The sequence below is a fragment of the Phaenicophaeus curvirostris genome, chromosome 7 (genome assembly GCF_032191515.1).
Source record: "Phaenicophaeus curvirostris isolate KB17595 chromosome 7, BPBGC_Pcur_1.0, whole genome shotgun sequence".
NCBI lineage: Eukaryota > Metazoa > Chordata > Aves > Cuculiformes > Cuculidae > Phaenicophaeus > Phaenicophaeus curvirostris.
Genome location: NC_091398.1, coordinates 29,761,976 through 30,338,691, shown reverse-complemented (window position 1 = coordinate 30,338,691; position 576,716 = coordinate 29,761,976). Strand labels below are relative to the sequence as shown.

The following is a 576,716-nucleotide window of genomic DNA, read 5'->3' as shown; positions in this document are numbered from 1 at the left end:
CGGTACACTGAAAATGAAAAAAAAAAATCTAAAGACCCTGGTCTCTGCCAGCAGCAATGAAAGAGGAGAAGACAGTAGATTTTATTCCATAATTTATCTGAGATGACAATGGGTGGTGTCCTGAAGAGAAATAAAGCAGGGTTGCCTTTTGCAGGAAAATAGGTCAGCCGAAATACTAGCATTGGTTGTTAGATGCTACTATAGATGTGTATGTTGGAGAGCTGGCTGGAAAATTAATTTATTAAAACATTGCTGTTAGAGAAATCTTTCTTTAAGCTATGAGATTTTCATTGGAAAAAAATCAAAATTATCTGTTTCCAGCTACCAGAAAGTTTCAGATGGAAACCTGATTCATGGTCAAGATGTTTTCCCCAGTGCAAAAACATAAACACTTTCAGAAGTCACTGTCTTTACTGGTGTGGGCATTGTTTTCTCTGCAGCAGAAATTAATTAATTTTTGCAGTCTGGTTTGTTTTATTGCATGGTTCTATGCATCCCTTACTGGATATACCGTAGCTGCTGCCTCCTTATTCCAGTTACGAGTTTCCCAAGTCTTGTTTCTCAGTTTCTTCTCCAGTCATAAGTTTGTAAGGTACTTGGAGACTTTGCCATCTCAGATGTTCTCAGATCTCTACTCTTTGCAGATAAACTGAAGGTTAGTAATAAAATGTTTGTGATATTCACTGAAAGCAATGGCAGCAGTTGCACTGGCAGTAAATGTCAAAGGAAGAAGCTGTGAAGGCTGAGGAAAGTAGATGCAAATTATCCAGAGTAAGGGCAAGGCATTTTTCTGAAATAACTCAATCTTTTTGGCTGAGGTTAAAGAATGGCAATCACAGATTTAATCCATCCCTCATATGAGTCATTGAACTTGTTGAATAATTACCAATAAAATTTATACTAGTGGAGTTGTTCCAGGACCCTAGGGAAGGCAACGCTCCCTGTGTGTTTTGTGGGAATATTTTTTGAGCCTTTATAGCACATTTTCAGTGTTCATCAGCCAAAATGTAGCCCTTACTGGACTCAGCTGTGTAACTGGGGAAGTTGAGTTGTCAGCAGGAGCTCAGGGGAAATTATCTGTTTGTTCCTTCTTGCCTTCACTTCTCTGAATAATGGTCCTAGATGCTCCTATTAATGCCCACAAACATGAGTATTTATGCAAAGCAAAGGTTGTTTGGAGCTGCAGAAAAGCTGTTTTGGCTCTGCAAAGGGATCTGAACAGGCTGGATCGATGGGCTGAGGCCAACGGGATGAAGTTTAACAAGGCCAAGTACAGGGTCTTGCACTCGGGACACAACAACCTCGTGCTGTGCTACAGGCTTGGGGAAGAGTGGCTGGAAAGCTGCCTGGCAGAGAAGGACCTGGGGGTGTTGGTTGACAGCCAGCACAAGATGAGCCAGCAGTGTGCCCAGGTGGCCAAGAAGGCCAATGGCATCTTGGCTTGTATCAGAAACAGAGTGGCCAGCAGGTCCGGGGAAGTGATTGTGCCCTGTATTTGGCACTGGTGAGGCTGCACCTCGAATACTGAGTTCAGTTCTCGGCCCCTCACTACAAGAAAGACATTGAGGTCCTGGAGTGTGTCCAGAGAAGAGCAGTGAAGCTGGTGAAGGGGCTGGAGAACAAGTCTTAGGAGGAGCAGCTAAGGGAACTGGGGTTGTTTAGCCTAGAGAAGAGGAGGCTGAGGAGAGACCTTATTGCTCTCTACAACTACCTGAAAGGAGGTTGTAGAGAGGAGGGTGTTGGTCTTTTCACCGAAATGACAGGTGATAGGATGAGAGGGAATGGCCTTAAGCTCTGCCAGGGAAGGTTCAGACTGGACATTACGAATACGTTCTTCACCGGAAGGGTTATCAGGCACTGGAACAGGCTGCCCAGGGAGGTGGTTGAGTCACCATTCGTGTAGGTATTTAAAAGACAGGTAGATGAAATGCTTAGGGATATGATTTAGTCGTGGACAGGTATGGTTGGGCTTGATGATCTCAAAGGTCTTTTCCAACCTAGGGATTCTTTGATTGTTTGATTCTATGAAAGCTGTGTGTTTTGCATTAAAACATGCCTTCCTGCAGACAGTCCTCTGCATTGTTAAACAGTGAAAGCATGGATGTTTCAGAATTTGCCAGGATAATTTATATAGCTTAGGCAGGCTCATGTCATGTGTTGTGAGAAAGCAGAGCTAGGTGGGAATGTGCTGGTGGGTGCAGGTTGCTATTTAAGATACAGATAGGTACATTTCTCTGAATAGTCAGTAACTTTGTGGCTTAGACTTTCATCTGAGAAGTTAGACAATGTTAGAGGGTCTAGTTAATTAGGCAGCATGAAGGTTTAAATTTCAGTCTTTTATGCTGAGGTGTTGGGTTGTTCCTTAGGTGCAGATGCCAGGTGGTCTTTCCCTACAGCAGGTCTCATTTTTATCCTCGTGTAAAATGGAAGAACCCTTTGGGATGAGAAAACTCTTTCCTGTGTGTTAAACTAAGGACTTATTTGCAGTATCTTCCCTCCTTTAAGTAGGTGTTAGTTGCCTTTTTTTGGTTAGATACCATAGACTAATTCCTGTCTCTGCTCTGGGTCTGTAGTTGAACAGAGTAGTTCATCACCAAGGGAAAACAAGTCACTCTTTATAACTGTTTCTCTTCGTTTTATCTCGGCTTGTCAGTGTCTGGCAGATTCTCCATCCTTTACGCCATTCCTCTTTGGCCGTCATTAGCTCTGCATGTAGGGCAGACTCAGGGATTTCATTGCATCTCTGAAGTTTTGTTCACTCTTTCTTGGATTTTCTTTGAACTTTATTTTCTTTATTAGTGAAAAAGGCCGGATTCTGCTGTGAATCTGTTCTTGCTTTATGTGTTCTTTACCACTGGACTGGACTGACCTGAAGTGGTGCTGTAACTGTGCCTAACATTTCTGTTTGGAAAAGCGTTTATGATGCTGGCATCTGTATCTCATTTTGTTAAGTTTACTTGTACTGTTTAGAACAATCTGAGGAGATTTATAATTGCTTGTTTTGTAATGCAGCCGCAAAGAATTAAGTAAAAGCTTTATAAGTAATCTCTCTTTTCCTCTATTCAAGGAAAAACTGTCATGTTTTCATATATCAGCTTGTTTAGGGTCAAAGCTCAGCTTCTCTCTGCATTTGATAGGCATATATAAGTGCTGTGCCTGAGTAGTTCACAGAGGAATTTAGCACTTTGATTTTTAAAATGCAGTGCCAAACATGTGGAGAGAACTGCGTAGCTTGATTAGAATGGAGCCTGTGCAACGATGGGAGGCATATTTTCAGCAAAAATTACTATGAGAAGAAACGATGACTTAGGAAACCGATTGCAATTAAAATTGTAACTGACTTGATACTGGAGATGGATAACCACTAGCTTTGGATATTTGCAGGCTATTCATAAACTCAGAAAGTAAGTGTTTTCTGAGAGCAGAGATATGGAGGAAAGATGGCTTTATGTTTAAGATTCTACACTGGGACTCAGAAAACTGACATCAGTTCTTTTCCTGGCTGCCTCACCAGATGCCTCTGTAGTCTTGGGGATGATTACAAACTTTTTACCATATGTTTATGCTGCATCTAGTGATCTGGAGCCCTCATTTTCGTTGAGCTTCATGAAATTGTAGCCTACCAAATAATATTTACTCATTAGACTCTACCAGAAAGTAAACAAATGATCTTTGGAAAATTAAACTGAGTCACGTTTACACGGGGTAGGGATTCTGTGTCCTGGTCAGTGATGGATGAAAAGGAGGGCCTTGGGAGATGATGACTATATCAGACTCAATGCTCAGACCAGACATGGGGTCATTTAAATTGTTTCAGAAAACGTAAGGAGGGAGAAGGGAGAAGGGGAGGTAATGCTGACTTTGAAGGCTATAAGCTGTTTTCTCAAGATCTTTGTCACGTAACTCAGGGAAGAGGAAGGACTTGACAGAAGTAGAGGGCGCCTTCCTCAAAGAGGATTTTATAACAATGTTATTGTATCAGCCAAATGCAGGCACACTTATTTTTTAATGAAGTAAAAAAAATTTTTTTTTTTTAGATAAATCATCACAAACAACCTTATGAGAAAATAGAAGGAAGAAGGCCAAACAGGCATGCCAGAGAAGGAAGTGTGCAGTCCAAGGGGTTCAGAGAAGACTGCAGTAGGACTGTGTCTGAGAGGGAGTATTTACATCACTAATTCTTGACGGGTTTACCTTCTGGGACTCCGACCTTGGACTGCTGCGGGGATATTTGTCTCGAATTTGGCCTCTGGGCTGGTGAGTTAGTGATGGAGTGACATACATCTCTGTTGTGCTGAAATATGATGTTTTCAGATTGCTCATCATGAGAGGTTTTAGTCTCTGATCAGTCTGTTTCTCCTGTTGCAATGATGAGAGGCTGTGTCAAGTAGCTAAAACACAAAACTGGGAGCTGGAAGACTTGGCCTCTGTTTCTGAGGCTGCCACAGCCTATTTGTGATTTTGGACAAGGCAAAGAATGACAGATGTTTGATGTAGCATTTTCCAAATGGCTTAGAGTTCTTTTAACTATGCTGTCATTGGACTCAATGGGACTTTCTCCTTTGATTTTGTTGGGAGCAAGGATGTTATATTTCAGACTGTGTCTGAAGTATGTAGGTTTCCGTAATCATTTGGATAAAATAATTGTGTCTGCTGCAGTGCAGGGAACTGATACAACATTTGCAGATGCTGTTTAGTGGGTGGGGGAAGCACAGTTTGACTAAAAAGGTAGGTCACATTCAGGCCCTAGTTATACTAGTTCAAAATTAACATCGTTGGTGTGTTTAGCAAGAATTCATTGCTACACAAGAACTACTTCACAATCGCTCAGTATAGGTACATGTGATGCAGTATGGGCAGGGAAATGGTGAGGGAAAATTTATTAGTTTGGTCCTAGAACATATCCCAGACTCAGTAAATAGCATTGCAAGGGGTTAGCTTTGTAATATTGCTTTTCCACTCTAGCATTACAAGAAGATGCTGTTTACAGATTGTGCTCAGTTTGTGCTCTCTGAAACTAGAAAAAGTTTCCACTTAGGAAAGACTGGAGCTTCTCTTTGGGAAATAGAAAAGCATTTTTAACTCCCTTATGGGAAATCAGTTTTTTTATTTTGACAGAAATATAAAATGTTTCTCTCTGGTTTTGTACAGTGATCGACCCAACACAGAGTTTGCCAGAATAACAAATCTCATCTGGAGATTCATTTCCCTTTGGGCTGCCTGCAAGTAGATACGGGTCCACACAAAGTTGTTCCAGGGGAAGTGGCGGTATTGATCCTGTAGGCAGCTCCCAGCCTGGAAGTCCTCTGAAAACCAGGAGGCGTGAATTTAATCAGGTGGTGCCATTTGCAGAGAACAGTCTGCAGAAAGGTGCTCAGTCAGCCCCAGAAGTCCCAGATACATTGCGTATTTGCAGGCTGGTATACTTGAGCTTAGGTTCGGTCATCTCACAAGGGAGGACAGGACCATATGGCCTAATCCTGAAACTGGAAAGAGATAGACATCCAGAGGGACGAAGTACCACTGTGCCTAGAGAAAAAGGAACAGTTGTGTGCTCCTTATTCTCTGGAGGCTTGCTCAGACAAATCCAACCTGTACTGTGGGCAGTCTAGAGAGTGAGGAATGTTGGCTTAGTGAGAATTGCTTGACTACTTACTGGGGATCATAGAAGCCCTGTGAGTTTGATCTTAAAATCTGCTTGGGCTTCAAGTACTTTGGTTTATAGCATGGCTGCTGCAAGCTTGGGGTTGCTGCCCTGGAGCCGTCAGTGCTGTAAAAACACAGATCCTGTTAGTTGTTTCTCTGATGTCTTGCACCGTGAGCTGTCGGGGAGCCATGCAGGAGCCTGATAGAGACCAACAAGAGAAGCTCAGTCCCCTTGCACCTCTCTTTTTGAGAAACATTGAAACCAAAAGACTGGACACATCAATGTTGAGAAAACAAGAAGAGAGTTATGTTGGGAATTTCTTAGCAGGCCTACTCACTCCATTCTGGGTCTGGTTTAGAAACAATTATGGAGTGAACTTTGCTCAATGGGTTTTACTTCTCTGATCTTTATTGCCCAGAATGGTGCTCAGCAGCTGTACTCTCTGGAGGAGAAAAGGCATTTTCTTTGACTAAAGATGCTTGCAATTATTTCCTGTCTCCCCTTCAACTCTTTTCATATTCATATTTTCAATGCTAATGAGAATCATGACTGTATGCCAAAAAGATCCTCTGTCCCTTAAAACTTCTCTTAGAATAGCCAAAGACAAGAAAAAGTAATGAACTAAAGCTTCCTCCGAGTCTTTGACTCATCCAATCACCTAAATTAATCAGTGTTAAAGAAAAGTGTGCAGCTTGGTGCAACTACCCAGCATTCCTTGTCTGGCTGCATGACTTAACGTTGCTTCATCTGGGCATCACAGCGTGCATATGGTGTGGGATTACGCTCTGTCCTCAGGTGCCTCCCCCACTTACACTGTGTAATCAAACTGATTTCAGGATGAATGTCGGCTACAATGGAAAACAATTTCCAAGCAGCTGTAGGTTTAATTTAGGCCTTCTAGCACCAAATTCTTATCTCCAGCATGAATCCACTGAAGGAAAGAGTTTATTTAGGTGCACACCTGTTGAAAGTAGAATGTAGACATAAATGTCTTCAAGCAGTATCCTGGGCCCTGCCTCAGAGATCTTCCGTGTGTGTGTGTGTATATATGTGTGTGTGTATATATATATGCCTTTGGTGACAGCTTTAAATTAATAGTCATGGCTGCACATGGAATGAGCAGGAATGAAAATATTTCCCATCTCCAAGATGGTCTTGGTAGAAACATCACATGCAATGGGGATTAGTGTTCAGGAAGATCTGGCCCATAAGTTGGAGCTCCTCCCTTCCCCCAGCTATGCCACTGGCTTGCTGTAAAACCCTTTGCAAATCACTTACCTTCTCTTGAGGTTTGGTTTTGCTTTTGTACAGCGGGAACAATGATTCCTTTCAGCTCTGCCTCCGCTGCAGTGATTGAGCGGGGCTAACAAGCAGTAATGCAGTCTTCAGAGAGCAGTAGCACTGAAGCTCCTCTAGCGAGTTTTTTGTACTAGGAGAAGAATGGATCCTTAAAATATTTAATCAACAATCTCTGGGTATATATATACCCCACTTCTGCATTAAATACTCTTAGTCATTTAGCGCTCAATTATGTCTTTCCCTCTTTTGTTTATCTCATGTTCTCATCAACAGGAGCTTTACTTTAGGTCATGATAAAGCTTTTTAACCATTCATTTACTGGCTATAGTCATTAGGAAATCTTCTGCATACTGTTTTGCTTTTATTTGTGACCCCATTCTCACTTCCTGAACTATCTTGACTTTTTTTAAAGGGAAGCAATAACGAATTTCCATGCCGGCTATACCTTGTAAAAAGATTATCTCTATTTATTCTTTTTGTAAAGTTTTCAGAAGGGAAGGCGCTGTCCCAATGCACAGAAGCAATTTTTCTTTTCAGTGGATCCTGTGACTCAAATCTAAACCTTTGCTCTCAGAGGGGCACTTTTCAAATGTTTACTTACTTCTTGATTCCTGATAGGCAGTCTGGAAAAAAAAAAACAGATGAGGTGTTGCTCCTGAAAGTTATACTGCTTTATATTGTTTGAAAGGCAGAGATTGGACTGATTTGTCTAGCAGCTTGCTTTTTTTCAGCTTGGGGAAAGACTGTCTTTGTAGCTCAGACTTTTATCAACAGTCCAGTAAAAGTGTTTTATATACATGCATAAAAAATCATACAACATTTATATAAAGCCTTTCATCTTGATGTCTCCAAAGTAGTTGACAAATTTGTCAAGTAATTTGTCATCTACTTTCCTCAAAAGTTATCTCTTACTCCAGCATAAAAATTGAGCTGTGTCTGTGCTGAATGAAATTATTCTTGCTGCTAATAGGTTTTTAAAGTAATCAGCAGACTTGAAATGCATGCATTACAAAATTTTAATCTAAGAACTTCAGAAACTTTTCCCTGGTCTTCTAAGGAGATTTAATTAAGCATGAAGCCACCCTCTTGTTCTAGTGAGGCCAGAGGGGGAACTGGTGTGTATGGCGTGCTGAGCAGGAGGTGATCAGCACTGTGTATGTGCTGTGGGTAACTGGGGGAATAAAAAAGACAAATAATACAACACCAGGGTCTTAAAAAGATCCCCTTTTGACAGTCATTTGGTGATAAATTCTTATTCTGTGGCACAGCTTGAACACATTGTTGTGCATGGGCAAAAACTGCATGGGGATGTCTGCTCTGCTCTGGGACACCCATAACCCACCCCAGCCTTGGAGAGGAGCCTCTGTGCTAAGAGTGGATTGTCTTCCCAGGTCTGGTGATGTTCCTCATAGCAATTTGCCCTTTACCTTGCTGGTGACACCATCACCTTCCATGGCCAGTAATTCCAAATGAACCTTATGTATGAACAGGGTTTGCCTCTTCCAGAAGGGCTCTGCATTCACACATCCCACATACATACACACGCTGCTTCTATAAGGCTTCATCTGAGGATTGTTTTTGCTGCTGAATCTTTCCCTGTGCAAACTGTTGGCTACCTCGTGAGCAAATGCATTGCTAGGTGACTAAGGGTTTCACGATCGGATCCATAGCACGAGTGTGTTAATGGAGTCGAGTGCTATTTGTTGGCTCCAGTGTATTTCACTGCACCCTTGGCGCATTCATGCTTCCTGTACGAAAATTGGCTGAAGGAGTCAGAACTGCAAGACATCATCCCAAATTCCAGCTGGGATGCGTAACTTGGCTACAAGGCCGTCTCATCTCTTTGCCCCCCCTTAGCGACTTCCCATGTTAAATAGTTTCTCAGGACTCAAAGGGGAAGGGAAAGATAATCTCCATGCCAATGATTCTACTAAGTAGAAAAGTTGCATAAATAAATTAGCCACGATTGATAATAAGAGATTGTCACTTGTCTCACTTGCCTGGAAGTTGTAGCTTGCTGAAATGACAGTCCTTGTCTTGCTATTGGGGGTTTAGGATGCCGAGAGTGAATGCAGGGGGTAGGGATTTATTTTACATATATTTTCAGTTTGAAAAAAAAAAAAGTGTGATTTATTTTCTTTTGCTGCAGCCTGCTCCTAATTTTCAGTTTACGCTAATAGCTGTGGGAACAGCAGTTCGTATTGCCATATACATTAGCTATTAACACTGTGTCTGGTTTGACAGTACATCTCTCTTAATTTTTTTTTTATTCCCTTGTGATTATAAAATATGTATCAGCCTTCCTTTATAATCTCCTTTGGCATGTCCAGTTTGTTAATTTGTGTCTTTCTTTTCTCCTTTGGAATTTCATTTTCTAACATCATGTGCTTAACCAGAAGAAACAAAGCAAGTCTATTAAAACTTTCTTTTATATATCTATTTTTTTTTAAATTAGGAATATGGTTGATTTCATATTTAATGGAATGATTTCTCCAGGAGCCTCTAACAGATTTTTACCCCAAAATGTTTGCTTCATTGATATTTTAATTGCTATAATAATCAGCATTCTGAATAAGAGGTCTTTCCCATAGCTCAGTAAATCCATACTGGCTGAGTAAAGCATGTCTGTGATTTATGTGCAGATAAACAGCTTTGGATCCTATCCAATCACTTCATCAGTTTTAATTCGGCTGCCTAATCAGTGGCAAACTGGAGGGTTATTTTTTGTTGTTTTTTTTGCTTTGTGTTGCTTTTAACAGAGTGGGGGGTGTTAATATTAGGGTTTGGCATGTTCCCCAGAATGGCACAGATAGTTCCCCATTTCTCATCGTGTTCGTGTCAAAGTCAGCTCTAACTTTCAGAAAGAGTTTATAAGAAGGGGTTGAGGTGCCAAGACCTGCCTTGGGGCTTTCATTGGTATCTAAGGTACCATACAGATATGCAGCCTGAACAAGTTTGCTGTTATCTCATGTTTTATAAAGGACATCCCTCAGATTCCTGAGAAGAGCGGAAAGGCTCACATAGAAGCAGATTTTATTTCCTGTGTGTGTTTAGGGGTTGATATCTTCAAAATTATTTTCACAGCGACCATGTTTCTACTGTTGCTGTTTCTTAACAGACATAATGACTTCGATGTGGTCCAGGAGGTGGAGGTGACTGGTGCCTGTGGGATGCAGCTGCTTAGGGGTAGGAGCAGCGTAGCCCACTCTCACCTTTGCAACTCCAGCCTGTAGGTTGCTGTTACGTGTCAGCTGTATGCACAATGTATGTAAAAAGGCCAGGGTAGTCCAGATGACCCCAGACTGAGAGTCTTCTAACTTAAGGCCCATGACCAGAGTTCCTGACCTCATTTTTGTCTACAATGACCCAAGAAAATGCTTGTTAAGGTTAAAATACCAGACCATTTACATTATCATCTATTAGCACCATGTGTCCAGAGGTGAAATTGTCTCTGATTTATAAGCAGCCTCTGAAGGATTATGGAGAACAACCCCATTTTGGTCATCAGATCTAGGGCAAGCAGTACCATCTGTAATAATAAAGCTTACCTAAAGAGCTTAGCATGGTATGAGTAGTAAACCATGACTGTGTGTCTCTGAACCTTGTCAGCTGTCCTGGCTGCCCTTCACTTCAGCGTGGAACTGTGCCTGGCCACTGGGAGCCTGCAAAAGATGTTAGTAGCTGTCTTCTGTATCTATTTTTTCCTGTTTCATAGCAGCCCTTGCTATGTAAGCAACGAGCAGGCTTGGGGAAGCTGTGCTAGGCTGCATGGCCCCCACTGTTTAGGTGACAGGTTAATTCAGAAGGAGAAGACAATGGCATTGCTACCGCATCTCATTAAAGGTTTACATCATAACCAAAATGACACATGCCACCTTTTTTTCTGTTTTGGATTAGAACCCCACAGCTCTGTGTTTCACTATTACCAAGAAGAATCCCAATAAGAGCTGCTAAATCCAAACTTTTTGGCTCAGCATTAATTCCTTACACACACCCATTGCTGTAGGGGCTTTAAATAGAGCTTTGAATCATCGTAAAATTCAGAGAATTAGGCTGGGCTGGAGGGAAGGGCAGTAGATTGTGTTTGTGGCATTTTGGGATCAGTTTGCAGTGCAGATGTATGCATCCCAAGGGACCTTGGGTGAGGTACTTTATCCATCTGCCGTGCTGGGTTTTTTATAGCTTGCAAAAGGGCAATAACACCTCCCTGGCTTAGACTGGGGATGATGGAAGCCCATTAATGAAGAGAAGACATTCAGATTCCTTGGTGGTTCTGGTACAGCTCCACCTCTGCTACAGCAGTCATCAGGCTTTTTACCGACAGTGCTCAAAGATTTTTCACACACGTTTATGAGCATTCTTTTACTCTTGTACACGGTCAGAGGAAGGCAGTGTGGCTTTCCTGGGGTTGAAGCAGTTGATAACCAGGTGGCAGTCATGTCTTTGCCAGCAGAAGCCATACACCAGAGCTCAGCTGACAGCCCTAGAGGCAGGACCACAGCCTCAGGGGGAGCAGAGGTACCTGCTTTCTGCTGCTCCACAAAGGCTGTGAGCCAGCTGTTGTGCTAGTCCCCAGGATTTTTGCCTCAGGATGGGCAGTTTATTCTTTTAATTGTGGAATTCCTTGCTTTTGGCTAAGACAGCATGGATTTGGAGGAGTGTTTAGACAGTTAGGCAGTGTGAAGACCAAAAATCCTTCCAGTGATCAAACTCAAGATTTTGTGGCTTACTTTCTAGAGAAGATGAGCAGTCCTGGAGGTTTGAGCTTACAGGTGCGTCTTATTCTCTTACAACCTGGCCTTCTGGGCTCCAAGCTGCCTTGTGGGATATCACCAAAAAAGCATTTTCACCGTTTTCATTTTAAAGAGCAAGAGTCGACTGGCAGTGAAGATTGAGTCCATTTGTCAGGTGCTCTGTCACCCCTGGTTCCCTTGGGTTTCCTACCTTCAAGATTCAGCCGTGGCAGAACTGCTGCAGAAATTTTCCCAACTTCACCCCTTTTCTATGATTTCTTCCACAAGGGAAGACTGACAGGAGAAGGAAGGAAATGTGAGAATCTGTATGCATGTTGGTCTTAAAATTTTGAAAGAAGGCACTGTGGGGGCATTTTCTGGGTTATGGAAATGTGATGAATGAGGCTTCTTGTACAAAACAATTGCTTCAGTCCTCTCAGTAAACTGGGTAACTGATTCCTCTGCTGCTGCAGTTTGCTTCTTTCAGATGTTGCTACATTTGTTATGACTTTTTCTTTATTCTTTTTAATTTTTATTTTCCTTTTTACCTCTCCCTTTCCTTTTTCTTTTCCTGTTTCACACTATTTTGAAGCCATTTTTTCAAGGAAGAATTACCAGGGTGATGAGAGATATGCCTGTGGCTAGAGGCTGATGGCCCGTCCCTTAGTGTGGCACCTTAACCCATGGGAGCCCTCTGGCATGGTACAAGGTTTTGGCAGCTCAGATTTTTGTTTCCCCGGGGGGAAAAAAAAAAAAAATCTTTTTAGCATCTCCTTTCCTTGTCTATGATGCATGTGCTTTTTCTCAAGAGTGCAGCAAGGAAAATCCCATCTGGTTTGTGTATGCTCAGACACTGCTCTAATGGAAGCCATGTAAATAACTATGCTACTCCGAGCGTTTGAAAAAAGAGGGATATGGGCTTGCAGCTAGCATGTAGCTGTCTGCCCTGATGGGTGTGCTGCGAGACCTGGGCCAAAGCACATCGGTTCCATTCACACGTCTTCATCTGATTACAGCTCCTGGATTGACTTGAACAGTTTAAACAGGTCTTTACTAAGCTGCATCTGACTGCATTTGTGACTAGTTCTGCTGGCAGAATGGAGGATGCAATGAACTCTGGCAGGGGTGAATGACAAGGCAGGGTGATTGGTGATGGGGACAGGAATGTCCCCAAGCAGAGCGCTGCAGTGAGGAATAATATGCGTGTTTACAGCCTACAGTTCTCACTGGCGCAAATCTGCCGCTTGGAAATTCCTTGTCTCTTCTGTGAGGATGAAGAATTCAGGATTGTGAAAAGTTCAGGCAGGGCTGCACAGTTTCTAAGTTAGATTCAGTGAGTTAATATATTTGTTGTTTCTACAAACATTTGCTGCTAGCAAATCAGCAGGCTAGGATATTTGCAGAAAGCAAACATGAGGAAAAAAGACTGCAGCTGAAGCAAGTTTTGAAGCAACATTCAGATGAGCGTTAAGGGAATTTTTTCACTGTTTTGTGGTTAGACTTAAATAGTATGGGTTTTTTTGTCAATAAATAATGCAAAAATTTGATGTTAAATTCCCTTCTCCATTGGAGAGAAGATGTAGTTAGGAATATCCTCTGACAAATCTCTCTCTGGTATTTCCACAGGTTACTAAGGATTTTACCTGGAGCATGACTTCAAATATGACACTTCAGTAATGCAGAGGCTGTAAGTAAATAATATAATGTTCTTTAACAGCTGTGTTTACACTCTTTCCAGAGCTTTGCTAGAACTCACCTTTGCTAGACTTTACCTTGAAATGAGCTTGCAAGGAAGTGACTGGAAGATGACACGATTCTAAAGTGGAACAAGCCATTTTAGACACTGCTTTATCAGCTTCTTCTCTCATTTAAGAACTCCAATAATGGTTGCTTAATCTGCAGAAGGAAAGACAAAGACATCTGTCAATACTGCAGGAAATACCACAAGCAGACAAAAATAGAAATACCTCATTAGTGTAGATGAGCAGTGACTAAAATGTAATGATACATTACCAAAAGCTGGCATGCAGTTGGTTCCCAAGCACAGAACAAAGGCCAAGAACCTCATTTTGCTTATGATAACACTAATTAAATAGGCCTACTAAAATCTGAATGAATAAACCTGCTGCCCTGGTCATGTATTTATTGGCTTTTGGTAACTTGGTATCAGAGTTGGGTATCTGAAGAGCCTTATCTCAGAGGCAAGCTTTTGTGCAATTCCTGGTTGTGAATGCTTGAAAAAAAATACAGTTTCCTTCTCTTCCTCAACTTCTCCAATCTTTTTCTACGGTAAATTAGCGAGCTGTTAATTTTGGTAGCTCTTTTCTGAATTCTGCATTGTTTTTCTTAATCAATTCTCTCAGATCTGCTCAATCTCTATTTAATGCAGTCAGCTACTCAACATCCAAACCTTTTGTAATAAGTAGAGTGCTAATTTTTCCTTTTATTTCAATTGTAGTTGATGGCTTTCGTCAGGTGTTATCATATAACTCAATCATCTGCCATTGGAATTTGTAATTTAATCAATAAAGGAGGGCATTTTTCTCAAGGACATCAAAAGAGAAAGAGCTCAAGGTAAAGGCACAGTGAAAAGAAGGTGAAGAATAAAAAAAGTGCTAGGAACCGTGGTTTGCACTTAATAGCTGCACACCCTGGTGGCTATATCTGCCTGGCAAACAACAAGGAAAAGAGATACCACTATTTTAGAGTTAATTAATCTAGTGATAACACCTAGACATTCATCTTGCAAAATCTAGAAGGGAAAATCATGGATGTTACTTGAGCTGCTGTGACCAGTACTTTGTATGAACTCCACCAGGCAGAATGGTGTTAGCAACCCTGTACCTGAGCAGTAGTGTTCACAGCAGCAGTTTGATATCAAGACAAACACCAGGAGATGAAGATCTGTACTATACCAGATCCTCCAACCTTTCTGTTCTCATGCCTTTGTTGCATCGCTGTTGCTTTGGACAAGGGCAGAGGGAGGAGTAGCCACAGCATCAGGCCGTTCATGCTCACTGAACAGCTCAAGGCTTTGCAGCACAGGGATCCCCCTGGCCTCAGTAAAAAGGGGCTGTGGCCTGTGTACCTGACCTGTCCCCTCCCTCTGTGTTTGCTTCTGCTGGCCCAAAGGAGGGAGTGGTACTGTGGTGGCTTGGTAGGATGAGGGGATGGCTGTTCATTACCAGCACTGAGACCTGTCTTGGTTTCATGCCCTGGCCAATATAAGAAGTGCCCTAAAGAACATCTCTGCCATGCTGCAGAAGTGATTTTTTTTCCCAGGGATGAAAGTTTATTTTGCTCTCAGCCTTTGGAAGGCAACATGCCTTTTTCACACTGCGAAGCAGCTTTTAGCAAGGCCTGGGAGGGAGATTGAATGTGTCGCTGGAGAAGTACTTGGTCACAGCTGGGAATCTTGGCTTCTTGACTTCAGAGAGGGATTGCCTGGAAAGATCTCAAATATCAGGTTTTGCTGTTAAATTGCTGATAAGTATTATGGTCTCAACTTGGCAAGGTCCACAGAACTCAAGATGAAAGGTATCAAAATTATTAGTTCGGGTAATATTAAGATCTAAAATTACAATAAATCATTTTGTCTTCAAGTGACGTCAAAATGCTGTTGTTCTTCTGTCCCTCGCAAAGCCCTGCTGCTAGCATTGTAGCTGCATGTCCTGTGAATGAAATGTTGAGGCAGCCATTGAAACATGCACCTTGGGGAATTTTCAGAACATGTTTTTTAAGTGAAGCAGGCACATTGCTAGCAATAGGCTTAAGAATACAATATTTTAGAGAATTTTTAGCATGCATGTGTGGCATTTGTATCAAAGGTTTTAGTACTCCCTTTGAGTTCTTCTCCAGATTGAGTAAACAGATATTTAGAAGGTCTTTAGGTGCTTATTTTCAACCTATGTTGGCAAACATTTCCTGCATTATTTCATAAGACAATAACACAATCAATGGATGGACTCTACAGTGACTAATCTTAAACATCCCCTCTCCCCAAACACTACAGCAGAATCTATTGCTTAATTGTGATAGAAAATTACCTTAAGATTTGTTAGCTGAACTTCATGAACTGGAGAATGCCTGGACAATGTTGCATTGAAATGTCTTGGTGCTAATTTCTCGGCAATTCTGCCTTCCGGCAGTCTTCTTGAGTTCAAGTCCTGCTCCTGTTTTGCCCAGCTGTACCAGAAAGTTTTGGATGAGGGCTGCGTGAAGTGTGCCAATCAGATGGCAACAAAATCTACAAAACTGCAGCTGGCCAACTTCTGACAAATCTCTCCCTCTTCCCTTGGAAAATATCATAGAAGCCTTTCCTCGTATGAGCAATGTTGTAAATATTGGTTAATCTTTTTTCATGAACCTATGTTTAAGTCTATTCCCCAACCTTTCAACGGTGCCAAAGGATTACCAAACATGCACCATATGATTGCTTATGATCCTTGCTTCCTTCTGGTGCACACCAAATAGTGTCATCAAAATCAGTGCTGTTTTGCCTGTGGTGTTTGGCCAAATATGAGAGCAGAATTTCTCCTACAGAGTAGCTTAATGTGCTGTATTTGAAGACTGACTTTTTGGAGCAACCAGACTTAGACTGGCCAAAGCGATCAGTGTTTTGCCCTGCCAGGCAGCCTGGGGAACCGAGCTGTAAGAAGTGAAAAGCTTCTGATGAGAACTGAGGTTGAAAGCATTTCTCGGGGTTGATTTAGCTCTCAAGAGCTCAGTGCTTTGTGGAAGTGGAGCATCCTCAGAAATAAGCAATGGCACATGCAGGCTTCCCCTCTGTCCTGCCCATAACTGCGACCTCCTCTTTTCACCTAGAAGGGAGAAAATAAGTAATTATACTTTACTTCCACTTTTTAGTGATACTTTACACAAAATCCCTACAACAAAGCAGAATAACTGGAGGGCTGAGAACCATGCATGTGTATAATATGTCCACAAATATTTACATGTATGTTCATTAATTCCCCTTCTCCCCAATAACCCTTGCTTTTAAGCTGCTAAACCATTTTGAAACACACTGAATCACCTATTTTAATGATTCCACACAGATTAGATATTTGGAAAAATGAAAAAAAAAAAAAAAGAACGTTGCAGCCACTTTTAGCTCATCTCTTAAAGGACGTTGGGTTTTTTCTTCCCCTGTTTTTCAATTCAACAGGCTGCAGAAGGACTGGGTGTCATTTAGCTATTAAAGATTTTTGTTTTCTTGATCATTGTGAAGTAGCATCATTAACACAGGCAAATTACCATGCTTCACTGTGCTGTGTCCATGGTACATTAGAGGCCCTTTCCCATTGGTAAAGCTGGGTCTATTCTTCTGTAAGATGAGGGGCCCATTGGCAATTCTTTGGCAAGTGAGACAGAGGGACTATTTAATGAGAAGGAGAGTGGTCTAGTAAGGGGGACAAAGTTGAACATGACAAGTGCAGGGAAAGATAGCATAAGGTTGATTCATAAATTACTGCATAATTGGGCCAAAATATCCATTTTCACAGGGCCAGGGAAGAAGAAGGCTGCAGTTTTGGGGTAAATGAGCAACATGATTTTTCCAAAGTGCATTTTAGAAAAGTCAAGCACTCTATTCGATTTCTCTTTGCCATACCAAGTGCTGTGCTTTCAGACTAATGGAAACTTGTTTGTATTGCTTAATTTTCTTTTTTGAAATGGCATATTGGCTTTTGGTAAGAAATTGGACTTATGCTTGCATATGTCTGGATTTTTCAAATAGGTTTTTAGTTTAATAAGATGAAACCAATTAACCAGAAAAGTCATTGCCAATGGATTTTACAAGTACATAAAAATATATTGCTTTTTCTTGAAACATTTCATCACCCTTTTAAATGTTGCGTTTTCTTTCCTTTGCCACCAGTGACAAAGCACTGTGATGAATGTATCCCCTTATGCCTTTTCCTGAAGACATTGCTCTCTGGCCCTGATCGTGTATGTGTGTATGTGGGGGGATTGTAGGCATTTACATATGCATCTATTTATTTCTGTCTCACTTTGCCCCCGGTGTTGTTCTGTGTGTTTATGTTGTGGCCTGAGGAAAAACAGAGCCCACAAGCTATAAAAAGGTGTTCTTAAAAGGTTACTTAAAGTGGCACTGGACCCAAGGGCTAGTGAGCAATCTCTTAAAACCAGATGTTCATGCAACCATTGAAACATTTGGTGCAACAGAGACCTTGAGGAAGGCAGTGGCACCTGGTTGTTACCCCACTGCATCCTTTGTAGAGGAAATATCTCCAGGAAACTCCTCTGAGGTCCCCCATTATGCCAGCTTTGGCTTGCAAGTGAGGGTGGGGACAGGGGCACACTGTCCTGTAGCACCACAGAGGTCTGTGGAAATTAGGTCTGGTCTCTACCTGCCTGTTTCTGAACAGTATTGCTCATTTAATCACTTCTAGCAATAGTTTACTTCCATTCTGAATAATTAAATTGGAGGGAGTTTTCATATGAGGCCCTGCCAGCTTCCTCGACCCCTAAATTTCCATTGACTCTCTGCCTGCGAGAGAGCTGGGTGACACACAGGGCATGAGTGCACACTGAGGAGCTACAGGATTTCTCTTTCCATTACCTCAGCCCTGCCCATTCCCTCATAGCTTTGCCTTCTGCTTAAATTGCAAAGGATATTAACTTCAATGAGGATGTGGGGTGTAACCCAGGCAAGCATTGCCTTGAGATGACATGGTTTTCCCTACTCTGAGCAGTTCTCTGTAAACTGAAGCATGAAGAGTCTGCTTTGATCGCTAAGAACTTTGATAGTTTGCCTTACCAGCTGATGCAGAGATGACTAAAACATGGTACTTCAGGGTAAGACGGGGTGTCTGTCCAAGTACATGGTGTATGATACACGAAATTATCTGTTGCAAAGAGACATCTCTGTTCATACCAGTTTTGCTCAATCCTTCATGAAAACATCTGCGTAATCTGAAAGAATAACAAACACTAGATTTTGGTAATGGGAAAGGCTTTAATTCTCGTCTTCCGCAAGCAGTGGGAGTGCCCTTCAAGGCAGTGGCCTTTTTGCATCCCTGCTTCCATTTAGCAGTGGTTCTCACATTTTGAAAATGTCTAGATGTTTTCCCAGCAGCCTGACATCATTGCTAATTCTCTGCATATTTACCATATAACTGGTGATGGAGTTGAAGGAAATGATTACACGGTGGGCTCTAAAGGAGATACCCCTTCCAACAGGGTGTGAACTTCAGCACAAACCACACAGTTGCCTCAGATCCTCCTGGATTTGTGAAACTCTCTTGATTAGCCACACCAAGTTGTGAATGATGCTGCCCTTTTGAAAAGCTTGGACAGCCCAACACCTCCTTCCAGTAGCAGCGGTGGGAGCAGCATGTGCTGGTTTACATTCAGGCTCTTCTGCTGCTTATTTAATTCTCTCCTCTTTTTTTTTTGGCTTTTGTTGAATTCCTAGGCTGTCCCTCATACTAAAATGACCTTGTTCCTCTGGGCAACCTCCCCTCATTCAAACAATTGGTACCAACACCAAATAACTGCTTTGTGGTATCCAGTTTTGTCCTGCATTTGTTTTAAAGCTTCCCAGGAACCCTTGGCTACTTCGCACAAACTGTTAACTTAAGGGTAACAATTTCGTCTGGGTTTTGTCACAGAAATTCAATTAAGGAGGATTATGAACACAGTTGTAGGCCTGTTTCATTTACAGTTGCAAATGAAACCCAGGCCACACACTGATCGTTTATATAGGAAAGGAGATGCTGTGTAGTTTTGAGCGGTTGAATTACCTGCATGTTCCTTTGTGTGGCTTCACTTATTGCAGAAGGGAGGGGAGGGAGGCTTGCAAAATGAATAAAGGAGTGACAGAAAGGTGGGAGAGAAATCACCGAGGGAAAAACTACCCCCACTGCTTTTCCCTAGAAGGCACACTTCCCGTCTACACATAATAAACTCCACAGGGAATTTCTTCCTCCTTAGAAAACACATTCTGAAGGCAAGAGTGAGTAGTCATTTATTTATTTATTTATGGTTTACAAAGAGCAATATTCTGTTTTCATGGCCTTGGTTTGGTTCCAACTCCCAGAGCCACCAGGGGCAAGGCATACAGTTTCACTTCTTTCCAGTTCCTATTTCTGGGCCATGCAAGCCAACTTTTCTATTCCTTTTTCTCTTTTCAAGTTTTTCTGTGAGCAGATGAATTCCCCAGGTAGGAAGGAGGAGGGGAGGGGGATGGTAGGCGAGGACATTTACCAGGTTGGAGCAAAATGATAGCTGCTGCAGAGGCTGGTTCCTGGTGGAAGCAGCGTGTTTGGAGATAATGAAAGAAGTAGGAATGTTTTTTTTGTGAGGTGCCTTTTTTAGTTATGAAGGGCAAAACAAAGGGAAAACTTGTCTTGATATCCTCTGATGAAATGTCTGTGTTTGTAAAAGAGCAATATATCTCAGCTTTGCTTTGCAACAATAAACTTGGGAATAACTTTGCACCACTCTGGAGATATGTGAAGGGCACTGCACTTGGTCATCTCTTCTTCCTTATATGGGCTTTGTCCCACAGCTTTGGGCTCTGTCCTTTTACCCTTTGGCTGGGAAATCCCAAACTGATTTCCCTAGGGTGTTGTTTGCCTGAAGACACATAGGATATGGCCTCCTATTACTAATAAGACTTAGCTCTCATCTACCAAATTTTATTCATTAGGAGTAGTCACTGTTTTGCAGGTAGGGAAGAGTGGTACCCAAGCTGAAGCAAGAACAGGAACTGTCCCAGTTTCCAGTGCCTGTCCTAAGCTTCTAAATAACTCCTGCTAGTGAGCAATGGAGTGCCTGCTGAGGGCTCTAAACAATCTGTTGCCTTCGATTAAAGCTCTTCTCAAGCATACTCTATTTAACAACTCATTTTCCTCTTGTTTCTTGCTTTGTTTCTGATCCTTCAGTTCCAGAAAGGGTTTTACTGTCCTTACTGTGGTTACAGCTACGTGCCCAAGAGGCTTACTGGATTCTTCACCAGATAAGGCGAAATAAGCTTTTTTGTTTCCACCTTTAAATCACACAGTGCTCAGACACTGTTTCTGTAGACCTCTCTGTATACAGCCTTGACACTGTTAAAGTCTGAAAGAGAGTCAGGCAGCTTATTAACTCTCAAAAATTTCAGCAAACTCACTGGAATCGATGCAGTGAAGTGCGAACAATTTCTGCCTTTGCTCCACATCCAGGGCAATTCATCCTGTGGTGAGGGGCTTTTACAGCAATTTATATTTCTCAGTTGTTTTGTTGTAGAGTGCCAGACCAAACTTGTGAGAGCTTGTTGAAGCAAAACCTGGATGAAAAAAGAGAAAAGACTTATATTAAGGGATGATCTGTGAGTGTCTTACCTTTTGGGCACCTTTTCTGAAGAAGTTAGGACAACTGAATTCAGGCCCTCAGCAGCTTTCAGTCCAGATGAACATGACTTTGGAGCGGGCATTATGACTGGATGGATTTGAGTTTGAATAACCACGCAAAAGTCTATGGGTTCATGCTGGTCAAAAAAATGCTCAGAGGGAAAAGGAAGAGGATCAGGATTTTGCATTGCTGTCAGGTCATTTTGTTGCAGCTGATTGGGACAATCTATCATAATCCACTTTTGTTGTATAGTGGAGGAAGGAGAGGAGCGTCTCCAGAGGGCGACTCATCAGAAGGGCATTCCCTTAGGTAACAAGATCCGACCTCTGGGAGTGCTGATCTCCCCTTGACAGGCCAAATGCCTCGCAGCCTAGCATAGCCCAGCTTTCAGGTGAATAAAGTAGGGTGAGATGAATCTCTGCCTACATTTCAATCACGTTTTATATTTAGTAAAGCATATAAAACCAGTCTTTTTTTAGCATATTCCCATCTGTAGGTAGTAGAGTTAGATCCTTAGCCAGCATAAATGAGTTAGAGTTCAGTGCTGAAGAACAGATTTTGATGGAGTAACTTCTACTTTGCTCCAGTTCAAGCAAAGTCAAATATCTGTAGAATTTTTGAGGGTTTTTGCAGTAGTACCCCTAAGCGTAGCACCTACACCTCAGCAAAGGGACAGAAAGAGGCTGCATGGTATGAAAGGTACACATGATTTGGTATGATGCCTTATATTTTGCATAAAGTGCTTTTATATTCATGACATCTGGCAGCACTGCCCTGTCAAGCTATAGCAGAGAAATAATCCTTTCAAATCAGCTCTGATGGAGACTGAAATGTTTTTCACTAGCCTAGTTTAAAAATCATATCTGAGTCTTTCCCTCCTGTGGCTGCTAACTGGTTTAGCACAAACAATGCACACAGGCAGTAGCCATTTCAGCCGTTTCCCTGGAACTTGCTGTACACTTACAATCCTTTTCTTTCTTTTCTTTTTTTTTTTCTTGAACAAGCTTTTTTACACAAAGGGAAAAATGTGTAGTTGAATCATAAAGCTAGATAAAGTATTGTGAGTCTGGGTTGGATTGAGGCCCTTTTCAGCCAAATAATGACTTTATCTGCTTATAATGGAAGAACTGAAAGGGATGTGGGAAAGTAAGACTGAAACACACTCAGAAGCCTGTATTTCAGTAATGAGGAGGAGTCTGACAGTTAATATAGGAATTAATAACCCTCCAAAGCCACCTCTTTTGAACAGATGCAGTAGGAACTGACAGTGCAGAATGCACAGACTAATTCTCTTTCACGGCAGCTAAAATTAAATGTTTGTTATAACTTTATGTACGTACACTCTCGGCAGGGGTAGTTTTCCTTCCCTTTAGGCAAACCCAGAAGAGAAAGAACATTTAACAGTCTGTGTGCCATAGATATGTGTCTCTGAGCCATGCCTGGGCTGTCAGTCCTTAGACTACCTCTGAAAGGTGAAATCTGGGCTGCTTGCTAGCAATCTGTGTTGTTAGAAGCACTGGAGCAAAAATGTTAATGTTGCTTAGAAGGAGAAGGTTTGAAATTGTAAGCAAACAGAGAAGATCCATCACGCATTTTCACAGATGATAAAAGGCTGATAGTGGCAGACTGCTTATCAAATAAGTAGATTTATTGAAATAGCCTGCGCCCTCATTAAATAGTTTGCTTTTTATGTTTTCATTTTTTTTCATTTTGCTGAAGATGTCTGGGTTGTTTTTTTTAAACCTACTATTACTGCCATGGCAAACTGGATAATTTAGATAATTTCTTCTGTTAATGCTTACAAGAATCATGGACTGCAGTGTTCCCTTCTTGCTGATGTAGTGGAACCTTAGCACAACGCCAGTCCCTATCATGAAAGCTGAGCTTCCTGAAAAATAAATTATAAAATCAATGTAATAATTATAAGTATGTCCCTTGCAAGATGGTAGTGCTAGTGGAAAGGTGGCTACATGTTTCACTCAGTGCAAGTCTCGTGCTGTAAGCTATGCACAGAAAATGGGTAGGATCGATCATTTTTAATCACTAGAGAGAAATAAAATGCAGAAACAGAAGTGTTGCTACTATGATGTGACATCCATGTGCTGAAGAGACCATTCCCTTCATGGCTCAGAGAGGTACCACGTTTTGTGGTTTTGTTCCCAGGGGAAAAAGCTGTTGCTTCTCTCCTTTTTTAAAAAATTTTATAGGACAAGAAGTGAAATAGTAACAATTGAAAATGGAAGTTGCAGCAATGCCTTTTGCATAACAATATTTCTTGACCCATAGAGTATATTCACTGTTTGTTGGAGAGAAGATCAGCAAAGGAACTGTGGGATCTTGATGGATCTAAAAGGTTACCTGGCAATAAATGTGCTTCTCAAATGAGTCTTAGAGTGCATTCCAAGACTGGAGTTCTCTATTTATAGCCTGCCCTTTTTCCTGGAGGACCTGAGGTGCTATGAAGAGAATCAATGCCCTCCAGTGTTGGGTGTGGTGGGGGAGTAGACATCAGCATGGAGATTTTGCAGCATCTGTTTTGTAAAGTTTAACAGTCCCAGTGACCTTCACTGAGAAAGTACTTCTCCAAGGACACTTTAATGGTGAACTGCATGGAGTTCACTTGTCTGCTGCAGCAGGGGTTAAGACTGAGTTGACTCTGCTGAGATTTTAACCTGCAGTTTCAGGAGTTGTGATGTTTTTTTGTTTTGGCTTTTGGAGAGTTTGTTTGTTAATCCAGATGCTTATGCTGCAGAGCCATCCTTCCATGCTGTTTTGAATGCTTGAGGTAGTGAAACATTCCTCATAAAGCGCATACACTGTTACGATTCCTGACTTTAACTCTTAGCATATTTATAGGCCTCATTTCCATTTTTTGTGGTCTCATTAATGGAACAGCAATAATAAATTGAAATGTTAATGGGGGATCATTTCACCAACAGCAGAAGGTATTAACGAACTTGATAAGATAGTTGAAAGGAAAATAACTTTTTAGTAGTGTAATTTTTTTAACCATAGCCCCTGATTGTCTCCTTCCAACCATGCGTAATGGGGGTAGTTTTGAAATTACGAACGTCATTTATAATGGACGTTTTTATAATCAGCTTCCTGGATGTCTTGCCTGGGAGATGGACTATCTGCAGGAATTCCAGTGGGAGCAGCCATTCTGGAAGCTGAAGCAGGAGCAGACTTTGCTGTAGTCATGGCAGTAATGATAGCAACACAGAAAGTACCTTTTGTCTTGGAGACAACACTCAGGTATGGTCTCATACAAGAGTTAAATTCTCCAGCAGACAAGGGAATTGTACCTAAGAGTCACACATTTGTGAAAAGACCCTGAGAAGTCTCTTGGCAGCACTGTATCTCACTTTTCTCGCTGATAAAGTGGAGGGTTTGGAGTTAATGGAACACTGTCGGATTTTCAGACTTGGTTGGTTAATATCTGTGGAGAGTTAGTATCTTCTGAGGGAGAGGTAATACGCTGTGGGGCAATCCCTAACTGGGAGTAAGCAGTACCAGGCACTCTCCAGGACCTTTCCCAGTGCTGAAGATCTCTGGGCTGGAATTAGTTACAGCTGTAAGAACATTTCTATATGCAAGTTTAGAGGTTGAAGGCTAAAATTTATTATAAATTTGCATTCTGGTCCCTGGTACAGAACATCTGTTTGATTTTTTTGCAGTTTAGTCCTGGAAAGTTTGTTGTTAATCAGTTTTCATCTCTCTAAGCACATATATTAATGCTTTTTGGACTTTACATACCCATAAATGTAGTAGAAGTTTGAGATAGATTGTCAACTTTTCACCCACCCCTCTTTCTTCCTTTTTGTTAAACAATAAATGTGAAGGTACTGGAGTGGGCTGAGTTGCATGTTTGAACTGGTTGCTTTTTGCAGGAGAGCAAAGATTGGCATTTAAATGTGCTATTCAAGCTAATAATCTCATAATCAGGAGTCTAGTGACCTAGAAAGTTAATGTAGTCGAGTGAGTACAAGTATGTGCAATATTTTGAGCAAACAGAAAATAACATTATTTCCAAAGCAGGGATGCGACCGGCCTAATTCTTTCTTCTTTTGTAGATAAAGTTAAATTGAAAATTCTCTGTAGTATCATTGTCTTGCTTCTGTGCAGGCAAACTGCAAGAGCATGAGCACACAGAGCTAAGCACGGGACGAGCAAGTGCATGTGGAAGTGGACAGATAAATGCCATTGCATTGGAAACAGGGGGGGAAAAAAAGAAAAAAGAGAAGAGTATCTGTCTAGCCTTATTGGCAAATAATCAGCAGAGTGACTAGAAGTATTATACTGCTTTTTTTTGTTTGTTTCTTTGTTTTTTGGTTTTTTTTTTTGCTTAGGGCTATATCTAAAACTCACCAAAATGAGTGGGAAGCTTTCCACAATGTGCTTGAGCTTTGGGCTGGGACACCTGACCCTCACTCAAATCTTTCTCTGTCTCAGCAAAACAAATTGCTAAGTGCCTCAGGCAAACAAAGATATTTTCAACAACCAGTGCTACAAACACTACCTGGCCTAGCAAAGCAAACTTAATCTGCTGTGGCTGTAATGACTCTTCAACATGTAGAGGAAAACAGTTGCTTTGAGTTAAGGGATATGGATATGGATGTGGATATAACCCAAACACGTGGCTTGGGGCTATGTGTTCAATAAGCTGTTATTTTTATAGAGACAAGTGACCTAAAAATGCTTATTCCTGTTTGCTGCATCATCATCTTTTAAAGTTCTTGTTCTAGCTTTAGTACAATTGTATTTAATTTCTCCCTGTTTTTTTATGTCTTATAAAGTTCAGTGTGTGCAGATTTGGTTTAGGGATGGAGGTGGAGCACAGCTGGTGGAATGGAGGAGCAGGGAGGGAGCAGATCTTTTTAAAGCAGCTAAACTTGTAGCCAAAAAAGATACTGCATTTATAATGTTCCCATTCTTCTCAATACTTAACAAGAAAAATGATTGTGTGTGTGTGACGTGAATATTCAGCACAGAGCTTTGGTAGCTGACCACTCTCTTTTCACAGCCATCCAACCGCACACACATTCCTAGGGGATTACCTCACTGCCAGGGCTCCTCAAAGTGTGGGATACGCTGAAGCCCACCAACTGCAAAGCTCCTTTCTGCTTACTGTGGCGCTGATTTTAGGCAATGACCTTTAAAACCACAAACCTAACCCTACATCTCCCCCAAAAAGCTTTTTCATCTGTTAGCTAAAAGGAAGAGATGCTGGCAGTGGAAATACGGTAGAGTCCATAGGTTATGTGTAGAAATTCCTCTCCAAGCTCTCCAGTCCTCCTTGGCTCTAAACACTCAATAACTTTTCAGCCAGAGAATGTTTGTCCCTTCGTTCTCTCTCTCTTTTTTGTGTTCTTCCCTTGTTTTGCATATTCTGACAACACTGTTTACTTCAGCCTGCAGCTCCCACTGCTTTGTGTGCTTTCTCCCCATCTCACAATTGCACAAATAAATTACTGAGGAAAATTTGCATTTGATGGGAATTTTTAGGTGATATTAAGTTTTATGGGCATAATATAGCATGTGTGAGTTGGCTTAATTACACTGAATTTTCATTTGTGACATGGAAGTCTTTATCTGTAAAAGGCTATTTCTGCCTTTCATCTTTTTTGTTATTAAACATGCCAGTGGATTTGAAAACCTGAGGATGACAGGTCTCAGAAAGTGTCAACTTTCGTGTATCAAGATATCTGCTTATGCCAAGCAGAACAAATCAGCAACATCCAAGAACCGCACAGTTAATTTATGCCAGGAATTTCTGAATGCCAGGCGGTCAGAGTCTGAGACCCATATGTGTTGTAGCACCCTCTAGTCGCTTCATGGTAACTTGTCTCACCCTACAGGAGAGATGAAGTCTGGCAGAAGAATATAGATCAAGTGAAAGTTGATTAAAAAGTTTGTCCAGCGTTTCTGTGTCCTGATACACTATGTAGATTGAAAGTGGCTTCCTTTCGCTTCCCAAACAGTGGTGCAAGCCTTGGAGCCCTGCTGGATTTGGCTCTGGTGAGCACAGGGGTTTCTCTTCCTACTGTCATGGCAAAGGTGCAGATTGCTGTTGAGATTGCTGGGGTTGAAGCTAACACACACTACCTGTTCTGTCACCCGGTCTGAGGTGATGCCTGCAGAGTGGTGAGCAGCCAGCATGATCTTGCTGGCTGTTTCAGGGGAATGGGGACACAGCCTCCCAATTCCCATTTTCACCCTAATATTAAGTATCTGAATTGAAGGAAGGGACAGAAGTGCCATTATTCTGAGCCAAACTCCTAACTAGAACATGTTAAATGCATACCACCGACCAGGAATTTGGATATTTTTCCCCTCTGTGAGCATCAGAGAGGGCTGGGAGCCTCCTGCAGGGTCTCCAGATCTGGCCTCCAGAGCACAGCTCCCTGGGCGAGCTTCAGATGAGTTCAGACTTTTTGACAGTTTCTCTGGAACACAACTGGCAAATTACATCTTGAGATTATCACAGTGATTAATACTAATAATGCTGGTGCAGCTCCCCAAAGTGCATGAGGCACTGATGAAAGTGCTAGTTTCAATTTATTTGTTTTTCAGGCCACAGATTTCCACACTTGCACAACTCCCCTCACTGCCATTTTCCATGCAAAGGGCCTGCGTGTCCCTGAGGCTGATACTGCATCTGCTCCTCTGTGAAGACAAAGATAAACTGGTTCATGGTGTGTTGTTATTTCACTTGCTCTTCAGCATAAGAACAAGCAGTAAGAATGCATTTAAGATGTTAATGAAATTAATGAAAGCCAGATCTCGGAAACAGCTGAGATTGTTGACTGTCTCAGGCAGATTTGTACTTAATTTTAATTACAGATGAGCCAGAACCAAAACCCTGATTAGAATTACTCCAGATTTTGGATCCACATCTCTCAGCTTTGCAGTTTGGACCGGTTTCCAGTGTTTAATTCTCTTCCCATTTTATTTTCCCTTCTGGTTTTACTCCAGGTGTTTTAATGATTTCATTATGTCTCTGTGAATGACTGGCCTCAGCGACGGCTGTGAGACCTGCTGCCGCACACCCCGCTGGGGCTGCAGAGGTATCGCCTGCTGGGAGGATGTGCTGATACACACCAGGGGAGAGTGCACCAGGCTTGGGGTTGTTACATATTTCTGTGCCATCTACGCAGGCAGGTGGCTGCTCTTACTGGCATTCTGGTAAAATACAGTCCTTGGGAAGTCCTGCTTTGGTTCAACAGCAAATGTCTTTCTCTCTGGCCTGAAACAGCTATGGCTCTTGACTAGTCCCCCAGTCACAAATCTAATTGATGGTTTGTTACTGTGCCTTTGACCCTAATGCCAGAAGATCCCGTGAATAGTGCCATATTCTCTTTTTGCACATATATCAATTCTATCACAGAATTTACACTTTGATTAAAAAGAAAAGCCTCTTGGAGATGTATTAATAATGAACAAATTCATTTTTATGTCTCCGGGATATAAGGGGACCTCAAGCCTCTCCATGGGGAGAGCGAATGGTCTGAACAACCTAGTCAGAAATTTCAGAGGTAGCAAGCACATGGCAAAGGCTGGTTTATTATCTGTGTTCTTTTGTTGCTATACTCAAACCCCAGGAACAGTGTTACTTTGGGCCACAGATATTGCACTGTGCATTTTTAGAGTAGGTTGGGAAAAATACCTGATCATAATGGCTTTAAAAACAGTGATAAAAGAGAGAGAAGAAAAAATAATTTACATTAAATGCTACAGTGCTTCATTTACACAATATAATAAAAAGCAAATTTTGTGATTCAAGTAATGATTGCAGGTTATTAAACTAGGCTTTAAAGACTTTATGAATGAAAGGCTTTTAATAAGTGATGAACATGGATGATAACGCCCTTGAAAACAGAGAGAATCTTTATTAAGTTGGACACATTTGTTCTCTACCCACCCACTTCCCTGCTACTTTACTTGGTTCCTGGATCACTATCACAAATACGTACCAGTGAGAGTTTCAGCTGGAAAACTACATGGGAAAGCACCACCTTCCATGGCTTCCAGGGCCTGGAGAACTTGACGTATTGGAGAGAGGCTGTAACACCGTGGATTCCTCTGATCAGAGCAGGGATCGTGGGGCAGCTAAAGCAGGTGGGACTCTACTTCCAGAGCCAAATGCATCACCAGATGGTTTCTATCTACATGTGTAAGAGATCTCTCCTACACTGATCATTGAAAATTTAAGCAGAGATTTCACTGATAAATGAAAGTTGCTCTCTCCAGACAACCATTCAGTTAGAGAATTGGCAGCTGCTGATGCTCGCAGGTGTTGGGGCTGATGGGCAGAGCTGAGCTGTGCTTCACTAGGGCCTGATTCAGTGCATATGGACATCTGTGGTTGCCTTCCCACTGGCTTGAAGGATCTGACCTGGCCAGTGCTGCAGTCAGTCTAAGACAATTATTTCACTGCTTCTTTATATTTTCAGGGCTTCTGACTGATCAGGGTGGGACTTACTGATCTGGAGAGGAGGTGGCAGGGGGAGGAGACCTGTTCTGCTAAGCTGTGCAGCAGACAGTAGATCTGTCCTTCTCTCATCTGGTAATGAACTGCTACTGGTATAAGGGAAAGTGCTCCCGCAGGCACTGCCTTTGGATTAGATATCTGTGAGTCATAAAAAACTTCCTGTTACAAGGGTGAGCATATCAGACAGCCCTGCCCAGCTGTGGTTTTGGATAACTTAATTTTACCTGCTCAACTTGCCTCCTCATTTCAGTGGAATATTCTGCTCTATTTTGCCTAAATTATTAAAGACTGATGAGGTTTCCAACCTAGAAGTGACTGCATTTCAGTGATGGATGAGTTGATTCTTGTGTGGATATAGTCATCAAGGCATTTTTAAGCATCTTCACCATGAAAGGCACAATATAAATGTGAAATATTATTTTGTGCCATGCAGCTGCTCAAATCTGAAATACACATTATGTCTCGGTAATATAGACAGTGCTTAAGACTGTTAAATTAAACTATTACAGCCTATAGAAAAAACAGAGATGACAGAGTGCAAATTAAATCTGAATTATCGTTAAATTGCTGTGCCAGTAGTTTTCAAACACATTCATAGTGACCTGGAAGAGAGCAGGGGGAGTGGAATGACATTCACACCTCCTAATTGGAGTAATTATCTGTTCTTTGTTGTCATGCTGCCCACAACAAGGGCATTCTGGAACACTAGTGAAACAGGTAGGGCAGAAGGGTGCCTGTGGACCACAAAGGATACACAGGGATGTAGTCAATGTCCTACCATCGTTTTGATTTAAAGCCAGAACGTGGCCAGGCAGTCACTTTGTCAGGTAGGTAGTTTTTAAAGGTGATAAACGACTGCAGGCTCTTTTCTGTGCAGGGTGACAGAGGCAGGAAAGGGGAGGCATGGTGCATGGCTGGGTTGTGCTTGTGAGAAATGTTGGTCTCCCAGAGACATGGCAGTTCTTCCTCTCCTCTTCTTTCCCTCAGTGGGGAGCCAGGCTGGACCAGGGCTTTGTAATAATTCCATCTATGGGTCTTCATGGAGTATCAGATAGAAAAGGAGCTTTTTAGGTCATCTGAATGATCAGCCCTTCAGAACATAAGCACACCTGACAGCATGTTTCTGTGCATACTTCTCAGGTGCTTTGGCTCATTTATATCCAGTTGCATAGGGTGAAATTTTCAAAGGTTCCTTTCAAAGTTTATCCCAGTTTCATTCTCTAATAAACATTCCACACTGCATTTTAGAATTAAGAGTTTGCCTTTGTTTTCCTCATTTCGTTACTCATGATGTTATCTTTGTGTACCTCTGAAAAATCCCTTTCCATTCTTAATCTTTACAAGCGCTTGCAGGCATGTGGGTATATGTTTATTATGAATCAGCCTCATGCCAATCCATCAGTTTGCCTCTTGGAGCACTTTATGACAGCAGAAAGTGATTAATTTTCAAAGCAGAAACAACCTTTAATCTGCAGAAAAGGAAACAAACTTTCCCCCGCTTCTTTGCTGATTGAATCTGGAAATGAATGAATGATACCCGACTCAAACGTGTTTCTAAAATAGTTTTCATTAAATATAATCGGTCAGTGTTGATCATCAAAAGTGTCTTGAAGATTGGCCTATATATGTATGCGGTACTAAATACAGAATGAGCTCAGTGATCGATATTCATCCAACATCTTAATCTGCTCAACAGTGTTAAATGGATTTTCCCAACATCCCTGCAAACCAGGGAAATAATGTAACTCCTGAGCAGGAATATTAAAGGAGAGAGGATAAATGTGATGTCCAAAGCAATGCTGAGCAGCTTCTGACTTGTATCTTTGTACCTGTCATCCTGCTGCTTGTCATCATCAACTGATGCAGTTACAGCTGGGGAAAACTCCCAAGAATGGCCAAGAAAAGCCAGGATTTGGCAAAATTGGAGGAAACATTTCACTGTGGCTTCCCCTGTATGTGCTTTTGTAGTCCCAGATCTGTTAATGCTCAACACCAGTGGCTGAATCGGTACTAAAGCTGAGTGTGCACACAGCTTTAATTCTCGGTATAGTTTATTTTTTTTTCTGTGTGTTTTATTAGTTGTTGAGCTCCTGTACAAATGATTGGAATACAGATTCCTCTCCTTAAGTCCATCCCTTGCTACATTGCTAAAATACATGTCCTGCTTCCAGCATGGGGCTAAACCTTGGTCCATAAGAAGCTAAACTAGAATATGCAAGCCATTTTGCATGCTGCTGCACTATGAAAATCATACTAATTTTATAGACGTATACAGTTAGTTCAGTAATGGCTAGAGATCTGTGTTCCTCTCTAGGCTTACTGTAGGAAATCTTTTCAATTTCCCTGCTGCAAAATGAGAGAGTAACTAACAGTGTATTTAATTTAGTTATTTAAGGCCAAGCCTGCTATGGGACATTTGTCTCTGGCTATGACTTCTGGAGAGATTTGAATGAATGACCAAGAAGAATCTGAATCATCCAGTCATGCAAATTAAACTATTTCAATAATATGAGGGCTACTTTTCCTGATCCATAGTAATTGATGAGGCTCATTATATGTTAATATCACTCCTTTTTTTTAATCTTACATGTAATTTGCTACAGTGTTTCAATGTGAAGGTATAATTAAGATTCAGTTGGCAATTTCATTCTGTACTGCTCTCTACAGTTGCTTAAATAAAAATTAGCGCTTGGGATGCTATTTTCTCTAGAGGCAGAAGAGAATATTCTTTTTGATACTTCAGATATGAATCCATTCAGCCACCGCTGAGTTTTCTAAGTGTGAAAAAATGCAAAGTATTACCTCTTCCAGGCAAGCACTGCTTCTCTTCCCCCTTAGTGGTTTGGTGCCCCTGCTGAAGGTCTTGTGTTCAGGAACCCGGGCTCAGTTCCTATAAACCCTCTGACTTTGTGGTTGTGACCAGTGACCAGTTCCATTAATGTTAATTATCAGCATGCATGGTGCTGGTGGGTACAGCAGCCAGCCACTCCAAGATCTGCATGACCAAGCTGTTGGTGTGCACACCCTGGTGTGAACCTACATGAAATTTCATTGAAATTTCCCCAGGCTTGTTATGCACATTAAGGGTTTATGTGGAGCTTAAACTGGGCAAAAAGAGCCTTGGCAGTGAGGGCAGGAAGACATATGTGTGTCCTTGTGCTTCTGTATATTATCACTTGGCACTGATCCTCTTCTTTGCCACCAGGCTCTGTCTGCGTGTGGGATTTAATGACTGCCTACCAGTTGAACGCACCCATGAGCTTGTGCTGGGGATGCAGCTCGCTGTTGACAGTAATGCTTTGGAAAACAGCATATGAAAAGAGCAAAGCAAAATGTTTCTGTAATATCATGCAAGGAGAGACAAATGTGGGTGTGCATGAAAACATCTAGGCAAGCCTGCTGACATGGGCAGGGAGAGGGGGAGATAGGAGTTTCAGTGATTTTGTAAAGCAAGTAAAATAGCCACCACCCGGGTAGTGGGAATTTTTGAAGTGGGTGGCAAAATCTCATCTTTTTCTTTTTGTAGTAACCATTTTTTGGAACGGATCGTTTTATCACTGTTGCTTTTAGGCTGACATCAGGTGCTTTATGAACCCTATTTTAGAGATTTTCTCTGTTGGCTGCCTGAAACGAGCAGGACTGTGTGTCTGGAGCTCAAACCTTGTGCCAGTGTGAACCATGGCTGCCTGGCAGTGGTGTTGCTTGGCAGGGCAGATTAGGTCATTTCTCTGCCCCAAAGGAAATATGCATTTGCAGGGATCTCAGTGTGAGACCCCAGAGGGGTTCATAGGTTTTAGCACACAGAAATTGTCCCACCAAAGCAATGCAGCTGCCCCAGGGATAGAAGATGAGTGGATGGGAGGAGGCTGCCCATGGTGGGGGCTGCAGCTACCGTGTGGGCAGGAGGGCAAAATCCCACCTCCACCCCACTACTGGAGCGGATGGGAAGATGTGTAAACACCTTTTTTCAGTGAGAGAAGTGCTGGTGTGTCAGTAAAAGCCAGAGCAATTGTTATCCTTCTCTGCAGTGGGGAGCGCTATGCAAAATCCCTGAGTGGCTTTCTGACTCAGTTTCTCCCCCTGTAAATTGAAGGATATCTTTCCCAAGAACACTGTAAAAATGATTATGTTACAGTGATGCTGTAGTGTGATGGACCATATGAGTCCTCCAGAGAGGCAGCTTTCTGTCTGTCAGCTGCTTTAAAGATGTAAAAGGAAATGCAAAGATTTGGCTTCGCTTTGCACCATGTGGAAAAGCAGGATGTATCTTTCAAAAAGAGAATTTATCACGGTGTTATAATGTTGAAGGACTGCAAGTGGCGTGAGTCCTATTCTCCACGGGTGTAACTGCAGCTCCTGCTCCTGCCTCACACCGTAACGGGGATTTGGAGTTGCCTGTCCATGCAGGTAACTACAGTGGGAGTGTTCTGTCTCCGTGCCATGTGTTGTACCATAGTGTGAGTTTTGGAACTGGTCCTGTTTTTAATAAACTGTACCTTTTCCTCAACTGCTTCCTGTCTAAATACTGTGTGCTAACCCAAAAATGAGCAACCATCACAGCAGCTGTCAGTGGATTTTTTTAATGTTCTCAGCAAAGACCCTCTGAGGAATTTCCTTATTAAACAGCCGAGCTATCAAAAGTGCCTTTTCCTGCCAAAAAGGGCAAAAAGCACAGAGAATTGAATGAATGTTCAGTGAAATTCTGTTGCAGTTTAATGAGACTGGGCCTTGGAAGGAGATCTGTCCTGACTGATGCCTGCTGCAAACAGAATCAAAATAATACACTAGAGTCTTGAGCATAAAACCTTTATAATTTTTGCTTTGACCCTTTCAGGCTATGCCAGCACTTTTGACATGTTGCTGATGGATACTGTCACCCCTGGAGCTGAGCTGGGCCAGGGGGTGTTTGTAGGGCACCAAGCACAATGAAGTCTTGGCTACCTGTGGACAAACTCTAATCTGGGAGAGTTGTTTCAGCCTTCAGTGTGTTTCAGATTTGAACTTGAGGAGAGAAAGCACTGTCCCCAGCTGTAAGGAAACAAATGAAGTTTACTGGTCTGTCTGTATCTTTGGGTGATTGAGGAGAAGGCTGGAAAATCCTGGTCTTGATGGACCACGTGGGCATGTGGTGGAGATCCAGCACACTGGAGGGGGAGTGGAAGCAGGCAAGGAAGGGGAAACCAGAAGGATGTGACTTCAGTGAACACATCTGGAAGTCACTCTTTTGCTCACTGTGTTGTTTTACAGCCAATTCGAAAGAAGTATTGTTTAGATAATTGCTGTTGAAGGGAAATGTGTGAGAAGACTAGGGCCAGGGGTGATAGTGGAGGAAGTGGTTTAGAATAATGTTGGAACAAGGCATGAGAGAAGCAGCAGAAAGGTCCAACCTGCATTTTTGTGAAGAAGGAAACAAAAAGATCTGATTTGAAGCAGAGGGTGATGTTAAAGAGAAGTACCATGACTGCAAGGCAGGCAAACTGATCACATGAATTAAGACTATTCATTTCAATGGTAGCTCAGAAATGTGTTTTCTGCTTTTATTCTATTTCAACCTGGGTTTGGCCATTTTTGTTCTGAGTCACTGCTGGAAGGTATCCTTTAATGCTGCCCTCCTGTACAGAATTCAGGAGCAGTGCTCTTTGCCGAAGCTAAGTCTTTCCATTATCTTATTTCTTTCCTAAGGGAGCAAAATTGATTCCCAATAAAGCAGCTGGTTGATTTTTAAGATTCTAGCACTTGCCTATTTGTTTGATCTTTTCCTTTTCCATTTAACGGGTTGTTCTCTGTGTCCCGCCTCTAAATGACTTTCAGCTGGTCTGTGGGCATGGACTGCAACTCCATGGCTGGGCTGTTGCGTGCTACATCCCTTCCCCAGGGATTCCCAGCACATTGTCAGATATGAAAGCTAATGAGAAGTGTTGCTTCTCCTTTTCCTCCAGTGGACGTGGTTTTTATTCATTTTGTCCCTGCTCGTCAGAGTCACCAAAGCTCTTTCGTCACAGACCCTAAGTGCACTCTGCTTTGCTCTCCACCTATTCCCCAGAGTAAATTACTGCTTTTTTTCATACCCTTCCATTTTCTTTATACCTTTTTTCCCTCTCATCATAGCCTTTTATCCTTGTTGCCTCGACTCCTTCTTTTGGTGCTGAGAGATCCTCAGCTTTCAGACATTTCCTATTTTAGTGAATATGTTTGGCAGTAATAAACATCAGAGCGTGGTCAAGGCCAACAGTGCAATACATACCTTGATATTTCTTATTTATTCCTGATTAATGTTCACACACTCAAGCCAGACAATTTCCAAGTTAGAACATTTTCTTCTCTCTCTCTGACCACTGCAATCTCTTCCTTTTATGTAGAAGAAAAAAAAAAAAAGTTTTCCTCCTGCTTTTTAAAGGGATGCAGTAGCAGTAAGGAGTCTGGGTTAGGAAGCTGGCTGGTAACTTTGCAAATTATACACAGGGTTGAATAGGACAAAATCTATTCCCCAGAGTTGCTCTGGTTGTCCAGCACTAGGCATTTGTTTACGAATGATGCAAATACTGTGCAGATGAAACAGCGAGCATGGCTGTGTCTGTTATCTAGCATGTGTTCTTAATACTTTTCTGAAGATAACTTTTATACAGCAGGAAGCTGGTTATTTGACACACCGTATCCTTGTGGGTAGTATATCCCTATAGGGATATAGGATTTATAGGATTCCAGAAGGCTACTGGCAGAACAATTAAGGGTGTATATTTTAAGCAGTGCTTTTGAGAGATGCTTACAGCTCTCCGTTACTTGTTAGAAGAACAGGAATTGCCAGGCCAGATGAAACAGACAATCATTCTTCTCCAGTGTGCTGCCAGTGACAGTATCCAATGTCAGATGCTTTAGGGAAGATGCAAGAAACTATGATATGCTATTAAGAAGCTTCCTCTGACTCACACCCATCAGAGCTGGTTGGTGCCCCAAAGTGTACTGATGTAGTGTAGACAGTGATTTTTAGCTCATGACTGACGTTAGGATTGAGTCATCAGTGTTACTGAGAAGAGCAGTGATGGAAGCAACGGTAGATAAAGCAGTGTGACTTGGCCAAGCATGGAACCAGGGAAGGTTGGGGTAAATTGAAGTAGTGCAGTGGAAATTCTCAATTTTCGTTACATTAATCACTTACAATCCATGTCGTTTAGTCCTTTCCTTTAATTGGATAAATTAAGTAAATAATTTATGCAAGTCCATAGGCAAATATTACAATAATGTGTGTCTTAATTTGCTCAGAATTAAAATAAGCTCTGTTAATGAGTTCTTATGGTCATGAAGCAGCGAAGAATTATGAGCCTCTGAATTACTATAGAACTTGAATGAGAAATAGGTGTCGTTTTTTTCCTCATTATTTAACTAACCTAATTCTGCTTTTGTTTTTAACTGCTTTTATGTTTGAGTGATGAGGATTTTGCTCTTCTTTCTCTATGTACTTAAGCCAGCAGAGCTATCACTCATTTTTGATCTAATAACAAAATGGGACACAGGGGCCACTTGACTTCCTATAATTTCTTGACCCAACACCTACTGAACAGTGAAATAACACAGAATTGATACAGATGGTTTGGCTATAGGATCTCAATATCCAGGACGTTAGCATCAGCCTGAAATATCCTGCCTGAGAGCGTTAGACATGAGCATTGCCAACCCTGACATCACCTGCCTAGGGAGGCTGCACTGTGTCAGTTATTCTGGCAGGTGGTTCCCTGGAACAAAGAGAGATTAAATATCCCGAAGTATTTTAGTCAGCTGCACGAAACATTATGAAAAAGAACTATCGAATAAGGTTTGCATGTTACTTGCTTTCTGGCTGCTTAATGAGAGGGTTCCAGGCATTGCTGGCTGTTTCCATAGGTGTGGGAGGCACGGATGCTGGTGTGGTGGTGAGGCACCTTTAAAAGGATATTTGCTGGAGAAAGACCTGCACAAGCAGCAGAATTGCAGCAGCTTTAGCTGTGGTTATGTGGGCAAATCTATTTTCGTTCAGCACCATCAGCAGAGTGAAACTAGGTAGGACTGCAAATTACTGAATAGGTTGCCCCGTGGTATAGTCTCTTCTTTCACATGGCTGCTCTCAGGGACAGGGCAGATGCTGCCCAGGCAGACTCCAAGGCACCGTGATTCCACCTTTTGCTCTCTTGCAGAAGATAATCAACTTGACTTTGGGGGTTTGGATTTATTCTCGTCTTTCAAAGCTTCGGCACGTCTCCTTGTTTTGGCTACAAGCTTGTGGCCCTTTACTTTGAATTCGTGTATTCTGGTTTTCAAAGAACTTCGCTGTCTGGGAGATCTGCATCAGTAAAGCTGCGATAATGCAGAAGTTGCCTTGTCCTGAACTGTCTCAGTTTGGTGGCTCACCTGTACTGATGTCCACACTGCCCCAGCTAGGCTGCTTTCCTTTCCAGAGGTAGCCAGATAAGAACTGGCCCACCTTTGTCTGCACTGCTACAAACACTGTTGCAGTCACATTACAGTTTGTGATGATGATAGCACCTATTTTTGGGTGCAAAATGATGCTTAAAAAAATTTAAAAGGCAACTTTCAAACTGAAAGGAGAGAAAAATGAAAGGGCAGGGAAAGGAAATAAAAAGAATGTATCTGGGTCAGCTGCACGTACAATTTTTCACTGTTCTTGGGAGAGAATGGCTAATCTGCTGGAGGGTAGGGAGGCTCTGCAAAGGGATCTGAACAGGCTGGACCGCTAGGCAGAGTCCAATGGCATGAGGTTTAACAAGGACAAATGCCGGGTCCTGCACTTGGGGCACAACAACCCTGTGCAGTGCTACAGACTAGGAGAAGTCTGTCTAGAAAGCTGCCTGGAGGAGAGGGACCTGGGCGTGTTGGTTGACAGCCGACTGAACATGAGGCAGCAGTGGCCCAGGTGGCCAAGAAGGCCAATGGCATCTTGGCTTGTACCAGAAACGGCGTGACCAGCAGGCCTAGGGAGGTTATTCTCCCTCTGTACTCGGCACTGATGAGACCGCTCCTCGAATACTGTGTTCAGTTCTGGGCCCCTCACCACAAGAAGGATGTTGAGGCTCTGGAGCGAGTCCAGAGAAGAGCAACAAAGCTGGTGAAGGGGCTGGAGAACAGGTCTTATGAGGAACGGCTGAGAGAGCTGTGGTTGTTTAGCCTGGAGAAGAGGAGGCTGAGGGGAGACCTCATTGCTCTCTACAACTACCTGAAAGGAGGTTGTAGAGAGGAGGGTGCTGGCCTCTTCTCCCAAGTGACAGGGGACAGGACAAGAGGGAATGGCCTCAAGCTCCACCAGGGGAGGTTTAGGCTGGACATTAGGAAAAAATTCTTCGCAGAAAGGGTCATTGGGCACTGGCAGAGGCTGCCCAGGGAGGGAGTTGAGTCCCCTTCCCTGGAGGTGTTTAAGGGATGGGTGGACGAGGTGCTAAGGGACATGGTTTAGCGTTTGATAGGAATGGTTGGACTCGATGATCCGGTGGGTCTCTTCCAACCTGGTTATTCTATGATTCTATGAATATTTCTTCCCTTTGCAATTCCAAATGCTTCTGAATGGGATCTCTGATTTACCTAAGTATCCTCTTTTACAGTGAAATCAGAATCTTAGCGTTGCCTATACACTCTTCTTGCAGTTGAAAAACCAAAGTAATTTTAACATTTCGTCTACTGTCTTTACTCCATTGAACAGAAATAATGGAAAGAAGATAGAGTGATTAAGAAGAACACCAATGGGAAGTAGAATGAAAACTGATTGATGTGACATAATGTAGTTAAGCAGCAGATGTTAAGCACCGTTAACTGATCGTCTTATTATGTTCTTCCAAAGGCTCATCTCCCCCGACCCTCACAGGCCGAGCGATCTGGGTGTGTGTACTGCAAGTCAATGCAAATCAGAAGCAAAATATTTGCACGTAGACCGATAAGGAGCTTTTCAGTTAGATAGCGGTGGTATAAGTGCAAGCTTGATCTGATCTATTAGTGCAGTTGTGTCTAACCTCTCCAGCCTTTTAAACATGGAAAAACAACTGCTCTAAGTGGCTGTAAGGTTTCAATTACATTTGCACCCCAGAGAGACACAGCAGTGACCTGGTGCTGATGGATTTATAAGTATGTTATCTGACAGGAAGGTGGAGTTAAAAACAATTGGTGCAACACGTGCCTAGTTATTACACTCAACTACTTTCCTTGGCTTGGTTATCTCTATTTTTCTTCTTGTGGCAGACTCAGGTAGTCCCAGGATTCCTACCATCAATATGAAAGATTATTTTCTTATAGTTGTTTCAGAAATCAGAACCAAACCAGAAGTCATTTTAGACATTAAAAACCCCACACCAACATTTGAATCGCCAGCATGGCGAGAAGCCTTTTACTTAAGATTTTTTTTTTTAAATGCTAATAAGATTATTTTCTCTGACTGGTCTGATTTCAATTGTAAAAGGATGAGTTGAAATTTTGTGAAAAATTTTACATTTAAATCCTTGGAGTAAATGTGCTTTATTGATGTACTGTCTTGCCCATGTTACATTATACAAGAGCTTGGTTTACTAAGCTGTAAGTGATATAAAATCCTTTTTGAAAGTTATGAATTGCTTTCCTTATTCCTCTGGAGCCTTTTATTCTCTTTTGGGGCTAATCATTATCAAGCAAAGAATTAAATATTTATGGGGAAAAAATGAAAACATTTTAAATGGGCTGGAAAATATACAATATGAAAGTTTTCAAATTAAATAGTAATATTTTGGCATTCTCTAGTATGTCACAAGCCTACATGTGTACATTCCAGCTCAAAACAACTGTCCTGTGTAATGGTTTCAGTTTTACAGATGTATTCACTGTTAGCCTATGTGTGAAGACTACTAAACAGTTTTTAATTAACTTATGTCAAATGTTGCATAGCGGTACATCAACAAGAAGTTACAAGAAGAACAAATCTTCATTCAGCTCAGAACAATACATGTACATAATTCATTACACTTGTACAGAAATATCCTATGAAGGCACCTTAACTCTGACCCATGAGGCTTTGCAGACAGCGGATGTCTATTTTAATAATTATTGCAGTAACAGGGATGAATAGGAATATACTCTCAGATGCTTTTGCACATAGCAGCACTTAATGGTGCCTATATGTCATCTATCTCCTTGCATTATATTGTATAAGTTACGTCTTGCAGAGCTAGGAGATGAACCAAGTGTTCCAGCCATATTAGCCCCAATTAATGACCTCTTTGATCTTGTGATAGCTTGATGGAAGGGAATAGCATGGACCTGATCTTTAGATTCATATGAAAATATCTCTTTCTTTAGCAGACTCTAATTTTGCCTTTTCAACTCCTCAGAGACTGTCTGCCAGGCAGCGTCAACTCCTGTGTACTAGAATTTGGATCTTTTCAGTAGCATTATGGTCCAAATATTTTCAGGCAAGCTCCATTCTGTTGTGACTAAATTACTAATGATACCTGTAGGACATGTTTTGAAGATGGTGTGAGCAAATCTGCACCTGGCGCAGGGATTCCAGTATAAATCAGCCCTAAAATGTGAAGAGCACTTTACCTGAGTTGGTGAGACTGCAAAACACGATTAGGCCTTCCAAAATAAAGTGGTATTTGGAAGTCTGTAAGTTGTTATCTTTGTATTCCAGGAAAAACTACACTTTGGGGAAAAAAAAAAGTCCCAACACTATTCACTGCCTAACATGTTCAAAAACCCTCTCAACTGTTTTGCTACAGACTTGTCTTGGCCATTCACTTCTTCCTCTAGCGGAGGACAAACTGGCTGAGTCTCTGGCAGTCTCAGCTGGTTCAGATATCCCGGTACCACCACCAAAGTTCTTGCATTGGCCTGGGTGCCAGGACTCAGCAAGGTGAGACCTCCACATGGAGTTAAGAGTCTGATGCCTGGAGCAAGGGACTAAAGAGGTCCATGCGTGGGTGTTTTGCGATGAGAGCTCATCACCAGTGCTGTAGCAAGAGGATGAGGGATGAGAAGAAATCAGAGCACTGTGACAGATAATTATTGTGGGCTTTGTCTCCTGGTTGCATGACGTTGTCAACAACTTTCCTCCATGGAAAAATTTTCCTTTTAGGAGTCTGTGCACGAATCAGTCAGGAACATGATGTCTGCTTTAATAATTTTTCTTTATTCCTCTTGCCTTTCATGTGGTCACTGAGTTACAAGGACAGAAAATTTAAATGTACAAACAGCCAATAACAAGCAGCTTTTGCAAAACCCACTACCTCGGCAAAGCTCTGTAGCAGCAGCATTTCTGCTTCAGTTTCTGTAGCTGATCCATGCTGCCATCCCTACTATATAAAACAAAGCAGCTTGGGACAAACAGGACTGTGTAACAAATCCATCCTTGCGCCTCTTTAGCAATAGCCTCTTACTGCATAAATCAATGGACTATTTACCTGATGAGGTGGAGAATATGAAGTCAGGGATTTTCACTTGACAGTGTGGTTCCTTTTTGAAACTTGTGTGACCGCCCTGCGATTGCCAGGTTAGCAGCAATAACACATTTTACTGATAATATTTGGCAAGGAGGGGGTTTATTTTGTGCTTTTCCTGTCTGACAGATGTTTTTTGGTTGAAGCAAGGGTAGAAATTCCCCACAGTAGTTGCATGGAGACTTGGCCACATCCACTGGCATTAATTATAATAATTGTCCTTCGTAATTAGCCACGCGCCAGAGCTGGAGGCGCAACATCACGTCTCTGCTGACTCTGTCTGATTATTGGGTCCTTTTGCAGATTGCTCTCCCACAACTGGGAAACAGATTGTTTGGGTTGGAATCAGAGAATTGTAGGTAGGCAGCAGCTGCTCTTGAGCTTTTTTTATATGCTAGTTGGATGTGTGAGATCAAATTGGTTTTGTTCATTTAACAGACTATTCAGTGAAGGAGGAAGAACAACATGAGCCCCTGTAGCTGGTAATGCTCTGTTCTGATAGAGGCTCTGCCTTAGATGACACTTAGGTGTATTTATGATTCTGTAAATGGTTGGTGTCTGTTCCCCTGCAAATGTAGGAAACAGCTTTACATGTACCTACTTCTGACAGAGAAACTCTTTCTTGTTGCATGTCATGCCAACCTGTGCAGGTGGCCTTTGGCTTGACCTGAACTTGGCCTGAGTATTTATTCAGTCAATACAGTGCTGCTGAAGTTATGCTGGGATTTTATGCCTTGTAATTAAAACTTCGGGGTGACCTCACTGTCAAGACCCTCACATTTAGCATGTAAGCCTATGTACAAAAAAAAGGAGGGCTTTCATTTGAGCCCTGAGCCTCACTGATGGCTAAGAACTGAGGCTTACACTTTTATTTAGCAGAGTACACTGCCTTCTGGGTTAGCACGTAGGTAGTCTAAAGCTTAGCACCTTTTTCTGAAATGATTTCACATCAGTGGGAGCAAGGGGCTAACTGGGTACCTGTTAAACAGGACTGGTGATCTTCACTAGGAAGTGTGAATATCGCAGGTGGGTTACTGCAATAACCCACATAAGCTAACACCAGTCATGGATAGCAAGGATAGGATGATGAGGCTTACACTACCGCATTTTCCTCTGAAACTTAGCCCTTCATATCATGTGTAGCCAGTCATATCAAACTATGAAAGGCAGAACTCCACTGTCATTCCTACATCAACAGAACTGTGACCTTCTCCACAGCGTGCAGTGCATTTGACCATGTCTGCAGCAATGCTCTGAATCCCCACAGTTTGTTTCATCCTGAAACTGCAAAGCATTTCACACACCGAAGTAACAAAGGTATTCTGATAAGGTGGACAGGCACTATAATCACCATGTTATCAAAAAGCAAGTTTAGCATTTAGAGAGGTTAGAACTCCCTAGACTGCTCTGAGATTAAAATCCAGAGCTCTTGCTGGCCTGTCCTGCCCCCAGACATCAGACCTGCACCAGGTGATCTGTTGATCTGGTCTTATCAGTGGACTTGGGGTGAGTTACAAGTGTGCAAATCTGCCTCCTACAATACTGTGTGCAAATTGGTGTTTTGTGTTCAGGATGTGGCATCAATGCAATACTGAAATGAAAACCAACTTGTGGCAAGCAGCCCTGACAACGTAGATAATGCAGTGATGCTGTAGTGAGTGAACAGGTAACCAGCCACGCCGAGCCATGAGATGGTGGTTTTCCAGAGACACTCCTATGCAGTATGTTAGGAAGCCTTGATGATAAAAAGATTAACTTCTCAAAATGAAACAAAGATACTCCACTTTATCTGGAGAAGAAATGCAAGGTGACTGCCAGACTTGAATTGTGGAAAGAAATCTGTGCTCGTTGTCCTCAACTAGATCTTTTAGAAATGGCAATAAAATCAATTTCTTTTCTCTCTTTTGGCCTCAGGCCAAGCCGAGGCTGACACTAAGGGGTGAATCTGACTCTTTGCTCTGTTTGGCCTGGGGATGTGGGAGCAGAACAATAGAGTTTACTGTGATGCCTGACCCAAAACTTTCAGAGAAAGTGAGAAAATCTACATTTCCCTCCTGCATCAAGTGCATTAAATGACTTCAGCGTATGATATTGCATTATATTATTAAAGGAAAACTCTAAGGGAGCAGGTGGCCTAGTGGTGTGTTTTCACCTCCCAAATTTGTTGGCAAATCTGTCTTCTTAACATCAAGTGAGAATAAATTTTGGTGGCTGCAGTGTAGGGTGTTTTAAAAGCAGGAAGTTGTTAATGATAATGGATATTGGTGTTAAATGTTTGCTTTTTGCAAAGATGTTGACTGCAATTTTCACAAGTCACTATAGAGCGAGAGAAATAAGACAGAATTTTCTCTGAAGACATTGTATTCCCAAACCATTCTGAAAGACTGTGGGAGTTGGGACTATCTTTTCTTTAAACAGTAGGGGATGTGTCTATGTCCAAGCTTGGAGGGTGATTTCTGCAGGCTTGACTGGAGGAGAATTCACGGATCAGAGCAGGAAATCCATACTTGTTGTCTATATGTATTATGCATAGTTTAAATCAGCTCCAAATTGAAAAGAGAAATTTAAATAGAAAGAAAACCCATATCCAGTGTTCTCAGTATTCAAGAAAATAAAAAAATCCAGGGGGAAGAATCTGCATCTCAATCCCATCCTTGCATTAAAGGAGATGTACTGAATTTGCAGAATGGCTGCAGCAAGTTGTGAATAATGTATGAAAGGGAAGAGTTGCTTCCCTGTGCACAGAGAGAATGCAAACAGCTGTGCTGTTTGCTCTGTGCTGGTTGCACTGATATACCAGCATCGCTGGAGAGCCACGAAGAAGAGTGTAGCAAATCCAGAGTTCCTGAGTTTTCCCTCCTGCTCTGGCACCGCTCCTTAAGAAAGTTTCAAATTACTTTTATTGTTTATAATTAACTTTAATTTCTTTTCTCCTCTTCTGGCAACTGGCCAGTTAAAGGGAGTGAGAGGGAATGAGAAACATCTATAAAGATGCGTAGGAAAAGTGAGTCTAAATACATGATAGCTAATGTTTTATTTGTTGTTTTGGTTTTTTTTTAAAGTCCATCATTCTCTGTTTCAGTGTTGTTGTTTATTTACTGCTGCTGAAAGTTGTGAATCTGTAGGTTTGGCAAAAGCCAATGTCTTCTAGTGCTTTATTTTTGTCCACTCACTACCTCGAGCAACTAATCTGCTTTGATATGACAAGTCAGAATTCAATCAAATATAGGGTTTGTGCTTCCACGCATTGCAGGTCAGACCTTCAAATTTTTTTTGTTTTGATAGCTTACTGGCCAGAAAATGAGACCCATACCCTGTTATGTGGCAGCTTTATAGTGGTGTTAAGTAAGGTTTAGGACCCGCAGGATACCAGTTTTTCTTAAAGGTTGCCTGAACTCTTGTCTTTGGAAGAGAAGGAGAATGAAAGCAAACCAATTACTTACTCAGCTTTGTAAATAATTAAATGAGCTTTTAAAAAAATTTAAATAAGCTTTAAATCCTACACTCTAAATTTAAACAAATGAGTGAGTAATGAAAAACAACTCAAAGATCCGTCCCTCATTGCCAGAAGAACCTTTTGTCTGATGCAGAGAAGAAAACACAGACAATTAGTCATTTTTATGCTTTCAAAGCATTGGTTTGATGGTGCCAAACCTTTTTGACATGTCTCATCTACTTTAGTTATCTGTCACTCCAGCTAGTGACATTCCTAGGGCAACTGATAGTGAACCACCCAGTGTATTCTGTGGTTTCATAGAAGCCTTCTCTTAGTGGCTCCTTTTCCTTTAGCACTCGGAGGTTACAGTAGCTTAATTCCTAAAATCACAACAGCAAAGTATTATTATTATTTATGAGCACAGGTGAATGATTTTTTTGTCTCGGATTTTTGCAAGGCTAATGGTAGGAAGGCTTCAGCTTTCTCCTCTGTTGAGTGAGAATGTTACTTGAAACTGTCATGAATTTTGTCAGGAGTGCGGTAGATTCACTGCTCTGGAAAAACATAGTTGCCTCAGCCTGGGAGCTGAGCTTCTCATCTAAGGAACAAGAGAGGTGAAGAGAAAGGCAGTGGAAAGAGTGAGCTCTGGGCTGGTGCTGCAGAGACAGGGAGCTTCTGCAGACTCTCCATGAAACTGCTTCTATCAAAGACTCAGTGATTCTCAGTAAGCTGATAGGGGATTATTTGTATTGGTAGAACCTTGTCCTGAAAGGAGAGGAGCTAGTTTCCTGGCTAAGGAAGATGAGAACCTTTGTTCTGCAAGTCCACAGCCTTGGGGGAGTTCAATGGGACACTGTGGTTGCAGAATGCTTGTTCAAATATGTTTATTCTTTGGATCAGGAAAACCATTAAACATGCTACCTGGGAGAAATAAATAAACTCATTAGTCTGAAGTTCCAGATTCTTGAGGGATAATGTCTATACATTTTAAGATAATAAATTACATTTGGCTCCAGAGTCAAGTCTCTGTTCTTAAAACACTTTCTTGTGAAATATGATAATTTTATCATTCCTTGGAAGATGGAGGGATAGTGATAGAGAGATGTGAGGAAGCTGCATCACAGCTGGGTGATAATAAATGATAAAGGTACTTATAATGCTTACACTACCAGCTGGAGCCTGTTTGCTAACACCATCCACCCCAGCCACTAATGCTTCCCGCTTCCCTGATGAGTGTCCATTTTCTGTTGCTGGCTTGGTGTAAGAATACTGTGAATAGGATTTTTTATTTATTAGCTGTGTTAATGTGGCACATAGGAGCTGCATTACGCTGGGCACAGTACAAACACATTTATTTAGACTTGTGTGAAAATTACTAATGAGAAAAGATGGCTGGCCAAAGCTCTAAGCGTTCTAACACCTCTGAATAAAACAATGACATCCCAACAGTGTCTAAAGTGATGATTCCAGCAGAAACTCAGCCAACTGCTTCCAGAAAATCCTACAGCATACCATTAGCCTTCACTAAATAGTCTATAAAACAGAGAACTTGACAAATGTTAGGAGATGGCCTTTACCGTGAAGTGTTTACAGCCCAAAGCCTTCATCCTGTAGAAGAATCCCTACTTATATAATGTTGTCTGGTGAGATGTTGCTACTTGTCTTATTTAAAATTATGCATATCTCTGGATGGTCAAAACAGAGAGCAAATGGAGACGAAAGGAAAGCTCTTATTTGCTTGAAAAGAAAGAAAAGATGGAGACTTAAAGCTGAAAGGACTTTCCTGAGGCCACATAGAGAGTCTGTGGTGGAGCCCAGAATAGAAGCCAGATGAGCCAAGCCTGTGACAATATGCCTTAACAAGAATTTAACAGGGACATGTTTTCCTTCAAAGCCTGTTTTCACCTCCCTTTTGAATTACCTTTTGGTTGGATTCTTATTTTTTTTGAAAAATATCTAAAGACTGTCATGGGAAGTTTCAAACAGAAACCATGCACTGAGGAATCCAAGCTTTGGGATGTTTACTTGGGTTTGGATTTACCATGAGCAAGAAGAGCTGCTCTGATCCTAATTCTTAGGAAGGAACCTCAAAGATTGCAAGAGTCTATAAATATTTGCTTGATTTGCAGTGAAGAGCACAGGAAGTTCTGAGTTAGCCTAATTTAGGCTTCAATATCGGCTATTTATGTACCACCTCCTGGGACTGCCACTGATTACTGAAAGAGTGACCTTACTGGAAACCAACAAGTAGGTCTGCAGTTAATTATAAAGGATTCAGAGCTCACTGCAGAACTCTAACAAAGGTATTTTTGTGGATGATGTTACGTGTTTTTCTTTAACAGCTCAAATCAGGAGAGCTAAAACAGATGGCGTACTTGTTACTGCTCACTGAGAACACCTATAGAAAGATGCTGATAATAACTAAGAGAAGCCAGGCTTAATAGGCCAGGAGTACTGGCAAAGCTCAGGTTGTCTGGGCTCACAGATTACCATCTGAAAGCAATAATGAACTGGTCAGTGGGGTCAGGAGCAGGTGACGCTGTGTGGAGGGAGAGAAAGAGTTTTGTCTCCTGCCTTTGGAAGAAGTGGTTTAAACATTGCTGCATCCTTTTTAACTTTATGATAATAGCAGTGACTTAACTTAATCTGAATGTGGCCTTTGGAGCAAATCTGCTCTAGGACTTTTCCAAAATAATTTCCGGAAGGAAATAAAAGATCTCTCTGAGTAAAGTTCAGAGTAATGTCTGAAGAGAGAAATGTAAAAAGCTGACTTACGGGACAGCAAGTTTATACATGGGATGATGCTCCTCTGGGGCATTATAGAAAATGATTATAGCAGATTTTGTTCATCAAGGCAAAGTAAGCTAAATCAGATACAAGGCAAAGCCCTTAGGAGGGGGAGGAACGTATTCAATTTAGTGAGGCAACTGTGATAGTAATTAAAGCCCAGATGGAAACCTTTGAACGTGTCTGGTGTCTGTGTATCCGCTGTGTTTTTTTATGTTAACTTGACATTATAAAAGGAGCACCCAAAGAATAAAGAGATAATGTTTGAAATTTCATCAGTCAAGCACTGTCCCAAATTTGTTTTATTGTAAACAATCTTAAAAATTGCTTTGGGTGTGTATGGTACAGGCTGGGAGTTTTCTCAAGTGGTAATTCATGAAGAGCGAAATGGTACATTATTTCTAGATTTGTCTTCACTGAAAGGCAGTCAGGATTAATCACACCATTTGCCAGCTTTGACTGCGAACCTCTTGTACATCGGACATATGGATAGAATTTTATTCTGCTGTTATATATTCTCCCTGAAGGAGAGTGCTATGCTGTTTACTTTATGAACAGATACACTGCAATATTTCACTAAAAACCTCTATACAATGAAAGAATTAATGTAAAAATCAAGGATTAAAAAGAAAAACGTTTTCCTACTTTTTCGCTGTAATACACCAGCCAAGAACAAAGGATGGTATTGTACGGAAGTACTGTTAAAGTGCAAGAAAAATGGAAGGAGTGATTTGCTGTTACTGGTGAATGGAGGGCTGGGGGTGGCTGTAACTCTGCTGGGCTGTCGCACACACTGGGAGCCTCAAGTGTCTCCTGCCTTGTGTTTGAGTCATTACTTTATCTGGAGCAGACAGACTGCTTGGTATCTAGTAGAGTCTTGTATATTGTCCTGAGATTTACTACTACTGCTTGAGTAACTGGAGACTTGCAGCCCATGCTGATGTTTGTCCTGCTTTGACAGGCCAGGCTTAGGGTGCCAGCATCACTGACCAGCCCTTCATGTCAGAGAAGGGTGAGAAAGTCAAATGTACAAAAGAAAAAGGGAAGAGGGGAGATATTCCTCTTAAGGTACGTTAGATCACTTTTCCCCATATCACCTGTAAACACAAATTTAGGGGCTTTTAAAGGAGTCTGTTACTCCCTAGACAGACCAGTTTATTGGCAATTTTGTGATGTTACAGTTGCAGTCAAAGCTGCAGTTAAGTATTTGTAATTGGCAGCAATATTAATGGTCTTTAATGATACTAACTCCAGGCAGTGGTGTTTCCCCAAGTTTTCAATACCTTTATGCCAATAATGGCTTATATCCTTTGTACTAAATCCATGTTGCCAAAATCATTCCGGTGGTTTTCACTTAAAAAAGTATTTCCATGTGAGCAAATTTCCCCTACATGTGCTCTCAGTCTTCATTAGCTTTTTGGGGTTTTTTTTGTACTGAAGTACATGGGGCCTCTTTTGCAGTTTATAGTCTGAAATAACAACAAAAAAGCCACATCTTAAAAATACGAAGCTTTCTTTTAATGAAATTATTTTGAAGAGCTCTGCTCTTAATCCACCTGCTCTGTGGCTACATTTGCTCCTGTGCTCTCTGCAAGTGGTTCACTGCTCACTGATGAGAACCCAAATCCCTTGGTCCCACGACTCATGAATTTGAGACAGATTAAATTTTCAGATCTAAAGTTTTTTAATCTTCGTTTTACCTTCACTTTTAACATTAGAGGGCAAAACAATTGTATGTGGCTACAGAAGGTGTTTTTACATAAGTCAGGTTGCCACTTCTAACCCTGGCAGTGGAGTTGCAGCATTCATGGGCTCTGTGATCAATCCTCCGGAAAAGGATAAGAGACTTGCAAGTCAATAAAAGACTTGAGTGTAGTGCAGAAGTGGAGCCTATTCCCGATCACCTTTTCAATCAGCTTTTCACCTGTCATCCTGTGACTTTGCTTAAAGCCAAACTAATTGTAATAATAAAAAAAAAATCCTTTTTTATTCCCTAAAACCAATACCCTGTAAAGTTTATAAGACTGCTGGTTATGTTTATAGCTCTTATACCTCCAAAGAGGGGCCACGGTGCTTTTGTCTGCCATTTCATTGCTGCCATGGGACTAAGGTCTGAGTCTCGCATCACCCTATGTAAGAGAAGACTTGAGAGATTAATAATGGGAAAATGCTGACAGCTCCGTAATTTATTGCAAGGCTAAGGGGCAGCGCTGTAGTTCCTGACAGCTCCAAGCGCTTGTTCTCTGGGATAGTTTGTTTCTAATCCACTGCCTTTACTGGATCTTACCCTGCCTTTCTGGATGAATGGACCTAGGCTGGTGAATATCTATATTGCTGCATTTTCCCTTGGTATTGTAACAGCCTTTCACTTTTAGGACTTGCTATTGTTGAAATTTGTAAGAGATTTCAGGAACTTCACAGCAGAAAGGCTTTTTCATATAAGTTGCCTTTTTTCTTGTTGTTCCTTCTCCAGCCCAGCATATCTTACATATTCATTGTCCCACCGGATACTCCAGCAGCAGCTTTACATTTGTGAGCCCTGGTACTTTGCTGCGTCCAAAAAAAAATGGGTAGACACTGAACAATACCTACTTTTTAGCTTATTTGAGGAGAATGCTGTGAATCTGCATAATGGCCTCACACAGAAAGTGCTCTATCTTCACGAGTTAGTGAGTCAGTTTGGGGGTATTCTATTGGCAAAAGCTTTCAGAGAAATTATGCATGGTAAATTAATGAAGGCCGTCTGAACTATTATTGTGTGTGAATGCACATGCCATTAGAATCAATGGCTGGCTGAAAAAAGTTAACGGTCATTAAGGGGCTGTTAAAAAGGCCAGTGGACACAGATTTACTCCCTAGCAGGGCTCTGGTTGGGTTAGGTGAAGACAGAGATTGCTGTTTGCTTCCAGGCCACAGGACAGCCCAGGCTTTGTGCTTTCCTGTCCCCATTTCTCTTGGCTTCTGTCACTGGCAGATTTACTAGAGTCTGCAAGAGACTGGTCTTCTGAGCAGGTAAAGACCTGTGTGTCACCTTTTCTTATTCTTACCAGTGGTTTGCAACAGAAGGTCCAAGAGAGTGAGCTTGAAAGCTCCTTTGCCGGGGTATGAAATGGAGCTCTTTAATATTAAAGTCACAAAAGACAGGCTGCTGTTTAGTTTTGGAGGATGCCCACCTATCTGAGGGTAAGTCTTTAAAATATTGCTCAGCTGCGTGGTAGGATATCACCTCCAATTTATGTTCAGAGAGCAAGAAAATAAATTGAGCACTGCGACAGATCTAACCATTGGCCAATGGTATGGGAAATGGAGCGCTAAACGCCAACTGAAGATTAGACAACTGTGTACCATTACTGGCAATTCAGCTGTGAATTTCTCATGTACAAAATGTAAGTGACTCGAGCTATTTCCTGGGCACCGATATTCCCTTAGGCTGTGTCCTTTTCCTTGAGCACTGTAGATTTTTTTTCTACATTGTGTTTTGAATGCAGTGGTTCTGACTGAAATATGAGGCATGGAGAAAATTAATGATTTGATATCTTCTTGCTGCTGCCAAAAGAAATATAAAAGCATCTTTGATCTGGGGGCTTTAAAAAAGTGAGCTGGACCAGTTACTGATACTAACTTACTGACCTAAGTAAGTGATAAAGGAACTGTGTCGAAGTTTAATTAGTCTTGATCAAGATAACATTTTTAAGATTTAGAACTAGTGGCCTTTTGAAGAAGAAAGGCTTTCAGTTGTCATTTATGCCATAACATGTCTTTTTATCATACTTTGTATGTCTCCAGCAAGGAACAGTTTTTATTTTGGAGGAAAAGAGAAATGGCTTATTTGATGGAGATTAGCACGGACAAGCTTACTAATATTTGAAGACAATTTCTCTGTCTTACTTTTTTCCCTGTTTTATATCCCACTGAGATTACCTCAGACTGCTGTTGTTAGTCACTGTTATTTATATAAAGATATGTAATGTTTGTGCTTGAGGGGTCGTCTGTAACAGGGTATGCGATTTCAGATTGTAGAGACTGGCAGGAATTACTGTGAGGAATTGCTTTCCAGTGACAGCTTTATCCTGCCTGTAATGTGTCATTGCATGTGACTTTCAATTAATCACGCACAACAAAACATTGCGTCTGGTGACAGTAGTGTGTCCATTAATATGGAGAGGTTAGTCTCAGCCTTATGAACACAAATGTTGTTGTGGTCCCCTGCCCACTCGTGTACTTAAATCAATAAGTCTTAACCCAGAAGGAACATTTCTCTCTTCCCCTCTCCCCCATCATCCTCCATTGTGATCTATTAAGGGGAGGTCCGTAATATCTCGTGTCTCTGTAATGATCTGATGGTGTGTGGTTTTAAATGATTGCATGAATTTGACTTTGTCTCACTCTGCCTTGACCTTGGTGTCTTCAGTGACTTCTCCTCCCTTTTTCAAATTGGGAGTGGGGAGTTGGGAGGGAAAATAGAAGAGTGACAGAATGGACTTTGGAGATACTCATAGGAGGTTTAATGTTGCTCTCTGAGGAAATGGGGGAGAGAGGAGGTAAAAGAAACCATTACTGGAAGACAAAACACACTGATTTGCAAATTTGCAGGAAAAAGACATCCTGCTGTCGAGCATAACTGGCTCCACAGACTGAAGCCTGAAGTGTGCTGGACCTCATTGGTAAGCACAGTGGAAAACTTGCAGTAATTCTTCCTCTTGCTCACTCTCCCGTTCATAATAAGATTGTTCAGTAATGTATCAATTTAAGTAAGCCCCTCGATCTTACTGTGTTTTACAGCTTTATCTATATCCTGAACATAAAGAGGCATTTGGGTGCCCTGTGCTTGGGCTGCAAAGACAGACATACACCCTGGTCCCAGCCATCAAGTACACATCCCTGTTATTATATCCAGCCAAATTTCAGAGTTGATTCTCACTCCCATGGAAGCCTTGGTATTCTTTCACTTGATTACTTTTGGTTTAGTATTGAGGTTTTATACCTTGTAGAATTTAAACAGGAAGCTTGGTAGTAATTACAGAATCACAGAATCACTAGGTTGGAAAAGACCTCCAGGATCATCGAGTCCAACCATTCCTATCAACCACTAAACTATGTCCCTGAGCACCTCATCCACCCGTCTTTTAAATACCTCCAGGGATGGTGACTTGACCACCTCCCTGGGCAGCCTCTGCCAGTGCCCGACGACCCTTTCTGTGAAAAATTTTTTCCTGATGTACAGTCTGAACCTCTCCTGGAGGAGCTTGAGACCATTCCCTCTTGTCCTGTCCCCTGTCACCTGGGAGAAGAGGCCAGCACCCTCCTCTCTACAACCTCCTTTCAGGTAGTTGTAGAAAACAATGAGGTCTCCCCTTCAGCCTCCTTTTCTTCAGGCTAAACAACCCCGGTTCACTCAGCTGCTCCTCGTAAGACTTGTTCTCCAGCCCCTTCACCAGCTTTGTTGCTCTTCTCTGGACTCACTCCAGAGCCTCAACATCCTTCTTGTGGTGAGGGGCCCAGAACTGAACACAGGATTCGAGGAGCAGTCTCATCAGTGCTGAGTACAGAGGGAGGATAACCTCCCTGGACCTGCTGGTCACGCCGTTTCTGATACAAGCCAAGATGCCATTGGCCTTCTTGGCCACCTGGGCCACTGCTGGCTCATGTTCAGTCGCTGTCAACCAACACTCCCAGGTCCTTCTCCTCCAGGCAGCTTTCTAGCCAGACTTCTCCTAGTCTGTAGCTGCACAGGGTTGTTGTGCCCCAAGTGCAGGACCCGGCATTTGGCCTTGTTAAACCTCATGCTGTTGGACTCAGCCCAGCGGTCCAGCCTGTTCAGATCCCTTTGCAGAGCCTCCCTACCCTCCAGCAGATCGACACTTCTACCCAGCTTAGTGTCGTCCGCAAACTTGCTAAGGGTGCACTCGATCTCCTCATCCAGGTCATTGATAAAGACATTGAACAGGGCTGGACCCAGCACTGAGCCCTGGGGAACCCCACTTGTCACTGGCCTCCAGCTGGATTTCACACCATTTCCCACCACTCTCTGGGCCCGGCCAGCCAACCAGTTTTCCACCCAGGAGAGTGTGCGCCTGTCCAGGCCAGAGGTGACAGTTTCTGAAGCAGAAGACTTTACTGAAGTCCAGGAAGACCACATCCACAGCCTTTCCCTCATCCAGTAGCTGAGTCACTTTATCATAGAAGGCGATCAGGTTAGTTTGGCAAGACCTGCCTTTCGTGAACCCTTGTTGACTGGGCCTGATCACCTGGTTCTCTTGCATGTGCTTCATGATAGCACTCAAGATCACCTGCTCCATGACTTTCTCTGGCACTGAGGTCAGACTGACAGGCCTGTAGTTCCCTGGATCCTCCCCCTGACCCTTCTTGTAGATGGGCACAACATCAGCCTCCAGTCCAGTGGAACTTCCCCAGTCAGCCAGGACTGTTGGAAGATGATGGAAAGGGGTTTGTGCCAGCTCCCTCAATACTCTTGGGTGGATCCCATCCGGCCTCATAGACTTGTGGGTGTCTAGCTGGGCAAGCAGGTCTCTAGCCAATCTCCTCTTGGATCATGGGAGCTTTGTTCTGCTCCTCTAACTCCTGGGTGTGTACACACAGGGAACAACTTTCCTTACTATTAAAGACTGAGGCAAAGAAGGCATTAAGTACCTCAGCCTTGTCCTCATCCTTTATCACAGTTATTCCATTTGCATCCAGTAAGGACTGACTATTCTTCCTGGTCCTCCTTTTACTGTTAAGGTATTTATAGAAAGATTTTTTATTATCTTTCACCGTCTTGGCCAATCTGAGCTCTGGCTGGGCTTTAGCCCTCCTGATTTTTTCTCTGCAATTAGTGTCAATGCTTTTCTTTTTCCCCGAAGAAGGAGACAAACTTCATTTTTTTTTAAAAGTGTTTGACGAATCTTCAGAGTATCCTGCGAGCTGGTTTATAGCAGAGAGTTAGAACTCATTTTTATATCTCTTCCTATGGATTAATACTGTTTGTGAATTTGTGGCCTTTTGACTGGTTGCTATGAAAAGGGTCAAACGGTACGAGGCGTTTGTGTTAGTTATGGCTTTTTGGGTGCGTTGGGTGCATTGGAATACCTTCGCTTTTTGTAAATAAAAAGCAAAAGTCTTTGGGATTCTGAGGAATAACAAGGTTTGTAGCTCCTTGGGGAAATCTTCATGCTCTGGCTTGCTGAATCTCCCCATTGTCTCCGAATCATCAGCCAGACAATAAAACAACAGTTAATCAAGGGTTTATCTCAAACATGGCTATCCTGATGTAAATGCAGTATTATACTAGTGCCATACTAGGTTCCTTCTCCCTCTGGGCAATGTAACTTTGGCCAGTTGGCAAGGGTATTGCTCTTGGTTCTTTAATTAAAGCTAACCCCATCTATTCTGCTGCATGAGCACTGGATCTGTCAGATGCTGAACTTGCTAAACTACATAAAGTAAAAATACCTGCCCTCACATGGACTTGAAGCATTTAGCACCACAGAAGCTGATCTCCTTGGTGATCCTTGGCAGAAGTAAACCCAGCACAGCTTCATAAAGCCATCTACTGCCAGGTGGGGGCCATCTATTTACATCAGACTTTTCCATCAGGTGAAGGCAATTGGCAGGTGTGTTAGGATCCAAGCGCTCACAGGGGAGGCCTCCAAGAAAGAGTGTTTGTAATCAATTTCTTATTCCCAAATTATTTTTCCAGGATCCCCACAGTATGGTGTTTGAGTAACAGAATAATTTCCTAGCTATTAAGTGCCTGGAAATCAGCAGTAATTAACTTAGCGCAAATTCCTCTCTTCCTCTCCCTCCTCTTCGCTCAAAACCACAAACAAAACCCCTTTCTCACCAGAGGAAATGCCGATGGAAGCAGTCTCTTCTGCCCTAGTGGAGTCGTGTACAGACTACATCTTTTTCACCCCTTTCAGTTCTGTGAATAACATAATTGCTTTGTTATCCCTCAGGGGATTTGTAATATTAACATTGGTTAATGACATTAATTCGAGTTTTTACCATTAATAAAACGGCATTGCTTAAAATTAAGCATTACATTTCAATTAGTAGTCCATCGAAGACTTTAATAGTCTAGAGCATTAAAGCGATATATTTTTTTAATTTCTTATTAATTTTTTATTGTATCATGCTAATTTCCAAAGAGTGATTGAAAGCCCAGCTGATCCAACAAACGACCCTATCTGCCATGTTTCTGGAGGGAACTTCTTTCTTTTATGACATTATGCAGAAAGGTCACATTTCCACAAAGCAGGAATCTGTTTCAGTCACCTTCTGAATTCATTATCATCTTTTTTACTTTTTAACATGAGGCACATGATATACAGGCACCCCAGGTGGACATGTTTAAATTAATCTAGTAATAATTGATTCAGAAGAGATTTGGAGGACAGAATTTGCATAAAAGCCATAATGAGAGCAAATCCTCCAAGGCCAGACTGAACAGCTAAGTCCCTGAATAACTTACATCTCCTAAACTAATTTGGTTATATATGCAGGATGAAGGTGTGGGGGCTGGAGCACCATGCGATTGGAATTCATTACAAATAATTTATTTTCTCCAGAAAGCCTGGCCTCAGAGTGTATTAAAATGATATCAGCCCCCAAACGTTTGCTCAGATTCTGTCTCCTGGAAGATGATGACAAGGTTTCTATCCAAGGGCTTGTTTGGGCTTTTTAAGGAGGAGGAGAACTGGCACCTCAGGGCTGGGGCATCTGAATTTGTCAAAAACATGAGTGTGGAGGATGATCCCAGCGTTCAGTCCAGATTTTCTTCCCTTCCATTCCAGCATCGAGCTGGTTAGCAAAGTGATAGATCATAGATAGGGTTTGTATTAACTCCCGGATCACCTTGGTGCCTTTGGGAATTTAGAGAGAGGGACACCTTACAGGATGGGGACTGTACTGTGTATTGTTTAGGTAAAGTAAATCTACGGACGGTGAAAATTACAACTGCAGCTCATTAAAAGAATGCAGCCAGGGGCTTTCTGAAGGTCACCTATCCTGCTTTACGTTCTCTTTGCCTAAATATAGGTTTTGAGTAAAGCTCTAAAAGGGTGATGCAATGACCTAGCATAGCAATACCAGTGTTCTTAGGTTGGTGAGCTTCAGCTAGCGGGTAACACAGTACCATGCTCCTGGTATCTGAGAAGTTGAGTAGGAGGTTTGTAGGAAGAGGAAAATTCAGGTCAGCCTTATAAGAAACTGTTGATCACCAAATATTTTCTGGGGGAAAACTGATGTCACTGTTGTTTTCGGCAGATGAGGAATCGGTTGCATTTTATTTATACACAGCAGTCAGTAATAACATGCCTTTTGTTAGCTGTATATTTTCTGTGCTGCTTCTCCTCACTGCTGTCCTGCAGCCCTGTAGCTCTGGAAAAAGCTGTTCTCCTCTACAGTATCCTAAACCCAACATGAGAGTTAGGGCAGACCAAAGCAGCCCTATAAGAGGAAGAGTTAATAGACCCCAACAGGTAACTGCTGCTGCAAGAAATATGAGAAAAGCTGAGCATGGCAGGAGAAAAGAGTCTGGCTGACAATTATTATTTTGTCTGTTCAGATTTGGGGCATATGTAAGCCATTTAAATGCCTTCTAGCCAAAGGTTTCCATATGATAAATGATGCTGTGCAGTGCCGAGAAGATGCTGCAGCAAAATATATTCTTGTTTCCAAGCAGGCTGAAACTTGGAATTGCACTACAATGATGCTTTACGCTTATTCTCCTAGAGTTCCAATTAAACCGTGAGTACGTGTTATGTGGTGCAGGGTAATCACAAATCTTTGACAAAAACAAACAAGCTGTGGTTTCTGCCTCCTGCATGGGCAAGTGTTAAAAGAAAATGTTCTTCTCATCCTATCATTGCCATGTAGTGGTAGAGCAAGAAGTGGCTGGGTGGGATAAGATGGGTTTGTGATGTGCAGCAACTGCCTTGGATCTCAGTGCATGGGGCTGCGTGAATGGTGCAGGATGGAGCAGAAGTGGGATGGGTGGCAGGAGCTGTAGCCCTGGAGCGAGCGCTGGGGTCTTTAAACTGGAAAAACAAGTCTCTAGGGAAAGCCAAGCCCATATGTTATGGCTGACTCTCAGTCAGGAGGTTCATTGATGTGGTGATTTCATGGCTCAGCTTTCATCTGCTGGAGACCTGAATTCTAAGATTGCTTCAGGTCAAAGGAGAATAAAGTGGGTTTTATTTTATTGTTGTTTGTTTGGTTTTTTTTAAATTATTCTTCTTCCCGTTTTCCAAACCGTGTGCTCACAGAGCCACCATAGTGGCTGCTACACAGCTTACCAGCATTGGCTGGCTTCTTGTCACAGTCTGGGGACTGCAGTTGTCCCCAGCTTGCCCTCTTGATGTTGAAGAGAGAAACCTTGCAAGTTACCAATCTGAATTAGGTCTGATAGAATTTGGAACCATTGTCACTAACTTCTTACTAAAAATCCCATGGGATGTTTCCAGTAGACCCTCTAATTAGAGCTGAATTAAAAACTAGTGTCAGTAAGACAACAGTTAGTTCTCTAATAAGTAAAAAATTCAAGAACACTTATGGTTTTCATATTAAACTGTGAGGCAAAAGAAAGCCCCATACCAAAAGCATTTGGAAGAGCCAGGAGGAGTTTACTTCTCTTTCTGTCTCTACCAAAAACTGGCTGCAGTTACCAGTGACCAAGTCACGGAGTTTTGTCTCACCTCAGCCGCCCCAGCTGCAGTGTCACAGCTGCAGTGGGGAGGTGAGTGAGCAGGAGTGTCACACCTCTGGATATCACTGCAAATAGAGGAGTGTCTCCAGAGTGTCAGGCAGTGTGCTGGAAAGACAGTGACTGTGCAGTGTGGTGTCAGGGGCTGCAGATCTCCTAACTTGCAGATTTACAAACCACTCCCACATTGTGCAGGAGAGTAACCTAAAGAAAAGCTGCTGTGTTAGTGTTTCTACAACAGCTATTAGCTTAAGTCATAGGTCTACAGGCTTGAGTACCAAACCTCAAACCAGAGAGAGCGAGAGCCTTTGCAGTAAGTCTGATGCTGAATTTACCTGATCCACATGTAAACTACACATCTGGCACCTTGGATTTCTAGGACCTGCACAGAGGTCTCTACATCACACGAAACATGAGAAATGTGACCTAGACTGCAAGGGATGCCGAGCCCCAGGCATGCTCCTCTGCTGCAGACAGGGCTTCTGAAATTGTTATTCTTGCTGTGTTGCTACTGCCCCATAAGCCCTGGGATGGCTCCTTTCTTGAGCTGGGTTAGTCATTCATCCTCTCTGTCTGATGGAGCATCCAGAGACTTTGACTGGGAGCCAGGAGCTCCTGATTTCTAATCTAGTCTGCAGTGAACTTCATGTCTAACTTGCAGTGTGCTAAGCATGATAGCATCCATTGCATTCTGCTGTTCTGTTAGTCTCTGCCTTCGTCTCTGTGTTTCACAGATGGAGCACATGAAAAATAATTCCATAGTCAGTTCAGGTCCCAAAATTACCAAAAACATCTCCACTTTGGCATCTCTGTTGACAGCTTCACAGAGAGGCCGTTCTGTGACCAGCAAATAGAAGGTCTTTCCACCCCACTGTAGAGTTAGTTTTCTAGAGAACAGTGGAGGCATACCACCAGGGAAATAAATGAGTGCAAGCCTTCATTGCCAAATATAATCTTTGGATAAACAGAAGACTTCAGACTCCAAGGCACCTTTTCACAAATACTAAATTCATACCCCAAACAAGCACTAACAAAACTTCTCACGTCTTTATATTATGTGTAGCTAGTAAAAAAAAAAAGATGTAGAATCCTTTCGGGATAGCCTCTTGAAGCACTTGGGGATGCACTCAATGTGTGGTCAGGTTAGCACTATTCAGAAGCAGGTCTGAGTGTCAGCAAAGTACGTATTTATTTATGCCCACTGGGTTTGGCAGGAACCCAATGCTACAGTATATTTTGCTCTGTTACACAGGCTTTTATTGTTGAATCAGCTTTATTTAATGGGAGCTTTCTATAATAGGTTCCTGTTCTGGAGGATCTCCTCTAAAGGTTAGGAAACAGTTTCCAGAACCATGCAGCTGTTGATTGTGCTGCTGAGGGCAAGTAACCAAGTGGTGGCTGATGGTGGCTCGTTAAGGGCTTACACCAGTCCTTAAAAAGGTGGACTGACACCAGCTAGTTCATTTTGTACCAAGCTGTTATTGTTTTCTCTCTAATATGTTTGTTATTGAACATACCTTTGCATTTTGTGGGCTTGATTTGGGACTTTGACCAGACCTGGATGAATTTGAAGAGCAACGGGAATGCGCTCTAAAAATAAAATGTCCCAAAGTGCACTGCCAATCTGTAGTCCTAAATTCAAACTATGGCCTATTACTGTTCAGCTCCAATACAGGCTTCATGAGCCATGGACTTAACAAGTATAGTAGGTGAAACTGATTTCTCTCTTGCAAAGAGTTACCTGAATCATTTGTTTAGACATATCATATATATCATTTATATAGATAGTATGAGGTTGATGATCAGAGGGCTGGAGCACCTCCCATACGAGGACAAGCTGAGAGTTGGGGTTGTTCAGCCTGGAGAAGAGAAGGCTCCAAGGAGACCTTATTTCAACCTTCCAGTACCTGAAGGGAGCTACAAGAAAGCTGGGGAAGGACTTTTTACAAAGGCTGGTAGTGCTAGGACCAGGGGCAATGGGTATAAACTGGGGAGGAGCAGATTTAGACTAGACAGAAGGAGGAACTTCTTTACCATGAGAGTGGTGAGGCACTGGCACAGGTTGCCCAGGGAAACTGTGGCTGCCCCAACCCTGGAAGTGTTCAAGGCCAGGTTGTATGGGGCCTTGGGCAGCCTGGTCTAGTGGGAGGTGTCCCTGCCCATCACAGGGGGGTTGGAACTGGATGATGTTCCAACCCAAACTATTCTGTGATTCTGTAACAGAAAAGTTGCAATGAAGTGACCCGTGTTTCAATATCTCCATTGCTTATTCCTGATATAAAGCTTACTGTGATACTGCAACTAGTGCCTTGCAGACTGTGGGAGGCAGGAGCTGTGAGAGCACCCCAGAGGTCAGCGTGGAACTCAAGCTTCTGCTTGTTGCAGGAGAGAATATTACCTGCGCACTGTTGTGATCCACCCTGCTGCAGAATTGCAGGGTTTTTTTAAAATTGCATGAAATTAATTACATGCATGAAAATGTGGTTCTCTGTTGTGAGAATGAGTTCAGTGTGAGGCTCTTAGATGCTGTGTTAGTGGAGACCACGGGAAGCCCTGAGCAAGGTGGACATGTGAGAGCACAGCAGTCCCCAGCCAGAACAAGAGCTGAACGTAAGAACAGAACAGAACGTAAGCCATTGTGGAATTATGAGATGAGCTCGCTGATTCTTCAGAAGATTGTAGGGTGATTTAATTAAAGCTAAACAAGATCTTTTTACAGATTCTCATCTAAACAGTAGTTTGACCAATCCCACATGTTTTCCTCAAAAGTAAATAAATGAGAAAACCTCATTAAGTGGGAGCCTTAAGGCATCTCTAAGGGTGCAGATGAGCTCTGACATGTGGACGTGCAAGTGCAACATGCTGTGTTCTGGCTGTGAGACAGATCTGTCTCTCCAGCACAGGCAGGGCTGAGGGCAAAGTGTATGGATGTGGCCAAGGGCAGAGGGAAAAGCTCTGTCTTTTCTTCGATAGTGTGAAATGGCCTTTGGAGCCAGTCCGATGGGATGAATTCCAGCTGGTGAGGGTGGAAGGGGAGGGCAAGGAGCGGTGTGTGAATAAAGGACTGTGGTTTTGTTGGCCTTGGAGTTTTCTAGGGCAGAGCTGCCTGTGCCAGCCTGTCATAGCTGCATTGCTGAGCTGTCTTGCTTTGTAATGTTTATATTTATTTCCCTTATTCTTCCAGTACTTTTTGAATACTTTCATGTCCACTTCTTTCCATTGCTCTTCCTCCCTCTGGTATCCCATTCTAATAAAACTATAACTGTGCCAATCACAAAAGATCCGAAACAGAAGAATTAATGCTTTTACAGGAGGTTCCTTTTTTAGTCTTTTTTTTAAAGGCATCTCTTTTCTTTAAAATGAAAGATGAAGCATTTTCTTTTATCCTTAAACTTTACTGTCACGTTTTATTAAGTCAAAATGATAGCTACAGTCAGAGGAAAGCAGGATATGAATTCCTGGTACAGCCATTTTTAAAGTGTGCTTTGTTTCAAAGCTCTGAAGATTGATTGAAGGTATTTTTCTTTTAGACATGGAGCTTTAGTCAAAGGGGGCCTGATCTGAGTTACCCTCTGTAAATCAGGATTAGTTCCTGTGAAATCAATGGAGCTACAATGATACAATACAGGGGGAGTTGGAAAAGACTCATGCCTCGAGAATGAATAAGGGAGGGACTGAGGGTGATCCCCTGAATGCTGCAGTTGTGCAAGGGGTGAAGCCACGCAGCAGAGCAGAATTATATGCTACCCATATTGGGCTTCTGTGAAAGGGGCTGCAGCAGTGGGTTTGTGCTCACATGGATGCTGTGGTTGCAAATCTCAGCTTTGGGGACGCACTGAGCCTACAGACCTCCTGCTTTGCCCAGACGGGGCAGCCCTTTGCCTGTCCCTTGGCCACCACTGCTACAGTCAGGGAGGCCCAAGAGCTAAGACAGCCTGATTTAAGAGACAAGGGGATGGTGGCAGAAGTGGTGCTCTACAAAATATCTGTCTCTGAAGCATATGTCATCGGATCCAATGGAGCCTGGGTTTGTTGATGTTTTTTTGGCAGAGGGCCAGAGGGATTCACTGTGCAGAGTAGGGGATGGATGAGAAATGCCCCATCTCTGGGCTTTGAGGGTGTGCAGAGGCACAGAGGACAGGCTTTCAGGACAAACTCGGACAGATAATCTTACTGGACATTTTTATCCCCCTTTTATTTTTTTAAATATGACTTATTTTGGAGGGGGGAATAGCCAAGGTGGAAGATTCATCAAGATGAACAAAGAAAGAATTGAAACGATATGTCCTGTCTGAGATCTGAGTTTAACCAGGGATTTGAGCTTTGTTTCTCATCTGCACTGAAACCTTGACAGCTGATTTCTTGAGCCTTAAGCCATTTTGAGCACAGAGTCTGATAAGAACAGCTTTTTTTAATAGCCTTTAGCTGTATCTAAACAGCTTAATGCTAGGGCAGGTTCCAACAGCACTAACCACCGCTAGCCAGGGCTGTGCTTAGGTTGTGCAGTGTTTTAGCTGTCTAATGAGGACTAGTTTTAAGCACCGCAGCCCTCACAGTGAAATTCTGCAGCTTGGGGAAAATTAGAGACTAGAGTTTTGCCATCTCTTGTAGAAGGAAAGTATTTGAACTTCATAAGTAGCTGCTGGACTCTCTCAGGCAGTTACCAGTTTTCTCTTGGCATATAATTGACCTGCTCTTGCAGATGGCACTGCTTCGTGTTCGGAGTAAGTTTTTTTCAGAAATAAAGTTACAGCAGCTGGGAATAGCAATTACTGATTTAGAGACTTTCTTAAAACACTGAGAAAAAAATGAGCATGTCAGCTTGGGAGGGGGCAGGTTGAAGGAGTAACCTTCTGCAATGCTGGTTATTGTTCAGCTGGTACTCTAGAGCTCTGGCTTCTGTCACCGTTGGTCAAGTTGGCATTTACCTATTGACTCTGACTCTGGCAGGCACCAGTTCAGGGCTGCACATGATGCTGATTTTGTTCAACTTCCCAGCCCATAAGGGATCCACACATTTGATGGATTCAATTGGATGTAGGGGGTAGATGACATAGGGAAGGACACCAGTTTTTTGTAATGATCCTTTTTCATCTTAATCATGTATTACTTTCCACTTCACGACAAATTTGAAACCAGTATTTCAAGCATACTTTGGCTTTCCCTATGGCAATAAGGAAAATAAGATGGAACTTTACCCCAAATACTAGTTACAGCTTTCTAAGGAACACTGAAGTCTCTTGGACTGTGGTAAAGTCTCCCAGGGAAAGTGGCAGAAATCCAGCTACTTGGCACAGTTTACAACTAGTCCAGACAAAACACTAGTAAATGTACTCTACTTTGGCACAGAATAGGTCGTGGGTTGTTATGAAGCTTTCCAGTATGCAACTTTTTATCATTTCATGACCCTGATGAGTGTGAAACTTGAATTCAGTCATATACTGATTGTGGATCACATATGGCCTTACAGAAGTCTTTGATTTAAGTTTTTTTTCACCTAGCTTGAGATCATTGTTTGGATGTTTAGCACATTAAAATGGCTACACTGGCTCAGTTTATCTCATTTAGCTCACTCAGTCTAATTTAGTAACTTATTTCTAGGATTAGCCAGTAATGGCTGCACCAGGAGGAGTAAAGCATGGATAAAGTGAGATTTCCAGAACTGTCTCTTCCAGCTTACAGCAAGGATATCTGACAGTGAAGAAGTCCTTTTGCACCTTGTGCATTTCCCACAACAACCATCTCCTGTCTCAGGAAAGTTTAGCTTTGCCTTCTGGAGCTTTAAGTAGATCTGAGAGCTGTACAAAATGCATCTCTCTGGGGTTCACATCTCTGTGCTGTGATTCACTTCTATGTCTGTGCTGAAAAAAATGATCATTCAAACCAATGGCTGAAAATATAATCCAATGTTTCTTCATCAGTAATTTTCATTACAGTGTTACTTGCACAACATCTCCATCATCTGAGATGCCACAGTGCTCAGTGGTGTACGCCCTGCAGTATGCTTGTGCTTAATGACTAAATTCTATGCCGGCCTTAGCTTTGAATGATTGCACATCTCTTTCTTCTACCAGTACCATTTTTTAATTTAACGTGATATTTGCTGTGTTTTTAAAAAAAACACCTCCCTGTAATGAAGCATTATAGAACCTCCTCTGGAGAACGGGAAGGCAACTTTATATATTCCTGCATAAAATCTGCATGTTTATAAGGCTGAAAAAAAATGTAAAATGCTGTAATCTCTCACTTACACTAGCTGGGAAACCAAGTCCCTAGAACTACCCCAAATCCTGAATGCCAATGCTATTTTCACTCAATGGTGTGTAGCTGCTGCTGAGGACATGCATAATGGATGCACTGGCAACTCATCTTTGTGCTGGTGTATATAATCACAGAAAAATACAGATAAGAATAAAACACAGGATCCATCTTTCAAACCAACTGTCTCCCATCACTGCTGTAAGCGGGCCCTCATTGCACCCGTGGTGCCTAAAGATCATTACAAGCTTCTTCCAGCTCCTTGATGTTGCAATATTGTCCCCTATAGTGAAGCTCACTCCATGCCATGAGCCTGTCATCATGCATCAGTGCCTCATTTTATCAGCCACCACCCTGGCCACTTCAATTCCCTGAACATGTCTTGGAGACTCCAAACAAAAATATTGAGGTGTCGAGCACTGCAGGTGTTGACTGTTATGCTACAGTTATGAATCGCTATACCCATAGGAACTGAAAATCTCATTATGTGTGATTTTAATCAGAATCAGCTTTGTCACTGGATAAGATTTAAGAGTAGGACACTCCATTTGTTTGAAAACATGTCTACAATAAGTGAACAAAGTTACATGGGAAAATACAATATGCACATTGTAAGATTAAATTTGGCAGTGTAGATTTTCTTAAGCTGCAGCAGCATCTTGGGGAGCCTGTGGCATGGACTAATTAATCCTCCATCCCCTGCCACAGACCTGTTAGGCCCAGGGGAGTTTTTACAGCTATATCTTTTCAGCTGCTATTGTTGAAAAAGCTCATGGAGAAAAGGCATGACTTTCTTCTCTCCTAGCTGGTGAGTGAGTGTTCCTCCTCTTTAGCCGTGCCTCAGCTCTTGTGACTGGGAGCTATAGCACCCTGTGATAATGCAGGCAATCAACTTGTTTCTCACTATTCACCCCATTAAGCTCTTTTAATTTTTATGTTAGCTTGATTAGTACTTTCCTGGCAACACCTTTAGATTGGCTTTTCTTGTTCCAAGACATTCAACAGCAGTGGTAAAATATATAAATCTCCTATTAGAAGAGTATTAATTGCACATGTGTTTGCATGATGACTGATGTTGGCCTTTCCATAGTGATCTCTTGAAAGTAGCATGACATTTAAACGTGGGCATGTTGTGAAGCTGACGAGTGAGGTGTCCATGCTGCGGGACACGTTTGTCTTGAGGATTTGAGATTTCGTGTTATCAGCAATGGCCATTGCACACCGGCTGCTGTTGAAGGACTATACCCCAAAGGTACACAGAGAGATGTGTTTAGGGAGCTGTGCGCTTTCCTTCTCTTTGAAGTTAGAAGCCCAAATACAGTTGTAAATTGGGTCATTTTTTTAAAATGCTATTTGTGGAATATTATCTTGTGTACTTAGCACAAGTGGGGTTTGGATAAAAGGGGAACCTCCACCCTTCTCTACCCATGTTACACACTCTGGATAAGCACTTTCCTTTCTGAAAGTGGAATTATTTGTATTTCAGGTATCCTCCCTGGGCCTACCTTGGAAGCTAGATCCGCAGCTGCCCTTCAGTCATGGTTGTTTCAAGATTAAAGGCCATTTCCCTGTCATTGCCAAGCCTTTTTCTTCTTGCTTTTCATCTCTCAGCATCACAGAATGTACCTGAATACTCTGAAGCTGAACATCAGCAATGTGTCAGGAAAGAACACCCCACAATTGCTTTTGAAGGTAAGAGCTTCTATTCCTATTTCAAATTCCAGTAGGATGATCCATTTTGAAATCCCTCCTGGTGTTGTTATGGATGATAGCTTAGTCTGTGCTGTTTTCCTTACAGTGGTGATTCACAGGCCAGGGCAAGTGGCCTGATGAATCGTATTCCCTTTGATGCTTTACAGTGTTTTCACGTAAGGTTTCACAACAGTAATTTAATTCAGGCAGTTTTGGGACTCTTGGTGGAGGAATCTCCATTTTCAATTCTGCTACAGGCTCCCTGTAGTCTTGTGGCACACTGAAAGTGTGTTTCAGTTGCCTTGTCTGTAACTGGATTCAGTAACACTCACATACCTCACCTGGTTGGCTGGACATTTAATGAGTGAAAAGTGATAGAGTTTGGATATGCTTGAATGCAAGAAAAGTAATATTTTTAAAAATACCAAGGAGTGGATGTTTGTTTGTTGCTTTTTTCGTTTTGGTTTGGTTTTATTATGTTCCTCTTCTAGGAGTTTTTCTGTCTTTCATCTGGGCATTTAGCTTAACAAGGTCTTAAGAATGTGAGAGAAGGCCTTTGTGTTGCAATGGGCAATCCTCTTACTGTTCTTTTGCATTACCCTTATCCCAGTAGGATTTTCCACAAGTGTGCATGGTCCCCTAAGTTGCTGTCTTCCCAGTCTGTCCACTTACCCACATGACGGATAGATCATTATATCAGAACCACCATTATTTCTGAGTTCGCCTCAGCTCAGTTGTGCACCAGCATCATCAGCTGCTGAATCTCCTCTCTAGAAATGGTTTCCTCCTAAATGCTGAAATATTGATTTTTGTTCCCATTTAAGGCTTTTCAATGCCTCTCCAGTTACATTCTTCACTAAAGGCAATTAAGTACCTTGCAATGTGTCTCTAGTTAGGTTCTTTGCTAAAGGCAATTTAGTTGTGGTATTGTGACCTTTGAGATAGGGTTTCCAGGAAGAAAGTAGTCAAAGGCTTCCTTGCTGACCTTTCAGGGTTCTTCAAGACAGCTTTACACTTCTGCACAGAGGAAGAAACTCTTGTTTCTTAATTTGGAAAATGTTAAGAGATTTCTAGTCTGTTTTCCATTATCTATGCTTTAAAGGTTTAAATGGATTAAAGTAAATTAGCAAGATCTTTAAGACAACATGTTATGGCACTGGCTCTAACCTTGCTCTGGTGGAATGGGTAAATAAACCTTGATTTTAATTGCCAAATGAGTCTAAACATCTGTTTAACTGGGGAGGGGGAAAGGAGAAACTTTTGTGGTTAAAATGTGGTGAAACTCAGTAAGACATTTTAATAGCTAATACAGTAATAAGGATGTTATAGGTAAAGAAAAGAGAACAAATATGCATTCTTTCTGTTAACTGGGGGCACCAAACTTTGAGTTTACAGAGGCTGTGTTTGCAGGATGCAGCACAGATAAATCATTCTGCAAAAAATATTAGAGCCCCAATTCCTGATGTAGAGGAATCAGTGGGCATTTTTGGCTCTCAGTACAAATGCTTCTCTGCAGAAGTGATGGCTAAACACACTCGTAAACTGTCATTTTTTTTTATTTTAATCAGGCATGAATTTTTCACAGAAAAAAATAATCTCTCCTCCCCTTTCACTGTTCTTGTTCCCTTCCTCTCTTAAATGATAGAGGGCAAAAACTGATATGAGTTAATTAGAACTTGACAATTACACAAAAGAAATAAAGACTGAGATTGCAGAAAATGACCCAGATTATCACTGGGGTCTTTTAAACCAAAGTTAGATTCAGAGTTACTGTTTTTCTCAGCACCTGTTTCCTCATGATTGTTTATGATACAGATTAATCCTGTATTTTCTGCTGCAAAGCTCAGCTGCAAAATGCACAGGAATAAAATGAAAGGCACCTTATTTCCACTCTACATAGTATTTTAAGTTCTATGGAATAGCACTGACACCTCCAAAAGCACATCTTAATTCATAACGTAATTTACCTTAAAGCTATGCCCTACCCCGATGCCAGCACAAGCAGGTTTAGGCTGTGGAGGAGACAAGCAGGGAAATCTACATCTTATGTGCTGTTGCAAATTGCTCCGAGGATGGCTCTGCTTAGCAGTGCGGCTCATGGGCTTTCTATGGGTCTACAAATACATTATCCGCAGATCACAACCTGCTATACAACGGAAACATCAGGCCTAGGACTTGCAACAGTGACCCCAGTGGCAGCTCTGCCCCTGCTCCCTGTGCAGAGGGTGGGGATTATGTTACAGTCGCAATTTTCAGTGGATGTGCAGTAATAAAAAAAAAGGCCCCAGACTATTCAGTCATTCAGGATGCATTAATTTACTATCAGGAAGAACAGATTAACAAAACAATTCATGTCACAATGAACTTGAATTGCTTCTTTTTCAGAACCTTGCTAGCCAGGCTTCCCATAACAAGGTGAAGGGGATGCCATAACGTGTTTTGTGTTCTCCAGCCTCCAAGTTCCCACCTTACTTATGCTCAGGTGCTTTTTATTGCGCCTTTCCTCCATATTACGATATTCGTAACATTTGGTTGGCTGCATAATATCCTTGTCATGGAAGAATCCAAGTAAAACTCCTTTCTGTCTAGCTTTTAACTTAATTACTGAGAAATTATGTATTTTCTATGTCTCATCTTTCAATTATTGTATCTCATCCACACTAGTCAACTATCTGTTTGAATGCATATCTCTTTGTATTGGTATGGGAGGGGTAAGAAAGCGAATACAGTACATGACCCACTCATTAAGCAGAAAGGAGCCTATGTATACAAAATGCTTTTACTTTAGCTCTGTTCAGACCTGAAGCAATGCTTTTTTTTCTTTACAGAGTCCATTCCCCAAACCACTCGCCATTAGTTGTGACCTAGAAAAAATGGGCTAGACAAGTCAAGGGACATAAATTCTGGTCCTCAATGTGCTTATTTTATATGCTCAAGATAAAGTTTGCACTGTCAGGAGAGGTGTGGGCTGGGAAGGAGTTGTGAGCTGAATGATTTATCCTAGCAGCTTGCACAGAGATCGTGAAGGACAGGTTAGGAATTTGTGCTGAGTACCGTCCTGTGTGTTTGCACAGTACTAAAATAACACAATGGTGCCCCAGTTTCCCTGGGGCTTGTAAATAATGCTCATTGTGCAGTTCACCAACAATAATAATGTGCCCAGTCTCAGCTTTTCATAATTAGATTGTTCTACTCTGTGCTTATAGGAAATCCAGTTAAAGTTTGATTTCCCTTGTTAGATCAATAAGAAAATGATCTTCTACTTCCCAGGAGCCTGTTTCTGGTGTCTGATTACCTATTTGGCTGTGAATGGGTAGCTACATTAAGGATCTCGCATGCTTGTTTGTTTTTCAGTGAGCTGAGATATTAGCAAAACAAGTCAGGTATATTCTTAGTGCATTCTTTTTTATTTATACATGCAGGCGCACACACGTCCAAGTCCCATTTCACTAAACAGCGTGTCATCCCAGCATAGCTCCACTGTGAGCCACTCAGGTATGCCAGGCACTGGAGAAATTCTTTCTCATTCTTGTCAGTCATGGTCATCTTGTCTTTTCCATATGCATCTTATAACCAATAAATTGGTCCCTGCACTCACAGCTGGGCTATGCCCTTGCTATACTGTCCTGGTTCTTAGCAGTATCCTTCAATGTAATACAGCTGTTTCTTAGACATAAAGCATCTTTGCTATTTATTAGAGACATTTGGAGCGCCTTTGATATGTGCCCCTTGGGAAAGCCAGAAACACCTTCTGCTGTGGCAATACTATGTAAGATTTGTTATTTTGAGAGCAAGAGCCATGACTGATGTTCATACATGTTTGTAACAAGTGCAGCCTGTTTACCAAGAAAGTGCTTAAAAGTTTGCAAATTCATCTGTGTTATATGAATCACGTGGATGTTCACAACTTAACTGGAAATGAATTGTATACAGGCTTCTGCTTGCAGTTTCTACCATTATTTATTTCTCTTAGTTTTATCCATTAAGTAGCTGTGCTCAGAAATAAGTGTGATAGACTGTGCAGGTTCTTCTTGGTTCTGTCTCCCGGGGTTTTCTCCGCTGCATCATGGCATATAGTGTAAGCTGGCAGAACATAATTTGTCCCTGCTTTAATAATTGCTATCGGTCTTCATCTGTAAAAAAACACCTCAGCTGATCCCATGCTGAAGCACAGGAGAGAGGTGGACTTGATTAGATAGCTCATACCTCAGATCTTTGCAGGCCTGGAAATCTCAGCTCTGCAGATTGTATTATCAGGGCTGGTGTAAGTTCTCAGTGTGCAGCATTTTACCCATTGTCTAGTCCTCAGTCTCTCATAGATGCAGACAAGTTGCTCTGTGTGTTGCCTCAGGTTTTCAAAATGAATTAGTTGGGGAGTGTTTAAATCTGGGATTTTACTTCAGACTGTCTGTAATTATTACCTCCTACCAGATGAATATGATTCAGGTTACTTGAATGTAGCTTGCTATATATTTTCTCAATATTTTTTTTTTCTTTAAACAACATTTCATTGAAATGTGGCCAGCCTCAAACACTGAAATCTGTGGGGAGCAGTTAAGTGTTCACTTGTTGTATTGAAAGCAAAAGCTGTTTTAAGTTTGTGGGCTGAAGGATAATAGAGTATGATTTATTTCTTTTTAAGGTTCTTGGACATTTTACCAAACACCCCCAGTGTTGTTGTATTGGTCACTCATACATTATTCACTTTACTGCATATTGATGGAAAAATCCCGTATTAGCATCCTTCAACTCCAAAGGCCAGCTGGGAAAGCCCCTTAGGAAATTCTGATAAAGATTTACACTTTTCTAGAGCAAATGGGATTTTGACAATTGAAACCAAAATTTTGGTTAAAAAAGGATGAAGATTGTGGGGTGAAGTGTGAGAGGTATATCTGGCTAAACGTCAAAGGGAAGGCAAAATACATTATGGCAGGATTGTCTTCAGACCCATAGTCTTGCTCCTCTTAAATCTCCATACAGGGAGTCCAAACATGAAATAATGATGGAGTGTTGACCAGGAACTGGTGGCATCCTGTGGGTGCTACAGAATATTTGACCTTCAGTGTTTTTCAGTATAGTTTTTTTTCCCATTAAGCAAGCCTTGTAGCAATTTTCTTTTTAATCTTGAAAAATGGAACTGCGGCAAATGAAGCTGATATTTTCTTCTTTAGGGTTGATTTAGAATTTGTTTGAAAATTATTACTAATAAAGCCATAAATATACAGTGGTTGGGGAAGTAATTTTCTCTCAGGCAAAACTTCTGAAAATTACACCTAACAGCTCTCAATATATTTTTCATTCCATAATAATAATTTTAACAACAATGATGCTAGTTCTTTGACAATTCCCCATTAATGGTGTCCAAGGCATTTCACAAACAATCGCTATGAGATTTCATTGAAAAAACGATTCAGTGTGCTGTTTCTTGGGGCCTCAAGAAGAAAAGAGGTCTTGGAAAAGCACCCTTCATTCACAAAATGCTTTAGATAGAGCAAACAGTGACAGGCAGGAGAGAAGGAAGGCTTTATGATGAAGCTTCAGAAAACGAAGTGATTGAGTAACTCTTACACATTGGAGTGATGAGAAGGTAAATCTTCAAAGAAGCATGGTAGCTCAAGTGAAGGAACAGCCTCTGACCATGAGTGGCAGTGATGATGAGAGGGAGGGCATTGTCAGCAGCAGGACTGAGTCAAGTGGGCTCATCATGTGTAGGAATTGGTACTCAGAAGTTCATCAGCATAGTATGTATGGACCAATGGCCCATGGACTCTAGTCAACAGCTAAGTAGCTCATTTATATTTTCTAGAGGTACTGCTAACAGCAGCATGCGCGTAGTCCTTTCTTGGACATAGTGGTTGGATCTGGGATGTAGAAGTGGGTTGCCTCTTCTCAGATCCCAGGCAGCACCTCAGAGAAAGGAAACAGAGTGGCAAGCAAAGCAAAGCGCTTTTCTTTTTCTGTGATTCAGTGCAAAGAAAGACATGTCTTATGGAGACCTCATTCCTGATTTTAAAGTTTACTTAGCATAGTTCCCTAACTGAATAAGTTTGTGGGTCAGTGATATGGCAGACCTAATTTATTTAGCACATCTGCTTCTGATGAATGTTAATATATGACATTCTCCTTGAACCTTCCACTCAAGGATGTCATTATCCTTTGATAAAATTCATTTTAGTAATAGCAATGTTATAGGAAATCACAGAATGGTCGGGGTTGGAAGGGACCTCTGGAGATCATCCAGTCCAGCCCCCCTGCCAAAGCAGGTTCCCTAGAGGAGGTTGCACAGGAACATGTCCAGGTGAGTTTTGTATATCCTCAGAGAAGAAGACTCTGCAACTTCTCTGGGCAGCCCCTTCCAGTGCTCTGTCACCCTCACAATAAAGTTTTCCCCATGTTAAGGTGAAACTTCCTGTGCTCCAGTTTGTGTTCCTTGCCCCTCGTCCTGTCTTTGGGCACCACTGAGGAGTCTGGCCTCATCCTCTCGACACATGTCCATTAGATATTTATAAGCACTGGTAAGATCCCCTCTCAGTCTTCTCTCCTCCAGGCTAAACAGATCTAGGTCTCAGCCTTTCCTCATAAGAGAGATGCTCTTGTTTTTCTTGTTTAATCAGGCAGGATTCACCCTGTAAAGCCATGAACAGTCTCAGCTCAGTCAAGCACTTAATATGCACTTACATTGAAGTCAATGGGATTGTGTACTTGAAACCAAGCGTATGCTTATGTGCTGAGCTAGGACATAGTCAGAGTGCACAGCACTGAAGCATCAAGTCTGTAAACAAAAACCCTGGCATATCATTTTCTTTCTTGTAAGTTCGGCTGCCATAGGTCCAACTGTCCAAGTTGTTCCTCTAAAGTGGATGAATCAAGTAGTTAAGAAATCCAACACGTTCCTCAGCTTAGTATGGGATTAGCTGGATGAAAGTCTGTGATCTGCAATACATAGTAGACTGCATTAGAGGTATATATGATCTTCTCTAGCTTTGGGAGGTGCAGATAAAATTCTGAAGAAACTTTTGTGCTTAGGCTGAAAAAGCTCTGACTTCATAGATCATTCATCTTTTTATAACATTGCGTGATCCTTAGAATGTATTTTAATGGAAATGCTTGAGCTGCAAAATTCAGATTTGTATCTTTTGCATAGGGATTGCTCTGTTTTACAGCACATTAATAAAAGAGGTGGAGGTCATTGGTGAAATGTGGTCTTTGATAATCCTTTAGTATTATTAGCCAGCTTCCAATTTAGAAACACTGATCCAGGTTAATTTCAAAAGTATTTCAGTATTTTACGGCCCCTGCTCCAATTCATTGGTGTAACTGACTCACAGTGGGACCTTTGTCCACAGAAGACAGGAGTCCTCAGAGGCCTGGCTACCTAAAATGTACAAATTGTGTATTTGATTTGGCATCTCCAGTTCAGTCTCTGGCAAACCAGCAAAGAGGGTCAACTTCTGTTTCACGTGCATGTCAAAACTAGACACATTTGCTTCTGTGACAGATCTGTCTACCCACAGGTGAGATTCAGGGAGAGTCTAGCCATGCTTTCTCTGCCATCTCCTACGTTCCCACTAGTGAAAACAGTTGTCCTGAATCTTGCACTATCTCTGCTGGCACAAGTGGCTGATGTAGACATGTAACTGTAAGGATAGTGAAAAAAATTTGCCTTCAGATGTGGAGGAGGCAGATTGAATGATGGCTGAAAGGTGACAAAGGAGTGTTTTTCCCATCAGACCACGGCGGCCGTAGCAGCCAAGATGCAGCTTGCTTTCCTGTCTGAAAAGAGGGATTAAACTGATCAGAATGTCATAGAAAGCTGCAAGTGATGCATGAGCACTCACCTTATCTTTCTCAGAGAGGGAGATTTTGTGACAGCTGCAGGGCTTGTCTCAGTAAACAATGGATCACAATACTTAAATCTCTGCAACATCTCTAAGAAATCAAGAAAGCTCTGGGTTTGCGAACAGTGGGGCTGTGTGTGGCACTGGTTAGCTGAGTGTTACAAGGTTGTAGTGGGGCATAGGACTATGGCTGCATGACACCGTGCAGTTCTGTGTAGAGTAGCAGGCAAAGTTTTTGAGGAACACTGTTGAGGACGGTAGGCAGTGTTAGGGTATTGTTTTCACTGGTTGGTAGCCTGCTGTGGAACCCCAAATCCACTCTTTCCATGAAGTCTTGTGCTGTGTAGACACACTCCTTTGGTCCTGTGGATCTCAGGCGTGGCAAACAGACACTCTAATGCCTCATGGGCATCCATCCATGTCCTGCACTCTTGCAGCACCATGGTGTCTCCTCTAGCTCTTGATGAGCCATTGCCAGTGAGAACCTGCAATGCTGGACGTTAGCTGGGATTTGAGGTCTTGCAGGGGTCTGAATAACAGGAGCCAAGCTGAAGAGGATAGAGCCTCTGTCATGTTACAGGATGACTTTCCCAGCGCACCATCCTGAGCCCTGGGGACTCGCAGAATGGAAGTCTCCTGGCTCTCCTCTGAGGCAGTTCTTGATAGAGCTTCTGCCTGCTCTTGACCATGTACAAATAGGGGTCCGAGTGAAACAGAATGGGCCAAGGCTGGCTGGAGCAGAAATGCTGTAAAAAATGTAGAAATATGCAGAACTGGGAATGTGACTCACGGTCCTTCAATCTCCTTCCTTGAGGGGCCCCCAGGACAACTAACAGCACGCTGTCCCATACTGGGAGTGAGCACTAGTTCATGATTATTATCTGGTATTTTCTTTATCTGGGATGGAATCCCTGAGCTCTTCCTGATAGACTGATGTGTTTGCCAGCTGCTCCATATTAATAATAAAAAAGTAAATAAACAAGCAGTCATAATTGTACTTTTGCAAAAATTTGGTTTGAACTAAGTTCTTTTTTCTCCATATTGAAACAATTTAGCAAGACTTGTTTTGAAGAAATTACTAAAATTTAGGAAAATTAGTCAAGATGCTCAGAATGCATTAACAAAAGTTAGTGCCTCCTGTATAGCATGAGCTTTACAGATTATTAGGCCTTGGTGCACTAGCCACTATCCCAAAACCCATTTAGCAGCTGGAAGCACTGAGACACTGAAGAGCTTCATTATTTGCTCAAGACAGAGAGGACTCCATTGTTAGTGTCATTGGGTGCTTGGGAACATGCCTACATCTCCAAATGTCATTTTTATCTTGGGATGAAAGAAGCTAACTTTAAATGATAGCATACCTAGGTTATTATGATTATTGTGATTCCTATGGCTCTGTGAAGTTACAGCTTGAATCTTTGTTTCTCTTTCTTTTCCCTCCAGAGTGGTGAACAGTGGAGTCTTTTCTTCTGTCTGCTTCCTTTCCTTGACAGCTGAGTGATAAGATTATTCCCTCTTTTTCAACACCAAGAGAGAAAAAGTCATATTCTTTCTTCTTCTAGTTGTCTCCTGTCCACATGTTCTTAGACAGGCTGGAGAGGGATGTTAGCAACTCTTTTGCTTCGTGGAATTCATTGAGAGGGAATGGCTCACTGCAAGCAGATATCACAGTGACTCTTAGGCCACCCATGAGTTAGATCATTGCTTCTCTCATCTTAGGAAGAATTTTGTAGTTGGTCAAGACAAGAAGAATTGGTTGAGTGGACAGGAAATTAGGTAGAAACATGGCTAGGAGGTGAAGACTGCTAGAAAAGTAGGCAAGAGTGGGAGGGGAGGTGAATGTGGGGTCAGAGGGGTAAACTTAGTGAAACCATGAAAATGAGACAGCTGGAAGAAGATCCAAATTGGATATGAGTATTGAGGGGAAAGAGAAGGAAACTGACAGTTTGGCCCATTTACTAAAAGGGGTTGTGCTCTCCCAATTACCTGTGAGTGGAGATCGGGGATTTGAGAAGGTAGTGAATCTAGCAGTTGTGATGGTTTGGATGAGGACATATTTAATGTACAATTAAAGATTTCTATGGATCAGGTTAAAGAAAGAGAGAATACTAGTGATGAGGTGGAGGTGGTGATGGGAAGACAAGACAGCAGGGTGATATGTATATGTAGGATGACTTCTGGGATAAAGCCAACTTGAGTTTTTTGGCCTCATAATAAAGTTGAGCTCTGAATGCTGACAGATTTGTTTGCTCAGCTCTGCCTGTGCAGCTAGAGATTTCTCCTTCTCCTGATAAATTTGCAGAATTGTTGAGTGTTGTGGAGACTACTTTTACATCACAGCATGGGGTAGGGGTGAGTTATTTTCTGAAGACGTAACCTGTGGTGCGACATACAACAGAGCGCTAAAATTTAAAATGAGGTTGATATTAAAATATGATTCATTGTCAGTCTAATAAAGATAACACTGTAAGTAGACTTCACCCTCTGTGCATCCTTAGACACATCCACACTTGCTGCATTTGAGAAGACAGGTGGTAGCATGAGTAGTCATTAGCCTTCTGATCTTTGGCTACAGCCTTGTTTGCTTTGTCTCTGGTGGGTTCTGGTCAGTGTCCCACACAGAATGGAAATGGTGGCCTCACTCTCTGCAGGCAAAAGTCTATTTCACCAAATATCCTCTGAATACTGAGCGTAATTTTAGCAGAGGATGGTCTGAGATGGTAAGTCTGATTCTGAAAAGAGGATGTTTTATCAGTCAGAAGACAGCATGAGACCTTACCTTATGCTACAAAGTGGTTTGCATCTGTTTGCCATTGTTGGGATCCAACACTGAGGGCCCTCCAGGCTAGTGGGTGGTGTGAAAAAGATCTATGTGGTTGAGTACTTGTAAACTGGAGTATCTGCCAGTCACTAAACACAGTTTGTCCTGTGCCAGGGCTGGAGCAAACCAAAAGGAGAGAAGATCACACGGTTAGAGAAGTCATGGCTGTCATCTGGACCTCCTCATGAATGCTGACATACACAACAGTAATTAAACACACCATGAACTAGCAGGCTGAGTTAAGAGAATTTGTAAGAGAGCATCATAAGGCAGTAAGGGAAGCACTCAATATATGCTCTGTTTCATTGCACATGCCTTTACTCTGGAATCAGCTTTTACAGGGGCTTTATATCATCTATGAGGTACCGGTTGTATTTGCTGGAATGGAGTCCCTCTGAATCTCATTTCTTGTTCAACCTCCCTATCTTCCTCCTCTTCTTTTTATGTTATTTTTTAAACCTTTCTGTGAAGTGCTAGGGCAGGAGCATGGTTTGAATGGGGCGTGGTTAGTCTGCGTATGTGGGTATAACCTTATTTTGCACAAAGAATCTTTTGTCCTGTTTAGTTTAGTTTCTTTTGCTTCGGAGTAGGAAATCCATGTTGAGAATTATTCTGGAATAGATGCTGTTGAATAGCACAGTGGTTACCCTTGCTCTGTGCACCTAGCAATGGCTTTGCAATTTCAAAGCATGGGCATTTAACCTCTCTGCTCTTGTGTGGTGTGTGCTGGATGCATAAAGCTGTTACAGCCTGCTGGGGATGAGAACTACAAGCTGGCTTAAGTGAGATGAAGCAGTAAATGCTGTCCTTCAGACAGGGAAGTCTCAAGTCAGTGTTTACATACTTCCTCCCTCCAAAACACACAGTGTAAGGGTGAGGTGGGGAGCAGCTGGTTTTGAGGAGTTGGAGGCTCAAGTTTTACCGCATCTTTAGAAGCTGATCCAAAACCCATCAGGCTCAGTGGAAAGCCGCCAATGGTTTGAAGAGCCTCTGGATCAGGCCTTTAAACCGAGCTCTGGCAATTTGGCACACTGTCCTTGGTGCAGCTGACTAATCCTCGTCCCAGTCCTGTACTCTCAGGAAGCCAGTGCCGAGCAGCATGCTAGCGGGCTGCGGGGACCACCCTCTGAAATAGCAGAGGACCTCTTTTCACCTTGTTTTATGCATGCGTAATAGCCCGAGCACAGCTGTGTCAGCAGACTTAACATTTCCTGCAAATCTTTGCCTTCTTTGCAGCTGCATACCTGAACTACCTTGAACTGTGGAGAGACTTAGAGGCTCTGAATCAGATGTGTGGCGACGGATGGTGTTGGAAACTATTAAACTTTTGTTCATTGGTCCTCATGTGGAGGAAGTGAGAGCGTGGATCTTTAACCCCCTGGAAATAATTAGGAATAAGAAGCACAAAGGAGGCCTTGATGAGCATTTTGCCCTTAAGCCATGTGGTTCCTTGCTTTCCGGCTCCTGCTGCCGACATGCAAAGCCAAGGCCTTGGATTTTAATTTTTCATACTGTTTTTAAACAGATACTTTTGCAAATGTAAACACGCCCGAGCACTGAGGGTTTGCAGCCAAATTAAAGAGTCAGCACTGGAAAAATCAGCCTTCTGAGAAAGGTCATATACAAGCAAATTCTGGAATTCATTGGGTCCATATGTGCAAACTTCAGCTAATATGGGGGTAGACTCAGGGCAGCACTTACCTTGCAGAACTGAGCTAGCTTCAGAATGAAAGGCGGCAACTATCCTTAGGGATGCCTATAGCCTGAGCAGTAGATTTGAAAGTGTTGAATGAAAAAACACCCATGTCCTGACTCTTGGTTGCATTTCCATTTCACTTTATCCCTTCCCTTTTAACGGGAAGAAAGAAGGTTAAGAAAGAAAATGTGCCATTTGGCATTAATTCTGACAACTCACATTTAGACATTCTTAGTTGGGACCATGCTGGGTTTAATAATCTCCAACTACATGCCTATAAAAGCTTAATTTTGCTATGAGGATGCATGCCTTGCAGCCTTTAATTTAATAACTGGGAAAGGTTTCTTTATAAGTTGTACCACCTGCAGTAGTAATAGAAATCAAGACACTGCCTGTTATTTCTTGGGCTTGATTGACGTTTCAGCCAACATGGAAAGATTCAAGCCACCTACTGCCTTAATTTTTTTTAATTATTTTTACCTGTAATTTGTCAGAGCTTGCCGTTAAGGGAAGAACTGATGAGTGTACCTCTCTGAAGTGAGGGGCTTTTGCTTAGAGCAGCAGATGAAGAAATATTCTTCCTGCTACTGCACTGTAATAGCGGGTTAGTTAGTAGGAAAGAGTTGGTAGGATAGGAGGTAAAATGACAAGAGAAATGATGGCCTAAAAGCAGGAGCCTTAAAAGGTATCATCATTATACAGCAATCCCCTAATCCCACCCCCGTGAGCCAACAAAAATGCTAGGAGATCTGCAGCACATGTCAGCGGGCTAACCTGTCTGAAAGGTGTTATTGTTGCTAGTTCTGCTGTTCGGCTCAGAAATGTTGCTGCTGCTAAAGAGCTACTGGAAAAGAAGACAGAGCCCCATTAGGTAGGAGTATGCCAGAGGTGAAACTGCGGTGCCTCCCTGGTGCTAGTACATCATTAAGGGTCCCAGAGGACTGTAGGAGGTGGAGATGCTTGAAGGTTAGTTGGGCTGAGTTATTCCTTAACTCATGCCTTTTCCTTGAAGCGCAGGGGAGGCACATATGTTGTGTGTGGTTGCACAGTGTGAAAGGAATGTTAAGAAGCCTCCAGCTCCTGGCAACAGGGTTTTTATATCGTGAGGATGGAGGTCTCATTGCCAAGAGGCCGTGGCAGCATTCAGTTAGGCAGGTTGTGGGAGCAAGCCTAATGGTATCCAGCTCCATGGTGAAGGGGCTTGGAACTGTTATAAAACCTGGTGATGTTCAGGGCAAGAACCTCTAAATCAAGGTTCTGCTTTGAAAGGAGGCAGGGCAAGTGGAGCATAGGGCCTTCTGTATGTGTTTTCTTAAGGTTTTGATAATGGAAGGACTTGATTAGGTTTCACCATCCTTGGAGGGAGAAGGGACTTGAAATTGCTCAACAAATATCCCTGCGTCAAAGGTTTTAAACTGCTGCACATCTGTAATACTACAAATGAGATTCCTCATCAGCATTGCTATGTCACCCCTGTGTCAAGGGAACTAATGCCTGCAACAAAACATTCAAACCTGGCTGCCTTCAATGAGACTTCTCAATTTATCATTGGGGATATAAAATGACAATGGAGCATGTTTTTTCCAGAACTCTTTTGAACTGGTCTCAACTGCATCATTATTGTTATGAGTCATCAGGTCATTGGTCTGTGTATTGGTATCCAGTTGGCATGAGGCCAAAAGATATTACCTTTCATGTTAAGCCTCCTGAATCTTCAACATCCTGTCCTTGAATGAGATGGGGTTACTTATCAAGACACCACAGAGGGATTACAGAGGTACTGATTTAGTCTCATTTGTGCATTGCTCCCTAAGATATTTGGTATTCTCTATCTATTTAACAGCCAGAGTAGTTAACCGTTGGAATAAATTTGCAGAAGTCCTTGATGACTTTCTGAAATATATCTATGAATCTATCCCCATTTATTTTGTGTGGTAAATGTATAAAGTGAAAAGTTGAAATTCCATGATCTGTGATATATACAAGATCAAAGTAACTACACTGAAAGCTGGGATTCGGTGAATGCCGTAGCATCACACCTGAGAGTACCCTAAAAACAGTAATTCAGCTTTTTCTTTAAACAGGTGTATTTTTTGTTATACCGGAACTATCTCCCCTAGATCTCTCCACTGATGCTGTGTTAACAGGTGCAGCTTCTGGAAGAGCTTTGTCTCCATGACCATGGCATAGTCAAATCTATCACTTTCCGTTCAACCTGTGTGATTGCAGTTTGCACAAATGCCTAGATGAACAAATCCAAGCTAGTTGATAGAACACTAGTCTCAAGCTGGTGCAGTTTCTCAGCTACAAAGATGCTATGATGACCACCACCTGCCCCAGTCTAAATAAAGGAAGGATTTAACTGACAGGGGTCCCAAGTGTTATGTAAAGTGAACCCTAGAAGAGAACCAAAAATCTGAAGAAGGTACAACCTGTCGTTGGAGCAGCCAGGACATGAGTGCAGATAACTTCTACTCTAACTTGGTTTTCAATTAGTCGAACACACCTTCTCTTCCTGGAGGGCAGCAGTTTCTCTTTCCTTACCGCAGAAGGCAAGTCTATGCAGGTGTTATGGGAAGGCAACCCAATCCCTTCACATCACTTAACCCTGGAGCTGGAAATGGTTCTGCAGTCTTAACAGAAGTAAAATCAAGCTGCTGTTGTCTCAAAAACCAATGCTGACACTCTGTCTTGGATGTGAAAGTAACTGCTGAGACAGCTCTGCATTTATGTATGTTTTTTTTGCACATTCTGCTGAGAATCAGAATAAATAGAAACCCTTTAAATAGATTAATAATTAGCCTTCCCCTGACAGATAACTCAGTAGAAATCCATTAGTGGATGTCCGGGTGAACTCACTGCTTCTAGAGCAGCTTTATTGTTTTCTGCTTTCTCATTTTCGTTGCAGATCTGAAGCCCTGGGTGTCGAATTTCACCTATCCAGGTGTGCATGACTTTTCTCAGCTTGCACTGGATGCCAACAGGAACCAGCTCATTGTGGGAGCAAGGTAAAGATGATCTTTTAATTAGTCCAGGGCTGCTGCACAAGGTCTTCCCCTTCAGGTTCTGGCTTCAGAGGAGAGTGTTTACAGCTTATGCAGCCAGTCTTCCCCTTAAAAAGAAAGCTATAATTTATGTAGAGGGATTTAGACTCCTAATATAATTGCAAAGAAGAGAAAATTGCTAGAATTAAAAAAAAAAGAAAGATGCAATCAAAATGACTGGTTAACGAAGCAGAATGCTGAAATCTCCCTTGGGTATCAGGAAGAGTTATAGTAAATCATTCTGCACAATCCCTCTGTCAGCACAGAGTTGGACTTTACGGTTTATTTGCCTTAGCCATACTTTCCCTCTGTACCAGGTTCATTTACACACCATTGTATGAGTCGTAGTGAAACTTTGGCAGTGTAAATGATGGCTTTCTTTTCTCTTGTTTTGAATTCAGTCCACAACCTGTTTGCTTCATCTTGCTGATATAGCCAGATCCTCATCTAATGCATTTTGCTGCAACTCTGTTGTTCTGGCCCATTGTATATAATTATCATACATTTTCCATTATTTTTATTTAGGATGCCATGAGAGGAGGGTAAAAACAAGTAGTATAAGCATAGACAAGCTCTAACAAATTTAGAGCTGTATTTGTAAACAGGGGAAAGAACTATGATTCAGTGAAATAATATACGTCAGGAGTGGTTGAATCATGAGTCCCAGTAGCGACTATTTTTTATTGCATAATAAACAGATAAGACAACCCCAAAAGAAAAGACTAAGCATGGACTAACAAATCAGTTTAAGTATAACATTTAGAATCAGATAACATTGTGGTAGCAGTCTGTGTTATTAATGAAAACAGAGGAGGAGACTGCTTTCTTCCTGGTAGAGGACAGGGAGGTGAGGAGCAGAGCTGGAAGAACTCATGATACAAACAAGAGAAAAGAGCAAGATATGTAGCAGAGGGAGAGTTGCTTGCTTCACAGGCACAACTGAAGTGTGATTTAATAGAAAATTTCTGTGTGTATTTGTGCAGTAAATAATAACACTTACCTTCCTGAAGCTGTTCACATTGCCAGAGGCCCTCTTGCTCTTCATACAGAAACATTTTACTTTTCAAGCCGTGGCTTTAACTGTGCTGGAATCTTGAACCAGCAATTATTAATATTTATTACTTCAGAATGGCACTGCTTTGGGAATGGCTGTGAACAGTGCCTTCTGCCAGGCACAAACACAGGCACACTGCTCTGAGGAATTTATAGTTTACATAATTCAGCTGCATGGTAGGTCTCCCCCTGGGCAGACGCTGCTAGCGCTGACACAATTCACCTTTGCTCAAGCCCCGCCAACGTGTACTGGAGGGAGTCTCCGTCTCCACAAGGGTTTGTATGAGTGTGGATAGACACAAGGCTACAATATCATTATAAACAGGGGAAATGATAGCAAATTTGGCTTCCCGCTGGAAGTACAATATAGTGCAGTGCATTGCCTCATGAGGAAGCGGTGACAAGTATTTACAGAATTTGCTTGGAAAAGTCAGTTTTCATGAAGCGCTGCCTACCTGAGTGGGAGACTGAAAGTTTTGATGGTGCCACATGGCTCTGCTGACCAATTCCTGATAGAGTTCATGGAGCTGTAATTTCCCTGGGTGTTTTTTGGGGGTTGGATACAGGCTTGGCATGAAGAAAGTGGGGGATACTGAGCCCTTTCCCTTTTCACCATCTCATTTCCACCCTGAGCGAGGTGACAGGGAGAGATGCATTGATGTAGGTGTGTGGATGGCATCCATGGTGCTGTACCAGAGAAATGGGAACAGGAGAGGAGCCTTTTATGTTCCTTCCTTCCCTGATAAATCCACACCTTGTTCTGGACTATTTTTAGGGGTGATTTTTTTGAGTCATTAGTTGCTCGTGCACCATCTGCTTGAATTTGCAAATGAAACAATACCTCAAAGAGATAGGAGCTGTCTCTATCCATCTCTACAGGGTGTAATTTATGAAACCTAAATTTAAATGTTAACTGTGTTTAAATGTGCTACTGTAGATCATATTAGTAGTAACGCCAGCTATTCTGAGGTTGTGGAAGGAGTTTGGGATCAGGGTGGAGTTTATAAGTACTCCCACTTCTCAATTTCCTGGTTAACATCATTCTCTTAGATGATAGCGTTATAAATTATTTCAGCCTATTTCTTTCTGTGTCTATTTAAAAGCAGTATGACCTCACCACAGCATCTCTTTGGCTTAGTTCATTCTACATTTCAAAGCTTCACAGAAAATGCTTCCTAAAAGAAAAGAAGGTCCTGGGGCGCACGAGGGTTTCTGGTTTCAGGAATTGGACACAGCATGACTGAAACTGTAAGAAGTATTGAGGGCATGCCATGCAGACAGGGAGCTGGAATAACGCAAGCCTCAGATTTTTAAGCTTTATCCTTATCTGAGAGCCCTCCCTGAATGACTAGTGCTGTCTGAGTGCTAACCAGAGGAGTCTGATAACTCCACTGCACCAAACACCTGCCAAGTCAAAATCCCAGAAACAAAAGAATTAGTTTCAAAAGCCCACCATGGTTTCTAAGCAACGTATTTACTTGTCACATCATTTGTAAAATCCAAACACTTGCTAGTAAGGATATGAATAGTTTAGAACACTGTAAATCTCACACTACCTATATTATGAGCCACATTTCATTAAGTATAAAAACACACATTTAAAAAATTCATAACCCTCATTTTGACTCATAGTTTGCATATTTTGGCTTTGTTTTAAATGCAGTGTTAGTATTTTAATGCACTGTTTTTCTTCTGTGAATGAGTGATTGTTTTGAAATATTTGCTGCTTTTTCCAGCTCTTGAGTGCATGTGATTACTATTTGAGCTCATTTTAATGGGAGGAAAAACAATTTTCTAGATCTCGTTATTGTTGAGAAAAAAATTTGAAAATATGATCTGAACAGCTCAAAAAACCAAAACACATAAATCTCCTCATGCATTAAAAAACCTGATGATTTGGGGAAGTTGAATCCTGTTTTTTTTCTGTGCTAGCTATCAGCAATGCCATTCTGTCCAATCGTCCTGCTTTTCTGCGAAACGCTTTCTTCTTTTCATCAAGAATAAGCCTTGAATTTTTCAGACCTGAGAAACCTTCCAAGTCAAAGCCAATAAAGGAGCTGAAATGGAAACTGATTGCAGCCTTGACTACATAGAAACTTCCCACCCTCTCTAATAGCATGATCTGGAACACTTATTGTCTTTACTTTCAATCTCTTTCCCATTATTAGATTTCAAATTTAACTCTGCTATACCACATTCCTAGTGTGCAGTTTGCTTTTATTAACTAAGGGTCTATTTGCTCTACCTAAACATCTGAAATCAAAGAGTAATAGTGAGGAAACGGGTAGCAGTTTCTTCCAGATTAGTGTCACATAATGAGCTATAGTTATGAATTATCGACAAAAATTGTATATATGCTGCCACGGCAGAAGAGCCACAGAGGACATTATTCTGGTACCAGAACAAAGGCTAGGAGACTGGGACACTGCTCTTTTGTCAGTAATGTAGCTGGTGAATGGACTGGGAAGAACAGCTTGAATGAGCTGCTTTATTATAAACGGCTGACCAAAGGAGATAAGCTGAATTTCCTAATTTGATGGGCAAGTAAAAGAGACCTGTGTTAGAAAGTGGTGACTTAAAAGATTCAACTGTTTGAATTGATGGTATCTGCTTGTTGTAGCTCAAGGCCAGATCTAGACACTGTCAGAAACCATGGAGAGCAGCAGAATGCCTGGGCAGCCAGACAGCCGCAGACCCCAGTATGCCCGTGCTGTAATGGGGATGCCAGAGATGATGGTGGTGGGGCAGGAGGAAGCCTCCATCCCCATTCCTGCAGGATGTTGCACCTCATCTCTCCAACATTCTTCCCCTTCCCCTTCCCTTTCCCCTTCCCTTTCCCCTTCCCCTTCCCTGTCCATATCAGAGACATTCTCGCCTTCTCCCATCCCCATGGCAGTGATTACACCTCCATGTTGGAGAATCACTGCTCTGCTCTCTGATCTGTGCTGCAGGCAGGGTGCCCAGTTCCCAGGGAGGGTGGGTTTTATGGAGGAGGCACTTAGTGTAGCTGTGACATCCCACCTCCTCGAGGAGCCTCACTTCTTGAGACGATCTCACTACTGGCTGGGCAGAGACAGAAGCCAGTAAAGAAATGATAATATGAAAGACCCAGCTTGGAGTCAAGCCAAAAAGCATGTTTCACAAAAGCTCCCTGGTGAGGAGAACATAAAACGTTTAAAGGAGGATGGCTGAGACACCGTGTGACAATCTGGCACGACAGCAAACTGAAGGGAAACAGCTTGGACAACAGGAGGAAGGTACCCAAACAAATGGCTGCACAGAGAGCGGCTGGGAAGCCTTAAGGGAAACATTTGACTTTTCCCAGAAGGAAACCGTAGGGGTGCCGCTCAGGGCAGTAGCCTGCTGGGGCTGCGGATGTGAGAGGCATGGCTATAAGGGTTGGCCGTTCGCTGTGGTACTGCAGAAAACCAGCCAGAAAGTGTCATGACCAGAAGTCCTTATAGTTCCACCTCCCAGGGGGACTGTCATCTCCATCAGGAAATAGATAAGGATCATCTCTCATGCCTGTCACATGGGGAACTGCAGCTCAGGAGCCCTTGTCACAAATAGTCATTACTAAGAAGAGCCGGGAGGTAGAGGGCAGTGAGCAAAGGCTGCATGAAGGGACTCGAAACTGGCAAGTAAAGTGCATCTCATTCTAGACAGCTAGATTTCTTTATGATAAAGCCACTAAGCTGCTGGTGATGCAAGTCTGGATGTTTGGATGGGATCTAAATCATACTTGATTTAGAACTGAACTGGATGTGCCTGTTAGTGCCAAGAAAAGAGATATGGTTAGTTTAGGGGGCAGGGAAGGTGTTATATGAACTTACAAAGGTTGGTTTAGGGGGAGCAAAGTAGCCTGAGTGCACTCCTTCCCGGCTGTTTTTGCTTCTGGCTGTATAAGCATTAAAACAACTCTGGATCATGCAGGCTTAGGAGCTGAACACTGAATAGAGTGAGTGATGTCCCAAATGAGTGGCTTCAAGTTGCAGCTTGCAGAAATATGGCAAATTGTAAATAGACTCTAGGACCCTCAACCAGCACCCTGAGTTTATTGAAAGTCTCTGGTGTATGATAGATTAGCCTGTCAGACACCAGGTTTCATGCAGATTTCTGGCTGAACATAGGCTCTTTCCTGCCTGCTTGGCAGAAAGCTCCAGAGCACCGCAGTAAAACTCTCAAAACCTGTGCTGCTTGGAAAATATCACTTTTACCCTTGGGCACCTTCAATCCTGTCCAGATCTGGACTACCACTGAACCTTGAAGAGAATAAGTCTCAGTGGATTACATTGCCTGGGCAAAAAGCATTTTGCAAACCAGGAAATTCAATGGCAGAAGTCAGGTCAAAGTTGATCTGCAGATTTAGAATATCGGTGTTGGGTCTAAACTCTGTCAGGAATACTTTCTGTTGCCAAATGATCAGGGCCCCTCACCAACGTTTATCTTCACAGGGCTTCTGTGAGGCAGGAAAAGCATGAATAATTTTACGCTAGAGATGGGAATCTGAGGCCCAGAGGGATTAAAAGCAAGCCTGCCCTATGAAAAGGCTGTGATGCTGAGACATGAATTTATAGTGGATCTAAAAGGTAGTGCAGTGCTGCCCCTAACACAGACACTCCTGCAGCGAGACTGTGCTTTCTGAAGGTACCAGTCAAATCTGCACAGCCTTGGAGGTCCCTGCATTTGGCTTCTACAAACATAGCCAAAGCTCTTCTATGGTCTCAGAAAACCTGTGGCAGAGGTGGGATTTGGACCTTTTATTGTTCTATTCCCACCTGGTAATTTAATCACTTGTCCTCAGCCTTGCATCTCCAAAGAAGAGTCTTCAAAAAAAAAGAAGTCTTCAAAATGCTCGTGGAAGTCCTGCACACTTACACTGGGGCAGTGGGGCTTCAGCATAGCTGAAAAAATCAAGTCTCATAGCATGAAGAGGCTAATGTGCAAACAGGCTAACCTTGGACACAACCAAATGGTCATAGCCAAAGGTTAAATAGTCCACAGCCTTGTCCTGACATGCAATTCATCCCTGGCTACAGGATTTGACTCAATACTTCCCTGAGACAAAATGACTGAGCTGAGTTACTGCCATTTTGGATGGCTCACATTGGTATCACGCTGCTCTACACCAGCTTTACCCCCTACTAACTCACGTTTGGCTGAGAAATTACCTTGCCAGTTGAGGTATTAATTGAGACATGAGCAAGCAAAGAGCATGATAATTAATTTTTTATGATATCTAGATCATAGGAGGGTAGCTGAAAGTGCCGCTGCAGGAAAACCTAGAAAAACAAATACCATCCATTCTCATTGTGATTTTTCCTATCAGACCAAAGAATGCTCTCAATTAAAGTTGCATCCATGTATCAGGGGCTGAAGGGGGGCATTTTACATGGTGATGTGAGCAAAAAAGGGGGAATCAGTCTCTGAAATCAACAACAACTTTCAGAGGACCACTGATGCCTTTTAAAGAAGCTGCCTGACCTGCATGGTAAAGAATATGGTGGTGGTGATAAACGTCATTAGGCATTACAGCTAGTTACAGCCATAATTGGGGGTGCATGGTTTCTTTACACAAAGAAAAAAAATGTGATTTAAAGTGCAGGTTTTAACCTCTCTGGTTGAGCCTGGAATAGTTCAGAGGGAGATTTTCCTCTCCGATACCGTGCCATGTGATATAAACTCAGCCCTTGTGTAAGTGCAGATGTGTGAAGCCCCACTGGCACATGTCATTTACACCTATAGAGTTTATTTCTCTGTGCTAGTCTGCAAGGAGTCTGAATTTACCATACCTCAAATCTGTGCTGTCCCTGACTTGTACCCCTTGGGGAGCAGTAGAAGAGGTATGGACAGGAAAGGATGGAAGGAGAATTGTTGTGACTCGTGACAGTCTGGGAACTTTGGAGCTTCTTTCAAATTTTGTTCAAAGTGTAATTTTTTTTTCTTAGTTAAAATTTGTGCATTTTCTCAAGTACAGAATGTGAATTTTAATTCACTCAAAACAAATAAATCAAATAAAATGCCATGCAGCAGCACTGTCAGATTGCTGGGCCAGACCAATGCAAAGAAGAAGCCGCAGCTGCAGGAGAGCAGGGACAGCTTTTGCCCCAGGTGTTGTACATGGAGAGCAGGGTGAGGTGAGGCTCTGGTCTGTCATCTTTGTTGGCAGGGTAAACAATTGGTCCTCCAAATTGCCTGCAAGGCAGTACCATCCATCCCTCCACAAATAACCTCACTGGCATGGTAGTCCGTGCACTTTTGCCCATCACCGGAGGAAACAGGCTATGGGCTGACTCATGGGCATCCTTGGCACAGCACAGGCTGATGATAAGCATCTTTACACAGCGAATTGCAGGCCTGACTGGAAAAATATCTCATATTCAAGATAAAATGAAAATTGGTGATACCCTATGACAAAAGCAGCCACCCATGAGAGGCTCACTTGCTTTAGCAACACACTGAGAATAATTAAGTTTGAAGATTTGTGTTTCAGTGAGGGGGTTGCAAGCAAACACAAGGTTGGGGCATTATGGAAAAAGTCTAGAGACTTGGACCTAATGTGTTTTACAGCATCACAGGATGGGGCTGCAGAGCTGTTTGCATTTGCATTGCTGAAAATACTTTCTCTGGTTAAGCTGGTGATACATTAGTTTTCTATGGCAGGGTTCAACACAGGGACTTGCATATCGCTTTATATCCATATGCTGAGGTACTAAGCCTACTGTTCTGTGCCAATGCAATGATATAAAAAAAACAGCAAAGAGAAAAGATTGGTTGGCAATAACTTAAACTCACTAGCCAACTCTGTCAGTATTTGCATACAAGTCATGTTGAACTCATCCAGAGTTTGAGAAAAGCCTGACAGAACTGAGCATGTTTATCAGCCTAAGTAGGCAGGTGGGGAGGGGCTGCCAGGGAATATTTGAATGATAATCAGTGCCTCAGAAGAAGAGGAATTTTATAGTATGACTTATTGAAAGCACAGCAAAAGTGATGGGCAAATAAGACACCAAAGGCCCCTATGCGGTTTGGGGCCATATCAAGGTGCTCTAAGTGCTCTGTGACTGCCAATTGGAAGAGAGCGGGAGAGAAGAGCTGTCAGTTGCATGTCAAGAGACATTTGAAGTAGCATGTAGGATAATACTTGATGGTCTGAGAGGTGGACTCACTCTTCCAGGAAAAGAGGAACAAACCCACACGACTTTTAAAAACTTGGCTCAGTTTCCATCTTGGAGGTTTTGAAGAAACTCATCTAGTGAAACAGAAGGAGTGAAACAAAAAAAAAACCCTAAACAAACATGGAAATTGTCCCATGTTTTATTAAAATATTCAAACAATATTACAAAAAAAATGCCACTCTCTGTTCTCTGAAGTGTGTACATAGGGCTACTACCCTCCAGAAAACAGCTGGTTCAAGGCATTTTGGGAGTGTAACGACACTGTCAGTTGCAAGGAGGTAGGATCACATTGGAGCAAGGCTTTGATTCTCCTATCCAAGAGTTGATCCCTCCCTGCTTCCTCCTCCTGTGGCAGCAGCCATCCATCTGGATTTCTGAGTATCAGTATAGTCCAAGGGTGTCACAGCTTTGCTGTTGTCCTGCATGCTCTGCAGCCATAAGCACCTGCGTCTTTTGGCTCTTCCTAGAATTAACCCTAAGTACATAGCACTGAGCCCGAGCAGATCTGTGCCATGTGCCCTATGCCATTAAAGCTGACGGTAATTCTCTGTTGACTGGAGTATTGAGTATTTAATTTTCATCCTTGTTTCAATTGAGGAGTACTAAATAGGCTTCAGTGGCGATCCAGAAACAGTAGCTGGGACCCTTGCTTTATTTTGAACCTGCTTAATGGGAATGATACACTGCTTGCATAAAGACTCTCTTCTAAGATGGTGCTCCTCTAGTTCTGGCTGGATTTATCACTGGGAAATGTTGCTTTGGGAAAAGCAATTGCTCATACAGCAACTGGATCATATTACTGCATGCCATTTACTATGGTTCTCTGTTGAACAGCTATTGATTTTTAAGGAAGAATGATATACCGGACAAGTTTTTCTTCAATAGAATCAAAATTACTAGTGAATGAGGATCCAGCTTGTAAGGGAGATGCTGGCTCTCCACCTTTCCTCCAGCACATGTATACCAGACCCTTCTAATGAATCAGTGGTGTAGCATCTGCAAACGGATCATCTCATCACACTCCAGAGCAGGCATGTAATTAACTCCTTCTGACAGCAAAGGCCAGAATCATCCCTCAAGAGCTGGGTTTCTTGGGATGGTTGGCTAGTTCAGAAATGAGTATAACCATCTGAAAAGTTCAGCCACAGCTGGACCTGCATAGAGGCACTGTGTGTTAATCTAGCATGAGATTTGGTAGCCAAGAGCCCTGGGGTCTGTTCATGATTCCATCACTGACTTGCTGTGTGCCTTGGAGAAGGTCATTTAACCTTTCTCTGGCTCATTTTCTCCATTAGTATAAGGGGGGAACGATACTAACCAGCTCCCAGGGTGTTGTGAAGCATGACTAAGCTGTGTTTGTCATGTACTGTGGAAGTACAAAGTATATCTAAGGCCTCCAGAAGCAAAGATAGGAATTGCTGACAGGAGTTGCTGGCTCCTAGCCTGAGGCTTAGCCCCAGTATGTGTCTTCCAGGAGTGCCAGAAGGGAGTATTAGGTTTGTCACATGCATAATTCTGTGTCTTGTTTTGCATCGCCCAAAGGGCCCTGTTCTGTTAATTATTTTTCTTATTGTCTACATTGTGACAGTTGTGACTCCCTCTTGCAGCCCCAGCTCCTGTTTGCAGCTCAGAGTGTGGAATGCTTTCTCAGAGCACCAAAAGCCTACTTGATTCTCCAGTACCTCACCTGGGCTGTGTTGGATGCCTCCTTCAGTGCGATAATAGCCTCCAATACAGAAGAGCGACTCTACTCTCAGATCTCTTCAGCTTTCCCTGAATGTATTTCTTTTTTAGCACAATCAAACACTATTATCATAGAATCATAGAATCATAGAATAACCAGGTTGGAAGAGACCCACCGGATCATCGAGTCCAACCATTCCTATCAGGTTCTATTGGTTTTGTTTCTACTTGCAGAGTAATTTTCTGTGTACAAAGAGACAGGGCTTGAGATAGTCTGCCCTGTTATGAGGGAGAGGTGAACTTCTCACATCTACTCGATGGTGCAGGCAAGTAGCAATATATAAGTAGATGTACATGTCTTGTAGCGATACAGACCAGCTGAGATAAGGCAGCGTATTGTTGGTCTCTGCGTGTCAAAGTCCTGAGGGGTTCTGGTGGTGGTCAGCACTAGGGATCACAGTTCCCAATTTGCTAGCAGGGGTTGTTCTGGAGCACAGAGAGGTTATCTGACCTGCCTAGTGTGTGTGGAAGAGGGCAGAGGTGTGAAATGTGAATAAACTTCACTTGTTTAAATGGAAAAAAGAATCTGAAGCTAGGGAAGCCTTTCATTTACACCTGTTCATTCCGCGGACTGTAGGGATGTTCCTTCTGATCTGCCACAGTAGAACTGAGAAGTATGCTCTCTTTTAATTAGAAGGAAGCACCTTTTAATCAGCCAGTGCAGTGCTGACAGATGCCTGAAAAGAGGCATTGAAAAAGAAGCCCGAATGAGTGTCTGAAGCATGTTCCAGCCCTCATAATTTCAGTACTCCTAAGAGGAAGGGTCTCAGCTTTTATTCAATTACTCTTGTTATGCAGTTTCCTGATGGAAAGGCTTAATTTGTCTTGTAGCTCTGTTGCTCAGTGGCATCTCAGGCAAAGTACTTTGCCTTCACTGTAAATTGTTTCAGGGCCAGGCAATGTGTGAACAAGCGCATGGGCATCACGTTACAAAGTTCATCCAAGGTGCGCTTGGCTATATGAAATAAACACTTGATAAAGAGCTTTGGCTTGGGAATGTCATGGCAAGCAGCTTTAAGTGGATATATTCTTCCACTCTTTCCTGAAATACATCTTAGTGGCTCTTCTGCTGTTCTTGTATGTATGCTTTGTGGTACCAGGCACAGGAAGCACTTAATCATTTTACAAGGCAGCCAAATACAAATTACAAAGCCAATTAACAAATACTTTCATCTACAGGTTTTATACTGCAGCTTGGCTCTTTTCATATGCAGACTAACATAGAGGGCCCAGTTCAGAAAAGTAATTCAACACTACCCAGTTTGCATGAGTGTAAATGGCACTTCAGCACAGGTTTAAACGCTGCACCCCAGCCTTGGGAACAAGTTATTCTCCTAGCCAGGACATAATCTAATGGACCAGGAGATCATCTTTTGGTTGTGCTGCAGATATACTTTGTGATCTTGGCTAAATTTCTTACTCTGCACTTTAAATTTAAATGAGAACAATGACTCTTCTTTACTCTTCCGTGTATATTTAGGTGGCAAGTTCTTCAAGACTAGGGTATATAGAGCAGGAGGGTCTTTACAGCAGCTAACTTCATATATCTGAGCTGGGGGATAATAACCCCCTGCAATCAGAAGGGACAGAGAGAGGATCCACCCTCAGGTTGTTTAAATAGGCATCTGCTGTGAATAAATCTCCAGAGGAACCACCATCAACCCACTCTGCGTCTTAACACAACCAAACCATGATCTTGGCTGAGACTTCAGCATATTACTGTTTAACATGGGCGTTCTCAGAAATGCACTGATATTAATGAATAATAAGGTTAGTAGTAATAATAATTAGGAGTTTGAGGCACATTTTAATGTGTATAATACCATTTGTCCCAAAGTACTTAAGGGGAGTGTGGTTGCTTGCTCAGTAGATGGCTGAAATGCAGCCAACTCTGGGGTGAAACGAAGCTCGCATTTTAATGCTGTGGGGTGAAGTTGTGTGAACTTTTAGGACAGAAAGTGAATAAGAGGGTTGTCCTATCCCTTCATGTTTCTACACCAGCTTTTTATACAGGAGAAGGAGGTCGTTAAAATAACTGGTGGCACCAGACTCTTGTGGGCTAGTCCAGATGGGTTTAATTTAAGAGAGAAAGGAATTAGCCAACATTCACTTAAAATGAGAGGAAAAAAGAAGGAAAAAAAGACCAAGAAGGCACCTCATCTATTCATGCCGAGATCTCAGTGTTCTCATATATTTCTTACTCCTACTCTTTCAGCTGCTTTAAATTATAGGTCAGAAAGGTATTAAACAGACATAACTTCAAACACAAGCAGAAAAAAAGGACACAAATGGGGAAATTCTAGGTATAATAAACCATGCCTGTCATTCAGAGACCTTGCTCATTCTTGGACTGAAATTGCAGTTAAAATGCAATTCATAAAAACGGCACTGTCTTATTCAGCAGATCTTTCCCCTTGGCTTTTTATTCCTCCTATAGCTTTACAGAATAAGTATGGTTAAAAGACCATGTTATTAGCTAAAGATTAGTTGTTTCTAGCTGGGCAGGTCAACTGGAGTCTAGAGGTGTCTCTGATAGCCTAGTCTGCCTACTGGTGTTCACATTACTACTGATGAGATGTTAGAAGGATCAAACAAACAAAAGGAAACTGCCAGTGGCTGTGCAGACACCAGGTGAGGCAAGCTGATGAAAAATGCAGGGAAATCCTCATTTCTGTAAGGAAGCCACAAGGTCAGACTTAAAGAGCTGAGGTTAGTATGAAGCCTTTGCAAGAGCGCTGTGCTATTCACATTAGTACTACTTTCCTGCCTGGTTTAGGTCTCAGCCACCTGAGCAATTGCAGTGCTAATACTTTGTCCAGGTGCTGCACAGCAGTCACTGAGAAGACAGAGACTGGCTTTATTTAAATGGACACTATTCCTATCTGCATGTGTTTTGGCTGAGTGCAATGAAAATTGTGTCCTTTAGATACGTCTCTTCCCTTAAAGATATTTTGGTTGAATTTGCTTTGTAGTCCTATCAGGGAAAAAACTCCAATATTAAAATTTATTACTCAGTCAAACTGTCCAGCTTTTTACAAGACTAAAACAAGGAGCTGAAATCTGCATTAAAAGGCTTCTAAAATCAATGCATTTAAATAGCATGCTTAACAACAGGATAGTAACTTCAAGTCCCTAGTTATGAGAATTTCTCCTTAGGGTGTTGTAAGATTGGAGGCCAGTGACACGCTTAACTTCTCTAGGGAGAAAGCTTATTCCATGATATCTCATGACCTGGAATTGTATTAATATTTTGGTGAGAGTTGCATGTGTTTTTCTAAGGGACCTAAATCAGATCAGTCACTGGATGTGAATTAACCTCCATTTTGAAATTTTACCTGTATGTAACCATAGTGCCTCTGTTCTGCTGCATGAACCTGCAGGAGATAATATTTAGGTCTGTAGCTGATGCTAAAGAGTTAATAGCAAATCGAGACAGAATAGGGTTTCAGACTGTACAAGAAGAACTGCGGGATCTCCAATGATAGGACTAGGAGAGAAGATGGAGATCATAGAATCATGGAATCATAGAATCATTAGGTTGGAAAAGACCTCAGGAGGTATAGTAATTACTGATATAGTTTGTTCAGATATTGCTGATGGGTCTCATTCTTCTCTAGGTAATCAGTCCTAGTGTAGGATAGGATGGTGCAAATAAGAGCTCTGTCTGCTGAAGATTCAATACAAGGACTTAGACTTCCCACGTTCCCCATCATCCTTGTTTCCATTATTCTTCATTGACAGTCAGCAGCAGTTGAGACCTTTTTATGTATTTATAGGACTAGAACAAAATATACAGGCAACTCTATGATAATGACTTTGGTGATATACAAGCAAGAGATAAAAGAAGGAAAAATTACTCAAGTGGTCATTGTGACCCAGTATGGAATTTCTTATATACCAACATTTGACTAACTGTCTTTGTTTGGGCACTGTGTCCTGTTGACTACAGACCCTAAACAAGGCTCTTCAGAAGAGTCCTTATGACCTATTCATCACTATAGGAGCTTCCCACTGACCCCTGTGATTTCACTGACCTAAGACTGGAACTTGCTTTTCTACTAGGTAGTCTAACTCCAGTTTTCTCAGAATGCAAAGGAAAACATGAGCACAGCCCATACAGGACTTAAGCCAAAGCCCTTTTTGAAGGTTTGCAAACAGTCTCTGTGTTGTTGGGATTTCATTGTGGTTCTTGATTATGGGTTCTGTAATATTTCACTGCAAACCTGGCTCAGTTTGAGGTTCACTAAGACACTGATGAATGAGGGGCAGATACCTGTTCTTGCATTCTGTGAAGAGGACTCCAAGAAAAGCTTATTGTTTGTAGAAATGAACGACCAAAAACTATGACTTGCTTTTTATAGTTATTCCTTTTCTTCTTTGTTGGCCTAACAGTTTGTAATTTTTCTGCTTGTTCATGCAGGAACTACCTCTTCAGACTTAGTCTGCACAACATTTCTCTTATTCAGGTATGTTCACTTTTTACTTTCTTGTTTTATTTGACTTGTTAATGAATGTTCTGTAATATTTGGTGTACAATTTCAGAAGCCTCTATAGTATAAATTTGCCCAGAGTGATGGAGCACGGAGAAGACAAAGTCAGAACCAGATGCTTATTCCCACTCCAACAATAATGCTGGGGGAAGGGCTCTTCTACACTTGCCCATTTGGACAGTGCTCTCTGCTCTTGATTTGTGAGTGTTTGGGTGGTAACAGGACCTGCCAAAAATATGGCATCTTAAGGAACAAGGCATGTGGTGTGACTGATATGGGCTTAAACACAACAATCAATAGAAATTCTTGGCTTTCATTAGCGGAGATGCCAGCAACATGTAGGAGAAGCTTTTACTATTCTTGTCCATCCTTGTTTTTAGCCACTGTTGGCCTTTGTGAGCACAGACTGCTGAGGAGCTGTGTTTTGCTGAATGCATTGCTAAAACCAAGATTGTCTTGCAAACATTCAAGATGCAAAAGGGATGGAAAAATGTCTGTTAGCCATGGCAGAATGAAGGCAAAGCAGATAAAGCTTGAAAGGGCTTGCAAGTATCCAGTAGCGTGAGGACTTTCCTCCCACTGCACTGAATCTGGAATTGAAATATGCAGCAAAAATCGTTAGTGAAAACCCCAAATGCTTATCTTTAAATAAATAAATAAATACTTCTACGCTGGGATATTTACCGTCATCTACAGTTGCAGGGCACCAAATTATTCAATTCAAATTATTATACCAAGTATTCAGCATTTTTCAGACAGATTCCCGGGCCTTCTTCCTGTACCTGACCACTCAAAGAAGCTCTAAGAGTGGTACTGCCAGCCATTCCCATGTGCACAAGCCTTTTGCTGTTAGTAGGAGTTACAAGTTTAGATGAAGAGAAGAAAAGATGTTTAATGGTTGTAAAACGCGTTGAATCGTCCTTTAAAAGGAAAACAAAGTCCAGAGTTACCAGTGACAACAATGAAGACTTAGAGAAGCTGCTACTCCCATTTGGCAAGAGTTTCGTTTTGCAAAGCTATATTAGCATGGCTGGAAAGCTTCCAGTGAGCGCACAGGAGAAGGAAGTCTCTGTGGTTATGTGAGGTGTTGTACCTCCTGCAATGCCTGTTATAAGACTGCCTGACACAGCCTCTTGTACTTACCAGATAAGAGATTCCCTTCTACGAAACCCAATTGTGAATCTCCATTATACACTTCTGAAGTCAGGCTTGACTTGGGCCCTTTTCAGTGCTGCGCATTTCCTTTCCTACACTGCAAAACATGGGAAGTCTCCTTCTATAGCACTGGAGGATGCTGTGGGATCTCCGGTTAACATAATGAGCTTAGTTTGCTACTGCTTTCTGGGTGTATCCGGTCACTTTGCCAAGACTTTTTGCATGACAAAGAGAGCATGGAATTATGTTGACACACGTGTTGGGAATGATGGAAGTGATTGTTTCCCGACCTAATGGTTGCCTAAGTAGCTGCTTGGCTTGTCTCCATAAAGCACATGATGTGGCTTAGAGGCACCCCCTCCCACCTTCTCCCTTTGCCATGTATCATTTTAAAGATCAGATCAGAAAGTGAGACAAGAAATGCAAGGAATTTGCAGTTGGTTCCGTGGAGGGTGAGAATGCAGTTTAAGAAGTAATCACAATGTTAATTTGTGTTTTTCTGTACTTTCTCTTTGCTTGTTAGTAAAATACAGTATGGATCTGGTCAGGACTAATTTGGGGATAGTTTTTCATCTTGAGATTGCAGTCTGATTTATTTCTGCTTATGGGACTTACTCCTCAGGTTACCAATAGCGCTAAGTCTGCCTCAAGGTGTAGGATTTTGTGGACAGATGTCAACATCAGTGCCCCTTGCATTTGTACCTCCATGAGGTGAGGGCAGAAACATGAGGAGCACAAGCTACAGAAACAGCAGAATATGCTAGTTGTGAGGCAAAGCCTGGCGGTGTGAGGAATGTGTCTGTTTGGGAGGGTTAGATGAAATTTAAAGCTGTTTTTCCTTGAGTGTTCTTGTGCAGTTGTTTATATCCCCAGGCTGCTCTGTTTCTGTGGGGAAAAGGCAAGGGCACATTTCAGCCCCACGGCAGTCATGGAAAGGAGAGGAGTCCAGGGTGTTCCTGTGAAGATGACTTTTAATTGTCTTTTCAACAAGGGTGGCAACAGTGTCTCACTCTCTCAATCAGTGTCTCAGGAGTAATATCCCTGTGCCACCACTTGCTGGCACAGCAAATGCAGTACTTTAGCCTCTTGTTCTAGTAATGGGTAAATTTACTAGCTCACTCTGCGTAATGCATGTTTGCCTTGGCAGTTATCTATTCTTTAACCAGAAAATGGGTATTTCCTGCCATTGAGCAGGCTATAATGTTTTTCATCACAGCATTACTTTATTCAATACTTTCCAATGGGAATGAATTCTTCTTTATCTGGATTATAATCCCATTTATGGATATTGCATATCACAAACCCAGTGTTAACCATGTTGTTACACTCTGATATTAGAAAGGTTTTAAGCTCCCAGACTTTAAAAGACTGTACTCTTTCCTTTAACCTGTTGAATGATTGTGGATGCTTTTCATTTAAGCCCAATGCAAAATCAGTTAAAATGAGCTGGAGATCTCCATCCGCTTCGAGGATTTCATTTTATGAAACCATCACTCCTGAAAATACATTTTATGTGTCATTAGTTCCAGAAGCTAATGTCATGGTATTACTCCTGAATCTGTGTTGAACGGACATGAATATAAACTTAATTTTTATAGTCTCCACAGCAAAGACCACTCTGGAGTATAACGTAGCCACTCCATGTAGTTGGGATAGGAAGCTTTTGTCTTGGAATTGCAGTAGACTAGAAGGCAAAATTTAGTATTATGCGGGCAAGCTACTGGATAAGAGCTGTGTAAAAGATAGCATTACCCTATAAAGCAGTTGAGATTTCAGGGGAGGGAAGGGAAAGATGTAGATCCTAGGATGTGTCAGCTATTGGATCATATTATACTTTCATAAATGGGTAATTTCTTTTTCTATTTAGCTCCTAGTTCTTTGTCTTAGATTCCTTCTCCAGAACTAGATGCTGTTGTTTCTACTGCTCTACCACATGCCAAATTTTGCTCCTGACTTTGAATATTATATTGGTCTATGGAACTGAGCTTTTACATGAGAACTAATGAGTGGGGTGAAGCAGAAACTGAAGCAGAACCTGTTAATTTCCTGCTTGACAGAACAAAATATCCCAACTTCTCTGAGACTTCCCCCTCTCTCCTCCTGTTACCAAAATTTGTTTCAGAAATTCCATTCAGGACCTGAGAAACCTTTCACCAAATGAGTTTTAGTTGCATGACAAACTTCTGAGGTGGATAGTTTTTTTTTTTTTTTTGGCTGAATGTCAATATCTAAAAGGTATTTGGGGATCACCAAGGTATTTTGGGGATCATTTCAGATTTTTTCTGCCAAAATTGAGGCACATTGTTAAAGAATTTCTCAAAGCAGCAACTTGACATGCCTCAGGTGGGGTATCCTGAAGCACATATTAATTTTGAAAACTTTAGCATGTAGCATTCAAATTCTTGCAGCAGTCAAGAAATGTAATTTGAAAATGATTACTGTTCTTTATCTTTCAGCATCTTTTTAAATAAAAATCCCTGCAACATGTTTCATCTCCATCTTTAAACGGTCCTCTTGTACGTATTGTAAGTTCTAAATATTAGGTATTTTATAGAACATACTCTTAAAATACACACTTGGAGCACATGCTGTTTCATTCATGCATGGACCTGAAAGAAGGCTTGCTCCTAATCTGCAGTTTTCACAGTAAGGCTACAGAAAAGTCCATTTTATACTGGAGTTTATAATTAATAGAGTAGGTGGAAAGGTCATTTTAAAAACATAAGCCTTTGAACAGATTTTAAAAATGCACAATGCTGATTAGGACTTCTTAGCAAGGAATGCTATTCTCTGATGTGCATCAAAAGCAGGCTACTTGGCAGGCATTTCATAAATCCCAATGCAGCGCCTACCCTCTGTTCACCCTGATTTTACCTGGAACTCAGAGTTCTAAACAGAACTGTGTGGGAAATGATTTTTCCAACCTTTTTGAGATGCCAAGATATTTTTCATGGAGATCAAAACAGGACTTTTTGACACCTTTGTAAAATCTGAAAGAGAAGGAGATAGACACATGGTTACTTAGGATGCAAATATTGTGTGTCAAGTTATTTTCTGAAGCATCAAGGGAGAGGATTTGAATGTGCATTTCTCTCATCTCAAGCGATTAACCTGGTTTGTTTGGGATATCGTTTTTCCTTTCCATTCCTTTCATTTACATTTGCGACCAGAGCTTTCCCTCTGGATCTAAGGTTCCCTTCTGGACTGCTGTCCAATAAGTTTAATGCAAACTGTTAGCATTTTGTAAAATGTTTTTATTCCAGTTAATTTTAATGGCAGATATCTTCTGAAAGTTTCTAACCAGCCCCGTGAAGTCTGTATGCTGACTAGTTTTGTTACATCATCTTAATAGTATTTAAAATACTTCAAGACTATGCATGTATCCCCTTTCTTAAAAATAAACTGTATTTTAACAGAAAATGCAAGAATAAACGGGTGCAGCTATTGAAAAACTATTTGGATGTCATATGTTATTTAATTCATTAAGAAAGAAACAAAAATTTGAGATTAAACTATGCTTCTTTCTTTTCCCGAGAACAAAAAAAATTAGTGAGGAATAAGTACAGAGACAGAGCATTTTATTTCTCCGATAGTTATAGCCCTGAATTTTGTAGGATTGCCTGTGGAGTTATGCACTGTCCAGTACCACCTGGGCTGCCAGAATTTAGATTAGAGATCTCTAGTTAGAGATCTAGAATTACCCCACTACAAAATATGAAATGCTAAAACCCACATATTTTATTCACTTTTTATATTTTGCTCCAAATTTATAAATCAAGAGCACATGCATTCATGTGGCACTTTGGAAAACGTTACTCAGTGACTAGGGCATAACTTGATGAACTTCTCAGTCCTGCTGGAGGCACAAGACTAAAGCCCAAGCTATAGGTTAGCAGCCTGTTTAAGCAGCATTAGCTCTTAAGCTTGATCTGAAGCTCAATGAAATCTATTTTTCTCTTTGGATATTGTGGGCCTTTGGAATGGGTATTTTTTTCAAACCCCAAATAGAGACAGAACGTTTCTGCATGGCCCTGTATCAGATGAACTGCAGCTACATACACAGTGCGTTTCTAGTAAGGTTGGTTTTACTCAAATTTTTCTTTCCCTTAATCTAAGCAACAGAAACATCCCTGGTACAGAGATTAGGCTCTTAAACTGCACAGCTGCTCCCAAAGACACACTTCCCTCCCTGCTAGTCCCTGGAGGGATCTTTAACTCTGTGGCATAATCACTGGTTAATCAACAGTACCTATCAACAAAGAATAGTTAATAATAATAAAACTTGCCTGTCAGTCCTCAGTAGGTCACATAGCAACAAATGGAACAGGTTCCATATTTTGTACTTTGGCTCAAACTGAGCATTAAATGCATTATTTTCTACTTGTTTAGGGCTCAGTAGTGCCACATTTATGTGTGCTTATGAGAAACATGCTCTGCAAGTGTATAAAAGTGTGAGGAGAGGTGGCAGAGTTTAACTCAGTTTTTCTCTGTGTAGTTGAATAAAATATGATAAACAAAACCAACAGGGAGCAGTGAGTAGTACAGTTTACAGCACAAATTGTCACTCAAGTAATCTTCCCTGGTGAAAATATTTCACTAGAAAATTTTAAGGATTCAGAACATGTTCACAAAGCCCTCGCGCTCGTCACAAAACTTACAAATAATAGATAAATCTTACAACCCCAAGAGATGCTGGGTAGGCACTAGACAGGGCTTGGGGCACCCAGTTTATCTGCCTGGTGTTTGCTGGCATGCGAAACAGGGATATAGCACCCCTTTGTAAAATGCTGTGAGTTTTGTCGAGAAAAAGAGGTAAAAGTATTGTATTTCAGGTTTACTTGCAGAAACATCCTTGAGCCAGAGCCATTCCCATTTTTCAAAGTATCCTTTCAAAAATCATGAGGAAACCAGGTGTTAATATGTCAGCACAGACCCTGGAGTGCTCAGAAGTTGGCCCAACTTTGCAGAAAATATTTATTTCTTCAATCTCCTTGGAGTGTCATGATCATCATCCAATTTAAAATCCAGTTTGGGAAGTAATTTTGGGAAACAGTGAGAATATTTTGCCAAGCTTTATGTACCACTGAGCCGCCTGACAGGAACTCCATTTTGAAATATTCAGGAATAAGCTTCACTTTCCAGAAATCATTTTCTTAAAAGCAGTTTATTATTTGTTTCTTGCAGATTCTCAGATACTTCTTTGTATTATATGGCACACATTTCTAGATAAAATATTTATTTATTTATTTTTAGGCCAATGCAGTTCCCTCATTTAAAAACATAATCAAAACCTCTACTAGAGCAGATGCAGTCTTTAATATGTGGCTCGTAGCTGAGTTATGATTGTCACATATTTTATCAGTATGCTACAGTTTTTATTAACAGATTAACATATAAATCTATTCATAAATCACCTTCCAAAGCTGCACCTAAAACCTCTCACTCTCAGCCTAGAGGTTTAAAGCTATTCCATAATAAAGCTTATATTGACTGAACAAACTTTCTGGCAAATTCAGCTTTTTATTCTTATGTTATCAGGTTCCCAAATCAAATCTGCTCCCTGACTACACCCTTAAAATGACTGATCAGGAGCTAGAGCACAGCTTTCAGGTACAAGTCTGCCTTCTCAGGATTTATCTAAGATTGAAAAAATTTCTACCTGGATTGGGAGATGGGGAAGAAAACAAGGCATGTCAAACTGGAGGTGACCATGGCTGAAGGCCACACTTCATCCTCCAAGGATGCAATTCTCTAGCTCCTTGCTGTAGGGAACTGTGTAGGCTCCAGCATAAGCTGTTGTGAACCAGCCTTGTGCTGATGTTACTCGTCAACTGTAATTGAGAGAGCAGAGAAAGAAAATCTCTTCTCACACGCTGTAGCATTGAGTGATTTGTGAACACAACATCACTTCTGTCTGAAAGAACCCAAGTTAGGAGTCCATTTATAGCCAGCAAAGCTTTTAAACCCAGGTTTAGCTTTAAATAAATGCCAGTTTTCCTTTGAGAATTGTCCAAGTTAAGAACACGCTGCATGCTCTACTGAGTGAGAATACACTTCAATATGTGCATTCATGGATTTGCTAAACTGGCTTAGAGTGCACTGCCTTTTTGGGATCACTATAATTGCCCTCTAAAGTTAGTATTTAAGCATGGTATAGAAAGTTCTGATATATATATATATTTACATATGCATTTCTATGTATGTATGTATCATAGAATCACCAGGTTGGAAAAGACCCACCGGATCGAGTCCAACCATTCCTATCAATCACTAAACCATGCCCCTCAGCACCTCATTCACCTGTCCCTTAAACACCTCCAGGGAAGGTGACTCAACCACCTCCCTGGGCAGCCTGAATATATATGTATATTCTATATATCAGTATATATGTATGTACACAGGATGGTCATATACACAGAGTTGCATAGCATATACAGGAGATGCAGGAGCTATACCTGTTTGGTAAAGCCAGGTTTGCAGGATGACTGTCAGCTGTGGATTGCCAGCCTGCTTTCCTGGGTAATTTGTTGTCATTCCCTCTTTCCTGCCACACCTCATCTAAAAACCAAAATTACTGCAGCGGTTTTGGTCTTTGTCAGCAAACATTATGAACAGGATTCAGAAACTGAGAATTTAATTAGCTGCTGAAGTCGCTTACTGATAACAGGAGCATATTGGGCTCTTTATTTGATAAAACCTTGCCAGGCATTTTATGTGTAGGGAATGAAGACTAATGTTCTTACTCTTTGCAACTTAAAGTCAGGACCATTAAACATCCTTGAGAAAGGGGAGGGAAAAACATGAAAATGAAAAAAACCCGAACCCCTTGGACTCCTTATTTCATGTGACCAACATTGCTTCTGTATCTTTGCAAAATGTATTTTGGCTTTCTTATTTACCCCTTTTTCTCGGTGGGCTCCTTTCCACTCTACCAGCTCCAGGAGGCTCTTAGGGATCTCTGTGTGCTTACACCCTGGCTGTCCCCTGCCCTGACATACACATTCATCTGCTGCTGCTGCTGTCAACAAATCCAGCCCTGCAGATGTTCCTGAGAGGCAAGTCAGCCTCTTGTTAGAGTCTACATCTTAGCTAAACTGACATCTATACAATCTGAGATTTCTATAAAAATATGAGTATATTCTTTATTATTATTACTCTAGGGATGTGGGGTATTTTTAGACATGCAGAGGCTTATTCTCTAGCTGTGAATGCTGGCTTGCCACAATCCACAGAAAGCATTTCCTAGTTGTTCCTGTTCCAGTTAGGGTACTTGGATCTGATCATTAGTGAAGACGCTAGTGCAGGACAGGTTTAACGCAGTACCTTCATCTAAGAGCGTGTGATGCAGCAACAGCAGCCTATCAAGCTTAACACACCAAGCACAGGATACACACAATCAGCTGCCACTTCATGGTCTCTTGGAGAAGAGGTGATACCTCCTCCAGTCTCATTGTTCAGCCAGCTGGGGTTTGTGGAGTTGGTGAGCTGCTGGTCAGTGACGTCTGGGGAGAGGTCCTGTTACCCTGCTGCACCCGGCACTGTGGTTTGCTGGTTCTCATGGCTGTACGCTCAGTGAAACGCTCTTCCTACCTGGGACCCAGTGCCCTGACCTATCCGTGGCATGAGAGCTGAGCTGCACGGGGAAGTCAGAAGTGAGAGAAGTCCTTGGTAACACAAAGGACAGCATGTTACAAGATGAACAATGGAGTATCTGGGCCAATTACTGCAAAAAAAGCAGCAGTTTTTTCTTTAAGACTGAGAATACAGAGAAATATCTAGATTTTATTCTCAAAACAGAGCTTAAGAGAGATTTAAATTATTCACATCCCTTGCACTGGCTCTCTGCACAGGATTAAGTTTGACCCTGATAGCATCCAGTCATTTATAATGAAAGCGTACAAAAAGAATATCACCATTTATTGATTTGCGCCTCTCTAAGAGGGCCCATGAATGACCTCATGTGTTTCCTTTAAACCAACAATTGAGCCCTTAGAAAAAAAGAAAACAATTATTTTATAGTAAATCTTGTCATGTCAGCGTGTGCATTTCCTCCCTAGATAAATAATCCTACTTTTCTCTGTTAGTAACAGTGGAGCTGATGTGTGTTTTACAGCTTCTTTTAAATACAGCAGTTCTGAATGACTAATACGAGGGGATTATTGGAGCCTAGAGCTGCACAGCAGAGTCACTAACATGGCCTGTGCAGCTGTTAGCAGAGACCCAGAGCTGGGGAGCAGGGATGGGAAAAGTTGCCTCCCACAGGACATCGAGCCTCAAAAAAATTTGGGAGCCTCAAAAAGCTTCGGCCCCCAAGATTAACCTACCGTCCTCAGACTGAGCTGAGGAAAGCACGACCCATGTGCTAAAAGGACAGGTGAGTAAACTGGCACAAACTTGACTGTGCCTATGGTATCTCCAGCAACTTCAAATGGAGTATGATGACACGTTTTCGGGCTCAGAAGCCTTTCTTCAGGGCTGCAGGAGGAGTAGCAAACCTCCAGATAAACAACATCAGGCAACAGCTGCTGTGAGTTGCCTGCTAATAGGATGAAGGTTGGGTTCTGTCACTGGAGGAGGGTGATGAGGGGTGTGGCTGTGGGGTATAAAGGAGTTGCTGGATGCTGCTACTGTTTAAACAGTCAATAGAAGCAATGATCTTACAGGTATTTTGCTGTTAACTGAAATGCTTTTTTTTTTTTCATGTAAAAGATACCACACCTGGTTATATCTGATACACTTGTATTAGTAATGTGACTGAATAGAGGCTAAGCTAATCTGTGACTGAGGACTCCAAATGTGGGGAGTCAGTGGAAGGAGACATCTGGGGGAAAAAAAAAAAAAAAGAAAGAAAGTGTTTTTCTCTCTATCTCTGTAAAGAGTTTGGATAGCATGAACTAGCTGTCTCTCTTGTAGGCTGCTGTGGAGTTAAGGTGGTTTCCAGCCATCTCCAACCTAGGTTTTTCTTTCTCCACATGTGAAGCTGACATAATGATACTTGTCCTTTTGAAGTGCTGTGAAATATATGCCCTTTTGTTCAAGATCTAAGTATTACACATGATGATATGCACTTGTAACACAGGGAATTTGCCTTAATCATGAGTCTGCAAAGTTGTTATATTGTGATTCATAGTACATGTAATATTAACCAGATGTTATCTTCAACTCCACTTTCTAGGTAAGCAATTGTGCAACTTCAGTATGTCCACATGTTTAAAATTGACCCATTTTTCACTACTTTTTTTCTAAACCTCTTAAATGAGGGGGTCTTTTGGGGGGAAAAATGCAATAAAAATTTATCCCTTCAGATAAAAATACTTAGCATATAAATAATACTGTAAATTTGTTTTATAAGAGAACATCTTGGAAAGAATTTGGAGGAAGGGTTATTAAAAATATTTTTTCATCTGAAACCCTTTTTTGCCAGGAGTTTGGATCAAACACCGTACCTTAATTATGATTAATAATTAATCACTTCAGACAGGAGAGAGAGCATGGCTTTCCATTTTTGAAAGAGAGTGTTTTATTTCTTTTTCTTTACTTAAAGGGAAATAAAAGGCCTGCAGCCATTTGAATAGGCTACAAGGTTGTGCAAAGAGAAGTTATTTTAGCTTTATTAAGAATGACAAAAAAGTTCATAAGTTAGCCTGGGAGAATTAAGGGGAAAAGCACAGTTGCTTTAGAGGAGAGGATTTTGATGCATGGGGCAGAAAGGAATGATCAGTGGTTCATAAATACAATAGCAGTAAACACAGTGACGGGAAAAAAAATGTGTGTGACTAATATAATTGTTACAAATTTAGTAGCTTTTGCTGTGAGATCAGTTATTGAGGATTTAAGAAAAAGGCAGAGAAAAGAAAAAAAATCTTTTTTTTTTTTTCAATACAAGAAAAATCTGGAAGTGTTGAAAACCACCAAAAAGGAGTTAGAGAAGAAGCACAAAGAGCTATGCTACATTAATCCTATTGGAGGATCATTTTATATTCCCTCATACTAACTACAAAGCATATTCTCAAAACTCATTTGTGGAATCTTTGACTTTGGTAGAGGTCAAATGCAAACATGCTGGAGGGGAGGTGAGGGAAGAAACAGGTGGTGGGGGAATGTAAGGGCAGGACTCAAACTGAAAGGAATTGGAAAATAAATCCTGGGTTGGCAGGGGAGTGTAGACTGGAGAATAGAACAGAGGAGCTGGAAGCAAAGAATAAAGGACGCTGCATCAGAGTTGTCTTTGCAGGAGAAGGACCAAATAAATTCCTTGTCGAGATGAAGCTTGGCAGAGCTCACTGTGGCATCAGGTGCTGACGTCTGGTGTTGGAAAAGAGGAGGCAGAAGCAAGGCAAACTGTGACAGACCAAGCAGGGAGTCTGAAGGCATCTGTTTCGCAGTTTTAAGAGGAAGCGAGATGGATTGATGCTACGCGCAGTGGTGGGGCTCTGGCCGCTTACAGTGGCAGCAGGCAGGGACCAAGTCCAGCTGGGCTGGGCAGCAAAGGGACAGGAGAGGTTAGAAACACTTGAACTTTTGGTGGGGGGGCCAGGAGGGGCAGAGAGCCATCTTCCCTAACGTTACAGTCCAGTTTTGATTTAAAATGTTGTGCACTTCCATTCTGCAGCAATAAACATAAGACTTGAGAAATATCTTTTGGATTCTTGAAAAATCAACCCCATTGCTTTTTTTTCACCCAAACTGACTCTTTATGCTTCTGAAACAAGTATTTGATTTTACGTTGATCAAGTGCTGAACTCAACCACTGCATATATTGCTGGTGGTGTGATGACATTTGAAATGTGGAGCTTTTGATATAAAGATGTAAAGCAATAGAGAAATATAGGTCCTTTCTTGCTTGTCATTTCCCCACTGACCACTGAAAGTGTTGCTGCATCTGTAGATAACTGTAGCCTGCTCAGAGCCTTCAAGTGTATTTAGGACTGGATGGATGTTGGCTTCATACTTAATTGGAAATGCTGGAGAGAGGAGCTTGGGGTAGTGTGTGGGGAATTCAACACTGTTGGTTCTTCACTTTCTCTATATTTAAGTGTTCCTTGCTGATGGAGCACAGATGGCCTTAGATTAAGGTAAAAAATGTGCCAGAACTGCAGGCTAGGCTCAGACTGGGGAGTTAAGCTTGACATCAAATAAGCAGAAGGCTGTAATTAGCTTATCAAGAGCGTTAGGCACCTGGTGGAGGAAAGCAGATATGTAATTCACAGTGTAGCTATAGAACAATAAAAAAATACCAAATTTATTTTATGAAACTTGGGGGACTTTTCATCACTGACTTCCTCTTCCAGCCCAGCCTGGTAACCGCTGAAAGGTCCTACTTATTCTTGGTTATTAGTGATTTATCAAAAGTGACATTTTCTGGCAGTTTGCGATGCTGAGCACCAAACCCCGTAGAAGCCAGAGTCCAACAGTGAAAATCTATGTGTGTTGCCAAAAACTTTCGTGGGAAGCTTGAACCACATTTCCCTGTGCACCATGTGTACTCCCTGACTGCAATTATCAGCCATCTCACTGCTCCCTCTTGTTCTTTCTGCCTTTTTTTTTTTTTTTTCTGCAGACACACATTGTCTTTCACCTTAACCCCAGGATTCAGGTTCACTGGGGCAAGGTTTGCCATTTAAATTTAAGGAGAAATACCTAGCAGAGTGCAGCTGAGCGTTTCATGTGCTTCCACAGTACATGTCAGAATCCTAGTGTCTAGGAATAGGAGTCTGGATCCTTTCCCTAGGTATGCAAAACAAATGGTAATTCAGATATACATCTGCTATGTTGAACAGGGAATGTACAAAGACTCCTTTTTAGCTGAGGATTTAATTTATTTTTTTTGCCTATATTCTTCAAGCTCAAAAACTACTAGTTTAAAATGGGGAAGAGCAGGAGAGAGAGTCTGGTTTCACTTAAGTTCCTCTGGTACAAGCAGGCTCAGGCGGGGTCTCTGTTTTCAGCCTGCCTTGCAAAACTTTCCCAGTCTCTCTGGCTTGCACGATCTGGCCTTAGCTAATTAAAGTAATCACAAAGCATTTGTTTGGCCTCATTAATGCATCTTTCAATTAATTAAAAATTACTAGTGCCTTTTTTTCCTTTTTCACGGTACTACAGCATGCTTAAGTGCATAGTCAGAAAATAATGTTGATAGGATAAATTGAATCACATGCATATTTTTTGTTTAGCTGCACACTGCCTGGTTTTTTTGAGCCAAGACAGGTCTCAAACCATGTTCAACCTATTATAAGATTTTAATGAGAATATATTGCAGTGTTTGTCTTGTCTGAAAGAGCATTAGGCTCCTCCAGGACAATAGATGTGATTGCCCTAAAGAAAAACAGGAGGCTCAGAACACTGAAAATACCATCCAGAGTTCTTCATTAGACTCTTTAATACTGCAGGATGAGCTGATTTTGATTCCTGAATTTCAGTTTAATTGTTGGGAAAATCAGACCCAAATTGGGCATTTCCTCATACTTATTTTAGCTCCTTCTGAAAGCAAACAAATAAATGCTGAGCAAGTATGTTCAATGATGTAATCTGGAGGGGAATAGAGAATGTAAGTCCTCTCCAATTTAGAGAGCTGATAATACACAGAGGTTTCACATGTGCTTTAGTGATTACATTTTGGGTTTGAAGCATATTGAAGAAGATTGCCTTTTATAGCTAAACTCTTAATGGGAATGCACAAAAATGCATTCAATTGACTGTGCAGGATTTGTCCAGTCTGCCTCAGAAGCAGAGGGGGAAGGAACACAAATGTATAGTGGGGAACCCTTAACATCTCTGCATAACAGTGAGCTTCAAAGAGGCACAATAGCAAGGAAACCCAGAGCAGAAAAATGAAGGAGAATAAAACTGCTTTGCTTGATGCAGGAATACAAAGGAGACTACAGCCATGGTAAATTGATTTTGTACTGAATATCGGCTGGTCTATTGGGAGGGTTTTTGAACCTTCTACTCCAGAGATCATTGTGCAAAACAGTAAGAGGAGGCTACTTATAAGTCTTGTCACATCCATCAGCAGAGCTCACAATGAGGAAGGAGGGTTTTAGTTCTGAATGGTGACTCTGCCAAAGAACATAAAGGGGTGGAGATGGACATCCTTTGGTGGTAGAGGGGCCTCCAAGGAAGAATTGCTTCCGCTTTATCAAGGGCAACCATTGCTGTGACTCCATTTGTTGGCTGGCTTCTTAGAAATAGCATGTTGTACCTTGTTTGTAGTAACTGAAGGAAAAAAAAAAAAACACCCAAGAAAACCACAACAAAAACTGCTCATTACAGAAGAAATAGTACTAGTGATGTGAGAAGCAGTGCTGTCTGGTGCCCACCTCACCAGTGACAGCTACACCTGCATGTGCATCAGCTGTACTTGTATTCCTGACCTGTGCTCGACTGCCATGGACTTTTTCTGTAATTGTTTTTGACTGAGTGTATTTTAACATCTTTAGTTATTTTATTGATTTATCTTATAATCTTATGTCTCTGTAATCTCCAGTACATTTAGTAATGTTTGTTGTCATAAGCTATAAACTGAATGTGACATGGCAGGAAACCAAATTCCACTGTGGCTGTTAATTACCCAGTGTGCTAAAAGTCTCAGTTTCTGTATGCTTTTGATCTTCAGTAATAGGAAACACTAAGTCATCCTTCCTTAACATCTCCTGTGCTGTTCTCCAGTTCTGGATGTTGTCATTTGTTCTAAACTGGTGTCAGGTGAGAGCTTTAAGGTCTTTTTTTTTACTAGCATGCCAAATGTCCAGTTAACTAAGACTATCCATTTGCATTTGGCCCTGGTTTTGCATGTTTAAACACAATAGAAATATCCAATGGATTCAGTTGTTTTCAAAGAAAAAAAAAAAGATAAGCATTCCTTTATAGTACTTGCAACTAAATCATTGTCAATGTTAAGCACTTTCAAGCAAAATGAAGCAGATCATCAGCAAAATGAAATTGTTCTCACAGAGTAACATTTTTCTTTACATAAAATGATAAAATACAAACACTAGATAGTGGAAACAGAAATTCAGAGCCATCTTTATCTCTCTTCTTCAGAGCTGTATCTTTCTTCCAAAGGAACATGTTGGTGTGTTCATCTAACATTGCTGCATAAATATGTAACTGTCAGTCTAAGCTCGGCGTGTAGCCACAGCAGAGTTTGTACATCTTCTTTCTTTATCCTTATGGACAGCAGCGCAATCCGATCTGTTGCTAAAACCTGTAATGTGAGCATCATTCCTGGCTTCTACAAGGCCTTCTGTTCAGGTATAATGTTGCATCCATAGTTCTGCATATTGCTGCATCACCAGTATCTTTGCACCCTTCCACTGATTCTCCTTTTTTTGGTGAATCCTTGTCATGTTACATTAGTGCTTGTATTAATTTTAAGGGTCTCTCACAGATCTATTTATTACTTCCCGCAAGAAGTACTTGGGATCAGCCCATGAAGCCAGCACCTGTCTCCCCTTTGGTTAACAGGCTTTCTCCTCTTGCTTTCTCCTATGTGTTTTCTTTGTGTCTCGGAAGAATCTCAGCCTTGGTATGTAAAACTCTTCTGGTTACCAAAACCTCAGGATGAGTTATGCAGCTGGTGAGCTGAGGCTTCTCCCTGTTGGGTGGTTATGCTCCGTTGTCTCTGTGCTCTGCCTTCCACTGCTACCTGATGCCTCATATATTACTATGTTTTGCTTATAATGTGTTTTGGCAAGGTTGTACTTATATAGGCTTGCACAGGGAGTCCTAAGCTGTGATGGAGGCTCACAGACACTACAAAACCTGCAAATTTGGGTAACAAAGAAAGTTCAATTGTGTAAAAAAAGCTCATATTCTACTCCATGTGGAATTCAGCATAAAGTTGCAAATGTTTTACACCAGGGTTACTGCAAGCTTAAAGCACTGGCAAGTCAATCTGTTTAATTCAGGTATGAATTTTAATTTGAAAGTACCTTCTTGAGGTTGAGCTGGCTGCTCCATTATAAGCTGTCCTTTGTACACTAAAATTCCCAAAGAGTTGAAAAGTACAGGTTGTAGCCTGGATGTGATAATCTGCATTTACTGTCTGGCTTCGAAAACACTGTTTTAGTACTTGGTATCAAATGTTCTTTAGTAAAGCTTTAGACAATTGTCATTAATAATAAAACTTTATACTTGTGCAGTACTTTCCATTTGAATACACTGTAGAAACCATGATCTGTTAAGCCTCATACAATTCTCCTTTTGGGTAAGGAAATGCATGCTCTGGAGCTGTAAATTCCTACCTGATACTGCAAAGGGGGGAATGTCTAATTTACAAGCCATGCATTGTTTAATGGGATCTTCTACAGGACAAACTGAAATCAGAGGCACCAAAACTCGGATTTGTTTTGTACATTATACTGTGGCCTTGCCCCAGGGTGTCAGGAAGAAGACGACAGGATTTGTGGCATCTCTTCTGTTATTCTACTCTCTAAACCTGCTCCCTCTGAGCACCACCAATTCAGTGCATGCATTTTATGATACTAGCAAAAAAAAAAAAAAAGCTATTTAAGAACTCATTTTGTGCTAGAGAGGAAAGCTTTTAGTCCTCAAGAGAGTGAAGTGCAGAGCTCATCTCTGCCTCTGACATGCTCGGTGGCTTTTCCTAGTCAGCTGACCTTTCTGTGCTTCTGGTTTTCCTTTTCTCCCATGCCCCTGCATTGTCTGTTTAGCTTGTAAGTGCTCTCAGACAGAAATTCTCCCCCACCGCATGTCTGTATATTGCCTAGAAATATGGGGTCACAGTCTTAGTTCATGCCTCTACATGCACCTGTAATAGAAGTAAATAACAAGAGATTTTGAAGCTGTGGAAGAGAGAAAATCAGTAGCGTTGACCATCCAAAAAGAATTCAAAGCAGGTGGAAACTTCCCCTCAAAAAAGAGCTGGTAACATTTGCAGTTGAAAACAGGTTGTAGGCACAGACACACAACAGAGGAACAGGCGCCTTGCTGCATGTCACAGGGCTGTGTTGTTAGGATGTGCTCTCTGCAGGAGGAAGGCTGCAAAGGGTTTAAACAAAGATTTTACCAAGCGTCTGATACATGACAGAACGATGAACAGAGTGGGTTATTGTGACTCAGCTGTTGTACAGTAGCTCATTGGGCTGGGATATTTTGCTCAGACAAAGGGGAGCTCCCGTGCCTGGAGGCTGAGGGCCTTTTATGTCAGATATTATGGTGATGCTCCCTTCATCCATGCATAGAGTCTGAAAACGGGTGGAAGGACAGCCTCTACGCTAAATCAGCGAGGCTTAAGAATGAAACCAACAAAGAGAATGTAATCAGACCTCCTGGGAACTCTGCTCCCTGACTAGTGGGTGCACATGTACACTATTTATAGAATTCTGTGAAATAGGTGAGCTAGAGTAGTGGAACTTCCTTCAGACTATTGCATTTGTCTTTGTAAGGATGTGGTAAGAGTCTGTGAAAGAGAGGAACATGAATAACCAAAGATATGTTGTTGGGAGCCAAGTTAAAGATTCATTCTTAAAATGAGAAAGTCCTTTTTTGATAAATAATTCCATCCTTATTATGCCAGTATGTAGCATTCACTTCTCTGATGTGAATAGAGTGAGTGCTCATTTTCAGCAACCAATAAATGCCAGGCCAAAATCAATCCCAGTAGAGTAAAAGAGTGACTTTTGTTTATAGTGAAAAGGTCTGATTCAGAGATGAAGGTTATGGGAACTGAAACCCACCAATGAATTCTTTTTGTATGTTTGCCAACCTTCATCTTCCAAGTGTTGAATTTTGAGGTCTTCCCCAGCTGACTTACTGCCCAGCCCTCTGGAGAGCTGTGCAACTGGCCTCATCGGTTGATAGGCAGTATGGTTGCTTAGTGTAAAGCAAAGAGCTTGAATTTTGCTGCATCTCAAAGGATCTGAGATCACTTAAGGGAAAATCAATTAATAATTTGATAAAACGCAATGCAATTCCCTTCATCCAAAGCCCCTCCTCTCCTCATAATGAATTGACTAAAGCCTGTGATCATTCCTCATACCTGTCACTGCGTGCAGCAGTGATCTGTAATTTGTATACTGCAGTATGCAGCAGAACTATTTATTGAAGCTTGGCATTATGTTCTTTTAGTATTAGTTATCTGTTTATCAGACATGTTTATCACAGTTTTATTAAATTACTAGTGTTGGAGCTTCAGAAATGGCCTCTAGGGGTTTAAGCTACTGTGCTTTGTTATTAAGAAGTTAGATTCTAGTACGTTATTATTTATAAAGCACTGTAAACATACCTTGTCCTCAAGAGACTAAAACCAATGCTTCAAAAATGGAATTCAACTTTCCACTTTTAGACTAAGGCTGCAAGTCTTGATGGAAAAGTCCTGGAGGATTAAATAAGAAAGAAATAGCTAAAGTGTTGTAGAAATGTTTTTACAGTACACATCGCAGAAACCTAAGTTAAACAAGAACCTTTTCATGGATTTTTTGGATTCAGCCTGTAGAACTGTCTTTCCAAGATTTTTTTCTTCTAAGTGCTTTAAGACCCAGGACTTATCAATTTCTTTTAAATGCTGTAGAACTGGCCCAGGGGACGGTAGGTTTACTCTGGTTCAAACTTGTGTAGAGACTGCAACTTGTGTAGAGACCCCAATTTAGCAAAGCTCTTAAGCATGTGATTAAGCTAAACTGGTCTGATAGGGTATGTAAATACATGCTTTATTTCCATTAAAGTTGGCAGATATTGATGTAGCGCAGAAACATGATCCCCCCATGTTCCTATCTCACCAGAGGTGGAGAAAAGTTTCTGTTCTTGCTGTGAAATGAGCTGATTAAAAAAAAAATTATAAATGTAAATAAGAAATGCAGATATTTTAGGCCAGTAGAAGGAATCCAGGACGCTACTTTCAAAGAAAGTGTTTTTCCAAAGGTGCATTTCTGTGAATGTACTAGCGCCTGATACAGCTACTGGAAAGGAAGATGTAAATAAATACACAAGGAGAGAAATGCCTGCCAGCACAGGTCTCTAGTGCACAATAACTGTCATATCACACCACCTCCTGCCCTTCTTCCTCATGCATAACTTGGCAAAGAGTGATGTGACTGGCAGACTCTGCTTGGGGTGCCCTGCATGGCGCAAGCGGAGAACCAAAATCACCTCTTACTCTGTGGGCGGATTGAGAAGTCTCCTGTGGGCACTGTGAAGGGTTGATGGAAATGGAAGCTCCTGCCATTAGCAATCCCTGCAGACCCAAACCTGGGATACGAGGTGCTACTCTGCCTCTGCTGACATTAGCAAAATCCTGAGGAACTCAGTATCTTGTAGGAAATAATGAGCATCTCACAGAATTGGTCCATGGTTGGTTGATTTGGTTTTTTTTCAGTAAGCCTGTACTTGGGTATTTTTGTCTTCTTCCAAACATACACAATGTACATTTTTATATTACACCTTGTTCCCCTAATAGAAGAGAACAACATGATTCTGGGTCTGTTTGCAGGCATGTGAGGCTGCCTGTAGCTTGCACAGAGAACTTATTTAATGGAAGTGAGGTTGGTAACAGATGGATAAGTTTCTAATAAAAGACTTTAGAAATTAAGAATGGGTTTAATTTACCCGATAAATATGTATGTAACCTGTTCTCTTCCAATCTTCGCTTTCCAGTTTTAAAGGAATGTTCTGGGTTTGCACCAAAAAAAGCTGTAACCTCTGTTGTGCAAGTACAGTGCAGAGATTAGCGTGTGCTTAATCTATCAAATTCATATGTGGTGTTTGAAGTAATTATAAATTGCTGCCTGGAATGTAAAAGCTCGTCTATAGAATTCAAAGAGATTTTTACATCAGCATTTGAGGATGCACATAACTATTGATAACAGGACTTGCTAGGGACAGGCAGGTACTTTGGATGCTAGCACTGGGATGTGCAGGTAATTAAATAAATGTATCTAGAAAGCTGCTCTCAGCAGTGCATGCTGAATAACTGATTTGACAGCGTGTGATGAGCTAGAATTTCTAGAGCGTTGTTGATCTGCAGTCTGAACCGGGAGCAAACCATGATGCTCATAATTTATTAGAACATACATTAACTCCTTCTGTGCCTGAGTGTGACATTCAAATATTCAGATATCCACCAAGCACAGCCATTATGGACCATTTCTGTTAATTTCTATTTGGGCAGTGTTGCACCAAGTACAGTTGGTTGCATACGTGACTGCTTTTCCTGTGATTGTTCTCCTTCATGTGACTTTCTAAAGATGCAGCAGTAACACACAAACCTTTTGTTGTTGTTGAGAAAATCTGCCTGCATAGAGCTCAAGAAAGAGAGTTGCGAAGAACCAAGTGGCCATGCAAATTGTCTGAAGGAATCATAGAATCATAGAATAACCAGGTTGGAAGAGACCCAGTTCAGGGTCAGAGTTGCTGGTGCTTTTCTGTGTGTCTGCACAGGCAGCTGGGCAGTTCTGCTCGTGGTTTGCATGGCTTTTGTCTTACGCAGCAGCCGCAGCCCTGAGCTGATTCATTGATTCATATGGCATATGAATCTGGTCTTCCCTCATTCTGCACATGGGTCATGTGGTTGTAGAGGAGGTCCTCAAAGTGTCTGGGAATACTGTTAGAAACTGCATTTCTTCTGGAAATGCAGGAGGGAAGAGATGCTGGAGAACCTGTAAGGAGGTAGCATGAGAAGCTGGAGTGTTCTTGGTAAGGATGTAAGGGGAGGAATTGCTTACTTCCTGATGGCCTAAAAAGTGATTGCTTGCTTGCATAAGCACATGGAAAGTAGGGAAACAGCTAGGAGAAAGTGCACGTTGTCCTGTGTTTCTGTGTAGCCTTGCCCCCAGGTTTGTCACATCTTCATCCAGGCTCTGTTTTCCATGACCCATGCCATGAAAGTTGTTTTATTGCCACGTGGGCCCAAAGGTGTCTACTTGACTGGTTTTGATTGACATGTAGTGAGCGATACAAAAAAATAACCCCAGATATGTTTTCTGGAGCTGAGAAACTTAAATGTCTCAGATAACTGAGAAAATGAGTCATGAATTCAGGATGATGACCCAACTAAGTGACCCAAAATTTCTAGTGGATACAGTTTGTACCTCATCCAAGTGTGCAGAGAGAGCTTCCAGCAGTAAAAGGAAATTTTATTCCTTTGGTTTATTGAAGGAGATGAGGAAAGGGAGGGGAGATGGCTAAGTCAGCTGTGCAAAATGTTATGTTTGGGTAAGAAGGCAAAAGTACGAAGCATCTCTTACAGTACTGTAGTGTTATGCAGGTGTTTAGTAGATATCTGCCTCAGTGAGAAACAGATGAGTACACATAGAAGCACTCCAGAAGAGAGATATCTTTCTGAAAGCTTCTCTGTCAAATGTCCAGGATGTAGTTTGATACTGAGGCAAAACAAATCTAAGGCAGAGGAAGAAACTCTCATCTGGAAAGGATTGGCTTGGGTTGCACCTACCAGTGAGATGCAGGAGGTAGAGAACCAGCATTATGCAGGGACTTCGCATAGAGAAGCCCAAGACAGCAGAGATTACAAGAGTGGGAAATTTTTGACTGGAAAGACAGCTGATCTGTCAAATAATGAAACCAAGCAAATCTGGAAGGCTCATGTGAAAACCCCAAGCTCAGAAGTCTGAGCCTGCCCAGGACCTCTTGCCAGGTTCAGCCCGAAGGCCATGACTACAGATGTGTGCGGGTTCCTATGAGCCTAGCAGAAGGACATGTTTAGGCTGTAGGTTGGCTGACTGTTGCATATTCATACAGAATCACAGAATAACCAGGTTGGAAGAGACCCACCGGATCATCGAGTCCAACCGTTCCTATCAAACACTAAACCATATCCCTCAGCACCTCGTCCACCTGTGCCTTAAACACCTCCAGGGAAGGTGACTCAACCACCTCCCTGGGCAGCCTGTTCCAGTGCCCAATGACCCTTTCTGTAAAGAATTTTTTCCTAACGTCCAGCCTGAACCTCCCCTGGCGGAGCTTGAGGCCATTCCCTCTTGTCCTGTCCCCTGTCACTTGGGAGAAGAGGCCAGCACCTTCCTCTCTACAACCTCCTTTCAGGTAGTTGTAGAGAGCAATGAGGTCACCCCTCAGCCTCCTCTTCTCCAGGCTAAACAACCCCAGCTCTCTCAGCCGCTCCTCATAAAGCCTGTTCTCCAGCCCCTTCACCAGCTTCGTTGCTCTTCTCTGGACTCGTTCCTTGTACCTTGCAGTACAATTATTTAAATACACGTTAACTGGCCTTGTAATTATATTTTTATTATTGACAAGATGTTCTGCTTTGCAGGGTCATGAATATTTTCTTTGAGTCACTAGAGGTCATTGAAATTACTCATCCCTCAAACTAACTCCTCCTTGTCCTACCAAAGACATGTGTGAGACTTGTAAAACATGCTCTGGATTGCCATATTGCTTAATTATCCTCTCAGCTCTAATGAAGTGCACCCTGACTAATGGTGCAGTCACAAACAACATGTTCCTATAATGTGGGCCATCACTAGGATCTTCTGTTATCGCCAGACATCAAGGTGGTGCTTCAGAAAGCTCAAGGGCAGTGTTGCTTAATAAAAGAAAACATTTAGGAATCAAGACCATAGCTGGAGGGGACCAATGCTCTGACATGAGCAATGTTTACAACATGCCTCAAAGCCCTCTGTGGTGCAGGTGTTTGGCAGGAAGAGCTAGGTGTCCCCTGGGAGGCCACATTCTTCTCCTGTGTTGCTGCATTCCCAGAAGACCCAGAGAATTTCCAGAGAAGCAGCATTGATTGTTGGAGTAACCAATGATTTTTGTTTTCATTTTGTCCTGTTAAGGTAAACTGGGCTGTATAACAGAGTGCTCTGTATCTGGTTTTGAAATGGGAAGAAGAGCCATCTAATAAGCTGTCTCTTTTAGGATTTTTTTTCCTATTGATGTTGTCAAAATTTGATCTAAGGTGCAAGGATACTGTGGTTAGATGAATATGGGCTACATTTGTGAGTGAGGATCAAAACACTGCTGCGCAATGTTGTTTTGCAGATGTCAAGGGTTCCCAGGAGTCACCAGTCAGAATTTCTTGTTCTCCTATAATGGCTTATCGACACAAGCTCCCTCATCCAGTGACATATCCCCTCTTAGGATATGGCTAAATGATTGTTTCCAGCAAGTACTTATCCCAGCTCTCACAAAAAACACTTCTGAGACACAGGCTTTTGGCCCTCAGCCTGGATTGGACTGCAGTACATGGGAGGTATTTCCCAAGTGAATCCCAGGGAAAGGTCTGTGCTCTTCCCTTGTCCCACTGGACCTTTGCCTGTGCTTGTAAAGTCTTACTTCAAGCCCAAGTGAACTGAATACGCAGCTAACAGAGCAGATATTTTTTAAATATTTTTTTTTTCAGTGAGGTAGAAATATCCCTTCCCCAAATGTTGTAATATTGCATTTCCTGGTGGTGGAATCTTTTTACAGTTCTGAGTTAGTGTCTTTGTGGACCTGAGTTGGGTCTGGGAAAATTCATCCCCTCTTCTTAGTGGTCTCCCATCTTTCTCCGGCAAAAATAAAAAAGTCTATCATGTGTTGAGGGGATGATTTCTGTGGAAGTTTAAAGAAATATCTTGGCTGCAGTGAGAAGGTTCAAGAAGAGTTGAGATCCAGACCATACTTTGAAGCTATTTTCTGTGTTGATAACGCACTGGGGAAAAAAGGAAATCTTGGCTCTTATAGGGGAGCTTTGGATCTGCATCTGAACTTTGCGAGCCTGGCCTTTCCCAGTGTAACAGAGTTATTTTTCTTGTACTCAGAATGATGTATTATGTATAGTATGGATGTTTATATGTATTTTCACCTCCAGCTAACAATACCTGCTTGAATTTGTTAAGGCTATTTTAAAAAAATGCTGAAGGGAGGAAAATTGCGGAGGGCACTGAATGGTTGGGTATGTTGCTGAATATTTTAAAACTAAAAGTTCTCTCTAATGCATCTTTGCTGGTCTTGACTTTTCTTGCGAAGGAAGGGGCCTCTTCACTCCAAAGGAGTCAGTCAGAACCAACTGGGGATCCCATGTGCTTTTTGTCTGGGTCTCACAGCCCCCATTCAATATTGCCATCAGCCCTAATGCATTTTGCTCCACCTCAGGATCTGACCCCACTTGTCTGGCATTTCAAATCACCATCCTTCTTTTCTCCCTTCTTCCCGTCTCTCTGGGTTTTATCTGTCAGCTCCCAGTTGTTGTTTTATCCAGCTCACTTGGCTGCAGGTTTACTTAGGAGGTGATAATCTTGTGGGTAAGTCTAAGGAGACAGGCAGATTTGTACAGAACTAGTGGAGGTGGCTGTAGGAGTGGTTTTCATTTTGGTGATGAAAGCTTGTACTTCTGTAAAGCACTGTCCTCTCTGAAAATGGGAGATAGCTTGGTGTACAGGGCTTGTGTCTTGGACCTTCCAGCTGAATGATGATGAGAAGTTTTATTTACATGTAAATTAAAATCTATCCTCTGTTAACATTCCAGTTGCTTCTGCCTCTGGACTTCTCATCTATTTTATCATTTGTGTGCACAGTGAGCACAGTGGGAGCGAAATACATGTTTACCATTACTATGCTGCTTTTAAATTGGGCTGTGGGAATTGGCTGGAGATACTTGCCCTGGCTTTGGGAGTCTCTGGACATGGTGGTTGGTGACCTTGTCATGTGATTTGTACGTTTTGGTTTCTCAGGCAACAGCATGGGGTTCAGATGAAGACACCAGGAGGTCCTGTCAAAGTAAAGGGAAAACAGAGGTAAGTTTTGCTTTGTTACAGTGATGCTATGGGTAGATTTGTTTGCATCATGCAAAATCCACACAGGGAGCATCTGACACCACCTTGAGCTTTTAAATTTGCAGCAGTTTAGATCCACCACTAGCAAGCCATTTCAAAGGCCCCCTGTCCAAGTTATTAGACTTGCTCTGCATGAAATTTAAAGGTGATTTCACTGCTGGAGAGGACACAATTTGTGACACACCAAGGAGCAGAGTGGTGGTAAGCCAAGGGTAACAACTTGCAGTGGGGTCTGAGGCTGTGCAGGTTGGCTTAGTCTCAGTGCTCAGCAGTGAGCCACTGGTATTTAGCAACGTGAGCTTTGATGCTTGCTTGCAGTTAAAGTTCACCTTTGTATAATTCTCTTGAACATGAGAATTGGAAATGCTAGCACACTGCAGATTGTTCAGGTGGAATATTGCAGAGCTCCTTTGGAGGCAGGTGCAGTCTGCCGAAATGCACTTTAAAGCAAGAATTGCTTGAACGAAGGTGTACTGTCTTACAAGTGCAGAGTTCTGATCCAAACACAGGTCCTTTCTGCCCCTCTTCTGAGAAGCTAAACCAAAGTCATTTATCTAAAAGCAGGAAGTAGTTTGAGTTTTCAGATGTGGTCTTGTTACTGCTCAAAAATCTTCATATCTCAACTGAGAGTCCAATTGTCTGTAATAATACAACACACAGACTTCTCAGTCTAAACTAAAGGAGTTGGATAAAAGATAAGGGAGGATAAGCATGATCTTTCTGCTTCACCCCCCCATGTATAAGCAGAGTTATTGTGTGGTTGGCCCAAAGTGCTGGAATTCTGCCAAGTTCCAGTTCAGTGCTTTAAATGCAGGATTATGTGATCTTCCATTGACCATGTTCATTTTTTATAATAAACTTAATGTGATTACTGTATTATCTTGTGTATACAAAAAAAAAAGATAGCTTGAATTTGTCTTCATGTAGCTGTGGAGAACAGGAGTATGGGTATCCTGAACACATATTAGAGTTTCGTGTAGGATCTACATTATGCAGGAAAACACCATGAAGGCAAAATGGGCTGGATTAGGTAAACACCAAACATGGCCAGCCACTAGAAGAAGAACCAAACAGAAGCTTCACCCAAGACAGGGAGAATTTTTGAATTTGTAGTCTTTGTACTTTAAAATGTGTAAAGAAAGGATTTTGTTCTTTTCTTCCATTGTAAAGTTTGTGAGATTTAAATTGTATCCCATTGTTCATGAAGAATTTGAATTTATAACCCAGAATTATTTTGTCAATCCCTGGATAAAACCATGCATTTGACTGAACAAATTGTAGGATAATTTCAATTTATCTTTTTTTACTGTCATGCTGAAAGGAAGCAATGGTCTGAGTATACTGAGCATCTTTACTGCTGCTGCCTCCTCACACTACCAAGTTTGCCAAAGATTTCATGAGGATAGTGCTCTGAACAGCTGAACTTATGCTGATTGTGATCCAGACCTTGAAATTTTTTGAGGGGGTGCGGTGGCCATGGGTGTGAAGCTCTGAGGAACAATAATTAAACAGAATGTTAAATACTTCTTGACCTACAACTGATGGTAGACATGTGTTGACTAATAGTCTGACAAGGAGACGTAAAGCTACAAACAAAAGCAGATGGATTCTGCAGTAGGTAAGTAAACTCAGATCTCCCAAGTGTGTACTTACTGTATGTGTCCATGGCTGAGTCCCTCTTGGGGAGAGTCTACACATCTATTTTTTTGTAACACTGCAGAGAAATGACGTAGCGCTAGCTCCAAAAGTACCAAGTTTACCCTAGACACCTGGTGATGTGCTGTACTCCAGCTAAGTAGTCCAGCTCTGACCCAGCATCTCTGCTCTTGTCTGGGTAAATGCTGCAAGTACTAAGGTGGATATTTCTGGTTCTGCTGTGCCATGATCCAGAGAACAAACAAGATCCAGAGCTCTGCCTGCCTCAGCTCTGCTTTGTCAAAACTTGAATAAAGGCAGTTTTCTACCTAGCACAGATGATGTGATGATGAATATGTTATGGATTGTCAGGCACTTAGATATGTGGTGACAGAGGCTAGAAATAAGTAGGACCTTTGGCTCTTATATTAATTCACAGTGTAGTTTGTGTAAGTTATATGACTAGTCCATTTTCTTTGCTGATTTAATAACGTCTGTATTTCAGGGTGAGGTTTTCAAAGCCACCTAGTATATTGCAATGCCTTTTTCCTCTTCCTTCTTATGCCTGTTGAGTATCTAAATCAGATTCTTCCTGCTGCTTAGAAAAGATCTTCTAAAATTCTTAGAGCTTTGCTATAAGGAAAATAAGAAGTGCAAGAATAAAAGAGACAAAATGCATATCACGGAAGTATAATTATTATGGCATGATGGGTACGCTACATTTAAGCCAGAGAAAAGGGAGATGAGAAATCTGGGTCCCAGATTTAAGGTTAGAAGGCACCATTAGGTTATTTCTTCTGACACCCCGTGTAGCTTTAGTCACAGATTTCACCTTCTTATTCTTAAATTGACCTCAGTAATGGGCTTGGCTGCTGCACCTTTTTGAGGAAGGCAAAAAGTTTTGAACTGCAGGCAAGAAACAAATGGGCTAACTGTGTGCTTTGCTGACTTGTTCTATTGGCAGACCACCTCCCCTGTTAACGTCTGCTTAATTCCCTCTTTGGATCTGGCTTCAGTTTTGAGTGGCTGGGGCTCATCTTGCCCTTTCTCTGCTTGATTAAAGAGCCCTTCACTTACCAGTATTTATTTTTTTACAAAAGCGCTTATATGCTCTTGTTAAATCACTTAGGCTTTTTGATAAAGTAAAAAGCTGAGTTCTCCAAGCCTTTCTTTAAATAATTTTTCTGCTCATCTTGAATATGTTTTTGTGCTTGTTTTCTGTATAGTCCAATTTTTCACCTGTATTCCCTTGTCAATCTCTCTAATGCCTGAGCGTGATTAAAACAGTCTTCTACCTTGTGTTTACCCTCCTCTATTCATATACCTGGCAGTTTCATAAGCTTTTCTGATGTACGATATGCAGAATTGCCTAGCCACTGTGACCACTAAATCCTTTTCACAATTGCTAGTCTTGGTATGTAATTTCCCAGTCTATACACAGAGCCCTTTTGTTCCTTGGTTTTTAATGCATAATATATTGCAAATATTTAATTTGTTTGTTGGGTCCAGCTTACCAGCCTAGCATGTATCACTCTATGTATAGTGAGGCTTTGGCCTCGCTGGTAATTACTATTTCTGCAATATTTGATTTATCCACAAATGTTTGTTAAGTAAAATGTTGATATTGGGCTAGCACCACCCCATCTGAGACCCCGTTGGAATAGTAAGCTTATGAATTATTTCACTCTGAGAGGCTTTTTCAGTCCAATAATTTATCAGATTTTAATCCATTAATATATACATTCTTGAACCTGATTTTAAAATTAGCTCTCCACTATATGTCATGTGGTACTAAAACAAACACCTCAGAACAGTCTTTCATTTGTGTTGTATTTATCAACCAAAACTTGTGGTTTCCTGAACGAGTTGTATATGCTTCATTTGCTGTGTCTCTGGAGATACATGCTGGCTTCCACGAGTAATCATTCTTATTTTTGCAGCATTTAAGAAATGTATCCTGATTAGCACCTTAAAGTTGTCCCCTGGAAAGCCGCCACATTACTGAGAGACAATGCAGAGAACAAAGTCAGTGTTATGCTGCTTTTCTTTGTTTTCCAAATCATGTCACCCAAAGTTTGTAGTTAAAATGAGTGATGGATAGAGCAGAAGGGGAAGAAGTGTGTTCAATTTCATCAGGAATTGCTCAGCTTCTAGTTTCTAATTGGTTCATCTCTGCATAACTGTCCACATCTACCACATCTAAGGAATTTTGCCTGGCATGGAAAGTTGTGGCTTTGTAAACAAGAGCAATTCAGTCTTTCTTTTGTCTAAGCACACAATTACTTGTTAACTTTCCAAAAGCAGCATACTGTCATTTCAGAATGTGAAAAGGAACCATTTGTGAAAACAGCAGTGATCCAGCTCTTATGTGCTGTCCTAAGAGCTTTGTGTAGGAGAATGATGATGCACTTAATACTTCCAGAGCAAGAAAGAACCACCAGAAATATCTGATTGGCATCCAGCTACTGGTTGTTCCAGTCTATTGCCAGTAGAGTTTCTTCCTTTTCTTGGATGATGCCATGATATAGGGGGATCTTCTGATTCACACAAGGTTACAGGGCCACAGCTAAAGCCTATCTGCAGGGTTTAGTGGAGAAATTTCTGAGCTAGTGGAGGAATCTGCTGTTTGAGGCCTTCAAGTGGCTCTGCATCACACAGAGCATGTCCCCTCTGGTTATCTAGTGGAGCTGGGAATCTCCATGCCACTTAGGAATTGTAGGGAGTCTACTGATACACTCTGTTAGCTCAGGGAGTGCAGTGATGGGGTGAGGGGTGAGGTTTTAAGCTGAAAGAGGGGAGATTTAGATTAGATATTAGGAAGACATTTTTTATTGTGATGTTGATGAGGCACTGGAACAGGTGTCCCAGAGTAGTCATGGATGCCTCATCCCTGGAGGTGTTCAAGGCCAGGTTGGGTGAAGCTTGTGAGCAACCTTTATCTAGTGGAAGGTATCCCTGACCATGGCAGGGGGGTTGGAACTGGATGATCTTTAAGGTGCCTTCCTACTCAAACCATTCTATGGTTCTATGAATAGGCATCCAGGTAGGACAGGCATCTTATAAATCCCCAGGCAAATGGAAATAACTGTGAGGCCATCAGATTTTTTTTTTCCCCCTTTGTAACTGTTCCTAGAGATCTGAACCTACATTCGTAGTATGTCTGCTAAGCTACCAATGCAGAATCAGCCCCCAAATTTGATTACAAGTTCATTAAAGAAAACTTGGCTGGAAAAATCATTAGCAATTCTCTTTGCTATCTTTTGCACTCAATGGAGAAAGGCAGCTTGGTCAGAATATTGGCTTAAACTGATTAATAGGACTGTTTGTCCAAAGAAATAAATATAGATATCTGAAAGTGTGTGTTAATAACAGTACTCAAGAACATGTTAGATCTTGATATTTTTTTTTAACAAATTGGGATGACCTGCAATAGATAAATTAAACGTTTGCTGAACTCTAAAATGTCATAGAAGGGGTAATGTGGAGTTCTGCTGGCTGACCTCTGAACTGCAGGTTGTGCTCCCCAAGTCTGTGTTTCTTCACATACAGCATGTAAGTGTTTATAATCTGAGATAAAAATATGTCATTATGTGTTGAAATCACGTTTGCCTTAAAAAAAAAAAAAGTAAGAAAGAGATCTCTGACCACAGGGCTTGAGTGGTTTATTCAAATTAAAAGACCAATTAAAATAGTGCCTGTATATGGTTACGCTTTCAAAGAAAAATACATCTGTACAATGAGATTAAGGGCTTATAACATTTCAGAACTCCAGTGTTCAGAGATGACAGATGAAACGACTCAAGAAGCACCTACAGCTGGCTTATTTGCAGCATCCTGAAAATGTCTTTTTGAATTTTACCTCAAATCAAAGCTGGCAGGTGTTCAGCCCCTCCATTTGCTGATCTGTCCACAGGAATGAAGGGAGTAACAGGGCACCACTCTGTGTTCTTAGGTTTGAAATGAGCTTTACAAGCAGCCGGATATCTGTATGAGTTAGAGGTCCACTCCTGCCCACAGTCGTGGATGTTACAGCACTCCCAGACACGTTCAGATCTAAATGTACAGCAAATTAAATAAGTTAGGATGGCCAAATGGGGGGATAGGGGAGATAGAGGGGCTTCAGCGAGGTTTATTAAGTGACCATGAGACCCTGTGCTCTATATGGTTGAGCATTAGAAGTTGCGTACGTTTCCTTTCTAGAAAAAACAAGGATCATTAGACTGGAGGGAAAAAAAAAAAAAAGTAGTATCTGCTCAATTTTAAGGCCTTATCTCAAAAAAAGGGACCAGTACAAGGTAATTTTGAGGAAGGAGCAAGAACCTCAAAGTGGGTAGCATTCAATTCATAGGAAAATCAGAGATAATGCTCAATGCTCTGGCAGTGAGCCACAGGTTTTTATCAGCTCTGCCATATATTTAATAATAATCCCAACTAATATAACTGGGTTATTCTCATTAACCATATAAATACCCAGTCTTCTCCCTTTATTTAAATCCTTAATCTCTTGATCCCAATAATATCTTCTGGTGATGAGATTTGCAGACTGATCATACCCAGATTTAACTGTCTGCACCTTAATGTGAGTACAGGATCCAGATATCGTGTCGTCTGGACAGAGTTGGGTTCAACCTTGCCGGATTTCCTGGCTTTAAAGCCTGTCTGAATTTTGCCTCCTGCATGCCTAGAGTTTTCCAGCCACGTGGAAGAAACTGCGTTAGATAGCTCCTATTTTCTATAGGGGTTTGTGAGATCATCTTACTAACCAGTTGCTTCAGCTACAAATTGTTGCAGAGAGCGGCATGTTGAATGACTTCTCAGAGCAAATCAAGGCTGGTTTAAAGAACACAGAGAGGAGGCTGTTGCTTGCTAGTTATTTTGAGAATAGCGTAGAAAGGGGATCTAATGTAAGTCTCACCAACAGTGACTTGAGAAAAATCCTGCAAGCTGGAACACCTAAGTGGTTTGGTTTCTTCTTTGCTTTTGCTGGACGTTTTCATAGGCTAACGTGACTGATAGTGGGTATAGCAACCAGAAATGCCAGATGAGTACAGTATTCCTCTTTGGGCTAGGCTAGAGAGGTGGAGTCTGGTAGTTAGGTCTTCGTTGCTGTCCTTCAGGATCTCCTTTGACTCAGTGTGTCACCGTGGCAAATCATGCAGCACCTCTATGTTTTGATTCATCCAGCTGAGAGAACAGGGCAGATAACGCACATCTGTTTCAGAACATTACTTAAAGCTGTATAAATTGCTTTGAGACCAGTGGATGACATGTACAAGTTATCATTGCATTTCCTTCAGGAGCACAGAGCTCTGTTACCATCATCAGTAAGGCAAGTACAAGGAAAATGCCCGCTCTGCTTAATTAGGCTAAAATAACAAAATATTCTACCAGCTTCCAGCATCCTTACTCACCTAGGCTACTGTGTCTTGTAGTAAGGTGTGCAACACATGTATCAGTGTCAGTAGAGTCTAGATCATCCAGCACATGACCTCCCAGGGAAATTCTTTTTGGTGTGCTATCTTTTCAGCTGGGAAGAATTTTGTAGAAATAGAAGTCTGTTAATCTGTAATATAGCTCTGTGCAAAGAAGGGAATTCTGCAAATTAGGATTTTAGATTTCTGCCAGCTGTAAATTGAAGCTCTCACTTTAGATTTCGACCCAGCTGTAAATTCAAGCTCTCATTTCTGAGTGCCAGGCATTATGTATCTGATCCCTAATCAGCAAGACTGGCAATACCTGCTCTGTGGCCTCTGCCTGGGCTGGGCGAGTGCTCCTGGGCTGGCTCTGAAGTGCAGTACATGAGATCTTCTCCATTAAAAAGCAAGTCCCATATGTCATGCCCATGCAGCCACTTGTCTGTGGTTAACGCTGGTGGGTTTTCACTAAATGCCATCCTTCAGTGAGTTGATTTCCATACAGCAAATGAGAGGAGATAACATGTAATCCAGCTAAGGAAGCGTCTTCCTTTCCAGATGATAGGGAGTGTTTTCACACTGCTGAATCTTGCAAATGAAGTCTTCAGGGAAATGATCAACAGCGTGGAGCACTGAGAGACAGGGAAACTCGCAGAGTGATTGCTGCTTAGAGAAAAAGAAGCCGTGTCTGCAGCAATAGGCTCAGCTTAGTGGCAAATTATGATCTTCTGTTTACACTAGAATGTAATAGACTTTCTTCACTTGGAGCCCTTTAGGTGCCAGTCACTAGCTGTTGCCCATATCCTTTCCTCTGAGGTATCCGCAGAGCACAAGGTGGGCAGGCTGGTGCCAGGCTCATGTTGCAGCTCTCTTTGGGGCTGTTCAGCTGAACCTTAGGGCAGACAGCTCTCAAGCCTCCTACGCTGGCTATGGGAGCTGCATGCTAGTATCGTACCTCCCACTCCCTGTGCATCACATTAGAAAGTCCTTGCCATATGTGTCCTCTTCCTCTCCCATGGCTTAACTCCCCAAAGGGGCTCAGGTAGCCTGATCTGCAGTCCACACATCTCTGGATATGAGACTGTGGAAAGAGATAAGTGTGGCAGCCCTGCTGCAGCATGGGATGACTGGAACGCCATGCCTTTGGGGCTGGCATATGGAGGGAGTTATCTAGTTGTATCAGCAAATGGTAATGTAGTTGAGATTTCTTATTCCTCACTGTCCTGGCCTGAAAGAGAAAATCCTACCATGGAAAATCCTGAGTGCACAATATTGGTGGGAGGCAGGGTGAAACAATCTGTTCAAGCACGAGATTCTCCAGAGCATCCTGGCCTATTAGGTAGAAGTTCCTGCTATTTTCCTGCTAGCATTAGTGTGAATTATAGTGCAGACAGACCCAATGGCCTTCACCAGAGTTGGTGTCTCTAACGTTTTTTAAGCTTCAACACTACAGGGTAAAATAGGTCAAAAGTGTCATTGTGAAATGAAAGAGGATTCCTCCTCTAGTCGAAGCGGAGCACAGAAAGAGGCACTTGTATAACACAACCTGATGGGTAACATCCTATCCAGGGTCTGTGCAGGGCTATGATTAGAGAAATAACCAGCAAACTGGGCTTGCATGCTTAGACCACTAGCTCTTTACAGATGTGCACTGCTTGATGCAACAAACCTCAGTCCAATTTAGAGCTAAGGAAGGTGTATTCCAGCTGCAATACAGGTATTTCTTTAACATAATAAATAATCTAACAGTCTCCTTCTAAAAAATCCTCTGTCTTATGTTCCTATAGGAAGAGTGCCAGAACTATGTCCGAGTGCTGATTGTTTATGGCAAGAAGGTTTTTACCTGTGGTACCAATGCCTTTTCGCCAGTGTGTTCCAGTCGACAGGTCTGTTTTGCCTCTTTTGTGGTCATGGTGAGGGCTGGACACGTGCTGTGGGGAAGGCCAAACGCTTGGCAGGGCATCTTGGCTGCAGAGAGTATGTTCCAAATGTAGCCAATCTGAGCTTGGTTTGATTTTGTTCTTTTGGTCCCTTTGGGCTGCTTTGGGGCAGTGGGTGTATCTGCAAGTGGGGAGCAAAAGTGAACTGGGTTTGGACAATGTGCTGCTCATGTAAACTTTGAGTATGCTGTTGAAAATGGGAAATATAGACAAGTTTAGCTGTAAATGCCTCCTGAACTGAATACTTAAATGTTTCCTTAAAATAAATGGCAAAACTCCCTTTGGCTTCAAGGGAGGCAGGAGCAGGTCCGAAGCAATGTTTATTTTTATATGTTTTAATGCCAGTTTACATTCAGGAGGTGTCTATGGAAGGTTAGAAACCTGTGCTAGCAGCAGGAGCACCTGTTTACACCGTGTGGGTTGAGGCCTACAGGCTTTATTGGCTTGGAGAATTGCCCTTCATACAAAGCAATAGGATCAGTGAGGCTCAGACATAACTTCTTATGTTGGCAAATGATGGATGCAATGATCAATTTACAGCCATTGCTGATGTTACTTTCTTACAATTGCTGGTTTTTTTAAAAATCAAGGGTTTGCTCATAGGTACTTATGGGCAAACTGAATTACCTGTACCAGTAAGAATGCCAGATGCTCTTTAAATTCTCTCCTTTCTCATTTTGAATACAGGTAGGAAATCTTAGCAAAATCATTGACAGAATTAATGGAGTGGCTCGGTGCCCATACGACCCACGGCATAACTCGACAGCTGTGATTACATCACGAGGAGAACTCTATGCTGCAACTGTAATTGATTTCTCTGGACGGGATCCTGCTATTTACCGCAGCCTTGGAAATGTTCCCCCACTTAGGACAGCACAATACAACTCCAAATGGCTCAATGGTAAAGTCATGTGGGTCATATCTGATCAAGAGGTGTATTAAAGTCAACTTGACAGGCTTGCTTTTCCTCTGTTTTCATACTGGGACCCAGTTATGATGGGGAAGGGCTTCTGGTGCAGTAATCAATGCAGCTTAGAAGATGTTTAAAAGATGTTTCTGGAAGTATTTCAGGTAAGTTGATTTAGGATATAGAAAGTGAGTCTTAACATATACATAGGTCTCTGTCTTGTGAGATGACCAAATACATCAGTTTAACAAGAAAACCCTCAGATTTGAAGATTGAAATGAACTCAAAGCATTATATTGCTGACCCATTTCTGCACAGTTAAGCATCCTCTGCTTCCGCTGACTCCTCTGAAGATGATTAGTTTCAGTGCAAGACCAGTCTGAAAATGAGAAATTTCACACCAAGTTATGTTCCATGCTGTTGTGGATTTAATGTCATTAAAAACATCTGTTACCCCAGTGTGATAATACCCTGTGTCAAGCAAGCTATACGATTTCATTGAGCTCACACCTTCTGACTGGGGCAGAGCACACCTTGCCTGAGTAGACTGTAGTAATGGAAACCCCTGTATTTCCCAGGTAAGTTGACAAGATACTCAGAATCTTTCTATTGGATTTCAGGACTTTTCAATCAAACATAAAAGCAGTGAGACTCTGCACTATATGGAGCTTCATGAGGCTGAACTAGGCTTCTGCAGACATAGTGAAGTCAGTATGGAGATCTGAATTTTAGGAGAAGGAAGTCATCAGCCAAGACTGAATTAGGACCAAGAAACAACATAACCCATATGCACTCATTAGAAATATGTCCCTCTTGTCTATGCATGAATGAAGAATTCAGAAGGAAGTAACATTGGAACAGTGGAGTTTAAGGAAAGACAAAGAGAAACTGAGTTTCTTGTCTGTGATTGGAGGAACTAACGTGATTCTTGGATTTATAACCTTGCACCACGTTGGTGACATTGGAGTAATTTCATCCTGTTCTGGCCACTTTTCAACAAGAAATAGGAAAGTTGAAGGTGATTCAGAAAAGAGCTATGGGGTGATTTGAAGCTTGGAAAGCCTGCCTCACAGTGAGAGACTTATGGAGCTCAATTTATCTATCTTTCTGAAAAGGAGATAAAAGGTGTTTTGTTCATGATATGGAAGTACGTGCATCAGGAGAAGATTTCTGGCAGGGTGAAGTTCTTTTGTCATGACTTGTTGGCTAGATTAGAGCCTGTGATTGGAAGCTGAAGCCTGATAATGTCAAATGGAAAAAGAAGTGGGGGTTGCTGCTGGGGAGATCTTCAGTCATTTGAATGAGTTGCTAAGGAAAGTGATGGATATAAAGCCATGTGATATTGGCCAGCATGATCAGATCTCCTTCAAAAGATGTGGCCTAATTCACCTGTTAGTTACTGCATCTAATGGCGGAATTACAAGCTGAAATTCTCTGGTTCATGTTAGACTGAAGGTCAGATTGGTGATCACAGTGGCCACGTTAAGATTCACTGTTTGTTTGAAGAAGAAAGTTTGATAGCAAATGCTTTGCAGTGTCCTCCCCTCTGGGTACCCTTGTCTGCCTCCCAAACCTGCCTTGCAGTAGCATCAGCCTGCCATCCTCTCTCTTAACAACTCTGTTCTCCTTTACTCCTGGCCTGCAGATTAAAGGAATTTTGTACTTTTCTTTTTTTCTTCTTCCTTTGAGCATTACTCAGAAATGAATGTTGTAAAAGCACCTCATAAAACCTACAGGAGTTTTTTTTTGTTTAGTCAAATATTATTCATTGGCTAATCTTTTCCCTTTGCCGAAGAAACTGTTGGGATAAAAGACCATACATTTTAAAGCTTTGTTAAATACGCAATTAAAATATTCACTACAAATCCAGTTCAAGGTTCTTTTAGATTGTTGTGAAAATAACCATGATTCTTGGAGAAAAAGAACTAAGGAGAACTTGCTTAAATACCATCAGTCTGTAGCATGGTTTTGTTTTATGGACATAAGATAATCTTTTGTGCCTAGAAGCTGGAAAGGTTTCCTGATAAAAGCCAGATGCGATTGTGCTGGGAGAGTAAGTTGAATGTTTCAGTGCAGCCGCCTGGGGAATTGGGCGGATGCACACAGCATATTTAACACATCATAAGGTGCACTTCAGAAGTGAATAGGTGAAGGAACCCAATGGGAAGGCTTTATGTTGTAAAATGAGTATGGGTACAGAGAATAGTCATACATATGCAAAGTGTTGAACTCTGCTTTCACTGAAATCAGTAGCAGCTTTGCCAATAAAGTGGAGAAACAATGGGGTCTTTCCAAGATCTGAAAAATGGAACTAGAGCTGTATCACCGCGTATCATTATTCATATCTGCTGTTTTTATGTCCTCTGCTGACTCCAAACTCCCTGTGGTCCCAAGCTTTGACAGCCTGCATGAAGGGAGCTGGCAGTGCAATGCATTGAGCAAGTCAGTGAGCATGGATTGATTTCTGACCTGTATGAATCTCTTCAAATGTTTCTTTTTCAGAGCCTAACTTTATCGCTGCCTACGACATCGGTTTGTTCACTTACTTCTTCTTCCGTGAGAATGCAGTAGAACATGACTGTGGGAAAACAGTGTATTCTCGTGTGGCAAGGGTTTGCAAAAATGATATTGGAGGGAGATTTTTGCTGGAGGACACATGGACAACTTTCATGAAGGCCAGGCTGAACTGCTCCCGTGCTGGAGAAATCCCTTTCTATTATAATGAATTGCAAAGCACCTTCTACCTTCCTGAGCAAGATCTGATCTATGGTGTCTTCACTACTAATGTGTAAGTTGTGCTGGTTTTACTGCCCTTCTATCCCCAGCATTCTGAGACTGACGATATCCTGATTTCTTAGACAATCTGAGCAGTCACTTTTGAAAGATCCTTTGGTTAAATCTGGAGGAATGTATCGATCTGTGTTATCTGTCGTGGCAACATAACCTTTAGGATAATGCTTTCAATCCATGGTTCACAGATTTTAGAAGTCCATAAAAGGTGACTATGCAGTTCTATGTTAAGTTAATTTAATTTAAGCCTGGGCTGTAACAGACTTCTGACAATGCTACTTGTGTAGTTCAGAGAGCTGATCTCAAAATGATCCAAGAGAAAAAAGTAATTAATTTTCAGCCAGGCTGTTTGCCTGAACAATCTGACACAATTGTGTGACCAGGAGGCTGGCCCATGAGGTGCATGGGTACAATATGGCTGGGAGAGAAGGATCAGGAGGAGTAGAATGGGACAAATGGGATCACAACAGCCTCGACTGAAATCAACATCAGTAGGTATTAAACAAAACTTTATAGAAGCAAGGTTATGCGGGCTACACAGCATTTGACATTTCCAAGGTGGAGCATACCCCTGCTACAGACTTTTTCGGGTCCACAAATCAAAAGCAGTGTTAGAACTCTGAGGGGAGGGCATGATTTCTGAAACTTCATAATCACCTCTTCCTGGCTTGATATTGAAAAAAATTGTAATTGGAATGATGTAGTGTAGCTGTGAAAGCAGAAAGGAGGAGTTAATTAAAAAATATATTAAAAAACTCATAATGTGTATTTTTAAGTCAGGAAACTCAAATAACTTTTTCTCTGAAGCCCAAGGCTAGGATGATAAGTTTCAAGCTATAACCAGTCTGTGTGGTATTAAGTTTCAATAATACATGTTCTCCAAGGGCGGGTATTATCCTGATGTGTAAACTAGAATGAAAATTGAAGTTAGTTACTCTGCGCAACAGATACTTAAAAGTGCCTTTCTCAAGCGGGGTAACCAACTTCTTCGGGTCTTTTCTGCGCGATGGAGAGTCATTCAATATGAATTGGGGTCTGTTCGCAAGAATCCCACAGCAAACCAAGGAAGTCAAGCCCCACTGGAATATAAGCCTTCGTATTTTATTATGTCACTCACTGGTGTGACAGGGCTTGAACTTCAGCCCTTGCAGTCACAAAGCATCACCCCCAGCTTCTTGAGCTAAAGCACTGTGAGTCAACACTTCATACTGAGAGTCAACAAACAAAGCCTGAATGCTATTCCCACTTTGTAAATGCCAAGAAGAAGGTGTTTAGCCACCTTCATCCATCTTCTGTGTTTTGTTTCTGCACTACCATTACCAACGTGAGATGAAAGCGAGCTAGTGGAGAAGTAACTATTAAAAATATGACTGAGCACTGCACCTTGATTGTGGACTTTGGGGAAAATCTGTCCTGGGACTGAAAGGAGTAGGAGTAATTTTCTAAAATCATTTAGAGGATGTTAGCCAAACCTGGTCAACATTGAAAGGAAACCTGGCTACTGCTTTGGGCGTTTGAGGTGACACTTGTTTTCTATTTTTTTTTTTTTTTTTTAATGTAAGAGGAGAGACATAGGCTACTTCTGGTTGGAAGAGTTCTTGTCTCGTCTGTTATTTCTGTCTCGCAGGTTTAATGTGAGACACGTTGAGGGTTACCTGTCTCCTCTGGGTTACTTGAGTCACTCTTCATAGATTACTGGTGTACATTCTCTCCTGTATCTTCAGAGGACAATATAATATGTAACGTTTCTGTAATTGAAGAAATGAGTTATTGATAAGAGCTGAAGCTAGATCAAGTAGCATTTTGGGTCTACACCATCCTGTTCTTTTGAGAGTTCAAAGAGAAAATGTTCTAATTTGTCATCCAACTAGAGAAATAATGGTAGTTCTTTTAACTTCCGCCAGGACTTATATCATGCTGCATGGGCTGTGCATACCAAAGAGGGGTGATGTATGCTCCAGTTTGAGTTACTTTCTAATAAAATACCAATGCACCACAAAACTATGATTTTTTTTTTTTGTGCAAAGGTATTTTTATTTTGGAGGGATCATGTTTAATACATTTAGGGTCATCTTTAACAAAGGGCTATTAGTGGTTTTAGTAACAACCACACAGAGATTTATTGCTTCATGTTTTGTTATACCCAGCTGAATCAGTGGGAAAGAGGTTTTGGGGGAAGCTGCTGATGAAATATTTAAGATGTTTTTATTAAAAATTTTCTAGGAGGTACTAGAGACAATGTTAAAGCCTCCTTGAGCTTAACCCATTCTCTAAACCACCTGGTTAATCACAGGAAATAAGAGGTGGGAATAGAGGAGGTTTCTCTTCACACCAGGACAACACAGGACCAGCTGCATGAGCTGATGTCACTGGCTTGAAGCTGAGATCAAACTTTTCATAGGGAGGGATGGGAAATATGCCAGGCCACAGATGGAAAGGAAAATGGGCCACAGATTCATTGAAAACCTCTTTCCTTTCTTCTCTCTAGTAAAGGGAAAGGGCTAAACTGTGGCCCTAAAAATATCCTTTCTTCTTTTTTTTTTAAAAGAGTGGTTTTGTTAGACTAGTGGGGTTTTATCCTTTCTTTTCCTTTTTCATTTTCTTTCTCATTCTCTTTTTTTTTTTTTTCCATGTGTGCCTCAAGGCATTTACTTGTCATCCATCATTAGCTTTGTCTTAAGAGCTGCCGTCTGTGAGCATGCACTGCATCAGTGGTGCTCAGACAAAAGTGGAGAAAGGTTCGCCTGGTGTGGCTTTGACATGTTCAAAGAGAGCTACTCCATCATTCCAGGGATGGAAGGGGGCAGGGGCAGGAGTAGAGAATGGGAAGGCAAAGCAAGAAGTTCTTCCTGATGTTATATTTCTTGGAAGAAACATTCTGTGAAAGAATCTGTTCTTCCACTTTCCAGACTGGGATTGTGGAGCAAGGCTTCTTTTTTGCGCGAGAGTGTAATTATTGGTTTAGTAAAAAATGTGTTCTTTTCAGAGAATTCAAATTGCTTTAATTAGCAGAAAGATGCATATAGCAGGGCTTGGGTTATTTAAAAGGCACCGTGATGAGTTAGTCTCTGGTGCTAGCCCTATTTTTAGTTTTATTATGATATCTCTTTTTGTAAATGTTGTTCTTTTCCTTTTTTTTTAAAAAAAAAAAAAGCAGCGGGAAAGGGGAGAGCTGAGAGAAGGTTTGAAGGTTTGACTTTTGGGTTACTACTTAGCAAACGCTCCTCTTTGGGCTGGTCTCCCTGAGGTGCCATCACCATCTGGGAAGCGCCTTACAATCTTCTTGAGGCAAATGGAGCTGAGCCTGCTCAGGACCTTGCAGAAATGGGTCCTCTGTGACTGAAATGGGACAGCAAAGGCTGCCTGGGCAGCGGAGTGTCCCTAAACCAAGTTCCCTTAATACAGTGGCATTTCCCTAGCCGGGTCTCCCCTGGTTGGCGCGTGCATGGGGGACAGCCTGCCTGAGACAGATGCTATTCGCAGCTGGGAATGCGAAGAAATGAACTGTGATCATTGAAAACAGAGGCTTTCACGTATCAGCAAGACCTTTTTGTGTGCTAAGCTGCTGTAAAAACCAGCCTGGTTTGTGCTGTCACCCTTATCTCTGCCCCTGCATGCATGCGTGTGTTTTAATTTTTTATATATATATATATATATTAGGGGATGTATTTTATCATTGAAGAATTCAGGAGCCTGTAGAAACAGAATTTCACCTTGAGAAACACCAAGAGATTAAAAATTAGGTTGTTTGTAATCAATAAAGATAGATGGGATATTAAAAAAGTAAAAAATAAAACCAGACACAAATAATCTATGCAAATTAAACTGTATTCACCTTTCTTGTCAGAACTGCTTCCATGCCCCCTAAATCATAGACGTTTTAAAACCAAGCTTAAAATTTGTTCTCAGAATTGTCATGCAAGCCATCTGCATTTTATAATTTATTTATTTATTTTTACACTCTGAGATTGGTATCACTCTACGTCTACCGAGCAATTTACATGTTTTTTTATTTGAGTGGAGTTTGATGTCTGTTATGATGAAAATGTCAATGCTCTAATGATTAAATTGATTTTTTTTCTCCCTTTTTCCAGAAACAGCATAGCTGCCTCCGCAGTGTGTGCCTTCAATCTGAGTGCCATTACTCAGGCATTTAACGGTCCTTTCCGTTACCAAGAAAACCCAAGATCAGCCTGGCTACCAACGTTAAACCCCATCCCTAACTTCCAGGTATTGTTGCTGCTCTGCAGTTTATTCCAGGCCCTTTTGCATTCTGTCTCTCCCGTGGGTTGATTTGTGTGGAGCTCATTGTACCAGGCAGGGCCAGGTAAATTATATCTCTCCAGGTAAATTATATCTCTCCACATTTCAGTGCATGGAAATCCTTGCCGCATGTTCCTGAGACCACAGGATTCGTACCAATAGTTTAATGGTTTTACCAATAACAACAATGTTCAGATTTTTTATAAAAATGAATAATTTATATCTCTGTTATGCTCATCACTGACACATGAACTCTGAGAATGTGATCCTCACAAGGAGACACAAAGACATGTCCCCACTGAAACTGGGAAGGACTGAAAGCTGAAGCTGCACAAAGTCAAACTAGAATGGAAGCAACCTATATTCTTAAACAAGAAAGGCAATTAACCCCTGTGACTGTATGGATGTGATGAATTTTCCATCACTTGATAGTGCCCCTAAGGCTCAGAGCAAGATAGATGTCTTTCCAAGACACAGTAGCTCTACCAGAAGTTATGGACATATTGCAGCAGTAACGGGTGGAAGAGGACACCTGAGAATGGTCACAGTGGTTCCTTTGCATCTTAAAAAAAATCTTGTTTAATGAATGAGCAGTTTTCCAGGATTACGAGTTGAGGCCAGCATGAAAATTAAAGAGTAACTTCAGCTGCTTTATGCCCAGATTCAGTCAGTGCAGCGCACATTATGTGACAGCCCCAGCAAACCCAAGTCTTCTGAAACATGAGCCCATTTTACAGCTCAGTCCCCTCCAACCTGGGGAAACCTTAGAGGATGGACTTATCTTCCTGTCCTTCCTTCCCTATGGTGAATACTTTCAGCCCGATTGTGTGAATCTGGCTCTCCTTTACTGTGGCAAAGGTGCTGAGGCTGCCTGCAAAGGCCATCTGCCTTCAAGCTGGTGATGTCAAGGACCTTCCAAAAAGGACTCTGCAGTTGCTTGAAATCACAGCAAGAGCAGATGGGATGCAAGCCCACACTGCAGGCAGCAATGCGTTTGGGTTCGTGCAGAGGAACCTGTTTTCTCCCCCTGAATTCCCTCGTGGCACTTGAATGAGGGATTCTGCCTGTACAAAGTGGGACAGGATTGGGCTCTTGATCACCCCCTCAGCTTGGTTCTCAAAACCAAGAAACAAAGTTTCTCTAAAGGCCCAGCCTTGCCAAATGTGGCCAGGCTTGCTTTTTTTTCTTTTTCTTTCTTCTTTTTTTTTTCTTTTGAGTTTAAAGGGAATATTAAGGTTAACTGAGAATGAAGGACTTTCTGTCCCTTGCCAGGCTAACCCAGGAGGAATAGAAAAGGACTTTGGAAAGCATTCCATGTAGTGAAAAGTATCAGATAAAATGTGAAGTGCAAAGATTGCAGCAGCAAGATGAAAGAAAAGAGTCAGAGGAAAATAAGGAAAGGAAAAGGAGGTATGTGGCGGACAAAAAGAAGATTGCAAGAAGAGATTAAAATGTTTTTCAAGTACAGGAGGAACAAGAGGTCAGTGAAGGGCCTTTAGGAGATGACAAGGGTAATTTAGCAACAGAAAAGACAGATATTGCAAAAAAAATTAAATTAATTTTTTTGCCATGGTGTTCACAAAGAAACATGAGGAAGGATGCCAGATTTATTTTTTTTCTTGCAGAGAGGAAGGAGAAATACTGAAGGATATAGAGGATCAGGGCAGTGCAGATAATCAGGAAATTAGAACAAAACAAAACTAAATCAGAGGGATGCTTTGTCAGCACATGGGCTGCCAATAGACCAGACAGATTATCTGTGACTTGATGAGAACAGAAAACAAAACCAACAATGACATTCCTGCCACTGGGACTGCTCCTTCAATGATGCTCTAGAAAGGAAAGTGAGTGGGGAGAAAAACATCCAAAGCAAGAAAAGAGTAAACCAGGAGTATAGGAGATGGCAGGAGAGAGAGAGAGATAAAAACTCTAGAATTTGCGATGAAGAAGTCATTAAAATAAAAAGAACACTGTAATAGAAAAAACATTAAAACCCACCTTGAGGACATGTCAAAAAATCACACTGTTTCCTTAGTCTGGCTACTCTGGAAGATCCTAAGTTTCATGTTCATATGTGGTGGGAATTAGTATCACTTTGTTCACCTAATTCACACAAGCTCCAAAATATTGTAGGGGTTGGTGCACCAGCTGTTAGGACACGTATTTATTGTGTAAATGTGAGCTAAATTCCTGTCAATTCATTTTAGCATGTTATAAGAGCAGCTCTGCATGGTGCTCCTCAGAAAGGCAGCCACTCTGCCAAGAGTTGCTTTGATGCATATTGAGAGTACTCGCATGGGAAATCTGTACTCTGTAGCTGGAGTGCTGTAAATTGACACCCTAATTCCCAATACACTAACTTCTCTTCCAAGGAAAGCCCAAACACCTGAGCCCAAAATAAAGAAAAAATACATTTGTGGGTTTTTTTTAGTGAAATTACTCAGGTGTGAGCATAATGATGTCATCTATCTGGACTTCTGTAGGGCCTTTGACATGATCCCCCACAATATCCTTGTCTCTAAATTAGCGACGAATGGATTTGATGGATGTTTGTTGATTGAGGAATTGGCTAGATAGTCACATGCAGAGGGTAGCGGTCAATGGCTCAATGTCCAGATGGAGATCAATGACAACTGATTTACCTCAGGAGTCCATACTGGGACCAGTGCTGTTTAATATCTTGATTAACTACTTGGACAGCGGGATCAAGTACACCTTCAGCATGTTTGCAGATTCCCTGAGTGGTGCACCTGATGCGCTGGAGGGAAGGGATGCTATCCAGAGTGACCTGGACCAGCTTGAGAAGTGGACCCATGTGAACATCATGAGGTTCAACAAGACCAAGTGCAAAGCCCTGCACCTGGGTCAGGGCAACCCCTGGTATTGATACAGGCTTGGGGATGAAAGGGTGGACAGCAGCCCTGCCGAGAACTTGGGTGTCCTGGTGGATGAAACACTGAATGGGGGCCAACAATGTGCTTGCAGCCGCTCTGCTCCACTGTGGTGAGACCCCAGCTGGAGTACGGCATTCAGCTCTGGAGTTCTTAGGACAGGAAAGACATGGACCTGCTGCAGCATGGCTACAAAAGCGATCAGAGGGATGGAATTCCTCTCTGGCAAAGACAAGCTGAGAGAGTTGGTGTTGGGCAGCCTGGAGAGGAGAAGGCTCTGGGGAGAACTTATTGTGGCTTTTCAGTACTTAAAGGAGGCTTATGAGAAAGATGGGGACAGACTTTTTAGCAGGACTTGTTGGGATAGGACAAGGAGTGATGGCTTTAAACTAGAAGAGGGTAGGTTTAGGCTAGATACAAGGAAGAAATTTTTTACAATGAGTGTGATGAAACGCTGGAACAGGTTTCCCAGAGAGCTGTAGGTGCCCTGTCCCTGGAAACATTCAAGGTCAGGCTGGATGGGGCTCTGAGCAACACTCATCTAATTGAAGATGTCCCTGCTCATTGCAGCGGCATTGGACTAGATGACCTTTAGAAGTCCCTTCCAACAGTGAGAAGCAAAGTTGTCTATGGACTGAATATGGGAGTTGATGAGAATTCTATTTGTAGCACTGATTCCATGGCCTTGGGTAGGATAAATAATCAATCACTCAGCTGTCTTTTGGAGTTATAAATCTTCAGCTCACCACATATGTTGTTATGGGGAAGAGTGAGGATCCAGACCTGGCTACTGAAATCGACCACAAAACTGCATGGAGAGTGTAATCTCTCACTGGCTTTTGAAAATGCTGGATTGTAGAGATTAGTGTGAGATAGAAACTCGGGCTTTAAAATGTGTTATCCATTTGTTAGGACTTACACTGAGGTTTAAGAAGATGAGCTGTCTTCATCCTCCCTATTCTGGATGCACCAGGGCACTGAGTCCTATCTCAGTGCACCCTTGGTGATGAAGAACTGGTGGAGAGCAATTTACCTGACGTTTGCTGTGAGAACAGATGAGCTGCATGTGGGGAGGTGTGAATTACTGGCTGCCTTGCTTAACGAAGCTGGAGGGGTCTGTTCAAAAGAAAGCACGTAAAGGAAAAGTAGTGTTGTGTGTTGGGCTCTTCAGTGCGAAACCAACCCATATTTCAGGTTATTTTAACCTTCAGGGTTTGTGCGTTGTATGGACCAAGATGCGAAAGAGTCTGAAGATGATTTGATATGCTTCAAGGTTTACCACAAAAACTTGCTTTCCGCTACTAGCTTTATTCTACAGCTAGCTTTATATCTTTCTACAGCTAGCTTTAATTCTTTCTTCTTCTTCTCAGTTTGTAAATGCCTTTTGCTCTTTTGGTGTGCTGGCTCCTGGGTATCACAAGGGAATGAAACATGACATCACTGGTCGGTGGGCCAGGTGGGAGAAATATTTATAAACAGCGGGCTGCAGGCCAAAGCTTGTCTAAGGACCTAAGATCAGGATAAGGGCCTGATACTGTGGCTTCCGCACAGACTGACCTTCACAGGAAATCAACGGGACATGGGTTTCCAGAAGGATTTCAGGGTTTGGCCTTGAGCTGCTGGAGTGGGGAGAAATTGCAGGTGATGAAATTCAATCTTCCATGTTTAGTGTGGGACACTGAATGATGACAGCCCTAATGAGAACCTGACGGAGAGAGTCCTGCAGGATGCACAGCGCTTGTTCCTGATGAATGATGTCGTGCAGCCAGTGACTGTAGATCCATACGTGACTCAGGACAGCATTCGATTTTCCAAGCTGGTGGTTGATATTGTTCAGGGGAAGGATACTCTCTACCATGTGATGTATATTGGGACAGGTAAGAGCATCATGGTGCAAGAAAGTTCCCTCTGCTTGCTTGTAGACCTAGCAGCCCTAGTAGTCCAGCTGTGACATCGTTGCGCAGTTGTCATTCATTATCATTTTGGCACAAAACTGCATAGAAACCAGTTTGCCTGAGTAAATTAAATGCATGGTGGAGGACTTGAGGCAGAGTCCCAAATGAGCAGACTGTAAATCTGCAGCGTGTTTAAAAACAACAGTGCGATTTTTCTCTTTTTTATTAAAACGTTTCAACTAATCAGACTAATATATAACTGTAGGGAAGAAGAAAGGTCACTGAAATGCTCTGTGGTTTAGTGCACGTAAGTTACCACTCAGCATTATGATGTACTCATCCCTAAATAAACAATAATAATACTTAACCTCCAGGCTTGCCCAAGGTTTTAATTATTTATTTGGTTGTACTTCTGTGCACCTACTGGTGTATGACTCCCAGTGCTTTTGGGAATGGGCATGCACTGAAATGTAATGCAGATGGGGAAGCTGAGGCAAGTGAGTTTTTTGTGACTGCATAGTGAGCCACTGGTAGAATTAAGCATATGATTCAGTTTCTTGATTTCTCCTACCTCTAATTGGCCAGACACATTGCTTCTTCTGAAAAGCATGGATATCTTGGATAAATGAAACATGCTGAAGAAGGACAAAGTGTTATAAATGGTTATCTTAGCCCATATTCATACTAATGATAGAGGTTAAATTAAATAGTTTGATTAATCAGAGCATATGGCCAGCCTCATGGGTATAATGTTGTTACCCTCTACTGCAAAAGCTTTGACTTTAGAATAAGATGGATTGCCTCCGTAAGTGTTAGTTTAATCTCACATCTGAATGCAGAGTCATTGCCTCATTCTCCTGTTACCATCTTCCAGGACTGTGCCATAATTTATCTAACTTTCACTACCACTTACTTAAAAAATTATCATCTTGGATGTGTGCTAGTAACATTCCCACTGTGGGAGCCTCCATGGATATTGATTATGATGAGGAGAAGATTGTACTTAAATGGAAATACAGCATAGTTCTGCCATTTTGATATCTGGATAGTTTAAGTGAGGAGTCACAGCTACAAAGCCTGAGAGAAAGCTGGGGTGCTTTCTGCCTCGTATCATGTATGTAGAAAGGTCCACTGCCATAGCCTTGCCTCCTTATTCATGTTTGCATTCTGGTCTTGGTTAGTGGTGACTCAAGAAAGAATAAACTCTGCTGGATCTGAAACATATAAACATATAAATGCTTTGGTAGAAACAGCCCTGATCAGAGGCTGCCCTGAACAAAAGCCTAGTCCTGAGACAAACTGAGCTCAAACTGGGGCCTCAGTCTTGCTCCACCCACACTTAAAGCCCTCCTAAGTCAAAGAGAAGATTTGCATGGCAGCCAACCCCACCACTGTAAATTGCTGAGCTTTGGCACCAATGCAGAATTTACCAGGACAAAAAGGTTAAGCTTCATGGACAGTCAGGGCTGACAGACCTCTTTTGGGTTTTAATGAAAAATGGTGTGGTTACCCCGTTATCCCCAGCATAAATCTCCTATGGTTTATGAGATCTTTAAATTGTTTAGGCAAGACCGTTGTGAGCACAAATGTGTATGTTTGTGTGTATGCACTGCTGATGCCATAACATCCTCTTGTCAAGCTGGCAGGACAGCTTCTTTCAGGAAGAGGATCAATTAGATCTGTGACCCATGCAGTCATTATGGAGGCCTCTGAGATTACCAGCAGGGCTGCTGCATCTGTTGTCATTTGTCATGGCATCAAATCACACCGATCTGCTCCATAAACCAAAAGAAATAGAGGCTCGAGGCACCAGAAATGATCCCTGCTATCTCAGGTCACTTTGCTGTATAACTCACTGGTAATGGGAGCAGACTTTTCTGCCTATGTGCTCCAACTGGGAAATTTTTCCAGGTACTCTCTTTCCAGATGGTTCACATCCTTCCGGTTTCCCAATAAAATGCATTCACAGATGGTTTCTATGATGTCTGAGAACTGCTGAGGATTGTAACCATGTAGCTGGATCTGCCTCTACCAGAGGCAGCAGGTGACCCAGAACTAGGTTTAAAGCAACTGTGTCAAGATGACTTTAATATTTCACACTTTAGGCGGGTATGAAGTGAAGTCGATGTCTTCAAAATTTACTTGTGCTTTGTTTCTTATTCCATTAGAGTATGGCACCATCTTGAAGGCCCTTTCTACCACTAACAGGAGCCTGAGGAGTTGTTATTTAGAGGAAATTCAGATCCTCCCCGACGGACAACAGGAAGCAATCAAGAGTCTCCAAATTCTGCACAGCGACAGGTCGCTCTTTGTGGGCTTAAATAATGGAGTGCTGAAAATTCCGCTGGAGAGATGCTCCATGTACAGAACCGAAGGGTAAGTGAATTTACAGCTCTGATATATTCTACTTTAACCTAAAAAGAAAAGCACCAGGGAAACATATCCCTGTCTGATTTGGTTTAGAATGCTTTTTTTCATCACTACAAGACAAAAGACACTGTTGGAAGTGGATCTCTTGATAGATACATTCATGAGAATGAGCAATATATTTTGGTAACGATTAATTAATCCTCCTCAGAAATTAATTATGTGTTTACCATGGAAGGGCTTACAATATTTACTTTTTTTTATTTTTTAACTTTACATTTTAGTGTTGCCTTAATTAACTCCACGTGTTGTGCTGGTGGCAGTATAGCTACAGTTTTCTGAATTTGGGTTGCAGCAAGTCTATCCTGACTTATCTGAGTGATCGCCTCTCAAACGTCTGATGAGACAGGGCTGGGCTGAATGGCAACTTGTTACAGCTTTTGGAACCCAATAGCTCATCTCAACTGTGTGTGACACCCTCTTACACCTGGATGGCTTCTGTGCCTTGACTGTACCTTTTAAAGGGAGTAGGAAATAAGGACTTCTAATTGTCAGCCCTGGCTCCAGAGTGAGTGTAGAAGTTTTTTGCATTCCAAGGGTATCCCCCTCCCCACCTTGATTTAAGCAACTGGAAGTGTGATACCAACTCACTGAGACATAAGCTCAAATAATCTCCCTGAGTATGTAGTGGCTTCTGCTGTGGGTAGTTGCTTATTTACATCCCTTAAAAACGTTCTTCCATCTCCTCTCTTGCTTTTCTGTGCTTTCCTTCCTGAGAGTTTTGTCTGAAACTGATGTCCTCTGTGCTAGACAAGAGGAATGAATTTGTTAGCAACATCTAAATGGATTCCCTCTTTCATGCCCTACTGCAAGATGTCCCTGTTCTCTTGCCAAAAAATTGATATAAAAAACGTCACCATCATTTTATTTTCAACAAGTAGAGTTTATCTATCAGCTTGTACTACATTCATGTCTAGCTAAATATAAAAATGTCAGCTCTTTCTATTTTTGCTGAATCTCTTAATTATCCCTTTCAGAAAATATAACTCGGTCATGACTGTAAGTTTGACACAGAAGTATTTAGTGTGTAAAGCTTTAGTTGCTTATACAGACGGGCTGACACACAAGTGTTCAGTAAGAGAAAGAGAACCACAGCTGGAAAATGCCATCTTGTCCTTAATGCCCTTAAAAGCAGAGATATAAAAAGGTAGAACATAACAGCTGTCCTCTTCAGGCTGTCCTGGAGAGTTTCAGTTTGAGAATATTTATGTGTGTATACATATATATGATCCAGTTTCAAGAGAAATGACTTCTTCTCTTTCTTTCTTTTCCTAAGCTTGAGTTCAACTTTCTGGTAATTTATCGATCATATCCCAGTTTCAGCCTTCATAAATACTTGCTATGACACTTCCATTAAAACTCAGATGGTGGAGATTTGCTCAGCTGTCTGAAAAAGGGACAAGCAGGGAGAAAGCAGCAGTAGCTAGAGAGCGGAAGGGTGAAAGTACCTCACAGGAGCACCATCTATTTAGGACCTGGATACCAGAGCTTAGTCCCCTGTTACGATCACCTTATCCCAGCAAAAAAAAAAACAAACGTGGCTTTGAAGAGGTTCCCTTGCATGCTGGTAGCCACAAACAGCTTCAGTTTTATACATAGCGTGGCACTGAGTGCTGGTTGAATTTACTTGAAGGTTGTGTACCAACACTGTTTTTTCCTAAAACAAACTTTCTGTAGGCATTTTTCAGTGAAATACAGATAGAGATTCAAACTCTTCCTTCATTGACTGGTTTCATGCTACTTTTAGGCAATTTAAGATTTTTAGATGCTGGGCTGTACCAAAGTACATAAGATAAGGGTCTCCTGACAGCATGGTGAGTGCATACGTTTGGTGATGTAGAAGGTCAGACTTTGCTAAATTCAGGTGCAGACCAGGTAGAGTGCTTTTGTGCGTTGTAATGGATCTTTTGGCTCATGGCTGAGTATTGTGGAGGGACTGTGTGTTTGAAATTAGGAAAAAGAAGCAGACTTAGAAAAGCCAAGGAAGGCATTTATTTATTTATTTGTTTAAAAGCCTATTTGTGATATTATTATTGATTTTTAAGCTAAGCTTTTTTTTTTTTTTTGTTCAGAAATTATTCAGCTGCAATATTTTCAGCTGCAAATGTTGGAACCATTTCCCCTTAGCATCCCGGCTGTGTAGGTGATAAGTCAACTTTGCCGCCTTTGTATTTCAATACTGAACTGTATCGAGAAGGATGTTTTAATTTCCTTCAGTGCATTCCACCTGGCACTTCTCCTGAGCTGTGATTTATTGCTTATTGTTGTGCCTATGTTTAATACATGCCAATATTCAGTCACCATGGGAGGAAGGGCTCCTGCCCCTACAGCACCCTTCCCCACTTACTTTTTTTGTCGTGCTGTGACTGCTTGACTGGTCTCCCTGAAAAGCTCTGGTTTCAGCAGTTTTTATAATCTAATCGTTTTGATGTGAGCTCAGGAAGCTTGGAGGTGATGAAGAATTTGTGCCTCCCAGGCAGGAATACCACAACACTGTTTTGTTTTCTTTGGCTGTGCCTCATGTTATCAGAAAACTTTGCAGCATTTTATACCCTGAGGGCTGATGTGGGTTCTCGATTGCTGACTTGGAGTTCTTGCCTTCACCCTGCCTTTTCCTTGCAATGGGCGATCACGTGTGGAGAGAAAAATGATCCTAGCATTGATCCCCTCTAGCAATCCCTGCTGCTCTGATGCTTTAAAACCTTGGGGCTTGGTACTGAGGCTCAGAAATGGGACAGAGGAAAAAGCGGCAGTGAGGGGAAGAGATGGAAAGGGAAAAGGATTTCTGCCATCTCCTTTACTGTTTGTTTATTGACACGGCACCAATTTAATCTCTTAAATTGTGACCGGTAGCTCAGCCCTGTGTCTTTATGTAGTTTGTTGACACAATATATTTTGAGGTGTCTGAGCAGCGTTTTGTGTGTGCCCACTGACCTGTCTCAATCTGTCTTTTCAGAACAGGCAGCCTTAGCAACGGGGCAAAGGGAAGACATCTGTAATGTCAGCTGCCCAAATTTACAGGCTGGACTTGGCTGCAGGGACCTTGCCTTGTGTGTGTGTTTTCCTGTTGTGCTTCAGTTCCCTGCTCTTACTGGAGACTATTAGGAAGATGTCCAATGCGAGCAAAACCTACAAGCCCTTTGAACATGCAGCGTGTTTTGAAGGCTGCTTTGCTGTGTGGTAGCTTGGCTGTACTTGCTGCTGGATTTTGCATGGCTTTGAAATCTTTGTACCCTCCCTGCAATTTTCAAATGAGCTTGGATTTTTGCCTTGAATTCCCCCCAAGCTTTGGGAAGGGATATTTAGAGAGCCAGCACTGCAGCTTCACTACTGATGCCGCCATATATCTAGAATGTGTCTGAACAAAATCCTGAATTTGAATTGCAGAGAGATGAGGACTTAATTTCTGGAGCATTATTTTCAGGTGGCACCTATCTGTAGGAGTACATTAATACTTTTTGCAAAGGGTGGAGTGAGATTGTTCATTTGGGGAATTGCAATCAAACAGGTAAGAAAATAAAGCTGGTTGCTTCAGGGAACACTTGGTAATCTCTTCGTATTGTCCCTTTGCAATGCTAGGGCTGTCGACCTTTGAACAGACAGAAACCCTGAGGCAGACCTCGGAGTGATTTTGCAGCCTTTTTTTGATTACACATTCAAATAAGGAAAAGAAAATGTGTTTGGGAATTAGACCAAAAGGTCTCTTGAATACCCAATTTATCTGCTCTCACTGTACTTAGTAGTTGATTTTAATGCCCTCTATGCTGATATTTATCCTTTCCTCTCTCAAGTTTTCGGCAAAAAATTTGCAGTTTGCATGGTGCAGGTTGCAATTTTGGGATGTACAGTGTGGTTCTCAGAACAGCTTGGCTTTTCTGTCTTCTCCCTGTCATGCTGTGCTCATGATGCGTGGGTCTCCCATCAGGTTGTGCGAGTGTCGCCTCAGGTCAGACTCACGGCAGTGGAGACACTCCTGCTTCTCAGGCTATGGGGAAAGTCAGATGCTCTTGCATGAAGCTGTGACACGCTCTCATTTGAACTCTGCCTGTTATTTTGACCCAGTTGCAGGGAATTTGCTGTTGAGTGATGGTGAGATTTTGCCATCCCACTTGGCCTAAATTCTGCGGTACATCCCCTCCGGCCATGGTGCTTAATGCAAAGCTAGCAGAAATGACTCAGCTGACAGGTGCTCTTATTTGCTGACTTGAGATCTGTTTGAGAAACACAATTCACCTCTAAATAGCTCTGGGCCAGTGATCAGACAACTAACTCACATAGGTGAATAACTCCTGAAATGGCTCCAGGGAGTTTTCAGAAGAAAAGGGTCAGCAGCTGCAGTAAAGAAGCTGAGAATTTTCTGCCCTCTTTCTCTCTCCAAAGTGCAAACCTGGAGCTTCATGGATAGTCCCTGTACCACATCCACCCTACATATTTAGGGGGTTCTGATATTGCCTGGAGGATTGCTTTGGTGGTTATCGTTATTTTCTGCTTTTTTTTTTTGATACTTATATGATGCAAAATCCTCTGTGATAAAGGAAAAAAGTACTTGAACTTTGAATTGCAAAACCAGAATTGCAGGATTATCAAATTTCTGGAGTGAAACTGCTGGGGAACTTAGTTATAAGAATAATATAGTTTGGGAAGAGATCTAAAAATTTACTAGTTTTGGGGAAAGAATGAATTCAGTGTGGGCTCTAAGTCCTTTGATCTCTTCATCAGAATGGTGAGAGTTCCTTAAAGGAAAACAAGTAACTGCTGTTGGGTAAAAAGCGCTAGAGAGAAAATGGTGAAAGACATAGGGGAGGGAACAAAGCATTGACCATTGTTCAGTGGAGCCCTGCATCACACAGATTGCTGAGGTGATGTTGATGGACATATTGTTCATCAAAGACCTTGAAAATCTAGTCCCTTCTTTTGAGCTGCGGCTGTTGAAAGTCTGGCCCAGATTTTGTTTTGAAAATCTTCCTGAGAGTTTTCAAAAATAGCCAATGCACTGAACATCCTTTTAAAAATTGAGGCAAAAAGAAAGGTAGCAGCCTACAAAAATGTTGTGATAAAGCTTAATCATCAATTTCCATCTGCTTTGGCTGATATGACCTCTCCAAAGTTAAGGGAATTGGCTAATTGTTATACCACCAATAATGCTGAAGAGCTTTGGAAGACTTCATAGGTAGAAATGCAACTCGGTCTTCTGCCATCCACAGTATCCAGTAATTCATCAGAATAAATCACTAAACATCTGTTTTGGCGTTCTGGTTGCACTTAAGTAAATAGCGTGACTCCCACTGACAGAGAATGAAGACATCAAACGGAACCATGATCACTAAAGCTCTTGGAAAGAACGAAGTTTGGTAGATAAAATGGATCTGTATTCTTTAAATAGAAGTACATAATTATACCATCTTCTCTATCCTGAAAACACGTTTGCATCTACTGTAGCAGGCAATTACTCCCATTTTCTTTAGTGTAGTTGCTTATATATGTAAAGTTAAGCGCATCCATACTATTTGCAGGATATGGACCTTCAAAATTCATAGTGATGGTACAGGTCTAAGAAACTTGGATTTCAGAATAGCAGTTGAACAGTCTGGGAAAGGGACTTGGTCATATGTCTGAAACTGGATTTAAAAAAAAAGAAGGCAAGGCTAAGCGGTGATGTAGTGATCAAGGGCATGTTTGCAGTGAGATGCCAGAGAGATTGTTTTTCAGTCTCATCTTATGTGACATTATCTTTAATGGCATGGAAGAAAGAAAATAGCATACTTTGTAGATGGCATTTAAGTATGAGGGAATCACAAATAACAGTGAGGAGAGAAATGCAATGTGGTGCCAGCAGGGAAGCCAGCAAGAGGCTGAGTTTGAGCAATAAGCCTATGCTGAGATTGCTGGTGTTTGCATCACTGAAAGAGAGATGAGAGAGGATGAAAGAGTGGACAGGGGCACCGCTCTGAACCAGATGAGTTATTACAGTTTTTCCATGTCTATGAAGTGCTCATACCAATGGCAAGCTTTACATTCATTTTAAGCTGTCTGTGTACTTCTAGGTTGCTGCTTTAGCTCCGAACTATGTAAATTGTCCCGAGTGAATGGTACTGCAGCAGAAGGGGAATTCAGCAGTAGCCACAGTGCAGGATTATACAACTACTGAAACAGATGAAGGTCACTTGAGAAAAAAGCCAAAGAAAATCAGATAATTTCAGGGCTCACTGGCTTTTGTCTCCTTACTCTCTTGACTAGGTTCCCAGTTTGTTTCAGGGTACTTTGAGTTTGCTAGGAGGGAGGGAGGAAAAAGCAGAGAGGTTGAATATGTTTGAGGACTTTTGTTTGCTTCTTATTTTTAGAGTGCACTGCCAACATGACTTAGGTTGCAAGATCGGCAATGGTTTAGTGTATGGATACCTCTACCTTTAGCAGGCTGGCTTTAGGCCAACTCAGATCAATGATGTCTCAAAGTCATTACCATCTGATGCCTGCTAGGCAGGCTATGTGAAATTATAGAATCATAGAATAACCAGGTTGGAAGAGACCCACCGGATCATCGAGTCTAACCATTCCTATCAAACACTAAACCATGCCCCTTAGCACCTCGTCCACCCATTCCTTAAACACCTCCAGGGAAGGTGACTCAACCACCTCCCTGGGCAGCCTCTGCCAGTGCCCAATGACCCTTTCTGTGAAGAATTTTTTCCTAATGTCCAGCCTAAACCTCCCCTGGCAGAGCTTGAGGCCATTCCTTCTTGTCCTGTCCCCTGTCACTTGGGAGAAGAGGCCAGCACCCTCCTCTCTACAACCTCCTTTCAGGTAGTTGTAGAGAGCAATGAGGTCTCCCCTCAGCCTCCTCTTCTCCAGGCTAAACAACCCCAGCTCTCTCAGCCGCTCCTCGTAGTTTAGTTTCAACCCAGTGGCAACTGACAGGTAAGCAGGTAGTTTTCTTGGAATATGTAATGTTAGGATGACATTGATGCTTTTGTTATACAAACAAGATTAATAACTAAAGCTACCAGCAAGCCCCAGGGCAGATATCCACTGCATTTGTCAATTCTTACAGTTTGCTACTATTGTGTCATAAGATTTGTATTCTAGGTTATGGTCATATTGAATGACATGGTTCCTGGTGCAAAAAAATCTACAGCCTTACTGCTGCTTCATGTCTTACACTTCCAGCCACAATTTTCACTGTAAACCATGAATGCATCCAGTGTTAATACTGAATGACTATATTGCTACAGACACATCATTAACTTTTTATTAGGATATGTGCTGTTTTACCTGTTTGGGGAGGAGGAAGCTCCTGGAGCCAGAGCAAATTTTTTATTGTTTGTTTAAGTCTAAAATTTAAGTACTGTTAAGTGCATAAAATATGTATGGGTTATAGCGTCTTTTACTTGTGAAAATACAAGAGTACTGTAGATCTATAGAAACACTCCAGTCTGCAAAGGGTTAGGGCGAGATTTCAAGAATATCCATTTCTTAAGTGATGCTTTGTCTTGCTAAAAAGTGGCATGGATATTGTTTGATGGCATTTTTATAGCTATGTGGGAAAAAGCAATGGAGAATATGTTGACAGGACCTTTTTGCTTCTTATGCAATGTTAAAATAGCCCTACACTGGGCAGGAGATGTGTTAGATCCTCAGGGTGTAGTAGGTGGTCTAATATTTATTTGTCATTACTAACACACATTGATCTACAAAGACCCTGTCTAGTTGAGTCTGCTCTTGTTGAGCAGAAAATAATTACCCAGAGCTTAGTAAAATCCAACTTTCACAAGGGAGCTACTTGAATATGGATTACTTTGTGCAGCCTGGGTGACAACTGTAGACATTTTTTCAGATTTTTTTATCATCACTCACTCACTTTCTAAGTTCTCTGCCTTTGCAGTTTTCTTTCCTTTCCTGAGTTTCCATTTAAGCATAATTTGTGTCCTTAAGTCATCAGCTTTTCCAAAAGCTACATAAAGCCTCTGTCTTTGTCCCTAGCAGTGGATTCGTTCTTGCCTAAGCCACTCTTTTTCCTGTGTCTACCTATGCCACCAGACTACAGGAATTTGCTGTGTTCACATAGAAGTCTCAGATTTGTGACCACAAAGCAGAAACACCGGAGCAGAGCACATCTTAATCTGACAGCCACCTCCAGACACTGACACGGGGCAGAGGCAGGGAATAACACTTGAGCACACTGGTTGTCCAAGCTGCTTTTCCAAAAGGATGTCTAGTCCTCTCTGCCTCTTTCCATATGGCAGCCAGGGGGAGGGAGGTTGCAGGGGGTGGCGACATGTTTTCTTAAGGCTCCAAAGCCTGCTGAGGCTAGGAAATGGTTATGCTTCGCAATCCAGACCAGGATGCCCCCACTCAGGAATACCTTCTGGCTGTTCCTTTCATTAGGACTTTAATAGTATCTGAGTTTTCTTCTGGATTACTGATCCCATCACTGGTAGTCAGAGGCCCTCTGTACTTCTGCTGGTTTTAGAGGTCAGTTCTGTTTGGCACAGTGACAAGAGTTTCTAATGGTGTTTGTGGAGGAACACTTTTTCATCATTTTTAATAACCTGCTTTACTGATGTAAACATAAATCCAGTTTTAATCAGATTTTTTTTTCCTTAGAATGGCATTAATCTTCATATTTGAATAAATGCAGTGTTGTTTTATTTCACAGCTTTAAAAATAAAAATAAACATCTATCCAATAAAAAAGTCACTACTGCTAAAAGATGATGGAATGGTATGTCAGAAAATAAGCAAGGGAATAGTTTGTTGTATAGATTGTATGAGGCTATAATCTATAAACCACAAACAGTTAAAGAGATACTGAAAATGGTAGAGCAGGAGGTGGAAACTAGCATCCAGGGGCCCTGATGTGGAAAAGAAAATGAAGTGAAACTGCCTCTGAAAACACTCTGCCTGTGCACTGCTTCTTCAAATACGTTACATGTGTTTGGCTCATAAATGCACTTCAGTTTTAGAGGTTGTTTTACACCATGACTTTAATTTATGCATTCAAATCAAATCATGTGCAGAGCATCAATCACTGATACTAAGCATTTGTGGGTGATGAATTACACAAGCACACAACACATGCACGCTTCAGCTTCTCTGCCACTGCATCCAAAGTCAAATGCCAAAATACCAAAACTTGTCTGTCCAGATTAACATCAACTGTAGCTCTTACAGTGGTGGTACCTGTGAGCAGTAGTATGCTCTTCCAGAGTAGTGCCCTGCTCCACAAATAGCTCCGTTAATTGCTTATAAAGTGCATGGCTACTTGTCTTGAGGAATGGGCAGTAGCATCTGGCACAGAATATATTGTATTCACCAGCTGAGAAATGAAGCTGCTACTTGACCAGCGTTTGACTAAAGCAGCTCAGTTCCACTTGGCTTCTCTTCTCAGTGGGGAAAGATAATGGATTTGTACAGATCACTAACTCATCTCTGCAGTTTGAATTTTTAAAGGTATCAAAATTAGAGAGATTGTTTGAAGGTCTGGTACTTTTTTTCCCTTTCTAATCTTATTTTCTTAAGCCATGAACATTCTTTTGATTCTTATTCTTCTCTTTTCACGCCATTTGGCTTTGGGGAAGACAGAAGTCCGTTCTTCCTTTCACAGGCTATTGAGGTTGTCAGTAATTATGATTTGGTTGGCTGGAAGCTAATATGATTATTTGTTTAGCTCATCCCCTCCACAGGTTGATAGCAATGGGACAGTAAACTAACCTTGTCAGGAAATGCCTGTCTGCCAAACGCAGCCAACAGGCACAGCTAAAACCCCCTCATTTCTTGCAAAGGGCTGTTCTATCAGAGTTAACTGCTCACGGAGCGCAACAAACCAGTGTGAAATTTTTAGGTCTTATTCCCCAGAAAGAGCAAGGTGTAATCCTGTGCAGCCCATGCTCTTGAGATGCTGAGCACAGCTGAGTGTAGGTTGCTCAGGGCCTTACAGGATCAGACTTACAAATGTTTGCACTGCAGTGGTTGATAGTGCTGTAACGTCTGTGCCTCTAATGAACTAACTGATGATGTCCTTAGTGTTTTAAAGGACTAGGTGCAAGATGACGGTCTTCCTGTCTCCCTGGGGAATGTGATATTCACTGCAGGTTCCAAAATCATCAGCAAAAATGCAGACCCCCTCTCTTGGTTCATTGGCAGGGGTTTGTGAGCAAATGCAGTTTGGGAAGGGAGCTTCTCAGTCTTTGGATCTAGAGCTCTAACTCTGCAGGTCATCATGTTCTGTCATTCCACTGCTATTTGCTTTCAGTTATCAAAACGGATTAAGAAAGAGGTAATTGTAATGAGAGAATGAAAGTTAGGGAACAAGTGTGTCCTGGCAGAGTCAAGGAGTGGAGTCCTTTAGTGTGAATGCCCTAAGTGAATTTTCTGGCTTTTGGTACAAAATAGCATGTTTGCCTGTCTTCGATCTGGTAGCAAGAGTGGGAAGAAGCTTGAGTAATTCTTTCCTTTGGTCTGTTGAAGCCTAGTGTCTTGGATCCGATTAGATGATCCATTTATTACACAGTCTAAAGTTTTGCAGCTCTCGGGGAAAACAACCAGAAGATGAAGCTACCTAGACCCAGAGCAAATTTAAGTGGGAATGAGAAATTTTGAACTACAGACATTCAAGCTTTCATGAAGATTCTGAAAGAAGACGTCGTTCAGGCTAGGACACAAAAAGTTCCCAAGTCCTTGTGTTATTTACTTTATGAGATTACCACTGTCACTTTGCAATGCACCTTGGAACAAGCATTCTGTTTAGGAAGTCATTGTGCTCAGTGATTGGTCTTTAATGCATCTTTGCTCAAATCCAGTCCTCTAGTCAAGAGAAAGAAGAAGAAAATAAAAGACAAACAAACGTCCCCCCTCCCCCAAAAGCAGACCAAGTCACTAGTGATGCCTGGATTTCAGTGTGTGTGAGCAGATCCCATCCTGGTCCGAGCAGAAACTTTGGTGATGATGCTTCATTACAGGACGCTGAGCTGAAGCTGTAGCTGCTGTAGCAATGCTACACGACCAGAGGTGGAAGTGTGTGAAGGGGAGATTCAAAGAACCCCTGAGACTGCACTAGGAAGACTCCATCTTCGGGTCCTGTTCATATTTCAGGAGGGATGAAATTTACCCAGAAAGAAAATGGCACAGGGTCTGGCCCCTCAGCCACTCATGGAGTGCCCATACCTCTGAGGTGCCTCCTGGTTCCCCACAGTCTTTGAGTACCCTTTGTATTCCTTTCCCCGTTTCTTTCCCCCAGTCCTCTAAGGTATATGAATATGGATGGAGACACACAGCCTCATGCCCTGCACGTGTCTCCAGGTAGGCCCTTGGGGCACAGGGAAATATAAAGGTGCTATGAGCTTCCATCCACAAATTGCAAGACTTTGACTTTTCTTGAAGAGATCTTGGGCTGGACCAGCATATTGGGAGCAGAAGCTTTTCTTTGCAGTAGGTGCTATTAGTGAAGACTTAGCCTGTTGGGCTCAAAGGCCCAGTAAAAACTCTACTGAGTCACAGTAATTGTTTCCATTGACCTCAGTGGGCTGTGGATAGCGCCCCACTTGCCGAGTCTTAATTCTTTGTGTTATCCCAGGTCACTGCTGTAGAAATGGTTGCAACAGCCAGCCACAGGGAGGCTGTCAGCTCCCAAACAGCAGGCAGCAGGTGAGCTCTTATGAGTAAGATCTTATTTTCATGCAAATGTCCTTGGTAAGTGAGAATAAGGAGCTGGAGAAAAAAATACCTTGAATAGAAGATAAAAATGGAATTGTTTTTCAATTGAGTGTTTTCGGTGTATGACTTTATGCCTCAGATAAAACATTTATTGTGAGGCAATGAATTAAAGTGACTCAGTATTGATAGTAATGCCCTGCCATAGTAAACCCAACTTCTTAGATATCTGTCAAGAGGTGTTCTCCCGAGTCCTCACCAAATGCACCACAGTTTGTAGATGGTCAGAGGGGAACTGGGGCCACAGATCATGTGGTATCATCACCCTCTTATTTCTACAAGCATCCCATTTTGTGGCTTTCATTAACTAAGTCATTACCAATTATACAGCCAGTGTTAACCTGCCACACTCAGGTAGTCTTTGGTGGTCTAATAGGTTCCATCTACCTGTGTGAATTATGATGGGAGACAACACTGTGTCATTAGTTCCTTGGGACATTCCCAGCCTGATACAGAGGAGACCTGGGTGTGGTTTTCACTGTATATATCACATGAAATCTGGCCCCACTAAGCCAGTGGCAGAAGTCCCATTGACTTTGAAAGATCAGAATTTCATTATGGCACGTAAACTCCTCTGTATCTTCTTTCACAGTATTTACATACTGCCTTGCAAGACTTGGGATCCCACAGCCTGTGTGAGACTTTTTAGCGGTATCATACAAAATTGTATTTACATTTAAACATTTCAATTTATTTTGTGTTCTGAGCACAGAGAAGTGCTGTGATATCTCTACATTTTCCACACCGTGGTGCCTGATCTATTAAGAATTACAGCATATTTCTGAGGCATTTTGATCTGTGCGTGCATGTATGCATGTATATATTTCTCTTCTGCTGTGTGTTCGCTGATGTGTTTTTATCTTTTAATGACATAAATAGGGCTATAATCTTTAAAGATATTGTAAGGATATAAGTTAGGGTGGATTTTGATGTGTTCACTTAAAGTATTTGCCAGAAATGTTGTTCTCTGGCAATAACATACATTGTAATGCTTTTCCTGCTTACAAAAGGAAAAAATGCAGCAAATTGTGTGTAAGGAAATACATTCCTCCTCACACTTAAGTGTATTGCTGTCAGCTGATATAATAGGTTTCTCACCGGAGTTGAGGCAGATGAGTGGGCTCTGAATCCTGAGGGGAGGCAGATAACATAGCTATTTTGGTTTTAGATTTCAAATGGGTTTGAGGGCCTGCCTTCAGATGAGGAGAACTCCCGGGCTTTGATGGTTGTTAAATTACAGAGTGCGCATTTTGACAACCCAACGGAGCCCAAGCTGCGTAGAAATTCATTCCACCCAGGATGCAGAGCGCAGGGACAGCACAGCGTGGGATGCCCGTAACTCCCAGCCGAGAAGCGCCACGCTGGGCTTTTACTGGGGCTCAGCATCGTGGCCTTCTGCAGCTTGGTTGCTGATGGCTGGGGGTCAGTGGCGGTGGCAGGGGACCGCGGGCTGTGACTCACTGAGTGTGCCGGGAGGGATCTGTAGCTCGCTGCTCGCAGCCAAGAGCAGCACATTAACTACATGACATACATTATGATAGTGCCAGCAAAGTGGTCAGTGCCTAACTGGGATATATTGCAGCCTGCGGAGTGGCTGAAGTCTGAAGCACAGAACATATGGAGATTATTTCCTGAATTTATGCAGCACATGTTTTCCTATAAATTAAATTCAGAGAAAATGCGTATCATAATAGGGTGATGCGCACAACAGCCTTCCCTGTTATGAATTACAATGACCTCTCTCAGCTCGCTGGGTGCCTGGTGAAATGGCTTCATGCAGTTGGAAACAATAGCATGTACGTGGTGTCGAGGTCTGAAGGCCTGACTAAAAGGCTCTCTAACTAAAAGCAGGAGCTTTCTTCTTGTGGGTTTTTGGGTTTTTTTTCTTCTCCCATTCCTTTTCGCATTCTTATTCTTCTAGAAACCACCCAATTTCCTTCTGAAGGGCTGATTCTACCAAGAAGGCGAGCAGATGCCCTGGGGTCTGCTCAGTCATTAGGTGGGTGCTGCCCTTGCCGGGGGGCTGATGAATGGTGAAGGCAGCTCTCGAGGTGGTGGCAGCCCGACTTCGGGGATGAGGGTGGTGTGGGTTGCCAAAACAGCAGGACGGAGGTTCTCAGTCAGAATAATGAGCAAAGAAGTGCATGTCCCTTCTGTGCCCATGGTCTGAGGATCTCAAGTATTTTCTAGGCAAGCATTTGGTGTTCTGTTACCTAGGGCTGGGACAAAATTCATCTTTGCCCTTTCCTTGGGTGTACTGAAGCAGCTGAAGTAAAAATATAGTAGAGACAGTCATTGTAACTACCTTCCTAAAGCGTGAAAGATAAAGTTACGTTCCTCTCAATTCTATGTGTGAAATCTTTAGTAGACAAAACGTAGGAGTTGCCATGTAGGAGCAAACTGGGAACTCATAATTAACATATCCATATTGACACGTGTGTCTGTGTGTGTGTGTTTATATATATATGAAGCGTTGGGTACCAGACAACAAAACAATCTAGGGTTTGTTTGGGGGCAAATTGCTGTGGAGTCAGTACAGACTGATGAATGTTTTCAGCTGTGCTTAAGGGACTTGCTTTTTCATTTGCGGCTGATTACAGGCTAATAGGATTTCAAAGATTTCTGGGAGGGAACAGTTCACATTTCATTGCATTTGATTCTTTTCTCTTTTTTTATTTTTTTTTTATGTTTCATTTATCATACTGATACCTACCCTTAGAATAAATTTTATTAGCCTCCTGCTTGGCTTTCTGAACTGATTTTTTCCCGTTGGTCCCTTGCTGCTGTCTAATTGGCAGTTTTCAAATCATTTGGGACTTTTGGAAAGATCCTATCCGCCTTTTGTGTGATACAAGAGAATAGATCATTGGAATAAAAAAAAATGTTGTGTATCTCTTTAGGTTTAGTCCTCTCTTCTTTGTCTTTCACTAATGCATGCATGATGTGACTTGTAATTTAGGTTTTTTTAATGAAAATTAACAATTTGAAAGAAACTCATGGGGACAACCAATACAGCTGAATTTTATCAGTGTAGACTAATTCTGTGACTGACCTTCTCTGTTTAGTGGCTGTAGTAACCCTAGTTATTTTTCTTCAGCAGCTCACATGTTGGGAACACGCACTTAGCCTGTAAATATGGATTCAGGAGGAAAATGAATACGGCAGTGTTCAAAGCAGCCAAAAGCTTAGAAATAATGTTCTGCTGTGACTTTTCCAAACTGACATCTTGATGTTGGGATTATAAATGAAGCCATTGTTCCAGCAGAGGCCAAGACTAATAGAAAGCCTTTATTACTCGTCCATTGGCTAATTCTGCTTGTCTAACCCCTTTGGATGGACACAGTGTCAGAAAACATACTCACAGAGGTTGCTTTGTGTGAGATTTGGCCTGCTGAGTGATTACATGGAGGCACAAAGATATCTCAATGACAAGTGCTCTTTGACTAAAATTTGTACAGTCATTTTCTTTTCCTAGGCCTTGGAGAGGAGTGAACTGATTTTTAATCTACAGCTTTTATGAGTGATATTTGCTTTGTGTCCTGTCACCCTTCTATTCAGCTATTCTCCCCTTCCAAGCAGGTAAACCTCTGCTTAGAAGAAATTGTTTCTTCTGCTGAGCCATGGTGCAGCTGACAGCTGTCATATACTTGAATAGGGTGTCCTTAGAGCAAGGCAGTCTTAAAGAGCATTAATCTTTTCTCTTTGCACATGCAGGGAATGCCTAGGAGCCAGAGATCCCTATTGCGGCTGGGATAGCAAGCAGAAGCGATGCACCACCATTGAGGACAGCTCCAACATGAGTCTGTGGACTCAAAATATTACCGAATGTCCAGTAAGTAGAGGGAGTAGAAATATTTTATATATACCTGTGTGAGAGTGTGTGTGTATGTGTAGAAAGGAGAGGGAAAGTGAATGCATGGCAGCCTGATGAGGACTGGCTGTTAGGAAAGCACAGAGAGCCCTGTGGCGCACACTAACTTATGTGCACAGCCTCCTGTGTAGAACACAGAGACCCCCAAATGTATTTGTCTGCTCCAAAAGAGGGATCCCAAAGGTGTTCATTCCTCCTCATGTCCACCTATGCCTTGAATTAGGAAGGTTGGATCATATTGCTAGGTTACTGCTGAGAACCATGTAAGCCCTAGATAAAACTTCGGTTTTCTTTGGGCTGCTCCACTGTCTGCACCATTTCTTTGGCTTCCCTGCCATTTGGGGAAATCAGAATAGCTGACCGTAGCGTCCTCAGGCAGCATTCAATTAATTTTCCTCTTGGCTTCCCGAGCTGGGCCCAGGAGACAACACTGGTGAAGAATTGTTGCACTGGCAGGAAGAGGGACCTAGGAAGCAGCAGAGAGAGGGTATGCATGGATGGTTTGCATAGGGAATAAAAAGATACAGTAAGTATTAGAGAAGACAAGGGAAGGGTAGAGTGTAACCAAGAGAGGGAGTATGAGAAAGAGTGTTGGGTTGTAACTTCACTTTAGCAAACCAAAGACCAAATCTATATGATATTGCAAGGAGTTGGTCTTCTTTCCCTGCCCTGGTCTCCGTCAAATGCAGCAGTTGAAAAAAAAAAAAAAAAAAAAGTGTATTTTTGCTTGAATCACTTTAAGTTGGCTCTCCAGCTTCCTTCCCATCCACCTACCCTTCTCTGACAACAGTAACCAGTTCCTGGCTGTGAACCTCAGGAGCTGTCTGGCCAAATTTAATTCCTGCTGCTTGAGCTGTACCTGCAAGGTGGCTTGGGAGGAAAACAAGTCTTGTTAAATAAATTGGGAGGAATCCTCATTAATGTCCATCATTATTATCTAACGTCAATTAGCATGTTAATACTGCTAAGTCTGGTAGATAGAGAGAGAGGACTGGGTGAGTTATATTGTCAGTATGCTATTTCTGTCTGAAGGTGCTGGAATGTTTATTCCCCTTATCTTCCTTACTTCTCAGAAATTTTCCTGGGAAATATTAGTCATTACTTCAATCCATCCTCAGCTTGGCAGGCTTAAGTTTTTCACTGCTGGATTCAGAGGCTTGTGTGTTTATAACCCTCCTGTGTTGAACTGGGATGCAGTGCTTCTTGATTGCCCATGCTGTTATCTCGTCCTGCTTAATGCCTGTGTCTGTTGATAGGTGTGTGAGGTGTTAATCCTCTAGTCTGAACATGTTCGCCGTGGTGCACGCTAGGGAACAGGCTACTCCAGATCGTTGTTTCAAGGTCGTAAAAATCCAGCACAGAATATTCAGGAGCTTTGGCTGTTCTTGGGGCACTAGTTTTACATTTGTTTTAGCATTTCTATTGTAGATTATTTTCCATGTAGGTGCTCTCTTTCTGTGCTCCTCAGCTGATGGGCTGCCAAACTGTTTAAAACCCACATGCAAGTGCTTTCTTTCTCTTTTTCCTCTGCCCCTCACTGGATCAAATTCACCACTGGTGTGGAGTGGGATGGCTCATTTAAGCATCTAGATCAGCAATATCCAAGTATTTCCTTGTATTCAGTGCAGGATAAAGGTCATTTTCAACAGAGACAAGAGTTTAGGACTGCATGTGCAAATGACCGCTGGAAAGGTACGGACATGCAGTGACCCAGTGCCAAATGTCACTCCTGAAACAGGCCTATCTGCAAGTTTAGTTGGATGAGTTACTGTCTTAAGAAGTCCTGCCTTTTCTCACCCCACTTTCCTGTGCCGAGCACCAGATGCTCAGCTGAGCTGGTACAGCTGTCTGTGAGATCACGCTCAAGTGTGACGTGGTGTAGATTAAAGGCACCCCTCCCAAGTAAACTTTTCCTAACCCAGATAATATCAGTGAGTTCTTCTGCAGCCTAGCCCACAAACAGATGTCCTGGCACAGCTGAGAGATTGGCATGTGGCAACTTTCAAAGCCAGAACTGGCATATTATTGAATTATATCCTACAGAGGCCAGGCATTTGTGTGAGTCAGCCATAACACTAACACAACTTGACTGTTCCTCTTGTGAAAACGTGCTTGTTCAGAGCTAGTCTGAACATCTTTGTACAGCACTCCATTGTACCACCAATTCCCACTCTCCAGCTTTAATGTTAAGGGATCTTAGATAGAGGGTTACTGATATAGCGTTAGCATAGTACCTTGAGCGATGGTTAATAAATGTTATTACGAGGTAACACCCAGAACCTCCTACAGGTTTGTTGCTAGGATTGCGATGTCAAACATTTTAACATTAAGAAATTATAGGACATGAATTGCACATGCTGCTCTTCTTTTCCCTGTATGCGCGTTGTCATATCGGGGAGTCCTGAATGTATGCTTTCATGCTTAAGCTTGGGAGAAGGGAGTGAGGTGCTTTTGTGTTTCAGAAGAACTAAAAAAAAAGCCACATCCTGCTTTATAATATCTTACTGATGCCAACATGAGCCACCAGCAAGAAAGGAACTGTAGATTTGGCTGACAAACTCGATTAGCCAAGCTTATGGGGTCACTGTTGATGGTGGTTGGCGAGTCAGGAACTGAGTATTCCCAATAAAGCATATAGTCCTCCTTATCCCATGCCAACTGATGCTCTTCCTTGCAGGTTTTCATCCCAGTCCCTCTCTGTGTGTGCAGCCATCCCCTATCTCAGTCATCTGGAATCTGCTCCATGCTACCTTATGTTCTTGCTAATCAGTGCCAGTCTCCCCACTCCTTTTTCGGGTTATCTAGCAGATTTGTACCCTGTGCTCAATTCATGTGGGCAAAGCCACTCAGAACTGCAGTGCCCAGGATAATCCTGCTTTGGTCCACTCTGAATCATGTCCAGTGCACAAAGATGACCCCAGGTGCCAGGATCGAAATCTATGAGTCTCTGAAAATTAAGCTTTTTCCCCCCTACCTCCCAAGAAGTTTGTACCCTTGGCAGATTGGAATGTTTTTTCATGGGAATTGCAGAAAGCTGTTCTAAGGACATCAAGTTCAGTTACTTGCTCTGAACACTAGCTTATTTCAAGGAAAAGTTTGCTACTTATGGACATTCTTTTCCCTATGTTCGGTTTTAGAAATGATTGAAAAACTTTGACTGAAACTTTGCAAGAATTTTCAGCTTCCTTCAAATAGTCAACATGGAAACTTCCAGATGAAATACTTAAAGCTTGGCAAAGTTATAAGCAGTTGACATCTCTATCCTAGGAGGAAGCATAGATGAATCAAAAGGACAAGGAATGCTTCTAGCCATACCTGCAATATCAAAATAAGCAGTGAAAGTATCCTGGTAGCAGGGAATAGGAACGGTCACTTTAAATTTTTTAGATCCTGCACTTGAGCCTTTAGATGCTACAAGGAAGAAACAAAAATGTGATGCTTTTGGTGGGAGAAGGCAGTTTATGAAATTCAAGAACTCTGGAATTGGCAATATTATCAAGTGAGAGAAGGGCATTTGATCGCATTTGTTTTCAAAGATGTCCTTTCTGTCTGATGGGCACTGTGCTACAAAGGATTTGACTTGCAAAGACATTCCTGAAAAAAGATCAATGCATAAGGGTTTTGATCCCAACTCCCAAGTTTGCTCTTTTGAAAATATTCTTATGAATTTAAAGATGGAACAGTAATCCATATGTAATTTCTTAACTATAAGAACTTCCCACACTCACAACGTGACATGTTTATAAATCTCAGCATTTTGGTTATGGCTGCTTATTTGTTTAATTTTTGGGTAGTTTCCCAGTATCACTTATGAGCCAATAATTATTTGTCAGGCTTTTTTTTTTTTTAATGGAAGCCACAGGCCATATCATACCATTGATTTCTGAACAGAACTCCCTGCTGGAATCAGCAAGGCTTTCTGGCTCAAAAATGAACAGAAAAGATCCGATACATGGATTATGACTTTTTGTAAGGCAGGAGGAAAAAGGAGATAAAAATCTAGTATTAAATATCTGAAAGTAGTTCCTTTAATTTTTTTTTGTCCCCTGACTTTTAGCAACCCAACTGTATTGATTTTTGACTGCATGCATGTTTAAAACAACAAATTCAACAATAACAAAACTCGGATGTTCTTTTCTCTGGGCATCTTGCCTTTAACCTGCAGCCCAGAGCAAATTTTTTTATGAGGAGATGATAATCCATTGCAAACAGAGGTTTTACAACAGGTGCTTGGAATCCCCTGGCTGCAGCCTGATGAGTGCAGTAACGGATCTAAACTACTTCCATGCCAGTGCTGCAGGGTTTTGGTGCTGCTGTAGATGGGTGAGGGGAAGATGACAGCCCACTAGAAGTGCATTGTGAGTGTTTAAAGTAGCGTTAGACTTGAAGAGTAAGCACAAAGCAGCATGTTTCAGAGGAAGAGTGTTTGAAAGCACAACTCCTGTGTCTGTTGTTGGCTTCTTGTGTGACTCCTGAGCAGGTTAGCAGTCTCTCCACGCCTCAGTTTCCTTGTCTGACTCCCTGGGGTGATGCTGGGGGACAGATCCTGCTGACTGTGGAGCTCAGTGAAGCATGCATAGCACAGTGGGTTTTGTTAACGGTGGCTGCCTCAAGGTTTTGGCCCCAGCATTTTCCTTCCTTCACCCTTGGCTGTGTGAGACACCCAGGTCAAGTCCAGTGTTGCCTTTGCCAGCAGTTTTAGCAAAGCTACTGAGCATCTCACCACCCTATGTGACACCAGTGGGGATGAGCCACTGGCACGCAGCTGCCATCCTGCCCGCGAGGCTCTACACTCTGGGACATGGGTGGGGAGGATGGAGGTAGCCAGTAGGGGTTGTTGCATCATGATGCTGTGCTGCAGCAAGGAAATAACTGTACCTAGGCAGGGCCAGCATTGATGTCTTTCTGCTTCATGTTTCTGAAGTCAAGGGCAGAGGTGAAGCCAGGGAAAGGGTGCTCAGGGCAGGTTTCCAGACATGGTCCTGGAGTTTCTGGATTTTGCAGTAGCAGTGAAGCCAAGCCCAAGAAGGCAGCGGTGGCCTGGGAGCAATTCCAAGAGGAGCAGGCAGCACGCATCTTTTTGTCAGCCTTGGTGGTGAGGGCCCTGGCAGCTTTAACCCCCAGCCCTCGGCTTAGGGCTCACCTATCAGCACTGTTTAAAACAAGGCAGAACAAGCTCTGACACTGTACGTCCTGTAAGGTCTTCGCCTGTCCTGGACTGAAATAATTCTGTTTCTCCTGCTTTTGTTCTGCCAGGACAACCGTATTTTTACTTCTTCATTTCAGTGCACAGGAAGGTCAAACCCCATCCTGCTTGGGGCTGTACAGGCATGGAGCAAAGGGCAGAGGAGACAGATATCAGTGTGGTCTGGTGTATAAACTGCCTTGAGATGAATTTGTGCTCTTTAGCCCACTATGTGATCCTGAGCATTAATTCTGGTCACCACCGTCTCCTACATCCAGCTTAGCCAATTAGGCTATAGATTTGTTTAGTTAGCCAAACTGAGCGAGGCCCCAGTCTCAGTTGGTCACTATGGTTATATGACCACTAACTGAGAAAATATTCTGCAGGAACAGTCCCAAGCACTGCAGAAGTGGGAGCATAATGGACTGAGGACAACCAGCACCAGCTGTTGTGTTGTTTGAAAGGCTGAAACTGTGCAGTGTGAGACGAGGGAACGTGTGGTGGTTTTGTGGCATGGCAGATGGATGCTTGCGCCTAGCGTGGTGCTGGCTGGGTCGGCTTGGGTGCCTGTGCGCACACGTTAGGTATGCAGGGTGGAATTTGGAGGGTAAATATTGATGCAGCATTGTCTGAAAACAACCCTCTGTTTTGAATCTTGCTCACAAGCACAGACAGCTCCCATCTAAGCTGCATCCTAATCCCCCAGCAGCTTTGTTTGGCATTTCTATTGTGGGGCTGTCTCCAGAAATGTAAACTTTCTGTTAATGACCTTTTTTCTTTTAAAATTAGGTGAAAAACCTGACGACAAATGGAAGACTGGGGCCTTGGTCCCCATGGCAACTGTGTGAGCATTCGGACGGGGACAGCATGGGCTCCTGTATGTGTAGGTCACGTTCATGTGACAGCCCTCGTCCTCGCTGTGGAGGTCGTGGCTGTGAAGGGGCCAGGATCGAGGTCGCAAATTGTTCAAGGTACCTCAGACACTTTATGCTTTTTTATGAAGGGAACAAGAATTGTGCCTCTCCACAACTTAGCTCCTTCCTTGTGTTATTGTGGCCATGTTGTTGTATCATGGCCAAACTGAGGTACATGATGTCCAGAATGAAGTCCGTGAAAAATGAAGGAACTTGGGGGCTCTGAGAGAAGGACCTTCAGCCAGGGCTTCTGGAAAATGGGCACCCCAAGTTAGTGTTCACATTAATCTTCCCTACACTGTGCCTCAATTACTGACCCATCAAGAGGGAGGTAAGGCAGTTAGGTTTTGGCCAACTAAACATCCATAAGCTAAAAAATTCCAATAAGCTCATCATTTTTCAGAGTTTGGATTTCGAGGTTACATTACCAAAAGTGAGCAGAGCTAGTTCAGAGCAACACTTGTGAAGACAGGGCTCAGCCTGGCTCTTGGCAAGGTTTGTTTGCCTCGTTTTGTGAGTTTGTGAACTGTCTGCAGCACACTGGCTAGGTGCAAGCAACAGATCATCATCTGGCAGCGAGCGGTGCTTCAGAGGCACGCCTGCCGGGAACAGCACTTAAACAACGCCTGTAGCTCAGCTTGTGTCAAAGTGCTGCCTTTCCAGGGAAGCCTGAAGCTGATGCCTGAGCAGTAAAGAAGCTAAACGTTCTCTGGTCAGGTGCCCAAACATAACCATGACGTTTGTGTCCATGTTACCACACCACCCTCACACTACATCATGTCATGACTCAAGGAGAGATGATGCAATAGTGTAAGCACTACTTAACCAGGTTGGGGTGAGCCTATATTTTAGTAAATATTGGGTCAATACGTTTTTTATCTACTTTATCTTCTCCATAACATTTATTCCACTAAGGACAGCTGTCTCTTGACTCCTCCCTGGAGATCAGTGCTGGTCTTGGCACCAAAAATTCAGCAATACTCATGTTTTAATTGGCATCTCCTCTTCCAGTTGTGGGCTGTGCTGCCTGAAAGGCGTGCGGTCCTTCCTGTCCCTGTGCTGCCGTGGTGGATTGAGTGGAGCCTTCCCAAGATGGACTTTTAATGTCAGTGGGAAATGGAAAGCATGCCTCTGGGATGGGTTGGTCAGCACTGCTCTGATGGCAACAGGGGCAGAGACAACATCTAAGAAGGGGATGAAAAATAGATTATTCAATCTTAAGACGTAGGAAAATTGCATGGTTTGAAAAATAGGGACATCTGGTCATTCTACACCCACCTGAGACCTCAAATTTCCTTTAATTGACTTTATATGGCATTGAGATTTCTTTTTGCAAAGAGACAGCAGGATGCTTAAAGATAAGTTCTATTAGAAAGCTTGGGATCTGAAAACAAAGCATCTTTTTTTCTCTTAAAAATGGTGAAATACAAATAGATGCTGAGAATGGGGCTTTTGAGGAATTTTTAGTAGTACTTTCCCTTTTTTCTGCAATAACAGCAACCTTCCCTTTCTTTTGTGATTATACATTTAATATTTCCTTTGGGTTAAGGAATGGGGAGGTAATAGGTGGGTTAAAACATGGCAGAATATGATTGAATAGTATAATTTTTGTGTAAGTGAGTTTCTTGTCCTTTGATCTTGTTTGGGATGGGAGAAGGGAAGGGAAGAAGGGGGATGAGAGAAAAAGAGGAGGAGGGGAGAGACATCTAACAGGGTTCTGAAAGAAAGCTGCCAAGAACAGGCAAGAGTTGGTAACAAATACAAAAAGTGTGAAGGGCAACGTGGGTTTTAACTTTCATCCTCTGCCCTGATTGGTGCCATGCCAGAAATTATTCCTTGCCAGCAGTGTTATTAGTTCAGTAAATGCTTTGAAAATTAACATCTGTTTTCAAGCTTAGCTTTCAAAAAACCAGAGAGCACCTGAGTTGTTTTTGACTAGACTTTTTAGAAAGGTTTTTCCCTAGAAAAGAAACAAACACCCAAAACAAATGAGATTTTTTGGCTTAAGGCAGTGAAGTGTCAAGATTAGGCAATTCTGTAAGATAGAGCATTGCTCTGGCTCCATATGAAATGAAACCTGCAGCACAGAAGAGATGAGGTGCAGTTCTTCCTCCCCTGCTCCGAAGTTCAGTAGTGCTGCCAAGTCAGAGGAAGATGAACCTTAATAAATGCAAGATTTTAAAGATGAAAATATTGGCTTCTGTGTAAGCATGTGGTTGGGTTACTGCATGGCAGCAGCATTGCAGGAGTCAGCCACCTGCACGTGCTCAGCCTGCTGCAGGAGTGAGGCACAGAGTGGTTGCTGACATCTCTGTCACAGAGGTATCAACTAGGGTTGTCGCTGAAGTATGAACCTCATCACATTTGCTTCAGGCTGTTACCACTGCTCAGCAGAGATTTGATCACTCATTAAACTGTGAAACTTGATCCTGCCTCTGAGCTCTTAATTGCCTTCTGGTTTCTACAGATTTAAGGTCACACTACAGTGACGTCTGCAGGCGGCCATGAAAGCTAGAAGAAATTATTGTTATTTTTAATGAATTTTTAGTTTTCTATTTAATAGGATTCAATGCTTAAGGCTTTAGGTAAACACCAAATATTACGAGGTGTGTGATAAAATCATAGGAGTTGGCAGTAGTATTGCTCTAAGAGATTTAAAGCATCGGTACCTACTGAATTAGCAGAGGGTAGGTTTTTATACATCTTGTGGCACAACTGGCATCACTTAGCCTCAGAACCTCAATTCTCTGTGCAGAAATATGCAGAGGATACAACTTTGGGATCAGCCATCGGCTTTGAAAAGAGGGGTTATGAGACATGGGGGAAACAATGAGGGGGATAGTCAGCAAGAGTTAGAGCAACCACACTGTTGCCCAGGAAATCCTAGGAGCATTTTGAGAATAATTCAGCTTTGGCTTTATTCTCTTCCTTTCCAGTTCTAAGACACTTCAATGGGAGAAAAGTTAGACCAATGCTAAGCACTTCTGAAATTCCCTTTTCTAAATGCCCACTGATATAAAGTCTGGTTGAAATGAATAACCTCTTCTGCAATGAGTTCAATGATTCCTGTGTCAGTGCCTTATGTGTTTTGTCATTAAGCATGGCATGAAATGGGCAGACTATTAGATAACACCCACGCTCTGTTCTGTCTCGCTTACTTTGTTAGAAATGGAGCTTGGACACCCTGGTCTTCTTGGGCCCCATGTAGCACTTCATGTGGGATTGGCTTTCAGGTCCGCCAGCGATCCTGCAGCAACCCTGCCCCACGGTATGGAGGCAGAGTCTGTGTTGGACAGAGCAGGGAAGAAAGGTAAGAGATGTCCACAATGCCATGTGTTTGCTTCTGTGGTTAAAATGTTGGCAGCTATAAGTGGTGATTCTTATATAAATGAAGATTAAGGCTGTTTGGCTGAATGCACAAAGAAAAGGAATTCCAGAAAAGGGATGAGGTTGTTCATATGTATGGCTACTCTCTTTGAAAGAGACTGTGGCCATTAGAGAATCATAGAATCACTAGGTTGGAAAAGACCTCTTAGATCGAGTCCAACTATTCCTATCAGACTTCAGAGCTGTGTACCAAGCAGGACCTTTCAGACCTTCACAAGTATTCTTGTCTCCCAGACAGAGGGCTGACGTCCTCAGTGACGCTGCACCTGCTGTTTGCAGTGCAGAGTTGATAGATACAGTTACAGTGTCTTCATCCGTCCCGAGCAGGCAGTTAAATATGTGTGGCTTCCATTGCCAATTGCATCGTTTAGAGCTGATGCACTAAAGGAAATTCAAGACAAAATATAGCTTAACTCACAGATCCAGAGTTGAGTTTTTGCAGGCCTTGGCATGAGGAAAACATCCTTTTCCCCTCTAAACTGAGCAAATTTCTTGCAAAATCACTAAAAACCAATACTTTTTGAACCTAGAGCTATCTGCACTATTATGTTTCTTCAAGCCCAGCCCCTCATTAAACGCATGCTTCAAGGCATCCAAATTTGGTTTCCAGATTTGACATTTCATTAAAGGCCACCTCTGCTTGGCAGTAGGCTGTTGCTTGTCTCTTGAGTGGTCACTTAAGACAGATCTCTCTGCATTTCTCAGAATACAAAGGGCAATTCATTTAACTTCCTTGATTCAGGACATTTTAATGTTTGGTTTGATTTGTAGCCATTCAGAATGGTCCTTTTTTGAGTTTTAAAGACTACATCTGAGTCAATTGCAGTCCTGTGTGATTGAATTTGAGAACGATACTGATTAAAAAGCTGAAGAAAATTAAAGTTACTTTTGAAAAGGGAACATGAAATAGCATTAATTTAGGGTCTTCTCTTAGATGCCTGTAGCATCTAGTTCAGCTCCAGTTGCAAACACTGATTTCTTAGGGTCCAGGCAGCAGTAATGGCCAGATTTGGGGAAGAGAAGATTGGAGGTGTTCGTGCCCCTGTACTCAGCACCAGTGAGGCTGCACCTTGGATACTGTGTTCAGTTTGGGGCCTTTCACTACAAGAAAGACATTGAGGTCCTGGAGCATGTCCAGAGAAGGGCGAAGGGGCTGGAGAACGAATCTTATGAGGGGTAGCTGAGGGAACTGGGGTAGTTTAGCCTGGAGAGGAGGAGGCTGAAGGGAGACCTTATCACTGTCTACAACTACCTGAAAGGAGGTTGTAGAGAGGAGGGTGTTGGTCTCTTTTGCCCAAGTGACTGGTGATAGGATGAGAGGGAATGGCCTCAAGCTGCCCCAGGGGAGGTTCAGATTGGACACAAGGGAAAATTTCTGCAGTGAAAGGGTTATCATGCACTGGACCAGGCTGCCCAGGGAGGTGATTGAGCTCCCATCCCTGAAGGTGTTTAAAAGACAAATAGATGAAGTGCTTAGGGATATGAATTAGTAGCGGACAGGTGCGGTTGGGCTTGATCTCAAAGTTCTTTTCCAACTTAGTGATTTTATGATTCTATGATTCAAGTGTTTAGCACCTGCCATTACTGACAGATCACTGTTGTGGTGATCTCCCGTTAGTCCTCCCACTGAAAAAATTTACCATCCATTCTCTTTGTGACACATGGGCTTCAGCTTTTGAGCTCTTTGTGAATTCAGTGCATGAAAGTTTTGACATTAGAGTACTTTAAAAAACCTACTCTTGACCCTTTACTCCAGCTGCCTCAGTGAGCTCAGCCTGGTTAACCACTCCCCATTCTGTACAAAGGGTACAGTTCTCTGCTGTGAACAGGAACATTGCTAATCTGGCTGTTGTATCAGCCTTCTGCTGGCTTTCAGTGCGTGCATGAACAAATACAGTGTGCAGTCTTGCATCCATCACCATTTCATCCCTGGGATGTGCTGACATGGACATTTGAGCAATGTGCTTTCTTCTTTCAGATTCTGTAATGAGAACAGTCCATGTCCATTACCAATTTTTTGGTCTTCATGGGGTCCTTGGAATAAATGTAGTGTGAATTGTGGTGGAGGGATTCATTCAAGGCAGAGGTCCTGTGAAAATGGAAATACATGTCCAGGCTGCGCTGTGGTATGTATTGTTTATTGATATCTGTCTTATAGGGACTGGGTATTTAACTCCTCTCCCCATCTTGGTTTTAGTTCTCAAGCTGAAAGAGAAGTACATCCTCAGATTTTACTGGAGAGGATGCTGAAATGAACCAGGAAGCAAAGAGGTGGCTGATTCTGAAAGGCAGTAAAGTTGGTGTGAGAGTGGGTGTGTGTTAGCGTGTGTGTGTGTGTGTCCAGGTAAGGACAGACAGGTACATAGAGGACTTCCTTAGGCCTCTGTAGACTTTGGTATCAAGTACTTCACCTGAAAGCACTATGCATTTTTCTTCTTCTACCCCACTCCCATTGAGTCAAGGAGGCCTTACAGGCATCAGAAATGAGTCTCACTGACACACTTGAGTAACCAAGAGGTCAAACACCTAGTTAACCGATCAGTAAGGCAATGGCTACCCATTATCTCTCTTTATTTTCACTTTCCTATTCTGGCAGCTGTTTCATGCAGCTGTTTTAATTATTTTTATGGAGAACTTTCTTTCAGTGCAAGTAGATTTGATCTGGAACCGCCCATCTGTTCACAAGCTGTTTGGCATTTACTCTAGAATCATAAAGTCCTGAAGCATTACATTTCTTTCCTTCTGCCAGAAAAGACTGGTTTATTTATTTATTTTTAAACAAGAATACAAAGTTTGTCACAGGAATTCCTCCCACTAGTGGTGAGAATAGTAAAGCCCCCAAATCACCCAATCTCCAGCCAGACAGAATGTTGTCTGTACTCAGTAGCTACACCGAGGGTGGCAAATGGTTCATAGCACTCGCTAGAGAGTTCAGAAAGGCAACCAAATAAAAATAGCTGTAAAAAGAGTTGATTATCTTAAAAATAAAACAGTAAACTTTTCAAGGAATAAACCTTGCTAACATTTTGTCCTCATGGGGCTCTTCTACGCCGACCTGAGAGCCACATCTCAGGGTCACAGCAGAAAACTTTTTTTACTGTTATTGTTATCTATTGCCTGAATTATTCTCCTGCCCATAATGTACCGAGCTTTCGAAGCCCCACAGGACTTTGAGTCAGCGAAGTAACACAAACCTGAAGGAGACATAAAAATAGCAAGGTCTTGAGGTCTGCCTGAAGCTATGCACCACCAGTGCCTCCAGAGTCACCACATTTTGCGCTGTGCCCTGCTCTGACCTGTGCTGTGAGGTCAAGCAAGGTAGATGGAGGCTGGTTTATATCCAAAGTATACCCCCTTATCTTCTGCATTGTCAATAAATCTCTGTCAATTAGACTGCTGCTCTTCAGTAAGAGGAGGGTGTTTTTTCTCCTTGGCAGGAATATAAGACTTGCAACCCAGAGAGCTGCCCAGAAGTACGCAGGAACACACCCTGGACCCCTTGGATGCCTGTCAACATCACCCAGAATGGTGCCCGCCAGGAGCAGCGCTTCCGCTACACATGTCGTGCCCAGTTGTCTGATCCCCATGAACTGCAGTTTGGGAGGAAGAAGACCGAGAGTCGATTCTGCCCCAACGATGGCTCAGCAGTGTGTGATACTGACTGTACGTCTTGCCAGCTCCAGGGAACTGTGGGGCAAGCCTAGATTTGGTGGTGGAAGGGGGATCCTCTCAGAACAACAAGAACATGAGAGTTTCTGCATAAGTCTCAATGTGTACGACTAGTGTCACTGCAGAATGGCAGGGCTGGAGAGAGCCCTGTGACTCACAGTTATGAGCTTGGTCTTTATGCCAGCGTATAGATTTGCTCTTGCTACTGCCAAACTGTCCCAAACAGAGCAGGCAAGTAATGAGGGTGTAGAGAAGAGAAGAGCCATTCTATGGGACAGTGTGTCTGTGCTGTTTTTTCTTTCTGGAGGTCTCCTTCTGTGTTGCCTCTGGGGTTGCTCCCTTCAGTACTGCTGTGATACAAGGCAGTGTTCTGAAGACACAGCCCTGACTGCCACAGTTTGCTGCCCAGAAAGGTCATTTATCAAGGTTATCAGTAAACTCAGTTTGTGGGTGTGCAGATTTCATTTTGTGTCTAGCTTAGCTGTAACTCTGTCGAACAAAACTCTTGCTAAGAGCTTCCAACAGAAACCCTTCCCTAAGGCACATAAATTCTGATTTTATTAATGAGCTGAAGCCCTTTAAAAATGCTCAACAAATGATTAATTTGTGATCTCATGGTGTCTTGTTTGTTTTCCTTGAAGCTCTTGTGGATGACCTCCTCAAGACTGGTAAGACGTCTGCACGGATCATCAATGGGGGCTGGTCCTTCTGGGGAGCCTGGTCTTCCTGTTCCAGGGACTGTGAGTTGGGCTTTAGGATCAGGAAGAGAACATGCACAAACCCTGAACCTAAAAATGGTGGCTTGCCCTGTGTGGGGTCAGCGATGGAGTACCAAGACTGCAATCCACATCCCTGCCCAGGTAACCATGATCATCTTCCTGCATGAAATTCAGAAGTATTCTTCACCATCTTAATAGTAGAGCCACAAAGAAATTTCAGTATTTCCAAGGTGGTGGGTTTATTTTTTAATTTGGGGGATTTTTCCTGGTTTTTTTTAAAGCTATTGTAGTGACCCACCTATGTGATCTTTAGTGATATGACTTATGTTTCATCTTGGCTTGGAGAATAACAAAGCCACATCCTCTAGAGGAAGTTGTATCGTGGCTTGACTAGCAATTTTTTACTTCAAGAAGGTTTGAAGCTTCATCCAGTGGAGGGCACGACGGTGCATCTGCACCTTAATGAGGAGACAGGCTTAATAAATGTGGCTTAATATACTATGTAGAGATGTTTGATGTGGCGATTCTTCTTGTGAACACTTGTTTCTTCCCCCTCTCCTGCTTACGTATTGTTCTTGCGATGGGCATCTACTCTTGACATCAGTTACCATTTCCTGCGCAGCCAGCAGGGAGTATTCTTGCCTGGTTTCCTGGTTTTCGAGTTTGTCCTCATGTTTATGTTGCACTCCTGGTCCAGAATAGTAATAATAGACCATTGACTACTGTATTCTCTCTTACTTATACTTCTTCTTGCTCTGTAATAACTATCTAGACTAAATTTAAGTGGACTTACACAAATTACCTTGCCTCTTTGCAGTCTTAGCAATTATCTACCTCTGGCAATATAGTTTGTGGCCTACACTTGAAAATAATATCTTATAATAGTATTATTATGATTGTAAAATTCAATACAAAGATAAAATTCCAATGCAGATAGGATAATATGATCAGAATATGCAGCAAGAGCATAGCAGGAGTGTCGAATATTGCACTCCATGGCCTATAAAAAGAAAATAACTCTAGCATTATAAAGGCAGCTATTAGTACTATTTTGGAAGCTCTCAGTGGCTTTTCACTAATGTCTGTGCCCTTCTTCTGTGCTGTTTTCTCCCCTTGGACACTATGATGTTTTACAATCTGTTCTGAGTGCATGATTACTATTTTTCTGTGTCTCCCTCCTTCCCTGCCTCACTCAATGTGTATACACAAATCCTGGGTTTATCTTGTGCTAATTAATCAGGTTATTATCTTCTGAAATAAGTGGCATGTGGACCTGCAAATTAGGCACGCTGGTTGCCTGACAGGGGGTGGTTGGGAATCAGGAATCTTAAATCCCTCTCTAGTTTTACTGTTAACCTCTTATGGGGCTGTGCTCAGATAAAGCCTCTGAGTTTTTGTTGGAAGTAGAGGACTCAAGGCCCCCACAGAAAGGTGCCATATGAGCTCCACTTAGGTTGTACAGCACTTTTTTCCCTTCTGCTGTTGCTGTAGGTGAAGCATCAGGAGACAGTATAATAATAATGACAATGCTATTTTATAGTAGGGTGTAGGAAAGATTAGATTAGATTTCAGTGACTGCCCTAAACAATAGTTTCTGTTTTGGCACTTTATGATGCAGAGTGTTTTGTGCATAGACCTCATTCTGCATCTGCAGAGTGCAGCACGTTCATACCCTGTCTTGATACGAAGTTCCTGTTGTCAGGCCCAGCTGTCCTGGGGTGCAAGAAACTGCTAGCTAGTCTGGGCTGGGTGGATCTGGAAGGTGAGATACTGGGGCTCTCCAGCTTTGTCACAGTGAGAGGAGTAACCAAGGGCATTTACCTCTCTCTCCTTGCTTTTCAATGTCCTTCAGTGAAAGGTTCGTGGTCTTGCTGGACACCTTGGTCTCACTGCTCAGCAACCTGTGGAGGAGGACACTATCAACGCACTCGGACTTGCACCAATCCAGCTCCATCTAGCGGAGAGGATATCTGCATTGGTTTGCACACCGAGGAGGCCCTTTGCAACACACACCCATGTGAAGGTAGCCTGTTCTTGTCCCTGCTCCAGCTGGCTTGGGTGGTGGTGGGAGCAAAATATTTGAAAAATAAATCAGGAACTCCACCAGTTAGGAGCTTTTCTGTCCATTCAGTAAATGTCTGTTGAGCCAGGTAAAAAGGAGACATCCCAGTGTTCAATTGCAATGCATCACCTTTCTCTTCACCTGTTGACTAGCCCACGCACTGGTATTCTGGGGCCAGACAGGCAAAATCTTGTTAACAGCTGATCCATTTAAAGTAAATGAAAAAGCAGGAGCTTGGTTCTTCAATGTGGAAGCTTACAAAACAAACAGAAGGAGTCATGAAGCATCAATCTGTACAGTTACTGAAAGGACAATCCTTCCTTTTTCTTACACAGAAGGGCAAATGAGCATGTGCTACAACTCAGAGGACAGGAGTTAGATCTGTGCTGGGTTTCAACCTCTTTTGTACATTTCTGATCTAGTGCAGGCTAACTCCTGTCCTTAGGAACATCGGAAAAACTCTCTAACTGCTGTCACTTGTTCTGGCTGCTTGTGGTATGCCTGGGAGGCCACCTCAAAAGTTGGAGGTCCTGGTGCAACATTGCCTCATCCAGCTCATTGTATGTCTTCAACCAAGGAGCTGATATAAGAGGTTTTAAGATAACTCTGTGCTGTGCGGTGTTTCACCAAAGGTTGGCTCAGTCTCTATCAAGAAAAGCACAACCCGACAAGCAGGGTATGATGCTTGCATTGCTTTTTGTATAGAGAAAATGAAATCCACTGATGGCCCCTGGATTAGATGTGCAAGAGAGGTCCAGGCCAAGATCCAGACACCCTTCAGCATGGGAGAAGTTTGATACCGACAAGGGAACCTTTTCCTTCTTGGTGACTTTGTCTGTGTGTTTTCCTGATCTTGGCTTTCAGGTGGCTGGTCAGAGTGGTCAGAATGGAGCCTGTGTAATGAAGAGGGCATCCAATACCGCAGCCGTTATTGCAAGGTACACAGCCCAGACTCTTCTCAGTGCGTTGGAAACAGCACGCAGTACCAGGATTGCCTATATAATGAAATTCCTGGTACGTATGGTGTCATGGAGGAGGGAGAGGGTGGGCCAATTCAGGAGAGCAGCTTGTGCACTGACTGTCAAGCTAGGCTGGTATTTTCTCTGCTATAAATTGGGTTTGGATGCTTCTAGAAAAGCAAGCAAGCAAACAAACATGTTCTAAACTCCCTTGTGGCAGGCACAGGGTAACTAGCATTCATTTAAGGGAGCTTGGATTTTCTTTAAAACAGATTTCTCATAAAGCCATAAAGCCAAGATTTCTCATAAATAACTAGTATTGCTTCACGTGAGCTGAAGCTTTTAACATTGCATAGTTCATCTCTGGCTGGGTTATAAAAACAATATCTGTCCTCAGGATGGATATAGGAAACAAAAGGTCCTTGAGTTCAGGTATCAAAAGAAACATCCCAAAAGAGTGAAGAAACAAGGTGAGGCAGATGGAGAAATTTTGTGTGAGAAGTGGGGAGATTAATCGTGAGTCTAACAGAGCAACACTGTTGATGGACAGATGGCCATCAACATCTTCCACCCTGTGTTTTGTGGAAATTGAACCTCTCAGACAAATATTTTATATGGGTTTAGACTGAATAACCCCTTTCCACATGTTCTTTTCTGGATTACAATGCGCTGACTTAGAGATCTGAGACCTCTAGGCAATGGTACTCTTCTTTTTCGAGGTTTTCTAGCTATCTTCTTTTCCCTAAATTAAAGAATCTAAACAGTGGTCAGGTAACAGTACTAGAACTGTCAGGTCTTCGGGGAGGTTTTGTTGCATGTGTTTCACACTCTGAGCTTATCATTCAATTTAGAGAGACTCTTGATGCAGAACACATGAGCAGCTTCTCGTGTCTGGAGCACAGGGGGTTTAATTACTTAAAGAAGTAAAGTGGTGGCAAAATGACAACTTTCTCCAATCTTCTTTTCTTTGTTTAGTGATCCTGCCAGCCTCCAGCGTTGATGAGAGCACGAACTGTGGAGGTAGGGTACCACTAACTATATATCTTATTTTTATCTTAACCTGGTTTCTTTTCTCCCTGTGCAGTATCAACCAAACCATTAATCTATACAGCTCATATCCCACTGATAGCCTTAATTCTACTGGAGCCTTGCTGTCTGAGTCAGACTAGGGGAATGTATCGCATGTCCACTTGTCAGTTCCAAGACTTTTATTTATTTCAGGGTTTGGGTTGGCCACTGAGGTTCATTAATTACTGGGCAGCATATTGCTTGTCTCTACCTGCAAGGTAAATGGTTCAGGAGAAAGAAAGGGATATTCCTCATTCAACCACTATAAGCCTCCAGTTGTTTGGAGGCAGGTGTTTTTAAATAACCTATAAAAATTTCAGTGAACAGGGTCTCTTAGACACATCCTTTGCTGATATAGGACGAGATTAGAGTTTATACTTGTCTTCCAAGCATCTCCTTTCATTCAAGTCCTCACCTTTCACAGAACTTGTGTTTCCTTTCTGCATGTAACTTGGAAAGGTCCAGTCATTAGTGTCACTTTTCCACTGCCCTAGGAGCTCTGAAGATAAAAATGCATACTGAAGAAAATGACAGGTTCCTTCAATGTTTCAAAATGCTAGTTTCACGCTAACAGCCATGTCAATTCCTGCTAGTGCTACATCCCTGCTTTCCTGAAATCTAGATGATTTGCAGGCTGCCAAAATCTCTTCTCCCTGTGGAGATCATGGCAAAAAACAGGCCCACCACCTGTGGCACAAAAATGTGGCCTCTCAGTTTGTGACTTTGGGACAATCAATGGAATTAAAATTTCAGCACCTGCAATGTAACGGTCAGCTTTCTGCGTCACTCCTCCCTCAGAGTCCACCGTATCTGCTTCTGTTCCAGGACTCCTTACTGTGGCTTGCACTCTGCTTTTGTGCACTCCAGCCACGCTTCCTTCTTTCACCACCACCATTATATTTTCTGTTGCAATCTACATTTTGCCATATTTAATATTATTTATTACTTAGTTTTCTACAGTATTTGGCAAAGAAGCCAATCAATAGAAATTCTGTTGATGCATCTCAGAAAATCTATATTTTAAAAGTGATGAACCAGAAAGCTTCCCCCCTGGGGACTTACATGCTGCAAACAAAATAATTTGTTTTTTTCTCTAAGAGACAGCTAAAAGTCACCTAAAAAATCAGATGAGTCTTTCAAAAGTGAGGGGGAAATGTAAAAGAACCTTATGTTTTAGAGAGGATGTCACACTGTAGTGAATTAGTCAGTGTAGCAGTGAAATGAAAAATTCACTGCAAAATAAGCAAAGTTGGACAGGAGGAAAATGTGACAGAGGGTCATGTGGTTCCACTGTGTTTTAGGTCTCATGGGTGAGGTAAAGCAAGCGGAGATTTTTAGAAAGGAAATGTCTTTTTGGAAAAGTCTTGTAACATTTAGTAGGAAATTATCATCTTTTTGCTGGTTTTTTGGACCATCATCCAAAACACAATAGAAAGTGGTAATCTTGCAGAAGAATTTTTTAGTGTGGTTTAAAAAATAAATGTACCTCGTCAGTCCAATAAACTCTGTATGCTCCCAACTGTAATTATGGTTGAAGTGTATTACTTTGCTGTAGAACTCTATTGGTTTTGTTCTCTTTAAACTCAGGAGGATATTTTTTAACTAAAGATTAGAGCAGAGCCATAGACTAATGGGCACAATTCTTTATTTGAAAAGCGTATCAGTTAAAATGTAAGATGGCACCAAAAAAAAAGCACACCGTGATCAGACTAAGAATGAACCTTATTTAAAGCCACTCTCTGAGTAGTCCCTTCCATTTCTTTGCACACAGTCAAGTCAACACAGCAGTCTGTCCAAATGAATTGGCTTTTCAAGTATTACAGGAATTTTGCTGCTGTAGTTGCCACTGTGCCCAAAGGGCTGACCCCTGGGACAACTGCCCTGGGGGAAGCAGTCAGGGGTCCCTCAAAGGACCCTGTTACTCCTCTTAGAAACATAGCAGAGCAAATGCAGAAGAAAAGAAGTAGAATTTGGAGTCATCAGCACTGATTCTTCTGCTGTAGATCCCTCCTGCATGCAGCAAAAGGCAACAGGGTCATAACATTTTGCTACCCAAGATTGCTTCTGGTTGCTTCGTTAGCGTGGTGGCTATAAAGGTCACCTCTGTTTGCTCTGTTGTCAGAGGACATCTGTTGGTGGTTGGGTTTGAGACTCTCTGAGATGAGGGAGGAATGAGGAGTACTGTTTGACTTTGTCTTCCCCCAGCCCATCACAGCTGCCAGTTAGGTAGCTCCCAGCGCATGGGAGGCAGAACTACAGCTCCTTCCAGAGGTCAGTGCTGTGCTTGAAGGGTGCTGCTGCAATCCCTTGTGGAGAGATATCTCTGTAGGACTTTTATACTCCGAGAGCTTTTCTGTTTGAAATATTTGTGCTGTAGCTACCCCACCAGCACCTGCCTGCAGTTGGCTTCCTATCTTTGCAGTTCATGGAGAAAGACAACAAAGAAGTGTTTTTTCAAGCAGTTCCTTCCCTCTTTTCCTTTTCTACCTTCTCTTTCCCATTCCCCTCAGGACTCTTGTTTTACTGTAGGCGATACAAATACACCTCGGTGCTAGTGCAGAGATAGCAAGGCAATACCACCCTGTGAATAAGCAAGTATTCTGAGCACACTTGGATTACATGGGGGAGGAATGTGTCTCTTTTCCCCCCACCCCCTGCCTTCTTAGTCCCATAGACATTTTGGGCAGCCATCAAAAAGGGCTTTCCCCTCTCTTCCTTCCCCTTCAGAGAAACACTGAGCATTTTTATCCCCTTATTTCCATGACACGCACATGCTTTGGAATCCATTAATGTGCATTGTTTGTACGGCTCATTTCTTTAGCTGTCAGCTTAACATAATGTTTAGTTTCAATATCAATAGAGGGGAGAGAGGAGAGACAGGGAGGGAGCTTTGAGAAAACAATGTATGAACCTGTTAAACTGCACAAGGCAGAGCTGCAGTGGGGAGACCGATTTGCAGGGAGATTATGTCAGTTTATGTTTGAACGTAAGACTCTTGCTTCAACAGCTTATTAATGTTGATCCCAAGATGCCGTAACTCTGATTTGCACCTGTGGTCTTCTTGGGAGAGGGAAAAACGCTGTTCTTTAAAAATAGCATCTCTTGTCATTTTCCTTGCAGGCTTTAGTCTCATCCATCTGATTGCCACTGGGGTCTCCTGTTTCTTTGGCTCCAGCCTCTTAACGTTTGTGATCTACGTGTACTGCCAGCGCTGTCAGAGGCAGTCCCAGGAGTCAACTGTTATCCACCCAACCACTCCCAACCATCTCCATTACAAGGGCAACTCTACCCCCAAGAATGAGAAGTACACCCCTATGGAGTTCAAGGTAGGGTCCTCGATGAGAAATGCCACAAACAGCTTGATACTCCCTGTACAAATTACGTATTTATGTCATGGCTGGAACTGAGTAGGTTTGTGTTTCTGTGCCCAGCTGTTGGTGTTACACACAGGATTGAAGGGGTGTTTAGCCATACTGTTACAAAGGGGTTAAAAGTCCCATTGCTGCAATGGGATTTTGTTCTGTTTCACAGTCCTGATGAATGCCAGTCTGGAAAGCACATTCCAAGATACTCCAGCCCATTCTGACTATTATATGTATAAGAATTGTCCTCGTTGAAATCAGTGAGAGCTCGATTCAGTGCATTGTTACTGCATGGTAAGAGGAAGTGGAGGGGAGGAAGAATAAAAATGGAAAATTCATTAGACAAATAGCTGGTAAAGTGCTTATTGGTACGACAAGAATCTGGAAATGCTTTGGGAACTGCCAGATTGGAGAGAATGAGAAAGCAGAGAGGGTTTTGCCCTCTCTGTCAGTACTGGACAGAACTTACCTGAGGCAGCCATGCAGGATTCAATGATAGCAACAGAACTGGGAGCTGAAGCCTTAGGAGAAGACAAGTGTGCTAGAGACAATACACTGAGACAGTAGCACATCACTGTGTTTCCAGGTTAAATGTGCAATCAGTGAAGTAAGGAGTGGATTGGGTGAAGGGGCTTCAAGTCCCTTTGGGAGGGACAGCCTGCCTAAGGTCACTTGAAGAGTGTGGGCCATTATTTGGGACATGAAAACAAACCAGAAGGAAACCCTGCAGTTGCTTGTTCTTTCATATAGCTATGTGCTGTTGACATTTTGATTGTCTGTTTCTGCTGATTTGTCCTGGCTTCAGACTGAGACCCAACAATAGGATCAATGGTGGGACCATTGCCATAGTCTAAATTCCCTGACTGTTTGGGACTGTTTCTATGTAAAGTTTTGTAATGCTGGGCACGGGACATCTTCTGATACACGGCCATGATTTGCAATGTGAATACACATCAGAACTAAGAGCTTGCATCAAATCATTTGAAAAGAGTCAATGTTGTTTTGGTGTTTTAAAGGGAAACAGTGTGAGCTGGGAAAATAACAGACCTGTTTGGCAATGAGCATGTGCTGAATTCCTTCAGCTGGGCATTGCAGCCCCTCAGAGTATCCTACTGCCTATAAATGCAGTTTCAAAAATACATTTCCTAGCAGCATAAGGCTATAGTTGCATGCAGTTTAATAAGGGTGCAGCATCATAATGCGAGTCAGCATAGATTTGTTGAAAGTAAATCATGTCAACCAAATTGGATTCCTTTTTTAAATTAAATAAATATTGATCTAGATAGGAGGGAAGCAGTAGACATATTGGGATTTTCAGAGGCTTTTAACAAAGTTTCACAGGATGTATTATTCTACACACTCTGCATATACAGGTTAGGTAATAAATTATTAAGACAGGTGAAGAACTAGGACCTAATCCTGGAAGCTTCAAAATATGAGAGCAATCCTTTCAGTTACGTGAGTAGTTGTGCCAGAGTCAATAGGAAGACCTAGATGAAAAAGGCTTGCAGGAATGAAGAGATGAGCAAGAGCATGTCTTTGTTGCTTATATAGCAAACAATGAGGAAAAGAGACAAATTTATTTTTTTGTGGCCAAAAGCAGGTAGTTACAGGGTTGGCTTTGTTTTAACATTTTCTTCATTGTGTATCTGGTACTATAGTATGTTATCAGATGACACTAAAATAGGAAGAATGGCTAAAATTTAGAAGGATGAAGTTGTTCACAGAATGTTCTTGGTCAATTCAATAAATGGATTATGAAATGCAATATGTCTATGCAGAGTGGTGCAGTGGAGTAGAAGTAATAACAAAGCTAAGCAAAGTTTAGAATAGCAGTTAATGTTGTATCAAGAGGGAGCTGACCTCTTTGATCCATCCATTGCTGAATACTTGATCCAGTGTGTAGTAACAGTGAGCAGCTGTTAGAGTCTTCTTTCGAGGAACATAAAGAGCCTAGGCATTAGATCAAGTTTTGAAAAGTTTAGTTTATTTAAAGTAAGGCATTAGCTAACTGGGACTGTATGAGTTAGGCTGGGGGGAGAAGGAACTTGGACACAAGGAGAGATAGACCAGATGGGGCTTATTTATAGAATGTCAGGAAGTGAAAGAGTTCAAGTGCATAAATCTGCAGTCATTGGACAGACCAAAACTAAATGTTTAGGAGCAAGGGGCTACTTGCTAGGAAGAACTCAAAGTCATGCTCTTTCAGCGTAGTGAATGAGGCAGAGATTTCTAGAAAGGGTAAAATCTGTTTAACAAGTGGAGGCCCTTTTCTCTATTCCTGTTGATTATTTCCTTATGTTCATCTTCTCTATTATCCTTCCTTTCTTAAACTCTTGCCTGAAAGTGTCTCATTTAATGCTACAAATTTACCACTTCTCAATGCTCCCTTGAAGAATATAACAGTGGTGCAGTAAGAGGAAGGTTCTGTGTGCTTTGTGCTGTGTAATTACTTACAGAACTTGTTATTAGTCAGCTTTATATTTAGGAATAAATGTCAGATTTTTCTTAGGATCAGGAGGGAGTTTTTCATGCCTTCAAGGAGCATGTGTGGCTTTATTGTGATGCTACACAATTAACATTCAAATGATGGAGGAGCTAAAATTCACCTTCTGGAAAATGAGGGCTGGGCTGAGCTTGGATATGGGCCCATCTGAATTTAAAATGTGCATGTATGAAAGAAAGCAAAACCACCTGAAATTCCAGATTCTAAACCCAAGTAAGTTCATATTCAGGAGATTTTTACGAAAACTTCTCCAACGTTTTTTAATTCATAAAAGCAAAAGAATCATTGTAGGTTTATGGAAGTGTGTGTGAAAGAGTTAAAAAATCCACGATTAAGGATATACGTGTTATGTGGACTACTTTTCAGTAACAGAAAATGATAATACACAATGAATGACATGATGGTAGCAGAAGGCTGAGCATATGCACAAGTCTATTGTTTTCCATTCTTTGATAATAATAAGCCTTATGCAACCATCTTTAACTTGTTTTCATCTTGAAACATCTCTGCTCTCCAACCAGCAGGTGAAAACAGTAGAAAGTTTGACAGTGTTGTATTCAAATGTGCAGCACTGAATGCAAACTCACAAATCAAGGTGAATTTTATATGAAGGCAGGTTTTAATGAAGGAAGTGCTAGCTGATATGAGCCTTGTTGGACATTTCAGCACAGCAATGCAGTAATGCAGATCAGGTGTAAATACCATGCGTAATGGTGACCTATTGATCATTTAGCTGATGGTAACTTGCCTAGGCAGTGATTTGCAGATGAGTGTTTTATTTTTGCTGGCTTCTTTTCCCTTCCTGTTTTGCTTTCTTCAGAATGCTGTCAGGTTTATAATAGTATTAGCTATTTTAGCCATGATGGCTTAAAAGATTTCATGCATATGCATTTACTGGCAGCATGTTGATTTTCATTTGTTATTCATAGATGGTAGGGGAGAGACCTTTTGGGTCACCTAATAAGCAGTTCATGTTTCATTAATTGATTAAAGTTCATACAGCACTCTGACAATATTGAAGACTGTGCAGAACAAGAGCATAATGAAATAAAAATTATCTGCTCTTCACATTTTGGCATGATGGGTTACAGAACCACCTACAACCTTCCCAGTACTGCCATGTCGATTAGTTAATAACTGGCTATCAAAGCAGAGAGAAGATCCTTTTTTTGTAACATCTTGCTTCAGCTACTCAGTGGCTTGTTCATGCGAGTTACTGATTAGCGTCATGCTGATGGAAAGCCAGATGATCCTGCAGTAGAAGCGAGAGGAAGTAAGCTCAAGGTGGAGCCCTTGTGAATTAGGAGCTCTTGGAACAGCAACACATGGAGAAAGAGTTTGGACTGAACTTCTTCCTGTTGCTAAATCCTCTGCCAATAAAAAGGGCCAACTTTTTAGTCTACACGGGATTTGTACAGGCAAAGGCATCTGCACATTGGTCCAAATCCAAAATCCAATGGCCTTTGGATCAGGCCAGATGGGATTAGTGAGAAATTTAAGTTTGCAGGATGGTTATGATGATGATTCTGCAGATTTTTTTCTTGATTGTGCTGGACAGACCTTCCTTTGTCCTTCCTACCTTCAACATAGCTTTAGTCATGAGTCACACAGTCAAAATCTTTCTTTACTGGTGCCTCAAATAAGCTAGGGAAGCACTTGAGCACTGCATCTGCTCTTGTAGAAGCTAAGGGCCAAATACTGAACTTGTGCTCAAGCAAAACAGTCACTTATGTCAATGAGCAAATTTATTGCAGCGGGGAGAAAATGAGAACTAAGAAGTGAGAACGGAGTGAGATTGCAGGATATGACAATGAAAGAGAGAAACTAAATATTTGATATATCACCTGATATCTGAATTTTCTAGGAGAACAATACACATCAACTTGAGTAGGACTGTGGGTGAGTCCTGCACTTGCCCCAGATCATACAGCATATTCAGTGGGCTCTGTATAAATTAGAAGCTACAACGGATATTTTTTAACAAAGTGAGAACAATGCTGTTGAGAATCAAGTAACAGTGCAGAGCGAACACTGCTTGTGAAGGACTCTGGACACCGTGATGCACACTTCATTGCTAATTCCAAATAATTCATGACAAAAAAAGATCAACATGGAGGGTTATGGAACAGAAGCCAATTCTTAAAACAATGAGCTGGGTGTTTGGTGTGGCTTTTGACATTGCAAAAAGTAATAAAGCTCAGGACATAGGAAAGTAGATCTCTGTATGGATTTTAAATGTTTGTCTCTTGGTGACGGTCATTTTCATTGCTACTAAAAGCCACACCTTCTTTATAGCGGGAAACAGACAATGGTGCAAGTTTAAATGAGCTTGAACTACTGTCAAGTGCCCTTGAGGAATATTTGTCTTAAGTCAGCTTTGGTCTCTGAGGATGTTTGTTTCTCTCTGACGTGGAAAACTTAGGCAGTTGTCAGTGTCCTATCGCTTAATTTGAAATGTTGCTACTTCAACTAAAATTGGCTAACCCATTTATTTGTAGTGATAACAACACATACACTGATAGCAATGTGATATAAGCTTTTTTCTTTCCCCAGTGACCCTTTCACTGTGAATCATTCATGCCCTAGGAAGTGGCTGTAAACTTCAGACATAAGCCAGTAGTCAATGATACCCAGTATCATCAATAAGTTATCAACAGCCTCCCTTAAGTATTTGCTTTAACTGCATGGCATTGTAGAGAGAGATTTAGCTGATGTAATCACCTTGAATAAATAAATAAATAAAAAATATATTTTTTATATATCTATCTATATATAAATATAGTAAATCAAGTGGAAACATAAATTTTATTCCCAGTGAACTTTGTTTAACAAAGACTATTTCCTCTGAACAAAGTGGCTTTTAAGAACATTAAGTGCTTCAATGGTAGAGTACATATTTTTCATACTCGCCATGAGTATAGTATTATTTGAAAAAGAATAGTCGGGGCAGGGGGTTGTATTGGCAAAGGAGCATTGTGCCCTTTCTTGTATGATCCTGCAGTTGCAAATATCACTTCAGGGGACTCACAATTTGCATAATGCCTGCTGGGAAGGGAAAGCAAGAGAGCTTACTGATGGGGAAAAAAGGATTAAGTGGTGTGTCTCAGTCAAAATCTATTAGTGTCTTTTCTCCCCTTTATATCATTGGGTCAAGTCAAATTGAGCAGTCAAGCATGCCTGGAGGTGTGGCTGTCCTGGGATGATTGTGCCTGTAGAGTGACATGAATCCCTTGGAGGTGTCCTCACCCCGTGACAGCAGCGGCTCAGCAGGTTGCTGTGTGCAAGTCACAGATATCTCTCTCTCATAGATATATTACTTAAGAGTAAGGGAATCTGCCAATTTGGATCTGAATGCTCCCTTGCTCCTGCTCCATCTGGGATGCCAAGCAGCTGCTTACAGCCGTCCCCCAATGGCTGTTGGTCCCCTCCTCACGCAAACCCTTCATTACTTCTCAGGGCTGTTGCTGCTCACTGTGGGGTTGGAATCCACATTGTTCCTTCTCCATCACTGTCTTGAAAGAGTCCAGCTTTTGGGATGACCTTTTGTCATTCTTTAAGCACAATTGTATTCATCCTGTCATGTTTTTCTCTGTTGACTCAGCCTTCTCTCCTCTTCTTTGTGTGACCAGGCATCTCTTCCGCACCCGGGTCAGTTATATGGTCCATGCTCTCTCTTCCAACCATCTAGGCTAGTCATCATGGATGCTGACACTAGCCTTTCTTTGGAGTTGTATTACTGCAACTGTGGTAATCTGTGCACACAGGCAAGATAGATAGTTTTGTAGGTAGGCAGGGCTTGTTTTGATTTGGTTTTAATTAGACCAATGAGTATAGCTGGAAAAAAGCTGGCAGGTTTTTGAACATGCAAGCTGCTGTTGTGCAGACATAAAGACAGACAGATGTATTCAAAAGTTTATCTGATTTTTCCAGCTACACTAATGGATCTGATACTTAATATTACCTTTTTCTTGCAATTTTTGCCTCTTCTAATTTCTCTGGGGTCGAGATGTATCTGCCTCCACCCACCCACCCACCTGTGCTGGAGGAAGGAGAATTAAGCTAAGAACTTCAGGAATAGGAATAACAAAATTGCACTGCAGTAACTGCTGTGCGTTTACATGACTTCCCTCTACTGGTCAGAAGAAGAATATTTCAAATATACCCTAGCCTCATTTGCTGAAGTTAATGATTCTCGCTTGGTCCAGGTGTTTGAAGTGGTTCTTTGCCTCCTCGTCTCCATGAGGCTCTGGCTAGCAGTGTTGTGTGCGTTAGCTGAGAACTCAACTGGGACAACTGACAGTCAGCTGACAACTGGGAAATCCTCAGTGCCTCCAAGATATGCACAAGGAATTAATTATGTGTTTGCAGAAGAGTTTAAAGGGAGCCATGAAGGAGGCAGGGAGCTAAAGTAAAGGGAGGTGATAATATTGAACAAACAATAAATATCAGAAAGGATATAACCTTTGTGGTACACATGGAGGGGAGCTGCCTCATTCATCTGGAATAGCTCCACTAGCGAGTAATGGATTTTTAAGTAGAATTATAAAGAAATCTCACTGTGAAGATAGCTGTGTCAGTGCTCAGAATTACAAATCAACATCCAGAGTGTGTTTGGTGGCTTTGCGAGAGGGCACCCAAAATACCTGAGCTGTTTTTCCTTACCCATGATCAGCGTGTCCTAAAGAACAATTGAGTGCTCAGGGCTGCTGCCGCTGCACAGGCTGCAGCAATGCTGCATCCATTGGTACCTTTCCCTGGGGCATCATTTGTATATGCATGGTTTGGCATAGGGTAACAAGGGGTAGCTCTGCTTGCATTCCTCTGTAGCTGGGGTTTTCTCATTGTCAGCTCTAACATCATCCTGATATTTGGCACAAAGCACATGAGTAAAGGAAAGAACCGAAAATCTGTAGATGAAGGAATCTAGATGGACGATATCGCAGTCTGTGAGAGCCATCCAATGAACTACTCCAATTACTTAAATAAATATCATGGATCTTGGGCAAACCCCCAGTGCCATGAAATGCAACGGCAATACAAAAGCATTTGTAAGAAAGCAGGCCAATTTCCTCCCAGCTAATTGAGCCAGTGTTAAGCTACCAAGTCCAATGCACTGAAGTTATACAATGAGTAAGTCTGTGTGGGAAATGCCAGTTGGATATGGGGACAAGAGACGCTAACTGTAATCATACAGGCCCACAATTGATAGAGTACGGACATTCCCCATTCAACAAAGCATATCAATGGCATGTTAAATCCTGCTTGGTCTTTAAAGTCTGGCAGAGTTGGGGACCAAACTGGAAAGTGAAACAAATGGGATTGACTGTACTGTGCTTTCCGTTATAGCAACGGAAACTCATTGAAACAAATCTGTGTCAGTGTTATTAAAGCTAAGTAATATTTGAGAGGCAACATGTCACATATCCTTATGAAATGAAATGTGGTTGGGCTGAAATGACAACTGAGCCAGGACCGTAATGCTGAGCAGGAAGAAATCAAACATGATTGCTTTTTGCACTGAGTTTCAGGATTAGTGGATGAAGAGAAAGCATGAGACTGAGCTGCACAAGGGCAGATTCTCAGCCAGTTAAAAATGTAGCTTCACTGGTCCATAGAGCTAAAGAAAAGAGGATGATATTGGTGTCTTAAATAATCTTGTGACGTGTAAGTAGAAATTGGCTTGGACAGGAATGTTGCTGCAGAGATTGAAACCTGGCTAATGGACTGTGAACATACGGCAATCATTAACGGGAAGATACAGGGCTATGGGGATGAGCTGTGTGGGGCACCACAAGCAGTAATGCAAGGTTTGGCTTTATTTAATATCTTCATTAAGGAGCTTGGAGACGGTGCAGTCACTGTGTTAATTAAACTAGCAGAAGATTTTAAACTGGAAGGTGTGTCAAAAAAACAGCCATTGGTATAGAAGTAATGGAAAAAAACCTGGGGAGGTTATAAATGTGGAGAGGAAATAACAAGGTGAGATGTAGCATGGGGAGAAAACAAAGTAATCTTGAGGAGAATAGTCAAAAAGCAGCTATTTAGAGGGTGGGAGACACTTGGAAAGCAATAAGACTATAAGAGACCGAACAGAGTAGGCAGATGGCAAATTAGGCCAGTTTTTACTCTTATTTCTATTTTTTGCTACTGGTTAGGGTTTTTTTTTTTTGTACTACTGCAGTTATACCTTTGCAATTCTCAGTCTAAATGTAGCACTGTGGGCTGGCACTAGGCTGCATGACTTGCGCTGGTGATTCACCTGAATAAGCAGCTCTGAGGCCATCTGAAAACTCAGGGCTGCTTGCTCCAATGTAACTGCAGGGAGCAGTGGGGACCGCCTTCCCCAGACAGACCTACAGCCAGTCACTGCAGCCCTACTAGTTACTATCAGTGGAAGCCCAGTCTAGTCCAGTTGCTCTAGACGATCATAACCAACCAACGTGAACTGTTAAACTTGGTTTTAGAAGGCAGTTATTATACCTCTGGTGAGTACTAGAGCAAGCACGAGGCGAGGTGCTGTAGCTCAGCTCATGAGTCTCCATAGTAATGCTATTGTATACATGAGGGACCCAGGAAGGGCATACACCAAGGCATAGTCTTGCAGAAACAAGACTGTTTACACCTTCCCACACAGCTGAGATCATGTCTGCTTTATCCTGTGCCCCAGCTATATTGGGAAACAGCTTGGGGCAACCCTGAATTCCTCTTTTGTGTCTGGACACCACGTCATAGGTGTTGCCACCACCAAATTACTTGGCAAACCAGGGATGAATAGCAAGCTTTAGGCTAGACACCTGCACTTGCCAGCGACAAGATTTTCATAAATTCTTCAAACTTTACTTTCCAGTTCAGAAAAATGATTAAACCTGGATTTAACTCTAAGCAGGAACCCACTTCAGTCTGTCTTACTATTGCATAATTTGTTTTGTCATCTCACTCATATGGTTAAAGTCAGATATGTGTCAAAGCATCTTCCTCACAATGGTCTTTTATGTTGCCAACTCTGAAGTTTTTTATAAGTTTAAAAAGGCAGTAATATAACCTCCCTCCCTCCTAAGTGTAAGGATAAAATAGCTATTTTCAAACAGCTACAGAAAATGGTAGCTATTCATTTTCTTATAATTGAATGTTAGTTCCATTGTCAACCTGAGCACATCTACAGATGTGCCATCACTTGGGGGTTGTTTAATTTATTTACCAATAACAGCGAACAAAGGATTTCCAGTCTAAATATATGGTAAGCTTCCATCAAAAAAAGAGCATGCAATCATAAGTTTAGTGTCCCAGCGGGATTTTTTTGTATCTCTTCTTGAAAGGAAAAACCTACTTAAATAGAAAATAGGTTCCTCATATGTACATCTGTGCTTCACTGAAAATCCCACAACCTTATTGAATTAATCAGAAAATCTCAGTACATAAACCCTGGCCACTGCTACCTTTGACTTCAGTGTAGGCAAAGCTCAAGAGATTTTGTAAGAGCATCAGGTGAGATTGTTTAGTGTAAGACACAACGTAAATTTTTAAGAACTATCAGAAAGAAGAGTCACTAATGTCTTAAAAATCACTCAGCTTGCAGTAAATAAACGTGTCTCATTAAGGGCTTCCCGGCAACTTCTGTCTTTCCAGAGTTCTTTGTGAAGCATAGGTTGAGAGGCATGGCAGTGTTGTGGCATCCAGTTGATCAGAAGAAAGGGAGCGTGTGTTGGGCCAGCCGTCATATTTTGTGGTGTCAATTATTGCTCCATAAAACAGCTGATCTGCTTCAAAAAGGCATTTGGCTCGATCTGATTTCACTGTAAGAAGGAAACAGCTTAAAAGGAGCACAGAAAACCTAAATGTTGGATCTTGGCTTCATTACATCACTGCGCAATTCCCTTATCCCTCCACTTTCCTGGGGGATGAGGAGAAGCAATGGTCATCCCACTGTTGGATGCCGTTCCACAGAAACTTGGAGAGGCTACCTCAATTCTTTTAGGGGTAATTATGCAACTGAGTTCAGTGGGAAAGTTGTCAGTGATTTCCGCAGAGGCAGGATGCAGATGAGCTTCATTTTGATATTGCTAAGAGGAATGCATTGACTACAAAGCTGCTGTCTGCTACCTGGACCCTGATTTTTAAAACTTTGCCTCTGTCCACAGTGGATGACCAGGGTTAGCAGTGACTGGAGATTTACCCTGAGTTCCTTAGTGCCTGTGTTCACTTGGTGATGAAGGAAAGGGGAAGTTTTTCTTTGTAGTACACTAGAACATTCAATATTACAAAAAAACGTGCAAGATAGAAACTTTCAGCTATGCATTCTGTCCCAGCACAAGTGACACATCTCTGATGAGTCATGCCCATTGGCATGTTTAGCCTCTTCATTGTTTAGCCTCTGCATTGTTTAGCCTCTTCAGACGCTTGAAGTAGTCATAACAACCATAAATGCTAGGCAGAGTGGTCTGAAGCCCAGGAAGGTCACCCAACTTTTTATTTCTTCTACTTACCTTTCTAAAGAGGAATTTGTCATGAGCAGGAAGAACTGAAATAACCCCTGTCAACAGAGAAGTAGTGAAGAAACCGTAAGGCTGGGGGATATTGTCCTTGCTCACTGACCTCATGGGGATTGTGCTGCTCTGTAGTTGGTGGAAATTAACCTACAAAACTCTTGGGAAACTTGCTGACTTTTCCCTCACACCAGCCCCAAAGTAGGAAGTAAGATCCGGAGCTCAAAGAGAATGCTGAGCTCCAGAAAGCTCAGTGTTTTCTGTGTGAGAAGGTTCAGGGAGTCATAGAATCCGTTAGGTTGGAAAAGACCATTAAGACCATTAAGTCTAACTCATATCCTAACACTGCCAAGTTCACCACTAATCCATTTCCCTGTGCATCACATCTACACATCTTTTTAAATATCTTCAGGGATGGTGGCTCAGCCACTTCCCTAGGCAGCCTGTTCCAGTGCTTGACAACCGTTTTGGTGAAGAAAAATTTCCTAATATCCAGTCTAAACCTCACCTGGCGCAACTTGAGGCAGTTTTCTCTTGTCCTATTGCTTATTACTTGGAGGAAGAAACCAACAACTGCCTCAATACAGCCTCCTTTCATGGGAACTATTTTATGGCCCTTATTTTGCTATTAGTTAATTATGTGTGTATCAGAAGATCTTAGAAACATCCTTTTCAGTTTAGCTTCTCAAAACCGATATGAAGTTCCTTTTCGCTGGGGGTGGGGAGGTGTTTGTCCCCTTTTAAAGTCAAGTTTTGAAATTTTCATGATTGTTTATTGAAAATTGATGTGTTTACGTGTGTAAGAAATGTTTATACAGCTTGTACATGCAGCTGTAGGTTGGGAGTAGTACTGAAAGTTCCATACTGTTATGCATGAAGATGTTTTGATACATCTGGGAGAATGTAAGCAAGTAGGTCAGTGGATTATGACTTAATGGTTTGGAGCAGAGGCAGAATTTGAAGGAGTAGTGGCAAGGCATCACTGGAGAAAATGTAACAAATGGAAAATCTGAATGATGACTTAGGCTAAAAATATCAATGGTGAAATCTGAACAAAATTAAATGGATGCATATGGCACAATGCAGTCATGTTTAACACATCCAGTGCTTGGCTTTGCCGTGGGAGAAACAGCCAGTGAATGTAGGTCTGTATTTTCCCTCTGGTATGAAAACCAGAGGGCAGAGCAGGACACAATGAAGGGGGCATCTGTAAACTTTCCCCTCAGACTCTTCCCGTTCTATCTAATTGCTAATACAATAGCAAGAGTGATCACAAATTGTTTATACATTTCTGTAAATATTGAAATACTCAGGATTCTGTTGTGCTTGGCATAGATGTGCAATTCACTGGCAGCCAGATTGGACCTTTTGGTTACTTGACAGATCACATTTAACAGAGAAAGCTGCTACTGTTTTACATTCCCTTAAATCTATATCCATCTTAATCCATCTGAAAACATCTATGCTTGACAAAGCAGAGTTCCCAGGTCGAAGAATTTTTCTTAATATGTTAGTCATATGTCAATGCAGCATAATAAAGAGTCTTTTAAAGAAAGCAGTTTAAGTTGTGCCTGCTTTTGAGTAATCCATTTGGTTGGGTTACTGCATGCTGGTGGCTTACCTTCTGCTAACAGGTTCTTGAGTTGGGGTTAGTGATGATCAGACCAGAAGAAACAAATTATACCGAATATGCCAGGATGACATGACTCATGATGGAAGGGTGGAGGCAGGGAAAAGTATTTGATAGATGCATATTGATTTTTTAGCTATTAGTTGAACACAGCACTTTTTCTAAGCACATCCCACAGGTTTTCATATTAGCTCAGGGTCTTGGTCTTTCTGATCCGGCTTACTGAGCCACCAGTCCTAAGAGGCTGTAGCTGCAGACAAGGCAATGCATTAGTGTTTGATATGGGAGGAAACAGAAAACAAGAAGGGGAAAATACAGATTGAGTATCAGGAAAATTGTCATCAGGAAGGTCTGGTGAGTGCTCAGATGACTCAAACATCTACCTGAAGGGTGCACAGTGGTTGTGCAGAAGGGCTCAGGCAGAAAAGGCAAGTCTTTCTTCCTTCTCTGAAACCTCTAATGAGGACAGCCTGAGCTATTTTAGTCAGTTCAGTTACTGCAGCCACAGAGGAGTCCAAAAAAGAATCAAACTATTATCCCTTCTAAAAGGATTTATCAGGCGTTGTCTTGAGCAACAACTTCTTGGCCACTGTAATACTGGGAACTTGACTCAGAGGTGGTTGAGGTGAAGAGGCACTTGTAGGAGTTGGGCTGTAAGCAAACGTCTGGTCTGTGTTAGTTTTTGTGATCAACTGTAATTGTGTGGTGGTGATGAATCTTCGTCTTTCCTGTTGGGATTGATAAGTATTGATGGGAACCCCTATGGATGCAGCAGGCTGTTTTAATTCCTACAATAACTCCTTTGAGTTCAAGTTGTAATGAGGCTATGACCTTGACAGCATAACCCATATCACATTGGAGGAATACCTACTAAAGAGAAAGTTGTTGGCCCTCTCTGTACTGTCACAGCAAAGAACTGCAAGATGAGAGCAAGGGTTAAAGCTCTGCGTAAATCAGCACCGGAGCCCACACAGAGTGACCCAACTGTGCACCTCTTCTCCTGCAGTGCATGCAGGAGTATGTATGTGTACATCTCTAAAATTCACTGCTGCCTAATTTCCCTTCTTCAAAATATCAACCAATTTCTAGTGCCAAGGAACCTAATAATCTGTTTATTAAAATGAGACAGACAATAAGTTTGTGTGGAGAAATGTTAAGGCAGCACACACTGATCATACTGATTTAGGACTGTACTGCCATTGCAGCATTTCCAGAGACAAATTATTTGCAGTTAATTGCATTATAAATTCCACCAAACCATTTTCATAAGGTATTTCCTTTTCCTATAAGCCCTTCATCGAAAATAAAACCAAAAAGAGCAAAGGAGCAGTTGCGGGGTTTTTTTCCTAATTAACTGTTATATGAAGGTAAGATGAGAGAGAGAAAAAAATGTAGATCGTGTTAATTAAATGCTAAGTCTGCTGCAAGGGGCTAGTTTCAAACACTGTGGAACATGATGAAACTCACACAGATTTTCCACCTAAAGCAAAAGAAGTAGAGTCCTGAGGAGTTTGTCCTCAGATAAAGATGGTCCTGAGCCATCCCAGGTCAGGATTTTGATGTCACCAAATTTCAGAGGTGGTAATCCTGGTATGTCACAAATCTTAACTGTCCCCAAAAGTGACCCAGATGAGGCCTGGATGGTGGATCACCTTTGGGAGAGTCCATGGAGTGCAGGAGTGGGAATCAGCCTCTTCCTCCTGCTGTGTGGACCGTAACTGTGGAGCAACGCTGCCTGCTGTGGGTATCCTGGGCTAGGGACACCAATAGGGAACGGCAGTCATTGCGTGCAGCCAGTATGAACGCCTGTAGTGTTCATCCAAGGGCAGTTCCCCCAAATACTCAGTACTTAGCAAAGTGCATTTTTACAGGGATCTCAAAAGTTTTTATCAAGCTGGGTCAGAAGACACTGAAGCAGAGAGCAGTTAATTGGATTTCCCAAGGAAGCATAGCAAGCAGCAGAGGACTGAGCCTGGCTTTTTTGTTTCCCAGCCTCCAGCACAAAGCAGCAGTCTGTTGCCCACACTATTTTAATATTTCTTTGGGTGACTGGGAGCAAAGCATGACGTTTCTTTTCTGCCTTCCATATTGAAAGGCACAAGTTCTCATTCCTTAGAAATATCTGTCACTATACAAATTCTCTCCTTGGTTCCTACAAGTGACGTTATGTGAGCTTATTTTAGAGAGTCTAGTTAGGGAAAGATCATGGTCAGACCAAGAGGAAACTGAGTCTCATCCAGATGGTGGGAGGAGAAGTTTCAGGTGAGATGTTTCAGGTACTGCCCATTTCAAAAAAGTTGGCAGTTCAGCAGCTGGGAATTTCTTTGCCAGGGCACTTTTGCCATAAGAAAGCCTTTCCTCTAATGTCTTGTATGAAACTAGGAGTTGCAGCTTGCAGAGTAGCTCTAGCTCTGAGCCTGCTATTGAATTAGAAGAAATCATTTTCTTTTCTTCCTCCTCCTCTCCCCCTCCCTGTGCAGTAGAATTACAGTGAAATTGGGAGATAAATGTACTGTGTGTGGTCTTTTCCTTGAGCCTAGGGGTATCTCTGATCAGTTCAGTTGGGATGTGGCTACGCCCTAACTGTGCCATGGGCACATGCACAGGGTGAGACCTCACTTACCTAAATGTAGCCTCCTAAAATTTGGGCACCTACTGTCAGCATGTCTCCCCACTGCTGCCAGAACTGGTGGGGACAGAGGCTCCTCAGAAGGCAATTTTAATCTGCACCTGCCTTCTTGCAGAAAGGGACTTCATCTTGCTGATTGATGGAGCCCCGATGCCTGAAGTTTAGGTGGCTGGAGTTAGATGGGTCAAGTGAAGCTAATGGATCTGGGTATTTCATGGACTTGGGCATTAGCTAATTAATCTTCATCTTCCCTGAGCTAGGTCGGGTATGAGCTGTTTGTCTCAAGGGGTAACTGAGGTGCAGTTGTTCCCCCAGGAGCATCAGGTTGTGTCAGAACAACCATTAGGTCCCAGGACTAGTTGGCTCATTAGACCTCTCCATCTCTCTGCTCCAGACAGGAGAGACGTTCACACCCTCTTTAGAGGTGCTGTGCCCCAGTCATGAGGATGTTGTAGCAAACACGCCTAGTGTTGACTCCCAAATCAGAGTGAGTTCCCCACATGACAATCACTAAAGGTACACGTAGGAGTGACATAGACCAGAGATACGTGTAAGAAATCTAAGACTGAGGCTAGTTGGAAAAAAACTATTGTAAATGTTCCTCAGCCAAATTGACAGAAATCACATAAAGACTATAAAGGAGAAAGCTTCCTGAGATTATTGCATGCCCCCAAAAAGGGATTTTATCCTTGTGCATAGGTAACTGCTGGCATAGCAATGGGCTTTCATCTAGGGGGAGGGGGACATCTGCTTGCTGGTGGGAAGAATAATAGCAATTCTTGCAAAAAGCAAAGAAGGGAGGGAAGAGGGGAGGGAGAAAAATCCCATTTCTAAATTTTTATGGTAAAAGGGGCATTTGTGGTTCTCACTATTTATGTTGTTGTTACCAACAATTGTTGCGTGGTTGTTAAATTTTTTGAAAGTCATTTTAGTTTTTCCAAAAGTGACCATGATTTGTTACTTACACTGTAGCTTACAGAAGTGACACACTTAATATCGGGGGGTCCAAACCTGGATATCTACCAATGGAGATGGAGATCAGGTAAATGCACACCTGCTCTTCCAAAGAGAAAAAGCTGCCATTTGGCAACTGGTTTGAGAGGGAACTGCAGGCTCTAACATGGGCATTTTGGAAGAGATTAGATTGAGCTCTGCCATTAATCACTAAATTTCATGTAAGCCCAGCATGGTTTTGTGTGGCCATGGTGTTCAGACAACATGCCATTTACCAGGAGACTCCGGGTCCCTAGAGAAGGCTCTGGGTTCTGGCCCTAGCAGTAGCTGAGGACGGGTCCACCGAAGGAGACCTGGCAGGAGCTGTGGTCCCCTGCGGTCTAGCCCCATAGCGAGTCTGATGTTCTGTCTTACTCTCCCAGCTGGAGGGAAGGCGGTGGTGGCTGCAACAGAGACTGTGTTGGAGAAGGCAGGTGAGAGGGAGGTGTCTGCAGGTAGAAAAGAGTAATTTTGTAGCACCAGTGCCATGCCTGTCATTTCCTCTTCTCTTTTACAGACACTTAACAAGAACAATTTGATACCAGATGACAGGACCAACTTCTACCCATTGCAGCAAACCAATGTGTACACGACAACCTATTATCCCAGTACACTGAACAAATATGACTACAGGCCCGAGGCCTCCCCTGGAAGGACCTTTACCAACAGCTGATGATGGACAGATCCTACAGGACTGGATCACTTCCTATATGAATTTTTTTTTTAATTGATTTTATGGACCAAATACTGGCTCGGACTCTAGATGTAAATATTGTACAGTAGGGTCTTTTTTTTTTTCCCCTTTGATTAATTCTATTTCTTGTAAACAGCACATCTCCTTACAAGGACAAAAATGCATATGGACCATTCTGCAGAGCTTTTGTGGATATTTGGCTGGAGATTGCTCTTACTACTGCAACTGTTTATGGCTGGAAGATCAGTGTTGCTATCCAAGGCTGATGTTGTCAAGGAGGAGGCTTTGTGCTGGGCTTGGTGGCCACCACGCAGCAGCGCAGGACAAAGAAGTGCACTCTAAGCAAGGCAGGAGGTGTCCTCCTTGGGCAGGAGTCTCTGTCTGGTGAGGAGCATCCTTCCTGAGACAGGGTAGCAGTGGTACAGTGGATGACATGCAGCTCGCAAGACAGGCCGAGCAGGACTCCATCATGCCAACAACTTGAAGAATGTTTTCTTTTTCTTTTCCTTTTTTTATTTTTGATTTTCCTTTTTATGTTTCTGCTAAAAAAAAAAAAAAAAAAAGTGACTTTCTAGGGCAGCGTTCCCTGTATCTTCAACAGAATCTTTTCATATTACAGGAAATACTCTCCGCAGCCTTCTTTGGTAATATGCAGCTCAGCTGATGGGAAACAACACACAAATGAAGTGTGTTACCCGAAGAAGCTTTCCAGAATGTTTCCAGTCTTAATTAAAAGAAAATTATACAGGCAGTGAGACACTGAGAAAAGTAAATGTTGGAATAACATCGGAGACATGGACTTAGAGTGCCTAACAAACAAAGATGTTTATATCACTGGAAAAAAAAAAAAAAAGACGTGATGATTGCCGCACAAGAGCCAAGGGCTTTTTTCTTTCTTTCTTGATTTTTTTTTTTCAGGTTTTTTTTGTTCTGAAGAGTATTAACTCTTTTTGTTCCAGCTTTGATCCTAATTGCATCTGCCAGAAAAGGCAACTTTAGAGGCCATGCTCTTCTTGTGGAGATCACCATGCTTTGGGCTAATTTTTCCTTTTGTATTATTGTTGGGTTTTTGTTCATTTATTTTCAAAGAGTGAATAATTCTGACTTTGCGGGGGGGGGGGGTATTTTTGTAAGGAATGTTTCCATATTCTGACATGACCCAGAAAGTCTGCACATTCTTATAGCGTCTTCCAGTCAGTACTCTGTGAAATAGTAACACAGCTGAGTAAAGTGCGTTGTTTGCCAGTATTTCTTTAATTTTACTGAACAAAAACTACCCAAAAACCAAATGTTGCTGCAGCTATTGAAGTAAATTGGGGCGGTAGCATTATTAAACAGTATATCCAGCCTTGAAATGTAATTTTGTGTATGTGTGTGACTGTGTCTGTAAGAACTGTATTAGTTTGATGCAGAAGCCATGTTGTCTACAACCAGATGTTTGTCTGACATAATTGTTTGGCAAAAAGGAAACTTATTGCTGGTGCTTAATGTACAATTACATCGGATGTGTTAGCAACGTGAACAAGTTCACCGCCGTTATCATTCAGTGTTTCTAAATATTTATAATGAACTCCTGATGCTAAGGATTTTAGGATGTCGCAATACTGAGCATGAGATAAAAGTACACCCTGAAACGCGCATGAGCTCCACGTGGTCCTGAGCTTGGCTTTGTTGTCTGCATCTTACTCGAGCGATTGCCATGCCCGTGCTTGGCCATTGGCTCGGCTGTGTTCCCAGCGGTCCTGTTTGTCTTCGCTTTATTTCAGATTTTGCTGTAAGCCGACACTGGTCGTTTCTCAGTGCTGTTCCTTTGCAGTTGCTTGGTTGGAAGCCCTGCTTGGGCTGTGTGCTCAGCATTTTTACATAGGTAGCCAGTAGGAGATGAAGAAAGACCATATTGCTCGTGACAAGTATATTGCTTTTCCTGCGAGGAAAAACCAACATGGCTCTGTAAGCCTGTGTTATGGTGGTTTGACCAGAAGGCAAGAATAAAGTAGCCTCCCATTTTTAAATTACTTTGTTCGACTTCAGTTAGCAGTGATTGAAGGCTGTAGGGATGTTTGTAATAAAGCGGGGTCATTAGCACTGCCATGAGGACACCTTAGGCTCAGTGGTGCTCATCATTTTCAGCAGTTGTTTTTCTATTTTATAAGCTCATCTTGCTTCTGTTCTGGCCTCAGCGGGTGAAGTAGAGGGAACAGAGGAAGGGAGAGCGAAGTGCCCTTAAAGTGGGGTCAGGAGCTGGCACAGACCTCAAAGCTCTGTTTGAAGCAACCTGCTGCAACCCTTGCAAGTAGGCACAGGCAGGGTGAGAGCAGCAGAAGTGAAGCAGGATCACCAGGGAAGCAGGAAAGCACTGGTAGCCGGCACCAGCACCTGCAAGGGGGGGCTCTTCCCAGGCCCCACAACCCCATTTGAGGAGCGATGCTTTTGTGCCTCGTACTGTAACGAGCTCACTCCGTCTCACTGAATTTCTGCACCCCCTTAGCAACCTTCAAAATCCTCACTTAAAGTAGTTCTAACAAGTGTGTAGCCCAGGGGTTGAAAATTATTACATTAGACTTTCAGGATGGGATTTCCCGGCTTTAATTTATTTGATTCTGAAGAAAATATTGGTTCCCAACATCACTCTATCCACTCTAAAATTAAAGCCATCTCCGAGCTTCACCTTCAGAAGATTCCCTGTATCAACACATTCTGCAATTACCATGTGTGTGGCAGGGTTGCAGCTGAAGTTTGGAGGATGTGAGCAAGTCAAACCTTGCAATTATTTGAATTTTCTATTTTTACTTTCTTTTTCTCCCTCCCCCCCTAAACATTTTTGCCATTTTCAGCTTCACAGAATAACATGTTGTAAACGGATATTTTCCCCAAAGTGCCACATAGCAGCTGAAATTATTGAAATGTTCAGCTCACCAAGACAGGTCATTACTGCCACTGCGCTCAGGAGGTGGGTATTTTGTGGGCTCTTGGAGGGCAGATACTTCGAGGGTGGTGCGTGTGGTTATAGTTTCATCAAGGCATTCCTTCTTACTAGCCATCCAAAGGGATTCGGCCCTTTTTCATATAATTGGCAATCACAGCAAGAGTCTGTAGACTCCATTTGAGCGGAAAGTAGAATCTAGGAGAGAGCGAAAGAAAGAAATCAGAACACTTGTTACTCGATTAATGTTTGCAAGAGAGTGCGGTTATTTAAGGACAATGTTAATGTGCTGTAAGGGTTGCATTTTTTATGAGCTCTCTAATGCATGGCAGGTTAATGAGACTATGTACAGTGATATTCTTGCAATCCAGGTAATTTGGCAGCTTGATCATAAGGTCTGTAATGTCTGTAGCAGCTTGAATCGTTCCTGCAGCTGGATGTTAAATTTGCTAAAATTTCTTGTTCCTAAGGCTATCTTACGGTACACTGGAAATGCATTTAGTTCAGGAGCACTACTTTCCAAAAGATTAATCTTGCTGTATATATTTTTTTCTTTTCATTTCTAAGACAGAGAAGGTGAACCCTGTGCAGTTCGTTTGTTGGTCTAGAGATACTGTTTCTCTGCACACCCTTTGGATAGGTGTCAGGCATACAGTATGTAAAATATGATGGAAATCTTACAGCCAAGTATGTCATGGAAGCATCTTTAGTTCAACCACTCATCTTTCTTTTTCCATGGAAGTGGCTGCCTTTCTCCCTCCAGAAGTGTTATGGCACTGTCCAGGCTGTGTTGTGCCATTGCTGTCAGGCTTTACTTGGTCGGCTATAACCCACCAGAAATAACTTGTGCAGCTCACTAGCAAACCACTTGATGATCAAACCACAGCAAAAGACATGCTGTAGCTCTAAAGATGCCCATGAATGTTCAGCGCATGAGCCAGAGCTGGTCTGAAATACATGAACTGTACAGATCCTATAGGAGAAGAATTTTTATTGTCTTACCACCACTGTTCCTGATGCCTTACGTTCAGAAAATTAGAGGGTTGATTTGAAGTCCACAGAGAGTAGGAATGGAGTCCATGTCTGATGCGGACAATTTGATGCCTCCAGTGTTAATCTGATGTTAAGCCCACCTGGAGAAAAAAAATAAAGCTGTCAACTGAGACTGAATTATTCTTCGTACCAAATGTAGTGTGGGGAGATATATATATATATATATAAAAATATATATAAAAAATGTAAATGTAAGGTTTGTGTAACAACTTACTCTTCTTTTGTAATAGTGTATACATCTATCAGTGGATAGATACAGTATATATTTATAATATATACACACACAATATATATATTTAGCAAAATGCCTGCAGAGGAAACTTAGAATAAGAAAGGCAGTGCTGGTGTTCAAATTCCACAGGGACAAAGTGAAGGAAAAAAAGAAGCGTGTAAAAATTTAGTATCCTTTCCATTTAGGTTTAAAAAACCACTTTTGAAGTAAATGAAATATAATTTTTTAATTGAAAAGGAAATTGATTTTTCTAGTTAGAAATTCTGATTCTCCCCTAAGTCATTCTGGTTAAGAATGATTAAGAAAAAGATTCTTGTTACAGCTTATATTTTCTGAATAAGCCGTCCAAATCTCTCATGTGTATCACTCTTATTGTTTTTGTAATTATAAGTAGGGAGTAATTGTGCAAAGAAAATTAAAATAGCAAGTAGGAGTAACAAATATTGTGCCAATAGAGGAAAAGACATCATCTATTAGAACATGAAAAATGTCATCTTCCATGTTAAAGAAGTTGGCAACTGCTTTCAGAGTTATTGATTGGCATTATGAGCCTTGCCTTATAGTCACTTGAGGAGGCTTTAGTACAATGTTTAGGGAAGAGAAACCCTGTAAACCGATGGCTTTTGTTTTTCAGAGGAGTCCAGAGAAGTCCCCAGGGCATGAAAGTCAGGCTCCTGGTGCCCTGGGTGTCTCTGGAGCATCCAGCGTTAGCAGTCAGGGCTCTGCCTCCATTCCTCGCCCCATCACTCCTGCGCACCAGCCTGCACGCGCAGCACGGCACCTCTTGGAGCTGTTTGGTGTAACAGAGGAACACCCAGTATGTTGGGCAGGAAGGAATATTTTTTTTCAATAGATGCTTTAAAGCCCTGGTGACCAAGGCCCAGACTCGTACAGGTGAGTCTTCCCATTAGCTTGTTAGGAGAAAACTTAAGGCAGCTTTGGAGCAGATTTGAGGCAGGTGAGCAAATCCACAAATTTTGATGATGCCTGATTGCCAGCGTATTCAAAACTGGATACAAACCTCTCTGGATCTGGATCTGGGTCCTTGTGGAGCTTATCCAGTCTCAGCTGATCTGCCCATAAATTACTCCTTTGCGCCCTTTGAGAAATTTTAGTGTCTGTATTCATCTAGGCTGGGGAAGCAAAACCAGCAGCCCACTGTTTAGATAGCTACAGATGTAAGTGCTCAATAACATTCAACACAAGTTTGGGTCTTGAACTTGATTTTTTTCCTTTTCTGCCTCCAGCCTCAGCTGCAAATTCACCCCTGCTATTCGAGAGGGTTCAGAGCTGTAAGAGCAGCATTTGGCTTGCTGCAAGTCCCAGCCGCAATTTGATTTTAAACAAATGTGATCGTGAAAAGTATTAACACTGCACTCTAGTTCTGAAACCTCCATGAGTAGGGTGCTGTTAAGTCGCGTGCCACGGAGTCAAACAGAGGTCAGCATGGATGGGCCATTAATAACTGGAGCAAAAATGGGTTTAGTACGAAAGTGTCAAACAATGTAAAAGCAAGCCAGCTGCATGAGTGTTGTTTCCATCCACGCACCCCTCCTTAGACAGCATCAAAACCTGCACATACATAAAAACGATGCAGCTAATTAGGTGTCTTCCCACAGAGGAAGATTTAGGGAGAATGAGCAGTATGTGAGATGGAAATGATAGGATTTAGCTCGTAATTGAGGTGGGAGAGTGACAGATGCAATACTGGATCTTGGATACATGGGAAATGATTATGCGAATGCAGAATGCTTGCCCCAAAAACAGCAAAACCTGGAGAGTATTATTGGACTCTGTTGTGAAGGCACATCACCCTTCCTATGCAATTGAACTTGATGGTACTTTAGTATAAAGGTGACCTAGACTGTAATCACTGCCTTTAGACACTGTGAATTTTTTTTGGGTACTCTGTATTTTTATATATTGTACAATGTAAAGAATAATTCAGAAATAAAAAGAGACCAACCTGGCAAGCCTGTGAGTCATTTCCCCTTGGTGGCTGATGCGGGGCCGGTGCTCCTGAGCAGTGCTGGCAGGAGGGGTCAGAGGGGACAGGGGGAGCTTCCTCCTGATCTTGGGGTCCATGGGCAACGCCAAATTCACTGTGGGAAAAATGCTTGTGTGGGGATGCAGCATACGTCCCTCCTCCTTGTTTGCACTCTGGCTGCATCCTTAAGCTCCAATTTGGATTATATTTGTCGTGAATTGTGGACTCTGTGGTTACAAAAATTGTATTGCGGAGTGTAACACCGAAGTCTGTTGCTGCAGTTCAACTCCCCTGCCACATAAGCTGGATGTTGGAGTACAGTTCCATGCTAATCTTGGTGTGCATTTGAAAAATGGTGCCCAGTGAGGTAAGATCAAATCTGCCTGGATTTCGGGGTGCCAAATTCCTGTCCAGTTTTGCAGTACTCATCTCACCTCTGCTCCCCAGCGCTCTGCAGGCGACAGCGAGTCTCCAAGGACACCAGCGCTCGCTGTCCAAGGAGACTGGCTGGCTGCAGTGAGCAAAACCACGCTCATCTTCTGCAGAGCCTTTCAGGTGTACGTGCTCAGCTGCGATGAAATCCTAGCGCTGCTCCTTCTCAAGCCCTACATATTGATGCAAAAAGTTATAAAAAGCCGAGGGACACATTTTGATTGAAGGATGATCGTAGCCTCGTATTGAAGAACTTTATAGCTCTTGTTGCATTTATTAATCAAAGTAAAGACCATGAAAAGTGACAGAGTCAGGAACATTTTAGTTTATGTTCCGATACAGCTCAAGACTTATATTGAAGTTTCATACAGAAAATTACACCATAATGTCATAAAAAATAGATTGGATTACTAATAACCTGAAACGCGCTACACCTGCATACATAATACTTTAATCCTACTAAATCATAAGCTATCATTTGGGTGTTTTCATATTCTCAAGTGTGCATACAGAAATTTCTTTTCAATGCAGACCATTAAAAAGTAATTGAGAGGCACAAGATCAGTAAAAACAAACTTGCTGTGAATAAGATGGATTTTTTTTTTCCCAGTTAGTTTGCACGATAAGATGGGGAGGCCATTTCTGAACAGTTTTGTTTTGCATCAAGACACCTCTGCGCACAATTAGAGTGAAGTATCACGTTGGAACCTATTTCCAATTTCCTTAAAATCTGTCTACCACAACATTTTTTTTCCTGGTTGCTAATTTGATTCATTAACATAACAGTTTTCACTTGTAGTTTCACTGTAGCCCCAGTACATTTTGTTCTCTCACCCTTACTACACATCCCAACTGTACCCTTTTTCCTCTTTACTTCTTAACTGTGTGTAACAGTGAAAATTTTGTTACCTTGCAGATTCCCTATTGACTTTTTATTAAGCAAAGCCTTGGGGAAGGTGACTCAACCACCTCCCTGGGCAGCCTGTTCCAGTGCCCTATGACCCTTCCCAAGAAAATTTTTTTTCTGATGTCCAGCCTGAACCTCCCCTGGCGGAGCTTGAGGCCATTCCCTCTCGTCCTGTCCCCTGTCACTTGGGAGAAGAGGCCAGCTCCCTCCTCTCTACAACCTCCTTTCAGGCAGTTGTAGAGAGCAATGAGGTCTCCCCTCAGCCTCCTCTTCTCCAGGCTAAACACCCCCAGCTCTCTCAGCTGCTCCTCATAAGACCTGTTCTCCAGCCCCCTCACCAGCTTCGTTGCTCTTCTCTGGACTCGCTCCAGAGCCTCAACATCCTTCTTGTGGTGAGGGGCCCAGAACTGAACACAGGATTCGAGGAGCGGTCTCACCAGTGCCGAGTACAGAGGGAGAAGAACCTCCCTGGACCTGCTGGTCACGCCGTTTCTGATACAAGCCAAGATGCCATTGGCCTTCTTGGCCACCTGGGCCACTGCTGGCTCACGTTCAGTCGGCTGTCAATCAACACCCTCAGGTCTTTCTCCTCCAGGCAGCTTTCTATCTTTCTACCCTTCCAACCCTAACTATTCTATGATTCTATGACTCTAGCCACTCTTCCCCTAGTCCGTAGCACTGCACAGGGTTGTTGTGCCTCAAGTGCAGGACCCAGCCCTGCCCCTCTGTAGGAAGAAGCCCCTTTGCTGGTGTTTTCTGCTCCAAAAAGGACTGGAAATTTCCATGGCCAGTGGGCAACAACACAGCAAACAGGAGGCAAGGAAGGGCAGAGAAGTGCAGCCTGGCCCAGTTAGCCTCACTGCTTGTGAGAATGCCGGACGAGGGACTGGAGTGAGCGAGCTGTAACCACTGCAGAGCAGCTGCGTATCGGCACCAGCGCGTTATCAAGACCAAGTCATGCCAGACCAGGTTAATTTCCTCTTCTGAACAGGCACCACGTCCTGCAGATAGCACAGAAATAAGAAATATCCTGCAGCCTGATTATCTAGCAAGGCTTTCAGCTCTCTGATCATACGCAGCCAGGAGCTGCAACCGCCTGGCGCTGCTGCCAGATCAGAGGTGGTGACTGGCAGAGGTGTCCTCTGTTGGTCAGACAAAGGGGAGAGCACAGGGACCAGCCCCAGGCAGTATTTTTTGTGGCTCTGAGATCCACAGCTCACTGCATCCTGAGGCCACGGGAGCTGGCAGTGGCTGCCCAGAGCCCAGCTGTGCCAAGTGGTGGCTGGGAAGAGCATTGCACAGACCCCTCCTAGGAAAGCAGTCAGGCTGTGACAATGAAACAAACCCCCAAGTGGCTCTACTACTGCCCAGCACACCCACCAGGGCCCTTGGTCACAACTGGGCACAGGGACAGTTCCCAAGCTCAGGGACAGTCCCTTTGTCACCTTAAATCCACTCAATGCAGCCACTCCAGTGCAGAACTTGGCACAGAGCAAGCTGCTCCTCCTCCATCTGCACAAGAGTCAAGACCTTCCCTGTGAAAATATCGCTTCTCGTGACATGTTATGTGGGTTTTTTCCTCTTGAGCACACAGCCAAGAGACTGTAAGCTCTCAAGCACGTAGCTCAATTACAAAAGCTTTGGAGATTCATTAAAAATGCTGTTTTGCTAACAGTTGAAATACATTTTGACATGGTTTGTTTTGCTCATTCATAAAAAGCCACTCGTGGCGTTATCATTGCACTTTCTGATTAAAAAGCTGAGCTTCAAATTAATCAAGAAAGCTGTAGGTTTCAGCATTGCCCAAGTCTGTTTCCAAGAGAAAACAAAAAAGCCAACACAGCCCCACCACACACAACCTTCCCAGCACATGAGGTAAGGACAGACAATAAATTCTTTATATTGTCAGGAATGGCAAGGAACAGGCTATGAGGATTAGACATCAGCCCATTTCCCAGGACAATCTATTCCCTCCTGTCTTTGGTCAGATTTCAACCCTTCAATCTACTTACTATTTCCCCAAACCAAACCTGTTTCCTCTGGAGAAAGGACTGAATCAGGATAAGGCAATTTTGTTTGTTGGGATAACAAAGTGAGGCTGGCTCTCAGCAGCTGGGTTGACTCTTGCCTTTTCCTGCTTTTCCATGGTGGGCTCATAGGGCAGGTTAGTTTTGTGACCCAGAGTTTTATCACTCTTTTTTTTTTTGTTGTTGTTGTGACTGACCTTACAGTGATCACCTCACAGCAGCAACACAGGCACGTGTAAGATTGGCTTGTTCTCATTTTAAAACTATAAAGATGACAAGGAAACAATGTGGTGGACTTGGATACTGGCCACATCCACCCCTTGCCTCCATGGTGTGTATCTCTACAGAACATGGGTGATGCAGCTCATCAGTTCTTTGCACCATCTGAAGCAGGTCAAATATCCAACGCCACTTAAAGCTCATTCTGGCTGCAGGGTCTGAGGTGTCTCCTGGCTGTGGAGCTGTGCTGCACCACTGGCATGCATCAAAATAAGTTTTCTGGAGATTTTTCAATGCCAAAGGTCACGGTTCGTGAACTGGCAGTAAGTCAGAAGCATAAAGTTGTCCTGGTTTTCCATCACTGTGGAGACAGTGCAGTGTCTCCAAGCAGTGGGGTCAGCATTGAAACCAGCAGGCTGTTGAGGTTTGATCCATCTAACCTTGTTGTGTTCTTTTGTTTTTAAACTTCTCATAGTCATTTACTTGCTGTTGTGGAAATAATGGAGCCAGCAATGGATTGCTCCCCTCTCAAGTGCGGAGTAATGAACAGCCATCAGAAACTTTTGATATTTCCATGATGTGAAGCATCAATGGTCACAGAGGAAACTGTACCCATTTTTGCAGTACTTAATTTACTGTCACGAGCAAGCGATCTGTATGAGAGAGCAGGCATAATGCTGATACATTTTTATCACCCTGGCAGGAGCCACCTTATTATTTTCTGTTTTCACATTTCTTAGCAACATCATCTTTTTGTTCATAGGTTTCTTCATAGGAGTTCGGCCGAAATTATTGTTATGTTGTATCCTATTTACATGCTGACTTACATCAGCCTGTCCATGAGCAAGAGCCTTGCTTTCTGCCTGAGAGCCTGGAAATTACTGCCGTCTTCTGCTGCTCCATCACTTCTTCGGCACTGGAAGAGACAAACCTTGCCCTGTGGAGGCTGTCCACCCCGGGAGCAGCTTGGGCCCTGGCCGTCCCTGACACATCAGGTGCTGCTGCAGCCAAGGAGAGTCTGGAGCTAATAGGTATGGACTTGTGTGCCGAGCATCCCTTCTGAGGAGGGGCCTAGAGACCCACAGTCCCACCTCAGTCATGATAAAAATCATCTTTAAGTGCCATGCGAGCGTACAAGGTAGGACGAATTGCTCATCCAGTCACCACAAACCCTTCAGAGCTGTCTTTCCTTTGCTCATCAGAGATGTTCTTTAAAGGCCAAAACTCAACTGCAAAGCTACATCCATGATCCAGACTCAGCTCTGCAATCAAAGGCAGGTTTAGGAGATGCTGAGGTTCAGGCCACAGTAGGACAGTTTGCTGGCTCTGGCTGTGCTTGCCACCACTCACTGAGGCCCCAGCCCATCCTGGTGCCACCGGCAGAGTTCCTCCAGCCCCAGGACCTGTCTGCAGATACAGAGCATAGCAGAAATCTGCCAAAAAGGAACCTTTCTGCAGCCATGGGACCTGATGCAGAGCCTCCTGTTGAGAGGAGGGACAACCTGGGGCTGCCCCTCTCCCAGGAGGCTGTGCTACCATGCTTGTTCAGCTCCCAAAGAGTTAAGGTGATTTTTGTAGCCCTTATCCAAGGATGACTTCACTGGGTCCGCACTGGGAGAGAAGAGCACACTGCTCCTGGCAGCTCGCGTGAGGAGTCCTGGCATGGTGCATGCTCCAGGGCTTCCCAAAAAGAAAGAAAAATTAAAAAAAAAAAAAATCCACACACACAAAAATAAAAGGCAGTGGGTGCAGAGTAACGTCAGGGGTGTGTGTTGGGTAAGGTCTAATGCGTTGGTTCCCAAGAAAACTCCCTGGCTGCAGCCCCAGATCATGCTCCTGGAAGCAGTAAAGCACTGCGGCCACACAGCCCGTGCAACCCTCAGCAGGAGGGTAAAGGCAGAGCCACCTTATTTGGGTGCTGCTGCTGCTCTTCCCCAGCTCTAGCATCCGCTGGCACTGGGCTGCAGCCCAGAGGTGCCAAAACATCCATACCTGCTATCTACAAGCGACCCTGACTTTTTTTTCCAGACTGCTGGTCCCGTGGCCATTGGACACAGGAATCTGTAAGCGGCTCCCCCCACATCTGGACACATCTGGACAGAACACCAAGTGCCTGCACCCAGCCCACAGCCCAGCTGCTCCCACAGGTCCCGTCTGCCCATGCACAACTCCGGTGTGGTCAGAGAGGGCATCCCCAACAAGGATGAGCCAATTGGAAATGAGGGAATAAGCGTCATTTCTATGCCAGGGAGACAGCAGGTATCAGCAACAGCAAAGAAAATAGAAACCAGGTTAAAAAAATTTCTTTGAAGAAAGATAAGCACAGAGGGTTCACCAACACATGAAACTCTAGCAGGTATCTGAGATGGACCAGTGATCTGCTGTGGGGGATGGATCAGCTCTCATCCCCCCAAGGATGGAGACTTCTCTAACACTGCAAAGATAAATACAACTGGGAACCGTGTCATTAGAGGAGCCTCAAGCTCCCATATATAGCCTGGAAAGAGACTGTTGCTAAGAATAGTGGGGCCCAGATATTCCACAATGCAAGAGCTGTCGGATTTCTTCCCTGCAGTAATAGCATGTGAAGCTATTTTAAACTCACCCTGGTAAGTAGTCATGGAGTTATTGAAGAGCTGGTCTGAGAAAATAAACATGGATCAAGAGATCCCGGGTTGGGTCCATTTCAATTAAACGCAGAATAAACACAAGGAAGGTTATTATGAAGGGTCTTCTTTCTAAAAGCCCAAATGGAGACGTTAATGGTGGGAACCACCAAAATCAACCCGCCTGCAGCATCCTGAGCTGTGAGCCTGGATGAGGCAAGGGCTGAAATCAGAGCCAGGACAGTGTGGTGGGGCAGCGGGGGCTGCCAGCACCTTCCCTCCCTCGGTCCCCTCTGCCCCACACCAGCCCTGTATCCCTCAGTTTGCAGGGACCCTGCATCCATTACACCCCTGTATATTTTCAGAATAAACAAACAGCGCAGCACATCTGAGTAACCTCTTTAATGTGCAACAACCAGTACGTAAAGTAACACGCACTTCACGGACAGATTCCAGTTTTAAGAAGAAATGACACAGTGGATGTGTTACGTTGACAAATATAGAGTGGTTTCAACATCATTTTCTTAAAAATAAAAATACATCACATCGGAATATCGCATACAAAAAGTAGAATTTGCCCTAAGATAAAATTTTATCAAATCATTTAAAAAGTTACAAAAGTAAAATGCATACAAACTCCAGTAAAACTGAACAGTCTTACAGGTCAAGGATAGTTTACAAAGATACTCTCCAACCTGTCAAACCCTTTCCTTCTCCCTATGTTCATGCAGCTCAAAAACCGCCAAGTGTTGGGTGTGTCACATAATTAAAAGCTGTTTTCCCACCTTATCAAGTGCTTGTTTCTAAAATACACAGTGGAAGACATTAAACTTGGTAAGGGAAAAAGATATTTCAATCTAGTAAGTATCATAGGCAGAGAAAATAAATATATCTTGAAAATACATTGTTGTCCCTGGGGAGGAGCAGCAGCCAGTGAAGTGGCCTGAGCCTAAAGGGAAAAGCTCCTCATAAAGAAAAAAAGAGTTTTGCTCATTGCATTTTCTTTGTGTAGCAATACAAAGTGAGCGCAACGAGTCTGTCGAGACATAACAAGCAGAGAAATCACATGGGGAAAGCCAGCAGGGAGAGACCACAGAAGGAAAAGCTGCTACTGCAGAGAGAGAGAGTCCCACCGGCCTTCCCTGTCACACCTTGGAAAACCCGTGACACTACGGTGTGTGCCACTGCCACAGCTGTTCCTGCGGCACACAGCATGGCACAAACATAAAACAAAGGCTAGAGCCTCAGCCTTGAGGAAGTAAAAATGATGCTGTGCTAAAACAGGGTTGCAGAAGACATCCCTCCTCTACAAATAACCCACTAGCCTCCCACCTTCTGGGCAGCCTGGCTGCAGTGTTTCCCTCCTCCCACTCTGCCCAGATCGCTGCCCCCCAGCCTGGGAACAAAGCTACCTCAACACAGCCAGGGGTTCAGCAGCGAAAGGCAGGAGCCAGCACATCTTTGCAAAATCTTCGCTTGTCAAAATTTTGGGAGAAGTTAAATTTCTTCCTCTCTTTATTAGTTTCATCAGCCTGGAAATACAAACTGCAAAAATTATAAGCAGATTGACATCATCTTCCAACTTTACTGGGGCTGCCACCTGCTCCGTGGCCATTCACCTCTGCCATCTGGAACAACACTCGTGGGGGAAGCAAGACAGAGAGTTGTGGGCCACCTACAACCCTCCCGGCAGCAGTAATGCTTGCGGGGGAATGAGTGAAGGCTGCGTTGATCCCTACGCTTGTTGACATACAAAGAAGTTAAATCTGAAGGCTATCTCTCCTTCAGAAGGAAGCTTTTCCCCTCATCAGCTTTTCCTGTATGTGCTTCCCTCCTCCTTCCAGCTCCAACACCGCGATCCACCAGACCCATGGAAGATGATGAGGCTGTTCGTTTCGGAAGGGTTGGCACGCAGCCTTGCGTGACTGTGTGTCTGGGAGCACCGCTGCCTCCTCGCATGCACCACATCCCCACTTCCCAATCCTGGCTCTTTCACAGCACCAGTATCGGCACCAACGTCCAAACCCACACTGATACCAAACACTAACGCCTGCTTTTACACCAGTGTCGCAGCTGTCTTGCCAGACTTAGTCTAAAAGGAAACCCCCAAAACCAAACGAAACATAAAAGCAACTTTGTCATAGATACTTATTAACTTTTGTGAGTGACCCAATACAAGAAATGAAGATGAAAAATTAAATCTCTGCTGCCATAGCATCATATGACAGTTATATCCACTGTGCAAACTGTATAATTCCCATTCATATTTCAGTCAATCCTCACAACTAAATAGCACTTCCCTGTCTAGTACCAGCCGATGTATGCATATCAATCAATTCAGCTTGATTATATTACAGCGTAAGGCAGACACTTCCTAAGCTTACTGTAGAATAAACCAGGCATTAACATCCCTGTCATCACAAAGTGTCAAATTTTACATGGATTGGAAGAACTCAACACAATATTTGCATGTCAAAATGCACTTTGGAAACCCCTCTCCCCTTAATCTATCAGCCTGGTGCTCCCCAGTGTTACTGACTCAAACTAAGGCATCATGCAACCTGGGGTCTTCCAGCCCGCTCCAAAACATCCCACTCTTGTTCATTTCAGCGCTGTCAGATGATTGGAGATAACTCTGTGATGCTGTGAACCTGAACACCTAAGAGGCACGGTGCCTGTCCCTTGGCCTCTCCACGTGTGGAAGTTAAAATTCTAAGTTTCAGGTAAATTAGAGTCTGCTCATACCAGACTATCTGCTCACGTATGTGCAAAACCCTTTGGGTCTGTGCTCTCTTCCAGCTCCAATCATTTTCTAAAAATGGCTATTTTTACGCATAGTAAGTACATGGTTGTCCAACCCATCCCTCTAAAACCAGCTTGGGAGCATGGAAGCTCTTCTCCATACCTCCAGCACAGACTCTGGCTCAGGGGAGCAGGTGGTACATGGTAAGAAGGAATCAAAAGGAAATTAATGCAATGAAGAGAGGCAGTAAACAGTGCCATAAGTGGAGCCTACATCTATTAACCTCAAGCTTCCTCAGTAGCAGCATGAAAGCTAGCACGGCTCTGCAGCTCACAAGAAGAAACGCCAGCAGCTCTGGAAGCTGAACTGACAGCTGTTACCGAGCCAAGCAGAAACCCGAGGAGCAGCTCATACTTAAAACTATTAAAGGGAGAGTGGACACCATAAAGCATCCTTGCTAGCTTTTTCAATATAAAAACCAGCAAAATAATTTATATTTTAGGGGGCTCTGCACTGCTGGGGAAAAAAAAAGTGTTCTTTAGGGCCATGAAGAGAAGAAAATATTGTGACTTCCCAAAGCACCTTCCTCCACAAGCAAGTCACAGGCCAAGCAGCAGCCGTCAGCTGCTCTGCAGCACTGCAAGGTAATGCCTCATTTAGATAAAAAACACTGTTGTTGCTGACTCAGAAGTTATACAGACTTAAAACTTTAACTAATTAATAACAGGACTATTAACTATTTTGAGCCCGTTCTGCACTACTGCTGATTGTATCAGCATTGCTTAGGGCTCTCCCTGCAGTCTCAAACTCTAACTTCCAATAAAGTGCTGTTATTTATAGCTCAGACCCTCAGTAAACCCAAAGGTGGGCTTAGTGATAATCCATATCCAAAAAATATTCCCATGGGTTCAGCTGGGTTACTGGTATGAAATGGACTGCTTCTCCAGAGAAGGATGCTGCTGGGCACCGATGAGGATAAAACAGCTTTCAGAGATCTCAGCAAGCACACTTGCAACAACCACCACCTCCATTCCAAGCCAGGCTCGCTAATCTAATAAAATCCTAAATCCACAACATTGTATGTGTGGAATGCAGCAGCATCCCACACAGTTTCAAGTAATGGGGGGCCAATCCTTTGGTTTTCACTCAGGCAGATTTCCATCAGACTTGCTGGGAATTCTGGTTGAGCCCCAACTGCAGAAGAGAGCCTGCAACCCCAGCACAGGTCTCCAGCAGAGCCCTGTGGTACTGCTCAGCTCTGGACAATGTCTCTATTTTGGTGCAAAGGCATTGGAGGCTGTAATTAAGACCACACACTACAGCGCTCAAGACAGACACATAAACTTCTACAAAAACGGTAAAGTTTAGGAAAGCTGTGAGCAATTCACACCAACTCAGAAGAACAATTGGAGGGGGGGGGTTAAAAGATGATGTTCGTTCTTCCCCTCTGACTGTTTAGAGAGTCTCCATCTGGCAGCACTGACAAATATTCTGAATTGCTCAATCCTTCCTGGAACAGAGGCAGAATAGGTTATAGTCTGAATACTGCCTGAAGTGCTTCTCCATCTTAAAATAGTCAGAACGGTGAAAGGATTAGAAATTTCTGTCACTAGGGACAGTGCCCGAACTGTGCAATTTTAATCTTAATATAGTTACAGTAAATTGCAGAAGCAGAGCTCCGAAGAGCTATCCAAGCTTGCAATTCTGCCATGACAATGCAACTCCAATCAAACTCTTGGCAAGCGAACCTTGGTTTCAGAAGACAATAGGCAGCAGTAGCTACTGGATACTAAAACTATTTCAGGCTCTAAAATGTAGTAGAAAGAAGTTGGACAGTTAATACCATTCATCTGAAAAAATGGTAAAGAGGATGATGCCAGCAGTTATGAATGTGCTGGCTAGATTGATTCAGTTATCCCAGTGTAGGTTAGCTCCATTTCTACAAAGAGCCTCCTTCAAGACAGAAAAGATCATTTAGTAGCTGATATAGGCAATGAGCTAAGTCAATTTTCTGTTATTACAGTAAATACATACATTGCTCTGAAAACATAAAAGCGGGGAACAGCTTGTTTTATTACACTGCACAGTCACACTCCTGAGTTGTAGGTATTAGTGGCACATTCTCTCTGCCAAAGGACGGCAGACAGAATGAACGGATCTGTGTCTGAAAGGCAGCGCTCAGCTTAGGGTTTATTCCAGTGAGTTTACAGCATCAGTGTCACCCCAGGGTGGCAGAGAAAGGCCCACACAGGAGCAAAGGGCCTTTGATCCAGACTTCTACAGATGCAGAGCCCTGAACACCAGCTGCTTCCAACACGTGCACACACCCCCTACAATAAAATTGCTACGGTAGGAAATCTTTCACCCCCTGAAAAATATTCATGTCATAGACAGTGTATGTATGCGTTTCCATCCACGGCAGTGACTGGTTTCGTTACAAACAATGGCATACCACCATCCAGAGACATGATTCCTTAAAATAAATCTATGTAGACACATATCCTTAGATAACTTATATATAAAAGATATATATATATAAGTTCTATTTGTGTATACATAGATATAAATATGCACACACACACAAACACACACCCCTAACACAATGCAAAGAGTACACACATGGAAATACTGTAAATGATGCTGAACCGAAATCTAATATAATTAAGAAATTATTAACAGGTTTAAAATTGAGTTTAAAAACTGTTCAAAGTGTCTTTAATATTTATGTTCAAGTCAGGGCCAGAGCGACCACAGATTAGTACTGATAAAAAGAGCTGGCATTATATTTCCCATATTATGCCAAAACTCAGGAGTTATTTCTCATTGTCATTTCGCCATCGGGGCATCTCATCAACTAGAAAGATTTTTTTTAGGAAATAGTGATTTTAAAGACTCAGGTTAGCAAATGATACAGTCTAGGCACCCTCGATCCTAAGCTAATTCCAAAAGCCATGCACACCTTAGAGTACCAGAGAGAACCAGTGGGCCTTGGACATCCACACCCACAGGATTCAGTGGACCAAGCAGGTCTCCACAGTAAAAAAGGCAGTACTGGAGACAGGGGATGAAAAGGTGACACAGTGGTGGCCTTTAAAACAGCAACATCTACTACGAATGACTCTCCAGTAAACTTCTGAAATACCACAAATGCTCTGTTTCAAGACATACAGAACCATGGTGGTATTTCAGAGATGACTGCAGGTGCAAGTTGGGTTTCAGTGCAGCTACAACTATCGTTTACATGTGCACCAGGGTGATAACAAACACCTCTAACAACACTGCAAGGACTGTTTAGGATATTTAATATGGCTAAAAACCCTGGTACCAATGTCTTATATCAGAAATCACCTTATTAGAATGTAAATGTAGTGTACAAGCACCAAATTGTTTTAGCTTAACTGTTTTAATGGACATTTGTTATAGAAATGACTAGTGATTTCAGAGAGAGATCTTAAAAAAAAAAGGATTTTTTTTCCTGTTATCCTTATTTTTTGCTTTTGTTAAAGTGATTGACTGGTTCAATTAGTTATTCTGATAGAAGACTCCAAGGATTACTGGTACCCTGGTGCGTACAGCCTTGAGTCGGCACACGCACACACATACACACACACACACACAACTGTACATCTCACTGCTACATCAACAGCCTTTTAAATAGAGAGCCCCAGCTCTGACACCGGGACCACATATATTCTCTTTGTGCATTTTGGCATCACCACTCAAGTTCTACGTTTATCGCAAATCAAGGTGGTCTTGACCGTAAGAACAGCCTGCCCCTCACCCTCTCTAATAAAGCCACAATTAAGTCTTGTAATTTCTTTGTTATTCCGCTGTTCAGCCATGCAAATCCAGGCAGAGGTGCAGACTGCAAAGCTGACTTCCAGTCTCTTCCAGCCCCTCACCAGTCCGGCATTATCACACAGAGACGACGACATCAAGATAGAGTCTGTCATAGGACTCGCGGAAGCACAGAATGAGGAGCAGGCCGAGCAGACACGATCCTGGCAGGCACCAGTTGAACCAGGAAAACTCTGTAAAGCAGAAAACAGACCCAACCTCAGAGTTATCAAACATATCGCACGTTTAAAGCAACCAAAACTTTGATTAATGGCAGGTTTGAAGGAAATTGCTGTGTTCTGAACAAAATCTTGACAGCTCTCAATCAATACATGGTTAATATGGTCTATGAGACTCCTCCGTGGATGCCTTATGTATATATAAAGTTATATATATAGCCAATGCCTCCAGTTAACGTTAATCTTCCTTATTCAACCTGTCAATTGAGAGAACAGAGGAAAAAACCAAATCTATGATTGCTAATGGAGAGTAAACCACTTCTGAAGACTCTACTCATTAGTTCTTTGATTTCTACGGATTGAAAACTAAACAAATTAGAAGCAAAAGAAGAAGGAGGATTTGATTTTGTATCAAACTTGCTACACAGTATAAGGAGGGAAAGCCAATTCCTCAGAAGAAACTTGTGAGTAATACAATCAATTGGATTTAAAACTAGTTGCACAAACAGCTCCTCAGAAGCCTCTTTTTAGCTGTTAGACATGATGTACTGTTCTTAAAAGCCTGTGTTCCACATTCAAGAAATCCAATTGTCTGATATCTGACTACTAATTAGCAGTTTGACTCCCCGTTTTTTTTAAACAAGTGCACCACAATTTCCTTTTCTTAAAATCTGTCAATGTACTGAATAAACATTAATTTTACTAGAGATGGTGTATTTTTTTTAATGTTTCCCTTAGTATTATATTTGATTTTACAGAATCCTTCTCCCTCAAGGTCTGAGTTAATCTAAATTGAGACTTCAGCACTTTTACTTTCTTAGATCTCTAAATTATATTGTTAAAAGAAAAAAAACCACCATTTATATTACACAATGCAAAGGATAAAAGTCAGAAAACCAAAAAAAAATCCCAAACTTCCAAAAGCAGTAATCTTCAAAAACACCCTCCTTCCTCTACCAAACACTCTTATAGATTTGTTTAGGCAGTAATCTTATGAAAATCTTAGTAAAATCTTCCTAGGCTTGGAGAAGACCACAGTATTTGATGCCAGAAGTCAACAGGCAAATGCTGGACCAAAATCTTCAATGCACTGGCAAGTTTCCAGGGCTTGGCTCTTTCACAGCCTTTGCAATATTGGAGTACGAAGATAAAAAGAGAGACCTCCAAATTAAAACTCCTAGAAATTATTTGACCTAAAAAGCAAGACTGAGGGAACAGGATTTAGTTGACTGAGTTCTGATTTATCTGCAAGCTTCTTAATTGCTATTAGAGGATGAATCAAGTGAAAGACAAATGTTTAATATCATTGTCTATCTTCTAAAGGATTTTTTTTATCAAAGAAGCCAATAGCACTCGCTGGCATTGCTCCTCCCCAGTGACCACATGCGCTCTTGGACTTCCAATCATTTGTGAAACTGCATCACGGATTGACCATCTGAAGCACAAATTACTTTTTGATTTTTTTTTTAATTTGAAGAAATAGGGAAAACATTCCAAGTGTATGGATATACTAACTTCAGGTCTATCCTTACCTGCATTTATTGATACTTGCTAAGGAAAGAAATACTAAAAGGAAAAAACTGTCCCCAAATACCCTATTTATATGGCTCACTTTACCATAATCGGTCAGTCAGAAGTGAGACATTGTATCCCCATCCTCAATTACTGAGCAGTTCTGAACACAGGATTGCGCCTCTGAAAAATGCTGAAAATATCCTTAGAGTATTCTGCATAATCCATTCAGCTCAGGTGAATGGAAATAACAGTATATACGAACAGAGTTCAAACCAATTACTATTAATTGTAAAAGTATTCTTTAAAATGTAAAGATAAAATATCACGCTACCTGAGGCCAGCAGGGATAGAATTCAGAGTTTACAATGATGCAGTTCAATGTCAGTGTCAAAGAGAAAAGAAAAATAATTTCTCAGTCTATATTTACAGACCACAATTCGGAATGAGGTTGCTAACCTGCTTGCAATTCCCTGGCAGAAAGACACACACACCACGCTGGAAATTTGCTTCAGGTTATCTTCATGATTTCAAGCACAATTCATTCTGAAATTTGCCAGTCTCCTCTTAGTTATAACCGCACCATCTTAAGAAGTATATGTGCTCATGACAATATATAAAAGCTTGCAATTTCTAATGCTTCCAAAGGCACGATGGGTTCTTACTTTACTGCTCAGAGTAATAACATATATTATAGACTACTAAATAGCGAGTTGAAAGTTACGATTATGAGTTATGAGGAAGCAGATATAATAATACTCAAGAGATAAGAATCTGAAGAAGGTGATGAAAGAATCAAGCAAAACACTGTTCTGCCTCATTAGGTCACTGGATTCCACCTAAAGGAATGAGTATTTTGTCTTTGAGCAGTGGTCAGTAGATACTCTCTCCCTTGCAATGTGATCTCCAACCCACTGAATGGAGCTGACTGTAAATGGGGTATTTCTGCTCTGCTCCTCCTGAGCAACCCAGTTACACCCCGGAGCATGAGATTGGATTAGCTTTATTGTGGTTTTGAACACCCTTAGACAGAATCATTATTAATGGTCACATTACGCAGGCCTTAATAAAAATATGACAGTGTGCATCTTGATGGTTTCTGGCTACATAAAATTCGCAGTAGAATTTGACTATATACATCTCATCTCACGCTTCATTTTTACTAGTAGGCATACAGAAAAGAACAAATTGAGCTGTTCTCCCTTGCTGCTACATACGGGGATTCAAACATTTGATTATTAACAGAAATTGTATGTGCAAATTCCCCCTTTACTGACAAAGGTACGTCTTCATGGAGAATTATATTTTCAAAGTACCTTATATTTCTTACCTGTATGGTAAAAAGTGAGAAAAAACAAAAGCACTCCCATAAACACATTACTCAAAAAGGTGACAACCCCGCAGGTAATTCCTTCTGGAACAGGGTAGACTGTCTCCACAAAGAGCTCAAAGAATATTGGTACGCTGCTGTTGAGGAATATACCCAACAAAATGCAGGATGTGTACAGTGTAGCTATAAAAGAAAACAAAAACAGTTATTAATTTCACATTGGCATTCCCCCCCCACCCCCTTTTCAGAGCTGCCAAGAATACTAATACTCGAGTAACTGAAAAATGCACAAACTTATTTTTATCCTCTGTGTATCATAAACCGTATCACATCCCACTAGTTTTAGGCAGAATATATGCATTAATTTGGAAAGAAAAAATTAGAAATACTGATTTATTTATTTTTTTAAATAGAACCCAAGAAGACACATTCAGTGATCTGGAATTCACTTTTAAGTAAAACCAACAGAACAAAATTATGAATGCAAAGCATCACCTGCAGTTCGATTTACCTCTGAAATGAGCAGAAACTATTGTCCTATACACAAGTAGAACAATTAACGCACCAAATTGGAAATGGACATGGATTAACCTTTTGACTTAGCTCTAAAGGTCAAAACTAATCTTCCTTTCATTTTACAAATAAATACTAATGATCTACCAGATATCAAGGCATTAGCATTCACCACAGCCTGAGCTGCAACATGTTGAATCCCTTTTGGCTTCAAAAGGAAATGAAGGACACCCGGCGTCTGGCAGGAATGGAACATATTTGATAAAGCAGATTATTTACTGCTGAACAACAAATCATTTTACTTGGATGAATCAACAAAAGAAGACAGACATTTCTTCATTAGCCTGAAGAATTTGTTCTACAATTTCTAGCAGTGCCAAATATTTTACAGTACTTAATATCTTACTAGAGATGCCTAGTATGTCCATATCATCTATTAATTATTATATCTATGTCTGAAAAAAAAAAAGAAAAGAAAACTTCAGAAGAATTTAGCACCTACTTAAAAACGCAAATAAGTCTAAGTGGTGTCTTGGGAAGGGGAAGATTTCCTGACCAGCAGCCTAAATGTGAGCTTACTGATCAAGTAAAAAGTGTAAGGAAACAATTACAAGAGTTGGAAAAAGAGACAGAAAAGTATGGAATATTTTCTGAAGTTTCCAACAAAATGGCAATAAAATGTAAAGACATTTTTTTCAGATGCGAAAGTGTTACCAAGTCACTGGGTAACTATTTATAGCATCTTGTCACTGCAACGTGGTAGAAAATCTTCAGTCCTTTTTTTTTTTTTTAATATGGCTATATATGTTTATATAAAATAGAAACTTCATTTTCAGTTTAATTTATGTTCTGCTTTGGAAAGGGGAGAACTGAAACAGCTCTGCTTCATCTTCTGTTAAGCATTACTCAGTCTTTCGATTGAGATACTTGTTAGGAATCAGAAAACTTTCAGACAAATAAAATTTTTAAAAAAATCACCATTTTTTACAATATGAAAAATAATGCAAAAGAGATAAGGGCATTACAACGCAAAAAGGAATATCTATCAGATCCCCCATTTGATGTGATTTGCTGCCAAGGCACAAATGCATATTTCTTTCTCTACAGAGGATTTGCCTGGACAGGAAAACAGAGGACAGAAGACTCAGCCAAGAAGATGACACAGATGGCTCGACTTCAGGAGGGACAGCTGGCCCCCACTTTTTAAAAAATATACTGGAATGTTCAGAGTTGTTCAGAAAATAATAAAGAGGAAAAAAAAGAACAAGTAAACCACAATAACTTCTTCAACCCTCAAATTCTCTTATTATGAATTGCAGAATAAAAGTCAAAGAAACGGATGCAGGCATGTTCTGGAGTACTCAGAAAGGAAGGAAAAAACCCAGAGCAGTGTTAGCACGCTCTTCCCAACGGGCTCTTCTAGTTAACACTGAAGAACTGATTCCCTAGTTACAAGATCCATATATTTTTGCAGTGAGTCCTCACCAGTATTTAAAATTTCATGAACCTCTCTTTGAATTCCTGTTTACCTCAAACACAGCTGCATATCGCTCTAACTGTCTCTAACTGCTATCAGGGGTAGCCAGAAAATCCAAGAACTGAATTCAGTTATTTGATATTTTTGTGTTGGCTTAAGAAACCAACACATAAATGAAAGAGAAGTACATCTCAAGACAAACGAACACCTACCTCTCATTATCCTCAATTAAAGCCACCTACAGATAACCACTTGTAATCTTCCCTGAAGATGTTCAGCACTCCCCCAAAGAAACAGAGGTGAGAGCCAGCAGTAATTCTGCGTTAGAACCTCAAACAGTGAACACAGCCATGATGCTGCTGAAAGCCGTAATGAGCACCATCAAAAGTGGAGCTGCATGTGGAGAGCACCAGAAGCACCTCTACAGGAAGAGAAAAGCCTCTTCCACAAACAGCAACAGCCAAGAAAGGCATCATGTGCCTTTGAACAGAGGCAATCTCTTGACACATGATTTCCAAAAACTTAGATTCACTTAGGGTGAAGGCAAAAATACGCATCTAAGATTAGCAGCCACTTAAAAGAGCAAGACTTCAAATTTTAGTCAATGCAGTAAGAGTTTCCATAAAACAAACAGAAGCTTCAAAAATAAATTTTATAGTTTAAAACATGCCAGTTGAATTACATCATTGCTCATCACTTACTAAAATGTATTAATTCAACTAGACTGTAAGCAACTAAGCACAATAACCCTGTACTTTAGAAATAACACTCTTACTTTTCCGTGTCACCACAGCTTGCTTTAGTAATACATTCAGCAAATACACCCACCAGCACACGACTCACACTTCCATGAGCAAAGCAGCTTTAGCATTACCTTTTGCTTTTCCCAAAGTATTACCTGCCTCGTGTGTGCATGCTGAAAACTGCCAGCTGCATAGCAATGACAAAGTCTCTTCTGATATCACAGATAATGCTTATAAAACAAGGTTATATATATGTACGCATATATGGAAACTACTAAGAGGAAACATCAAGGCAAAAGGACAGACAGACACCTATTTAACTTCTAAGATCCAATGGAATCAACAGCTTTAGCTGGCAAACCTCAAAAAGTGGCTCTAAAAGTGAAGGAGATGTACACATCTAAAAGCCTACAGGATGCTCCCTGAACGGGTACATACTGCAGTGACAGGGAAATATTTCATGTTTCTGTGAATTATCAAGGGTCTTCCTGAATGTTATACAAATAAGCTGATTCCAATGACTTGGCAATCAAGTCACAAATGCAACTAGTCAACTACACAGAAAGTCAAAGATAAGACATGCAGTTTCAGAAAAATAAATTATAGGAAGAAGTCAAATGAGACTACAAAAGGGATTTTTGCCTTTTGTTTCATGCACTAAGTAGTGCATAGTTCACATTCCAGCTCATGGGCAACAAGATACTGTAGCACAGAGAATACCACCTATTAGTAGAGACCATTTATTTGCCATTACAGCAACCTTGCATTGAACAAACAAATGTTTCAATTAAGACAATCTTGATGACAGTCATTGGAAATGAATATAAGGATATGAAAGCACTGACAAAAAAAAAAAAAAAAAGAAAAACACAAACACAAACAAACAAAAATTAAAAGATTATTTACCAAAAAGCTAACATTATATCCTGAAGCCTAACAAGGACAAACAACTAGCTTGGCTAGGCATATCCTGGAGAAGTGTCTCATGCTATTAGCATAAATAAAATCATATTTTCTTAGGAAAAGGAATTAACTGCCAATGAAGCTATGCACAAAATCGTGTACCAGAAACAGTGGCAGCTGTGGCCATCAATAAACAATGGAACTGCGCTGAGTTTCTTAGAATGACTTTGATTCATGCCATGCTTTAAAGATGTTTGCATGAATTAACCAGCTATTTCACAGGCTGGCTACTGCAAAAAGACTAGAAAAGGCAAAACACCCATCTGAAGCATAGCTGCTTAGGAGACCTGGCCCGGAGCTACGGCAGCAGGAGGCTCAGTCTAGGCTTCGCAATGTCATGTTCATGCTTGAGGTGTGAAGCAATCTTACCTTTTCCCTCAGCACTCATTCTCCTCCTAGCCAGGAAGGCAGCAAGGAATGAAACTGGCCTTGATAATAGCACTAGGGATGTTACCAGTCAGCTGAAGCAAGACACCAACAAGGCACTGATGGTGACAGAGTGGGTTAGCACAAAAAGGAGAAAAAGTGGCAAGAAGGAAGAAGGTTCCTTCCTGGCTTCTTATACCCTGCAGATCTTCAGTAACCAGATAGCAAATACATGGCCGTATACCAGAAACAAACTTCCTTTTCTCCCAGCCACAAGCTGTAGCAAAAGCTTTACATCAATTAAAAAAAAAAAAGAATCAGTAAAAAAAGTATTAGGAATACAAATGGGGATGTGATTTAAGTGATGGTGTGCACTTGGTGTCCCAGATGAGCTTTCAACACAGCAGAAAGATCCAAACAAGTTCCTAGAAATTCCCAGGGTGTTCTGGAATGTGTTTAGCAATTTACTTTTAAATCATATGACCACTAAATGTATAACTACAGATCTCAATCCAAACCCAAATGAAGTTAAGGCAAGGACCTCCACTGATGTAAATAGTTCCTATCAACCCACTGCTATATACAGCTTGTCTTATTTTCAACAGAGAGTATTAAATATTAGGAAAAAACAAGTATTTTGCAGATAAATTTACAAAAGACATGCAGACACTCTAGAGCACTATCAAGTGCAAGCAGGAGGTATAGTGCCTCCTTCCAAAGTCCCCTCCCAGGAACTCTTGAACTCTGTACATTCTGTAACAGTTTTCTTCTCAGCCAAACTGAGCCAAGCCTCACACACATCTCATACAGATAAACAGGAACGTAAATATGACTGAGTCTCTTGGGAGCACCATACAATTTAAAGCATAACCTACAGAGATCTAGGGCACTTTGTTATTGCCCATTACAACAGTATGCCAAACGCCAAAATGAAAGGATAATGCTTGCCATGGAGCCATGCTTCATGGACCTTACTTTAGTATCCCCACCAACGATTTGAACAATTCAAACTTAGTACCCATCAAACTCTCTGAAGCCTGTTAAAGTGGAATGAAGCCTCCCTATAATTTAATTCTTGCTACTGGCCGCATATAGAATACTATAACCATGGAAGAAGTCTCCCTTAATTTTTCCATGAGAAATGCGACTCCCTCAAGGTAAGACAGTGATTTTTACTGTAATTCACTTACAGGAACAAAAAACACAATAGGCAAAGGACGTTCCTGTAGTATGCCTTTATAATATCAATATGTTTCATTGCCTGGATTTCCATTCCAGCATGCCCTGATCAAATTCTTATCTCATTATATAGTTATGAAAGTAACCAAAAATCTGATCAAATTGGATTTGTTCTATATAATTCCCAGGAGAAAAGCAAGTAGAGCTCTCTTTGAAAGAAGAGCATTCACTTTGAAGATGAAGAAATGACTGAGTGAACCTCAAAAAAAAAGCTGTGGTGGGGCCGGAAATCATACGATGTTTGAGGCTTGCTATCAATGGATATTTAAAGTGCCCAGATTCATAGATATCCATCCCTGAAATGCTCCTTTCAAATTCCAAGTACTGTGCTCTATTTAACAGTGGGGTTTAAAAAAGTTTTTAAATATACCCCTTAAATTAGTTCTTCTTTAAGCATTCTTCTATTTGTGGATTTACAGAAGCCTTCAGGAATACAAAGGTCATTACTGTCATCTTATGAGTAGGAAAAGAACAAGAGGAGTGGTGGCAATCATTTACCCACAGCCATAAGCTGGTTAATACTGAAGTTAAAAATGTTTTCAAGGCCACAGTTTTATCCTCTGCCACCCCTCCCCGTTATACTGATCAAGCACAGCTTGTTTATGGTAAAGAAATTAAACTGAAAGAATAGAACAATCAGTATTAAATAATTAACATCACTCTTCTGTAATGTCGTGCTTTGTAGATGAGGACAGGGAGACAGATGCGTTTATAATGTTCAGTCTGTTGAACCTGAAAATAAAGTGTAGACTGCTTAACCTTAATATAGACATCAAAGCATGAACTTGCCACTGTATTCAGAGTATCTGCCATGCAGCACAAGAAAAGATTTTGTAAAACAAAATTCTGCTGAATGTTCTCATAAATATTAGAATATTCTTGATATGCTATGCTGAAAACATTCAATCCGATCTGTGAGCAACTGGAGTTGCATATCAATTTTTGGAAAATGCTAGTATTTGTATCCAGAGATACTACCAGCAATACAAAGTGGCAAGATACTGAAACTGGCATTACAATGCCTTACACAATTATTTTGGGTCAAAGTATTCCATTGTACATAAATTCACATAATGAAGATCAGTACAAAGCAAAGTAACAATGGACTTGGCACAGAGAAACAGAGCAGCAGCTGCATTGGGAATTCAATGGAGAAAACTATTTTATGCTCAACGTGTACATAAAATGGTCTTTGCAACTTGCTGGAAAATGCAAATAATATACATTAAAATTAAAATTTCTTAGAAGAAAATTCAAGCCTGCTTCAAATATAAGCTGATTCCAAAATGAAGAGTTTTTAAAAGCTGTGATTAGCCGGAGAGAGGTGTTTTAGACACATGATATAGTAGCTATGATGGAACTGTATCATTATTGCCTGGCTTTCTTTATTTTTTTCCACAGTAGCAGTTATCGTTTATACATATGACTTTAAATATCCTTTCTCTAAAATCTTTTGGAGATTCATTAAGAAGTCAGCAAATGACAAAACTTGTCTTGCTCTGTGGCAGGAGGAAAAACAGAGTATATTATGGTAATGCAGAGCAATGCAAGCATTACACAATGCAAACAATGCTAAAGAGAATCATTTAAAGAAAGCACAAAGCAGTCATTGATTTTTAATACCTGCATTAAAGGTCTCCATTCTAAGTAATTACATTTTGTAGCAAATACCTTTAAATGATGTCATGCTTATTTACAAGGAATTAGGAGAATATTATACAAGCAAGTGCAGGAAAAAACATTTTGCTGTGACAGTTTTTTTCAAATACAATTCCTCCCCCAGTATTTAAACCAGACATTGGTACAACTGCTAGAAGAATACTGATTAAAAGAAAAGGGTTGGTTTGCTTGTATTTTAAAAACAAATCTTCAGAGACTTCCTTCCTTTCCCTTTAGGGTGAATAATTGGCCATACTCTCTCATCTTTTTTGCAATTCAAAGGCCTGCTTCCATGCAAATGCACCCACCTGAGCACCTACCCTGGAGACCAGCCGAGACACATGCAGAGAGTTTTAGAAGAGGAGAATGAGTACGTATACCACACAATATCCACATGCTAAAGAAAAGACTATTTGTGGACCTGGGGAAACCACTGGCAAGGTCTACGTATAGAGGCAAACTTTATTCATGGACCAAGGTGAGATGAAGTGGATGATGATGTTCTCTAACCAGCCTTTTCCCCTAGGGTGAAGTCTGCCTTAACACCTGGGTCAGTACAACATTTACCACTAGGAAAAAAAAACATTTTCCTTCCGCCCCTTGGAAGAGCTCCCTTTTAACTGTACCAGCAGTGCATCAGGTCATGTGGATGATTTAGTAGCTTCTCGGTTTAGGAAAACTTAGGGAAAAGCCCAACTTGCTCAAGGAAACATCAGAGGCAAGACAAGAGAGGAGGGGGAAGCGCCTCACAGAATGGGAGCTAGATAGTTGGAAATCAAAGTCTCCTTAGAAGATCAAATGCACATCACTCCGTAACAATCGTTTTGATTCTTGCATTTGAATAAGGTGAGATGCCGACTGAGACCCGAGATGTGGATGATGTGGACCAAGACTCTGCAGCACCACCAAGCCTAACACTCGTGCTCTTTGCCACAGGACAGGGAGAAGTTGAGGAGCTTATTAACCTTCTGGAAACATTAAACCCTGCTGCACTTAATAACACGGCAATCCCTGCTTTGCACCAGGTGATAACACTGAAACAGTTCGGTGGAGCCTGCAAAGTAGCTCTGCAATACAAAGCATTACATGGATCTCAAAAGCACCCTCCCTGACCCCCCAAAAACACCAACAACGTAAAAACCCAATGATGGCTGCTTTTGTTTTCCTTATTCTCCAGCTCTGCAAAAACACACAGAGAGTAACTACCTGGAAGTCCACTGTTAGCACTGGTCCACTGAGTATGCAGAGCGACTTCTACATTAACCAGCTACCTCAAACCACTTCCCCAAGTGCCAACAGCCTGCATTTAACCTCCAACACTTATACTCTGATATACTCTATGTCTCAAACTTTTAATTAAAAGAAGAAAAAAGAAAGTTCATCCAAATAAATTCAAATGTACCATTTCTTCCAATTACTGTGGAATGCAGAGGTCGTCATCATATCGCATCATTACATTGAGGAATAATTTAGCATGAAGTCCTATAAATTAGCTGAAATAGCTTGTGTGTTTTCATCCATAACAGCATATTTCATAAAGATATACCACTGCTTGTCTGTGTACAAGGATCTAAATTGAACAGGAGCATTACATCTATTTTATATGAACATAAATGAGAAAAGGCTGATGCGAACCCCATCTATGAAGTTTAGACATTATGCCAGAAGAAAAAAGAGATCTTATTCAGTGGCTGCACATTAGGCTCTGATGCTTTAGATTGCCATTTTTGAGGAATGCACCATATTGCTGGCGTTTCTATTCGAAACAAGTTTGTGTTTTACAGAAAAGGGCTCAACATTGACAGTGAGAGCAGACAGAAAACTCTAAAATATAACATACACCTCAATCTAAGGAATCATTTACTTTAAAAGGAATAACTGCATGAGAAGAACAACCCGATCCCTAGATTTTTATTAAGGGGTGTTAGCTTAGGATACTTTATACCAAACCCCGAATACCATAAGTACTTTTATGCTCTGACAGTAGATCATCTTTCAAAAAAAAAATCCCCACCATAATGCACCTACATGCTATAAACAAGTAAGAATTCTTCTAGAACATATGTTCCATGCCAAGTTTCTTAGAAAAAAATAAAATCAAAGACAGAGCTGCATCAGTTTTGTTTTGGATCATTGGCGAGTACCTACATAACGACTTTCACCTCTTGAAACCTCTCTGCTTCATTCTTATGCATAGACTTGAAGGGACATTTATGCGTTTGGCTTGTTGCATCAATTCAGAAGATAGAGTTACTGTAAAAATTTACATTACTGCAGGCTTGTAGAGATGAAGCAGGCAAGCACAAGAAATAAGCTTTTATTGCATTTATTTCAGATTTGATGGAAAAGAAAAGTGTGGTCGTTTTGTATGACAACAGGCACTATGAAATTTGATTTATTGATTAAATTAAGTTTTAGTTAAGCAGAAATTTGTTTGAAAAAGTTGAAATTCCAAGATAAATCACAAATTTGACCTATCCATCCAGATGGTGTTTCTCCTGAATTGATCATGTATTTCAATTTGCTGTACCACTTTAGTTTATGGTTGTGACATATGCAATGCACCAAGGACACTTACTGAAACTCCAAGTTAATTTGAGAGAAACAGTGTTTTATACACTACTTTTCACACCAAGATATTTATTAAAAATGGGGAAAAAACAATTTTCATTTCTCCTATAATGTGTAAACTTGCCTATAACAAAGATAGCACTGTATTTAAAATGGACTTAGAGAATTCTTTAATAAGTAAATATTTTTGAAAAATCCTGATGGTTTCGTTATACTGTAACTCACCGCCTCGTTGAAGGCCTTGGAATCATACGTGGATCAATCCTTTGGTGCAGATAGTAAAGTGAAGGGCAGATTTTTAAGAACTAAACTTAATTTTTAACGAAGGGTACAGCTTGCTGGCAGCTTGACTAGACCTCTGAGCTCTTACCGTACTCCTGCCAACAGCTTTTTTTCTATCTTTTTGAGGCAAAGGCTGAGTTAATTTTGGGCTGGAAGTGTTCCTTGAACCTGTATGCAGGTGCAAAAAAGAGGACAGCACAGTGCAGGGACAGATTTAGATGGCTGAAAATACTATGAGTCACCTTGGATTGAACTGCAGCATGTGCTTCCAATAATTAACCTAAGTTTGGAAACCCTAAGTTCCCAGACACATCATTGTTTCTTAAATGCGACGCAACTACTACTCATCTGATTTTTCTTGGTTTATTTCTTATGTCAGTTATTCCAAAGCACTCAAACCAGAAAAACAGTCAAGCCCCAAATCAATTTTACACACATTTTCTGGGTTCTTATTATTGGGTTTTGTTAGTTTTGAATCTTCTTATGAAATTATTCAAAGCTGGTAAAGATATTTCAGATTCAGGAGGTTTTCTACACACACAGGGGTTTGTCTTGGTAAAACTACTGCATTACTAAAGATACCAAACCAGGTTATAATACAGTTGACTTAAGACTGCAAATATTTATACCACGTATAAATTATAGGAATTAAAATCATTGTCGATACCTGTGGTTAAAGGCAGATGAGTGATACTAGTTAGACAGGTGAGAGTGAACCACGTTGATGCTAACGTTGCTCCTGATAAAAGCAGCAGCAATATAAACTTCAGCATGCCCCGGATAAAATCTGCAAATCTAAAATAAAAGCACCGATCAGAGCAGTACAAATGCTGATTTTCATATTATTTAAATGTGATGTTTGACAATTAATTCCGTATATTCTCATTTAACATTTTGGAGGCTATAAAAACAATTTTAAAATCATTTCTCATTTTCAGAAATAGAAAAAGAGGCATTTTTATAGAATGGTGATATTTCTAGCTGTCAAGCTGAAGAGCCATAGATTTTTTAGCTGTCACAAAGTAACAACCAAACCAGAGCAATTCTCAAGACATCAACTGAAAACAATCAGCATACAGGAAAGGGGTTTTTTCTTCTGCATTTGTTGGACACCACATCACACCACTACTTACATCTCTGTTTTGTCGGTGTTTGCCAGTCTCCCTTGGCAGACACACCGCTCAATTAGCATAGGAAGAGGCTGCAGCATTTCATTCAAGACATAGCTAAGTGTCAAGATTCATTCCTGTGGGAAATGACAAAACTCCAAATACCAGAATCCCTAGATCGAAGATGACAAGAAACAGCTTCGGGTGCATTGGCGATGAAAGCCTCGGTGGCTTAGGCAAAAGAGGAACTCTACACAGGTGATCACTGTCAGTGGCTGTTCTGGGATGAAATGTTGCAGAAACCAAGAGTTGGTGGCAATCGTCTGCTGCATCAGCCTCACAGATGGTCGGAGGGAGAACAGCCCCACAAGTCCTTGGGCAGTCTGGCTGTTGCACAGACAAAATATGATCTTTATACCACCTGATGGTACAATTGCTTTTTTCATCTTTTTTTTTCTTTTCCTTTCGAGGAGACATAATGCTTTTCAGCAGTGCTCTCATCGCATAATTATCAGTGCAACTGCTCTTTTCAAAAGGGATTTCAACATAGCTACTGAAAAAGATGTATTAGAAAAGGCAATGTCATCTATCCACTGGTAATTTCCTATAATCTCCTGCTTAGGAGATAGGATTTGGGGCTGGATGGGTTAGGTAGGTATGTCTAAAGAATGCCTTCTGCCCTCGTGGCCTCCTATCCTGATTAGGCTGACGGCAGCACAATCCATATAGGTTGGTACATGACAAAATCTGCCAGCTAACTGCTTTCTCTCCCCTTTCAAAGATCACTTTACAGACAGATACCATGTAGCTTACTTGATAAAACAGATAATGCTACCAACAGTTTGAGAACTAAGAAGCCTAGCTCTATGTACACGAGAGAAGATGTAATGCAATAAAATATATATATCTATATATGTAACCTCATTTCTTTGCTCTTATTTTGATTTTCTTTGTGCTTTAATTCCACATTGAATTTAGCACCGAGTAATTCAATAAGCAGTAGAGGAAGATCAATGCTGCATATAATGTTAAAAGTTTATGACTGCAGTGTTCAAGTGGCTTACACATCAATCTCTAATAGTCAGAGGTTAGCTGCTACTGTTGTTTTTTTCTGACAATCCAATTCCAGCAATCAGGATCACTTCTTCTCAGTGGTTTGCCATTTTATTTAATTATTACTTGGGATCACCAGGATAAAAATCAGCAATTTTAAAAGCTTCTTAGAAGCATCTTAGAAGTGCAAACTTTTTTCTTCTTCCACAGAGACTCCCTGTTTTGCCTGCTAGCAAACATTGCTACTTTTTCTCCTTACAGGCCAGAGCATTGCCTGTATCTCATGTTTTGAAACTGTGAGAAATACCAGCCTGCTGGGAGAGACATTCACAAACAACAAGTCTGGAAGGGATCTCTTAGAGAGTCCTCCACCTCTGTCCTATCACCAGGGATATGTGGGGATGGGAGCACAATGCACACCTGAACTATTTAAGATAGTTAAGTGGAGCAAGTATATCTACCTTTACTGAGCAACTGCAATGCTTTTTGACACAAAAATCCTGATTTGGGTATCAGTAGTAGTAGTATGCTCCAAGGAGCTCCCAGATGTCACAGTACTGCAGAAGGGTCAAACACAAACTTAAAGGCTTTATGCAGCTACTGAATCCAGCCAGCATCAGAAATAACGGGGAACAATGCCATAGGAAACTAGCCTGAACTCGGTAATCGAGGGACTTCTGCTTCTTGTCTGGTTACAGAAGAATAAAGATGACTGTAAAGCTAGTCAACTCTTCAGAATACTTGTTGCAATAAAAAAAGGGAGGAATTATTTTTATCCTCTGACTCCAGTATCTGCTTTCAAAACCCTCTGTTCTGTTTAAATCTTTTTTTCATCATCTAGAATGTAAGGGGATGTCTGCAGCTGCTAAAAAACGTAGGCACACCAGCAGAGAAGGTGCATACTTACCCAGGCACAGGACTCTGAGCCTACTGCTGGTAACAGTCTCCTGTAACCCAGCAAATCCAGCCCTAAGCTGGATCCTTCAGTTAAAATCACAAACCTGCACTGCTGACAACACTGTCTGTTGCTAAGGAAATCACCATCATGTCATAAAGTTTCCACACTTTGACTACACTGCAGGTTAAAAGCAGGAAGAAAAACTGAGCTGTGGACGATAAAAACTCAGAAATATCTACGATCATTAGCAAATGTGGCAGAAAAAGAAAAAAAACTGAGAAAAGGGAACAGATTTATGTTATACAATGATATGAATGTTGCTCTTTGACACTGCAGTACCAGCATTATTTGAAAGCTGCCAGCGAAGGGTACAGCACCAGCCAGCTGCCCAAAACAGCCCAGGCTTTTCAATTATAAAAATGCACCACAAAAATTAGCTAAACATATCTAAGTTCATGGCTATCAGGACAGCAGTGGGTGGAGAGCCAGAGGATTTATGTATTGTGCTGAGGAAAACTCACACCATTTTGAAAATGAGATAGATGAACAAATTTCAAAACTGGTCATTACTTTAAATATAGATGATTTAACACCTACTGTGATGTGCAGGACCAAACACTCCAGGGCAAGTCTCAGGGTGTTACGGTTCTAAATGGCAGAATCTGCACTGACAAAAATGGAAGGACCAAATTCCTGGACTGCACCAATTTCATTTTGATAAATTAGCATAGGAAAATAAAAATTAGGACAACCCCCCCACCCCAAAACGCAATAACGTCTTGAGAGGAGGTTAAGGGAGAGAGCTGCATGCTTGGCAAATCACAGTTCTGACAGTGAAATACATCAACTTGTCAGCCTTGACAAGAATCATTACTTAATTTTCCTAATTACAACTTTCAGCAGATTACAGTCACACTCGTCATTGATTCAACCCTACACAGATAAATGCTGAATAGGCCTAGGAGGGAAGAGTCATCCATCAGGTGTGACAAATCGCCTCCTCCCTCTCTTTCTGTATGCAAACCCTCCCATTTGAACTGTGTATCTTCCAAGTTAGAGAGACATATTTGGAGACAGACTGTTGGTATTTTTTTAAGTTACTCAAAAGCAAACCTCCAAATGCTACTAAATGCTGGTATTCAAGAAGATTTGAAATCAATTTTGAAGCAGTTAAAGAGACTGTCAGCATTTCCTGAAACTTAACCCAGGCGATACATTAAATAAATTAATCTACCATAAAGGTTGAGATTTGCATGTTGGCATTGAGTCAGCAGATTCTTTCCTAACAAAGTTAAGTAGGCTGCTAAGGGTGCCCCTCTACTATCAAACATTGCAAGTATACCAGAGATTAACTCACAATGGAAAAGATTAAACTGGCATGCTACCTGCTTCAGCATGTAACCTGCTAAGGCATCTGTCATTCACTGCAGTTGGTTTTAAATATCTACTTCTCACAGAGAAAACCTCCTATCTGAGCTTAGTTGATCAAAAGCAACTCTTTTTAGAGGAAAACAGGGTATGAATTTTTGTTTAAACAGATTAAGTCCTCTGGCCTGCATCTGGAGCGGAGAGGAGGGAAGCGCTTGTTTCTCTTCCCTAGGTCAGGAGTTTTTTTCCTCTCCTCCTGTTGCAGTTGCTAGGCAGCCTGCAAAATGTCAGGATGAGAAACCTCACATGTCTTCATGCATTGTGTACTGTGATGATGCACAGCAAGTGAAAGAAAAAGAGCTTCAAATTCTGTCCTAGAAAGATGCCAAACCCCTGCACTTGTGCTAAACTCATTGCAGAACTGGAGTCTACAGAAAGGATATAGAAAAGCCAGGGCAATGCTTAGGTATCCCAGTGCAAGGGGAACATGTGACTGGTTTCAGTCAGTTTTATAAAAATCACTGCTCAAGTAACTCCTGAAAGACTTTTTCTGCCTTCTCCCATCCTTTTTCTTTAAGGGGATCTCAATGAAGAAAAAGTAGCAGCCTTTTGGAAGGGCAATTCATTTCTTGCTTTTCTGCTCCCTGTGCCATCAGCACTCATGATGGCCAGATGGAGCTGTGTTTGGAAATATAAAAAGTGTAGGTACAACCATACTGTAGCCCATAGCAGCACAGCAAAATAGGCCATTTGGAATCCAGCAACCTGGCCAAAACGGGCCCAGACTGATTTCTTTGTAGAGGAATGTAATGTTATTGTAGGTAGGCTGCCTGTGCTACATTCCCAATATCCCTTTGGGAATCAATACGCCAAAAAGTGTTGATGTAAGGAGACAGATGCTAATTTCTTCAATGCTTTCCAAATGTGCTACAACAGGTTTGCCCTCATACCAGGCAGCTGAATTCACAATAATGGTGTTTAAAAGCAGCTCACAGGAAGCACTTGTCAGGAGGAACAGTATGACTTGCCAAACTGAGGTCTACGCATGTGGTGTTCTCAACCCCCAGCAACCACTAACATGGAATATACAAATTATTGCTCTACAAGAAATACATCAAAACCCCAGAATGTATTCTTAATTTCAAGTTTCTAAAGTTGAGAGAAAACAAGTTATGTTATTAAGACAACTAAATGACAATCACAGTTGAAGAAATGGAGAAGAACAAGCAATTATTCCTACCTTGCCATTGCTATGCCAACAACACAACCTCCAACTATAGACCAAAATCCAATCCAGCCTGCATCTACCTGACAAGAAACAAAGAGAAAACCCAAAGAAATGTGTTAAAACTGAGAAAATAAGATGATAAGATGTTACTTTCAAAACAAATGGTGTGCAGAAGCTGCAAACTGCTAGCAACCACCCCTGACAACAATGTGAAGTGCAAGACTTCTAGGATATTCAAAGGGAAATAAATTCACTAGGAGAAAGTATAACTAGAGTAGCCTATGCCCGAAATGTGACCTCTGTTTATAGAATCGCAGTTACATCCTCTGGATTTTTATAATCCTCTATCAAAAGCTTAGAAACCCACTTCAACCCACTTCATCTCTTCCACCTGGTAAATACTATTTTCTTTTAGTAAAAGTGCAGCAGCCAACGATACTTCTGTTTGTTTACCTGCCTCTTCCTTCTCATCAAAAGGTGCATAAGGTTCTGAAAATTCTCACCACTGGTGCAGGGTCAGCAGTGAGAGTCATGGCAGCTTAGGATGCCAAAGCTTCAGTTTATTTTGTTTAAAATTTTAGGAGCCAAGTGATCCATATGTATTAATAGCAGCTTAAATATAAAACCTGGTAAAACTGTACGCTAGCGCAAAATAAAAACATACCACTTACAAAACTGCTGCTGATTATCAGTCAGGAGATACTTACTTGGCTTACGTGAACTGGCGTTAATATCAAATCCAGAACACCAGACCAGCCAGAGAAAACACCCAGTGGTATAGCATAGGCTAAAGCAATCATCAAGAATCGGAAATTGCTGTGAAGACAAAACATAGGCAATTAGCTGCAGGTTGTATCAGAAATGGCACCGAGATTAGCCACTGGAGGAAATGACACCCGAGAACCTGTATTCTGCCCATCAAGAAAAAGAGCAGAGTTATGAAGGAGGAGAGAGCCAGGAAAAACAAGAAAGGTATCCAGCCATGTAAATGAAATTCCAGTGGCCGAGACGTTACTGCCTTAGCACTGTGATAATAAAATAGCCAGTCTCTCCACATAGGTCCAAGCTTTTTGTAACATGCTGGGCTCATCTGTTTCTCATTTCCATGAGCAATTCCTTCACGCATTTGCATGGGCAATGTACTTACCCAAATGTATGTTAGGAATAATAAGCATTAATTTAAATGACAAAAAGCGTATTTCAAGGATAAAATCAGAGAGTCATACTTTTTGAACTGTACTTTAAAAAAAAACCAAAACCAAAAAACCTGTTTTACTTCTTTTTATTACGGTGAAAGGCAGGGAGAGCTCTGAGAATGAGATGGATACAGTTGCAAGAGTGGAGAAGTTCGACCGAACTGTCAAAACCCAGACAAGTATAATATTCTGCTCTAAATAGTCAACATGTTTGCTTTTTCCTCCCAGTTAAAATTATACAACCTTTAGTATTCGGTGAAGATGAAGCAGTCAAAGCTGTGTCATCATCATCATCACCATCCACAGCTAAACAGGAGTTGGCAGACAAATCGCACTACCAATTTCCCCCACCCACCGTAACCAAAAGCAGATGTGAATTCTATGCTAAGAGACATCCAACTTTTCCTCGAAAATGTTTCGATTTGGAATAAAACCAGAAAATACACTTTGGACTCTGCAACACTGGTATTTTAAAGTGAAGAGATTTTACTGTGGTTCCAAGGTTATCCCATGGGATAACTGTGTATCCATAAAATGTGGCTCCCCTCATTCCCAAACAATTTACACAAAATTGATCCTGATCACTACCAGTCCCTTGGCATGCAGCAGCAATTTAATAGCACAGAATTATGAAAGCAAAAAAAAAAAGGAGAGAGTTTCAAACACTCTCCAAAACATTCAGAGGTTTGCAGCTTATGCTGTTTTACTCCCCTAGAAGATCCACGCACGGCACACCATCCAGTGTTTTTTTTTTGCACTGTTCTTTTTCACACATCCTCTTCTTGAATAACACATTTCTATCACATGAACATATCCTCCTCTTTCAATATCATTCATGTCAGATTTATTTTTTAATGCAAAGAAAAACAACTCCCAAACTTTCAGCTCTTCCATACACTGCTTCTACTTCTTTGAATGCTAGAGCATTTACTGTCTTCCTGACAACTATTTTTTCCTCTTTTAAGAATGCTCTACTCTTATCCTAGTCTATCTTGTATCATTGTGGCATCTCTAAAGGCACATTTTCTGACACTATTTAATACTATCCATGTAAAAGCTATTCCAATACCTGTAAAATGAAATAAAAGGGAAAGTGCTCAGTTTGCATGGACATTATGTATCTGTGTCATAGACTGAAAAAGGGAACAAGTCTGAATATACTCTTCCAAAACAACACTTGCTCAATATTCCAAATCTTTGGGTATCTGAACCTCATCTCATTAAAGAGCTACTTTTGGGAGGGGGGTGGTGAGTACTTTGCAAATTACTTGACCAAGATGATCTTTAGAATCATAGAATCACCAGGTTGGAAAAGACCTCTCAGATCGAGTCCAACCATTCCTATCTGCCACTAAACCATGTCCCTCAGCAACTCATCCACCCGTCTCTTAAACACCTCTCTGAGCAGCCTGTTCCAGCATCCGATGACCCTTTCTGTGAAAAATTTCTTTCTGATATCTAGTTGAACCTTCCCTGGCGAAGCTTGAGGTCATTCCCTCTTGTCCTGTCCCCTGTCACTTGGGAGAAGAGCCCAGCACCCTCCTCTCTACAACCTCCTTTCAGGCAGTTGTACAGAGCAATAAGGTCTCCCCTCAGTCTCCTCTTCTCCAGGCTAAACAACTCCAGTTCTCTCAGCCGTTCCTCGTAAGACTTGTTCTCCAGCCCTTTCACCAGCTTCGCTGCTCTTCTCTGGACTCGCTCCAGAGCCTCAACATCCTTCTTGTGGTTAGGGGCCCAGAACTGAACACAGGATTCGAGGAGCGGTCTCACCAGTGCCGAGTACAGAGGGAGAATAACCTCCCTGGACCTGCTGGTCACGCCGTTTCTGATACAAGCCAAGATGCCACTGGCCGTCTTGGCCACCTGGGCCACTGCTGGCTCATGTTCAGTCGCTGTCAACCAACACCCCCAGGTCTTTCTCCTCCAGTCAGCTTTCTAGACAGATTTCTCCTAGTCTATAGCACTGCATGGGGTTGTTGTGCCCCAAGTGCAGGATCTGGCAATTAGAATCTTAGCCTTGTTAAACCTCATGCCATCGATCTCAGCCCAGCGGTCCAGCCTGTTCAGATCCCTTTGCAGAGCCTCCCTACCCTCCAGCAGGTCAACACTGCCCCCCAGGTTAGTGTCATCTACACACTTACTAAGGGTGCACTCAACGCCTTCATCCAGGGGACACCACTTGTGACTTGTGACTTTGGTGAATTTGTCTCTGGCAACTCAAGCAACTAGACAGACCGGCAGGTGGGACACCTGCTCTGTGCTATGTCTGACTCCTAGTCCCAGTACTATAGAGCTAGCTCTGCATCACAACATCCTCCAGTGACAGAGACAGCCATCCTGCCCAGTCTCCAGAATAAGGAAGGTAAACAGGAGAAAGGGTGCATGCAGTGACAAAGCAGCACCGATCACCAGACGTCATTCTGTCCCCTTGTCCAGTTATAGCCAGTGCTGGCTACGTTAAGTGCTAAAGCTATTTGAAACGCACATATTAAGTAGAAGCTCCACTTATCATGGCGCCAGTCACTTGTATTTATTTTTGCAATTTTGCAATTGCTCCACTGAAAATAGAAAAATGTGCTGTCTGTCACACCATCATTGGTGAACCCATACTGCTTTCCATCGTATCAACCCTTATGACAGGATATCACCATTAGCCTCTCTGTTAAACCATTGTGCTAGAATACGAATTGGCTTTTTCTTCTGTTTTTATTATGGAATCCACTTAATGCCACTAGAATCTGTAAGACAAGCTGGTTCAGAGGGCAGTGCCGTCAAAGTCAGTCACCATTTTCAGAATAACTTTGACAGTGCCTATTAACATCAGGCATGCTCTGAGCAGCTTCCATCAATGGATGGCAATGTCGTCTGAAAGTTTCATCGAAGAAATAATGGTGCAAAAAAAACCTGTTATGAAACTTCCAAATTGCTTACGTAGTGCCTTGAAAATATAAAAGGGATGTAATTGGCTAAAAGAATCTCACTACTTCCAAGCAAAATGCAGATTTAAAGGCTTATCAACTATTTACTTATATCAGATTTTTTTTCCATGGAATTTTGTAGTATATTCTGATACAGAAGCGGGGAGAAAGAAGTCATATTTTCTTAACCAAAGACACTGAGAAAGGGCGCTGCACTTTTTCTAATGGAAATTCAAACTACACTTGTCGCACTGTGTGATAGACTGTTAAAAGATTTGGGCTTAGCTCCCAAACCATGACTAATCTGTCGTCTCCCACAGCGGGCTGAGGGAGTTGGTGTCAGGAGACAACCAGAGATCAGCTAATTGTTATAATCTGTCAGAAGCAGGAGTCCTCCAAAGCAGGAGGAAGAACCAAGTTCCTAAGCAAGTCCCCCAGAAACGGCCTTCAGAGGAAAGTTGACCCTACCTAAGAAGATATGCATAACACAACTCCGCAAGAAGCAGCATACAAAGATGACGGCTCAAAGACCTGAAGGCACTGAAGAAGAGTAGGAGTTGCAAGGAGATGACAGATCCCTTTGGAGTCCAAGAAAAAAAGGTCAATGACTCCAATGGTAAAGTTACGCTATGCTGCTTTATTTTGAAGTAATAAAACAGCAGCTTAGGGGAGACAAGAGAGAAATGATGAACATCTTAGTTCTCATGAGTGTTTTTTGGTGCACAGTTAGGCCAGCCCACTAGCTCACACACATCCCAATTGCCTTACACACAGTTCTCATAGCAGAGGGCAAGTCTGCAATAAAAGTGAAAATCATGATTTCCTGGTACTCACCAGGTGATTACCCCATTAAGTCAAAAGAAAGACTCTCTGTGCCAAGAATTATGAAGTCTAGATTAGAAAGGCAACAGAGCCTAGAAGCCTAATGAACCAGATGATGGATTTCTCTTGAAGCACCGTAGATACCATTTGCTTTTATAAAACCCCCTTGCTTGATGGATTGTTGCTGAAAGGCTCCCCAAGATAAGTGGGCTTAATGATGAACTGTTGATAGTTTCACATACAGAGGAATGAAGAAGTGTCTTTGATAAGGGATAGCATGGAAGTATGCATGAAGATCAGAGGGAAGGAAGATACAACGATCTACCTGACTGCACTTTGAAAACAATTCTTGGTTCTTATTATTTAAGCATCTAGTTTTTTTCTTAAGTTTCATTGATAGGAACAGCAAGCTAGGTTTGCCGTTTACCTCCTGACCTTACCAGTATTTCAGGCCCACTGTTCACAACACTTTGAACAAGGAATCCAATGGTTATAAAGCTCCCAAAAGGGGTACTGTCAACAGAAATTTTACATTTCACCTGCAAAGTCAGTTGCTGTTTGGATTTCTGTTGAACAGCAACATTTTTACAACACAGCCTTTAGGCAGGGTCTCACTCCACATCAGCTTGGGTGCTTATCAGCACTATTGTGTGTGCTAAGTGTCCTTATGGGAATTGCTGGTTTTTAATATCCTGAGTAGGTCACTTTGCAGACTAACCCAGCCAGCTGTACTCGCATCTTCTCCCAAATGCCAGCCTGCTCCAGGATGAATACACAGGATTAAGCATCCTGTCAAGTATTTACTCCCTCAAACTGAAACAAAAGCCTCAAAAACAGAAGAAAAAAAAAATCCAATAACAGCAATCAATATGTTGGTTTTGCTGGCTCTCTCACTCCTAGAAAGAAGAGTCCACAACAGGTCTGTAATAACTAAATGCCTAAAGATCCACAATTACCAAGTTTCAAGCAGCCCTCCATATGTAGATTCAGCGCTTACCACTGCATCACTCAATAAACCATTATAGCAAGAGTTTGAAGCCTCCCAGTGAAGTTAGCCATACACCGTGCCACAGGAGCAGTTCTTTGCCCCAGAAGCTCATCTGTGCAGTATCAAATACAAGGCACAGGCCATCACAATTATTCAGTATAAATGATACCACTACTTTAGCTGTTCCTCTGAGATTGGATTCTCATTACACAAGACGCTGTACCAACACTGAGAGTGGGCAGGGGGGCAGGACTATGTCTTCCTGAAAGGAGGTTGTGGAGAGGAGGGAGCTGGCCTCTTTTCCCAAGTGACAGGGGAAAGGCAGGAGGGAATGGCCTCAAACTCCACCAGGGGAGGTTCAGACTAGATATCAGAAGGAAATTTTTCACGGAAAGGGTCACTGGGCACTGGAACAGGCTGCCCAGGGAGGTGGTTGAGTCACCTTCCCTGGAGGTGTTTAAGGGATGGGTGGACGAGGTGCTGAGGGACATGGTTTAGTGTTTGATAGGAATGGTTGGACTCGATGATCCGGTGGGTCTTTTCCAACCTGGTGATTCTATGATTCCTACATAGGAGAAGTTGTAAAGCTTGAGATGTCACTTTCGTTATAACCTTTTTTCTTTTTTTTTTTTTTTTTAGTTTAGAAATTTAAAGGACATTAACTCACCTTTGAGTTTGTCCAGAAACTTATCTGGAGATAAGACTTCTCCTATTCCCACTTCATATTTTAACATACAATTAATGAGATTTAGTAGTTCATATAATGGTTTCAGATAGATCATTTAGTGCTCCCATGGTTGAATGAAGGCTGCTGGATACTCCTTTGAATGGCAAGCAAACCCCAATATTATAAGCATGGAAGAAAGCAGCTTATTAGTCAGTAATGCCCAGTGTTGTTAATTTTTATCTCACGCCTAGTAGTACGCACACTGCATGTTCTTGTATAACCTAACGTAACAAAAGTATTGCATAAGAAAAGCTCTGTTAATAGATGACTGAAGCAGTGTTGGTGCTGAAGGACACCAGCATGAAGACTTGAGATATACTCAATGATTTAATGTCTGCTTTTTACCAGTATGCATCCTTTTATGTCTCAGCATTCATATTTAATTTTATTTTGTTTAAAAGCACTACAAAACAACTTGTTTGCTCAATGAGAAGATTAAAGCACACTTGGTTTTTATTTATTTAGGTGCTGATCTGCTTTGAAGTGGAAACCCAATGAGGACCTACCTTAAGAGTCGGCAAAAACTTCTCCTGTAGCTGAGCCGTTGACTCGCCGCAGCCACGCTGGGAGGGAATGGAGGGCGCGAGGGGAAGTAGGCCAATGCTGCGGAAAATATCAGGGAAACCATTCCAAATTCTAAACAAGAGGGCAAAGAAAAACAAAACCGAGAACAGATGTTAGCATTGAAGGACTTGTATTGGTACAGCACTGCTATCAGACAGCCTCCGATACACAAATCCACCACAAGTGCCTGACTGCTCCTGACAACAGAACTCTGTAACTTGAAGGGCAATTTCTTTTTACCTCCCCAACAAAGATTTCAAATTGAGATGGAGAATCAACGAGATGGAGAAATACTAGCAGTCCATTCTAGTGACAGGAGCTGCAGAGAACCAGGCTCACACACGGGAAATTCAGTGCAGCAAAACCAAAATTTTTGCTTTTTCTCTTTGACGAGAATCACATTATGAAGGCACATTTCCTCACAACAGAAGGAAAGCAGTACAGGTAACAGCTAGAGACTTTAAACAGATGGGACTGGGGAAGCCCCAGGGCATGGATTGACAATTACTTGGCACACAGGATGATGAAAGCAAATGGAAGGTCAAGCAAGGCAGCATCTCGGACACAAACAGTATTACATGGCAACAGTATATAAAGAGAAAAGTGTAGGACCAGCCATGTGTCTTAGGAATAGACGGAGCACGGGTAATAGGGAGAAAAATGAAATAATACAGCTGTTTGCAGATGCTTGTCTTGTTCAGGAGCAGGCATTCTAGATATATGAAGAATTTCATAGTAGAAATTTGGACCTGAACTTGTAAAGCAATGAGCAACTTCACAGAAAATACTCAGCAAGCCTGTGATCAGACATTCTGAGGAAAAACAACTCTACCCACAGTCAGCCTAATTAATTTGTTTTACAGGCTTTTTATAAAAAATAAATATCATGTTCTCCACAGTTCTCAATCCCTGTATTTCTCCTATCCCCTTTGAAAACAAGATTCTTTGCTGCTGGAGAGAAAAATGTGTAGCTGAAGTGTGTTACCTTAAAAGAACCTGTGATCTTGTAACAAAGAATTGTTCACTGACACCACAAATAAATTCCAGCAAAGCTGGATACTCAATTGCATTCATTTTCTTTTTTCTTCTCTTTTAAAATAAATAAATATGAACATGGCACTTTACCAGCTCTTCTGCTAAATCAGAAGAAAACAAATTCAGGAAACTGAAAAGTAAATAACACTTGGAGTCTAAATGGATCAGCTGGAGATACGGAAGGGAAACAAGTGTTTCTACTTAGTATATGGAAAAAAGTCTACCCTAGATTTTTTTGGAAGACATAATGGAAATGTGACAGTGCCATTCTTCAGTATCAAATACTGAAGGATTCATTTTGAATTACGTGGTGCCTCTTTTTCCTGCTGTGGTTTAATTGCATGTTTCAAGAGGGTCAAGGGCACTTTAACTAAACCTTCTCACTGCATCTCCTCTGCTCTCCAGAAAATAGATTCTTCCTTCATGTACATTGGTTTTGACACCATAAGCAGTGAATAAAGAACTGACTGTAACTGATCATCCCACATCTAAGAAAAGGATGAAATGCCCTGTCACTAGAGGATGATGCTGGACATGGAAGCAAGGCTTGCCAAAAGCTGTTTATCCCCTCTTCCTGCATCTAGATATAAATACAGGTTTAGACGTATACGTATGTACATGCATACGTGCACTTTAATTACATTTTAAAGGAAGACTTCAGCCTGCAGACAGGTGCAATCAACAAGAATGTGACCACACAAAACCATATACTTTGTGCAAGGTGCTTATTATTTAACTTAATCATACTGCAGTGCTGTGAGGGTATAGTTTAGGTTTTTCTCTGAAGAATGTAAAGCACGTTGATAATTTTTTTAAGTCACAGTAATATTTCATAACAGGTGCCCATCTGGGGCCTCTTCTATGAGTTGCCTCAAGATTCCTGCCAGTCAAATTGCTGCAGAAGGAGCAGTGAAGTAACACTTCATATTTTTTTTTAATTATGAAATTCAGCATGCAGTCCTTGTAGTACGTACTTGCAACTCCTTAATGTTTCCCAGTGTTATAATTTGCAGGCTAACAAATTTGCCTCACAAGCACTGCCCTCACATACAAAAGAAAAGAGCAGAATTCACTTTGGAAGCTAAAGCAGCTCCCACTATTGAAGAATAAGTGTCTTTAGTGCCGTTTGAGCTTTGTGTATCACACTAGCTTCTCTATCAAAAAGTCCAGGTACTGCCAAACTCATCCAATTTCTTACATGTTGTTTTGCCTCCTCATTAGTAAACCCACACCTCTATCTCCATCATCATTTACTCTACCAGCCTAGATAAAGAAAAACACACTTCCAGGATGAGTTTTAAATTGTAAGTAGGGAATAAAAGTAAGCAAAAGATAAAAGGTAAGAAATAGGTCAATAATGAGATTGAGGGAGCTGCCGTCACAAAGGAAGAACTGACTATTGGCTGGTCAACAGTACAATGGGTGCAGCACTTGGAATTGGGCAAGGCAGCAGAAATTAGTGTGCTGAAATACAGCCATGTATCGTTCTTGTTGAGGAGTGAGTCTAGAATGCCTCACAGAAGCTGGGTACCATGCCACAGCGAACTGTGACTGTAAGAGTGAACAGATGCCTGTGCCTTAGGTTAGGAAGCAGGTACCCTGCTACCCGAGTAGATCCCAAACAGAAAAAAGAGAGGTCTACAGAGGCACAAGCCTCCTTGATACAAGGTCTTTTTCCTTCTGATAGGCTAGTCATAGCACAAAAACCTACTCAAAATCAGACCTTCCTCCCTATCTTGTCCTGAAATGTAAAGGGGGATTGAGGGCACTTCACATACACATACACACACACACACACACGTCCATGGTTTTTTTAAACAATGATTTTACATTAGTATTTGCAAAAACTCTAGCTGCAGTCCAGAATAATTCAAATTTCTTTATGCAGATCAGGTAATACAATTCAATCCTCATTTGCTACATTCATACTATTCCAGCTGTGAATAAGAATGTGCAGACACAGAAAGAGGTTGTGGTAACTCAGCTAAGCTCTTAGCCCACATTCGAGATAAAGGAACCACGATTTATTAAAACACAGAAGAGACAGGAATTAACAGAGCAATTTCAGAATGGTTTCTAATAATTGCTTCGTAATCATGTTTGAGGTTAAGTCCTTGGAAAATTAGCAAACTCTTGGCATGCTACTGATCCCAAGTTAATAATTCACGTTATTACTGTTCTTTAGAAGTCATCACCTGACTTTTGGAGACTGCTTATCTAACACTACCTCATGCAACAGCAATAAGCTTCATCACAAACACAACTCCAAGGTGCTTGTCCTGTGAAACTGGCTTTCCCATAGTATTTGAAAGGATAAGTCCCGCCAAGCCCGACCACGCTTGCCAAAGAAGTGGGGAAGTAGGACATGAGTCCAATTCCTCCTTCTGCCACATTTCATAACACTTTTACTTGCAATCAGTGAAGCCAATTTGAGCTTCACTTTCTTCCCAGCTAATTAAGGGGATAAATAGCACTCTATCACACCTATCAGGTATGTTTTGGTCCATGGATAATCAAAACCATACAACGACCCCAAGGCAGTCACCCACCACGAGGCACCTCTGGAGCCCACCTGGCACAAACACAGCACAGGGGAGATGGGACAGTGGGGACTTGGCTCCTTTAGCTTTCCAGGGAAACAGGGCTGAGGTGAAACAAGACAAATCCCTTGAGGGATTCAAAGCAACCTCCTCTATGACAGCTTCTACCAATTTTAAACCAGTTGCCACCTTCACTGTGATTCACCACAGGCCAATAAAATTCAGGAACCAGCTCTTTTTCATTGTCTGAATGGTAAAAGGAGTTGTAGCTCCTGAAGACACCTCATACAACACAACTACAACTACAGCTGCATGAAGACACCCACCTCTGTTCAAAGCATTTTCAAATACTAAGTAAGAACTCTAGATGCCCCACAAAACACGTTTCCTAGGAAGCTGAAAAGCACCTGTAGGAACATCTTATGCTGGGACCAACAACCCCAAACAGGTCCACAGGATGCTCCCAAACCCTCACCAACTCAGAAAGGCAGAAAGGGCTGTGCTGAGACATAGGACAGACAACATCCACTTTTGAACCTTGTGGCAAACAAGATCCATCACAGTTTCTGAAGAAACTGCTTAGGAAAGCCTCCCAGAAGAAAACCAAAGAGAAAGTGAATCTAATGGTCTGCTGAAAGCAACTTTTCTAGTGCTACCAGACTCAAAACAGAGGTTTAGGCACAAAACTGCACTTTGTTTAGGCAGATGAACTCTTCTCTCTCCATGGAAAATCTAAAGACCTAAGAGACTTCTCTAATCGCTAGATTTTTCCTCCCATTATCTACTACTCCTCAGAATAAAAGATGACATGCCTTCATTTTTACTTGTTTCACACTGGTCATTTTCATCTGCCATGAGATCTTTGGAGTCTAACATCATATTTACCTCTGAAAAAGGCCTAACCAAACCCATATTTCTTTGCTGTTCCAATACATTTGAGCCCAGTAAAAAGCAGGTTATTCAAAAATACTTGCTGAAATACTGATCCAACTTCTACGCTTTCTTTAAAATGAACAGTAAAGTGGCGTGCACCCAAAAGGAGTATTAAGTTGACAAAATTTCCATAAGAATAACATCCAGGAATAAATTATTACAAACAGCTAACTCAATCCCATAAACCTACATATAAACTACACAGTGTATAGAACTTCTGGAAGACCTAGGGCTAACTACTGGCTGAATTTCAGAGGCTGCAGTTTACAACAGGAGAAAAAAACAACCTAATGTACAACTGCTGTGACACAGTGAAGTTCAGCTGATCTTCATTCTATACCAATTTATATCCACCAACAATCCCATTGCAGACCCTTAAGCCACTTCAGCAACTTTTTCCCTACTGCTTGCTGCTAATTTTTGTAAGTGATACAAAGAGCCATAGCACGAAAAAGAGCATGAACATAAAATCTAAGTTATATCAGGTGAATTTTATATCAGTGTATTTTTCCACTAAATCACTGTCACCTCATTGAAATTGCTCACCACCTAAGAATTATGTGATTTTAGCTAAAACCAAAACCTACTGAGTTTTAATTTCAATGTTAGATTCTTAAATACTAATAATCTATACAGACTTAAAAGGCATATGCAAGTAATAAATTACAACTGATTTAATGCAGGAAAGAATTTACTGCTAATTGGCTTTACATCCTTACGGAAACAAAAGAAGAGAACCCATCCTGTCACAGACATTTTTTAAACAAAATTTCAAAAAGTAAAAACCAGTTTGGAAGCACAGGGAAAGCATAAGCTCTCCTAAGATCAGATGATACAAAAAAACCTGAAAAACTTCATCTGGAATCAGTCTGTACAAAAGGCTATTTTTAAATCTTTCCTACAGAAAAGGGAAAAAAATTAACCCTTCTGCTGGTACATTTTACCACTTCATTATTTTCTATCAGTCAGTAACTGTTTCCTGTGCAGACCAGCCACTAGAGGGTAGTGGTTCACAAGTACCAAACACACATGAAAAGTATGTAAATTTTTTATAATTTTTTTTCTCTTTAAAAAAAAAAAATTAAAACCACACCTGCATAGAGGACAGCCTCAATGCGGTCCTTGATGTGCTCAGTGTTGCTCTGCGATACTAGCGGGAGGTGAGATGTTCCATTAGGAGATGGCACTACAAGAGGTCCCACTAGAAATGCACCAGCAGCGCCCAGGTAATTCAGCAGTGATGCGATGGCTGTTGCGGTGGCACGTTCATCTGGAGAAAACCACGTCGTGGAAAGAAACGGTGCTGCATTCATCACAGTTGGCCCTGCCAAGCCATTTAACAGCTGCCCTCCGTGAATCAGCCTGGAACAGAGAATAGAGACCAGAGTCATTTGGGTGACAATTGCCTGCTTGCTTTTTTTCTTTTTTTTTAATTAAAAAAAAACATGTAAGATACTGAGATGGGGACTGCACAAAGAAATAAAAGTCCTGTGCAAAAAAAAAGATATTCAATACACTAAAAGAAGTCAAATTAGATTGATTTAAAGAATCCAGAATTACAATGTTCTCATTACCTCAGATAAATGGAGAAGCAAATGTTCTCTTCAAAGCAGGAAAGGAAGAGGGAATAAAAGGGACTTTCTTTGCAGAGAAATGGTATTGTGATAGGATGTAAAATAGGAAAAGTGTAGTAGCAGGAAGGTTTTAAATTACAAACGTCTTAAACCTGACCCCTTGCCTGCATAAATCCTGACAGAAGATTTACATTAGTTATGGCAGAACCAAAACTAAAACACTTCAGCAAAACACTCTGCATATTTTTTCACTGCATTATTTATTTTTATTTACACACTCAGATGAGCTCTATATGCCTACAGATGAGGAGGCCGGGCTGTTGAGGTTTCCAAGAGAATCGTCTTCTCCAGCAATCTGGCCATTCTCAACACACTGCTGAAACAGCCAAGCAAACCCAGATTTTTCTTGTTTTTCACACTCATAGGGATTTAACAGATAAGACTGGTGACAGAATAGAGATAGTACTCCCAAGCAGTGAAGTCTCTGAAAACTTTGGCTTAATATTAGTACAATGAGCACATACAGAAAGGACTTTTTGAAGGCTCTTCTACACATGGGAGTCAGCCAGAAACCTTCCACTTTGACTTTTCCAAAGAGTGATCAGCCATGAAAGGCAAAAGCATTTTGGAATTTACATAAAAAACTCATGCCTAAAAAGCAGCTAGTGAGTCAAACAAAACATTGCAACCCTCCAAAGCAGATCTAGCCATTGTGCAACAGAATGGTGGCAGATGACATTTTTTGAATGGGTGGTGTTTTTCTAAGCATAGCAGGAACTGGATGTTATTGATGCAGGACCAGAGTTGTTAGACATAAAAAGCTACGGCCCGAAAATGAGGAAACATAAGCTAGCATTTAGGCAAGGTTTCAAGCCACAAATGGCTGAATAACATACAGTGTAACAAGAGTTTTTTAAATGGACAAAATATGCAAAAGAAATGCTGACAGACTTGGTTGCAATAAAAAGCAATAGCTGCCACTGATTCTCAGTGGATTAGGAATTAAATTTTTAAACAAAATTTATAAAAACATATAAAAAAAAAAAAGACTAAGCCATTCCATACCATCTGAAGGAAACCTTTCCTAAACTGGAACAGAAGTAAAGTAATACCAGCTTTACATATAAGAAATTTTTTTGAAAGTTCACATAGCAAGGGCAGATTTCATGTCTATTTGTTCACGATGTGCTTCATACAGAAATCACCAAGGCATGGTCAGGTCTTTTTAATGCTTGTTAAAACTGTCCTCCTGCCCCAAATAAAATAAAATTAAACAGTTTCAAATAAATAAAACTCACTGCCTAAATGATGCTCTGGTGTAGTTTCCTGGAGGACACATTACGTGAAGCCCTTATGGTTACTCTCCAACCCAGTGTACTTTGGAGAAACCAAGGTATCCTTGTGTACATCATTACCATCTTTCTACCTGTGTCATTACAATAAGTTATTCTTAAACTTGTTCTAAACTGTTCCAGGGTATTTACAGAGCTATACCACATCCCCAGAAACAGCCACATTTCAGTAGCAACTGAGGTAACTATTGCAACATATAGAGATTTTATTTTAGTATTTCCTCTTGCTCTAAAGTGAATTTCATGCTTAAATTGCAGTTTACTAAGAAAACTGCACGACCGCAAAATGACCTTCATAGCTATAGGTGCCATACTGACACTTTGGTTCATTTATCTCACTATGATAATATTGTTTTAATTCAAATATGCCTACTCTATTGACATCCTAAGAGCAAATAAAACTCACTAAAACAATAAAAAAGTACAACAGTTCTTCTGCAGCACCTACGGGCATATAGGCACTTCATCTGGTAGAAGGATAAAAGTTTTGTAAAAAAAAAACCAAAAACCAAATCAACCACAAAACAAAAAAACCCAATTTGAATATCATGAGAATTATACACATTCTTCATGTACTTACACTTCAGATTAAGCTTATGTCTATCAAACTCCACCATCTGAATAAAGCTCTATAACTAACCTCAACACTCAAGGGAGAAGCATATTAATTTTACTTTACAGATTCAAAGGGAGAAAGTAGTATCTTAATCCAGAATTTTAATTCTACATTACTTTTCCATCTTGTTTTTTTTCTAAGAGTGAGCCAATTCTTGTCGCTGTAGGTCTCTGCTGTTGGTGTTCCCTGGCTGCTCTCTCTCCTGCATTACCCTGCCTGGTGTGCTGTCTGTTCCCATGGACTTGCTTTTCCATCTGCATTTTTGGCATTTACCAAGCTTGACATTATCATCCAGGGTAGAATATCTCTTATCTTAATATTGCTTAATTTTTCAAGTCTAACATATTTCGGAGAGTAAGCACTATTTTCAGACTAAATTGCCACTGATATACAGACTGCTTCCTCAAATATCTCTGCATATGATAACAGCCTGAACTGTATTTTATCTGTTTTTCAACACTGGTTTGAATTTAAGCTATTTTTCCTGAGAAAAAGATAATTTGTATTGTTCCTTTACACATCCTTAACTCACTTCCCTAGAGAGTCAGGGACAAGAGATTCAAAACACGATTCAGTGCATTGACTAAGCTGCTACTCCGGGAGACACATGTAGCAGCCTCTCCATCTGACAGAGAAATATGAACACAACAGTATTGGTGGCTTTTTGCTGTTTTTTACAATGTCTTATCATCACCGTGCTAGATTTTGGTCTCACAGCCCATAGGAATCACCTCTTGTACACCATCAGTGCTAAAAATTGCTCCAACACCAAGAGACATTTGTTTCTGTTATTCTCCTATTTTCTTCTTGTTTCTGCTGCCAAAAAGGTGCAAAGAGCAACTGCATTTTTCCCTGTCACTGTGTCAGTTCCATTCTAAGATTTATCGTTAGCCCTTCTCTCAGGGAAGAGAATTTAGCTCAGGACCCTACCCAGATGGAAAAAAACTTCTCAGTCTTATTAAACTAACAGGGTAATTTTCATCTGTTATTTATCCAGCACTACTCTGGTTTCAGATGCATTATTTATCCAATCATCACCTAATTATTTCCATGTAACAAAAAGTAGAAAGTTATCGAGTTCAAATAATAGAAAATGACACAAGAGTAGGAGGCTTTTTAATCACAATCGTGAAAGTGAAAATTGGAAAATATGACACCAGAAATTCATCCCTGACTTAAAAAATAATTATGATTGTCTAGCTTAAAGCAAAAGTAGGCAAGTAAACATCTAGCCAAAATATCTTATTCCTAACGATTTCAGAAGCCAGGTGAGGGATTCATTTAAAAAATTCAAGGGTTTTGCACACTTGACCTTGGTGCTAATCAATTTGTGAGCTCTGCCAAACTTGTAAATTGCAGCTTAGTACACGAACTCTTTCAAAAAGTTTGAAATATTATTTGAGGACTGGTGCTAATGGATAAATTACACACTTACATCACGTATATATCTATCCATACACAAAAACTCAATAGGCGGGCGTGTATATATACACACCTTTGTACAAAATAAAGATCACATTTGTTCCTAAACTGGCGTCTGAAATGCGAAGAGGTAGAAGAAGGGATAGTTCAAGTAGAACAATAGAAATTACTATATTGTCATCTCTCTCCAAAATTTTTGTCAAGTCATATTACACATTTTTCATCACTTAACCGAGAGAATATATTATATGAGCATTAAGAACTAACCAGGTTATACCTGCTTTATTCACTCCCTGCTGCCACTGTTGCAACATCCTAACAACAAAAAAAAAACAACCCCACGTAAAGCTAGAAATGCTGAAATTAAAATATCACTGAGCAAACTGGGTATGGAAAAAAAAAGTGAAATTATTAAGGGGAAAGGTTCCAGTGATTGATGATCACACCATACAGTTAAGATGGGAAAGTGCTTCCATTTACAGTCAGCTTTATTTATCTTTTTCTGCTTCTACAGGTTGAAACCTTCCATGCATGGTTACAGTCCTGTCAGGTATTGGATTTGTTTAGCTATTACAAAGCTTTGTGTACATAAACACTTCTTCTATATAAAAAAGCCAGATATTTAATGTTTCCACCACAGTATGTCTCATGCCTACGTTTAGGAGCATTTTAAATGAAAGAGAATCTCATTACTTTCTGTACTCAGATGGGGAAACAAAGGCAACAGTAGAGGGCAAACAACTTACCCAAGAAATTACTTATAATACAACAGATTTAAACCACCACACTAAAAAAAGTCTCCAATGCTCAGTTCTAAGATGTGTTAATTGAACTTGTTTTGGGAAGGCTAGGACTGAAGAAGTCGGGTAAATATTTTACCACTGATTAACAAAGTGGAAAAAGCTTTTTCATCTTTTCTTTGGCAGACCACACGGGAAGAACAGGCCCCACTGCATTGCTCTGGCTCTCCAAACATATTTTCTCTAGCAGTCTCTCAGGAGCCCCTGCTCAACAGGGAAATTAGGTTCCTCAGACTCCTTAGGAAAGATCAGAGCTCATCTCAAGAGCCTTGTGAAGAGGAGCTTTTGGTGCAGGTTTTTTTTTTCTCCCTCGAGACTTTTACCATGCTTTTCCTACTAGATGCCATGAGAATTGACCACTTAGTCACTATTCAAACTTCTATACAAATGCAATGAAAAAAGAAGGTAATTCAGTTTTGCTCCTGTTTAGCAAAGTGCAAGAAGCAACGCAGTCACTAGCCTGCGGCTGCACAAATACATGGCTGTGGTGAGCCTCTTAGTCTGGAAAAGTTTAGTAGATTAATTGCTTACCCTAACAATTAAAAAGGATTCCAGATAAAGAAGTTAATGTTTTACAGAAACGCATGGCTGATTTTTCTTTCATGTGCCTGACACTTCCACTCATTGGAAGTAGTGGATTGTTCATCTCCTGCTAATTTGGAAGACAAATAAGTTTATATAGTGATTAGCTCATTGTGGGAACTACTGTAAGGAAATGAAAGAGACCCTTCCACTGGAGGACTTAAGAGCACTTTTCAAGTGCTATTGAATTTAGCCTCGCTACATGGCAACAAAGCAAGTAAGTCTACATTGATGTATGATGCAAGTTCCTTGCCCAGAAAAAGGAATACCAGAAGACATGGACATCCAGATTATATGTTCGGAGATTTATTATACCTCAGAGGGAACGGATACCATTTTTTTAAAGAACCACCTCCGATTTTTCACATTTTTCTGATTTACTATAAAAGGATAAAGGTTTTCTGTTAGACTCACAAAAATGAACACAACGAAAGAACCCTCTATTAAGTGGAACTTTTTCAGGTACTTTTTAAAGCAAAGATAGAATTAAGAAGATTAAATCTATGCTTTAAAGTAATTCACTGCTATGGAATAGGGGAAGAACCCAATGCAAATGCTATTCTCTTCATAACCTGAAGTCAGTGCAGTAGGGCTCTATGTCTGGAAAAGGACTAGAAAGAAAAATACCTCTGGGTAAAGCAATGAATTCATCTATTAAAAGTAACATTCTGAAAGATGAATTTCATGGAAATGCACTTCCTTTCAATATTTTCATTAAATGATATATTTATACTACAAAAGCTTTATGCCTTCTGGATATTCATGGATTGAGGCCATTAGCATTTTTTAGCTTGGTTTTGATGCATGCGACCATTGATATGTGGAATAATTTAAAGCTATTTTTTCCTCATCAGTAAGAAAAATTATTACAAGCAGAAAGTCTGAGTCACTGTGTGGTACATTATTTCTAGCAATAACACAAAAAAGAGAAAACCTTAAAAATGTATTTTTCACCACTGCCATCAGAACAGGGTCATTTTTTGCCCCCTGTGCAAAATCTACGTCCTCAGCACAGTCGGTCACATCATTATGGCAGAGGACTTAGAAAAGACCATAGAATCTCCAAAACACCCCAGCCTCATACCTATTCTCCCACTCTTAAAGAAAACAGCAAATACATTTGCAATGGTCTGAAAACCAGTGAATTTTGGTTTTAAATCTAAAAGAATTGGAAAAGAAGAATTACTCCAAAACTATTATTACCAAGAGCCTGCCAAGAGACAGATGAGGATTTGCTAGGAGATGAAGCAGCAATCTCAGGCCAAGACCCAGACATCTCCATCAGGTGTCCTGGCAGTACGGTGACAAATTCACTCACATCCTCACACCACGTTATTGTGCAGCCACCAAAGCTGTCAAACAGCTGCGAAGAGGGTTTCTTCACTTAAAGCTTTGTTCAAGTCGAAGGATGAGGGCACATGAAACCAAAGCTTCTTTTTGCAATTTTATTTTTATTCAATGTTAGGAAGGGGTTGTTTTTCTTTTAAAGCTAACCCACTCCACAATCCTGTTATTAAAAGAAGACAATGCTAATGGAAGATCATCAAATAAGAACAGACCCAAAATAAACAGCATTGAAAGTAGGCAATTACATTACAGTTAATGAAGCAAAACGTTGAAACAAGTTATCAAGGAAGGGCACCAGGACTCGCTGCTATAAGCACTGCTGATGGAGATTGCTTGGCACAAGATAGATTCTAAGTAGGATTTTTCAGTAAAAGAAGAGGAGAGTACAGCAAATTAGAAAACAGGATAAATAAGACCTCTTAAGCTGGTGAAAGAGCAAGGTAGTGGTTTGATCATAATGCAGCAACTTTGATACAAATTCAATTAATATGAATTCTTCTTCAAGGACAGAAGTTAGCCAACAGAATACAAGTCACAAGACTGGGGCAAAGAGTTCAGTATAATTAAAAAAATAAAAAGCTTTCTACAGCTGAGGATAACACCCACCATTATATGAGACAGAGTTAAATATCCCACAAAGAATATAAATTCTCTTCCCTTCCAGCATAGGCTTGTACTACTAGAGGCCTTGTAGAAATGCTGCCATTAAATATTGCTGCAATAACAAGCCCTTTCTGAGATTTCAGTTTCCTTTAACATACCCGTTGGACTTAGCACTCCCTGAATTTACACAGGGTCTGTAAGGCACTAATTCAGCAGCTACCCCCATCACTTGGGGACGCAGACGACACCCACCGTGCCACGGCAGAAACACAGCCCAGGAGCAAGAGGAAAGAGTATTTATCACCAAAACTGTTGAGCTGCCTCCTTTTTCCACTAAAGCTGCTTCAGCTGAAGGAGAAGCTGATTCATCTGCCACCAAAGTGGCTCCATTTTGGGTGGTTTTCTGAGCACAAAAGGACATTCAGTATTGCCAGGAAATACGAGAATCACAGAATCACTAGGTTGGAAAAGACCCACAGGATCATCGAGTCCAACCATTCCTATCAAAAACCTTAATATATCTTTTCATTGCTGGAATTACATCTTCCAAGGTGCCCCTTTGCATTTTTCAGGCATGAGAAAGGTGGTTCATGGTCGTTTCAAGACCAAGGATGACAAAAAATGAGATGATCCCATGTCAGTCTTAAGGTTTTCAGAGGTGAAAAGGGGGAAATGTGGAACTATTGAAACATAAGTCTAACAGGAATAAAATACAAACTAGGTTGCAACTAGCTAATAGAAATAAAACGTACCGAATCTTAAAATATAATAAAGGAAAAAGTTAACACTAATGTATCTAAGAGAATGCAAAAAAAATTCCAAATCCCAAGAAGTGGTATTATTAAAGAAAAAAACCCTTTATAGGATGACCTACCAGTTACCTCTGTGTCCCCCATAAACAACTTTGTAAATAACCACTCCTGTTCCCACTGTAATTCTCTGCGTTACTGTTTTGCTACCTTCCCAACAAACGTTTTAATGGTACTTGCTGCCAAGGAGTGCCCTCTTGCTGCTGGGACTCAAGGTCCTCAGTAAATACTTCTCTGTTGTGAAATCTAATGTGAAGGCCAAACACTACCAGCCCACAAGCATACTAAGTTCTAATAAATTGCTTAATTAATATATTCAATCCAAATGACAAATTATGTTACATCCTTTACCTCCATGTCTTTAATTATCCTGTCTTTCAAAACATTTTAAGAAGTCTTACATCACACAGTCAGTCTTAAAAGCCACAGATTTATAGCTATGAGCTGATTTCATCATTTATTTCCTTCTTTCTTATACATTCCAGCTCTTACAGCTTTTTGCCCAGATTTATTATTTTAGAATTATATGGAAGACCTGAGCTGTATATAAATTTATTCCTAAACACAGAATATGAGGAAAATATGAAGTGTTATGTAGGGGAAAAAACAAACCTAATTTTGTCTGTAAAAAAATGGTCTCCTTCTAATGTTAATGTTCAGGATAAAATAATAAATTCTAAGAGAGTCCAATGAAAATAATCACTTAGTTCCAGGCAGTAGTCAAAAAGGAAAAGACTGGACAAATGCAGGCAAAAAGCATTAGCAGTGCTCTGGGAACCTTCAGGGAAGGGGGAAAGGTTCAGGAATGGTAAAATTTTAATGTCTTTTTTTCTTCCTCTGTTCTATATAATTTACATTAACTGAACTAAAACAAACAGCTGTGGTAAATGAGCTTTCCATAAAATTTAGAAAGGAATAATGGTTTGGGGTTTATTCTTAAAAGCCAAATTCACTGTCACACATCTGGCACATTTGATAAACCCAGAAGTGTATGGTACATAAGAAAAACACTTTTTAACCTCATCTGTATGATACACACGTTAGTGGTCTGGGGAGGAAAGCAGGTAGATAGGAGCGTATGAGTACGTGACTAGGACTTTATTCGTCCATGGTTGGTTTCTCACTTTCACACCCAAGTCCATACTTCCACATTTTCACCATGCACTCCCACGTCAGTCTTCAGTGAATTTATGCAGTTTTGGCATTGATTTCCCAGTACAGTTTTAGGTCACACACTGACAGAACGTGAAAATTCCCCATAAGGAACAGCTGCTTTAAGAGAGACACTCAAATGTGCAACCTGAACTCTCCCTCATACAAATCATGCATATTCACAGACACCAAATGAACTGAAAACAGAAGTTAAGGTTTGTGTTTAAATCATGACCCAGAGAACTGGAGATGGTCTTAGCCTGCTATTACATGCTACAGCCAAAAGAATAATTACGGACTAGAAAGGAGCTTAACAACGCACTTGGATATTACAGGTCTGTGTGAGATAAGGCATATAAAGCAGTCAGGATTAAATGTTAGTCTTAACAGTGATTTCCTCACATCTGCGATTGCTCTGATAGGTGATGGGCTTTAGTGACTCTCCTTAATGTTAAATTATAAGAGCTTAGGGAGCGGAGACAGCTACGAAGTAGAAAACTAAACCTGACAAACCTCATGAACGTTCTTGTAATTTTATGTATCTTAACTCTGACATAATCGCCCCATGGAAATTCTTCAGTACATTACTGCACACTACCCAGGCATTAAAGGAACATATTACAAAACATGCAAAAGCATTTAAAAACATTCCTGTTACACTGGCTTCTGAAATGCTCCAATGTGCGCAATCTTGTCCATCTGACTGGCTCTGTAACGTTCAAATCGTTGTATTAGCACATATACACATTCAGAGTAAGTGCATAGTTTAGTGCTCAGCCAGTTGTTGCTAATGCATTAAGCAGTAATGCTCATCTCAAAAATATTATTTTATTTGGTATTATGCTTCAGTAATTGAAGAAAATTGGCCTTCAGTTCTAACCCTCAAAACAATGCAGGTTGCCTGGTTTAACATCTCGCTGTGTGTACGTTTAGTGTCTCCAGAAAGCTTCACTGAAAATCCTACTTCTGCTTCACACAGTTAGCTAGAACTAATTATCTGTAGATTTTTTTAAACAAACTATGTAAAATATCAAACTACTTCCTGAGGTACAGCTACAATCCATTAAAATGTCTCTTTCTTTTTTTTTTTTTGAAGAGGCCAAGTAAGCAAATTTATCAGTTTCAGCTGGAGATGACACATAACTTTCACAACTTAAATTAACTAAATAAATAAATAACCTTTTCCATCAGGATTTTGCACATGCTCTTTTTTTTTTTGTAACCTCAAAATGGTTTTCAAGGAAATCATAGAATAGTTTGGGTTGGAAAGGACCTTAAAGATCATCTAGTTCCAACCCCCTGCAAAGGGCAGGGACATGTCCCTTCAGACCAGGCTGCCCAAGGCCCCATCCAGCCCGGCCTTGAACACCTCCAAGGACGGGACATCCGCAGCTTCCCTGGGCAACCTGTGCCAGTGCCTCATCGCTCTTCTTATAAAGAAATTCTTCCTTAAGTCTAGTCTAAATCTGCCCCTCTCCAGTTTATACCCATTTGCCCCTAGTCCTATCGCTACAAGCCTTTGTAAAAAGTCCCTCCCCAGCTTTCTTGTAGCCCCTTCAGGTACTGGAAGGTCACTATAAGGTCTCCTTGGAGCCTTCTCCAGGCTGAAGCCCAACTCTCTCAGCCTGTCCTCATATGGGAGGGGCTCCAGCTCTCTGACCATCCACGTAGCCCTCCTCTGGACCCGTTCCAACAGCTCCATATCCTTCTTATGTTGAGGATTTCAGAACTGGACACAGTGGTCCAGATGAGGTCTCACAAGAGAGGAATTGAGGGGCAGAATCATCTCTCTTGACCTGCTGGCCACACTTCTTTTGATGCAGCCCAGCATACGGTTGGCCTTCTGGGCTGCGAGCACACACTGATGGCTCATATCAAGCTTCTCATCAATCAGTAACCCTAAGACCTTCTCCATAGGGCTGCTCTCAATCATATCATCCTCCATCCTGTACTGAAACAGTGGATTGCCCCAACCCAGGTGTAAGACCTTGCACTTGGCCTTGTTGAACCTGATGAGGTTCACACAAGCCCACTTCTCCAGCTTGTCCAGGTCCCTCTGGATGACATCCTGTCCTTCTGGAGCGGCAACTGCACCATTTAGCTTGGTGTCATCTGCAAACTTGCTGAGGGTGCACTCATTCTCACTGTTCATATCACTGATGAAGATATCAAACAGCACTCTGTCATTATGATTATACATCTCATAAAACCCTATATAGTCCACAGCCATTCCTTCTCCAGTTAAACAAGCTATTATTTGAATGTTTCTGCTTAAGTGTTCATTTCACCCTTTTCCCAGGACTCCTCATTGTAGTTATACCAGAAAACCTTGTTTAAAGATGATCACAGCATGTTCAAACTCTTCTTTCCACTCCCAAAATTATACCTCTATCTAAACCATATTTGGGAATTTCTTCTTCGGTTCTTACAGTCTTCATCCTTGCTTCAGTAAAGCCTAGGGCAGCACAAGTCTTTTGGCATAAACCATAAATTAAAAATGACACAAGACACTGCATTTCATTGCATTTAAGCCACCTGGCCCATTTAAAATATACATATATTTAATCCAAGATTGGTCAGAATGGATGAACTGGATGCTGAGCATCCCTTGGCATCTTGAGAAAGGGTAAAACAAGGGCACAATGAGGACAGGTCCTCCTGGCCACCTTAACAGTACAACTTCACCTCAAGAGGGTCACTGTGAATGGCAGCACGATATGGTTAGTTCAGCCTCCTCTGCTCACAAAGTCCTCAAACACCACATTGAAATGGACAACCCTGGGCACCTTGGGTGCTTCCTTATATACCCACTAAGCACTTAAGAACTGAAACAACATCCCTTCCTGCTCACCACACTGCACTTAGTTTACCAAGCCATTCATCACATACTAGGCTACTTACTCCTGAGTGGGAATATCTCTACAACCAATGTGTTCATCACATTCTCAGCCCTCTCTCTGAGCCTTTTCCTTCGTTTTTATCCAGTCACCTGCCCTCTATTCCTTTTCCTTTGTTTTTATCCAGTCACCTGCCCTCTATTCCACACCAAGCTTTTTCTTTCTCAATGTAAAGGTTTCCAAGCTCATTTTCAGTGTAAACAATAGCAATGAAGAAAAGGAACCTGGTGAAATAATACAGGGACTGCTCAGAAGCAAACTAGAATTCAAGGGAACAAAACCACATAAAAACCTTCTATAAATAAGTTGCTTTCTTAGCGCTTACCTGTTATGCAAGCATAACTAGTGAAGAACCAGTACTACTACTGTTTTTAAAGAAGCAGAAAAATGCAGTAATGCCTGTAGTCCTTCCTCCTTCAGCATGAGAGTCAAAAGAAAGTTAAGTGAACAACAAGTGATTGATATTCCCTGGCTGAACGAAACTAGTGCAACTCCTGTACTTACCAAGGAGTCCCAGGTTCAGGATACACTGATGGGACCATCCAATTGTTTGGATTGTGTGATTTTTAGGAAGGAATCTGTCTCTGTCACGAACTCTTAAACTGCACATGTACAGAAGGCATTAATTTCAACCACAGGGAAAGTCCAAGACTACTTTCAAATGCAGACTGGAAGCAACTATGTGATAAGACCATTTTGCATAAATTCACCTATCTTGCTGCACAACCCCATGCATCCGGAATGAGAAACATGAACTAATTATTTAACATTTACATACAAATTACATATTTTTGGGATACATGGTATGGTTCCCTGTGTGATCTTGGGCCAGTTCCTGAACCTCTCTCAATCTCATTCACCTTGTTTACAAAACAGATTAATAGTAGTTATGCGGGATGGGTGAGGCTTAATTAACTCAAGATTGTAAAGGACTTTCTGATCTTCAGAGACTATGTAGGAGGACTAGAAAAACCAATTTAAGCAGCAAAGCAACATGTAGTCCATGCCCATGCAACAAACATTTAGCATATCAAATTCACACAGAAAATTTGTACATTTCTTTGCGGTAGCAGCAGAAATTACATTAAGTAAAAAATGTGGATGTTAAAAATAACTAATTCACTTACTTCTTCCTAATTTCTAGGTCTGAAACCGGAACACATCTCAGGCCAGCTCCCAATACCATAAGGGATGATGTTAGTAACACAGTTACCCTCAGACCTAAGGAAAAAAAAACAAATAATATTTTACAAGCTAAGTCAGCAATCTTTCAGTAAAAATGTTGCCTAAATATATCTGTATGCACATGCAGTCTCACAGAAGTAACACATCTCTCTTTCAAATCCCAAACACGTTGGTGCCCATATGAATTACAGAGACGTTATGAAATCCTGCATTATACTTGCACTCCAGAACTACAGAGACTCACTCTGGGCAAACTATCCCACAGGACTGTACCCAAAATCTTACACATTCTTGGCAGTGGAAAGTGATAATAAATATATCAGGGAATACGCTCCAATGTGTGATAGGAAATCTAGGTTGATCCAAAGAGAAGTCTGGACTTGTAAATTCTTTTCCAATCACTTAATGAGCCTAAACACAGAACTGTTATTGTGTCCTTTCATAAGGCAGATACGCATCTCATCCTGAAGAAATAACCACTTATTCAGGGGGAAAAAAGTGCAAGTATTTTTTGCAGTCCTTGCAATTAGGCCAGGTTTTCGCTGAGCTCAGCTGAAATTGTCAGAGGTTGTAAATACAGTACATTAGAAAAAGCTACAATTGACTGATTCCTTGAATATGTTTTTGCCTCGTACTGCGATTCTCAACTGAGAAGCACTTAAATTAGGAACAACTTTATTTATCTTAATGCTGCAAACCCTTTTGCCAGCAGTGTACTTGCTGTTGCTAAGGTGTTTCCATCAGCCGCAAACAGAAGAACAGTGACAGCTGAGGGGCATAACCTCCAGAATCTTGTAACACACCAAAATCATTAATATGCATCATTAAAACCCGCTGACACTGTATATACCTGTGAAGTTGTAAAACATGAAACAATTTCACAGCAACAAACAGAAAATAAAGGGCTTGCATGTTCTTAGCAGAACATAATAAGAACAGTTAAATGATGGCAAGCACAGTATTTCTAACATTTAGAAGAAACGAGTAATGATCCAAAACACAGATGGAAAAAGAACAAGTCCTTACAACAACTCACCTAACAAACAAACAATTGGATTCTTTCTAAAACTGCCAATTTTCAGAGAAGTAGCCCTTTTATGTTAATGACTCCTGTAATCCGTACAGTTCAAGTAGTGGTCACAATAAATATTTTGTCTTCGCGTGAATTTTATGGCAGGTTAAAGCACGTATTTTACTAAAATGTGATTTTAGAGGACTAGACACCTCTTTGCTTTTATTGCAACAGCTTAGTGAACCTCCCTCACAAGTATAAAACCCCTTGTACTGGACACTGCACAAACCAAAGACGGCTCCTCTCTCCATCAAGCCAGTTCAAGACAACCCGAATTAAAGGAAGTTCACATGACAAGTTTTCTGAAATGAAGCATGACTTCCTTTGGTATGGCTCAGTCATTAACAAAAAGGAATGCAACCCGCAGTCCTGTGACTCTGAAGGACACTCACATCTCTTGGTGCCCCGGAGAAGTATCATCAGCCAAGAGTATTTCTTTCCTTCCTTAAAGGATTTCCAGTGCCTGCCCAGATTTACTTGCCTGACTGCGCTCACCAGTACATGTTGCTGTTAAACTGGTTTTTCAAGTGTGCAGGTTCAGAGAGCCCTAACTAAACGTCTGGATAATACAGCTGGTAAAAATCCTGTTGTTCTTCATGTTTGCTGGGCCACCACATGAGCCTTCACAAGGCACACTTAACCCCATGTTACCATCCTGTATTTGTTGCAGGAGTAATTACTTGTGTCAGGATCACATTTGTGATGCGTTTGCCTTTTCTCCTGGGAAACAGATCTTTGTCAGCATTGCTTTTGTGCATAATGAGAACTAGTACACTGTAAGAATCAGAATTTTATTGACAGAAAATCAAAACGCATCTTTTAACCGAAAAATTTGAAGTTTTCCAAATGGAAACACTGCACAATATTTCAGGAAAGCTCTAGTAACGTACATGTCAACTGCACATCTTCCACGTAAACCACAGATGTCTTGAATTACATTTCACAAAACACAGCACCTTCTGCTTTTCGGAAGATGCAAGGACAGACACAGCCAGCCTGGAAGATCCTGTTCACCGGGCACCACAGAAGGCAGAGGCCAGGTGCAAGCCCATGGCACAAAAGTAAATGAGTATTATATAGAAATTTAAGTTTAGATCACCACAGAATGCATGAGGAGTGTTTCTAAACAAAAAAAGTAATTCTATTTGATTTTTTTTTTAATCCTCAAAGAAACAGAAAACAAGAAAAAGTTTTGATTTAAAACTGCAGAAAAGTTTTGTAAGAAAAGCAATACACAATTCGATGAATTTTTCCAAAGTTTTCCCCCAGCCCTAGTTCTAGGCTTATCTTTAATGTCAACCCCATCTGTTGTGTAATTTTAAAATAAAATTAACAGTTAAAGCCTCACAATCAAGTATGTTTGATCTCTTCAAACATTCTTTGAAGTCCTCATTTTGAATACTACACACTGTAATCTACCACTTTTAAATGTTTTGTTCACACAGATTATTCTTTGGCCTTTTTTTCCCCACCTTAACATGTAAATACACCCCTAAAAACTCTTTTGGTTAAAGCTGCATGTCAAAAATGACACCAAAGTGAACAAGTAAAAGATTGTCAGACAAGCAGATTTTTTTTTTCTATTTAATTGATATATTTCTTACATCTAAGCACCTTCCCCTTTTATTTTGCTTTGCATTTTACTTTCTGAATCCATCCGCCTTTTCATCTTTGTTAGAAATCGCCTTTAATAGTATTTTCCTGGTTATTTCAATATTTTTGTTTTGAACATTGCAGCGGCCCTTAATCTGAATTGGATATCTCAGATTACTCTAGAAGGCACATCTCGGGGTGTTTCAGATAGCTGTATGTCTCATGGGGACAATAAATCAAAGTAATCGACAAAGCCTGAAAAAAGGCCTGCAAACCTTGCAAGAAATTATTTCTCTATTTTAAAAGATCTAAGTAACTCACAGAACCCAGATTTTGAGTAGATGTAATTAACTCCATGAATTTACACTGTGAACGCAACGAGTAATTGACAGGAGGGGGCTACAGGGTCTTAAAATCTATCATCCAGCTTCCAGTCCTCTTCTATCAGAGGTTTCTGGAACGGGAAGAAACTCCTTCAAAGGCATTTTCTGCCAATGGACTAAGCTTTCGGTTCTTCAGAGCCTTCCTCCTTAGCTGCTCATTCCCACCCTGCTCTTGCAGGAGGTTTCTGGGACCCACACTGACCATTGAGCAAAGTGTGGCCATGTTCAGAATGGCCAAACATCATCGAACAGTAATAGGGAAGTCTGAGCTAACAGCAGAAATGGATTCAGTAATAAAAAGACACGTTAATTATAACTTATGAGTGAAACAGTCAATACCGTTTAACCCCCCTGCAGCTAATAACACAGTCTGCTTTACAACTTCAGCAGCCCACGTTGCATTTGCTGGCTTTTATTTCTTCTTAACACAACTACACCCAAGTTCCTGCCACTCTCGGATATTCAACACAAAGTCTCAACCCACAACTATCTTAACTCTCCTGCAAAACTCAGACTTTTAGTCCAGCCAAGACCATGTTGTACTAGTAAAGTAGTCATGAACTGTGACAGCAGGATACGCTGACCAGATCTGGACCATGGGACATTCCTAAGTGACCCACTAGTTTCCTTTGATGGGGAATCACCTGCTGCAGCAACACACACAGTGCGATGAACCCAGCTCCCCCGCAACCCAACACAAAAAAACCGAGCAAACCATAACACTCAGCAACTCAGTCTCACACTGCAGTGGGAGGCAGTGACCAACAGTGACACTCAGTCGCTGTTGAGCTCCCTCACTGCAATAGCAAGAGGTGACACCTAACCATGGGTGTTGCATCCTAAACAACTCTTCCAGCATGCCTTACTTTCACAATGTTTTGTAAAGTATATGAAAAGAAAATGCATTCCCCCAACTCTCATCTCCTGCATTATTGACCTGTATACCAGTAACTCGCTTATTATACCCAGTTTAATAAGAAGTTTAATAAAACATGTTGTGCAGATACAATTAACTTATTCTAACTTGTTACATATCACCAGGTTGTCATGCAGAAGACGAACATGCTAAACAACTGCCCATGGTCTTTGTTAGCTTTTGCGAAGCATGACCATTCCACCTGTTAGTCACCCATTATGACAAAACATCATAAAACAAGTGACTGACACACTGTAGAAAACAAATCCTTAGTCACACAAAACACACATTCGGGTCAAAAGTGTCCGCATGTCCAGAAGGGGAAGTTTCTACTTCTGCTGCCTGGAGGCAGTGAACACCCTGTGCATCCCCAGGGCAGCAGAGGCCAGTGTCTGGCAGCACCCCAGTTCCCCAGCTACCACTACAGACCTGCAGAGGTGTGCTACCTCTACTTCAGAGCATCACACAAATGGCACTGTTTGGGTTTGGTTTTCCCTCCATCTCCTAATGAAGCATCCACCTGGGGGAGGATGTTCCAGACAATGCACAGAACACACACATTTCACCTTTCTGCTATGACTAATGGAAGTTTGGCCAGAGGAAACACTGCTGGATTCAGCCCTCCCTCTGCCTGGCATGGCCAGCAGTAGATCTCCCTCACACATCCCGCTCTTGGCTGCATTAACATTTGAGGGGTTTCCTTCCTTCAGCTGTGGATACTAACATCAGTCCTACAAATGCAGAATACAACAAGGCTCTGATTAGAAACGAGTGACATCAGCACATTGCACATACTCAGTTTTTAAAGGCCAGGCTAGATGAAGAAAACATTCCTTCTGACACCAAACTGACAGCATTTTAATTCACTCAACTACTCTACTATTATTTTGCCTAAAGTACATCTAGATAAAAAAAAAAAAAAATTCTGTTTTGATGCACACATTCCAGGAAATGAAAGACTATCCAATTTCAACAGCTGGTCCAATAAACCACTGTTAAACTGTGTTTTCCCCCCCAGTTTAAAGCAAACACAATTTTCAAACAAATTTTTGTTCGACCTTTCTTGGCAATATAAAGCAGAGGATCTTGCCTTTTTCTTTCTATGAAGTTAACATACAATAATCAACCTTTGCCTTTAGTTTCAGTAAGCAAAGAACTGAGCTCCAAGTATTAGACTATTTTCCTTTGGTCCTGGAATTGTTTTTGTCTTATCTAAATACCCTCCTTACTATTTAAGCATCTCTTTTAAGACAGATTTCTTAGCTAGATACCATTTCTCCTCTTCATAGTAAGGGTCTGTTTTTCTCCCTCCTTAATGTGTGCCTTTTTAGCCATACTAAGACAAAAGCTTGATTAAACAGCTCGCTTTATCAGGAAAACGTGAAAGCTCTGCACAGAGTCCCTGCTTCATCATTATCTACTGCTCCCAAAATCTTTGTATTTTAAATGTAATTCTAGCAAAATTATACTAATAGCTGCAGCAATTTCTCTCGGCTCAATTATCTTTGTCATGTTTAAAATAGACACCACCCCCCACCCCAAAATTGCTACCTTTCTACTAAACACAGTGAATAAAACTTCCACTGTGCCTGCACTTTGCCAAACTGACTACTGTCATTAAAGACAAAAAGGGGCAATGGTCTTTCAGAAGCAGCATCCTTGCATTAAGCAATACAATTCTGAAAAGAAAACAAGCTTTTCACTGATTTAAAAAGACTTCAAAGCTGAGTTGTGGTCCTGAAATCATTCTAACACATCGAACAAACTTGGAAAATTAGTGTCTCAGGACTGCCTTGGGTTCCACAAGAGTACTTGATTGCAGAGGAGCATAAATTGTGTTTGGAAACTCAATGGAAAATAAATACATGCTCAAGAACAACGTCAACTACACTGAGAAGCAAGAAAAATTTGGAACCAAATAAAAAGACTGTATGCAAGAGCAATCAACTACCAGGCCATATGTAACAAATAAAAAATTATTCCTAGTTTGATGGCAAAGATGTCATGGGGTGCTTAAGCACAGCCTAGATCCCCCTTTCTCTTTGGCTACATGACGCTGGTGCTTCTGTTATTGCCCAGTCTTTTGTAAGCTACGTTTTTTAAAATAAACCGAAGCCAACTGTTTCCATCCATTTCCCCAGCTCTGTGTGGAACTACCAAAACAGCATCCAAATTTCAACTGAAAAGGTTTAGGACTGGAGTATTTTTTTTTTTCTGATCAAAAATGAAGCAAACTCCTAGTGACCTCATTTAAGCATTCTGCAATACAGCTGACAGCACTCTTGTGGTTTCAAATAGCAAAAACTAAGCTCTATCATACGGGATCTGTCTGAAATAAATCAGAACCAAAGCTACATTTCAACCCCAAGTATTCTCTCAAATACAAGTAGACCTTTTCCTGTATGGATCCCACAACACAGTCCAGTTCCACTTTCCAGTGGAGGACTGCATGGCAAGGATAGATTCCATCTGACATAAACAGAAAGCAGACGGGGACCCCCCAGACAAAACACGTACTAGAAACCTCCTGAACCCTAGATGTAGGAGATAATGATCTTCAGAGGGTAAACTGTCTTCCCAATTTCAGGCAGCTGTTGTAACAGAACCTGTCAGCACTTGTTGGGCAGACACAGCAAGACTGCACCCAAGACTGAAAACACGAGGTCCGACACTCATCCCCATCAGTCCTTTTCTCCGTGTAACTCTCCGAAGAAAAACACGCATTCCCCGCAGAAACGTCATCACACAAGTCCTTATAAGAACAGCATCACTCCTGAATTAGAGGTTAGTTAAAAATCTTCTAAAAAAAAAATCTTGATGTCCAGAATTTAGCTAGCCAAGTGTTCCAGAGAGAAGACAGTCATTGTTGGGAAATGATAGAACACATGACACAGCAGGCATAGAAGTTGCTAGGCCATAATTGTGGGAAGCAAAGCTAAATATAACACAATTGAGAATTATTAGGACAAGCACACAACCACTCCACAATTTCTAAGCTGCTGCATCTTTGGCTGTGCATCCTGATTGTAGAGGAGCCAAGTTACTTACATGTTCACACTCATATCGCTCCACTCACTTCTGGTTTGTATTGTAAATACTCTTCTTGCTTTATGGTATTTTTCTTTTCTCCATTTTTAATGTTCATTAAAGTATATTAAAAATAATTAGTGTTCTGTTTACCCTAGATAATAATTTGACTGCACCTGTTAGAAGGAAGAACAAGCTATCACAACCATGCCAAGAGGATGCAGTGTACTTTTGTCTCATTTCCATCAATTATATCAAGGTAATACAATCAGTGGAGCCATTCTGTTTTAACATTAGCCAAGTACATAAATATTCCCTAAACATATGTCAAGGAAAGTATTGCTTGATTCTCCAACTCTGCTCCTCTAAGGGTAGCTGAAAACATACTTAATGACCCAAGTTGTTCTATGGTGTCTCTCAGAGTTAGCTCCACTAACACGCATATAACCACAGTTGGCGTCAGACTACACTTGTAAATGCAAATTAAGGATTTCAGAGTTTGTGTAGTAGTTTAAAAGTTTGGTACTTATAAAGTAGCCCTGATTTTAAGAACTGTACAAGCTTAGTCTGAGCTTTTGTGTATATAAAAATGTAGTTTACAAGTATGGAAATTTCCTTCCATATGTCAGCTTAGGATTTTGAAGCATCCTAACAGTTTAACATCAACAATGGAAAAACAAATGGCAAAAGATGCAGATTAAAAATCTGCATTGCAAGTTTCTACGAGTGTTCTAAATTCTATTTATCAGTCCAGAGACTGACATTTTGCATGAACAGATAAACAAAGCACTGAGTTGAATGGTATTTGCCTGCAGATCAAAACACTGATATCAGAATCAGTTTTAGTCTCTCTATTAAAATATCTCCTATTCTTTAATACCATGTTTCTTGGCTTCAAAGGAGACCAATTATTTTAGCTTTTTATTGATATTACACATTTACTGTAGAGACCAGCCATTTTATCTGCAACTAATCCAAGTGCAATGAACCTCTCTTAATCCCTGCAGAGTATCTCTGAGACAAGACAGCACTGGCCTGGGGCAGCAGGACCTGCATCTCTTGATGTACCCCATGAAATTGGGCAGGCCACTTACCTTCTGCTTCACTTTTCTCTTCCCCACTACATGTCTGCCTCATTTATTCAGGCTACAAACACACAGAAATGGGAGCCAGTCTCACCACTAGTATTAGAAAGGCTAGTGCTTTGGGTCTTCTCTTCAACTGGGGCCAGTGCAGTGCTGGGATACAATTAAAAACAAGAGCTATTTGAGTCCTCACTAAATCAGTGAAGTTAATACACAAATGTGTAAGAGTTGCTCTTCCTTCATTCACCTCAGCTGCCAGGTTTATACTCTCAGCTCCAATATGTACCAAAATGTGAACATTCAGGTGAGTCATTTAATCTATCTTTGTCATATGATAAAAACTACCTAACAGGGCACGTGCCTGCGTATGCGTGTTCTGGCGTACACATACAGAGAGAGATGCAGAGCAACTGACAAAAATAGCTAATAATGCAGTTGGGGACTAAATCTCTTAATTAATTTTGAAGTTATATCGTGGATGCTCGTTAACAAGTCAAGAGAAAGTGCAAGACAACAATCCTTTGCTCTAGCTCTCGCTGTTGCATTCCTGGATGAACGCCGACAACCCAAGCTCTTTCAGCACCGAACAAAGGGGAAGGAAGCTTTTTCTTTTCTCTTCTCACTCGTTTCAAGGACTCCCGATTGCACAGCAGGCTTAATTACCACACAACTAACTACAGATCCTTACCTGTGGTGACAGAGAAGAAAAACAATCTCTCTTGTATGCATCTATCAGGGAAGATGTTCTGTCATTATCTTAGTGGTACTTGCCCGTACCACCCAATGGTGCATGAAATTCTTCATTTTAAGAAACATAGAGACATTTTGCTTTGCCACAACAGAGTATCAAGAAGCAACCGTGCAGCAAGGATTGGCAGCCACACTAAATACTGCCTAGTGCATCCGCTAAGCGGGACACTAAATGCATAGTCTCTCCTTTTTACTATCCCTGCTGTGAGTTGGGGGAAAAGAGCTGCGAAAGTCCCACTGACGTAATAACCATGTAAGTCTTGTGACTTGTAGGAAAGGTCACTGGAGTAAGCTTTCAATTTTCCCCTCTGTGAACATTTTCAATGTTACTTTAACATTAAAACGCATCAGGCATTATTTAGGGTACATGCTTCATCCTAAAATTCACTCTCTGCAGCACCGCAAGGGGTCAAACACCTGTTTCATTTTTTAAGGCTCCTGATCAATTCTTGAGATTCATGTGTTTAATCAATTAAAATAGAACAACTCCACGTTTCTAGAATATTCATAAGGGATGGTGTTCATCAAAAATAACCAAATAAAACAAAAGCTTTCTAAATGCAGTTGTAGTTAATGTCTTGTATTCCAGAAAAACATCAGCAGACTTTGCAAAAAGCAGAAGACATCTCACTTTCACAACACCTCATTTCCTCAGGCTGAGTCATGGGATCTCCAGCTTAAAAAAAGGAAAAACCTAAAAATCCTCTCTGCTACAAATCTGCATAAGAAAGCACAATGTGTGGCTTTTGAGGAAGTTGGAGCATTAATCACAAGTTTCTGCAGCATAATTATAGTTATAGCACGGCTACAGAGTTATAATAGCACATACACACATGAGAAGCATTAAAAAACCGAAATTACAGCAGGAAGTGATGGAATAGCTCTGAACATCACCACTGAGAGAAAGGCTGAGCAAGCCACAGTTTCCTTTGCCCCAGGATTATAACTAATAGAATTCTTAAAAGCAGTGAAGCTGCACTGGGTTGCTGCTGGGAGAATTCAAACAATGTTCTCCAAGAAACCTTGCAAAATATTGTAACAGAGAATTAGCAAAATTCTCTGTTTCTTAAACATATGCATCTCAGTATCAACTTTGGTTTTGGGGGGTTTGGGTGTTTTTAAACAAATATTTTATATAAATGAAATATTTTTGTTTGGCAACATCAGAGAACAGATTTTCACAACACGGAACATTATTTCAGGATTTGTGCTATGCATTATCTACTTATTCAATTCTGAAAATGCAAGCAAATACCCATTTTACATGGCTCCTTTCCCACAAGCAGGGAATTTCTTACCAGAAAGAAAAAAACATAGGTAGAAATTGACAACACAGAAAATATCTGAAATTTATTGACAAGTAATGAACCTCATTTTTGCATTCATTGCAGATTTTTTTTCCAGCCCTAAAACGAAACATGAAACTAACTCCTAAGAAACACATTGACCAAAAATAATGAATAAAATTTGTTTTGTTTGTGCAAAGGTGTGCTTTACTGGGATCCAGAAAGCAGTAAAGCTGGGTCAGTTCAGCATTACCAAATGAAAGCATTTTTTCTTTGTTCATACTTAGTTACTTCTAACAAGTAAAATAAAAAATATCATATTAATTCTTTAAAGGAAGCAGATTCTGTTTTCTTTAAAGGAAGCAGGCTCAGAGTTTGCAGGCCCAAACGTGATACACTTTTTTCCTCTTGAATGGAATTACAAACTAATAGCTAGGCATTACAAATTCAGTATAATATATACAGTTGGCAAAGTGAATGCAATACAACTTCCCCAAATACTTTACTACTTCCATAATAAAAATCTACAAGAAAGCCCAAGGGACTTTGATAACAGTGGAATTATTGCTGTAATTTATGCTACAGAAGTTAGCACCAGCTACCTTTATGTAGCACAGATGCCACACTGCTAAATACTTCTAGAAGAAAGAAGGTTGGCAAATTTAAATACTTTGAAATGCAGCAAGGCAGTGGACAATGTAATGGAATTTTAGCATTTTCTGTCCTGTTCCACCAGGCTTTCCAGAAGGGAAGAGAGCCAGCCAGAAGGGCTACAGCCACCCGAGCATCCCACTCGTGGCTCTATCACAAGGCCAGATGCTGTCACTCCCAAACCCACACCAGAAGGAACAGCCACCCTCCTCCTCAGCAGCAGCGCCTGGGGAGCCCCGCAGGGACCAGGCGGCTGTATCCCAGGGTGCCTCTGGCAAGAGAGGGTGAAGGAAGGGATAATACACTCTCTGACTGAAAAGAGGCACCGCCAGAGTTAGGAGGTCGGGCTGTACAGAGGCAAAAGACTGGGGCTTTGTTGGAGATTGAAGAAGGCAGAAATGTCAGCTGTGTTCAAAGAGACTACCCAGCTCCTGGTTTTCAAAAGTAGTTCAAGCCAGTTCACAAAAGCTGTGTTTGCCAGTCTGTGGCAAGGCTGCTGCTGGCTATCCAAGTTACATTTGCTACTGATTTTTCCTCGCTCAGTGTCCTTTTCCCTGTGCCTCCTACTTGTCTTGTTCCTCCACCTTTCCCAGCTTCACCACTCCCCACCCTCTGGCTCCACATTCTGTTTCTGCATCTATACCTCCCATGCTTCACCCCACTGCCTTGTCCCATACTCTCTCTCTTCCCACCCACCCAAGGGCTTTTCTCACATCTGCTCTCACTCCTTTGACCCCTGAGCTTCTTGCATCCAACTTCTACTCTTCAACGTGCAGGAAGAGTGGAGGACAGAAGGAAATGGGAAGACAAGATGGGCACACCACAACAGCAAGGAGACATCCAGGAGAGGCAGGAGGTAGAGAAGAGGAAACAGTCTGACAGGGAAAAATTTGGGTCAAGAGAAGGTTGTGAGGGGTAGTAAAAATACATGAGCATACAATAGGAGAGATACCGGTGCACAGTTGCCCTAGTATTATACTCTCTGTAGTCAACTTCTAAAATCAACTATTGGCAAAGTATTCTCCCAGCTGGACCTGCGCCTGACCTAGTTCTGGGATGCTTAAGTGCTTTACCTCTGCTTGTGCTAAGAGCTGTATAATAGAAGTAACAGGTCATATTTTACATGGGCAAATTATTTCCCTATTCACAAATTCATCAACATTGAGGTATAGCAAGTTCCACACCCTACACTCGCTATGCCCATATGCTCCGCGCACCAAAACCTCAAGATAACGTGGTCATCGCTATTCTACCACAAGCTACGCAAACACGTTAGGGTTTTGCATTTCATCACAAAAAATTATTATAAATCCAGCATGCAGTTTCCAGATGATCTTCAGTTTGTGGTGTTTCAAACAGCCATCCCAGTACCAACGCCGCAGCTGCAAAGTGGTGTGCAAAAAGCACAAAGAGCACGGCAGTTGCGTAAACGGTAGCAGTACAAAGAAATGTCTGTGGAAACATGGTACAAAGCAGAGACAGGGGTGATGCCATCTAACAAAAAGAGCTAGCTCCACAAGAGGACATCTGCCCACAGCCATGACCGATGCATTCAACTCAACCTGTCCCATCAGGAGGTATGGAAAGAGCTGCTAACAATCAAGCTACTATTGCTATGACGAATCATAATGGCATCAAGTTAATACAACTCATCAGACCCTCATTAAACCACTCCATGTTGCTAATCACTCTCTGTATCTCAAGTGTTCTTTTGCAGCATGCCTGACTCCAATGAGGGTGGGCCAATCAATTCTCTAATGAGTCCTCACTTCTGCAAGCACTTGCACAAATGCTCTGTAGACTTTCATACAGCCAGAGTACACAAAATAAAACAAGGAACGGAAAGTTTGCTTCAGTTTTCCTTTTTCTTTTCTTCTGATGGTACAGAGGAAAAGTACGTCTGTACAAACACACACACCAGCAACTCATCAAAATAAGTTTTGTAAAATCAAGCTGATCAAATATCTTCTCTGGTGGGATTTACCTATATCCTGCTCTAATTGCTTCTTTCATCTTTCCACATGAAAAACAACACTTCATGTCATTTCTTCCAACACTTGTTAGCTTAGGAAAATTAATCTCTTTCACGGGATTTGGTAGGTGTGGATCAGTACCACTTACAAGACAATGAAATATGTATCGCTCATAGCATGCAGTAGATAATGTCCACAGGATGACAGAGAACAAACTGGGGTAATATTTTCCTTCAAACTTTGTCTGAACTTGGTTGAAGAGCATCAATCACTTGCCTTTTCACCAAACACATAGAGCTTTCACTTCACTTGAGTCAAGGCATTCTCTCTCCCACTCCCTTTTTTAAAAAAAACCTGAAGCACTAAGTTCACATTTAGTTTTCATTAAATTCACAAGAGCCTTCTGCTGCTCTTGTTGGCATTAACAAGACTTTTGCTACAACGTAAGTGGTACTGAGTAGAACCAGTTGTTTATGATGAGACTTTACTTTTGATTACTCTCTGTAACCCCAGCATGTTTCACTGGAGCACCAGACATCATATTTCCCTTTCTCACTGGTTCCCTGCTGCTCTACCTGCATTTTCATACATGTAAACTTTCCCATGGGTACTTCTTTCCTGTAGGCTGTACTAACTTACAAGAACAACAGAGTCTGTACAAACCTTTTCTGTTGTTGAAGTGTGTAAATCCTTTTAGCTTGATCTCACCAAATTATATTAAAGTCTTACAGCCTTATGCTGAGTCTCATCCTAGGCTGGTGCTCATGCCTGAACTTGACCTGTCAATTATCAAATTGGTCATTTTGAAATACTGGCCACGTTTCTTACAGTCATGTATCTGTGATTAAAAAAAAGAAAAAAAATCTATTTCTGAGATCATGACAAAAAGGAGCTGAAAACGTTTCTTTGCCACAAGGTGAAAACTCTCAGACTTCAAAGGTTCTTGCTTTGCTGATTTTTGTCTGTTAACCAAAATCCCATATGTTTCTGGTCACTCAAGACACAACAGAACTATGACCATTAAAAATTCTGCATGTTCTTGTGAGTGCCCCCATGGAAAGTACTTCACACCATCCACCTATGCCAGTGATACCTATCTGTAGCTAGACCAGGTACAATTTTTCTAAGTTATTAGTAACATGCTCCAATATATATTTACTACCATGCTGTCTGAGAGCCTGAATGACAGTTAACAACCCTGAGATGTCAAAAGCAATGGAAACACTTAACAAAGAAAATCTTCCCCATCTGTTGGCTTCACTTGACCACTCATGACTTTTGGAACAACATCCTGCTTCCTTTTTGCTCTCTGTACCCACTTCACATCTCTCAAAATAAAACCAAGGGCATTTCGCAAACACTTCCTGGATGAAAATGCAGGGAAAGAACAAGTTTGTGCCTTCTCCCTTCTGTCCCAGTGACCCTGGATGGGAGTGAGTGGAGTCCAAAGGTCCCCTGAAAGTAAAGCCAGAGTTTCCACGCAGGCAGCACAAAGTGACAGTCCAGGAACTTCAAACATGAAACCAGCCATGCAAAATTATCTTTATTCATCATGTGTAGTTTATCTTGTACAGAGAATAGTTATTAAGGCATTTTTGTAGTAGTAAGGCCTGATTTAGCACTCATACTCCATACTCATTACTATTTCGTCAGACTGCATTAAAGGATATAACCTCAAAATTCCTAAGTGGAAGAGATAAGAACTATCAAATGTCTCTCATATAAGGAAACTGAGAAGCATGATTTGGGAGACAGCAATAAAATAAAGACTATTATATTCGGGAAAGGAATAACTATACATACAAGCAAAAACATTCATGGTTTCAAAAGACAAGCCAATCTCCATTAAAAACCAAATCTGATTATCGGTTTTTTCTCTCTACTTCATAATCTAATTACTAGGATAACAATGATATGTAAATTTTATTTCAGCAAAATAAAGTTACTAAGAATACCTATGCAACCCATGCAAGCATGTATCATTTTATAAAAAAGGACTAAGAATAATTACATTCCACTTTTAAAAGTTATATGTCACATTTCTTCAAACTCAATATAAAACTGTGTTCACTGTATTTAAAAATTAATGAAAAATATCACCATTCGGTTCAATTTGTTTCATGTAAATAATCACAAAAGATTTTGTTCTTCATTGCCTCTTCTTGCTTATATAGAAACATAATGAAGACTGACATTATACATTGCTTCTAGGTCTCACCTTGTAACTGTGAACTTTACCAATAAAAAGAATCAGTGAACCAGATCCACAGAGGTACGTAAGCTGTTGATTTCCAGTTAGATATATAAACATCCTAACAGTTCTGCATGCTTATATTTACAGTTTCCAGGAAATGAAACACTCAAAGCACAAAACATCCATAAACACTCAAGCATCATGTGACAAATTGTAGCTAATTTTAATCATGTAAACAAGGGTCCATCCAATGCACACTGAAGTAATTTCCCATTTAATTTCAGTCTTATTGAATCTCTGAAGGTAATTATCATTTAAACAAGGACTTTCTAACCCTATTGCTAAAGAAAAAGCACCAGATAAGGCCTGTAGCTCCATGGCACACTCCATCTTCTAAACTTTCTTCACCAAGAAATCAACCAAACAACACCTGTAATTCTACTTACAAAACAGGGTTTTCAAACCTACTTCAAAACAGCACATAATCAAACATGGCACACACAAACATAATTCCTGCGTTTCAGCATGCACCCATCCCAGAACAGGACTAAAAAACATTAGAGATGCCAGTGCCGTCCCTATTACAGCACCCAAACAAGGTGCATGGAAAGCTCCTCCAGGCTCGTGAGGAAAAGCTTGTTGGCAGAACTCGCCGTGCAGGCAGAGGAAGCTGGGAGGCAGCAATCAGTCTCGCTCCCCAAAGAAGAATTTCCAGCTGTGATACACAAGCCTCACTAAGCGTCTGAAAATTAATATAGTTTTGAGAACGACAAGAGCTCAGCAAATTAAATACAAACTAGCTTTCCATTTACATTCCTTTCTGAAACACCAACTGAATCCAGGCTTCTTCCAATGCCTTGAACACCATTTAAATACAGTGTTAACACCCTTCAGAAGAACATCCATTCCTTCTGAGTCTGTTCAGAACTTCAGGTAAGATTTTTTTCTTTTTTTTTTTTTGCAATTACAGCCTTGTGAAGACCATCACCACCCTCCTGATAAAAATTCACCTTCAATTTCTCAGTTTCATAAAATGCAGGAAATCCCTATAGATCCCCAGGAACACGGGTTTAAGCCAATCAAGACTGCCTGTCATGCCACTTCTGACACCAACACCCATTCTGGGCCATCACAGTCCTTGGCAGACACCACCTACACAGTTTTCCCAGCGCGTATTCCTCTCATTCTCCAACTGCATTGCCTGCATTAACTGCAAACAGGTCTCCACAAAAAAAATCCAGGAGACATTTGGCAGGCCAGGAAGGAAAGGGTCAAAGGCCAAGAAACTCTCTGAGGTCAGAAAAGAAAAAAAAAATTAACTTCTCCATCCTAGATCCCTTCTACACAAAACCAGAGAACATTTGGGGTTTATTTAGAATACCTTCCACTAAAACGAAACACTGCTGTCCTCTCTCCTCAGAAGACCCCACACTTCTTTGAAAAGCTGTGACGGAACTGACTCATACAGCCCAAGAAATTCTTCTTCCAAATAGTATTATTAACATGCCTATTGCTGAATGTTTAATCTTTCAACTTCTAACAAGTTAAAAGGTAAAAAACAAAGTGATCAAACCCTTACAAACATACTGAAATACAAGACAGGTGCACAAGCAATACAATGTAAGTTTGACATTGACACAGATTTATGTTTCAAACTATCTGCTATAACAGGCAACTAAAACCCAAAAAGACAAATACTTTTGGACTTCATCTGAAGCATCATAACAGAAAATCAGACTTAGCTCACAGCAGGCAGCTACTTATCAGTATCAGTTAGACCTACCTCTGACTGTGAAGTGTAGGACTATCCAACAGCAGAATCTCCTCTCAAATTCTGACATGCATCATCTACAGTGCCATACTTCTGATACGTGCCAGGTTTTACATATCAGCACTTCACAAATCCATTTTTTTCCTGACAGTTCCTTTACTGGCTAACTCCAGTGACAGATGACTGAAGCCAGAGAGTAAATGGTGTCATTTCTCTATATTTTTGGTTCAGATAGTATATCTGGTGTAACAAGCAGCATTTATACCCCAGAGCAAGTGAAATACTGTCCTTACAAGGTCAGATCAAACCAACTTTACCACCTCAAAGCAGTAGAGTCACACTTCTCCTGGAACATGCATGTTCCAAAGAGCGGACACCTTTCCACCATGTGCCTCCAGTGGAAATGGGCCTCATGGGAGAGTTGGGCAGCAGTGACTCTCCTCTTTGTTCTGTGAGAAACCAAGTGGCAGGACTCCACCATCACTTCTAAAGTGAACAGCACCACATTCTCTGTGAGAATCATCCAGTCTCAGAACACAAAACACAACAGGGTCCCCACAAAACCTGCTGCTGAACAAAGAACATGCTCCACAGCCCGTATGGACTCTTAAAGCATAAAGCACATGAGTTCAGATGCTCTGTTTAGGCTACAAACCAAAATTCTCTCAATAAGGAAAGAAACAAAGCAATAGCAAAGGAGTACTTCATACCAATATCTCCAATAAGCATGGAATTAAAAAAAAAAAATACAAACACCCACCAAACAATTGGTTATGGTAATGAGGAAAACACCTGTACACATATTCCCATTAAAACACGCTACATGTGAAGCTAGGAAATCCAGCAACTACATTACTAATCACATTAAAGAAACAATAAAATACTAATGTTTCTTTTTCCATTAGTTACTGCAAAACTTTTTCCTTTTTTTTTTTTTTTTTGCATCCCTCAAGGTCAACTTTGTAGACAATGGAGAAATAAACAGACTCTGTTCTAAAAGCACAGGTTCAAGTTTAGCTTTATTTCCTTCATACTGCAAACAGAGTCATTGCTTTCACTGTACAAACAAAATAACTTTAAGATAATTAACAACATTATTATACAGCAGTCGAGACAGACACTGACAACTAAAGTCTAAACTGCTTGAAAGGAGACTGCCCGCACAGCCAGCATGGACTCATTTGTAGAGTGTATTTTCAGCTCAACAGGTTTTATTCGCCCAACACCCCTTCAGTTTCAGGAAAAGCAATTCCAATTTTGACACACAAGCCTTCTCAGCTACAACTTTTCTCCCTGCCTGTCTTCATTTCTCCCCCTTCGCACTCCATAAATGAGCTATTAATTCCTAAATAAATGGAACCAATAGCACTTAACATGGGGAGCCACAAGGGTACGTCGTTCCTATCTCCTGTTTAGAGGCCTGTTTAAACAGGAATTAGAAGACTAAACGCTTCTGTGGTTTGAGGCCCCAAAGCTCAAATCTGCAAACAGAAGTACTTGACCTCGCCAGAGCTGTCCCCAGGGTGACCACAGATGAACTACACAGGCCCTGGAGTTCTCTGGGGACAAACACCATGTTCAGAAGTTTTCTATCAAGACGCAACAGCCTGAATGTGTATTAGGAAACCATCCCTCACCTCCTGAAACTCTGGAGTGCAACTTCTGGTTTATGTTGCTGTCTTTGCCACCTCCCTAGCGAAACTAGAAGCAAACTGCTGCCTTTGTGTCCAGTCTGCTTTTAAAAAGGAAATATTTCCTGAACGCGGATTAGGAAACTGTCCCCCGTGCCCGTGTTACAAAACTCCAGAGTGAAACTTCTGTTTTACATTGCTGTCTTTGCCATCTCCCTAGTGAAACTAAAAGCAAGTCACCACCTTGGTGTCCAGTCTGCTCTTAAAAATTAGGTATTTCTTTAAAGATGGGGCAGCCACCCTGAGCACAGACATTCCTTGACCCAGATATCAAACAGGTGCCTGTTTTATCACTCACTACCAGATAATGCGACCATCTCCAGGTAAAACACCTACATGATGATGGCAGAAGAGAGGACAGCTCCAGACCCACACCACAGCTGGGATATAGAATCATAGAATGGTTTGGGTTGGAAGGGATCTTAGAGATCATCCAGCTCCAACCTGGATGGTGGGACAACTCCCACCAGAGCAGGCTACTCAGAGCCTCATCCAACCTGGCCTTGAACATTTCCAGGAATGGGGCATGCACAACTTCTCTGGGCAACCTGTGCCAGTGCCTCACCACCCTCATTGTGAAGAATTTCTTCCTAATGTCTGAACTAAATCTTCCCCTGTCCAACTTAAAGCCATTCCTCCTCGTCCTATCACTCCATGCCCTTATGAAAAATCCCTCCCCAGCTTTATTGTGGCCCCCTTCCAGTACTGGAAGCTGTTCTAAGGTCTCCCCAGAGCCTTCTCTTCTCTAGGCTGCGCAACTCCAACTCTCTCAGCCTGTCCTCAGAGCATATGATGCCATAATTCTCCTTAGGTTTAGCAACAGCTTAGGTATTTTCCTTCTGAATGGCCTTGGATGTGCTTTGCTTGGGTCTCCCGCAAACAGCGGTCACGATGCCTTTACAGCCTCAGCCAACCTGTGGGAGGAGGAGGCGAGGTGGGACAGGGACCTGAGACAAGGGACAGATACATGGACCTGGGACAAGCAACAAGGGAGAAGGGATATGGGACCACGGGACAAGGGATATGGGATATCGATACATGTTGCGGGATACAGATACGGGATATGGGACAAGGGATAAAGACATGGGACAAGGGGTGTGGGACAAGGGATTTGGGATATGGGATACAGGTATGGGATACGGGACAAGGGATACGGGACACAGACATGGGACAAAGGATGCGGGATAATGCATAGGGGATACAGATATGGGATACGGGACAAGGGATATGAGATGCAGATATGGGACATGGGACAGGGATAAGCGGACAAGGGATGCAAGACAAGGAGTACAGGATATAGATGCAGGACGAGGGATACAGATATGGGACAGGGACAATGGGACAAGGGATACAGGACAAGGAATACAGGATACTGGATACAAGATACAGATATGGGGCAAGGGATACAGATATGGGACAGGGACAATGGGACAAGGGATGCGAGACAAGGGATATGGGGTACCGGATACGGGATACTGACACGGGACAGGGGACAAGGGATAGGGGACAGGGGACGAGGGTACAGGACAGGGACACGGCGTCCCCCCCCGGTCCCGCAGAACCGCAGGAGCGGGCGGGGAGCCCCGTCCCCGCGGCCCCGCTCACCCTTCTTGTCCATGAGCCACATGAAGAAGAAGCAGGGCGCGAAGCCGATGGGCCCCCAGAAGACGAGCAGGGCGATGTCCCAGCCGCCGAAGCCGAAGGCCAGGCGGGCCGAGTTCTGGATGGGGCCCCAGGTGTTCCAGAGCAGGCCCTGCGCGAAGCCCAGCAGCGAGAACAGCAGCAGCACCAGCCAGCGCCGCCCGTAGACGCGGCCCGCGGGACCCCGCGGCGGCTGCGGCGGCGGCGGCGGCAGGAGGGGCCGCCGCTCCTCCGCGCTGCTCCAGCCCGACCCCATCGGCCGCTCCCGCTCCCCGGCCCCAGCGCGGCGCCGCTGCCCCGGCCCCCAGCGGCCGCATGCGCCGTGCGGAGCGGGGGCGGAGGCGCCGCGGGGCGGGACGGAGCCGGCCGGAGCCTGGGGGGCAGAGAGAGGAGCCAGGGGGGTAAAGAGGGGTGCTGGGGGGGGCTCGGGGTGCAGAGGGGGTGCTAGGGGAGGGCTCGGGGTGCAAACGAAGGAGCTGGGGGTGCAAAGGGGGTGCTAGGGGAGGGCTCGGGGTGCAAAGGAAGGAGCTCGGGGTGCAAAGGGGGTGCTAGGGGAGGGCTCGGGGTGCGGGGCGTGAGCTGGTCGTGAAAGTGGGGAACTCGGGGTGGGAAGAGGGGAGCCTGAGCGTGCGGGGCGGGAGGTCGGGGCTCGTGGGGGCAGCTCGGGAGTGAAAGAGGGCAGCTCGGGGTGCAAGGGGAGAGCTTAGCGTGCAAAGGGGGAGCTCGGGGTGCAAGGGGAGAGCCACGTGTGCAAAGGGGGAGCACGGCCGTGGAAGCGGGAAGCTTGGGGTGCAAGGGGAGGGCCTGGGGTGCAAAGAGGGGAGCTCAGACGCGCAGGGTGAGGAGCCCCGGGCTCCCCGTGCCGAGCGGAGCCGCCGCAGCGAGCGCCGGAGCAGCATGGCCGGGGCGCGCCCGCCCGCCCCCGGTAGGTGCCCCGGGCCGGGAACGGCGCCGCTCGTCCCCTCGGGAACCCCGGGAGGGGGGGGCCCAGCCCGAATCGCAAGATCCGAGAGACCATCAGCTCCGGCAGTTTCTAAAGGGCTTAGTGCTCGCCGCGGCGTAGTCATCCAGGTAGTTTTACAGTGGGTTTCAGTGCGGGCTGTAACTGAATCATAGAATAGGAATGTAGAATAGAACCATAGAGTAGTTTGGGTCGTAAGGGACCTTAAAGATCATCCAGTTCCAACCCCCTGCCACGGGCGGGGACATCCCACAGACCAGGCTGGTCCAGCCCCATCCAACCTGGCCTTGAACACCTCCAGGGATGGGGCAGCCACAGCTTCCCTGGGCAACGTGGGCCAGGGCCTCACCACCCCCATGGTGAATTTCCTCCTACTGTCTAGTCTAAATCTGCCCCTTTCCAGTTTATAGCCGCTCCTCCTCCTCCTCCTGTCACTACGTGCCCTAAACTATTCAAAGATGAGGTGTCCCTGCCTGCGGCAGGGGTGTTGGAACTGGATGGTCATTTACAGTCCCTTCCAACCCAAACCATTCCATGATTCTTTGAATATGATTCTTATTTTTACTGTAGGGGTGGTGAGGCTCTGGCATAGGTTGCCTAGAGAAGTTGTGGATTTCCTGTTCCTGGAGGGCTTCAAAACCAGGTTGGTTGAGGCTTTGACCAGTCTGATCCAGTGGAAAGTGTCCTTGACCATGGTCGGGGAGCAGAACTGGATAGACTTAGAGCAGCCTTCCAGTACCTAAAAGAGGCCTAAAAGAAAGCTGGGGAAGGACTTTTTATAAGGGTATGGAGTGGTAGGATGAAGACATTAGGAAGAAATTTTTCATGGTGAGGTGCTGGAACAGGTTTCACAGGGAAGTTGTAGATGCCCTCTCCCTGGAGGTAACCAAGGCCAGGTTGGATGGGGCATTGAGCTGCATGGTCTGATGGGAGGTGTTCCTGCCCATGGCAGGGGGTTGGAACTGGATGGGCTTTGAGGTCCCTTCCAACCCAAACCGTTCTATGATTCTATGAGTACAAACCAGCTATAGTCAAGACTGGGGGGGGGGGGAGTAGGATTCAGTTACAGCCTGCACTGAAATCCATTTTAAAATAATTTGGCTGACTATACCGTCGTGTACACTGAGCTCATTAGAAACTGTTATCATTTAAATGGATTGAAGTATATTTTCATTCCATTAGGGGGTGTGAGTATTTATCGGTGTATCTACCATCTGCACTTGTCATAAAATAAATGGCTCATACGCTTCACAGTGCTTCATCTTGCCTGGAAAAACTGGGTATTGCTGGTTAGCTCACTTAGGCATTCTGTCACAAAGTCTGGGAGCTGGCTTGGTGAATGCCTTTGTGCCTGGCTGGGGAGAGCCAAGCAGTGGGATCCACTCAGTCTGGTTTCGGACCCAGTGTCAGTGAAACTGTTGATATGCTGGTGCCCATTCTGTGGTTTTGCAGCCCAGACCACACACTGCCATGAAATTCTTCCCAAACCATACGAGCACGGTGTTTTTCTTAGCCCACACAGCTCTGTTTGCTAAACAGAGTTTTGAAGTTTCACTGAAGGTGCAAAAAGGAAGTTTCTGCCATCTGAAATAAGCAGAACAGTCATAAAAAAAGCAAGCAAAACTTTTGTCTAGGAAAGTTCAGGAAATTCTCCAGGAAAAATAAAATTCATACGCAATTTAGAAACATGGGGACGTGCGGTTGGTAACAAACTAAAATTTGAGCTTGCCGTGTACAACTTAGTGGCCAAAATAAAATACAGTAAAAATACTGGACGAGATTCAGATTTGATCATGACCAATATGTGTTCCAGTAGTCCTCTGGGGTTCCAAGGAAGATTAATTCTCTGTTTCACAAGGTCTTTTTCATACATTACCAGCTCAGCATAATTCAACCCATGCCAAAATGTTCTTTCAATTTACAATGGCTGTGTTACTGCTATAACATAATTGATTCAGTGGCATTGTGCCAAAGCCAAAGTGCTGTCATTTGCAGAAGTAAACAAAGTGAAAAACTTATTTCTCTCTTTGAACATGTTTCAATTAACTGTAGTAATTGCAGTGGTGTCTTGGTTCTAGTGGCAGGAAGCCCATCTAGAAATAAGGTAAGTGGGGCTTTGCAGTGTCCTTTAACTGCAAACCTTGCCTCTTGCTATCTGCACAGTAAGGTTAAAACTTGAATATAAGCAGGATAACTCTTCAGTAACTTATCCAAGCCACCTTGTCGTGTTATGGGTTTAAAGATATTTTGTCTCTTGAGTAGGACAGGAAGAAGGAGAGATTTCTGAGAAACTGGGACTAAAGGAAGGAGCTGTCAACATAGGCTTAGAAAATCCAGGGTTATTTACTATTGACTTAATCATGATTTAAATAATTTATTATAATTGCTTGATTTGAAATTGCTCCATCTTTTCATAGCTTCACAACCCATATGTGCATCTTTCAGTCATGGCCTGACCTTTTCTGTTCCAGCTATTTAATTAACACAGTGTAATATTCTGTGTGAATTATTCTTGTTTGCAGGATGTGGTATCATTTAAATTTGTTAATGTAAAGGAGCAATGCGTTGTTGATAAACTGTTGGAGACCAAATTAGCTTTATCTTGCAGCTAGCTGATTGCATTATTTCACTCATGGGTATAATACTTCTCTAAATATGCTAATTTCACACTTTTCTCCGTGTGGTGACATTTTTCCTGTTCTCATTACTGACATTTGTAATATTTGGGGTGGGGAAATATTTTCTTGCTTTAACCTCATTATAATGTAGCTAAAGAGATTTGAATATTATCAGATGAAGTGCACATACAGTCAGGCGAGCAGAAAGGTTATTTTGTCTCCTGGCCCAGAGCTTTCATGTTTATAGCAGGACTTGCATGGACTTCTGGCACTGAGATCCAAAACTGTGATACACAAGTCCATTCAGGTAATCCTTGCCCAACCACAGCAGCGTATCAATTGGTAGGTGCCTCCATTTCAAACCTAGAAGCTCTCAGGGTGGTTGCATCTCCATATGCATCTCTGTTCTGCCTGCCTGGCCTAAACCTGGCCTGGAGCTCCAATAGAATAGTGGTGACAGATAAAAATTATATGGCTGAAGCTGTTACTGCTTCCAAATGCTCATCCCATCCCTGAGGCAGGACTGGCTGATCTGCTTGTGACTTGGCACCTAGGCTGTGTTGATTTAAACCTGGCTTATGACTGATAAACTGAAGGCTTTGACAGGTTTCTTACAACTTTGAAGCATCTAGAGGGTCTAACTCAGCTTAAACACACCTATTGTGGAATGGCTGAGCTGAGCAGTCCAGGAGGTTATCCCCGCCATGGTCCTACTCCCAGTTCCGAGCGCATTAGGAAGTGTCACTTGCTCTCTCCAGTCTTCAGAGTTTTGAAAGATTTGCTCTCCGCGTGACTCTCTTTAGCGAGATTCAACAAACTTCAGCTTCCCCTTGTTTCTTAGGTCTCTCTCTCAACAACTGCAAACATCATGAGTACAATCTTGTACTTCCTTGTGTTCTATCTTGCAGTCAGACCAGTAGCAGTGAAACACTGCGAAGGCTACAAGCGCTTTACCATAAAATGGGCAGGACCCAAAATTCACTGAAAGATTCAAAAGTGCCATCGGGCAATTCTGAATATTCCTTCCAGCATCCCAGAAGACACCTGTTTTCCAGAAATTTCCCTCAACTTCTAGTTCAGCTGGAGTTGTGACAATGTGGTTTCAGAGATGCCATGAACGGTGCTGGAGTAGCAGGGGCTGTAATGGTTCCTTCTTTACATCCCATGTCTTGAACAATACCTTTGAAGCTGAGCCTCTGAGGTGTGAGCAAATCCCTTTCCTTCCTCATGAACTTTTGACGTGCCTTTCTTTTGAAGGAAGGCATGAGATACTTAGGAACAGATTGTTAGGGATCTGCTCTGTTTTGAGCTTGGTTTGGGCACCTTCCAATCTGTGCATTCTGTACCTTTCAGAGTCTCCTCTCACCTTTCTTTTTTACTGAGAGGTGGATAGACTTCTAGCTCTAACGTCTGTTCCAGTTTAGCGCCTCTCCAAACCAGCACAAATGTCATACAATGATTTCCTTGTACTCCATGAGGAAAGAAGGTTTACAATGCCTCCTTTTTTCCTAGTATCAACAAGATTAACAGTACATGAAAATACAGACATATCTTTAGCCTACAAAAGCTGAATGGTTTTATTCTTAAATTTGAATGTCAATGTTATCCTGTGGACTTTCACGTGTACCTTGTGATTGCAGGCTATGTATATCCACATTGCAAAATGATCATTGTAGTGGACATGGTTCTAAGTGTGTGGTCAGTCAGAGCCCTTTGCAAGGTCCTTTAGGGAGATGTGGGATAGCTTCTTTCACCTGTGGAGTCTACTTTTGTGGTTTGCCAATGAAAGACACCTCACCAGATTCCCTGTAGACCTCACTAGGTCCTTTACTGCAGCTCTCAAGAAGAGTATGCAAAAGTCACACCTGACTTGGGCTTGGAGTACATTGAAAGCATTTTGTACTCGTTTCTGCTTGGTCTGCTGTTCATCACCTGCTTAATGGTGAACACATAGATGATAAACATACCTACTTGAGAGGGAGGTGGAAGCTGCATGATGTACTTAATGATTGCTACTTCCCTGCCTCATTTAGACAGTCTTCAGGCTCGGTATTCTGTGGGCATTATGTTGAAGGTCCAACCTCAGCAGACCATGATCTATATGTTCTTTTGTTTTATTCAGGGCCACCATGTTCAAGTAACTGCAGAAAGCATCAAAGGGGTACTTTGCATCCCAAAGTTGTGTTACAGAAATCCAGTTTCGAAACCTGATCATTTCTTGTCTTTCCAAAAACATGGAAATGATGGAAATTAACTGAGTCACACGAGGATTCTTAGGTTTGAGTTGGGGAATATAGAGTGAAAATCTCTGCCTGTTTCCTTGGGATAGGACTGCCTTGGTGTAGATCATGTTGTCTGTAACCCCAGCAAGAGCTAATCACATTGCTCTGGTACTGCTCTGTCCATTGTGTCTTTTGTGAATGTGTTTCTCATTTCTGATCGGACTTTGTCCTTTTCTCCTATTGTCTTACATCAAAGCAGCAAGGAGTAACTTAATTATTTATCCGATATAATTAATGATGTAGCCATTAGGGAGTTTGTTTCTATTGGTCTGGCTAGTCACACTTCGCTGCCATACAGTAGACATGCTGTGTGCTCTCCAAATGAGTCTTCTGAAGATTTCACTATCTGGGATCAGATCTATACTGAAGAAATAACGCTCGCAAAATGTTGTTTGTTGGTTTGGAATTGTGACTATCATGTAATTCTGTTTAGAAAGAAAAGGCTAAATAGAGTATTTCTGTATCTGTGCTTTTCTGAACAGGGGCACATATGATTTCAGATTAAATTATTCTATGCTTTGCAGTCACAGGCACAATGAGATTCTTGGGAGTAGATATGATAGTACGAGATTTTGGGTTCTGTTAACATTTCAATATGAAAGTGTATCTTTGAAGTTTTACAGTTTTATTGTTTTGCTAATGTTCAGGGGGTTACCTTAAGTACCAAGTGCTTTTGAAGACTGGATATAGAAGACATTATTGCTTCTATTGCTAGTTAGTCAATGATTGACATAGTGACATTCATGTTTAAAAAGAATTTGAAAATATTGAAACTCCCCTACTGAAAGGACTTTCCCCGAGATACTAATAGGTTGACAAACACTGAGTCTTGGTAAATTTCCCCAATATACTAATAGGTTGACAAACACTGAGATTTGGTACATTTTGCATATTGCAAGAAGCTTCCAAAATTGAAGACAGCAGTGTCATGATTTCTTCTGAGTCTCCACAAAAGCAGGTGCAGCTGGTTAGAACAAGAGTTCATGTACTTCTGAGTGGAGATCTGGGCTTACAGAGGCCTTGATCTTTTCTGATGTTTAGCTCTTGGTGTTTCCAGATCAAGTAACTTTGCAGGCAGTTGTTACTTAAAAATAAAAGTAGAAAGAAAATCTCTGTAGGGAAGAAGGGGTATGTTGAAACCACTAGCTGCAGCTTGTTGTATTGTGAAGTTGTGAAAGGTAAGCTTCACTGTGCTTTTTCAGTAAAAAGTTTCTTTTATGTTTAATATTTATATTAAAAATTAAAACTAATGAAATGTTAAGGTTGAAAATTAAATTCCAAGAGCTTGGTAGTTCACCTTTTTGTGAACGGCATTAGGTCAAATGTGTCCTTTGGTCTACATTACGTCAAAGCAACATTTAAAATTCTTTATATGAACTCCAAGATATAAAACATGGACTGTTAACAGTTTTTCACAGCCACGATCCCTCCCCCGCCATGGCAGGAGGGTTGGAACTAGATGATCTTTAAGGTCCCTTGCAACCCTAACTATTCTATGATTCTAGGAAAATGCATGAATCTCTATAGAGAAAATGGCACCTTGAAACAAAGGTTAAACTCACTTCTTGTTTTACCCATGCTGAAATAAATGGAATTGTATAAACAGATGGAATACTGGTGCTTTTTGTTTAATATTCATTTAATAATGTCAGTCCCTTAATCTAATACCCTAATTGTGAACATTTGTTATTGTGCACTTCAAAAACTGTTCTTGAGGTTCACATGATGGGTCTCTTTGGTTTCTTTCAATCTAATAATTTATGCAATTCAAAAATAATTCTCTTATTTTTTTAAAGTATAATTTCATTCAGATAATTATACCTCTAATTGACTCTATCATAAATCATAATTTGTATCCTATGTAGTATAGTATGAACAGTCATGTATACTTCCATTATAATCCATTTGAAGATCAAATTCAAAAGGCTCAGTTGTATTGTTGACTATTTATTACACTGGCTTATGGGAAAAAACATATTTTTAGAGCACTGGTCATTATTTACTACAAAAATGTTTGGGGAAATGGTGTGTTTTAGAAGATATTTATTTTTCTCTTGCTGTAATTTTGAAGTTCTTGTCAGTCAGGTTTGTAGTATAGGACAACAATAAAGTTATAAATGTCTGTTGTTTCTGACAGTAAATTTTATAGGGTGCATTCATCAATTTAAGACTAGTGCATTCATGTTTACTACTAACATGGAATAGCAAAAGAAATAGAAATAAACTTTACTTACAACATAAACAAATTCTTTTTTTCCTAGAAATATAGGTGCTAGTTCCCTGATGTGCCAGCCTGCTTGCCTTTAATCGTAATGTTGTATTAATACTAAATGTATTAATTTTCCCATGTATTAGGAAATATTACGAGAAATGTGTATCAGTGCCGGTGAGGTATCAGGAAGAGATGTTTTTGCTACTAAATTTCCTGAGCAGCAGGTGGGTGTGATTTATACCCCAAACAGACAGAAAAGTGGAATTGTTGCAGCCTCACTTACGGAAGAAGAGTCTCTCCTTTGGAGAAATTCTTTTATATCCCTGATGGAAGCTTTTGGTCAGAGACCATAGTCTTTCACTTCAAAGGAAGGTGAAATGCCTTTTATCCAACAAGTGCTGCAGTTTCATTGTGTTTCACTTCGCTTTCAGCAATTTTGCCAATATTAAGTATATAAAGCTCATTGGAAATACATTTTGTATGATTTCTGTCAGTTGTACAAGTCCTGGTTTTCCTGGATTTGGGAGAGTGGGAGGGGAAGGGAGTATTTCAAATAGCAAGGAGCTGTAGGGACAAGGAAGGAAAGGAAAGCATTTCTTCTACTAGAAGAGACCAGAGGAGCTGAGATCATCCAACATCCAGTTAGTGACCCAAAACCCAACACGACTGCTTTTGAAAACTGCATTACGGGATGGGAGCATAAGAAACAACAGGCAGCAGCTGGCCAGAGGTTCAGAGTGAGCTTTCCAGGAAAAGCCCTAGGGGATTTAGGAAGGAATTTCATAAAGGTACGCTGAGGTACACTGTCATTTAGAGCAGGGGCCGGATGTCCCTCCCAATGCTGTGCTGCAGGCTCAACTTCTTACTCCACCCCTAGAGAAGTCTGGCAGTTATTTCCTTTTCTTTTTGGAAGGACAGTTTGAGGTTTGAGGGCATAGCCCACACTGCTGTCTTTCTTCACGTCTTGAGTCACTCAGACTTACTGTAAGAAAAACTGTAAGATGCTCAGCTCTGCTGCAGCAGGATGGGAAAGTGAGTGCAGATACAAATTCCTCTTTTGGCCTCTTTCTATTGATGCCCTCCTCCCACGGTAGCAGGCAGGGAGGCAAGAAACGGTGTGTTGATTTTAGTCTGCCGGAGTGCTTGAGGTGCTGGTCTTAGTGCAGAGATGCGTTTGTCTGGTCTATCCTATCTATTCTGTGGCTACCTATGCTTTAGTAGCCAAAATATCTATCTAAATCGAGGTTAGATGTCTCCTGGCTCTGTTGCATCTGCCGTATTGACATTCCCATAGTAAAAAGTAATAGTAACAGCAGCAGCTGGTCAGGAAGTAAAACCTAGATGTTTGTGTGATGTGTCCTGAAAACTATTCGTGTACATTTAGATGCTTTCTCTTTGCCCAGAGTCAGCTGATGATAGTGCATAATGTTGTAATCATATGCAGATTATTTAAAGTTGTTTTTTTAATTTACAGAGTTAATGTGCTGTGAAATCATTAAGTCTGACCTCCAAGTCATTTCTCTTTGGTTTGGGGAGTTTACCCATCCTCCCCAATACCTTCTCTTTTCCCACCTCTGGTTGCTGGATAGTCAAGTTTTTGGAGGCCAACTGTTTTTTTGAGTGACCTGGCTGTTCTATACTAGTGTATTCAAAAGGACATTTTTTTTCTTTTAACTTTTTATAATTTTTTTAAAGAAGTAAGAACAATGAGGCATTACAGATTTGCAAGAAAACTAATTTGAAGATGCTTATACCAAATGTGTTATGTGGATTTCCTTGTACTCCCTCTTTTAGAAAATAATTTTAATACCACTCAATTAAGTCTCATATTTAAGCAGCAGGGTGTTTTGGCAGAAGCCAACTACCACTCACTAATGAACTCTTCTAATTTGCCAAATTATTTTAAATGAATGAAAGTACATTTAGTTTTTAATGACTGTACGTTTAACTTCTGAACAACTTTGATCAAGTTCACATTTTGTCAGACTGCCTGTTGTGCTAAAGTCTTGATTCCCAATCCCCATTCAGTTATTCTGAAAAGCTGTTAATCAGAAACATTAAATCATATTCTCTCTCAGAAGCACAGAGTCTACTGGGAAGTACTTAGCCAATTAATCGCATTTCTTTTACCTGCCCTCAGTGCTGATATCTGGTTAAGTCTTCATATTTGACACACTTCACGTAAAGACGACAGGAGAGCTTTGGTTTTTTAATTGGAAGATCTCTATTTCAGATCGTGTTACCTTTCTAAAGAACACCTACGTTTTTCACCAATTATATAAGCTGTCACAGTTACAAAACTTGAGCTAAAACTTGGTTTGGTTTTTCAGTTCCTGGTTGGATTCTATACATGCCTTGTATAAAGTCAAAACATAAGACAAATTATTCCTGATTCCTTTTCTATTGTGAAACCACATCATTTGTTGAGCCTGACAGAAAGAATTAATTTAACAGTATTCCTTTTCTCTTTTGGAACTGAGAAAATGAAGACCCCAACAGAGCTTTTTCTTTTCAAAGGGAGTACATGTTTCCGTCCTCTCCTGCTACCTGCTCTCCCCTAGGAATTTGATGTCCAATGCCCAAAATGTGCCATGGACATTCTGTTTCATTGCAGTGCATTTGATTTAAACATTTTTTGTTTATGCATGCCCATATCCTAACTGTATGCCCTTATATATGTTATAGAACCTTAGCTTTTGCCTAGGAATCAGTTGCCGTCAGTTTCAGGTTAGGAAATACTGAGAAGCAGGAGCCCAGCTTATAAAGTCTTTGTGAAGCTGTGTTAACCATAACTAAGGATAAGATTATTATTACTTTAAATTACAATTTTCTTTGTTAATCTCTCTTTCAAGAGATATCTTCAGATATCTCTTTTAATTCCTTTACCACTCCTACAGTTCCAACAGAAATCTGTGTGGGTCGTGAGCAGAGTTCTCCAAATTATCGTAATATCTGTTTGATGATACCTACCTTTTATGGGGTGCCATTGCTCTAACAGACATTTAAATATGCATGACAAATATTATGAGGAAAGAATTATGTTTTGCTGACTGCTGTTCTCACCAAGAAATACATAAAACTGAATCAAGACACTTTAAGATTCTTTGCACAAAGCAAGAATCCCCATTTGTCTTAGCAGAAAAAAACCCAATGTTCATTTATTTAATGCTTTAAATTTTCTAAAACATTTCAAACCTCACTTGTGGTTATATCATATATTGCATGTGATTATCTAAATCAGGAAAAGATGTATACTCCTTTAATGATGTTAATGCTGTTTGAAGATAGGAATGATTAGCATCTTGCTAAGACAGTCTGTCCTCTGAAAATTGTTCCTAAATATTGTAGGGAAATAGGTTTATGACTGAACGAAGCGTGGTGACGTGACAAAAAGCTCCAGCTAACTTCAGCAGAGGAGAGGCTGTATAGTCTAATTATGTTTTTTTGTTTGGCATTAATACAAACTCTCCCAGTAGCTTGAGCTCTGAGCTTCCTGCTGTATATTCACTGTGGTTAAAACCGCACCTTTCAAAAGCACAACACGCTTGTGGAAATCACATTCGAAGCTACACAGACTCAACAGCTGGCTTCAATGAGCCTTCCTATCTCTTCCAGTGAAATTTCCAACTTGGTAGCACATCCCAGCTGTTGACTGAAGTTACAGGATGAACCTGAAGCTTTTGCAGTAAGACTCAGCTTTACAAAATTCTCCCCAAAAGTGAACCCACTTCTTGTATTTCTTTGGATTTACATCCTGTAAAGTAATTAATTGTACTACCCTTAAAATGAAAACAGTTGAGTAGTCAAAAAGACACCCATATGGTGATAAACAGCTTAAGCAGGAATAATTTCATTTGTATGAGTTGGAAAATCTGAAAAGAACGTAAAGCGAGCCAGCTCCTGCATTGTGAAAGCTGCCTCTGTACGACATGACGGTCACGCTGGTTAAGGACAGAAGTTATTTTACAAATCTCCCTGAGAATGTTCAGGTCTGGAATGAGTCTTGCCTTGGTCTTTGAATAGCATCACTGCTAAAACCATGCTAAAGTTAAGCTTCTTAGCACGCCTGCAGCCAGCTCCTGGTAGCTGCACCAGGACGTGTCATTTCTGCAGATGGTCCTTCTACCTTCTCTGGACTTGCTCCCTCTGGTTATACTAACCTACTACACAGAAACCCTCAGAGAGTCCTTCTGGGGGTAGTGCAGACCATATGGTGAGACATATGGTCCCCGTGAGGCCTCCTTCTGTCCTGGTTGTGCAAGTTACTGGTGTGTGAGACTGAAGGCCAAGTGTCATAGACATCTCTGTGTCACAGCAACACTGAACTGTCAAGTTCTGCTCTGCATAGGAGAGGGAACATGGAAAACAACCCAAAATCCAAACTCCTTCCTGTCATCTGCCTTAAGAAAGGGAAACCATTTTAAAAAATAATGTTCTGTGAAGATAAAATATGGGAGGTCTTTAGATTTAAAGCTTCAGGATGGGAGTTTTCATGAGTGAAAGGAGAGAGACATTCAATTAACCTGGAGGTTCATGTGAGCAGGGACCTCGCAACTGTAGGAAACCCCAGCCCTTATACCTCCCACTGAATCTGTGTGAAGACAGCAGCTTTAGAAATCTAAAAAGTACAGCTATGCTGGAGTATAAACTCTGACAGGAAAAGGGGGACTCACAAAATTTACCAAAGAGACGCAGCGTGCAACGTTCACAGGGCTCCTTTTATTCCAGCCATTCATTTTTCAGCATTCATCTATTTATTTTAAACTGTTATATTTGAAACGATACTGAAGAACCTCCTTCAGTGACCTTGTTCCTGGTGGGTCATCTTCTGTGCTTCCCTAGCTGGCAGCACAGGGCTGGCTGTTCTATGTGGGAGATGCTTGTTCTCTACTACCCATCCCACCACCTACACAGAAGGAGGAGTGAGCGGCAAAATTAGTATTCAGCAGTGAAGTGAATTTTCTTGTCTTCATCATGTATGCCAAACCCTAATTTGACCCCTAAATAGGGTGATTGAATTGGTTTGTTTGTTTTAACTGACCTGCTAGGAGTTATTGATTCATTATGTTAAATCTTAGATGTTATACAGATACAGATTCTGGATAAGTTAACTTTAATAGAGGTTGCAATAATGAATGGGGTTTTTTTATGATCTAGAATTGTAGTCCACTGCTCCAGCTCTATGGAGCTGCTATGTTATTTTTTATAAAAATCAGCTTTTCCTTGTCAATCTCTCCCTAAAGAAAAGTTGTTCTGAAAGTGCTGAGTTTATTCAAGGTTGCTAGCATTTCAGCTTGACAGTTTCAGTGGGGCATATAAATCTCTAAACAGCAAAGGAGTAAGTGGAAATCTTGGATTAGTTTAGCTCCTCAGTTGGCAACATTTCTTTTTTCTAAAATTCTGTATATGAAAACAAATTCTAAAACACTTTATAAATACCTGCTGGGTTGGTTACGTTGCCATTTCTTGGATTAAATCAAATGTGTGGGAACCTGGTTTGCCATCTCTGACAATGCTCTGCACTCCTTGGAAAGAATCCCATGCAGAAAGACTGTTACTCATAAAATTTATGTTCTCTAAACTCTGGCCATTACTCATAAGGTTTTTTTATTGTTAGCCTAATTCTAAACAGTTTGGCTACAGTGCTTTATGCCTAAGCTACAAGCACATGCCTATTTTTTTTTTTAACAGTTTGAGTGCAATACACTGCTTTAAACTTTAATTTACTGTAGGAATGTTCTTTCATTGTTTGCAGTAGAGGTTTGACTTTAAAAATATCTACAAACGTAATAAAAAATCAACCATAAACAAAAGAGGTGTTACTTCTTAATGTTTCTTATGATAGCTAACACTTCATGTGTCATAAATTATCTCTCTACAGCCCTTTTTTTGGTTTTATTTTCTTTACATAGGTGAAGGTGTCAAGCCATTTGCTCCTGAGAAAGCCAAGGAAATTGTGATGTCTCTGCAAGAACCTGCAGTCTTCTGTAGCATGGTTGGCGACTGGCCGGCCCTGAACTGGAATGTAAAATACCTTTCTGCGCTGTTGGATGGAAAGACAATCCAGTTTAGGCTGGGTCTGAAGACGGTGGATTTAGGTGAGACTGGCATGGACAGGCGTTACACGTCACAGCTCTTTTTTAGGTGGTGCAATTCACTGCCTTTCCATTATCACTGTTCTCTCTCTAATGTATTGCTTCTCACTGCAGGCCTTATTTTAGGACATTGGATTTGGCCAACAGTGGAACTCTCTTTTCTCTTTCTTTTATGTTTATTCTTAGTAGGAAGGTAACACTAGTTGGATGGGTAACACTAATGTATAAGAAGCAGGCATATCAGTTTTCTTTCCTTGCTTTGTCTTGTGTCTGTTTGGTCCTGATCTTAACATTATTCAGGTGTTCATGTGAGCTGAGCTTCCATATCCATGACCCTGAGTGCGTTAAAGAATTAGCCTAGGTCTGTCTTGGGGTTTTGATATGTAGAATGGTGATAATTCTAACATTCCTCCCATAGGTTTTATAAGACTGTGGTGTTTTTCAATTCTTTAAGGTCTCATGATGAAAGATGCTTTAGAAGTGTAAAGCATTAAGAAAATCACTTGACAGCAGTACAATAATTTAATCTCTAACCCTCCAAGTTCACTCAGACATGTAGGAGCAAGCCATGGCAGAAAGACAATTTTTGCACTTGATTTTAAATACTACAACTCCATTTCTGTCTGTAGCCATACAGTCATGGTCTGTCCATGGGCAGTTCCATACAAGGGAGGGAAGACAGACGAAGCATACTCCAAGGTGGCAATCTGCTAGCCACGTTTTGCTATGTACTTTTCCCCTTTTGCCTGAAATATCTCCATTCAGTCTTTTTGTTTCCTAGGCCTGAAAAACACTTAAAGAATTCTTAAAGAATATTCAGTATAAGTCATAGTTTTTTAGACCTCACCTGTCTATTCTTTCTGAACTCTTCCAACCTTCAGTTGGACCACCTCTTTCTTGGAATATACAGTCTGCGCAAAGACTCCAGATGAGGGTCAGCCTGTTCCTGTGGAAGTGGTAGGATTACATCATGTTATCTTACTCAACAACACTGTGTGAAATTTGCTTTCTTCACAGCATCCTGACCATATTATTTCATATTCAGTTTTTGCAGGAGAAGTGATGAAACAGAAGTGTTAGAGGGAAAACGCTTGGCATTTTAGGCTTTCAAATCATTTTACCAGCATGGATTGATGATTCCTATGCTGTTCTTGGGAAAACAGATGTTATTTATTCCTTTTTTACAGATGGAGTAACTGAGGTGTAGGATTAATGTATTGGTAGACATCTTCGCAGCCACATCTCTATAGTTTGATGAGGTACCACCCAGTTCTTGCACTACACATAGAAAGCATCCCATTGCCAATAAAGAAGAAGCTGCATATATATGCCATTTTCCTTGGTACCTTGTTAATATATCTCAGTTGTAATATGCAAGGTTTACCAGGAAAAAGGGTGGGTTTGATCCTAGTCTCCATACATTTTGAGTGCCAGATAGATATTCCAACTGGAAAGGCTTCTGATGGGATTGATGGAGTGTTATATAGCTAAGTGGTGGATTGATATTACCAGCTAAGTAGGTAAGAGTCATCATGACAATAACTTGTAGTCAGTAGGGGTATAGAGTAGATTTAAAAATTGGAATTTGTAAATTGGAAGTTGCATCTATCTGTGTTTTGCTTTTTCCTGAAGGCATCGGTCCCTAGGCAGCGATGAGTTTGTCTACAGGAAACCTCCATTATATGCTAATGTGAGCTAGAAATGTCTTCAAGAATATTGGTAGGGCCTTCAGGGGTTATATTGTAACCGAATGAGACTTGTGATGCTATAAAAAATTTGCATTGTAAGGAAATATCAGTGAGGCCATTAGTCAAGCCATCTGAGTCTGAAATAATGCAATACATTTTGTGTGCCACTGTCATTTGGGAGATTGTTGATATCACACGTGTGCTTAACATTGTTTTTCAGCTAGGGCCTCTCTTGTCATAGTTCATGCTGGCATTTCCAGGTGAAATGGAAACAGTGATGTGGTTAGAGAAAGTAATAGGAAAATAAAACTAAAATTGTATTGATCTCTCTGGATATTCCTTCCTTGTTTACAACTGATTCATTGCCTTAAGACTAGAAGGCACCACTTCTGCCACCGAACTGGAAACATATATGCAAGAAGAACTTCTGCTTGCTGGTGTCACTCTGAAATTATTGTTTCGGAGTTTCTGAGATTATTAAAGCCACAAGGTTCACCTGGAAGATCCTAAATTATTTGAGACCTCTTACTATGACAAGTTCTTATCTTTCTTTAGTGTCACATTTAAAGCCTGAGTGGGGATTCCCAAACTGAAGATTCCTTAATATAAAAAAGTGAGAACTGCAAATGGGGCAATGTAGTGGAAGTTGTTTGGATTTTCTCATTTGCTTTTCTTGCTTGTTTGGAACTTCCTGAGGTGTATGGATGTGGAAGGCACATTTGAAACCATGGCAATCATGGGAGCTGGCATTTTGTGAATTATTTGTACCTGCTTAAATTTATGTGTTTGATAGCGTTTTGTCCAGTTACACAAGTTAAACAGTATGGATACATAAGGGGGGGGAAATACAATCAGAGGATTAAGTGTTGACAGAGATAAGATACCTCCAGAAAGAGTACTAGTATTCATTACAAGAACAGTGAAGGCGTTACTCATCATGAAATCCCTACCCATCTAGTTCCAACCATGCTAAAAGATTTATTTTTCTGAGGTGGGATGAAGGGAGCAGCTACCAAAGCTGAGTTTCTGATAGGGAAAATGCCAGCATTGTAGCCCATCTATCTTGGCTACCTGTAGCACACCAGCAGTTACAGAGGAAGAAGAACACTTAGCAAAGCTAACATTTCTGTATGCAGACATTTCTTATTTTGACCATTTTCTCTGGTTGTGTAGTAAAATGAATAAACAATGAGTTTACTGTGAAGAAACTGAAGAGAGCAAGAGGTTGTCGTGCTGATCAGTTATGAGTCACAAGATCTCTGGAGGAAATTTCTCTTAGAGATGTTGGGTAGAACTGATGCTGTCAGATACACAGCTGGATAGAAAAGGTCTGCAACTTGGACATCTGCCCAAGAAATTTTACCACTAAGGACAGTGAAAGAATTCAAACCTTTGAGATTTGATATAGAGAGGGAGTGCAAAGGTGACTATAGGCTCAGTAGCTGAATAGGAGGCTGAACACATAGTACAAATACCAAATACTGAGTAAATGTCACAGAAAGCTGAGATGTGAGGTGGTTGTTGGAATTGGATGTGGATGGCCAGTTTTTTGGTTTGTGACGGTGGCTGTGCTTTGTTACAGTATTAAATGGTTATTCCTTGCTTGGATTATTAATTTAAATAATTTTAATTCCCCAGCAGCTGGGATTAGACATTTGCTTTTCTTTTAAGTTTGAAGAAATAGAGGAGACATTTACTTGCATTCTTACTGAAGTTTTAGGGTATTTTCTAAGGCTGTTATCCTTTTTTTTTTTCCTACGTTTCCCTTTCTGGACATTACAAACCCTGTCTTTCTAGGTAGAACAGAATTAGGTACCTGTCAGGACCAGACCTTAACTAAGAAGGGGAGCTGGTTCCTCCAAAAGGCACTTCTTCACTCTCTCCCTCCCTCTGATTTCATTTTGTGGCATTAGGTCAGAGAGAAGAGGACTGTCGTGCCTTCAGATACCATGTCATCGGGCAGCACTGGTAGCTTACTTCAGACTTGCATGGCTTAATCTACAATTTATTAATTAGGAAATAACTTCAGCTTTTAATCATTATTTGCAAACTGTTTAATACTGTTCTTGCTTTATACTGCCCATTGCTAACATTTTTACCGTAGTTGCAGCCTACAAATCATAGAATCACAGAATCGTTTGGTTGGAAAAGATCTTTGAGATCATTGAATCCAACTCTTAACCATCCACTACTAAACCAGATCCCTGAGTAGCTCAGCTACCCATCTTTTAAATACCTCCAGGGATGGTGACTCAACCACTCCCCTGGGCAACCTCTGCCAGTGCCTGAGAATCCTTTCAGTGAAGAAACTTCTACTGATGTCTAATCTAAGCATCCATCTAAGCAGTCTGTCTAGATGGCCTGAATACATTTTTTTATTACTATTTTTTTTTCCACAAGCACCCACACCTTGGTACTGAACAAGATACAAATTAAACCAAGCACCCTGCTCTGAGGACACTGGATCCTAGAAAAATTTCATAGTTGGATTTTTTTAGTGAAACTCAGAGTGAAATAAATGCACTGTGGGGTAGATATAGCTTATTTCTTACCTTTGAAACACTTGCTCCTGAGTTATCTTGGAAAACAAGCAGTGTCCTGAGCACTCTTTGTTCTCTCTCATCAAAGTAATACAGATACTGAGCCACTTTCAGTAGTGCTTGTATATTTTATCTAATTTTTTCCATCAGACCATCTTTTAGTAAAATGATGTGCATTACAATAATGACTGGGTATCAAGAGACGGCATTGGACTGAAACACAGAGGGGGAATCAGATATCGGGGGTTTTCGTCATTGGGGGTGATTTATGTGTCTTGTATACAGTTCTTAGGTAGGGAGCCTTTCTGCACAGACCCAGGTTATGGATTGCTGAACAGTGGGACTTATCTGACATTTTAAGTTAATGAATTTGATAGCGAGGGAAGGAAAACCACTACCTCGATTTCTACAATGGAAAATGGTAAAATGACAGTGATAAAGGTTTGTAAATGCTGTACTCCAGCCCAAAGGGAGGAAGAACAAATGTATGAGATTCTGTGGGAATTGGCGTGATAACAAAATGAGAGCAGTGAAGAACGAAGAGTGGCTGCTGCTGTACAACAGTGAAAGGATCCCATTTCTGAGCAGCTCTATGCAAGTTACAGAAGGTTAAATTGCAGCTCTATCATTGTCATTCATGCAGGCTGCAGTAATTTTTTCCCAGTAGCAGTTATAGTAAAGTGAGTGATTTTTTTATTTTTTTTTTAACATTGGATATGCTTCTTTAAAGCTGGTACAATTAGTGGCTGTGGGAAATAAAAGATTTCTGATTAACCAGAAGTAAAGCATGCTGTGATGTGGGTTATCTTGTAGGCCTTCCAAGTGACCTGACCTTGAGCTGAAAGGCTTTATCAGTCAGCCTGACCAAAGCATGACGGGAGCAAAACATTGCTGGTAAATACTTTTATGTCTGCCAAGGAATGCCACAATATGCTTTTGTCAGTCCCAAATGAAAAATAAGGACACGCAGCATTTTAGATGGATCAGTGGCATGCATGTGGTTCCATGATTTGCTTCCTATGCATTACTGTGCTGATCTGGTTATTGCTTTACGGAAAAGAGAAGATGAACATGTCCATCTACATAAATCTGCAGAAGCAAAATAAAGGACATGCAAGTATTTGTGTGCAGCTCAACTTAAGAAGGTAGATGAAGCAAAGAAGGGGCGCTCAGTTGTTCTAGAATCACCAGGTTGGAAAAGACCCATCAGATCATCGAGTCCAACCATCCTATCAAATACTAAACCATGCCCCTCAGCACCTCATCCACCCATCCCTTAAACCCTACTGTGCTGAAGGGTTCCTTGCATGGGAACAACAGTAACTATTGGTGTGATTTTACCGCACTGCAAGTTCAAGTTAGCAGCTGTTCACTTAATGAAATAGTCTCAGACTTTAATTATGAGTTAGGTGATGAGAACCATTTTATCGACCAGAGCCAAGCCACCTCGTCTCGCTTCATATCTCATATTGCATTTAACTAGAGCTGAGAGAGAAGCTACTTCTTATTTTCACTGGTTCTGTGCTCAGTGTTCATGTAATATTTGGATTTTCTTTTGTTCTAGCCCCCCAGTTTGAAACCAGCTGTAGCTATGTGAAGGCTACGCTTGAAGAGTTTTTGGCATGGAGTTGTGGGCAGCCTTGCCTCTCTGGACCATTCAGTTGTTATGAGTACTCCAAATACTGGGCTTACGCTGACTACAAATACATTGCCAGGATATTTGAAGACAAGCCAGAAGTTTTCCAGGTAAGATAGTGTCTCTTCCTAGTTTAATCACTAAAAATTATCTAGTGTAGCTTCTGAAACCTCTTCTGAAGCCTTCTCCTCTCCTTTGCCTATTTACTTCAAAATTCCAAAGTAAAAGCTATGGGTTTTTAGGTAGGCTTGTTGCAAACTTGAGACCCTGCTGCTCCTGAAGATCCACCTTGCAGCCAAATAGTACCCAATTTAATAGCTCCACTCAGGAGAGAGGATTTGATGTCATGGATTCACTTATAGCAATAGGGCTGCAACCTGGCTTTGCTCTGTGTTTTGTCTTGTGGCTCATTTTCTCAAGTAGCACGGTTCCTTCCCTCCCTTAATGTATTTAGATTAACTGTTTGTGAGGAGGAAAGGTTATGAGTCTGCGGGATTATTATACCTTGATTGCCTATGGAGGCAGTAAAATAAATGAAGTCATCTGTCCCTGGAAGTATATTATCCAAATGCAGGTATTGGACCACCTACCTGGACTATTTTATTGTACTTCCCCCATGTCTCTCTGCTAATTTCAATTCAATGTATTGGTTCATCTACATTCCTGCTACTTCTTGCAAATTGTAAGAGGGCAAAATTTAGGATAGCCATACAAAAGGTGTATTTTATAAAAAGGTATAAAGAAAGAGTAGTAAATGAAGCCTTATTAATTTCTAGACTTTCAAATGTGAAGATGGAATCATGATTCTATGGAAACACATATTGCTGGGATGACAGAGAGTACAAACTGATAGGTCCCCTCAAATTAATTATTTCCTCAGAAAGCATTTTCCATGCTTCTAATATATATTATATTATTTTATAGCAGTAAAATCAGTACTTTTCAGTGCACAGTCTGTTTTCAGACCATCTCCTTTGCTATTGTTCTGTGGATCAGAAGGTAAGGTCTGGGCACAGAGACCACATTACCTTTCTTTCTCCCCTCCCTTCCTAAGCACACTGAAACACAGCCAGGATCACATAAACTTGGACAGCACGGCTCTGATACTGGGTCATGTTTTTGAACTAATTTAGGAGCTCCAGGGATGTTTCAGACTTCTTCGAATCTTTGAGTGACTTCATCTATCTGTGATGCTACCTTGGTCTTCTCTCTGTCTGACCCAACAGCCAGCATTTTCTTGTGGATTATGGCAGCTTGGAAGACCTGAATAGCCTGGTGCTCCTTTTGGTCAATAAAAACACACTGGAAGGAAACAATCGTTTTCATATCTCCTTCTTTCCCTTGCCCCCATTCAAGAACAAAACTGAGGCTCCAGGAGTTGCATTTCTGTACAGGTGTGATGCCACAACCTCATCACCCGGCTTATAACAAGCAACAGATTGTACTGCAGTTTTAGAGCAGACACATGCAATGGTTATGCCATGGATTTTTTTAAAAGCAGAATCTGAGAAGGAAAAAAATCAATGGTGTTATGCAAGCAAATATGATGTGTGTCATCTGCCGGTTTCACAGGCATGGGAGTGAAATGCATCCATCAGTTCCAGACTCACATGGCATTTGAAATGCTGCTACACAATTTATACCAGCCAAAAAGAGTTCTTCATAGAAATTCTCTTCCAATCTTGTGTGAACTTGATGATAACCTCTTTTTTCTTTTTAGATTTTATTTAGATTTACGTAAGGTGATTTCAAGGGGGAAAGAAGGCCAACTGCACTGTTATTTATAGTGATTAATAGGGCCATTTAGAAGTTGTTTGAAATTTAGATTGCACTGTTTATCATTTACAGTCGTGTGTGCTAAGGTAATGATTCCATTATTCTAATCTATGAGTAGTATCTAGCATCTTACATTTTTTGTTCAGTTGATATTTCATTACAGAATTTGAGATATAAATCAGAAGCAAGATATATGCACAAAGTTTAAATAGAAATGAGACCTTTTAAAGTGACATACGGGTACAGATTAACTTCATTATAAGCAGCAAATGAAATAAATATAATTCACAAGTAATGTGCCATCTGTTATGGTTGGAACACCTTTTAGTGCATTTTTTTCTTACTGTGGCTTTTTATTGTAGAAAAGGAAGCCACTGTGACAAGATTTCAGTAATCCTACCACTTCCTTTTCAGTTCATTGGTTAAAAACTATTTTACCCATAATTGCTTCAACTATTTACTACTGCTGCAATATTTTCAAAAAGTTCTTTTAAATCCAATATTGATTATGTGTGCTTTCTTTCCACTTAAATTGTAACAAAATACAAAAACTATTTAGGTGTGAGATTAAAGTGTAGAAATGGTGTTACACTTAACTTTATCACTGAAATAGTTGTATTGGATTTTAAATTTTATGGCTGCTGAAATCTATAGGAACGACTTTTTCTTTTTGATTTTTTGCTGCCTTTGACAAATGTTTATATTACACTTCTGCATTTTTTTTCAAACAATATCTTTAAAATCAATAACTCTGAAATTCAAAATCTTTAGCAACACCTTATTTTTGGGAAGGCTATCGCTCATTCTGAGGGTTTCCTGATACAGAGTCATGGTGAAGTCATCCTTATAATAATGTCTAGCAGTAGTTTTCCTCATCCATAGATCTTATAAAAGGATAGTCATCCACCTGTCTGCAAGCAGTAAGCTTACATACTTAAATTAGTAGGCTAGACTCCTATTTTCTCTTTATAGACAGTGGAAAGAAAGAGGCTTTTCCAAGGGGTGATTGAGAGTGCTTTGAAAGCAGCAGGAGCCAAGCTTAAATTAGGTTCCTAAAGTTAGGTGATGTGAATGACCCCAAAGTGCTTTACTGAAACGGAACAAATACCATTATCTTCCTTTTCAAGATGGGAAAAATAAAACTCAGAGATGAAGCGATTTGCCTGAGACCATCAGGAAGTCAGGAATTGAATCTGTTTCCTAAGGCTCAGTCTGGGGCTCCAGCCAAAAGGCACCAGAATCTATGGCCAGTATAATTCAAATGCTTTCCAATAAACAAATGATCGGGCCATGCAGGTGGCAGGGTGAGCAATAGAAAGATCGGAAAGCTTTATCCAAGCTGTAAAGAACTGTCCTGCAAAGCCCTTGAACTATCTGAAAAATACCTCACCGTCCCTTCTTCCACAGCTGTCATCCGCAAAGGATTGGTTGTGGGAGGATCAATGGACCAGCAAGCTCCAGAAACATGTTCATAACAGATGCATACCTGTTCTGCCCTTTCTCGACGTGTAATTGAGTTGTTTAAGTTCACTGCCTCTGCAATTGCAAAGGCAGGAGAAGAACGTGTCCATTAAAAAATAAAGAACTTAGAAAACCCAGTGTACCATGGGGTTAAAGTCATACCAGTGGGCTAAAGTCTGTATTTCCAGAATACATGGAGAAACCTGAGACAGGAGCAAGGAGAGCACAAACGTGCCACATGTATTATCAAATTGGTTTGAAAAGGGAATAGGGATTTTTTTTCCTTCCCTTCAATTCTTTTTTTAAATGCCATATATCACATTTTTCTAAAAGCAATTCTGAGCTTGAGTGAATGGTTAAGAGTAGAAAAAAAGTAAAAAAGACTGTTTGAAAAGAAGTCACACGTGGCCGGGCAGCGAAGGGGGTAAGTTGACAGACTGAAGTGAGAACTGGAGACAGAGACCTGGGAGGCTGTGTGGTCAGACATAAAAACAAGAAAATCAGCGGAAGAAATGCTACCAGAGAGGACAATTTTGGAGAAAGGGGTACGTGTGGGAACCCCACCAAGGAGAAACAGCCGCAACAGCTGCAGTGTTTAATGAACAATTGAGCAGTGGAGGTCGAAGGCAAGAGACTTGGAGACCTGAAAGTAGGATGTGAATCTGTTCAACAGCTTACATGAATAAACTTTTCATTGCTGTAGGATATAAGATGGTCTGACTTTGGTTTTCCTGGAAGAAGTGGAAAAGAGAGCACCTTGTGGATTGGTTCCAAAGGAGCAAACACTCCCTGCCATTTGGACTCCTACGGCTGCAACTTGGTGTTGCAAGTACAAGGAAGGTAAGAAGTGTATATAGAATGGTTTGAGTTGGAAGGGAGTTCAAAGATCATCTAATTCCAACCTCCCTACCATAGGCAGGGACACCTCCCACCAGATCAAGCTGCTCAAGCCCCATCCAACCTGGCCTTGAACACCTCCAGGAAAGAGAAAAGTTATACAGTGCTATAGAGTTAGTTTTGGAGTGTTAATTCTGGGTCTCATTATTTTAGTTTTCTGAGCTTTTAATGACTGCAGAGCATCAGAACTGTTCTATAGGAAATGGTAGAACCTCAGGAGTCTGGAATTTGACTGGGTAACACAATTTTTTTTTCTTGTGTTTAAAGAAGATCTTTTCTGATCTGTGTTTTATGTAGCCCAAGAATAAATATTTTAATCTTCCTCGCAGTTATAAATTCAGGAATTAGGGATTAGGAGATAAAGAGTTAAAAAAAAAATCCCAGAATCAAAGTAGAAATAAACTACTTCAGACTTCTACAATAGTCTCCGTGCAAAAGCCTCTAATAGCCTGCTAGAATTAATTTAAAAGGGGAACATCAGGATGGGAGCAGCCAGCTGTGAGCAATGTTGAAAGGGACACTTCAGGCTCCAGACTAATTTTGAAGCATGTGGCTTTCTTGCTGTATCTTTCTGCCTGTTTGCATGCTGTCTTTTCGGGGCTTTTTTTTTCCCCCTTTCCTTGCATATTGGCCTCAGGGGTTTTTGTTATCTGTTATTGCTAGAGTAACAAAACAAGTTTCATGCATTTTTTAGGTTAGATAGTATAGAGTGGAAGGAATAATTTGCCAGTGGGATTTTAATGTGATTAATTACTCTGACGCTTTATAGAACAGTAAAGTCATGGTGGTCTTGTGATTAAAGTGCAGGATTGGAAGTCAGGCATGCTGGAGTCTATGCTGGGCAGTGCCACAGGTTGACTAGCTTTAAGGTCTGAGGCAAATGAATATGTCATCATCTTATCTATAAGATAAGATGATACTTTAGCTTTCAGGTGGGTTTTTATTTGTATTTATAAACAGCTTTGAGATCCTCAGGTGAACTTAGAGCAGAGACACTCTGGAAACCTGCTCGGTGCTGCGCTTTGCTTCAGATCACATCAATAAGCATTATGCATTGAAGTCCAGACACTTAAGTGTGTTTAGAAGCTAAAAACCTCATTAAAAACCATGAGACTTACACCCCAAAATATCTTCTGAGGATCCACCTAGATACTGGGTGCACTAAATAGTGCAGTAATCCAGCAGACCTGATAGCTGCCCTGCCTTTTTACTTTCAGGTGTTGAACTCAAGCCAAAGTTCCAGCATCACCCAGCAATTTTTCCTGCCTTCCCAAGACACTTCCTCCCCCTCTAGCAGAGCAAGCAGAACAAAATCCTTGTTGCTTTCAGGGAAGAAGCAGCCTAAAGCCTTTGCACGGCCTGAAAAGACGAAGTTGTTTTCCTCTTTGGAGTAAAACCTATAAATAGATTGCAAACTTCCACAATCTTGTGAATCCTGTGCTGCTTCAGAGCAGAAAGATTCTCTTTTGAGACTCACAAACTAGACAGGGTTTTAACAGAATATAAGCTTATGCTAAACTTAAATAGATTTGCCTTTGCAGGAAAGCCAGGGACAACTCCTTAGCCCTTTGTTGCTATCTTGAATTTCCTCCTTGCATCCCTTGGGCTTCTTAATTTTTTGCTTCATGATATTGCTTTGTCATGAGCCTGCAGGATTAACTTGTGAGCCTCCTAACCTAGTTATTCTCTGCCCCCTTCAGAGAGTCTATCTTGGAGGGCAAAATGAAGCTGTAATAGCACTTGGGTTTCAAGAGAACTACTTTTTGTGCCTACAGCCAGCAGTAGCTTTGGTAATTACCGAGAAATGTCAACGGCCGATGGCGCTTCCATCTGTGCTGATCCCTTGCAGTTCTGGCTATCCTTCTATTCCTGTCTCTTCTGGTTTTGTGCCATTTGGCTGCTTGTCTACCGTTTTCAGATCTGTGACTTAGAACTGACAACCAGAAGCAGCAGGCAAAAAAAGCAAGAAGTGAGTACCAAGGAAAGGGACAAAAAGAAAAGATCTTACTAGAGTCTGAAACAAAGAGGAGGGCTCCTCGAATTGTCCAACTGGCCTGTGAAGTACTGCCTTTACTTTTTCATTGCTTAATGCATGGGTCACTATTGTGCTGATTTTCTGGCACTTCTTAAATCTAATAAATTCTCCTTTTGTGTATTCATTTCTGGTTACGTCCATCACATAAAGTGCTGCCTTATAAAATTTCTTTTTCTAAAATAACACATGTACCTGCTAAGATATTTCATTTATAGTACCCATAAAACCGGCACCACCAGTTCTGGCGTATTCCTTTTTTCTCTCTGTGATCTAGTCTGTATAAGTGAAGTACAGACATAAGCTCCTGAGGACGAGGTCTGTGTCTCAGCTTTGTTTGGCCTCATGCTGGTGTGCATTGACCCACTTCTTTGGGTGCATGGAGAACAACCTGGAACTGAGAACCCTCATGAGCAGAATGACCCTGCCCTGCTCCATCTGGGCATATAGCGGTACCAGTGAGTTCTTAAACCCAGTGACTCACACAAGCCACATTTTCATCACATGGTACTGATAACACCAAAAGAAACATGGGTGTTTCAGGATTATTATGTGTATGGGTGTCTCTAGATTTTATTTATGCCATTGCCGTATCTGTGGCATTGGATCATCAAGGCAAGTTTTACTAAGAATGAGGGGTTTGGGACTAACAGGCAATTAAGTACTACAGGTGATTCTGTGAAACAGAAATTACATCAATACCCCTTTTCTGTTACCATTCTAAACACACAGTACCCTCCCTTTAAAAAAACAAACCCTGGGTACAGCAGCTATTCGTTCAGTGAATGACAGTACATTGTCTCTAAGCAAACTATTTCCCCTGGTTTATAGAGCAATTGTTAATGCTCTGAGCATCTGTAGATGCTTTGTGTTTCACTGTGAAAGGGAGGAAGGAAGAACTAGATGGGAAAGCTTTTTTTAAAAAAATTTTATCTGGCCTTTAAAAAGAATTGGTGAGAAGCTGTAAATCTTTATAGTTAAAAAAAATTTAAAGTGGAATATTTTAAAAACACTTCTAGGAGACAGCCTGTAAGCACTGCCTGTGTTCTCACTGTGTAGGAGATTCACACGGCAAGGCAGATTATGTTTTATTGAAAACCTTGCTACTGCCTTTAGTTCTTTTCTGTAACTGATGTGCACTGAGTACATTTTTATCTTCTCTTTATTTCCAGGAAGAAATGGCACCTCTTCCCACCTGATGACACCAGTTTCCTTTATCCCACCAGGATCCCTTATGAGGAATCTAGCGTATTCAGCAAAGTCAACGTTGCCAACCCTGATCTGAAATGCTTTCCAAAGTTTAGGAATGCAACAGCCCATGTCGTTACACTCAATCCAGGACAGGTATCATTCACCTATAAGCTTTATATTACTTTGAGGATTCTGGTAAATTATTTAACTGCCTAATTAAAGGCTAGGAAATGTTAACAAATTGACTATAGCACTTTCCTCTCTCTCCACTCTGCACTCAGGCTTGATGCATTTCTCTCAGCATGGAACTTTCGTTGCTCACAGTTATTTTACTAGCCTTTTTTTGTACAAAACCCACCAACATTTAAGGAGTTAGTTCAATCGGCTGCCCAATTCCACCACAGTTCTTGCGATCACCTCCAATTTTTCTGCTTTAAAACTTTCTTGAACACTACTCCAACACGTCTACTCTGAAACCAGTATGTTCTGTGAAATGTATTTGGTTAATGACTGTGTAGAGCCGGCAGAGGAACTCGTGTTTTGATAGGGAATAACTTCACTGGGGAACACTGCCCCAACTTGATGCTTTAATAGCAGTGTTGTAATGATGATACTTGCATTTAGAGCGCACACTATCCAGAGGTTTCATGGTGCTTTACAAGGATGTGAGGGTATTACTAACCCTGTTTTACTGAGAAAGTTCACTTATAAATGCCTGGCTTATAGTGAGACAGGCAGTCAGCAGCAGTATGAGAGTAGGGCTCAGGACATTAAATTCCTAGTCTCCTGCTGTAAATAGTGTTCTCCTTTATTTAATCAACGTGTTGTGTATTTGGAGTCTGAATTACTCTTTTTCATTTGTTCAGCAGTGCACGTCCTTGTAATGCACTCCTGTGCATCTCAAACTGTTGTGCCTTTCCAGAGGAATTTTGCAATGTTCATTGCTCTGACCACTTAAGACAGTGGAGTTGCTGCTTCTAGAGCCTTTTCACCATTCTCCTACCAGCTCAGTGACTTGTCTGAGTGTTCCATTGCCCTGGCAAACCCAGCTGCCTTCATAAAGAATGAGTTTTTACTAATGCAGCTGATTTTGAGGAGGCAGAGTGAGGAGCATTCATGTGAACCGGTGAGAATGGCAGACTAGAGCAGGATAGTACTTTACAGCAAGAGGATGACCTCTGTCACTTGGGAAGAGCATGCTTTTCTTCTGGTACTGTTGCAAACGGGGAATCTGTGATCAACCTTCATTGTTTGCACTACATTAGCTTCTAGTCATAATCCTAAAGCAAATTATTAGTTTTGCATTCTGCACTCTATAAGGTGGCAGTCTTCAATAATTTAAAGCACAAAGAACAAATTTTTACTGTTGATAAAAATGCTACATCCATTCAGCACTGCATTATCCATGATCCTCAATGCTATTTCAATTTATAATCTCCTTTGGAATGATCAAGTATGGTAGTGAACCTTTAATATGATCTTAATTTTAATTAGACTTAAAGCAATTACAAATTAATCTTGCCAGGAATAAAGATCTTGAGCCAGCACAGTAATACAAGTTGTCTATGCTGCCATGAAGGGGATACTGTTTGAGTTTCTGGGGGAGAAAGTAATGTAGAGGCAATGAGGGAGCAGTGAGGTACTGCCTTCATCCATTTTATCAGCACCTTTTGGGTGGTGCTTTCCAGCATCCAGAAGCTTATGGGGCAGGTAGCTGGAAATTGCTGCCTTTTGATAAAGAGGGAAGGAGTTCTCCTAGGTCATTCTATTGTTAACAAGGGCAAGGATCCCTAGATAATAACAATTTTGATACATGCTTAGCTCTGGCTTTCAGGCAGAATTAATACAATTACTGCAGAACTATAGTCGGCTTTATTTTTGTGGTAATGGCTAGCATCTCCAGTCCTTTCCAGAGGGTACATAAAACATTTTGCATTAGATATTGTAAAAATAAAGCACTGAAAAATAAAGACAAAGCTCTTCTTAGGTATTCAGGAGAGGAACTGCAGGTAGGGTGAGTGCAGCTTTGAATATCAAAAACTTAATGTGTCTAATGCCACCTTCTGGTCGTTGTTTGCTACAAGCTATTTTTCTACACCCATTTAAGGCTTTAAAGCAGAATTCCTTCATTGTATCAATGCACAATGGGTACTTCAATTGCATCCTTTGTGCCCTTTCACTGTATTGTTCAGAGGTGAATCTCTGTTATGAATTTAGGTAGTTCACTGGTAACTTCAGGCTTTATAAGAATCATAGAATCATAGAATAACCAGGTTGAAAGAGACCCACCGGATCATCAAGTCCAACCATTCCTATCAAACACTAAACCATGCCCCTTAGTACCTCATCCACCCATCCCTTAAACACCTCCAGGGAAGGTGACTCAACCACCTCCCTGGGCAGCCTGTTCCACAGAATCACAGAATCACCAGGTTGGAAGAGACCCACCGGATCATCGAGTCCAACCGTTCCCATCAAACACTAAACCATATCCCTCAGCACCTCATCCACCCGTGCCTTAAACACCTCCAGGGAAGGTGACTCAACCACCTCCCTGGGCAGCCTGTTCCAGTGACCAATGACCCTTTCTGTAAAGAATTTTTTCCTAACGTCTAGCCTAAACCTCCCCTGGTGGAGCTTGAGGCCATTCCCTCTTGTCCTGTCCCCTGTCACTTGGGAGAAGAGCCCAGCACCCTCCTCTCTACAACCTCCTTTCAGGTAGTTGTAGAGAGCAATGAGGTCTCCCCTCAGCCTCCTCTTCTCCAGGCTAAACACCCCCAGCTCTCTCAGCTGTTCCTCATAAGGTCTGTTCTCCAGCCCCTTCACCAGCTTCGTTGCTGTACTTGACCTGTGGCTGTGGGGGCTGAATTTCCACAGAAGTCTTAATATGACTTCTGATTATAGATTAGTGATCTGCTTGCGATACAAATTATTATGACATTTATATATCTAACTTATTTAAATAGGGAGCTGAGTAGTTTTAGTGTTTGCAGCTGTACACGCATATATCTGTAAAGTTATAAGCTCAAGTTGTACCACACAAATGAAAGAACTCCTTATAAATATTTGGACCTTGTCACCTATATGTGATGGTTGCAAGGCTGAGTGGTAAGCATGGAGCGGGAGGTTGACTGCTGGTGGATTTGTGTTCACTGAACTAGTGAGTTTTCACCCAGATCATTGGTGTTTTGTTTATTTGTTCAAATATTCTGCAGCGTTTCTAGTAACATCTTGATTGTTTTCGCAAATATACAAGTATTGTTTAAAAGACCATAAATGAGGCAAAACATGTCTGTTCTAGTATTTTCCGCCCTACACTCTGAGACAAGAGTTAAGAGAGTTGGGGTCGTATCTGCTGCCCTCAGCTTAAACCTCATCCAGGACACATGTCTTGTCTGCCATCAGTGGGAAGAACCTGGCATCTCTACAAGGCAATTCATCCTCCCTGTCTTATACAATTACAGTCCTACAGGAACATTCATCCCATCTTGTCCTTCAGCAGAGGCTATAAAAGGAGCCTACGCACATAGATGCTTAACTTTTTGATGATTAAAAATAGGAGGGATGAATACCACCTGAAAAGGCTACAAAAAACTGAGATGCTATACAAATACAAAGTCATTGATCATTCTTTCCTCTGCCCCACTTCTCGCCAGCTTCTTGCTTCCTTTCTTCTCACTAATGGAATTGCTCTTAACCCATGTAACTAGACAATGGTAAAAAGACTAGAAGGCGCATCTCAGCTTGTCTGAAGGTCGACGCATAAGGCTCCTCACGTCTTCCCTCCTAATGGAGGGCAAGCACCTGGTATGCTGGGGCTCCCACAAGCAATGCCATTGTCACAATATGGAAAAAACATATTTTAAAAAATACGTTATTGGTTACTGTCTCTCTTTGTCATCTGCTGTTCAGAAACTCTCCTCCCCTGCTTTCGCTTGCCTTGCTATCTGAAAGTCTAAAGAAACATATCTCAGATTGAGTGTGTGTCCATAACTACAGTTACCACTAAGTTCCTGTGTATACCTGCAAGGTTTTCCCTGTCTGTGCTCCTGCTGTAGTGTCATAACATACCATGGGATCCTGCTCGGCAGCCAGAGCTGTCAACAGCACAAACAGTCCCTTCACTTCTAACCCAACCCTAAGCATGTAGTCAGGGAGGAATTTCCCTATGTGCCACCTTTAAAGGATGAGAACATCAGATTGGGCATAAAGTGGGGAACAAAAGAACACACAATCTGGATAACAAATAAGACTGTAATTGATACCACAAAAAATTGTAGGAAGCCATGAAATACAGTAATTCAAACTTTTTAAAAGGCAGTGAAATGCTCTGGCTGAAAAGTGTACAAAATACTTCTTAAAAGGAGTTGCAGTGAAAGACTACAATTGGAGAAGAGTTTAAGGGATTTTAGTAAAGGAGAATTCAGAGTTGTCTGTAGCATTGTGCATAGCAGATGATTAATAATTCTGTTTAGGAAAAGAAAGCAAGAGTTTTCCTGTGGGAAACTATAGAGCTGGCCTCAGGTCACCTTGTAGAGAAGGCAGACAACCCACTTTGACCTCTAGACACCAGAACTATCATCTCTACCATATGAGAGGCAGAAAAATCCAGGAGCTGAGTATAGACTAGAATTGGTGAGGAAAACACCATTCAGCCTGCAGCCCACATGGAGAGCCCCATGAGTGCCCAAAAATTCAAGCCAAACAAAGGTGAAGGCTGCCAGTTCCCAACTCTATACGTTTTGATCTCTTCCCTGAGCTTCCCTCAAGACCTTGCCTGGGTCCCTATGGTCACAGCACAGTAACAGCCACATTCTCTTCCTGTCCGCAGCGCTTCTCCCCAGGGCTGTACCTACGCTTCTGTTTCATAGAATCATCAGATTGGAAGAGACCCACTGGATCATCGAGTCCAACCGTTCCTATCAAACACTAAGCCATGCCCCTTAGCACCTCGTCCACCCATCCCTTAAACACCTCCAGGGAAGGGGAATCAACCACCTCCCTGGGCAGCCTGTTCCAGTGCCCAGTGACCCTTTCTGTGAAAAATTTTTTCCTGATGTCCAGCCTAAACCTCCCCTGGCAGAGCTTGAGGCCATTCCCTCTCGTCCTGTCCCCTGTCACTTGGGAGAAGAGCCCAGCACCCTCCTCTCCACAACCTCCTTTCAGGTAGTTGTAGAGAGCAATGAGGTCTCCCCTCAGCCTCCTCTTCTCCAGGCGAAACACCCCCAGCTCTCTCAGCCGTTCCTCATAAGGCCTGTTCTCCAGCCCCTTCACCAGCTTTGTTGGTCTTCTCTGGACTCGCTCCAGAGCCTCAACATTCTTCTTGTGGTGAGGGGCCCAGAACTGAACACAGGATTCGAGGAGCGGTCTCACCAGTGCCGAGTACAGAGGGAGAATAACCTCCCTGGACCTGTTGGTCACGCCGTTTCTGATACAAGCCAAGATGCCATTGGCCTTGGCCACCTGGGCCACTGCTGGCTCATGTTCAGTCGCTGTCAACCAACACCCCCAGGTCCCTCTCCTCCAGGCAGCTTTCTAGACAGACTTCTCCCAGTCTGTAGCACTGCACAGGGTTGTTGTGCCCCAAGTGCAGGACCCGGCATTTGGCCTTGTTAAACCTCATCCCATTGGACTCAGCCCAGTGGTCCAGCCTGTTCAGATCCCTTTGCAGAGCCTCCCTACCCTCCAGCAGATCGACACTTCCACCCAGCTTAGTGTTGTCCGCAAACTTGCTAAGGGTGCACTCAATGCCTTCATCCAGGTCATTGATGAAGACATTGAACAGGGCTGGACCCAGCACTGAGCCCTGGGGAACCCCACTTATCACTGGCCTCCAGCTGGATTTCACACCATTTCCCACCACTCTCTGGGCCCGGCCAGCCAACCAGTTTTCCACCCAGGAGAGTGTGTGCCTGTCCAGGCCACCTGTTTCAGCAGGTGCAAAGACACCAGCTTTGGAGCAAGGAGGAAGACCAAACAAGAAGTAACTTCCAGCACCAGGGCAGCCAGGCACCAGATGGGACAGGGCCTGGGCTGGAGTTGCAGCACTCTCACAGAGCTGGGAATGGCGTATTTATTGTATTTTTCATTGCCAGGGTGGCAGGCAGCTTTGGGATTTGCTCGGGTACCCTCAGAACCCATCATCTGTTCCTTACCATCACACTGGTGTGCTTTAGTGGTTCCTTTTCTTGTGCATTTACCCAAATATCTTTTTCTAATGAGCAGGAATTTCTTGGTGTAATATTTCACTTCAGGGTATGCTCTCTTTTTGAAGCAATCCCACCTTTGCCCTACCTTTGCACTGTATCAAGTTAATCATGTCCACTGAGAATTTAAATCTTTTCTGTTCTCTGTGCTGTACAAGTTTTCAGCATTGCTTCGCTTGCTCTCCCAACTGTTCTTTTGGTTCTTTCTTCCTGTTACAGACTAGAATTTCTTTTTATCTTTTCTGAGATTTCTGTCCTACTTTGACTTCATCTGCTGTATTTGCCTATCGCTAGCCTAAATATTAAAATTATCTGATTGGTAGCTCTTTAGATCAGTATCTTCCCAGCCCACAAAGCTAGAGATATTCTGTAAAAAGCAGGCTAACACCAGATTCTCTCTTAGCTTGAAGTAGTCTTATTTTTACACTTTACGTTTTCCCTGTAAAAAGTTTGCTGCATTTGTGTGTGTGTGTGTGTGTGTTACTTCACTGTGATTTACTTTCACATTTCCTATTGAAACATCATTTCAAATGTAGCTAAATCTGTGTCCCATATTCATAAACATATGGAAGTCTACTTTATTTTGTTGTGGAATTGATAGTTGAGGGTCAGGAATTGTTTGGTTTGAGTTTTTTCATGGGAAGTTTTTTGCCTCTAGTTCACAAGCATAGAAGAATACCGGTTGGTAAAAGTAGAAGAATTCTACTTTACTTCTCTCTCTGCTGAATTTTTTTCTGGGGGGGGTTGTCTTCTGTTAGTTCTGCTGCTTCCTTGCCAGCTGTATTTTTTATTTTCTTATTACTTTTTTCCATGTCTCTGTCTTCCTTAAAGTTTTAGTCCTTTTGGTTTTGATAATGACAATTTTCTTGGTGCTACAAATGTTTTTAACAAGCATAAGCTTGCCCAAAAATAAAGAGGGCAAGTATCTCTGTAGTGTCTGGTTTGCCTCTTCCAGTCACAGCTTTGTAGGTTCTATAAATTGCATCAGCAAACAGTGCCCACTGCTGAGATACATGACTGCACAGTTATTACCCTTAACCTGCTGGCAAGTAAAATCTGATTAGTCTCTACAAAGAGCAAGTTCCTCCTCTTTGGTTTGAAAAGACTGGACTAGATGGGCAGATTGTATTTCCCTCCTAGCTCGACCTCCTCTTTCCAAAGCAATTCTGTCTCTACTTTGCACATCAATCACATCGATCCCAAACATTCCATTCCTAATTTCCATCTCTGTTTTCCAGGCAGTCCTTCTTACTCAAACATTTATACACTTCCCTTAATTTGCCTCTTGCTCTTGTTCCCTTGCTACATAGTCCCTCTACACCATATCCCAGTTTGCTAGTGTCTTTATCCACTTCTACATGTTGCAAACTCACTTTTCCTACACGAGTCTCATGGTAAGCACCCCATTGTTGGAAACAGCTGTTTACTCCAGAAGTTATGCTACCTTCTGCTGCACACCAGAATTTTCTAGGTTTCATCATTATCCCCTGTCACTTGGAATGCACCCAGATTCTTCAACAGAGTATAACATAAGATCCCCTATAGAGCAATGAGTGTTTTTCTGTATGATTCTGCAGTCAATGAATTGTGGGCAAACACTTACTAACAGACAAACCCACTGCAGGCTATGCAACTGCACTTTTCATTTAAAGTGTGGGATTCTATGATAAAAGCACCGCTCTAAACTTGTTCTGTATACAAAACATGTTTTAGCTTCAGACTGTGTAGGGGTTTGTACACTTCTAGATGTCAGGAATTACTAATTGGTGATATTTTTTTAAATAAGGTCCTTCCACAGACTGACTGCTTCATTTTGTACGCTTTACTGGATTAAAGTACAATTTCCAAATGTTTTTGACCCTTACAGAGCAAATGCTTTTTTGTTTGACTTAATTGAAACCTGTGGAGAACATTTTGTCCTGTGGTCTAAAAACGATGCTGCTCCAACTGTCCTGTAAGTGTTTGCAGAACTGGGACCACAGTCATTGTTTCCTACACAGACATTTTCTCATTATCTGTCTTTTGATATAATGAAGCACAGGGCTATCTAGGTAGGAGACCATTCTTTTAGGTAATTTGTGTCTACCAAGAAAAAGAATTGTCTGCAATTCAGATACAGATCATTGCTTCACTTTCCCCGTTCTGAAGTTTATATTTTTATCCATCTCTGACCAGTTTTATACCCTGTCAAAAATGATCTTTTATGCTTTTCTTGATAGCTCTACGTTAATCTAATGTTCAGTAATCTGTAAAGCTTGTACTATATCATCAAAACAACAGTAATGTCTTTGTACCATAAAAGCCATGGGTTACAATCAATTTTATGTCACAGCTATTGTCCTGATATAGTTATAAAGCCCTGTTCTAAACTAGATTGCCATGATTTCTGGGATACCTTCTTTTGAAAGCCCATCTACTAGAAGTGACAAGTTTAATACTGATAATTATTTACCCAAATTAAAGCTACATATTGTTAATCACCTAAATGAGCATTAGAATACCTGCTTTTTCGGGAAGCCAGCTGGCAGTCCTCCTAAAGGAACTGAAAGTCTGCTGAGGTGGAGAGTCTACAAAAGAATTCTTGCTTGGCTGAGACTTTCTTTAAAGCTCTGCTCTACTGCTACCACAGCTGTGGGCCCTTTATGTGGCCAGACCTTGCTTAGCTAGAGCAGTTACAATGTTACAATTCTGCTTCACCTGAGAAGGAGTTTGGATGAGAGGTAGTTCAGGATCACATCAACTTCTTCCAGAATAATATTGATAAAATGGGAAGAGAGAGCAGTCATTTAAGTCTTGAGAAAAGGCTCTTTAGAAGAAAGAAATAAAGATCACCTCCTCACCCCATTCCTTGTCTCATTATGCCTCTGCATCCCACATCACCTTAGTTAAAATGTTCTATCTTTCTTCAGGCTTCTGCCAGTACCCTAATGTGATGTCTCCAACTGCAGGTCCTGCTCGTTCCAAGGCACTGGTGGCACTATGTGGAATCCATTGACCCCATCACTGTCAGCGTAAACTCTTGGATTGAACTGGTATTTTCCTTTTTATGTCATGGTGATGTAGCACTTCCCTGTTGGCATGAACTTTTGTCCCTTGCCTGCCAAGTTCAGTCCTATTGGATATGCCATATTCAGAGGGCAGGGAGGGGAGAGCCCTTGTGGATATACAGTTTTTCCTGAAGAACATTCCAAAGTTCCAGATCTGAAGTCCCAATTCAGCAGAAATCACATACACGTTTACGTCCATTAGGCAAACAAATAAACACAAGCTAAACTTCTCATATCCAGTTTCTGACAGATATTCAGCTTTGTGCTGAACAGAGGACGAAACATCAGCTTCACCTCAAGCACATGCTCACACACAAAGCTAAATTAGAATTAAAATCAGATTAACGTGATAGGAAGGGGGTGAGAGAGTATTTTTGAATTTTCATTTCTCAGTGATAGTTTTGATTTGCCTGGAGTTGGATTTTCTGAAGTATTTAATTAATTTTTTTTTCCCCAGGCTTTGATTTTCTTCTTGCTCATGTTAACCAGTATGTATGGGATGGTTCAAGGGATAACTTCTCAATGCTCCAGAAGGTTTTCTGATTCAAATTACTTTATCATTAATCCTAGCTTAATATAAAAAAAAACCCATTTGAAATGGCCTGTGAAAACTGCCTCACTAAAATAGTTATTGCTTTTTTTTTTTTAAAAAAAAAATCTTTATTAGACTGGAAGACTGCAGGGGGATGAACACATGCGTTCATCTACTGTTCAAAGACCACACAATACATTTCTCATACCAACATCAAACCAAGCATTTGTGGAGCAGAGGAACTCACTTGTGCTTTTCCCTCATGGAGAAACTCTTTAGATGAGACTATATATTGAGAAAGAACAGCAAGCCCACAGCCCATACCAGCCTCTCATATAGATCTGTTTTCAAGATCTTGCTAGTGAATAGCATACACGCTGCCTCCTTCTCCCCACATACCAAAAGCTGCTGTGAAGATGCGCAGCTTTTGCATCCCAGGTGAATGTTCCTTACAGAAATTATCCCTGCAACTGATGATGGCAGCTCTCTTAGGTGTTGGGCAATCCAGCTATGAAAAATTCTGACTCAGGTTCTAAAAGACAATACTGAGAACATTTCCATTACCAAATTGAGCAGTTCTTCATTGCAGCTGTTACCAGCTGCTTTCATATTGACAGATGTGAATCATACCAACATTTATAGATCTAGTGAAACCATCAATTATACTGGCAAGACTTTAGAGTAGAAGTTTAATTTGTTTTTAGCTGGATGTTAACTACTCAAAGTATTCCTCGCTTCCTGACATACCCTCATGCAATCGGTACAACCCTGTTACTCAGCAGGCCAGGATGAATGCCAGGAGTGATACACCTTAAATAATTTCCGCATGTAGATATTAAACTCTGTTTTGGGAGGGTTGCTATACGAGGCCATTAATGAGCCAAGCATGCAAAGCCACAAAATGCTAAGAGCACTTCCCTGACTTCTCTCCCAAATTCTGCTCAGGGCTCCAGGATGAATTACTGCCTTTAGCACTCGTACTAGCAAGATGCATGGTTTGCTTGACATGTTCCCTGAAGCCACAATTAGGCAGCTCAGGGCTATGGGTTAACTAGGTTACATTTTCCTTCCAAAGCTTGTATGCCTAAGCATTTGAATGAAAGAAAATTTATGTATCCACTCCTAGGCACTTGTTATTGAAATAACTAAACCACCCACCTTGTTTGGGAAGTCTTACTGTCTCCTTCCACATACCCTTCTCTTCCATATACAAGAAACTCAATTAAGTGGGAAAGAAAGCCAAAAAAGATCCTATAAAGTTTTGTTCTGCTATCCCAAGCTAGCCAGTACCCAGCTGCACAGGGGGATGATGCAGGGAGTGAAGGCCTGAAACAGAGCCAGTTACTAACTTAGTTTTTAGTTCTGCAGGAGAGCTTTCAGAGGGAACGCGTTCCCTCTCCTGATGTTTAAAGCTGCAGCAGTATGTCAGCTACTGTTGGATGATAAAATATTTCTTGAATTTCCTCAAGACTCACCTTTGTGCCTCTGTAGCCCCCAGATAATTACTGCCTCTCTGTAACATCCTGTGTTTTAAGTACTTAAATTAGACACGATATGTAGATATATAAAATCTGCTGTGTACTTCCATGGTCCCTTCTAGTCCTAAAGAGCTATATAAATGCCTACATTAATTAAATGCTAACAGTGCATTGTAACCACCGGATTCAATTAACAGAACACTAATTAGGGAAAATATTACATACACACACTAGAATATAGTTTTTGCAAATCCTTCAAGTGAGTAGTCACACCAAAGCCTGTGCTGTTACTCATGTGGGGAGCTGTATGCATGAGTAGGAGCATCAAAAGCCTGGAGCCTTTCATTGACTTTACATAAATGATTATGGCTTTCAGACTAAGGCTGTACATTTAGTTCTTCAGGATCTTCCAGCTTTCTGCAGAGACCCAGGTGCTAACCTCTCTCCAAACACTTTCTGTTCTCTTGAGGCAGGATGCAGATCATGAGGCCCGTGTAGAAGAAGCAATAACTCGAATGCTGGTATGCGCTGTAAAATCAGCAGAAAATCCCAGTGATGGAGATTGCTGGCTAAATCCCACAGAGGTAAGCCCCCTCTTGCTCTCATTATAGCAGTTATAACAGAGAATTACTGACATTTTGCTTAGCTCCCCCTGAGTCTTTCTGCTGCCTGAGGAAGAGAAAGAAGAATTTTAAATTCCTTCCCATTGTGTAGCAAAAGTACTTCATGGAAGATAATCACGCAACACTGAATTGAAACATTTCTCCTTTTAACTGAGTGTATCTTGGGTGTTTTCTTAGGCTGAGGCAACATCCCATGAAATCAATCTTCAGTACCTGAATAAAGCAGTGTCTGCATATTTCAAGTGTCAAAAGGCAAATGTGTCAGAGCAGGCAAGTTCCAGCAGCACCAGTGCAGAGCAAAGGACAAGTGCCTCGTGCAAGAGGAGGAAAAGAGAAGCCAGCAGTGAAAGAGAGGGCTGCAGGTTACTAACCCACAAATCTGGCTTTTCAGCATTTAAAGCAGGAAATCCACAGGAAATACCTTTTGGGCCTCATCTTATTCAAGTTCTACCACAGTCTCAAGAAACAAGCTCAATGGGTGCAGTTGCAGTTGAAAGTGACAGTAGAGACCTTCTGCATGAAAGCGAAGGAGGACACATTGGAAAGTTACACTGCTCCAGGAAGCAACTGGTAATGAACAATGACCGTGAAGCACCTGCACATCAAATGGATTCAGACAGCAGTCCAAATGCCTCACAAACAGCCCTTTCTACCAATGATTTGCTGGACTGCTTGGTTAATCCGCGTGTCATCAGTTTAGTGGCTAGACTGCTGCTGGAGAGAAGAGTTTAATGCTGGAGTGCTTTATCATTTCTGAAATAAAGAAATTAAGCGGCAGCCTTGTGTTTAAGGTGTGTAAGCTTGGTAATAATTGAGCGTTTAATTTCAAATAATTTTTTAGGTACAGAGACAGTTAATGTTTAAGGGGCAAACTGAAGTTGAGCTGGAAGAAGAGTAACTGGTTAATGATTGCTGGGAAGAGAAAGGTGTGTTTAGTCAGAGAGCTCCTCAGTGTTCTAAGCAAAATGAAGCATACACAGTTACAATCCTACCTTGTGTGGATGGGATCTTTGAAGTTTTTTTACAGCTCTGAGCTGTGAGACAAGTATGGCTTGGTAACAGACTTGGGAGGGAATGCTGGAATGTGGTTCCATAGCAGAGGGGAACTGAGCAGGAGAAGATGGACTGACTTTCTGTAGTCTGCGGTGATCAAGAGGTGATCAGTTGATCACATTAGAAATAGTTAAAATAAATGTAATCTCATCTAAGAGGCAATACACTCCCTAATGCATCTGCTCCATCCCTTCCACAAAATAACTTCAGTTTTGTCACAAAGCTCTAGGATGGAGCAAGACAAAAGCCTTTAGGAAAAAAGTGGCTTTCATCTGGTTCAGAAACATTTGAAGCTGGGAGACAAAAGGCCATGAGGAAGTTACTGTTATGATTTGTTTAAAGCCAGATGTGCACAGTTCCCTGTCTCAGAGGAACAAAACAAAGCAGTTATGACTTTATACTTCTGTTCTACTTTTTACCATAACAATCAAAATGTAATGATTTTTTATCTTTTGGTTCTAAGTGGTTGCTCTACAAGCCCATCCTTTCCTCAAAGAATAGCAGTCCTTGGATTTGTTTTTGACAGCTGGGCTGTCCTTTGATTAAAAGGTTACAGAACTTGAAATATAGGCAAGAAGGGGGGTTAACACTGAGGCTACGCATGGAGGCTTGAAAAAAACATGGAGAGAAAGCTGCTGAGATCTGGGATGCTATCACTTCCTTTGCTTTCTGTCTGCAGTGGCAAACAAGAGTGGTGTTTGCCCTACGTGGGGATTCATAGGGGTTCTTCCGAAACCCTTGCTTTTATGAATTTAATCTTTGCTCATGCCTAGTAACACCTACAAACCAGATTGTATCATTAACCTGTTCCCAGATTCATAGCCCTGTACCACCAGCCCTCTGATAATTCATTTGCCTGATGTCTGTTCTCTGCTAAATCCACGTTTTCAGAAAGATCACCTTCCAGCAATTTGCAGTTGAAAAATCATGATGGCAAAGGTGCTTTCTCTCTGCTTTTATACAGGTTGCAGGTTGGCAGGGCCCCGATGGACAATGGTAAGTGCTCTAAATGTGCACTGACAGGTCAGAAATACAAGAAAGCTTGACACTCAAAAAAAAATGAAAAAACCCAAATACTCTTGGAAAGGGATTAAACCCAAAAGACTTGAAGGTTAATATTCAAAAAGCTCAGAGAGCTTATTCTGGTGGGCCCTTTTTGGTGCAGTTAATTTGACTACTGGATGGGGCAGGATTTAGCTCTCATTTCTCTGGCTGGCTGGGAAAGAGGAAACAAAGTGGTATACGTTGTCTGCTGGAGACCTTGGCTTTGACAGTGACTGCCTGTTAGTGGCAAAGGCTGCATCAGCTCTGTCTTTGACCCAGAAGTGTGCAGTTTCGAACACCCTGCTCTAGCCTCATAACAGAGCTCAGACCCCAAGGACGCCCATCTCTCATTTTCATCATCGACCTGCAGCCAAGATGTGATTCTCGGCAGCATCTGAGGAAAATCTGCTTTCTTGTTTTATGTTAGCACACCGAGCTGTCTCAATGGGGTTGCACCACTGCAACAAGACCAGAAATTTATAAACAATCCCATCAATAAAATTGAGGTTTTTGTGTTGGCACTGCTGTGCCTAAAGGATTAAAAATCAGTTCGGAGATGCCTTAGTCACATCTACTGCCTTTAGTGATCCACCAGGCTCTGAGGGAGCAGATCTGTAGAATGAGACAGCCCCTTTTCAATACTCGGGTGCATCTCAGAAGAGCTGGGCTTCAGTGACAGCCTGCATCCATCCTGCTGCTGCACTTGCCTCCTTCCCCAGACTGACCTCAGGGGCTGGGAAAAGCCAGAGAGCAGGGCTGCTGAGAGTGTTTGCCGTGGGGAGGAGGGGTTGCAGATGCTACGTTTTAATTCACTGAGCAAAAAATAATCCTGCAATAAAAAAGCTTTTATATCTAGAACAGATACAGCCAAGAGAAGAAAAGCCCAGCAATGAAGTGGAGGAGGAAGATAGCAACACTGCCTTCCAGTCCCCCATTTCTATAGCTGAAGCTTTCCTCCTAAAACACAAATCATCTTAACACACCCCCACAATATCTGCACTGAACATTTCCTCCCTTTGTATTCAGGACTGTCCTTGAAAAGCCTTGCTGGATGTTTCAGAGGCTTTTTCAGGACTCGTACCATGGGCAGAGGGTCTGGTGTTGAGTTGGAGAACCTGTCTCAGACTCTACACAGGACCAGCTGTTCTCACAAGGCTGAGCAGCACATGCTCAGGGGCACATCACTTACCACTTTAAACAAATACTCTCTGGCTAGGGAGAGCACAGTTTATGCCAGTCCAGGTGCAGTCCATGATTTAAGGGCCAGACTGTGCCCAGAAGCTATTAGCAAAGGGGACAGGGAGACGGGCAAGCGAGCCTGTTTAGGATGCTAGGCAAAAGCACCAGAAAGATTTTGTCTCAGAGGCGCAATTATAAAATCTCAGTCATACTCTCAGCACACAGGGGCAGAGACAGAAACGCCCACAAATTCAGAAAATCACGTATGGCAAATGGTTCACACACCAATAAGAGAAATTTATAGCTCGGACCCCATTTGCAGGATACTGAATGTTGTGATTTCTGACACCATTTCTAAATTCATGGCCTCTGTGTGGAGAAGCTCAGACAAGTTTATACATATTCAAACTGTTAAATTACTTCTGACCTCCCTGGTGACAGCCTGGCTCAACCAAGAGCCAGAACCCAGCCCCTAACCCTCTCTAACCCCTAATAGAAAACTTTCTTTCCCCCCAAGAAAGAGTATTTCTTACTTGCTGTCAGCAGTGGACATGGCAACAGTTGAGATCGTGGCCTGGAGCCATCACCAGGGTGGTCACAGGAGAGATGCATTTGTCATCTCTTTTTTTAGCGGAGTGAGAATAAGAGATTGCCCTGCACAGCCCAGTGATGCCGTCAAAGCCATGCTCCAGCCCAGAGACCAGTCCAAGCAGTGGCCAGTGTGTTCATCTCCCCACACATGTCCAGACCATCCCCCATGCTTGGAAACCCCGAGTCTTCCCTGCCCCAAAACCAGATTTACAAAGTGGTTCATCTCTCCTGGACTGACACTGCTACTTGCTGTCGCAGAGTACAGCCCTCACCTAAAGGGATCTGCAAAGAACAAAACCACATCCAAACCAAAAAGTTCCACCTCTCAAGAGAGCAGGAAGGAAAACACCCAAATAGATACATCTTTTGTAGTTCTAGTCTTTCACCAAAACCCTCCCCACTACATTTCACTGGGTACCATTTTATTTCACAGCACTATATACCCCACATTCACATCTCTCAGGAGTTCTGCTCTGGCTTCATATGCTTGAAGCCACAGGTGCAAAACTCGAGTGCAGAGCTATAACATGTATTATGCTATAGCATTAACTATAAATTGGAGTTTTAACTAATAAACGTGGCATATTGAAGAGGTGGAAAAAAAACCTTCTGCAGAGCTAATTGCCATTTAAAATAAAGGCAGTGCTGCAAATCAGTCTGTTTGCCAACTAGTGAGCTCCTTGCTGTGTTTCTCAGCTACAAATGTGAACCATTTACACAGTGGGCAGACTTCCTCTCCAGGGGAGTTTCCTGATGTTTCTGGAGTTACTGTGACACTGACTGATGGGGAAAGACCTTGTTTTACAACCCAGTTTATCTGAACACATGAGGAAAAGGAGCTTAGCCTCCACATAAAGAGCCACAGATTTTGGAGGTGTGTTTTAGGAAACATCCCAAGTGAATGCTCCACTAGGCTTCCAATTCTCCACCTCTCCACCTAATCAGTGGGTTTTGACTATCTCAGTGGGGTGATTGGGAGCTAGAGTATCTGGTCACCTTGGGACAGTCACCTGCTGTCAAGGGAAGGACTCATGAAAGTCCCAGCACAAAGAGCATAGGGGCCTTAGGAACATGAGCAGGAGCCCAAGGGCTCTCCATTTCCCAGAGTGCCTGTGCTGAGGAACCTGGGGAACCCTGCAGTGGGTAAAAAAAAAAGAAGTGTCCCACAAAACAGAAGCATTGCTTTGCACCCAAGTCACACGTGCATTACGTGTTGCTTACCTATTGACAGGCAGTGTGATGGAAGAGGCATGGCTAGCTCCTGCTCAGCCCCGTCACAGTTTCGCAGTTAAACCTAGCTCCAGCTTTTGAAGGTGCAAACTTTGCTCCTTCCAAAGCTCTGGTGAGATTGTCCCAGCAACAAGATTTGATTTCTTGTGATGACCCATTAAAAACACTTCATGAGGGTCTGAAGCTGGCATTTCAAGCATCAGAGAACTTTTAAACCAGACTTCCTAGCAGAAAATGTTAGTCTGTATCTTTCCAGGCCAGAAAGAAAGCTTACAAAAAGGGGTTTCATCTTCATGGGGCTATTCGACTCTTGTGGAGCCACTTTCTGCCCCATGGCCATGGGGAGGACACCTCTGAGTTTCCATGGCAGCCAGAGGCTTAACTTGTTCCTAAATTTTTCTCGCACCCCTGCGGTGCCCCCTCCTCCTGCTCTCCAAAGCCTGGGCTATGCCCATGCAAAGCACCAGGCAGCAAAACTCACCCTTCCCATTTAACCAGCACTGGCCTTGTCCCACCCTGGCAGGGGACATGAATCCAGTCCAATTAGCAGCAGCCCTAACAAAGCTGGCAGAAAAAGCACCATTGAAATGAAAAACGTTGATGTATAAGTAGAAGGCAGAGCAAGCAGGGCCATGACACAACTTGTCGCCATGCCCAGATGAACAGCCTCATAACGTAAGAGGAGCTCGATGCCTCATGTGAGTTTTAGCCTGGTTTTCCCTGAGAAGGTAATACATTACCCCTGCCTCACAGGCTGCATTCACTCAGGACTTTGGGTTTTTATCTAAAGAGATTAGGATCTCTGACGTGGTTAAAAATGGAGCTTTCTGCTACAAAGCCACAGTTGACTGAAATGCGGTTTAATTTCTTGTTTGCTGCTGCCTTGACTGGAACTTAAAGAATCTCAAAGACTGATACCACATGCTGCACATAGATCATCCCCGCTTCAGCCACAACTGTCTTCTGCTGATACTCCAACAGCCCTGTCTTCCACCCAGGGGTGGTCCCTTGGGGACAACCCAGCCTGGGTGACCCTCATTTTCTTCCCTGTGGGAACACAATGAGAGTAAAGGTCTCCAAATCAGCAACATGCTTGACTCCAAGCATGTGAGTAGGCCTGACTACCAGCAAGTTACATCCATGAGAAAGAGCCTCAACAGTAGATCAAAGCCAGAGAGCAACAACGCCAACTCCAGGGCACAACACATGCCATCAGAAGCACCTCCAGCCTTGTGGCTGCTTTTCTGTGTCTGCCAGCCACGTCACTACCATTTATATATTCAAATTCAAAATAACATTTAAAACTCTATTAGAAGAGGCATTGGAGCCCAGACTAGTAGAAGACAAGCCTGTCCTAGATGGGGCAAGAGAGAAAGGGAGAGATGGCCAGGCAAGTCTTTCCCATGTCTTCCTCTGGAGAGTTAATTAGCAAGGCAAGGTAATGGTATTTGTGCGTGCACTGATTACAATAAATTTTGTCCTGCATGTTCACATCAAAAACATCTCGCATCTGCTAAAAAGCAATCAGCACCAATTAATGAAGATGTAATTTCCCCAGATGCTGCTATTAACATAATTCATAGTGTTCCTAGCAACATGAATATAATTAACCCAGTTAACCATGGCTCTCATCACCGCTGCACCGAGCTGCCCATCCCTGCAGAGGAGCCTTGCTGAGCCCCATGCCAGCATGGCACATCCACAGGGCTGCAGGTCAGAGATGGTCCCTGTTCTCCCTCTGGGGCTGGGTTTGTGAGTTACAGGCACAGCCCACAGCCCAGCATTAGCAGAAGCCCTTCTAAGAGGCAAGGTAACACGACAGTCAAGGCACACACCCGAGTTGGTCAAACACATCTCAAAAATTAAGACAGACCCTTAACCTAGGATGCCTTCCAGCTCACTTTTCCAGATTCAAGCCCTGCAGAACAACACGGTAACCACAAAGCTGCACCTTCACCACCACCTGAAGCACAACAACTTACGGTTGGAGAGCAGCAGGACACGCCGGGAGCCAAGGATGAGCCTCACCGAAGGGGTGAAGTCCTGCAGTGGCTGGTGCTTGGATCCATCAACACCTCCACACATAACGAGCCATAAAACAGGCCCAGGGTTGCACCAGAGCCCAGCATTTGGAAGCAAAAGGAGATGGGGGCTGTAGAATAGGATGAAATAAATCTGAAGTCCCTTTTGAAGACAGGGCTCAAGCCAGGACTGCTGTGGCAGGCCTGAGCTGAAATAGAGCTCCAGAGGCCATTGGTGGATATGGGTTCCAGATGTGGCTGGGCAAGGCTATCAGGGCCTTCAGGTGCATCTCTTCCAGTGGTAAGGTGGGGTGAGCAACCATCAAACACATTTCATGTGCTACAGCCTGTGCTTGTTGTGGGCGAGGGGCTGGTGATGGTCCCAGTGCTCATAGGGAAGACCAGCAGTGGTGGGAATTTTTCCCTGGTCTGTCTTAATTCAGCACCCCCTTTCTGCTTCTCAGGTAGCAGCCTGGGGCGAGGAACAGGAGGAGTTGAACATCCAGGTGTTCAGTCCAAAGCTCAGGGCATTCCTGGTGCTTTGGTCCATACTAAGCTGAGGCAAAAGTCAGCCCGTGTCTCTGCCTTCTTGTCACCTCATCACTCTCCAAGCCCAGGAGAAGGAGCTGCCCTTGGGAAGGGGAGCACTGAGCCTTCTGTCCCTCCGGACCATGTTTTAGTGGCAAATGAGGATGAATGTCTGCTTTCAGGGCTGAAGGGTGGGTGCAGGCAAGATGCTTTAGCCACTCCTAATAACTTGCACAAAATTATTCCACACTTACCTGATTTGAGAGGAGAGCTGGCATTTTCTAATGGGCAAAATGAGTCAGAAACAGCAGTTTCACAGACGTCCAAGTGTGCCCTGAGAAGACTTCTGGGTTGTGGGCTTCAGATGGGGTTTTTTAACCTCCCTCACCTTGTTTTCAATGAAATTTCACATCAAAATCCATGGGCAGCATTTCTTAAAAACCTCAACAAATTTGGAAGGGCATTTCTGTCCTGAGGGAAGAGCCCCTGATTTCTCTCTCAGCCTCTTTTCTGGTGAGGTAGGAAACAAGAAAGAGGATGTTAAAAATTAATGAATGCTGGGTTGGTTTTTTTCCACAAGCGTGGAAAGTTTTCAGATGAATTTAAACCACTCAGTTCTTTCCTTTGACAGCTTTGGTCAACAGGGAGCTGGTTTCCCAGCCAGATCTAGGAACACCTTGAAACTACTAAAATTTGGAGAAACATTGTCCAAACCCCATTTCCTAGCTGGAGACCACCACTGCTTTAAATAATTAATCCCATTTCTTGCAAATTGATTTAACTCAAATCACCTGAAAACACTAGGCTCAAAAATGTGGGTAACCTGCCGGGTCAGAAAAATTTAATGAAGGTACAGACCTCTCCAAACCAGTGTGTAGTTTTACAATTATGCGATATAATAACATGTAAAAAGATGCTATGGACAGAAGTGAGATCATTCATGTTAATTAAAATGTCTGAGCCACATCATTCCTGCCTTAATAGTGGATTTAAGCTGCAGCATTGTAAAGTGATGATAGGACGGTCATTACTTTCCTGTAATTAAGGAAGAAATAAAGAATTAACAAGTGCTTTTGTGGAGGGCTAGGGGAACACTGCCAGCTCCTCACTGTCACCAAGCGGGTGGCATTTGGAGGTTTTTCCTGGATACGGGTGGGAAAGCAAAGTCCCAGGGAGGGGAATGTCAGGGGGAGAGTGCCACCAGCATGGCGGATGCTCCCGCTGGAGATCATCTGAATCTTGCATTGAGAAAGGTCAGGATGCCCGCTGTTCCCCAAAGCACCCCTCATTTGCTTTTCCCTGCCTGCATTTTGCCTCTTCTCTGAGAGGTGTGAGCAGCCTGTGAGCCAGAGGTGAGCCTGTGAGCACCAGAGGTGACTTGGTGACATATTTCAAGGCGTTTTCTGTGTCATGTACTGCCCTTTCCCATTCTCTCCCCATGGGTGGTGGGCACTCCGCTAAATCCTGGCAAGCCCACTGCCCAGGCTGCATGGTTACCCCAGGGAGGTATGAAATATTCATCAGGAAAAGCAAGTGAGAAAGCGAGCGATTGACCCCATGTCTGGGCGATAAGGGCATGGGCAAGGGGGAGCTCAATTATTCAAACCCAGTGGAGCAGCTTTGCTAGCAGGGAGAGCAAAGCCTCCCAGCACCTCACTGCCTGGGGGCAAGAGAGACACCCTCTCTCTCCTTCCCCATCCTCATTCCACTGGCGTTCATACCCCTTTCACACAGGATGTAAATTGGTCCCCAAACTCCAGACTGGAGCTAAGACTCTGCACCTCCAAAAGGAGGGACCCCAAGGAAGAGAGCCCCACTGCTTGTACCATGTTATCTCCTCCATCCCTTGTCTGCAAGGTGGAGGTAATAGCCCTGGTGGGGGATGTGCAGGGTGAGAGATCAACATGTTTGAGTCGTTGTGGAAAAGCCAAAATGAAATCCAGCCCCTCTGGGCAGGCAGAGGTGATGCCTCCCCTCTCGCTGGGCTGCAGCGAGGTGTGATGCCCAAACTCACTCCCCCAGCCTGGGGGTCTCCCAGCAGCATGCAGGGAGCACCACTCTTCCCCAGCATCACCCTGCCTCCAGCTGGATGTTGGGCTGCTCCTGCCACACAGCACCAAAAACCATGTCCACATGGCAATGTGGGATGGAGCTGCAGGAGGATCATCTCCAGAGCCTGGGACCTCCAGCCTCACTGATGCACAGTGCGTGCCAAGGTGGCTTTTTGAACTAAGTTTTCTTCTTTTTTTTTTTTTTTTTTTGCACCACAGTAATTCTTTTATTCCATCAGCTACAGAAAATCGATGCCTCTTTTTGGTTAAAAGTCCTGGCTTGAAGCTTTCAGTCCCTTAAATCATCTTTGTGTGATTTAAGGGGAAGGTAGATCCTTCTCTGGTGCCATCTGCTGTGATGCCTTCCCAGGAGACGCCCCACCACAGAAACGTGACCCGTTGGGATGGCACAAGGTGTAAGAAGGGCCAAGCTCCCCTCATCCCCTTCCTGACCTTACCAGCCCCTCCAGCTGCCCCACAAAGCACCTTCTCCCCCAGCACACAACCGCGGCTCTGCCAGGGTCAGCTCCTCTGCCTTCCTCATGCCCTGCAGCCTCCCAGCGTCGAAGCACCCTCCAGCGCAGCAAACATGCCGCACCAGGAGACCTTCTTCAGCCCTGCTCCAATAAGCAGTGGCCTTCGCATACTAATCCAGCCAGATGTTATTAAAACCTTGGTCAAATTAAATATACAGAGCTTTTAAGTGCTCCCTTTGGATTTAGCCGCAATAAATTCTTCTGAGCGAATAAGCTAATGATGGGTTACTTTTAAAGCATTTTGGCAGTCTGCTGGGTTGGAGCATCAGCAAGAGGGAGATGCTGCCCCTGCGCCTGGACGGGGATGGCCAATTAGATGCTTACGGGATCTATGTGTTTCCCTAATACTTTATGGGCTTGGCTGAAACATTGAGAAGATGTGGAGAGTCCCAGATTTTTTTTTTTGATTCTGTACTGAAGGTTTCTCCCTCCTTCCCACTTTCATATTCATTTGTTTTCCCTCTTGAAATAAAGACTAATGTTGCTGAATCCGAAAGCACAGCTCTTTTGTCTCACCTGGCAAGGAAAGAAAATAGCCTTTCTCCCCTTTTAATGCTAATGCATGAAAAATCTCCCAGTGAAATTCCCATTCATCAAGCCAGATTGAAGGGCATGCAATGGAGGAGCTTATTGCCCTGCTGCCTTTTACCTTGTACCTCTGTTTGTATTATCAAATGGTGTGATTAAGAAGATTGCTTTTTCTTTTAAGTGCCACAGGACAGAAAATTTACAGCAAGGGGCAGAAGGAAAGGACATGGGTGTTGCTTTACACTGAATCTGGAGTGTTTCGTAACAATTAAGAGGAAGACACAAAGTTTGAGGCACAAGGTGATTTTCACTGTGTGCCCCATGTTACCAGGGGGTGGTGGGAAGCTGTTGGGGACAGTGGGCTCAGTCTGGGTCTGTGGAGATGTCAACAGGTCAGCCACCACCTCCCCGCTGGCCCAACCACAGGGAGCCGTTCTGCGGTGTTTATCAACCAATAACAGAATAATATTGATGGTTTCCACTGACCCAAACCACAATCTTTTAAACAATTATTTATACAATTAATAGAGAAGTCAAATAACCAAATGAATGATAACATTTTAAAGTAATTATTTGCTACAAATGAACATAAATGGTTTCAATATATAATGCATTAATTCCAGCAGTGGAGAAATTTATCCTAATTAGAGGTGTGCTTGGGCTGCAGCGCATTTGTCAGGGTGCTTGGCTCCAAGACCTGCCTGGAACCTTTTATTAGCTGTAAAGCCATATTTTCTTCCCTCTTGTATAAAGTCCTCATGGCTTTTATTTTTGAGTAACACACATCCACAGTGAGAGTCTCCTTTTTGTCCCTCAACTGCTCCACTTCGTCCACTTTAATCCTGCGAGAGGTACAATAGTGGAAGGACACAGCCCAGCCATAAGGCTCATCTGCTCTGAAGCAATTTTTTCTCGCATGGAAAATTTGTAGCAGAAAACAAGAGCATTTTAATGCCAACCTCCCTTTGCCAGCAGTCAAATTTGTCAAGACAAGAGATGAGCCCAGGTATTCACAACAATCCCAATGGCACCCGGTGGGAGCGGCTCCATAGCCTTCTCAGACAAACCCCACTTGGCCAAACAGGGATTATGCCTCAATCTGATCGTAAGGGCAGATATTTCGAGGGCATAATGCAGTTTCCTCCACTTAATTCAATCTCTGCATAATCAGATTACCTTCTCTGGCACCTATCTATTTGTACCAAAGGCGCATGCTTTCCACCTTTTATTTTATCCTTCCAGGCAGCTGACATTGGATGATGTGATCAGTGGTGACAGAAAGGTTTCTGTTTTGATTAATGAGAGAGCAAGGTTCTGGGGGAAGGAGAGGCAGAAAAGCAAGGATGAAGGAGAACTGGTGATAATTCAAGATGATTAGAGGCAGTTACCCTATTTTACTGTCAGTTGTTCTTCTCGAGGCAGAACTGCTAGGCTGTGAAGGTCTGGAGATGTCCCTCATGTGATGGTGGGGTGGGCCACCTGGTGCAAGCGGCCCAGCTGCCCATGGGACTCAATGTCAACCCACCACTTCTCATGGTGCCTTGCCAGCACCATAGGGCAGAGCAAGCAAAGAGATAGAGATATTGTCTGGACAGATCCAGCCAGAGCAGGGGGGTGTGAGAGATGGAGAAAGAATCTTGGTTTGCTGTAGAAGTGCCCTGTGGAGACAGTTACTAGCAGTGACCTTTGATGCGCTGCCGTGGCACAGTGAGGGTGGACAAACAGCAAATCCAGCCAGGTTTTCTGCCAGCGTGTTTCCCCACAGGGAAAACCAGAACGTGCCTGTCTTCCCTCAGCATTCTTCCCCCTCTTCTCCTTCAAGTATGGCTGGCTCGCTCCCTGAAGCATGGGGGTTATGTCCCTGATTAAACACAGTGCTGGCTGTGCTCATCGTCTGTGTAGCATCTCATCCTTTCATGGACATGTTGGCTTTCAATTCCAATGATCCCTCATGGCAAATGGTCCAGTTAAATATTTCCATTAGCTTGTTGTCACAGTGTAAACATCTGGCTTTCCCTCTCTGTCTGTCCCAAGGCCGTGGATGGATGTGGCCACATTGCTCCCCTCAAATCCTCCTCTCCCACCCTCTCTGTTGGCCTCATCACCCTAATTCATTCAGTATCTCGTTGGACACCAAGGCAGTGAAATCTCATCTCAACAGACCTCAGTAGCAGCAGGATTGCATCCAGACAGTTTATATTTTTATTAAGCAACTCCTCTGGATTATATGGTCATCATCATCTTAGAGCTACACAAACCAGAAGCATTTGCCTTGCTGGGCTGCCTTGAATGCCTGTTTTGCTAGTGGACGTGTGTGACATGTCCCCACACTTATATTAGCCTATTTTTAGAATCATAGAATCGTTTAGGTTAGAAAAGACCTTTAAGATCATCAAGTCCAACCCTTAACACTTCCAATTTCACCACTAATCCATGTCCCTAAGCACCACATCTACATATGTTTTAAATTATTCCAGGGATGGAGACTCCACCACTTCCCTGGGCAGCCTGTTCCAATGCCTGGCAGCCCTTTTGGTGAAGAAATTTTTTTTTTAATATTCAACCTAAGCCTCCCCTGGCACAACTAGAAGCCATTTCCTCTCATGCTATCACTTGCTGCTTGGGAGAAGGGATCAATACCCGCCTTTCTACAACCTCCTTTTTGGTAGTTGTAGAGAGCAATAGCCCCTCAGCCTTCTTTTCCCCAGACATCTGATTTCCAAGGCATTTAATTTGGTTTTTGGAAATTCCCAGTCCTCAGGAAAGCAAAATGAGAGAAGACTTGGCTCCTTTCACAAATAAAAAGCACAGCTTATACAGAAAATGTTCCTTGAATGCCATGAGTTTGCCTCACCCCTGTGCAGCTTAAATATCACACGTGGCTCACAGAAATGGGGGGAAAAGGCTTTCATTAGTGCTAGTTTTGCTGGTTTCTCACTGTGTTTTGCCATCTCCATATCCTCTTTGGCCAAGAGACATTGGGTTAACATCCCAGGTACCCTCTGGGCTGGCTGCTAGTGCTGGGGACCTGGAAAGGGCTGCGAGGGGGAAATCAGCCTGGCCACTGGCCACCCTCCATCATCTGCGCTGGCTGCAGCAGCCCCAGGAAAAAAACCTATCAGATCAAAACAGACCATGTGGCAGAAACCCTGATGAGCTCCTCCAGCAGAACCTGAATCAGCATGGGAGGCATTGCTCGAGATACAGAATATTCATGTACAGCAAAATGTTTCACCAGGAGAGCTGGCCTCTATCATGCCTCCTCCGGCAGTGATTTTAAAGGGTTTCCACCAGCTGGTCCTGCTGTTGGTTCCCAGCACCATCGCACAGGCAGGGCCTGGAGGGCAGGGGGCAGGAGGGGGATTTATAGGGGCGTTCATGGCCATTCTCAGCAGGTCTGGATTGTGCAGATGTGGGTCAGGTGCAGAGGTGCAGGCAATGGTGATGGGAACAACGTAGGAAAACACAGACTTCCCACTTCCAGGTGTTTGCATGAATCCCTATACCTGCAGAGAGATGTCCACACTACTGAAAATGGTGATGGCAAGGAAGGAGATTTTTCCAACAGAAATTTATTCTTGTTTATTTATGAGAGCTAAAATTTCACTCACGCCTCATGCCCCGTGGCAGACATCGGAGCAGACCCACCAAAGTCATCTTTGTGGAGAACAGAAGTTTGGAAATAACGGGAAGCTTTTAGCCAGAGCAAAACCTTTGTCATAAAGCTTCAGAAAACAGATTTCTTTTTCAGTGGGCCCCCTGGGGCCTGAAAATAAATATCTGAGGATTCATGTAGTAGTAAAAGTCAATAAAAATCTTTGAAGCAAATGGGCTATTAAGGAATTATGCATAGAAATGAATGGATGGATTCTTCTGCAAATCTCTTCGTAGAGGTGGTCTGACATAATGAAGACACAGTTGGTGCATTAGTAAAAATCCTCTTTTTTAATAATATACATATGATTTTCCTAAAGTGACAGTTTACCAGATGGAAAATCCACTTAAAGATTTTTGTCTAGAAAGAAGGCTGCAGTCATTCAGCAGAAAGGAGCCAGCTTCATTCTCCATGCCCTCCCTGCGGTGGGGGACGCCCTAACTGTCTGTGTAAAACTGAAGAGCAATAAAAGCCTTCCTTTCCCCTGGCAAGAGGTGGTCAAAATATGATCCTGGGTTCACAATCAACTTTTTGGTAGCAAAATGCAAGGAGAAAAACACAAGGTATGGAAATAGGGTGGTTCCTGGCTGGAGCAACACCAGATGCATCCCCCATGGAGCACCCAATGGACAGAAAACACACCCCTCACTATCCTATCTGCCACCCACGTTCCATGGAGGTGACTGCAGGTCCTGCAGGACTCCCAGCCCTTGGAGCAAAAGCTGTGCCCTCTCATCACCCACCCCATGTCCAAATCAGTCGTGTAAATAAGGTCCCAGTTCGGGGTGCTTGTTCTGCAGCTTGTAACTGTGTTCACCAGCCCTGGTGGGGAGGTTTTCATGCACCCTCTGGAGTACACAAGCCGAGTTAGCTTTACATAAGCACTGGGCTTTGCTGTAGAAACATCACTCCCTGCTTGAATTATTATTGATTTTCATTTTTCCAAGGAAATGTTTGGCCTCTCTAAACCCACCGCTGCTGACTCCAGAGATCTGGAAGGATTTTGGCCGAGCAAGCATTTCTCTTGCAAATCTAAATATTTATGCTACAGCTGTGTAAACAGCCAAAACACAAAGGGAGGTTATTTTTAGTGTTCCTGAATTGCAGTGAGGGATTAAGATGGACACATCGTGCAAATCCTGACATTTCTTTTGCTGTTTATCTCACATTGTTGCTGATGGGCTCAGCCCCCTCAGCCTCCTTTCTAAAGGTGTTTTGATTTAATTATTTATATGGCAAATCCAGATGGGTAGTAATTAGATGGTCGTTTCTTTATGTTGCATCGTCTATCCAGACTCCAAATGTACATCTGCTTGAATGCAGTGGTTTAAAATTACACAACACTAAAAGAAAAAAAAAACTAGCCTGTTGTTAAAACATGATGTTCAGGAGGGATAATAGTTATTCCTTAGTGTGCATCCAAACAACATGTTACCACTCTTAGCATGACCCTCTCTGCACACCCTTCTCACAGAAAAGTGATTATATACTCTTTACTCAGCATTCAACAAGTGGGGAGTTTTGTTTACGAGAGCTGACCTACGGGTTATGTTATCCATAACTTGCTGCTCAAAACTAGGTGAGAGTGTGTACGTGACTCATAAGGTGTCAAAGCAATTGCAGACCCCTCCATGATTTTGGCCAGGGTCTCCCTGCAGGGTAAATAAGGGGTTTAAAAGTGTATGCGTGTAGCATCTCTGCGGAGTCACTCCCAGCTTTAGACAGATGCCTGCAAACGTATCTGATGCTGGGAGGAAGTGTGAGGAGATAGGAACTGCAGGAGATGAGCAGCCTGAGTTAAACACGGTTCAAATATATAACAGCAATGAAAGAAGGTTTTTCTCTGGTTGCAATGAGAAAAGCTGCAACTTTCCCTTTGCCCCCAGGTACACAGAAGGTGCTTTGGGACCATTGCCCTGGCTGGGCCTTGGCATCAGCAGGGTTTTAACTTTATTTGGGGCTTCATCTGAATGGTGAAGATGGCTCCATCCTCCTCCTTACAGAGGACAAGTGGAACACCTCCAAACCAGCCTTGACCCTGTTGTAGAATTTATGGGACCTCACCAGGCGAGTAGCAGGCAAGAATACCCAGGACCATGTCCCAAACCCCACCACCACTGCTGGGCCTCTCAGGGTGAGTGCTTGGCAATATCTGACTTGAACAGCCCAGCGGGGAAGCGAGATACAAACACCCAGTGATGGGATTTCCTTAGACACTTCACTTCCAAGTGGTGCCGCTCACACTGACATCTTGCCTGGGCGACAAATTGTGTTGGTTGGTGGCATGTCTGGGAGGCACTTGTCACAGGAGCCCTGGGCTCTCTAGGGTGGTGGGGGAAGATGTGAAGATGTGTAGGAGCTGCTCTCCTGCTTCTGAGGTAGCCCCCACAGGAGCTGCCCTGAGAGCATTCCTGCCTGGATGGGTGTGCAGCCTGTCTGTGGGGTCCTGGCACGAGAACTGGAATTGTCCCCCAAGGTTTCAGCCAAGGAGGACTCCACCATAACAAAGCAGAGAGACAACACTCCTGAATAAAACCTTCACTAGAAGAAAAGTAAAAGACTACATCCTAGAAAAACAGCAATTTCAGAAGCATAGCATCCACCCCAGCAGAAAACCATGAATATCAAACCTACAGCTGGGCAAGGGGCTCAGATCTGAGTCCTCAAAAGCGGTTTTTAATCAGCTTTCAGTGTGCCACAGACACCTCAAACAGGGGCAGAACACCGAGATACTCCAGCACCAGCTCAGCTCCATGCACATGCTGAACCTTTTCGACAATAGTTGATTAAAACGAGAGACATTCCCAGCACTGCCCAGGAATAGAGCTCAATTTTCAAGCCAAGGAAGCTCTGAACCATTAGGGGTTCATCTGACATGGTTGATATTAGGCAAACAATTTCTAATGGGGTAACATTCCAGAAGGAACGGTTTTAAATTTTCAGGTGCAAAAGAAAAGCTGGCAACCAGGGGTTCAATTTTCTCCTGATTTTCACCGGGGAGTTTGTCATGGTTTGGAAAGTGCTGCCAGGGGAAGGAGGACTCAAACCAGCTCCTTTATGCTCTACCACTTAATTAATTTAAAGCACTTTACAGTAAAACACGGTTTGGCCCGACTTCTGCAAATGAGAAGATAGAGTGGTGAAAATGCCCAGCTCGCCCAGCTGAGTCGCTCACCCCAAACGTGCTGCAGCCAGACGTGGGAGCTTATCCACCTGAATACTAAACAAGGAATGGGAGGTAATTTGAGCCTCCTAAAATTAAGGGTCTAAATCCATTTACGTTTACAAACTCTGTAATTAAATAATAAAGCAAAATATTACAGCTTGTGCTCTAAATGTGAACTCATTTTCTAAAAAGCATATATCTAAAACTACATTACAGCCCTTATTTGTTTAGCCTGCTGCAGTCCCTGCTTGCAAGAAGGAAAAAAAATGTGTGGACAGGAAGGAATGAAATCCCTGAGTCCCAGAACCACATTGATTCCCTTCTGCTTGATTTTGCGTGGGCCTGGCCAGGCTTTTCCTCCCAAAGCCGTTGATGTCCTCGTCTCTCCATGGGGTAGGAGATGCTGCAGGCACCCAATCTGCTCCTGCCAATACCCTGTCCAGGGCCTGTCCCCCCCGTATGACCTACCCCGAGATGACAGCTCAGAGAATCAAGCTCTGCCCCATCGCTTGGGCTTTTAAGTGCCAAAAACACTGCAAAGACCCAGGTGCTTGTACCTCCTCCATGCCCTCCACCACCACCAGCTCCTCTCTGCGGGGTCGTGCTGGGGTTCCATGTGGCCTCTGCCCTCCCTGCCTTTGAGCACAGTGACAGTGGCACAGCTACTAATCTGCTCTTTTTTTTAAAAAAAAAATAAAAGGAGAGAGACAGGGAATAAAAGCAATAAGTAATGCGCAGCTGCTGAGCTTTACATTTCCCGTGGTGACAAAAGCAGATCGCAGCCACGCCTGGTGAGAGAGAGGGGCTGGGGCGGGTTGTTCTGTTGTGGGGCTTTTAGTGGAGCATTTACTTCATTTCCTCTTGGCGTGTCCTCTGTCTGCTCAGCCTGACCCACAGCCCTGTGCCAGCACCACCAGCCACATAGCAAGGGCTCACGGCAGGGCCAGCATGGGAATCTTCCCAGTTTGGAGTCTCTCTCACCCATCACCTCAGTGACTGCTTTACAAATATTTAAAGGCCTCAAGTATGTGTGCATGGTCTTCTGAAGCAAAGTTTCCCCCAGCACAGCTGAAAGGGGACACCAGTTCTTCCCAGTGACATACTGGGACCAGCAGTGGCTATCACCTGCCCCATCCTCTCCTCTCTGTCCCCAAGGGAAAGGCAATACACCCAAGACCCTTATCGCACATCTCAGGGTCTTGTAAACTCATCTGTCACTCCTCCCCCTTTCTCTTTTATCTGGCTGTGATGCTGAAGTGGCACCTTCAGCCTCCGCTGTTCAGATCTTCTCCTTCATTTCTCTGCATGTTTTAAGGTCTGTGAGGCGGACAAGCCGAGTGCCTTTAAAGCCACGTACATCAATTATCACTGCAGGGGTTTTATCCCATGCAAGGGCACAACAGGCAATGCAAATTGCACAAATAAAGCGTTTGATATTTAATGATCCCACACTGGAAGGGGAAGATGTGCTCTTGAACAGGAGTCACTTTCTCAGGCCCATGCGATGCAGAAGGACCCTCATCCTTCATGACTAATTGAGCCCTAATGATTTTCCTTTATCATCTCAAATGAAAACAAAGGATTTAAGGAATATTTCATTATGGTGCTGTGGGTCTTTCTGTTCATTTATAATTCCACAAGCTAAAAGTCGTGCTTTGACTTGTCCTTCTGAACCTGCTTCTCCCTGGTGTTGCTGCTGCCCCTTTGCCTCTGACAGCCTGAAAAGAGCCACCGTGGTTCATGCAGCCTCTGCCAGGAGCAAAGACACCCAGACTGTCCCCATTAGCAGCACCGTCCTCCAAAAAAACTTGTGGATTTGGGTAATTTCAAGCTGAGCGTGAATTCCCAGGGTCACAAGGGCAGGCTCTGTGGCAGGAGTGAGACACGGGCACGCTGCTGTCCCCAGGACACGGGGGGGATGAGCTCACCCCCAGCATTCATGGGGACAACAGAAATGCCAGAAAGGACCAGCACGGAGCAGATCTTGAAGCAATGATGTTTCATTCCCCACAGCTGGAGGAGAACACTTTGGGATGGGCCACTTGCTCACCTTGTCTCCAGGCAGCAGGACAGCTATGCAACAGGGGGAAGAAAAGGAAGACTTGGTTTTGCCAGAAACACACTCAGGGTGTGCATCACAAGTGCCCACTCCTATCCTGAGCCCCACATTCAATAAGGGCACCCACATAAGGGAAAGATGGCAGGCTGGGAGCAGGACTGAAGGTAATCTTGCAGCCAAATTATTCTGGAAGTCATAAAATCATAGAATCATAGAATCATCAGGTTGGAAAAGACCCATCGGATCATCAAGTCCAACTATACCTATCAAATATTAAACCATGTCCATGAAATGGTATGGGTCAAATCATTGTACAGCTCTTTCTGGACATTTACTGTAGTTGAGGCTGAGCTCCGAGGTGCCATCGCAGCCCCACAACACATTTCCAAGTTGCTGCTCTTCTGCAAAGCTGCCTCTAGAGCTGTCCTTGAGATGTCAATGCTGGAGTTAATTGAAATCGACGGGAAAATTGGCCTCCAGAAGGAGAACCGCAGACACCAGGTGTGTGTGAGCTGGTGGGAACAGTTGTGCTGCTGCCAGGGCCCCAACAACCCCAGCATAGCTGGTACCCACAAGAACCACAGGCCCACATACAGCCCAGTCCCAGCTGCCTTCGCCCCAGCAGCCAGACAGAACCTGGGCAGCAACGTGGAAACACCACAGGCATCAACGCTGTCAATCACATGCTGTTTGCCTGTGCCCATGGGAAAGGCTGGGGATGGATTTGGTCCTTCCATCTACTGCCACTCTGACACTGGCGTTGACACCGAGCTCAGCACTGGGGCGCTGATAGGATCTCGGGAGGGTAGAAGCAATGTTGAAGCATGAAGGCTGGGTGCCGTGTGGAGTGCAGCCAAGTCCTCACCTGCCTTGTCCCCAAGCAGTGCACCAGCCGTGGCACGGAGCTGCAGACTCCCATCATTTTTCTAAGTATTCTTCATCTCCTCCAATCCCATTAATCACACTATTTCAATTAATGGACCTGAACCTGTGAACAGACCTGTCCTGCACTAATATGTTATTAATTAGGTCAGGTTGGATGGCAGCAATACTGAGTGATATGCAGCTCTGAGCTATCATCTTCTGGTCCAGGCTCGTTTCGTTTATCTAATTACCTCCCCAATGCCACAGGGGGCTCGTTTGCTCTTTCCCTCTCCACCCACCTTCAAAGCAATCTGATAAATTTTCTGTATTGTCTGGTATCAACTACACACTGAAGAGATTCATATCTAATTTACCAGTACTCTCCCAAGAAAAATCAATGATTGTTTACATTACTATCCTACAATTCCTATTTTAAAGTAATTCATGGTGGGGCCAATGCTATTAATATTATTAAGCCATTATTAGTGGGCAGATATTATTCTGCTCCATTGATCCTAAGTTGATGCAATTACCACTTACAAAGCTAGCATCTTATGTCTGAAAATTTCAATTCTGTTTGCAACCTGAAGATGTACGTTAAAATCATTTCAAGCCAGATGCCAGTGGTGGAAATAGGGGAAAGCTGGTTCAAAACAAACAAGGAACTGCCCAGATTTTACAATTTAAATCCCTTTAAAGCGGAGGCATGGATATCAGACTGGACCCCAGCCATCCCTGAATGCCCCATGCCAAAGGGAGAAACATGCTCAGATACTTTCTTGAAGCCTCGTGGGTCCTATAGTTCACAGAAAACTCATCATTGTGAATTACTGGTTAATTGAAACATCCTCTGATGTGAATGAAAAATTTTACACATGAAACTAATTTTAGCTCTCTCTGCATAGAAAATAGGCCAAAAGCCAGGACAGGCTCACGTCCAGCTGAGTGTGCCTTCCACTCTGTTTGCAGAGGATAAATTTCACCCAGAGGCCTCAGATCTCCTTTTCCTCTTCTCTATCTAAAAGACTAATAGCAGAGCAGAATGAGATACAATAGTGAAAATCACCCAGGTCTCAAACATCTCTAGGAAATCCAACAGCACAGAGAGGCCGTCTGATCATTAGAGATGTGAGGGTCCTGCAAGGCAGGAGGGTACAGGAATCCCCATCGGTGATGTCCACCCTGTTGAGATGCCATGTGAGTGCCAAGGTGGCTCACAAGGCACAAAAGCTTCATTTTAGCCAGCAGAAATTAAAAATTGCATTTTAAAATAAAAGTAAGGGCTTATCCTCCAGCAGGCTGGAAAAATATCAGCTCAACCACATCCTTTAGATCATGGTCAGAAATGTGCTTTGTGTGTATTTGCAAGTAAGTAAAAACCTGCGACTCAAGGAACAAGATAAAACAGAGAAAACAAAGACAATCCCTGCCACGGGATCTTGCCCGCTAAATAAAAGGGGATGGATGGATGGATGGATGGATGGATGGATGGATGGATGGATGGATGGATGGATGGATGGATGGATGGAGAGATAGTGGAGAAGGGTGAACCAAGGAGAAGACACGAGCCATCCCAACAGGCTGCAGCCCCAGCAACCTCACCATTCTCAAGCTGATGATAGGCTTGAAGGAAACCCCTGATGTCTGCCAGCTGCATCAATAATGAAAACAGGAGGAAACTGAGCCCACAGGAGGCCTGGCTAAATGCAGCCAGTAGCCTTCAAAGTATGTACTGCTGGAGAGGGACCTTCTTGCAGCTAATGCTTAGGACTGGAGTTATTTTAGAGTGACAGATGCATTTGTTTAGGGCATACAGTTTGACCTGAGGCAAATTAGTGCTACGTCAAATGGATCTTAAAACACCATGACGCAATATATGAACCCTCCTTCAGTAAAATTTAGCCCAAATAAAATTTTTAAAATATTTATGTGAGAATACTTGCAGTAGCTCATAGCAGCATCAGGTAACTCATGTAAATCACCTGGATTTGGAGAGTGAGGTCAGGCTACACCAGCTGAGTCTCTGGCCCTAGAGTCCTCCCAGAATAATACAAAAAGCTGTCATAAAAATGCTGTTTCCTGGCGACTGGTTAATGTTCTGCAGAGGGTTATTGATTGATTCATGGGACCTACAGCACTTTGCTAAGATGGTTGTTCAACTTTATAAACCAGCAGCCTCGTCTCCCATGCAAAACAAATAAATGAAGATATAAATTACATGCTTCTCGCCACAACTGAGAGACGTTCAGGCAGCCAGAGGAGCTGCATGGTGCTGTGGGAGGGTCTGTGCTGGGGTCCCATTGAGCCAACCTGAAGCTGGGATATGGGAGCAGAATCCACCCCATCAGCCTGGGATGTTCCTCGCTGCCCACCTCCCAGTCCTGGTTCTCAGCAGGCTCAGCCCCTGAGATTCACTGCAAGGAGCAGTGGTGAGAGCATCCCCTGAGTCCACCTGGTCTCCCTGGCCAGGGTACAGCGGGGCACATACCTCCCTTCAGGGGGTGTTTGAGGGATGGAGGAGCAGACACAGGGACTTCCCAGACCCAAGGGGTTTCACCCTGATCATAAACAAAGCGAGGAGCATCCCAGGCTGATGGGGTGGATTCTGCTCTCTCCAGGCAGACCAGAGGCACGTGAGCCCAGTGCCTGTCCCCAGTGCTTTACACCCTTCACCAGGGGGATATTCTAAGCGAGAGCCTTCCCCTGCCTCTCTCCATCCAGACAGCTCAAAGTTCTTTGTTGGAAACTGCAATAGGGTTTGGGTCATCAGCATAGTGGGGTCTGTTTTATTTTATCTGCCTGCACGAGCCTGCATGCAGGCATAGATCAGATAAACAGAGCTGATGAAAAACATCTTCCTCTTCATCCCCTTTGGCAGCAGCAACCTTTTGCCAACAGTTTGAAGACAAAGTTTTCTCAGCCAGAAGTTTTCTGCCTCAGGGGTTCAAGGTTTTTTTTTCAGTAGAAGTTTTCTATTTTTTCTCAAGCAAAATCAAAACATTTTGATGGCAGATCTTTCAGCCGTCCTTATGCATTAGACATGGTGGCAGATAGGCCTGGCACATCCTCATCTGCTCCTCCTCACTGGATTAAATTTAATATCTAGTGCATGAGCACTAACCCTCCCTCAGAGCTCCACTGGGGTCAGCTCAATGAGACACACCTGGCTTGGAAAGAAGAAAATAACTCCCTTTCTGAAGCTTTCCAGTGCTTTTTCAGAGTGACCCTCTCATCATTTTATCCCCTCTTACAAATCTAACTTCATAATGCCCTCCAATGAGGCTTTAGGGAGAACAGCGTTATAAATTGCAGCTCAGTGAATCTGCCGCTCACTGCTGCTAATATACAGCATTTATCCTCGCTGCCACAGAGGCTGAGGCAATGAGAGGAGGAGAAAAGTAATTACTTCCCGCTCAGCTTGTCACCAAATCCCTTCATCAGCCCTCACGTCTTTCTCAGCTGTGCTAGCATCTCGCCACACTCCACTGCGCCAGGGCTGGATTCAGCAGCACTGGTTTCTATGATTCTATAGGTGTTTAAAGGACGGGTGGACGAGGTGCTGAGGGACATGGTTTAGTGACTGATAGGAATGGTTGGACTCAATGATCCGGTGGGTCTTTTCCAACCTGGTGATTCTATGATTCTATTCCATGGTGTCCACAGGGCATGAGGATGGGGAAGGGGTTGGGTATCACTGGTACTGGGAACCCCCTCAGCACCCAGCATACCTCAGGCTCTCCTTCTTGTGTGCACCAAGTCCCATTAGCCCAAACAGCTGCTGCTTGAATGCCATTAGGTTCCCCTAGTCAAGATGTGGTTTTCTCTCATCTGGGATGTCCTATCACAAAAGCAATCCTAGTGTGTAGTGAGGGAGAAGAGGAGGTGTCTTCTCAGGGTCTTTTTTTTTAAAGGATCTTTTAAAGGTTATAGATGTTAAAGTTTCTCCCTCTCAGAGAGTACTGAAACTCCGCATCCTTATTCAGCAATGTGGATCAGCCATAAATTAAGTTAAAAGCAAAGATATTGAGTCATGAAATGGACACAAATAAATGAGGCCAAATTGCTGGTTGATGCTGAGATTCCCAGGAGGAGCAGCATCTTCCTGAGACCTGAAATTCAGTGGGGTATCAGAAACTCTTACCTGGAGCACGTAATAAATTGAAGACAAATATTTTGACCAGTACCTGATGGGCCATTTTACTGTCTTTCTTCAAGTCCTGCAAGGTCAAATAAAAGACCAACAGCAAGGGCCATTTTCCTCTGGGGAGGTGGTGGACATGGGGACCACTGGTGATACAGTGAAGGAATCCTGCTTAACTGCCCTGATGCTGCCATCACTGGGGTGTCACGCACTGAAACCAATGTGCCATGTGATAAATTTGATGCACTTCACACTGAAATTGATGCATCACCTTTGGAATCAAATTTATCACTTCTTCTGTCACACTCCATATACTGGATTAGAGTCACCACCTACTGAATTAAAAACTTCACATGCAGTTCACATCACATCATAAATCAGGCCAAAATGGAATTAAATGCATTGTATGCTAAGAACTCATTCATCAATCCATAAATTAAACATGAGACAAGCCTCTTAGGCTGTATGTGCCCAGATATAGCCCACAGAGTCCACTGGGGAAAACATGACAACAGTGAAATCACTAAGGTCTTGGCCATTAATTTCTGTTAATTTTTTTCAATGCCAGGATCTACTGTGTACCAGGTCAAGCTCTGTCCTTGACCAACCCAAAACCTGGGCACTGAGCAGCTTCTGCAGTTGGGGACTCTCCTGTTGAATCATCCACACTCACCTCTTTGAGGTTTAGGCAGGAGCCTGGAGGGCTGAAGCAAATTGGGCTCTGGCTCTGCTCCTGAAAGGGGAAATGCAGCAAGAGGCTGAAAGGGCTTTTCACCCCTTGCTGGCACTTGGCACACAACATGGAGCACTCACACAGCACCTCTCGTATTTGAAGAGCCATGCTCAAGCTCCCAGCCTTCTTGCTGGAGAGCAGCATCCTTCTCCTAAGCCCTCAGCAGGGCTCCAGAGGGCTGGTCTCAGCTGCAGGGGCTGCTTGGCACCTGACACCCCTTTTACAGCCTTTGGTCTTCAAGGCAACAGGAGGAAAAAAAACCCTCAAGGCTCAGGGATTTGCCTGGTGCCAGAGCACCCAAGACAGTTCAGCCCTAGGCAACAGGCAGTGACAAATGGGAAGCAGGAGAGCAGAGTAATGGGTGCCAGTTGCTTGAGGCTGAAGTCAGAGACTAAGGCAAAGACAAGGCTTCAGAAATTCTTGCTTAAAATGAGGATACTATTGCCTCCTTTTTGCTATCTATGTTAGTTTTGTCTTTTCTGACAGCACCTCCCTGTGTGCTCTTGCAGCACAGGAACCCCCTGCATTGTCCCCATTCCCCAGGGGAAGGTGAGACAGAATTGCAGCTCATCTGAAGCATGATGCAGTCAGATACATCCTTGGATCCAATCCAGTCTTTCCTTTTATTTTCCTATTCATCTGGCCCTCTCAAAAGCTGCTCAGGAGCAATTAGAGCCTGTCAGCTGGAAGCTGATGCAACTTCTATTTAATTAGCCCAGCAGCCAATAAAGATCTCATTCATCAATATCTCATGGAAGGTGTGGTTGGTAGTGGTAGATTTGTCATTTCTTCCCTACATCCAGATGGCTGCAGAGCATCTATCAGTGATCCGATCACACGCATGGACTCCAGTGCACATCTGAGGAGACTGACCAGCTGGGAGACATCTGTCCAGAAAGCAGTTACAGGAGAACATGGTGCAAGACTCTCCCAGGTGCTCTGTTAGCAAGTACCATTGGTAACTTGGTCTCTGGATCATGGACATCCTTGGCATAAAGTGACCTTGGTAGGATAAGCAACTTTGGAGGGTTTTTCCTCTTCAGACCCGTTTTTATGCCCTTCCCAGTGACAGGGAAGGGCAGAGCTATGTAAGAAGGACCAAACACCATCAGGATGGAATGAGGGAGGCCTGAAGATGTATGAGGTTTGCCCCATGCCTGCTGCCTTTGTCCTGGGAGGGGGATAAGAGCCCCTCTTTCACTGCCCTGCCACATCTCTAATGAGTTTATTCTAAGTGAGGACTGCGGGGAGGGGAAATTAGTAGCCAGACTGATGGATCCCAGGAAGGTTTTTGGGTGTTCAACATGCTGGAGAAGGTCTTTGAAGTGACATCCTCTTGGCCTGAAAGCTTCTCCTTAAATTGGCTATCACAGTATCAAATATTTGCCTGACCAGCTAAGCAGGACACATTTGTGTTGGGGTTTTCCCAGAGACTGAGATGAGTGGCCAGGAGGATGGAGGGACAGTAAATCTGTATCTGCACAGTCTCTGTGTCATGAAAAGGTTTCACCAGCTCACCTGCAGGAGTGGACCCCTGCAGGAATCGCTTACCAACACTGTTTGCAGCCTCACCGTCACAATTCATTAAACTAAAAAAAAAAATAAATCAGTTGTCACAGGACAGTTCATAGATTAAAAACACAAGTGATGGTATCTTCATAATTAATGATTGTTAATCAAGAGCAGCAGCTTAATAGTTTGGTTCCTTGTGGCTCATTTGATTTGTACTACATGGCGTTTAGTCTAAGCAAAGCAGGAAATTGGAGCCAGTTTGTCCTTGGTGCGTCCAGCTGGCAGTGCCACTTCACCAACTTGCACGTAAGGCTGATTTTTCTCAAAGCCTTAACCCCCAACAGCAGAAAAGGGCTGCAAAAGTAACTACATCGATAGCTGTGTTCCCAGGCTGGGAGATGCTTGGGGACTGAAAGATGGGAAGCTTCCTGCTGCTGCCCAGCACATCTGCAAGCTGATGTGGTCAGCAAATTCCCCCTGGCCTCCACAGAGAAAATTCCTGTGCTCAGTTCGCAGCATAAAACAGCGCCTAAGCCACCCCGCTCCTGGGTAGACATTAACTGGAACATCACAGCCGGCATATTACCACGACTGATGCTGCTTCAACCAACTGGAAAAGTGTTAAGCAAGCCTTAAAAAGAAGTGGGATGAAGACTTAAATACCAGGCTAAAATGTCCATATAATGGGGGTTATTCCAGGACTGAAAACACATGTGCAGACATGCTGAAATACACCGCTGTGCCCCTCTCCACACGGGCCACAGCTAGTTCCAAGGGACGTGAGTAACAAGTGCTTACACTGCAAACGGGGACGGACAATTAGCAGAGAGCACATAGAAACTGCATTTAGCATGATTCTGCAGTTTTACTGCTAATCAAATAAAAAGTAATGAAGAAACGTTCTCTCTATTAACACATTATTTCAAGCCAAGCTGTGCGCCTCGCCTGCTTTAATTCTGTTCCATCAAGTCTTGTTTGATTTGGCTTATTTTTGCTTAAGACCAATGTGATACGCTATACTTGGAGTTGCCAACTTTAGTCATTTTTGCTTGTGTGACATTTGATATTTCAGAACTCCCAGGAACTCCTCTTTGTAAGGAAAGTCTCAGCTTTTCTTGCATTAAAACAAAAACTCTGTGGCCAGGTCAGTTGTGGCAAAACTGATGTGCAACATCCACCTTCTCAAACCCAAAAGGCAAAGAAACAACAAAAAAAACCCAACAAAAAACAATCAACCACCCCCCATCAAATGTGTTATCTTTTAATCATCTGTGACTTTTAAACAGCGTTCCCTTGGGGAACCCAACTCACAGATTTTCTGCTAACAAAAGGTGATTTTACTTGAGAACAAATTCACTTTTCATCTCCAAAGCCTGGCTCGCACATTAGTGAATTCCTGTATTGTGCATGCGAAGTCCACAGTCAGAAACCACAGGGCAGAAATGGCCCAATGCCCAGCACGTGCTCTAAAGAGGGTGCGTCATGCTGTCTTTGTTTCTGTGTTCTGGTGCTGCATTATTCCCTAGAAGATGCCCCTGCCTCTGTGACAGCTTCCCCACCGGTTAACTAGACCTTGAAACTACCAGCCCAGGCAGATGCTGGTGCTCCAGCCCTTTCCACGCCCTTTACCCCATGCTCAGACCTGGAGCAGGTGGGTAGGAAGCTGCTGCAGTGCATGGACCTGGACTGAATGTTTCCCAGTGCCACCTCAAGTGCTTTACCTAGGACCAAATCCAGCATGTTCTTCTGGATCTCTCTTTTCTGCAGAGGCTCAAGGTGGTCTCCTTGCTCCCACACCTGTGCTCAGAGAGGACCCGTCTCTTAATGCACTTACAATCTGAACAGACCCAACAAGCTCAGGGCTGGGAAAGAAAAACAGCTCCTTCTGCCAGCCTTTCATGTTAAGCTTCTATATTTAAAATGACTACATAAACTAAGAAATTAATAACAAGTCTAAGTACTTTACCAGGCAAATCCGATTTCTACTTAGGAGAATTGGAGGGAATAAAGCTAAAAAAATTGCTTCAAAGATGGGATTTAATTCAAAGTGCCAGTGCTAGTTCTCCTGCCGCACTTGTAGGTTTAGAGAATAAACCTGCTGGCAAACAATCGTCTTAAACAAGATCATCATTAATCCTGAATTCAGCTGTCAAAAAGACTGAGATTGCAAACCAAGAGGGGAACAAGGAAAACCTGGTAATTTGTTTGTTAAATATTTGCAAACTGTCATATCAATAACGGATAATAAGAAAATGTTGGCCTTCCAGAGCTGATGCATAACACAAAGCTTTGCTGTATTGCACCTAAACTATTATCAATAGCACATTTATTATTATAATAGATGAAAAACAAGCTTCCTGGCTGAAAAACAAGATCAATTTGAGCTCAAGCTATTTGGACGTATTCTAAATGTTGTAATTAAAATGCAGCATGAATGTTCCTTAAAAAAAAAAAAAAAAGAGAGAGAGAAGAATAGCCCTAGTATAATTACATATGCCATCCAGCTCTGACTCAGTAACCTGAGAGAAAAAAAACAGGCAAAATTGTGTCCAGTCAGACATTTCATACCTTCATCACTTGATGCAGAGCCTAAGCTAACAGAGCTTTTCCTGCTGGGTCAGGATCCAGCCCCAGGCACGAGGATTTGGTGCAAGACGTCAGCCTGGATTTCACTGAGCTCCCTGTGCAGGTCAGAATTTGATTAAACTCCAGCCAAGAAACCCAGCTGAGCGCTGTCTTCTTGCAAAGTCAACCATAATTTATAGGGGGGGAAACCCCAAGGAACTGGAGAAAGAGAAGCCACTTGTGTGAAAGTTTTCACTCCTGCAGTAGGTGCCTTGGGGACAGAAATGGTCAGAGTAATATTCTTCCTCCCCCCACCCTCTGTGTTATCCCACACATCAAAACCTGCAGGAAACAAACGTGACTCTCGCCTCCCTCAGTAGTTAGAGGCTTGCAGACACTTCCCCAGGGCTGTCTGCCACCCTGCACAGTTGGGCTCTTCTTTTGCTCTGATAAAAAAGTGACTAGGGAGTTACAACAATCTCCCGGTAGCTCTCTAAATAATTGCATTGTCTTATGTCTTTTAATCATAAGTCCTGTGAGGCCCATAATACCACATGTGCAATCCAAATTGGCCAGTCAGCTCAGTTTATCAAAGAGACCTAAATTAATCCCAGTCTTTGATGGAGACAGGAGCAGTTCAAGTCTGCCCTAATGATTTGCTAAGTTTACTCAGCTTGCAGATCCGTGATGTGAAGGGCATTTGGACTCCAAGCCCAGCACTGGTAATGGGAAGCCACGATGAGGAAGACAAAACTGGCAAGACCTTGACAGTCTGAATCAAGAGAAACCACAGCAGAAACGTGGAACAACAGTAGAGGCGGGAGAGGCAAAACAAACCCCTTGATGAGCATCACCACAAGTAACATGAGGGGACTGGTAAAATAAATTATTGGAGGCGACGGCTCCCTCAGAGTGAACGGCGCTACTGCTAAACACCTACCAAGTAGGGGGCAAGAGTGGATAGATCCGAGCCAGGAAATGCAGAGCCAGAGGAGAGCAGAAGCAAAGCACTGGAGATGGCTGAGCTGCTCTGACCTGGCAGCATCCCCTCCCAGCCAGGGCAGGATGCAGCAGGGATAGGAGCACACCTTTACATGGAAAACTGCCTGCTCTTCCTCTAATAAGCCGAAAAGGGGCCCAAAACTTTCAGAGTTGAGCAGGTTCAGTCTAGGTGCATCTTTTAAAACCACTGGGATGACTTCTCTGCTCTTTCTCAGGTCAGTGGACTCCAGGAGGTGCAACATAGTGACACCAGCTAAGAAACGCTGAGCAGACAGAAGTGAAAACACAGAAGAGGGAGCCCAAACCCCTGGCTTCAAGGGATGATGAACAATGAACAGCATTAGGACTAAAGATATCAAAGATAAAGGTTTTATGCAAAAGCTAAAAGCCCAGCTTTCTCCGGAAAAGCGAGGGTTGACAGGAAAAGACTGGAACAGCATTTCATTCCATAGCTGTAACAGGTTTGAATACAGTAAAAACTACAAAAAAAAAAAAAGAACTTTACTATACAAAATCAGCTGGTTCTGGAGCACTCAATGGCTTTTAATAGTTTTCAGCTCAGACAGAAGAGGGAAATCGGAGCCTGCATTACAGGCACTTGAGGAGTGCTGTGGGCTGTGAGAAACCAAGAACAAGTCCTTTGGTTTGAACCAGTATGTACTAAAGGATGGTGAAAAGAAAAGCCAAAGAAGTCCTCCCGTAGGGATATAAAGGACTATGCTGGTACCACTAGCTCAGAGGGATTCTTCAAGGCACTATCAAAGCTTCAGTAGAAGACAGATGGGCCATCTGCCTGCAAACAGGCAAGGCCGTTTATTTATTTTATTGCGAAAGTGCAGGTGCTCAGGACAGCCTTTGAGGAGAAAAGAGAAAGAAAAACAGTGACATTAACTCTAAAAGTAAAGCCACAGACAGCAGACGGCAAGGGGTGAAATGAAAACATTGTTCAGGCTGGCTAATAATCGGCATAAAGGGATTTGTTGGTTAAAAACATGACAAATCTGTGGTCCCACAAGGGATGTGCTCTTCAGAGGAGTGGGGGATCTGAATTTGAAGACAGCTTCCAGGAATGTGCCCTGACCTCCCCTTACTCCAAGGCAGCAATGGAGCTACTGCACAGATCCTTTGGCCAGCCCTAAAATAACAGGGCAGATAATTACACTGGCTGTGAATGAGAAAGGAGGAAGAAAAAGCAAATTAGATGCTCTCTATTGCAAAGAGGGGATTTTGATCTTTGCTCTGCAGATTTGGGTCTGTGTACAGTGTCAGGAAGCCGGCACTGACAGACCACGAATGTCACCTGGGACGTGCAGCCACCAAGAGATGTCTGAGCATCTGCTGGCCTCTGCTGAGCTCGGGGTGCAGCAGGAGCTGGGCTGCATGGCCTCACACATGGGGAGCCACCACGACTGACAGCAGCTTGCTTTTTTTAAAGGCAGCAGCTCCTGGTGCCTGCTGAATTCCTGCTGGCCTGTTTCACCACTAACTTGGGCAGGAAAACTCATTGTCACAGCAATTTGAGAGGTTCCTGCCTTTGTTGAGGATAACATCAAAGCCTACATGGGAAAGTAGATGCATAGGTTAAACACTCTTGGAGCCTTGGCTGAGCCAAGCAGATTTGAGTCAGAACTCAAAGCAGCTTTCCCAGCAGAACACTGACAATGGGTTTTAAAACATCCTGGCCAAGCCAGAGAAGGCCACAGATCCAGCTTCACCGACACCAGCAGTTCCTATGCTGCTATTGCTGGCAGAGGAGCTGGCTCCATGTCACTGGCTACAACATCCATTCTGACGGGAGACCTGTGGTTGCCGATGCAGCCCACTGACCATGCACTTAATGGTGCAACGAACACAACCTGAATGGCTTTCTCCCAATTCTCTACAAGAGAAAGACTCACAAACTCCCAGTGAGGTGAGGCCGGGGCTTCAGAGCCTCAAGCACAAGTTGGGAGCCTGGAAAGAGCAGCTTTCCAGCTGACATACAACCAAAAGCCAACTAAAAGGGCCACAGGCAGCACAACTGGACCCCTCCGTGGCTGGTAACAGCAGTGTGTCAGTCAAAGGGTCCTTGCAGCTTGACACGGCACAACACAAGGGCTGACTGCAGACTGGGCACAGGACAATCTTGAAAGACACACAGAGATACTGAGTCACCCCCATGCTTCCGAACTGATTTGCCTTCAGAAGATGCGTTGGGTCATACGAGGCTGCAATGAGAGGCTAGAGCTAAAGTGAGCCAGGACAGACAACCTGTTACCAGGAGATATTTTGCTTTGGGTGATTTCTGCCCAGATGTGATGGTTCCATGGGTGAGAAGCTTTTCTGGCTGTAGGAAAGCGGGCAGCATCACCCAGGACAACTCCCAAGAAGACATGCTGTTCCCGGCAGCAGAAAGGCTGCATGAGAGGAGGAATAAGCAAGGTGCTGAGGGCTGGCAAAGTCACCAGGGAGAAATCCGAATGACTTCTGGGAGGAAAGATCAGCATGTGAGAATGAGGGGGATGATTGCTAGAGGAGAGAGCCATTTGGAGCTAACTTGGGAGCCTGCAACAAGATGAAAACCAAGCTGCAGCTTGGGAAGGGTGTGTGGATTCCACTAGTCAGTTCAGCTTCTTCTCCTTACACACATGGGTAGATTGAACAGGACAGGCCAAGCAGACTGAACAACATATGCAATGATAAAAAAAAAAAATCTAAAAGGTGACATTTGCTTGATTTTTGTGTCCTCAGCCCGGTTGCCAGTTGCCATGTTACTGGATTCCAACCGCAACTCTTCATTACTCAGACTGAACTGCTACATTCTGGTTTAGGTTTTTACTTTCTGTAGGCATATTAAAATTTTAATTAAGCACTAAACCAGTGTTTTAGCAGGGGTTTTTGAGAGTTTTGTCATTAATCTTCTTGATTACAAGTCTCTCAGGTCCTTAGTTTTAGCCTAAATTTAGACCAATTCTGGCTGAGCCCTGCAGGATAACTGCTAAAACTATTCATTAAAATTGAAGAGATCAGAGGTGATCAGCTGGCAGCAGAAGCCTGCAGTGTGGCTGCTCTGCATCCTAGCAACTTTCTGATCTACAGGTACTAGAGGCAGGTTAGTCTTGATCTGCGGGGTAAGATCTTGAGAAGATGCTGCAGCTCTTTGATTCAAGCTCACTATGAAACAACTTGTTTCGTTTCTTGTTGACCACCTGAAATGGTAACGAAGGAGGGATTTTAAGCAAAGCAATTCTTTTCCTTCTGGCAACTTCTGTCATGCAACATGAGCTCTTCTCAAAGCAGAATGTTTCATAGTGTCTCCATTTTTTCTTTCTGGGAAGCATTTGGCAAGAGATGAATGATAGTCCCTAGTTTACAAAACACGTGGGCAGCTCCAACAAGGAAGCAACACCACAATACATGCTGAGCCAGCTTCACTGGGGATTTTGGTTTTTTTCTAAATCACTAGAGAAATTCAAAGGCCCCACAACATCTACTTGTGCATGACAGGATTATCCCACATGTTAACATGAAACACTAGTGTAAATCCAGCTATCAACATGCAAAACCCTGGCCAGATCTGTCAACATCTGGGACCAGAAACCTCTCTGAGATGCTCTTTTTAAATTATATTGCAATAACAAATGTAGTGATAATGAAATGCAGAGTGTAGTATCATCCAAAATTCAGCAGCTGTGGTATTTGCCATGTAGCTGAACTCCCAGGTTTAAGCTGCTGGTGCTAGAAAGTAGTTCCTGTAGCTAGGCAAAGAAATTCAACACAGAATTATCCCTCTTTGTATGACCCTGGCTAAAACTACCCATTAACTACCCCTAACTGTAGCTCTCCCGCCTGTGTTACCTCCATCTGTAATACACCTTCAAGATGTTTTTTCTGCCCCAAGGGGAAGCCAAAGTGGCTGCCTTGGATGCGAGGGATATCGCCAGGAGCACAGCTGCCTCCTCCTCTGGTCACTGCAGACCCACCGATGCAGGTCTGTATGCTGGTTTTTGCCATACTCTGAAACAACAAGCCATGGGTGACTAAATCCCTGATGGCCCCTCACTACCAGTTAGGAGAGTGCTTTTCTGAAAGGTCTGAACTCACCCACTTTTTAATCATCAGAGCTTTCCAATTCTCCTATCTTATTTCTTCTCCAATTAATTTGATGCGAGGAATATCAGCCATTGATTGAGGAGTTGGGAAGACCTTGACCAAATAGCCTTTTCTTTCCTCTTTGCCTGTCAGTCTCCAGCCTCCTTGCACGGTGCCTCAGGCCAAAGCCAAGGCCAGTGAAAACTTTTCCTTTCACTGACTCACATTTCACTCTCACAACAAAACTCACATCCAGATTGCTGCTCAGGAAAAACACATCTTCTGCAAAGGCAAGCCCTGGCCCAGGCAAACTTGCCCATACCCATTTGGGTCTCCAGAGAGGGATCAGCTCCTGTGCCTGGCTAGTGTCCTGCCTCCCAGCCAGCACACATCAACTGCATCCAAGCCAGCTTCATGCAGCCTTCCCAGCGGTCTTCTTCTGGAATCCTCCAAAAGTCATCTTCTTGAACTGTGGGGAAGGGGAGAGGAAAGAAAAGAGAGATGCAAAGCCCTTTGAGCTGCACAGAGCAGCTTGCTACCTAAAGGCATTCGACTGTCTCAGAAAGAAGAGGTAACTTTAAGGAATCCATGGCCAAGTTGTTTTCCTGAGTTTGAAATCTAATTTTTATGCTTATCTATCTCATACACAGCTGGAAAAAACACCGGCCACAATTACAACCTGCCGTGGGGAAAATGTGCTGAATAACAGCCAGTGCAACTGAAGGGAAATTTGCTGCACAAAAAAAAACTTTATCAGAAAGCATTCTTCAGATTAACAGATAGGTGCACACACTTCCACATTGAAGATAAACCCCTGCAACCTCCATGAAGGCTTGTACAGCAAGGTACCTACAGACCCCCACCAGCTCCTTACTGATCCTTAGCTGGATGTGATCTTTGCTGTAGTTCAGCCTCCAAAACAGCTCATGAGAGCTTTCCTGAATCTGCTGCAGGGCGAAGTCCACCAACAGCTGAGAGTTCCTTTAGTGACAAACAAAGCTGGACAGGCAGCAGGCTGCTAATTATCTATGGAGGTTCACATAGCTTTACACATACTATCAGTATTTTTGCTTCCCCCTCTAATCCTGAATCAAAGGATGAAGAGTAATAAGGGTGGACAAGGTGCTGAGGGGCATGGTTTAGTGACTGATAGGAATGGTTGGACTTGATGATCCAGTGGGTCTCTTCCAACCTGATGATTCTATATTGTTCTAAAATTAGGTGTTAACAGCTATGCATGGCCCTAACTCCGAGCTGTAAGAAAAACCCAGACATTTCAGTACTCCACAGAATCGGGTTCTAAATCTTTGATTCAGAGTCCATTTGAAAGTAATAAAAAGGGCTCCAAGGATGGAGTTGTGGCTCTAAAACTGGAGAAGCACTATGCTGAATGTGTTATTTTGCCACCTTCTCCAGCTACAGCCTGGAAGCAATTCATTACAGCCCAGAGCCTGCTCCTGGCTGGTTCTCAGCAAGCCCAGTGGAAACCCCTCCAAACTGCTGCCGCATTTCAAATAAATGGGGCCAATTAGCAAAGCTTTATGACTGCAGCTAAAATGGTGGGGAAGGATCATACCAGCAACGAAGCAGGCAGATGAGAGGGGGACAAAGCTTCCAACAGGTAAGGATAAGCTGGTGGGAAGAAGTAACTGGGCCAGCTGGAGGAGAAATGTGAGCAGAGCTCTATGCTCCCTTGGGCAAGCGACTCCCCAGAGGGGCTACAGGAGCAGCCCCCAGCCTCGTGTTAGCACTTTATTTATAGCATTGCTTTCCTGTTCATAACCTTCCCAACTGTGGATTGCAGTTTTCTCCCCCCAGCATTATGGTGATGGTTTGGAACACAGAGATGTTTGGAAAGGGGCAATTTGGCATCAGGAGTCTAAAAAGCAGATACAGATGACATCCTAAATGTATCTTTTATGAGTTTGGAATGATTCCTTTAAATTAAGCTCAGAATATGTGACAGCTTCTGGTAGTGCCACCAGTAAAGAAATAAAACATAAAAATCAAGAGGTTCTTGAGCATATGTAGTCTCTTAAGGATCACGTCCTCTGGAAACCTTGCTTTCCCTCTTGCCATTTTGAGCTGCAATGTACCAAGTGCTTCCCAAGTATAGTGCTCCAATAATTTACAATGGTCTCTTCACCACATGCGCCCTCAAACCCCCACAATCTTCCAAATTCTAGGCATATAAAAAATTAAATGCTCCAATAATTCTAAATTGTGTCTTTTCAGTGTTACTGGAGCCTGTCCGCTTCTTCAGTTTGGGAATTTTTGTTTTGTTTGAGGGAGGGGAGAAAGAAATGCTTTCTATTAGTGCTTCAGATTGGAAGCCAGTCAAACAGCATCATAGCAGAATGATTCAGCAGCCTCTGAGCTGATTTGCAGTGTATCATAAAACAGGATTAGGAAAACAACAATGCCTGGAGAAAGAACCCATACAAAGAATCATGGCAGGAGAACAATACCAGAAAGGAGTAGAAGGAATAATCTTCACTTGGCTTCTGAGGAACAGGTCGGGTGACCTAATAGCTGGCTTTCAATGCCCTTCATTCCCCGCTGCGTCGCAGGGCTCAGCCACCTGGATCCAGCCACTACAGCTTAATAAATGGCCCTGCATCAACTGAACCACATAAAGTGTTTCTGTGCACATACGCGCAGCCTGTTGTCATTTATCTGAGACCACAGTCCTCCTCTGGCACAAGGCTCAGATGCTATTTCACAGCAGGCAGGAGGTTAGGCAGAACTAGCGGTGGAAGTTCCTGACTATTTAGGACAGGAAGCAAAGGAATCTGAGGCTGTGAGTCTTCCAGAAAGTGAGGTTTTCTCTTCCTTATTAAAGATGACACAAACACAAGGCAGCAGATTAAAATTGCAAAGATGTCAATCTCAGCATATCTCCTAGCACTGTCCTGAACAGGAATCAAATTAAACATATATTTCATGATCTCCTGAATCAAAGCATCAGCGACCACCTATGGCCAGTGCTAAGACAGATGACAAAAACATCATTTAAAAATCTGTTCTCTGTGAGCCTGAAAATTATATTGGCAACTTTGTAAGTTAGGCCATACCTGTTACAACTGCGGCATTGGAGCAACAGAGGAAGGCAGGGACTCTCTCAGGAGTTTTACTAGATCAGCAATGGTTGAATTACTTCTATGCAGAACATGAAATCACAGCTCCACGCAAGTGAGGAAAATCAGACAATTATATCACAATTCCGATAAAATAGCTATATCCAAAGTTTGGCAGAGAGACATAAAAACAGGGAGGAAAAAGAAAAATCTCCTATGCCATGATTTCCTCTTATAGACCGAAAAAAATGATAAAGTGCACCCTTGTTTCACTCACTGCAGGATGCCTGGAATTTTATAGAAACTGCTGCAACGTGTCTCCCAGTGGGGAATAGCTGAAGCATGAGATAAGAAATCAGCCATATCCTAACTTGCAGTGGCAGGTGCTGTAAAAGAAAATGCCCAATAAAGGCTTAATATATAGGAAGATGGAAAATAACTGCATGGATTTCAGAAATAAGAAAGCATAAACCAATTCTCTAATCGCGTCTAATCAAAGAACACCTACTTCCAGAAAAAATGGGTATCAGATGGATGGTAGCATGCATATTTTGTTCAGTAGTGTTTTGGGAATATTTTAGCCTGCAGAATTTAATTCCCTGTTATTACTTCTGAGCCTGGAGGCGAAAGTCATAAATCAGAACCATTCATAAGATGCAATAATGGGGTGAAATACTCATAAGGAGAGTTACATGATTAAATCCTTTGGGATTGTGTATAACGCTTCCAGTCCTTGATAACAGCATTAAAAAAATTCTTCTGTCAGTAACATCTACTCTTCCCTAATTCCTACACTGGATTTTCATTCTTTTCTCCCAGTATCTCCAAATTTTGCTGTCATATGGCTTTCCTTACACCCTTCCTCCCTGCTGCCCTAAATATATACATTTAAATCAAAATCATGGGGAAGCATTCCACGCCTAAAAAGACAGGCAGGGTTTAAATTACATTGTATTTACTTATAAGGGCTTTTAATACCAGAGAAGCTTTCCCAGGGATTTTTACTCTGATTTCAGGACCCCCATAGTTTTTATAGAGGGCTATTTGGTCCCATTTAGAAGGTGACTACATTTTGAGTAATAAAGACTGCAGTGCTATAAAATAAAATAACGTTGTCCCTACCCTTCTTTTACCCTCTCATCTATTCAGTTTAAGAAAAAAAAAAAAAGATCCCACCCCATGATGAGTTAGAGCTTTGTTTTCTGAGTAACAAGACTAATCATGTTTCCTCTGCTTGAGGTTTCTCTCTTCTCTTCCTTCTCTTCTAGGTCCTCTGGATCCACACTGACATAGAAATATCCCATGATGGAGAAAATAATGCACACAGCAAAGAGGAGAACAGTGAACAAGACAAATTCAGCCCACTAGGAAAGAAAAAAGAACAGCAGGTCAGGAGATCCCAGACTCTCAGTCCAGAGGATTTCTCTGCACTTCCAAGTGCTTTTTAAAGAGCTGGGTGAAAATTGCTTTTTTGTAATTATTTAATTTAGTAATCATCTAATGATGAGTACGTGACATACCTTGAAATAAACCTGTTAAACTGGGCTAGTTTCATTAAATCTTTTCTTACAAATCTATCCTGACTGCAACATACCTGCCTGGGCTTTTTGCCTGGAAGATGCCTTTGGGAGAGGCAGTTTCATGTTAGCCAGAAATAAGCTCCAGATGATCCCAGAAGTCTGATAGCCCGAATTAAACACGCTTCTGCCACATGCAAGCCCAACATCTCAGGGCTGCCACAGGCAGGTGGCCCTGAAGGAGTCCCAGGCTAGACACCTGTGAAGGCTGCTTGCCCACTGGGCTAGCTAGATGAAGGCAAGCTGCTTTCAGTAAGAAACTGCAACACATGGAGAGTGCCACGTCCAAGTTTCAGGCCCAAATACAGCTTGCTTGCCTAAAGCTAAGCTCCAGCAATGTTTTGCAGTGTAGGTCACAGCAGTATTTACTACCACTAGGAAGCTGAGGGAAAAATCACTGCTCCAGAGGGTATCACTGCTGAGGGCAAAGCAGAGCCCTGGCTAGGAGGCAGATCGGTGCTGGCTGCCATAAAGCTGTTGCACAGCCTCAGGCTTCTGCAGCGAAGCTGTGCCTCTAGGACATGGACATCCAGAAGCAACATGCGGGGCCTGTTTTAAAGCATTACCTCTGTTTTAAAAGCAAAATCATACCTGTGCCATTGGTGCAGCCTGGGCAACAACAAGCACAAGGGTATTCCCAACGGCCACCGTGAGCAGCCAGCCTGCCTGCAGCACTGACTTCATGCTGGCTGGAGACTGAAAAGAGGAGAAAGGCCTGATCAGTGGGTATCACGTTGTGTCCTTCTGCTCTGGTTCACCCTTGTGATGTCCTGTCCAGTGCAGGTGTTCCCAGGCTTAGCCTAGGAGGAGATGGTGGAATTTCCTCTCTGCAGAGTGGTTAAACTCAACAGCTGCTTAAAAGGAGCTTTTGAAATACGTCCTCCAGGAGGACACATGAAGAAGGAGAAGATGCTGTTGTTGCAAAGCTGGATCCTGATCATCCCCCAACCTGCATCATCTGAAATTGTAATATCAGGAATCCCTGCATCTCGGAGTCTGGTGCTGTGTGGCTGTACACCTTTGGAAAAGAGACGGGATCTTAAGCTTCCTGCTGGTGACAGATGACAATTTTCCAGATCCCATGACATTGTCCCACTGCATTAATTGCTCTCATTAACAAACATCTGTACTTTACTCCAAGGGTAAAAATTTGAGTAGCTTCAGCTTTTTTTGATTTGTAATATCTCAGTTCTTTCTTCTCCCCAGACAAAACAGTGTACCACAATCAAATCATTCCTTGCACGCTCGTTACCCCTTGCTCTCTTGTTACAGACTCGGGTAGGCTTAGACCCCTTACACCTTAAAGCAGGTTCCAGCCCCCTGTGCCACTCTGTGCTCTTTGAGATACCTTTGCCTTTTACTCACTGGAAAATACATACCACAAAATATTTCACTGGGAGAAAAAAACTGATATTCAAGAATTCAGCACTTTCACATAAAAATACACTTCTATCCAGTTCTGTTCTATGTTCTCAGCTTTACTAGAAAAGGAGTTTCCTGGGCATAATTGAGAACAGGTACCTTCAGAATATGAATTAATTTAGCTTGAGGGCACCCAGCAAGTGGTGTTTTAATCCCACTTTTAGCTGAAGCACAGATAACGTTGTCAGTAAGTGTCGTGCCAAAGGACATATTACAAGTCAATAGCTGATGCAGAAATAAATTCTGAAGTCTAATTGGAAGACCCTTATCTTTAAACAGAGTACCTGAGAATAGGAGAAGGCCAGACCCGTAATAGAGAACATCACCTCCCCAGCAGATATTAGTAAGTATTGTGGTAACTGCCAAGCCATATGGACATTGTTGGCTTTGATGTCTTCTGACTTCCATGTCTTAACAGCACCTCCAGAAATCTAGTAGGAAAATAAAGGTACGTTGATTAGCTGCTCAAAGATCAGATCCTTCTTAGCCTGGACTTCAGCAGCAAATTTACCAAAATGAAGGTTTAATCAGCACTGTACAACTCCCTTATGATAACAGTGACACCCAAGCAAATCCAGTTAGGGTATACCAAGAGCAGCAGAGACTGTCCCATATCAGATGTTTTCAGATAGTTATGGTAGCTGTACTCCTAATTATTTTTGTTTGCTTTTCCAGGTGTAATTCATATGGCCACTGATGCACAGAGGCAGAGAGAGATCTGACCAGCAGCCAGGAATACACTTAGGCTGAAATTACTTCAGGCAAAACCCCCCATGTTTAACGTGAGTACTTAGGAAAATACAGGGGATGTTTTCAAGATGTACTTAATCACCATGCAGGGAGACTGTATTTTAGCATTTTAGCATGGGTGAAAGGGGAGCTGTGCATCGCTCTTTAGTCCATAAAGAAACGTCACAAGTACCATACTAGAACTGCACACTGAGGAAGGCTGGGTAGAAGGCAGCATTCCCATGATTTAAGTATCACAGTTCAGCCCCATTAGCAGACTAATATATTGCATTCTTGGTTGTTCTATATAGCACTCCTGGCACAGGAGCAGGGCTCAGTACAAATCACCGCAATAATTAAAAATGATCTTCGCTCAGAGCAAACTAACTCTCAAGAGAAGGAGGAAACCACTGGGAGAGAGAAGAAAAACCAGAGAGTCAAAAACATTGAAGGGCTAGCAAAGGGTCCAGAGGGGCTGAGGCACAGAGCCACCACTGATCAGCCACGGCCACGACAAGGACTTTTGTAGATGGGACCACAAGCTGGAATCCTTGTCTTCAGTGACATGGGACACATCTACCTCAACAGCTCCTGACTCAGCTGCCTTATCAGAGGCTCTGGGACAATATTCTTAGTGCAATATTCTTCATGTAAATTCTCTACTCTGTTTCTCATCTGAGGAAAGAGGCTTGCAGCCATGGAGAAAGGGTCTGGCCAACATCACTTCTAATGGGAGTGTGGTTTTTTGTACATAAATCTCTGTACTCACAGATGGTAGCATCTGCCTGTTCCTTCCAGGACTGTGCGTCCCACTGCAGCTACTGGAGCTAAAAAAAAATGCCAGGTGCTTTGCAGCTATATTTTTTCCCCCTACGTATTTGGACTCTGCAGACATGAACAGCTCCCATTAATTGCCCAACAGGGAGATGTTACTGCCAGGGAGTAGCTGACAGCTTTTTGCTCTGCTCATCACAACACAGTAGTCAAAGTCCCAGAGGGGAGCTTAGCAGTGTGTCCTGTCAGACCTGGTTTGTCTGTGTGCCTGTGCAGTGGAAAGGTTAAAATTGGAACTAAGCTGATCACGTTCATCACCATGGCTCCTGCCAGCTGGACCAGGGTTGACCCAGCGTGCCTAGGAGGCTGGCAGGCAGGGAAAGGAATCCACCCTCTCAGTAGTACTCATGCCCCATCAGGGCTAGATTGTTCAGAAGATCATGCCTTGACTTTCTGCTAGGCTCCAAATGAGCTGTACAGAGAGTGAAAGAGGGGAAAAACAGATGCACAGGGTCTCACAGGGTGGAGAAAGCAAGTGAGAGTCACAAACATAAGAACAAAAGCTCTGCCAGAGACTATGACAGAGGGAGCTTGTTACCGTCAGAGTGACACTTACATTAGTTATCACAATGGTGTATGACGCGCCGAAGTCGAGCAGCCCTAGCTCCAGTATGAATTCTCCCATTTCAGTTATGCATTTTCCATTATTATATCTGGATACAATAATGAAGTACAGTATTTCCCAGTTAGTCCCACAGACAAAGAGCACAGAGCAGAGCTATCAAACATCCCTCTACAATGTAGTAGGGAGGATGTATCATGTAAAGCTGCAGTCATGTTTATGTCAAACAATCACTCAACTTCTTGTCATCTTTTCCTTCCAGAAACACTTAGACACTGACTGGAGTTCACCTAACGACCTTGGCTATTGATAATATTTTTAAATGGTTTCTGCTTCTTCCTAGCACTGCCTTTTTTTCCCCTCTCAGGTATATTTTCCTTCCAAACTTTTCTCCGTTGCTTCAGGAACTGTGAGCCAGACAACTTAGCCGGGCTTAAGCAGACCTCAGGAAGTCAGAGATACGCTCCCACAAGCCACTTTGTTTCCTTTCAAGAGAGCAAATTAGCCTTCGTATTTGTTCTGATTTTGGATGTGTGAGATGGCACTGAGGCTCAGCAGCATTGCCACAATGGCTTCTGCATCCTACTAAATTGCAGCAATAAATATTTTGGATGGAGCCGATGCAGAGAAAAGCCATGAAGCTTGTTTTGAAACATTGCAAATGCCAGAAATACCTTACAAGAGCCAACTCCAATGCTGCCAAACCAAGGCCATATGGAGCCCCTCTCTAACAAGCCCAGCCTGCAAAGCCCTGCAATGTTACTTGATGCTACCAGCCCACATAACAATGCTTTGGAGCATAGAACATGAATTGGCTTTTCCCTGAGAACACTATCAAGAGCTTGGGCCTGAGAGAATATCGAAATAGGGCAGGTATGAAATGGCAGAGCGAACTTCACCATGTCCCACCTTACTCTGCTGACAGATGCACAGAAATGGCCAGTCTCTTCCCTCCAGGCTTCCAAATAACATGAACAAAAGCTCAGAGAAGGTTAAGTGCTGTATCTGGACTTCTTCAAAAAGCTTCTGGGGTTTCCAAAATTCCCCTGGCCTGACTGAAAATACTCAAATTATGGCCTAAATTAGGATGCCATTACACTTATGTTATGGGACTAAAGTTTCCAAGCTTTGTCTCTGTCTTACCAAAGTAATTACAACCCTAGATAGGAACTATTCCACACACTGTTTGGAGGTTGAATCATTTCAACTGCATATTATGCATAGAGATACTGATTTGCTGTCCATTGGCCTGGACACTTTGCAGACTAAACACATGGTACCTCTGTACACACAAGTGGCCTGAAGCACATGCTCTGCACAGAGCAGATAATTCACTTTTTTTACGAACATCTGCCCCCACAACCAAATGCCAAGACAATAGCAATAAAGGTTTTGTTATTCATCCAAGAAAAGCCCCATTGCACCCAAGGAAAGGCCTCGGCAAGAACCTTCAGCATAGCAAGGGAAACTTACTTGTCCCGCTCTAGTAGCAAGTACTGAGAAGCGCTGTAGTTTTTCTGAACAGCAATGAACCGTTTGCTGTCAATGGTGAGGTTGACATCTTGGTTCAAACCATTAATGAATCTGCAAAGAAAGCATATTTCATTGGCTTGTCAGACAGGACAGGAGAAGCATAATATCAGACACTTCAGAAATGCGCTTTCTCTTCTAAAGTATTCTGTAACTCCATAAGGTTCTGACAGTCTCTCCTGCAAGCAACAAAAATATTTGCCTGATTCACTGGCCAGGTTTTCAATATAAGGCTAGTTTTCTCTGCTGTGTGATTTTATCCTCTTACTCTCCCTTTCCTGTGAAAAGTAATGCTCACTTTTTGTGGGTTAGGACTTCCAGGCAACCACTTCCCAGAGACCTTCAAAGATTGTTCTGTGGCTGTTTGAGAGGACAGAGCTCCAGCCCACCCCAGGAAACTATGCAGTTGGGTGTTCCGATGAGCATGTGCACAATGCTGACATACTTTCTAAGGAGTTTCTACCAGTGGGGCAAGGGTTTTCTGTCAAAATAAGATACTTGCATCAAAACCAGAACTTTCATGGGAACATTCAGGTCTGGTTTTTTTTTCATGAGATGTTTATATGCTTTTTCATACACAAAAGATAGTTTTCTTCTGATAGCTTTAAAATAGTAAAACCAAACCCTTGTCATTTGATCTGACTGTATTTTAAAATACTTTGGTTTTCAGTTCTGAAAATGGGGTTGAAATCCCTGAAGATAGTCAAGTGTTAAACAAAAGTAACTTTTTAGTGAAAATCACTTCACAAACTTTAGAAGGGAAAGCTTGGTATTCTGTCAAAAATTTTCACAGGAAAATATAAAAAATTCCTGACTGCAGGTATTAATCTAGTCTCCAAGGTGGTAAGCATTGACAAACACAGGGCTATGGAGAGCTATTGCACTCCTGCTGCTGTCAGCACAGGCTTTCAGAAAGTGAGGTCATCATTGTTTTATACCATAACATTGGGGGGATGCTTTCCTGGGGGGTCGGGAGGTGGGGATGTTTGCTTCAAATTGCAGCTTCCCCAAATCCTCCAAAAAGTCTAGCTGGAATCCTCTTTTTTTTCCTTTTTTAAATTTTTTTTTTCACAAATCTGCTTTTTCTGTATCTCAGTAGCCTCACACAGGTCTGGTGATGTGGTGCTGGAGGTAACTGTAACAAGTGAGATGGCATCTCAGCACAGATCAGCACAGGACTGCTCATAGACTAGCACAAATTTGGAAAGCAGACTAGCTGCTTAAGCAGAGCCCAATGCCCAGCTGAATCGTTTACAAGGATGTAAAATTATTTCTGTGTCCAATTTAGTAGGCATTTGTGCATGAGGCTGGGTGAGGTAAATCAATGTCATGGATTGCCCAGTTCACAGAGGACAAATGGCAATGTCTCCTTTCCACATTGCTTCTTTCCTTTCTTTTCCAAAGTGCTGGGGACACAGTGAGATAAATCCATCACTCTTTCAAGAGATGAAATCTTTTATGTTGCAATCTCAGCCTAAACTATCCAAGGCAGTAAGCAGCAATAATGCTCAGCACCGCATGGCAAGCACAGGAGGTGACACTTTGTCAAGTGCAGCTGACACTGCAGTCTTGCATGAGAAGTGTTGCCTAGATTCAAATCGGAGAACATCTGGGTTACGTTACATGCAGTTTCCCTCACCCCGCCACCTCCTAATCCTCAAAAAAACCCCATTCCTACCTAACAGCTGCCAAACCGTTTTCTGGCTTTGCTTCCAAGTCTGTAATCTAAAAAGGGGAAGAAAAAAAAATCAAACATGTATATTAATGCTGCCTTACAAACAAGGTGTAGCAGAAAATACTACTGTCTATGGAATTACACATGTTGCAAAGCCTGTAAAAATCAACTGGACTCTCACATAAGCTTTACATCAGGACTCAGAAGTGAAGTCCTGGTACAACAAACGAAGCCAGCTGCAAAATTGCAGCTTCACCAACGGATTAAGATCAGACTTTTTTCCCCTCTATCCTGTATAACAAATGCTACAGAGTTTCAGATGGTCACCCTACCCAGGCAGAAAACACCCTCCAAAAAAAGTATTTGTCTTGATCTGAGGAAAGCAAGAGATCATTATCCACTTTAGCTTCTTTCAATGATTATTTACAATTAAACATGATTGCCTTACTCCTACAAAACATGCAACTGCCTAACTTTCAGTCCTTGGTTCGTTGCATACTCATGGACTTCACAGAAGCCTAAAGCCAAGAGGAACCACCAGGTTACTATTTTGATCATCATGTATATCTCATATTTTTCCTGACCCTCAATACTCAAGAGATCCAACTTTTGTATGTTGCAGGCAGAGAGCAAGAGAGACCAAGATGCACTGAGCTTGTTTGCACTCTCAGTCTCTGCAGACACATCCCTGAAATGGCCATCTGGTTGGGCACACGGACTGCCTCTCCTGGAGATCACAGCTACAGCATCACCTCAATAGTTAACATGATCTACATTTATACAAGGAGTGCCTCCTTGTCGCACAATGCTGGAAAAAACAGTCAGTAAAGACACAGCCCTGCCCTGGAGATTGTATGTCACACAAAAAGAACACAGAGCAAGACTCTTGGCCGGTAGAAATTCACAGTTGTGTTACGTCCACTTAAGCTAGCAGGACAATTTCAATTTGTGCTGCCCACAGATGGAACCCAAGGAAGCCAAAAGGGATTAAGCCTACCCTCAGAAACTGGCTTTCTCTCGCTCCACGCTTTCTTCCTAACGTTAAACTCTGAGCTTCTGAGACCAAGCATCCAGAATTTCAGTATACCTATAAAATGTCTATTTTACTTCAGTGCGATATGCTGGTCCACAAATAATGTATTCCTTAAATAATAAATAGCCACAGTGAATAATAAATGTCAGAGCAATAAATAATAAATAACAACATCTTTTTTTTTCCATGGGAGACACATGGGGATTAACACTTTAGTTTGTTACAGACACCCCAGTCAAACTGTAACTTGGTTTCACTGATGATTCCCAGAGCTCTCAAATTCATTTCCTGCCCACTCAACAGCCCAAGAAAGAGAAGAAACCAATTTCAGATTGGCTTCTTCCAGGAAAACACCCCAACTTGAGTGAGGAGGCCAAACACAGCAGCAAGGGATGGGCCATGGCTACTCCAAGGCAAGCCCTGCAACACAGCAGTGATGCTGGCATTTGCCTTCCTCGCGTTGCAGTGCTGGAAAATTAAGCATCATTTACCACATTGTCTTCCACATCTTCCTCATCTACAGCTTAGAAGGACAGGTCAATAGCACCACCCAACAGCACTGGTGTTCCCCAGCATGTGGAGGCTGTCCGTGCTGGGGTAGGCATCAATGTAAGACACAGGCTAAACAGCTAGGGCAGCACAGAGATGCACTGAAGCTCAGAGATGCCTTTGCTCTACCCTGTTGCAGGCTTTTTCTTCTTAAGGACTGCATGAAAATCATTGTATGAGCACCCGTTTCTTAGGCTTACAGCACTCAGCCATCAGGGTCACAGGGAAACTTCACAACATTGTGTGATAATAAGCCCCAGACTCTAAACCATAAATAAAAGAAAACCCTAATGATAGGAAAAAATAAATTCTTAAAACTCCTCATTTTTAAAAGCAGTTGTGTGATTTCTACTATACAATATCAAATGCTTAGAATGGCAAACCTGCAAGGTAGAAGGCTGAAGAATGTGAAGAGAATTGTCATTTTAGCATGGGGACAGATTCTGATGGCATTGACACACATACATATACACTTGCCACAATGTACAATAGCACCACACATTTTGAGAGAGCTTTCTGGGATATAGCTGCATGTAAAAGATATCAGAATCCAGCCCTATACATTCCATATGCCTCTGATTGTTGCAGCAATACACAAAAGCCCAAATGCAGCTGGCCCTGCTGCAGAGCCTGAAATGAGCTTAATCATTTATTCTGTTCAGCAAAACAAATGGTCCTTCTGTGCATTTTCACTAAACACTTGCAATAACTAGGCCCAGAATCATTCCTCTGATGCTTTTATTCCATGCTCAGCCCTAGAGCCTCATTAACATCTTTGCTTTATAGAAGCATCTTTTGGGGAAAATCTCCGGCTCTCTGTTTCCTCCGCTTTCTCAAGCTCTGCTGCCTAGCAGGCACGACTCTGCTCTCCCAGTGCAGCATTCACTGGATTAAAGTGTGCCCAGTAACTCTCAGATGCCATAACGCCTCTATTAATCAACCAGCAGAAACACGTACAGATCCAGTGCCGCTAGCTAAGAAGTCAGGTTTAGAGCAATCAGACAGACACCGCAACTGAGCAAATGAATTAATGAGCCCATTACCCCACTGTATCATCACAGCCATTGAATTAATACTGTATTTACACTTCACTCCCACACTCACTAAGCGGTTTGATAGGCTTCCTTCTGCCTCAAAAACAATTAAGCTGTATACTGATTTTTCCTTCACAGTGTAGTTAAAAGCAAGAGACAATCCTTGATGTTCCAGAGAGAAGCGAAAGGTCTGTTGCTCTCCATTCAATATTAACTTTGAGTACTCAGCTGGGTTCTGTGGGAAAAAAATAAAACAAAACTTGGTTACACTCTTTCATCAGACAGAAAAGAATCTGGCTCTTCCCTCCAAGCGCAACCCTATCCTATCTTCAAGGCAGCCCGTAAAGAGAGATTAGTAGTCAGAGATGCACCTTCTACAGCAAGTATGTTGACCTATAGGCTTTGGGCTGGTCGGGCCAGAGTCTGGAGTCCCTTCCCTTGCTGGATGCATCCTGAAGGCCAGGGCACACCTTCTGCCCACACAGCCACCCTTTCCCCTGGCCCTGCTCTGCCCCAGTGGGACATGGAAAACACGGCTGGGTCCCAGGCTAGCCTGGCCTGTAAAGCAATCTGGAAACTGAAATGGGAAACAACCCATTGTGCTGATGCCCAGCTAACTGCCTTCCCATTTCTTTCCTCCTTTGCAAGTAAGTACTTCTCAGTCACCATCCAGATCCCAGCAACAATGCCTGATCTGAGCACTGAGATGTGAGCTGAATGTCTTTACATGATCATCTCAAGACAATTGTCCTTTATTCCTAATTACAGGTGAACGTAGTTAAACGTTTCCTCCTTTGCCATGGACATGCATCTCCAAACTTTCCATTTCTGTCTCATCAATGGAGATAAGCATTTTTAAAGTTATTTCAATGTACTTCTAAGGCAGAGGAGAACAAGCTCTAGCATCTCTAGGCTTTCTTAGAAAGTCCCTGAAAAAAAGCCCACCCTTTCTTCAATGGGATACAATTCAGACCTTCCAGCCCCGCACATATTCTTACTTGAAAAGCCTCCACAGGCTGCTGAAATAGGTCCCGGTCTTGGATTGTCACTTGAACAGGGTTCTTTGCCAAATTCAGGACTCGAATTAAACTTTCTTCTGGGACAAGTCGAGGCATATCGGTTTCCTAATTAAAGTAAAAGGCTTTGAGTGCCATCTCTATGCTTTATTAGCACTTTAATATCTCTTCATTTTTAGCCATGATAGTCCTCCTCTCTGCAATGACACTTTGCCGTCCCTTCCTCATCAGAAGTTGCGCTGAGGAAAAACTGAACATAAATCTTATTTAGGGAGGTTTCCTCATAGTAGCTCAATAGCCAACCTATTTCTCCTCCCCAGGGTTGCTCTTCACACCACAAAGCATACAGGCTACACAACTGCTGGGCAGGTAAAATGAAGTCACTGCTTTTATTATACAGCTCCCAAGTGCTTGGATTTAACCAGCTGCCATATGAGAATTGAAAAAATTGTGCTTAGCTTTCAAAAGCAGTGACCAGAATAATTATTTCCCACTGCAGTCAGTGACTGGGAAAAGAATTAGGCCAGAAGCTAAACAGTTTTGAAAATCCCAGTCCAGCTCCATGTCTTTAATTGGTGCTTTTGCATCACTTGACACGATGCTATCTAACAGCCAACTGTATAGATCTTATTCCCTGCTTTCTGCGCAAGAAAGCGTGATGCCTCCAGCACAGAGGTATCTCTTTCTGTCAGGAATCATTTCCTAGAAAGAGTACTTCAATCAGCATCAACCTTGTACTACTTGCAGATGTAAAATGGATTTTTTTTTAAACTTCTCTTTTTTTCTCACTTTATTTTCAAGTAGCTGCCAGCAATACTTCAGAGCTATTAATTCTTTTCTGTCTCATCCTATAATTTGGGTATTAGAGGCAGGGTAGTTTGAACCTAACTGACTGTCAGAGAAGACAGGGTAACCCCGATTTCCCTGTATCCATGTGCTGCTCTAGGATCAATCAGTCTGTTAATGGTATCTAGCAAATCTGTGCCTTTTCACCTGCACTACCCACAGCCAAGCCAAGGTGGGCCATTCTATCCCCCTCTTTGCTAGAGCTTTTAGTGGCCTTCAGGGTAGAATTTCCATGTACAGGCAGTGGGGAATGTCTAACTCACCGTGCCTGTGCCCAGAGGAGTCAATCACAGCCAGAGCAGATTTTCACTGCTCGGCCAGAGCTGCTGCTGGTGGTAATGAGAGCGTTCCTTTGCTTACATTAAGAGATCAGAAAGGAGACCTGAACTCACAAGGTTCTCTTTAGCAGAGGACTTATCAGTGGATTCACCTGAGGAACCAGCAGACGTTAATCCAGGGCTGCGCGTCACCCACTCTAACAGAACATTTTAAGTATACATGGAAGCTTTAAAAATTAATCCTACTATAACTTTTGTGACCCAAAGGTCAGCCAAAGTCTGCATGAGGATGGTCATGGGCCAGAAATAGATGGTACAAATCTGCAGGGGCAAACATAGAATTTACAAGAGATTTGCTGCCATCCCATCTGGGGATGTCTGGCAGTCTCTGGTGCCTGTGGAAGTGCCTGTATTCACCTCACTGGAGAATCAATTTGGCTTGTAAAAAAACATGTACCAACCCTCAAGTAGGAAAGGAATTAAATTAAAGAAACAAAACAGCCACAAACACAAAAACCCCAACAAACAATAAAATATAGGCAAGCTACAGCAAGAAATAGGAGAGAGAACAAACTACCTTCTGGGAATTAATCGCTAGCATTAACTAGATGTCTGCCAAGCACTTTGACGATGCAAATCTAGAATACAGACCAATACAGATGACCGGTACAGCAAAACCGCAAAGACTAGAAAGAGAGAAAAAGATAGAGACAGAGAGAAAGAGAGAGAAAGGTAGACAAAGTAAGAATTGTCATTAGCAATTGGATCAGTATGCTTAGTTGTAAAGAACACATTAAAAATTACGTTCAAGGTACACAATGGTTAAAAGGATTATCTAATAGGCTTCAAGAAAAACAAACCAGGGAAAGAAAGTATTCCTGAGGAATCCCTTGCACTATACTTACATTTATTTTGATTTCTACAATGGCTGCAAGTCCAAACGCCATCCCTGCAAGGATCATACCTGTTGCCATTTTCCTAATAGGTCTATGGAGCAAACGAAAGAGGTGCTATTAAGAAAAAAAACCCAGCAATTTAAAATACAGAATGCCATTTCTCAGAACCAAAGATGTGCCAAAACCACGTAATAAATGTGCTGTTTAAAGTGCCAAACATTTAACCTAAAACTATTCCCTTATTCTGCATGAGGCCAGCACTAAGGCCAATTAAAACTGATATGCCATGGGAAAAAAAAAAGAAAAAAAAAAAAAGCTCTTTGCCTGCAAGTTTCATATTATCTTGTTCCTAGCTCTACTAGAGGGAATAGCTCATGGCATTATGTTAACCTGAGATGTTGGAAGGAGCACTAGAAATCATACGTCTTCAAGTCCCTTTTGGAAAAGGCAAAAGAAAAGTAGTATGCTATTTAGCAGTAGCAATGAGGAGAATAAAAATGTATAGTTTGTGTCATCAGTGTTTCTGACCATCTGTGGCATCATTCTGGGTTATTTCTCATGCCAATACATTTACATTTCTAGAGAATAAAGAGCTTGCTTCTCAACTCAGAGCAAAACTAGCAGAGTAACATGAGACAATCTGGTATAAAGCAGAATAAAACAGGTCCAGAACAGTAGGTCCAAACTGAGTATTGAGTTTTTTTGATTTGAAACAAAGCTGATTCTTGACACAGTGGCCTCCGCTCTTTGTAATGGTCTGGGTTTACATTCCAGACTGACTGGGCTATGGAAAATCCAGATCAGGAACTCATGAATGGATTAAAAAAGGCCTGGGATAAGAAAATTACTTTGATCTTCAATGCTGCATTGGGATTCTGTAGCACAAACTCTTGCAGCCACAAAGGCTAACTCCCTGCAGGCTACAGTGTTTTCACAGCCTCTTCTACAGCTAAACTGGATAGAAGCTTGTTAGTAGCCCAGGTCCAGGGGACAGAATGGCATGGCTTTCAGTTCAGACTGGGGCATGAGTTTGTGCCGGCAGGTGAACTAGTCTGTGAACTGATCATCAGGCAAGAAGTTTTCTGCCCAGGCTCAGTCCAGGGCACAGGCTCACACTGAGGTAGCGAGAAGAAGCACAGCTTCTGATGTGTGTCTTCTGAAGGGCAACACTCTGAGGCAGGACAATGTCTTTGGTGTGTCTTTAGGTGCAAGTATTCAGCGTGATGCAAGAGGTCTCTAAACCATCCCGGAGGATTCTTCTACACTGCACTTCTTCCTGACATGCACTTGGAATAAAATGCTTGGGCCATATGGAAATTTCCTTATGTACTCTTATTGGTTCAGATTTTAGTGTGGGCTCTGCTTTCACACCACCACACGCAGCCCACATGGGACAGTGAATTGGGCCCCACATGGACCTTTTAGGGAGGGAATAATTAGAGGTGATACAGGAAATAAAGGGAAGAACAAGTTGGTCAAATTCAAAGATGGACTGATCATATCTGCTTTCAGAGAAAATCTGTACGGAGCAGAATCCAACACCACTGAACTTTCCCCTCTGTGACTTCCAGCAGCCATGGAAGAGGGTGATATTGCTTTTTGGGGCTGAAGTAAAGGCAAGTACCAGGAAGGGTGAACGGAAATTTGTGTTTCTTCTCCTTAAAAACCTATTGTGCACTCTTGCTGCAAAAGAAAAAGCACTGAGGTATCTGTATTGTCCCCAAGTACTTACGTGAAATTGAATTTGCACATGTTTACCAGCGGGTAGAGCCCAAGGTCAAAAACCGGGATGAAGACAAGAATAAGAAGTGGATTTAAGAACTGCAATACAAAAGAATGGGAGTTTAGTGACTAGAAAGCAACCTTCAGTAATTAAACTCATAAAGCACTGTCCTCCAGAAATAATTCCATTACAGAAAGGACATGAACAAACACTTAAAAACCTCCTTTTAAAATATAATCATAGTTTGCACTCCAACAGCTCCCGCTATTTAGTTTTCACAGGCACAAATATGTTTTGTTCATACCCTCCCCTCCTAGACGTAAGCAGGCACCACTGGCCCAATTTTCCCGAAGAGCGAACTGAAGCATTTCGGTTTTAAAAAGTGCAAAACCAGCTGACAATAGAAGTAGGTGACCTTTGTTTCTGTGGTGGGACCTTACAAAAAATCATCAATAATGGAAACCTCTCAGGACTTCAGCAAAATCCCAGAGGAACAGGCACTGTTCTGTGAGACTGGCAATATCTCACACCTCCACATAGATGGGTAATGCCCCAGAAACTACATTTCTCCTGGGAGGACCAGAGCATGTCTGCCAGCCAGCAGTGGCAAAGCAAGAAAATAGAGTGTGTTGGAGAAAAAGGAGAGCGAGATGCTGTTTCAGTTTCAAAGGAAGATTTCAGGGAACAGAACAGCTTTGAATTTCTCCTGAGCTTTTCAGCATAAGAATTGTAATCAACTGCGACAACATAGCACCATCTTGGAGCCTTCACATTTTCATCTGCTTTGCAGGAAAGGAGGAAGGAAACATATTTCAGGTACAATCCTCATCCCAGAGCAGGGGCATATTAAAAGGAAACAGATTTTATCCTCCACATGTCAGCACTAGTTCAAGCACTACTATGGTGTTATGTCTCTCCCCTCTGCACTACTCTCCTGGATTCAACCACCACGTTAGGACATTCTTAGGGTCTTTTGAACCTCAAGACTAAGCTTTCAAAACATCTAGTGAGCAGTAAGGCAGAGTCCACACCAGAGCAGTTAGTAGGATTATTACCTTCAAAAGTAGCAGAGAAAGGTCACTTGTCCCATGAGAAAAAGAAAAATGAGAGAGAGAAAGAAAATACATTTCTAACGCTTATTCCCTACCCTGTAGTTTCTTTTACCTGCATTTGGTCAGGCTGGAGGACATATATTCCCTGAAACAAAAAGATATTCCAGGTGATTCATAAACTCTGTAACAGTGCATATATGGCAAATAAGCCACCAGTCCAGTACAGGTCTTAGCAGCAAAATTGGTTTCCCCAAATGCTTTATGTTGGCTTTAGCAGCTGATATCATGCCCTTGTTGCCTAAGGACAGTGTTTGATGAGAATAATTTTCCAGAAGGAAGCTACGCTCAGACTTTGGTGTGTGGCAGCTGGGATGCAGCCTATGACAGGTACTGAGACCCACGTTTCAGACTGGCTGAGCCATGAACTAGGTGAGTGGGGAGGAATGGCCACATTACAGTCGTGGTTGGGATTTGAACTTAGATACTCTTCCTTCCTTACTTCTGTAATGGGAAAAGCCAAAATCCTCCAAGTGAGTCCTCCTAAGCTTCAGGACCTTCTGCGCTCTGTTGGCATTTACCCAAAGCAGCCCGAAATTATAACAACAGACCATCCCTGCACCAGTGGGTTGCACAAACATCTCTCTTCTCCTTCCATCTGCCTGGGGTACTAAATGGGCTCTGGCTAAATGTTGAACTCTGACGTCTTGGTTTGAGCCAAGAGTTCTCAAAGCTCTTAAGAGGCGCCTCACCCTTGCATTACTGTATCCAGCCCCCACAACTGGGCAAAGCCAACATGGATGGACAGAGGGATCCTAGACCCCAAAAGGGACCAATGGGCTGTCTCTAGGAAGGGACTAGTGTTTGCCTGAACTCCACAGAATGCTTTTCATTTGAAATTAAGATGAAGAGGTAGAAAAACTAGGAAGGAAATAATAGTTTCCAAGCAAATGCAGTGGGAGATTGTTCCCTGTCTACCAGACTTGTCCTGGCTTGCAATCTGGAGTGGCTGCCTGTCTCTGCCAGCAGCTGCCTCCTGGGAGAGTGGAAACCACTGGTCACAGCAAATTAAAAATATTGGGTAAGTATACCCTCTTACTACTTTGTGCACGCTGTACAAATGTGGTATTAGGAAACAAGCCTGCAAATATTTCATCTCACACTAAATTGTTCCCTGTTTAATTCCAGATTTCCCACCTGAGTCCTTTATCTGAAGAAGGATAAAACATGGAATATTACAAAAGAGAACTCTAGCAAGCCTAATGGCGGGATCACCCTAATGTTGCAGTTAATTCTCAACTCCATAAGTCAGGAGAACTCAGCAGGGGAGAGGGAATGAGACTGAAACAGAAGCTAAAAATCTGTCCAAGCTGGTGTGACAAAAAAGCCATGAATATGCCTTTCCACCAGGGAGAGTTTAGTAAGTGACACCTGGTGATACTTAAATGTTTTGCTAATGGATCTCTAAGTGCATGTCAGTAAAACAGCAGAAAACAAAGTTTTTAGATACACATCACAAAAAACTGCATGAATTTTCATTGTTTTGTCTTTCCGAGGCGGATATTACCACTACATTTGAGGTGCAGTCTTTCTCATGCCTCATTTGAATTAATTAAGCCTAATGAGTACCACATGCTGAAAGCCCAATTTTTAACAGGAGTGACATAGAAGGGAACAAATTCGGGTCTTTAAGGCAATTTTATACCAAAAAACGGGCTTTAACAATCCTAAATTCTGATGTGAGGATCCACAGGTGACCTGTTAAAACATGTATGTCTGGAAACCAGCCCTTTATATGGTGGCATCTTTAGGCCATTAGCTGATCCAGGCTTATCTGCCACTGCACCCTGCACTATTTGACATTCACATCTCTAAAGAACTTTATGGCTTCTAATTACTCCTCATCATATCTCTACCCTACACACAAGATTCCTGCTGTTTTTGAGAGGCGACATTAGTGTATCACCAGGTAAGCCAGAGCAGAAATATACAACTACAATAGCTCTAGTTACATCTTTTGTTCTCTACAGCTACCTGAAAGGAGGTTGTGGAGAGGAGGGTGCTGGCCTCTTCTCCCAAGTGACAGGGGACAGGACAAGAGGGAATGGCCTCAAGCTCCGCCAGGGGAGGTTCAGGCTTGACATCAGGAAAAAATATTTCACGGAAAGGGTCATTGGGCACTGGAACAGGCTGCCCAGGGAGGTGGTTGATTCACCTTCCCTGGAGGTGTTTAAAGGACAGGTGGATGATGTGTTTAGAGACATGGTTTAGTGATTGATAGGAATGGTTGGACTCGATGATCCGGTGGGTCCTTTCCAACCTAGTGATTCTATGATCTTACAAGGGCTGTGTAAGCTTTCCCCTGACTTCTGTGCCTTCAGTGGCGGGGTAGCAGGCTGGAAATCTTATCTGCTCAAGGGCTCCTGACCTTGCAGGCTGGTGATGGCTCCCCAGTCCTTGCTCCTTGCCAAGATGTGCAGTGATGAATTGAACGTGGCTGCACAGAGCCTCTCGCTTCTAATCACTGAAAGTGCAACTCACCCAGACTCATCAAGCAGATGCTCTTAGAACTGTGAGACACCAGTTAAAAAGCAAGAGGAGTGATGTTACTACTAGTCTTACCAGTCCTGCTGACGTTAAGTACTTACAAAATCAGCATTCATTTTTGTGGCTTGCAAAGTCCACCTGGATCCCTAAGGAGAAAACAGACAGCTGTGAAGCCTTCAAGATGTCCAATGGGACTACAAAACATGGAGACAGAGAAGATGACAGTGCTGGAGACATTATTTCCCTTTTATTCTTCCCCTCCCCTGAAACACTTGCCAGTAGGCAGGGCACATTCTTCCTTCTCACCCTCCTGTGCCAGGTTAATGGTTGGACTCGATGATCTGGTGGGTCTTTTCCAACCTGGTGATTCTATGATTCTATGATGCCCAGCAGGGCTGCGAAGGGATGGCCAGCAGTGATGGTAGATACTGCCTTAGCAAGCTCCTGGACACCTAGTAGGAGCATGATACTCAGGATGTTTGGTGTTACCCTGGAAGGACAAGGGTGCAAACCTGGGCCAGCAGGCAAACCTACAATGCATGTTACTATACCTGCTGATCAAACAGGGCCCAGAACACCGGCAGCGGGATGAAGAGGAAGAGAACACGTGTCACCATTTTAACCTCTCCAATCAGCTGTTTCTATAAAGGGAAGATGCAAAAAGATAAGATGGGTGTGAAAAGCCAACAGGTGATTCAAACCACCAAGAATGAAAGCTCCTGTTTCTGTCTGCATGGCAATTATTCATTGCACTTATGTGTGATATTGGATGTATTTGCATTTCTGCCTTTCTGTGCAGCACCTAAACTGTCCATTGAGGGTCAGGAGAGTACAGATGCGGGAAAGGACAGAACATAGGACGTCCTGGTGCATGTGAGGAATGGTCTTATTGTCTACCCTGTTTGTCTGCCCATCTCTGCCCTTCCCCCTCCACATCTGCGAGGTCGGACATTGCTTACCGAGTATTTTTCTGATGCCCAGTCCAGCCAGTGATCTCTCTTTGGGATCTGACGGGAGCGGTTTCTCAGACGATTTTTAATAGCAAACTAGAGAAAAAAAAAAAGGCGAGTAACTCCCTTGTGGCTTATATACCCTTGTCACATTCCCAGCTCAAGGCTGCCCTCTCTGTCTCCAAATGTAAGCAGTGACAGAAAACTGGGGGGCATCCAAATCTTTTTCCAAAGTCTTGGATTGGATGCTTTATGACCAATTCTCTGCAGGTAAGTTTCTGTGATACTGGGTGTTTTAGGTATGATGTGGGAATGAACTATCTCATGGGCTTGTCTTTCAGAGACAAATCTGACACTAGTCCCCCAAAGACTATTTCATGCTTGATTTAAAACCTGCTACATGATAAAGCTTTCAACACCATTTCTTCATTTCTCTTCCAAAAAGCACCCATCAAATTGATCACTGTGCTGGGTAGGAAAAGCCTCATTATACAAAGCAATGTCAGAACCAGAGCTCTCACTCCCTTCTTGTTCTGTAGACCTTCTTTTACATATTCCTGGTGCAGCCCATGCTCAATCCTCTCCTAGACCAGCTTTCAAGTTGGTTTTTCCATTGTTTGTTTATGCTGTGTACTCCAGTCACTGAACACACCAAACAGCAATCCTGACAAAAAGAGTGACAGACTCCACTTAGAAATCCTATCCTTAAGATCTGGCCTGTTTCCCCAAGGTAAATCCATCACAGAATTGACCTAGGTAGAAGGAAAACATTTGCTGTTAGCAACAGCTTCTTGAAAAAGAAACATCTCCATCCACCCCTAACAATAGGAAAGTATTTTTTCACATACTATATTCAGCTCACACACTATGGAAAATAATTGTTAAGGCTATAATGCAACTTCAGCAGGTGTCTCTTGCATTTACATGAACATGCTGAATGTGCATAATATGAACGTGTACTATTACTGTCTGCTGAACAGATAAACTTCAGTAAAATTATTCAGCTGAAAAAATTGAGTCATATATCTCATACTCTGTGAGTTTCTGAATATTCCTGTCAGTTCAGGCTCCACCAGCACCTGCCACTAGTGGTTCTACTCACATCAACTGAACAGTTCGTGAAGCTACAGTAAAAATAATTGAAATGTTGAAAGAATAATCTAGGACCTAAATGTGTTTCTTATTCCTTACAGCTAATTAGTAAGACAGCCAGAAGCAGCACACAGAACTCCAAATGACACCTTCCCTTTGCATTTTTCTGACCTGCAACCTCAGAGTCATGCACGGAAAAGAGAGAATGGCACACACTTACACCAATGCATTTGCACACTTCAAGTAAGACGTTCCCTTGTGGTGGTGTTTTTCTGTACAGTCCGCTTCCAGCAATGAACACAACTGAAAAACATTATAATCCAAATGGGAATTCAAAGGACTGAGGCTCTGTCCTGTACTGAATTCTGGGAAGGATACCCTTGGTACTAAAAGGATTGCACTTTTAACAAAGTAAATACATAGGACTCCTTTAATGCCTTCAGATGGAAGGAATTGCAACATCCTACAAGAAACAAAGTGAACCCTAGGAAGTCAGATCTGCTCTGGCCCAACAGGCAACTCCACAGCTGATTCATGCAAGGAATCAAAGCTCTGAAAATTCCCTCATGTATGATATTTGTAGGCTAAAATTAAAATATAATCTATATTGAATTTCTGCATCTGCTGTTGGAAATCAACCTTGAGTCACTGCAACCATGTGATTCCATGTGGGAACGGTGTACTTACATCTCACACATGTTTCAGTGGAAACTGCCATGAAGTTCACTGCATCACACATTGGTGTTAGCAGAAATTACATGCATTTCTGGCTTCCATGAAGGGATATACAATTTAAGATATTGTTTTTTCTTGGTTTTCTCCTTCAAAGCACAAAGAATATTGGACCAAGGATTCAAAATCCTGTCAGAGGAGGCTATTTTATTACATATCGTTTGTCCTGCTCTTTGAGAGCCTTCGAGCACATTGCAATTCCAAAGACATTAAGGGAGAAGCACAATAAAAGCTGAGTATGGAACCCATACAGCAAACCAACCTCAATGTTTTAAACTAACACAATTTACTGGGTCAGTCCACAGCCAGCAGAGAAAAGCAGACATCTCTGTCCTAACACAATAGGCCTGAGACACTGCAGGGAACTCACCATTTCTCTTTTCTGATTATGAAGGCCCATTGCATGCAGTTTTCACCTGCAGAACTGCCAAAGAGACCTCTGCAGTCTCTTTAGGTGAGTCACAGTAAAAGACACTTGCCCACAAGTCAACCAGAGGGGAGACTTCTGCTGCATAATTTTTAGCATCTCCCTGTGGAGCTGTTGACGCCTCTAAAAGGCATTTCATTAGGTTTGCTGAAAAACCTTCTGACAATGCCACTGACTCCTTTGGGAACTGAGCTTCCTGCATTAAGTTTGGCATTTGGAATTAAATACTATCAATCTTGCCTCATCTTTCAGAAACTGAAGCACCACAGAAAATCTTGCTCTATAAGATTGCCTCTAAATCTATCCTTGCTTTCCATCATCATGGGAAGAGGGCCAGTCAGGGCTGGAAAAGGATTTTTTTCCAGTTCTGCATGCAGCTCACATAGTCAAATGTATCACTTCCAAGAGCATTTTAGCATGTTACAAAAGACATGGAGCTTTGGAAAGTGGCAGAAGGATACTAGCTAAAAAAACATTTCAGTTGATGTCCTCACCAAAACTGTGAAAAACATTCATCACGCAATGGTGCACAGAGGCACCTGTGCTGCCTTAAACTGATAGGAATGGGCCACAGGGGAAAAGAAAAGCTTCTCAGGCCCATGACCATGCATTTTTTTCAAGAATAATTGCTGTAACTTTAGCTGTGGCCCGATGACATTTCTTCAGTTTCCTGATTCTTCTCTCTGATGGGATTTTCAGGGGAGAGAGCAACGTTAACGTTTACTGGGCGACAAACTTTTCAAATTCCCAGTGCTGTGGCGAAATCACACAATTGCTTGGTCTCTCAAATAAGCTAAAAAGCTGAATGAGAAGTCACCCCATGCTGTGTCAAGGCCTCTCAAATGCAGTGTAATAAGGGGACTGCTCTCCTCAGCAGTGTGCAACTGTAAAACTAAAGCTAATGGGGTGTCCTCTGTACTGGCTACCAAAGAGTAACAGTAAGAATGTGGAAATTGCTGAGTATTTTATAAGGGTTGAAGAAGAAATCTTGACAAGTACGTTAATGAGACTAAGATACAAGCTTTAGGAAGTAGGGTAATTGTGGCTGCCTCCTGATACTTGGACAATAAGGGCTTTTTATTGCAACATAATAATAAGCTGTCACCATAATTGTGGGAATTACTCCAACAAAGCAAAGTGAGACAGCTCAGAATAAAGCAATATCTCATTCAGCCCCTTATGTGATTTCCGTGTGGCGCACAAATTCTGAAGCAAAAGTCTGAGCCATTAAAGATGGCCCCAAGCTGCAAAGAACCTGTGGAAAGTTAAAAAGGGGCATGCTAAGCTTCTCTTCGACAAGTTCGGGAACTCTGAGCACTGCTCAGATTGCAGTTCAAAGGCCAAGCCTGCTCACAGGCAAAGCTGCAAGCCATAAGGAAAATCATTTTGGTGTCTCCCTTTGGTTTATAAAGCAAGGCAATTGTATCGTGAAACATTCACCAGATCACACCCTCATCAGTATCATGATAAAGGATGGTGGTAAAGCCATGGTTTGCCCACCACTAAGTGAACTAGGGATTTTTCTTTTTGCTATTAACTGTGGAACTGTTGGATGACATTGAACCTTTAGGTTTCCCATCACAGTATCTGTCCAGAGATAGTGAATTTGTGCATTTTCTCATCTTTCTGTGGACTTAAAAATGGTAACTCCTATTAGAAGCGTTATTGCTTCCACTCACCAAGCGCCAACACCATCAGTGCTGCTGGGACTCCAAAAGCCAGTGCATAACAATCCTCTCCAAAACATTTCACGTCCCCTGAAAAAGAAGTCAGAAACAAAAGTGCCTCATTACAGTCAGACTTATGTTACCAGGGCCTTTGATTTGCTTCCCCTATATCAGTCACTTCCCCAGGTTTTAAATCTTCTTTGCTGGTGCTTGACACTGCGAATTGAATCTCCTTGAAACAGTTATCCTCCCTTGATGGAGACAATTGAAAACAGGGTTAGCATCTGCCAGCAAAAGCAGATGATAATGGGATATTGATGAGAATGGTAGAAGGGAGAGGGCAGTCAAATAGATAGAAAGAAATGGTAGCAACTGTAATTGGGAAACACTTAAAATAAACTGAAGGCATTCTGTATTTGCCTAGATCTAAACAACCATATCATGTTTCCATATTATTTGTGCCAGATGTATGAGTTATTGAGCTAAAAACCTGAATCTGTCACAGTGGACAAAGTGGAAGCCAATATCCATACCAAATAAGTGGGAGTACAGGATAACTCTTACAATTCCAGTTCATTTTCTCATTACCTTCCCAATCCCACTAGAGGCAGCCTGCTCCAAATGTCAGGTCTTGCAATAACACACGAGGAAGCCAGGTTTGTTACAGAATGGCTTGCTTTGATCAGTCTGTGCTATAGTTCACTGAAACCCTGAACCTCTTGGACGAGGCCAGGTCTCACACCATGTGCCTTTAGAAGTCCAGTTGCAAACAGCAAGATAGCAGCAAGTGACCAGAAATTATTGCATTCTTACATGAAGTAATAACAAATGGCTAAAATATGGCTAACATAGTTAACAGGAGTCCAACCCATAAGTCCTTCAGTTGTTTCTGTTTGTTGTCCCTGGGCAGTCATGATCAGCTGCATAGCCTCGTGCATGCGTAGCATTTATTTGCTTATTTTCACCAAATTAGCTGAAATCAAACAAAGCTGGCAGCAAGACACTATAGGCACATTGAACTTTTAACTTGCAAAAAGAGTAGGACTTCTCCAGCTAAAAGCACACATTCCACATTTCTGCCAAATGTCTACAAACTGCATTTCTTGCTCTTCCAAGAAAAGCTTTCACACTTAGCGGAATTTTTTCTCTTTTCCAATCTTCCTCTTCACCTCATTTCCATGTTGCAAGTATTTTATTGTAGGCTACATTAGCACAGGTTTAGATGTTCAAAGGGGACTGGATTTTTATCTGCACACGTTGGGCAAAAACCCCTTCCCAGGAGAACGCTGACCTGGGGGCACTGGTGAGAGAAAGAGCAAGATATAAGGCATTTGTCTCTGCACGGTGTAAATATAAGACAAGCACAATTGCCCACAGCCTTGTGAAATGAACAGCCTGCTAAGAGTCCACTATGAACAAAGAAATCTTCTTGGAGGCCGTGGGATGGAATGAAAAAAATTGCTGCTAAGTGTGAAGGCTACCTTGTCCTTGCCCCTGTCCCCATTGCCTATGGCTTGCTGCTCTGACTCTGTGTCTGTGTTGAAAGCGTGCCAATCCCCTTGGTTTCTAGGTGCTGCAATACAATGAAGTAAGCGCAGTGAGTCTCAGGAACTAAAAGGAGTTGCGCAAGCTGGCTAGAATGTAAAGTAGGTTTTAAGTGGGGCATAGGCCTGTGCTTTGTCTTCAAGGCTAGCTGCTCAGGGCTGCAATCTTGCAACCAGACCCACACAGACATGCTTGGGTGCCAGACCAGAGCCCTCCAGAAGTCAGCAGCATCCTGTGGGAGGGAGAAGGTAGGACTTTGAAACCAGCCTTTCTCATTATTTCAGCCCTGACACCTGTGCAGGACAGCAGAGATCAGATCCCACCCACAGGCTACCTGCAGGCAAAATAGGGAATAATCCTTCAGTGGCAATGGGGAGGATTAGATGACTGTGTAGGTCCTTGAACCCTTCATATTTTAACTCCACATTTCAGGCTGGCTTTGAATTACAACCAAGAATATAGTTTCTGTGACTCGTCTGCTAGTGCTATAAATCTGTTACACTGCTACAGCGGGACTAACAAGGTGTAAATGCAATGCACTGGCCACTCCACAGATAATGTAATTTCTGCCATTCAGTTGTCATAACAGCTCAGCAATGCAGAGCAGAATAGGCATAAGGCAGCTAAGTTATTGCCATATTCTAAATCAACACTGACCTCTTAATACAGGAGTTACAAACGTGGAGATCAAACTTCCAGCATTAATGGATAAATAGAAGATGGAAAAAAACTTGCTTCTCTCCGAGATCTAAAACAAGAGAAGACAATATCAATGCCACGGCTAATGCACCGCATTGGGCTTGCAAATTGAACACTATCAATTCTCTTGTTAGGAAGGCTGGGTAAACATTGACACACACTGCATAAAAAAGTTAAGCAAACAAGCTTGCATTCAGGTGATGGTAAATGCTCACACAAATCAGCTCATGTTACTTGAGAAGCGCTTTGGGGCTTTTTGGCATTTCACAGGAAAAGCCACTGCTTCAAGAGTGTTTTGAGATTGGAAGGAGGAGAGAGCATTTACTTATTCAGAACAAGTAGCATGATTCAGATCCTCTGTCACCTAATTCAATCCAATTTGGCATGGTTTGACAAGCTCATAATTTCTTCCCATGTCTGAGACTTTTTTCCCCCCTCCTATCCTGTGTAGAAAGAGAAAAAGAAACCTGTATATTTTGAGGAGCTGATAATGAGAGCATAGATGAGAGAGTGCTAGCAAATGAGAGGTATCCTTGAGACAGGAGATTACCAAGCTGAAACCAGTCAACCTCAAACTAATAGGGTAAATTAAATCTACAGGAGCAAATTCAAGAGCCTGATGGAAGAATGAAGTCTTAGGAGAAAGGGTTCAGAGTTAAACTGATGTTGTAACATATTCCAATTTTTATAGTCAAAGCATTCCTGTTGATGTTCTTCCTTCCTGCACAAGTCATAATTTGGAAGGAATCAAGAACCTGGTGCAGAATTTGGTCCTTTTTGCAGGAGTAATGTGTGAGGGCATTCAACCACAAGCAGTCTCACCTTGCTTGTGGGGGAGACATACACGCACAGTCACATGCACAAACACTGTGCTGTATCTCCTCGCTGTGCCTGAGTGGGCCAGCCGAGTGGAGAAAGAAGAACAGGCTACCTGTCCTACCCCACGCTCATGTGTATCACCAGCTCTGGGACACCTGCAAACCGCATCTAAGGACAGCCCAAGCCCAGGCAGCCAATATACTTCGTATGTATTTAGGCTTCACTCCCAGCTGTCACCAGGTCCTGTAAAGGTAGTGGGAAAAATGCCTGGGACATGACTTGGTGCCTGGAGAGCTTCTTCAGGCACCTTGAGCCACATCTCTAAGACCTGAGCATCATCTAAATGCAAAGCTTTAACCTAGCTGAGCGTTAGGAAGCTCCTCAGGGGCCTGCTTCTGTCCCCTCTCCTTATAATATGTCCTGCTTCTGTCTACTACCTGAGAGAACAATATTCACAAGGCTAGAAAACAGGAGAAAATGTGAAGAACTGCAGGCAGCTAAAAGAGAAAAGCTCTTAAGGAATGAAACCTGGGATCCAAAAATGTAACAAAACTTCTCATGACTGATGGTGCAGCCAACAGGGAATGCTGCTGTTTCATATGACAGGAAGATTCTTGTCACATGGGATTACTGCAGGGAAGGTGAGACAGCTTTTCTTTATGTCTCCTTGTTAAGCAAACACTGGGAAGGTGTGTGTGTGAGTCCCTTCACCTCCCACTGCCACCCACCGAGGAGTCTGGGGGTCCCATGATTTGTATTAAGGGCTTTTTGCCTTGCTTCAGCACAGTTATGGAGACCTCATCAACCTGAGCTTCTGGCTCCTCCACAATTTTATTTCCGAGTGTGTCCCACATAATCTAATCCATACATCACTCATGGATCATTTATCCTGCATTAAAGGATTCATAAGTCTTATAATAATCATGTCTGTAGCACACTCCCATGGTTAATGGAAAAAGCACTGGGTCTTACTACCTCTTCTACTCCATTTCTGTCCTTACTAGTGTTTTTGATCACCTGGAACCTTCTACTGTTAAACTCATAAAAGTATATTTTCTTCTTCATTCTACTTTTGCAACCAATTATTTGTCATCATAAGGAAATCTAGAGAAATGAGCAGCCTCAGCAATCTCTCCTGCTTGCAGAGTAGCCCTGCTGTGGCTTAACATGGGTGGTGCAGTAGAACCCTCACAGTTCTGCCCTCTTCTAGTCAAATTCTTGTGCTATATCTCTAACCCTTCATATCTGAGCAACTCAGAATTTCTGAGAGTAGAGGAAAATTCAAGCATGCAGCTCTCAACATGATAGAGTCTAGAGCAACAATTACTGAAAGGAATGTGCTGGTAAGAGAAGAGGGTAGAGTATAAAGAGTTTGTAGCATCTTATTTCACACATTTTCAGATTTCAGTGATGGAAAAAGCATGGTAAGAGAAAAGCAGAAGTGAGTACAAAAATAATGACCCAGCAGCTTGCAAATTATACTGATTGAAAAAAAAGAATTCCCTCCCTATTTTCTTAATCTTTGGAGCAGACATACATTAGCAGCATGATTTGGATTAGCTAATTTGAGAAAAGGTACAGCACATGGTAATCCTGATCTCCTTGGCAACAAAAAATAAAGGAACAAAGAGAAAGCTATTTAGTACCTTAAACACCATATCATGCTTTTTGAAAGCAGCTTTGGTCCTTAATTAATATGCACCACAGCCTTTGCATTCATATAACATATCATAAAAATCATTTTGTTCAGGCATTTTCAGTTTGGACTCCTAATCCCATAGACAAAGATGTTTGCAAAGCTCCTGCAGATAAATCTACTTTCCTTATCTGACCTCCTGCTGAATCAGTCCCCATCACTGTTTGTAGTAGTACTGTTCTCAGAGTGGTGGATCACAAGTCTATTACACTTGTAAACCACTTAAAAGAAAATCAGACTGATCGCGTGCATTTACCTCAAAACATAAATTTGCCTCTATGTGGGAATAGCAAGGGCAATTTATTTATTCAACACTCAGAACCAGCACATCCCTATTTTCCATACGGAACAACTAAGCCTGTGCACTTAAAGGCTCAGCTGAAGTTTATTGGTGTCCTGAAAACTAAGGAGGAAATCAAATGCTTCATTTCATTGGCAATTTTCAAAATTTATTTCATCCTACTTGGAGTGGAAGACAAAAAACATGGGAAACCCCTCTCAAACACTGCTCCAGAGGACAGAAATATTCTGGTTGGCCCCAAACCTTTCATTCCTTACAAAATCAAACCTTCTCATTCCAGTTTTGAAGACTTAAATTTCCTATCACATAGCACAAAACCTTTTTTATTCTGAAAGGCCAAGTCATTTCAAAATGGTAAAATACAAACCTTTCCTTTCTGAAAAGAATGAATAGAGCAGAATACATTGTCCTTATCAGGAGGCTTTTTACAGTTTTCTTTCTCTAAATTAGTTTTTCTTGAAGGCAACACACAGGTGAATGCTTGAGCCTTAGTATTTGATAAATTTGTTGCAGAGGTGTAGTCTGAATGTTGGAGAACGGGCACAGACCCACACAACCACAAGTAATTCATTTTTTTCTCTGTAACTCAGTTGTGGTTGCAAGTTTGGGATAATGATATGTATGTGCCTGACTGGGGTGCTGAGACTCATTAGCTGAAGTCTATAAAACACTCTGAAGATAAGTGGTACATATTATCATAATGTAATTAGGTGGTAATTGAAAGATGCTGGATAAACATTATTAATCATTAATATTCATAGAAGTAGCACTTCTGAATACGCTGCTATAGCACCTGTTAGAATCCTTTTGGGACAACTATTGGCACTGCAAGCTGGGATGCCCATATGCTAGTGCGCACGCAGTGGGTTCCCGGGGTGTTTATGTTGTACTGTCATCCAGCTCTTGGTCAGAGTTGGGCCAAGTGGGGAGTCTGGTGACCACCAGAAGATTGCTTCTCCCTCTTCTGCTGCATTCTCTAAAGTACCATGTCCAACTGATAGCACAGGATGGATATGCCTGCAGGAGGTTCCACTTTGAATATGAAACATCCTGTTTTGTTACTCCTTAATAACCAGAAGTTTCATCACTTCAGCATCAAGCAGTTCAGGTGCAGAAGGTACAAGTCTTCCCAAAACTTTAAAATAAACATCCTGGTTGATATTATTTATTCATTAAATGCTGGCTATGTGCTAGAGCACCGCAAAAGATAAACAGCCAAGTGACCTGCGGGGCTTCCATCCCTTGTCCAACTCTACTAGTGCCTCTTCTGATAGCCCATTAGTCTAACGTCCCAGAAAAATGAAAATTTTGTCTGTTAGGTCAACATAAATCTAGATGTTTTATTTCAGGTCAATTTGAAAATGATGCATTTTGCCTGAGGATTAGTGCTTGCTGACCTGCTTTGCTTCTTTAAGCACAACCTTATCCCTGGTAGAGCCACTGTGCTGCATAATGGCAGTTGGAGATTAGTGCAGGTGAGGGGTTAAGCACACATTACAGAGAATAAGGACACAAAGCAACTGGACTACAACTCACAGGATGCAGAGCACATATAGATCCAAATAGAAACATTTTTCCCAACTCTTCAAAACTTTCCATGCTAGAAAATCTAGAAAACATTCTGAGTAGATTTTGTACCAGCACTACTTCAAAAGACTGGAATTTCCCACAGTTCTTTCTGAACAACATCTAAGACAGAGTATGACTGATTTGAGGGAAAATTCCCAAGGAAGCATAAGGTGACACAATTTTCTCTTTCGTTTGCTGTATTCCATTGCAGTGCATGATAATCACCCCTGTTAAGCTTGTTGAGTAATGGCTACAGTTCCATGATACAGGATTTTTCAACTATTCTGTCGTCCAATTAACATTTAGATGATCTTATGCAATTATGACCTATCCTTCCCTATATTAGTCCTGTTCTGCTGTCATTTTCCTTTCCTAAAGCACGCAGATTCTCTCAGATTTTATGAAACCCATCCTACCTCACATCTTACTACATATTATCCTAACAAACTGGTCCTTATTCTAGTACAATAGGATTTGATCACTTAAGCATCCTCATAATGTAAGCAGACACTGCAGATTTTAGAAAGAAAATAAATCTTACATGTTCCTCTTCAAACTGGTCCCCACCAAATGCAGAGACACAGGGCTTGATACCTCCCGTTCCAAGGGCGATCAAAAACAGACCAACCATAGACAGGATCCTTCATGCAAGAACAAAAATAACACCATTGCAGAACCTTTCCAGAGCTCATGGAAGCATTTTAGTGTCACCCAACCATGATTCCTCTGGTATCATTATTTTGAGCATGGGTAGCGATAATGAACCATGTAAGTGCAAAAACCAAATTAATTATCCTAATTTCTGCATCAGGCACCAGTTAATTAACCAGTTTTCTGCTGTTCTGAGGCTCAATGAACATTCTAGAGATCAAAGATCCATGGGATTATTTTTCAGTCATATGAGAACAAAAGATTGCAGAGATCAATTGGGGGTGGACAGGGAAGTCTTCTCCTGTGCCTTTCCAGCCTAGTAAGCACAGGCCAACTCTTTGAATTAGCCTTACTCTTGGGTGCTTCCTACTTCCTAGTGATGTTCAAAATATCATGTTTGGCACCACAAGTTATGTCTGAAGGGAACAGGAATATCAGGACTGCCCAGGTCAGGGACAAAATGAAACTGTTCTGTAAATGAGATATGCTCCTGCCTGTGTGCATATTTTTAGAGCTGTGACCACCTAGGCAAAGACAGCTCAGTGGTTTCAGGGAGACCAGCTGGGGAACTATTCCAATAAGCCTATCGGTTCAGAATCCATAGGGCAGGAAGGGTTGTACCCTATGGAAGAAACAGACCTGTCACATAAGAAAAATGTATCTTTGGTTTTATGTTTCCATGCACAAAGGGGAATCTCGCTTGGCCAGGCAGCTATGGTGATGAGGAAATAAGGGAGGAATGAGCCTGGTGCAGGCAGGTATCCATCTCAACGGGCTTAATTTCTGTGGTGGTTTCCAACTCCTTTTGGCACAGTCGCACTCTAGACTCACCCCCCTGTTCTTACTCAGATATCCCAGACCCTTTCCTGATAAAAGCAGCCCACGCACAGCCCCCAAACTGCTGGCCTGATGAAAGTAAAACAAATGACAGTGCTGGGTAAGCCAGCTACCACCACAAAGTACCACAGCATTGCAGTTTCAACAGCTACTTACACATGAACCACCTGGTTGCCTAGGGATGGAATTGCACCGACTGACTTTATCAGATGGCCAACCACATACACAATGGAGAGGTAGATGATCGTCCTGTGAGGAAAGCAAACAGCAGTGACTGAAGTTGCTGGGTGATGTATGATCTGGAAACAGAGTGCACCTGTGCTTCCTGGTACAGCAGGCCAGCTTGGCAGACATCCAAGGAACTGGTTCATTCATGCCACGGGTATACCAGGCAGCTATAACTCCTTTGTCTCAAAACTGAGTGCACTGGAAGAAAAGAGATGGGCAGATGGGCTCAGACTAAGGAGGGATAGCCCCTGCTTTCTTTGCAGATTTTACTGAGCAGGATAAACTAAAAATGTTTCAGCTTTGTCATGCATGGAAAGCTGCAAATAGAAGAGAACTGTTCAGGTCCAACTCAGTTTCCAGATTAGGAATAACAGGCATTCTGTAGCATGCACTTAAGTGAATCCCTTGACTGGAAGTCATCCATAGGGACTGTTGTGCACATTCAATTCACCTAACACATATGAATTAGGAGTGTGGTTTCCTCATTACGAGTCTGTTTTAGATCCCAAGTACCTCTGAAGGACTGAGCTCATCTATCTGCCTCCCCCAGCTTGGTAAGGGAAAAGAAGAAATGTGACTAAGAGGATCAGGCTCTTGAGTGCATTCTATTCCTTCATATTCCTTCATCACCTTCAGGATTAAGAGATGTCTATGTATTTATGTGCAGACTAGACACACACAGAGGGAATGCAAAGACTTGTTAGGACAGAGGCACCTGAAGAAGCCCTATAAGCTTTGAGTACAGAAGCAGTCCTCGAAGCATCCAAGCCCTGGTTGCAACAGCTAATTTAGAACCACATCAGATCATTCCTAAAAACCCCTCTAATCTGTTATCCTATCCTCAGTATTGGCTGAGGTTCAGCTGCTACAGCAAAAGCCACCTCCCATGGAGATTACACATAAGATTTACCTTCTCAAAACATCATGTTACAAGATAGATATCCTCAAACACCAATGAACACTGCTAGGTGACATTAAATAATGAAGTTAATAAACCTCCACCGTCATTTTTTTCATTCAAAAGGACAAGAGAATGAAAAAAATTAAGCGCAAATGAAAAACAGCATTGATATGTCCTTAAGAATTTCCTGCTGGAAAGGCATATGGCAGCTGGCTTTTTCCTCTTGAGAACCTTCTGCCAGATGTGCTTAGTCCTAAAGAGATGGGCTTGGGCTGCACTTCATCACTCTGACAGATGAGAATCCTTAGACAATGAACAAACAGTGCCAAGCAAAGGAAGTCCTATATCCAGCTGCTCACCACCACTCTGGGGCAGACAATGGCCCCACAATTTATCAGTGGAAGAGAAGACTGTCCAACTTAACTTGGGGAGACTTTACCAGGTTATGCGTTATGTGTTGAGGGAGACATTTTGGGCAAACCCAGGTTTCTCTGGAATAAAAATGTTCCCTATGCTGTAAAAGCATAAAGGCAAGTACAGTATAGTTACTGACATTTATCTGAAACTGCAAGATCTAGAGGATGTCACCACTTCTTCACCATTTTTGAATCTCTTTCAGAGGCAGATCTTGATAAGCTGAGTGTTAACCACCCTACACTTCATCTCCCTCAAAGTGGGTAGGGAAAGACAATGTAGAAAAGGTACGCTTGTGACATTTAATTTGTTCCAACTTTGCTGTCTGTTGGCCCTTGGGTGACAGAGGAGCACAGAAAAGCATGAGCAAACAGATCAGCTGTTCATCCATTAACAGAGAGGAGTTGACCTTCCCAGGTGTGTCTTTGCTGTGCTCTGAGATAGCTCAAAACCAGGCACTCACACAGCACTGTCCTTGGACAGCCTGCATGGCGTTAGATGTACGCTATCTGAACTAGAGAGAAGTCTTCACTTACTTGTATTTCCCCAGCCACGAGTCTGCCATGATGGCTCCAATAACAGGTGTGAAATAACAGAGCGCAGAGAAGGCATGGTACACAGCAGTGGAGAGATTCTCATCCCAGTGAAAGAAGCTTAAGAAATAAAGCGTCAGGACAGCTAAAAGGAAACAAGCAAATCACATCAGATAATTAACGTGTATCTCTGCAGGTAAGCAGGAAACTACATCACAGTTGTAAGAAAAACACTGACTTGTCTAGCAGCTATGAGCACTGTTGTGGAAAGATCTGAGCTTTCAGAACTGTTCTTCATAATCCCCGACACAGCAAAAGCTAAAATGAGATATACGAGTATCAGGCATTTTTTGCTTATAAACATTTATGTTTAGCTGGAAAATATATTTTCTATCTTATCTTACTGCAACCTGTAGTTCTGTTTATGTGCATTTTCTATTTGCAGATTAGGTGCCTGTTTGATTCAATTCCCAAACACACTGATTGCACACAACTCTGAAAGACGTCACATACTGGAAAACCAGGTTTGAGACAGAGAATCATATGAAAATTTAGACAGTAAGGTACATTTACAGCTCTCTAGTCCCAGCTTCTGCTCAGAGCAGGTGTTGCACCAACATTAGGGCACACTATTCATACTTGCATGGCAAAATACTCATTTATTTTGAAAGACAGCTGAGACCACATACAGCCCAGCCTTGGAACACCAGACCAGTGTGATAGATACCCAAGGATAGGAAAGTCATTTCCCAGACACACGCCACATACCCCTCATGCCATAGTAGGAGAAGCGCTCGCAGAACTCATTCACCACGATGAAGGCAATGCTTAGAGGGTAGTTGGAGCCACAGAGTTTCTGCAGGAGACAAACAAGAACATATCAGCTGCGTGAAAGCCTTCACCCCAGCAACATATCCCCACAGTGCCTGTGTAGTGGAGAAGAGTCCATTCCAAAATCCAGGGACCTATTGCTGCTTGACTGTCCAGTGGGTCAGACTCAAAGGAGGGAGGGGAGCCCACATCTCTCTCGCATTAGTTAAGGCTCCCCAGTGCATCAGCCTGGCTGACATGGGCCCAGTAAGGACTGCCATGGGGATTCGTGGACAGTCAGCAGCCCACCGTGCTTGTAGCTCCAGAAAATCCAGCGGAAGGGTCCTACCACCTCTCCACTACAATGCAAAAGCCCATTGAGATGCAAAAATACCTTCCGATGCTTTTGCTTCTACACTTGACGTAAGACACTACCTTGCCCCAGAACTGCTCCCTCTCCTAGTATCACACCTTGTCTCAGCAGCTGGTAGCTGCTGCCTGCTTCTGTGTGAAGCTGTTCCCTCGCATGTGACAACTGCCTGCAATCTCTGCACCTTTCTCGCACCAAACTGCGGCATCGCATTCACTGAAGCAGACCGCTAGCCCTGCGTCCAGCACTCCCTCAGGCACGGCATCCACTTCATATTGGAAGAATGCTGGCATAGCTAAGGATAATTCAATTTATTAATCAAAACTGAACAAAACAGCTTTGGGACTGTCAAACTTGTCTAAGCGTGGCCACTCTTTCGCTGCATCTGACTTTACTCCAGCTAAAATCAGCAGTTTCCAAGTGAAATAGAAGGCGTTTAAACAGATGAGTCTTGGCATGACCTTGCATGGGCCTCCGTCTCTCTTGCTACCCTACTGTGGTCTGAGCTAAGTGGCTTCCAGCTGCTCCACTGCCTCACAACAGGGAAAGCAGGTTTTCAGAGCATTTTCCAGTCTCTGACAATTAGTGGGGGAGAAGGGCTGGCTACACACTTGGGGAGGGATCGGGGCAGGGTGCGGTGTATGATATTAACAATTGCATTTATTTTTGTGGTTTTAAACAGTTGTGGTACGGGCAGTGAAGTGAGGTGAACCCTTCACATGCCCCATGTCAAAAATAATGAAGTCCTATATTTTTCCACAGAGTCCCAAATGCAAATACAGTTACAAAAATAGATGTGTTTGTTCAGGTTTATTTCACCAACAAGAGACCTGAGCTTATTTGGATTCCCAAAGCAATGGCAACAAGTTTGGAAGAGTCTTAATGATGCTGTCTTGCTGAACATTATACAAAAGCAACAAAAGAGAGAAGACTGGCTGTCTCGGGGAAAAAAAAAAAAAAGGAAAGAAATGTTTTCTGTTACTTAACCCAGCTTCTCTAAGGACAAATATTTTTGTCCTTTTTTTATATATTTTTCTCTCGCTATTAATGGGCTGCCTTTTTATTAATAAAACTTTGGCCCCTTTTCTTCACTAGAGTAAATATGTAATTATCCATTTCATTTATTATTTACTCTGAAACCATCATGCTCAGCATATGGCTTGTAAGACAGAGTGGGCTCCCTTGAAAACCACAGCAGGGCCTCCTGCTTTTAGACTAGTCTAAAAATGGTGGCCTATATAAGCTGTAAATACACAAACATACAGACATATGCACACATAGAATACCTTTCTCCCACAAGTTTTTCCATAATAAAGAAGAAAATCCATAAGAGGCAAATTATGTTTCCTGTGTGCACCTGGAGGCGTTTTCTGAACTTGGAAGTAAAATTGTATAACAGGGATAATTTTCTTCCTCTCTTTCACAGACCTTGCTATTAGTACTCATGAGATTTAATAACATTTGATGGAGACGCAGAGTGTGACTGTTCAGACCCGGATGGCCAGGTGTGGGGAACCCTGCTGCCTGCATTCACTCCTCAGCCCGGGCCCTGATGGATTTGGCTGCAGCAGTTTAAGGTATCACCTACCACGTTGCAACCCGCAGTGACAGAAAACCTGGCTGTGACCCATTTCAGAGCACTGGGATAGGTTATTCCAACAGATGAGCAGGAGCAAAAAGGGAAAGGAGAGCAGGAGGTGGTGACTTCACAGCTAAACCTTCCCAAGCGCCTGAGCCAGAGCCCAGGGTAAGTGCTTACAAACACAGAGCAGCGACTTACGGGCAGGGGCTCCTTCATCTGGCTCATATGTCATGAGATGGCATTGGCACATGCAAAAATCCTCATGGATCCTCTCTGCTGTATCACTGACCTGCCTGTGGCCTGCCTGGACATCCAAAAGTGGGCAGCTTTCATCCATGCGGAGAGCCAGACGCAGTTTGCTCGCTTTCGCAGAGGAGGACCTTGCTCAGCAGAAAGCCCCAGCAAAAGCAAAGAGGCTAAGCCTGGATTCATGAGTGCAGATAGTCTGCTGTGCTTAGCTACCACTGTAAGCCTGGGAGCTGCAGGATTATGGAGTTTTAAAAGATACTGTGGAAGTTGATAGTCTGCGTTTTTGGAAAAAAGAAAGGTCATTTAAAGTATCAGGTACAGGTGATGTTTGTTTTTATCTCTCCTTCTCGCTGACTAGCTGCAAAATGGGACTACGATTAATATTTCACAGAAGCTCTGGATATTCAGTAGTTAATGTCTGCACAGTACTTAAAACTGTGAGTTAAATAGTTGGCTATGACACGCTAATGACATGACTGACTGAAGGCTTTAAAAGCAAGTATTACCATTACCAGTACTACTGTCCTGTGACTGTTGTTGATATTAGTATCATCCTGTCCTGCAAGTCAAAGCAGGTGCAATACAAGCCCTGTTCTCCCCAAAGTCAATACAACGTACAGTTTTTAGGAGTCAAGCACTCAACTAGAACTAGCCTGAAAACTGTACAAACTTCAAAGCTGCAAGGCAACAAACTATTCACCTGAATCTGGCTTTAAATCAGAGCCAAAGATGTAAACTTGTGGCTCTGGCACTACAGTTATGCTCTTCCACACACATCAGTGGCCTGTCCTCAATCCCTGTCCTTCTTTTTTCTTTGCAGCATCTGGGGAAACTTCCCTGGTGGGTTTTATCAAACTAAGCAAATGAACAGGTCAGCTCCCTCCCTCCCACACACGACATCCCTCTCCACTTCAGATAAGTCCTTTCCTACAAGAAAAGTAGAGTTTAGGAAAAAAAACAGTGATCAAAACCCATACCCTTTTCCCCAAACAGTTCATTTTTTCCCTTTAAGCTCCCCTTTCTTAATTTAATCAGGTTAGTGGAGGGATTTTTGCCTTGAGTTGTTAAAGCCTATTTCAATCCTCTGCAAGAAAGGGTGTTTGTCTCTAGCCAGAGCACAACAGAAGGAAGAACAGAGAGATCTTGCAATGTTTAGAGCAAGCTGAGCAGAAAGCAAAAGAAACCAACTGTAATACTCACCGGGGATTTCTTCTGAACAGGGAATTCTCCTTTAGGGGGATCATCTCCTGCAGAAATAAAAGTGAACAAAGTTTCCTTGGATTCATTTCTCTGAAAAGCGTTCATCTCCCCTCTCGCCTTGTCTCCCACCATGCTATGTGGCTGTGGTGAGTTGACTGGGAAGATTTCCAACTTCAGGCATGAAGTTTGATTCAGTTTGAGTTAACCCTAATTGAGCACATTTGCACAGCCAGGGCAAAAAGGGGAAGGAGATGCTACCAGGAAAGACAACTCCAGAGTTCAAGAAGAGTCAGGGAACACAACCAAAATCATTCACAGGTTTGGGCTGTCGGCACTTCATGTCACAGACCTCCTATTTGCTTGGCATTTCCCCAGCTATTGTACGTGCCCCAGTCCAGCACAGCACTGTATGCTGAACGGATGTGAGCTGAATAAAAATTGCAGGTCCAAGATACCCCTGCAGCCTGTGGATTCAGGAGCAGAGCGTGCATCTCCCTGCCGACATAGTAATGACAGGTTTATCCTGCAGGGACAGCAGGGATCTCATCCCACTGAAAAGCCACACACCTATCCCAAGCTCTAACTGCTAAGATACCCATCACGCCAAACCCTTGGATAGTGGACATGACAGACACCTGCACTGTGCTAAATAATTTCTCTGCTATCCCAGGAGTGAAGTGATCCAGGATTCATTCCCACACCAATTCCCTGGCTTGACCTTGCTTTTTCCTATGGAACAGTTTAATCTAGAGGACGCAGCTCCAAACTCCACCTTAATTTCTTGTTATCCAAAATGCTACCTTGGGCCTCCCTTTGTGGCAAATGCATCCTACCCTGTACAGAGAGCTCCTGGATTTGCCCTGCAGCTACATGGGCTCAGCTCCCTGCAGGTACCCTATTGTCCTTCCTCCGCTGCCCTTCCCACAGAAATATAGGAACTCTTTATCAGTATTCTTCCAGTGCCTGTTGCAGTAACAAATTCGCAGCCTTCCCATAAACCAGCCTCAGTGGCTGTGGCTCTGCAGTGTTCTCAGTGCAGCACAGGCTTTTTTTCTTGCCCATACATTTGGCTTCTTTAAAAGGTAAATGTTCAACTTATTTCCCCAAATGTTTCTACCTTCTCTTGTCAACAAAAGTACAAATCACACCTAGAACCTACCATTGTCTCTATAAACTCATCCCTAGCTCCAGCACCAAGTTGCTGTTAGTGCTTGGATGCCACAGGAACCAAGCTTGCAGTTGACAAACTAGGAAAGAGGTCTTTGTTCACACCACAGATCCTTAATCTGCCTTCAGTCATTGCTAACAAGACATGAAGTACACTTTGATAAGGGACTTAGATGTGGCAGAATGCGTAATTACACCTCACATTCCCTTATGTGCTCTGGAATTGTCTCCTTTGAAGATCCCCAGGGATCCTGTTTCAGTCCTGATAACCAGGCAGCTAAACACAAAGCCCAAATTTCAGATGAGGCCAGGAAGATCTTCTCATTTCTTATGCCCTTTTTCTTGTGTGGAGGTGGCAAAACAACTGTTTGGTACCTCCCCTGTAGCGCCACGGACCAGCTCCTCATCTTCAGCCCTCCCAGTGATTTGCACACCTGCACGGCCTTTCTTTTCCCCTGGGTCACTTCTCAGGTTCCACAGGCAGCCTCCAGGGAGCTGGAGTTTGTTAAACCCTTTTCATGGGCAAGAGTGACTCAAAAGTACAGCCAGCACTGGGCACAGTACAAGGAAGAGGACTTGTGCTCCTTGGCCTTGTCTCCTGCACGACAGCTCAGCACATACCCTTGTGTTCTCCAAGTCTGGCTCTGTGCTAGAGGCAGAAGGAATATTTCTGAGCCCTCTGGTGGTGTCTCTTACTGCCCTCAGTATCTCTAGACAACTCCTGGTAGAAACCTGCTGTATTCTGCCATGCACAAGTGAGCAAAGTAAATGCAGCAGCAAAGTTATTAAAGGAATAATACAAAAAGAAGGCAGAAAAGGTTTCACTACCCCTTGTGCAGGGCTCGCACACTGCTGCAATGTGAGGCCTTAATATTTCAGCACCCTGCAGCTATATTTCCTCTGTGTGTACACCATTGTGTGCATCACATAAGCAAAATTGTTTTATTTTATTTTAATACTAGCACGGAAAATAGTATCTGTTGGTGAGGTTAACATACTACTTGTCAAATACACTGAAAAGGTGTTTAGGCCATTAGCTGCCAGCTTTTCTGAGACAGAAAAGAAGAAAAGGAATTCAAATATCTGGTAATAAATGGTAATTCATGGCAAACAGCAGGAACAAGTTAAAAAGAGTAAATCTGCAAGCACCTAAGATACAAATGAATTCCAAATGAGACTCGATAGATGGAGACCTGTGTGACTGGTCTTAAAATCAGGAAGGAATTGTACCACAAATGGAAATAAGATAGCATTTCTGAAAACAAGTATAAACAAAGAGATCAAGCATAGAGCAAGAGAGGCTGCAAAGCTAAGGCACAAAATGAATTACAGCTAGCAGGGGAGACAAAAGGCAATAAGAAAAGGTGTTAGAAATGCTGTCAGTTTCAGAGAAAGAGGAAGGAAAATGGAAGTCTGTTATTTAAACCAGAAAACGAGCAAACAAAGGCTCATCCATAGAAGCCAGAAAAGTTGTGTCCTTTTCGTTAGTCTTTACTGAAAAAAACCTAAATTGCAACAAGATATGTAACACAATTAAAATGAACCAGTAGGAATATGGGTAAAATGAGACAAAAAACCTTAAAGAATATCTGGATACCTCAATTGTGCTCAAATCATTACAGCTTGATGAAGTTCACCTTCAAGTGCAGTATGTAGTTTTTGAATTAATTCCCTTGTGAAAGACAGAAGCAGGACAAGTATCAACACTGCCTTTACAAAGGTAGGTTAGGACAACCCGGGCATATTCCTCCATAGCCAGAAAGATCCTTGATCGGATAATCCCTTCTAAGCTCCAAAAGGAGAATAAGGATTACAAAACAGCCATTTTAGATTGGGAAAAAACGCTCTCAAACCAGACCTTTTTATTCTTTGGCGACATGGTAAGTGGTGTAACAGCTGTAGCAGCTGCAGATGTGATACATCCTAACTGTAGCATCTCTAATATTTCACAAGTTAAAAAAGGGTCCAGGTAAAGTATCCACATTGTCAACAACTGGGAAAGTACTCTCCAAATAGCTATCAATGATTTTCCATCGAATTCGGAGGGCATGAAAAACACGAGTCCTCAGCTTTTCCAGAAGAAAATAAAACATCAGCACAGCAGGCATGCTGCTCGTGTTTGTGTCCAAAACCAGGGTAGAGCAAACTTGGGAGAGAATGGGTATGAACTCAAAATAATGTTGCTAAATGAGGGAAACTAACATGTGGCTCCAGAATGAGAAAGATTAAGTTCAGGGAAGAAAAATACCAAACGCTACCCCTACCCACCAACAGGAAAAGCAGCCGCATAGATCATTTTCATCAAGAAGATGATGAGAAAACCAACTGATTTTATTTTCAGTGAAGAAGACTCCGGGCTGCTTTTGGCCAAATTCCCTTTCTGCAAGAAAAGGTGAGCACTGAAACAGAGATGGTGTGGCTGGCGCTACAGGGTTCAGGTGGTCCTTAACATCTGTTATATAAGAACGTATCAGGGACCAGCTAAATACTGGGTCTTATCCCAGAGCAGGCAGATGTATGAGGTGCCCTCCTGAATTTCTGTGAAAATCACATGCTAAAAAAACTTCAGTTGGTAAACAGGAAAGCAAGAACTACCTTCCATAACATTTCCTCTTTTCTGTGTTACCCTTTAGGCAAATGGGGAATCTGTAGGATGATTCACACTTAAATATAATATTCATGGCCTTTCATAGCCAGAAGTTCCCATGAATAAATTTTTCTGTGACTTTCAGTTCATCGTTTATTTTTTTTCCAGTTCCCAAATCCACAGGAAGACAACCTGCATTTCCCCTTTACATTTACAGTCCTTGGATTCTCACCGCTTCCATGCACATTAACCTGTTTATACTCAACTGGTCACTTCATTTTTATCTGCATTCCTAATATGGTACAATCCCTTCTTGGTTTTTCAGCTCAGCCACGCTCGTCTCTTAATAATGAGTCTTATTCTGAATTCATATACGCTGCCTATAATTTTATAGCCCTTTTACCATATTTGTGTCTCTCTCTTATTTCTCCATTTCCAGGTTAAGGCCATAAGACGCTAGATGAACGTGCGCCAGCAACACTTTGGGCTTAACAACCTGGCCCTGGATACACTAAATAACCTCTCCAGGTCTCTTCTGGGGTTTTTTTTTTTCCAGTTCTTTGATTATATGAAAAAGCATGGTTTACACTGATTTAGATGGATCGAGGTATGTTTCCATTACCTGAAATCTTCTCTTAGACTTCAAAGAAATTTAAGAAAATTATGTATCAAATCACTTGAACAACCAGGAAAATATACCTGGAGTCTGTAGACATCTCTGCTTTGTTCACCAGCCTTTGTAGACTCAAAATTGTAAAGGTATTTAGATTAATACACTAAGAATACCAAGTACCTGATCTGTATCTGGTCACTAGTCAACCTGTAACAATCAGAAAAAGTTCTCATCCCTCCTGGTGCCTTTTTGCCTTCAGTTTCTTCTATGATTAGCAAGAATAAATCTTTAAAAAAGTCTCTCACCAGCTTGGGCTTCCTTTGCAGCCTGCAGCATGCCATTCCCATCTGCCATGCCTTCTGCTTCCTGCGCACTGGATGACCCCAGCTCTATTGTGCCTGAAGATGAACCTCGTTGAGCAATCCTGGCTCGCTCTCACCCTCTTGTTAATGTTTCACTTCACAGCAGCAGTCCATTGGTCACTAATAAAATAGTTAAACTTTATTCTTTTATCTGAAGTCATCTCTTCTCAGCTCCTAAATATCACAGGGAATCTGCCTTTCTCCTTGAATACAGCCTCTAAGACTGCATGGCGCCTTTCATGGATGTTCATAATCAATCACTTCAGTGCAGCTGCACTATCTTTCAATAAAATTACTACCTCTAGATGAGAAGAAGGACTGGATCTGTGACTAGATAGGGTCTACAGCTAGCCATAAATCCAAACTTCTGATGCTGTATACCGGCTACAGAGCTGTATATGTCTTCTAGTCATTAAGGTTGTGAGAAGACACAGGGTTTTGTCATCTTTTAACAGACTGGCTGTCGTTCCTGGTTCTTCACATGTCACACAGGAATACAGATGTAACATCAACATGCCATTCTCCCAGACACTTTTTCACCTTAAAGCCATGAGCTGCATGAAGGATTATCAACATTTTTTTCTACCCCACTACTGTCATCTATTCCTTTCTGCTTTCCCGCATAACCTCCTCTATAAACTTCTGCGACTTCCTTTCAGAGAGGCTCTAAGGTATCTCCTCTGCAGGGGAGAACCCCAGATATTTTCTGCAAATATTGAAATGGCTCATAGTGAAATTCTGCGTGTTCAGCGGTAGAGCAAGATGGAGTCTCCATCACCACGCATCATGGCCCTAAAGCTACCTGCATCCTTTCCCTCTTCACTGCACTGAAATCCCAGTCCCACTTGCTTCGTGACCTCATATCTCTCATCTTCACCTGAACGCACAAAATACAGCCAAGGCTACAAACAGGTGTGCAGTCCCTTGTGAACTCCGCTATTAGCTGAACGATGATTGGTCTGGTGGAACTGTGCAGGAAGACTAGAAAAGTGAACTAGGGAAAAGCTGAGAGACATCCCAACTTTACAGTGAAGAGAAACATACAGCAATAGCTACTGATATGTGCAACAGTGAACAGCCTAAGCCGATCACAGATCAAATTCCAAAATGAAATGAAGAATAAATTCCTACAGGTGTTGAGTCACTTGATAGAGCAACAAGGAATGCACAGCCTGAGGTGAAAGGAAGAAGAACAGCACAAACTCATAAAAACATGATGGTAAATTGTAAGTGGCTTGCAAGAGTAGGATTGAAGTAAAACTTTAATTATGGCTACAAAAGAGCAGGCTATTCACACAAGATATATTAAAGCAGAGATAGATGGTAAGAAGGATTTAAATTCAGGATGTAGGATGTATGGCCAGGATCCAGGGAGCGTTAGTCATATTGCTAGAAGATGTGCCATAGATAAGTACAAAGCACAGCATGGCAAAGCCAGCAGTATGAGCCTCTGCGCAAGCACTGTGAAAAACAAGCAGAAAAGAAGTATGAGCACTACAGGCCAGACAATGCAACAGAGAAGAAAAGCTGGAAGGAGAATAATTGCTGGGAAGAATAAAAAGCTTTACTTGGTAATGCTTGCGACTGCTGTTGGAAGATTAAGGGAAGAAAAAAAAATCAGGAAAGGGCTTTTATTTCTGAATAACTTTTTAAAAGGCTGTCATAGCATGGAAAAATTTGGATTTTTGTCTTCATTGGAGGGAATGTTCAGGCAAAACACAGGGAAAGATAAAGATGATCAGCTTCAGCAGGGAATTAAGAAAACCCAGCACAAAGAAAATACAACTACAAATTTAAATTATTTTGTAGGTTCTCAAGATGGGAATATCACAAGACAACTACAAAAAAATTGGAAGTCGGCTCCAAGAAAAAGATTTATGGTCTTTTGGAACAGACCACTGATTAATAGTAAGCAAATACCAAAGAAGGTTATGTAATGCATAGAAAATCAGAAATAATTTAACTGTTCAAGCTGCCAGTAAGGAGAAGGGCTAAGCAACCTCTCAAATTCCTTTCCAGCCATTCACCTCACCAATTCCAAGTTGTACTTAATGCTATAGTATAAGGTATTGCGACCTGACTGGTAGCATTGGTTTCAGTAATTTCAAGACAGAGAAAATGGACATCCAGGTGCCCTAGGCAATCTGGACCTGTGGGAACATGTCCAGTCCCTGGGGTGTTTCTATGTTCTACCCATCTGCTTGGCCTTTGTTTCCCCTTTATAGCAATGTTAAGCGTTCTAGGAATGCTGCTCACTTCATAAGAGACAGTCTCTAACTAAAACAATAGCCAGTTTACTGTTCATGTAGGTACATAAAGTCAGCAACAGAGAAAGGGCTCTGAAAGAAACAAATGAAGAAAAGGAGAGCCAAGACAGATGTTCAAGGGAATGTGACCTCAGTCTCTAACACACTAGCCAGTGCTGTTTGACTCACAAGAGTGTAAGTGATCAATCCTGAATAACTTTTTATATGCTGCCCCTAACAAACAAGGCATCCTAGTCCCTCAGACACGCAACGCCACAACTGTCTGGCTTAGGCATAACTCTTGCTCTTTGTTCAAAATTTCTGAAACAGAAAAACCTGAAGGTTTATGCCATCCACTTGCCTGGGGCTGAAGCTGGGGCATCCAGTTCATGGAGTGAGAAGCTGGGAGGTCTCTGCAGGTGGAAGAAAGATGGATGTGGTATGGCAGGACTTTGAAAAAGCACCTGAGGACCATTTAGAGTCCCAAGAACATTTTCTTCCTGATGGTATCAGAAGCAGGTGTGTACAGAGTGCCATTCAGCAGCAGGTCTTGGGGAATTTCACTGAGCAGATATCAGTAGCTCCATATCAGAGATGAGCAGACAAGGGAAAAAACATCCTGATGAAAGCAGGCTCTGCTGAAACCTCTTGCATGCCAGCCCAGCAGTCTATCTGTTAAGCTGCCCTGCCTGTAGAATTATCACAGGAGAGAAAAACCATCTACTGATTAATTCTGCCACAGGCTCTGAAGGACAACTCAGCTACTGAAGACATCGCAGCTTGCAGTAGCCTTGGGTCTGAAGGAACGTTGACAGACAGCTGCATCCAGTGTCTCAGGTATCCCTTGGGTGCATCACCCTCCTCTCCATGCTCACTTCCAGCCTCTGGGGCAGATACTGCCTTGGGAAGTTCCCTTTTTGCACTGACCCTTCATCTGACCAGTAGCTCCTTTCTGGTGGTGAATCCCTCACCCTCTCCCATCCAGCTCTGTAGTAAAAAGCCGCTTTTACTCACTGCTACCTTCTCCTTCAGCAAGAGGCAGCTGGTAATGAGAAAGCAGGAATTCTCCTGCTTTATTTAACTACTCTATTCCTCGCAGCCAGCTCACAGGGATGCCTGGCACCAGGGTCAGGGTCTATCAGCACAGTTACAAGATGTGGAAGCAGGACCGCAAGGTTCAGTTCTGACTACTCTGCTTGTAAGGCACCTTAAGCACATTTCAGGTTTTTTTTCTAGCCTTAACTCCGCTGTCCATAGAACAAGAGTCAAGCAGCACTAATCTCCTGTACATCTAGGGTAAACAGTTTCATCCAGTAATCCGACTACAGGACTAGAAGAATCTCAGTGAAGGCTTTAATCACATCTTTTCCATTTTTTTTCCTTGCACCCACAATAAACAGCCTGATTGTTTTATTCTTGTCAAGCTGCTTTATGTCACGAGACATAACGCATTGCACAACTTCAAATCTTTGCCATCAACGAGAGGGTATTCCCACCATATTCCAGCACACAGATGTTTTTCAACTACAGCTTAAGTTAGATTGCAATTGTGTAATCAGTGTTTCATCAGGGCAAACTGCCAGGGATTGAGAACATGTATATCCCAAAAATACCTCTGTTCTGATAAAAAAAAAAAAAACCCTGCAGATCTAATTCAGAGAGATCTCAGCTCCCTGATAGTGACCCCTCCCAGATGCAAACACAGGTGGATATAGTATGACTTTCTGCATTCTAGGGACTGTCATTTCCACCAAGGTGTTAATTACAAGCTCTCCAGCCAGCTCTCTCCACTGCCACACCAAGGGCCACAGGGGCTCTTCCAAGATTCATTAACTCTGGTTCCCTGCATTTTCATAACAAGCTTGAGGCCACTCATTCTTTTCAGCCTCCGCCTGCAGAAACCATTGAGATCAATTTGCTAACATTGTGAGCACCAGCTCCAGAGGGAAGTAAAATCATGTGGGTTTTCTCTGCATCAGGTCCCGGAGGGACTTGCACAAAATTAGAGAGCTTTTTATTCTTTTTTCAAATGTTGATCTAAACTTACAGCTTTTGGATCGCCAGAGACCTTGACACTTTGTAGCACAATTCATTTTGTCACAGAATCATAGAATGGTTTGGGTTGGAAGGGACCTCAAAGATAATCCACTTCCAAACCCCTGCCATGGGCAGGGACACCTCCCACCAGACCATGCAGCTCAATGGCCCATCCAACCTGGCCTTGGGCACTTCCACGGAGGGAGCATCCACAGCTTCCCTGGGAAACCTGTGCCAGAACCTCACCACCCTCAACGCTGTGCCCAGGGCAGTCTGGTCTGCGCTGACACTTGTGACAAATGTCCTCCGAGTTTGGCAGGGGAAAGGTTATACTTGCATAGGAGGAAGAAGTCATCTGTGCCTCTTTTTCCCTATCCCTAAAGAGATCCACTTTTCCTAGGAGCTAAGTGGCCTCTGGTCCCCCTGACATCAGTGGGACAATGGATGCTCAGCCCTTCCCAGACACCACTCCCACAGCATATGTTGATTTCCCTTTGTTCAAAATGTCTTTCTCCCAGAAATAACCTCTCCTGTCTCAGCAGCTTAACTGGAGCACATCTTCTGGCCATGACTGAATATTGAATCAGGCACCTCCTCTAACCCTCCTCTTCAGCCCCCAGCATGCCTCCTTCCTCCTGGGATCTTGCATGAGATTGTGCCCCTCACACAAGAATCCACTCTTGCTTCACATAGCTGCAAACACTCTGCATGCTTCACTTGTGCAAACAGCAACCCTGAACACAGAAATGCTTTTCCCATGGGCACATGAAAACCACCTCTAGCGTTGTCCAGCTTGGGGCCACCCAGGAGCTATAGAGCAGTGCTGAACGTGCAAGGCAGCAGTATGGCACATGCCCAAGCAGCAGGCAACGGTGTACGCTGCTCTTACTGCACCTGCAGGTCATCAGAGCCTTGCTAAGCTTCACCAGGAGCAGAGCCAGACCCAGGCATTTTAAGTGATTGTAGACAGAGGCACAGAACACGAGTCCTACACAACTGCAGGAAGTTTAATGAACTCAATTTAAGCCACATTCATGCTTCAAACTATTACACTTACCTCCAGCCCTTTTGCTTTCCTAATCTATTTCTACGCAGTTCTTTGTACAAACCCTCTGCAGATTTCCAGTATCCTCCTGTGATGCTTCCAACTAACGATCTGGTCCTTCTTTTCATGTATTGCTCACCAGCATCCAATCCCATTTGCATCCAATCAAAGCAAGATGTCCAGACCTAGCAGAGGTTTCACTACTCCCAGCGCTTGCTCTCTTAACCCTACTTCCCTGGAGAGGACATGGGAAATAGGGAAAACCTCATCTGCTGCAAGAGCAGTATGGGAATGCTACATGTGGGTTGTGAGGCATGTACCAGCAACAGCAAAAGCTGCTAGATGGTAAAGATGTGTCCGTTCAGGTCAGTTAATGTATCTACTGCAGCCTCACCTGCAGTACATGGCAAGGGGAGGTGGCTTTTCCACCCCAGCTGATAGGCAATCTTGCTGGGGATATACTCATACAGGCTTTCCACCTCCCATGCCCACAGCTGGCATGACTTTGCTGTCTGGCATTCAACCTTTAGATGTCTCCAGGTATAACACTTAGTAGACAGAGGAGAGCACACCAGTACTCACTAACAGAGAAATCCATTAGTATCGGCATTCATTAGCTTTAAAAAACACAACCACCTTTCCATGGCCTCTAGCTACTCCTAGGCTACCAGAGAAAATCCAGCCATGCCTTCAAAGAACCACTGAGTGCTCAGCAACTGGCAATAGAGGTTGTTATTATATATAGAAATAATCACTCTGAGAAGCAAAGTGTACATGGCATTTTTTCTCCATCTCCCATTCAGTTTTACCTGTAACAATAAATCACTAAAGAGATTCAACACGGAATGCCTTAGCATTGTATTCATCTAGAAATACTTCTTTGCTGTATAAACTCAGATTAATATTCATTCTCTCCAAGATAAAAACAGCTAGAAATAATTTGAGGCAATAAAACAAGTTTTCAGCATTCCCGACACTTCCCATTGTTAACCAACAGACAATCTTATAACGGTGAAGTCAGAGGAATAATTCCTCTCTTATACTACATCTGATTGACTAGACATGACAGATGGTGTTTTTATTACTTTCCGTCTTTCTGCTATTCTAAAGGAAGCCTCATCTAATGCAACCCAAGCTGTGTTTTGAGTCTTAAACTCTCAGATAAGCAAACCTTGTTTCATCAGGTTAATGGATCCTTACTTGATTCAGGAAGGCAATTTTCCTTGAAGTTATTCTAATCAAGTACTCAGAGCCCAAATGGTCCTGGCTGATTGACTGCCAGCAATGGGTAAATCTTTCTACTAAGGACCATATTTATTTTCAAAGAGGGAAAACAAGTTATTATTATTATTAGAGAACCAACTCTATCCTGTATTCAGTGACTTCTCAAATACTGGCTTTTTCTGCAGTCACCGAATTAAAGATAAAAGTAAAGTTAATGCAGTCTTCCTCTCAGTGGTTTTGGTAAATAACAGGCAGGAAAGGAAAATTAAAGATAGATACCTGCTGCCTACTGATACCTCTTCAGTTAACTGCCCCTATGGTAATAGCATCTGACCCTAATCAGCACAGACCCCTTCAAACACAGGCCCACTCCAATCTGTCTTCTCACATCAGCCTCCAAACTGAGTGCTGTGAGCTCAAGTAACTTTGCCTCCAGGCTGGGAAGAAGGGACAGGGGCCTATCCATCTTCTAAAAGGAAAGGTCTGAAGGAAAACCAGTGCCTCACAGATGCTCCACGCGAGTCCCATCCCAGTGTGGCATCTGAATCCACAAGCACAGTTTGGTGCTGCAGCTGCTCACGAGTGCAGTGACAGCCTGTGTGGAGATACGAATCATACTGCCCTGCTGCCTTGGCTCTTGGCTGACTCAAGTCACCCCAAGCAGAAATTTTGCCAGCTGTCCTTGAAGAAGAAGATGGGAAGTCCAAACTCTTCTACTCTCACCCACCTACTGCAAGACTAGTCCAGCAATGGAGCCAATCAAAGGACTAGGAGAAAAAGGAGCCATCCCAGGGTTGTGCAGGAAGCCAGACACAGAAGCAAGAACTGAACCGCAACTCCTAAATAATCATTCAGTCAGTGCTTTCAATTCTCAACATGCACATTATCTTTTCACACAGCCTCAGAAGGAGGTTTGCCCCATCAGACATGCAATACCAGATTTCCACCTTTGGAAAAATCTGATCCCCAGTAGCCTGAGCTGGAGTTTGCACAGCAAGCAAAGTGAGCTACTTGACATACACACAAAAAAATAAATTCTTTGCCATTTTCTGAGCAGCTGAGCTGCTGTCCCATCAGCTCTGCTGAAGTTATTGACGCCTCAAGTGGAAAAGATCATTCTCAATGATTTTTATCTACCAGGCACCAGATTTTTTAGAGTTTAGTCAGGCAAGGTATTATGTGATAACATCAAGGCAAGCATCTTTAAAACAGTGATTATTCTACAGGAAAAATAAAGATGCTGGAGAATATATTACCTCTTTTTTCGTTCCTCAGAAGAATTGCAAGGCAAGGAGAGGCTGTCAAGCTGTGATACAAGGGGAACCAAGTGACCTATATTGTCTCCCTCTTCATGATACAAACCAGTCCTTCAAACATGCTCCAGTTGTGCTCACAATTCAAAAAAAAACCAAAATAGTAAAGTCTTCAGGATTCCCAGACTATTGAGAACTCATAGTATTTGCATTCAAGGGCAGCATAGCAAATACAACCAGGAGGGCAGCAGAACGATGAGAAGCAGCTAGAGAGAAAGCAGCTCTTAGGCATGTTGCAATCACACAACAGCACTCTTGTGCTATGCACAAACTTGAAAGAAAAAAATACTAACCCTTGTGCCATAACACTGATGCTTCACCTCTGAGGAGCATTCAGCAAACCCAACCCCCCACAGTAACACTGCCCAAATAGACCAGTGGGACATGCTGCCTTTTAAACTCATCATCACTGGCCAAGTACAGCTCAGCTGGGTCCACAGATGTATCTCATTAAATTAATTATCCCATAATTACTTGGTGAAGACCCAAATCTCATTAAATCACCTCTTGCTTATCTCAAAGTGAGTTCTGTGCTTGACTCTATTACTGTGTAGATATTTCAACTTCTATTTTTAAATGTCCTTAGGATACAGAGAAGTTTGAAAGGTTTTATCTATGTCTTGAAGCAGTGACTGCAACTTCCTGCTTAGCTTAGCCAGAGTCTGGGATTAGAGTGCACAAGAGTAACCCAGGCACAGTGAAAGGCATTTAAAAGCAAGGTAAATGACAGTCTAGCAAGACTGCAAGAATATGAAGACACTGAAGTCTCATGCGATTCAGCATTCTTAACGTGTTGGGGAACTGGTTTTGAGGCAAAAACTTGTAACGGGATTTGCTCTTTCTAAGGCTTCTTGTCCCTTCTAAATTGGAGGAGGGGTGTGGTCCACTACAGGCTTAGATGTCAAGTGAAAACCAGGTATTGGAATCAGAGGCTCCCAATCCAAAGTTAGAAAGTATAGCTGGGCTCAGGATCAAGGGTTAAAAGTTCCCAAGCTTTATGAAATGTCTCTGTTTCAGCTCCTCTCGTGTAGCCTGTCACATTTAAAACACACCACACACTGCAGAAGAGACAGCCTTTTAAAACAGTGCTCTCCTCGAATGTCATTACGGGCTTGATTGCAGACACTTCTGGGCTCTGAGCAAGCACTGTTGGAAATTGCTCAGACAGGGGATCACTAGAGGGGCATAATTTAAAAAAACATGTTGCCTGTAGAGACAGCATCCAGGGACAGCACTGAAACTGTCCCCACAGTTGAAGAATCCCAGAAGAAGTAGGTATCTGTCCCTGTTAATTACTGCTTGGAAACAAGGCATCAGAGCAGCAGCAGGAAACAAGTTTGATTCTTACCAGGTCTCATCTGCTTCACCAGCTTTTTAAATAAGCAGTGGACAGTGGAGAGAGCTTGTCCCTGGGCCTGATGCAAACCCCTCTAAAAAATTTACCCCCATCCAGTTTTCAGCATCTGGGAGTAGCTGACTCCAGCTGCCTTGGAGGGAACTGCAAAGAGGCTCCACAGCTATCAGATAAACTGCCCCAGTAGGTTTCTTGTTGCCTTTATTGAGCGTTGGGTCAGATCCCATGCAGAGAAGTGTCTGTGATCAATGAACCCATGATTTGCTAGTTCTGCCCATGGGCTTATTCACAGTTAATCCAAACCAACCTGAATCATGAAACTGGCTGGAAATCTCATCAGAACATGCTTTGCAGAAATTCCTAGCACTTTTGCTTCCAACACTGGGTGAAAATAGTGGAGAGTGACTCCAGCCTCCTGTGAGTTATCTTGTCAGATCTGGAGATGGGTGATTAATTCACAAAAAGTAGTAGTACTCCCCTCCCCTATGAACAGAGGGGTTTTTCCTCACGTTTAATTGTTTTTCAGAACTATCTGCCGAGTAGTTTCTTCAAACAGTTTCAAGTACTTTGACAGTATTAGTGATCTACAATAAAAGCAGGCATAACAGGACACATGGGTTACACTGTACACTTCGGATTTTCACCTTAGAAACAGGTTCCCAGTGCAGATTTGCACAATTCTCATTCTATAGCTCTTTCATGGATATTTTGGATGATTGCCTCCAAACAGCCTAGAACCACAAACATTCCTCACGCAACGTCTGTCTGCTTGAGCACTTGCAGCCAGGGAATGCAGAAAGAACAGGAATGCAAGCAAAGCACGTTACTTACGGAAATATCTGCAGCAAGTCTCAAAGAAACGTGTAGGTGGAGTGTCCCCAGGTGGATGGATTTCCATAGAGGAAGCAGTGAAGTGGTCCAAGAAAAAAAAAAAAAAGAGCACTGTGAACTGTTTAAATTTCAGGATGTGTCTGAGATGAATGTTGGGAATGAATATAACTGAGTGTACCCCCAGCAGCTCTTCTATATGGTGACGAGGAGAGAACAAATGGCAAAACAAGCTCTTGGCCTCACAGTAACATTGTTCTGTTTGTTGTCCCTAAAGACTTTCAGTTAAATTTCATCTGTGGGTTTGGCCAGAGAAATATACTGGTGAACCTCCCCTCTCCAATTTCTGTATGCAAACTTAAGGCTTCTTGAGGAGTCATTAACTCTTTAATTCATCATTCACATACCTCAGTGGAGCCTTTCGTATTTTCTGTACAACCCAGTGCCTTTTTAAGTATCAAGTTATTGGTGGGGTCTCTTTCTGACTTGCACGTCCTCCAGAGCAGGATTCCTGTAGAAACAGACAGTCCTACAGGGGAGGACAGACAGCTAAAACAGACACTGTGCTGGCACCAACTTGGCCAGAACTGGTCTCTCTCAGTCCTAGAGCTTCCTCCTTTTTTCACATTCCCTGTTGGGGAACAGAAAGTAACTCGGAGGATTTGGCTCCATCAAGCCATCTTACCAAAACTGATCAGGAATCAGAATTTATATCATCTGTTTTCAAGAGTTCATATGCAGCTTAATGCCTAAAATTAGATATAGGCCTTGATGAAAGGCAAGCAAGAGGGAAACTCGCTGTACTGAATATTCAGGTTCTCCAAAAAGCCAGCCCTCCAGTGAATGCTGAACACTTCTCAGAGGTGCCCCAAATTCTACACTTGCACGAACCACTTTGCCATTCAAGTGCAGCTTGCAGTGAGGTAGGAGCAAGCCAGGCAGGTAGAGCAGTATTCCTAAGGCAAAATTATCTGAGTTCTTTAATTGCCCAAGAAAAGAGAAAGGTTTTCACTTTCTTCAGCCTTGCCTTCATAAAACTGAAATTGGCTACTCCTGAGAGTTGGTGTGTCACAGAAGGACAGAGTCTGATGCAGGTGGCTGGCTGGCCATCCACCCAAGCACTCAGCACCACCATCCCCACAGCACCCAAGCATCAAAAAGGCACCAGCGTCTCCCTCATGGTTCAGGCACAGGGCTCCAGAGAACATGATTATTTCAGCCCCAGTACTCAGGTTGCTAAACCACCTGTGGCATGTTGCTTGTTAAATAAGGCTGATTGATGAGCAGTGTACTACTGATCGTTTTACAGGAGATAAACCACGCGTTCAAGATACTAGTCACAGAATAGGTCAAAGTATGTGGTAAGATGCCATTGGATTCCTTGAGAGTAAGAGCCTGATTTTCCTCTCAGCTATTCTGGTGAGAAGCAAGAGGAGCTGTCTTGTGTGTGGAGCTAAACCTGTAGGTTTGGTAGGAAGAATCTCCCCATTGGGTGCTGGCAGGACTGCACTGGAGTGAGGACATCTGGGTCCCCAAACTTCAGTACCATCTGGCTACCCAGAGAACCCAGCTTATTTTCACAGTGAGGACCCTGCAAACCCTTGAGGCCTGGGGGATTCCAAACTCCTCAGCACAGAGGCAGAAGCCTGAAAGCTCAACAAAAACCTTGTGGTTCCCATTGCTGCTTCTGGCAGGGAATTCCAGACTTACAGGGTCTTCCACACATCCAGACAGGCTCCAGACTGCTCAAGCTACACAAACTGCCCTTTAGACCCCAGCAGCTAGTATCAAAGCCACACACACTGCGTTATGGACATGGAGCTCTCCTTGGAGAGCAGGGAGAGAAAATGAGGTACATAAGGGCAGGAATTCAGGCACTGATTCCTTGGTGAGGTCACCAAGGAGAGGAAGAGAAGCAGTACAACATAAGGCGAGTTCAACGTCCCATAAAAGTAATAAAGAGAGATACAAAAAGCTTTATAAAATATTCATTCTGCCTCAGAGTCCATGCATGGCAAGAAATCTGTCAAGGCAAACATGTCCCAAGCAAACACCACCTGGGAAATGCTGAGGCAGTTCTTCTGCCTGGTCCCCTCAGCACATGAATATGTCAGGTCAGTGAAAACAGGGCTGGACAATATTTCAGTTCATAAAAAGGTCAAGGCTATTTTCAACCAGATGCACTTGGAATGTGGAGCAGCCCCAGGTCATTACATCTTCCTCCCCTTAATGCTCCATCCCTATGGGATTTCAGAACAATTACTTTGACCAGAGTCAGTAAAACCAAATAAATCTGTGTTTTTAAAAAGGGCTGTGTAGGAAACTTGCAGTGTGTTAAGTCCAGGATAAACAGGAGACTGTAGAAAAACTATGCTTGGTGGTTGCCACATAGAAATAAACCCTGGGGTTGAATCATATGAGGCAACCAAGCAAAGAAGAAATTATCATAACTGCGACTGAAGAGAGGCGACCTCGCTGAGACACTGTGGTGGGAATGAGGGTGAGAGGGATCTAGCTACAAGCTTCTGCAGTGAGCATGAGGCCAGGGACACTGCCTCCTGACTTGGATGGAGGTAGCACCACTGCCAGATGCTCTCACAATCAGGGAGAAAAGCAGGAACCAGATCACCCAACCTGTCCCCACACCACTGAAGAAACAGGGATTCATCATGGAAAGTTGACACTTAGGCACAAATACCTACCTCAAGCCCCTCAACCAGGGTGAAAGATGGATCATTCCTAAACAAAACAGAATGTTTTGGTTTCAAAATTATCTTAGGGAGTCAACGGCTACCAGAGCAAGCAGCCTATTTCCTAAGAATTTAGCAGGGAATAATTTACTGGAGCTCAGATAAAAGGCAGTCACCTGGAACTCAGACTTAGAAGAAATTGCTTCTTTTCTGAATTACTGGTTCAGAGGTTAAATAAGGAATATTCATCCGACTGCACTTTTCTTGCACACTTCCCTGAACAGTGCACTAATGAACTCCAAACCAGCTGGAGAAACGTGTTCAGTCCCTCTCCCCACCTACCAATAAGCAAGTTCTTTATTAAAAACTAATGATTGATTTTCATAATTAGCACCTGCAAACTTGGGGGCAACTTCAACCCTGGAATAAATAGGAACAATTCCCTTTGCACTGATTAGGAGTTCATCCTTATCAAAACCTCCCAAAGGCATCTTAAATTTGCTGTCTTGATTAAAGATGGACTTAGTTTTAATTGAGTAATTGGTATGGTTTGTTTTCATTGGTTATGCCAAAGACGTCCTTTGCTGAATCCTGGACTGACATGGGTGCTTCCTTTGCACCTCAGTTCAACCCTTCGCAGGCTGAACTATTCAAACAATTACAGATGAATATGTATAGATCCAGACATTTTAACATGCTGGCCTCGAAGGAGGAGTCGTCCTGTCCCATGGCAGCTCACACACCAGGCTCCACTTGTGGCACGGAATTCAAGGCTGCAGAAAACCAGATAGAGCCTGAAGGACCAGATCCACAGATATAAGAGGGTAACTCCACTGATTTCGGTGGGTTGCTGTCAGTGAGACAGTTCTGTGTGCCAGCGAGACAGAGCTGGAGCAAAGTCTAGTTAAAAACCAATACAGGCTGCAAGGAGTCAATAGATACACTGTGATTCTAAGCTGTTAGGTGGCTTGTACCCTTGTGCCTCACATTATTAGTCAAATGGCCGCAAGACCTAGCATAACGAGAGACTTAGCTGAGGGTAAATCTCAAGAACATGTATTTTCTTAAAGCCCTCTATAGGGATTTGGAATCAACTTGCGGTTAGGACTGTAAAACACGTGGATGTGCTTCTGGGTTCGATGTCTCACTATCAAATAATTCTAGGTGCTTTATGAGGCTTCTTACTGTGACTCAAACCAAAGACAGAATTAACAGCATTTAAAACTGAGCTAGAAGCTAGGAAAAACTTGGTTCTAGGCTTAATTTTATATCCAGTTTTGACCTCTTTGCCACCATTTAGCATTCAGGAGATAAACTCCTGACTTTGCAGCTCCACAGAAGCTCTTTCTAATTGAATCGAGCAGATTTAGATTACACCAACTGATTTTTTTTTAAGCAGGAAGTAGGGATTCACTTGGTGAAAAGTATGGGCTTCCAGGGGAAAGGAATTTAAAAGATTGTCTTTACAGCAGAAATTAGAGAGAGAATAAAGTTTCAATATTATTCAAATACATAACTTCAAAGTTTTTAGTTGTTCTAGTTAAAAAACCTGCAAACACATAGTAAAAGTTTGCATTTAATTTCAAATGTATCCAAAACTTGTGACTCAAGTAATGTTTTTGTTTTTCAAAATGTAGGCAGCTTGTTCTACTTCTAGATAGGACTATTTTCTAAATCTCAGACATTTTTTCTAAATCTCAGACATTCTGGTGGGGTGGAAATGTGCATCTCTGAGTCTCTAAGACCATTAACTTCCCAGATCTTCTAGTGCTGGCGATAACTGTGCTGCCAGTGCGCTCTCCTGCCACTTCTCCACCTTGCTAATGGTGCACTGATGAGGAAAAAGCACACGCATTGCAGCAGGTATTGGTGATGTGTGTCTATCAATCAGGTTTACACTGCCCTGGCTGCCTCCACAGTAAGTATGGCTTATTTACCAGCCAGCCAGAGAGGACAAGCTCTGGGGTTGTGTCTGCTGGCAGGGAAGGGCCAAGCAAAGAACAGTGGCTGCTTGCACAGGGTGGAGAAGACCTGCTGCCTGAATGGGCCAGACCTGCCCCACCTTTCCACCTTCCTCACTTGCTGGGGCAGACTCGCAGGTATGTCAGCTATGTGCTGGCTGCCAGAGCAAACTTCTCCATGGAGAGAGCACCCACCACTGAAACTGAACCCAAAGGCACTCAAAAAACTACCTCTGTGAAAGATTTTATGACCGCCAGACACTGTGGATCCAGCTGGTTTTAAACAGGTAAGGAGCCTGGCTCGTTCTAGCTCAAAGGCAACCATGTAAGGGCAGAGCCATTGCTTACTGTGACTAAATTCTGCTCTACAGTCAGGCTACAGGAGTACTTGGTCCCTCACTCTTTACAACAGATCCCAGTGTTGCAGAGATGTGCCAGATGCTGGTCAGCTCCATCCATGCGGAAGAGACGACTCTGGCCGTGCTTATGAAAGCTGTGGCTGCTTTGGCAAGTGCTTTGAGTGGCTGCCTGAGCCAGTTGGTATTGATGTGCAAGCCAGCAAAGGGCAGCAGGTCTGCCCAAACAGCAGGATGGCCAAACACAGGATAGACATCACAGTGAACAGCTCCTCTTCTCCATCAGAGGCTGGACAGATGGCATGGAGACAGGGGCTCCCTGCCTTAACACTTTGCTGCAGGAAAAGTCACAAAGTGCTTTCTTAGGAAAAAGAGTCATTGAAGGCAACAGGCTCCCTGCCTGCTCACTGGCTAAGGCAAGATCTTTAGGACCACAGACTTGGACTGCACAACTGTATCTGACCAGTGAAAGCAAGCATGCTATGTGGAACCTTCTGCTCTGCCCTAGTTTTGGCCCATGCCCCATCCTGGAAGGTAGCAAGGATCAAAGTAATTTGACACATAATGAACAAAAGTGAGCCACTAATGGGAAGGCAAAGGAAAGCCAAAATTGAGACAACGGGTTGGCTTACACAGAACACCAGAGCCAAGCGCCTGCCCTAGAGAAGAATAGGATACAAAAGGTCACTGCTAGCACTAGATTGTTCCTGAAGTAAATGGTTTTTGGCTTCAGGGCACACAAAAGAAGCACACTTCATTGAAACTACTGCTTCCAGCATGCAATTGGAAAGTGTGTGTCCTCCAATGCACTCCAGAGCCATAGTAATGGGCTATTGCTCTCAGCTGACAGATGGGTTTGTCTCTCTGTTCGTCAGCATATGGAAGGTCATTGATCCATACGACTCCATCCCTGCTCTTTTCCTTTCCATCAGCTGTGGGAATCTTCATGCTCATTGTAGCCCCAACGAGCAAGGTAATCAGCCTTGGATTTCCCCACTGTTATCAAAATACAATTGCACTGCCATTCAGCAGCTCGCCAGAAGCTCACCTCAAACAAGCTACCAATTCCATTTGAGTCCCCAAGTAAGAAAAAAACAACCATATATCAAAGCCAGCCCCAACGGTCAGTGACTGCAGAGAAGATGACTTAAGACCCCCTGGAAACACAGTTCTGCAGGACAAAGCAAGCCAGGCTGGTAAACTCATCTTACCATTGCTAAGTGAACCAAATTGGCTAAGGAAGTCAAGAAGGTTCAGTTCATTTTTGCCCAGGGAAATGGGGTATTCTGCAAACTGGAACAGACCTGAGACCAGGCCATGGCTCAGCCAAGCCCAGTTGGTTTCAAAGGAGGCTGTTTCTGCTTTAGGATCTGAACTTGCACTGGTAAGAACTGCTTTAAGGAGGAATCTTCCAGACCAACAAACATACAAGGCTTAATATTCAAATTGTCTAGGAGACCATCACACAGCCATCTCTTGATAGGATGAGGAGTAACAGGTTTAAGCTGAAAGAGAGGAGATTCAGATTAGATATTAGGAGGGCAATTTTTCCTGTGAGGGTGGTGAGGCGCGGGCACCGGTTGCTCAGAGAAGTCATGGCTGCCCCATCCCTGAAGGTGTTCCAGGCCAGAATGGATGAGGCTTTGAGCAACCTGATCCAGTGGAAGATGCCCCTGCCCATGGCCAGGGGGTTGGAACTGGATAATCTTTAAGGTCCTTTCCAACCCAAACCAGTCTATGAATCGACGATTAATACGCTGGCCTGGCCCTTCAGGCAAGAAGCAGTCAACCTAAGCTGACTTATTGTCATCTTGCTACTCATCAAAAAAAGGAAAGGACCAGAGATGGAAAGGCCAATGATAATGTAATGCATGTCAGTCACTGCCTTCAGTTATATTGCACTCGATCTGCCACCACCATTTCTCTCCTCTTGCTTGAAAACCGCAATGACAGCACTTTGCAGCCAACTTTCGTGACAGTTTACGAAACAGCAGTCAGGCAGCAGGGTGGTTCAAAAGATTACGGAAAGTGCAGCAACTATTTGAGCTGGATCAGACTCAGAACCCCAGCATTTTCTGCTGTGCAGCTGTGCATGCAGAACAGCTGTTCCTAGTCAGGAGGGAGCAACACATCACATGTACCATTCAAACAGATTCAAGTGTGGTCTTGTTTTGGAAGAGGATAGCAACGAACTATCCAGACATTAGAGGAGCAGAAAGGATAATAATTATCATGTCTGTCTATATGTTCAGCTAGACAGATTCTCCTGGGAGCCAACAGAAATTGCACTCACGACATAAGTAAAACGGTGATCCCCAAGTCAGCCACAAGCAAAAATCCAGCTAGGGGTTCCAGAGGGAGGCATACAGGGCATCCTGTGACTGACCCAGGCTCCTTTGACTGAACCTCAAAAACATGAAAACCAAAAGCTCCACCTCTGAGCCAGTGCAGCTCATGTGAAGCAACAAGCTTTTTCATGACATGAGCGCCCTTAAAACTTCAGTGCAGCAAGATCTCAATGGTTTACCTCAACTTTTTAAAGCAATACTGTTAAAAGAGAGGGAGAACACCTATCAGAGTTTTCCAGAGCTGTTTTTCTCTCTGCACTGCGCACCCTACCACGTTTGTTACCATATCACACAAAAGTACCAAGTTACTTCCTTGGTTTCCTTGATTTTTTCTACACCTGGTCACAACTGAGGACAGACTGGTATTGAAGGATGAGGACAAGGCACAGTTGAGGGAGCCCAGCTCTCACAGGAGCAAGTCCTCCAACCTCACACAAGATTAATTCTCTTCCAAACACCATTCACCCAGTAGTTGTGCCTCATGCTGCACAATATTTTCCCCATCATTCTCCCTCTCCCCTCCTAAATCATCCAACACACATCCATGCAGAAAACACCCTGCCACACAACAAACACCCCCACAGCCAAGCTTTTATTTTCTGGCATAGCAAAGCTGCCCATTTGCAGAACTCACCGCTCTAATTCATTGACCTTTTGCACATTGTATGGGATTGTCTGTTTCTCATCACAATAGCCTATCGTAAGTAATTTTCTAGAAGTTCAGTTCATTCTTCTGCTTGCCTAAGGAAATATAAAAATTTACACCTATTGTAAAAGCATGAATAAAAGCTGATTGAGGAAAGTAAAGACAATAATGTGCCTGTAATACTAACTAGCACACTTGCACTGCATTTCTGTTTAAAGGAAGATTTGTCTGATCATGAACAGGGTGTTGATTTAGATTACTGCTAAAATTACCACTGTAAAAGTAAACCCACTTTTATTGCATTAGTACAGAGAACAGTTATATACAGTTTAAACTTTTATGCCTGTTGCTGGTGGTGGTGATCACTCTCGTAATTATTAAGCCAAAGGATTTCTGTGGCAGGGGATGACATATTTAGTGTCCCTGGGATATTTTTTGAAGAGGCTAAAATTTACAAAATAAAAAATCAACAAAACCTTTTTAAAACAGAAATCAACAAAGTTGGTAACAGATTTAGGTCACAGAATTTGTGCCATACTCAGATCAGTCTATTTGGGAAAGCAAAGTGAGGGCAATGCTATAGGACTTAAAAGATTCACATTAAATTTCCAGTTCTGTACAGAATTCTGGTGTGATTGAAGCTGCTTTTCTGGGTTTGGGAAATGTTTTTTGCACTAATATTATGCAATTTAGCTGACTGTAACACAGAGAGAACAAACTGCATTCCCTTCTAAGACGCAGTCACCTTCAGTGGCAAAATACACATTTTGATTACCCTTTACACAGTTCTCTGGTGATCATATACTTGAGATGCAGGACACAAGTTTTCTTTGGCAGTGGTATTGCCCTCTCCATGCTCATGCATTTCTAATGTAACAGGTAATCACTAACAGCAAAGTAGCAGCTCATGTGTGGATGGACAGGAGGAAGAAACTTGTGTGCATTCTGCATGTGATTTGCCGTGTAAACACTATCCCAAGAAATGAACTAGGAAGGAAATATTGCATGTGAACAAGCAGACAGACACATGGACCTCCCAGTCCCTAGGTGTCATCACTTTCTGATAAGTGGAGAGCATTAAATCTGGAGATGTATCTGGAGATGGTCCTCCTTTGGTTTCACCACACTCAGTATCGTTTCACCCTTTGTTCAATGTTCAAACTGTTCAGCAAGGAGAGCAAGACCTATTCTGGCCATTGTGAACCTTGCAACTTTGAGACTGTTTCTCTCTCATTCAGCTAAGATAAGAGGGGCTGAGCTATGGGCTTTTCAGCCCTGCATAACTCACAAAGGGCTTGCTCACAGCTCCTCTCAGGGCTGTGGTCAGTAAGTGTGGTGGCAGCAGAGCTACAGGGCAACCTGAAAATACCAGCTAGAATCACTCTTATGAATCATTTACAGAAAACACATTTACAGATGAAAAGTACATTTAGTTGTAGAGCATTTCCTCAGTCAGAAGTCACTTGAATGCACTGATGGGAAGTTTTGGAGAACACGAAGGATCCAGTTCTTTTCAGGACAGCTTGGTTATGAGATTTGTAAAGACCGCTTTCCAGTTGGGTGATGCATCCACTTAGGAGCATCAGTTTGACTGACAGATAAGCCTGCTGGCCTGGGCTGAGCGGGAAGGCTGCGTGCTTGGAATGCACATCGCAGGCACAGCCCTGCAAACTGCCATTAAAGACCAATTAGATCAGCTCTGAGAGAAACTCATCAGCTAGAACATTTCAAAAAAAAGTGAGATCATGCAGATCTAATGGCTGATCAGAGAGATTCCAAAGACAGCCCCACCACCACCACCAAGGTAACAGAACCACCTGCTGAAAGATTACATGAGAGAAAAAAAATCCTATAATTCAGCCTATTTCACTGCATGAGAGATGGCACATGAGTAAAATCAGGTCAAGGTACTAAAGCAGCACCTTGTATTCAATTCTCAGCTGTGTCTCATCTTCCTGTCATGCTCTTGGGCAAATTACTTGACCTCCCACAGCTTCAGTGCCTCAGCTGTGAAATGGAGGAGATTCTGCTGCCTTGATTACTTGGTTTTTAAACAACTTCAGTGAGCGTCTTTCTGTGGGGGTTTGTACAGCACCTATGCATACTCTCTGAGGTTGTTTTGAGAGAGGAAGCTCCATCTTTTATGTGCCATTGTAAACACTACGAATTAATAATCACTGGAAATTTTTCTCTGCACCTATATAGTTCAAGAGGGGTGTTCTTATTCCCAGGCCACAGAAATAAGCAGGACAGACTGAATTCCTCAGGCCTTCATTGAAGGACTTTAGATGAGACAGCAGCTGCCTGGGGGTTAAAGGTTTTCAGCAGTCCTTGGAAGGCACTGGCTGTGGAATCTTCAGCCCAAACAAAAGAGCAAAGACCCTCTGGGTCATTTGGGACTAAGAGTAAGAGAAATCTTCCTTTGAATTGAGGAAATCTTTAGAGAAGGGACTTCAGACCTCCTGTGATAAAGGAAATAAAAAGCATCTGCTCTGACAGCTCCAGTTAGGAGCAAAGAGGCACAAAGGGCTTTGAAAAACAACCAGTCTTTCATCTTCAATAGCAAGCTCAACAGCTCTGCACCAGCTGCTCTGTAAACAGCATAGCAAGGGAAAGCAAATCATTGGCACCAAATGCATTAAACATGGCAGTGCCTTCAGTTGATATATTTTGTAAACTTCCTCCTTACAAGTTATGCCATTTCTTAAATCTAAAGGATTACCTGCCGTATAGCAGTAGAGTCATTCTTTCAGGCAGCTTCATTAGCTGTGTTTCTTGCTGAGTTTCCCATAATGCAGGGAGGCAGTTTGGTTAAAACGCATCAAATGGGATGTCAGGTGACTTGGATTCATCTCCTGTTTCTGCTTTACATTTTCTAAGGGACCTTCAGCCAATCACTTCATCTTTGGGACAAGTTTTCACCTGGAAAAGGAACTATTATTTTGACTTAGGGCAGCCAAACCTTTATAACACTCATTTACAGCTTTTTATTGACTATGGATCCATAAGAACTTTCTCAGGAGACAGGTAGACACTTGGCAAACTAAAACCTCCTGATAACAGAGCAACTTTTCTCATCTCTAGACCACACAGGAACAGACAAGGAGCACCAAAAAGAATGTATATCACAGACTGAACTCATTCCAATGTGTAAGCTCCTGAACACCAAATAAGGGAAACTTTAGCCTAGATTTGGTGTGGTTTAAATGAACTGAACTATAAAGCACAGTCAACAAAGGGTTAAAAAGGAAGTACTATAAGCCCCCTGCAGTATTTTGGGTATTGAAACAGTTAATCACACCCAGCATCTATGTACATGTACAGGGACGGATTATATCCTCTGAGCTACTTGGTCCTTGTGATCTATTAACACTGAAGTGACATTTTCTCTAATTTCTAGCTCCGTTTCTATGATGAAAACTATGTCAGAAATAAAGAACAAGCACAGTTAGCAACATCTGATTGTCATTTGTTTTGCTTGTGGCAAGGCATGACAACAGGCCCACTTTTCATTTTCTCCTCATGCAGAAATTTGTTGGGATTCTGGTCACTTAAACTTCCTAAACCTCATTTTGCTAATAGAAGAATAAGGATGCCAGAGCTTTCCAGAGCGTGCCAAGGCTTAACAGTTACACAATATACATAATGCGTCTGTGCTGCTTAAAAACCGCTACAGGCTCCTTAAGTAGCTGCCTGTCTTTGCTGGGAAGCAGATGAAGAGTATTCCTGTCATCCAGTTCCCCAGGTTCACCCTGCCAACGGTAACTCAGTCACAACCAACCTGGCACCCACTGAGCCCCAAAAAGCCCTGTTGGGTAAGTCACAGCCCCTTTTCACCTGGCACATGACAGTCCCATGAAAGGCACCCGACACTGCTTAGTGGGAGCATTTGGGGTCTGCATCTGCCCCTCCATCTTTGCCAAACTGTCATCCAAAGATTTCCTCAGCAGCAAGCATTGCCAGCCCTTCCACTTCTGGCTAACAGGCCCTTGCTAGGCCAGATGTTTTCCCTTCCATTGAGCATGGATAGGTGGCTCAGGAACTACCTTGAGATGAGCACAGCTGTGTCGCTGTACAAAAACAGGCACTTCATTTGTTCTCCCCACTTCAACCAGTGTAATAGCATATGGGCTTCTGCTCTCTTCCTTAATTTGCTGCAAAGCAGCCCCAGGGTTTCAGGAGACAGAGTTTGGTGATTGTGCTTGTAATAACCCTGAGCGCATGTCCACCTGGTACCTGCACACTCACTAACCCTTCCAGGATGTGGAACAGCAACACTAAATCTCACATGTTCTCAGGTCTGCGCCTCAGGTCTTCAGAGCAGGTAGCACTGGTGGCTCAACCCTAGGGACTGCACTGCACTGCAGAGAAATTTTGCTGGCAACATCTTTTAGCAGCTTGGTTGCTATTGAATACCTGGGAGGCAGGGTGAGGACTTGCTCCCACTCAGTACATCCTTAAAAATCTTCATTCTTCCCTCATAGTTGATTCACAAGCAATTATAGGCTGTGGAAAACCAATGTTTTATACACCTTGCTGTGGTGGAACCTTATGACTCGACCTGAAGAGCTTCCTTTAGCTAAAGGCATGATATATTCATGTGCACAGACTAGCTGGCACAAAGATAAGCTTAAAAAGCCCTTGGTGCTGCTTGGACCTGGTGAGATTTGCCTTCCTGTTTTAAGGAAATGGTATGAAGAGATGTCATCAAGTGGCCTGAGCCAGCCACTGGTCTAATGCCAAAGGCAATTATCCTTTTGCCTTAGTCTCAAGACAAATCTTCAGTCACTATGAGAGCAGCAGCCTGCCTAGCAGGCACAACCATAATGATAAAAACATTTGTCCTCTCCTCACCCCCCTAGTAGATCATTATTATTATCCTATTATAAAAAAGGGGGAAACTGAGGCATGAAGCAAGGTCACAGCTTCTCCAAGGCTGCTCAGGGCATCACAGACAGTTGGGATGCTTCGTGAACTGTTGATCTGTGGGCAGTGTCTGGTTGCCTACAGCAGCCTAAAAAAGCCAAGCTCTGTGGTTGGGACCATGTTTTTTTTGGTATCCACATGAGGCCTGAAGAAGACCAGGGTGACCAGACCCTGATCTGCAGCAGGGTCAAGGACACCTGCCAGAACCCAGGTTTCCCAAGAATAGTTAGTGGAAGCAGATTTCCTCATCATTGCCTTGGGGGCCCCTTCCCCCAGCCAGGCAGAAGAGGGGGAGGTCTCTTCCCCACTCCTCCAGCCCATCCTGCTTCTCTCTACAGCACAACTGACCCCAATTCAAGCTGCTGACACTTTTGCTCAGAGCTTCGTTATTTGTGAATGCCTTTTTGTGTAGCACCATTGGCAGCAGCACAGCCTGTTCCCAGCCTGTTCCAGCAGCTCCTTGATGACTGAGGTGACAGACTCAAAATGAGGCATGGGCTCTGAGCAGGTCCTCGATGGGGTCAGGGAGCGACAGCCAGCATCCTGGTGCACCTTCCCTCCTTTTCCAGCTTCCACTTGCTGTAAACCTTCATGCACACAGTTGCTCTGCAAGAGCTCAGCGCAGAGAGCTGCTTGCTTAAGAATAGGCATACAGATTTTTAAATCCCCAGCAGCAGGCTGGGTATCGGCAAACTGCACAGCGTCAGGAGAAAGGCGGTAGAAATGGCTGGGAGGCTTGTGGGATGAATTTGTCAGCAACAGATTAAAACAGACTAAACATCTATATCCTGACTAAGTAGCGGCCAGGCCCAGGGCAGGGAACTGGCTACACACATCAGGGAGATAAGTGCTGCGAGGGACAATTCAGCATATCTGCAGCCTCTGTGAGAATCCTATATTTAAGAAAGGGAGGCTTCTCCTGTGGAGTTGCTGAATAAACTGGCAGCCAAGAACCAGATACTAAATTGCTCGTTGCCATCTCTATATCCAGTCTGTAGCTGATGCCAGGCTCAAGTCAGGGAAGAGGCCAAGGTATCTCCTCAATCAGCTTCTCAGCGTTGAGATGGGGTGGCGAAGGCATGCGAAAGAAAACCAAAAACAACAAAAAGAATAGCATTGCCAGGATGGAACTGTGTCCACCGTGATCAGGAGCCTGTCTCTGACTGCAGCCAAAGGCAGATGTACAGGGAAAAATGCAGGAAAAGGGGAAGTGGCATATTCCCAAACGCTCCTCCAGGATCTGTGTTTGCAACTCAGGTGCCTCAGTACCAGAGGAAATTAATGATGAAAATATCCCAGACGGGAGACCAGAGACGAGCAAAGTCTCCTGAGAGCTGGAAGCCTACAAAAGCAGGTCAGATGAGTGGGGATTCTCAGAAAGAACGTTTCTGTCTATATACAAGCAGTATCATCTGTTCAAAGGAAAACAGCCATGACCTCTGTAACAAACCTTAGTAGGCACCTCAGTATCTACAGCACAGCCAGTATAAGATACTTTTCTTAAAGATATTTCATGTTTGAAATGCTATCAAAGGAAGCTGTTAGTTATGTTTTCCCAGTCCCACATAATGTGGAGAATTCCCCTTAGCATAGCTGGTGCACGAGCCATTTTGCAGTTTCTATTTTCTGCAGTGTCTCTCTCAGGCCAGTGGCTCTGGCAAGCAGAGTCTGCATTTTGACCAGGCTGTTCTGCTCCCACACACTAACATATATTTGTAAGCCAGCTCTGCTGCTTTTCTGTCAAATCCTCACTGTATCTGCAACCACACCACTGCTCCCAGACTTTTATTTACAAATCACACCTTCCTCAATGCCAGAGAGGGAATTACTTTTTTCCAACAACAATAAACACTATTTATTCAACAGTTAACTGGGCTATCAATGTTGGCTAGCCCTGGCACTCAAGAATAAGGACAAGGAGCTTTCACACACCCGAGCCGGAGGCCCAGTCCAGACTATGCTGTTGAGAGAAGGAAAAGCTAAAATGCATCCTCAGAAACATCCACAATCAGCTGAGCTTGTTCTTGCTGTCAAAGGCTAAATTTCCTTATTTATGATGCACAGAACAAATGTCTTGTTTTTCCACAGAGTGCAACATTGAAATTTCTCTATTACAAATTTACAAGTAGCCTTCTGCGTCAGTCAATGGAAAAACATTGAAAAACAAGCACTTCAAAATCAAGCCAAAAGAATACAGGCCAAAGCTCAAGAAAACAGCCTATATAATTGCTACAATAAAAATCAGACTCCCACTGCAAAATACCATGTTTTTTCAGTGTTAACAAGTCTATAGAGTTGTCCTACCGGTAAGTATCCAGAGAGAAAGACAGATAAGCAGGCACTTAGCAAGTCTGCTGTCGTGGGACACTGGTGATGGGACACAGCAGTACCCAAAAGCAGCCCACAGCTTAACCCTCTCAAGCAGCATAAATACAAACAACAAACTGATGCCTTCATTATCGTCAAACAATCGAGGAAGAAGAGTATTCAAACAGAGAGTGCAAAGTTTGGCTTTGAGTATCAACAATAAAGCCTCCTGACACAGGCAGCCCCTCTAACAGATGCGCATCCCAGTAGACACTGAAGCGAGTCTGGCTGAAGAGACACAGGAGGTCAGACACAAGCCTGAGGATGACCAGAGCCCCAGAACTTTTGCTAGCACAAGTTTCTGCTCAGAGAAACAAGGTCACCAATACAAAAAGTGTTGAAAAGCAACCCGAAAGGTGTCACTTCAGACAAAATACAAGGATGAGGGACACTTCTTCCTGATCCCAGGTGGGTGCTGAATGACGTTCAAAATCAAACAGAGCAGGGTAAAGGAACCGAGTCCCATGATCAGAGCAGGACGGACTGATGGATTATGCTGCCAGTGTTGACATTTTTTTTTTCCTTTCCTTTTCCTGGTTTTCCTTTGCTCTCCTCTCCCTATTACACAGGATCTAACTACTTCCCAGTTTAATTCTTTTCAAGCCATTTCTTTTCCTAGTCTAATATTCCCAGCTGCATAACTAGAAGTGGGAAATAGGAAAACCACACGGGACTGGGTTAGAGTCATGGATGTGTCATTGCTGCACCTTCACGCTCCATGGGATGACTTTCCAGTGCATTAGAGATATTGCTGAATTAAAGCTAGAGTTTTAAGACTGTAAGAATGCTATAAACTCCATTTTATGGATGGAAAAAGCAAAGTAAAGGGAAAGAAATCTGGTCTTTTTTCTCCAGGCTGACCTTTCCTTGTTACTTCAGTTGCTTATTGTTTTTCACTTTCTTTACCACTGGATTTGTCCACCCCATACCAGCATTGGACTGAGCAGACCTATCCTGCAGTCAATCGCAGCAAGTTACTCAACTGAAAAAGTAAAGGCTTAGCTCAGATGTGAGTAAATACTGCCCTGAAGGGTTTTGCATTTAGGCACAGGTAAGTGTTTGTCCTACTGGAAAGCTGCATTAATTCATTTTTTTTCAGTTAAATAAACTGAAGGGCACAAGCAAGCCACTGACACACTCAAGTGCAGGAAATCTCCAGCACATAACAGAACGGACAGCACACAAAAGAACAGTAACTCATTCAAGTGCTTAGACATTGTCAGCTGAAAATTACTGTATCATTACACTCTATTATTTAGAGGTCTTAAGAGCTTTATCCAGGAAGACAACCACTTTAATCTGATCCCTTTTCAAGGGTAAAGCTCAATGCGCAGGTTCTGGAACAAGACAACAGCCTTGATGACAAGGGAAAAGTTCTATGCTGTCCTACATAAAACATCATGTAAGGCACAGAGACAAGCACCTTCCCTGACACCAGAGTTACAGGCTACAGTGTTGATTGACCCATAAATGGGATGAGCAAACCACCCCCAGTCAAATCCAACCTCCACAAGCCAGAGGGCAGCTGGCAAAACCCAATCAAGAGGGAGCTAAAGACACCAGAATTTACCTTGCATTGGAAGATCCTTTGTGTCTCTCCCTCTGAGGCTAATCGTCTCATCTTCTTGGAGGGGCTGAGCATCAGGTATGGCGTTAGCATCTTGCACCAGTGACCTCTGCCAAGAGGTGGTAAGAAATCTGCCGTACCACATCTGCTCCACAGGCTCTGCAGAGGATTCTGAACATGAGAAACCCTTCAAAGGGGCAGTAGGCATTGCCTTGTGTCTGACAACAGAGCACTAATCAGCAGGAGATATAATGGATCAGCGTTAACAGTAAAACTCCACAGTCAGAATGACTGGAAGTTTGGCAATATCAAACAGCTGGTGTGCATCAAGGCTAATTCCAGCTAGTGGGCTCTTACAGAATTGCCTACAAAGGTTTTTCTCTGGCAATCAGGTCACTAGGAGACTGATTTCTGGCCCTCAAAGGGATTAAATAAAAAGCCACACAGTTTTAGAAGCAGAGGACAGAGCTTGCTGTAGGAGCAGGCCCAAATCTGCAGTGGGATTAGGGGCTCCAGCAGCTCTAAACCAGATGTGCATCCTGCATTCAAAGCACCACAGACATTAGAAGGAAAGTGGACTGCGATCTCAAGCGAGAGTTCATTAAAAAAATGAAGAAGTGTTTCTGACTCTGTTATTTTCTGGACATAAATATATTGATGTAGCCTCTGTCCAGGAAGAGCAGAAAAACGCTGCCTTGTCTGGCTTGCAGGGACAGATTTACCAGCTTTGTCCCTGAAACCAAAGGGCATGTCTGAGATCATGCAGCCTCATCCAGACATGAGCTGAGTGAGCAGCTGCACTCTCCCATGACACCAGTTCAATCAGACTCTTCCCTGGTGACGGTCTGGGTTAATTGCCGGGGTCAACACCTGAGCTCAGGGCAGCAAACACTGCACAGGGCAGCTTTCACTAACACTCTCCTGTGCCAGAGGAAATCTATTTCCTTTACCCTAACAGAGGAGGTAAACTTCCACTAAGGCCAGCAGAATTCACAGTTCTTAGTGTATGTGATGTGCTGGACTGAGAAGTATGCAGAAACCAGCTCTAGTATTTGATTCCTGGGTCTCTTCCTAGCAATGCCAGACACTGGTTGCTACACCTCAGGGCTCTGGGACCTTGTCCTTTTCCTGGTGAAGCAATGAGATTTGGTAAGCAGCAAGGTCCAGGTGTTGGAGGACTCTGCTGAGCCTCAACAATCATTTCTACACGCAGACCCTCTGCACCTCAAGTCTCCTTTGTCAGTCACACAAAACTGCTTGGGATTAGGAGCCATGTGCTAATAGAGTACCTCGAAAAATGGAGCCTAAGGCTCTGCTTCGTACATCAGGAAAAAAATATTTCACAGAAAGGGTCATTGGGCACAGGAACAGGCTGCCCAGGGAGGTGGCTGAGTCACCTTCCCTGGAGGTGTTTAAAAGACGGATGGATGAGGTGCTGAGGGGCATGGTTTAGTGGTTGGTAGGAATGGTTGGACTTGATGATCCAGTGGGTCCTTTCCAACCTAGTGATTCTATGATTCTGTGCTTACTTTTCTGTGCACCATGCAAGACAAATGCCAATGGAGGACTTCTCCAGGACCAGGCTTGGTTCAAAAACTGGGAAAAGCCAGTGGCACACAGAAAGGAGCCAAGAAGGAACTGGTGTAGACCAGACCTGAAGCAAAAGCCCAAGTCAGCATGGTTTTGACACATACATTCAAGCCAGTTGGCCAGGCACCAACTTTCCCAATGCTGCTGGAAGTCTTGGGTGCCATAGGCGTGAGGGGACAGACGTTTGGGGGCAGTTCCCAGGGAAGAAAATCAACTCATAGCTGCTGGACTGCCAGACTAACCTATGTGCTGAGGAAAGCATTGCTCAGCTGACATGGTCAAGAAAAGCATTTCTTCACTGAATACAGTAGAGTGTCTGAATGCAAACATGGTCCGAACCAGCTCCTTGTGGCCTTAAACTGTGAAGGACAGTCCCAGGGAATTCAAAGTGATGCACGAAGAGCAGTTCAACCAACATTAGGGCAGGAAGATAGGCAAAAAGGAGGCCAGGAGACCAGATCACACTGGTTTTCCAAGGCAACACCCAAGGCAACCTGAAGAAAGTCACATCCCAGGGCTATGCCCATACATTGGACTGCATGTCAGGGAGTGGTGGCAATGACTGCACACAGGCACCAGCTGCTCCGAATGCTGAGTCTCACAGAGAGGCAAATGTGCTTCCTGCCTGGGGCTCAGATCAGGGACTCACTGTCCCTTGGGACACCAGTTCACATGGGTCCCTTGCTGGTTTCCTGGGCCAAGCACACCTCCAGGTAGGGGCTAATGAAGAAGGCGAAGAAGGCAGCACTGTAGGTCTGCTGCTGGAAGAGGAAGCTGGACTAACCCTGGCTGCCCTCCAAACCTAACGCCTGCCAGCAAGAGAAGATCTTCCTCCAGGACTCCGCTAATTATCAGGAGATTTGCATTTCAAGGCAAATCAGAGCCCTTAATCATCTCCCCAGCCACACTTGACCCAGCTCTCACATCCCAGCATCCCTGAAGGTAGAGGATACAACCACCCTGACTGAGAACCAGCCACGGAGGAGAAGCAGCCAGTCCATGAACCGCTGCCCAGCTTTGCCTCTCCCTACAAGTGCCTGCACACCCGCAGGAACGCAGGATGGGCACACTTCACCTCCCCAGAACTAGGCAGCAAAATTGTGATCCTTCCAATGTGGATGAGTCACTTCCAACTGGGTTATTAAGTTATTACATTGTATTATTATATTAACGTCATTGCCATTTCCAGAAGAAGATAAACCTAATTTTAATCTGCTCTTAATTGAAAGCTTATCAAGAGACTGGCTCCATCCCTATGCAGTGAGATGGCTTTTTTTTTTCCTTCTTCCCTTCCTCCTCTCCAAACGCTGCACTTTTTACGCTGATGAAAAGAAACATCTCTGTTCATTAGAGGAAAAGCAGTTTGGAGTCGATCAGGCCTGTTAACCTACAGCCTGGGCTGTTATCGCAGATCAGACCTTTCCTAACAACAAAAACCTGTTAGGGGCTGCAGTCTGGCAGCCTGTTGCAGAGGTTTCGTTAGCTGTTCATTTTTATGTTGGGGCACTTGACAGTTTTCATTAGAGGAAGTGAGAATATTAAAGATATTTAAGCAACTCTGGAAGAAAGTTAAGTATATAATGCAAGGGGACTGTGCAGATTTTAATTACAGATTCCCCCAAAAATCCATAGAAACTCTGATTAAACTCCTAATTACTTTTAAAGAAGTGAATAAGCAGTCAATAAGATGAACAGCAGTCTCTCTCCTTCTTTCTTTTTCTTGTGAGCAAGCTCTGATAGCACACTGCAGATGTATTATCACAGGTGAGCTAACAGGAGACCAAGGGGGAAACATTTCTCTAAAGATTCCTTCGAAGGAACTTTTTGCGATATCTTCAATACCAAAGCTGGCCCTAAAATCAATCAGGTCATAGTGATTTTCACCAGCAAAGGATGTGCCCATTGCCTCCAGCTGTGACTTCATTTTGCAGGATTACACTGGCTTTTCTGGAGGTGCTCTGCCCCCACCCACGAGCAGTGCTGGCCTTCAGAGAGCCATGGCACAGGGACGTGATGCTCACAGAGATGCAGGTTTTGTCCCAGGGGGCTGGAGCCAGTCCTCCTGGCTATGTTTTACTAACAGTCTTCCCAAACGTGTCACATGCTGGTCAACATCTCCATAGCTGAAGCTCCAGCCACTCCTGTGCTAAGCAGACCATTAGCCCCTGGCACAGAAAAACACTCTGGTTCCAAGGGGAGCTCTTACCAGGTGGGGAGAAACTTCTCAGTCCTAGACCTGTGGCCCCTCCACCCAGGTTCAGCCTTGCAATGTGGATGCACCTGATTATCCACACTCACCCCGAAAAACAAAAATTCTTTTCCAGAGAGGTGTTTCAGTTGCCTCTTCAGAACCTGTTCAAACATGCTGGATTTGCAAAGAAACATCTTTCTTCGGAGCTCACCTGAGACCCACAGTAAAATAAACCCATGCTCCTCAACCCCATGAGCATCCCTCCCTCTTCCATGGCTCTCACTTAGCCAGAGCTTTGCTACAGCTGTGCCACAGCTGGAAAAGCTGGGCTATCTTTTTCCAGGCACAACAGTGCTAAGAACAGTAAAAAAAAAAGACACTTCCCCTAAAGTAATTTGAAGTCTGAAGGTGGGACCCACTCTGAGCTGGTGTAACACCGGCATGTCATGCTGAGCAAGCAGTGACTCTTCACAGGGCACAGCCATGCTTCATCTTCCTGTCTTCTCTTCAAGCCATTATTTTTTATTTTGCTGTCTCCAAAGCCCATAACTTTAACCCTGCAAACAGCTTTCATTTCCCCACCTCAGACAGTAAAATGGGAGTGCTTCTATTCGAGGGCTGTGCCTGTATTTGAAGGCTGGCTCTTGTTCTCCATCTGCAAATATCACCCCATTCTGCACCTGATTTTTTAACATTTTCCCCATGGAGAAGACTCACAGCTACTAAAATCCTCCTCCTATATCACTGCCAGTGAATTTCCAGCTAAAGCACAGGACTGGAAAGCAGTCCCCCAGCTGCTGAGGGGCAGTAACCACCATCTCCTCCATCCCTGCCTACAGTGTCAGTGCAGTTTGTATTCCATGATGTGTCCAGAACTGTCCTCGCGTTGAAGAGGTCAGTTAATTCCTAAGTGTTGAGCCAAGGAGATAGGCAGAGAGAGTGAAGCTTGGAAGAGGAAGGAGAGAAAGAGTTTGCTTTGCAACCAAAGCTGGGTAATAAGGCATATGTGGCTTCCAGTGACAGTGTGAGAATTTACAGTATAATAAAGATATATATGGCCATTTGGAACAAGCTATTTCTAACATAAAACGACTCTGTATATTGATTGCCTGAGGAATTTGTACAGAACCTTATTTCCAGACATATAACTGAGCATATTATTTACTCACTATAAAAGCTGGATAAATGGCCAGGCTCCAGGAGGCTCTGAGGCAACAGTGGCTGTTCAATGATAGACGAATAGAAGGAGGTTTAACATGATGGAGAATGGCAGGATACTGGGACCTATACTACCCAGCCAGCAGCTTCCACAAGTCACTGGAACATCTAGGTCAGGTGTATCTGCTTGCTCTTCAAAAAGATGATGCCACTTCCAGGACCTTCTCGAGAAGGGAGGAGCCCAATATACAGTAAAAACACCATTTCTCCCCTAGAGCAGCACTGAGGAATGAGGAATCTGAGTCCAGTAAGTCCAGAAAGTAGAAAGGTCTGAAGCAGAACAGGCTCTTCTACAGAAGCAGATGAGAATCACTTGAGGCTCCCAACCATGGGCACCCAGCTAGATCCCACATCCATCACTTACTGGTGAGGGAGAGATGACAGCCATAGTTCAAGCTCTGCCTTGTTCCCCACAAGCCCAAGGCCATCCTCTCCTGAGGCAGGTCCCCCTCAGAAGTACTGACAGCTACTGGCTCTACTCTAGTTGAATGGAAGTGCCTGAATGGCATCCTGTGGAGTTCAGAGATCTGACCCTTCCAGATCCCTGTTCCTCTTCTCAACAGGTTCCCAGGCAAACTGGTGTCCAAAACGGAAAGGGCTTTGCATGCTTCCTTGTCTCTCAAGCAGACCATAAACTTCAAAGCATTTCCCAGGGAATGTGATGGACACATCAGCTGGGACTTTTCTTCCAAAGCAAACAAGACTTGAAGGAAGGAAAGGTCTGAAAATGAGGGGAGGAATAGAGAAATATCTTTTGGCCTTAGAGCAGATAAGCAAGCAGTAGGACCATGCCAGAGATGGGGAATTATGCAGCTTTACTGCAATTGTATTAACAGTTTTGCTATTGATAGTTTTGCCTCAACTTGTAAAATAGGTGAACTAGCAACGCTGAAAACTTGAGCATTCTTCTTCCCATCTCCTTGCCTTTCAATTCTCCATCGCAATTTATGTGTAGGTAATACCAAGTTCAGACTGAGATCCCCTAGGCAGGGACCGCGATATTTTCATACTGTTGTGTCCAGACTGTCACAGCAGCTACATACCGAGACTTCAAGGACTGGCCAGAGAGGTGAAGGGGTCTTGACTCACGGCTTCTGTTCATCAGTAAGTTGTTCTAATAACGAAAATAAATACTCACGAGTGTTAGGCTGTGGAAAGGTTGTAAAACTGGCTTTCTGTTCAGCCTGCAGCAATAGCAGCCCAGAGTACTGAAGAGGCTGAACATTCTTGTACTCCTGCTGCCACCTAAAGGAAATGTCTCAGAAATGTTCTGAAATATCCTGGAATAAACATGTTTGCTTCCAGGCTAGGGTGGGCTTTTAGATGAAGAAAAATCCATTTGGAACAAGAAATATTACAAGTAGGATATTTCTGTCTGCAGGAACCAGCTCCAGTGTCCTGGCAGATTTCCAGCACAACTATGATTGCAAATGGATGGGGCCAGGGGCTTCTGCTTCCAGCACTGTGAGGAATTCAGCTGTGACCATCTTGATAGACACGGTTTAAGGGTACAGATGACGGAAGGCGTGTAGAGAACAACAGTATTTTTCATTATATGAACTGACCTAAATGGAAAGCAAAAACCGCTTTGGGGTCACAAAAATATATTCTTCAAATCACTTAGAGCTCAACACAGAAACACTGCAAGTTCTTGTTCAATGGCTCCCTCTGAAATAATTTTCCTCAAGGCACCCGATTCCTGTGTTTGAATTCACTCCATTATTCAGCAGAGACACCGAGTCTTTGCTGCTTTTGAAGAGATAGCGACCAGGTCAGACTGGCTTTAGAAATCTAGCGCACTGTCCCATTTGGGCCAGGGGTTCTTGATGTTAGCTGCCTACTCAGCTCACTTGGAATAAACCATTCCTTTTGGATTTGTTTGCCAGAATTGGGTATAGTCCAATGGCGCTGGTGGTACCTGGGCAAATGGAAGATTTATAAAAGGAAATGTTCCCAAAATGTGCATAAAATAGCAATAAATGTGTTCAGGCTTCTAAGCTGAATAAATGCCCAACACCAGAAGTTCTGTAGAGTCAGCACTAGAGAGCCCAGGGAATTATTAAACCGCCTTGTAAACTGGAAGCCAAGTGGAAGTATTACTTAAATGCTCAAAAAGTATAATTTGCTGCTGCAGATCAACGAATTGCCTTATTAAATGGAGGGAACATTATTACATGAGTTATGAAACTGGCTTTAAAACTTTAACTATGGAGTTCACATTTTAATAACCTCCTGCTTACGGGGCGAAAGAATGTGGCCTATTTAGTTTTCCACCATGTATGCACAAGAGGGCATGCACAGAGAAATGTGTATGACGTTCAGAGGGCTCAAGTACAGAAATTTCAGTGACCTGTATCAGAGGGTAGGAGCACTTCTCATGAATGGCATGGTTCCTCCCACTCAGGATGCTGATGAAACCTCTCCAATCCAGGGTGATTAAGTAGATACTTCCAGATATCCCCACATGAAATCGCATGTTTGTCAAGAACAGGCAGCATTGCATAAGCTTCAGTGCACAGTACAGTCTGATGTGTCACTCCGTAACACGAATATCTTGCAAACTTATTACCTTCTCCATGTATTTACTTTTTGGGATGAGTGAGCACTGTGTTCTCCTTATTTCACAGGAAGTTAAGCTGAAATGCATATGCATTAAGCAATTTGCCCCAAAGTATCATATTGCAATGTGTCATTTGATGACAGCTGCTGTTTCCTGGTGTTATTCAGGAAGCCATTTGACTCCCAGCCTGTGACTAATGTCTTGCCTGAACAGTCTTGTCAGGAGATGTGATTTCTATGTATGCTTTCCTTCCCCCCGTGTTACACAGAAGCTGTATCTACCCAATTTGGTCTACTACTTTCCTCACTTATCCTCACTAGGGAATTTTAGCTTTTCTTGAAAGTGGAAGCAGAAGCTACCTAGAGCACCAGGCATAGATGAATATGGCCTTCTAATTAAATGTTCTGAAACTGCTGAGGAATTGGGAATGGAAGACAATAGGGATGATTTTGAAAAAGCAAATGAATTAAAGAAAATAATCCTTTTAAAAAGCATAATTTCTCTGTGATGCTGTCTTATTTTCCCTCCCAGACTGCACCTCGGCTCTAGCTAATATTCCTATGAATCCTCAAAACAGAGGCAGCACTGGAAAGGTGGGGTACTCCACTCCAAGGCACTATGCAGCATTAACTCCACAGCCAGCAATTCTCAGGACTAACATAAGAACATATTTAATATCAGAAGATGGAAACCAACAGGGAAATCAGAATGATGGGATTTTATCTTACCATTTTATTCCCCAAATGCTCAAACTGGAAAGGATTTTTTTCCTTCAGTACTCCAGAGCATGTACTTTCAGCTACTTGCAATGGGTGGCATTCACACCTACCCCCAGCTATCCACAAGGTATGGTCCACAGAACACAAAAATTCCCAGAATCTTTAAGTATAAAGGCAGTCAAGTAACTCCCTCTAAATATATCTGCAAGTGTGACCACAGGTGAGGGACACATCTCACCTACCTTCAGCCATCCAAAAGTGACACCTGCTGTCTAACCTACTCATTAAGATGTTCCCTCTAGTCACCAACCCTCTAGTGGGCAATTGGGCTGCTCAACTCCAACCTTCTCCTTAGGAGGTGATGAGTTCTTCTCAGCCTGCATTTAGATGGCCTGCAGACAGAGGAGAGGACCCCACCCCCAGAATATTCAGGAAGCTGTGTTTCAATGTCCTGCTGAAACACAGGCTTGGGGAACTGCTTCGAACACTACACACCTCTGCTTTTGTCTCTTCCAGCAAGACAAAGCAAATACACACATTAATAACCAAGCATAGAAAATCACACATACATCCTCCTCTGAGACAGGAATATGCATTTCATATTTAGCCATCCAAAATGTGTCTCTGAAGCCTCAGGGTAGCATTTACCTCCCAGCCAACTGAAATTAATTTTGCTTGTAACATCTCATGAAACAGTGTCTCTAATACTTTATTCCACACACTCTGTTCTTACCTACATCTATTCATTTTTATAATGGTATCCAGGGAAAAAGGCAAGCAGGTTTGCTTGGCATACTTTGGTTCTGAAAACAAAACAATCTAGGAGTTCTCTGTGCCATTTTTCTCTCCAAAGCCAAAATCCTCACAGCCTTTTGTTGTTATGCCAGAACCATAACTACTGCATTACAATGTCTTTATGTCCTACTTGGTTTCAGTTCCCTCCATTTTAATGCAAGCTTTGGTTTTTCAAAATTTCAGTAACAAAGCACAGCAATACCAGGCACAAGATGTGTTATACACATGGCAACACTTGAAGGGTCTTAAAATCATATCTGTAGCTTCTGCACTTCAGGAAGATGGAGTCATACTGGCACAGCTTTTTTGCTATTGAAAAAAAAAGATGTAATTGTTCCTCAATATCTTTTCTTCTCTGAATAACCTCACCATATTTCAGCTACCTGGCCTTTCTTGGGACTGCAATAGAAAGTCAGCCTGCTGGTTCACTTATTGTCATTATTACCACAGACAAAGTCGAGACAGGAACTCAGGTGACAGGTCAGGGACATGGAGAGCTCTTCGTTTGATCTCATCAATGTGAGCGAGAAAGGATTTTTATTTTCACGCTGTTAACATGTTGCCTGTGGAGATATTTCCTTCCTGTTAGCAGTCCTGTGTCCACCTGAAGAACTTCTATATTGCATGTGGAGAAAAGGCAACACGTTGATCAGAGAAAAAGCTCTCTGTCTAGGATTAGGAGAAAGCTAACTTGTTGTCCTTATTCTATTTTTAGCACAGCTTGCCATGAAGAGCCTGAAGACAGCAGTGGGAGTGATATGGACCTGGATGAGGGGCTCTTTGCCATTTACTCACTGTTGGTGTCCCCAGGCCAGGCTGCATGGAGCAGGACCCCAGCCCGTGAGGAGTGAAGCAGGGCTGCTGTTCGTAGGAATTGACTGAGTCAGTTCTAACATGGGCACAGACTGAGGACTGGGATAAGGGATGAAACCTTGCTTGGATTCTTGGATTTGTTCCTCATACTGGAGCAAAAGAAACTGTGCATATACATTACCTTGCTTCACATGCTTACCCACCTGGGGACTAGTTACAGCTATCCAACACTAATCTTGCACGTAGTATCAATGATACAAAATATAAAAGAGATCCATGAAGCAGAACAGACTATCATGAGGACACACCTGCTTCAAGAGACTGACGTACCAAACACCCCAGTATCCTCCACTGTCCAATTCCACCTGTCATTAATTACCTGAGTTCTTCCCAACTTTGGTGCAATACTGGGTTATCTTCAGGTATTTTTCTAACTCACTCACATGTTTAAGGTTTGAAAAGTGTAGAGGCCAGTTTCCATATGCCTTAAAATACACAATCAAATCTACGTTTTTGCTTCCCCTGAGCTGGGATTGGACTCTGCAGATGTAAGCCCAAAAATGAGGGATAATACCCCTACTAGTACTACCAGAGAGACATCTTCCTTATCTGCAGGTCAGAAACACCTGCATGCCCAGCTCCACTGTGGTAAATGCCAAACAGGCCTAAGAAGCGACAAAGTTAGTACTTGACAGAACAAGAAGCCACAGAAAAGGAAAGGAACAGCACCACTTAAGAGGTGCCTTTAGAGCATCAGAGGCAGAGACAGTTTGGGAAGCAGAGAAACTTGGGCTCTGCCCTGAATACTCTCTCACATGCACAGGTCCATAGGCAACTCTAAAATTGCTGTTTCTCCTGCTGTGAGCTCAGTGCTAATCACAGGAGTCTAGACTAGAAGCAAAACCCAAGGCGTTATACGTCAATGTGTTTAGGCCAGAAGGTAAAGAGAAGCACAAACAATAAAGAGAATTGTATTAAAGATATGAACTACCTAGCAAAGGGACTAGAAGACCTATAAAAAACAAGGCAAAGTGAGTTAGGAGGATTATTAAGGAACCAGAAAGAGATATTGAGTATCAGACTTACAGAGAGGTTCCCAGGAAGCATAATGCACTGTGGACAAGTCTGTACCAGACAGAAAATAAACAAGACGATTACTCCAGTAAAAATGATGGGGGTGAACTGGAGTCAGCAGGTGATGAAATGGGGGAATTTATGAAGTGATTTTTTTTTTTTAATTCCTTCGTGCCTCTTTGCAGGGAAGGGAGGACCCAGTACTGTGACAGGGACTATATCTCTGGGATGGAGAGGAACAGATAATGTGCAGATAGCGGCAAAAGTGGTTCTGGAAAATAGAGGCCATCCACCACCACCAGATACATGAAACACCCAGTTAAAAGACAGAAGACACCTAGGAGATGTGTGGGAAATTAGGGTAACAGCCAGAGAGCATTAGGTTTAAGGAAGCTATTTTAAAACATCTGGCAGCGCTAGCAAAATAACACAGGCACCGGGGATTCACTTTACTTGGTGCCTTCCACTCACTGAAAGAAACCAGACTGTGAAAGTGGGAGAAGAGAAACTGAGGTACAAAATATTACAGAGGCTTGGCCTCTTCCTTCTCATAGGAAGTCCATGGAACAACTGGCAATTTCTTCTTGTAGATCAGGAACAGCTCCAGTCTAGTCAGTGCAATTACTAGAATTAAGAGGGATTCTGATCCATTTAACTAGATCTATTGACTTCCACATTCGCCCTCAAAAATCCATATTTCAGGCTGAAAGCAGATTTGCAGGAAAAACAAAGTACAGAAAATAGCTATATTTCACCTCTTCCTTAAACTCAGGATGCCGGGTGGTAAGCCACAGGCACTGGGAATGATTATACTAAAATACCAGGCTATTTGTGAAGGAAAATAACAGTCCCTCGCCACTCCTGCTCTTGCAAATGCTTCTGCGTGGGGTGAGTCCTACCAAACAACACTGCCCCTCAGAAGTGTCCAGAAAGGAAGAAGTGCAAATATTCTGAGGTCCTACCCTTTGTACCTTACGTCACATAATGGCTGTATTCCCACAGACACACACAGAAGGTTTTTCCTCAGAAAAGAAGGCAAAAGTATTTTTCCAGATCAATTCCAAAATGTCAATAATCTCACAGTTACTAAACACAGGGGGTGCACTTCCAGGTCTGTATGATCAGTTAGGGAATAAATGCCCAATGCTGTCATGCCTATTTGGTGCCTGGTTCACTTCTCATGACCCACAGTTAGCCCTTAATTAGTCCTTAACTAGTCACTAGTGGCAATGATTAATAAACTGAATTGCCACTCAGGAGTCCTAATTTCCCTCCTGCTTTTTCTGTTGTGTCTATCTGGACAGTATGTTCTTTACAGTAGGGACTGTGTGGAGTGCGTCCACCTAATTTCAAATTTTGTACCTATTTCCATGGCAGTGCTGTTCATGCTCAGTTCTTTGGGACAAATGAATCTTTTACATTACATCTCCCATAAGCATTAGCTCAAGGGACTGTATATAGCAAATTTACAACTCTGTCAATTTTTCTACAGGAAGATGAGGAACATGACTGCTTGTAAATAACAGGTTTGGGGATATAAATCATCCCTCTGCTTCCATCCATCCATCCATCCATCCATCCATCCATCCATCCATCCATCCATCCCAGATACTCTGAAGCTAAAAATGCACAGTTCATTACCACATAGTTGTTACTCAGCCAAGTTTCAAATAGCGCTAATATGCATCCTCAGGTATTGGTGACAGACGAGGTCAAACAGCTCAGCCCTGTGCTGTGTGTGGCAGGAGCAGTAATGCTGGCTGGTAGAGAGCCTCCTCAGACACTGTACATGCCCTGCACAGCTCCCTTCACCGAGTTGCTCCTCTCAGCTCAAGAGCTCTGCACGTGAGGGGGAGAGATACTCACTCTAAACCAGATCCTGTGCAGGACTCAGAATGAAGTTATTGTGTGGTCTTTTCTTCTGAACCCTCCAGAAACAGCAGGCAAAGGGTAAGACAAAGCTCTTGGACGGAGAGGATCTGAGCAGGTCTGAGGGATCCAAAACGAGGAGACCCACATCCAGCTATACTGCAGGTTTCCATCCTATTACAGACAAGCACCACAGGTCTGAGGGATCCAAAACAAGGAGACCCACATCCAGCTATACTGCAAGTTTCCATCCTATTACAGACAAACACTTCCCCTCCACTCAGCTTTTAGTGGTGAAGGCTGTGCAACTCGACCTCCTTCCCAAATTCACTGAGGCTTAGCATATTGATTTGTGTCAGGCAGAGGGCAGAGCAGACATCGCTAGAAGTGCAAAGCAGCTCTCAGCAGGCACAGGTAACCAGCTGAGTGATGGGTGCTACAGGAACGCTTGCAAGTAAATAATAAATCTGTCTCATCTCTGATGCATGTTGCGCAGCAACTAATGACTTCCCTTCCACATAGATGCTGCTGAAGTACGATGTCTGGCTCCGTGCTTGGTGACAGCCTGCCCCTGACCATGGGATAGCAAAGCAGAGCCCCACCGCACTATCTCAACTTTGAAGGATATTATAGTAGCTTTAAAGCTCTCACACATTAAGAGGCCATTACTCACTGTCTCCTCAGAGCTGATGGAGTCCTTGCCCTACGTGTTCTCTATTTAACAAATGTCACCGATTGTTTTACAACACACTGACGAACAGAGGAATCTTTCAATTCAAACAGAACTGCGATAGATTCAAACATCCGGGAGCGCTTCCCGCCTGCTTGGGAGCAAAGCAGTTCTGCAGGCTACGGTCAGGGTAACAAGCCCTGAAAGAAACTGCCCTACACGGAAAGACTTTCTGCTGGCAAACCTTGCCTGCCCCTTGAAGCCAGTTACAGGTGGCTGCACAGCAGACCCAGCACCAAGACTGAGATGTGTCCAACATCCTGCAGTAAGTCTGTAGCAGGATTAGGGTGCACATGCTGTGATGAGCTCTTGATATCACAGTCAGGCACCCAAGGTGTCCAAGGTGGGAGGAGAGGCCAGCATGGAGCTGATGGAACTTGCCCACACAGGCAGCACTGGCTCAACCGTGCTGTCATTTCAACTTCCATGACTGAGTTGACATCAAATTATCATCCTTTCGAGCAAACATGAACATTTCCCCTATGCTAACCCAGGAGATAATGTGAAAGTCTACTAATTTAGTCAATTATAATCATGAACTTACATCCCAGTAATGTAGCAAAGGAAAATTAATAATTGTACCCTTAATACACAGAAAGTGCTATATCACAGCTAAGTATTTTTTCTTTTAAATAGGAACTCAACAAGGATAAAATGGCATAGCAAAATTACAGTATCATAAAAACTTCCATTCCCATTGCACAAAGGATTTAATATCATTACCTAGAGAAAGTATGTGTTCCTAATCTTCTGAAATCATCCATTCCTCATCTATGCTTAATTACTTCATATGAGAGGTGCTTGAAAATTACGTCCCCCCTGTGGAAAACTTGGATGAAAATGAGAACATTCTGGTTTGGAATCAAAATTCTCAGTAGAAAACCATTGGGTTTATTTTTTTATTTTTCCTGAACTGCACAAAGCACTCTATTAAAAGTTTTGAGTTTTAGTTTTCTCCAGAAAAGTATCAGCTCTTACTCATTTTTTTTCAGAGAAAGCAGATGCTCTCCATAAGCTGCTTTTTTGGTACGTCAGAACTAAAATTTCCTTAGCATTAGGTCTAACCACGCTCTTCACTGGTTTCACTGCTCCTGCAGCTGGCTAATATCCAAAAGAATGCAGTACTACTGACAGACACCTTTTCTTTTATGCTCTGACATTGTGCCTTGTACCAATACCCTGGGTTGTGCTCATCAGACCAAGCCCTGTGAAGGGAGGATGAATTTGCAGAATCAGACAGGAACAAGGGTACACAATATTTTCGAATACACCTCTTGTTCCTCCAGGATGGTGCCAGAGTTAGTTTGGCAGCTCTCAGCACTGGTTTCTAGAGGAAACAGCTGGAACGGACTTTTTCACCTTTTACCCTAGGACCAAACAACCTTCCCCTGGGCTTTGTCAGAGCCATCCACTTGTGAAATGGCTGTGCAAAGGGGGTACAAAAGGCAGGAGGAACTTGGATGCTATTCCAGCCCTAATGTAATAACAGAGGTGCTGCTCAGGAGTGATGTGCTCTGTGTCCCTCAGTACCTCCAAGATCCCAATTAATACGATTCCATTAACTTCAAAAGGTGTGCTAAGTAGTAATGCTTTGGGCCATTAATTCCAACAACGTCAGCATGCTCTTGCTATGACATTTGCCTTAATTAGTATTATAACCCACTACTTGACTGCAAGCTTTGCAGGTAATAATTCATATGCAAGTCCCCCATAAACAGAACTTCAGGTGCTCTCTGCTAGAAACTGCAAAAATTGATACATGCTAAAAAATGGCACAGGGGCACAGAATTTAAAATGTGCTAAGAGAAAAGAGAGGGGGGTGAAAAGATGTTGCAGGAGTTACTATAATTTTTTGAGCCCTAGTTACACCCTGGGGGTCTGAGAGGCTTCAAAACTAACTTTTTATGGTGTTCTTCGGAGATCCACCAAAAAGAGATAGACTGGAGAAAGTGTCTCTAGATGGCATTAACCTGTAGCAAGCTCAAGGCACCTTGTAAAAGCTTTACATGGGTTATATTGAGCTGAAAAGGATTTGGTCCCTTGAGAATGAGAAGAAAGGCCCTCAATCACCTTCAAAAGAGCCCCTGAACTACTCAAGACTGCTGCCAGAAATCAGTCCGACCTGTGGCTTTGTTTCTGACTCAGTGGTAACAAGGTTGTCTTCCTAGAGACAACCCTTAGAGGGTGTTTGCAACTTAGAATGGGGCAGGTACATATACCCTGGGAGGACATACGCCTGGAAAGAGGAAAAACAGAAACAGCTCCAACTTTCCCATAGCTTCTTAGTTTCTGCTGTGACTTATAACAAAGTTTTAGAGTAGGGAAGTGGGGATAAATGGGACCCAAGAAGATCACTGTAATGAGAATTAGGTGAGAACCACTGATACACAGGGAAGCAAGCAGCCCAGGCCTGTCCAGCCACAAGCACCCACATACAGGGTCTTCCCACTCATATCCTCCAGCAGCAGCCAGAACTCTTATATTACTACCAAAACAAAAACAACTTTCACAGGCCAAAGGATTCTGATATCTGACTTCACATTAGGATCCCTTACAGATCTCAGCTTTCCCCACTTTCCCCACACCTTCTAAAACTTGGGAAGTACTAAGTACTGAAACCAATCAGCAATGTAAATGCCAATCTAGGCAGCGTTTTCTGAATGAGCCAACTACAAATAAATTAGGATAGAAGGAGTTGATGATGCCCTGTAACATCCAGGCTCTTCACATAGGTACATTTTGGCCAGAAGTCTCCCAAGATCAAGTGTCCCAAGAACATGAAGTCTTGCTAAAGGGCCAGATCTCTAGCAAGACAGCTGAAGAGGTACAAGAGCACAATGATGCCAGTGGGTGTGGGCCAAATAGTCATGCAGAAAGGTGCAGGCTGACAGAAGGATGCTGGATATTGTATAAAGACAGGAAGTGTAACCAAATACGTCATCTCCTTTGAAGATGGTCCATTTGGGATTGGCTCTAGAAAGCAAGAGGCTCAGATGCATAGTGTGTCTTCTAAATGTAACCTCATTCTCCACTTAGACATGACAAACAGATGTTCCTGGTGATAGCCCCTCTTGTAGCTAAATGAGATAACACGGATGGCAGAGAGATGCCAAAAATATTCTTTCCAGACCACTCATTCCTTGTTTCTCCAGCTGAGACTGCCAAGAAGAGAGGCATTGACTGCCAGCTGGAGTTTCCAAAGGCTACAATACTCCAGGAAGAATTCAGATGAGACCAAACCACTCATTTCCTCCAGACTACATTTTCATCAGCGGGGAAGAAAATGTAATACAACCCGGCAGGCCTTTGATACTGAAGTCTGAGGATCTCAGTCTGATCTCTATTATACTCATGTAAATCAAAGCCGGCTTGTGCCACAGAGTCAGTGACATTTCACCGCTGCAGTATTAATAAGGACCCAAATATCACCTTCCCTGACATGCATCCTGAAAAGAGATGGAAAATGCCTTGATTATAATTCACTGCCCTTTCCCGTACATGTGTGATGGCCAATCGCTAAAAGAAAGGAAGAAAAAGTCCTGAGGTCAAAGGGGAGGTCTGTGATGGTGCAGTAGCTGGAGCAAAAAGGTTAACTGACATGAGAAACGACATCAGTCCCCATCTGCCATCTCCTTGCCAAAGCACTTGGATTTTACAAGTTACCAGCGCACTCTCCTGCCTTCCCTCCAGCTTCATGACCTATAAGTGACATGAAGGGGAACCTAGCAATGCCTGGAGTCTGGGTCAGCAGTCCTGCACTTACCCACCCATAGTACGCAGCCCCAGAACACGAGCCTATCGCCCACGGGCTGTTTGGACTGGGGCAGCATCCACTCCATCAGATGCCTCCCCATGCCATCATCCTTCCTCTTTCCCACCAAGACTCTTGAGTGCCTCAGTGATTCTGGTCGTTCTCCAGCTTTCTGCTAGACACAGGGCGAGGAATGGCCCAGAAAAAAAATACCTGTTTGAACCACGTTGAGTGTGATGCTTTGATGGAGCACGATGGGTTTTGCAGCCACCAAGGGATCAATCATAAACATCCATTCCCAGTAATGCAGTCACGAGCAGTTGCTCTCAGTACAGCTGAAAAGCAATACAAGACAGCAGCCATCAGCAGGTTAAAGGAAAAATAAGCAAAAGAAATGGGCATAATCCAAATTATTGCTTCTGTCCCAGTGTGTTCAGTGCTAGAAATAGCTCAGACTGAGGTTCAAGCCACAGGATTTCCAAACAGCTCCCTGACCCCTCACACTTCAGGAAGGCTGAGACTGGCTTTTGTGGCTTGACTCTTACTGCCAAAGACTTTTTTTCTCAGGGACTGGTCCAAGCCTGTGGACTATGCAGCCTGCATTATCTAAAATCAGCTACAATCCACCCTACCTCTCCTTCTAAGTGCAAGGTCCATTACTCAGTAAGACAGGCCATTTAATGCTGCTTGTGCTTAAAGTGAAAAGGTTGTGCAGTTTTTTTAAATCTCTCCTTCTACTGTCTTCTGCTGGGGAGAGGAGAACTGTGGAGGCACGAGAAGAGCCATTGGCTCTCCTCATTTAATGTGGGACTGAAAGGCAGACAGGTAGCTCAGCATCATCAGTGGGCCAGATCTCTAATGGCTGGTTAGAAGAGTGCACAGCAAATCTCCATCCAAGCTCAAGAACAGCTCCTAGTGAAAACCACCCACAAGCATCTGGAAATTCAGCCTGGATTCTGATGAGGGTGGCAATGGCCCAACTATACAATTTCCCCCACCCCTCTGGAAACACCCTATCTGCTGAGAAGAGAGTCACTGAACAGAAGCACCACTTGTTTCAGACACAAATTGTCAGCTCTGGAAGATGTCAGCTCTCACATAAATTAGTCACTGTAAAAAGGAGAACCCAACACTGGGAAAAAAAAAAAAAGGAAGGAGGAAATAATATGTGAGGCTTTTCTTGGTTCATGACTGGAACAGCTACTGTCATTTACATTTTATTAGGAAAGATTAAAAGGAGCCTTGGAGTGAAGCTGCTGTGATGAAGTGGTCCCAGGGTCTCCATAACTGTGATTGGCACCATACTGATGTGTCAGCCTGACAAAGTTATGATAGTTATTACGCTGGTCCTAAAACAGACCCTTCAGCCTGAGGCAAAATAATAAAAAATGAGGAAGAAATCTCCAGAACGTAATAGAATTCAATCCAATTGGGCACAGACATTTACTTCAGCGCTTTTTTTCCGGAGGTGAGGCGGAGTAGATAGTCAATACTCCGAAATCGGTACATGGATGACTCTTCATAGATACCTTGCTCATAGTGGCTGTTTCTGTCCCCCCAAAACAGAACTCCAAAAGGCTCCGTGAGTCCAGCTTAGCACTCGCTAAGTAGGGCCTCTGTTTTTTTAGCCATCTTCCCCCTCAATCATAGGGAACGAAGCAGCAAAGGGTCCTTCAGCTGATGCCACCACTCTGAACCACTATGGAGTGAGCTGCCACCTGGAAGTCACAAATTCCCATCCCCATGACACTAGCCCTCACAGCGCAGCCATAAAAAAAAAAAACTTATTTCTGCAGGCTGCTGCCTTTGAAATCTCTACCTGCCCTCGAGATACCTTTAGATGCATGCAACGCACTTGCTGACCGCATTACAGCACACATCCAGGCGTTATCTCTGCCCCAAGAGACACTGCCTGCATGAACACAGCTAACAAACAGAAGCATAATGAGCCCTTCTCAACACCCCAAACTTGAAGGTGAGATCCCTTTTTAATAACAGGTTATTTGGAAGGATTTATAGGCTCTGGTTGTCTCAATATACAAATGACAGCATCAGTCAGAGCCAGACAGCAGAGGAGGAAAGCTATATACCTGCTGGGTGAGGGGAATGCTGATATAAGGCACAGGCAGCAGGGACTGTGACTGGCAGGGGCTGAGGTTTGTGCCTGTACATTCCCACCTGGCCAGAGGCGTGGTAGCTGGCAGTAAATATGAAAGAAAAAGTGTGTTTTGCAACCCAAGCATGTTTGGCTTGTATTTTAGGACAGATTAAGCCCCTTTGGTTCCATCCCTTCCTGTTTCAGACACCCTCTGCCCGCTGCTTATATAAAACCACAGGCCAAAGAGGTCTGTTTGCCCCCCACAGCCACTCACTGTTGCAGAGATGGTAGATGCAGAGTACTGATCTTTGTTAACTGAAAGCCCCATGACTCCTCTACCAATTTAAAGGCCAAACACACCACAAAAAAATCAATCTATTTTCTTGTTCAGAGACTGGAAAAACAGAGGAAGTCGAGTTGCAATAGCTGCATTCTTTAAAGACACCTTGAGAAAAGAACAGCACTCTGAGGCAACCAAAGATAGGCGAGCAGACGATAACTCTATGTTGCAGCAAGCACATCCTGAACAATATTGCATATGAACTCAGTCTGAGGCACTAGGTTATCTGCCAATACAGTGAACTGGCAACCCACAGTACCTCTGTGCTGGTCTACCAGCCTTTCTGGCCCTACGCACAGGAGAGGAAGAGCTGTAACACCAGCACAAGAGATACTGTACAGAACAAGGCAGGTGATATTCTGAAAAGGGGCACAAGGTTGGAGAGGTTGTTTGTTTTCACAGTGTTTGACCTGCAGAGCCAAAGCAGAAAAGGAGCCCTCCCATCCAGTGGGATTATTTTAATTCAGATTCACCCAGAGAGAACTGTTTAATTTGAGCAGGTCAGGGGTTCAGCTCGCTCTCTGCTTGCCTAGTTATTTAACAGATAATACCTAATACAGTTTGAAAGGAAATATACGCTCACGTATTTTCAAAGATTTCCAGCAAGTCTTCTGGGCAACGCTCCCAGTTTAGAACTGATCTGAAAAATAGAGAAACCTATTGAATTTGAGTTTAATTGTCCTATTCCATTAACTCCTGTATGCATGTGAACACACTGTAAATCCTGCATTCTACCCCTGCAGCTGCACTACTGAAACAAGTGCTGGATAGGAAATGGGTTCACAACTCACAGCGATTTTTGCAACTTTGAAAAATCTCATTTTAGAATAAGATCAAGGCCTCTCAAATCCTTTCTGAAAAGAAATGCATGGATACCTCAGTACCTAGGGGCCATCAGTTGTGACAGAGTGAGACTCTTCAAGTCCAGGTTGACTGCTCAGCAGGTCTCCTGCAAGGAGGCTACTGGGCATGGCATCACTTCTGCTGCACTCCATAAATGTCACAGCTTCAACCAAGCAGTGACTTGAAGCCAGCTTTCTCAGGGCTAATGAAAGTTTCTTTTTGACAAAGTGGAGCAATTTGAATGGGACAAGTTGAAAACAAACTGCTCCAAAATACCCATGAACCTGGTACATGAATTTGGGACATATTCATCCAAGCTCACATTCAGCACTCCCTCACAGCTCTTGCTGCTCAGATGAGTGCTGCGGCTCCCATGCTATGCGCTATAACAGAGCATGCAATAGTTTCTGTATGTCCTTCATTAAAGCAGAGTTTAATCAAAACCATCCTCCCTTTGAGAGGTATTTTCTGAACAAATCTATCTCATCAAAACATTTTCAGTAAGTACAACAGCTCAAACACATTTGTTGCATTGTGCATACTCTGCAACTTTGCAGATTGACAGGCAACCCTTGCCTTTGTCGCTAGCTCCAGTGAGAACCTTTGCTGCTGCAGACACTCCCTTCTTCCAGTCTCCTTTTAACAACGCTTCTGCTTCCAGCTTCTCTTTGCTTCCCTGCACTTTGCAGATACACTTGTGAGCAAAGCCAGCATTTCATTCGCAGGACAGAGGAGGCAGAACAAAGAGAGGACTCAAATACACCTCTTGCAGCAGGGAAGGCTGATGTCTGTGTCATTCTGCAGGGCAAATCAAGCAAGCAACATAGACCCTCACTTTCCTTTGGTAACAGCCTCAGTGGAATCTAGTCCTAGAAAGCCAGCTGGGAGTGCAAAAGCATATTGTGAGCAATTGGTCTTACAGAGCAAACTCCCAAATGACACAGGATTGAGCATGTCCCACTGTGCCCTGCAAACTGCAGCTGATGAATTCCTTCCACATCCCCCCTCCACCCTGCCAGCACAAGTGAGCCTGCCCAGCACATTCCTTGCAGCCAGCACACACCTTGCCAGAGCTGACGTCTGGGATTTAGCTTTGCTTTCAGTGCCGCTGCCTGGCCAGTGCGGGGACTGGCGCGTCCTGCAGTGCCCTGGCATCACCCAGGCCAGCAGCAGTGTCACAGGTGTGCTGTCCAGTTCCAGAGCTCATCCCGAGTCCCTGCTGCAGCAGGGACACCCAGCAACGCAATCCAGCACACAGGAGAAACTCCCTCTTCGTGGACATCCACAATTTCACATATAAGCCAGGCTTTGAAGACAATGTTATACATGTTTTGCAGTAGTTTTATCACTCTTGACCCTTACTAATCAAGTCCTTACAGAAGGATGCCTCAATTTCCCCATCAGCACTCTCAAACATAAATAACTATAGTCACTAAGCACTCCCTCTCAGTTTCAAGGAAAAGAAATAGCAGCATTTCCCAACACAGAGTGCTCATAGGCACCACCAGATCTTAGGAAAGAGCTGCAGTAGTTTCTCCCTCTCCCTCCAGGGCTTTAGGGCTCATTACCAAACTAATAGATAGATGGGGTTTGCCTGTTAGGAGCTTTTTTGTGAGATAACCTATGTGCAATTCAGAGAGTTCAGAACACAAAATGAATGCAACACACTTTATCTTAACTGAAAACAGCTTCAATCTGGCAGTGTTTGTTTTAGAAAGTGGGTCTCCCTCCCAGGGTCACTTGAGTCACAGGAAGCTCTGTGTCAGGACAAGTAGGTAGAAGATGATGCTGAGCACTTGGTACTCCAGGGCAAAGGAGAGGCAGGCAGCTCTTCTGGGGGATTGTTCAGTATCTCACAGCTCATCCAGTGACCACTTTCAAGTAGTTCTTGGCTGGAAATTTCTGCCGCTCCTCTGTGTTCCTCACTGAGGTGCAAGCCAAATTCTTCCTGCAGTTAAGAGCAGAAGCAAACTGTAACGCTGAGATAAGAAAAATGCCAGGGAGTCCTCTCATCAGCTCAGGTTTATCATGATGAGGACCTGGAGCTTTGGATGATGGCAAGCAAAAAAAAGTGTTTATAACCTACAAAGCAGTCTGATCTCAGACACTTTGAGGATATTTTCAGGCTCTTTCAATCAACTCTGAGCCCATCTCTTCTCCAGGTCACACTAAATATTTCATTTTCCTACCTAGAAATTGTAGTGATTTCAATAAACATCACTTTTGACAAAACGTGTGACATTTTATTCTGAGACTGTCAGAACAAAACCTTCCCTGGAAAAGTTTTCTCTCTTTGTTTTTGGCCCAAACAATTGACTGAACTCTGTCCAGATTCCTATGTAATTTCATTCTGCCAAACTGTATTTTTTAGTGAACTAAATATTCCTCAAAAGGCATTTCTCCCTATGCTGATAACCTCTACCATTTTCTTCTTTGATGTGGTAAGTAATGAAAGATGACTAGGCGAGAGCAAAATACTCTTTTGCTTTACCACTACACAAGTGATTCCACACTTGACCACTTTTTCATGTTAGACACAAGCTTCTCAGAATTTCCGAGACACGAAGTTCCTCCAGAGAGGAAATTACTTGCCTACCATTACACTGAGGCAATTGCAAGGCAAAAGAGATCTTTTGCATTGCAACTCTCTGCTTGAACCACAAAACACCCTCGAGAGGAAGAGATGTATTTCTACAGTTTCCTGATTTGCGACAACAGGTTTATTGAGAGGAATAATCATTAGCAGAAATACCAGTCTCGTGCCTAAAAGCCCCAGATACAACAACTGCTTTGTGTGAGATGTCATCCGCACACCTAGTGAGAGACAGGCCTTGGAGTGGAGGGCTTGCAGTCTGTGAACACAGCTGAAGGATGTGATGGGAGCTCCTTTCAAATGCAGAGAAAGGCAGTGACTCTACAGCATTCATTCTGCTTTCCCACAGCAGCAGAATGGCAGCTTAGCTAGACCAGACTTTCTTCCTTAATGTATATTAGCCCAGAAACTACAATTCATTTGTGCAGATCTCCCATTTCTCACTGGTTACTACTGAGACTTTCTTCACTGGCTCACTCACTGCCTCCTGCCTCCTTCTGTGCAAACAGGCAGCTATCAGAGTGAGGATGTGTGGATGAGATTCCTTTTTAATCCATGGGATAAAAAACATGGAGAGCTCTTGAGGCTGACCTTCTATGACCTGAGGGAACAAGGATACAGTGCATCTATCTTGCCTATTCCTAACTCCTACAGCTCTGTGGAATCCCAGCGTGATTGCTAAATTCTGTTCTCCAGAATCTCAGTTTCGATCAATGTTTAGCGATGACTAAGCCCTGTGCCCTTCTCCTGGTAGGGGTGAGGGGGCAGAACAAATTCGGGAGGCTTTAAAGTGCAAATAGGAAGACCAGTATTTAACACCTCCCTGTACTCCATGGGCATCCCTGCATACACAGGCACAGGTTCACAATCCCAAACTCTGATATGCCTGGTGCAAGCCAAATCCCACCTGGAAATGCACAGCACAGAGCAGCATTTCTGTCTCTTGCTGACTCTCAGGGCAGCATAGAATCTTGGAATTGTAGAATAGTTTGGATTGGAAGGGACCTTAAAGCTCATCTAGTTCCAACTAACTGCCATGGGCAGGGACATCCCACCAGACCAAGCTGCCCAAGGTCCACCCAACCTGGCCTTGAACACTTCCAGGGATTGGGCAGCCACAGCTTCCCTGGGCAACCTGTGTCAGGGCCTCATTGCTCTCACGGTGAAGAAATTCCTCCTTATGTCCAGCATCAAGGTACCCATCTCAAAACCAGTGTCTGACAGGGCTGGTACACGAGCAGAGCACTCATCCCACCACTTTCACTCCCACAGAGTGCCCTTCCTCTGTCTTGTTGTCACAAATAAGATACATATTTTTTTTCTCTTTTCTTATAATTAACATTCTGCTGGACAAAGCAAGTCCAAGGAGTACCAGGGACATGGGGACCATGTGGTACATACTGCATGGTGCAAAGCCTTGCCACTCAAGCACTTGGCAGGCTTCAGGCAGTGCATTTTGCAGCAGCTGGCGAGCACCTGGTACCACGCTGGTTTTCTGTCCCTGATCTGAGATCGTAGAATCATTAAGGTTGGAAAATACCTCCAAGATCATCCAGTCCAACTGTCAGCCCAACACCACTGTGCCTACTAAACTATGTCCCCCAAAAAAAGATGTTTGAGAAGCACAAGTCTATAAAGGATAAAAGCCTGTGTTACCAAGTGAGAAAAGGAAGGGAAAACAAATCCACACCACAGTGTACCGAGTGCTTTTCTGGCTGCCCACCTTACTTCTGGCAGCGAGGAGGGATGCCCAGGCAGAGAAAACCTTGTTGCTCCAGCTGCTCCTGAGCTCCATTCCCACCTGGGCTCTACCCATATCATCAACAGGACTTGGAGCTTTCCCTCCCAGCCCTGGTGCAGGTGTCTCATCCTGACATCAAGTGGGAAGCGGCGTAAGAGCCCCGATAGCTCTCACAGCTCCTCATCAGCAGTCGCTGGGGCCACTCTTCTGTGGGACATGTGAGCTCCCCCAAGCTCCCCTTTGCTCCCCCAAGCATCCTTTTGCTCCCCTTTGTTCCCCCAAGCTTCCGTTTGCTCCCCTAAGCATCCTTTTGCTCCACCTTTCTTCCTTTTGCTCCCCTTTGCTCCTCCTTGCTCCCCCAAGCATCCTTTTGCTCCCCTTTGTTCCCCCGAGCTTCCCTTTGTTTCCCTGAGCTCCCCTTTGCTCCTCCTTGCTCCCCTGAGCTTCCCTTTGCTCCCCTTTGCTCCTCCGAGCATCCCTTTGCTCCCGTGAGTTCCCCAGAGCTCCCCTTTGCTCCTCCTTGCTCCCCCAAGCATCCTTTTGCTCCCCTTTGTTCCCCCGAACTTCCCTTTGTTTCCCTGAGCTCCCCTTTGCTCCTCCTTGCTTCCGAGCTCCCTTTTGCTCCCCTGAGCTCCCTTTTGCTCCTCCTTGCTCCCCAAGCTTCCCTTTGCTCCCTTTTGCTCCCCCAAGCATCCCTTTGCTCCCCTTTGATCCCTTTGCTCCCCTGAGTTCCCCAGAGCTCCCCTTTGCTCCTCCTTGATCCCCAAGCATCCCTTTGCTCCCTTGAGTTGCCTTTTGATCCCCAGAGCTCCCCTTTGCTCCTCCTTGCACCCCTTTGCTCCCTCTTGCTCCCCTTTGCTCCCCCAAGCATCCCTTTGCTCCCCTTTGCTCCTCCAAGCATCCCTTTGCTCCCCTGAGTTCCCCAGAGCTCCCCTTTGCTCCTCCTTGATCCCCAAGCATCCCTTTGCTCCCTTGAGTTGCCTTTTGATCCCCAGAGCTCCCCTTTGCTCCTCCTTGCACCCCTTTGCTCCCTCTTGCTCCCCTTTGCTCCCCCAAGCATCCCTTTGCTCCCCTTTGCTCCTCCAAGCATCCCTTTGCTCCCCTGAGTTCCCCAGAGCTCCCCTTTGCTCCTCCTTGCTCCCCAAGCATCCCTTTGCTCCCTCGAGTTGCTTTTTGATCCCCAGAGCTCCCCTTTGCTCCTCTTTGCACCCCTTTGCTCCCTCTTGCTCCCTTTTGCTCCCGCAAGCATCCCTTTGCTCCCCTTTGCTCCTCTGAGCATCCCTTTGCTCCCCTGAGTTCCCCAGAGCTCCCCTTTGCTCCTCCTTGCTCCCCAAGCATCCCTTTGCTCCCCCGAGTTTTCTTTTGATCCCCAGAGCTCCCCTTTGCTCCTCCTTGCACCCCTTTGCTCCCTCTTGCTCCCCTTTGCTCCCCCAAGCATCCCTTTGCTCCCCTTTGCTCCTCCAAGCATTCCTTTGCTCCCCTGAGTTCCCCAGAGCTCCCCTTTGCTCCACCTTGCTCCCCAAGCATCCCTTTGCTCCCTCGAGTTGCTTTTTGATCCCCAGAGCTCCCCTTTGCTCCTCCTTGCACCCCTTTGCTCCCTCTTGCTCCCCTTTGCTCCCCCAAGCATCCCTTTGCTCCCCTGAATTCCCCAGAGCTCCCCTTTGCTCCTCCTTGCTCCCCCAAGCATCCTTTTGCTCCCCTTTGTTCCCCCGAACTTCCCTTTGTTTCCCTGAGCTCCCCTTTGCTCCTCCTTGCTTCCGAGCTCCCCTTTGCTCCCCTGAGCTCCCTTTTGCTCCTCCTTGCTCCCCCAAGCATCCCTTTGCTCCCCTTTGATCCCTTTGCTCCCCTGAGTTCCCCAGAGCTCCCCTTTGCTCCTTCTTGCTCCCCAAGCATCCCTTTGCTCCCTCGAGTTGCTTTTTGATCCCCAGAGCTCCCCTTTGCTCCTCCTTGCACCCCTTTGCTCCCTCTTGCTCCCTTTTGCTCCCCCAAGCATCCCTTTGCTCCCCTTTGCTCCTCTGAGCATCCCTTTGCTCCCCTGAGTTCCCCAGAGCTCCCCTTTGCTCCTCCTTGCTCCCCAAGCATCCCTTTGCTCCCTCGAGTTGCTTTTTGATCCCCAGAGCTCCCCTTTGCTCCTCTTTGCACCCCTTTGCTCCCTCTTGCTCCCTTTTGCTCCCCCAAGCATCCCTTTGCTCCCCTTTGCTCCTCCGAGCATCCCTTTGCTCCCTCTTGCTCCCCTTTGTTCCCCCAAGCATCCCTTTGCTCCCCTTTGCTCCCCTTTGCTCCCCCTTTGCTCCCCCTTTGCTCCCTCTTGCTCCCCCAAGAATCCCTTTGCCCCCCCTTGCTCCTCCTTGCTCCCCCCCTTGCTCCCTTTTGCTCCCCCTTTGCTCCCCCCTGCTCCCCCTGCTCCCCCTCCCCTCTGCTCCCCTCAGCGCTCCCAGCCCGGGTCCCGCGGCCTCCGCCGCCCGGAGCCGCCCGGGAGGTGGCGCTCAGCCATCGCCTCCTTCGCTCGGGATAAAACACGGCGGGGGGACCCTCCCTGTCCCCCGGTGGCGGCGGTGGAAGTGAAACGGCCTCCGTAGAATCGTCGAATGGGATGGGTTGGGTAGGAAGGGACCTTCAGAGGCCACCCAGTCCACACACACCCCCCCCCCCCGCAGTGAGCAGGGACATCTTGAACCAGGCCGGCTCACTCGGAGCCCCTCCAGCCTCTCCTGGAACGTTTCCAGGGATGGGGCATCCACCGCTTCTCTGGGCAACCTGTGCCAGTCTTTCACCCCTCTCAGTGTAAAAAAAAAAAAAAAAAAAAATCTTCCTTATAACCGGTCTCAATCTACCCGCCATTAGTTTAAAACGATTACTCCTCGTTCTGTCACTGCGCTCCCTGATCCAAAGCCCCTCCCCAGCTTCCCTGTAGTCCCCTTTAAATACTGCTGAGGGCTGCTATATGGTCTTCCCAGAGGCTTCTCTTCTCCAGGCTGGACAACCCAAACTCTCTCACCTGTCCTCATACTGGAGGTGCTCCAGCCCTCGGATCATCCCCATGGCCTCCTCTGGGCTCGCTCTGTCAGGTCCGTGTCCTTCCTGTGCTGAGGACTCCAGAGCTGGACACAGGACTCCAGGCGGGGTGTCACGAGAGCAGGGCAGAGGGGCAGAATCCCTCGCCCTGCTGGCCACGCTTCTTTTGATGCAGCCCAGGATACTTTCGGCCTTCAGGGTTGTGAGCGCACGTTGCTGGCTCATGTCGTGGCTTTTCAGCCACCGGCACCCCCAAATCCTCCTTGGCAGGGCTGCTGTCAGTCACGTCATCCCTCAGCCTGTACTGAAACCAAGGATTGCCCCGACCCAGGTGCAGGACCTTGCACTTGGCCTTGTTGAACCTCACGATGTTCGCACAGACCCACTTCTTCAGCTTGTCCAAGTCCCTCTGGGCAGAGCTCCCCAGCCCTGGTGACACAGGATTAGGGGGAATGGGAATGTACAGGGTCACCCCTGGGAGGGAAAACATCTTTTTTTGTTGTTGTTATGGCAGCCTTCAGCAGGCAGGATTAAACCATGACCTGTGAAGACCAGGACATTTGCTGACTACAGAACAAGTTTTCCAGCAGCAGACGGAGCAGTCCAGGGAACCAGTGGGTGAGGCAGCCTGTAAACACCTCAGCCTGGACCTGCAGCCAGAAGGATATTTATCTTTCCTTTGGATCGGGTTGCAGAGGAGTAAACGCACTCTCCCTGGCACTTTCCTCAGCCGTCACTACCTTTAAATCTTCAAATCGGCACTGAGTCATTGCCAAACAGCTTAGGTGCCAAGCTGGTGCTTTCAGGCTGCAGCAGGAATTCTATCAGGGAAGGTTTGATGTGATATCTGGGACTAGGTGCTTGTGACAGACCTCAGGAAACACAGGAGAAAATATCCATGTACAAGAAACAAAAACGCGACGTAAAGTTGTGGGGTTGTTTACATGGATGGTTCTTTGGAAATGTTTTTCTTTCAGGGCTGCTGTTGGGAAGGAGATCCTTGGGACACGTACCAGTCTCTGATGGAACTGTGGAAGGAAATAGTTCCCTCCAGGAGTTATTCTCATCTGACCCATGCATAGATGTACACATAGAAATCGATAGTGAAGCTATTACAAGATGAACAGCATTACAAGACAAACTGAAACATAAAGAGCACTTTTTAAAAGGGAGTTAGAGACAAACAAAAGCATTCTTCAAAAGCAACAAAACTCTGGGCAACTGCCTGCTCTGGCTCTTGGCCTGAGTTCCAAGGCATGTTATCCCTGTTGGAGGAGCGAGGCAGGAGAAGGTCCTTGAGTAGAAGCTAGGGAGAAGCAGGGTAGCAAAGCTCATGGGGATGGTTGTGTGGGACTTGATAGGGAACCTCCCCAGGAGAGGGGATGCTTTCAGGACTTTTACATTCTTCCCACTGACAGCCCAGCTACACTAGTGCATAGGGATGAAGATTCCTGAGGGCAATCATTAGAAAGTGAAGTGCAGAAAGACCAACCAAACCACACCAGTCATTCGAAATAAGCCGGGGAAGAGAGCTGGAAGTTGTTGTGCATATATCTGATCCCTGTGGAAATTACTTTTCTATGCCCTGAAGAAAGCCACTCGGATACTTGTAAATTCAAACTGTCATTTTGGTCACATTGAAGTCAGTTAAAATTTAGCAATTAATTTAAATTATGGTCAGAATTTAACATCCGTGTTACTACCCTGAGGCATTTAAAGCCGTTCTAAACCATTTCTCCCTCACACTGAAGAAGTGCCCTGTACCAAAAAATCGCTTGTGTCACAGTTGTCTTCATCCTGTTGAAGTCAAGACCAGAATCAACAGCACCAAATGCTGTTTCTTCAGAGCTGCCTGTATCTCAGCACCCACACACAAAAGCGAATTAACAGCAGGCCTTTCAGACACATGGCTTTATCTTAACACAGCTAATACATTAACAGCTAATTCCTGGAAATTTGAAGCAACCAGGCCTTGGACCCCACTCACACATGTTGCTTGTGATAAGAAGTCACACTTTTGTGTTTATGCATCTGTTTGCCAGTGTGACTGAACAGGTAAGCTGCTCTACTGCTGAATACATCCTAACCGTCTCGCTTCCCCCCAGCCCAGCACCAGCCAGCTGTAAGGCTGCCTCTCCAATGAGTTATTTTGGCACTATGGGTCGATAACAAACAGCTGTCACACTCAAGTCTGGGGGAAGCTGCGCTGCGGCTGGAGATGAGTAAATTTTGTGCCGTCCATACAGGAGATGTCACAATAAAATGCTTAATTGTATCATGCCCTGAAAGCCTCCGATAAAGCCGTTTGAGAAAGCAGTGCTGTAATTGCCAGTTGTTTCATTGTTCAAGAACTAGAAATGTTAAAAGCAGGAACAAGATTCTAGTCAGGCAAATGTCTCTGCAAATTGCCAGAGATATGCAATTAATACTAAACTGTCATTAACCCTGTGTACAGTTTTGCAAAACAGACTATAAAATAATCTGGAATTGTGTCCTTGCCAAACTCATCAGGACGTGCCTTTTCAATACAAAGACGCTGATTGTTTAAAACAGCTCCTAATGAGTCATTTTGAGCCACAGAGAAATTGTTTCTGCCTCAAGGGGTTCGACTCTCCTTTGTCAGATGTGACAGTGGCAATGATAAATCCCTGGTTTGCTTTTTATCATCGATTTTGTAGTATTCCCTTGTAAATCCAGCCAGACCCACACCTGGGATCCCTTTTTTGGTAGGGTGGCCCAGGATCAGAGTTCAGACATTTTTGCACCCAGCAGCGCCTACCAGCACCACCTTGAACTTCAGCACAACCAGACCCATCTGCTTCAGGACAAACTGGGAGCAAGGCTTGCCTGTTGCTGGGGTGGGTTAGTCAGCACAGCCTCACCTAATCCTACTCACCCACCTTTTGTTTGTGACTCAAATATTTGCATTTTATGCTTTTTTGTTTCTCAAGGATGGTAGCACAGGAGGCTGGGAGACCATGCAGCTGGGTGGGTTGTGCCCTGACAGGACTGCAAGCTTGGATATGTGACTAACTCAAGCCCAGAGGGTAAAGGACTACCTAGTGTGGTTCCCATGGCTTATCTCTCTTCTGAGAGGCTCTTTCTTTGTGCTTTGAAAGTGGTTCCTTTAGGAAGACAGGGTCTCATTCCCTTTGGCCATAAAGGACACAGAAATGACATAAACTACTGTTGTATCAACTGGACCACTACTGAGTACCTGCATGAAGAGTAGGGTGAGAGAATCATGCCCACTGATTATGGACACCAGACCTGCCACTCATCGCAAATGCTTGTCTGCAAGGAAGCAACAGTGCACTGCTACAGAGCTGCCCCCAGGACAAGAGGAGAGAAGGACAAAGGGAGACCAGGAGAGGGCACAGAAATGCCCTGTTCTTCTTTTGCTTTATGGGCAGCCCAACCACATGCCACCATGCAAGGTAATCACTTGCAGCTCCAGCTTGACGTCAGCATCGTTATGGTTCAGAGAAGGCACCTGATGTGCTCCTTGCCACCAGGGCTGAGAGACACAGAAGTTGTTTCCACCCCTCAGCCAGGGGGAGTGGAGAAGCTGTATGCAAAGGTGCTTTTAATTTCTTCCCCTTATGCAGTGGGAAGACAGAGGGAAGGAACTTCTGTGATTTAACCCATGAGACCAGGCTAAAGAGGCTTCAGCAAAGCCAGGAAGGAGTAGTGGTTCTTCCCCTTGCCAAGGTGGAGTTAACGTAATTCTAGATACCCTTTCCCATGGGAAGAGAGGAGGGAAGCTCATGCTAGCATGGAGGGGAAAGGAGACCAAGTGGCCTGATTTTACTGGAACCATTTTGTGTGCTGGTCGGGGGGGCTGTGGTAGTGCTGCAGGCTGGCATTGCATTAAATTGCATGGTTTTGTCACCTGAGCAGAGTCCAGCAGTGAGGAGTCCCGCTGATGAGCCATCACGCTACCTTCAACAGTCACTTCACTTTATTGTGACCGTGTTATTTCCCTCCCTGCTGAGCACCCTGCCACTATCCCTGTCAACTGGAGAGGTGTCAAGGCAAGCAAACTTGAAATTACAGTTTTCATTTAGCTTGGAAAACAAATTATCCATTTGTACAGCCCCTCCCTCTTGGCGAAGAAGTACAAGATGAAAAAAACACAGCTGAGAGGCAGCCTCTTGCAGCTGAGCATCTCTGTCAGGCAGGAGGTCTCTGTGTGTGGTGTGAGCTGCTGATAAGACCCAGGAGATTCACAAGCTACCACACAGCAGGGAGCAGTTTGCAGTTTCTGCAGTTCTAGCAACCAAGGCACCTGCCAGGGGTTGCTCTCAAAGTCCCAGGAAGTGTCTGATCAATCCACCAGCACCGTCATACACATCGCATGGACACTAGCTGTTTGCAACCTCCCATCACAGAGCTGCTCCCATCTAACAGTGGCTGAAGTTACCTGACAACCATCTCCAGGAAAGCATGGAAAATCTCACATGTATTTTTGTTTGATTTAGAGAGATTTATGCATCATAAGCACCTCTCGTTTCCAGAACAGAGGCCATTTGGATCAAAGGCTCTGATGCAACATGGTAGATTCTTTAGTTCACTCGGCTCAGAGCATTTCTACTGAATTATAAATATAGCCGAGACATTATTAAAATTTTAACAAGTTTCCCTCTTGGGGACCTCGATTATTCACCTGCGAGTAGCTGTTGTTTCATCACTACGAGGGAGTCAAATGGAAAACATAAAAGCAGGGATGGATTCTAAGCTTTTAGCAGTCATTTTGTTTTACAAATTAATGGGGATAAAAAGTCCCCACTATGCTCAATGCACTCTTTCCAGGTGGTACTTTCTGAAATGTATTCATTGTGGCAAGAACTTCTTAAATAGCATAATGGTCTTGCATCCTTGGTTAAACATAGTCACAGCCACTGATCATGAGTATCTTTGACAAATACCATATCCTGGTGAAGCTTACTAGGCAAAGTCTGGCTTGCAAGGGGGAAAGGAGCTCATATAAGGGAGCAACACAAGTGTCACAGCTAATCTGCATGGAGTTTCCCCCACCTACATTCAGGTCACATTTAGCAAACATTTTTGATGACCAGTATTTATAGAAAAAGCAGTTATGAAATGTTAGCTAAATGTTTCTGTTGGTAACTTTGAGATGGGGAGGCAAAAGCCAGGTTATCACACAGCCCAGGAGTGGAAGTTGTTCCACACTGTGGTGGGAGGAGATCATGAAGCACACAAACCTTTCCAGAAGAGTTGCTGAAGGACAGCTAATTCCAAAATAGTTGGTCTGACCCCGATGCTCTGAGAGGTCCATTACCTTGTGCTTCCTCTGTTGTGCCCTCAGTATTCCAGCAAGATCGGAAACTGGCACAAACCATCCTTTTATTTGAGGGGGGGGAAATCTCTACTGGACATTGGCCTTTAAAGCAGCCTTAGCTTTTAGGAGCACTTCTTAATGGGAGATTTTTTAATACTCCCACAAACACTTGAATCAAAGCTCTGTTAAAAGCCTGAGTCTCTTCATAAATTGTCTATGTGCAGGGAAGAAATTGTTTAGGGGATGAGCTGATATTTCAGGCCACAAATCAGCTCCCTTGTCTCTATGGGAGCTGAATATGAGGATGTCCACCAGTATTAATTCCAAAAGTTGTGACAATGAAAAGGTGCAGGAAAAAGAGGGAGTTACAGAGTTCATTGGAAACTCAATACTTGAGGATCTTAGAAAAGATACAACCAATTAGGTGAGCTCAAGCTTAATTCTGCTGGTTGCTACGAGGAAGTCATTGTGCAACTGTTTTGCAAGAACATTGAAACTGGTAAAACAAGATGCACAGCATGTGGAAGTGAAACTAAAGAGATTAAAGAACAGTTTGGGTTGTTGCTGGGTCTTCTTTAATTACCTTTTTAAGACACTCCACTTTTCTTTAAACTTTAAATAGCAGCATGAAGAAGGCCTCATCTCTTACAGGGAGCAAATAATCCTCTGTCGTGTGTAAGCACACTTACGAGAACAAACCGAGCCACACAGAAAAGACAGCATATGGGAGATCAGAGATGGAGAACAGGTTCTGTAACAAGGGCCTCTGTTCAAAGCAAGTCAAGAGAGGTCTTGGCAGCTAACTCACCAGGTATATGTCGTGCATCAACAAAGCCTTCTCTGTTGAATGAAAGGCTCCTTCATCTTTACCTCTAACCTCCATTCCTTCCTCACCACAGCTGAGGGATTTGCTTTTCAGAGAAGGAAAATCTGGGAACACATTCATTTCTTCTATGGATTCAGAAAACCACAGAAATAACTAGTGCCCAAGCCCTCACTGTTCCCAGAAGGCCAGACCCTTCACAACAGCAGATGTAGCATTAGTTTTATGAAAACCCTGTATGAAGTTGGTACTTCTGCCTAGAAGCCGAATAGTTCTTCTGCTGACACAGAACCTGAGCTCTGGGTCTGCCCTGCAGGAGCTTTTCTCCAACATGAGGATTTGCAAGTGGTGAGATAAAAGCCACAGTAACAGATTCTTTAGAGCTTTCCCATTCCTGTGCGTATAGCTGGTAAGCAGGGAGCTGCTGCCTGCAAATACACAAGCCACCATGAATTATTTTATGCAGGGGGACCGAGATCACTTGGGATGTAATTGCTAACCAGTTTAAAAACAGGAGAAAAGGTCATGGCAGTTTCATTGAACTGGGTGGGGTAATAACTGAGACACATAGGTCTTCCCATAATCCCCTTGGATATGGATGACTACTCCTATCAGGTTTTAGGTCTAAACTGTGGAAGAAATTATAATTTCAAACTTTTTTCTCCACATTTCAGTACATATTTACCTTCTTTTCACATTTCCCTTACCTTCCTCAAAGCAGCAGGGAAACGTACTTTAACAAAATGCAAACACTCTTATTGAAAAGTTCTGTTTTCCTTACTCTTTTTTATACATTGCTCAAAAAGCTGAACTTCTTATGTACTTAGATTCTACTCGGCACCTTATATCATTAGCTGAATGACCTCAAAAAGTGGTGAGAGAAGGAATTCACATATACTGCAAGTATTCAGCCTAAGAACCATCATGAGCCAAGTTATCTTCCCTTTCTTCCTCTGGGCTTCTTTGTTTCTGTCCAGCCAGGGCTTCCTCATCTCTCCTGTTTAAGGATTCAACAGACTGCTTGGCTGTTCTCAGAAACCTTCCTGTAGAACTACTAAAGCAAATCACAAGTGTTGACCAGAAATGATACTATTTTTGTGCGCCAAAATCTTGAGAACTAAAGCAAACTATTATCTGAGATGATCTGTTCATATTTGGTTCCCCAGAAATCAGTCAAGAAAGACCCGACAAGTAATTCTTCTTAGGAATGCTGTTTCTCTGTTCTCAGATAATTCACTCTCTGTTAGAACAGAACTGACTTACTGAAGTCTTTTAACCTGAAAAATGGTTCTCTCCCAACCTCCTCCAAAATAAAAAAGCAGTTCATGCAATGAAGCTGATCATAGTCAGGTGTCTTGATGACAAACTCCTCAATGAGCTGTGCTCCAGCTGATGGTGATATCATGATTTCAATGAGCCGCAGTTTTCAGTAATCCATGCTTAGGCATCAAAATAATTTTCAGAGATTATGTGGGAAATAAGACTGTTACTTAGCAAATAACTGCAAAATGCATGGACATCATCTCAGATTTGATGCTTATAAACTAGAACTTTCTAAAGGCCTGTGGCAGCATTAGGGGCAAGGATCTCAAGAGGAGATTACAGCTAGACAGAAAACCCCAAGTAAATGGCAATCCCAGTGTTAATCATGAAATACAGATGTAAGTAATATACAGATGTTCCTCAAATCCAAAACATACCCTATAGCTTAATTATAGTGTCATAATAAAGTGTATAATGTCATAATAAAGTGTATAATGTCACAATAAAATATTCTTCAAATGCATCTACTGTTTAGAGATACAAACACACACATATGCTTTAAATCTCTGGATGGAAAGGCAAGACAGCTGAAAGCAGCAAGATAGAACCAGATGTATTTCAGAAGATTATTTTGGAGGAGGCACTCAGAAGTCATAAGGAGCAGTGGTCAAAGGAACTTACAGCAGTTCCTGATTTTACTCAATTCTAGTTAAGTTGATGTCACAGGAATAAAACTGTTTTTAAAGGAAAAGAATTTTCAAGTCAATGTCTGAAAAAAAACTTCAAAAAAGACAACCTCATTTGTTTTCCTATTGCTAGAATACCTCCCTTGCTCATGCTCCTAAATCTCAGTGCAACCACCTTCTCACACCTCCCCCTTGAGAACTCCCTGTAGCAGGAGATGTAGGGGCTCAGCACTGCTTGGGGCACACAAACCAAGCCTTAGGGGAGGAAATACTCCCAGCACGCCACAAATGAGATCCAAGCCAACCCCCTCTGTGCGACAACAGCCCCAAGCAAGCTCTTCAGCTCCACTGCCTGTTTGACACATGAAGAAGGGGAGTCAGATCGCATACATTTGGGCTGAATAAGGCATAGAGAGCCTTTCCTTCACACATTTAAGGTCTTTTATCTTTTTCCCTTTAACTCTGTAAAAGCTCTCAGAATCTTATCCCCTTTCTTGATATTTAAAAAGACCCTTTCCTGAATTATTATAACTGTGCGTTTAACAACATATCTGTCTAGGTCACATAGTCATTTAGACTGGATACTGGCTGACTGGCCACAAATGACTCTGTACTATGTACCATACAAAATCTTAACCCAGACTCTTCCCATCCTAGAAAACTTCCAACCTAAAGATCAAATCCTAAGGCTGAGCAGGAACTTGGAAATGTGCTTTAGTCCCAGAACTGTATTTAAGCACCTGTATGCTCATGAGTGCAATTATATACAGGTACAGGTAGATTGTACTCAACAGTAATCACTGAAGGAGTGATTGTAATCCCCGAGTATGCACATTTTCCATGATTTAGACCCTGGCCTGGTTGGTGATTCCACACATCTGCTCACTCCCATACACCACGAATGCATCACTATTCAGAAAAAAACAGCAGTCTTCTGCCTAGAATTAGAACACTGGCCTAAAGGAAGGCTTTGATGCAAATAAATCACCAGGAACAGGGGAAGGCAAAAAGAGTACATTACAGCTCAGGATGCTGCATTATCCCTGCCCCCCTTTCTATTAAGCACCCAGGGCTGCTCCTTCATCCTGAGGTTACCTGCAACATCTCAGCTCTTCCCATCGCTCTGGCAGAACCTCATTAGCCAAGAACCAAGTACTCTGCTAGAGTTCCCACACCAACAGCTATGATCCATCAGAGAACTTGGTACCCTTTCCCTTAAGAAAGTTTCAACTATCTTATGAGAGTTATTACATAGCATCCTCCCTCAAGGTCGCTCTTTATCCCTTTTCTTCTCAAAGATCTATTCACCCATGGTTATTAGATTGAAGTCTTTCCCTTGGAGTATAAACAAGAAGGTATTTTGCTTCTTACCACACCAACTTTAGGAAACTGGAAGACTAGTGAGTTGTTACCTGGTGTGGAGCATGGGCCAGTGCCAGAGTTTGGGATACAAAGCACAAAGCAGGGAAGCATCATAAAGCAGCATTTCCAATATTTCATTTCTGTGTGGTGGTACCAAAAAACGTTCCTTTGGGGGGGGACACATGGTTTTGGCTTCTTGGACACAGAAGTAAACACAGGCTGATTCTCGCAGCACAGTTGGGAGTAGCACCATCTACTGTATACATTAACTGAGTACGCATATTTTCATGTCTGCACATTCAAGCTTACATATAGGATTCAGTCCTCACAGCTTAGACACAGATCTGCAATTTAATCACTGCAGTCTAGCAAGGGAGCCTTCTGTGCAAGACTGAGCAGATTTATCTCATCAGAATTCATCCTACAGGCACTTGCTACTGTTAAGTTAAAAAACTCTTCAGTAGTAAACTAGCGGATGAAATTTGGACTCCTACCTGTAGTTCTTCAGGTCTTGAAATGTAATTTCAAATGAGGATAAAATGAGACTAGGCAAACACCTTTTCTTCTCTAACCCAATATCACTTGGCAACAGCATTTGCATACAGTCTGTAACGAACAATTATTGGTACATTAGCACCACCATAAACCTTCAGCAAGCCCTTATTAGGGCTTGTCTCAATGCAGGCAAAAGTGATAAACACCCAAGTCTTGCAGGCAGGATAGGGAGTCTGTATTAGCTACAATTTCACTGCTTTCTATTTATTTGCATAACCCTTTCACTGGCATGACACTATAACTAGAAAAGTAGAATTCTTAATCAGTAAAAACAGACACGTGAAAATGATAAATATTGCTTTATTAAATTACTTTTATACTCCTACAAGAAATTTTCTGATTTCTGTTACAGAATTAAATGAAGGAAATTGCTTTCTCTGCAGTTACCTAAATTTAGATACAAAAAGGTTGTAAAAACACCAGCCTATTCAAATTACATACAAAAGGCAGAGAACGGACAAGTTCCCTTAGGAATCTTGAGGCTCAGAAATATATATATTCCTATAATACAATGAAATTAAGAATTCAGCAATGTGTTGAACAATTGTAAACTGTAACTGCACTAGTGGACCACATTACTCAGCAGTTTCCTTAAAGGTACAAACTGTGAACTGAACGAAAAGCGTAGCTGACACAGCAGACCTCATTTAGTTGTTCTCCCTTTCACTCCCTCCAAGTAAAAGTTGTGAGATCAGCATTCAGCATTTAAATCATAGGAAGGAAACTTGCCTCCATAAATACCAGAAATTTCTCCACTCCATAACTATTTATATAAAGTAACTAGCTGTTACAAATCAGTTTCAAGTAAAACAGGTGGCTGAGGCAAAAATAATCAAAATCAGATCATACAATTTTACTGTAAATACAGTAATTTGAAAGATAAACACATAACCATAGCACTGACGGGATATCAATGCTGTTGTATTATAGATGTGATGTGTCAGTAGAAAATCAGGATGTCTATTATCAAAATCGAGGACATTCATTCCAGTCTCTGGTAATCTAATCTTAGTGCAAAACAGATGCTAAGACACATTTAGCAAAAAAGGTGATACATTTAAGGCCAAAAATTTGTTCAGTCATCACTATCGCTTCCAGATTCACTCAGCTGCAAGTCATTTCCTAGAAGAAAGAGAGTCATCATATTAGTCATTTTCAAGGAAATATTATTCTTATTTCAAGATATTCCCTTTCTCAGTTAAGGGTTTAAAAGAACTAACACCAAACAGGTCAGGGGGATGAACTAGATGAACTTTAAAGATCCCTTCTAACCCAAACTATTCTATCTAAGAGAATAAATAGCTGTAGAAGCAAACTCCCCAGTGACAGAAGCTCAGAGAGATCGCTTTCCTACAGTTTTAAAATATTGGCAAGCAAGCCATTAGCTTATTAGCCACAACTGTATTTATTTAATATCACCAGATCACAAAGACAACACCTAGCTGTCTTTGCCACCCACATTTTCATGCTTCATAAGTGGGAAAACTGCTGGCGAATGCAGTTTTGTGAAAAACGAGTTGTTGAGCTTTTTTGAAACACATCTGAATGCCACTCAGCTATGCTTGAAAACAAAGTGGTGTCTCAATCAAGAGCAGCAGCTCTTTGATGTACCATTTAAAGATGTATCAGTGACCTACTATTCCAAACAGGTTTTGGAACAAGTGAACAAACAAAACATCAAAAGACATTTTACACTGCACTTTAATTTGGTGTCTATATATATTTCAAAATGGGAAAGTAAGAAGAAAGACTACATCATGCTTGCAATGGATGTCCATAAGCCTAGACAGTGAGAGAGAGGGGGGATCTTTTCCAGGATGTCAGATAACGTAACAAAAACACACAGCAGTGCAGCTATACAGAACCTACATCGTATTGAGCAACTTCCCACATATTTATAAGAATCTGTTCCAACCCATATGCTTTTATTCACACTTCCCTTGCCAAGCAGCCATTAAAAAAGGGGAAAAAAAAATTCATCTCGGGTTATGCAGAAATGGCCTAAAAAGCAAAGGAAAAAAGAATCACTGAAACTGAACAGGCACAATATTTTCACCTGCCCTTCCCTCAGCCTCAGCACCCCTCACAGATCACTTCTGCAGATGGGTAAAAAAGTGTCCTCAAGAGGGTAAACCCAGCAAGACACTTAGATTGGATCTTCTGTTATGATACGTATCATTTCTGCCAGAACACTGAAGTCTTTAACATGGCTGCATTCAGCCTTCCTTTGTTTTCCTCTATGTCAGCACTAAAGTTTAGGAAGTGGTACATGATTCTCTGTGACAAAACAGAAAACACTTTTTATAAGACAAGAATAGTGAAGAAGGCTGTTTGTAGCAACCCTTAAAGTACTACTGTAGGCAAATGTTTCCTGATCCTCTGTATAGAGACATTTACAGCTGTATTATTTTAACATAAATTTAAAGGATTTTATGCTATTTTGAAAGAACAAAATCAAGTAACTTGTCAGTAATTATTCAGGACAATATATTATCCTAAGAAATAATATTTCAAGGCAGAGAATGGCATTAGTAAATTAAACTCACAGATTTACCATTCAAAGGAAAAAAAATTACAGCGATTTATTAGAAATCCCAGCGCTGTTAAGCACTACCTACTTTAGGAGAGGACTGGGAATATGAACAAGAAGATAACCTTCCAAATAGTGATTCTGCAGCCTTCAAAAGTTATTTCAACATAGTTGATAGAAATTACACAAGCCCTGTAACACCAGCCAAAAATACCAGCGCTTGTGAAAACCAGCAGATGGGAAAAGCAAGAACTCCAAGTTCCAGAGTCAGAAATAATGCATTAGGATTTACTTCAGGGAAAAACTTCTGCCCCATTTTTATAACCCTACCTCCAAACAAACACTTCCAGAAAGATGGAAGAACAACACAGGTTACACTTGGTGGCTTTCAGATGGTTTGGTGCAAGAATGGAAAGTTCATTTACCTAGAACTCTGAAGAAACATCTAGAGACTCTGTTGTGCTTATGAGGCAGCAACAAAGCAGGGAAAACTGTTGAATTCAGTTTTCACAGTTCCTGCTGCTAATTAGCAATATTAAGTGGGGAAATAGATTGCACTGCAAATTACATTTCCCAAATTTTTAAATCAGTGACTATAGCACAATCGATTGAATTCTTGCGAGGCACAGGGGAAGGGGAAGCTCAAAGGATTGACGTGTTTCACAGACCCTGGTGGTCACACCAACACCAAACTAGCACAAGGGAAAACTATTTCACAACCAGCTGCTTGTACCAGAACCAAGCATCAATAAAAAAGAAGTTGTGCTGAATGCTATGCACACAACACAAGGCCCCAGAAGAGCCAAGGAATGCTGGTTTTAATTTGGAAAATTACTTTATTTAACTTAACTCTTATTTAAACAAAAAAAGTGGACATAAGGCAATGTGTGAATAAATATTTATGAAGAACAGATTCATTAGTGCCACCATTTACAAACTGTGTTATAAAGTGAATTGTGAGCCTGTATAATCAGCTTCTGAAGTCAGAGAGGGAAAGGAGTATTTTGGGGGCTGGGGTCAGTCTTGAGCCCCACATTCCTGAAGAGGTAGATGTGTATCTGACAGAAGTATTTGGTTACCATGCTCTAGACACCACCTCCTGTGTTTTCCAAGTTCCACAAAACTTCAGCTGTATGATTTCTGTGTGCGAGATGAAACCCTGCTCCCTAAGCCTTTCCCCAGCCTTCTGCCTGCACACAGCAAGCCACAGGAAAACTTCACTAATTACCCAGTATGGTCCTGATTCTACGAGCACAAAACTAGTCACGCACATAAGCGGTCAAAACCTCAGAACAGGATTAGACAAGCAAACAGCTTGTGCTGACATTTGTTGATTCAATATTTCAGTTTTGCAAAGCACTGAGATGGAAGGCATGACTGTACAGGACCCCGACTGAGCACTCTTGCCATTCAAACTAGAACCATGTACTACCCATTTTGTTTCTCCAGGTTTCACTCTCCTGCCAAATTCCCTCAGCAAGGGAGCTAAAGAAACACATTCTCCTTGAAAGTTACTGTTTTGGTGGTTATATCACTGAAGTGTATTTCAAGTGTCAACCCTACTGGAAGGTAGGGACAGAATCATTTCAAGCAGTAACAGAAGTAAATGGCATTAAGTTAAAAATCTAGGCAAGCTCAGACAGTTGAGTCCAAGGCTTGATGCTACAAGACAGAGGTTCTACCTGTCAACATGGTTCTTGAGCACCAGCAAGCCATCAGCTTCCCTTGTTTCAGTTTTGTTGTTGTTTTAAGCAGCACTTTCTCACTACGACTGTCGGACTTGGCCACCTGTACTTGTAAGTGTGTTTCTCAGTGGAAGCTTTGCCAGCTGGGATTCTGTCACTGGGGACAGAGCTTAATCTGGTTTTCATAACAGCTTTATTTAAAGCATGAAGAATGGGAAATCTCATTTGTGAATAAGGCTTGAAATAAATGACACATTAAGATTATGCAAATTATAAACATGAAGACATTGTTCTCTGCAGTGACAGTAAAATGAAAGCAGCATTTAGTCCTGTGCCCATGAAGTCACAGAACTTTTCAGTCTGCTCTTACCTGTTAATGCAGTACATTAATTAAGTATCATCACTGATTATTTAAGTATTTAAATATTGGCTAAAAAAATTCCTGCTCAAGTTATCCATTAAGTAGTGAAATAAAAGTAGATTTGCCAGAGTCTGGCAAATTTCAGTGTAACAAGTTTACATAGAAAAGGTAACCACTAAAGGTCTTAGGCTGCAAACCAGGGTAGATGAGAATCTGTTCAAATTGGGAGCTGCAGCTAAGCACCTAATGAAAAATGTAATAATTTTTGAAGAGTCCCCATGCTCCTATGCCTGAATGCTCCTGCTATTTAGGTAGCAACCTTAAGATTCTCTGCCCAGTGGGACTTTTTCTTTCCTGTCCAAACTCTCATCTTTTTGAATGAGCACTCAGTTCCAGGCTGCGCAGCAACCACTTCTTGAAGAACATCACAGCTACTCTTCAAACTACATTTTCGGTTGCCTGAATGTGAGGAATAAGATCGCATCACCTGAAAGCATATTGCTTCCTTCCTCACATGCAAAGAGCAGTTTTGCCATGCTGTCCAGTGGAACAGTGCCATGAACAATAGTAACCAAAGCAGATAAGAACATACCATCTTTTCTATAATTCAGAGTATTGCCAGCATGCTATCTTTCCCATAGTTCTACTCAAGAAATTATAAGCATATGTTCTGGGAGTGCCCTGCTAGTTCAAGTATTTTCAAAACAAAATAACTGTTCTCCAGCCCCAATATATGTAGCTGGGAGGAAGCCAGAAGAGCTTAGGAAACATTTTCAACTGCATCAGCTTTAATTTAATACATCTGGGGACCAAGAACTTTCTAGCCCAGTGTCTAATTCAGACCGCTGTCGAACAATCAAAACCTAGCATAACTTCCCGCAGTTTTAATTATAACAGAGACATACTTAAAAACAATATGGTTTCCTCTCAGAATCTTGATGTCTGGAATTGTGCGCCAAGAAAAGAACAGCCTTTGTACTTACGTAGTGTATTCATCATATGACCACTGCTCTCTTGGGATCTGTTATGACTGGCATCTTTGTCAGGGACAGCCTGTTGTGGTATGGCAGACACAGTAGGCTGTGACTGCAAATACGGCATTGACATTGATATAGGAAGAGAGGGCTTCATTTCCTCATCTTCAGAATCACTAGAACTATTTTCGCTACTTGATGAAGAGGACGAAGAACTTTTAGAGTCAGATGAACTGTCAGAGCTACTCAGTTGGTCCATGATACTGGCTTCTGCTTTTAGTTCTGTAAACAATATGATTTGTTTCTCTGTTAACATTCATCATAATTGAAGTATAAAAACAACAACAACAAAAAATCAACAACAAAACAGGTATACACATTATAGCAAACAAAAAAAAATAAAACCAAACCAAAACTACCATAATTCTCCAGAACAAAGAAAAAGGCACAAGCAAGCACCCAGCCTATCATGTGGTTTTCTCCTCTTGCAGCTAGGGCACTTTCTCCCTTTCAAGCCAAGTGCTAGAACAAGGGTGACTGTGAACCTAAATGCTAACACCACATTCCAAAGGGTACTGCATCCCACATAGCCTTTCTGCAGCTAGCAAGTCTTTCCTTTTTTTTCTTAGCACTCCCAAAGATGCCTTTCACTGACTAAAAGCTGCAGTTACACAGATAAGGTAGCTGTAAGATGTCTGCAGCTACACCCAAAATGCCCCCCAGCAATTCAGCATTACAATCAATAGACTTGTTTGGACAGTGTGACATTTTGCTGGAAACCAAGCTAAGCATGAGAATATCCAAAGGAACCATCTACACATTACTATTAGGAAGATTTCATCAAACCCTTGTTCTCCTTATAGATGGGGTTGGAATCTAGAACAACAAGAGGTAGACAAGAAACACTGGAAATTAACAGATCAAACTGACTCAACCAACTTGCGTTCTTGATGAAATAGTGCACCTGACTGTGATAATATTTAAGAAAGTATGACTGAAGAGATTGTCCTGCATAGTACGCATTTTTCTATATACTAACTGAAGTCCAACATACAGAGGAAGTTAAGTCTCACAGAAAGGATACATCCAATAATTGTGCAAAATAGGGGTGCTGCTGAAGCAAGTCTTCAATCATCGTGGATGAAGATTCTGAACAGCAACATAAGGAGTTACACAGAGAGCAGAAGTTCCTCATTATACCAGATTGTAACTAGCCAGTCATTTGCTCAAATGGTCCTACGAGCACTCGGAATACTTCAGGAACAGCTTTAATACAGCAGACAAAAAGCAAGTAGGACAATGGCTCCTCTCACTTCAGATTCACCCAATAAAGAAGAACAGGTTGAAGATGAAAGTCATTAAGATACAAGATGGCTCAGAGCTTAATCAAGAGAAGAAGAGAGAACAAAAAGAATAAGCTTGAACACAAACTTCCATGAAGTCTTCCAATTCTGAGTTAATATCTAAAACAGAGGAATAAGATCTCTTGAATTTTGAAGTAATTTAATCTGGCAGGAATTAAGTTAAGTAGTTCCAAACAGTGAAGGAAGAGCTGTACATATACTGGAGGAGAAGGGTAGAGTGATCTTTCCCCCACTGAGAAAACGAAGTTAGCGAACAAGTTCAAGATAGTGTACTTAAGCAGGAATAGTCAGTTACACAGCCACAGGATGAAGAACAATTAAGTAGGCAACACTTCTGAGGAGTCTGTGAGTTACAGTGGATCACTAGGCACAGTTGTACTGCATCACACTGTTGCGAAAATGACAAGCATTACACTGGGATGTGGTACTCTTTGGTCTTTGTGCACAGAGATGAAGAGCACCTGTAAGACAGTCTTCTTGCTTGACTCAGCACTGCTAAAACCTAAGCTGAAACAGCAAATGTAGTTAGGCACTATACTTCAGGTGAAGTTTTTGGACTCGCTGGAAGACAGCCAAAGTAGAATGACAATGAATCAAGGATCTAGAAAATCTGACTTTTAAGGAAAGACTGAACCACCTGGCATCATTTTGCATGAAGAATGGGAAAGACAGCTTCTGAGTAGTGAAGCTCAAAGGCAGCATAGTAATCTGGTCTATACTTGCATGATAAATATGAAAGTAGTAACGGGCTTACTGTCAGATTATTTATTAGGAAGAAGCTGAAGAGTAAGGAGAGCAAAGCCCTGGAATGGATCACCAGGGAGAACACAGGACCTTGTCACTGGAAGTCTTTAAGTACAGGTTAAAAAGCTATGTCAGAAATCTGACTTCAGGACTGAAGGATGAACTAGATGGCTTTAAAAGGGCCCCACCATCCCTATTTGTCAATTATTCCACATTCTTTTGTGGTACTCAAAGACTGACACTACATAAGAGTTTGATACATATTGCAAGTCACCAAAGTGGCTGCCGACATGTTTGACACCACCACTTCCCCTCCAAAAACCACTGACCACCAAGAAAAATCTATTGCATGTGCTCAAGTCCTCCTTCCTCTTTGCAAGCTTAGGCAGATTCTAGTACTGTTCTATAGTATAGTTTTCTGGTCAGAGCTTAAGACCAAAATGGAAAAAAAACCCAAAAAACCCCAAACCAAAACCTTCATAACAACCCATCTGAAAAAAAAACCTATTTAAAAGAATTCAGAACATCTTGGGAGGCAGATGTCAATTCCAGGCAATGAAACTGCCACCTGTCAGCATTTCTGTAGCAAGTAATTACCACCTGCCATCCTCCTCGTCCTCCGAAAGGAAATAAGGCCTCCTATTAAGTGAAATATGAGTGCTGCACCAAACCAGAGTCTCTCAAGAATACAGTACAGAGCCCGGTTCAAGGATTGATTTATGAAGGTTTTTAGATGTCTTTTCCACTAGAAATTCATTTTTTACAAGGCTTTATCCAGTAATTTAAAATATATTTTGAGTTGTAAAGCACTGTAACCTATATGTTTGCTGAGGGCAGTAACAGATGAATGGAAGTGACTCAGTTGGTTCCAGTGCCACAGGACAACTAGCTATATGCCTGATTAAAGTAGCAGCAGAAGACAGATCCAAGAGAGCAGTGGGGCTCTTGGCATTGTTAAGCCTAATGGTTCATCCAATTTGTTTTACTTTAGGAAGTTTCAAGTACTGCTTTGTTACCACTTGAGCCAGAGCGGTCACTTCCATACCAGGGTAAAGTCCTTACATAATCAGCTTCTAGCGTGAATCTCAAATTGAAAAACCAACAAACCACACAAACAAAAACCTTGGCTCTTAAAAACTAATTGCTAGTTAAGAGCAAAATTCCTTAAGCTTGTGTGCCAGTGGACCTTACCTCGTTCAATATCATCCATAGGAGAAGATGGATACATCTTTTCTTTTTGGGGAGAATTTTTAGCGCTGTTTGGAACCTTAGTTGCATTTCGCATTTGCTGCTGTTGCTGCTCTATGCGAGACTGGACTTTACTGCTTCCCTCAGCTCTGTGTGTAAAATCAAAAGCATTTGCAATTATTAGAAGACGAGAGGAAAAAGGCAAGAATACAGGGAATGCAGTACCTTAAGTTATGGAATTATCTGTCATGCCTTTCTAAATAGTATCATTATATTTCTGGGTACGTTCTTATACTGGCATATAATTATATATAGATATATTAAAAACTGTTTCCTTTATCTCTCAATCTGTTTTTATACTTGGCTATGCAAGATTATTTAATAATAATTCTACTGGAAATTACTTATGTGGATTCAGCAGCAAAAGGAAAAATAAAAAAACAAATAAACATAGTGTGAGAAAAACAAGCCATTAACATCACTGAAACATGTCACAAAATTTATCTTTTTCATTTTCTCGTTTAGAAGTCAGAAGACAGTAGGCAAGCTACTTTCCAAACAGGCTTTTTGCCCCCTCAATGAACTCAAAAATAGTCGACATCACTTTCAACACTGTGAAGCTTTTTAGTTAAGAAAACGCAACAAACATTCCCATTGCTTCCACCGGTCAAGACCAGAGAGTTACGAAGCCCCTGTGCCAAGAAAGCAGCCTTTTCCATTTAGTGAGCAAGGCCAGGTACTTTCTAAAAATGATAGTTTGCTAAAAATAGTAATGGGTAGTCCTGCATCTTAATTTAGACTCAGTAACAAATCAGTTTTCACAATGAGTAAAGCACAGTTGTTTCGCCTGTAAAGCACCCACCTGGTTTTTTTCACAGTGATGTTGCTGCTAAGTTTCTCTAGGCGGCATTCTCCAGTGTCATGGTTGATAATTAAGATACATTCTTTTAGGTAAGGTTTCTTTGACCCCTTGAACACAGTCACTGGTGGAGTTGAGCCCTATTCAATCAAAAGTCCAGTAAGCGTTACTTCTGCAGGGCTTTTTTTTTCCCCCTCAGAAACAGCAACCCATGATAGTGATGACAATTTCACTACCCATGATAATTTCTAGTCTTTAAAAACGTTATCTGTTAATTCAAATTAGATTCACAGTAGCCATGACCAAAAGCAGCTGGTGTTTGACTGCAAGGGGACTTCACCCAGCTTAGCTTAGTTTCAAACTGATTAAATGCTGATTTTCCAACAAGAGCATGCTCTCTGTAGGGCTCCTTTTAACCAAAAGGGGTTTTAGTTACCATATCAGCAGAGCAGTAAAGCATGGCAGGTAGTAAATTTTCCCTTTCCAGTCTTTCCTGCTTTGGAACTGCAGTAGAGCAATAAATACCAAAGGGAAACTTGCACTGCCAACATCCACATGAAGCTTTTCTGTGTACGCAACACTTCTGGGTCATCCTACAGCATAGTTCCAACGTGGTGAATACACTTAAAGTTACAGCGCAGCTGTTTAACTTTTAGGTCTTTAGTAATTTTACTCACAGTGCATTTGCTTTTCTGCTCTAAAAATCACACAAGCAGCTCTGAAAATGCACTAAAACTTCATAACCTTCTATACTCAGCACGCATTTATGACAACACAATAAATCATTCCCTTAGACCTGCTGCTTTTCAGCCACCCCACTCACCTCAATATTTGGTAGTGTTATTGTCACCTGTTCACCTTTGCCAACTTCAAGGTCTCCTTCACAGGACATATCAATAGACGCAGGCTTAAAGTCATCTGAACATAAAACCAAACAGGATTATTTACAGGTTTTTCAGGTGTCTTATAAATGTAGACAACTTTTAATTGTAGTTTGAGATTAATAAGTTAAAGCCTTTTTTGCTAATGTATCATCTGCCATTCCCCTGAGTAGATCCTTCCCTAAGTCAGTAGAATTCAAAGTCAAGATGGTTTTCTCAGTATTCAGTGTAAGTGTGAACACCCTTCTGTTAAAATCAGAAAAAAATACTTTTAGGTTCTAGTGGTTAAAGGTGCTAAATGAGCTATGCTGTATTTCAAAAGATAAGGCCTCACATAATTATTTTCAGAAAAATCAATAAATAGTTCTTGAAAATTTCGATCTAAAACACAGGAAACCTAGGCAATACAAAGAACAACATCAATCCTTAATATCTATTTCTGTATCCACTCCCAATATTCCTATATCAGGCATGTGCACAGCTGACCAAAATTGGAGTTTCAGTGCATTTATTTTTTGACAAAAGGGAAATTACTTCCTAATTGAATGTTAATTTTCTTTTCTTTTTTCTTTTTCAACATCTAAAGCATTGATTAAAACAAGTTTTAAACAGAAGAAGATACCAATTTCTGGTCCTTTTCAAAAACCTGAGACATCGAAAATGAGCACATGTTCAGGCACTGCAGCTGCATAGCATACCATTATCTATAAAGCATTATTTCCACCACAAATTAATTGGGAAGGGCTGCAGCTTGAAGCCCTGCCTGCACAGATCTGGAAGAGATAGGACAGGATGGAGAGCTACGTGGTGACATAAGTGGGTTTGAACCCGTGGTTCCAGCCAACGTGGGCACAGGGCCAGTCTCGCAGCCTGGGGATGTCGGGTGCCCTGCCTTGCATGCTGGGAAGCAGCACGGAGGAACCAGGGGTATCCAGGGGACCCACCAGACAGCACGCTCCTCGGCTACGGCATAGCAAACGCTCCTTGGCTCGCAACTGTCATCTCACCGACTGCCGGGCAGCACTCAGTTATAGCTGGGGAGTTCCCCAGTTTGGTAACGCTGCCTGCAACCCACTGGCCAGGCGGCACAAACCACAGCCGAGAACGCTGGCTCCAGCTTGCAGACCAACCGGGCAAGAAAACCAGGCTTCGGGAGCTGGTGGGCAGGACTACACACACAGCAAGCTGTGAGCTAAGGCGTAGGTAATAGCCCCTACTAACCCTGTTTATAGCAAAGCCCTACAGGGGTGAGTGTAAAGTAGTTCTGAAGTTTCTCATCAGGAATTAGAGAGCATTTTCTTTAATGTACGGCCACTGTGTAGTTAATACTTTAGAAAATTAAGATATCGATTCCGATGTCTATAAACGGACTTCTGTTCTTAGCTTCTACTCAGCAGATATCTTCTCCTTTACTCATTCGTTAACAAAAACTCCAGGTGTCAGAAAAGGGAATTTTTGCACGTGCATTTGGCAGAAAAGATGAACATGCCAGTTTCTATGTCTCATTTGTTGGAAAGGAAGAGAGATTTCAAAACACATCTCAGAATAAATCATCAAATTACAGAGGTCAGCAAGAAATCGTAAGGGTGGGAGGTACCAGACGTGGTTTTTAGTGTGCTTTAAAATTAGGCTAAATTTCAAGTCACAGCGTTTGTTTAAATCCACTTATAGCTCTTCCCTGCTCCCTCCCCTCCCACAGTTGCAGACAATCCTACCGAGTGCCATTCCACTTGCTCACAGAAAGCACATTACCCATCTCACTGAACTGTGCGAAAGCACACAGGACACGCTCCAGAGAACGTACGTGAGACCGAATGGCCGGGAACCAGTCTATAAATAACGAGACATCAAACCCAGAAGAAGCAGTAGCCCTAAATTACCAGAACTATAATCCTGAGAGCATTTGTTTCCTAGCTACCCTCAGAAGCCCTGAGCACACACCTCTCCAGACAGCAATTATGTACTCAGGGAGGGCACACAGCTTTGTGATTAATCACAGAACGCCAGGTTGGAAGGCACCTCATCTGGTCCGACCTTTTCAGGTGCTATATAGTTTAAATGAGATGGCCCAGCACCCCGTCAAGCTGAGCCTTAACAGTGTCCAGAGTAGAGGACTCCACCACTTCCCTGGGGAGATTCCAATGTTTAACTGCTCTCACGGTGAAAAATTTCCTTCTGGAATCCAATTAACGCTGCTTTTAACCTTTCATCGCCCAACCGAGCTCCCCAAAAACTAGACCTTCAGCCCAACTCGGTCTGAAGCATCCAGGCGCTTATTCTGGGTACAAAAAGGCGTAAAATAAGGGGAAAAAAAAAATGAAATAAAAAGGCAAACAAACCCAGCCGGGGCTGTGCCACGCTGCCCTGCTCCTCCCCCAGCGCACGGCCGCCTGCCAAGCCGCTCTGCCTCGCACCCCCCACCCTCCGGGGCTCCCAGCGAGGACGAGACGGGGCTTTAGCCCGAGGGGGCGGCGGGGACCACTCGGTCCCGTCCCGTCCCCACCCCCTCCCCCCAACCTCCAGCCCCCGGTCCCCGCCGTCTCCCCACGCTCACAGCGGACGGTGTGAAAAGCGCAGCGCGGCTGCTTCTCGAAGCTCTCCCCCAGCTTCAGGACGCGCTCCTTGGGATCGAAGAGCGACGGGACGGCGGCGCTCATCGCGGCGCCTCAGACCATGGCGAGCGCGAGCCCGAGCGGCCGCCGCCGCCGCAGCCCGAGCAGCCCTCGCGCCGCCCGGCCACGCCCACGTGCCGGCCGGGGACACGCCCACCGCGCGCGCCGATAGGCCGGCGGGCGCTGACGTCACGGGCGGGGGGAGCTCTGATTGGGCAGAGCGGGGGGGCGGCTCCCCGCGGGTTTCCACGAGCGGCGGCGCCGTCGGGGGCGGCACGCGGATATGCAAATAAGACCCTCCTCCCTCCAAGGGAGAGCGCTGGTTGGTGGGCAGCGGCCGCGACCACGCGGCTGCCGGGGGAGGGGGGGATGGGGGGAGGTCGTGGGGGACTGTCGCGTTGAAATGGGCGGGTTCGATGTTGCAACCCCCCCCCTCTGCTCCTCGAAGTGGGCGAGCCCGCGCGGCGGCGGGAGCTGCGGGCGGGAGGGAGGAAGGGGCTTTCGCCTCAGGGCGGTTGGGGGCGTCGAGGCCTGGGAGGCTTCCCCCCTCCCTTCTTTCCTCCCTCTCTCCTTCCCTCCCTCCCTCCCTCCTTTCCTCCTTTCCTCCTTTCTTTTCTACCTCCCTCCTTTCCTCCCCCCTTCCTCCCTCAGGGGGAGGTGGCAGCCTCCAGGCGGCGGGGCCGGAGCTGCGGGGCCGGGGGGGGGAAGCGGTGGCCGAAGGGCCCCGCGCCGAAGCGAATCGGGGAGGGGACAGAATCGGTGGCCTTGCGGGGTCCCCGCCTCCCTCCGCGCCCATGGCCAGCGCGGGGGTGGCCCGTGCGGACCCCAGGGTGCTGGCTTTGGCTGCTCAGGTCACTGAGAGCAGAGAACAGGACATCCCCCTGCTGCTGCTGGAGTTAAAGGGTAATTAGCAACCGCTTGTGAAATCAAAGGATGAGGTGGGAAGTGTGGACGAGCCTTCCCTCTGCCTCCCTAAACACAAAAAACCTCCGGGGAGGCAGAGGGAGGGCCTGTTCTGATTATTTCTGGCAGGGCTGGAAACTCTATAAGGTTTATAATACCTTATCTACTGTATATAATAGTATAATACCTTATATGCCAGGTATCTGGTGGTATAATACTCTATATCCTAGATATCTAGGGGTATAATACTCTGTTTTCTAGATACTTAGTCGTATAATACCTTATGTGCCAGATATCTGACGGTATAATACCCTATATCATAGAATCATAGAGTAGTTTGGGTTGGAAGGGATCTTAAAGATCATCTAGTTCCAACCCCCCTGCCATGGGCAGGGACACCTCCCAGCAGACCAGGCTGCCCAGGGCCCCATCCAGCCTGGCCTTGAACACCTCCAGGGATGGGGCAGCCACAGCTTCCTTGGGCAACCTCTGCCAGTGTCTCACTATCCTCATCATGAAGGATTTCCTTCTTACGTCTAATCTAAATCTGCCCCTTTCCTGTTTATACCCATTGCCCTGGTCGTATCACTACATGCCTTTGTATATGCTAGATATCTAAAGGTATAATGCCCTATAGACTAGATATCTGGTGGTATGAAAAATACCCTATATACTTGATATCCAATGGTATAAAAAATATCTTATATATAATACTTTCTCAGCGTGGTATTGAGTGGCATTTGGCTTAGCAACCATAAGGAGGGAGGAGCTGGGGAGCAAATGGAAAGGAAGCCTTTTCTCCCTCTCAGCTGTCACCTGTCTTTTAAGACCCTTCCTGATGTGGGCAAGGATCTTGTACTTGGTTGAATCATTTCTCCTGATGCTTTTGGTTAGAGTGCCAGAGTGGTTCTCAGCATTCAGTTTTAAAGTCTTAACATAGAAACGCAATTGCGAGCTCCTGTGTGACTCGCCCTTGTCTTTCCTTTTGCCACATAGCCACTGCTCATAGAAACAGTAGAAACAAGTTAGGTCCTGTTCTAAATTGGGACATAATTACAAGGAAGCTATACGTTTCGCCGTGGTTGTGGTTTTATCTGGCCTAGGAAATTCATACAAATGAGCTACATCCCAGGTAGTGTGTGTTTTACTAGTAAATGTGTAATGAGAAAGTAGAAACCTAAGTTTAGCTATCCTTCCCAATTGTCATGTAATCCTACAAATGGGTTGTAGCTGTAGGAGTGAAAAATGCTGACAAAATGTTTTATGCTGTTGTTAGCACTTTTAGAATCGCCTTAATCCTGGCTCTATGTACACAAATTCTTTTTAAGTTTTAGAAAAAGAAAAAATCCATCTTGTACATCAGAATCTTATGCTTCTCTTTGTCTCTCTCCTGCTTTCTTCCCACAGGAATTTTAAACAGTGCTTCCTTGGGATGTGAGGAATCCAAAAAAATTAAGCAAGATATATACAGTTATGATCTTACTCGGTACTGCATGCTGGTCCTTAGGCAGGACCAGTCTCGACTTCGCGGAGGCTGGGGTACTGCTGCCCAGCTAGCAGAGATACTTAGGTGAAAAAAAAAATTTGCTTAGAAGTTTTATTCTTGTTTTCTTTCTGGCCTTTCATCTTACTCTTTTTCTTTTCATGCTGTAATACATTGGATCCCATCCAGAACAAGGCTTGTTGTTCGGGAAAGGCTAGGGTTAAAGTGCAGGGAGCAATCAAGAGCAGAGGGGTCAGGCATAGCCTAATTGGTCCTGTTTAATTCATTTGCATTGTGTTTCATTGAGCTGGATGGAACTTTTGGTGGGAACAGTTTTTGTGTTGGCTTTACCTTTTTTGTGAACAGTACTCATCAGTGTCACAGTTCTTGCCCAGTAGCTGCTAATTTTGAACTGCAGTTACTTTACAAAAGTTTGTTTACTTAGATTCATCTTGCAAAAATCTTCAGCCTTATTGACTCACAGCTTGGCTTGACTCTATTTAAATATCTATTAATTGCACCTATTTTAAATATTTGCTTACATTTTAAACACAACAGAGGACACAGTTTGTACAGAGTAGATAGCTTGATGTAGTGATACTGTGAGAATGGCGTAATTAAATTTAATTCATAGCTAGCAAGTAAGACGACTTTAAACTCAAATAACCAATAATCCTATCTCAGTTGTCAGTGGCAGGAAAAAAAGAGTTTTAAATTTTCCCCAAGTTGTTCTTGATTGTTGCCCTAACTAGGGAGCAAAATTCTAAAGCATGAAGCAATTAAGCAGACATCTCTTATTTATGCCGTATCTACAGTTAGAATTTTTAATGCCAGAAATTTGACTAAGGGATACAAGATTTATCACCAGAATTGTGTGATACTTAAATCATCCCCTATAAGCTGTTGCAGTTTGTAGAGAAATCTGGTATTTATTTTAGCTATAAAAACGTCCTTTTGTAACTAGATGAATCTCCACTTCATGGCTAGAATTTACTTTGCAAGGGCTTTAGGAAGCAAGGCTTTACGCATGTGCATTCACAAAAAGCGTACAAAAACCTAAATACAGATTTTGCTTTCTGACAACTTAAAAAGTTGGGAAGGCTCTTTTGTTGAACTAATATAGTCGGAAGTAAGGAATTGAAAAACTACCCAGTTGTAAAATACAGAATTTCTCGTAAAAAAGGCTTCCAGAAATGACCAACAAGTTTGCGTTGAGCAAAATAAAAAAACTGAGATCTGATAAACTTGATTTTTAGCCCACGTGTATTCATCCGTTAAAAGAAACTTGTAGACAGGCTCGGTGCAGTTTTCATGGTAAGTAATATTTTTTTAATACATATTTTCGTTGCCTGATCTGTACCCCCTTCATTATCAGGCTTCCTTTATCAGGTTTTTGTCTATCTTTCTATTTTGTCCTTTTCTGTCAATGACCATCAGAGTCGTTCCCTGGCACGTGGAACAAGCCTGAACAGCTCCTGTGGAGCTAAAGGAGAAAGTGCCTTGCAAGTGTTTTAAACTAGGACGTGCTACAATAAGTAGTAATATACTTGCTGTCTCCAGCCTGCCTGTGATCCCTCTTCCTTTTGAGGCAGCTACCCTGGAGCCAGTCACAGCAGTTAACTGTTGTTCAGTGTTGAATTGTCCCATGCCACTGAAGCATTTCTTCTCAGATGACGTGACACTCATTCAAAGCTGTTCAAACAGGCCCTCCACTATTCAGGTTGATTTTTATTTTTTTTTTTCTCCCCCCAGTCATTGTTGTGTAGGTCTAGAGGTGAAAGAAGATCCTGAGGAATTTTACACTAAATTCCTTCCTTCGGTTATAGACAACCTGCTGTTCTTGGGAAGACGCTTACAAGCACGATTTATCCGAGCAATCAAGGTATTTAAATTTCATAGTTAAAAGAGCAGAAAATGTCTGTAAACTTCCCATGGTAACAGATGTGTAAGTAGGATGTTTTTCTAGGGACACTATGTTATGAAGAGTTATTTTCTATTAATTACATTAGTTTTTCTTACGCCTTGGAGCTTTGAAACTGAACTCTGTCGTTGTGGAGCTTTTGGTCCATTACATGTGCAAAGCTAGTTTGTTGCTATAGGTTTGTTTAGAGAGTTGGGCTACTACTTCTTGCAAGTTTTAAAGATGGGCAAGGAATGCATTTGTAAGTAGGGTAGAAGAATTGGAACAGTATGATGGAAAAAGCCTTACAAAAGGCAGCATTGCAGTCACAGTAGTATCTTTTTAACTTTGCTTGTCATTAGTTTGGTTCTTTGTAACTGCTCTGTTCCCACTGCCTTATTCACCTTTACAAAAAAAGTAGTTTAGGAAATCTTAAGATTTTAAATCAGATCTGTTGAAATGTGTTCTGCCAAACAGTTTCTGCTGAGAAATTGGCAAAAAAAAGTCCAAAAAAAATGCTCGCTGCTTCTGAACCTCCACGTTGGGAACCCCAAAGGCAGACTTTGTGAATTTGTGGATTTGGACGCTTCCTAACATTTCTCTCAGAAAGCAGAGAAGAAAGGCTTTGCCCAGCTAGGTTCCCACATGCTTTTGGCACATTCTGATGTTCCAGAATCAGAAAAAAAAAAAAAAACAACAATAAACCAAATGCTTGAATAGTTTAAATAACCAACCTCATGGATTGTGATAGTTTAACATCCCTTAGTATCTCATTTCTTGGCTTACTGGCTTCTTGGACTCAAAGTTTTCCTAGGAAGTATCGTGATGGACACCAGAAACACAATCGGTTCTCAGAAACGATCAGTAGAGTTGTGTATTTTCTGTTAGTTCAATACTTTAGAAGTGCATTTGGTGTTTAAGAAGGAAGCTTCCTGAATGACATACCAGGAGACTCAGAGTCTTACCCACAATATGTAATTTCCCCCATACTTTCTTACTATGTCTCAGCCTATATGTTACTTGAGTCATGCTTGTGGGCAAAGATTTCTTTTGAATGCAAATGCAGTCTACATTGTAATTAGTACTTTGGCTTTTAAACGTTGTGGTCTCAGAGGTGACTGCGCACCCAGACTTGGTGCCTGCTCAGTGGAACTTTGGAAATCCCACTCTAGCAGTGGAGATTTGTAGTTTATTCTGCACTCATTTGCTTTTTCCCCAAGTCTTTGAAGTCAAGGGAAGCACTGAAATAGCTTTTAGAAACTGACACACCTCCAAAACACTGAATATATAATGTTACAGCTCAGCTTATTACTATGATTTTGATTTTGTATCTCTCATTGTCACTAAGAACCAAATACAAAGTTAAACCATGACTGATGGCTGGGTCTTAACAGCATGAATCTAGGCACAGGCTTTCCAGAGTTTCATTCGTGGGGGCTCAGTTAATGTGGGAGGTATCAGCCAAGTACTTTGTAACAACACTTGACAGCAATTTAGTACTATCAAATGCCCCTTTTCTGTCCACACACCAAAATTATAGTTTTCCAGCGGTCTGTGTCTCAGGCCTGGAACACAGACTCCACGCTGTTCATGTGTATGTGCATTCACGTGTTAAAACCTGGATTCCTCCTGGTCATTTTTTCCAGTTCAGAGTTATCACGGGCAAGCACAGAACAGTCTGTTTGGCAAACTGATCAGTGTAGCCAGTAGTTCGGTAGCTCCAACTAGGAGGTGCTTCTGAAGCCTCATCATGCCAGTTCTTAGGAACCATTGCGATTTTAACTATTGTTGGCCACTTTGTGCCCTGTTTTCCCCCCTCTTTAATCTTAAATTTATATCCTGCTTTGTGGATAAAATCTATGATACATTTATACTGAGTTATTTATCTTCTTAGCCCTCCTATGCTATCAAATATTTTTTAAAAAGTAAACAAGACTTCTTTCTCCCTATTATGACATTTTCAAGAATGGATGCTTCTTCTAGTGTGTTTAAAGTTTGGTGATCAATTTCTGGCCTTGAAGGACTCGCAGGTCATTTTTTATTGACTAGTTCCTTCAGTTTGACCACCCTCATTTGGGAAGTTGGTGGAGTTGCTCTCCAAATCCCTGAAGCATACAAACCTTCCCACTGCACCAAACTGAAGCCCACTGTGAAGCTCACACATGCTTTTACCTACTTCTGTTTTGTTTAGGATGAAGAAAAACAAGATTTTTTGCGCTGGTTCCGATTAGTAACTGATGCCATCTGCTGGCTGTTCGGTGGGCACGTTCAACTAGCAGCATGTGGTAAGGGAAAAGTAGACTCATAACACCTGGCAACTTATTTATGGCAACTACAAGTACGAATAATCATTCTTAAACTAATCTCCTAGTTTTATGAATTGGAATAGATGGTAAAGCAAATTCTTAACAGTAACAGCAATATCTAAAATGCAAACGGGAAATATTAAAAGAGTCTTTCAGAAACAGTGTTAGTTTTCTCCTGCAATTTCCCTTTATAATTCTATACCTTAAAAAAACCAGGGGTTATTTTTTCTGGTGAGATACAGTTGACCTTTTTACTCATCTGGGCTTAACATATGGAGACATTTGACCAGAGTACATTGCAGGCTCTGAAAAGGGGATGGACTTGCAAACAGATTTCTGAATTTGTTGCCATGCCAAGAAATTTTACAAATATCTAAGAAACTGCACTATACACTTCTGACCAAAACAAGGTTTCAGTTAAACCAGTGTTAATCACATTGATTTTTAGGTCACAATAAAAAGCAGGATTTGGTTTTGTTTCTTATACAGAACAAAAACCTAAAGCCTAAGGATCATAAGATATATAACTGAAAACACACACAGCCAGAAAAATTACTAAATGTGTAGACAATGATTTACTGGAACAAAAAGGTTGGCTTTAATTACTTTGTTGGACTTGCATTAAATAAAGTGTCAAGGTTGAAGTCCTTATCTTTTCCAGATATTGTTGTCCCAGTGATAATTCCACTGCTGTAACAAGAAACTGGTGCTGGTATAACATAAATGGTTTTGTTCCATTGCAACACCAGTGCTTGAGGGTTATCCAGAGGCAAAAATCAGGGCTCGGTGTGGTTTTGGGATGTTGAAATAGTTAACTTATTCCAGTAAGTTTCATTGTAGAAAGTTATAAAAGAGGGAGCATGTTCCAGGAAGAGTATCTGGTTTTACTTGCTATGGCTTATGTTCCATAATAAAGTTTATTTGTTTTATAGTATCTTCAAGTCTGGTTCTGATTGTGTGATTTCTTGTTTGCTTGTTTCTGGTTTCTTCACAGTACTGCAAAATGATCACTTCCAGCAGTTGTTAATGACAGACGATGTTGAAACAGCAGTTATAATGATGTCTGTTTTGCAGAGTGTTTTGAAGGTTAACGGGTTAGTTGGTTTTATATAATTGATTTTTCTGAATTTTAAATTTAAAACTCAGTTAATTACTGCTTGGTAAAATAATAACTTTTTCATATACAAGAATTACTGGGGATTTTTTTCCTAGTAATTGCTGTATTTTCTTTATCTTGTTAATTGAAGAGATGGGAGTCAGTTGATTGAAGCTGTAGTACTGCCTGGATCAGATGGCTGGTCCAGCCAGCTGGGTACGTTGACTTGCTGAATGCCTGACATATCTATAAGGAAATGACTGTTAAAAGGCTCATAATCTGTAACTAACATGTCAATTCTGTCCACCCCCACCCTTTTTTTTTTTTTTTTTTGGTTAAGTTCTGTCTTGCTGCAGGTTGATGAAAAGACCCTTCACTCTGTGTTGGATGAACTTGTTTATAGGCTTTCATCTACCACCAATCCTGTTATAGGAAGTGCTGCTACAAAACTGCTATTGTTGGTGGCAAAATCCTGCAAGCAGCTTGTGAAGTTACTCACCTCTCGCTACAAAGGTTGGTAAATGTGCCTGGGGCCAACCGCTGGGCCTCTGTTACAGCACTGTGAAAGTGCAAAGATGGAGGTCTTGGTGCAGTAGCTATCCAATAAAGTTGGAAACTGCAGTGCTCAGGGTTTTTTTTCCACTTCTCCACTGTTTGTTTTCGTTGTAGTTTAAGGCACCACAGCTGTTTTTGTTTCTCAGATTTATATTTTTTTTCTGTGTATTGAGGACTCTGCATGTGGCAGCTTGTCTCTTAAAGCTGTTGTCACTTCCAGCCTGATGAGCTTTACTTCTTTCTGTGTGATGCTCTGCATCTTTTTTCTTCTGAAGGTTGGATATTGAGAGATCGTGGTGTCTGTGCTGTCTCAGTGAAAGCTGTGTGTCATACATCTGCCAGTGTGCTAAGGCTCACTAATCCAGAAGCGTGGAAGTTTTACTTAAAGCCAACTTCTGACCCTGACAAGTGCCATCCTGTTATGGAGGAGCTGAGTGTCTCTTGATACCCAAGTAATTGGAATAAACTCTTTTCAAGAATTCGTGAAATAATTTTATCATTTTGGTTTGATGCCTCTAGATGAGGAGGCTGAGTAGGCATTTAATTTTCTTTATGTTATTAATTATGTAATGAGGTGTCTCACCTAATGTTTCTGTCTCTGACCTAGCAGGGAACTCCAAGAAACTCCTGTGTCCTCTGTCATGCTCATGGAGACTAAGAAAGAAGCTTTGATGTTTGCCAGGTCTTTTGTATTCTGGATGTTATTGATAGTCAAAACTGCTTGTGAGCAGCCCTGGTTCTTTGGGGACGAGGACAGTAAGAAGCGAGTATGCTAGACAAAAAGGTCCTATCCGCTTTCTTACACCTGTGCTGACTACTTATTAAGTAGTACCAGCTAGATAAATTTGTGAACCAGATGGCCAGTTTTGCCCCCCTTTTGCCTACAGAACGGAAAGAAAAGGGCTTCTTTTTGGTATGGAATTAATTGCAGCGTGCCTTAAGCTGCTATCCACATCATGGGTTTTTGTGAAGCTGCTGTGATGACCTGATCATCCCAGCTGTAAAATGCTGGCTTGTCTGAAGAGGTCTAAGTCTCCATTAAAGGATTATGCTTTATTTTTCCCAGGAATCACAATATGCCACAGTCATTTAGAGACTTTTTATCTCTTTTCCGTACACATTTGGTATTTCCACTAGGATTAAAAATGCCCTTTTTTTGTTGTTTTATAGTCCTTATGTTAGTTTTCAGACAAGTTTTGGAATTCTTCAGGGAGTTTGGGGAATGGTGGCAACAGAGAAAGCATCACAGCATTTCCACCATCTGGCCATCTCATTGAAGTAATTTGGCTTTGCAGTGTCTCAGAGTGTTGCCAGTATGAGGTGCTTCAGTGTAAGCTTTCTGTAAGCAGAGGCAGCCTGCCAGAGGTGAGAGCATCACCTGAACCTCACATCTACAAGACCAGCACGATCTTTACATCAGGCTTCCAGGAGGGCTTGGTCTTTGTCAGCATGGGTTGATGCATCTGAGAGACGCACTTGAGGTGCTCCCTGCCAGTAGCTGAAAGGCAGATATGGCTGTGTAAGCTGTACAGAAACTAGCAGATGGTTACACCAGACACAGGACCTCTGTGAAGGAACTGCTTTGTGTAGCTGGGATACGTGCTTTCGTGGAGCTCAGGCAGTCTTAGGGTGCCTGCTAACTCCATTTGGAGTCTCTTGGAGTCTTTCCTGAAGTGTTTAACTGTTATTGTCTTTGCAAAATGGTGCATGTGTGATAGAACAGAGGTGCAATTTCTGTTTGGAGGACTTTTGCACCATATCCAGATCCTGTAAGCATATACAAGTATTGCAGTTGCCCAGTGCATGAATATGCTTATGGACAATGATTTGAAAATGGAGAAGTTATTTGAATCTGTCTCTCTTCAGAGGCTATCCAAACGTGCCTACTTCCTGCCTTCCTTCCTTCTCCTTCCAGCTCCTCATAGACCTTTCAGGCTCAGGGATTATTCTGATACAAAGCTAAAAATCATGCGGTGTTGTCTACCTGTGTACTGTCCACTGCACAGGGGGTGTTACGGGGGGAGCACGTGTGTGCTCTTTAGCTGCTGTGAACCTAAAAAGCTATTTTGTCTAGGGGTTTGTATGAGAGTGTACTCACAGTTGGCCTATGCTATACAGGTAAGACTGCAAAGAATTCCAGTTATAAATAAATAAATAAATTTTATTATGAAAAATATTAACATGAAAGCAGTGCTAATAAAACCTAGCACTTGCCCGGTGCTTTACATCCTTTCAATACCTTACAATGACTTACTGATAAGACACTGAAAATACATTGATTTAACTGCCAGTTATGCAGACATAATAGATAGTGTCTTGGACAAACAGAACTACAATAACTGTAGTTAATGTAGTTAATACATTTCTGTGAGAGCTGGAGTGCTGGATATTCATTGATAATATTTTGCATTGAAACTCAAAGCTGACTGATGGTGTTCAGCTCTAGCTCTTCCTTTGCACATAGAGTCAGACTTCATTTTTTGACTTGAAAATTTTTAGTTTGAAATCCTGAAAACAAAAAGTCGCCATAGCGGTACTGCGTGCTTGTTCTTTCTCTTAGGATTAAAAGGGCTTTTAAGTAAACAGTGGACTGGCAAAGGATTTGACAAGGATCTCAGTCAGCTCTTGGACCTGCTGCACTTGGAACAATCCAATGGAAAAGGAGAAATGCAGGTGCTGAAGTTTAATGAGACTTTTGCATGTGAAATCCTAGATACATGTGATTTTGATATATTTAGAGTGAATTTACTTTATCACTTTGGTGATGCTTTTCAAAGCCTGTGTTATTTTTTTACTGTATTAATAGACTTGTAAATTTCTCATTCCCTGCCCCACATCATTTTTAAGATAAAAAGAAATTGTCCAGTGATGAAGATATGGGAATGTGACTTAGAAGGTTGACTTTCTATTGCAGAATCACTGTAGATTTCTATATAGTCACAGGGGGATAACTGTAATTTTTTTTTGCTAACTATAAAACAAAAAATAACTCTGCTTTTCTCATATCGGTGTTTCAAATGTAGCTCTCTGAATTCTTGGCAGCATTCACATAGAATTAAGTCATATAGGACAATAAGAACACCTTCTGGGCTATGTTCCCAAAAACTGAGATAATGTGTGTTTTATGAACTTCTTACCAAAATTTTATATGCAGATTTCTCAGAGACAATGCTTTAAAGGAAATTAGAGTTATGTTTGTAGGGACCTGCTTTCATCTTCAACTGAGCAGGGTGTTTTGTGTTGTTTGGGTTTTTTTTAAGTCCATTTAAGAATAGATTTTTTTTTCTCATGTTTGTTGCACTTCAGTGACTTCTGATCATACTGCAAATGTAACATTTCTCCTGCTGCTAGTTTTCCAGACTTTCTGTCCTCTCTTGTGTAGCCATTTTGCTTGAATCACCATTTGAAATATCAAGTGCTTTAGGTGTTTTAAATACAAATTTCTAGCATTCATTAATGCAGGTAATATATATTTGTGCTGTAGATTCATTTGTTTACCACAGAGAACATCAACCAAGATGATCAGATTGGCTCCCTTTGGAGCAAGTGCAGGTTTCACAATGATAACCGTCTTACAGGACCTTAACTTCCCCAGTCTGTTACAAATATTGAATGTTGTTGCACTGGAGAACTGATGTGTTTTGGCTAAATGTTTAGATTGTTCCAACTGTTCGATCAGTAAGAATGTGGTTTTATATGCAGAGAAATATACTACCAACTGTTTTATTAATTTCAGAAGCAGCATCAAGCAGCTTGTATAATCCAGGCTACGTGGAGAGGATTTCAGACAAGGAAAAGGCTGAGAAAACTACCGCAAGCAGTGACCACTTTACAGAGAAGCTTCAGGTAAACAGGATGGTTTTGTAGAAGCACTGAAGAAAAGAATCTAGGAAGAAGTTTTGGATTTGTTTGTTTTTTCTCAGGTCACAGAGTGACTGGAAAAATTTAGGTCACCTAATCCTATCTCCTACTTGAAATAGGACCAGCCTTAAAACAGATTCCAGCTGCCTGGAGCTGTATCCAGTTCCAGAGGTCTCCAAGGATGGAGACCCCACAGACTCACTCAATCCCTGTCCTGGTGCTGCATGACTCACCTTGTGAAGAATTCTTCGTTACATCCCGTGGGAATTTCATTGTTACAGCTCTTCATCACTGCCTCTTGTCCTTTTTCTGCACACCTTTAAGAGTCTGGTTGTGTCTTCCCTTCCTTTAACCTAAACAAACCCATCTCTTCACCTGTCTTTGTGTATCATGCATTCCATAGACCTGCTTGTCCTCTTTCAGTCTCCATCCCTTCATTTTGTCAATATCTGTCTTCTGTTGGGGGGCCCAGTAGAGAGTGGCCAGTATTCCAGGTGTATTCAAGAGTGCTGAGTAAATTTGAATAACAGTCTTTCCTGCTGCTTCTACTATTGCTGGTGCAGCCCACTACACGACTTGCTTTTGTTACTGCAGGGGCACACTGCTGGCTCGTGTTCAACTTGTCACCCACCAGGAACCTCAGGTGCTTTTCATTGGAGCTGCTGTCCAGGTAGTCAGTGCCCAGTTTGCCCCAGGTCATGAAGTTATTTTGTACCAGGTGTAGAGCTTAGCATGTGAACTTCATGTGGTTTCTGTTGACCCATTTTCTATGGTTGTGGTGGTTCCTCTGCCCTGCCCTGCATGGGAGGCTGTGATGACGGCCTTGATAAAGTGAAGGGAAAGGACATCCGCTGCTCTCCCCTGGTCCCCAGAGCCAGTCATCTCATCACAGAAGGCATCAGACTGGTCAAATATGATTTGCCTGTGGGAAACCGATGTTTACTATTCCCATTCACTTCCAGTCCTTGGTGGAAATAGCTTCCCTAAGGATTAGTTCCCATGTCCCAGGGCGTAAGTTGGTACTGCCCAAGACGTCCTTCATCTGAAGATGCCTTTTTCTAGTCAGCTGCTATTTCTGAAACATAAAGGTAATGTTATGCCAATATGAGCTGTGTCACTACAGATTCTTTTAGCAGAAACATCCAAACAATGTGCTTTTCCAGCAGTACAAAACTGCCAGTTCTGATGCCAAAAGCTCCAACTGTCCCTTTCCCAGCTGCCAAACTTCTCCATGAAAAAACTTAGTATATTTCTGTGATGCTTTTGTGTCTTCAGTGTAAAATTTATGGCATATGGAAAATTAAAAGTGTGGCATGGGATTGCACTAAATAGCAACAGAAGATGACGTGCTGGTGCTAGAGCAGTTAGCTGGTTCACAGTTAACCTGACTTAAAATTCTATGGTAAATCAAATGTGGAGCTGTTCTGGATTTTCCAATCTGCCATGCCAGTGCGCTACAGAAACCAAGGATCATAGTGTCTGCACAGTATAGTGCTTGCAAGACCTTGTTCTTCATTAGTATTAGAAATCTTTGACTCTCAGAAGTGAAGTTGCTTCAGTTGCCTAGAAATAGTATCCTCTGACTTGGAGCACCACAGAAGAATGAATCTACATAAATAATGCTTGTCTTACTTGAAGCAGGATTTCAGTAGTGATGAGCATGTTAGGCTAACTCCTCTGAGAAATTTAGTGTGAGGTTGGCATAGGTTGAGGGATATAAATCAAATTCGGACTCCACAGCAGGTTTTTTTCAGCCTTTTTTTGCACATTGAGCACTAACGTGTCAAAACTAGGTCTTAGAAATCAAGTAGTCAAATCACATACATTATGATCAAGTGTTAGAAAGCAGATATTTATTTGTCATCTAGACTGCCATTAAGAAGATATTAGACTGTCTAGGGAGTAATCTTTAAATTCTGGTAGATTTGCAGGGGCAAGCAGCATGTCCATTGAAGGCCATTAGCCACTCTAGCTTTTATACTGACACACCAAGAATGACATCTTTGTTGCTCCTTTTTACTCCACCATACACTTTGAGTGAATATTCCTTCCCTCATCAGGCACCTTGCAAGCCTATGAGCCAAAATCATCGCCCAGAAACTCAGATGATGGGATAAGACCTAACATGGTAAAGCAGACGGGAAAGGTGGAAGGCTACCAGCAACCAACAAACCTACCTGACTTTCTTGTGTCATATTTTCAGTATTGTAAGCATTCATGCATGCTTCTTAAATAGTTCTTGAGCCATTTAAATGGACTTTTGAATGTGTTTGTTTAATACTGAGAGGAATAGAAATGTATTCATATTCTTAACGTGTTTTCATGGCTTAGTCAGTGCCAGTGTACTGAGCACAATGTAGTAACTGCACAGCTCCAGTGTTGTTTTTTTTCTGCCTTGGTCAAAACTACAGCTAGTGTTACTCTGAAAAATAGTGTTTGGAGTACTGTAAGCATGACTTGAGAAAAGCTTTCAAGAGGACTTTTGGGTTTTTTTATCAGAGTTTGGTTATATTCACAGATTTATTTTAGAACAAGTGTTAAATACTGCTGAGGTTGAAACTCCAAACTTGGCTCACCTGCAGTTGCAGTGGAAGATCTTAAACTCTGCAAGCTGTAAACGTCTGAAACTCTTTGGTTTCAGAAGTGTCTCCTCAGTGACTATTTAAAGCGTGCAATCTCTCCTTGAAGTCAGTTCACTGTTACATAGCTAATTGTAGAACTGTTGAAATTACAATAATTTCTATTAAACATGCATCAAAAATCCAACTATTTTATATGTAGAGAGATGATCAGAGGAAAGCTGATCCATGCCATGAACTGCTGAAGGAAGCTTGGATCTTACTCTGTGTGTGTTTTGCTTCCATTCAGAGCCATTCCCCTGTCACAGTGTGGTCTTGTGCAAACAAGGATGTCCTCTCATTAGGAGGAACAGAGAATGAAGAGCATGTGTTTTGTAGACTACATGGGAAAGAATCAGTATCATTTAATTACCAGACAGACACTATCGGTAGTCATAGATGCACATCTGAGAAAGTATGAAACATCCTTGTAGTTTTCCACTTAGCAGAGCTGATAAAAATTTCTATGGAAAATATTAGTCAAAAAAAATGTCATCAAAAGTCCTGTTTGACCCTGTGACATCATTCCACTTAGAAGTAATATGTGCCTGCCTGGGTTAAAAATGCAGAGATTTACAGCTCTAATTCACAGAAATGTGTGGGCTGAAGACCTCTAGTTTCCTTGAGACCATTCTGACATGTGTCATGATCTTGTAGGTAGATGTGTGGGCATGCTTCAAGTCTGCATTACTGTTGTAAAAGGATTATGGTGTCTCAGATCGTGGTGAAGGCTGTTTATCAATTAAGTCCAGATTTTTAAATGCAGAGCATCTCTTTTACACAATAGCTTCCATCCTGTCTTTCCCCACCCAGCTACAGAGAGTGAGGAGGAAGTATGGTTGGTGGGAAAATAACTGTTTATACTAGTGATGGGAACACACAAATAGTAGTACTGTGAGTCTAGGGGTATGTGACATCTAACAATACAAAAATTGCTGGACAGCAGTTCTAGCCTACAGTCTTCCCCCTGTTTCTGGCACCCCTTATGCCTCTGCTCTGTCCATTTGTCCTCTTTCCTTGTACTTAAGGTGCTCCTTTCATTGTCAGTAGAAAAATACTAGAAGAGAGCAGAACTCACAGCTGTGGGTCCAACGAGGTACTCGGGTCCTGAACAAGTGATTTTGCTGCAATAGGGGAAGAAAAGGAGTCACATCATTATCTCATTGTGGGGTGAACTCACAAAGTCTCGAGCATTAGGCTGCTAATGAGGTCAGGTCTATTGGGAAGGGTAGTCAAGGAAGGGGGAGCCTGAGCTCACAGCTCCTCATGCTTCACCAAGACCATGTCCAGGAGGTCTGGGTAATTCTAAGTATTGATATCTAAGTTTATTTAGTATTAATATATTAGTCTCTATATTAATATGTTAGTGTACACATAATTGATATACAGACTGTTATTAGCTTAAACACTCCAGGGCCAGTTACAGAGTTTTCAGTTGTCTCACCTGTGAAACATCTGCTGGGCTTTTCTAATGCCAAGCACAGTGGGGTAACATCCTAACATCAAATTATGACAACTAGTACTGATCAGGAAGAATTTGTAAGAAAAAATCTTTCCTAGTGTTCTGTTAGTGAAGTTGATGGAGAAAATGTGTCTGTCTGTATTTCCTGGAGAAATAAAAATCCCTCTAAATTTAGGAAGTGAGACTTAACAGCCAACATTCTGATCTACTCTTGCGGTGAGTACAGAAATAATAGTATGTATTATGGAAAGCAGGTACCACATGTGCTGATAAGTGTACTGGAAAAGGTGAATGTGGCAGCAGATGGCTAATCTTGCTTTACCTCCTCTTTAGATGATGGAGTCAAAATTGTTGTTCCAGTTCATCTTATCCTAGCTGTGAATGTCCTACATGGAGCATTTTCCCTTTGGAGTCCTTAGAACTTTATCCTGAGTGCAAAAATAGCCTTTGACTTGGTACCAGATTGAGTAATTGGCTTAAAACTTTTGGGGGCCATAGGTAGTGTGGTAATCTGTTGGCTTGTAGGTGGTTTCTCATTGCTTGGCGTGGTCCTGCATCCAAGAGCTGAGATGGCAGACTATTTTATGGATTTCCTCCCTCAATGCTGGACCATTTAACACAAAAAGAGAGAGAGGTACTTTTAGGAAATGTGCAACTTAAGCTAATTTGTTAATGCATTTGTGTATTGCAGAGCTAAACGGGAACAGGAGCTGCAGCATTTAAAAAAGCAGAAGGAAGACGAGGATCTAAAACTGCAAATGCAGCTTCAGAGACAGAGAGCCATGAGATTCTTCCATGAACGACAGCTGGCTGTACTGGAAATAATCCACGCCAGTATGATTTATATTAAACTATATCAGAAGATTAAACTGTCTGGACCTTCTTAAGAACGGTTTCCCCGAATATATTTCCTAATCTTGCATGTCTGTTTGCACTGAAGTCTTACTGTGTCTTCTCCTGACCCAGTTATCCAACAGAGAACACGCTAATTCTACAAGGGCTCAATAATTAACAATCAAGATCTCCTGCCTTCAGAATGGTGCAGGAGAAAGGGAGACCCAATTTTCTTGAGTTACAAAGCTCTGTTGCAGCTACCAGTCTCTGAGACACGGCGGCTAGCAGACCTTAGGTGAAGAAGGGTTTTTAACTGATAGCACCCAAGCTTTCAAGCTTTTTTGATATTGCCTAGTTTGAGGATTAAAAATGTGAATTGTTAAGATGTCCCAACTCACTGTCTTATAACAGGATTTTTGTTACACTTGTAGGTCAAGTAAATAAGTACCTGGAGGAAATGGAGGAGAAATCAGCATTAACTATCCAGAGATTCTGGCGAGGGTATAGAGCAAGAAGAAATTTTCATCAACAGAGGCAATCTCTTAAGGAGTATAAAGCAGCTGTTGTCATTCAGAGAGCAGTAAGTATATATACACATATATATACACACAATTTGTTCTAGCATTGGATAGGACTAAGGGGTTTGTTGTGATGCCTTATAAAGCTCTTTTTATTCTAGTGTTAATATGGCTATAATTTATTAAAAAATTATTCAGAGGGTGACAGTCTAGAGCCACAAGTTGATTAGAAGTTAAACCTTGCATAGGTTACCAAGTCTGATACAGTTTTGTAAAAAAAATGTAAGAGCTGCCACTTTGAAACCTAATGCTGGATTTTCACTACACTGGAGATGAATCAGTAACTTATTATGAGTGTTCTTACTGTTCAGTGTTCATGCTGACCGTTGTATGCAGTCTTTTCAGCATAACAGTTAAATTTATGCATTAGCAGATGCTGTACTGAAACATTTTTTCTTTCTCTGATTGATTATAAACAAGGCGAGAGGACAAACTTCCTGTCTGTGATTGTCTTATTCTCATATATTCTTTACAAAGGCTTCTAAATTCTTGGAAAAACGAAGAAGGAGGAGACCTCTCTCTCCTTGGAAAGATCCCAAGGGACTGACTGATGAGCAGAGACTAGCTTTGCAGCAGAAAGTGAATGACTACATCAGATTGCATCCGGTCTGTTTCTTAGTCATTTCATAATTCACATTAATGATGCAACATAAAATACTGTAGACATGAAATATATTCAGCTTCATAAATTCTGATCAAGATAATCCGTGTGAGGTATGCGTACATTAACCCTGCTCATTTGAGAGCAGGGTACTAGGATATTGGGGATTTTTGCCATTAATCTAATAAAAAGGGTCAAAGCAAACTGTAATTGTAAAATTTATATACTTGATGATGGTTAGCTTTGGAGAGAGCTGCAGAGGAAGCAAAATTTTTTTAAGTTTACAATTAAGAATGGCATTTGCATTCCTTGTTTAGACATTATTCTGCCCCCAAAAGATTTTAAATAGCTGGCTCCTAATGGTAACAAACTGTTATTTTCCTCCAGGCTTCCCAAATGTCAGAAGAAATGAGTAAGGAATTACATGCTCAGGCCCAGGAAAAGCTGGCACAGTTTCTTTTCAGGAACAGACTGGATCAGAGAGCAGCGCAGCGGAGAGAGGCGTTACTGGCTCAGGTCAACACTGATGTGGAGCTGCTAATGAGTATGTGACGGCTTTGGTTATAGTTTTGATTACTGTTTGAATTAAACTAATTTAGAGACAAAATTAGAGGGAACAGTGGTGAAGCCTCATTTCAAAACTGGAATATCTTTCTTCATTTGCCATATGCCTATCTCGAGATTCAGGCTTTGTGAGAGCTTATCCAGGTGTTGCTATAGGTTAAGTATATACACCTGCTTGTCAAGGAGCAGATTCTCCTTGTGCTACAAACCTCTCTCTGATATGTTCGTAAGGAAAGCAGTGGCCCTGTAAATGATATAAGAATTTCTAAGAAGGGGATCTCACACAACCTTTTCCTCTGCATTTGTTTTGCTTTCTTCTCCTTTCTTTTATTGTAAGTTAGCTGCTGGTTGTAGCGCTCTCTCCTCTTCCAGATAAAGAGGGAAATCTTGTACTGTGAATTCTGAGTCATGTTTTCATTTCTCTGGCCCAGCTTTATTTGGAATGGAATTCGCTATTGTGCTATCTTAATTCCAGACAAGAAGCCTAGAGTGAAAGAGCGAGAATAGCAAACTGCAGCCACCAGAGAGCACCCAAGCAGGACAAAATTCTGCAAGTTACTGAATTCCATTACTTAATCTGTCACATGCTGTGTCACTGCAGCTCATTGCTCCCTGATCAGGCATATCTTGCAACACGCTCCTACACTGTGCTGGGTCCCCTAGGCAGGGAATAAGAAGTACCAGAGCGGTGGAAACACTACACCAATGTCATTCTGCACCAGGAGCATTGATCCAGCAGTAGCAACCAGGATCTCCTCTTTCTCTTAGGTTGCAGTTTCACAAGAAGTCATTTTAGTGGATGCCACCACTGCACCTGAATGAAGTAGCCCTGCTTTCACCCCTTCTACTCCCTCCCCTATTTTTTTATTTTTTTTTTTTTATTTTTTATTTTTTCAAATTAGCCTTAATATGGATGGCTTCTCCAATTAGGTTTATTACCCAGCCATAAAATTGTAATGCCAGCATGGGGAAAGTAGTGGCCTAGGACAGTGAGAAGTGAGACGGTAGGGCTCCTTCTTTCTTTTTGTTTAGAAGACTTTTCTCCTTGTTCTTTACAGATGCTCCAGGGTTAGCAGAGACCACTGAAAAAGATCTTGATGTCTTTATGAGTCGATCAGTACCTGTAGCTACCAAGGCAAGACAATCCCACAACACTATGCTGAAGTATGCTTCCTGGCCATGGTGGAAGAAGCTTGGAGATGAGTTTGTGAAGGATGATGCCATTCCTGATGATGCCCTAAATGCAGAACTGGAAACTCTATTTATTGGTGGAATGAAATCCTCTTAGGTAATAGGCAGAAGAATTTCTCACTCAACCAGAGTCATGGCTTGCACTACGCATTCACTTGAGTGTGTTTTTAAGGAAGGAAAACACTTGAATTGTAAGACAAAGCACTGAAAAAGACCAAAGCCTTACTTTAGTGCATTTTACTTATCTTATTAAGAAACTCTTCCTCTGTGTTCACAGTTAGAGCCTAGCTGTTGTAAATGAAAGTATTTTGTATTTTATATCACTTTAAAGGTAAGTTTATAACCTTTGACTTTTTGGTTCTTATTCACACTTGGATGTGTAAAGAATCAAGTCCCTCCAGTACCTGAAGGGGCTGCAAGAAAGCTGGGGAGGGACTTTTTATAAAGGCTTGTAGTGATAGGACTAGAGGGAATGGCTGCAGATTGGAGAGGGGCAGATTTAGACTAGACATTAGGAGGAAATTCACAATGAGGGTGGTGAGGCACTGGCACAGGTTGCCCCCAGGGAAGCTGTGGCTGCCCCATCCCTGGAGGTGTTCAAGGCCAGTTGGATGGGGCCTTCAGAAGCCTGATCCAGTAGGACATGTCCCTGCCTATGGCAGGGGGATGGAATTAGATGATCTTTAAGGTCCCTTCCAACTCTGAACATTCTGTGATTCTGTGATTGTAAAAGCTTTTTATAGCAAAACATTTTATAATATCAGGTGTTGTGCGTCAAGATATAGATGAGTTCAGAATGAACAATGAGGCTGATGGGAAGTCAAGGAAGCACTAGGCAAGCTGGGAGCTTATGGCAGGGTAGAACAGCTACCTGTAGTCAGCACAAACAAAGCTTGGCCTGAGGAACCTCCACCAGTCACTTAATAACAACAAGGAAAAAAGCAAGGGGCAGGAAAAAAATGCTAATATTCTTGGATTATCTTTTTTTTCCTTTAAAAGCATGCAGTTCTTTCTACAGCCAACACAGTGCATTGTACCATTAGCACGGTCCAAACTGTTATATGGGATTGTAGCCCCAGTGTGACCATTTAGACCATGAGCTTTGTCTTCATAAACCATACAGATGCTGTTTAACTCAGAAAGGCCTCCAGCACAGGGCCTTTGCAGTCACTGTGACCTGGTACACGGTATTAATAAAAACCTGCAGTCAGGGGCCAAAGGATGCTGCTTATTGCTGTGCCCAGGAAGCAAGGAGGGCTCAAGGCTGCAGCTAATGCTGTAGACGCCTGTGCTACTTTTTAGATAAGAGGCCCAAAGAGTCTTCAGAATTAGATGTTTCCTCACTGCAGAGGAGGAAAAAGCACAGTGATTTCTGCCGGTTGTATGTGGGCAGCATTACTGGTTCAGCATGTTTGTTTTCCATTCTCTCTAGAAGGTTTTGAGTTTTAATTTTAGTGGAGATGAATGGAAAACAAATAAATAGAAATAGTGGGCAGAAGCCCAAGCCCTTTCAGATAGAGCTGATACATTGAAATTAATAATGGGACAGCTGCCAAGAGGACCGCCATGCTTTAGGGTGTTTTTTTAACAGAGCTGTGATTTGGAAAGCACTGAATTGGCTCACAGTTCCTTTCTTGGAGAGTTACCTGGTGGAAAACAATCCATTAAGTATTTGCCAGGGCACTCGTATTTGTCTGTTGAGTTACATATTGTTCTGCGCAGCCCTGCTATTAGCTGTACCCTATAACAAGACAGGGACCCTACAGCCACCAGAGTGGAGGGGCTGAGGGGCAGTCCCCCAGCGCTCCAGGCGATGGAAGCTACCGCCCAGCAGCTGCCAGGCACTGGCACTGGAACATGCCCAGTGTTTCTGAATGAACTGCAGCAAGCCAGCTGTTCCCTCACACATAGAGTCCTCTGTGCACATCATAGTCTGCGCTGACCCAAACTGTTTTGAGATAGCAGCCTCTGCTATTATGTTTATTCCTAATCACTCTCATTAAAACAGCCCTTTAGCACAGGGAGGGTGTTCACAAAGGTGCTTTTCTTAATGTATTTGATGTTAAGAGATGAGCCCCCTGGCTAGTGTTAAATACCAAGTGAATTATAGAGCAAACTTACAAAAAAGCCATTGATTGTAATGGTAATGGCCTCTGCCACTCACTGCCATTGAGTGGATAATGAAACACCCCCTTTGGAATATGCAGTCTGCTGGATAATGGAGGTTTTCAAGTGAACAGAGCACCTGGTGGAAGGTGCACTCTTGCTGGAGGAATTCAAGTTGCTGAGTCGTTTATTGCCAGCCCAGCAGTGCAAATTCCCCCACCTCACCACTGCCTTGACAAATAAAAATTGCTCTTCTTACTTTGTGCTTGTCACCAGAAGATCTTAGTCATCTTCATTTTGCAGACCAAGGAAACCAAGGCAAGAGAGTCATGAGGGAACGTGTCAGTGCCCCTATGTAACCACACATCCTGTCACTTGTGCCTGTTGCTGTTCTAGGCAGAGCCAGCCAGGAAGGAGCCACTGTGGCATGCCAGGGTGGAGCTGGGTGATGCTCTTGAATGCCAGTTGCTGTAGCCAGCTTGGAAGCTGTGACCAGTGAAAGAGATCCCATAGCTCCCCTGCTGCCCCACTTCACTTACGGTTGGGAGGGATTTGGCATAGCTTGGCTCATCCTTTATTTTATTTTTTTTTTCAGGACCTCCTGTACCACATGCAGAACATAGTGCTGGTGATTGATTTCACTGCAGCTTCTTCTGGGATAAAATACTCCTGCCTGAGTAGTGGGAACAGACATAGCCAAACAGAAGCCACCTCCAGCCTGCTACCAGGTGAACAGTCTGGGTTACACGATCACCCAGAAAAAGACTGTATGAGACACTGTGAGCTGAGATGGGTCCAGTCTTGTTCTGGTTTGTCTAATTGCCACAGACCTCAAGCATGCCCAGAAAGCTGGGAGCTGTTATGCGGGCATGAACGTGCCACACAGATGGTCCAGTGAGGTAGAAAAAGGGGCGGAATTGGGTCGTGCCCAGCAGGAATTGGGCTGTGCCACTTTGGATACCAAGCAGGCCCCGGCAGCCTGTGGACAGTCCCTGCTGGCAGCAGAGGAATCCCGGGGGTGCCGTCCCCCGCTGCTGAAGTGACAAACTTGGGGGGGACGCTGTGACGTGAGGAGGGGCAGAGGTGAAGCCAGAGCTGCAAAGGCAGTGGTGCTCAGGTCATTAAATATTGATGCAGTCTAAGCTGGCCTGTGGGGGCAATTGAGCTGAATTGCAGGTTTCTGTTGCTGTGATAAATTGGACCCATTTGTCATGTGGTTTTGCTTCTTCCCTCCTTTAAGTAAAGCTATACAGGAGTATTATTGCTACAGCTTCAGCAGCAGCAAATGATCTGAAAACAAAATCCGTTGATGAATACGGATAAAAATGAAGGGTCAGCAACTGTTCTTCTGCTGAAGGTGCCTCCAGAGTCATGGAGCAGGAAGAAGGCAGCAAAAGGAACAAAAAACCACTCCCTCAGCCCTTTCAGAGGCAGACACAAAGCAGTGTCCTCTGCTGGCTCCTGCAGTTGAGGAAAATTCCTGTTGATGCAGACAGATACCATTTTTTTCAGCTTTAGCTGTAACTGGACTCTGCAAACAACAGGATGCTCATCTCCAGCAGAGACCCAGGCATGCGCTTGAGACTATGCTGCTGAGTCCAAGGGCGTCTCCTGGCCTTTCAGACTGGCTGTAATAGAAGCTCTGAACCAAGGACAGATCATCACCCTGATGCTATTTCGCCTCTTGCCTCTGAATCTTCTACTGCTGATTTCAATGGGAGCAGAATCTGGTATAAACATCTGCTCTCCACTACGAAGTATCACGTACATCAAGTACAAGGAGAAATTAAAGCTTTCTCCAAGTAGCAGAATTGGGGCTATTTATAAATTAATATGCATCAGAAGAGGAGGCATCACTTTGCAGGGGGAGCTGTAAAGATGATTGCAATTGGTCTCCAAGTTCTCCTTATCATCCTTTGTAGCACATTAAGACCAGGCCGTCCTCCAGGCATCCATGCGTACTGTGAAAAACTCTTTAATAAAGAGACTGTTTACTAAAGCAGCCCAGATTTACCAAGTGAACTAAAGGACAGGTGCCTCCTCTCTCCTCCTCCCTGAAGGCTGAGCTGAGTTCACTCCAGCTGCCTTTTTAGGACAGAAAAGCAAAGTCTGGCAGGTGAGGACCAAGGTCAGGATGCCACAGCTCTGGCAGTTTTTCCCAGCTGTGCTGGAGAATTCCACTGCGACCTTGAGCACGTTCTGTCTCTGCCTGTCTTCTCCCCTCTCAGATGAGGCTTACTGAGGAGGTTTTGTGTGTTGCATTTGTAATTCGTTTTAAGAGCCTCAGTGAAGGATGCTGTGTGAGCCCAGTGCCACCAAAATGCCTTTCTACTGAGGCAAAATGGGAGTTTGACAGGCCACCGAAAGAAAAGACGTTTGTATAATCAGATGTTGAACCCACAGAAAGAGCTCTGGGTTGCCATGCTGTTCATTTCTCTCCAGGGAAGTGGTGGATTCCTCTAGTCTCTGAATTCAGCTTTTCTCTGCAGAATGTAGTGCTTTCCTGTTTCGTTACAGAATCATAGAGTTGTTTAGGTTGGAAAAGACCTTTAAGATCATCAAGTCCAACATAAACCTAACATCCTAGAACAGAAACAATGTCTTTGCTTATGCTTGATGGCTTAGTAAACCCCTGAAAGCAAGAATTCTGATCAGGAAAACTTCATTTAACACATCTCACCAATTCAGAACCTATAGAATCATAGAATGCTTTGGGCTGGAAGGGACCTTAAAGATCATTGAGGTCCAGGCGCACTGCCATGGGCAGGGACACCTCCCACCAGACCAGGTTGCTCAAGGCCCCGTCCAACCTGGCCTTGAACACGTCCAGGGATGGCGACTGTTTGGAACAAGATGAACGTACACAAATACAAGAAGGATAATAAGCCCCAGCTCAATCTAGCCTTACGTGACAGAGCTAGTGAGCTGTGACACTTAATCCTAGAAACAAGCAGAGCAACTGTTAAGTTTGCCAAGTCCTTACCGTCTGAAAGGGAAGAGGCGTTCGAGCTGGCACTGCTACCCCAGAATGAATGGCGAATTAAAAGTGTTGCATATGCAGGATACCACTCACTTTGATGCCCAGGAACAGCGAAGACGAAGGCATTGCCATCGCCTGGGCTGCCTTCTCTGAGCAGCTACGCTCGAGCAAGACTGCCCATCACGCTGCAGAGCCCAGGGACAGCCTGGAGAGCCACCAGAGCCGCGCTGGCTTCGGGACGGAGGGAGCTGCCACCCGTGACCAGGCACCGGGGGCTCCCCAGGCGGTCAGTCTCAAGGACACCCACTGGCTATGGGAAATGGGGGATCCCAAGCACCGAGGGCAGGTGGGAGAGCTAACTCGCTGGTGCCCCAGGCACTGCCGGGCGCGCCGAGTGGGAGGGCAGAGGGATGGGCTGTGCTGAGCTGAGCCGAGCCCAGCCTAGGCGCGCACTGCCGAGCTGACCCCCCCGCTAGCCGGGGCTGCAGCGCCGCCCCCGCCCGCGGTTGCCGTGGCGACGCGCTAAGCCGGGGCCCTGGCTGCGGCGGGGCCGGCGCGGGCGGGCGCGCACAACAAAGGCGGCGGTGGCGGGCGGCGACGCGTCCCGGGCGGGCTCCGCAGGTAGGTGCGGGCGGGCGGGCGGGCAGCGCCGCTCGGGGGCCGCCCCGGCAGGGCGCGCGTCCTCCTCGGGGATCGGGCAGCCCCGGCTCCGGCTGCAGCCTCAGCTACAGCCACAGCCCAGTCCCTGTGCCCGCTCCAGTCCCCGCTGCAGCCTCAGCTCCAGCCAGCCCCCAGCCCCCCTAGCTGTGGCTCCGGTCCCCGCTGCAGCCCCCTGCCGCCCCCAGCCTCCCTGCAGCCCCAGCTGTGGCTCCGGTCCCCGTTGTAGCCCCCAGCCCCGCTGCAGCCCCAGCCCCGCTTTGGGTCCCGAGTCCGCCCTTTCCCTTCGTTCCCGTGGCATCCGTAGCGGGTTTCGACTCCGGGGTGCGTTTCCCCAGCTCCGTAACGGGTTGCGATGCCTGCGCTGCCGGCTGGGGCATCGGATCGGGGCTGCGGAGGCAGAAGTTCTAGTACCTCGTTGGGAATAGTAGGTACGGCGGAATTCCCTGGAGGGAAATCTATAAACCCTACCATTTTTATTTACGCTGCAGCAAAGCAGCCTCGGGTGCATTGACTCTTTTGCCTCCTTTCCTTTCCTGGTCGTTGTGGCACCGAAAAGCAAGATAAACGGCTCCGTGTTCTCAGTTGATATTATAGTGAGGCCCGAGGGCTTCCTAACGGTTCCTTTTCATTCATGGCTCTCAAAATGCTTCACAGGCATCTATTAAGCCTGGGAGCCCTGCTGCAGGTTGGGGAGGCTTTATTGATCCCATTTTACAGATGGAGAAGCAGATCGGAGACCTGGAAAGATTTAAGTCAAATCAGTACTTAAGCCATCGTCTCCTATATTCTAAATCCTCTGTTTAGGGTGCTCTTCCTCACCTCCTCTAACAGAAATCTCTCTTAGCTTCACCGACTGCGCCGGGAGCTGGTTTGGCCGCTGTCAGGATTTTGAGATACTGCTCTTGCCTGTAGCCAAAAATGATGTGCCTTTAGCACCATATACTGTTGAGAGTAATGGTTTCTGATTAAAAGAGGTCTCTGATTGTTCTTTGGTTTGCACTGGGGTAGAACCGGGGCACGCTGGCTCCCCAGCAATGAGCGGGTGTCCGCTGGGAAAGGCATGGGAGGGTTTGGGATGCGAGGTTCTACCCTTATGGATGAGGGTGCGTTAGGCGAGGCACCGTACAGCTGGACAGCAAAGCATGCACTGAGCTGATGAGCTAAATGCAAAAAAACCCTGGACACCTGCTATGACTTCTTTGACAGCCTCAGTCACAAGAGAGTCTCCCCTTGCTGAGACTCTTTGAAGGGCATAATTCCAAAAGCAAAATGAGTGGCTCCTATTGTGACTGCAACACGGAAGACTCCTGATCCTAGCCTGGTTTTGAGTCTGTCCACTTGCTTTTGTGGCCCAGACAGGAAAAGGGCTGTGTTTGATATCTGGTTCCTATCCCTACACGTTGCTTATGTTGATCTCCTTTAAGGCCTTTAACCAGAGAACCCCAGCTGCAGTCTCAGATTTAAGTCTTGCCACCCTGTCTGTAGAGCACAACAATAGTAGCCCCAAAGCATTTACAAAGTTTTAAGCTTCTTAAGCTTCATCTGGGTAAGAAAAGCCTACTGCAGACTAGAAGATGATGTACAGCTCCCAGTAGTCATAGAGGGAAGGGAAAGGAACAGATTGAATGCTTTTCTGGGTTTAATATCCATTGGGAGCTTGCCGACTCTGATCTAGTCTTGTAAGATGTTCTGGAAATGCTGATTTCTTAGTATGTAAATTTGTAGGACGTCAAATTCCAATTTAAATACACATCCGCCTCCTCCTCCTCTAAGCAAACAATCACCCCAAGCCCCTTGGTAGCTACAGTTGCAAGAAGCATCATTTGTTGCTGGCAGGGAAGATAGGGTATCAGGGTTTGTTTCCTTTCCAGTATTTGAGAGGACAATTCTTGTAGACGAGAGCAAGCGTAGCTCCAGGGCCTTCATGGCTGGGCATCAGCCAATTACTGTCATATCAGATTAGCTGTATGGTACATTAGCACTTGTTCATGTTAATACAAATGCAACATGACTGTTCCATAGTATTGATGGAATTATTGTATTTACAGCCCTGTAATGTAACTAATTGAAAGGGAGGTTCTGATTACAAAACCATGGACTTCCAAGGTGATTCCTTTTGCGGCTTCTATATAGGCCAGTGTTGAACCATGAAGGAGAAATGAACTTACAGAAGGCATAATTCAATTTTTATTTCCCATTGATGCAGTTACCCCTTTGGCAAACTCTAGAGGAAAAAAAAAAACCTGTACCACAAAAGAAATCGGAAGAACTTGAGTTTTTTTCCACCTTGCCATGATCCTGACTCAGTAGCTACTTCTTGGCCTCCAAGCATCTCTCTTACCTGCCTGTGCTGTGCAGGGATCTGGCCCTTGATACCAGCATTAACATTTCCTCAGCGGCCACTGCAGCGCATGAGCACATTCTCCTTGTCCAGAGCTGCTTGGCAGCGGCAGTCGTGGGTGTTTGTGAGATGGGGAGGCATCACATGCAACACTCCCTAGCCAGGACTGTAAATCTCTCCACAGCTTGGTGACTTACCTGCTCATGTGTCACCTCCCAGCGTTCAAAGGATGGGCCCATTTCTCTCTGGGAATCAAATAGGCACCTCTGGCCAGAATCTCCACAAGTTTCACAGCCCAAGCTTCGTAATTAGCTCAGCCTCAGCTTCCAGCTGCTTTGCAGTTTGCAGCAGCCCTTACAGCTGATTCCTGGCAGCTGTTATCACCTTCCAGCACGGGAACAGCTTTAGCTCTGAGCCTTGGGAAGATGGCCAGGGCTGGCACGATCAGCGATGTTAGGAAAAATAATGAAGGGGCAGAAAAAAGGTGCGTGGCACAGAGAGGGAAGGTAGACTAAAACATACGTGACAAGGAGGGGAAAGTGAACTGACAGATAGGAAGCCCTGCAAATACTTAGATTTTGTGGGAGTCACAAATGAGGAAGGATGTGGAAGGAGGCAGAGAGGTCCACAGATTATAGGAACAGGGTGAGGGATCTCCTCTGCTGCCAAGGATGGATTGTGTTACTGCTGCCAGCCTACCAGCCCACTGCCCAGGCTTCAGAGCCACTGCAGAGTGCCATGCAGCGTTTGTTATTTTCAAAACACCCTGCTGTAAGTTAATAGCATCAAAGGGTGAGCAGCTCCAGGAGCTGCACATGAGAGCCAGGGTCAGTAGCCTTGTCCACTGTGCCATCCTTGCTCAGGGAGGGTCCTGGGACAACCTCTGTCACCACAGCAGGCATCAGCATCAGTTATATGAGGAGCAGCGATTTGCTGCTCAAGGACAGCAAGGACACTGGAAAGTCTGCAATTTCGGGGATTACTTATGGAAAGCTGGGACCCTCAGGCTGAGGTAATAAGAACAATTGGAGAATTAGGCAATTCCCATATTCATGAGATGACAGACTGCAGTCCTTTTGCCAAGGCTGTATTAAATACACAGAGGGGCAGAGGAGTTTTCAGGCTTTGCTAACAGCTGCTTCAAGGTGAAGCACAAGGGGAAATGAAAAAAGAAAATCTCTACTGTGTGCAGATACTCACTTTGCCATGGAATAACTCGGGGCCTGAAATGATTTGAGGCCCTCTGCAGACATCTTTGAACATGGGTTTGAGACAGTCCCCTTGCCTTCTAGTGGTAACCTGATTGGGAATTAAACAGTACCTCTCCTAAAGGCTTCTGATCAGGAAGGATCTAAAGCTTTTGAAATCCTTCTCCATCTCCTGTCCTAGACAGGAAGTCAAGGAAGAGGAGTAAATTTTTTCTTCTAAAGAAATAAGCCATGGCTTTATGTTTTTAGCTACAGAGGGTGTCTACGCCCTTGCCTTCTCTGCTGCTGAAATGCTTAAAGACATGTGTAAGCAAAAATCCAATTTTCCTTTGGGATACAAAGCTTCGGCAGATGGTAGTGGGAGTTCACAGGCTTGTTTCTTTGTCAGTGCTTGCAGAAGCAGCCAGACACTGCATTAGCTGTGGATGCAGAGCTAGGGCTGCTCCAGTCAGGCACTGTGCAGCCTTTCTTATGGCTTCCCCATGGTCTGGGAGCACTGCTGGCAGTGTCCTGTCAAAACTAATTTGTTTGTAACACAGTAACCTGACTGTTCCTGCAGGCATGTTTAGGAAGCCAGTTAGGGACTGAAAGATGACAGTGACTTCGACCACAAGCGAGTGATTCACAAGATCTAGAGTACACACAGCTGAACTTTTCGTTCAAGGTTCTTCCTCCAGGAAAAAGGGAATTAAAGACCCTCAGACACTGAGGAGAGACGGGTCCATTCAGACCTAGCACAGAAGAGACAGACATTAGTTCCCAGTGTCACAGCCAGTCAGAGCTGCTGTGACAGATTTATCTGCTGCCTTCCTAGCTTGTCTCAAGGACAACTCACCTATCATTCCCTCTGATCAAGTCCTTGCTCATCTTAAGGATCTTTGCATCTCAGTTGCCTTACTCAATAAGCCCACTCTGCAGAGAGAGGTCCAGAGGAAAAGCAGTGGTTCAGAGTTAGGAGCAGAATAAGCACCAACCGTGGCTGATACTGGATTGAAGCTGAGCCCTCTGGAGCAACAGGATGTCAGTGCCTGGGGATCTCGATCAGCTCTGTGCTGAAGTACTCCTGTCACTCATGGTCACGTAGCTGGTGCTGCCAGCCTGCTTCTAGGAGTAGACAGAGGCAACTCCTTTTAAGAAAGTGCCTCTCAAGGTAACTGCTTCTCATAAAGGATCAATACAGTTTCACTGTTAATCCACGCTGTGGTAGTTAACCTGGAAAACCCTCAGGCCTGAACTGAACTGAAACCTCTCAATTAGAAGATCTGAGAGCACTCCCTCAGGAGTCCTGGTTTGTGGTACTTAACTGTTTTGCACTGATGTGTCCCATTTTTTACCACAGCTGTTGCAACAGCTCTGTTCTCTGTTGATAACTGGGGTTCAGGTTTCCACAACACAAGATAACCTGTCTTTGAACCACAATGCTGCAGTCCTTTTCCTAGTCTAAGGGCTAGGCATGGCTTTGGAAATGGGTGCTTTATGCTTGCAGAAGCCATACTCGCAGTGGGGACACCTCACAAATCATTCATTCAGCTTCTCTGAGAGCTCAGTGTCACTGAGAACAAACATCAGCCAAAGTCACTGAAGGAAAAAGTAAGAAAAAGAACAGTTGTTTTTGGAAGAGGAAGGTATAGGCCATGGAAGACTTCCTTGCTGATAAACAACTCCTGAGCTGATCAGCTTTTTAAGACTGAGGTTCATAGCTTGCCTGTTTGATCTGCCACTTGAGTCTTAGGACACCTTCCAGCAGGTGAGGGAAGAGCTGACATCCCATTCCTGGCTCTGAGAACCAGGTCTGCTAATACAAAATTGTCTCCACAGCCAGTCGTGTCTGCCCTGCCTAGTTGCCTTACAGCCATGTCTCCAAGGGACACAGTCATTGCTCATCTACACAGTGCTGCGTTATTTCTGGTCACATGCAAACAGCAGAGCAGTAACTCTAGAACACCTTTTATTCTGGCACTCATCACCCTCCTCAGGCTTTTGTTCATTACAGCAGTAGCATGAAGTAAATGCATAAAATGGAGCTAGCGCAGAAGGAACTGCAAGCACTAGCTCAGCCCACAGCCATGTCAGCTGTCCCCTCCATGCTTGCGACAGCGCAGTATGCATTAGTACATAGCTTGGCTTTTTTTCTACTGGATGGATTTTGACCTCCATGAGAAGAAGCTCACTACTCACTCTGGCCTGTCCAGAGAGATGAGAGTCAGCCACTTTATTTCTTCATTGCATTAGGAGCAGTGCTTTTACCTGTATCTTGCCTCATATGATGACTGTATCAAAACACTGTCCTTTTTGAATAAAGCCGTATTCTGGACAGAACTCCAGTTATGCCTCAAGTTAATGCTACCATAAAGAGTAATCCCTTTGAGAATGTCTAAATGTTATACAAATCAACTTAAAGTTATTGTAATAGGAAAGGCAGATGCTATAGATCTGCTAAGTAGTACATCATTAAAAATTATGTTACTATTCCATCACAAAGAGAAATATTCAGACATATTTTCCCTTCTTAGGATCTGTGGGATCCCTTTACCTGGCCACATCTTCAGCTTTCCTCCTAGAGCAAGACCCAGCCTTTCCTTCCTGCAGTAGCCAAAGTGAATGCACCTGCTTTCATGACACAGCAGAAGCTCATGCTGCTCGTTTTCAGAGAGCTAACTAAAAGGGTGTCCTAGCACAGAAGTCCTGCCTTTTTGAATCAGGAGAGATGGTCTGCTGTTTTCAGCTGGAAATGAGGGAGGTTGGCCCCTATGTCGGTGCTATTTAATGGACAGGATTCCTGATGAATTGCGTTGAAATATGCAAGAACTTATTGTTGGTGAAATTATGTAGCACATTCTATGATAATCTGGCTATGAATTTAAGTGCTGAATGCTTCCAAGAATGAGGCTTTTGTGCTGTTCATTGGTGGATCTGAACGTGGTTATGGAGATGGGTATGTCTTAGTAGAGTGACTGGAGTTTTGAAAGGCATACTGAGGCAAAGCTTGGTCAAGCAAGATGTCCACCTTCCCAGACAGTAAATAAGGCCATGGTATACCTGGAAATACAGCTTTTAGTCAGTAATTCCACCTGCAGGACCATAGTGTCTTGATTTGTAAAACAGCATTAACAATTGACTTTGGATTATCTTTGTAGATTATCATAATTGTTTCATACCAAATACATCCATGTGTAAAAGTCTTCAGCAGTAACATGTGTGCAGACTGGAGTTTGCTACATATGGTGTAGAATTTAGTAGCTGTGTAATCCTGCTGATGTCAGTAAAGCTTCCATAGGTGGAAGCCCTGCACAGGGTGTGGAAATGGGAGATAGGAGGTTCATAAAGTTTAAAGCTGGAGAAGAATGCTAAGATCTAATCTTTTAGTAGACATGGGCTATAAGACTTCCCAAAATTGATTTATTCTGTTCAGTTCCTTTCTCCTTTAATGACTGTTGCCAACCCCTGAGCCCTGTGAACCAAAGCTTGGCATTCACATCCCAGTCCTGCTGGCTGTCAGCAGCCAGCATCACCATCAGCTGCCTCTCTGGGTGCCTGGGCAGTGCCTGCACTCCCACCTTGTGCTGCAGTGCTTGTTAGTTGGACACGGTGCTATGTGTGGTGATGAGGGCAGATATGCTTCCTGTGCATCACACATTCTCCTTCCACTCAACACGAATCAGCTGCTGAACTGAGCTGAGACAGAAATGTGGGGCTGTGGGGCTTCATGGAGGGGCAGGGTACCAAGATGTGGGCAGCAGATGCTGCTTGAAGTTGAATTCCTGCTTCATAGCAGAGCTCCAGCTCATAATTAATGCTGGGCTGGACCAGAGCTCTAATGGGAGTGCAAGTGGCTATGGCTTTGGGGCAGGTGGTAGTCCTCCTTCAGCATCTTCTTCAGGGACCTGGTAGGGCCAAAGGATGAGGAATTTATAGGAGAGCACAGAAGAATGGTTTGAGAGCCTTGTCAGGCAACAGGATCGCAGAGGGTGCTCTGTGGAAGGAAAAGGAATTCCTGTAACGAGGGGGAGAGGATGTAGCAGGGGGGTTTGTGCTAAGGAGTGGAAGGAGAAAGGGTGCTCAGAGAGCGGGGTAAGGCAGTGGGGCAGGGAAGAGGCAGGACAATGGTGTTAGGCAGGGTGGATGAATGACAGTTGTGTACTGGCTTGGGGAGGCCTCATAAACTGAGTAGGAGGCCCTCATACAAATGCTTGGAACTTGTGAGATTCAGCCCCATCGAGCACCCAAGCAGCAGGCGAACAGCATAACTCCAGGTGGGGCAGTGCAAGAAGCAGGATGCCTGTCTTCTAATAAGTTCCCCTCTTACCCTGCCCTCTCCTTTCTGCCCATTTTGCCATTACTGCTGCTGTTTGAAACACAGAGCATCTGGAAAAAGCAATGCCCTTGTACGATGCCTTTGGCTTCAGGAGAGTTCTTCCAGCATTGAATTTGGCTCATGGATTTTAATTAGTCTCCACTGTGATAGTAATGAGAGCCAATGGAATTGTACTGATTTTATTTCCTTTTAATTTGTTATGATGCTCTGGATGCAGATTAACTTTCCCAGCTCAATATGTATTATTGATTCATCCTGCCTCGTGATGTGGTAAATGGCTCAAAGGGGTGGCCAATTTCACTGTGGCTTCCCTTGGCACCCCATGCAGTGTCATCCTCACTCTGGCAGTACCCAAAAATCAGGTACCTTTGCTTGCTTCTGATCTGATTGTTTACATCTATGTAAGTCAGGATAAATTCAAGCCCATTTTACTGCTTCTTTACATGCAATAGTCCAGGTTTCCCAGCTTCCTTTCTGTTCCATGTATGAAGTGCAAGGACCAGTTGGGCTCAGGACCTCTCTCCCAATGAGGGAACTTGACAGCAAAGCTTGTGGTGTGAGACTGCACTCTACGGGGGGATCCTCCCCTGCTTTCTTTAGAGAAGGACCTGACACTCTTTGATGCAGAGTATATAATGTCTTTTTTCCTTTGCTTTTTACATCATTGAAGCTGTAATGGAGAGGGCGGACAGAACCTGAGTTCTTTCAATACTAACCCCTACCAGAGCATGAGATAAGGAGGCTGAGACAATTGCTGGTTGTAACAGGGGTGACTGCAAGATAACCTGCAGTCCCATAAGCAGGATTTTGCTCCACAGGCTCAGAGACACCCCAGTGGAGCTAGGCTGGATGTGCCAGTACATTGGTGCGAGTGTTGGCCAGCCCTAGCCTGGAACCACATGCTGGGTTTGCAGCACACAGACTGCTGCTCCTTACTGGGCCTGGCTGCAGACCTGGTGCTCCACCTAGTCTAATTAGCTCCTGGGGTAGTGCAGCGCTGAGAAGCAGTGAGGGTGGTTTCTGTCCCCCGTGGTGTTCCTATTCTATGTCATCTTGGATAGTGAAGAACCAAAGCAGAAAGGAAGGAGAAAGGCAGAAGTTTTACTCAGCAATCCTGCACCCATCTGCATTTCAGCCCCTTGGCATGTTCTGCAGCAGGAAGCCCAGTGTGCCAAGACCTGTCTTAGAAAGCTAGTTCGTCCTCAGCCATGCTTATAACCTCCCAGCTCAAAACAGTGCTGCCTGGTCACTGATCATCTAGCTCCATGTGTTGTTACAGCATGAGACCAGTGTGTCTCTCAGCAAGTGCGGTGGTGCACTGACTGCTTGCAAGAGTGGTGCAAGTGCCACATCGTCAGAGGCCACCAGGGATCCAAGTGCAGTCATTGCACTGCCAATGAGTAGCCCTGCAGCTCAGTGATCATTACCTGGATAATGATGGTGGTTATCTGTGACTTGGAGGCGTACCTTGGAGCAGAAGCTGAATTTGGGCCAGAGTAGGTTTGCCTCAACTCAGAGCCAGAACAGTCACTTTAGGTGTAAAATGTGGACTCTGTGGACTATTTTTAATGCATGGGAAGATGTACCGAGCATGCAGCGCTGGGCAAGCCAAAGTAAAAGGAGATAAGAGGTAAATATCAGTTCGTCTTGTCACACAGCTGACTTTAGGACTTAGAAGCTTATATCAAATCAAAGCAGCCAGGCAATTAACATCAAAACAGTCTTCATTTGTTGCATGTTAGCATGGATGCTCTAGCTGCAAGGAAGCCTCAGATTTATCTTGACTGAATCTGGCACTACCCCCTTATCTCCATCTCACAGAAGTTTTGTTTCTAAACCTTGCTCTGTATGACATCCAGAACATTGTGGTGGCAGAAATCTTCAGTCCACCTCTGTCCTCCTTCACCTCCAAAGCCATCCTGTACACCTACCTGCCAACATCCCGCTCATGCTGGCCCCAGAACAGTGAGGAACTGCTGTCACCAGATTCCTGAGAGATACTGGACAACAGATCAGGAAAATGCTTTTTGGAAGATTAGAAAATAGCACTGCAAAAATTTACCACAGAAAAACTGAGGCAAATTGAGGTACAGCAAAATATCAGGTACTGGGGGTCAGATCCCAAATGTCATCATGCTGGGGAGCTCGGGGCAGAATCCTGCAGACCCTTCTGCATGGACAACTGTCATGCCTAGCGGTGTCACAGCGTCTTGTGCCTGGCAGCATATCCCCAGGGTACTTGCCATTCATTTAGGACGAGCAAAAGCTTTGGGGACCTAGTGATACACCAGAGGAGGTGCTTATGCTGCCTTAGGCAAAGCAGTACAAATACACACTTTTGCTTAGTTCCACCATAGCCTTAGAGAAAATAAAAAATTTAACTTTTTAAAATTTTTTTTTCCTAAATCAAGATTAACGCTTAGCTGGGTTCATCAGCGGCTCTGAGTGTGCCCTCAGCACACCACCACTGAGGGCAGGACTGGGAGAAGGGCTCTTTTGCTCCCTCAGTGTCGTACCCAGGCAAGACAATTGTGTCTCTTCAATCAATTTACAGACCATTTTGTGATCTCAGCTCAGCCACACCAATGTCCCCAAAGTCCTAGCCAGCTTGATCAATTTTATAACTTTTCAAAGAAAAAAATTAAAAAAGAAAAAACTTAACAGAAGCATCAGAATTGTGTTATTTTTGACTTACACCAATTGCCTCCCTTACTGTCTCAAATAAGAACTAGGCTGCTTTGTGCCCTTCTCTACCTTTTTTATCTGTTTTGGCTGGGAAAGGAGAAGCCAGGTGAATGTTAGAATGGGCTCCAGCCTCCACCCTTTCCCAAATGATTTTCATTGAAAAAGACTTCTAGTATCTTCCTGAGAAAAAAAATGGGATTGTCTTAAAGCTGGTAAACTTTTGCTTCCTTATTTCTCTTACTGTCCCTTTCTCACAGAAACACTTGGAAGAAAACAGCATCTCCTCCAGGAATTCTTTGGGGTTTTGTGGGTTTTTTTGTGGTGTGGGGTTTTGTTGGTTTATTTGGGTTTTTTTTTAATGATGAAATCCTTTACTCTCACCTCCCAGCTGGAATTCCCTGAAGCACTCTCGCGTGAACATATCTCAGGGATGATGCCTTGCTTAGGGAAAATGCTGTAAATACCAACTCGTCTCCTGAAGGAACAAAGCAAAGGAGACCACATAGCAACTGCTGTTGTCTGGCAAGTCAGAAGGGCACTACGCTGCCTAAACCAGCTCCCAGAGCGATTGTGCATCATCACTAGTCAGATGCCCTTTCCGGAAGATAACAGATGACTGTTTAAAGAAAAACGAAAATGAAGAAGAAAGACAGAAAGAAGGAAAAGGAGAAGAAAACAATGGTGAAAGGCCAAAAGCAGCTGCAAAGACATGATGACGCACACAGTTACCCTGGTGGTGTACAAAAAGAGACCTGTATGCTTCATGGACTGATCCTTTGGTACCACAGCCCTGTTCTTCCCCACATACTTGCATTCCTTACAGCTTGAGAGGCGAAGACACCTCTGTCCTTTGAGGTAGCTAAAGCCATGCCAGCTTGTGCTCAGACAGTGGCTTGGGGCTGTTGCACTTGAACACAGGTCCCAGAGTTCAGTCAGTTCCAAATAATTATACATCAGTTTTAGGAAATCTTACCCGACTTTCCTTGATGCTCAAAGACTGCAATGAGAGGAAGGGCCTAATTCTCACAGGTGCTGGAAGGTAGGCTTTTTTATCTCTTTTTACAGATACCAGAGCTAAACCAAAGCAATTGAAATGTCTTCTCTGGGAGGACCCCAGGAGATTAGGGACCAGACGTCAATCTCACATGTTACCAGGTTACATCCTGTTCCCAACTTCTCCCAACCTGCAGCTGTGAGAGTTACAATATTTGCTTCATTCGCACACTTCAGGGTGAGAAGTCACAACATCAGTTTGTGGCTTCTCCAGATGATCTTAACCTACCTCCACAAAAAGCTCAGGAACATAAATCAATGTTCTGTGACCTCCGCAGAGCAGCTATTAACAGAGGAGAAAGTGCTGCCTCCGTTTCAAGGCAAGAGGAATTGGCTTTAATTTTTAAAACACTCTCAAAAGTGATTGGTATTTTTGGAGAGGAGAGGAAACTGGCAGTCTCCTGGGGCTAGGTCAAATGTCTGGTAGTGCCAGTTGCCTACATCAGAGTGCTTCTACCAAAATACTTGAGATGCTGAGGCCTGGCCAAAATCATCTGCTCTGGCTGAAGCAGGAATGGCATCTGGAAATAAAATCTGGCTTAAGTCAATCAACAAGGCATCAGGATCTCTCCCTGTTCATCAAGATCTTGAGTCAAAGGCTGACTTGTCCTGCTGTCTTAATACAATCCGGAGCTGCTGTACCATCAGCACATTACAAATTCCTAGGTGCCTAGTGGGGGGCAAAGCAAGGCAATGCAAACCCGAGCTGGAGCTGAGGACAATACCAACACTGGCCATGGCACTGCCTGTGGGGCCAGTTCCTGCCATCAACAGCTGAAAAGAAAGTGGTGGACTTGTGTGTGGGTCTTTAGCTGCAGTTAGTGATGGGGTTTTGTGATTGCATTAGGAGATGCCATACAAGCAGCTGGGAGGCAGGAGGGTCTTCATTGCGTTTATCTGTTTTTCCTCTTTCTTTATTAACTATAGTTCCACTGACCTCTGCAGGATGACATACAGGAAGAGAATTATCAGCCATCTAATTACAGAGCCTGATTTTGCGGCTGCTTTTACACATTTATCACAGGTTTTACCATTGACTTCAGCAGAGTTGAAAAAGAGCCCTTGTTTCATCAAGTGGCACTAGATTAAGTTAGTGGGATTCTGTTCCATGGCTTCTGTCATGCTTCCAAAATCCAGCCCTGACACTGCCCAGGCTATGGGTAATTTGATTCTGCCAGTGCTGACGAAAGCACTGAGCAGCATCAGTGATTGCACCTCAAGAACTGCATACTCAGATGCTAGTGCCTGCTTCTTTGCATGTCCGGCTGATTTATTTTCATACATAATGATCAGAAAAGCAAGCCAACACCCTCAGACATCTCTAGCTTATGGTAAATATCAATATCTAAACCTGGCATCAGTAAGAATTGTGAAAAACAAATACATTATAATCTGCAGAAGTTGATGGCTGAGGCAGAATGCTTCGTGCCCTGGCAAACATCAGTGGTGTTAGCCAGGTGGCTTCTATTTGAGAGACCTTGGTGATTTTCGTAGATGGCAGCTGGATGACCTCAGCGACAGGAATCAGAGCCTCCCACTTCACATGGAGAAAGCCCTTCAATCTTTAACTAGCCAATCTTTGACTTAATTTTGTTTAAAGATTTTAGGCACTGTACAGAGCTAAAGAGGTTCTTGCTGAGCTCCTGTTACCTCAGCAGCAGCTGATATGTAATGAATTATTCAAGACTAGCTAGTTCCTTCATTAATTTTAATAAATCAAGTTTTCCACCGTGTACTCGGCAGTGCTGCCAGCTGGGATACGATGAGGTAAGCCCATTATTTCCTGGGGACTTTTTCATTTGGTCCAGGTTTATATATCTAAAGGGCCTTGATAGTTAACAAGAGATTAGTAGCAGACAGTGTTAATTTGGGGTAGATCTACAGTGGGCAGAAGAGGCAACAGAAATCCCCCATGTCTCAGGAGGATGAGGGAGGATGGCTTTGCATGGGCAGAAATGGACTCAGCTGCCACACACTGACCTCCGGAGCAGAGTGTAACCCTTAAGACAGATGGCCTGAAACTCACAGCAGTGGAGAGAGGCGTTTCCCATCTTTTACACAGACTCACTCTCATGAAATGTTTTATATGTCTCTAATATTTCTCCAGAGCAGGCAGACTGTGGTGTTTATGAACCAGTCCCATTTAGTAAGCATCCACGTGAATCAATCTTACGTGTAACGCATACATGCATTGCCATGCACAACTGTTAATACACATGCAAGCAGCATCTCTTGGTACGCTGCATACATCCTTTCCAGGCTGCTAGTAAACTTCTTACAGTGCAATAGCTGCCACAGCAAATGCAAAGTTGATCTGGTGGCCATTGCAACCTGTCTTCCCCTCAGCTTATGCTCAAACTCAGCGACAGAAAATACTTTGTGACACTGAAGCACTGTTAGCGCTTTCTGTGTATCTCTTGAGTAGGCAAGAACACGCTTCTCTGCGTTTGTTTGCTGCCAACCTCAAAATTGCTCAGTCTGGTTTGTGCTTCTGCTCTCCTCGCCAAATAAGAACCAATCTCATAATGGAGTCACAGGCAAAAAGATGTTCTATATCCCCTATAGAATTTAATTTTACCATACTGTGCTGTGTTGCATAAAGAAGATGGATTGACCTATTTACTCCTTTCTCTTCTGCTCTGTAAACTGCAGGTTACTCAGTGCAGGGGATTTCTCCAGCCCAGGACTTGCAGAGGGTTTAGTGCTTATGGCCCTAACCCTTCCTGTACACAGGACATGCAGTTTTTACTGGAGAGGAGCAGACCGTTCCACCTACGCCAAATTCTACTGTGTCTGCATCCAGCCCTGACTATTCCTGTCTTCAGAGAGCTTAAATTGTTATGAGGACATGATCAGATATAGCATAGCTGTGCTTTACAGCATATGCAAGGAACACAGAAACCTCTGTAGCTGCTTTTGTTATCATGTCTTTTGGGAAAGGGAAGATGAACTGCTAAGAAGAGAGGATGGACACGAGCAGTACTGAGCATGAATTGTTTACAGCCATGGTGACAAATTCAGTGTGCAGGTTAGCCCCAGAGCATCTAATCTGCCAGCATCTATGTGGTGCACACTCTCATGAGCGTGTGCTCCTGGTAAGGCATCCAAGTACAGCAGCTCATCCATGGATCTGACAGCAAGGCTCAGTTTGATACATGAAAGACAGACCTTGCTAAAGGCAGGTCACAGTTATTGGAGATTTAATGATTTGATCTTTGGGGAGGAAACATGAAAGAATAGCACCTAATTGTGAGAAACAAGAGTGCAGCTCCTCACAGTGTATTAAATAGCAATATCCGTATATCTGCTTGCAGAAGTGGGAGGGACATTTGCAGATCCCTGCAAGCGTTGCACCTGCTGGCTCTTCTAGGCTGCCTCACACAGACATAGGGCTGTTTCCTGTGCCCAAGCCATTCCCACTAATTGTCACAGCCCCCAAATAATTGTTCTAGAGGTTAAATATCTTGACTATGAAATCATGCAGCTTTCTATAGTCTGCTTTACTTTAGCTTCTGTTCCCAGCCAACAGGAATGTGCCGCTCTTATAAAATGTCTTCCAAACTGGCCTAAATCTGAAGCCACTTGTATCTCATGTTTTGACATTCAAACAAAAAAAGTTTCTATGAATCATTTCAGATTAATGTTGCCGAGCTCCCAGGACAGTTATTGCTGAGCAGTTGGCAGAGGTAGCTTTCTACTTACTCTACATTCATGTCACTGCTACACGCATTAGTTCATCTTCATTTTGGAATGACGCTGTGCTCTTTTTTGGACCCAGCATACTTCAGCTCCTTCACGCCATCATTAATCCTGAAGCTCTTTGATTCTCTCTGTCTTTTTTCCCTTAATTAGTTATGTGCAATTCTTAGCTTCTCACTTTTATTTACTACTTTCTGGTTTCCCAGTGTTTGTTTGTACGCGTAACACGCTTGCTTTCACTTTCCCAATAAACAAAAATCCTGTTTTTTTCCAAACCAATATATTTACTTTTCAGGACTGTGGCTATTTGAGCATTTAGCAAAAAAACAGGCTCCCAATTATTATTTGTATTTTTCTACTCAGATTTCCTTTATTACCTGGCTCACAGTTGTTTTCAGCTCTCTGAAACTGACATTTTTAGTGTCCTAATGATGGATAATTGGTTTGCACTGGGCTGTGTTTGCACACAGCAAATATAACTGTGTCTTGATCATTGGTAACTAAGCAACCAGCTATGTTTTTTATTCTGTGATCGATTCCTTGTTATCTGTCAAGATGCAGTCTAACGTAACATGTGCCTACAAGGGGTACAGCAGTTTTTGGAGTTAAGAACCTGTCATCTATAATATTGGGAGTAATAGCAGCACGAGGCCCCTGATTTACCACTCTGACTGCAGTTTCTTACAGGCTTGTAGCCTTTTCTATTTTCAGAGGAGGTGAAGGTTTAGTGGTCTTGTAGTCTTGATAGTTTAAGGTAAGCATCATCCAGAAGTCGTTAATTGGCTGCTACATTTTTTTTTCTGTGATTTAAGCAGTGACAGCGAACACATTTTTACCCTTTATCTGTTAAAGCAAATTGTTAACAAGCGAATTGATTTGCCATTCAGAAGTGACAGGCTCAAGTTGCTTTGCTCCTGCATGCTGGACGGTCTCCTGACAGTGGTTGCTGCATGGGATACTTGAAAACTCTTCATTTTCTACTTTCTTGTTCCATGTGAACAGTTCTTTCTTCTGTTTAACCTAGGGAAGTAATACTCACCAAACTCAAGGGCTCAGAAAATTCCTTGTCAAGGAGCAAGTAAGAGTGAATGTCTCTGGGAAGGAAGATGAGGTGGAAGCCAGGCAGCAGGGCAGGCTGAGACAGCAGCCTTGGTTGCCTTGGGCATGGAGTATAGTCCAAATGGCCCCCATGGGAAGAGCAGAGTGATCCCTCATTCAGCCAGAAGTCCAGCAAGCCCTGGAGAAAGTTGTAGTTCCAACACAGCTCTGATGTCACTGAAGAAGTCAAGCTGGCCAGGCCAGAATCAGTATATGTACAGCATAGCTTGGGCAAGGACCAGGGCAAGGACTCAAATGCAGCAGGAACAAGTGTGGAGATCCCAGATAAGGTTGGTCAGGGTAATTGTGCTAGAGGCTCTGACACTCCTGAGCCTAGGCCTGGATCTGCTGTGCCACACAACTTCTGTTCCAGAGGGATCACTAGTGGACATTACATATAAAAGAAATCAGTTTTAACTTCATGAGAAAAAAAAACCCATGGTCCACCTGGAACAGGTTGTAACAACTCTTCCTCCACTGTCCATCTGCAACAGGTGGTATATGGTGCTTAGAAAGAAATTTTCACAAGTTTCTTCTCCAAACTCTCTTTGCAACTCACTCTTCTTGCTATCCCTGCTTGCTGAAAGGAGCCATATGGATTTTGTACTGAACGTTGCATAAATGCTAATGTGTAAGTATATTTAGAGGTGGCATATGGGCAATAGTAAATGGAAATGAGTGCTTTTTTGGTTCAGATTACACAGGCAAGTTCAGCAAAGCCAGATACTGCATTGGGTTAGTTAGGTAGCTTCATTCTCCTGGAGTCCCAGGTTCAGATCTTGATTGGGGTTATTTCTGCACTTGGCTGCCTGACTTTGTCATCAGTACTGATGTTTGCCAGCAGATGCAGAAAATCCAGAAGACTTCAGCCAATGTAAATAACCCAACCCACAATGTATCTGATGTGGGTGATGCTGTAGACCAGTCAGAGACAGAGATCTTTGTCCTTTGGGGCACTACAGGCACAAAGGTACATGTTAGAGTTATTTGTATCAATTTTGAGAAATCGTGTAATCTCATAGCTGACAGAACAGTCTGCTACAGCTAGCAGAGGAAGGAAATCATTCTATTTTTGAATCCTCACTGAGGATCAGAAAGTCCTGGGTTATGTGAGAGTCTGCAGGCTTCAGTGCCCTCTGTCTGGCAGGGCAGCATGATTCAGGGGAGGTTCAAACTAAATATCAGAAAGAAATTTTCACAGAAAGGGTCATCGGGTGCTGGAACAGGCTGCCCAGGGCAGTGGTTGAATCACCATCCCTGGAGATGTTTAAAAGATGGGTAGACGAGGTGCTCAGGGACATGGTTTAGTGGTTGATAGGAATGGTTGAACTCGATGATCCAAGAGGTCTTTTCCAATATGGTGATTCTATGATTCTGGTGCAGCACATCATCGCTTTTCTTGTGCCTGCCCTGGTCAGGGACCAGGAGTGTTCTCTGTGCTCAGGCAGCTGGTATTTGAGCTGGATCTGAAAGCTCTGGACCAAGTCCCATCTGTCATCAGGCAAGCTGATGTCTGCACAGTAACTGACCACATTCAGATATCTGCTATGAAATCAACCTCAGTCTTTTCTATTTTTCAGTGTTTGGGGGATTTCCTAATAGAGTCTCAAGCAAAAACAAAAAGAAAAGAAATCCGAGTTGAGCGGAGATGGAAATTTTTCATGAAACTGTAGACAGAGCATCTCCTTTGATGATAATACTATAATTTCACCTGCTCAGATTAAAAGGTTATTTAGATTTGGAACATTTATACATGAAGGAAAAATGACAGCATCCTGTCAGATTTTTACAGCTTCCTCAGGTGTTGGCTTCCTGCAAATCCACTGTGGTCACTGCATTCCTTACTTCTGTCACAGCCTGATGTCTCTTGTTTTCAGCCTTGACTGCAGTATTAAACAGCAGTCATAAAGCATTTTGCCACTGGTCCTGCCAGCTGATGAGTCCATTTTAAAGCCTTCCCGTTGCATTGCATTAATTTCTTTTTGCACAGGGAAGTAGTTAGTTTTGAATGTCACCCAGTCCTACGGAGGCAAGTGGGAAGATGGATTATGCTGGCAGCGATCCATCCATCTGTTCATCTGCCAACACTAATGTTTAGCTTTTCAGGATCCCAGTTGTCTTAAATAATGCTGACCTACAGGATCTGGGGTGGGAAAGGTCACATAGCTCATTTTGTCTTCCATTTCTTAAGTGGTAATTAAACTTTCTGAGTTGTTACAGCTACATGCAGGAATTGTTGATGGGCAGTATTTATGACCTCGAGGTTAAATCTTTTTCTGACGTGCTGTATTGCCTGAGAACCTTACCACCACATTGGCTGCAGCATCCCCACTCTAGCTTCTCAGAGTACTCCTTAAAAACGGTGTTTTTGAAGCATTCATATCTGTTTCCCGTGAGTGACTGTGGGCCTGCATAGGGAGTATTTCCTCTCTTTTGATTGATATTACCAAGTTGTATCTATAGTGTGGTTCTGTCTGTCCTTGCTGTAGAGTGTTCAGCTTCAGGTAGGTGTGTGTACTTCAAGACAATTACAAAGGCTGCAGACTTTCAGTGCCTTGCAGGAGTCAAGTTATCGTAAGAAAGCTGGCCTCTAGCTCAGCCGTGATGCTCTTGGTTCTGCTCTTAGTCGTGCCTCAGTAATTTAAATGTGCCTGCAATGGCTTTCATCAGCTGCTGTGATCTGTGTCTTTTTTTTCCCAGTTACCAAAAAAAAAAAAAAAAACACATTAACAAGAATATAGCAACCTTTGTGAGACACTTGGAACATTTTGCAGAACAGCATGAAAGTAATTATATCTCACTCTGATTGCTAAGGAAATACAGAGCCCAGAACTGGTGGGGAGCAGCGTGCTTCAGACTCTGCAGCAAGTTAGTGGCCTAGGAGAGGGTATGGGGTATCTTGTGACTCTGAGAGTCTCCTTCACGCTTGACCTCATGGGGATTATGGGTTGTAGCTATTACCTGAGATCTACAACAGAGGGAGAAGGGGTCTGGTTTACTGCTCTTCTCCCTCCCTCACTTATAAAGAGCTGCTGAACTGCTGCATTTTTCTTATTTTTTCTCACAATCTTACATGTGCAATGTCTAACCTGCACTACAAGAAGATGCAGCTTACTTGCAGGAAGTATCCAGTGCATTTGAGCAAACAAAACCGTTTTCTTACATCTGGCTCTAAAAAAGGGTCATGTCCTGCCTGCCTCTTCCGCCACGTTTCACTGTAGAGGAACACCAAAGAGACAGAGTCCTTTGTCAATACTGATAACTTAAAGTACATGTGTGTGGTTAGGAGCATCTCCTGGGAGTACATGTGCTGATATTAATCTGTCATAGAATTTGTTTCTGAATGGTGACTTTAATAACATTGCCAGTAAACCGCACATGAAACGATGCACGTGGGTGCAGGTGAGGTCAGGATTGTGTATGGTGAGAAATCACTTGGATCTGTGTTGCCTCTGGTCTGATCTCTCCAAATCCCATTCCTGTAGGGTCGCTTTAGAGTTAATGCCCAGCTGGGTTCAAAGACAGCCCAGAGAGATGATTTTCCTGTCTTGAATGTATTTAATATTGTTTACGGTGAATATCTTGATGTAAAGAATCTACTCTTGAGAAACCTCTGATGACCAGTTGTTTAGGGCCGACTACATTTAGAAAGTTGCCCTCTAGATTATGTGCTCTTTCCAGAGTTGGGATTTCTGCCTAGAGGCATTTATCCTGGTGTCTCCAAGTGGAGGAACCCAGAGCTTCTGCCCTGTCCAAACTGGCCACTTCTGCTGAGGCCTGAGCTGCACTGGGCAGTTCACCAGCTGCCATCTCTCTGCAGTCACAGAGTCATTAGCAAAAAAATAATTGCTGAAAACACAATAGAACAGCAGTTCCTCACAGGCAGAGATCCAATTTCAAGAAGCTACTATGTTCCTATAGCCTCCTCTGTCTCCCAGTGCAATAAACCAGTTCCTGTACCTGTCTGGCCCCACTGGTTTGTGGCGATACCTCCTTTCTTCAAGCCATAGCACTCAGCCCCAACATCCCCTCATTCCTAGCTGGGAGAAAGGCAGGATCTTGAAGCTGGTTCTTGACTCTCCATCCTGGCCAGCTGCAGGTCAAGCAGAGCAATTAGGCTTCCCAACTGCAAGCCACCATCTCTCCTACCAGGAGAATACCAACTGGATTCTCCGGCTATTGGTGTTCCTAAAGCTTCTAATACAGGCAGGCAGGCAAAAGAAGCTACAACCCGCTGCCCCCACCCCCTGCCCCCAATCACTTTCATAGATAATTCAAATGGAGGGGAAGGAAAGCAGTGCAAATCCATCTTGAAAGAGCTGCCTTTGCCTCTGATAGTCAACTGGGAAAAATCACTTACTGTAGTATTCAAGAACATGAAACACAAGCAAATAAATGATGCTGACAGCCTGATCAAAGGGTTGCTATATGGGAGAGCCTCTGCTAGTGCCAGTCAGGGCTCCATGTGCTTAGGAACCTTGCCCAACAAATTTGATGAACAGCTACATGTGATGTAGGAGAAGCTAACTGAATTTTCCTCTAGGGATCTGTTTCTGATGTAGAGTGCTTTCAGACTCCATAGTCCATTAAAAATACCTTTGTCAAAATATGCAAAAGAGAAGGGCAGGGTAATTTTGTCTCCAGTCCCGAGGCAAAGGATCTGAGCAAACGTGATGAAGAGCTGGCACATGTGTTGAATCTGATCTACGCTGGAGCATTTACTGGCAAAACTGTAATGATACTGCTATAGATACCACTCTCCCGATGATATACGTATTCCATAGTAACAGATGCAAATCAATACAACTTTACAGAGTAAGAGTGCCCTCCAGATGATGGAGTGGTATGTGCCTGGAGCAGTACCACTGTTCAGAGTAAAAAGTCCTCTGCTAAGTTTACATGGGTGTAGGGCAACTCTTAGACATAAACCACAGCAAAAAAAGATAAGAGTCTTTGCTAGGACAAGAAGTATATTCTGAAATTTACTAATTGTAGTAAAATTCCCTCCAAAGCAAGGCATATTGCAGTTTGTATCCCCCTTGGTGGGCTTAGATCAATAGCACGTGCGGAGGAAGAGGGAGTTCCACTGGGACTTTATCCCTTCTTCATTAATTTCATAGAATCACCAGGTTGGAAAAGACCTACCGGATTATCGAGTCCAACCATAATTTCTTACCAGTCTGAATTAGGAATGTTTTTCCCTGTGCCCTAAATGTGTAGAAAACTTGTGCAGGGTAAGAGGGCTCAATTGTGACTGGAATACAGCCTGTCCATGCTGGTCATTTTTCAGCTGGGATGAAGGGTAAAAGATTACTCCAAACTGCATACTGCAGAGTAGGAAGCTGTGAGAGAGCCCGTGATGCCACCTTTAGAGAGTGCACAGCACGGAGCCTCAGGAAGACAGAGCAAAAGCCTCTGCAACAGTGGATTTTCCATGCTTGAAGCAGCTCTGGAGAGGTGGAGGGTACCCAGTGGCTATCGTGGCAGCTGAATGAAATTGTCACTTGTGATAAGGCATCCTGAGAGCCGGGGATAATCCTGGCTCTGTGCCCACTGGCACAGGTCCAAGTGATTTCACCCAAGCCAAGATTTTTACTCTGTATGTGAAATGAATTGCCAGGGTGAAGCTGCAAAAATGAGGCCTGGTAATGAAAGCCACTTGCGGCAGTGCGCGTATGCGCCAGAGCCCTGCTGCGAGCAGGAGTGTTTGCACTGGCTCTGAAGAACACCACGTTCCTGTGAGAGGGAGGATGAGTCAGGAGGTGTGAAGTGCCACTGAATTCATCTAGAATGTCACACAACTGCCCATTTGTAGGCAAACTCACATTTTCCTGGAGGATTTTTTGACCCACTTTTTCTTTTTTTTTTTTTTTGTTGGCTTTCCCTGAATTCCCACCATCCCTGGGGACCATCCGTCGATATCACCATAGCGACAAGAAGTCATTAATGGTATCCTGCCTATTGACAGTCAGAGTCTACACAGCGCTGAGCTGGGTGGTGAGGCATTGCCATCAGCTTCAAGGAGAAAGGCGAGAGCTCAGGGTCTCTGTGGGATCAGTCCTCTCATTCTCCTTCCCCTGCATCTCCCCAGAGACATCCTGGATTGTGTGGTGCCAATAAGGGACGTGTTTCTTCCCTTAGCAAGTTGTGTGCAGTGTGTGCTGTAGCGAACTGCTGCCAGGAAAAGATGGGGCTGGATTTGCTGTACAAGTAAGGATAAATGTGTCTCTCTTGGGTTTGTTTGCATGGAGCTGTGGCAGGCAGGGGCACTTTACATTGCAAATAAGCAACTTATCCTGCAAACCTCCAGGGAGTTCAGAGCAAAGCCGGAAGCTCAGGGGCCAGGAAGGGGTAACAGCAGGCTACACAGCAGAGAGAGATAAAAGACATGTCATATAATTCTGCTAAATGGTAAAGGAAGAGAAGTTCGCAGCGGGTGTAAGTTAGCGTTGACAGCTGTACTTACTTACACCCGGCTTATGGTCCGGCCCTCAGTCTCCTCAGCTGAAAAGCATCAGCATCTGAAAGGAAGGGTGTTGTTTAGAGAGGCCTGTTGGAAGAGTTGGGGATCAAGGAGTTGAAAATCTGAAAAAAAGAAGAAAATAAATTCTCCTAGGTAGGTAGGGGCAAGCTTGTGGTGTTCCCCAGGGCTGATGCAGAGGCAGAGCCTGGCTGCCTGCACCAGGTCCCTGTCGGGACTCTCACTGCCTGGTAATGAGCAACATGCAGCATAGGACCTCCTGGGGACAGATCCCTCATCTGAGACAGCTGATGGGTACAATCATCCCTGGTTTTCTGTAAAGGCATTGCTAAGTACCCCCACATTCAGTCCACAGCCAGGACTGCGGATGCTACTGCCATCCACATTTCCTCATGCCAAACCAGCCCCCACCAGCAATATCCCAGAGTGCCTGACAGCTTTGGGATGTGACCAAACAAGGCATAGGATGAGATCATCCATCTCTCTCACCCCCCTGAACAACTCCTTCCTCCCCCAGGCCTCTCTCTGAGCTCACCTGTGAGGCGTGCATTGAAACTTTCGATAGACACCTTATTCTTAGAATTAATGTGTGATTTCTTTCCTCTGCCCTATGCATTTTAAGGATTAGGCTAAGACTTCTGGGACAATCTTAGAACAAGAAATGGGGAATCCCTTCAGCAACCCTGATGGATCCAACTGTATAGGTCTGGTTTTCTGTTGTCTTCCTGGGACTGATGGAAGTGGGGTAACAGGATGTGGGAAAAGGTGTGTTTCTGTGTTCCCTGTGGGTCATGTATTGCTAGGCCAGCCAGGAGTAGTTCCACCTTGAAAAACCCTAGTGTCATGACTCAGGCACTGCACATCATGATATTAAGTCATGGGTTAAATTATATTAAAAAAGCCTGATTTTTTCCTCCATTTCTTGTGACTTGGCTTTTTACCCCTTTCTTGCCAGACTGAGTGAAAATTGTGAGTCAAAAAGGTGGTCTTCAATGCACACAAGAAGAAAACATTTAGCTATGTGCCTAGGTGAGGGCTCTGTTGATCCTTATCTTATGCTGCAACAGGAAGGGAGTGACCAGCTCTTCCCTGCTACTGGCTTGATTTACTTTTCTCAGTTCTCATGTTTACCTAACCTAACATGCCCCTTGCATTTTGGCTCTGCCTTCATATAACGTGTACAGAGGATCAATATGGTTTTAGGGAATTTGATACATAGTTCCGCACCTCATCATCTGCCTGCTGCAGACATGCTTTATCTGTGTCTGCTCTTTCCAAAATGACCTGCCACTGCTGGAGATGGGCCCCCAGGCTGGCAGCACTGGGCTGGCTCACAAAGGCATGTCTAGCACTCGTCTGAGCGTTGGTGGGGTTGTGCTGGGGGCGCACCTCTGTCAGCTGGAAGCCAGAGGAGAATGGACAGGAGCTGGCACTGGGAAGTTATAATTTATGTTCTACTGTTCACTTGGGCTGAGCTTCAAATGACAGCCTTGACCTTTTCTGCCCCGCTCCACCCTGAGGAATAATAAATTCACTGGTAGCCGTATTGTGATCATTTTCTGCAGTCAGTGCTCATGTTATATCTATGCAGAGTGGGAATTTGCGGGAGGAGTAGAGGTGCCAGGCTGTGAAGTGGGCTCATATATGGCTTTGTACTTCCCAGATCTCATGGGGTACTGGTTATTTGGATAGGTTTTCCTGGATCAGGTTGGCCTCAGAGAACTCTGTGTGTGTGAGTTAGGGAGCTTGGAGCCAGGTGTGGAGCAGGATTGGAGGCTGTGTTCAACTCCTGTTCCTTACAAGGCTGATAGTACTTGCTGTGTGCATGCCTGGACTGAGGTGGGCGGTGGGCAAGATCTGCTTTGCATGACCCAAAGGCATGGGAATGCCTGGTTCACGGCACCTGCATGGGGCAGTGGAAACCACCTGGTCCTGAACGTCAGGTAACTCAAGCTAAGCATTGGCTATGCTTGATTATAACCCCCATGGGGCTCCTTCATCAGCCCTAAGAGGGGGGCATTGTCTCATGCTGTTGCAGAGAAGTGCAGGATTTATTGTTCAGGTGCACTCTGCGGGTTTGTTGGTTCTGCCCGTGGTCTGTCCCAGGAGAGGACTTCATTGCAAACAGGGCTTGCTTTCTCCTTAGAAGGAGTCATCCGAAGGAGCTTTGTGGCCAAGCAGGATGTTGACTCACTGAAAGCTTGGCAGGTGATGAATGATGCCATCTCCTGGGGCACTTCACAGCCCATGCTGCCCAGCAGCTCCAGCTGGGGCACGTGATGAGGAGCATTTGTTACAGTAACTAACATACACAGCCTTCCTTTGCTGCAAGGTCAGGTCAGTGCTAGCCCGCTCAAGCTCCATTCCATCTGCTTCATTTGTCAGCAGGGCTGGTGGAGCAATACTGTAGAAGAGATGGAGTGACGCACCAGTGAAACAAAAAGGTTACCCTTTCCCAAGGCAAGGAATCTAGGGGGAACATGGGTCACCTTGAAAGTATGCTGCACTGGAATGCCTGCCCTTAGAGGTAGGCTGGTAGTGTCACATCATCACAGCCTTTCTGAAGGAGAAACACAAGGAGAAAACCATGCTGTGACACAAAAAGGAGGAACTGCTCTGATTTGAGAGAGCAGTCAGAAAAATTCGTTCAAGGCACTGCTGCAAAGTGCACAGACGTGTGGAGCAGCTGGGCTTCTCAGGTGAAACCTTTCATATCATTAAAACAAAGCTCCCAAATACCTTAAAACCCCCAGAAAGGGAGCCAAGAGTGCTTAAGACCATTTAATGATTCCATAAAATTTTGAGATTAGCATTTCCACTGCCTTGATACTATTTAGGAGCCCAAAATGTAGGTTCAAGTGAAGTTATGGTACTTCCTACACTCCCCAGTGGAACCATGTGTACCATAGCACGATGCTCCCATCATAATCAAGAGATAATATGGACAGCTTCTTCTCTGGCACATCAGGCTGGAAGGTGTTTACCTTTGGGCTCCTCTGGTCAGCCAGCCCAGATCATGGGAAAGACTGTTTCTTTTTCTGGAGGCAATGGTAATGGTGGTGGTGCTTTGGAAGTGGTACTTGTCAAATAGTAGCCACACATAGGCTGTGTTAGTTTGGGTTGGATGCAGTGGAGGAAGATAGGGGAAGCAGGAATAAAAACCCTGAAAAGCATGAGATGTAAAAGAAGGAATAAGGTTAGACAATATTTGGTGACGAGGCAAGCAGCTCATTGCACAGCAGAAATTTAATGCTACTGCCTGTGCAACTCTGTAGACCTTGACTGTGCTGGATCTTCAGAAGTTCAAGAGAGACTTTGTTCCCTATGCCAAGTTGTCTCTGAGATGATGTCCATGCTTATGATTAAGCTGAGAACACAAGGACTATAAATGCAGTGAGCAGGCTATAAAGGTTTTATTTTTCTCTAGTTTTGAAACCAAGATGGTAGTTGTTCCTCTTGTTAGTGATCCTGTTTTGTGCCATGGAGCAGACGATGAAAGCAGTGATAGTACTGTAAACTCAAGTAAACTTACGCTCAGATGTTCACCCTAGGAAGGAAAAGAAACCCAGGAGATTCTACTGGTTTAGATAACTGCTGTGACTGCACCTCTCCTGCTGCAGTTGATGGACGCTATTTAAGCCTTGTTCCTGTTTCAACTGCTAGACAAAAAAAAATACAAACCAAGAAATACAACTGTAGTCACCCAATCATCCTACTGCATCAACTGGTTCCTGCAGCACAGCTCTGGTTAAGTGAACAGCTAAGAAAGCAAATACAGCCAAGGCATCTTTATTTTTCCTGTTAACCTTTAACTTGAAAAATAAAAGATATATCTGGCATTCTTTCCCTTGGGCTTCCTGGTGCTGTCCTAAGCAAATGAAGTGGAGTGATGTGCATGACACTGCAGTAGACAGATCACACTGTGTCCATGAGGTTTGCTGTGTCAAATAGCAAAAAACTCACAGCAGTATCATAGCTTGCTAAAATCCTTTCTACAGCTCTTTGAAATGTGCCTTTCACATCCCTCTAGCTGGTTAGATTTCTGAAATAAAAGAGGGACTGTACTCCAGAATAAACCAACCTCTGTGCGGTAGTGCAATTTGCAAAACCCAATGCAGAAAAATTAGAATAAGACCTGAAGGTTACTTGAATCTCTTATTTCAAGATGGAGTAAGGTGACTCTGGTTACTCCCCTTCCTCAGAAACAGGAATTTGGTGTGATGGCCATGACTCAGAAGTTAATTTGCTTGCGACAGATGTTGTAAATGTGGAGAGGGAAAGTGTACCGGACTCACTTGATCTCTCTGGTGAAGGCAGGAGAGGCTAGATAATATTGAGCTGCTCTCCGCCATCTCATGGAACAAGCTTCACTGTTTGACAAGTCTGTCCAGCAAATCCTGCTGCAGTGAACACTGCTAAGCAGCACTGGCAAACCTACTCAGCATTGCCAGATTTGGTGTTTTCTTTTCCTGAGGCCCCGTGAGGTTCTGTGGTCCCCTGTCCCCTTGTCCCTGAAGTCCCTGGACATGGCTGGCACTCTCCACGGTGCTTTTCACCTGCATGAACAACTTATCCTGTGCCTTCCTGCTTCATCCTCCTGACACTTTGGTGCTTTGCAGGGAAGGTCAGCCAGGCAGAACAGTTGTTATGTGTATGGGAAGAATTAATTTATCTTCCAAGCTTTAATCCTTGAGAAATAAGTTCTTTGGGTGGATTTTGCAGGAAAATGAAGTTTAGTGGCAAGTCTCCAAGCAGGCACTTATCAGAGTAGTGGAAGAGAAGTTTATTGAACGGAATCACATGGTAGAAAATAAGCTGAGCACACAATGCCTTAAGTCTTATGCTCACTTAAGGCATGAGGCTCATAACCACCAGGAGCTTTTCAGTCCATGAGCCAGGAAACAGGCAAACGTTGTACAGGCAACGTGATTGAAGAGCAATGATGTGCCAGTCCCCTGGAGGCAGCCAACACTAAGCTGCTTTTTGTTATTTGGCTGGAATAAGTCAGCATTGGCCTGGAGGATTGCTCAGCTAGAATAAAGCCATAGCTTTAGGGAAGTGTGGACAGGACTGCCTGGAAGTACCCAAGTGGGTAAACAGAGGAGTGCAGCATCAACCCACATTGCTCCTGTACACCAGGCAGCAACAAAGAACTGGCAAGTCACTGTTTGGTGTAACTGGAAGAGCACACAGGGTCCATTAGGACTGCCACGTATCTTCATAAGAAAGTGAGTTAGGACCCTGAGCTGGGTCGCTGTGTGAGAGATCAGCATGTACTTCTCTCCATTGCCACACACTTCTGTGCCATTTGCTAGTCTCCATACCTGGGATCACCTGCTCTAGCTAGAAAGTGTAGTTGTAGCTCTGAGGTGGTGGGAGGACAACCTCTTTCATGCTGCTGTAGTTCCCGGTGGTATTTTTGATGGTGACCATGAAACACCAGCTAAATATTCTGTATTTGCAGTGAGCCTGCAAGGATGCGCTGAAAGATCATCTTTAGCATGTCAACCCTAAGCGTGTAGATTCATATGTTTTTTTCTGTCTCCATCTCATGCTCTCCTCCAGCGGAGTGCATATAACATTTAGTCATGGAGCACAAGAATAGGGGAAGGAGAGAGAAGGGCTCAATGTTTCCTGGTTACAAGCCAGGTCAGAATTATCTGGTGTTTGAGAGAGACCTCTGCTTGCTTGCTGCTCCAAGCATCCCTGTGCAGCAGGGGAAGCAGGCAGTGCCTCAGCACAGCCAGTCTCTCTTCATAGGTCATGACTCGGGCAGCGGTTAGCCTGGATGATCAGCGAAATGAAGCTTAGCGACTTGACATGCTGTGCACAGCGCTCAGGGTGGTGATGTGACGTGGGAATGGGCAAGATAAATAGAGTTCAGAAGGAAAGAGATGGTCCTTTCAAGGATGGATTGAGGGGGAAGAAAGGTGCTCCTGTCTAAGCTGGCTGTTACGAGGTCTTCACCCCTGCCTTGCAGGCATGAGGCAAAAGAGAGGTCCCAGGTTTCTGAGGCTCCCCCTCACTACAGCCAGGGCAGTGAGCCCCCTTGCACATCCACCTGTGAGCTACAGCCACATGCACCTTTGCTCCGAGCTGTCCTGAAAGCATCAAAAGGAATTCTCACGTCTCAAGTGTTTTCTTAGAGCAAAAAGTCACTTTTTAGAGAAAGAAAACTCAGCTCTGTTTGGTGACAAAAATATAAAGAGATTATTTCGAAAGAAAAATCCCCTCTTTCTCCACTTAATCCGGTAATTTTTGGTGCCTGCCTATATATCGTAAAACTCTGCATAGCCTCCTCTGGAAAGTCTGTCTCCTGTCAGCTGGATCTGACTGTTGTCTTCCTTCTCTGGATCCTTCACTCTCCAAACCTTGCTGTCCCTCACTCTACCTGCCTCAGTCTCCCCACAAGAGGTTTCTCCCAGCTGCTCCTTTCCTGAAAATAACTTTTGCCAACCTACACACATCTCCTGATGGAAAGTCCTGCCCTGGCAGAATTCCTTTCTGCCTGGAGGTGCTTGTGACCACTGGCACTTTCCACACTCACTGGAGAAGTGGACCTCTGCTCTCCTGCAGGACAGGGTTACCTTCTCCTGACCGAGGGTTTGAGGTGTTCCCCTGTGTAACAGAGGGACGCAGAACCCTCCTGCGTGTGAGGACACAGATCAATTGTATTTTCAGTGGTGCCCCATCTGTTGGTGAAGGGAGCAGCCATAGACAGATACAGATCCCACCCTATCATTTCTCTGCCTCTGCTTCCTTGCTCTTCTCATGACTGCTTCTCCCCTTGTCTGTGCGCTTTCTTCTCTGGCTGCCTTGCTCGCACACACACACGCAGACCTTGCTGAGCAAGCGTGTTGCCCAGGAACCTGCCTCACGTGGCCCTTGGTTTGTCCTCAGGCTTTCCTGTATGTAGCTCCCTGCCTTGGGCAAGGACCGCTTTATTCTCAGCTCTTGCTACTGCAATAGTTATTTTCTCCTTCCACTTGATCTGCAAGCAGAGAGTACACGGCGTCTTTTAGTCCCGTGGCTGTGACCTGATCACAGATCAACCTGACAGGCTATGGCATCTCTCATTAACAGCACTTTCTCACAGGAGCCTTTCGGCACTACCAGGAGCCCTGTTCTCTAGTCAGCGGCTGGCTCTCACATCATCTCATTCTCTCTTTCTTGACAGATCATGTTATAACCTATGATCACAGAAAGTCCTGATCCTCACGTTTCTCTGCTGTCACCAGTGGGCTCCTCCAGAGCCGTGAAGAAGGGGGAACTCCAGCCCCACCATGAGAAGACTGGGTGAGAAGTGCCTGTGACATCTGGGGAGCAGCCACACCTTGAGAGATAGTTTTAATTTTTATTATCAGCAATTATGAAGGATGGAAATTATGTTCTCCATTCAGTGGTGATCCACAGGAGCAGCTGTGTCTCTGGTATTAGATTAGAGATGGTTTCATTAATACAGGGAAAGTATGCTAGTTTGGACCGCTCTAAGCAAGGGGTGAATCAAACTACCAGTGAGTCACCAACTGTGCTGCCTGGATGGCTGGCAGCGTGTGGAGAACCCAGCTGCACTACAAAGCACAGAGTCTGTGCTGTTACTTATATGGCCCTGACTTGCTTTAGCAAGTACCCTTCCTTGGTGTTTAATCTAGGTGGTTCTTGCCTGGCTTATTATTAGAGACCAATGCCCTATGTTGCCCTTATGAATCTCAGGCTAATCCCATATTCCCTGCCTATTCTTGTTCTCATTTATGTATGGCTTTCACTTGTTCCCTTTGCCAAGGGACGGAACAGACAGTGCTCTAGCAGACATGGATGTCTTGGGTGACTGCTGGCAAGTCCACGAGGCCCAAATCCTTAAGAGAAATTTGGAGTCTCTCCATTCAATGTAAAGAGGCACCTTTCACTTCCAAGGATGATGTAGACACTTAGCCTACGTCCTGCTGGCCCAAACTGGCGATTGGGGATTTAATTCTCTGAACATGTGATTTAGTCACTTGGGTTCCCTAATACTTTAAAATGCTGGGCAAAGATAACAGGAGCAGCCTTGGAAATCACCTTGTCTTTCTGGGCCTCTGCTGAGCTGTTTGTGGGGGGATCATTTAGACCTGTTGCTAAGGGGTTAAGAGGATGCATTTGTGAAAGTCTGTGAGGCGTCTCTGTCTCTGCACTGGAAAGGCCTTGGAAATGCTTGGCTACCAGTCACTAAAGTATATGTATCTTCCTTGTGAAGGGGAGATCGGAGCACTAAGGGACTGCAGTGTGACTCTCAGGAACAAAACCAGCGCTGGTCAGCCAACTTCTTCCTCCTTGCTACTTGAGCCTTCCAGGAGACCATATTCATGTTACCCTTTCCCACACCCAGCCTCCTCCTTAATCCACACACTCTTGTCTGCAACCCATTTGAGGGAAAGAACCTCACTATGTCTTGTAAGCCTCCCATCTCAGTGCTGCTGTGTGGTTAAGCTGGGCCGGAGCAAGCTCCTCTGAGTATTCATCACTAGAGTTGAGCAGTGTTATTGTGAGGGAATTGATGAGAGTAGATAGGATAAACTTCTCCAAAATCATATGGGTAGTGTAAGACCACTGCTGGCTTGGCTTAAGCTTAAAAACATTCCCTGACCCAAACCCATCTCCTGGTTATGCTGCTCTGTTTCTACACAAGCTGTTGCTGTTTGGCTTCTGCATTCCCTGAAAGCAGACCTGCTGTTACATCCTGCAAGTCATCACCAGGCTGCTTCAGTAACTCATCTTTCCTTCCATTCACAGGTCTTCTACGCATGGCGGCTCAACCCATGTGAGAGCTCTCTTTTTGTGAGTACCCAGCAGCACACTTTGCTGTCTGTGGTCTGTGGACATTGACTGGCATCTAAGCAACACCCCTGCTCCCTCCTCTCCCCCTAAACACCACTGTCTTAGAGCCTCCATGTGCATTTGCTATGACATACATCAGTGTTGATGAGAGACAGGAACACTGCCGGGTGATCTTGAGCTGCCAAAATAATCAGCTCTATGCACAATATGGCTTAAAGGAGGTTTCGGTTAGCAGCATGCATCCACTAAGGAACCTAGACACTCAGTTTTTTTCTCGGGACTTCCACACTCTAAACTCCTGCCATACAGGCAAGGCATCTTTGGCCAGTCCTCTGGAAAATCGGATGTATCGGAGCGTGGAGAACCTTCACTGGGCAACAGTTGCTGACTCTGGGCTGTATTCTCACTGCCGGAGCCTGGATAATGAGATCATCTTTCGCTATAGAGGCACCAGTCAGTGGACAGAAGGCTGTGTGGATGTGGCCCCAGTACAAAGTAAATCGAACTCTCTGAGAAACCTTTCTCTCCAGGCTGAACCAACTTCTCGATCAGCACAGAACATGTTCCTCCCTCCCTTTACCAAAGTGCCTCAGTGGCTTTTCCCAGAGGAAAGAGCCCTACATGGGGATGCCAAAAAAGAGCTGAAGGAGAAGCTGAGGCTGCACAGCAGTAAGGTGGCAGAGCCCTGCAAGCCACTGCGTCCACAGGCAGCTCTGCCTGACCTGATGGCCCGGGAGCTGTTTGAGTGCCAGATGTGCCAGCAGTACAAGAACGGCTGTGCTGTCAAGTGCTGCACAGTTTTGGTGGAACACAATGCTCTCGGGCACAGCCTCACAGGGAGACAGAGACTGTGTTTTGCACACAGGTTCATCAGTCCAGAAAACATCAAGCAGGAGGCTCGGAGGAGGCTTCAGCTCCGAAGGCAGAACAGTTCCCCCAATTTGCCCCTTCAGCATGCTGGGGAAGGCCATGAGTTGGCCAGATCCAGAACAGCAGAAACCCTGGAACGGTATAATGGAGAAACAGATGTCAAAGCCACAATGGGACAGAGCAAGAAAGGCTGCTGCAGAGGAAGGCTCTATGTACCCACCTTTGAGGAATTCAAGCAAATGAGAAGTAGGGAGGCAAATTCACCTACAAGCAGCAGTGGGCCAACAGAGTGCTTGGATAAGGGTCTGCCTGCAAACCAGACCCTGGAGGAGGAGAACAATAAGAACATCCGTTCAGAAATTCTGGGGACCAAAGCTGTGAATGAAGCCACTGTCACAGCAGAGGATGATGATGATGTGTTCCATGAAAACCACACTTCTGCTAGTTTTTCCCAATATCCAGCCACATGGGATGGTTTCAGAATGAGCAGCGCTGAGGTGAAGGATGCAACCTTCCAGATCTCCAGCCTGGATAGGTCCCTAGTCCCTGTTTGCTCTAGCCCTATTCCACGATCACCTTTGCAGGCAGTAGCAGTACACAGAGCTGGACAGGAGATCTTGAGTGATGAGCAGCAGCAAGGAGAGACAAGACAATTAGATGATGTCCTCCACCTTGCAGGACAGTCACTGGCTTCTGAAGCCCAGTCCTCTTGCTGTTCATCGCTGCTGTTAGAAGCCACAGACTTATCCAGCTATGGAGCTAAGCTGCAAAAAATGAAGGATGAATTCATAGGTTCAGCCCTGGAACTTATTAAGAAAAGGTAACGCACTCTGTGGGGTGACCTGAAAACAGTTCCCTTGTTAATGATCTGGTCTCTCTCCTGATATTTACATTTAATTCCCATAGCATAAACATGCTGCTGGCAGGGCCTTTCATCTTAGGGTCTCTGACAGGCACATGGATGTGTCTTTAAACTGTTGAGCTTGAACTCCATCTTAGTGTGGGATTAAACATCAAAAAGTATTTTCATCTAGACTTTGCGTTTTTGAACACCTTAATCTGATCTAGACAGCAGCCCTTCACAGTCCTGATGCCAAATTTCCCACCCATTTTATTTCTGTAGTAAATTGTTGAAAGGTCTTTTTTTTAACATCAGTTCAAAGTACAGGACAGCAGAGGGATTCAGAGTACTGATATGATTCCTTTGAAAAAAGCTGTAGAGTCTGTCCCACCACTGCAGGACATGAATTTAGGTAGTGTGACATGCAGCAACAGGTGCTTTCACTTGCTGTCTGTACAAAGTGAACTGGCAAACAGATGAGAGAAGGGTGGCTGCGATGAGCCTTTAACCACCCTCTGGGAACCAGCACAAGCAGTGAGTAAAAGTACTTGCCGATGGTGTCCTCCTGCCAACTCAAAGAGAATAAACAGTGACAGAAAATAGATATGTAAAGCCTTCCTCCCTCTTCCCCAACCAGGGTTTGCCCCTTCTCTGAGTAAGATGTTCACAAGAACTGCTTTCTCTGTCCTGGTTTTGGACATTGCAGTCCTGTTACCTCCCTCCTGCCAAAGAAATGAGGATTCCTTTCGGTGCAAGCAGGTGGACCAACAGGAATTAGTGAAGTTCTGGAAGCTAGGAATTTGGGTCACTTACCACTGTCTTATCACTAGATAAGGCTGATGGGAAAGGAAGTGTTGGTGGGGTGGTTTGTATCCTTACACTTGGCTTTCAGGACTGGCTTCACCAAGACTTACATTTGGCTTGGGTCCTGGCTGCTTAAGACATCCACAGATGTGGTGTGTAAAATGCTAGGCCATCGACCTTGTACACTGGCTTGGTATTTCTGGAATGCTAAAGCTCTGAGACTGGACTAAGGTTTTAGAGGGGATGATAGTGACTTCTACACAGGAATGAGTCTTCTGGAAGAACTTCTGTGGAGCTGAAGCTACTCGTATAGGCAGAACCAGAATGACAAGCAGAAATACTTCTGCAACTTTGTCATCAAAGGGAAGTAGGTGGTATCACAGCCCTAAATGCTTCCCTCAGTTGTCCAGCCCAACCTTAGTGCTTTTGTTCTAGAAAAGAACATTGGTATGAAAAGTCAATGACAAAACAGATGAGAAAGTTAGGGTATGCAACCATTTAAATTGAATAGGCTATTCTTATCATTATATGAAATGAAATACGCAGAAAGGCACAAGCTGTGAGTACGAGTGTAAAGACAACTGTCTTCAGACAGATCAAAGGTTTGACTGGTACTTGGAGCCCGAGGTACATGAATAGCAAAGTTTATCAGAACTGGGTAGTGCATATGATCTTTCTTCCTGCTACTCTGCCAGCCTACAAACACTTTCTGCCCAGGGTCTTAATGGTTTCAGTGTGGTTTCTGTGCTTTTAATATCCACAATGGTTTTTCTTTCTGTGAGTGTGTTCAGTGTCCCTAGTTGGACTTGTTGAAAAATGTGAGATGATTTTATTAACACCAAAATGGTAATTGATCTGAAAACAAGAGTGACAGTGGTTCCAGTGTCAGAGAGATTGTTTCGTGGGGCAGAACCACCGTGGCCTGTTTATTTTCCATAGCAATAACAATTAATGGTGAAGACTGTCATTTATTAAGAATGGTAGTAATAAAGCAAATCTGTTGGCAGCACCAAAGTGCTGGTTAGTGGGAAACTCCAGGTTCCTTTGACTGGAAATTTCTCCGTTTTCCACCATTTCATCTGAGACTGTAGAGTACCAGAACATTCTTTTATAACTCAAGCTGATCCTCACCGCAGAGGTGGCAGACTTTTTGCGTGGATGTTTTGGGTCCTAAGTTATGTTCACTGACATCCAGGCCACGTTTTTTCTAAGTCTCAAATTAAATAGCTGAAATCTGGGGATGTGGTCCCGGTTCCATAGATACTGAGCTCAGAGCAAGCCTTTCATAGAGATGTTGCAATAGAGTGTCACAGAATAAGATAGCTGAAATTGTGTTCTCTTTCTAGTGTTTCTGTTGAAGTGTTACAGTTTTACAAAGCTGTTTTGTCTGGCAAGTTAATTACTTTCCTAAAAATTCGTAGTTAATTGCTTAAGACTCGTTCAAATGGCTTAACATTTCATCAGTGAAGGTTTGATTTTCAGCTTCATAATTACAACAGCTCTAAACACCTCATAGATCACTGGATGCCTTTAACTTAGGCTGTAGTCCTGGTGATGTGGTGCGCAGTGAGTGCTCTTCGGAGCAACACTTGCCCCACATGGCGTGGCCAGTACATGATGCAGGAGCAATCTAATCACAACTAGAACAAGAGCAGTCAAACCAGGGATGAAGAATTCTCCTTTCACACAGTGTGGATTCTGCGTCATTGCCTTTCTTACCTCTAGCTGATCAGCCATGGGGTGGGTTGTATTTCTCAGTCTCCGGTCCCACTTCCTCAGCTCAGCTCTCTGGGTAGTATTGGCTTTTATTCACAGTGCACGTCACATCTGGAGATGCGTTAAAAATATCCTTGTTGGGTTACAGAAACCACAATAAGCAATGGCATCTGGCCCACAGGCTTTATCAGAAGAGCTACTGTTGGCTTTCCTTGGAGGAGCAGTAATACTTAGGAGTACATTCCATGTTTAAGTGGATGATTTTGAAGCCCTGTAAAAATGACAAGTGAAAGCTCAGCTGCTTTCTGAGAGTATGGTCTGTGTGGTGGGAGGTGGTGTGATCAAGAGTTCTGAGCTCTGCTACTCATCTTGGACACATCCCATTACCTCTTTGTGCCTCAGCATGGTTCCTTTCTTCTGCATGTTTTAACCAGAAGCTGTTTGAGCAGGAGCAGCTTTTGGAAATGGTTGTTTTCTGGCAGTGGCAGATCCTCTTCAAGAGCTTTCTTGCTTCTTAACCTCTGCCTTCCCTCCCATAGGTGTGCTCAGCCGAATTGTTCATACTTTACCCAACTCAACAAAACATCCAAGAAATGATCTGGCTGGAAATACATGAGGGAGAATATTTTTTTAAACTCAGATAATTTCAAGACAGATTTTAGGTCATGGCCACACAGACAGACTGGACCAGCTGAAGGAGTAGTGTCCAAATGTGCCTGGAGACGGGAGGGAGGAAGGAGATAGGAAGCTTTTTTAGACTTTGTGAGAAAAGGACCGTGATGTGCCCGTGTTGCCTTTACTGCAACCCTGTTATGAGGATAACACAGTCTGTACTACAGACTGCTCTGTGACAGCGCTGATGTTGGTTTCCCCTTTCTACAGGCTGGGTAGAAGAGGCCTGGAGGGGAAAACTGGTGCTTCCAAATCCACATGGCAGGGAGTTAGCACATCAGAAAGCAAAAGCCAGGAGCCTGCTGTTAGCGTTGTGGCTAAGGTGGTTAATCCTCAAGTAGTGTCAGCTGGGACCTGGAAGCATAAATGCTGGAAGGTGAAGAAGCGTCAGCTGCAAAGTTGCAAAGCAACTTTTCTGGCCTGACAACGGAGCCGATTTGTGTTCTGGGAGTTTGTTCCCTCTTCAGCGATTTCAGTACTGGCTGATGGTTTGTTGTCAGAGCCAAATGTCATTCGTTATAAGGAAGATGCCCGTCTGTCTCATGTGTCTGCTTGTAACTGACAGTGTTGGAATTGTGCATCAGCAGTATGACCCACCAGCATAAGTTCACAAGTAAAACCTTTAAGAAAAAGCAGATTTTTTTGTCATGGGAGACTTTTCTTAAGCACAAAATACATCCATAACTTGAATTATGTTCCAGACTTCCTCTATGTACAAGCGTCCACATACAGTCCTGAAAACCTTTCTTGTTAAAGGAATCCAAGCCCATACGAATTAAATAAACCCAAAATGAAAAAAAAAAAAATTAATAGTCTTCCAAGCAGGCTTCCATATAGATGGAAATAAGGTATTTTAGAGAGTCTCTTAAAAAAATGTATCACAAGTAGTATCACAAACTACAGTCTGTCAGCTACTCTGTCAGATCCGTGGTTTTGCACCAGACTGTGTCTGTCTGGAGAGGTGGTTTTGTCTACAGAAAGAGGAACATGGGGTTGGAACAGGTTGCCTTTATCACCCAGACCAGGCCCTTGTTAGCATCAGAATTGCCAAGTGAGAATAGACTCTGCCAATTTTTCAAGACTCTTAAGTGCACCAAAAGGCCTCATCCTGAGTTCACTGAAAGCAGAGGGAATCTTTCCAGTAGTTTTGGTGGGTTTAGGATCATATGAGATGAAAAACAGAGGAAAAGCTCTTTTAATCCCGTAATCCCTTCAAAGTATTATGGTTTTTAGCAGGTGATTTTCTTACAGATGAGCAAGTGGTTTTCGGGTTGACAACATCTCTTTAAGTAGCAGCAAATCTGGATATGGCCTACTTAGAAAGAGGGTTTTCTGGTCCCTATGGTAGAAGCTGATATTTTATGGACAAAAAAATGTCCTGTGAACACCTGAGACTTGATATCCCAGACTGATGCTGGCATGACTGCACTGCTATAACTGAGCTGTGTTTAGATCCCCCAAAACACACGCACAGCCATCTATGCTGAGCAGCCTAGATTCCTGCCTGCACTTTCCCTGAGCTGTTGCAGCTGGTTGTTCGAACTTGAGTTTGCTCCTCAGGCTCATCCATGTCAGGCACAGCAGGTGAACTGCATACGTGATGTTCATCAGAGTTTGCTTTTTCCCCTGCAGCTGCAATGCTGAGACTGCTGCCAAATCCCCCTCCAAGGGACAGTGTGATCTGAGGGAAGGTGATCTCCCACCTCCGGAGGACAGCCAGCAGCCCACAGCGATGTCCATGGCAACAGAGGCCTGGGAAGACAAACCAAGCAATGAGGCATCCAGCGACACTCCACCTGCAGGGAATGTAAGGGAGAGGAATTCCCCCTGTATTTAAGATTGTTTTTCTTGTTAGAAGCTCTAAAGGATCTCTTTGTTGTAGGAACTGGGCAGGCTGGGAGCCTGGGATCTGAAATCACAGGAACTCCCATAAGGAACTAAACTTTAGCGCCTTTTTTTTATTACAGAGTATGAAACAGGAGTCAGTTTTGTACCCCTGGCCATTGACTGCTGCATCTCCTGCAGGGAGGTCAGCAATAACCTCTTCATGGCTTTCAGTGTGCCACCTGCCCCTCTTTGCTCCACTGAGACATCAGACAGACTCCCTCCTAGTGCCCACTTGGTCAAACTGCGAATGTTGGTAAAGCTTAAAGTTCCTGACCCTGCAGCACTGAAATGTTCACAGAACAGATGCAGGCTCACTCGGATCCCCAGAAAACAGGTTCAGCCTCCCATTTAGGCCCTTAGCCAGGGTTGTGCTGTTGACTTCATGGTTGTTTTACAGCCATGATGCAGCCACCACAAAGCCCCTGTACTCAAAGCTACGGAGAGGAGTCCTTGCTGTTGGGACTAAGCAAGACAGAGGGACATGGAGGGAGAGACTTCCTAATGCCTGTATAGCAGAGCTGCATTTACAAGCCCACTGCTGATGGGTTTCCTTATCTCTCCTTTGGCAATTGAAGTTCAGTGGCTGCACACCAGGTGCTGCTTTGACCCACCACGTTGCTCCAAGCCCACTTGCTTTTCTTGCAGACCCCTAGTCCCAGCTGCCGCCGATCCAGCTCTGACATCGTCCATGAGAGCACAGATGGTGCCAAGGCCCAGCGGGAGTGCCGGCTGAGGCCACACTTCAGTGACCCTATGCCCACAGACTCTGTGAAGAGGAAGCAGCTGGAGCTGAAGATTGCAGCTGCAGCACGGCAGCACGCACAGAAGCGCCGGCAGGAGCGAGACTACGGTACCCACATTCTGCGGTCTCAGAGGGGGGTGATGGGCCACATGCTGAGCCCTTCTATGCTGGTGTAAATATGGAGTAACTGCCGACCTTGAGGAGGGAAGCATTCTGAGTGTAACACAGGCATGCAATAAATCAGCTTCTACTCTGCTGTGTCTCTGTCCGTGCTTGGCAGATGGCAGGGGAAGAGAGAGCCCAGATGAGTTCACAGGTATGGGCAGTGCAGGGATGACAGGCCCTGGGCTTCACCTGGGAGCCGTTTACTTCTGACTCACCAGTCTGAGCAGCAAAACAGGAGGGGAGACAACTAATAGCCCTCCTTTCACCAAATGTAACCTGTCCCTTCAGGGTCCCCCAAGCTTGGGCACCTCAGGTGAGCTCTGTGCAGCTGGCAGTGTCTGTAATGATTTGTGTCTCTTCTCAGGTCCAGTGGTAGCAAAAGCCAACCTTGGCCATGGTGGCAGCTTTGATGAAACCTGCCGTGCCCCACGGGGTTCCCTGCGCTCCAGACATCATTGGAGCAATGTCAGCAGCCTGAGCACAGACAGTGGGATTGTTGGCGTGAACGATGTCCGGGATGACCTGGATCCCAGCGAGGCCACCCAAACCAAGTCAGCAGATGTGGAGAGGGCAGATAGTGGCATTGGCCGGATGGCAGCCAGAAAGTGGAGGAACAGGGCATCTGAGACGCTGAGCTCCCTGCAGGCGTGGGAAGCCCACCGACCCTGCACCGACTGTGGAGAAAGGGACCTCCCGGTGGAGACAGACATGCAAAATTGCAATCAGAGGCGGGCTGACCTCTGTGAGAAATGCCGCAAGCGCAGGACGGAGCGCAAGGAGTCTGTACTGGAGTTTGTCAACACTGAGGCCAGCTATGGAGAGGACCTGCGCATCATCAAAGAGGAGTTCTACCTCCCCATGCAGGCAGCTGGGCTGCTGAGCCAGGAGCAGCTCCTGGGCATCTTCAGCAACATCCAGGAGCTCATTGACCTCAATGAGAACTTCCTGGAGATACTCCAGGAAGAGATCGATCAAGCCTTTGACCAGGTATGATGCTGCATGCTCTAAAGCGGCCAGACTGGGGAAGACAGGAATAGGTTGAGTGTTAGTGAGGCAGCATAGGTGGAGCAGAGGATTGGGAGGTAGGGCTTCTGGGTTCTGGACATCTCCCTAGTCCCTTTCTCACTCAGTTATTGTAGATCAGCAATTTCAGTAGGCCTGTGCCACGTCACAGCTGCTGGCCTCACTCTCTACTATGGTAATGCCAGACATCAGTCAGGCCATCTGCAGTCTAGCTCATTCATCCCGTTACTAGGACCTAACAGTCCCATCATCAAAGTTAGCTTTAAGCCAGTTAGCTTGGACACTGAGAAGAGTGTGACCACGGGGGCACAGAGCTCAGCTTGCTCTGGCTCTTTGTCCACTGTCTTGCAGCAGACAATCACTGCAAAGGACGGGTCCGCACCTTCCTTTCTTCAAGAAACCAAAACCTGCTTGTTGCTCTATCCGTTTCACCAGGATGTTGTGTTCTCTAGGAAACACATTGCTCGTCCCCCTCTCCAAAACCCTGCGTGTCAGGCTGAGTGACACACGTCTCAAAAACTGGCAACTTTTGACAACCACTCTCCTGCACTAGGCATAGTGCAGACAGATGTGCACCGTGGGTGTGATGTCCCCTGTGAGTAATTTATTGAGATAATAACTCCTACAAAAAGCCATGGGTTTCCCCGTTTTCTCCATGTTGCCTTTGCAGTCAGAGCTCAGTGCTGCACCAAAAATCCACCACCAGCCAGAGAACTGCTCCCTCTCTTGCTGCTGAAATGAGTAGTGATTGCAGAGCAGGTCAGCGTATACCTTGAAAAAGCCAAGAGCCAATTGTGGCACCAGATTCTTGCAATTCCCTTATTTTATTACTCATCCAGAAATCAGAGAACAATTTACTGTGAAATTTATTTTTGATTTAGGCATCAAAGTAGCCAGTAAGAGCACAACTGATGGAGACTGCTTCCCAGCCAGGCCAGTTGCTGGGAACACCAGCAGAAGTTGTGAAGTGCCATGTCTGTTACCCAAGTTGCGCACTTGCCCTGCCCATTTGCTTCTAAATACTCTGATAATTTCCATACTGCTGCGTCAGCCTTAGGGCAGACCTGCCGGAAAGAAAGGCCCCAGTACTCCCTCCTGACCAGCCCACTCACTCTGGCCTTTGAGCCCCAGCTCTTGTGAGCAGGCTGAGCCCACAGAAGCAGAGAAAACAGCTCTTAATGAGTATAAGAGCAAGCAGTTAGGCCAGCTTTCCTTCCCCTGCTGTGAACTGCTCCCCCCGGACCTGCACGGGCTGCCTTCCCACCAGCAAGGGTGAGCCCAGTTCCAGCATTGGTCTGGTGTTCACCAGATCCTGCAGTAGATTTGTGCTGATAGGATTGAGCGCAGGCTCCGTGCTCATGTCCCTCCTGAGCTAACCCAGTGGGGCTGTGTTGTATCCTTGCAGGGTGACGATGACCTGATGACCGTGTGCATCGGTGAAATATTTCTAGAGTTTGTCAACATGCTGCCGGCCTTTCAGACGTACTGTCTCCAGCAGTCCTCCTCCGTCAACATGCTCAACACGCTGGAGAAGGAGAAAGAGCTGCTCAGGTGAGAAAAAGGTTGAGCATATTCTTCCAAGCTTTGGGGACAGGAAGGCAGCAGGCTGAGGGTGAAGCCTTTGTCGGCTCAGCTAGATGAAAGCTTTGATGCTGATGTTCTCCAGAGATGAGCTGCTGTCTCTTGGGGTGAAGAGAGTAATTTATTCTCTAAAATACGTTCCGTCCTTGAGGCAGGCAGTTGGTCCCCAGCTGTATTTTGCGGTAGCAGTGTTTTCCCACTGGCCACTGCACTGAACAGTCACCAAATAAAGCTAAGCTGAGAACAGCTCTCAGTCCCTGTGCCAGAGCATGGTTCGGATTTCCACTGGGGAAAGCTACTGTTTGAAGCATCCGTGACTTGAATTTTTTTCCCATTCCAATGGGGAAACATCAAGCGAGTCACTGCTCTTTCCACTGCACCAGTTTAAAGTGACGACAGTACCAAATTCTGTTTTTGGAGTGCTTTGTAATTGAGTCATGAAAGGAACTACAAATTAATGTAATCTGATATAAGCTGATCTATGTGCTCAGGGCCTACGTCACTGTGTACCAGAGAAAGATCACACCCTCGTCCTTTTATAACCATTTAATAGAAGACTGCTAGGGTGTTACGTGCTTGTGTCCCAGGCACCTCAAGCTGAGCACAGCTGCAGAAACTGTTGTTAGTTTTTGAGAAGAAAGATTTCACCAGACTGTTAAAACCAGAGTGGAGGCTGCGGTGCCCAGCAGCTCTGAGCACCGCACTGTTCATTTGCATTTAGGATTGCAGCAGAACAGCCACCATCATTTCATTCTCTCTTCTTAAATCCCTGCAGGATATTCCTTAATGTCTCCCAGAATGACAACACAGCACTGCGGAGGATGAACCTGAGGTCCTTCCTGATGGCCCCTTTGCAGAGGGTCACCAAGTACCCGCTGCTGCTGAGCAGAATCATCAAGGCCACCACCGAGTACCACCCAGATCACGGCAGCCTGCGGGAGGCCAAGAGCCGCATCGAGTCCCACCTGGAGCACATCAACATGAAAACCAAGCAGGAGGGGAACACATGGACCCTCCGATCCTTTCGCCAGGACAGCAAGAAGAAGAGGGAAGTCATCAACATTGAGATGAGAGAAACTGCCCTCAAAACTGTAGGTTGGCTGCGGGAGGAAACACGATTTGTGATGGAGGGGGCTCTGCAACTGGCACAGCCCCCGGACGGCCAGTGGGTGAAGAAAGGCAGCAAGACCCTGAAATTCCAGAATATGCAAGTCCTCCTCCTGGTGAACATGAAGCGTGTGTCCGAGTCCAGCCTGGAGTCAGCTGAGTCAGGGCCTGTGAAAGACGCTGTGCTGGTACTCATCAGGGACAAAAACAATGGGAAGTTCCATTTGCTCAGGGAGCCTTTGAGGCTGAGTAATTGCATCGTTTCTACTGATCCTGACTGCGACGACACTTTTGAACTCATTGAGATCAGGCGGGAGGCGTTTGTGTTCCGGGACAGCGACCGGGCGAGGACTCACCACTGGTTCAGGCAGATCAGGCGATACTCGAAGGAGCTGGGCTCCTGGAAGAAGCGGCGGAATGCGCTGCCCAACATCATGATCAGCACCCCTCACACCAGGCCGTGAGGCCTGCACAGCAGCACACGGGGAGACTTGGCTTGACCAGTGCCACGCGTGAGGACCATCAAGAGCCTCAGTGGTTTGAACTTGCTCTGCTCCTTAGACAACGTAGGGAGGAGCCTGCCTCATGAAGACTCTTGGGAGCACTGGAAGCATCCCAGCTCGGTTCTTGTCTCCAGCCTCAGGACTCACAGCCTGTTTGTGGCCGATGTACATAGAGAAATGGGCTTCCCTCGAGGAGCAGATCTCTGGAGGGAAATACTGAGTATAACTTGTTAATATTGCACTGCAGGAGAATGATATATGATGCTTGCCATTGCATGGATCGTGTTGAAAGCAGTTTGACGACATGAGAGAGGTTTCCACTATTGACTGTATTTCATCAGCATTAGGTAAAGTCAGGGTCAAAATTAGGTGCAGTATTATGGGAAAGAGATGAAAGTTGGAATCAATTACGTTTTCCACTGCTAATCCTAAGGACTGTATTTCATCATTCACTTCTGTATAGTCAGCCAAAATACTTGTATAAAAAGAGAATTCTTTCATCTTTAATCCAAATCAAGTAGGTATCAATTAGCTCAGATTCAGCTGCATGCACACAGGAGAAAAAAAAAAAAGTAAAGAAGAATAAAAGGAGTTCTTGCCCTCTGTGTAGAACCTGTGGAAAAGCAGTATACCACTACTGGAAGTCTGTTATTTATCTGACTTAGGGACTGGAACATAATGCTGCATCTGGAATATCTCAAAAGTGTATGTAAATATAGCTCTGCTGCCAGTAAGAGTGAACTTAGAAGTTTGCGATTATTTAAATGATGTAATCTAGTGTATTTCAAAATTTAATTGAAAGGAACAATTTACATTGTACTGTAGAGTAACATAAAAGGTTTTAATAATTATGTTTCAATGACTTTAGGTGGGTATTTCTTTAAATATTTGTATTCTGGAGTAGATATTTTATCTAGTGTGATTGGCATTCAGGTGAACAATGTGCCTACATCTGTTCTCTAGATCCCCTGAACAGGATTCAGGGGCTACTCCTAATGAGACTGGGAGAACAGTACCAGCCTGCTACCCTGATTCTCACCGGACAACAACAGACCAGCACAAAATCTCATGCTCTGCCTGCAGTCCTGCCTGGGCAGGTCAGGCCGCAGCGTGCCAAACGTGAGAGCCAAAAGTGAGGCCACAAAGCGCTCCCTTGTAAGGTCCAGCCTCTCTTAGTTCCTCAGCAGGGAAATGACTCCAGGCTGAACAATGGTAAAGCGGCAAACAAACAGGGTTTAACCTTTTCAGCCTCACATTACCACTGACCGCTGCCTTGCGTCTACAAGATCAGCAAAATGTCATGCTGTGACTTACACAGCAAAGGCCAGATTACAGCCCCAGAGGCGAAATTTAAGGAGCCTGAAGTTTGGTTAGTGGATCTCAGAGGACAGCCTGGAAATTTTCTTTCAGCCCCCGCCAGGGTAAAGACAAAGCCAATCAGTATTATTCACTACCAACAAAATATTCCTGTCACAGGCATTTATTTTACAGGAGGATGCACAAAAGCGTATCTGTGTTTCTCCAGAGATCAGCCAGACTCCATGAGCACCCAAAGGTGAGCAGAGGCTACTGGCACACAGGTAGCCCTGGTTTGTAAAGCCACCACTGACCCAGCACCTGAGCAGGTCTGCAAACTCTGCCCGGTGCTTTGTCCTCTGGCCGCAGCCACCAGCGCTTGTTGTGCTGCTCCAGGCAGAAAGGCAGACAGCAGTGTGAATGGGATGTGCACATACTGGCTGTATTTTCATCTGCACCACCCGTTCCATTTTGTCCTTGAGGAAATGGGAGCTTTTGCATCATCTGGAGGCTTTACAAACATGTACCCAAGACTGAGGGTGGGAGGACACAGCTGAGCAAGCGATAGCTGGCAAAATGCTTGTTGGGGCAGCAGCCTGACTCCCTCCGGTGAGCTGGAATTCCCTCCAGCTATTTCTAGCCATCAGACAATAAATTGTTTGTTTCCTCCAAAATACGCACTGAGCAACCAGTGAAGAACGCATCGCTTTTAGTTTTTTCTCAAATCAATGGATGCCCAAGGAGAGCAGCTGCTGCAGGAAGATTTCTCTTACGCTGTCATGACAGATCTGCATCTACAAGCTTTCAAGCCTGTTCACCTAACATGCAAAAACAACAGCTTGTAGCACCTTCATTTTTGATCCCAAGATCAAAATGATGCAGCTGCCATCTCTCCATTACCTCCAGTGGCAGTTTTGATAAGGAAAAGCATAAGTACAGAAACCTCAATAGCTTAATTTATCCAAACAGCGAGTGGCTTTTGCTGCCACAGAAGGCCACGGCTTCCTGGGAAGGTTTCAACTGCTGTCCAGCACAGAAATTTTCTCCACACACCAATTCATGTTCAAAACCAGCCATGGACTGTTTGTACAGCCCTATCTTTAAATCAAGGTGCCTTCAGTCACTCGGGCTGTTCAAAAAGGTTAGAGAACAATAAGTATATGTAAAAGGTCTGATATTTAGTATCAATCTTACATCTGGGCAATTGTTCAGTTTGTCAGATTCAGAGTTTTTCTAAGTATCACAGGAAACACCTGCCTGCCAGTCTCCGAGTAATCGCAGCCTATTTCCTCTGAACTAGGCAAACTCTCCCCAGAAGGTCCATAAATAATCAGCGGGTGTTGAGTTACGAGCAGGACGTGTACTTAGTGCCACAGCCTTCTCCTAAAAATCCTGTGGCCAGGGAACAGTACAAGCTCTTTGATGTGGGACAGCCCTGCTGTGGGAAGTGACAACCTGACTGCTGGACCTGTCAAACGAGACCAAGGTTGTGACTCCAGCGTTATTTATCTTTTACGTATCCAGTGTGTACTCAGCTGCTTGCCTGCCTTTAAATTACAGGTGTTGAAAGGGAGCACGAGTAGAGAACAGTCTGTGGCCCTGCAAGAGCCCGTGCTGCGGGGTGAGCCTGCACAGGAAGGGCGAGGAGTGTCGGCACGCTGACAAGGCAGTAGGTTTCCATAATCCCCAGGCACCCTTCTGAACTGGATGATCCCTCTCCTGGGAAGTTCCAGGTCTTTCAGTATCACATGTACACATCTTACTTAGGCCTGCGGATTAGCTGGGCTGTATTTTTCCATGTCTGATTAACAAACCTGACAAAATACTATTATGACCCAGAGTACGTGGGAGCAGGGCTGTCTGCAAGCCAAGAAAGCAACGATTTGTTCCAAACTGGTCGTCCCAGGCTCCACAATATTTTTACACCTCTCATTGCCATGACTGACAACACTGAGATGACTTTTCAAGACATACCCACTGAACTTACCCAGCTAGTACAAGCAGACCTCTCTGGAAGTACCATGATAGAGAAAAAGAGAACGTTGATTACTCTCTTGATTTACCAGAATTCATAAATGACCTTTTGACCAGAATTTAGGATGAGTCTTACGCACCAGGAAAATGTTTATTTGAGCAAACAACAACAAACTGCAGCCTTTATCATAGAGTCCATGTAGTTTTTGAGCTCAAAAGGCAGACACGCAAGAAGACAAGAATGCTGGATTAAACCCCCCCCTGTGAGATTGGGTCCCAAGGGAAGCAGGATTTGCTACTTTAAGAGTCAGCAGGTTGGGTGGGAAAGCCTGAAAAAAACACAAGGAGATGAAAAGCAAATACTTCAGAGGGCAGACTTCTGCTTTAGAGAGCAGATCTTCTCTTTTATGGTGTTCTTGTACATTCCTGGTTGTCCTTAACTGAAGCAAGGACAGGGAAAGGGTGTTCAGTGTCTCTGCTATATGATCCCTAAAAGGGAGCACCACCTTTGGTCTGGCAGCAAGAAGCTGTTGGAGCTGTCATCAGAGGCTGAGAGGTTAACTTCAGCACATCTCCAATCCTGAAAAAAAGCTCCAAGATCATCTCAGATCCAGTCATTCGGTGCACATGAATGTATTGTGGTGCTAAAGTCCCAGGAAGACAGATGTCCAGCCAGAGATTCTAGTGAATCTTAAACTCTCTTGCTTCTTGCGGACATGCTCAAAGGGAAGGTAATTCCAATATTCTAGCACCATGTCACAGATAGTCCTTCAGGGCTCATGGATGAGGCAGCTGGAGTAACTCCTGTGATGTCAGCCATCTACATGTGTACTGGGGAACCAGGTAAAATTCGGCTAGAATTAGGCTGACATTCTCTGAGTTTAAATAGGAAAAACCTGGAACCAACAGCAGTGCAGGAAACTGTCCTCCTGTCAGAGATGAGATAGATAAAAATCTCACTGTCATTGTGGAATGATCTGTCACTACAGTGGAGTGTGAAAAAGCAAAAGGTCCTACTGATCAGGCAGCCAAAGGAACTGCCTTGTTTCTCACAGAGGATGCGGAAGAAATCAGTACAATGGGAGACAGGGACAATCAGTAAAAGAAAATTGAAAGGTTTGAGAATAACGCTGTAAAATTCAAAAACTCCAGGCAAGCCCCAGGGACACTCATTAGAAAAAAAAGACATCTCCCTTGGGAGGCTGAAGGTGGTCCCGTAAGGGAAACCTTTCAGCAGCGTGGATGGAGAAGCTGAACATTTGGAAAAGAGTGTCCTCTTCCAACAGAGAGTGAAGAGCCCTAAGGAGGAGTTGGAACACAGGCAGAGCATCCGCCAGCACTGGTCTCTGCCCAGGCTTGGCTGGGAGCACTCACATAGATGGAAAAAGTTGAAAAACTAGCATTAAGCTCTATGTCCATCGACAGTGATGGATAATGATAATTTGCTACTCTCCAGCTCAGATCCCACCCCAGTGCAACCTCTGCCAGCACGGGCTTTGAATCCCTGAGAAATGATCTCGGCAGCTGAGCACGCCCAGACTGCAAAGAGCCCTCATAGGAAAGGAGCCTCGTGTAGCAGCAGGCAAAGGAGCCCTTTGTTTCAGCAGCAGTGGAGCCCCCACTTGGCTCTGAACTCTTCCTTCCCTCCTCTGCACTGCTAGAGTCACAGATGCGGGAGGATCCGCATCGAACACCTCTGGGTGTTGCGGGGTGGGCTGGTAGATGAGAGCAGGAAGCCTGGAGGTCACAAGAAAGTCACAGAGCAGATCCCATAAATGATGCCTGGGGTAACTGAAACACGCAGAGCACGAGGCCTTTACAGCCCTGGGCTATTTTCACAGGGGCCAAAATCTGTAGCTTTTTCTTCCCTTTAGGTTTTCTGCAGTCCCTGTTGAAGTCTCCATCTGGCTGTGGTGGTGATCGGACTCCACAGAAGCCCATGAGAGCTGCACAGGGTCCCTCTGCAGACCCAGAGGTAGCCAGACAACTCTCCCCATCAGGACAGGAGCCATCAGGTTCCCCTGAGAAGCAGCCAGCACCCTTGCAGGGCTCAGGCTTACATTTTCTCCAACAGGAGCAAGTTAGATGTTTATACACCCTCACTGTGAAAGTGCAGATGAACACAGATCCATACGAGGAGTGCATTCCCCCCTCTCACCAGGAAGGGCTGGGTTTAGAACAGCCCTTTTCCCCTTGGGCAGGGCAACCCTCCAGCGCTGGCCAAGCAGAAGTGCTGCAGTTTGAAGTGACAACAGAGAGGCAGAGAAACCTGCAAGGAGATGCTCATCTTCAATCGACGCCTGACCCACAGCACGTGTACAGGGGACGTACACCGTGAAGGACTATTCCTTTCACAATCAGACTCTTTGCTTAATCACACTCGATGAACTCACAGGCAGGAGGCTCCCTCAACAGCCCCAACACGTGCTTTAGTGTAGTTGCACTGCAGCATCCAGTGACAAATAGGACTTTAATAAGATGGACTGCTGATGAGTGATGGGTCAGTACCCACACTCACTTTCTGCTCTCCTTAATTGCCTTGGTGTGTAACGACCTTACCGGCTGAAAGACATGAGTGAGGCTCTATAGCACCCAAATCATCACTTAGAGGTAAAATGAAGGCAAGTTATTTACCCAATCATTAGCAATTCTAACAAAACAGGAAGCAGTTGAATTACTGCAAGAAAAATCAGTTTGCCACACAGCATTACAGCTCAGTGAACACTTAGGGCTGGCACCACAGGGAGAGGAAGACACCTCCCTGCAAACACTGGCACAGCAAGCACAGGGCTGTATGGTGAACTGGACTGGGAGCAAACACTGCTGAAAAATAAAGATTGTTTCAGCTTGATCAGCTCCTCGATACGGTTCACTGCACAAAGACGTGTGCTGGCACTAGGAAAGGGCAGCCGAGAGGTGATAACGTGTCCTTTAGCAAGTGCCAATTTAACAAGGTTGCTAGACTGGAGCTGCAGTTAATCAATCCCAGCACAGAGCCCAGTTCAACAGCCAAGCCCCTCGCTCTAGTCTGCCCCCAGTGCCATAAAGCTCTGCTCACCCCCGTTTCCCTGCACGGTTTCGGGTCAGCACTTTCATTGATCTGCAGGGGCTGAACAGGCAAGGATATAAATAAAGAGCAGCTCATCAACCTTTAAATGCCCTTTTTACCAAAATAAAGAAAAGCCACAGAGATGACGTCAAGATGAGGGGGGGTGGGAACCACCACGCCAGCAAGCGAATACAAAAATGATCCAAGAGAGCACTCCCTGGAACACACTCCAGGCTGAAGTGGCTCAGGGAACGGCTGCTGTAGTTGAGTCAGACTCTCCAGTGCTCCTGCGCTGACGCACTCCCAGCTGCCACCGCACGCTGCACAGTCCATTCAGAGCCAACAGGAATTACTTGTTCAGAGTTCAAGTGCATCTGATTCACTGCAAGCCATCAAGCCTCTGCAGTCCTCAGAGCTCCGTCTCACTGCTGTTCCCAGCTGGCTAGCCTGCTCCTGTTACCCCTGCGAAAGGGAAGTCTCAGAGAGCCCTCCCTCCCTGCTCAAGTCCTTCTGAGTCGTCTTCTTCCCTCTGCTCCCAGCTCTGGGACAGACACATCACTTAGGACCAGAGAGATGTGCAGATTCAGAGCCAAGGCCACAAGGTCCTGCAGGCTACCTCGGCACAGAGGAAGCCAGAAAACCCATGCCCCCAGCTTTTCTGTGCTGCAGACTAGGGAGAAAGCTTGTGGTTTCCTTTTCCCTTCCCCATGTTACTTAATCAGGCTTGGGAATGCACTATGCAGCCTGGCTCTTGCAAATGATGCTTTTCAAGAAGAAAATGCTAGGCTCTCCCAAAACCTAGTAATGGAAAAGGAACACAACGCCGGAGGGTCTCAGGCACTTGCTCTCCACAGAGCCTTAGACAGAAGGATCCCATTCCTTAGGTAAGAGACTTGCTTTTCCAGTCGTCCCTCTGTGGTGCAGCTCTGCTCTGTCTCCACCAGCACCATGTAAGGTGCAAGATCCAGCAGATCTAGGAGCTCCTGAAAGCTGTTTAAGGCACATGGGATCCTGTGTCAGGAAGCAGACCTGTTCCATGACCCAACACAACTGGAGCAACTGGGACAGAAGCCAGCACAGAGCCTAAAAAAACATCTGCCCCACAACCAGAACCTGACCCGCCACGTGGCCTCACGTCCCCATCCCACATGGCAGGCTGCCTCCGACCTGAGAGACATCAGACTGATGCCCAAGAAGCCTTTCTGCAATTCCCTTGCTCCCACACATTTCCTGCGTGACCTAGGCCTGTGCAGCTGTCTCAGAGCTCTCGGGGTGCTGTTTCACCCCAAGTCTCTGCTTTTAGCAGTAGGACTGGCTTAAGCCCCTTCCTTCCTCCCACCTCCACAGGGTTAGAGCGAGAAACAAGCAAATAGTGGCACAGAGAAAGAACAAAGAGCTACTCTGACAGCTGGTCTCAATGCTGTGGGACTGAGGAAGTCACACCTCATTTTCCTCAGCTGTGAAAGTGGGGTGTCACCTTCTCCCTACCTTATGTGACATAAGATACAAGGATGAGGACACACATGAAAGATGAGATGCTCTGCAGATGAACCTTGCCACATCTTAGATACAGTAACGATAAACTCCCCTGTGCCTCTGCCATTTTACTCGGTGAAATCGGTCAAAATTAAAATGAAAAGCTACAAAATCTGTCAGCAGCGCAACTTGGGCTCCATCGGCAGCTGGTAGGAGTGGGGTATGTAACAGCCAGAGTGAGGGACTCTGGTGCTGTCTGAGGACAGCTGAAGGCTGAACTTAAATCACGATATTTCAGAGCAGGAACCCAGGAAGGGAAGTAAATAACGGCAGATAACCAGACAACAGGCAGAGTTACAAACGGCCAAAATCAAAGAACGGCTTTTATTGGCCAAAATAACCAAGAAACCATTTTCATCCAAATAAACAAACCAAAATCCTAACTGAAACAATGGAAAATCTTTGCTAACAAAATTAATCACTAACAAATCCCCACATAAACTTGACTGTTCATGTTCATTCTTGGGAAACATTCCTTCTCCTGAAGAAGTCAGCTTCTCTCCTTAACCCTCCTGCACCAGCAGAAGTAGGAGAATGGCAAAACCCAAAGTCATTCAGGAGAAGAGAACACCTGGGAAGGTAAGAGTCTGTCCGTTTACACAAATGAAAGCGGTTGCTGGTGTTTGCAAACACCTTACATGCAAAGTATCTGAAAGCAGTGATTTCCCCTCTTCTGAGGATACAAACATTTTACCACATCAACTACAGTTTTAATGTGTTTTTTTTTAATCCCAGGACACGGGTACAGGGGTGGCCTATACAGGTTGTTAAAACTCAGGAACTACCTGCAGTTGATCAGTTGTCACTCCCCTATTCAGAAACCTTGATAGTCAAAATAAACGTTGGTTACACTGAGTTCTCAAGGCAAATGATGATACTGAAACTCAGCATTCACTCACATCAGTACAACAAACACCTGCCAGAGAAAGCAGGTGTTTGAGAAAACCTTGCTCTCTGCAGTAACAGAAATCTTGGAGGAAAGGAAGAAAGAGAAAGGAAGAAAGAGAAAGAAAGAAAGAGAAAGAAAGAAAGAGATGGTGCCCGGGTGTCCAGCACCAGCCAATGGAGGAATTCTCAGGAATATACTCAGTGATTTCTCAGTTAAGGGGGATACATAAAACAGAAGCCATTTAAAAAATATGGTTAATAAACAGTTATGCAAATATGTTCCTCTTCCTAACAAGGGTGAAAATTTAAGAAACAAAAAGGCAAAAAAAAAAAAAAATCAGTGTCTTAAAAAATGTGTAGATATTTACAAACTGTGTTTTTTAAACTCTCACATGAATCTGTATTGAGCCGTGTGCTGTGCACACATCTTCAAAGGTGTGTGAGCAGAGACAGCTGAAGCACGTCGCTGCCAGAGCAGTGAAGCGACACTATGGAATTAATGAGAATTTCAGCTCTTGGGAGTTGCTGCCCGATTGCTGCACAGAACAGCACCACGTGTTTCAGCAGAGGAATTCCACGGGAAACAGAGCCTCCTGCCCAAACCTAGCCATGATTTTACAAAACATTTGGAGATCTAACACCCGCACTACAATTTTTGTAAGAAAATAGAGAGCAGCTTTCAGCTGCAGTTCTTCTAAACTACTGTGGGAAGGCTTTCCTAGCACACTTCCTAGATTGGCAACCATCTGAGGTAATCGATGCCACTAAAACGAGCAGCCTTCATTTCTCTCCACCCGCACCACCAGTTGCCTCCTTACTGAGTCCTCTGATCGACAAGTCATAAACCACTTCCTCAATTTTCTTGACATCATATTTCAGGCCATCATAACGTTTCCTCAGGGAGTCGTTCTTCAGGTTGAGGAGACGGAAGCCAGAATCCAGCTCGTTGATAAAAGTTGAGATGCGCAGAGGACGAGAATAGTCACCAGCAGTGACGCTGTTCACTGCCAGCCTGGCCTACGAGAGGAAGACACAGAGGGGAACATCAGCAGAGGAACCCATCCACACCACATCATTATTCCCAGCAGTTACCATACCACGTAAAGCAGTGTTGTTCCCAGCAGTCAGATTATTTATACTTGGATCTACCTTTTCGTTGTCGACAGTCCCAGATTTTCAATCAAGTGACTAGTTTAAATCTTAAAATACCAGGAAGGAACAGCTCTAGCACGCAGGGAGGCCGTGGGCAATAAGTTCAGATCAAGGTGCTGCGTATCACAGCTTTCAGGAACAACTCAGGAAAGTTAAAAAACACATTACTTATTTTTTCAGGTCAGTTTCAATCCAAACATATGCATGAATATCTTCCTTACCAGCTCACTGGCAAGAGTTAATATGCCTGAAAGATAATCCTCAATGTCCAGGTGGAAGCCTCGCTCTCGATCAGCTTCAACTAAGATGAAAAACAGAGCAGTAATCAGGTGATGCTGAATAGGAACAAAACAAGCGAGCTGGAATTGCATTTGTTTTCTGGAGCCAATTTAAAATAGCAAATTTATGAGATACTGTTACAAGAGAGAAGTCAGCTTTTTCCTGTACGTGATGTAGCTACTGCCTCTTCTCAGCATTTTGATTTAGCATCACATACACCCTCGGCTGGATGTGCAACAGATGCTAACTGATCCAACAACATAACTGAATCAACGTCAATGTACAGGACAGGGGCCTGTGGTTGTTTATAAGCTAATATCTTCCTGTTTTGTTTTTCCAAACCCTTCACTCTGTCAGGACACAGTTCTCTTACAGCATAAGAACTGAATCTGTTTTCCACACTTTTAAAACACCAAAATAAAATAAAAAAAAAAAAACCCGAGAAAAACAAGCTCTCATTTATGCAATTTAGATGAATAATCTTCATCAATTAAGAACTTATTAGTGAATAAACACTTCTATTCACATTAGATTTGCCGATTCCTACCTTCTAAAATAATTTGTTGTTTATATAATGAAATCAAATACCAGATAACTGTTGGGACTTATTTCTTAGGAAGAAATGAAGTTCTGCTCTTTCCCGGTACCTCTGAACGCTAACATGTCTGAAAACGTCACAAGCTTTCTCCTTGGTTACAACATGAACTTACTTCCCAGGATTTCTGCCACAGTTTGTTGGGTCACCAATGTTTCTGATTCCAAGTAGACTACGAACGCTGCCAGAAACACCAGCCGCTGAAGCACAAACCTCCAGTGCTCATGAAATCTGTTGAAAAAACACCAAGTCAAGGTATAAATAAGTAACATGTTACTGCAGAGTTCAGCAACAAGCAGTCATTACGTATACATTATGTTTTCTACCTTTATACACAGCACTTGGCAACATTTCTGGCTTAACAACACCAACCAAAAGCCCTCTCCTTGCACCTCCAGAACTGCCCCCCCCGGGCATTACACTGGACACCAGCATTTGCTCATGCTCCTACTCAGTTCCTGGAGTTTTTCAGGTTGTCCTGCCCACAAGACAACCAGGGCTTCCCCTCCCATCTTCCCTCAGTAGATCTGAGCTGATCCCTGTTCTTTGCAGTGCTCTTGCTAGACACTGTCCCCTCCTGGCAGCAACGAAACACAACAGTGACAACCTCGTTTAGTATCTGCAGCATCAAACAGCCATTTTATAACAGACTCAGAGCTCTGTTTTCAGGAATGTCCCAAAACAAACAGCTTAACTGAAATTAATGGAGCAGCAAACGCCCTGCTCCCAGAAACAAGGGCAGCTCCCACAGAACATTAATTACTTAAATTTCTTTTTTTAAAAAAAATTTCTAGAATAATTAAATACTGAATATTTTTACTGAAAAGTTATAGTGTTTAGACAAAATCATTTTTTATCTATGCTGATAAAAATCTCACGCTTCTCTACTGTTATTTTCTTTTCAAACAGAAAAATGCCTTCAGCCCATAAACCTTTAAATCATTCTTCCTCATTAATGATGCTGAATATGCCCAGGCAATCCCCATATCCACGTCTGGCTAGGTGTGATTCTGCATACCTGTAATACTGATCAGAAGGAAACTTTGTCTTCAGAGATTCCAGCTGTGTTTTCACTGTACTGAAGTGTTCACGAGCCTTCTGACATTTCGTTGGTACTGAAAAATAAACAGCGCGACATTCAGCACCTGACAGAGAAAAGGGGTTTGGAAACAGAGTTTTCTGGTGTAGACAGCACTATTCATGCTCCTTTGTTGTCCAAGACAGCTTACTGACACGTGGAGTCAGTCTGAGAAATACTGTCACATCGTGAGTCACACGAGTAGAAGAGAAGCACTCCTGCGTTCTGGGCTGTCTGATCGGCTCTACCCTCAGCGTCAATCTTGAGCCAAGAGGCCCCAGTGTTATTTCAGAATCACTACCAATCATAATCAATTACTCTCGCTATGAAAGACAGGAAAGGTCACACAGCCTACAGACCAAGAGGCAATGGGGGATGCAAACAGATGGAAGCAGGAACGGAGGAACAAAGTGCCTGCCTGTGGATCAAACCAACAAGCAAAGGAGCCTGGCATACAGCAGCTGGGCCTAAAGAAAGCACGTGCACCAAGCAGCTCCACCAAACCACTCGTACAGTTAAAGGAAAAGCAACTTCCCTTTCTCCATCTGAAAATCTCATGACATTTTTTTCTCATCAATCAGAGCTTGGTTTGATGAGGTGCAACATCCCTTCAGGAAACTGCATTTGCCACTTTAAACACTGTATTTGAAGGAGCTGGGTGTTAGCCTGTGCCAACTATGCTCTGCCTCGGCAGAGAATGGTCTCTTGTTGATGTATCACCCACTGCCCCCTCCCGTTTATTGGTACGAGTTACAGCCACACTGCACCCACGGCACCAGGGCCCAAAAGAACTCAAACCTGTACTTAACTGCAGCCTTCTCAGAAAACATGATCATGACCCAAGGAAGGCAGAAGATCAACCTGACAGGCTCTCCTGCACCTTCATGTGCAGAAGCTGGGATTATTTAAACAAGACTCACAGAAGCTACATCAGAAAGCAGTGATGAATGATTTTTTCTAACAAGCTTTACTAAAAAGAGAGCAACCCCCTAACCCTGTTCTGGAGGCTGCTGGCCTAAAGCTCCACTGGTTGTCCTTCCCTTCCCCATAGCTGAAAGTGCTTGTCCCACAGCTAAACACAGTCTCATGTGGCTGCAGGGAGAGACCATGGAACTGTGAAACAGCTGTTGTCTGTGGGCAGGTGGCTGCCTCACAGCGAGGAGGTTTGATGGAAAACTCAATGAAAACCGGCTTAGCCAGGAGGCATTTTAATTCCTGGAGAACAGAGGAAAGGCATTGTGCGACATAACACTTGAAATACTACTGACTGTTACAGGAAATTGCCTTCCATGGAACTTCCAGCTATCCTGTAGTTCCACTAACAGAGCTCATGTCACCCCTGACCCTTCTCTTTGGAAGGACAGATTGATCAGCCTGGTGCAAATCCCTTCCCTGTTTTCTCTGTTGCCTCCTTGAGTGTTCTTCACTCTACCCCAACTGATGACGCAAGAATAATTACAAAGGATCAGTCAACAGGCTTCTACCAAAGAAATCTGAGACTTTTCCATTTATTAGTTTAGTTTCTATAGTTTATTTATAATTTAATGTTTGTATAGTTCAAAATATAGGATTAGTAGTATTTCTTATATTTTGGAATACAAATATACCTGGCTAAAATTCCTGATGCTACAAAGTCTGAACTCCACTTCCACAAATAATCCTCTCTTTCATACTTACAAGAATAACTGTTTATCTCTTTTTAATCTACTAAGGAAGAATCATTCTAGTTTCTTAGTAAAAACGCAGCACTGACTCCACAAACTAGATGCTGCCGTGAGCCAGGCAGCCACTGCACAGAGCACAGAACTACAATCACTATCAAATAAAACTGTAGTCTAAATATGTGACAGCTGACAAGCACTGTTTGTCCCCCTACCAATCCTCCTGTTAATCAGCACCACATTATTCTGCTGTAAACTTTTATTAATCTAAACCTTCACTGACTGACTTATTATGCTTGTAATTGATGACAAGCTGACAGGTCTATTATCATGAATTAATTTCTAACCCATTAAGCATGTATTCCTTATCTTCCTGTTGCAAGTATTAAACTGTGCTTTCTTTTTTCCTCATTTTTTAACTGTAATTATTCCAAATCTCTTCTCAGATTCCACAAGTTCCAAGACCAGCTCTCTCCCACAATTAAAACTCAAGTGGAAATACACTGAGACAAACACAGGACTTCACTTATTAAATGCTGGAAAGCAACACCTGAAGCTGATGCCCACAGAAAACAACTGGCAAAACATCCAAAGTTCAGCTTTGAAAGATGAGTGCATGCCTGTGTACATTAGCCAGTTGGCAGGTCTAATTTTTGGAATGGTCAGATTTCCTAAGGAGGTGGAAGCTGCCCTCACCAGCAGAGGCCAAACCTCAGGCATTGCAGGTTGTTAAACACGTACCATCTTGGAGCCCAGAGAAATCCCAAGCCTCGAGCTCCAGCAGGAGCGTCACCAGGCTGATAACTAGCAGTCAGCTCTGCAGGTAAATGGATCAGACCTGGAGAGGTTCCCCCCTCTAATCACCTCCCAGGGGTGGCCTGCCAGATATTTCCCCTTCCTACATTCTTCTCAAGAGTTTGCAAGAAAGTCAGAATGGATGCTTCTGCTCAGGAGATATTCATCAACTTGAAAAAAAAATAGTTTTTAAATCATGTATTTAGGAAAAAAACCTTATTTATTACAGTCGTTTCACCAGTAAGTCTGAAAATGGGAGTGAGGGAGCAGAAAGAGTGCATTTGGTATCCAGGCCTTCAGAACTGTTCTTGCACCCTGTAGCAACCAGGCTGGCCCAGAGACATTACATTAAAATCTTAAACAAACTTCGACTGAAAACAAGGAACCAGGCAAGCTACAGCCCAAACCTCAAAACCAGCAGAACCTTTCCAGTGGCCACCCAAACATACATCAAGGGCAGCTCCTGCTCCATCAGCCTGTACAAACTCCCTTTATATTTTGCAATATTAGGCAGATTTTATACACGTGTGCAGTCTCATGCAAACCAGGCTAAATTCCCCTGCTTCCCCCACCACCGCCAGAGCACTCAGGATTGCAACTTTTGAGGGCACAGGAGAAAGAAAAGAAGATACAGGCAGAAAGGCCCAACAGGTGGTCACAAACGGGAAGAGGCTGCCCAGGGAGGTGGTTGAGTCACCTTCCCTGGAGGCGTTTAAGGCACTGGTGCATGAGGTGCTGAGGGACATGGATTAGTGATTGATAGAAATGGTTGGACTTGATGATCCAGCGGGTCTTTTCCAACCTGGTGATTCTATGAAGTTACAAAAATCTACGTGCATGTCATTTAGCAGGAAACCCATAAGCCAACGCAACAACCCAGAAAGCCAGCAGCTGTAAGAAGAACAAGCTCTTCTGCACCAAGACAGTGAAAGACCGAGCGGCTAAGGGTAGAGGAGGAAAAAAGCAACATTCCCTGAGGATGAATGGCAGGTTTTCTACTTATTTGGCTTGAATCCTCCCAACGGCACACACATCCCTCACCCCGCAGCCTCTGAGAGCCCATGCATGGCACCCCAGGGACGCCCACGCAGAACGGTCACCTAGGAAAGCTCCTCCTCCCGTGAAAAACAGACCCGCGTACCCCAGGGCGCTGCCTGCTCCCCCAAAACGCGGGGCTTTTCCCCGCTCCCCAGGGCGAGACTCACTGTCCTGGAAGCCGGGTCCCTGGTGCACGCCCTGCATCAGCGTCAGCATCTCCCGCGCCGTCTGCTCCAGCGCCTGCACCACCTTCCGGATCTCCTGCGGGGACAGGCACCTGCCGTCAGCCCGGTCCTTGGGGCCCCGAGCCCCGCAGGCCTCCCCGCGCTCCACGACCCCGAGCCCCGGAGGCCTCCCAGTGCTCCGTGACCCCGAGTTCCTCCCCCACACACACTCCACGGCCCCAAGTCCCCCACCAATCGCCACACCGCACGGCCTCCAGCCCTCACCCCCCGTGGCCGCGCTCCACGGCCCCAAGCTCCCGCCCGCCCCCCTCGGCCCTGGGCTCCCCAGGCCCCAAGCCTCCCCGAGTTCCCCTCTAGCGCCATCCCCGTCGCACCTCGCGGATGTCCTGGTCGGCGGTGAGGGCGCCCTGCAGCGCCACGAACATGTCGCTCACCGACATGGTGCCCGCGCTGCCTCCCGCCCTGGAGCCCGACCGCGCCGCAGGGGTGGCCTTCTTCGCTCCAGCGCGGGGCTGCCCCGAGCGCTGCCTGATCGCGCCGCAGAGGAGGAGGGGCCTTCCGCGCTACGGCGTGGGGCTGCGCTCCGTGCTGCCTGACCGCGCCGCAGAGGGCTGCCCCGCGCGCTGCCTGAGCGCCCCGCCCCGGTGCTGTGCGCCTGCGCGGCGCGGGCGGTGACGCACTTCCGGCGGGGGCGCATTTCCGGCGGGGGCGCAGCATGGCGGAGGACGCAGGGCCCGTGTCCGCAGGGGCGGCCGCGCCGGCCAAGTCGTTCCTGGCCCTGGAGCCGCGGCTGCAGCGCGAGTTGCAGCAGAAAGTGCAGCGGGCGCGCAGCGGCCGGGCGGGCAAGGTGAGCGCGTGTGAACGGGCGGGAGGGAGGGAGAGGGACCTGCTCCTCCGCTCTCTTGAGACCCCACCCGGAGTCCCGCTTCCAGTTCTGGACTCCCCAGTGGAAGAATGAAGTGGGACTGTGGGAACGGGTCCGTCTATGAAAATGATCAGAGTGCGGGAGCATCTCTGCTGTGAGGACGGGCTGAGAGAGCTGGGGTTGTTCAGCCTGGAGAAGAGAAAGCTCCGAGGAGACCTTAGAGCAGTCTCCAGTACCTGGAAAGGGCCTAAAGGGAAGTTGTTGAGGGACTTTTATGAAGGTGTGTAGCGATAGGACTAGGGGGAATGGCTTATAATTGGAAAGGGGAAGGTCTAGATTAGACAGTAGGAGGAAATTCTTCACAGTGAGGGTGGTGAGGCACTGGCACAGGTTGCTCAGAGAAGCTGTGGATGCCCCATCCCTGGAATTGTTCAGAGTCAGTTTGGATGAGGCTTTCAGCAACCTGGTCTGGTGGGAGGTGTCCCTGGCCATGGCAGGGGGATTGGAACTGGATGATCTTTGAAGTCCCTTCTAACCATTCTATGATCTGACCTGACTTAACGTGCCCACCCCTTGCCCACAGGAGGAGCTGACACCAGGCGTGGTGTACGTGGGGCACCTCCCGCGGGGGCTCTGTGAGCCGCAGATCCAGGAGTACTTCGAGCAGTTTGGGAAGGTGACACGGCTGAGGCTCTCAAGGAGTAAGAAGGTAATGCTGCCCCTCTCCTGCCCACAATCTAGGGTGCTGCTGCCCCTGCTGGGCTGTGTTCCTGCCATCGCCGCTCCCGAGGGGCCCAGGAAGGACACATCCATGTGGCTGCAGCCGGCTGCCCTAGCTTCGGCCGCGCCATTGCTGTGCGGCCCCGAGGCTCTGCCGCAGGCGCTGCAGGCGCAGCAAATGAGCGGGGCTGGCTCCTTCCTGGGGTGCCTCAGCAGGTCCCTGTGCCCTTTCCGCCTGCCCAAGGTGCTCCCTTCCATGTGCATCATGTGGAAAACTTCGCTGCTGTTTCCTGAGTGGGCAGAGGGGGCACTGCACACAATGGCGCATCCTGGAAATGGTACTTCCAAAAGGATGGGGCTGATGGACAGTGTGGGAGTCATCGATGCTGGGACGGGCAATCTTCAGGGGTGCCCCTGACCCAAACCTGTCTGTGACTCTGTGGCTGCAGATGAGCAGCTTCAGTGACAGCTTCTGCAGCCCCTTTTTCCCATAAGCAGATATGTTTAGGTGAGGGGTGTTGGCAGAAAACATGAATTCAAAGTAGAACATGGGATGTCATGGAAAAGACTCTGGTTTAGTTTTCTTCTTGCTTCATGCACCATGAATTTTAACATCTCATTTCTGGATTTATCATCACATTGTATTAATGCTGTATTCCTTTGGTAACAGCAATTCAGGGCAGGTTTGGGTTTTTTGTCAAATAGTATTGGTGAGCGGTTTGTTTCATATACAAATATATATTTACAAATAATGTGTTAGCAATTTAGGACTAGATCTGATGCTTTTCATGGTCTCACTGACCCTTGTGAAATTACTTGTGTTTACCTGAGAGTGGGCTATGACTTTGGCTGTATAAATTATTTTTAATTAAGTCCTTCAGGTGTCAAGTTATCATTTCAGATTTCTTTGTGTCATTCCTTGTAGACTGGAGCTACCAAAGGCTATGGGTTTATAGAGTTTGAGTCCGATGATGTGGCTAAGATTGTGGCCGACACAATGAACAACTACCTGTTTTCTGAAAGGCTGCTGAAGTGTAAGTATGAGCACAAGTGACCATATGAACTGAAGTGTAAGTTTTCTAACCTGCAAAAGAAATTCATAGTCAGTGTGATTTTATTTTTTTTCTTCTGGAGTGTTAGGAGGATCTGGGTGGTTTTTTAAAATTAAGTATTTTTAACCCCTGCAGCTGCTGTCTTCTCTGTAGTTAAACATAAGGGGCTTTTTTTGATTAAAAGATCAATGAAATTGCCTAGTTTCTCAGGCATGGTGATAGCAACATTTGCTGTATAAGGGATTATGAGCTATGTGCATCAACTTTTGCAAAACAAGTTTCTCTGACTGTTTTGTGGGTGACGCTGGAAAAGTATTCTTTTTTTCTATCCATGCATTATCAGTTCTCTTAGTGGTTATAGTTATATATGTTTAGTTATTTTCCATCTTCTGTGATCCAAAAATGCTATATGAGTGCTCTGCTGGTGCAGTGGATAGCTTAAGGAGAACTGAGTTGTGTTACGCGAGTGCATGTTGTGGGGAAGGTCGCTCTGCTGTAACTCAGTGTCCTATGTTTATGATGCAGGTCAGTTCATATCTCCTGAAAGGGTCCATGAAAACCTCTTCAAAAACAGTAAGAGAATGTTTCTGAAGCCTTCTCAGCCTGCGGTCAGACGGTACAATAAGATTCGCTCACTCGTTCAGAAGGCAAAGATGACAAAGAGACTGCTGCGAAAGGAGAAGCTTTTACGGAAGAGGCTGGCTGAAAAGGGGCTCAATTATGACTTCCCAGGATTTGTAAGTTCGGCATCATTTTGATAAGCGTTTTATGAGGAATGTGTTTCTAAGGTTATGCTAAATACAAGAAAATAATGTGTTTCACGTGGAACTCATAAAAGCTGGAACACAGGAACACTTACTGGCGTTAAGAACTGTATAAAAGCTCCTGGAAATGGGGACAGTGCTGTTGCTGTGCTGCACTACACACGCACGGGTTTGCCTTTAGAGAGATAAATGCGCAAGAGCCAAGGGAAGACATTCCTTTTCTTTTGTTAGTATAAACAATTGGATATCCTGTCATTTTGATATTTGTTTCTGGATGATGGAAAAGCAATGGGGCTTTTCCCAGGCCCTGTGCGGGAGTTTGGCAGGGGAGGCGCTTGAAGGCAGGTCCCAAGACAGGAGCTTCCACCCCTATACCTTGCCTAATCCAACCAAGGGTATTGCTAGTTTGCAGAGCACTTGGGTGAAATACTCAATTTTAAGCAATACTGTTTAACGTGTTGTCTTTTTAAAATGCACAGTAGCAACTCTTTTTGCATTGCTTTGGGTGTTTTTGTTCAAACCAGGTCACCTCTGTGGCACTGTTAAGTCATTTTATTCAAACCTTAGCTGCTGTAACAAGGATTTTGTAGTTATGAAGGAAAGAAACCTGTTAAGTGACTGATTGTGTCTTCACACAAGCAAGGTTGTGGTAATCCACCTGATCTCTCTTCCTTCCTAGGCTGCACAGGACCTTTCCAGAATGAGAGCGAAACTTAAAACGTCCAAGAAATCAAAGCTGAACATTTCTTTGAGCAGCCAGGTAAGATCAAACGCTCCTGATGGTGCCCAGCACCATGCTTCACCATTCACACTGGGGCAGATGTTTCATGTCCACATCTGGTTTCCTCATATTCATTTCAACACCTGAAAACCTGGACTTTGTTTGCTTGAGAAATTTTTGTGCCAGAAGTAGCTCTTTTGATACGTATTAACACTCTTGAATGGAGGAGGGTGGTTGGATTCTCTCCATTCTTTCTCCTGTGGGAACATTTAACCAGCAAAGGCTTCTGCTTGGTGTGTCTTAACTAGCAGCGCTGATCCCAGGGTGCATCCAGGCAGTGGTGTGTCTCCTGTCAGCCTCTGCTATTCTGCACCAGCGTGAGGCAGGAGAAGCACAGGGTGCTGGGGACAGTTACCTGCACCCCACCCACGTGTGGGCTTTAAACTTGTACAAAACAATCTCCTTGCTGGCATCTTTCTGTTGGTCTGCACCACATTGTATTATTTCTGACCTTTTGTGGCAAGCCAGGAGTTGAATCGTCAATGCAGTCTAGTGCCATCCGTTCCCCTTTATGTACTATACTGGCCTTCTTCCTTCGTGCTCTCCAGGGATGCTAGTCTAGTATTTTGCAAACTAGTGCCAGCCAAAGCTAGCGTTAGGGTGAAAGCTCAGGTCATCAGAGCTGAGATTTGGGGCACTGACAGCCTGAAAAGTCAGTTGAGTGTTAACATTTCTGTTTTGTTTCATCACCGTTGTGAGTTTGGTTTTGGTTTAACGTTACTGGATTACTTGTGATAATTGGGATGGGGCCGATTGTGAGGAATGTGGGGTAACTCGTACATTCAATCAACTGGAAGTTAGTGGGATGTTTCAGCTCTGCTGTGGGCTTGAATGTGGCATTTCTGAATGCCAGTCTCAAATATACATTTTTTTCCTTCCGATTCCTTTCCTTTTGGCTTTCTTAGTGCTTTGAATCAGAAAATAGAAAGTTTAGAAAGCAAACATATGTAATGGCATGTTAGAAAATGTGAATTAATTTACGTTTGCCTTTCACATACACTTTTTTGAAAATGATGCTTTTGTCTGAAGAAACGCTGTCTACGAGAGTAGCTGGTTATGAAAAGAACACAATGTTCCCTAACACGGAAGCTCTGAAGGAGAGCTGGCCTGAGTTACCCTGTGGTACCACAGAGGCAGTGACGACTTGGCTCAGGTGACTGCTTTGCAATGAATCATGTTTTTCTGGTCTCTCCAGGATCCTACTCCAGTCTGTACTCCATCAGTGCTCGAGCGCCGGAAAGCTTCCCAGGCAGATGATGACGCAGAGGACAGTGAAATAACTCTCAAACTACCCCCTGCCAACATTAAGAATGCTGCACAGAGACCAAAGAAGAAGCCAAGAGCACAACCCTACGTGAAGAAACAGAAATAGACTTAAAAAGTTGATGGCTGTAGCCATGTTTTTCCTCAACTTGAAAACTGGTGAGGTGGAGCTTCTGGAGGTTCTGCTGCCTTGGCTCAGTTCCTCTTGACTAGACTGTTTCAGTCTTTCCTAGGCAAGGAATATTCATAAATCCTACCCCTCCCGTTCAGGCATCAGTGGACCTACGGGCTTCTCTGCCTTTGAAGGTGTTCTTGCCTCTGTTCTCACAAGTGCCCGTGCTATGACACGCCTGCCGCTGTGCCAGAACCTTCAGTTGATTCTGTAACTTGTCTCTAGTGCTCGCTGTTTTGAAAGAAAATGTGAGGCCGTCCATTCAGAACTTGCTGATGCGGCCTTATCTTACATTTATAATTAATGACGGGTTATAAAACAAATAACTTTTTCAACTCTGTTGGCTCTCGGTAGTGGTTCTTCTGTGTAACTGGGCGTCTGTGTTTCGTACGAGTTGTCACATAGTTACACAAATAGAGGGTGAGGGGTTTTTTAATCCCCAAGGAAGACATGCTCAGAATTTCATCTCCTGTTTGTGATCAGTCACGATCTGCCCACACTGCCTGTACTGCTTTGCCTCTGGGATGACCGGGCAAAGGTCGCTTGCTAATTCACTGGGGCTCTGTGTGCTATAACCGGGCTGCTGCCTTGTTCAGAAAATATTCGAGGACCTGCAGAGTGTGGCTGCCTTTAGAGGGACGTCCTGCTGAGCTGTGGAGAGCACCAAAAGTGACACCTGTCTTGCTTACAGCTGTTCTTAGACCAAGCAAAGATCTTTGCAAAGAAAACTCACCAGCAGTCACAGCAGTCTAGGTTGTATTAGGAGTTCTGTTGTCCTTTGGGCCCTGTAGCATCTTCTCCCTGCATTTTAGTCTCACTGACTGCATAAAACATGGGTGTCTTCTGCTTCAGGGAGCGATAAACACGTTGTGATATTGTAATAAGCCTCTGGGTGGGTGAACCAGGAATGGGAAGGCAGGTTTTTGTTGCCAGTAGTATGAGTTCAGAGAACCGAGTGTAGCTTTTTGTTGTGCATCAAGATTTATTCTTACTCCAACACGACCTGCCATAGCTGACTGCAGGCACCCAGTCCCATTGGACAATGCACTTTGACTGCAATTAGAATTTGGATTTCATTGCAAATCTGCAGAAATTCCAGTTTGGGTTTTGTGGTACACACTTAGCTTTTTCCTTTTATTGTCTGAGATGAAACACTCTGCTGCTATTGGCTGTAGGTCAGGCTTGGCGGCAGATTTCAGAGGAAAGCCCAGGTGATAGTAACAGGCTGCTCAGGTAGGTGCCTGGCACTAATTCCTTGGCTATTTTAAGACCTGGAATCCTGGCAGAGGAGAAATCATCTGAACTATTGGCCAGGCTAATTCTGTCCTGTGTGGCCTGATCATTTGAACAATCATGTGATCATAGTGATATTATTGTGGTGACTTAAATGTGATTGTTCTCCTTTGTCACTGAACTGTTGGGGGAGCCACTTGGATGAGTGTGTCCCCATCAAACACTTGGCATCCTCGGCGTGCTGGGGAAATCTGTTGAGCAGCCCGATGGTCACTGACAGTCCCTGCCTTTCAGTGGCAGTGCTGCTGCGTGCATTAGCAGGCTTTGTTCTCTGTGCATCGTTTGATATGAAACAGGCACTGTTTACACCTCAAATACATGGAAAATACATCCCTAGCTGAGTTTCAAGATGAACGTGATCAGAGTGGTTGGCAGAAATTGCTTACTGGTTTGTAAGTGACATGCGCCTCTGAACAAACTTTACTACCTTGACTTCATAGAGCAGAGAGCAGCAGAAGAGAAGCAAAATACATCTGCACAGAGCGGACAGTTGTGAAAATAAAGGTGGCTATTGTGTTAAGATTATAGCATGGTTTGAGTTGGAAGGGACCTTAAAGATCATCCAGTTCTAATCCCCCTGCCGTGGGCAGGGCCACCTCCCACTAGATGAACTAGAAATGTGGCTGTACTTGCTCCTGCCTGGAGCTGAGACTCCGGGGCACAGTCTGGCACCGGGGGGCAGCACCTCCAGTTGTGTGGGGGACAAGCACAAGGTTTCCTGGGAAAAGACCTCCCTGATTTGTGAAGAAGCCTATCTAGTCCAGGCAGTTTGGAGTGACTGGCTGCACTCATGTGGCTAATGCATCTGCAACACGATTTAAGAATACGGGAGAAATCTGGGATGGATCTAAACCAAATATGCCCATTTCTTGGGTGCTGCCACAAATACTCTTCCAAGGCTGTTGAGTTAAAGCTGCTCATAAGAAAACTTAGTTTGCATAATTTATCTAGTGCAGTTTCCTGTTCACCAAAGCTTGAGCAGCTCCCTTCCATTGCTTCCCATTCTAACCCCTTGGCCAGCATTTTGAACCTGGAGTTGCTTTCTTCCTCTTCTGCATTTCTTACTGTGCTCCTCTCTGTGCCCGGTGTCCTGCCCCTGCCTGGAAGCCTGTGTCTGCTCGCTGCTTTATTCCCTGTTTGACTCTGTGGCTTCTTTTCATGCTTGTGGTGCCAGGGCTACCCTGTCAAGCTGCATGAGCTGCTGGGGCCGTAGGCTTTTGCAGACCTCTTGGAAAGGTTTGTGCCTTTAAGCTAGAACCCTGGTTGCTGCTTGTGGTCTATATTCACATGGCAGTGTGAGCCTTGATGGGAAGACGTTCCAGAAAGCTGTGCTTACAATAAGGTTTGCTTCCTGCTGTAATTTACCTTTCCCTTCCTTTTATTTATTGGTCTTCCTTCAATTGAGATCAGCCTAGATGGCAAATCTGAAGAGCAAGGAAAAAATTCTGTGCTGTTCAAGTAGAGCCCAACAATACGCAGGCTACAGCACGGGAGTCTCAGCAGAAGGGTAGCTTTTCTTGGTGATAGCTTCTGGTTTTGGGCTGCCTCTGTTATTAATACACTGCAGTCCTGGGAGATGTACATAAACAGAAATTCAGACACCTGATACTTGCCAAACATAGTTTCCGTAGCAAATGGACAGACGTGCTGTGTCATGAGTTATGCCTCAGACCTTGCACTGGTTTTTATTTCTCAGCTCTCCGGTCATTTGTTCATTCATCTTGGACAAATAGGAACCTGGCCACTGATTTTAGGACAGGCTGTGAGTTGGTTTTACTGGAGTGCTGGGAGTGTTGGGGCTTTGGTTTCAAGGCATAGCTTGCAAACTTTCTGTAATCAATGACTTTGTAGAGCTGGTTTACTGAACACCTATGTATATTGTACTGTTTACAAGCTTCAGAGAGCACTTAGGTGCTAGCAAAGTCTGCTAATTTCCATTCACTTGTTCCAATTTGTCTGTTTTGCAGAATGGAGAACTGGGCTTAGGGAGTGCACAACGTTTCCCAGCATGTGAAGCTGGGAAGCAAAAGCAGGATGGGGTGGGGGATTGGGGGTGGCAGGGAGAAAAGTGGAATTGGCTGCAAAATAGCAGAGATAAAGAAATGATGTAGCCAATGCCACCTCTAGAGAAAAGGGTGTTGGTGAATGTGGCAGTGTTAGACCGCTGGAAATTAAAGATGCAGTTTGGAGTTTGTCTTATCTGCATTGCCTGTGAGATGTGCTGTGGGATGCTGAGGCTGCGCAGCGTGTCAGGAGCGTGCTGGAAGCCGTGGTTCAAGCACTGGTGCTTGCTCATCTGTCCTGAGAGGAGGAGGAGAGCAGGCTGGGCAGGTGACGCTTGCTCTTGCCAGTATCAAGCCTGTTTGCTTGCATGCCTGGCTTTTGAAATGTCTGCAGCCCCAAGGAACAAGGCTAAAACCTGTCTGCAGATAGCTCATGGTGCAAGGGAAGATTTGTGCGTGGTTCTGAGGGATGACGTCCTCTCTAACTAAAGCACCAGTGAGGCAGATGGTAGCCACAGGAAATCCCTCCACTCCCAGCTTTCCCTTCAGAGTCCTAGCGTGTTTGGCTCTCACTTCACCTGTGCCGTGCAGCTGGCCAGGGCAGGGCTGCGTTGCGTGAGGTGCTGTGCAGGGCGTTGCTGGTGAAAGCAGGGCAGGAAGGTACCAGGAGTACTGTGGATGTGATCTCCATTAGATGTTTTCCAGGAATGCCCTAAGTCCTCCTCTTGGACCAGACTCCTTCATCGTCCAAGATGCTGTTGAAACACACCCTGTTTCCCAGAGTTTACAGTCTGACCCACAAAGTCTTGAAACGTCCAACTCCAGGCAGCAACGATCGGCACCTTCTGTGCCAGAGATACGCGGGGGACGCCCCAGGGTGCTGCTGGAATGGAGGGGAGGGATGTTCCCTGCATCAGTCCGCTGCCTGGCACTGCTAATCCAGGCACATCCCTCCCTGCCCAAGGCCAGCAGCTGCCAGAGTGAGCCAAGGAAATGGTTAACGGCATGAGTGAGAATTGCTAAAGCAAAGCATTTTCTCCCATGCAGGGTGCAGCAAGGCCTCTCCTCGCTTCTCCCAGCTAGCATTAATTAAGCATATGGCAGGAACAGAGATGCTGGCTGTCCTGAGAGGCTTGGACTACTTACACACCTGAGTGTCTGTAGCCAGTAACTGTGTGGATCTCCTGTGCTGGAAAAGGATAAGCTGCAGAGAAGCTCCTACTTGATTCTTGGCTTCAATCAGGGAAGAAAATGCTGGTTCATACTTGTCTTCGAATGTGGCATTGAAGGGAGCTGGCAGGATTGTGAGGACAAATGCTACAGGAGTTCCAGACAACGCGGTGGCTGTCTGCAGTGAGTCACGGGCACCGGGGTCACCGCCTGTCTGTGGCCACGCTTTTGGCTCTGCACTGGATCTATCATGTGGAGTCTAGGGCCTGGCCTGGATTTAAAACTTGTTTAAAAGAACAGGAGGGAGAAAACCAAAACCTGTTTTTTAGGGCAGTGATTCTGGAAAGCCCTATTTTCTTCTGTGTATTTTTTCCAGTGCTGACTGAAAGGAGGGCTACAGACCTGGAAATCAGGCTGCTT

General features: G+C 43.1%; 9 protein-coding genes across 19 annotated transcripts; 5 read left to right on the top strand and 4 right to left on the bottom strand.

The window, feature by feature from the left end:
• The first annotated feature begins 4,043 nt into the window (after positions 1-4,043).
• Positions 4,044-205,807, top strand: SEMA5B (semaphorin 5B). 4 transcript variants are annotated; one of them, XM_069861436.1, is made up of 24 exons: positions 4,044-4,257; positions 13,306-13,366; positions 66,643-66,848; positions 82,112-82,211; positions 96,642-96,687; positions 121,515-121,577; positions 130,453-130,551; positions 131,293-131,506; positions 134,015-134,300; positions 138,397-138,532; positions 143,126-143,333; positions 145,520-145,727; positions 161,198-161,315; positions 167,329-167,510; positions 170,620-170,763; positions 172,819-172,966; positions 174,278-174,503; positions 175,151-175,369; positions 177,081-177,254; positions 178,155-178,304; positions 179,225-179,269; positions 182,438-182,643; positions 198,900-198,969; positions 199,438-199,571. In XM_069861436.1, exons 3-24 carry the CDS (start codon positions 66,695-66,697, stop codon positions 199,443-199,445), a joined length of 3,204 nt encoding a protein of 1,067 aa, XP_069717537.1. In that variant the 5' UTR covers positions 4,044-4,257; positions 13,306-13,366; positions 66,643-66,694; the 3' UTR covers positions 199,446-199,571. The 4 variants fall into 4 exon arrangements, with proteins under 4 accessions (XP_069717537.1, XP_069717536.1, XP_069717535.1 ...); XM_069861435.1 differs by lacking the exon at positions 198,900-198,969 and having other exon boundaries at positions 177,081-177,251; positions 199,438-205,807; XM_069861434.1 differs by lacking the exon at positions 198,900-198,969 and having other exon boundaries at positions 199,438-205,807.
• Positions 205,808-212,387: 6,580 nt separating this feature from the next.
• Positions 212,388-506,811, bottom strand: SLC49A4 (solute carrier family 49 member 4). The gene is made up of 10 exons (XM_069861447.1): positions 506,804-506,811; positions 283,130-283,423; positions 263,075-263,168; positions 249,887-250,155; positions 244,228-244,357; positions 237,778-237,886; positions 237,083-237,150; positions 232,082-232,209; positions 221,602-221,784; positions 212,388-218,774 (listed from the first exon to the last, which is right to left on the bottom strand). The coding sequence occupies exons 2-10, from the start codon at positions 283,419-283,421 to the stop codon at positions 218,659-218,661; spliced, it is 1,389 nt and encodes a 462-aa protein (XP_069717548.1). The 5' UTR covers positions 283,422-283,423; positions 506,804-506,811; the 3' UTR covers positions 212,388-218,658.
• On the top strand, positions 283,925-323,217 carry HSPBAP1 (HSPB1 associated protein 1). Of its 2 annotated transcripts, none has more exons than XM_069861445.1 (8): positions 283,925-284,090; positions 297,151-297,336; positions 303,126-303,307; positions 307,138-307,274; positions 310,536-310,707; positions 319,709-319,792; positions 322,291-322,401; positions 322,618-323,217. In XM_069861445.1, the coding sequence occupies exons 1-8, from the start codon at positions 284,063-284,065 to the stop codon at positions 323,170-323,172; spliced, it is 1,455 nt and encodes a 484-aa protein (XP_069717546.1). In that variant the 5' UTR covers positions 283,925-284,062; the 3' UTR covers positions 323,173-323,217. The 2 variants fall into 2 exon arrangements, with proteins under 2 accessions (XP_069717546.1, XP_069717547.1); XM_069861446.1 differs by lacking the exon at positions 283,925-284,090 and adding an exon at positions 291,382-291,462.
• SLC15A2 (solute carrier family 15 member 2) lies at positions 359,830-413,479 on the bottom strand. 5 transcript variants are annotated; one of them, XM_069861441.1, is made up of 23 exons: positions 413,398-413,479; positions 398,619-398,665; positions 395,176-395,263; positions 394,411-394,552; positions 392,488-392,580; positions 391,385-391,484; positions 386,417-386,507; positions 384,227-384,304; positions 381,609-381,691; positions 380,306-380,392; positions 379,898-379,987; positions 379,448-379,492; positions 376,915-376,947; positions 375,760-375,848; positions 374,037-374,118; positions 371,990-372,115; positions 371,062-371,226; positions 368,379-368,425; positions 366,644-366,754; positions 365,165-365,261; positions 363,330-363,476; positions 362,215-362,319; positions 359,830-361,410 (listed from the first exon to the last, which is right to left on the bottom strand). In XM_069861441.1, exons 1-23 carry the CDS (start codon positions 413,462-413,464, stop codon positions 361,234-361,236), a joined length of 2,190 nt encoding a protein of 729 aa, XP_069717542.1. In that variant the 5' UTR covers positions 413,465-413,479; the 3' UTR covers positions 359,830-361,233. The 5 variants fall into 5 exon arrangements, with proteins under 5 accessions (XP_069717542.1, XP_069717543.1, XP_069717545.1 ...); XM_069861442.1 differs by lacking the exon at positions 413,398-413,479 and adding an exon at positions 403,291-403,395; XM_069861444.1 differs by lacking the exon at positions 413,398-413,479 and adding an exon at positions 401,383-401,461.
• On the bottom strand, positions 468,471-481,509 carry EAF2 (ELL associated factor 2). Its single transcript, XM_069861448.1, has 6 exons — positions 481,327-481,509; positions 478,715-478,809; positions 477,895-478,031; positions 477,036-477,181; positions 473,746-474,018; positions 468,471-469,308 (listed from the first exon to the last, which is right to left on the bottom strand). The coding sequence occupies exons 1-6, from the start codon at positions 481,427-481,429 to the stop codon at positions 469,262-469,264; spliced, it is 801 nt and encodes a 266-aa protein (XP_069717549.1). The 5' UTR covers positions 481,430-481,509; the 3' UTR covers positions 468,471-469,261.
• Positions 482,118-506,120, top strand: IQCB1 (IQ motif containing B1). 3 transcript variants are annotated; one of them, XR_011337753.1, is made up of 15 exons: positions 482,118-482,287; positions 483,695-483,857; positions 485,523-485,652; positions 487,862-487,955; positions 488,971-489,070; positions 489,413-489,585; positions 492,188-492,300; positions 493,364-493,473; positions 498,260-498,402; positions 498,834-498,982; positions 499,458-499,586; positions 499,969-500,125; positions 501,204-501,433; positions 504,038-504,170; positions 504,683-506,120. XR_011337753.1 is itself a non-coding variant. In XM_069861422.1 (14 exons), the coding sequence occupies exons 1-13, from the start codon at positions 482,179-482,181 to the stop codon at positions 501,431-501,433; spliced, it is 1,800 nt and encodes a 599-aa protein (XP_069717523.1). In that variant the 5' UTR covers positions 482,118-482,178; the 3' UTR covers positions 504,038-504,606. The 3 variants fall into 3 exon arrangements, 2 of the variants coding, with proteins under 2 accessions (XP_069717523.1, XP_069717525.1); XM_069861422.1 differs by lacking the exon at positions 504,683-506,120 and having other exon boundaries at positions 504,038-504,606; XM_069861424.1 differs by lacking the exons at positions 499,458-499,586; positions 504,683-506,120 and having other exon boundaries at positions 504,038-504,606.
• A 30,323-nt stretch (positions 506,812-537,134) lies between the features above and the next one.
• LOC138722810 (uncharacterized) lies at positions 537,135-551,264 on the top strand. The gene is made up of 7 exons (XM_069861433.1): positions 537,135-537,258; positions 538,732-540,466; positions 545,312-545,486; positions 546,212-546,416; positions 546,838-547,460; positions 548,902-549,047; positions 549,853-551,264. Exons 2-7 carry the CDS (start codon positions 538,902-538,904, stop codon positions 550,646-550,648), a joined length of 3,510 nt encoding a protein of 1,169 aa, XP_069717534.1. The 5' UTR covers positions 537,135-537,258; positions 538,732-538,901; the 3' UTR covers positions 550,649-551,264.
• A 7,567-nt stretch (positions 551,265-558,831) lies between these two features.
• Positions 558,832-566,721, bottom strand: TSN (translin). The gene is made up of 6 exons (XM_069861421.1): positions 566,588-566,721; positions 566,196-566,289; positions 562,475-562,571; positions 561,572-561,687; positions 560,804-560,883; positions 558,832-560,447 (listed from the first exon to the last, which is right to left on the bottom strand). The coding sequence occupies exons 1-6, from the start codon at positions 566,651-566,653 to the stop codon at positions 560,211-560,213; spliced, it is 690 nt and encodes a 229-aa protein (XP_069717522.1). The 5' UTR covers positions 566,654-566,721; the 3' UTR covers positions 558,832-560,210.
• Positions 566,722-566,921: 200 nt separating this feature from the next.
• NIFK (nucleolar protein interacting with the FHA domain of MKI67) lies at positions 566,922-572,168 on the top strand. The gene is made up of 6 exons (XM_069861420.1): positions 566,922-567,060; positions 567,662-567,787; positions 568,724-568,832; positions 569,376-569,587; positions 570,294-570,374; positions 571,591-572,168. Exons 1-6 carry the CDS (start codon positions 566,929-566,931, stop codon positions 571,765-571,767), a joined length of 837 nt encoding a protein of 278 aa, XP_069717521.1. The 5' UTR covers positions 566,922-566,928; the 3' UTR covers positions 571,768-572,168.
• Positions 572,169-576,716: the final 4,548 nt, after the last annotated feature.

What these genes read in the sequence shown, in the direction of transcription:
- SEMA5B (XM_069861434.1), top strand. Translation starts at nt 66,695, where the DNA reads ATGGTTGTTTCAAGATTAAAGGCCATTTCCCTGTCATTGCCAAGCCTT. An exon ending in AAAGTAAAGGGAAAACAGAG is followed by an intron (nt 121,578 to 130,452) that starts GTAAGTTTTGCT and finishes ATGTTCCTATAG; the next exon opens with GAAGAGTGCCAGAACTATGT. An exon ending in CCTATATAATGAAATTCCTG is followed by an intron (nt 178,305 to 179,224) that starts GTACGTATGGTG and finishes TTCTTTGTTTAG; the next exon opens with TGATCCTGCCAGCCTCCAGC.
- SLC49A4 (XM_069861447.1), bottom strand. Translation starts at nt 283,421, where the DNA reads ATGGGGTCGGGCTGGAGCAGCGCGGAGGAGCGGCGGCCCCTCCTGCCG. An exon ending in GTGGCTCATGGACAAGAAGG is followed by an intron (nt 263,169 to 283,129) that starts GTGAGCGGGGCC and finishes TTTTTTCCTTAG; the next exon opens with GTCTGAGGGTAACTGTGTTA. An exon ending in GTTGGCATAGCAATGGCAAG is followed by an intron (nt 232,210 to 237,082) that starts GTAGGAATAATT and finishes CTTTTATTTTAG; the next exon opens with ATTTGCAGATTTTATCCGGG.
- HSPBAP1 (XM_069861445.1), top strand. Translation starts at nt 284,063, where the DNA reads ATGGCCGGGGCGCGCCCGCCCGCCCCCG. An exon ending in GGCGCGCCCGCCCGCCCCCG is followed by an intron (nt 284,091 to 297,150) that starts GTAGGTGCCCCG and finishes TTCTTTACATAG; the next exon opens with GTGAAGGTGTCAAGCCATTT. An exon ending in GCTGGCTAAATCCCACAGAG is followed by an intron (nt 322,402 to 322,617) that starts GTAAGCCCCCTC and finishes GTGTTTTCTTAG; the next exon opens with GCTGAGGCAACATCCCATGA.
- SLC15A2 (XM_069861439.1), bottom strand. Translation starts at nt 399,109, where the DNA reads ATGCACGCTCTGCTCCTGAATCCACAGGCTGCAGGGGTATCTTGGACC. An exon ending in ACCAGTTTGAAGAGGAACAT is followed by an intron (nt 386,508 to 391,384) that starts GTAAGATTTATT and finishes CTCTTGTTTTAG; the next exon opens with ATCTCGGAGAGAAGCAAGTT. An exon ending in AGCCTGTGGAGGCTTTTCAA is followed by an intron (nt 371,227 to 371,989) that starts GTAAGAATATGT and finishes TTTTTCCCACAG; the next exon opens with AACCCAGCTGAGTACTCAAA.
- EAF2 (XM_069861448.1), bottom strand. Translation starts at nt 481,429, where the DNA reads ATGAGCGCCGCCGTCCCGTCGCTCTTCGATCCCAAGGAGCGCGTCCTG. An exon ending in TAACACTACCAAATATTGAG is followed by an intron (nt 478,032 to 478,714) that starts GTGAGTGGGGTG and finishes TTGATTGAATAG; the next exon opens with GGCTCAACTCCACCAGTGAC. An exon ending in TCATATGATGAATACACTAC is followed by an intron (nt 469,309 to 473,745) that starts GTAAGTACAAAG and finishes TCTTTCTTCTAG; the next exon opens with GAAATGACTTGCAGCTGAGT.
- IQCB1 (XM_069861422.1), top strand. Translation starts at nt 482,179, where the DNA reads ATGGCCAGCGCGGGGGTGGCCCGTGCGGACCCCAGGGTGCTGGCTTTG. An exon ending in CAGCTAGCAGAGATACTTAG is followed by an intron (nt 483,858 to 485,522) that starts GTGAAAAAAAAA and finishes TTCTCCCCCCAG; the next exon opens with TCATTGTTGTGTAGGTCTAG. An exon ending in ACTACATCAGATTGCATCCG is followed by an intron (nt 499,587 to 499,968) that starts GTCTGTTTCTTA and finishes ATTTTCCTCCAG; the next exon opens with GCTTCCCAAATGTCAGAAGA.
- LOC138722810 (XM_069861433.1), top strand. Translation starts at nt 538,902, where the DNA reads ATGACATACATCAGTGTTGATGAGAGACAGGAACACTGCCGGGTGATC. An exon ending in CTGGAACTTATTAAGAAAAG is followed by an intron (nt 540,467 to 545,311) that starts GTAACGCACTCT and finishes TTTCCCCTGCAG; the next exon opens with CTGCAATGCTGAGACTGCTG. An exon ending in AAGGAGAAAGAGCTGCTCAG is followed by an intron (nt 549,048 to 549,852) that starts GTGAGAAAAAGG and finishes AAATCCCTGCAG; the next exon opens with GATATTCCTTAATGTCTCCC.
- TSN (XM_069861421.1), bottom strand. Translation starts at nt 566,653, where the DNA reads ATGTCGGTGAGCGACATGTTCGTGGCGCTGCAGGGCGCCCTCACCGCC. An exon ending in CCGACCAGGACATCCGCGAG is followed by an intron (nt 566,290 to 566,587) that starts GTGCGACGGGGA and finishes CTGTCCCCGCAG; the next exon opens with GAGATCCGGAAGGTGGTGCA. An exon ending in CCTTCTGATCAGTATTACAG is followed by an intron (nt 561,688 to 562,474) that starts GTATGCAGAATC and finishes TTTTTTCAACAG; the next exon opens with ATTTCATGAGCACTGGAGGT.
- NIFK (XM_069861420.1), top strand. Translation starts at nt 566,929, where the DNA reads ATGGCGGAGGACGCAGGGCCCGTGTCCGCAGGGGCGGCCGCGCCGGCC. An exon ending in GGCTCTCAAGGAGTAAGAAG is followed by an intron (nt 567,788 to 568,723) that starts GTAATGCTGCCC and finishes CATTCCTTGTAG; the next exon opens with ACTGGAGCTACCAAAGGCTA. An exon ending in TTCTGAAAGGCTGCTGAAGT is followed by an intron (nt 568,833 to 569,375) that starts GTAAGTATGAGC and finishes TTTATGATGCAG; the next exon opens with GTCAGTTCATATCTCCTGAA.